Below are 451,350 nucleotides of genomic sequence, written 5' to 3'. Positions count from 1 at the left end.
AATGGAGCTCATTCCAATGTGGGAAGAAATACAAATTTTGGAATTATTACGGCAGTCTTAGGCAACTCAAGCACACAAACAGCTTTAGTTAGTTATTTTATATAACCCACCACCACCACTGAGTTCAGACAAGTGACTCTGGGCAACAAACAGCTAAATACAATTGTAATGCAATACAAAAATAAGTATACAGTATAGGGCAGCCAATTCTGCCTAGTATAGGTCCCTCTTCCTTAAATTAACTCATAAAGCTACCTATAGTGTCTATCCATCAATAATCAAATTTGCTAGATCCTTACCAATTTTGGTAAAATTTGGAGGACGTCCACAGTAAGTTATCCATTTTCTCTTGGGGAAAGGAAACTGGCATGAAACTGGGACGCATTTAAAAGTCATTACTGTTGAAGCTGCTGCTATTAATATCTACTCTCACGGTTAAAATGGGAAAGTGTTTACAGTATTAAAAAAATAGTTACTATGCTTTTAGGTGCTGTTACGAAGTTCGGTTGTCAGTTTGGGATTCCAGCAGAGTACAGTTGTACAATGATTTTGCAACAAAAAATGGAGGCTTAAAGTGAATCCTCAGTTATGATTTGCCATCTAAATAGCAGTTTTCAACTTGTCATTAGAATTTCAAATTAGTATATAAATCTTTCTACCATATTCTGTGTAACTCATTGTTCTAGGCTGACTTCAAAGTATGAATCTAATCTACAGCTTTCTTTATTTTCTGCATCAAAATAATTTTTTAAAAGTTATAGATCTTGACTTTTTAAAAAACTGTTTAGAATATAACTCTAGAACACAGGTGTCAAACCTGATCACCTCACATGACACATCATGATATTTTTTGCCTTTGTGGAGCTGGGGTGGGTGTGGCCGGTGTGTGACACATTTGGGCCAGTGGGCCACCAGTTTGACACCTCTTCTTTAGAATGACTGAACCCTCTGTAGCCTTTGGCCTGGATACATTAAGAATAATGGTGCAGCAGGGAAGGAGTTTCTGTTAGAATTTATTGTCAAAATTATAATGTCCTGATTTGCCCTTGATATATAATTTTCAAATATACTGTCTTTTGAATGAAAAGTCATTGATTTGCCTATAAATTTAATAAAAAGTATTGTACAAATCATTTATTGAAGAAGTTATTTGCAGCAAGGAATGTAAAAAGTGTTCTGCCCCATCCTATTGACCAACGTACTTGAGAATTAGATGCCAGATTTGAGATAATGTTAATTCTTTAATTCTCTTTCAAAGTCTTGTAAACAGTATCATTCCCTCTATCCACAACTAAGGCTACTGCATAGGTTTTAATTTAAAGAATTTTATCTTTTGATGAAATTACTATAAATATAACAAAGTAGATGGCTAACAACTCATTTGAATGAGCAGCTTTTTATTCTTTTAATTTTTCATTTCAGGGCACTTTTCTGTATTGTTTCTTCCCAATGTCTGCTAGTGAGAGATTTGAATTTCCAGGTAGCCTTTTAGCACAGCTGTTGCCATCGGAAAATAAACTACCATTTTAAGGTGATATGACATAATGCTATCAATAAGCATGCAATCTCAGTAAGCATGCAGTCCAAGAGAATTCACTTGTAAGATAATTGAGATTTTCTCAAGACATTTCTAAGAAAGCCATTTCAGATTTGTTCGGAGGGATTTCTTATTCTTGTGTTTCCAAGTGGATGCTGAAACACTCAGCCAGAAAACTCCTAGACTAGCAGTGTTTCATAGGAAAACAATCAGGAGTACACAGCTGATTTTTTGCTGTGAAAAACCAACATTGTGGGTAAAAGCATGGTTCCATACATGCAACTATTAAAAGTTATATAGAGGGGCATGAGTTAAATGCATATATATTTGATTAATCTACATGTATATATTTCTTTAAAGGGGGATTGTTCCCCCTTAAATATAAATACATGTTCTAATCAACTAACCAGCTGTCTGTTCTGGATCTGGATAGGAAGCACCAGCTAAATTTTCCTATAGCTAGCCTGGTACTGGGTTCTAAAACCCTTTACTACCGTTTTGCGCACACAATGCTTCTGCACATACGCAGAAGCATCCCAGAAGCATCGCCAATACCGGTACCAAGAACCGGTCCAAACCAGGAGCAACCCACCACTGAACTATCCCTAGAAAAAGAGGAAGTTTTTAAAAATGTATCTCTCATCCTGTCTCCAGAAGTTGGAGGATGGGGTTATTTCCCAATTTCCAGGGGGCTTCATGACTGAGTTGGGAATTGACCATATTTTCATAGGTTTAGTCCAACAATACTCTGACTCATTAACCACTATATCATTCACATATAATATCAAGACGTGTAAAACCTTTCTCACTTTATTAATTCATGATATTAGATGAAACAAATACAGATAAATTCTCATTTCAAAGAGAAATGGGAAGAGCATAATAAAATTTAAATTTATAGATAAACTTGTTTGCATATTCACACTCTATAATTCAATGAACACAACAGGAAAATGATATGAAAAAATAAGGAAGAATTTAAGTTATCTACCAGACTGCATGAAGTTTATGAAATCAGCAAGGATTCCTATATATCTCCTATGGGTACCCAGGCTGTTTGTGGACCTATGGATTACATGGGACGACCATAATTTCCTTACTTTTCTCTCACAGAAAAAAAAAGGTTAAGAATCACTATACTGTATTTTCATTAGCAGCGCCAATAATTCACAATTATTTTTCTATTACGCATCAATAGTTTCTTTCACTGTGAGAAACAGAGAAGTCCTTTTTTGCAAAGGAATGTGCACAGGGAAGGGTGAGAAAGTGATGTGGATTTTTTCTTTGGATGAAGTTGGATGAAAGAATTTTAGGTGTTAGACTGATAGATGTAGCCTTAAAAGACCAACCTCAGAAGCTGGTAGGGGTCTCATATCCCTCGTCCTCCTTTTTAAAGGAGGCCACAAAAAAAGCAAATTTTCTTCTATTTATGAGTTATAGAGAATTTTCATGGAATGGGAAGTCTGCTCATAGAGATATAGAAAATTCTTAGGATTTCTTTTAAATTATATAGCTTCTTTTAAAATTGAGCTAACATATTTGTGGGAACTTGGATAGACAGCCACCAGGAAAACCAGGGCTGTGGGCTAAGTTACGAAGTTTTCATTTTTTTAAAAAGTAAAAACATGCTGAAAGAAGGCAGGGACAAGCTACTTCTATACTACTATTTTTCCAGAAAACGACATTAAACAGGTCTACAAATTCATAAGGGGAAGTTTACTTTAAAGGAGATTTCACTTATTTTATGGTATGGCAGTAGAATTAATGTGGCGTAAGAAAAGATGATTGAAGTTCTGTTTCTATTCACCAGTATATTCAGATTTGGCCAGTATTTCAAAAAGTTCTGTCCAGGTTTGCGGTAGAGAAAAATTGTAGCAAACTAATGATGGCATATATCAATTTCATTAGAAACCTTTACTGTTTTAGCCCAGTATTGTTATTCTGAGGGGCAGTCCTCTGACACACAATCCTTGCTTGATATTTTATCAATTATCTAAAGATAATTGGGAATTGAACCTGGGAGCTTTGGCATGTAAAGCAAGTGCTCCAGTATTGAGAGGTGACATAGAAGTGTTAAGAACATCCTTTGCTCGGGGTTTTTATTTGGTTAAATATCCAGTCACATATTATGCAAACACAAATAAATACAGTTATTATTGAAATTATAAATTGCCATTAATTGTTCAGAATAGAGTAGCAAAAATATATAAGTTCAAGTCATTAGCTTTAGTTAGAATGATTTACTCACATTTCTTTTAATTTGGTTGGAAGGCTTTGAATAATTAACGGTGCCTAATTTATTTACAAAGCTTATGTGCGTATACTTGTACTTATTCCAACGCAGCAGAGAGAAAACTCTTTTTTTATGTCATTTCTAAATTATTTCTAACTTTAGTACCAAGTAAAAGAAAAAGGGAAGAAAAGAAAAATAGGTAAAAGAAATGACCAAGGAGGCATGTGTGCTTAATACTTTCTCCAGGGTGGCATTTTGGGCAAGAAGCCACATAGACAGTCTCCAAATGGCTTTGATCTGTGTTATTCTCACCTTTGAGAAGCTGCCCCCAGTCAGAATGTATGTGGTGGAGATTCCCTAAAAAAAGGCCCAGGCCAGAGACATAGCCATGGGAGACCGGCCCCAGGAGGTCAAAGGCGGCTGAATGCTTTGTTGTGAGATTGCTCATCAAAGCCCTTTATCTCATCTTCCTTACTCTCCTACTCATTCTTTGGCCTTTTTGTAAGAGAACATTGTTAAAATGTTCCTTTTAAAAGGCTTTTAAAAAGAAAACTTAGCCCCACTGATTTCTTCTAAGTAAGAAATAAAAAGAAAGGGGAGAGCAAAGAGCAGAGGAGGGGGGGCACACCAGTACAGAAAGAAACAACTGGACAATTAAAAGAAAGAAAGAAAGGAGGCCCAGAGGGGAGAACAGAAACAATTAACAATTCCAAAGGAAGGAAAAGAAAAGGCTTTGTTCTGGTCGCTATAGCAACAGCTGGGGCCAGGAGAGAAGGGAGGAGTGAGCATTTCCATTGAACACTTTCACTTTCCTTTCAGTCATTCCAAGCTTTATCTCCCATCCTCCAACACTGACAGTGATGGTAGTGACTTACATGTCCTGCAGGCAGATAGAGAAGTGTAGCAAATAATATCCAGTCTCTGATAAATGGACACATACATTCAAGATGCTTTTGACAAATTGGCAAGAAAGGCTAAGGATTAGGATTGCTTGCACATTTGGGGGAAACTGAACACCAGTCCAAAGATTATCAGCAATTATTTTCAATCCTTTTCTTCTTCTTGTGGTTTTGGTGACATTTTCATTCTGCTCCAAAGAGCTGTTGCATTGGGAGATAATAACAGGTTTGAGGTGCTTGGATACTTTAATTTCTTAAAGTAATACATACATACATACATACATACATACATACATACATACATACATACATACATACATACATACGGCACTTCCCAAATCCTGCCTTGTATATAAACTGACTGCTTTATCATCAGCTAATCAGTCATCAGCTACAATACTTGATGGCAAAAAGTCAGGAATAAAAATATGCAAACTGATAGAGAAATTGAATTCAGGAAGGCCTCTTAAAAGAAAAGGTATTACTGTATGTAATGGTTGATTTCAGCTACCCTCAAGGAGATCGAATAAATACAGCTCAATGAGATAAAATCATTCCAAATGACTGTTGCAAAACAGCCTTCCTCTGTATGGTACTTCCAGAATCTAGACGTATTGGGACAACTTAATCAAATTCCCAGTCAATGTGGCTACCAGACTATTCCCAGCATATTTTGTTGCCACAGATTTGAGGGGTTTAACATTTATCAAGGAGGTGACCCTGGACAATTCTTAGTAACTCTTTGGCCTAGAACTGTGTTTTGCAAACATGGCAGCATTAAGATTTATGGGTTTCAGGATGCTGACATGGGAATTCTGGAAGTTGATGTGCATGCATCTTAAAGATGTCAAATTTCAAAAGCACTGGCTTAGAGTGAGATGTAAGATTTTGTTGGTTGAGTAGAATAGTAGCCATTGCACCATCCAGCTTATATTTAATTTAAATGGAAAATACTATATTGAAGACAGTTATCACTGACATCAAAACACATTCTGAAAAACTTCAGAAGAATTGTTACTGTATGAAGTTAGCAATAAACCTCAATTTGTTGATGATCTGAACATTGTTTACAATAGTTTCAAAAAGGGAGATATTCTGAAGAACTTCAAAAATATGGCAGTAAAATGATAAATGATTTAGTGCAGGGGTAGGCAAAGTCGGCTCTTCTATGACTCGTGGACTTCAACTCCCAGAATTCCTGAGCCAACCATGCTAGCTCAGGAATCCTGGGAGTTGAAGTCCACATGTCATAGAAGAGTCAACTTTGCCTACTCCTGATTAAGTGTGATGATGCCTTCAAATTCAGACTTAGTGTGATGAGTCTACGGAGAGTCTACGGAGAGGGGCGGCATACAAATCCAACAAATAATAATAATAATAATAATAATAATAATAATAATAATAATAATAATGCATTCTGATAAACACTGGTTTCCATTACCTAGGAAAAGCAACTTGAAGTTAAAGTTCAGGTTCTGGAGAACTGAAGACTTATTGTATATTTAACAAAATTGAATGGATTGAACATACTAAGTGCAGCCTGTGGACTTCTACTTGTAAAATTACCCAATCAGCTTGTTCCTGCAGATATTTTAGCTTTTCTGCACTGCCTGTTTGCCCCATAATCGAGACAAGTAGGCAACAAGGTTGCCCTCTATCATTGACCCAATCACTTCAAAATGACCTCTTGCTTTACTTCCTCTGCTCCACTTCTGTACTATTATTTTTATTATTATGTCATTTCCAAGGGAAACTCTATGTTTGGGCTAGAACAGTTCAGATGGTTGCAGACTAACCTCAGCAAATCATTTGCAGAGAAAGGACAGCCCCAGTGCACACCATTGCAGAAATGATAACCATCTTATCATTAAATTATTACGATTATTGGGACAGTCAGATGTTTTAGACTAGATTCGTCTAATTATTGAGTCCTTCACAATAATCTGGCATAGGCAAATATTGTGTTTTAAATAATATTAAATATAACATCAAAGGATATTATTATTCTGGTTCATTGAAGATAAGTCAGATGTTTAGAATGGCTTTGGCATTTTTACCTACATATTGAGTCCTTTCAGATAACCTGGGACAGGCAGATGCTGTTGAAGGTATTGTCTCAGGATATAAACTGTAAGTAAAGTTTATAAGTAAGTAAGTTTATAAATAAGTAAGTAACAAGTTGCCTTTTTGTAATTGACTAATGGTGATTTTGTCAATGATGCTCTAGATACTTTGGGATTATACCCAGGACACCTATTGATGATGATTGTTGTTGTTATTTCATATCTGGGGTTTCAAACCAGCAGACCTGTTCGAGGTGGATCAAAATTTTTTAGAAACAAAATACAATAAGTAAAAAAGTCCCCCCCCCCACTAATGTCTGCCATGTAAATGCATTTTGATACTTTAACTTTGAATCTATACATTTCATTTAAATTGGAGTATGTTTATACGTGTATGTGCGTGTATGTGTAAATGCTCCATAACAGCAATACAGGCAAATTGAACAGGGTCCTTCTGGGCATGCTCTCAGAATTAGTGCTGAGCTGCCTAAACTTTGTCCCACTAATTTCTTCAACTGATTAAACTTTTGTGATATTTTGGTTGCTTGTTGATCTGTTATTCATTGGTTCTAGAAGAGATCCCCCCCTCCCCTTTCCCTGTTTTTAAAAACTAAATAAATGTTATATGGTGTAGTAATTACATTGCATTGCATTTACTGCTGGGCCAAGCAATGAACATGTGTGTCTGAGTCGAGCCATTTTAGGAGATAATTTATTAAGCTGTCTTTTTTTTTAAAAGAAGAAGAAAATTTGTATTTATAAGAAGAGAGAGTAAATGTCACAAATATCAGAGACGCATACTTCTTCAGTCAGATTCTAGATCCTTAAAGGGAGTTCCCTTGATTTTCGCAGGTTCGAACTTCGCAAAAAGTCTATACCACGGTTTTTCAAAAATATTAATTAAAAAATACTTTGTGTTTTTCCCCTATACCACGGTTTTTCCCGCCCAATGACATCATATGTCATTGCCAAACTTTTGTCTGCCTTTAATAAAAAAAGTTTAAATAAACTTTAATAAATAAACATGGTGAGTAATAATCTAAATGGTTGCTAAGGGAATAGGAAATTGTAAATTTAGGGGTTTAAAGTGTTAAGGGAAGGCTTGTGATACTGTTCATAGCCAAAAATAATGTATTTACTTCCGCACGTCTACTTCGCAGAAATTCGACTTTCGCGGGCAGTCGAGGGAACACTGTATACCTTTTTGCATGAACCACAATTATTTTAGAACTCAGCCTTCATATCCTTATTCTAGAATATATTTGTATTTTTGTTGGATTTCATTGAGGGCAATCCGTCTGGTGCATGAAAAGAATTCCAGTTCAGCCAGAGCTAGAAACGCAGGAGGTTGTGGATATAGAAAACAATGCTATTGCTATCATGGGAGATAAAGACAGATTGCTAGCCAGCTAATCTTTTCCCTTCCCAGGACTGGGAATTTAATTTGCTTGCCCTTGTTGTCCCTGTAAAACCTGGAAGAATCACAATATCATGTATCTCTTCTTTACGCTGGACAAATTGCAATGATCTGGCAACTCAGGTTACATTCAGCTGAATCCTGGGAACGCTGCAAACGTGGTGTAATGTTTTGTGATTGATTAGAGGGAACAGATGAAGAATAGTCCAGCATTACTTCCTGTAAAAAGGAACCATTATTCAGAGTTGGCCCTGATTTCTTACCAGCCAATGAAAGAATCTATCCAAGTAGCCTTGGGCTTATGACCATAATTGAGTTCAAAATTTCAGCTGCTAAGCTACAGTTGTTAAGTGAAATTTGCTCCATTTTATAACTGGTTGTTAAGTGAATCACTGGAATTGTTAAGTTAGTAACGTGATTGTTAAATACATCTGGCTTCCCCACTGACTTTGCTTGTCAGAAGGTCGCAAAAGATGATCACGTAATTCAAGGACACTGCAACCATCATAAATATGAGCCAATTGTTAAGCACCCAATATTGATCATGTGACTGTGGGGATACTGCAGTTGTTGTAAGTGTGAAAAATAGTATGTCTTTTTTCCCCAGTGCCATTGTAACTTCAAATGGCCACAAAACAAATGGCTATAAGTTGAGGAATAGCTGTAGGTTTTTTGCTTGTTTGTTTGTCTTTGGAGTGCCCAGTTTTGTGAAGAAAGACAAGATAAATAATAAGAGGGAACGAACAATGACAAAGTATCAACCGCCTTTCCTTCCTTGGATGTCTCTGTGATAATGAACATTATACTATTTGGGCATACTAAGAAAATTTAAGGATTTGTTATTTTTATTCTCAGACTGAGTTTAAAGAAACAATGCCATACAAAACCAACCACAAACCGTAATAAATAATCTGCAGTGTGGACATAGAAAACAACCTGTCAAAAGACAATCCCTTCTTCTGCTTTTGATTTTGTAATAGTACAGCGGCTGCTACCAAGGTCCTTGCATGCATTCTTCATAGCCTTACCTGAATATTCTAAAGCAGGGGTCTCCAACCTTGGCAACTTTAAGACTTGAGGACTTCAACTCCCAGAATTTGCTGAGGAATTCGGGGAGTTGAAGTCCACAAGTCTTAAAGTTGCCAAAGTTGGAGACTCCTGTTCTAAAGTTGAGCAGGTAATGCTGCATTGTAACATCAAACAATGTTGAACAAACTTCTTATAGAGTGTTGAAAGTTCAGGATGTATCATTTTTTCTCTGTTAATTGATCAAAGAAAAACAGAAAGACAAGTCATCAGTTAAGCATCATTTAGTTTGTCAACTAAACTAATTTGTGGTTTTGTGTTAATGAAAATGCTTGTGCTACTGCTTATTTTTGGAATGTCATGTCATTGTTATAATGCAATACTTTTAGTTGTGAAAGAGAAAGAGTAAATGTCCCTTTTCTTTAGGAAAGGACCAGGAAAATACATATGTACGTATCCTCCCAGAGTTCCATGGAAATGCCCGGAGTCAAACTCTTGGATCATGAGCTGATCCAAGAGAACTATCAAATTGCACCCTGATAGGAAAGTATCTCCATCTAGAATGATGGCTGAAACTAATCTGAAATTGGAAAGCTTCTACAAAAATACAATTCCATCTGGTTGGGATTCATATTTTATCCTATTCTGGTTATCAGTTCAAGCATTCCATCGTATCTCCTTCTTGGTTTAGGTGAAGACATAGAGCTGGATGTCATAAGCATACTGATAATACATCATTGCAAATCAATAGATAATCTTGCTCAATGATTTCACAGATATATTAAAAAAATAAGTGAGATAGATAGATAGATAGATAGATAGATAGATAGATAGATAGATAGATAGATAGATAGATAGATAGATCACCACCTGGAAGCATCTGCTGATGAAAGAATCATATATAAAACAGTGCCTCCCAGCCTTACAGGTGATCCAGAAAGAAACCATGATCAATGATTACTGAGAAAATCAGGAAGACAAGTACCTCCACCCTGGTTATTCCACAGGTTGTCCACAAGAGGACCAGTAGCAGTTTTTATCCCATAGCAAGGTCTGAACCCAGAATAATTGAACCTTCAAGATTGCTGTGCTAACATGGTACACAAACTTTCCATCTCTGCTGCAGGACAATATATATTTGAGTCAGCAAATTTGGGGTAAAACTGTGAGCAATGAAGTATTAGGGATCAGGGTGATGTATATTCCTTGCTAGCTTGGTAACTGCTGAAGAAAGCTTTCTCTAGGCAATGCTGAAATTAGTACAAATTGTAAGCTCAGTACATCTCAGAGCCAACTCTATTATTAGGTTGCATCATATCATACTCATATTGGAAGTACCAAGGTGCTTCCGGGTTGAAAGGATTAGCTGGTGACATCATCATTGCCTAGGAGATGCCCAGTTGGGGACTCCTTTCATGTCCCTGACAATGTGCCCACCAAAATGGTACCTATTATTAGATATGCATCAAGCTTTAAGTTTGGAATGTCATAAAAAGGAAGCAAATTAATAGGCTTTAAATTTGTAATTACTGTAATTTTTTTTACTAAGAATAGTGAGAAATCTCTTGGGAAATTTCTGCCTGAGATGCCAAGAGGAGGAAAATAATTTTAGAGCCCATAATATGGGATGAGAGACCATTTGCTGCTCTCCTTCAGCAAATTGTTTTTTGTTGGCCCTGTTTTATAGAAAGAACAGAAAAGTGTCCTTTTTTTCTGTAAAGGAATAAAATTGGTTTACCAAATTAGAGTTGAAAAACTTTAGATGACCTATAGCTGGAACCAAAGAGATACAAAAACTTTGCTGCTCCCATTTAGTGGTCATTCGATTTTTGCAGTCCAGCTCTACTTTCTGACTATGCAAACTGAAGTAAAAATTGCTATTGTATTATATTTGTGTTTATTAGATTTATATGCCGCCCCTCTCCGAAGACTCGGGGCGGCTAACAACAATATAAAAAGACAATGTAAACAAATCTAATATTAAAATAATCTAGAAAACCCCAATTAAAAGAACCACTCATACATACAAGCATACCATGTATAAATTCTATAAGCCTAGGGGGAAGGGAAATTTCAATTCCCCCATGCCTGACGACAGAGGTGGGTTTTAAGGAGCTTGCGAAAGGCAAGGAGGGTGGGGGCAACTCTGATATCTGGGGAGAGCTGGTTCCAGAGGGTCGGGGTCACCACAGAGAAGGCTCTTCTCCTGGGTCCCACCAAACGACATTGTTTAGTCGACGGGACCCGAAGAAGGCCAACTCTGTGGGACCTAACCGGTCGCTGGGATTCGTGCGGCAGAAGGCGGTCCCGGAGATATTCTGGTCCGATGCCATGAAGGGCTTTATAGATCATAACCAACACTTTGAATTGTGACCGGAAATTGATCGGCAACCAATGCAACAATAAATACTATGTGCACCATTGTGCACTGTTCATGCACAATAAACACTATGTAGGGTGCTTTTGCTTCCTACATTAATTGGCATGTATACCACAGATATTTTTTCTGGTGCCCTAAGTGTCTTCTGCATCTACCAATGAGTTTCATTATTTATTTAAATTAATATTCACTAGCCATCTTGATGTGGGATAAGCATAATTGTAGACAACAGGAACAAAGATTATTAGAGGGCTGGAGGATAAAACATATGAAGAACAGTTGCAGGAATTGTGTATTCCTAGTCTAGTGAAAACGAGGACTAGAGGAGACATGACAGCAGTGTTCCAATATTTGACACAAAGAAGAGAGTGTCAACCTGTTTTTCAAAGCACCAGAAGCCAAGAAACAATTGATGGAAACCAGAGTTGGGTTCCACTTATCTTTGCCATGGTTCACATCTCGATGTTTCATGCACCCTCCCTCCGCTCACCTGTGAGCGCATCCCCTTCTGCAATTTGACTTCCCAGAATGCTCAGTAGCAGGAATCACTCCGCAGCTGAGGAGCTGATCAGCTGTGCTTTGGGTGAAGAAATAAAGGTCAATATTAACCTGGGGATGGACGGGAGGACCCTTTTTCAAGCACTGGAAGAGGAGAAGCCATGCAAACAGAGAATTTTTTTTTTTTTTAAGATGGTGGCACCCCAAACTGACACTGACCGAATCACATCTGTGGTGCCATTATGATGTCACCAGTGGGTTGCTACCAGTTTGGGCAATCCAGTCTGAACTGGGAGGAACCCAACCCTGATGGAAACCAATCAAGAAGAAAAGCAATCTGGAATTGAGGAGATACTTCCCAACAGTGAGGACAATTAACCACTGGAATGGCTTGCCTTCAGAAATTGTGGGTGCTCCATCACTGGAGGCATTTATTTTTTTGTTTGTTTGTTTGTTTGTTTATTGATTGATTGATTGATTGATTGTTAGAGTTGAAAGGGACCATGAAGGCCATCGAGTTCAACCCCCTGCCCAAGCAGGAACCCTATAGTACACCAGTCAAGTGGCAGTTCAATCTTCTCTTTAAAATGTCCAGAGTGTTGGAGTTCACAATGTCCGCTGGTAGGTTGTTCCATTGGTTGATCGCTCTGACCATTAGGAAGTTCCTCCTTATCTCCACGTTGAATCTCTCCTTGGTCAGCTTCCAGCCATTGTTCCTCGTCCGGCCCTCTGGTGCCCTGAAGAATAAAGTGATCCCCTCCTCTCTGTGACATCCCCTCGTATACTTGTAGACTGCTATCATGTCTGCTCTGGCCCTCCTTTTCTCCAGGCTATCCATGCCCAGTTCCCTCAGTCTCTCTTCGTAAGTCTTGGTTTCCAATCCCTTAATAATCTTGGTTGCTCTTTTTTGCACCTTCTCCAGAGTTTCAATGTCTCTTTTGAAGTGTGGTGACCAGAACTGAATACAGTACTCCAGGTGTGGTCGGACCAGGGCGTAGTAGAGTGGTATTAAAACTTCCCTGGTCTTGGAGTGTATTTTTGGAGTGTATTTTAGAGGACACTGAACTGCCACTTGTCTGGAATGATATAGGATCCAGTTTGAGCAACAGTTTGGACTAGAAGACTTTCAAGTTCTCCCCACCCCAACTCTGTTATTCTGTTCTAATTAATCCTTTTAATGTACAATTTCTTTTAGTAACTGGGAGACATCTTTCACATTTTAAAATTTATTTCTTATATATGCTGATACATGCTTAGGTTCAATGTTCAAATGTTTTATAGTAACAAAATAATAACGTATGGTGAATGCATCCTTTGCAGGCATAAATAATCTACACAATTGTCTCTTGTCAGAGTCATGTCAGCAATCAGTGTAGAAAGCTAAGGAAACCACCACATTTAGCAACAGGATGTACTATCTTCTAGATAACACCATCAAGATCAGAAAAGTGCTATGTCAATTTGAAAGCTTGAACCCTTTTGTATGGGTTGGGTTGCTTCTGAGATTGGGACTGATAGGGAACATTTCTAGTGGTCTCTGCTATTAAAAATGTAACACAAAATAAAATGTTAAAGGTTGCGCATTCAAAATGAAATGCCCACAGAACCAAAACTAAAGTTAAAGATGTATTATCAAGAAACCTATCAGATAGAACACCTAATTTTTTTCTATTCTTAGTTTTAAAATTTTAAATTCTTTAGAGAGAAAGAGAAAAAATATATTTTTAAAATGCTCTTTCCCTTGCTTCCAATCCACCACTGTTCTCGAAAATTGCTGTAGCTATTGCCTCCATTTCAGCCACACAAGGAAACAGAACAAAATTCCACCACCCAGCGTATCCTCCCAGTATTTATTATTAGTCTATTTATTCCTAGCCTCTATTTTCTATCCTTTACCAATCAGCTATACTCAAGAGAAGCTTTTTCTCTTAGCTCACAACTCCTAAGCTTACTCAGCTGTCTTTGACAAAGGACTGTCAAAAGCTTTTTCAAAGTCCAGATATACAATGAGGGTTGATATTCTCAAATAACACCCTCTCTCTCTGTTTTTTTCTTTTCTTTTTTCCTTTCAGACACAGCAAGTGGCAAATGGAACAAGAGGGAGGAATGTGTGGCCTTCTGTTTCTGGGCTCACTGGTAAAACACACTCCCACAGCCTAGAGTAGTGGTTCCCAACCTTGGCAACTTGAAGATATTTGGACTTTAACTCCCAGAATTCCACAGCCAGCGAATGCTGGCTGGGGAATTCTGGGAGTTGAAGTCCAGATATCTTCAAGTTGCCAAGGTTAGGAAACACTGGCCTAGAGCAATGGTGGAGTGGGGAAGCAGAAATAGGTAGCATGTTTCTCAGTCTCTGTTAAATCTTAATAGATAGAAGGGAAGAGTTGGCCTGAGCAGCCCCAACTGAGAATCTGTCCCCCATAGTTGGGGACCTGGCTAAAGGCTGGTAGAATCAGGGCTAATCTAATCTCCAGAGGAATGATGTTCCAAAGAGCAGCCATTGTGACAGAAAAGGTTCATTGTCTAGGTCCCGCAAAATGATACTTCTTTCATTTTATTTATTTATCATTTATTACTGTGACTTGTATGCAGCCCAACTCCACATGGACTCTGTGCGGCTAATAGCAATATAAAACAATAAAAGCAGCAATATAAAACCCTTCATTTACAAACATGCATCCATTTAACAATATAAAAACAGCAATAAAACAATAACACAGTTATAAACATTCATCTATACGGCCGGGATAAGATGGAGCCATTCACTGGCACCAGGCCTTCTGGAGAGGGTGGGGATCACGTGGATCTTAGGGAAGGAACTTGTAGCATGGATGTGTAAAGAGATGTACTGTATGTCTAAAAATTAAGCTATAAAAGTGCAGTTAGATATGTGCACATATGTAGACTAGTACAGTGATCCCTTGCCACTTTGCGGTTCACTTTTGCGGCTTCAGTGCATCGCAGGCTTTTTTAAATGTAGCGCTGCCACCACCTCGCGTGCCTGAAGTGGCGCTGGACAAGGGGTGGGCGGCAGAGGGGCAAGCGTCATCAGTGGGGAAGGGATACCATGCTTTTTACGTTTTTTGTTATATATATTGTTATATTCATGGTTTTTCATTTATTGCGGGTGGTCCTGGAATGTAACACCCGCAATAAATGAAGGATCACTGTATACATATTTATGCCCTCTCTTGGAATCTTCTAATAGATTTCTTTTGTCTAGCAATTGTTTTGAAGAATATCTTGTGCAGCTAATGTCCTCATCAAAGTGACATTCCGTGAAAAATTCATGAGGATTATCTTCTCTACTTTTTATTACAAATGTGCATTCTTTTGAACATTTTGAATTAAATAAGCTCTTTCATTTTATCAGTGTAGATATATTGATGAACCAATGTCATTTCTAGCAGAAGTCACCGAAGGTCTGATACAAAATGCTACAGTACGGTCTTCCTTTACATTAAATCTAATGAAACCTTTTTCTACATCAAACATATTTATCTGTTTCTTTTCTCTTTCTCTCCCCCTCCCTTCCTCACCCCACTCTTTGTCTCACGTATAAGCACAACTCTATGCTTGATACATTTGCCCTAGAAGGTGGCCGTAGAGTAGTAGGTTGTGCTATCTATTTGACTTCAGATTTGCTTTAAAAAGCTCCATAATAAGAATTGGGTATATTTCATTTTGAGAAGACTGTTAGGGATATGGCAGCACTATTCAAAGATATTAAAGGTCAGAACTGTTTTTCACTATGGTATCACAAAATTGAAGATTTATTAATTAAGAATGGTTTGACTGTGGGTGCATAAATTTAGGAAAAGGATGGACAGCCATTACTGTGAATGTTTTAATTTGTATTTCTGCACCAACCAGAAGATTGTGGTTGATGGCTTAGACCAGTGTTTTTCAACCAGTGTGCCGCGAGACATGGTCAGGTGTGCCGCGAAGCTCAGAGAGAAAGAAAGCAAGAGAGAGAGAAAGCAAGAGAGATAGAAAGCAAGAGAGAGAGAAAGCAAGAGAGAAAGAAAGCAAGAGAGAGAAAGAAAGCAAGAGCAGAGAAAACAAGAGAAAGAAAGAGAAAGAGAGAGAAAGAGAGAGAGAAAGAGAGAAAGAAAGAGAGAGAAAGAGAGGGAGGGAAGGAGAGAGAGAGAAAGGCATAGAGGGAGGTAGGGAGGGGGAGAGAAAGAGAGCAAAAGAGGAAGGAAGGAAGAGAGAGGGATGGAGAGAGAGAGAAAGAGGAAGGAAGGGAGAGAAAGAGGGAGGGAGAAAGAAATAGAGTGAAGGGGAGGAAGAGAGAGAGAGATAAATTTTTTGTCCAAACTTTTTTAGCCCCCCCCCCTCAATGTGCCCCAGGGTTTCGTAAATGTAAAAAATGTGCCGCGGCTCAAAAAGGTTGAAAATCACTGGCTTAGACAACTCTATAATTCTATTATTTTGCATATAGCTACTACCTATTGCTCTCTATACACATGGCGACTAGGGGTTTTAACACAGAAGCTAAAGAAAACCCCAAATCTATCAATCACATTTAATCCATCCATCAAAGTAGTAGATAGAAACAATGAAAGCTGGAAACATCATAGAAACATAGAAGATTGACGGCAGAAAAAGACCTCATGGTCCATCAAATTCTAAGTGACTGATCTGGAACAGGAAGATATCCTTCTGTGGTGAACTTTTCAAGGCTTTTGTTTTTTCTTTTAGAGAAATATTGGAAACATCTTAAGGCTGGCTTAAATCCAGATAAGAATAGTTCTAATCTAAAGGTAGAGTTGAAGATCTCATTAAAATATAGCAGTCAAGGGAGTAATAGTGTGAATAGCATTTGTTTTATTCAATTGAATAGTATTTGTTTTATTCTATTGAAAATGATTTTAGCTACAGTGCTATTATTATAATTTATTCTGTTTGCATGTATTTCCTAGCTGAAGGAGTAATCACTATTACTTACTTTCATTGTTCTTTTGTTCGTTGTAGAGATTGTGAGGAACATGTTTAGGAACTCATTCATGGGAACCAAAGAGATTAGTTTACCTCAAGTCAGGTACAGGTAGTCCTTGACATTCAATAGTTCATTCCAATCAATCAATCAACCAATCAATCAATGAATCAATCAAAGTCTTAGACCAGAGACCAAAACAAATAAAAATGTTTAATAAATATATAATTAAAAATTCTAGTATAAAATAATAAATAACAATTAAAACCTATAATAAAATCCAGTCTGTCAATTATAAATGTTCCATATACCATATTTACAACCCCATAAACTGTGTGGCCTGGTTTAGATTCAACACTAAAAAGGAATTGTATATAGTTACGGTATGTTATATATATATAGTTACGGTATGTTATATATATATAAATAACATAAGTATGGTGGAAAAGACACATGTTTGCGATGAATCCCCAGTACTGCTGTGTAGAATCTGGCCACCGGCGCTGTTGTTATGGACTGTTCATCCTTGAGCAGCCACTGAAGATAGGTAGTGTCAGAATGGCTAGGATACCTAGCAATTATTGGCAGAATATAGTTTTTCCTAATCTCTGTGTAAAAGGAACATCTTAGGAGCATGTAACCATGGGTGGGCTACTGCCTGGAAACAGGGGCGGGGGGGGGGGAGGCGCAGTGCGGTATTGAAAATGGAGCTCCACCCCAGAGCACCCAATTTGCACTGAAATATGTTGAAAGTGTGGTAGTAAAAACCCACAATCTCCACCTCTCCTGAGCCACATGGACAGTCTTTCTGTCAATGGTATCTTTTTATACTTGCTGTAAAGGATGGCCGATGGAAGCACATGGCATTGGGTGAGCAAAAATGCTTTGCTGACTCCAACTGACTAAGGTACCTGGCAGGAGCTACAACACATCTAATGGCATCTGGAGTCAGAAACAGCGGAAATTTCCCTAAGTCCACCTGCCTTTCAATGTCCTCCACCTTTTGTTGCAAAGTTTGTCCTGCTAGGTCGTACTCCCTCTTGAGTACTGAAGCTGGGAAGAAACTTAATTTGGCAAAGTTGGACTTGATCCATGATGAGGAGAATTTGTCTTGGTGGATTAATGGAACAAACCCTTGCAGAAAGTGGTTAAGCTTTAGCCAGAGATTTAAGGACACTATACAGATTCTTGCTTTGACCTTTGTCAATCCTATCAAACCACAGGCAGAAGTGAATTTGAGCCATAATGTGACAGTGCAACTCATATTTATGACAGTTGCAATGTATTTATTTATTTATTAGATTTGTATGCTGCCCCTCTCCGACAAGCAAAATCAATGGGATACCAGGATATACACTGTATAGGAAGGATAGAATAGAGAGAAGGGGAGGTGGAGTAGCCATTTATGTTAAAGAAAGTCTAAAAACAACACTAATTCAAAATACATGTCAAGATCTGGAGACTCTCTGGATTTGCATGCAAAATAAAGAAGGTTCTGTCATTAGAATTGGGGTGATCTATAGGCCTCCAGGGCAATCTGAGGAATATGACAACAAGATGGTGGATGAAATTACCCAAATGGCAGTAAAGGGAGATATTGTGGTTATGGGTGATTTCAACATGCCTGATGTTGACTGGAATATCCCCAGTGCCCTTACATGCAAAAGTAAGAATATAGTAGAGGCCTTTACAGGAGCAGCTCTGGCACAGCTGGTTAAGACACCAACTAGAGGGGAGAATATTCTAGACTTAGTTTTTACGAATGGGAATTGGGTTTCAGAGGTCAAGGTGGGAGAAAATTTAGGTTGCAGTGACCATCTATGTTTGTGGTTTGATGTAAAAACTCATTGTGAGCAATCCTATAATGCAACCAAAGTATTGGATTTCAGAAAAACAAATTTTAATGCAATGGGGGAATATTTAGATAATGAATTAAAGGGGAGGGATAAAATGGCAGGAGCGAGCACCCAGTGGACTGTATTAAAAAAGGCCATCTTAAAAGCCACTGGACTGTATGTAAGACAAATAACTAAAGGTAAAAGGAAGAAGAAACCGCTATGGTTTAGCAATGATGTAAGGGCTATAGTCAATGAAAAAAAGGCTGCCTATAGGAGGTATAAAGAGTCTGGAAGTATAGCTGATAGGGAGGTGTATAAAATGAGACAGAGGAGGCGAAACAGATAATATATGCTGCTAAAGCCTCAAAAGAGGAAGAAATTGCCAAATCTGTAAAGAAGGGGGATAAAACCTTCTTCAGATATATTAGTGATAAGAAGAAGAAAAACTGCGGCATCAGGAAGCTTAGTACCGGGAATAATACATGCATTAATGGGAATAAGGAGATCGCTGACCATTTCAATAGCTACTTCTGTTCAGTTTTCTCAAAAGACACCTTACAAAATAATACTATAGAGGGATATAGCATTGCTTCCAGCTGTACGGATTCAGCTCCAGTGATCTTAGAAGCCGATGTCTTAGAAGAACTTGAACGATTAAAGATAAATAAGGCAATGGGTCCAGATGGCATCCATCCCAGAGTTCTTAAAGAACTCAGATCTGTCATTGCTACCCCCCTGACTGATTTGTTTAACCAATCCTTGTTAACAGGAGAAGTTCCTGAGGATTGGAGAATGGCCAGTGTTGTGCCTATCCACAAGAAGGGCAGTAGAGAAGAAGCTGGTAACTACAGGTCAGTTAGCTTGACATCAGTGGTAGTTAAAATGATGGAGACTCTACTCAAAAAGAGGATAAATCAGCACCTAAAAAACAATAACTTATTGGACCCAAATCAGCATGGCTTTACTGAAGGCAAATCATGTCAGACTAATCTCATTGATTTCTTTGACTATGTCACAAAGGTGTTGGATGAAGGTGGTGCCGTAGATATTGCCTACCTGGACTTCAGCAAAGCCTTTGATACGGTTCCACATAAAGAGCTGATAGATAAATTAGTGAAGATTGGACTGAATCCCTGGATAGTTCAATGGATTTGCAGCTGGCTGAAGCGTAGACATCAGAGAGTTATTGTTAACGGCAAGTATTCTGAGCAGAGTCAGGTTACAAGCGGTGTGCCACAAGGGTCTGTTCTGGGTCCTATTCTTTTTAATATGTTTGTGAGTGACATAGGGGAAGATTTGGTAGGGAAGGTTTGCCTATTTGCCGATGACTCTAAAGTGTGCAATAGGGTTGATATTCCTGGAGGCGTCTGTAATATGGTAAATGATTTAGCTTTACTAGATAAATGGTCAAAGCAATGGAAACTGCAGTTTAATGTTTCCAAATGTAAAATAATGCACTTGGGGAAAAGGAATCCTCAATCTGAGTATTGTATTGGCAGTTCTGTGTTAGCAAATACTTCAGAAGAAAAGGATTTAGGGGTAGTGATTTCTGACAGTCTCAAAATGGGTGAACAGTGCAGTCAGGCGGTAGGGAAAGCAAGTAGGATGCTTGGCTGCATAGCTAGAGGTATAACAAGCAGGAAGAGGGAGATTATGATCCCGCTATATAGAATGCTGGTGAGACCACATTTGGAATACTGTGTTCAGTTCTGGAGACCTCACCTACAAAAAGATATTGACAAAATTGAATGGGTCCAAAGACGGGCTACAAGAATGGTGGAAGGTCTTAAGCATAAAACGTATCAGGAAAGACTTCATGAACTCAATCTGTATAGTCTGGAGGACAGAAGGAAAAGGGGGGACATGATTGAAACATTTAAATATATTAAAGGGTTAAATAAAGTCCAGGAGGGGAGTGTTTTTAATAGGAAAGTGAACACAAGAACAAGGGGACACAATCTGAAGTTAGTTGGGGGAAAGATCAAAAGCAAAATGAGAAAATATTATTTTACTGAAAGAGTAGTAGATCCTTGGAACAAACTTCCAGCAGACGTGGTAGATAAATCCACAGTAACTGAATTTAAACATGGCTGGGATAAACATATATCCATCCTAAGATAAAATACAGAAAATAGTATAAGGGCAGACTAGATGGACCAGGAGGTCTTTTTCTGCCGTCAGACTTCTATGTTTCTAAGGCTGGATTCACTTAACAACTGTGTTATTAACTTAACAACTACTGTGATTCACTCAACATCTGTGGCAAGAAATGTAGCAAAATTCACTTAACAAATGTCTCATATAGCAACATAAATTGTGGGCTCAATTTTGGTCATATATTGATCACTACCTATATATGTCTGCTTGTGAACTCTGTTTTAATACTTAATCTTATATTTATTATTTTATTTATCAACAGCTTTGTTGCACTTACTGAAGTGTCTCTGGGCAATTTATATTATACTATCAAAATATTAATTTCATATTGAAGATTTCTCAAAAACTGATTAAATCCAATGTTAAAAAAGAGCTCATTTATTCTGACTTTCTGTTCATGTCCTTTTGGTGCATTAATCCTGATGTTACCCAGTAAAGCTTCTAGTTTGTTTTATTTTTATGCTGGATACAATTGCCAGAATGGCTGATGGAGCTACCCTGCCACTGACTGAATTAAGCAGAGGTACTGTAGTCACATTCCTTCCTTAATTAAATTGACAGTAATTTCCATAAGACATGGAGAATTTTAAATTGCGTATCTCATTTTGAATCTCCAACCTGCCAATAAATCCATACAGGAAACCATCAAATTGGTCAGATCTATTACCACCATGCACTTAACAAAATTCAAATCTATTTGTGATCCCCTATTTATGATAAACAGTCATCAGTCGCTGTAAGCTAGAAGCAGAGGAATTTCTGTAGATATTAACTAATTTTCAACATCCCTGGCCAATAGTGAAAGATGCTGGTAATTGTGATTCAGCAATATCTGGAGCAGAGGTCTTCAAACTTGGCAACTTTAAGACTTGTGAACTTCAGCTACTAGAATTCTCCAGCCAGCTGGGAGTTGAAGTCCACAAATCTTAAAGTTGCCAAGTTTGGGGACCCCTGATCTTGGAGGGTCACAAAGTCTCTGACTAAATCAAAGAAACCAGCTAAAACCTAACATCTGCATTCTTATAATAAACCAAACTGGGTGGTTTAAATTCTTGTGGCTTAGTTTGTTGTGTGAACCCAGCCCATTAAACATTTTAATTAATTAAAAATGTAGGGCAAGCTCAGGAAACAACAAATGTAAACACAATCCCTGAGTGCAACTCAGATGTACATTTTTTAATGTAATTTTTTTTCTTGCTTTTTTGGTTTCTTGCCTTGCTTCTAACCTGGCTACAGTTCATAGCACTTCAATTTGAGAAAAAGAACACAGGATACATTGATTGCCTTGTGATCCTACCTAACAATATATTAATTTTACTTTTGCACTTAATACAAGCTCCAGGATTACTTCCTGCTTATTTCCCATTATGATTTGATTGGTTAACTCATTGCCCAGTGAGACTGGGTTTTGTTTTTTCCTGATCTATTTTTGGCCTATTGCCATCTAATGCAAGAATTAGGTTTGATTTTGAGCCTTGGCAGAACACATTTTCTTTGTGGATTTCTGGCACTGAGATCAATTACCTATAAAGATCTTCATGGTGCTGCAGTAGATTTTATTTCCTACCCCATGAAATCATCAAAAGAGGGGCTCCTCCAGGTCCCAAACCCTCAAGAAAGGAGTAGGACCAAACTGGGACATAGACTTTCTCCATACTAAGCACCCTAGTGCTTTGAAATACTTTACCTAAAGATACACCTAGTTGAATGGGATGGTGGGGTGGGGGTAAAGAGGGAGGCTGACAAAAGCAGTCTCATAACAAATGCCCCCAAATAGGTGGGGATTACAGCACAATGTCACAATACTATTTTCATTATTCTAACATGGCTGTTGGCAACCTGCCGCTCCAGAGCCGCATGCAGCTCTTTGACTCCTGTCTTGCAGCTCCCTGCTGACCCAGTCGTGCAACTGTTCTCCGCCTCATGTTACTAGCTCAACCCAGCCATGGCCGACACCAACCTCACTAACACAAGGTGGAATGGGAATGGGATCTGGGAGGAGGGTATGATAGAAAGGGGGGCAGGCCCGTATCTGAGGAGTAAGTATTGAGCTGTGGTGGCGGCTTCCTGAAAGACAACCATCATCCCTCTCCATGTCATGTGATCCTGACTGTGAGTCCAGGAAGGTGCGCACAAATGGGGATTGTGGCCTAGGCCTTTACAATTCTATGCATAGTATGTAGGTATGTATGTTTGGTTTTTATATTAATGGGTTTTTAATTGTTTTTAGTATTAGATTACTATTGTACACTGTTTTATTGTTGCTGTTAGCCACCCCGAGTCTCCGGAGAGGGGCGGCATACAAATCCAATCAATCAATCAATCAATCAATCAATCAATCAATAAATAAATAAATAAATAAAATACCCTCCTCAACCAAGCAGCCAAGCTTGTCCAAAGCACAGCGAAGGTACATGGAGTGGGCGGGTTGACTGGCTGATGGGTGAGCTTTTTTGGTCAGGGCGCTCCAGCTTTCTCTGATCCTGATCCCCAGGGTAGGTGGGTGACGTTCAGGGGGGAAAGCAGCCTCCTTTTCCTGCTGCCCTGAGTTTCTTTATTTCTCCAGCTGAGCAGTGCCACCAGCAGTGTTGATTGAAAAGCGTCATAATGCCATTGGTGGCATCACTCAGCTGGAGGATTAAAGAAGCTCAGAGCAACAAGAAAAGGGAGCTGGCCTCGGCGAACCTCACATGCCCATCCCAAAGATCTGGCTTGGGGAAAGCTGGAGCACCCTTGTCAAAGACGCTCACCTGTCAGCCAGTCAACCCATCCACTCTGTGCACCTTTCTACACTTCCAGCACATGTCCACTAAATATTATTGGGAGGATGCTGTCGGCACCCTAGGGAATCTGCGCTTCCCCTTCTGTGACCAATTTGTGCCTCTCCTCATCACCTCTTCTAGAGAGGTTCTGGCTCAATTTCTTTGGATTTTGAGTCCCCTACAGCTAGAGGTTTTGGGATTTCCCTCAGAACGGGGGAAACACCGTACTGCTGTGATGCTTGGCCAAGCCCCCTTAGACCAATTTCTGTGTGTACACATATAATTTTGGGTTCTTCAGGGATTATTAATAATAACCACTCAGCTTTTATTCAGTCACACTATCATCTCTGCTACATTTGCTTTATTGAAACCCTTGCTCTTGTCTTTTTCTGGACACATTTTTACGAAGTATGCCCTAGCAACGTGAAGGATTTAAGTATACAAGGTTGCTGCTTTTCCCTTTAAAACAGGGCAATAGAGTAGGGTTCAACATTCTGCAACTCCCAAGCCTTTTTCATGGCTCCGGGAGTGTACACTGGTTATGATTTTAAAAACCTCAAGGTGGTAGCTACAACAGTGCAAAGCTTATTAAAAAAAAAAGTTGGCGAGCATCTTTACTTGGTGTGCCGATGGGCGAAACAATGCAAGGAAAATTATGTCAACATAGCTAACGTAACTGAATACGCCCAGGACTTTACTATAGCATTGTCTATAAAAATATTTCTCAAGCTTGGCAATTTTAAGGTATGTGGACTTCAGCACCCAGGATTACTGGCTGGGGAATGTTGTGAGTTGAAGATCGTACCTCATAAAGTTCCTAACATTGAGAAAAATTAGTCTGTAATGTCTAGGCCTGATCCAACCAGTTTCCCAGCAGTCTGCTAGGAGATTTTCTGTATATTTAGTACCTGATGAGCCCCTATTGTTTGTTTATTTAGTCCAATACACAATGAGGGTTTTAGTGGGTATATATCTATATACACATAGTAAAATACATGATGAAAATACTCATAGTAAAATATATCTAAGAATTAATAAACAAGAAGGTATAGTAATAGAACATATCAATGAAAGAATAGAATAAGAGATATAGGAATAGAAGAAAGGTATAGGAGATATAGGAGAGCAATAGGACAGGGGACGGAAGGCACTCTAGTGCACTTGTACTCGCCCCTTACTGACCTTTTAGGAATCTGGATCGGTCAACCGTAGATAATCTAAGGGTAAAGTGTTGGGGGTTTGGGGATGACACTATGGAGTCCGGTAATGAGTTCCACGCTTCGACAACTCGGTTACTGAAGTCATATTTTTTACAGTCAAGTTTGGAGCGGTTAATATTAACTTTAAATCTGTTTTGTGCTCTTGTGTTGTTGTGGTTGAAGCTGAAGCTGAAGTAGTCGCTGACAGGCAGGACGTTGCAGCGTATGATCTTGTGGGCAATACTTAGATCTTGTTTAAGGCGTCTTAGTTCTAAACTTTCTAGGCCCAGGATTGAACGTCTACCAAGGCCTTCTCTATCATAGCTGCCAAAAGGTAGGATTGAAAATACTAAAGGAAATCCATAGCCTTGTACTGGTAGCTTGCTTCTGCTGAGACATCATATCCGAGCAGGTGAGATAACAAGAGTATGTAGAATGAAGCCTGCTACCAAGCCTCTGTGCCTAGTTATGCTTTGTCAAAAGACAAAAGACACCTATAGAAAAAAAAAACCTGTGACAAAGAAAGGAAAATGGCTCTTTTTTCTACCCTTCCTTGTGAAAGAGATCTACCTGCTTCCCAGGATGAAGATGATCTCAGAGAAAGGGGAGGGAAAGGATCAATCAACCCAGAATTTTTCTCCTCCTTCCATTTTTTCCCATCTGCAACCATGCAAAGAATCTTGTTCGGCACTGTACAAAGAGCACCCCCTGAAAAGAGAAGCCAGGGGGCCCAAGGCTGCCAGTGGCTGTGTGAGATAACGTCTACTTGCAAACACTGCTGCCTTTGTATGGCTGTCACTATCCCTATTGTTTGGGAGCCTCTTGCCTCAGGGATATTGTTCCATGTCTTTTGTTTCAGCCTGGCTTCTTTTTGTTTGACTTTACTTACCCTTTCATTCCTCTCTTTTGTGCTCAGGTTCTCTCTCTCTCTCTCTCTCTCTCTCTGTTATATATTTAACAATATTTGTAAGCACTTTCTGGGGTGAAGAAATGTCCTCTGGATTATTTTCAGTTCCTTACCTATTGGAGGGATGCTGAGAAAGGAGGGTGGAGGGAGATTCCACAGGGCAAAGCTAAAGGAGCAGGTGAGAGGCTTTGGCAAATACTGTAAAAGGGAACTGTGTAAAATAGCCCGGTTTTTAAAAAATGGAGCTACAAAATCTAGCCATCTCACACAGCCTAATTGCTTGTAAACCTGGATGCCTGAGAGTCATAAAATGGAAACAAAGACATTTCTGGATAGTTATGGTGATGAAAAATCTGGCCCTCACTATGTTTTATGTACATCATTCTCAGGATGTGTAGGTCTCTCTGTGTGCATGTGTCTCTCTCTGTGTGTATATGTAATTGTATTAAAGCTATTCCAAAGGCTTAATATTTGTTGCTGTTCTATTCCTGCATTGAATACAGATGGAAAAATATTCCAGTCCTTGTGTCACGGATTGGAAAACTGAGGCAAAAGACCAAAGAATGCTGAAACTTAAATAAACAAGTGGAAATAAAATTTCTGCACAAATTTCTGATTATTTTTCTTTTAAAAGATTACATTTCTCTTTTCTAATTTTTTAAAATTATGTATTTCACTTGTAAAAGATACGTGTCTTTCTGTCGGGCTCTCTGGTAGAATCCTCCCAAAAATTCACAGGTACAAATTTCAGACACACACTTTTGAAAATTCAAAACAATGTTCTTTATAATGAAAATTCACTTAAACTAAGCCCTCTTTTGGTATAGCAAAGAGCACTCGTCTCCAAACAAACTGGTAATTTATACAAGTCCCTTATCAGTTCTGTGATACTTAGCTTGCAGCTGTGAGGCAATTCACAGTCCTTTTTCACAAAGTGAAACACACTTTGCTCTGGTTTAGTTTCAAAGCAGGGAAAAATCAGCACACAAAAAGTCAAAGTCAGTAAAGCAGTCACGAAACACAACAATCAGATAATCCTCCACAATGGCCAAACCCACAGGCTGTCATCATTAACTCTTGCTCTGCTATTTATAGCAGCCTCACTAATTACCACAGCCCCACCCAACCACAGGTGGCCTCATTTTCTTTGATAATAATCTCTCAGTTGTTGTTGCCTATGCATCGCTCTCCGCATGCATGCGTGGCTGTATCGTTAACTCTTGTTCTGAATCCAAGGAGGAGCTAGATAATTGATCTCCTTCTGAGCTGTCTGCCACACTCTCCTCCTCCCTGTCACTCATGTCTTCTTGGTCAGAGGAGCCTTCATCAGCAGATTCCACTGGGGGCAAAGCAGGCCTGCAGCATGTGGATGTCTCCCCCACATCTACAGTCCTTGGGGCAGGAGCTGGGCCAGAGCTAACCACAACACGTGTAAAGTGAAGTCTCCTTCAGTTTCACCTCAACTGCTAGTGACTTCAAGGATCCATTAATGTAGTTTTCTTAATGTTGTGATTCCGTCTGAGGCCCCTCAGGGAACGGCTGATCCTCTGCCGGCTTCCTGCTCAGAGGGGGAGGATGAGGAACAGGAGGTTCAGGCAGACGGGGAGGAGGAATCTCAGGCTGAGGGAGAGGGAGGACAGCCAGAGTCCCCCTCGGGGGAGCTCTCCCCAGCAAGCAGCCTGGATTCCTTAGATGAAAATGCACAAGCAATCATAGATCTCCGGCAGAGAAGAGCAACACAACGAAGGGGACAATTAGCCAGGTACTTTCAGCACTAAAGAGGCAACAGCTGGGTTTGGGTGTGGTGCTCTCTGGAAAGGCTGAAAAGGCAGACCCACCCTTCCTGGCTTGTGGAGTATTATCTTTGGGAGTCCTGGGACCTGGCTGTGATCTTTGGCGTCTTGGAATTCTGGTTTGTGACTTTGAATACTGAAACCTTGGGGGGAAAAGGTGTGGGTCTTATTCTCTACAGTGGTGGGTGTGCCAGCAAGAAGTCTGCTGTATTGTCTGGCCATCAGGACTCTGCTGTGAAGTCTCATAGCCTGCCTGTTGGGAAGAACAGGTTTTTCTCTGTGTTTATTTTTCAAACTATAAAGTGCTTTTGCTTTTACCAGCTTGTCTGGCTGCTTTTTCCAGTTGGTGTTGAAGTCTGGGGGCACCCAGACAGAACACTTAACAACAATATAACATGGAAATTGTTCTCACTATACATAAAACACAAAACCAGAGGTAGGTTCCTTCTGGTTCACCTGAACCAGTAGAAACCTGCAGGTTACGTCATGATGACATCACGAAGCTGATTCTGTTGGTACCAGTCTGTGGACACTGCCATCTTTTTAAAAAAAATAAAATTGGGGGGAGGATTTTCCCCCAAGGTATTTTCTTCTGAGCATGTGCAGAAGCCAAGTTTCCAGCTCTGTGCCTACCATCTTGTTTTTGGCTTTAAACAAATTTTACTTTTTGGCAACGTGCATGTGGCGTGGGAGGAAGTGAACCAGCAGCGAGGTAAGTTAAAACCCATGCCTGGGACAAACCATGAAAAATGTGCTGATGTGGAGAAACTGGTATTACAGTATAGTCAACTATATATCACTTTAAGCTGAGGAAAAAGGAATGAAAAGTGGAATATTCTTAAGAATGGCAGCCATAAATGTCACCAAAATAATCCTTTGTTAAATAAAAAGCATCTATATAGCATTTGTCCCGTTATACTTATTTTTTAAAATTAAAATGACGTTTTCTTCTTTAATTTTGAAACCAAGATAATAGCAATCCATCCACGGTCATTCTATTTCTCTGTTTAGGTAGGGAAATATCTCTGAAAGGATGAGCCAATGGCTCACAGATTGTTTGGTATAATAACAGCAATTGTTCTTGTCATATTTCAAAATGTTTTAGAAAATGAAATTATGTGCATTTCCTTTTATTTATTTTTTGACAGGTTACATTTCTTTTTTCTGAAAGAAATATTTTATTATGTCCTTGAATTGTAAAGTATGAAGATAAAGAAAAACTAAAACCTCCTTTAGTCTGAGATAACTGTTGATAACTTCAGGGATATGTTATGTTAATGTTGTTTTCTTAACAATAGTGCAATGTGAAAATATATACATGTGCAATGTAAACGTGAAATAGTTCCCATTAATTATTGGTAAAACCATTTTGAATCAAATGAAAAATGTCGGGAACTTTTCCAGTGTCTAAAATAAACTAAAGTATTTTAACTTACATGTCTTTGCACTTACCGGTATATTCCAAACTGCAGACAGCAAGTTCAATTCAAGTTTCATAATAGTTGCGCCCCCTTGAGGTAAATGCTATCTCTCAATAATAAAAGACATACTGTATTTTGCATGCAGAATCTCCCAAGTTCAATCTCCAATTATCTGTACCTAAATGGAAAAGCATCAAACAAGGCATCATTCATCAGAAAAAGTGCTAGTTAGAATCACTATACTGGTCTGAAAGATTAAAAAGTTAACAGAATATTTTTCCTGCCTTCCCTTCATTAATTAAAGTCTATGGAGTCTACGGAGTGGGGCGGCATACAAATCAAATCAAATCAAATAAAAAAATAAAATTAGTTAAATTTTAAGAGGTCAGAAAATGCTTCACTGGTTTTACCTGTAGGGGATTAAATACTTTTTTTTAGAAATTGATGGACTTATCTGATTGGAAATTTGGAGTCTCCAAATCTAACAGTCCATCTACAAAACTGATTTTATTGATTACTAAAAGTTTAGAAAGATCAAAAGGGAAAGATCAAAAGCAACATGAGAAAATATTATTTTACTGAAAGAGTAGTAGATCCTTGGAACAAACTTCCAGCAGATGTGGTAGATAAATCCACAGTAACTGAATTTAAACATGCCTGGGATAAACATATATGCATCCTAAGATAAAATACAGAAAATAGTATAAGGGCAGACTAGATGGACCATGAGGTCTTTTTCTGCCATCAGACTTCTATGTTTCTATGTTTATTTCAAGTAAAACCTAGTTGTTAGTGGCTTTATGAACATATTCAGGTACTTTCATCACAACACTAAATAAGTACTTTGCCTTCTTTTGTAATACAGTAGTACCTCTACTTAAGAACTTTTCTAGATAAGAACCAGGTGTTCAAGATTTTTTTGCCTCTTCTTAAGAACTATTTTCTACTTAAGAACCAGAGCCCGGAAAAATTTCCCAGGAAATTTGAGGGAAGCACGAAGGCCTGATCAGTTTCCTGCCATTCCCCCTGGGTTTCTCTCTCTGGTGCAGTGTATGGGAGGCAGCCTTGTGCCAGGTGTATGGGAGGGCCTAAGAGTCAATTTTTTTTAAGCCTTAAAATTTTGGATTTTTTTTTATTCCCCTCACCTCACCTTCTTCCTTCGTCAGCGACTGTCCTCCTCCTCTTCTTCCTCCTCCTCCTCTCCAAATTCAGAGCTTTTATTTCTTTCCTAATGGGTTTGCATGCATTCTTCGCTTTTACATTGATTCCGATGGGAAAAATTGCTTCTACATACAATCCTTTCTACTTAAGAACCTGGTCATGGAACGAATTAAGTTCTTAAGAAGAGGCACCACTGTATTTCCTAAATGTGTCAGTTTAACCGAGCTGGATAGAACAAAATCTGCATACATTTTGGATGGAATTAAATTGAATGATAATGTTTTGATGTTATTGTGTGTTTAGTTACTGATGGCTTTTGTGAAAATAAATGTAATTGTTTTTAATGTGCTGGGGCATTCTGTGAATTGTGAATCTGGCATATATGGAAGATAACAGGTTGAGGAACATTCATTTGAAAAACAATTAAAGATAATGTTTATAACTTTGGTATTATGGGTACTATAAATTATAAAATATGTCTGCTTCTAGAGCATATAAAATAACATCTTCACATTTCATTTCTTCCAAAAGCATAAAATAAGCGTCAATATTATCCACAATTGTGAAACAGTTGAATTTTGAAATTGCCTTTGACAACTCAGTTATCCAACATGAGAAAAATAAGAGGGACAAAAACACCATTGACAATACTAGTAGTAATGTGTCCTAGATGTAGTGAAATACAACTCTCAGAATTCTCAGACAGTATGTCATATGGAGAACACCAGTTTGAAAGAGCCTGGATTAATATCTCCAAAAGATACTTGAAAATAGATCCACTTCCTTTATGTCATTTCTGTATATGAATTTATATACCTGGTATACTAGGAGAATATATATCCATTTCGGGCTCCGTTAGTTAAATTCATAAATGGGAAATCAAAGCCAATTGATAGGAGGGATCGCTTCAAAGCTGATGTGAGTCACAAAGCTCTGATACACTGTGGAGTAGGGCATTAGAGTAGCACAATTAGATAAATAGGTAAAGAGTCCCATAACAAAACTACCCAGAGTTGTGTTTCCAGCAGAAAATAACTTAGGACACTAATAGAAATTGGTGGACATATAATGAGCCGAGGTGGCGCAGCAGGTAGAGTGCTGTACTGCAGGCCACTGAAGCTGACTATAGATCTGAAGGTCAGCAGTTCAAATCTCATCACCGGCTCAAGGTTGACTCAGCCTTCCATCCTTCCGAGGTGGGTAAAATGAGGACCCGGATTGTGGGGGCAATAGCCTAGCTCTGTTAAAAAGTGCTATTGCTAACATGTTGTAAGCCGCCCTGGGTCTAAGGAGAAGTGCGGCATAAAAATCAATCAATCAATCAATCAATCAATCAATCAATCAATCAAATTTTCTTTTGGTTTATTTTGATTCACATTTCTTCCTTTGAGATCTTCCACATCTTTGCAGGCTCAAAAAGAACAGCAGCATCCTCTGTGTATTTGCACATGCAAATTCCTCCTAGTGCTCACAAATGTAGTAAATTAATACATCCAACTCAAAAGTAAAGAGATTACGGAGGTCTGAGAAGGGGGACTCACTCTAGCATGCAATATTACATGGATGATGTGAAAACATGTTTTCCATATTACAAAACCTATATTATATAGAAGAATAAATAAAAAAGGAAAGCAATGTTTAATGTTTACATTATGTGAAAAGTCATATAGACCATCATCTTTCCTTTTTGATCACAAGTGTTTTGACATTAGAGGCTTCCGAAATAGAATAAGTGCAAGTATCATCTTGACAGACAACATAATTAGTGCTTTCCAAAGCTCCCTACTCATATACCACTTTTTCTCATATTATATGTCATCTCATATCATCATATGATATCATATCACTAAACAGGTGGGACTTATGGCTAATAAACTAAACAGGTAGGACTTATGGCTTCCAATTGTTTTGTTTGGTTTATTAGGCAATGCACTATTTCTTGAACTAAAAAGACATTACTTGAAGGATAATTCATAAATCATCAGAACTTCTCCTTCCTGACCATACCATCCGATACCTGTCAATTAGCTATTCCAATATTTGAATAGCTATTCCTTTTCTCTGTCCATTGCTGACCATTTACTCTATGTGAAAACAAAAGGAACAGAAGGAAGAAACAGAAAATATTGCCCAACAGGAGGTGAAAAAAGTAGTTGCTCTTATGCCCACAGGAATAGGTGTGAGCCCGATGACTCAGATGCCCATTTCCTCTTCTTCAAAAAGTCCCCATAAGAACCAATGATTAGACTTAAAAACATGTATTCTATCTTCAAATCCATCTATAAAATCATGTTATCTTTGGTAGCAAATGCTGCACCACCGCACATTTTAACTTCAAACCCAATTGCTCAATATTTTGTCATCCTAGGCAGCATCCTTCATCTCTTTGTCTTTGGTGCTAGGGAATCAAACCAAGAGCAAAAGTGCATGTGTTCCATTCCCCCTTCCAACACACCAAGATTTAGTCATTGGGCCTAGCGGTCCTTCTCAAAATGTAAAACTGCTGCCATCCTACGTAGCTTCTGCTCTGGCAATCTCACACTACTTACCAGAGCTTACAAAACTTTTGCCAGACCCATCCTCGAATACAGCTCATCTGTTTGGAACCCATATCGCATCTCAGACATTAACACCCTTGAAAATGTCCAAAGATACTTCACCAGAAGGGCCCTTCATTCCTCCATTCGAAATAGAATACCCTACGAGACTAGACTTTCAATCCTGGGCCTAGAAAGTTTAGAACTAAGACGCCTTAAACAAGATCTAAGTATTGCCCACAAGATCATATGTTGCAACGTCCTGCCTGTCGGCGACTACTTCAGCTTCAACCACAACAACACAAGAGCACACAACAGATTTAAACTTAATATTAACCGCTCCAAACTTGACTGTAAAAAATATGACTTCGGTAACCGAGTTGTCGAAGCGTGGAACTCATTACCGGACTCCATAGTGTCATCCCCAAACCCCCCAACACTTTACCCTTAGATTATCTACGGTTGACCTATCCAGATTCCTAAGAGGTCAGTAAGGGGCAAGTACAAGTGCACTAGAGTGCCTTCCATCCCCTGTCCTATTGCTCTCCTATATCTCCTATACCTTTCTTCTATTCCTATATCTCTTCTTCTATTCTTTCATTGATGTGTTCTATTACTATATCTTCTTTTCTATTATTTCTTAGATATATTTTACTATGAGTATCTCCTCTATAACCTTCATCATGTATTTTACTATGTGTATATAGATATATATACCCACTAAAACCCTCATTGTGTATTGGACAAAATAAGTAAGTAAGTAAGTAAGTAAGTAAGTAAGTAAGTAAGTAAGTAAGTAAGTAAGTAAGTAAGTAAATAAATAAAACATGTGCCTTGATCAATCTTTTGGATAATTCTAACTTAACCTTTTTTCCCCTCAAGAAATGGAAACTGAACAGATTCAAGCAATGATCAGGGCAGAGTAAGGATGCGTAAATGCTGTCAGTTCATGAGTTGCAGAAGGCTTTGTATGGCAAGGAGCTCCGCATCCCAAAAACCAAGATCTGTTTTGGGACATTTGATAGGTGAAACACTGTTTTAAGCATCTGCAAGGCATTCGTTCTGTCCCCAGGAATCTGAAAATGCCCCCTAATCATGGGTTGAACAGCTTCTGGGAGCTGTCAAAGGAAGACAATTGACATGTATGTTTGCACTCCAGTCAAGATAATAAAAAGGAGCTTAGTTTGACTATATCTTTGGATCCTGGTAGTACGATGATGAAGATCGGTACAGACAAACTGTCCCTGTAGGTTATTTTTTCTTCAATGCTTTAAGAATAACAAAATAACAGGGTTTGAAGGGACCTTGGAGGTCTTCTAGTCCAACCCCTTCTTTACTTTCTGCTATTAGAGTCAGTGATGGCCTGCTACCAGAACGGTTTAGGTGCTACGTTCCGGTAGTAATTTTCGGGATGTGTGCGCAGCTGCACGCCCCTGACATGTGCCCTTGCGCCCCTGCATGAGATTTCACTTCTGTGCATGTGCAGCAAGCAAAGCCTTGTGTGAAGACACTCATGTGAGCGAGATTTTGGCAATTTTTGACAATTTTGTGCATGCGCAGAAGCAAAATCTCATGCAGGGCCATGCACGGAAGCAAAAATATCAGTGAAAATTGCTGAATTCTCACTTGTGCGAGTGTGTTCACACAAGATTTTGCTGGCTGCACATGCGCAGAAGTGAAATCTCACGCCGACAGGTGCATGTGCGCCCACGGTGGGCGTGGAGGGTGTACCGGTAGCGCCGAAACCAGCAGGCCTTCACTGCGTATCTGAGGTTGTTGATATTTCTCCGGACAATCTTAATTCCAACTTTTGATTCCTCTAGCCCCGCCTTTCTCATGATGTGCTCTGCATATAAGTTAAATAGGCAGGATGACAGTATATTGCTGAACTTCTTTGGCAATTTGGTCTCTAGTTCCTCTGCTTCTTTGAAATCCTGCCTGTACTTTTGGTAGTTCTAGGTCTACGTACTGCTGGAGCCTAGCTGTAGGATTTTGAGCATAACTTTGCCAGCAGTTGAAATGAGTGCAATAGTATGATAGTTTGAACATTCTTTGGCATTGCCCTTCTTTGGAATTGGAATGTATACTGACCTTTTCTACTGTGGCCCACTGTTGAGTTTTCAAAATTTGCTGGCAAATTGAGTGTAGGACTTTTACTGCATTGTCTTTTAAGATTTTGAATAGGTCAGCTGGAATACTGTCACCTTCATTAGCTTTGTTGTAGCTCAGACTTCCTAAGGCCCATTTGACTTCACATTCCAGGATGACCAGCTCAAGATCAGTGACCACCCCGTCATGATTATCAGGAACGATAAGCTTATTCTTGTATAGTCCTTCTGTGTCATTTTGTAATATCTGACAAGAGTCGGCCCCAAAAGGGCATATTGTGATACAATCAGGAATTAATTTCACCATGGCTTCAGCACGTATGTCATTGATCTGGATTTCAGATCTTAAAATAGTCGTATATCACAGTTACCTAAACTCTAGGACTACAAGTCTCAGACATTATATGAGGATTAAATAGTTGTGGCTCCAGGAGAATGGATGAGGTAGTTCCCTTTGAGTATTATTTCTGATGCAGCCCTAGGCATGGAGGTTTATATTATTACCAAATATGAAATGCAAAGGAGGTGTCATTTATAGAGGAGAATTGGTCGGATAAGTAAGAGATACAAACCTTTCCCACTTGCCAATTCTTCCATGGGTTTATATTCATCCCCCCGGACCTCTATAATATTTTCCAACAGCTGGGATAGCAACCTTGAAATGAACCTAATTGAAGGAAGGAGGGGACACAAGCAACATATTTGCAGGAGAAAAATCAATGCATAGAGCAATAGTTAAGCATTCATTTGTTGATTTTCCCTTTTGAATTCATCCTCCTTCCTGGGCCTGAGAACATTGGACTTTTCAGGTCTTATAATACAAGCCAGAATTATAAAAATTGATTTAGCTGGCTGATAAAAGTGTTGTTAGTCCTTAGATGCAAAATAGACTTTTGGAGACTTCCTTTAAGTCACACAGGAAATCTGACCAAACCGAATCCGTATCAAACAGCAGTTCATGGCCTTAACAGGAAAGCTGTCCACCCACTGATCTGAAACTACCATTGTTCATTAATATATTTGCAGTTTTAGATGGAAAGGAAATCTGATAGTGTGTTCTATTTGGCATGGCAATCTTCTTTCAATCCCAGACTCCCCTCATGAATGCACCCGTTGCCTGAAGAAAAGTTACACGCAAAATGTTCTGTGGACTGTATTTCTTGAGAAGGAGCTACAGTGGTACCTCTACTTATGAACTTAATTCATTCCATGACCAGGTTCTTAAGTAGAAGTTTGTAAGAAGAAGCAATTTTTCCCATAGGAACCAATGTAAAAGCAAATAATGCATGCGATTGGGGAAACCACAGGGAGGGTGGAGGCCGTTTCCTCCCAGGAGATTCCTAGAGAGACCCCACAGAGGCTTCTCCCTGCCTTTTCCAGCCGTTTCTTCCCAGGAGATTCCTAGAGAGGCCCAATGGAGGCTTCTCTCTATCTTTTCCGGTCCTGTTTCTTCCCAAAACATTCCTAGAGAGGCCCCCACAGAGGCTTCTCCCCGCCTTTTCAGGCCCTCTTTCCTCCCAGGAGATTCTTAGAGGGGCCCCACGGAGGCTTCTCCTTGCCTTTTCTGGTTAGTTTCGGAGGCTCGGGTTTGTAAGTGGAAAATGGTTCTTGAGATGAGGCAAAAAAATCTTCAACACCCAGTTCTTATCTAGAAAAGTTGGTAAGTAGAGGTGTTCTTAGGTAGAGTTGCCACTGTAGTTTAAATTATTTGATTGCTTAGCATTAGACGGAGAGTCCCAACTGCAAATATATATGAGAATTAAATGAGAAACATTAATCTTTTAAAATCTTTGCATCATGTATTTGTATCAATTTCTTTTCTTTTCTTTTGTATCCATTTCTATTTTTGTTTAAATCCGTCATGCATTATATATTCACATTTTTCAGATTTCCAACATTGGCTAGAAGTAACTGCATTTTGATAATTTCTCTGGTGCCATATACAAAGATACATCATTTTATTTAAATAATAATAATCTCAAATTATAATTTGAATTTTATCCCATTTACCCACGTCTGTGTATTATAACTAAAGTTCCCATTTTGTCATGCAATCCTTGTTCTTCGTTATAAATCTTAACCAACATTTATAGATTTTTGCAATCACGTATTCACCATTTGTATAGTTAATTTTCAAATTCTGTCTCATCTTGTTTTGTTCCCATTACCTATTTATCGATGCAAAAACTTAATTGAGCATTAGTAGTCAATTGTTCTCTTGACTTCATCTTAAATTCATCATCTTCATGTATTACGAGATTTGATCTGTCAACCAGTTTCTTTTGCCTGCTGTTTCTTTTCTATAGAACGCTTCCTTTGCAGAGATCTATAAAAATATTTGGGGGCACAACCTGAGTTTATATTTATTCCATATTCATATGCCACTTCTCACAAAACGATATTCTAAAAATCTACGTTAACTCTATCATGCCATAAATATCCATACCAAGTAAATCACAGGTTACATTCTTCTAAGCCTCTTTTCTTTCTCAGCAAAACTTACTCTTTCATCCAAATCAAAACATAGGTTGCAAAACACAATGTAAAATTAAGTAATCTTAATCCTCTTCTTCCTTCCACTGTCTTGTCTGATGTGCACTTGAATTCTTCCCTTCTGAAATTAGGTTTATGTTATTTTTAACTGACTGTATGGGTTTAATCCTAATTATGTATTGTGGAGTTGTATGGCCAGGTAATGAATTCTGATCTCGAATCTGAATAGCATCCATCCTTCTTTGTTTCACTTGTAAACAAATGAAATGATGTTCTGAACAACTAGTTAGTCATTTGCACATGTTCATAGAGTGTTCCTGACAAAGTACAGTATTTATATTCTTGACTGAAACTGGACTTCACCAAATAGAGCAAGAAAACCTTTGTCTTAAACTATGGCGACCTGCTTTCCAGGATTAATTCAACATCAATATCAATGAGCAGGAGGAACCAATGATGCCACTTTGTACACGGCAATGTGCCATATACTATTAACCCCCATTGTAGTTTCTGTTGATTAAAAAAATGAATTATATTCACAACTTCAAGATCAGACTGGGATTAATTATATTCACAACTTCAAGATCAGACTGGGATTGACAACTGCAAATAATTGAAATGTGTGAGAATTATGTCACGTTGTAAAGGCCTCTTTTAGAGTGATTTCATCCCAAATGAATGTGGCAGTTCTTGCTCGGTTGCAGGGAGGAGAGCAATAAAACAGTCCTAAACATTATAAAACAATACAACTTGCAAACAATAAGTGAAGGAAATCTGACTTTTGGAGATGATGGTGTTCTACTTTCTATTGGTTGCTAAAATGGAAATATCTCTGGATAAGGGCAAATTAGGAATGCTCAAGCATGCTCTTGCGCAGTTATATGGATTTGTACATATACCTGGTAGAATTTCTCCTCCTTCCATATTGTTTTGGAGCCTTTAAAGCAGCAGACAGCAGTACTGTGGGAACTATAATGCTGGCACACTACTACAGTAGAATTACCTTTCTTGCTTAAGGCAGGTGTGCCCCCTGCTGTCCATAACAGTGACTACATTTTATACCAAGCTTTGGAAGTTCTTCACACTATGCAGCCTTTCCATTCCATTTTCACAAAGAGCCAACAATGTTAATTTTCTTTAGGAATCTAAATGAAATATATGAAGAAAACAATATAACTGAGCAAAATACATGTATATGTAATGGAAGCAGAAAGCCTAAAACAACAAAACTAAGGAGGAAATACAGCAAAATATCATATGTATAATCTTTTTCCATTCAGAAAAGGGTACTCTATTCGCAATTGAGAGCCATTTACAGAGAATCACTTTTGGGTGAGGCAATCTGATAAACTGTTTAGAACAAAGGAAGAAAGAAAAGAAACCAACTCCACTACTTAGAAGGGATTTCCAAAATGTTACATCAATTTCCCATTCATATGCTGTAGCAGCCTGTAGTCAATTACCTAATTGCTTCTAATCTTGCCATTATTAACCTTATTCTTAATTGATTAGTCTAATTTTCTTTTAAAAGTGTTCTAAGATGAAGACTGTTGCATTTTCCATGTTATTTTTACCATATGAATACTGGATTAAAAAAGAATATGCCTATCTATTTTCAGCCACCCATTCATTCCACTTTATAGAATGACTGCAAAGTTTAATATAATTTTCCTCTATTCCCCTTCTTATATTCCATGCATTACATTTAATATATTTAGCTTGTTCTTTTTAAAATGATCTAGGTATTTTCTCAGTGGATTTAAACTACTGGTAGTTGCACTACTGAGTCTTCTGAGAGGGGCAGCATACAAATCTAATAAATTATTATTTTGAAACGAGGTGATCAAAATGGTTTTGATTTCATTCATTTAAGTCTAGAATTGTACACTTGGATGATAAATGCAGTTTTATTTTCACTTAACTTTTTTCTGAACAGACTGAAAATTCTGACGGTGCATTTGTTTGGATGTTGTATATTGTGTCCCCCCCCCCGTCTCTTTTTATATATTCAAAAGTATTAGGGCTTAATTTTTTAAAATTCCATTTACTATTATTTTGCCTTTGCTGTATTTTTGTATTTTAGGGCCTTTGTGGAAATCTAACATATTAGCTCTGCTTTGTTAATAGGTCATCTGATTGTTGTAATTGCATTTCAGGGATACTGAGGACAAAAATATGTTCATTAGATCACTGACAGAGTTGAAGAAACAAGAGACGCACAGCCTGTAACCTCTTAAAAGATTGAGCCCGAGACATATTACAGGCAAGGCACTGGAATGGTGCTTCTCATGTGACCTTTGTCTCAGTTCCTGGAATCCAATTATACAAAAGGTGGAACACTATTTAGTGAACCAATTAAATAATTACTTTCAGAACTTGAATGGCGCTGCACCAGGTATTCTAGGGCTAAGATGACCCTGAAGTAGATGTATTGTATTATATATATATCTCCGAGACCGCCTTCTGCCGCAAGAATCCCAGCATCCGGTTAGGTCCCACAGAGTTGGTCTCCTCAGGGTCCCATCAGCCAGACAATGCCGGCTGGCGGGGCCCAGGGGAAGAACTTTCTCTGTGGGAGAATTTGATTTTAAATGTTTAGGTTTTATGAAAATTTAAATTATTCTATTAATTGGCCTAGAAATGCTTTATTGTATTTTTACTAAAATGTTGTAAGCCGCCCCGAGTCCACGGAGAGGGGCGGCATATAAATCCAACAAATAAATAAATAAATAAAATAATATAAACCAGTTAAGAGTTAGATCCAGGAACCTTTCATGTCAATGGATTTTGGACCATTCTTTTTCCAGCTTTGGATCATCTCTTTCTTGTTTACAAAATGGCCCAAAAATCATTTATTATCTTACCAGCTTTAGCACATACAACTGGATTTGCTTCATTGTTTCTATTCCTTGTAGAGAGATATTTGTTAAATTACCATTGTAGTTTGTTTGGTTAAATACATTTTTAGTTTCTTTCACATGGATAAAGAATGATAACTTGCAGTTCCGGGTTTTATATTTTCTCTTGAAATTGCTATATAGTTGCACTTGCTATAATTTTCAAGTAGTAACAGAAACATGCTACGTGGATGGTAAGTCTTAAATATAGTAATAAGTGTTCATTTTAACTTCTGCTTCTCAAGGAGTCACATGTAGTATAGAAAAGCTGTTATTTCTTCTTGTTTCCTTTCAACCAAGTTTGTACTATTGACTTAAGGTTTATTAAGGATTCCCACTGAGCTTTGTTACCAAATTATTATTAGCAATTGTGTCCATTTAGTGATTGAATCTTCATTTCATGTTTACTGAGTAAATTCACTCCTGGAAATTGGTTGTCCTTTATTTTTAAAACTTTCTCGAGCAACCTCTATACTCACAAGGAAGTAGTCACTCCTCCTTTTATCTATTCTGGGAAATAGAGTTCTCTGAACATATCACTTGCAAAGAGCAGCCATTGAGGAGATGAACTCTTCACCTAAAAACAAGGAAGTCCCTATTGCTATGTTAACTTTGCTTGTCATGTTGCTTTTCTCTTCTGTAAAACAGTGTCCTGCAATACATAAGAGAAGCAAAACAGGGCAACCAATATAGGAACTTCCTTAATGTAAGGATGATTATTTTTTTCTCAAAAAAGAAGCTTGGATTTCAATACAGATATCATATAAAATACTAATAAGTACCGTAATAAGGCAAATCTTAAAACTTAATAAGGCAAACCCAGTATCCAAATGTTATGACAACAAGATTTTAAAAACAGAACAAATTGGTTATTTCTGATCCAGTCAGAGGTTTGTAGGTTCAGTCATAAACTTATACTCCTTCTAAGGAACTAAGTCATATATTTATAAGGGAGTTGTATACATTATTATATTTCTAAAAGTTTTAGTCTGACGCTATTGATCAAATTTTCGATTCAGAGACATCATATTCCTTTCACAGTATCTCATAAACTAAGATAAGATCTCTAAAGCTATATATTCTTTGACTAATCCTTTAAACAATTGCATGTTCTAATACAACTGTTTATTGCTAGCATTCTTATTATATTCAAAAATTTATATCCATATAGTAATAAAGAAGATAAATATATTAACAAAAACATTTATTTATAAAGAAATAGTTACACACCGGTGTAAAAAAGTTATTGAAGATTACAGAAGCATAAACCAAGTTGCCGGCTTCATTCTTGCCTCAGATACCAATCAGAAATGATAGTATTAAGCTAACACATTTTTAAAAAAAAGATTAAACACCAATATTATAACAAAAACACTAGGTATTTTCTAGTTGGAAACACTTTGCAGAAGAGTAATATTGTCTCCTTTTAACATGATTCGACCTGCAAAGGCAAAGAGTATGATTACAAAATGTAGTACATTAAAGTGTATGCACATTTTATTTTATTATATAATTAGATGATAGGATTAGTAATATAATTCATTTGGCTTTCTTCAGTTGTGATTACATAAATGAAGAGTACTATTACAATGCAATGAAAAAAATCCCCACATTCAGTCCTGGCCTAATTTTACAGGAAAATTGAACTACTTTTATTAATTGATAATATTTGGTAAGAAAAAGGGATTAGTATTCACCCTTTGCCTATCTTTGATTTTTCAGCAGTTTTTGGTATTATTCACCTAAAGTAATGTGCCAATTAAATACATGGAACTCTGAAATGGCAGTTCCAAACCTACTTGGAGGCTTTTTCAAATGCAAAATTTAAATTCTTATCATAGATTTTCACAAAATTAGATACATATTTCTTTTTTACTAGTAACAAAAAAGGATATCTGATATGTACTACCAAAAAGCTTATATATACCCAGCTGTTTTCTTGATTTTGTTTTAGAATGAATTTCCTCAGCATCATCCAGAACTAAATTCATATATTCATCAAAACCCTGTGAATCAGAACACAGAAATGTGACAATAAATTTAATGGAAAGAAGCAACATCAAAGATGGTAATAAAGATGCAAGAATAATGGATTCAGTTGGGTTCATCAAATGGGACAGATTACCGTACTCTGATTTTAAAGTATCTCCACTTGTCCTTTAAAACTATCAACATTCCCACAATAAAACAATATATTATAAATTAAATAGAATGAACTAGTCACAGAAGCAGCAATTAAAAAGTGAATAATCATTTAACTAATCATTCAGAAATAGAAAACTGTTAGTACTTGACAGTTGGGTCTGTTTGAAACACCCCTGAAAATGTATTGATGCAAGCTTGCACTGTTAGCATTAACCCAAGAATTATAAGTGTCCAGATAACACTAGAATGAATAGTTTTTCATAATTAACTCCAAATGATGATGGTTCAGGAAAATGATGTTTACTTATTGTACTAATTAAGTGTTTTCATTCAGTCTGAGATAAGAAACTAAAAACAAAACAACCTCTTTTTGCAATCATATTTAAGTTATACATTACTTTACATGTATGTGAAAGCAATTACAATACTTACAATGATACAGCCTTCTATCCGCATGTTTACTTGTTCATATAGCCAAACCTGAATCCGGGATCTCTGCAAAGTAAACAGTAATGAAACTATGACATTGTGGAATTATGTATAGGCTTACAATCTTATTTACATGGCCCAAGTTCTTGTGGCTCTCACCACCAAAACAACTGGTTTTACTGAGTCTTCTCCACTGCCACTTTTTTCCAGTGAAAATAAAACCCTTATTAAAAGTTATTTACTGAAGGTCTAATAAGGAGATTTTAATTTAAAACCATTTACAACAAAAAAATAAGGATTCTGCAGATTCTGAAAGAAACTGAAATAAGCTCAAACTCACTATTATTGCCTTTAACCTTTAGAACTGTCAATATTTTTTGTTGTCTACAATGATAAATACTACTTTTTAACATTTCTGAAATGCACACTAATGTATTTATTATAGCTTTCTACAAAAATTGCTTCAATCACATTAATTGGCCACTTCTCTATTAAAGTTTAATGGGGAGGGACTGTATTATATATACAAACAGAACAAAACCTCTCAATGTATACCCCAAATGCAGGTGTCATAAGTATCAGTAATTATACAAGTACTGTACATTGTTAAATTTAAAAAATGTAGTTTATACTTACATTCTGCAGGTAGCGAAAAATGAGGTTCTATCACAAATAAATTTAGGAAAAAAATACAAAAAAAGGAGTACTCCAATTCATTCTGACAGAAATTCAACATTTCTTCTTCCAACTGTCCAAATAACAGGATATATATATATATATACTGTATATATATAAATTTCAAACAATCTGCTTTAACGATAAAACATTTAGGCTGGCTAAAAGTGTGGTCTGGTACTGCTCAGTAGTTAAAAATATAGCATTTCTGTGAAAGAATAGAATTCTTTATTGGCCAAGTGTAATTGGAAAAACAAGGAATCTGTCTTTGGTGCATATGCTCTTAGTATACATAAAAGAAAAGATACATTTATCAAGAATCATGAGGTACAACCCTTAATGATTGTCACAGGGGTCAAATATGCAATGATGAAACAATATTAATAAAAATCTTAGGATACAAGCAACAATTTACAGTTATACAGTCATAAATGGGAAATAGGAATGATGAGAAAAAAACTAGTAGTAATAGCAGTGCAGACTTAGTAAATAGTTTGAAAGTGATGTGGGAATTATTTGTTTAGCAGAGTGATGGCATTCTTGTGTCTAGTTGTCTTGGTGTGCAGTGCTCTACAGCGACGTTTTGAGGGTAGGAGTTGAAACTGTTTATGTCCAGGATGCAAGGAGTCTGTAAATATTTTCACAGCCTTCTTTTTGACTTGTGCAGTATATAGGTCCTCAACGAAGGCATGAAAGTTAGGCACAACTTTAAATGAAAGCATCTTGATGGCCGAGGCACCGCAGAATCAAACTTAAAACAAGCAATTGCTTTTTTCTGAATCAATTTTAGCCATGTTTAATCATATTCTCAACCAGATTAATTATACGCTGCTAAAAAAAAGGGAACACTCAACTAACACATCCTAGATCAGAATGAATGAAATATCCTCAATGAATACTTTGTTCTGTAGAAAGTTGAATGTGCTGACAACAAAATGAAATTGATTGTCAATCGGTGTTGCTTCCTAGGTGGACAGTTTGATTTCACAGAAGTTTGATTTACTTGGAGTTATATTGTGTTGTTTAAGGGTTCCATTATTTTTTTTGAGCAGTGTATTTGGGTAACTCAATCCAGTAAGCATAGCCCAGATGTTCATGGCGGTTTTCTCAACCAACTTATTTTAAGGCTTTTATTAATAGTTTATTTTATTAATATTGTTTCCTGATTGCTTCTTTGACCCCCTATGGACAATCATTAAGTGTTGTACCTCATGATTCTTGACAAATGTATCTTTTATGCACCAAGACAAATTCCTTGGGTGTCCAATCACACTTGGCCAATGAAGAATTCACCATAGCTAACCCGAGCACGCGTGACTGGCTGAGTCACCAACGGAATAGTAAGCCTTTTCACCTCAGCAACCTTTCTTCCACCCCGCCTTCAAATAAAGCGCTCCCAGAGAACACGCGAAACCGAGCAACGGGGCCAATTTCTCGGCCCGAGGCCTCCCGCTGCCTCCCTTCGGCTCCATTCCCCTCACGGGCCTCCCCCCGCCTTTGCCACCAGGAAGGATACGATAGGCTGCACCATCACTTTCTGCACCTTCTGGCCTTGCCCGCGGTACGCCATGGCCGACAGTCAGGAGAGGCAAAACGAGAGAGAATCTAAGAAGAACAGCGCCGAGAAGCTTCTTCTTTAAGAAAAAGAAAGAAAACAAAAAAAAAGGAAATTGGGGGGAAAAAAACCCGCTCCGTTCCTCCGTTTTCCCGCACACGCGCAGCTCGCGACCCGCCGACGTACGTACAGAAGAGGTTCCGGTGTAGACCGGAAGTGACATATTCTTTTCGCTCATAATGGGGAGAGCGAGGCGTTCACGGGTCACGTGAGCGGAACTGTTTCCCCCCCCCCAAAACACACCACGCCTTTATTTTCGCCATCTTCTTTCTGGGCAGCCCTGCTGAGCGTCAGGGAGAGATGCCATCTTAGAAGAGGGCAACGGCGACGTTAACGGCGACGGAGGAGTTGAATGTTCGCCCTCTCGGACCAACGGTCGAAGCGCGGCGGTGCGGGAAACGAGAGTTTGCTGCCGTCGTCGTCGTCACATTCTCGGGGTTCGGTAAAGTCCCTCCGTATGGGTGACAAAAGACCTGGGTCCCCTCTCCCCCTCCCCTGTCTCCGAAGTAAGGCCAGCGGCTTCCTTGCGGATAATTGATCGATTTCTTTTTAGTCAGGGACGCCTTCTTCCTCTTTAGGCCCCGGAGTCGGGGCCTCGGCCTGCCTTTATTTCCCTGTTCCGACTCTTCCCCGCGGCCTGCTCTGCTTTACATTCGCGCCTTAACTTTCCGGTTTAACGCCCAGTTCCTAATTTCTGCCAACGGTGTTTGGATGTTTATTAATTTTTTTAGAATCTCTTCTCTCGCTCCCCACCTCTATCCCACTCCACCACCTTCTGTCTCTTTCCCTTTTGCTCTTTACCTTTTTAGGTAAAGGGTACAGCATTATTGTATTCCTAGGCCAGCCCCTTCCATTTAATCCCTCTTTTTGGTTAAATGTTTTTAAACCCCTTTCCTTAATTCCTTAAGAGGTTTGGATGGAAAAACAACAATTAACAAACGTGAATTTTGGCGTGTAATCCTCACCTGATTACCGGTGTTCATAGACCCGTGCTTGTTTGTTTGATAATCCTATTTTTTAAATAAAATAGTGCTTACTTTGATAGAGACATTGGAGAGTTGCTAGAATACAAGGTTAATTAAAAGTTAATTTATACTTCCCACAAGATAACATTGGAGGGAAAGGAATGGTGTCCTTTGATTGCAAGATATTTTGCTTATAGGAAATGATTAGTATTATGCCTACTATTTTTTTAAAAGATAGTTTTTCTAAAATACAGTAATTATAGTGGATTAGAAAATGCAGCTCCTTCTAGTATGCAGGCGGATAGAAAGAGACCCAAAACAGTTTATTAATCTAATAGAAAGTAATAATTTATTTATATTTGCTATAGATTAACATTTATTTCGTGTATTTTTTAAAAAAAAATATAATACACACATTCACCCACACATATATAAACAGAGTAGTACACTTTATCTGACTTTTTTTCCTTAATGTGAGTTTGGTGACAAGAACACCATGCAGGTTTTTTGGCATCTCTGAAAGTATTTTGTCATTGCCTTCTGTAGCAGTGTAACTGCAGCAAACTAGAGACTGTGGAGCTGTTATAAAAGAAAGCTGGACCATATCTGGAAGAGCCTTTTTTTATAAGAGGTAATATGGTAAAATCATATTACTGGAATTGTTTGTGTCTTAAATGAAGATTTTCATGCTTGATATTTAGTTAGCTACAGGATATATAAAAATAAGATGCTGGCTTTGAATAGATAGCTTCTGTTTAAACAAAACAGTTGCAATGAAACAGAAGCAAAATGAGTAGTCCTGACCATAATGGCTAAACTACTGTATTTTGCTTGTTTTCTTGGCATATAGAACACAACCACCAACAGGAATTGTGTTCTAGAAGGGGAGTGTGTTGTAACATATAAGGCAGATTCTATAGAATTTTAAAAGCTAGGTAATATGTAACATCAATCACTTTTGTGAGTCAGAGTGGACTTTACTTAAAATTTGTATTGGTAGTTATTGAAAAAGCCGGGGCAAAGAAAATTCATTTTATTCTGAATCTATATTCTATTTTCTATGTTATCTCATATTGAAAGCTTAGTGTGAAAACATGCCTGTTTTTATAGACTGTATCTGACAATAGAGTATCAAAGGACTAGTATTAGAGTAGAGTATCAAAGTAGAGTATCAAAGAGTATCAAAGTGACTAGTATTATGGTTGCATATGAGCCCTGTTCAGCCCTTTGAGATGGTTCAATATTTCTGATCAGTCTATTTCTCTTCCCTTCCAACACCTGCAAAAAGATTTTCATAACAGACACACAATGTTTGGCTCATCAATGCAAATTTAAGCATTCTTTTTTGTCTTCCTAGATTCTTGGTTCAAGGAACAACTTCTGTAGGCTCCTTTGCAAATCAATGAATATATTTAGAATAAAGTTCAGTTGAGCTAAAAAGAACTTACGCAGAGGTGCATATAGAGTTAAAGTTCTCAAATATTGGATGCTAAAATTTTAGAGGTGGTTGATATATGCAAACATTAATGTAATCAGATCTCCCCCATTAGAAGGCAGTTAAGATTTGCTGCTCTTGGCAAGTGTGGTAATTGAGGAAAGACTTAAATAGTTGAAGGAGAAGGTTATCAAATCATAAAAAAACAATTTTAGACAACTTACATTGATAAATACTGTCCTATATATTGGTAGGGATAGCTGAGAAATTGGATACCAGTACTTTCAGGACAACAAATCTCTCCACTCAAGTAACAAGGTCAGATCATATTTTCACAGTTTTGATTAAATTTTACTTAGAGTTTTGACAGTTATGTAAATTAGTACCGTGAAATGGCAAGTTAATTAGCAGAATGATAGCTCTAATTTTGGATGTTTTGAACAGTTTAAAATGTAGCTGAAAATATTCCCTACACAGTATTTACTATTAGGTGCAAAGGATCAGGACTATATGTCAAGCCTATAGGCTCAATCCTATGCACAAGAATCTAATCAACTAAAATTCAATGGAATTCAAGAGGGATTGGACTTTGACCCCTTGTCTTACCCATGACATGCTCGCCTACATTTACAGCTTCAAAGAATCATGTAAACATACAAACATCCTGTGTCATCTGAACATGCTAATTGTTGATGTTTTATAGTCAAGTGAAACAATTTGAAATGAGCAGAAAATTTATAATTTTAGAGCTTCTGCCTTAAAAATATTTATTTTATATTGCTAGAAATCGTAGTTCCCCTCCAAAAGATTAATGGCCCTCTTTAGGATTTTGTACCAACTGAATTCAAAATTACTCAGCTTTATAAAAATTCCATTTAAGTACAGAAATTGACTTCCTGTTGAAAGAGATACAAATTATTTATTTTTGCACTTAAAGATGGAAAAAACAATCTTTTTTACATCCTTTAAAATAATTGGGATTTTAATGCAGCAGTGGAACAGTTCAGTAGTTCTGGCTTAATCCACAGGCTAACAGTCATCTGTTACCCAAGTAGGAAAGATGGTGTGTTCTTAAATTACTTAACAACAGACAGTGTGCAAAATGCTTGGCATATGTACAAAATGGACAGGTACCATTATATTGTTTCCCAAAGAAAACAATCCTAACAACATTATTTTAATTTTGCTTATTATAATATACACTATGTGTTAAATTTTGTGCACCTAAAGGACAATTTTTTTTAACCATTTAAACAGTTAATACATTTTTTGTTAAAAATGGAATGATTATGGCAAATCATATGTATTTGAGTTTCCCTTCATTCAGATTTTTTCATCTGGAGTACTAGTATCATTTTGTGCCAGCGAGGCAAGTTGCATTAAAAAGTATGCATTAAAAATGCAGATAAAAAAGCAATTTTACAGATGTTTTCTTAAATTCCTATTATTGAATTTCAAAACAGACTTAAAAAAAAATTCCTCTACTCTTTTAGAGTTGGAAAAATATTATATTATAAATATCCAAAGAGAAATGATTTTGTCTGGAATAAAACTTTCCAACTTATTATTCTACATTCATTTAAATTACATATGTAAAATGACATTTGGAAAGAATAAATTCTGTTCTGATTTACACGCACCTTATTTGCTGTGTGACTGTGAAAACATTGTTAGGATGCTAGATCAGTGACAGCCTTTCAATCTTATTGCTGAAAAGCAGCAACACCTTTTTTTTAGGGAAAGGTTGCACTGAGGACAAGAGAACAAATTTTAAATTATATATATTTTAAAAATGAATAGGATGGACAAAAAATGCTTTATTTTCCTAATGTTATGTTGCAAATAGTACTATACAAAAGATTTATCCATTTAATCTAAAAATAGTTTTCACAAGGCACAAATGTAAAGTTTGTCATGCAGTATGAACATACCTATTTATGTTTGTATTGTATGATAAACTTCATCTAAAAATGTAATTACATTGAAAACTGATTTTTTGAAATGTAGCTTATTAATACTGCTCTTACATATGCATTTTACATGTATAAACACATAATATGCAACTTTATGTGTGTGTATATATATATATATGTCTGACCTTAAAGCTACTATATTTTTACCATGCAGTTAATAAAGACCGGGAAGATTTTTTTCTCTTTTTCATAGGTGAAGAGATCTTGAAGACAAAAATTGAAACATTGTTTTAATTTTTTTTTTTAAAAAGTAAAATTCCCTGGCTGTGGAAGACAGATTTTCTTTGCAGCTGGTTTGAAACAAGTTCCTCTTTAAATGAACTATTTTGAAGAGGCGATATAACCACTGTTTCCAACTTCCCTGGCTATTCAAATGGACTTATTTTCTCCAATAGTTTTAATTCACCCTTTATCTGAATTTTGAATGAGGATGAGATTTGTGTCCTTGGCAATGTGAGGAAGAAAAATCTTTATATCCCGTTGCTATTTTATGGATTGAGTGTTGATTCGACCTACAGGAAAAAAATAACGAAGTTTTTGAAGATAGTATCTGCTGATCGTACCAAGGTATTTCAGTCTGTATTTTTGAATTAAGTCTGTTTTAATAATGTTTTGCTTAACCATATCATAAAATATATCACTAAGCCCTTATCACCTCCAACCATGGGGTGATAAGGGTTCTGTCCCTCTGGATTCCCCAGGCCCACTGACAGAGCCAGGTCTTTAGCGCCTTAGAAACAGAAACAGCCTTCTAGAAGAGTGTTTGAGTGGGGGTCATTCTAATCTTTGGGAATGATGTTCTAGAGAGAGGGAGCCACCACAGAGAAGGTTAATTAAATGTATTCCATATTCACAAGAGGCCTGCTATTAGTAAAGAGCCAGGTCCTTGATGCCTTACAGAAGCCTAAGCAAGGTTGATTGTTCCATAGGGTAGGTGTTGCAACAAGAAACTTTAGATGATTTTGCTTAATGGAAGGGACCTGGAGAATGCTCATCCTGCTGGACCTTATGAAACAAGTAGACACAACAAGGTCATCTCATAAACAACCAGTGCTATACCATGACAGGTTTTACAAGTAGTTTTTGTCACACTCATTTATCAATTGTTCAGAATTATAACAGACCTCCCAAGACTAATATACATCCAGGTTTGAAATTTCAACAGCAATACTTTGCCTGTGGTTTTGTGATTACATTTTGGATATGTCTAGCATAATTTACAGTACTTTTAGTTTTCAGGTGACCATATTTATGTTTGCAGACAATTGATTTGCTTAGCAACCAATGTTCACTTTACAATCACCGCATATGCTTAACAACTGCTATGAAAAAGGCTATACACTCAGATGTCACATGAATTGCTTAATGACCAACACAACTTGCAACTGTAATTTCAAACTCAATTAAGGCTGCAAGCTAAAAGCTACTTGTATAGGTGATAGCTAGTATCCTGACTTGTATTTGGATATGATCAAATTGTAAATCATATAGAGTTTATAATTAGGGTGAATACAGCAGCCTTTTAAGATAAGCCAAGTCAAGAAGTAAACACTACAAGGGTTCCAGGAATGCTTCATTACAGTTGTAAGGCATCTTGTAAATCTTTCTCTGCCCAATACGTAATATTAAACAAAATTTAAATGGGGTTATTTTGAGTTTCTCGTGTTTCCTTCCATCTCTGGACTGTAATCTTTTCTCCAAGCCTTAATATCTCCTTCATATCTTCCCCAAGATAAGCTATAAATTTTATGTGTACCTATAAATGCATGTATCATGTTTTCCTGAAAATAAGATCCTGTTTTTTTGAACCCTGAAATAAGCGCTTGGCCTTATTGCCATGCACTCAAAAGCCCAATTTAACTTATTATCAGGGGATGTCTTATTTTGGGGAAAACAGGGTAATAACTTGACACCTTTTTAAAAAACCCCCAGTACTTATTGGTGTTAAACTTTTACGGAAATTGATGTTTCTATCTCTCAAATGTAACATTTTTACCGATGTTTAAATTTTTTATTCATTTGCTTTTCAGGATTATAATTTAAAGAAGATATTTCTAAATCCAGTATAGAAGATTGTGCTATTTTAAACATCGTTGTGATTAACCATTGCTGAAAAATTAACAAAATTGTATTCAGCCATTTGTTTCTATAACTTGAAGAAAATTAATTTGAATATGTCTAACCAAGGAGACGATTGTTACTTCTATTTCTACTCTACTTGTACAAAGGTATTTTTTTCATGCCAATTGAGTCTTCTGAGCATATTTGTATTATTTCATGTGTAACTCAATAACTGCACCATATTCAATTTAACAATACCCCCTCATTAATTTTAGTGAAGAATGATGTAGTTATGGAAAATATGTAATATGTTTATATATAGGAAATGCAAAAATAAGTTAAAGGAACTTGACTATATTAAGGCAAATATTTAATTGACATGTCTCATTTATTGTATTTTGGGTATAGTTATTCACATGATGCCAGTAAAGAGCTGATACAATGATCACTTTTTGGTATTCTTTATGCAAATATAAATATTATGTTATTTTCTAAACTTTTTATATAATCATATATCCAAAGTACGAATACATGGAAAATTTCTCAAGTGTTCTTTCATTGATTTTTTTTTTTGGTTTACCATTCCAAAATTGGAGAAGGGGCATCAGAAAAACTAACCCCGCTTCTGGAGCAAGTAAAGGGGAGCTATCCACTTTCATATTGCATGCTTTCATCATACAAAATAGAACTTTATAGCAAATTCAGTAAACCATAATCCCCTAAAAAATGAATGAATGGAGTTGCTTTTCACATTTTGAATAATAACTCTTAGGATGTGAAATTATTGCTATCCATCTTACTATTATAGCTATCTTTATGCTACAAAGAATATTGTTCTGAAATCTACCTTTAATGGGATAGCTTTAATTTGATTTAACTTGATTGTTTAAATCATACTTCATTTGCTAGTCAGGAAAATTCTGTTCTCATCATTTAGAATAAACTTGTTTTTTCTTGTTTTATACAACCTAGATTTTTTCCCTAGTTTTTTCATTTTCATAAGTACATAGCATGTGCTCTCTCACACAAACACTTTCGTATACACATACACTGAGACGGAGAGTGTCAGGTTTGTATTTGAAGTGAAATTTTGTTAAATTTTGTTAAATTTGTGAAGTATTGGCACTTTTCTCAAACTCTTTGAATTAAAGCTGAAATTCTTCGCATCTTGAGTGTTTCATTTCAAATTCAATGTAGGCCTTGCAGGGAGATTGGCTGAGGGAAAGTGCTATGTATGTAAGTCTATTTGCATGATATTGGATTTCACCCATTGATCTTAATCATCCATTCTCTACCATTTTTCATAGGGGGATAATTGCCCTTTTCGTCACTGTGAAGCTGCCCTTGGAAATGAAACTGTCTGTGTGCTCTGGCAGGAAGGTCGATGCTTCAGGAGTATCTGCCGCTTTAGACACATGGAGATTGATGTAAGTGCTTATATAACAATAACAATAAAGCAGTACATTTAATCTGAGAAGCTGGGCATTTGGGAGGAAAGCATGCATTGCTGAAATTAAGTAGATTACAATACTTATGGCCTTGTTTCGACTTTTGTAGGAGGGTGTTCACAGACCATCAGTACAAATAATATTGTACTTATACATATAATGTTACAGTTCACCATAGATCAGAGCTTGAAAATATCTTTCTAGATCAATTTGAATTTGAAAAAGTGTGTTTGTTAAATGTTTTAACAGCCTAAATTAGAAGAGGTTATAATCTCTTTAATTGCAGGATTTTAATATAACATTATACAATCACTGTTATAGGCACTATTACTGGCCCCCTTTACTTGGCATTATTTTAAGGAAAGGACTCAAAGTATGTCCACTGTATTAGAGTGAATGAGATATGCAGATATCATTAGGGAGATTTTCCACAGATGATACAGAAGCTGATGAGGAACCAGTACATCTCGCAAACTAGTGTTAGCAACTGTAGCTTCCAATTTTCAAGGACAAACCCATCACTCTCAATCCAACTCACCTGACAGGTTTAATGTGAGGAAAACCTGTGAAGGTAGGAATATTAGTATGTTCACTGCCTTGAGGTCTATGGAAGCTACATAGCTCCATTCAGAGCCAAAGAGGAAAATCTTCAAATCTTTGTAGATCCAAAACTCATAGCCACTCAGTCTTTCCCATCCATCCACCAGCAACAAGCAATGTGCCTTCTGGGAAACCATATTATGTTTATTGGAGCTTTTTGTTTAATCTGAATGCACTGCATGTGCTGCTTTCTTAATACTGTGAACTTGCAGGCTCTTCTATATATAATTAATAACTGGTTTGGTTTGTCTTCAGAAAAAGCGCAGCGAAATACCATGCTTTTGGGAGAATCAGCCATTGGGCTGTCAGAAATTGAACTGTGCTTTTCACCACAACAAGGGGCGCTTTGTGGATGGACTTTTTTTACCTCCAAGCAAGAGTAAGTTAAATATTTTCCTTGGAAAATTGTGGTAATTTCATATAAATACAAACTTGCTTGTATTCTATTGTCAGGGTGCACATACTTCTGTGAATATAATAACAAAAACTATTCTGGACTCATTAGGACTATAACACCGCACCAAATTGACCCAATTTGTAATAATCACCAATTCCACATTAATAAATGGTTCATAATCCAGTGGAAGAGATCAAGGCTTTTTTGCTTATGTGAAAGTTATTTCATCATTTGAATTTTTTGTGTTGAAAGTTTCTCATTTGATTCAGATAATTCCATATCAAATACACAAAGAAAACACCCATGCCATTCTCTTTGGGAGTAATCAATTTTTTACAAAGTGAAGTATAAGAGTAAGAAGTAGTAAGGATAAGAAATAAGTAGTCAGCAAAATATATACAAGTGGTTGTACAAGAACAGAAAATGTAATTGAATCTAGTTCACACTAGTGCAATTTACTTTATTATATTTTATTTTAAATTTATTTTTCACATTTATGAATCACCCATCTGCTTCAAAGAGGGAATCTTTAAGGTGTACACAAAATGTTAAAATATAGACAGTATGTTTAAAAGTTGGGGGGAGCTACAGGAATGGAGCTAAAATCTTGAACTTTTCAGCTCTATTATTGCAACCCAGTGAAAAATTTCAGCTCCCCCGTGCTGGCTTCTCATGAACTTTCTGGGGAAGTTGGCAGAAACGATTGCAAATGGCCATCACATTATTGCAGGATGCTTGGCAACCTGTTCCCAAATACCCAGCCGCAGAAGAGAGGCACAGTGTTCTACAATGGCCAGAAGTGCTTTACGCAGGCCATAAAGCATCCTTTCTGAGACCATTGTAACTTTGAATGTTCATTAAATGACTGTCGTGAGTTGAGGAATCCCTGTATATATTATGAGTAATGGACTGAATTCAATTTTGCTGTTCTTTGAGAAGGATTGTTGAAATCGTGGGATTTATGCCAGTTATTCTAAATTCTCATAGATTTTAATGAATTTTTTTCTGAGTTTGACCAAACTAAATGGATTATTTGATGTTGTTTCATTGTTTAAGCTGTTCTTTCAAATGTGCCTGAGTCTCAAGAAGAGGAGATGAAGACTGCACAACAAAACAAACTTTCTGTTCAGTCTAACCCATCACCTCAGTTGCGTGGAGTGATGAAGGTGGAAAATTCTGAAAACGTCCCCAGTCCCACACATCCACCTGTTGTTATTAATGCAGCAGACGATGATGAAGATGATGATGGTGAGCTAAATGACTTGTTCAAGATAACATAATTTTAAAATAAAGGGAGAATGTGCATAGCAGATAAAATATAAAATGAAGATACTGTTGTCTTGGACCATTTGCTTGGACAGATTTTTCCCCCAAACTCATCAAATCATACCTTCTATTTAAGAAAGATAGCTTTTACAAAAAGGAAATCCAGAGATGTTAGCTTGAATTCCCAAATGATTGATAATGGTTACTTCAGTTGAAGCTTCATCTGGACCAAGCTGTTGTTTTTGGTTTCCATGTTATCATATATGTCCAGTCACTTCCGTAATTGAACTATATTGTTAAAGTTGAGAAAAGATGTAAAGCCCAGATGAGCTCTATAGCACATTTGCAAATGGCTCAGTTATTGCCAGATATCATTGTGTCTGCTTCTGTTCCAAAGTCAACAATACTTTTTTAACAGTTGAAGGATTTCGATAGTTTAAATCTGGTTGATGAGAGTTTCTTGCAGAGAAGTAGGCACTTCTTTCATTGCTCACTAGGCAATAGGATAAGATTCCATGCCTCCCCTGCTCCACAAAACCCCCACCTCTGGATGCAATCTATCTTAAGTGAGATGCATTTGTATATAAAGTTAAAGTGTAAAGTCAGTCACATCTGTATTTTCACATGAATACTGGAATCTATTACTGTTACTATTACTGTTACAAATAGCAACCATCAGTATAACATAGGTAGATTTAGGTGACTTTTTTCATGGAATAATGAATACTTAGCTGTTTCCTTTTTTAATAGAAAAGAATTGGAAGCTATATAAAGTTCAATAAAAATTCCAAAATGGTATTAGATTAGAATTGCATACCAATGTGATCTTATAGTAGTCAAATCAAATCAAATCATTACTTTAAAACCATTATCAAAAACTAAGAATTAGCAAAGGTAATCAGTATAAAAAATCAATCAGAATAATATGAATTTCCATGTAAACTGAAAAATCTAGTCCTAATAATTAAAATATGTATAAAGCTTTCTCCTTTAAAGAAAAAAGGCAACATTTAAATTTTATGCATGTAAGTCATAACATTTAAGTCCATTAATGATTCTAGATTAAATTAAATATAGTTACTTTATTGATACCTACTTTTATAGCATGCTATTATTCTATAGAAGGTTTAATCAATCTGGGACAGTTAATCAAATTATTCTAAATTTTTAAATGCAGTCTGAAATTACATAATTAATGGTAAGTTATGGATTTTTATGATTTAGTATGAAATCCCAAGATATAGCTCAATAACCCTCCTAACTTATGAAAATAGAAAGTAGACATTAAACATTTATTTTAGTGTTAGGGCTACATGTCATTTCTGATAAGAAATTATGGATAGTAAATGAGAAGCAGTCCTGGGCACATTAACCTGATCCCCTACTAATTTAAGATCAGTAGATCTTGCTTATGATTAAACAGCATTAAAATTAAAGTAACAGTGTTCCTTTCAGATCAATTATCTGAAGAAGGTGATGAATCTAAAATGCCTGCTCAACAACCATCTACAGAAAGTCCAAATGGACTGCGGATAATTTCTACTCGGAAATCAGTGACTAGTGCAAATCAAGTTAAAGGTAAGAATACAAAGTGTGTAGTATTAGGATTATATTTCGTCAATGGTCTTAAATTTGAAAAATCTACAATCTTGTCAAATATTGTAAATGTTTGGTTTCTGAAATTATGTAGTATGTCACAGACATACTTTTCAAGTATATCTTTTAATGCGACAACACTGAAGAAATGACACTTGGCCACAATGTAAAGTAATGAGTGTACAGTTTGTATACTCTGTAATGTGCTGTTTCCTTAAAACAGTGCAACATACAGCCATTAATGTCCAAACTGCTGGCAACAAAAGTGACTACACCTGTAAGTGATAATATCCAAATGGGGTCCAAGTAGCCCCTTTCCCTTCCTGATGTCATGTGACTCATTAGTGGTACAAGGGGGAGGAGGTGTGTTAAATTTGGTGTTATTTGGCTCACTTTCTCATACTGGTCACGAAGTTAAACATAGCACCTCATGGCAATGAACACTCTGAGGATCTGAAAAAATGAATTGTTGCTCTACATTAAAATGGCCTAGGCTATAAGAAGATCGCTAAGACCCTGAAACTGAGCTGCAGCACAGTGATCAGGATCGTACAGCAGTTTAACAGAACAAGTTCCGCTCAGAACAGGCTTCACCATGGTCGACCAAAGAAGTTAAGTGCCCATGTTCAGCATCATATCCAGAATTTGGCCTTGGGAAATAGATGTATGAGTGCTGCCAGCATTGCTGCAGAGATTGAGGGATAGGGATCAGCCTGTCAGTGTTCAGACCATATGCTGCATGCTGCATCAAATTGGTCTGTAGGTCTGTTGTCCCAGAAGGAGAGGGGCAGCATACAAATCCAATAAATAAATAAAGCCTCTTCTAAAGATGATTTCACTAGAAAGCCCGCAAGCGGTTTTCTGCAGACAACAAGACTAAGGACATGGATTTCTGGAACCATGTCCTATGGTCTGATGAGACCAAGATAAACCTATTTGGTTCAGATGATGTCAAGCAATCAGGTGAGGAGGTCAAGCGTGGTGGGAATGTCATGGTCTGGGGCTGCATGCTTTCTGCTCGTACTGGGGAGCTACAGTTCATTGAGGGAACCATGAATGCCAACATGTACTGTGACATACTGAAGCAGATGGAGACTGGGCCACAGGGAAGTATTCCAACATGATAACGACCCCAAACACCCTCCAAATCGACCACTGCCTTGCTAAAGAAGTTGAGGGTAAAGGTGATGGACTGACCAAGCATGTCTCCAGTCTTAACCTATGTCTCCAGTCCTATTGATCATCTATGGAGCATCTTGAAACAGAAGGTGTAGGTGCGCAAGGTCTCTAACTTCCACCAGCTCCATAATGTCATGGAGGAGTGGAAGAGGACTCCAGTGGCAACCTCTGATGCACTCTATGCCCAAGAGGGTTAATATAGTGCTGAAAAATAATGGTGGCCATACAAAATGTTGACAATGGGTCCCATTTAGAATTATCACTTAGTGTACTCCTGTTGCTAGCAGTTTAGACATTAATGGCTGTGTGTTGCATTATTTTGAAGGGACAGCACATTTACACTGTTATACAAGCTGTATACTCACTTTGCATTGTAACCAAGTGTCATTTCTTAAGTGTTGTCAAATGAAAAAATATACTTAAATATTTACAAAATATCAGGGGGTGTACTCACTTCTGTGACATGTGAGATATCTGCATTTTTCAGATAAAAGTTCGAATTTTGGAATCTAAACTCTTGAAGAAATGAAATAAAATAAAACGAAAGAGAAATCAAAGTAGCAATATGGGTTTTTTTGGGTTTTTTTCTTTTATAAGTGTCTTGTCATGTTCTCTTTGATAATTTCTTGGAGAATGTATTTCTACATTGTTGAGACGAAGTCCATTGTGAAGATTTACTTAACGGTAATTTTGTTTTAAGGAGTTATTCCTACATAATGTGATGAAGCTAATACCTTACCGTATTTTTCGGAGTATAAGATGCACCTTAGTTTTTGGGGAGGAAAATATTCATCTGGCTAGCATCCTTAGTTTGGTCAGCTTCAGCACATTATTTTATCCCTTGGTTAGGACTTTTAAAAAATCTTATTCAAAGAGAGTAACAATGAAAGAACTTGCAAGTCGGTAAGAGTTGGGAACATCATTAGCACCTGGTTAAGGCTGGAAAGAAACATTCAGAGCAAGTTAGAGCAATGAAAAAAAACCCTGCAAAGATTTAGGGCTTGAAAAACACTCCTTGCAAAGAATAACAATGAAAGAGTTTGCAAGCTAGTAAGAGCTGGGAACATTGTTAGTACAGTGGTACCTCATCTTACGAACGCCTCTTCTAACGAACTTTTCAAGATACGAACCCGGTGTTTAAGATTTTTTTGCCTCTTCTTCCGAACTATTTTCACCTTACGAACCCAAGCCGCTGCTGCTAAGATGAAGGGGTTTCTTTCCCCCCCTTTTTTTAAGAAAGAAAAGGGAGGGGTGGCTTAGAGGGGGGGAAAGACTCCATTAAATTAACTAGGAGTACAGCGTGTTTGCAACCACTGAGGGGAGTGTCTTTTTAAGAAAGAAAAGGGAGGGGTGGCTTGGAGTGGGGAAAAACCTCCATTAAATTAACTAGGAGTACAGCGTGTTTGCAAGCACTGAGGGGGTGTCTTTTTAAGAAAGAAAAGGGAGGGGGCCCCCCCTTGCCTTTCTTCCTTCCCACTCACCCTTTAGCCTAGCCTTGCTTCTTCCACCCGCCCCCTTTAGCTGCTCCTCCATGCCCTCTGTTCGCCTCCCTTCTAAAGTTTGGGATTTTCCTGAAGGATTTGCATGCATTATTTGCTTTTACATTGATTCCTATGGGAAACATTGTTTCATCTTACGAACTTTTCACCTTACAAACCTCCTCCTGGAACCAATTAAGTTTGTATCATGAGGTACCACTGTACCTGGTTAGGGCAGAAAAGAAACATTTGGAGCAAGTAGAGCAATAAAAAAACCCTACAAAGACAGAGTTTGGAAAACATTCTTGACAGAGAGTAACAATGAAAGAGCTTGCAAGGGGTAAGAGCTGGTATCATTGTTAGCACCTGGTTAGGGCTGCAAAAAAAAGCTGGGGGGGGGGGCGCTACATTCAGAGTATAAGAAGCACCTGAATTTTCAGCCTCTTTTAGGGAGGAAAAAGGTGCCTCTTATAATCTGAAAAATATGGTATTTGATTATTGTTTAAGGAAATGAAAAATGTGACTTTAATGTTATGTTTTCCTTTAGTTGTAATGATTTGCAAGTTTAGTAATTAAGATGCAGAACTATTTCAGCTCCAAGCTCATCTGGTATTTTGTGTTCCATGATATGTGCGGTATTGAAGTATAGTTGCAAGGAATGATTTGTATTGACCACTATTGCAATTTGTTCTAAATAAACTTTATTGACTTCAGGATTTTTTAAGATTTTGTTTTATGCCACTGTTATTGTTTTAATACTGACTTCTTCCTCCTCCTATTTTCTCCACAACTAATGTATGAGCCGAGTTTGACTGAGAGAGAGTGATTGACCCAAAGGCATCCAGCTGGTTTTCATGTCTAAGGAGGAACTATAACTCACACTTTCCTGGTTTCTAGCCTGGTGACTGGCTTTTGGTTGGGTTGCTTTCTTACAAAGCATCTAAACTTAAGCTTCCAATCATAAATAGCAGCTGCCGTGAAATTTAATAGCTTTTTTTTTTTTTTTGCTTTCTTCAGATAGTCCTTCTGTAATGATTGCTCAACCAAGCCCACAGAAAGAAAATACACGGACTGTGGTCAGAACTGTAACTTTATCTGCGAGGAAAGGTAAATCTTGTCTTTATTATTTTGTTTATTTATTTATTTTTTATTTATGTTATTTCTTCTAGCTGAGGGTAACTACAGTTAGTTTTTGCTGTCAGTTAGGTTTAAATATGTTTATATAGGAATTTAGGCATGATGGAACTTTATTTAACAGTATGATTTGCAACAAAAAAATGATCTGAAACTCACTAACTATAAAAGGATAATTTAACAGAAATATGGCACTGCGAAACTATCATGTCGTAATTAACTTTTTTCTTAAGAACATCTCCTATGGAGAAAATAACGGTTATATTTCATATTTAATACTCTTCTAACTTTACTCTTTAATGTACACTAGCTTTGCCATGAATAGATAAGTTCTATCTCAATTAATATTCCTTGTAACTGAAGGGGGCAATAGTTGTTTATATTTTTGGTAGGAAAGCAAAACTTAACTTTCCTTGTATTTCACTGTCCTAGGTGAAGAGCCTCAGATTCGATTAACACTTGCTGAGAGATTGGGGAAAAGGAAGTCTCCCGTGGGTGAGTAATCAGATGGGGGTGGGTGGGAATTCTTGACTTATCACCACAATTGAATCCAACATTTCTGTTGTTATGTGAGACATTTGTTAAGTAAATTTTGTCTCATTGTATGACTATTCTCGCCACAGTTGTTAAGTGAATCAGTGAAGTTGTTAAGTTAGTGATATGGTTGTTAAATGACTCTGGCTTCCCCATTGCCATTGCTTGTCAGAAGATCACAAAAGGGACATGGCCCATAAATGTAAGTCAATTGCTAAGCATTTGAATTTTGATCACGTGGCCATGGAGATGCTATAACAATCATAAGTGTGAAATTGTTCATGTCATTTTTTTCAGTGACGTAATTTTGAATGGTCACTGAATGAACTGTTGTAAGTCAAGCACTACCTGTAAGGAGATGTCTGTTCCCCTCACCTTCGTTTGTTATATATCACCACCATGTTTCTCTTTATTAATGCATAGTTATACAAAGTTTAAGGAATGTATTCCCTTCATTTCTGCCACTTATTGAATTACCTCTGAATAGAATTAGAAACACAATGGATTTTTATTGTATCTTGACTAGAATTATTCAGTTAATCTATTTATTGCATTATGAAATTATTTTTATATAAAAGTGCACTGCCATTCCAGGCACATACCTTCTGAAGGCAGATTACAGTATCATCTAAGTAAATAAGGGCTATGATTTTAATTAGAGACGTGTATAATACATGAGTACTAGAAATATTTACATTTTTAAAAAAACTGACACATAAATTTATTATCTTTTCACCGTAAGTCACTGAGACTGGAATTCCATTAAAGCGTAGCCTTGCTGATAGACTGGGGAAAAAAATGGATTCACTTGAAAGTACAGAAAAAACACCAAAAAGAGGTATGGATGTTACATTAATAAAATAGATTTTATTTATTTCAGGTATAGATTATATTTAGAAACAGCTATTTCTGGCAGCTGTAAAAGTGTTGTTCTTAATATTTGTTTAATGTATGTGTGGTGGAGAAAACTTAGAAATAACAACTGTCATGTGTTATGCTCTTCACCTTCCTTTTCTTACAGTAACCAAATAACTTCAGCATCTTCATTAGATTTATTCTTAGAATAAATAAATCATAATTACATAATGAGAAAGTCTCTGATCATTTTTTGTGGGGAGGAAATCTAATGTTTTAATTTTATGGATAAAAAATGTTTCTATAGTCTTCAAGAAAATAATCACATTTTCTTTAAAACAACTTCAAAATTGTATATCATATTTATTGTAGTTGTATGTGTACTTGAGGGTTTAATATATTAGATGGGGTAATATGTAATACATCATGCATGTAAATGGTGCACATAAATTTCAAGTGTTTGATTCTAAAACCCTTTTTTAAAAAAGTGACTGTAGCTGACTTTTTCATTCTTTATTTCAGTTCAAGTTCCCAGGTCTCTTAAAGAAAGACTGGGATTAGCCTCTGAGCAAAGCAGTATGGAAACAGGTACTAATCTTATTTCATTTATTTTTTAAAATAAAATGTTATTACATTTTACATTTAAAAACAACATAGAAAAAGAAAATAAAAACACAAACTTTGCAAACAATACAACAAACACTACAAAGCATATAAATGCTCTCTGTAGTGATACCTAAGCTACAATCCTTATTTCCATTGATTTCTAAATTAATCTATAATGTATAATAGTGAGGAAAAACTATGGAATTAGGATTAGGGAATAGTATTTTGCAAATTATCTGTTCAAAAAATTTGAATAAAGTCAACCAACATTGTATTTTAAATCCTTTAAATTTTAGAAGTTCTATGTTTGCTGGAATGAAGAATCTTGTTCACTATTTTCATCATATATTTCATATCTTACACTTTTTTATTTTGAGCTTCTAGGTCACTATATGAAAATCTGGCAAAGTTTGAAAAGAATTATTTATATTTTTGAAGTACAACCAGTTTAAAGTGAAACAAAGCATAGCAATATTTGGTGTGTTTGTTTTTGTCTCATTAGAACCATTGGGGAATAATACAATCTTTTAGTGGGCAAAAAGTGTGAGGTCTTAATGACATTTAAAATACAGTCTTTGTATAAGATTTAATTATTTGTTTTGGTGATTCAGAGTCTGCTGCAAAACCAACTGGTGAAATCTATGTTAAAACACTTGAAGAAATTCGCTTGGAAAAAGCTAGTCAAAAAAAGGGAGAAATCCAACCCAAACCCAATGTTGAAGTGGTTTGTATAACACAGCCCAATCCAGCGTCAAAATCTCCTACAGTACGAATCAAAACCTTTTCTGAAATCTTGGCTGAGAAAAAACAAAGGCAAATGGAAAAGGAGCGAATAAAAACTGAAAAAGAGTCTGTTTCCAAACCAAACCATGAGAGTGAACCTCAGAAAGAAGGGCTTCTGGGTACAGCTGTATCTAAAAGAAGAAAATTGGAAGGGCCTTCTGTCAAAACCAAGGACTTTAGGGAAGTGCATATCAAAACTCTGGAGGAAATAAAGCAGGAGAAAGCACTCCGCATGCAGCAAAGTTTGCAGAGCACGTCAAAGACACAGATACAATCTGAACAAACTATAACTGGGAGGAGAATATTATATGTTACAAAGCTGACAGGTATCAAACTTTCCTTGTTAAAGGTGTTTAATTTTCTAAAGGATGCATTCAGAATGTATTTTTCCCAGTTTCATTTTGAAGCCAATTATTAACAGGGTGGATAAATGTTCTTGGCCTAGATCTTAAAATACAGTAGTACCATAGTTATTCATGTTAATATGCTAGGCACATTAGTATAATGTCAAAAATAAAGATGGAGGAAACTAACTCTCACTGTTCCTCAGATATCTCTCTCTATTTCAGAATTGAGAAGTAAAATAGATTTAACAATTCCAAATCTCAACCACTTTTATTTCATGTTGGAATTCTTTGCTTGTTTTTTAAAAATAAGCAAATCAAATATTTTTAGAATGATTTATATTAACTCTCCTAGAAGTAAAGTTATAGTAAGTAATGAAATACATATTTGGAAATTATGATATTCATTTACTATCAGAACAGACTGATGATTGGCTTTGTAAAAAATCATGTTTTTTATTGTTTAACATATTAGAAAAAAGAATTCCTGAGAAGGTCATATTTTTTTTAAAAAATAATCTTTATTAGAAACTCACATTTTAGAATTAGTGATTACATAAATCCTGTGATTTAAATATGAAATAAAAATTTATTGCCGAACAATCATGAAGTTTGTGATCTCTTTAGAATTATAAATTAAAATATAAGTAATTCTGAAGTAGTGTGACAGAAATTATCTCTGTTTCATTTTAATCTTATTAACAGAGATTTGTTATAGACAGTAGAATATCAGGATATTTATCCGTCTAGTGCAGCTTAAGGAAATGAAAGCGAATGTTAGTGCTGTTCCAGGAGGGCAGGTTGGTGCAGGCGGATGTGTGCAACCAGGCACGGAGGGAGAGCGGTGGCGGTGGCACCTTCCAAGTGCAGTGCACAGAGGCGAAGTGTGCAAGGTAGCCCTGGCATGCCTGTTGCTCTGGAAGTGCAGCAGAACAGGTTTGGAGCTCCAAGTGCCACAGAGCACGGGAGGCACGCAGGCACGGGTGAAAGGTGGCCTTTTTTTGCAGCATCCCCCTCTCTTTTTTGGATTGCACTGCAGGATAGGCTCTGCCTTTGCAGAAATGGGGCAGTAGAGGGGGAGCAAGCACCAATCTGGGACCGGTTTGGGGGTGTGGCCAACCAGCGGTTGCTACCAGTTCGGCGATCCAGGCAACATATTTGCTACCGGTTCTCCTGAACCGGCAGCATTTTCCCCCTGATGTGTACTTTTGCACGTGTGTGTGTGTGTCTGTGTCTGTGTTTATTTAGAAAATTTATATAGCTGCCTACTCTGTCGCAGCGACACTATGAAGTTTACAAACAAGCAATACACAATGTAGTAAAAATAATTAAAACAAAAACCAATAACCTCTACCCCGACAACAGTATGTGATTAAATAAACCATTGTTATTCCAATCTATATTATAAAAAACATGGTGGCAATGTAGTTCGTTTAGAATTATCCCTGTGATTTGTCAACAGCTCCTGAAAGGGAAGAAAAACCTCTGGTATTGAGGTCTTCTCCAAGAATTTCTATAGGGGACATTGCTACAAAGGTGAGCTTTATTATAATGTAAGAAGGTAGCTTTTATGAGTGCATGTTCCCTGTATCATCCTTTTATTTAGTATATTTGGAAATGAACATCTGGTATTTTAATTGGTATTTGACATAAAATAGATATCCTCATTTTTCTGAGTTATTTAGATCTCATTATCATGAATAATAATCAACAGTTGATGTTGCAGCATATTACAGATGGCAGGTTATGCTATCAAATAGACCACTGATTAGAAAAAAAATACTTTTAATGAAAATCAAACATTTAGTATAGAATTTTGTTCCATACAAATTATTCTGTTCATATGTTTTCGGAAACAGGATTTAAGTAGGAAATTATAATCAAGCTGATCTCTACTGCAGTTGCAATGCATTTCTTTCTGACTTTGGGCTTCCACCAAGAAGCAAAACATATGTACCAGGGATTGAGTTTTTAAATAAATAAAAAATATATTTTATTTTTTTATAAATTGCATAACAACAAAAATGTTGGTTGAATGATGCTGTCTGCCCTAAAGTCTATAACAGTGATGGCTAACATTTTTGCCATTGCATGGCAAAAGCGGGGGGTGGGGGGTGCATATGTGTGTCGCGCAGTCGCATGCCCACACTGTAATTCAATGCACCTGGCCCCTGTGCTCCCCCGCTTTTGCCATGTGATGCCAGGATGGGCCCGTTTTTCACCCTCCCCAGGCCCCAGAGGATTTCTAGGAGCCTGGAGAGGGCAAAAATGACCACTTGAAAACCCCCAGAAGCCCTCTGGAGGCCGGAAACTGTTCATTTGCCAACGTTCGGTGGAACTGGAAGGCCCATTTTTCGCTCTCCCCAGACTCCAGAGGCTTTCTAGGAGTCTGGGAAGAACGGAAATGGCTTCTCCCATCCCTACAGAGGCCCTCTGAAGGCCAGAAACACTCTTCCAGAGCCTCCATGTGAGCCTTTTACTTACCTCAAAATGGTCACTGGAGACTCGTTGGAGGGAGAGGGGCATAGCCAGCTGAAAATCAGCTGGCCAGTGCGCCTATGCATGCTGCAGCTGATCTATGGCAGTGGCTCCCGTACTAGCAGATATGGCTCCATGTGCCATCACAAGGCTATAATATTTTATTTGGGTGGACTGATAAGAGTGTGTTCATTTTTAAAAGGACATACATTGATTGCTTCTTGGACATTTTAAAAAAAAAAGTATTTCTTTTTCATCTATGCAGCCTTTGAATGAGAGTGTGAGTAATTCACATTCTAAAGTCTACGTGAAGAGTTTAGAAGAAATAAGGAAGGAGAAGCAACGATTAAAGCAGCAGCAACAAGAGGAAAAATCCCTGGAACTACAAGTGACTGTGCCACTTGCTGGGGAAGAAATAACAGAAGGAAAAATGCCAGAAGTGACTACAAATTCTGAATCCTCAGTGGCTACGAGGAAAACACGTCCACTTTCCAAAAGACTGTTGGTGAGATCTCAGGAGGGAACATCAGAAGGCCTGAAACTTTCCCCTCAGGCTGCAGAACCAAGAACGAAGGGTAAAGTTCTCTTTCTAGAATATTTCCTTGTTTTTTAAATAGAAAACATTTCTGATCTGCAAGTTATACTTGAACATTTATCAAGTTCTTGAGATAATGGAAATCTGCATATTTTAATTCCTTTTCTTAATATGTCTTAGTTAGGTGTCAACAATTGCTTGTCTCGGGAGACATTGTCTGATGGAAATAAGCACAGTATTGTTGAATGTGTTCTAAAATAGTAAATCTGGAACTTTTTCTATTTGTGGATCAGTTTATTCTGATTGTTTCAAGAAAAGCATTGTTTATAGTCCTATGGGAAATAGAACCATTATATATTGCATGGTATCAATCTTCCCCACAGTTCAACTTTGTTTCAGGTGTATACTTGTCCATATTAGTGGGATAAGGGTTCAAGCATCTATATTATTTACAGATAGGAGCAAAATCTTCAGTTCTCAGAAGTCATTATTATGTAAATTTCCCCTTTACAGTATGCAGAAAGCTGACTTCATTTTTCAACTATTAGTTCCTCCTGTTGAGAAGCTCTACCTCTATGATGAGATATTTCTAGCTCTGCGTTCTCTGCAGAATACCGCAGTTTGTTATAATTCCTTTTTGTGTGGGAAGCACTGAAGTGTGGAAAGAATGCTTAGCCAGTATTTTGTCATCACTCTAAAAATATAATTTTAAATAGTTCCATACATTAAAATTTGAAATTGATTGAAATATATTTCTTTGAAGAAGTGTTTTTCCAAACATCTTGTGCAACATTAACAGAGAGGTTACAACCCCATTCTCACTGGATTGCTTTTATATTTCAGTCAAACCCAAGATGAATGTAAAACCTTCTGGAATGAAACCCATTTCTCCAGCAAAGCAGACACAGAAGCGAAAAATAGCAGAGTGTCATCCCTCTGTTGCTGCAGTGAAGCCCCTGAGCCCTATCACAAGCACAGAAGTGATCACGTTTGCTTCTGAAAACACAGCTCTGGTAAGAAAATAGATTCATGCTGTTAGATTGTGCTACTAAAATTCTGAGATGACGAGGGCATTAGGTTGTTCTATATAAGAACATAAGAAGAGCCATGCTGAATCAGGCCAAAGCCCATCGAGTCCAGCATTTTGTGTCACACAGTGACCCACCAATTGTCCATGGGGATCTTGAGCAGAAAGAGAAGGCAAGACCCTCCCTTTCTCCAACAAGTGGTACTCAAGGGAATCCTGCCTGCCTCAACCAACATAGAGGCGGCACATGGACATCCGTTTCAGTAACCACCAATACACTTGGCATCCATGAATCTGTCTAATCCTGCCTTGAAGCTATCAAGGCTGACAGCTGTCACGACCTCTTCTGGAAGTGAATTCCATAAACCAATGACCCCCTGGGTGAAGAAATATTTCCCTTGATTTGTCCTCACTTTCTTACCTATGAGCTTTAGGGAGTGCCCCCTTGTCCTAGTATTGTGTGATAGAGAAAATATTTTTTCTCTATCTACTTTTTCTATCCTATGCATGATTTTATACACTTCAATCAAGTCACCCCTTAAACGCCGTCTTTCAAGGCTGAAGAGACCAAGCCGTTGTAACCTAGTATCATAAGGGAGGTGCTCCATTTCCTTTATCATTGTTGTTGCCCTTTTTTGCACCTTTCCCAGTTCCATTATATCCTTCTTGAGGTGCGGGGTCCAGAACTGTACACAGTACTCCAAGTGTGGTTTCACCATCGATTTGTACAGAGGCAATACAATGCTTGCTGACCTATTTTCGACTCCCTTCCTAATCATGCCAAGCATGGAATTTGCTTTTTTTTACTGCTGCTGCACACTGGGTTGACATCTTCATTGAGCTGTCCACCAAAACCCCAAGATTCCTTTCTTGGGTTGTCTCGGAAAGTTTTGTCCCCATCAGTTGGTAGGTATAATTGGGGTTCTTTGCCCCGATGTGCATAACTTTGCACTTGTTTAGGTTAAAATGCATTTGCCACTTTGTTGCCCACTCACTCAATTTCAAGAGATCCTGCTGGAGCTCCTGACAATCAGTTTCACTTTTCACTACCCGGAACAATTTAGTGTCGTCAGCAAACTTTGCTACCTCACTATTTACTTCTACATCCAGATCATTAATGAATAAATTAAAAAGTAAAGGTCCCAAAACTGAACCTTGAGGTACACCACTTCTTACTTCTTTCCATTCAGAGAATTGTCCATTTATTGCCACCCTTTACTTCCTACAATTTAGCCAGTTACCAATCCAGGACAAGACCTGTCCTCTAATTCCGTGGCTGAAGAGCTTTTTTAGGAGCCTTTGGTGAGGGATTTTGTCAAAAGCCTTTTGAAAGTCAAGATATACAATATCAACTGGGTCCCCTTTATCTGTGTGTTTATTTACACCCTTAAAGAATTCTAACAAGTTAGTAAGACATATATATATATACTAGCCTGAATTATATACTTTTCTATCTTATAGGAGTAACAATTTTACAAGATGGGCGAGAGCACTTTTAGATCTAAACCTCTTCAGAGAGCTCTCCATTTATAATGATAGAATATGTATTATTTTGCATTAAAAAACAATGGAATGGAAGCCAAGGATTAAAATAATTGAGGTGATAGTGAACTTCAGAGTGAGTTTAATTTTTTTTAAATTATTTTCCTTAGGAAAGCTCCCCAGATGTTTCAAAGGACAGTATGCCTAAGAGAGTGGATTATAACAGGTAATTATTATTTTTTATACCCATTTTGCCAATGAGTGGAATTTTCTCATAGAACAGCAGGACGGAGTGGAATGTTAACTTGGCATCAATTAGGTCATATGATATTTATGTTCCTTCTGTTCACATTTATGAGTAGGTATCTGGGTAATAACCAATGAAAGTAGATTGAGAAAAAATTGTTTAAGAACCTTGAATATACTCAGTCTGAAAAAAATAGTACCTGGTTGCTAACTCTGAAAATATTTGTGAAAGAAATATCTTTAATATGTTAGACATATTTTTTAAAAATCAAATATAAGTAATATAAGATTTTCTTCTAGGGATTTTTGGTCCACCATTGTGATAAAACAAAATCAAAATGTTTCTTTAAATTTGGCTATAGATTGGAAAGCATCATAAGCATCATGTGGATAGTTCAAATTACTGACAATGAAATCTAATTTGCTTATAGTTTTGAAAATGCAGTGTGAGTTTGCAGATAACAAAGTTTAAAAGACAAAAGTATTTTAAACCAATTTGTAATTAATCTTGTAAGATTCCCAAGACAACAGGCCATGTATTTGTTTTTACAATAATTTGTTAGGTTATCTCTTATTTAAAACATTTGTAATATTTTGGTAGTTGTATAGTAACAAACATCCTGTGGTATTCTAATAGTTTTATTTGGCATCCTTTGCAGTGTAGCCCTCTGTATCTGAAATAGAGACTTACTAAATTACTTTTAATATAGAGACTTACTATATTAAAGTAATTACATTAGACTTTCAAAATGCTACAAGATGTGCTGTTTTTATTATGCCTGATATGCCCATAGCAGTCTAATCTTTTCTGTGTATTATATACTGCTTAACTTAAATTAATATGAACATTTAAAAGCGAGCAGTAGGCTATGTAGTGGGAAAGTATCCATACAAACGTTTACTGCCAACATTGCAGTATTATGTAATGGCACTTTTGTAGAATTATAGAATTAGAAGATACATTTGTGATAATCTAGTTTAAACCTCTTCACTGCAGAATTTGGTAGAGTATTTCTTACAGGTACTATCTAGCCCATCGGTGTCAAACTCGGGGTACCACATTGCTATCACATGACATTTTGTGATGTTTCCCCCATTTGCAGAGCTGGGGTGGGTGTGGTCTGCACGTGATGTATCTGGCCCGTGGGCCACCAGTTTGACACCCCTGATCTAGCCTCTATTTGAAGATGTCCATCAAAACAGAATTCACTATCTTATAGGATAGCATATAGTATCGGCTGATAGCTAATGTGCCAGAAAGTTCTTCTTGATTTCTAGCCTTGTAGATTTAACATTTTGGCTCTGGGGTAATACAGGTTAGGTTCAATCCCTTACTACATGCCATGAAATATAGGTCCTCTTTTTTCCTGCTAGCCTGCACATCCTGGGCTTGTTATTTGGCCTAGATACTGCCACAACATAATTTGTACTTTACCTACCTCTATTCTGCCTACAGTTAACTTTATGTAAAATGCCAGCACCATTTTACTTGAACTGAAAATCTTGTAAAGGTTTACAGATGATGTCTGTTTTCTACTTGAAGATGTCTAATTGTTTTGTTTCTCTCTCTCCTCCCCCCCCCCTTTGTGAAGCTCTGAGCCGTACTTGGAAAACCAGGTAGCCTCCACGTTGCAAGCAGAGATAGCAAACCCAAGTTCTTCCCGTGCAGCAGTAGCAAAGACCCGCAGACTGAGCTCAACAGGAAGTGGGAAGATTCAATCTTCAGTTGAAGATGATTTTGATAAACTGATTTGGGAAATCTCAGGAGGCAAATTAGAAGCAGAGATTGATTTAGATCCAGGAAAAGATGAGGATGAGCTTCTGCTTGAACTCTCTGAGATGATTGACAGTTGATTTGCTACAGGACTTCATTTTGAGATAAAATAAAAGGTATATGTTTTGTTGGATTACCTTTTCTAGTAGAAGAATTATGACAAGTCTTAAAGCACACTTGAAACTGCTTGAAGAACTTGGCTGCATTCGTTTGTTTTGAATTACCCTGCTGGTCAGAGATATGTCCCAACTATTGCACATTTTAAATATTTTCAGAATGAAACCATGAATATTTCATCTAAAGAAGATCCAAGACCTACCCATAATTCTACATAGCAGCTTTTTTTTTCATCATTATATTCTCTACTGAATTGTTATACCCGTTTTTCATCTGTGTGGCTCATAATTTCTGTGTATTACAGAGCTTCCTTTTACTTTTGGGGGTTATTTCTGCAGTTTGGAGTAACTTCTTGGGTTATGTAAATTTTTTAAAAATTCTAAAAATGGCAGAACTATTTAGAATGCAGAAGAAAGGAAAATAAACTTGGACCAAGGCTACTACATGTGGAACTTCTATCCATTTACTGCTGAAAACAAAGCAACATTTATATAGAAGATGGAATAGCACATTTTATTCTCATCCCACTCATCTTGTGCCATTTTGATTGGTTTCATCTAGCATATAGAAATTTACAGGGAAAGTTATGCCCACTTTCTAATTTATTCATTTGAGTGATAATTAAAAACTTGTTCTTTAAAAATGCAAAATTTATTCAAGGGTTGTTTTTTTTTAACCCTGAACGGAGAATATGATGGCCTGTACTGCTTGAGACTGTTGCCCTCTGACCCCTAAAAGAGTCTGAGACATCTCTGCCAGAGCCTCTGGTTCTTTAGTTGCTCACTTAATACATTTTTTCCATAACATTATTTTCATCTACGCATCTATGTTGTATATTCTGAATTTTCTCATGGATTCAGCTATGGCCAAATGAAGATTTAGGAATATTGTGTATCCTGCAATTTTGTATGATACTTTTTTCCATTCTTAATACTATTGTTTTAAATTAGTTTAATTATCCCAATCCTGCCAGTTACAATTTATGGTTAAATAACAAGGGAGGATGTGTTTTTTGTTTAAATTCCTAGCCATGGGGGGTGGGGAGAGGGGGAGTTGCTTGATTCAATGTAAATATTTTAAGCTTTATAAGCAAGAGGGGAGGGAAGCTGTGCTCAGTCAATTCAGTTTGAAGTATTGTCTTGGGGGTTTGGAGATGCAGAAATACTTAAATATTTTTTAAAAGGCTACCCTGAATGAACTGTTTATCTTCACATTGCTCCCAAGAAGTTGTAAATAATTATTCAACAAACTGAGGGGCGGTAGAATTTTTAGCTGATTGTAAACAGAGCTAGCAGGCATCTCAGACTGAAAGAAGTTTGAAAGAACTGTGAACTAATTTTTCATGTTGTTGCAGGGGTTCTAGTTTGCTTAAGCAGAATCTTCTGTTTGAGGTCAGTTTTCTTCCCTTTTCTCTCTTCTGCATAAGAGAATTTCATTGAGTTTTTACATGCTCTATTTTTTTCTGTACATATTTCTATTTAAATCATTGTATCTGAATCAGATGTTTAAACAGTTCAATAAAACAATTTGTTTTAAATAAAGCTAATGTAAGAAAAAAATGTAAGTGTTGTTCCTATATGATGGTAGAGAGTATATCGTAATTTAGTGGAATGGAACTAGAATTTGATAAGTCATAGTTCAATATTGAAAATCCAAGCATTGCCATAGTTTATTATATGAAGTAGACATCACATTCAATCATATGTTTGGCTATCTTGTTATGCGAACCCAACAATTTGTTAATTAGGATATAAGGTTTAATGTCATGGTATAAATGCTAACAATGGAGTTCTAGTGAAAAAAATACCAAGGGTGTCCTATGATCATTTTATTCTGTGTTAAATTTTATCATGCAATAACTATCTCAACGATATACTTTGAGCCTCCTTGTTAATCTATTGTTAACTTTAAAGTGCTTACAAAGTGAAAAAAGGTATTTTATGTGCAATTATATTTGGATAACTTTAACATCATAGTTAACCTAATACAACTTTTCTAGCTGTATGACTCTTTTCACACAGTATATATTTTAGTCCCTGAGGATACAAGAGAACTACTAGGTTTAGAAGGGAAAATTTGGTACACGGAAAACATAAGGAAGATTCTTTCTGAGGGTGCCTGGCCTTGGATTCTGGTGTAAACACGCAGCCTTTTTGAGTGGCAGCTGTGGTGCTAGAGCTGAAGTTAAGGCCCAGTCCTTTTCTTCAGGCCCAGCCCTGGTCCTGCTGCTGAGTGCCACTCTTCAGGATGGCCTAGATATGTGTTGCTGTGGGGGAGGCATAAAGAATTGTTTGGGAATGGGGGTGACACTCCAGCAGTCATGTTAGGACATTTTTTGAATTTTTGATATTGTTCCATAATGCTTAGTTGATAACCATTCATTTAGTGACTGAAGTTGTGATGGTACTGACTGAAGTGGCTTAAGTCCAATCCTTAAAATTGTAGTCATTGCAGCATCATCATGGACCTTCATTGCCAGCTTCCAACAAGCAGTCTGCAGGGAAACTGGCAGGAGATCACAAATGAAAGATCACGTGATATGCCTAATGAACAGGAGGAGTTCATTTAATGGCAATTGTAAATGCCAGCATTGCTGTTCTTAGCTGGCATGGGCACGTTGTACTTGTAAGTCACTTAGAATTGGAGGTCCTAATACCAATGACTATTATAATACTGCATATCCTAAAACTACAAATCAAGCAGTAATTTTTGGAGTGCTTCAGGAAGCTGTAGCTAAAATTTGGTGCTTGCATGTGGAAGGCACATGCTGTAAACTTAGTTTCCTTGATCTTGTTTGGGCATAGATCGTGCTATTACAATTTCAAAAGGTTTATACTGGGAGAATGACACAAGCAAATTTATAGAATACAGTGGTACCTCTACTTAAGTATGTCTCTACTTAAGAACTTTTCTAGATAAGAACCGGGTGTTCAAGATTTTTTTGCCTCTTCTTAAGAATCATTTTCTACTTAAGAACCCGAGCCCGGAAAAATTTTCCAGGAAATTTGAGAGCGGCACAAAGGCCTAGCCAGTTGCCTGCCATTTTCCATTTAATCCGGGCCATCTCGGGCTTTTCTGGGCTGTCAGAGGAGCCTTTCGGTGGCGCTTAAAGAGGCTTTGGCAGTCCAGAGCGAAAAAAGAATTTTGTTGCCTCCTGGAGTGTCTGGGCATGGAAAGGCAAACGGGGGTGCTTCGCCCTGGCCAAATCAACTCGGCGTCAGCCAAATTGAATAGTCACTACAGTGAAGGAAAAGTGCCAGCTACAAAGTGAGCGAGTGAGAGAAGAGGGGAGCCCTTCAGCATGGGAAGGAAGAAGCAGGTAGCAGCAGCCGCCGCCTTTCGATTAAAGGATCCCCCCTCTTGCCCACCTGGGTTTCTCTCTGTGGCGCAGTGTATGGGAGGCAGCCTCACTCCAGGTGTATGGGAGGGGTGTGCTGCTCCTTGCCACATCAGAGTCTTTTTTAAGCCTTGTTTTTGGATTTTTTTGATTCACCTCACCTTCCTTCGGCAGCGACTGTCGTCCTCTTCCTCCTCCTCCCACCCAAATTCCGAGCTTTTCTTTCTTTTCTAATGGATTTGCACGCATTATTTGCTTTTACATTGATTCCTATGGGAAAAATTGCTTCTACTTACAAACTTTTCTAGTTAAGAACCTGGTCATGGAACGAATTAAGTTCTTAAGTAGAGGTACCACTGTATATTTTAAAAATGTAGTAGTCAGCAGAGTACATTGCAGGCAATTGTTCTTTTCACCACTGAATGCAATTTTATGTTGCCCCAAATTGAGATTAAAAGTGTACTAGCTAAATTAGATTCACAGCACTTCAGACACTCCGAGGCCCTGAAAACAAGTCAGAACATAGCTGCATACCCTAAATGAATTTTTGCCCTGCGGCCGTGCTCCCACTTCTTGTGTTGCAAGGTATATTTCTCCTTACTGGGTTTACAGCCTGTGTGGGACCACCTCCAGCTGTAATGACTATCATAGAGTTGGTCTATCATCTAGGTCAGTGTTGGCAAACCCTTTTTGGCTCGGGTGCCAAAAGAGTGCATGCACATGCCCACCACCCAAGATACAATGCCCTCCCCCTGTTCATGTGCACAACCCTCCTGCTACAAACCCCCTGTGCTGCCCCCCGCCCTGCGCATATACATAGGCCTTACTGAAGCCTCCAGATTTCCAGTAGGCCTGTTGGGCCATTTTTCAGAGTCCCCAGGCTTCAGGAGGCTTTCCTGAAGCCTGGGCAAAGCAAAAATGGCTGGGGAAAAGGCTAAAAATCAGCTGGCCAGCGCATGCATGCACACTGGAGCTGACAAATGGCAATTCCTTGTGTGCCTTCAGATATGGTTCCGTATGCCACCTGTGGCACGCATGCCATAGGTTCACCATCACTGATCTAGGTCATTGTTCAACACTCATAAGTATAGCTCTTCCTGATTTAACTCTTTATCATTTCTTGGAGTTCTGTATATAACAGCAGCATTTGAAGTCCCCTTCCTCACATTTTAAGAATATACTGAGATGATTTCTTTCCACATTAGGCAATGATATACATATTCTTCGTTTTGTGCTTTTTCAGTGTGTATGTGTTAACTTAACCTTCCACTGAGTGATTTATGCAGTTCCACCACCTTGCTTCAATGAATCCTTGCATTATAAATGAAATATTCAACAGATTTCCAATATATCCCAATATACCTCCACCCCAGCTCTGCCTAACCTGGCCCCCACCCTGATGTGTGGACTTTAATTTTCATTGTTGGCCAGTATGACCATTGTTTAGAATTTTGTGAGCTGACGTAATCAGAGCAAGTACCTATGTACTCAGTTTTGGCACTGAAGCCAAATACCGTATTTTTCAGTGTATAAGACGCACATTTTTCCTCCTTAAAAGAGACTAATGATTTGTGTGTATCTTGTACTCTCAATGCAGTTTTCCCCCCAGCCCTAACTAGCTGCAAATGATCTTCCCAGTTCTTACCTTGCAGGCGCTTTCATTGTTTCTCTCTGTGAAGAATGTTTTCCAATCCCTAGGTCTTTGCAGGGTTTTTTTTCTCATTACTCTAACTTGCTCTGAGTAAGTTTCTTTCCAGTCCTAACCAGATGCTAACAATGTTCCCAGCTTTTACTGGCTTGCAAGCTCTTTCATTGTTACTCTGCCAAGAACGTATTCCAAACTGTCTTTGTAGGGTTTTTTCCCCATTGCTTCACTTGCTCCAGATATTTATTTCCAGCCCTAACCAGGTGCTATGAATGTACCCAACCTCTTTCACTGTTACTCTCTGTATGATTGGTTTTAATTTGTGGTGTTTTTTAAATTAACTTAAATATTAGATTTGTTTTACATTGTATTGTTATTGCTGTGAGTCCCCCCCGAGTCTGCGGAGAGGGGCAGCATACAAATCTGGTTAAACTAAACTAAACTAAACTCTGTGAAGAATGTTTTCAAAGCCCTAAGTCTTTGCAGTTTTTTCCCCATTGGTCTAACTTGCTCCAAATGTTTATTTCCAGCCCTAACCAGGTGCTAATGATGTCCCCAGCTCTTACCGGTTTGCAAGCTCTTTCATTGTTACTCTCTGCTGCAAAGAAGACTGTTTTCCAAGCCCTAAGTCTTTGCAGGGTTTTTCTCATTGCTCTACTTGCTCAGACTGTTTCTTTCCAGGTGCTTATGATGTTCCCAGCTATTACTGGCTTGCAAGCTCTTGCATTGTTACTCTCTCAGAATAAAAACTTTTAAGCCCTTAACCAGAGGATAAAATAATGTGCTGAAGCTGACCAGACTAACGACCCTAGCCAGATGAATACCTGGTAAGCAGATACTTTCCCCTATTTTCCTCCCAAAAAACTAAGGTGGGTCTTATATTGCGGTGTATCTTATACTCTGGAAAAGACTATAATTGCTCAGTTCCAAAACCATTTGACATTTGCTCTTTTTTAATGCCCTTTTAATAACCCCATATAGTAAAGAATCTTTTCTTGCCTTTTAGTAGGAAATATAAACAATGGTCCAATATAAAAGGAATTCCTTATGAGCCCATCTACTTTAATACATCTAAAGAAAACTAGGTTAAGGAGAAAAACATTGTGAAAGGACACACTAGATACATAGCAGTATCCTGTAATTTGGAATGAGACTCCTCACTTCCCAAACTGTGAACCACAAATATGTACATTTTTGGAACAAGGAATTAAGGAGAAGAATCAGTCATCAGAGCAGAAGAAACCAGGAACCAGGAACATACCAGGAAGTGAGAAAGAAATGGGCATCATTTTTAGCATCTTTTTATTTACAATTTTAAAAAATGCTTGCCCATAAATGAATGGCCTCACAAGTTTAGTCTGGATTTGTCAGTGATACACTGCGCAGGACCAAATGACAATGACAGACATCAAGGACAGAGGCAGCAAATACTTGGCACTGATATCTATTGAGGCTTTGCTCAGTTTCACCTTTATTGGTAATTATTATGTCACAAATTGAGGCAGTGCAATCATCCGCTTGGTCCAATCTTTGTTTAAAAGTAGGAAAATTAACAGCCTGAACAAGGCATTACAATACCATTTTTAAATTTTTTTTAAAATCAATGAAATAGGTTGGAAGGTTGAGTTTAGCTAATGGCAAGGCCCAAAAGCAGCTAACAAATTAGCCAAAAAATAAATAAGAAAGGATTGATTTCTCAAGGAATGAGAAATGATTCTGCAAAATGAAGATCAAGAGAAACAAACACTAAGGCCAGTGGAAGATATTGCAGTTTAACTTAATTGGATCTAGTTTTAGTTTTGTCTGCTAAAACCAATTAACTAAAAAAACATACATTGGCGTCTAACACAATTTGAATATTTTCTTACTATCTCAGCTCTCATCTTTCACTCCTGCATTTTGCTGTTTTTCAATACTAATTCACAACGGATTATTTTTTTTAAAAACCCACATAACACCTTCCCTGTTAATATTTTAGAGTTTATTTAACTGAATCAAAGGCATGTCCTTGTGATTGGAATTAATCAGAGAGTGGAATAGCTTAGAAATAAGGATACATTTCCTGATAGAACAATTAACCAGTGGAATGGCTTGCCTTTAGATATTGTGAGTGCTCCATCAGTGGATGTTTTTAAGGAGAGACTGGATAGTCATTGTCAAAAATGGTAGGGTCTCCTATTTGAGTAGGAAGTTGGGCTCGAAGACCTCCAAGGTCTCTTCCAACTCTGTTCTTCCTTTAAAATAGATGTCTATTTGTGAACTGTCTACATATAGTTTATCTTTCAACATCCCTTTTCAGGCATTTGGGAATACATGACATCTACACAAGGCAGGAAGGGAAGAGCAATAGTTCTGCCACTTTCAATCATGATTATCCTCTCATTCATTTGAAAGAAATTGCTTGTGTTAACTCTTGGAGGCTCTTCTCGTAATTTAGAAATCTGATTTTTTTTTTCCAGAAGAGTAATTCAGAGTGCCTTTTCTGATATAAAATGCTCTGGTAATGCAGAAACCTCCTTATTTGTTGAGCAAAATCGAATGGTAAAGAAGCAAAATTGTTATCTATAATGCTACCAAAGTTGTAAAATCTAAGAGGTTGATTAATATATATTCATTTATCTGTATGGAGTTATTAAAGAGTATATCTATTTCCCTCCCTCTGTCAGAAATCTGAGTCCTAATATGGTATTATTATTAGATTGGTTGGGACTCCAATATTTGGATACATTTTTTTAAATCGTGCAATTCAAGGAACAGTAATTGCAAATAGGTAGTGTTGTCAAATATGTAGAAGACAGATCAGCATATCTAGGCAGTGGTGGGCTGGTTGGAAGGCACAAAAATGGCAGCTTTCACATCTGATTAAAAATTACAGCATGTAAAAGAGCACCAATGACATAGAAACAAATAACCACAAAACATGTTCACTACAGATAACAGATGGCACGTGAATTTCAATTTGGTTTTGTGTGTGGCACCATAGAAAAGACACCTAGGAATGTATACTGGTAGCAATGCAGCCAGTTTGAGTAACCATATCATGTATAAATTTACTTGATGTTTTGGGAAGGAAATATAACTTTGGTGACATTTATGTGCCATGCTGTATTTAAGGAAGGGCATTTCATTCAGAATTTATCGGAAGTGGATAACATGTATGAAAAGAAATTCAGAATCCTTTGGAAATCCCTAGAAAGTTTTGCAATTGCCTTATTTAGAAATTGCTTTTCTAGTTTCAAAGAGAGCAGACCTCTGTGTTATGCCATCCGAATCATTTGACTGGTTTTGTGTTTAATCATGCTGCTTTGGTTTAAGGGGCAGCCTAGACCAGTGTTTCCCAACCTTGGCAGCTTGAAGATATCTGGACTTCAACTCCCAGAATTCCCAGCCAGCATTATCTGGCTGGAGAATTCTGGGAGTTGAAGTCCAAATATGTTCAAGTTGCCAAGGTTGGGAAACACTGGCCTAGACTTCTCAAACCAAACCAAACCAGCCAAACTGCACAAGATTCTACTGAAAGCAACATATTTAATCTCACATACCTAAGTGTGTGTGGCCTCAGGAAGTACCGTAAATGGTATGCTAAAGTGTTTACCCCAATTTTGCTTTCCAAAATGTACAATGTGGTTGCAGAAGACTTTTCCTTAAGAAAAGAACCTAATGATCCTACCTAGACAAATGCCCCCCCCCCTCCATTTAAAATAAAACAATAAAGAAACTTGGGAGTAAGCTTTGTGAGACAAGAACCATTAAATTCTCGGAAAAATGAAGATTTCCCATATTCAGTACAAAAACAGTAACTGTTGTTCAGTTTTTAAAGGCTCTCAAGTTCTCTTGCTAGGTTGCTATTATAACTATTCATACTATTTTTCTAAATAAATAAATCATAACCCGCTCCCTATTTGAATGAAACTTACCAATTTTAAAAAATAAAATAAGTTTGTAATGTATAATCAATGCAGACAAAATAATGATGGGGATAGGTTAGGGGTTACTGCAGTAGCAAGCTCACTGACTCTTTCTCATATATGCTATTCCTCCAAATAGAATTCCCCCCTTTTCTTTACATACACTGGATTCAGTCTTTATTTTTTTTGTCCTTCCTAATTATTACTTTTACATTTTAATTATTTTAATTATGCTTTAAAGCATGGCCCTATATTCTGCTCAAAAAAAAAAAAGGGAACACTCAAATAACACATCCTAGATCTGAATGAATGAAATATTCTCATTGAATACTTGGAGTTATATTCTGTGGTTTAAGTGTTCCCTTTATTTTTTTGAGCAGTGTATATAACTGCATCTCCTGCAGAACTACACTACTGAACTAGAGTGAATTCCTAATCAAACCTCATATCCAATTTTCCTAGAACGCAGCTTCAAGTCTTTCCCAATAAGGATGCTTGATCAAGAAAATGTTTCATAAATGAGGGCTTTTTCTAAAGATCTTTCTATTCAAAATGTGAAGATCTCATATAAACATCACACTTTTAGAAAATATCGCAGTGAAGCTTTGTCTCAGTATAACCTAGAGGTGGGTTCCTCCTGGTCTGGACCAGTTTGCCTGAACCAGTAGCGACCCGCTGGTGATGTCATGATGATGTCACCAAACTGGATCAGTCAGTGCTAGTCCATTGGTGACACCATCTTTTTTTTCTTTTTTTTCAATTTGGGGGGGGGGCGCTGAAGCCAACTTTCCAGCACAGCGCAAGTGTCGCCATTTTATTTTTGGCACTTAAAAATAATTCAGGATTTTTTGCACTATGAGCACGTGGCCACATGGCACGGGAGGAAGTGAACCAGCAACAAGTTGGAACCCACCCCTATTATAACCATGTTGTGCAACAGGACATAAAAGCCATGACAATGTTCACTAAATAATTATTTTTAATAATCTATACCCATTCTGGATATGATGTTATATATTTACATAATATATTGCCAGAAACAGGAATAAGTTCAGCCATTGAAAGAGTTCATGCTAAAAGTGTAACATATGAACTGGCAAAATTTGTAATATAAAGTTTAAATTGCAAAGCATTCTGCCTTTTCCATTTTAAAGTATTCACTTGAATTTTTGCATGTGTCAATTGGCATGGATCCTTAGCCTTGGCTTGAATTTGGTAGCTTTTTCTGGACCTTACTCAGAGATTGGAAAACTGACACATAATATTTAGTGCAATTAACCATCTTAGATTTTTTAAAAAAATATCAAGTCACGTTTTAAAAAGTGTATAATTTCCACACTATGAATTTGGTCCAAAGTAATATTGTATAATAATTCATACTATTGTAGCTTCAGTAGATGATCAGTGACTTTATAAACTGATGGGACACATATTGAAGACATCACAATTACATGTGGGCACAGTTTATTCTCTCAATGCACTTGTGCACTGATTCTGCTTAACAGCAAAACAAGCTTTATTAGTTCAAAAGCCTTTCCCTTTCTGTCGCACCTTACATATTATCTTAATTTTCTTGCACTGTTTCCAATCAGAGCATTATCTATATTTAAAATTCCAAATGTTACAGAAAAAGCGTTGTCAATCATGCCAACCCCCTTCCCTCTCTTTATTCTTTGCCAAACTAAAAAGAAAAAAAATCCCAAGAACCATATAAATACATGCAAAACATTTTACATAGAGATTAAATAATATCAAAATGCTATTACAGATCAGGTGCACTTTAAGCTGGACTCTAGAATATGGCAAACACACCAGGGTACATATTGCTTTGAAACCACACTTTTTAAAAACCATTTTGTCATGCATACCATATAATATTCAGTCTTTTGTTTTGTCTTTTTTTTTAAATACAAAAATACCATTGCTTATTATACTAGTTATTGAAAAAGTGGAAACTTAAAATTCTTATATGCATGCTCTTCAAGAGATTTAAATAAACATATATACAGTATTTATGTTAATACTGTATATGTATTTATTTATGGGCAGAAAAAAACCTGAACAAGTAGTCTTAGCCATGGGTTTAAAGGGCACATGAATCTGTAGACTGGACTCTTTTTGTTCTTTGTTAATAGGAATATTGCCAGCTACAAAGCACAACAAAAAGTTAGGTAGAATAGGGGATTAGTGTGCAGCTATATCAATTATAATATTGAAGCAATCCTAAAAGCATCATGGACTGAAATTAGAGTTCAATTTATTTCCTCTCTTTAGTGGTAGAGCTAGATTCTCCATCAAGACCCTCATAAAGAGTTATAGAGTCTGGTGAAGCTTATTCATAACAGATATCCATGACACATCTAGAAGCTGTAATTGCCTTCCTGTACATTTTAAAGCTGGGCCTGTTCTTAGGGTTATAACCATCTCAACAATTGCTGTAATCTCATCCAGAGCTATGATGGGTCAGGAAAGAAAAATGCTGAACTAGGAATGCTCAGCAAATACTGATCCATTAAAAAACACTTTTTAAAAAATGCGGTTATTGAGTTGAAATGATTGGAGATCTTTAGTGGATTTGCTTGCAGCCCTGTTATAATGAGTCTTTTTGTTGGTCCTTAGATCAAAAGCTAAACAAACACTCAAGTGTTTTATACTACTGCTCAAATATTACTCAAAAACATGGTTATGGTATAAACCTTCATTTAGATTGCCCATGGCTAAAATTACAATTAGATTTGTTTTCTCTCTTAGAAATGCCTTTTAAAATAATATTTTCCTAAAACTTATTGCACAAAACTTTAAAAAAAATTAAACTAGATCCCTGTGCAATAGAATAAAAAGAACCAATTGCACAGTTTTAGCTCCTGAAAATGGGTATTTTTCACTGCACGTAGGGAACAATGTAATGTCTTTGGTACCAATGTGCCAATTTGTTTAACAAAAAGAATATATTCCTATTATTAAGAAACAGATGAAAAACTGCTCTAGGGCCCATTTCATTTTAAAAAATAAATCATCCCAAGCATAATAATGTACACAAGAGGATACTACCTAATCTTCCATCTGGCATGGCACAATCTTGAATTATTTCTCCCTCCCATTATTTGCTTCCTGCAAAGATAGTTTTGTTTCTAACGGCATACTTACTGTTGTAAGAAATTATAATCTAACATCATCCAGCAAGGATAGACTATATTTATAAATGAAGTTGTGTGCAGGAACCACCTTATTTGGATGCTAGCTACATCCAGAAGAATGCTGCATAGGGTAAAAATAACACAACATAACATAAAATAAAGTGTGCACTTTGTACTAAAGAGCTGATCTTTGCTGAACTGGGTTTACTTGCCTTTTCTCAGATGGCTGATGCAGTCAACTTCGGACAGAACTGTTCAACTATTTTGACATAAGGAAGGAATTAATTGAAAAGAAATCCCTCTTTTTCCCTAGGCAGAGGATCAAAAGTATTAACGGAACCAGCAAGTTGGCCAATGGGTGAGTGCTTGCATCCATACATCTTCAAAGTGGACTCCTTGCTTTCATCTTAAGTCCTCTCTCGTGGCGGCATATTCTACAGGTCTTTAATAACTTCAACCAATCAACTTCAGCCAATTTTATAACCAAAACTAAACTAGGAAAAACTCAAAACTATTTTACATTTAAAAATGTATGCACAGTAAAACACTTATACTTTAAGCAAATTGCCATATCAACATAATTTATATAAAAAACAGTTTTGTATAACACAACTGACTTTATTACAAAGATGGCTGTTTAGAGAAAGGAAGCTGACAAGAGTCTGACCAAACATTCATTTTCCACTGCCAGCCATGTGACTACATTCCACTGCAGTTACGTAACTCACAGCTTTGTTTCTTTTAAACAAAATACATATGGCTGACTTAAAAATATACGTTTCTGATCTAAAGAAAACTATATATTTTTTGCATAATATTTATATAATTATCCCCTGTCCCCTGAGGAAACCAGACAGAATAAAAGGGAAAAAATGGATAAAAATGTAGGCCAGATAGCTCACTGCAACCTGTCAATTACAGAGAGTTGGAGTGAGTTTCTTCTTCCAAAAACTGCTTGAATTAAAAAAAAAACACCCAAACATAAAAATAAAATCAGTAAGTCCCTCCCCCAAATAATTCACAAATATTCACGCAGGTGCCTAACCCCCCCTCCCCTTTTTGTTTTTGCAAGTAGTTAAAATAGAAAAAATGACCTCGAAGCATTGCAATGTTTTGAACAGAATGAAAGGAAAGGAAAAGGGGCGCCCTTCCCCTTATCTGATAGGTTGCACAACAAGAAAACGGGGCTCCCCTCCTTAAGTCCTCCCAATCTATATAGTTCAGATGAAAGGGATGAAGTGATGTATCTGGAAGGAAGGTGAGAATGACTTAGGGCCTTATTTGCAATTCAGCAGGTGGAACACGAACGGGTGTTTTTTTAACCCAGATAATGGCAGTGTGCTGAACCCAGCATACAAGTCCTCTTTACAGCAACCCTGGAAAAGAACAGCTATGGAAAAGGAATCTTCATCAGTCTACTTTGAACTCAGGATGAAATCCAGTGACCAATCAATCAGGTAGAAGTATTTGGGCTTAAAGGGCCAAAATCAAGAGACAATTTACTTCCCTTCTTGGTTTGTTTTGTGTTTTGCTTAAGGAGCACTTATCTCTTGGCAAAGTACTAGTCTCAAATATGACAGGCAGTGCTTTGGGCAGTGCATAGACAAGGCACAGGAGTTCCTGCTGTGCGTTCTTCCAAAGGGAAAGGGAAAAAGAATTTTTTAAAGCCCCATTTCCAGCAAAAATAAAATAAAATATTGCATACACTTGAATATGCTGGGAAGATGGCCAGATAATAAATCTTTCAAAAGAAGTAAGAACAGTTAAGATTCTCTTTGCTTCCAGGTAGTACTTTCCAATAAAAGGGCTGTGAACTGACATAAGGGGCTAGATTAGCACACATTTGGTTAGATACCCCACTATTCTTGCAGAAATTCTATACAAGCAGTGTCAGCAGGACCTCCTATTCGCTCCCCATATGGCTATGGTCTGTAAGGGTGGAGCAGTGACCTCCCGCCATACCAGCATCTCAATATTGCAACTGTATCAAGATAAGACCAGCAAGCATCTTTTCAGTACAAGATGGAGAGAAAAAAAAGACATGGGGAGAATCTTATTCTTAACAACTAAGGACAGTGGTTTGTGCCACAATACTACATAGTATGTCCCAAATGTACAGAACTGATTCATTTACTTTTTCCATACACACAAAAACATACTGTGTAGGTAATTGTGGCCAAGACATTTTCCTGTTACTTTTTTATTCTTCAGCATTCATTACTGCAGTGTTACCCAACCTTGGCAACTTGAAGATATTTGGACTTCAACTCCCAGAATACCCCAGCCAGCGAATGCTGGCTGGGGAATTCTGGGAGTTGAAGTCCAGATATCTTCAAGTTGCCAAGGTTGCGAAACACTGCATTACTGCATTCAAAAGTGTAAGAACTGACAGACTCTTATTAGAGCTGGCCTTTATAGCTTGCACTCTCCAAAGAACTGGCTCCTTCTAATTATCCAAATAAAAATTGGGCAGACATAACAAGCCAATACTTGTTCCATCTTGTTTGCAATCAGAGGGGAATCAGATGTTCACCTTTCTAAGGACATATTCACCTGAGGTTCAGAATGATGAAATTCCAATTAAACAAATAATATGTAATATATAAATGTATCTCAGCTAATATATAATTCCAAAGTATTTTGATTTGAAATCATAAAAAGTAATTTTTCATTAAAAACCAAATCCCTTAACATTTTATTCTTTCAGAATATATGGCACTGTTGTATCTCCTTATGGTTAGTTTTATTCCTTTTAAAAATATATTTTAAGACTGTCTGTATATTCTTCCTTATCTTTTGTGACTAATACTACCTTGGAAACAAAGAGATAATAGAAACAAAATAGTATAAGGATGGATACTAGTTCTTCCCCAGCTTGCTCTGTGCAAGACTGGGTTCACAATTAACTCCTTACTCAGACCAACCCCCACCCGTTCCCTTTAATAACAATCCTATGACACCCACTGTCATCCTCCCAAGGACATATAAAAGCATCTTGGATTCTCATTCCATAAAAAAAAATAGGGAAATATTTTACAACTGTGCCATAGATGCTATACACCAAACTTTTAAAGGGTATCTAGAGCTTCTCTATTTAAGCGTATAACTTGAGCAAGGAGAAAAATTACTACTACACACATGTGGTACCCAACTTGAGAAGATAATGATCACACTGATGATTTCTTTCATGAGGGAGGCACCTCTGCCAAGCAATTTGTTGAAAATACAACTCTACCCAGGTGATACCATGATTTCTGCAGCCAAGAAACCATAGAGGATGGAGAGGGAATTGGCCAAAGTAGCTGCAGTGTATGGTCAGATATTGGTGCCTGTGTGGCCTAGAGAAACGGGAAGCAGGAAGGTCAAAGTTCAGAGATCAAACTGATGTTTCCACGCTGTGTAAAGGGCTTTCTGGCTCTGGCATGGTGTCCTCAGCTATATTGCTGTCCATTGCATTGTTATTTGTGTTGAGGGGTGAGGACTCCCCTGGGCTCTCTTCACTTTGCTTAAGTTCTTCAGCTTCCAAGTCTTCATCAGTGCCGTCGAGGAGTGGGGACTGAGGCTCGTCTTCCTCGAGGATGAACTCTGGATGAGTCATGAAGTTATGAATGGAGCTTCTGGATTCGGGTTTCTGGAGGCCTTCATACAGGGAGCTACGGAACGCATTCACCACCTTGATCTATATACCACAGGAGGATGAGGGATGAAAATAAAAACAAACACAAAAGTGAGTGATAGCAAGAGGCAGCCTTTAAGGATTTCAGGGGAAGGAAGAATGCAATAAATATAACAAAAACAGCAAGTCGCAATAATAGTTTGGAACAAAAAAAAAACCCCAAATCAATATGAAAGTCAGGCACTGTACATGTGATGGGACAACCAACTATGAGGCGGCTTCAGGAGCTGCAAGAAAAGACATGTCACATTTCTAACAGCAGTTTTTAAATGCATGGACATTCAAAGCACAGTTGTTCTTCAACAAAACTATCCATATGGAGCAGCTCAAAAGCAATTAAAACACACACATTCTTGAAGTACAGACTTGCTTCAAGGCAAAACCGGAGTGGCAAAAGATGGTGCTGTTTTTAAATTCCCAAACCTATAAAGATTTAATTAGCTGAAATGTGTTGCACACAAAAATGTTCAAGACCGTGTACTGTAGCAAATCCAAGCAGAACGATGAACATATCAGTGAGCATGCAGTAGTAAGGAGGCTATTAAATTGGAGCACAGGCTAGGAGCGCTTCTGTTTGGAAACTGGCGACTCATTTCCAAGAACAGTTAATAGACAGCTTATTCAACAGGGATGTTTAGTACTCACTGCTGCTCTGGGAAAGAGCCCATTGCTTCTCTTAGCTTGTGACAGTAATGTTCAAAGGTAAGAGTAAGGCAACTCATGCTCACAGGCTACAAGTTACCCTACAGAGTTTCCAACAGCTGAGATTTAGGGAAGATGGAAATGAATGAGGTCACAAAATCTTAATAATTCTTTGGTTATTTTGATTGTGTCTGACTCAGACTTAAGACATTTTTGTCCTTCCATTCCTTCTTCTGATCACAGTTTCTTCGGTCACAGAAGTAATATAAATCGTACATGCATACCAAAAAAGCATTATTGGAAATTGGGATTCAGACATCTTCCCTCTGCGTGATGAATCATGTTGCTGCGAAAATCATGCTCAAACAAATCAACATATCAAACATGATGATCAAAGCTTGCCATTGTCCATATTAACCGTATACGTACATACATTAAATATAGGCAATACTATCAACATTACACTGAGACTTCTATGCAAACATATCCCCAAAGCAAATTAAAATAGTGCATCTTAATGCAATCCACATTCTATGCACTGATGAGCTAAAACAAACAAAAATGGTGTAATGAATTTCAAATTCAAATAACTGTTCAGGCATATTTATAGGGAAAAAAAACCCTACCAGTATTTTATACCCAATTATTCATAACAACAAATACATAGTAGCAACACTCTTAAAAGCCTTCTCCAAAGCCTTCTTCAGTTCTCAGAAGTAGATAGGTGGGTGGGAACAAATTTGCTCAATATTTTCAATCTCTTATGGCAATCCAGCAGTATAACATGCTAATTATATTAATTTATTTAAAGAACTCCACAGTAATTTGAAGATGAAATTTTAAAGGAACGATGGGATTTTTTTTTCTCTTGCTACATTTACAATTTACTTGGAAGCCTTATGAATTCATATATTAATTCTTAATGCTTCTCTGAAAGAAATGGTACTGGAAAACAATTTCCAGTAACACATGATGGGGTAATGCTGCTGGTGATAGGACATCACCACTGATTTCTTTCTGCAGCTCTCTTGCCTCCCAGCCAGAGTTAAAGCACTGTGATTATGACAAAAATCTTGGAGGGAATGTATGGTAATTGCAGCACACAAAAAAATAAAGGGGAGGAGAGTTTATCCAGCAGGGTGCTTCTCTGTTGTTTATTTATTCATTCTCCAGCTTCCTACTCTCATTTTAAGCATTTGCAACAGCTACTAATAAAATGCAAATTAAAATAAGTTTTAAAAAAGAGTGGATAAAACAGGCATTTTGAATACTCTTATATAGAAAGAGAACAAACATAACTTTCAAGTATGCCTTGTACTGTTTAAGAGCGTGCAAGATGAATAGACCTCTGCAATATTTAGAAAAAACCTCCCTGGACATCTTTATGATAGCCAGGTTTGTACTGAAACAGGTAGTCTTTCAAATACTTAGGCTTTAAGGATTATACTTTGCAAAGTCAGAAATAGGGTTTCAGTATCCAAAGTGGCAAAGTTCTGATTAAAATACATGAAACTATTAAGATGGCTAAAGCATGCTAGAAATTTCCAACATATTTAATACTAATAGCTGGATCCCCATGCTTCACTGTGAAACTATGTGATCGGGCCTGATAAATTGACAGTTAAAGCTTGAAAATTAATGAGTAGTTAAGATGGACATTTAAAACTTGAAAATTTATTTATTTACTTATTTACTGGATTTATATGCCGCCCCTCTCCGAGGACTCGGGGCAGCTTATGTAGAATGTGTAACTCCTTAGCATCAGATTGTGTTAATATAAGGTAAGTGGCAGTTGGAACAGAGTTCCTTTCAGGTGGGAAGGTGGAGTAGAATGTCTAAACTCACAACCCACAGGCCAGATGAATCACACGCTGGCCACGCCCACACTTGGTTTAGCAACAGGATAGCCTCAGAGCCTGTTAATATAAAGCAACTGGCAGTTTGAACAGTTCTTTTCAGGTGGGGAGAGGGAGTAGAACATTTAACTCCTTAGCATTAGAGCATGTTAATGTAATACTGTATAAAAAATCCTAATGATCTGATGGTCATTTCAAAAAATTCTTTCTTACTGAGCACCTAGAAGCCAAGAGTGCCAATTTCAAGTCTGTAAGCTTTACAGTTCTGGATATTTCATGATGAGTGAGTGGTATGTGGCTTATATATATATAGAGAGAGAGAGATTAATGAGTATAAGGATATCTCCAAATCTGATATAATTTCATCTGACTGAATTAAAGCATGAAGCTAATGCTAAACACAATCAGGGCCAAAAATACTTAATGTCCAGCATGCAAATCCAACCCACGATTATTTTAGTTTCATAATAAAATTTTGTCTCAATTTTGTTCTTATCGGTTATTTATTATTTATTTATTTATTTATTTAGATTTGTATGCCGCCCCTCTCCACATGGTTAATACCATGTGCTAGGATATATTTGGCTTTATTTTAGTCTCTATGTCTCAGTGTATTACATGAAACCACCTATGCATTCTTTAATAAGCCTGGTAAAGCAAACGTCATTTAAGTATAATGTATGAACCTATTATGTTCATGAAGCTAACTCTGGTGCCAGTCTAGGAAGCAGGAGACTATGAAACAGAAGCCAGCTGAGTGACTTTCTCAGTCACATCTAATTCAGCCAAGTTCACAGGGTTATTGTGAAGAAAATGGGAGATGGAAGAGCCAACCAATCACCTTGCAGTATTTTCCCGCCCAAGGAATGTGGGGCGGGTACAAGGCCTAACTGTCCTCTGGACACAACAGAAGTATTAAGTATGTATGCTGCCTTCAACTGACATAAAATAAAGCCAGGATATAACTCTAACTATGTCTTTTCCTCTCTTGGCTTTCTGCCGCACGAATCCCAGCGACCAGTTAGGTCCCACAGAGTTGGCCTTCTCCGGGTCCAGTCAACTAAACAATGTCGTTTGGCGGGACCCAGTGGAAGAGCCTTCTCTGTGGCGGCCCCGACCCTTTGGAACCAACTCCCCCCAGATATCAGAGTTGCCCCCACCCTCCTAGCCTTTCGTAAGCTCCTTAAAACCCACCTCTGTCGTCAGGCATGGGGGAATTGACATGTTCCCTCCCCCTAGGCTTATAGAATTTATGCATGGTACGCTTGTGTGTATGATTGGTTTTAATTTGTGGTGTTTTTTAAATTAACTTAAATATTAGATCTGTTTTACATTGTATTGTTATTGCTGTGAGCCGCCCCGAGTCTGCGGAGAGGGGCGGCATACAAATCTGATTAAACTTAAACTTAAACTTCTATGCAAAGTGATCAACAATAATCAAATGTTTAGACACACCTGGGCATATTTCAATGAATTCTTAAAAAAAAAACCCAACAACTGATATAGGCACATGATTCCAAACATTTCTATTAATCAGATGTAGGTATTTTTTTAATTTCATTCATAACCACGTTTAAATTCAATTTCTTCTCTGTCTATGAGACATTAGCGTGTAGGATACATTGAATTTTAATTGAATCCATTCTTCCATCTGCTTGCCCAATCTTTCCCATACCATTGATTTCCACACAACCCTAAACATAATAGAGGCAACCCACGTTTAATATTGGCATGGAGGGGCCCATGGTTGTTGAAAATAGAAAGAACAAATATTACAATCTCAGAGATTATAAAAGTGAGAATATTTGTTCAGTAACATTTCTTCCACCTAAACATAGACCTAATAAGTCAGCCATCTTTGGGAACTTATTAACAACTTCACAATTAAAAAAAAGATAGAAGCAACTGAAATGTTATGCATTCAGAGAAATTCTAATGTTTACTTTGAATCATGTACGCTGTGTATCAGCTTCTTCTAGGGATTCATTGAAATATGCAATATGACTAGGGATGCCTAAAGCTTTGTTTGCAACCTCTGATAATAATGATTTCCTTTCTTCTGTCCTCAAGATCTGATAACTAAAGATAAAACCTATTTTAAACATAGAGGATTCATTCAGCTATTATGGCTTAACCTAGTACACAGTTTTTAATCTACATCATTTGTGTCAAGACCAAACATACTACAGGTAAAGAAGAAATAAAGCATGTCTTCGATTATTCATATCCTTAAAAGAGTCTTTCTAATAAAGTTTCTGGAAAGGAGACTTGTACTTTTCGACATATCTGATCCCTCATTAAAAGGAAAAAAAGTATACATTAGTTCCACAGCTATCTGCTCGTGTCCATTTCATTAGTAGACAGAAAAGAAAAACATGTGTTTTCCATTTTCTTTTGAGTAGAATAGGCCATAAGCTATTTAGCTCTCCTCTGAAAATCTAAGGACATTAATTCCTTCAGAATTTTATCAGGAAACAATCCTTAATTATAAACTTCCATGAGCAAGGCATACTCCTTACTCAAATTTACTGTTTTTCTAAGTTACCCTTTGAGCACACTGCAATTGCTTTAAGGACTGTAGAACTTTCCAAGAGGTTATGGGAGAGAGAGAAGGAAAGAAGGAGGCGCAGACAGATGAAGGAAAAACATGGACAGGTAGCTTTGTAAGGGCAGCAAAAAAAAATCAAGACAACTGCACAGAGAGAAAAACATACTAGTTGAAATAATTAGTATATAGAGGGGAATTCTATTCCCATTTAAATAAGATTTCTTCTTGATACACAAATTAATGCTTCTGTGAGTCATTAAAAATATGTGCAGTTCCTTAAAGGCGGTGCACAAAATTAAAAAAAAACAAATATAATTTTAAATAAATTGCTTCTTTCTTTGGAGGCACAGTCAGAGAAACAAATGCCAGCGGTGTACTCCTCCAGAAACAATATTTGTTTATAAATGAAAAATAGCCATATTAGTTAAATGCATGATATAAATCATTTTCATTTTTTTCCTTGAATTCTTAAGAAAAGTGAGGTAAACAAATGAATGCATATTGCATTAAAACCCATATTGAACAGATTTTTTTTAAAAAAAAAACCAAAGCAGTGGAAAAATGTATGACCGTTGATGTAATACTAGTTTGTAAGCCAATTTTTCTGGAGAAGAAAAGGATGCTATTTGTTGAATAGCAAAACACAACTGATTGCCAGTTCCATGAAGACATACAAAGCAGCACTTAATTAAAATAGGAAAAATTTGTAAGATCTCTTTTACAAGTATTATTTTGCAACACATGCGGTCGGCCTCCCATCTTTTCTTGGACAAATAATTACTGCTTCAATACATAGAAAATTTAATTTCTGAACCATTAAACTGCTTAATTATGTAGAAGTACAACATAGAAATTAGGAGTTCATCACAGGGCTGTGTCAGGAGAGAACTTAAAACTAGAAACGGAATGTAAATTGGCATACAGAAAGTTTTATAAATAATCAATACATCCCAAACTAGGAAACTAAAAAGATTTTAAATGACATTTCATAAATCATGTGTTAAATTCAATGTTTTAGTTAAATCAATTCATTAAAAAAATCTAAAGTAAACCTAAGTTTATCAGCTTTGTGGCATATACTTCTTTTCTCCACCTAGTTATAGTTGAGATGCTTGTGTGGAAGGGGAGTTTAAGGAAATGTCCAATGACTTTTAAGGGTGTAGGATAAAGCTTTCAGAAAATGTTATGTTGCACGTTTATTCAGAAATAATTTCCACAGAGTTCAGAAAGGGTAAACGTTAAGTTAGTAAAACACGCAGAAGACTGCTTTGTTGAGTGGCAAACCTGGAATAATATGAATACCAAAAAGCTAAGCCTGCTACTGTATGCCTTTGTTTTCATATTTTCAAATCTACGGTGGTTATTCCTTTTATTATATGTTCCATCTTTACCTCTAAGAAAGACATCAGACTTTTAAAAAATTCCTACAGGGAAAGTGGGAATTTTAATTCGGTCCTGCAGAAAAGGAAAAGAGTTGCAATAGGGAAGGACAAAAGTCAGAAAAAAGAACCAGAAAGAATTTTAAAACAACGTTAAGGATGCAAGATTGTTTTTTTTAAGGTTATACACACAGAGAAATAGAGAGAAAATTGGTTCCCTCCACCCCTGTACTTCCTTCCCAATTCTCAAGATAAGAAACCATGAATCCATTTACAGGTTAAAAGAAAAGGGGGGAAAAAGAACAGATTTGGTTAGCTTTGTGCGAGTGCCTTTGGTGGTTATTAGGAAGTCATGCATTGAATAGACTATCACTCACTGCCCGCAGGAGGAGATGCAACAGCAGCAGCAGCAGCAGAAGTGGTGGGAGTGGAATTGACGGAGGAAAGAGCTACATGGGTTGGGCTAGAAACATTTTTTACATCGTGGTGTTGGCTCACGATGGAAGGCTGTCTCCTGAGGGCTCCCTGTAAAGAGGAGGCGCCGGTCTGGAATGTGTAAACTACGTCCATCTGCAAAGAATCAGAGAGTGAGATAGCTTTGTCCCACAATCAAAAGAGGAAAAGGAACTAGGACAATGGAAGGGGAAGTTGACAGACAAAGGATACAGATACATACCATAAGGAACAAAAGTGGAAGGGGGAAAATAGAGAAACCCAGTATATCCCCCACAGTTTCAGCAGTTAATCCAAAGAGAAAGCTGTTAAGCAAAGAGATCCCAGCCTTTTCCACCCCCCTTTCCTTCCCCAATTCAACCTGCTGTCTACTAGAGTCTTGTTTGCATATGCAAATATGAATTTTGGGAGGGAGAAAACGTTTTTTGAGGTTGCTCATCTCATTTCTGGAATACATTTAGACTTTCCGGAGAATGTAACTGCATACATGTGCCTACCAAATTATTATGCAGAGTGAAGCAGCAGGGCAAAAGGACTTGAAATTAAGGTACTCTGCAAGTACAGTGGGACGTGGAGAAAATGTGCATGTAAGCCAAATGCTGTATAATGCAAAAGTGCAGCATGCACAATTGGAAACATCGGTGGTACAATACAAATGTTCTTAAAAGGTATCCATGTCAGCCCAAAACAGGCATTATAAAAGTGCTGGGTGCCAAGTTTATCTCTTAAGGTACAAACTCTGGGATCATAGTGAGAGATTTCTTTTTAGCCAATGTTAGGAAATGAGTAATACAGTAAAAAAAGCAGAATTAATCGCAGCTGACCAAGTCATCCCAAAGCAGCAAAGATATATTAGCATGCAGGGGTTCCGTAGTAGAAGTTTGTTTTTCCACCTTATTATATTCCAGATTTTGGAAATGCGGGCATAGAAATGCTGCTGTCTTGATACAAGACCCCCGGTGTCCTAGGTTACTAGCAAACGGTTTTGTCTCGATTGGAAAGTAAGAAGGGAAAACATGGTGCATTCTGTAGTTCAATCATGTAAGCAGTAAAAAAGAATCCCAGCTATATTTCTTGGGGAGGATGAAAGAGAGAAAGAGAGATAAATATCAACTATTTGGGGAAAACTGCAATTCTGTAAGTTTTGTTTTTCAAATTCAAGGCTCGTTTGCATGCCATATTATTAATAACAATCACCACAACCACAACTACCCCCCCTAATATGAGTGACTTTTACTGTTTCCCATAGCTGGCAGTGTTTTAGGCTTTGCCATAGTTGGCAGTGTTTTTAAGTCAGTGGGTATGGAAAGCTCCGTCAATGGACTGATTCTTTTACAAAGTGGACATGGTCACTCCTTCTTCTTCCTTATTAGCATGATAGGGTTTCTTTTTCTTTTTTCCTATTTTTTTATATCACCATCATCAGTAACTCAGGTTTATAGAAACATAGAAGACTGACGGCAGAAAAAGACCTCATGGTCCATCTAGTCTGCCCTTATACTATTTCCTGTATTTTATCTTAGGATGGATCTATGTTTATCCCAGGCATGTTTAAATTCAGTTACTGTGGATTTACCAACCACGTCTGCTGGAGGTTTGTTCCAAGGATCTACTACTCTTTCAATAAAATAATATTTTCTCATGTTGCTTTTGATCTTTCCCCCAACTAACTTCAGATTGTGTCCCCTTGTTTTTGTGTTCACTTTCCTATTAAAAACATTTCCCTTCTGAACCTTTAACATATTCAGATTTTTATCTATTTGTACCTACCATCCACAGGCGACTCTGGAATAGAAAGAGGAGGGTATATACCTTCTGAATGGTTCTCCTTCCAAAGATTTTGGGCAAATCAGCTTAACGTATTAAACCAAGCTATGTGTTCAAGCATTCTGTAGTTCTGCTCTTGAAATCATTTTGTGCACTTCAGGTCTCACAACTACCTCTGTGGCATATCTCAGGCAGAGTGTGACATGCAAATGTGACCTTGCCTTGCTAATAAAAGACAGTACCAGAGTTCAGAAAACACATGCAGTTTAGGATATTTTCAGTGGATTCTTTGCCCTCCTCTACATCTTTTGCTTTTAATTTATACCCATAATCGTACATTTTAAAAAAAATTAATCAATGCATTGTACAAAGACCCATTTTCAAGATGACATACATTAAAATTCCCAGCCACAGGTACTGTCAAAACCACATTCCTTCTTTTAGGATTTAATTTTCTGCTCTGGAGATAAACTCCTATAGCAGTATTTCTCAACCATGGGAACTTTAAGATGCATGAACTTCAACTCCCTAGCCAGCCTTGGAGAATTTTGGGAGTGGAAGTCCATGCATCCTGAAGTTCCCATGGTTGAGAAACAATGTCCTAAAGCAGTGATGGTGAACCTTTCTTTTCCTTGGGTGCTGAAAGAGCCTAGGCCTGTGCTATCGTGCATAAGCTAGTGCCCATGCCCATAATTCAATGCCTGGGAAGGGCAAAAACATAGAAACATAGACACATAGAAACATAGAAGACTGACGGCAGAAAAAGACCTCATGGTCCACCTAGTCTGCCCTTATACTTATACTGTACTTATACAGCTTCTCCCACCCCCCAGAGGCCCTCTGGAGGCCTGGAACAGCCTGCTTCCCAACTTCTGGTGAGCCTAGTAGGCTTGGGTTTTGCCGTCCCCAGGCTCCAAATGCTTCTCTGGAATCAGGGGAGGGTAAAAACGCCCCCCTATCATGCAGAGACTCTCTGGAAGCCAAAAACGTCCTCCCAAGAGCCTCTGTGCGAGCCAAAAATCAGCTGGCCAGCACAAACATGCAGGTTGAAGCTGAGCTAGGGCAACAGCTCATGTGCCAGCAGATATAGCTCCATGGGCCATCTGTGGCACCCATGCCATAGGTTCACCATCACTGTCCTAAAGTAATAAATGGCATATTCTCTTCAGAATCTTTTGGAATGGTGCAGCTTTCACAAATCCTAATAATAATAATGACTGTGTGACAAATTACAATTTTATCAAGGAGAAGAGAGTACTGATATTAATTTAGCTTTGGGGATTACTAGCTATAAAGCTCAGTGCTTCTCAATCCTCAAATTGCCCTCTTTCCCATGCTTCTTCTTGTTTATTATACCAGTAAACTCTGTAAGTAGTGGACCTATGTAGTTGTAGAACATCCTTTGATAGGCAGAAACAGGAACAACACCATCCTTCCTAAAATTTGAAGGCTGGATAATGGCTGAGCAAAAAAAAAAAAAATCAGTGGCATATTGTCTTTATTGTCAGCCTTGCATTAGCATCTCATAAAAACTAGTATGACTACGTATACTTCTCATACTTGCTTATCTCTTGGAATAGATCTGTTATGAAGTAGATTTAAGGGAGAACTTTCCCCAATGCAAAGATGGAGGCTTAGAAGTACTCTTCAGCTGAATGCGATCAGTTAACTCCATTTGCACAAATGCTGCTAATTTAAACCATATAGCTAATTTATTTCAATTGCTTCAGCAACAGGGATATCATGCTCTTCCAACATATGTCCTTAGACTGGTCTCACCTAAAGCTAAGCAACTGCACTACTGCAAGTGCATAAAAATGGTGCCATACCTGAGTCTGTATTCTGTTCAGACCACGGAACCACAAGATCTGTCCACGCCGAAGCTCCATTTCAGCATGGTCAATTTCATCTAGACCTTCACCCAACTCTTCTTCTGGAATGTCTTCTTTGGCAATCCCATGACCAGCCTCTTTCAGGAACTTCAGTTGATTTGTTGGAATAGCACTGATAAACTATAAAAATGGAATGCTCAAAATTAATTCTTCTGAATTCTTTTGTGGCTATTTTGACTTAGTTGTGTTGATTTCCAACAGTTCTTTGCATTTGCAACAGGAGTCCCCAAACTTGGTAACTTTAAGACTTGTGGACTTCAACTCCCAGAATTCTCCAGCCAGCTATGCCGGCTGGAGAATTCTGGGAGTTGAAGTCCACAAGTCTTAAAGTTGCCAAGTTTGAAGACCTCTGATTTGCAACATCCATCCTCAGTTTGATTGGCATCACATTTTTTTTTTAAATTACTTTCTAAATCATTTCTAGTCTGCCTTTTGGACTCCTTCAGGATCTCAAAGTGTTACACGAAATAGCAAATAGCATTCACATCTTTGAAACTGGCTTTAAGACTGTTCCATGTGTATTTGTTTCTGTAAAGGATTTCAACTTCAAAAGAAAGGCAAATATACAAGCTTCAAAGAAAAACATTTTTTTCTCAAGAAAAATAATGGAAGTATAGAGGTGATGAATAAAAGCAAACTAGTGTGGATGCTTTCATACTGAAAATCTAATAGCATATGATTTTTCAGAATTACTGGTGAATTTATTGAAAAACTCCCCATAGTGATTCAATTGGAATATTTGAGGATATGAATCAATTCACATATTTATACAAAATAACCCCTATTTTATCTTGTAAGTAACAGATAGCTTGGAAGAATTATCCTTCCTCTTTTGTATATCTTCTAATTCTATGATATACTTCTCAGCTTTAAAAAATATGACACAAAGCATTAAAATTTGCATTTTAATACAAAATAGGCATAGAAAGTTATGAGTAAAATGAAAAGTAAAATGTTACAATCACACACTGAATTTGGTTCTGTTGGCAACTTAATTGATAATATTGTTACTTTACAGAAAAGTAAAAATCCTTTTTGGATTTTTGCAGAGAAATGAGATTGGCAACAATTAACAAATAACTGAACAAAAATAGTTGTTTAAATAAATGCAGAATATTCACATACTTACCTGTCCCCAAAGCAGCTCTCCTACACCAATGAAAATACACCAAAACCATTGACTTAAGGTAAGTCCAGAGCAACTAAATGGTTTGCCACCAAACTCCACAATAATAATCTGAAGTATTGGGAGAAAAAGAGAACAATGGGAAAGGCTGGCTTCCGTAAACCACCATCAAAAGCAGTAAGCCAAAATACATATAATAAAATCAAGCCTGATAATTCTAGTGAGTGAATGGTGGAACCTATTTATAGAAAAAGAATTGAAATGAAAGAAAACATTTGCATTATAAGCCTGCTGACTCAAAAAATTGCAAGTCTTCAGTCAATGTTGTTAACCTAAAGCAGGGGTGTCAAACTCAAGGCCAGGGGCAGGATCCGGTCTGCGCGGTGCTTAGATCTGTCCCATGGGGCCAGCCTGAAAATAGCCAAGGACCAGCCCACAGTGCTTCTGCTACTGAAAATGGGGCACCCCTTGCCCCATTTTGGGCAGAGGAATACTGCAGAAGGCTGCTCAGGCTAAAAATGGGATGCCCTATTTTGGCCGGCAGAGTGCTAGCAGGAGGCGTTCATCCCAACTGCAGTCCATCCCATTTCTCTACTCCTTAGCAATGGATCACAACTACAAAGTTGATCGCCCTGTGAAGAAATCCATTTTTATACCCCTGGCCTAAAGGAGTGAAAAGATGGCTGCAATTCACAACTTCAAATGAGGTTACGAGAAGAAAGGTTACATAAATGTAACTTATTTATTTATTTATTTATTTATTTTATTAATTGGATTTCTGTGCTTCCCCTCTCAGAAGATTCATTCTTAGACATGACATAATTTTTGGACTCTATTTGTTGACAGAAAGAGTCTTCTAATAAATGCTACCACCAAATGGGATGGAGGTTTTCTCAACTTGCAGAGCTCAGAAATAAAATCCTTTGTCATGTAAGAAAAAAGAAATACAATAGACTTAACAGGCTAAGTAATAACAACTCAGGGAAATTACTGCAATAATTTCCAGAAGAGAGTGAATAAGCTCAGGTCTGATAAACCAAATGAATTCTCTATTTCTGATCCAAACCTACCAGGATTCTCTCTTACCATAGTCATGAAAGGAAAAAATAATAATATTGAGTTCCAGATAAGAACAAATTTTCCCATTCTACTGATTTCAAGATTTTTTTTTTAAAAAAAAACATTCCCTTTTCTGTTTTAAGTTGTTTTTCCCCTCACACCAACTGAGTAATTTGACCCAGCCTTTCCAGAGGAAACACAACCAAGACAGTTGTATATTCTTCTTGCACATAAATGGAGTAGCAAACAGTTTTGGTCCATCCAATAAGATGCAGAAGAGAAAGTTCTTTTCATGAGGGATTAGCCTTTCTAATGCACAAAGGGATGAATTTTCTCAGTCCTGCTGCCACTTGTTTAGAACATGTTAGACTCACTGCCCACCCTCCTGATTATTTTTCATAAAACCACCAAAATGTGCTTTTCCTAAGGTCGTACACTGTAAGTCAGTGTTTCCCAATGTTGGCAATTTTAAAATGTGTAGACTTTAACTCCCAGAATTCCTCAACCAGCCTTGCATAAAGTTTACATTCAGTAAACATTACAATTTAGAATTATGTTTGGTGGGAGAATGGACAGACAAATTTTCCATTTCGCAATCTCTCCTTTTCTGCAATCCCACCCAAGCCCATTTCATTTACCTGGGCAACAAAGGTTCCTAGCACCACTGTACAGAAGATTGGATTCCGGAAGATGGCCTCAAATACGTTCCTTTCCCCATGAATTTTGCGAGCATTGATTTCATTGAACAGTTGCATCATGACAAAAGTGTTGAAGACAATTGTGTAATGTTCAGTGGGTGGGGAGTGGAGGGGGACATTCCGGCCACTGTCAATATCAAAAAACTTTTCACCTGTAGAAAAGAGTTTGAAGAGCACATGAATATATTATTTCCATCCACAGATATCCTTTATGATATGATAACAGAGTAAAATATGGCATGTATTACACACTGGAACAGAACTTGCAGCAAGTGTCTTGCATACCATGACGCTGAAAGGTATAATTTTCATTATCAAGCACTCTCTTTAAATATTTTTAAATTAAAGATTAAAAATGCAAATATTAAAAAAACCAATTTTACAACCTTTTTGCCTGGTTGCTAAGAAAACCACCATGGTGATTAAGTGAATCAGACAGTTGTTAAATGGATCTAATTTCTATGGGCTTTGCTTGTTGGAAGCTTGCTGGAAAAATAATAAATGGTGATCATGTGACCCCAGCATATTGCAACTGTCATAAATACATTGTAGTTGTCAAGTGCTTACATTTTGTTCATTTGACTGCAGAGATGCTACAATAGTCATAAATGTGAGGACTGGCTAATTTTTTCAAGTGCCATCATAACTTCAGATAATTATTAAATGATCCCGAGTCAAGGACTAACTGTAAGGCAATTTTATATTACTTCTTTTTACTTTGAAAGTTCTTAATGTTATTCCCTTTAAATACTGACCCTCAAAGCTTATATCTTTTCATTTTCTGTCTTTTCTCAGCAACTCCCCTTCATTAGTATAGCACAACTCTTTTGCCAGACCATGATGTCGAAGTTATTCAAGTCATCTTCTAATGTATTATTGGTGTATCCCTTTTAATTACTAAGAAACCGGATGGCTTCATTTGTAAGTCTTGGTTAACATCTTTTTCAGACCAGTCTTGTATTTGTCATTTTAAAATCTACAGTATATCCAAAACAGCCTGGTTCTCAGTTGTTACTTGTCTTCTATCGCCTCTTAAAAACTCATTGTTATAATAGCAGAAATTTTTTAGATAATTTTTTAGAGTACGTACATAGATGCTAAATATACTTTTCTCCATTCTGTATTAATATGTCTCTTTTCCCTTAATTATCATCTTTACCAGCTTCTGATTGTCTCCCATCTCCAGACTTCAAAGTCCCCCCATATCATGTTTTTTTTAAAATCCACAACATTTTCTCACAGGAGGATTTCTTAGGTTCAAAATCTTCATATATTTTTAATAGAATTTTAAACAGCCCACAGGAAAGATTCTTATAATTAGTTTCTAAATCTTATTTCCAATCCATCTGGTCCCTTTGTCCATTTAAAACTTTTCAAAGTTGTTTTACTCAGCCCTTTGCTGTTTATTTCAGTGAAAAAAATGTTTTAAAGCTCTTAAACATAATAAATCTTTTTTTCTCAAGGACAGAAGAATCACCCACTGTGATGAAATCTATCTGTTGTGAAGGTTTTTAATCTCTAAAAAGCAGTTAACAAGTAGTTTCCTGAAATGATTAAGACAGGAAGTGGGCAAATTCAGTGTTTGCTTGAGCACTGAATTAGTAGGCTTGAACAAAATTGACTTTGTCTCAGCTCCTAGAACAATTATGAACCCACTGAAAGGAGACTGCTGTCTTGCAGTGTGCTCATGGGGAGCATGTGTTTGAAGCACTCATGAGTGATCCCAGGTTCTTCTCTTTATCTGAGGTGGAATTCCAAGGTGCCAATCTTCTGCCATGGTTGTCCTCAGGATGTCATTAGTATGTTACTATTTTTTTTTACTTTTATATTCCATCTTTTTTTCAGTAGGATCTTGCAGCATCTTCCTATTATTTTTCATCCTGTAGCATCCTCTTTTTTCATTTCCACAACATCAGTCACATTTAGTAAGGAGAGAGAAAGAGAGCACTCTCTCTATGGCTGCAAATGTACTTGAACCTCAACCTTCCCAGCTGTATACAAGAGAGAAGTGTATATTATCAGCTGGACTCTTCTGTATGGGAGGGGAGGATGCCAGTAATCATGAAGAAGGCGTGAGATGCCTCCTTTTAAAAAGGGGCTCTCCTTGGATCCAGTGATGTTTGAAAACTATTGACTGGATTCCAGTTCTTTAGGGGGAAGACGCAGGGGTAGGTTCTGGTTTTCTTCGCTGCCAGTTCACTCCTTGATGTGCTGCGTATGCAGTGCTAAAAACCAGGTTCAGCACACGCACAGAAGCAAAAAACAAGTTGGTGTCAGCTAGAGAGACAGTTCAGGAGTGTGGGAGGCCTGGGTTGCCGCTGGTTCCAACGACCATAGAACCGGTCGAAACTGGGAGGAATCCACCTCTGGGAAGACGGATGAATATTTACTAGAAGAACAGTTGGATGGGACAGAGACTGGATTAAAATCTATCCCTTCCAGCTCAAATCTATTATGATTTCCAAGTGGCTCTGGATACCACTGTATACTCTTGCACTGCTTGAAGGAGTTGGGGACTGCTGAAGGCACTGTTTCCATCCTACCTCAAGGGTAGACAGGGAAAAGTGATCTGGAAGTAAAGTAATGACAGGTGACTACTCCTTTTTGTGGTACTGCAGGGACCAGTCATCTGCCTCTATCATTTAATATCCATCTGAAACCAATAGGAGAGATCATTTGGCAGTTTGGGATGTGACACCGTTAATATGCTGATAATATTCAGCTTTGTTTTGCCACATGGGGCCCAATTGGAGATGCCATAAATTGTGGGATGGATGGGATGAAACAAGCTGAAGTTGAACTAAGCAATAGCAACAGCACTTATCTACCACTCTATAGTGTTTTATGGCACTTTCTGAGTGGCTTACAAATGTCAACATGTTGCCTCCAACAATCTGGAACTTTATTTTACTGACCCTGGAAGGATGGAAGAATGAGTCAACCTTGAGCCAGTCAGGATCGAACTCCTGGCAGTGGGCAGAGTTAGCCTGCAGTATTGCAATCTAACCACTACACTACCAAAGCTTACATGGAATGCAATATGGAGTTGCTGTTTGTTTGTGACTGTTCCCTGTTGGCTCTGTATGGTCTCTTCAAGAGATGCCGTTGAAGCTGAGGAAGCAAGTCCATTCCAAAAGAGTTTTCCTAAGTGAATGGCTATTGCTGGGTGGCCAGAAAGATTGTCTTTGCTCAGCCACTCGAATTACCTGGAATAGGGAGGATCTGGCTACAGCAGTGTTTCCCAACCTTGTCAACTTGAAGATATCTGGACTTCAACTCCCAGAATTCCCCAGCCAGCATTTGCTGGCTGGGGAATTCTGGGAGTTGAAGTCCAAATATTTTCAAGTTGACAAGGTTGGGAAACACTGGGCTACAGTAACTCTTGCCTCTTATGCCTCAATTGGTCTTTTGCAATGCACTCTACATGGGGCTGCCTTTTAAAGGTTCCCAGAAATTGCAGCAGCCTAGTTGCTGTGATTATACTTGTTTCCATGATTCATGTATTAATGAAATTGCTAATGTTGACATAGAAAGCTTTAGGTGGATTGGCACCAAGATTGCCCACTCCGACCAGAGTTGACCTGTTTGAGGGGATTTTCTTTAAAAAAACTGCTAGTGCTGCCCCATGTTGTGAGGTTAAGGGGAGCCTCAGAGAAGAAAGTGCTGTTTTTACATCTAGTACCAATTCTCTGGAACAGCTTCCCATGAAGCTAAATTGGTCTTCTGTGATGTCCTTCTGGAAATGACAGAAAAGTGGATTCTTTCAGAGATCCTTCAAGTACTCTGTCTTTGCCACTGGTTAATTATCATACCATTTAATTGACACTCATTTATTCATTTGCTGGAATTACATGTTGCATCAATCATGAAAGAATGAGATTCAACAACAGAAAATATAATAATGTAGTAATATAGTAACCACAATAATTAAATACAATAAAATAGATTATAATTGATACTGATATTTTATTTTGCTAGTTGGAATATTGATATATTATTCATTTTTAAACATTCATAGTTTTCCTTAAAGATTAAAAAAAATACTGGTAGTTTTAATGAAGAATGTTTCCTTGATAGTTATTTAATAGAATCCAAACAATAAGAAATACCCAAATATTCACAAATCACCATGGAAATTTTAAGTTTTAATATATGCAGTATGGTTCTACTTCAGTTGGATAATATTTGATAATTTTTGACATATCCTTAAGAAAAGAAGAAAACCCTTTTTATTTTTTCCATTTATTAAAGCAAAATTTAACAAATAAAATAATTGTTGACAATTGTTTATAATTTAATGTAATGCAGCATAACTATGCAGCAATTCAGTATAACTAGAAAGTGTGCTTTTTTGCTATGCGCAATTCCTTGCTCCTCTTTCAAACATGTTTTTTGTTTTGATCCTGTCCTACTCTCCGCCTTCCTTCCAACTTCTTTGTCTTGTATTCTGCCAGCCTAGTCTCGCCACATTTTGCATTCCAAAAAGTCTCAACACCACTAATTAATATATTCAAACTAAACCAGTATTAAAAAAAAGAATACAGTTTATATTAAAAATGGCTCCTCATTTAAGCAATGTTAGAATTACCTAAGAAGCTGCTGGAAAAATAGACTGTTCCCTTAATGAGATTGCCTTTCTTTATGCTTCAATTAAAGTTTGAAGATAATTATTTGAAAACCTTCACTACTAAAACAAAACAGCTTTTAAAATGGAAATAATGAGCTATAAATATATGGATTCCCCAGCCACAAAACTGAAGAAATGTACACAAAGACTCTGCCTTAGAATCATAGGGGAAGAGCCTTCTCTGTGGCGGCCCCGACCCTCTGGAATCAGCTCCCCCCAGAGATCAGAATTGCCCCCACCCTCCTTGCCTTTCGTAAGCTCCTTAAAACCCACCTCTGTTGTCAGGCATGGGGGAATTGAGATATTCATTCCCCCAGGCCTATACAATTTATGCGTGGTATATTTGTGTGTATGTTTGGTTTTTAATAAGGGTTTTTAGTTATTTTAAATATTAGATTTGTTATATGTTGTTTTATTACTGTTGTTAGCCGCCCTGAGTCTACGGAGAGGGGCGGCATACAAATCTAATAACTAACTAACTAACTAACTAACTAATTAACTAACTAACTAACTAACTAACTAACTAACTAACTAACTAAATAAATAAATAAATAAATAGTGAGATTCTTAGACTTCAACAGATTTCAGGCAGACTGCAACTGCTGTTGTTCTTCGCTGCTTCTTTTCCACCCTCCCCACTGAATTTCTGCTGGTTCTGTAGTAGGTGAGCGTCTACCAGGAAAGAACCAAACAGAGTAATCCAGACATTTTCCTCCTTATGAATCTGGTTTACTGATGACTGGAGAAATTCAGTTTAACAATGCAAACGTAATGCTTCCACAGTTAGATTGACATATTTTTCTCTGGAAGCTGTTAGTGATTCACAACTGAAGCTGTACCGAATTCTAAAAACACACAACAGGATGAAGAACATCCAGTTTGCATGGAGTCAAATTAACCAGAATGAACCCCCTTCAGCCTTCTCGTTGTCACTAAATGCAACATAAAACTTGATTCTTCAGAATTTAATTTTGCAGATTTTCTTTCCGTTTTCTAATTTGACTATTCCCATTATGAGCATAATACAATTTAATTCCATTCATACTAATTAAATTGATACCTACTGTTTTGGCTGATACTTTAAACAGCTGTAAGCTTCTACTGCTGGTGCTGAATATTAATATAAATTCTGTTATGAATCAGGTACAATAAGGGAATAGGCAGTAAACTTCATCACTAAGTACTGTTAATCAAAACCCAAATTTCCTTGGCTTGCACTCATGACAATTTAAGATGTAAAATTATGTGGTATTATACTATCTATTGACAATTCCTAATTGCCCTTCAAGAACATGAGATCTGTGTTCAGCATTACTGAGAAATTAAAATATGTCTAATGAGAAGTCAATCAGGTGTCCCCTCTGAATCGTAAAGTATCTTTACCTATTTCTTGGCATAGGTATTGTTGTGGTTAGCTCTGGCCCAGCTCCTGCCCCAAGGACTGTGGATTTGGGGGAGACATCCACATGCTGCAGGCCTGGTTTGCCCCTGGTGGAATCTGCTGATGAAGGCTCCTCTGACCAAGAAGACATGAGTGACAGGGAGGAGGAGAGTGTGGCAGACAGCTCAGAAGGAGATCAATTATCTAGCTCCTCCTTGGATTCAGAACAAGAGTTAATGATACAGCCACGCATGCGGAGAGCGATGCATAGGCAACAATAACTGAGAGATTGTTATCAAAGAAAATGAGGCCACCTGTGGTTGGGTGGGGCTGTGGTAATTAGTGACGCTGCTATAAATAGCAGCCTGTGGGTTTGGCCATTGTGGAGGATTATCTGATCCTTGTGTTTCATGACTGCGTTACTGACTTTGACTTTTTGTGTGCTGATTTTTCCCTGCTTTGAAACTAAACCAGAGCAAAGTGTGTTTCACTTTGTGAAAGAAGGACTGTGAATTGCCTCACAGCTGCAAGCTAAGTATCACAGGACTGATAAGGGACTTGTATAAATTACCAGTTTGTTTGGAGACGAGTGCTCTTTGCTATACCAAAAGAGGGCTTAGTTTAAGTGAATTTTCATTATAAAGAACATTGTTTTGAATTTTCAAACGTGTGTGTGTGTCTGAAATTTGTACCTGTGAATTTTTGGGAGGATTCTACCAGAGAGCCCGACAGAACAGGTATGGTGGCTATTTCACAGAGGACACTTAATAAAATATGGAAAACAACTATATGACTTTTTTTCATTTTCTCAAAAGCACTAGAAGAGGGAACATACCCCATAAATTGAATTAATTAGCTGAATTGTCAAATCTGAAGCTGACCTGAGCAAACAATCTTAGATCTTCAGTGTTATCACACTGGAGCTGAGGGATAGGGAGGGGGAGATTAGAGATAGCTGGGATGTTATAGTCAAAATAAAATACTTTCTCTTGGGAACCAAGGGCGTTCTCATACCTGGTCTGAGGAAGGAGGAGTGATGTCACCAGGCAACCAGCCTGCATCTTGATTGGACCATGTGACTGATTGGGGTTGAGGGGAAACTTTTACTTTTAATTAGGTGAAAATTGGGGGAACCTTCAGAGAAAGTTTTTACAAGATTTGTGTCAATAAATCCAATAAAGCTATTCTTTGAGGAATCTACCTGCCTTGGAGTTTTGCTTGCTATGGGTCTATTACTTAGAACGCTGATATCAAACCAACTCTGACATCTTTTAAATTATTTTTTCACCGTCTTAGAAGAGCAAACAGGGCCACAGATTTGGGTTGCAGAATCCAGAATGATAGCAAACAGTTTTCTTTCTCTTTTTACAGCTTAATGGTCAACTGGATTTTTGCAGTCCAGATCTTTTAGCCTTATTCAATCCAACAACAGAAAAAAATGATCCCAGATTACCTAGCTGTTCTACACGCTTCCTTACAGTCTTACCTGCAAATAGTAATGTGAAAATAATGGTGAGCTGATACACGGCATGTCCCAGAATGTTCTTCATCATGGTTCGGGAAATCAGTGGCTTGTTGCGACCATATGGCCTACGCAGGAGCAAAGACTCTGATGGGGGTTCTGTGGCAAGAGCTAATGAGGCAAAGGTGTCCATGATCAAGTTCACCCACAACATCTGGACAGCTTTCAGAGGTGAATCCTGCAAAGAAAAAACATTGTTTCAAAAACTAATAGCAACAGCACTTAGACTTGTATATTACTTTACAGTGCTTTTACAGTCCTCTCTAAGCAGTTTTCAGAGTAATATTGTCCCGAACAATCTAGGTCATTGTTTTACCCACTGCAGGATAGAAGGCTGAGTCGTCCTTGAGCCTGGTGAGATTTAAACTACCAAATTGCAGGCAGCCAGCAGGCAGCAGAAGTAGCCTGCAGTACTGCACTGTAACCACTGAGCCATTGCGGCTAATACACTGCAAACATAATCAATGGCTATTCTTCCCCTTCCTCTAGCTCTTTAACTTGGGAGTTGACTGGTGTTGAATTCATACATCTGGGTTACTATGATAATCCAGAAATACTAGCATTTGCAATCCAATATTACTACAGTGTTCCCTCGATTTTCGTGGGTTCGAACTTCGCGAAAAGTCTATACCACGGTTTTTCAAAAATATTAATTAAAAAATACTTTGCGGTTTCCCCCCCTATACCACGGTTTTTCCCGCCTGATGAGGTCATATGTCACCGCCAGATTTTCATCCGCCTTTAATAAATATTTTTTTTAAATAAACTTTAATAAATAAACATGGTGAGTAATAATATAAATGGTTGCTAAGGGAATGGGAAATTGTAATTTAGGGGTTTAGAGTGTTAAGGGAAGGCTTGTGATACTGTTCATAGCCAAAAAGAGTGTATTTACTTCCGCATCTCTACTTCGCGGAAATTCAACTTTTGCAGGCGGTCTCGGAATGCATCCCCCGCGAAAATCGAGGATACACTGTACTGTTAATACAGTGATTTAATATTTTGTTGGCAATAGAAATAGCATTTAGATTTATATACTGCTTCATAGTGTTTTTACAGCCGTCTCTAAGCGGCTTACAGAATCAGCATATTGCCCCCAGCAATCTGGGTCCTCATTTTACCCACCTTGGAAGTATGGAAGGCTGAGTCAACCTTGAGCCGGTGGTGAGATTTGAACTCCTGAACTACAGTTAGCAATTAGCTGAAGTAGTCTGCAGTGCTGTACTCTAACCACTGTGCCACCCTGGCTCTAGTTAGTTAGTATGTCAGAGACAACAAGCATCTCTTTTTTTTTCTAGCCTGAACGTTCTTCTTCAAATTGTTTACATTTTTAATTTCAACTGAATAAGGGGGAATTCCAGTACTCTAATTCTAGTACTTTAAGTGTGATGCAAAAAAGAACTGCTGCAATTTTCCGATGAAAATGATAAATTGTTTATAGCCATTAGCCATAGTAGTCCCAGCACGAATCCCAGCGACCAATTAGGTCCCACAGAGTTGGCCTTCTCCGGGTCCCGTCGACTAAACAATGTCGTTTGGCGGGTCCCAGGGGAAGAGCCTTCTCTGTGGCGGCCCCGACCCTCTGGAACCAGCTCCCCCCTGAGATTAGAACTGCCCCCACCCTCCTTGCCTTCCGCAAACTCCTTAAAACCCAGCTCTGCCGTCAGGCATGGGGGAGCTGAAATATCTTCCCCAGGCCTATATTGTTTATGTATGGTATGTTGTGTGCATGTTTTTTAAATTATGGGTTTTTAGCTTTCTAATTATTGAATTTGTATTATATATTGTTTTCTGTTGCTGTTGTGAGCCGCCCTGAGTCTGCGGAGAGGGGCGGCATACAAATTTAATAAATAAATAAACAAACAAACAAACAAATAAACAAACAAACAAATAAATACTACACTGAATTACTGTCTCCATCAGCTCTATTTGTGACCTGTCTGGGGTATCTAACTGGCCACTATTAAAAAGTATAAATGAATAGACTTTTGGTTTTCTTCTGTAAAGTATAGTTCTTTTTAATCTAATTCTCTTACCTTCGAACATTTTAACTTTATGTGCATCGACAAAGTTTTGATTGTTGTATTTGGAAACCTCCAAAGGAATCTAGATCAGCTCTAATTCATTAATAAACGTCCCAACTCTTTTACCTGTGTGATGCAAGCCCCCGTGAATGCCACAATCACAGCCACTACATTGACTGTCAGCTGGAACTGCAGGAATTTGGAAATGCTGTCATATACATTGCGGCCCCACATCACCGCCTTAACAATGCTTGTAAAATTATCATCTGTCAGGATGATGTCTGAAGCCTCCTTAGCCACATCTGTGCCAGCAATGCCCTGAGAAAATAAAGAGCAGGTGGAGGAAAGACAATTAGTCAGGAAGGAAGCATTAATTTTTTTAATGTTCAATTTTATGACTTGCACCCACAAAATGCTAAATGTCAGTTCATTTCAGAGGTGACATGGCAGTGTAAATTATATGGACCATCTCATTTTTCTGAAAGATCCAAATGAATCAACATAAGGCTCTTTGACAATTAAAATAGCAAGTCTGTAGCTAGCTTAACTTCTTTCTCTTTCAGATCAAAAACTCTGGGAAAAAGCTAACCACTGCCTCTTTGCTTGGACTTGTTAGTAAAGAACCAAAATAGCTGATAAAGGAGGCAGTTGGGTTTATTGCAAAATTCAGTTACAGACACATGGGGGCAGCCAGTGACTAGAAAATCTTTCCCTGTTAGAATAGGCCAGCAAATCTCAAAAGCATTAAGTAGGTTCCCTGTAGCGACCAATTTTCCCTAATGCTTGCCTGCTGTGTTCTACTGAGCCCAGGGATGGTGAAATTTTGTCTTGGGCTGCAAGATTTCTGACTTCTGCAACTGAAAACGCTAAAACAGAAAATAAAACACAATGAAAATAACTTTTAACATGTATACAATGCTGCAGGTTTCTTCTTTCAGGCAGCCAGCCAATGTTATCAGTTATTAGTTCCATCATGCAAAAATACACACAAACAAATAATTATCTGCTTCTTTTTTTGTTTGCAATGTAGAATAATGGTGCATACCATTGCAAATCCAACGTCTGCTTTCTTCAAGGCTGGGCCATCGTTGGTGCCATCTCCAGTTACAGCTACCACCTGCCTCCGTTCCCCAACAGTACTGTCAATAATTCCTGAAAATTTAGAATTAGAATATAATTCTTTATTGGTCAAGTGTGATTGGACACACAAGGAATTTGTCTTTGGTGCATACATAAAAAGACAAGATACATCATTCAAGAATCATAAGGTACAACGCTCAATGATAGTCATAGGGTACAAATCAGCAATCTAATCATACTAGCAAACAATCAATATAAACCATAAGGGCAGAAACAAAAAAGTTACAGTCATGCAGTCATAAGTGGGAAGAGATGGGAGATAGGAACGATGAGAAGATTAATAATAATAGTAATGCAGACTTAGTGAATAGTTTGACAGTGGCAAGGGAATTATTTGTTTAGCAGAGTGATGGGGTTTGGAAAAAAAACTTATTGTGTCTAGTTGTTTGTTGTGTGGTGCTCTATTAGCAGTGATTTTCAACCTTTTTTGAGCTGCGGCACATTTTTTACATATACAAAATAATGGGGTACCTTGAGCGGGGGGGAGTGGGGGGGCTAGAAAAAGTTTGGACAAAAAAATTCTCTCTCTCTCTTCCTCCCTTTCGCTCTATTTCTCTCCCTCTTTCTCTCTCTCTCTTCCTTCCTCTCTCGCTCTCCATCCCTCTTTCTCTCTTACTTACTTCCTCTCTTTTTTGCTCTCTTTCTATCTCTCCCTCCTTCCTTGCCTCTCTTTCTCTCTCTCTTGCTTTCTTCTTCTCTCTCTTGCTTTCTTTCTCTTTCTTTCTGTCTCTCTCTTGCTTTCTTTCTCTTTCTTTCTCTTGCTTTCTTTATCTCTCTCTCTTTCTCTTTCTTGCTGAGATTCGTGGCACACCTGACCATGTCTCGTGGCACACTAGTGTGCCGCGGCACACTGGTTGAAAAACACTGCTCTATAGCATCATTTTGAGGGTAGGGATTGAAACAGGATGCAAGAGGTCTGTAAATATTTTCACTGCCCACTTTTTGACTTATGCAGTATACTTCCTCAGTGGAAGGAAGGTTGGTAGCAACTGGTTTTTCTGCAGCTCTAATTATCTTCTGAAGTCTGTGTCTGTCTTGTTGGGTTGCAGAACCAAACCAGACAGTTGTAGAGGTGCAGATGACAGACTCAATGACTCCTCTGTAGAACTGTATCAGCAGCTCCATGGGCAGTTTGAGCTTCCTGAGTTGGTGCAGAAAGAACATTCTTTGTTGTGCTTTTTTGATGATGTTTTTGATATTTGGTGTCCATTTTAGGTCTTGAGATATGATAGAACCTAGAAATTTGAAGGCCTCAACTATTTATACTGTGTTGTCTAGTATTATGAGAGTGGGTAGTATGGGAGTGATTCTGCTAAAGTCTATCACCATTTTTATGGTTTTGAGTGTGTTCATTTCCAGATTGTTCCAGTAGTACCACAAGGCTAGTTGTTCAACATTCTGATGAATCTGTATTCAGATTCATCATTGTCTCGAATGAGACCAATCACTGTTGTATCATCTGCAAACTTAAGTACTTTAACAGATGGATCGTTTGAGATGCAGTCATTGGTATATAGAGAGAAGTAGAGAGAGCACACAGCCTGGGAGGGGGTCTGTGCTAATTGTACACAGGTATCTGACGTGATTCTGCTTAGCTTCATCTGCTGCTTCCTGTCTGTTAGAAGCTTATGATTCACTTACAAGTATGTTCAGTACCGCTGGCTGGTTTAGTGTAGTTAGATGAGCTCTGTAAATGCACTTAAGTTTTCACTTAGTACTTTCAAACCTCTCTCCTTCCACTTATCTTCTGATATCACTGTAGAAAACAAATGCTATCTCTTTGGTTGACCATACCTTTCACAAGGGTGTGTTTATCAGTTGGTGAAGAACGTGCCAAGACTCGAAGTTTAGGCCAGATTTTATCCAGTTGTTCTTGCTCCACCTGCAGAAAACAAAACCCCAATAGGAGAAGCTAGGTTAGCTCTGAAAAGGACTTTTGAACCAGTCTCCCCACTCTTCTGAAAACATCATCCATTTTCTCATAAGAATTTTGTTTTATGCCCAACGATGAATGCCATAACAATTGCAGGTAGTATGGAGAAACCATTCTGTTAACATTAAAATGGATCTGACATATCATCAGAGGACTGCAGGGTAAATACCTTAGAAATTAGCAATATATAATGATAGCTGCTCCACTGTTGCAGGCCATGGCAGATACTTGCAACTTGAGAAAGATGGGCAAAGAAGCCTTCTGTATACCTAACGATACTATCTATGAAGGCTCATGATCTCTTTCTCTGATCTGGTTCATGGTTCTACAGAGGCCACATAAATGAACAAATCTATCATTCCCCCCCTCATTTAATTAAAGATGTAATGAAATTTTAAAAAGCCCCAAAACCAACCTATAACCGTAACTGAAAAAAGGATAGCAAAAGAAAGAAAACCTATATAATGGTGATTAAAATAAACTAGACATGACAAAAAAGAAAAATAAAATTTTAATTGGCAAGGAAAAAAGGAGAAAAAAGAACCATTTAAAATAATTATAAACGGCAATGTAAAAATGAATTCAGTCCTTAAGTTTATTTTTAAATATGGAAATACAAAAACATAGTGCTTGATCTTTTCACTTTTTTTTTTGAACACTTGAACACTCTCCAAAAATAGTTTATAGACTCATATCCTGGATCTATTCCTTAAAATCAGGAGTATTTGTTTTAAAAAAATTACATAAAATTATCTTCTTTGCCATGCGGTAAAACTCTTCCTAAGATGACAAATTTCCATGTTTTAGGGATGCGGTTTGCCATCACATTAGAAAGTTTTTTCACTTAAAACATAGTCAGGGATCACATATAAAAGGAGGGGTCAGACTAAACAAAATATTGACTTGTTTTCATTTAAACACAATTAAATAAAGTAAAATAGGGCTAACATGATTATTCTCCATATTTTTTAAAAGTTTTCCCTCCTGTCCCATTTAGTAATATGTTTGGGAGATCTCAGCTTTAATAGAAACTTGATCAGCTTTGATCCCCTCTTCATATTACCTCTCCTTTCTCATTGCGGATGAGCTGATTGAATTCTTTCCCTTCCAAACACAGGAAGTCCTCTCCAGGCAGCAAGATCCCACACTTAGTTGCAATGGCACGTGCAGTGTTGATGTTGTCACCGGTAACCATCCTAACAGTAATACCAGCACGCTGGCACTTCTGAATGGCCTCGGGTACCTATTGGCAAGCCATGAAAAATAGAACCTATCAGCAAGTGATCATGAAGTAGGCAAAGAATCAGGAGGTCTGAAATAAGAAATCATGGAAGGAAACTGGAATAGCAATAGCTGTAGCACTTAGACTTATTTATTTATTTATTTAATTTATTTATTTATTAGATTTGTATGCCGCCCCTCTCCGAAGACTCGGGGCAGCTCACAACAACAATATAAAAAGACAATGTAAACAAATCTAATATTAAAAATAATCTAAAAAAACCCAATTTAAAGAACCACTCATACATACAAGCATACCATGTATAAATTCTATAAGCCATGGGGAAGGGAAATTTCAATTCCCCCATGCCTGACAACAGAGGTGGGTTTTAAGGAGCTTGCGAAAGGCAAGGAGGGTGGGGGCAACTCTGATATCTGGGGGGAGCTGATTCCAGAGGGCCGGGGCCGCCACAGAGAAGGCTCTTCTCCTAGGTCCCGCCAAACGGCATTGCTTAGTCGACGGGACCCGGAGAAGGCCAACTCTGTGGGACCTAACCGGTCGCTGGGATTCGTGCGGCAGAAGGCGGTCCCGCACTTTGTAGTGCTTTAGAGCCCTCTTTACAGAATCAGCATATTTTCCCCAACAATCTGGGTCCTCATTTTACCCACCTCAAAAGAATGGGAGTCTGAGTCAACCTTGAGCCTGGTGAGATTCGAACTGCCGAACTGCCGTCAGCCAGCAGAATTGCATTTTAACCGCTGTGCCACCATGGCTCTAATAACTTATATTGTAATGACAAATTTATTCTTCAATCATAGATTGCACTACGGCGTAATAAACTGTTTACAAGGATAAAACAGATTTATTGTTTTAAATATTGTTTTATTACGGTTAAAAAAGAGTAGTATCTGGGTTTGCAGATTTAGAGAACAATTCAAAGAGTTTGGTGAGGAGAAATTGAAAACCAGAAGTGGAGAGTAAAGAGGCTGACATACCAAGTAACTCTATTCTACAACACTTGACTAGCAATTCCACTCACCTGAACAATTATGTATGTAACCACCAGTCAATGGTGTAAATTAGCTAGTCAAGTGTTGAACAAGAAGCAAGGAGAGCCAGGTTCCAGTTGCCCCTCATGGAGCCCTTGGGGGGCAGCCTTTACCTCTTACTAATTTTAAATGGGTTCCACTGGATTCTTAAAATAGTCAATATGATAATGCAAACATGACATAACGGCTAGAAATTTCTTGCTTCTGTATTTACTCAGAGTCCTAAGGTAAATCTCATAAGAATTTGTGAGAAGAAATCAAGTCTATAATTGTTTAAAGGCAGTATAAACTGTTTTGTGTTTTGCAGGGACTATGCAACTTGCAATGGAAGGTCAAATATTTCCATTAAGAAGTGAGAAGAATTACAATAGGAGCTACAAAAATAATCTGCTACCTGCCGATTATTTTGAATGGCACTATAAGGTTGCAATAATAGAAAATGCTCAAGCATTAAATTGCTTTACATTTTCCTAATGGACCTGTGAAGCCCACTACTCTGCCCGGCCATAACTAACAATTCTGTGATACCTGGACAACACACACTTATTTCAGTGCAGCACAATATGCATGCTGGATTGTGGATTCTCAACATAAATAGCCAGCCAAAATATTTGTGCTAAATGATTTCTAGAACAGAGGTGGGCTGCAAAGGTGGAACTATGATGTGCTCGCCCCCGTAGCTCTGAGTGCTAGCAGAGTCCAGCACAATTCTGCTACTGCAGATGTGCAGGTATTAGAATCGCACCTGTGTTTTGGTGTGGTTTTTTGCTTCTGTGCTGAAACACAGCTGCACCTGCGTCTCCGTGCACAATTCTGCTAGCTGGGGGGCTCTAAGAGGGGCCAGTGGCACAGGGACAGAACCAGTGAACACCTGTCACCTTCCAGGCCCCTTAGAGCCCCCTTGATGCTCCCCTGCTTCTTAGCACTCCTCTAAGGCAGTGTTTTTCAACCAGTGTGCCGTGGCACACTAGTGTGCCATGAGACATGGTCAGGTGTGCCGTGGGGAAGTTAAACATGGGTCTCCAAACTACAGCCCATGTGCTGGATATGGCCTGTGGAGGCCATTTATCCGGCCCGCCGCCAGCCGTCTCCATATGAACATAAACATTCCCCTCACAATCCCTCCAGCTATCAGCGACAGGAAGAGTGGAGGCACAGGGAACGCTGACTGACCAATCACCTTCTAGGTTTCATCCCGACCACTAGCAATGAACCAATAGCAGGCCGCCTCTCATCCACACCCAGGAAGGTCCCCGTTCAAGGCTGCCATGCACTTGTCATTGTGTGGCCGTAGTGAGTAGTTGAAGCTGCTACTCCTCCCCGTGGTCCCGATTTCTAATTGCGGTTTAAAGCTAAAGTTTGCTGATCTTCTTTTGGACAGTTTTTGGTTATTTGTTGCCAAAGAGATCCCCATTCTGGCCAACAAATATTGCTCCCATTTTCAACCACATATCTATGTGAACTGAGCTTCTCAAGCTTGACTGCGATAAAAACTAAAAACATTCCTGCCCTTTTGTGTTCACCGAAACAGGCCCAGGTTTCACACTGAGTATAAATACATTTATAAACTATACAGTGTTCCCTCGATTTTCGCAGGTTCAAACTTCGCGAATAGCCTATACCACGGTTTTTCAAAAAATATTAATTAAAAAAAACTTCACAGTTTTTTTCCTATACCATGTTTTTTCCCCACCCGATGACATCATATGTCATCGCCAAACTAATAATTTTTGCAAATAAATAACAAAAAAATAATTATTGTTAATAAATAATTATGTTTATAAATATCAGGATCACTAAGTGTCTTATTCAATGGTGAGTACCAGTAATAATGGTGAGTAAATGGTTGTTAAGGGAATGGGAAATGGTAATTTAGGGGTTTAAAGTGTTAAGGGATGGCTTGTGATACTGTCCATAGCCAAAAAAGGTGTATTTACTTCCGCATTTCTACTTCGCGGAAATTCGACTTTCGCGGGCGGTCTCGGAACGCATCCCCCGTGGAAATCGAGGGAACACTGTATTATTAACTATATGTATAATATGTACTGTGTTAGAATGTCATTTTGGTTAGCGGTGTGCCTCAGGATTTTGTAAATGTAAAAAATGTGCCACGGCCCAAAAAAGGTTGAAAATCACTGCTCTAAGGCATCCCACCGCCCCCAGGGGGCAGTACCGCCCACTTTGGGAACCATTGATATATAGAATCAGACTAATTTCTACTTCTTGACTCAGATCATCATTGCTTATGTTAATTCAACAGATCAAACCATACACAGAGTGAGAGTAGTGCTGGTGACTGACCGAGAAGAGAAACATCATTAAGAAATCTGCAAATTGAATCACCGCCTCTAGACTAGTGTATGCCAGGCATCTGTGAAGCCATTTGCAATCCCAGATACTTCAGCATCTAATTACGGGAACAGTGTGCAGGGGGAAAATTCTGAAATGCAATCAAGTAGTAGTCATAGGATGCCTTATTGTGTTACGTCAGTTGTCTGCCTGTCACCTCCCTATAGCAAATTGTGAGAGAAAACAGAGCCTGGGAAGGATGAAGTAAACCAAAGATAATTAATTTTCCTCAGTAACCATAATTTCTTCCTAGAATATATTTGGCTGCTTTAAAGAGGAATGTGTAAATTATAGTTGCCATTTTTAGGGCAGTTGTATCTGGTGTTTGCTAAAACACAGAATAATTTTTAAGTGAAGCAGTTATCTCTTTTTCCTTTTGTAGATATCTAGGCATCTTTTCCTGACAATTTTAAATACTTTCAACAATCGCAAAAGAGGGTGAAATTCAAGAATGGTGGATTACTCTGTTCCTGAAAATCTATGAAAGAAAACATTGTCCCTTTCTACTATCTCTCTGCTAGGTAGCTAAAACCAGAACACAACTGTAATTCTGTTATTAAACACACAGCTCTTCCCACAAGTAGCAACCTTACTGATAACACAAGGTTGTTATCAATGAAAACAAAGTCTCTGTAACCGAGTGACACAATCTTTAACTGCTGGTGGAAAAGGAGCAGAAGTTAGAGATGGAAATGGTATGGAACATCCTCTAAAACAGTGTCTCTCAACCTGGGGGTCGGGACCCCTTTGGGGGTCGAATGACCATTTCACAAGGGTTGCCTGAGACCCTGGGAAAAGACCAATTTCCCTGGCATTAGGAACTAAAGCTTCTATTCTGGCATCTTGGAACATATTTTTACAATCGGCCAATCAGGTGTTTACAGTGGGGGCATCTCTCTGACCTTCCTGCCAATCAGCTCACAGCTGTTGGGACAATTAGCGCTATACTTATGTTTGGGGGTCACCACAACATGAGGAACTATATTAAGGGGTCGCGGCCTTAGAAAGATTGAAAACCACTGCTCTAAAGGCATTCATTGATTCATGAACAGAAATAGGGAAAAACCAAAAAGATAACTCAAGGAAATAAAAATCAAAGTAGATCCAAAACAAATCAATGAAAAAACAAAATAATGGATAAAAGAATAACCTGTAGGAAAATAAAAGGTGAAAGACAGTAATAAAAAAGCAGAGCAAGTCAAAGAGAAGGGACTGGGAAAAAATAAGGTAACAGGTACAATACTAAAATCACCCAAGGGAGCAAAACTGGTGAGTAGTCAGCAAGGAAAGAAAATTGGAAAGAGAGAGAAAAAAGAATGAACATGCATAAAATAAGATGATAATTTGAACAGAATTGCCATTTTATGCTGTCTGTGTTTGCTGGACTTCAATTTCTATAATCTCTAGCCAACTGGAGGATGCCAGGTTGGGAAACCTAATTTAATATTCAATGTATTATATGCACACAGGAAATAAATTTATCCTGGTACCTCTGGACGAACAGGATCCTCAATGCCAACAACAGTGATGCAAGTAAGGTTAGACAAAATCTCATTTTCAGCATCCCAGTCAGGTTCAACACCAGCAGGGAAATCCCGGTAAGCCAGACAAATGGTGCGCAGCCCCTGACAAGCCATTGGCTCAATCACTTTTTTCACCATCTCATCCCGGTCCTTCACTTTAAATAATCGGACTTCCCCATTTTTGTCCAAAATCTTTGTGCACCTATGTTAAAACAAAAGGATTAAGCACATATTTCAAAAATTATGTTCATACTTTACAAACAAAGCTTCAGTTAATTGCTTATAACCTATCAACAGGAGGTGCGTCTTACATGTTTTCTTAAGGAATATATTAGATCCATTAATTTTCAGGTAATTGTTAATTGTGTGAATTCTTTAAAAATAGAAGCTCCAGAAGGGTGATCAAAATAGATTTCTACAGACCGAACGTGTGCATATGTAAATACAGTGATACCTTGTCTTACAAACTTAATTGGTTCTGGGACGAGGTTCTTAAGGTGAAAAGTTTGTAAGACGAAACAATGTTTCCCATAGGATTAATGCGTGCAAGCCCAAAATTCACCTCCTTTGCCAGCCGAAGCACCCGTTTTTGCACTGCTGGGATTCCACTGAGGCTCCCCTCCATAGGAAACCCTACCTCTGGACCTCTGTGTTTTTGCAATGCTGCAATTTCACTGAGGCTCCCCTCGCTGGGAAACCCCACCTCTGGACTTCCGTTGCCAGCAAAGTGCCCGTTTTTGTGCTGCTGGGATTCCCCTGCTGGGATTCCCTTGCAGCATCACAAAAACACGGAAGTCCAGAGGTGGGGTTTCCCATGGAGGGGAGCCTCAGGGGAATCCCAGCAGCGCAAAAATGGGTGCTTCGCTGGCAATGGAAGTCTGGAGGTGGGGCATCCCAGCGGTGGCGGTGGGTTTGTAAGGTGAAAATAGTTTGTAAGAAGAGGCAAAAAAATCTTAAACCCCGGGTTTGTATCTCGAAAAGTTTGTATGACGAGGCGTTTGTCAGATGAGGTATCACTGTACAAGGGATTTAACCCTTGAACTACTAACTGAATCCATACACCTATAAATCTGTAACTTAAATAAAACTTCACACAGCTGCTAATTTATACTGGAATGAAAGACTTTGACTTTCCCTCATCAATGAGTTGGGAAAAAAGCATTGGAATATTCCAGAATTTATGCCGGCTATCCTGGAACAGCATTAAAAACAATTTTTTTAATGTTAATTCAAACTACTATCTTTGTTCACTTGAGAAATTTGAGAAGACAATCCTGGCAGATGAAAAGGGTTGACTCCAAGGTATTTCAAATGGAGGTCAAATATAATAATAATAATAATAATAATAATAATAACAACAACAACAACAACAACAACAATAATAGCGATGTCGATGATCCATACTTTCTTTTTCTTCACCAGACATTGTGATCGTGGAGAAAAAGAAAGTATGGATCATCGACATCGCAATCCCAGGAGACAGCAGAATTGAGGAGAAGCAGCTAGAGAAATTAGTGAAATACGAAGATCTAAAAATCGAGCTGCAACGACTCTGGCATAAGCCCGTGAAAGTGGTCACAGTGGTACTTGGCACACTGGGCGCAGTACCGAAGGATCTCAGAGGACATTTGAAAACCATTGGAATTGACAAAATCTCCATCTGTCAATTGCAAAAGGCTACTTTACTGGGATCGGCACACATAATTCGCCGCTACATCACGCAGTCCGAGGTGCTTGGGGAGTGACCGACTGGTGATGAAATACGAAATCCAGCATAGTGATCTTGTTTGCTGTGATGTACTGACATAATAATAATAATAATAATAATAATAATAATAATAATAATAATAATAATGTCAGTACAACACAGCAAACAAGATCACTATGCTGGATTTCGTATTTCATCACCAGTAATAATAATAATAATAATAATAATAATAATAATAATAATAATAATAATTATTATTATTATTATTATTATAATTTATTAGATTTGTATGCCACCACTCGGAGAGGTCAAATATATGGCTACATCTTACATGACTGAAGATTTTAAAAATATTTTTAAGATTTACCAATGGAAGAGAATTGTGCAAACCCTTTTCAATCTGTAGTGTATAATTACAAAAAGTTAACACAATAATAAAGCCAATTAAAGATGTTTCATCAGTTACTTGTTGTGTCAACCATTTCTCAATTTATTTAGTTGAAAGTTTTTGTGAGTGAAACATCTGAAGGAATCAGGTGAAGAGTCTGAATTAAGCCTATTTAAGCCTTTAATAAAGAACTAGAAACACACAAGACAGAAGGTATGCTAATAAATTCTAACTGAAAATAAAATAGAAAAGCTAATAGGGTTTCCTTTCTGTACACACTACCATAGATTCTTTCAGATTTTTCATACTAAATATTCATAAAAACACTTCAGTACTAATGTACCCATCTCGTGGATGCTTCTTATTAAAAATAATGTGCCAATAAGCATGAATAATACCAGCATAGAGAGGAAAATTACTTGCGTAGGATGATCTCAGAAGCTCCTTTGCTGTACATGCGAAAACTCCCATCCTGGTTTTTTAGCACTGTACTCATAGATTTCCGGACAGAATTGAAGGTGTAGACCTTATAGAGCTTTTCTTCAGGCACTTCACTACGGACAGCTTGATAATCCTGCTTCAAGTCCAGAACAAAGCCCAGAAGTGCACATTCTGTCTTGTTTCCGACTTGACGTGGGAGTCCTCCTTCTTTCTCTGGTGGCTAAAATCCCAATCCAAACATAACAAGAGAAATTTGGTAACGTCTTGGACCATAGTCATAATTATTTAATCTCTCATAGAAAGATTAAAACTTTAGTGGACAACAACAACAGAGTTGGAAGGGACCTTGGAGGTCTTACAGTCCAACCCTACACTATTTCAGACAAATGGTTATCCAACATATTCTTTAAAACTTCCAGTGTTGGAGCATTCACAACTTCTGGAGGCAAGCTGTTCCACTGATTAATTGTTCTATTAATTGTGATGAGATAGGCAAAATATCTGATTAAGATAATCAACATAAGGAAACCTTTTGGTTTAGAGCTCTATTTATCAGGCAACCAGATTCCAACTGGAGCCTACAAAAGGACATGAATGCCATGGGTTTCTTCCACTAGCACTCCACAGGCAAATATGAAGACCCAGAAAATAGAATTTAAGCTCTTTTACTACCCCCTTCTCCATTCTTGATTTCTTTCCCCATGTATATTCAAAAGTGTTTATGATTATTTATTAATATTTTCTTTTTAACTGGATCACAAATAATTAGGATATTAAAGATGCTAGTTCGTATTTCAATGTACAGTGTTCCCTCGATTTTCGCAGGTTCGAACTTTGCAAATAGCTTATACCACGGCTTTTCAAAAAATATTAATTAAAAAATACTTCGCAGTTTTTTTTCCTATACCACGTTTTTTCCCATCCGATGACGTCATACTTCATCGCCAAACTAATAATTTTTGCAAATAAATAAAAATAAATATTATTGTTAATAAATAATTATGTTTATAAATATCAGGATCACTAAGTGCCTTATTCAATGGTGAGTACCAGTAATAATGATGAGTAAATGGTTGTTAAGGGAATGGGAAATGGTAATTTAGGGGTTTAAAGTGTTAAGGGATGGCTTGTGATACTGTCCATAGCCAAAAATGGTGTATTTACTTCCGCATCTCTACTTTGCGGAAATTCGACTTGGGCGGTCTCAGAATGCATCCCCCGCGGAAATCGAGGGAACACTGTACACCAATTTAAGAAACAGAGTAATGTATAGAGAATCTGGTAAACTAAGTTGAAGAAGAAGCCAACAATCATGGATTCTTGAATTCCTACAATTAATACAGCACTGCATCCAAAGGTGCATCAACTCTAGGAAGCCATGATTCTAAATCAACCACCATGCTATCTTGACGTAAAAAGAACCTCAAAGTCAAATGAGCTACATGTTTATATTGGCCCTAACATCAATTCCAATATAAAAATCTGATTCAGAAGATCACTTCTTCTCAATACTGTATTAAAGCAAGAGAGAAGCTAAATTTCCCACTCACTCTTATCACAATCATAATAAAACAGAAACTCTCCTGCATGCATTTTTAAACGAAAGAGGCATTTAACACCTCACATTGTTTACATCCTATTCCTAATAGATTTATTAGGAAATAACAAAAATGCAATAGAATTTTTGGCAGGTATTGAACACTAAGAAATAAAATTCCAAGGAGAAAAAATATATATGTTAAATTACATAAAGGTTGGTTTTAAAAACCAACAGCAAATTAACAAGATGGCTGCTGATTTTAGGGCTGTGAATTGATATATCTAAGAGGGAAGAGCTACATGGGTAGGAACATTACATTTCCTTGTTTATTAAGTCTTTCCCAGAGATCATGCATGAGCAACAAAGGCATCCATGCACATTCTGGAATCACCTTTCTACCTAAATCCAGAAAGCTGACAATATTCAAGAGGCGTCCTTTACAGGAAAAGCATAGATGATGGAAACACTATTACACTGTAAGCTCTGTCCCTTATTTATTTATTTATTTATTTATTTATTTAATCAGATTTGTATGCCGCCCCTCTCCGCAGACTCGGGGCGGCTCACAGCAATAATAATACAATGTAAACAAATCTAATATTTAAGTTAATTTAAAAAAAACCCAGTTTAGAAACCAACCATACATACTAGCATACCATACATAAATTTTATAAGCCTAGGGGGAGGGAAAATGTCAATTCCCCCATGCCTGACGACAGAGGTGGGTTTTAAGGAGCTTACGAAAGGCTAGGAGGGTGGGGGCAACTCTGATATCTGGGGGGAGTTGGTTCCAAAGGGTTGGGGCCGCCACCAGTGTTCCCTCTAATTTTTTGGAGGGTGGGCGGAAAAGTATAGTGTCTGAGCGGCAGTCCCTTCGGGACTGGGTGGCACAGAAATAAATAAATAAACAAACAAACAAACAAACAAACAAACCCATCCTGTTTTGCCTCAGAGAATTTCAAAATAAAATACTGTACTGTGTGTCTATAACAGTGAGCTCATAATAGGGCAACTCTATCAATATCAAAATGCCACTTAAATAGTTGAGCTAGTTTCAAACTAGATTTTGATTTTCTTTCTCTCTTCCTTACTCCCATTATTTTTCTTTCTCTTTTCCTTCCTCTCTTTTTTCTATCTGTTTCTCTCTCTTCCTCTCTTCCTCTCTCTCTCCTTCCCTCTCACTCTTTCCCTCTTGGCTGCTGGGCAGGTTTGGAAAACTCTGAGTTGATGATGATTTTTAAGTGAGCGATTGCTCACTGCTCAGCTTAGAGGGAACTATGGCCACCACAGAGAAGGCTCTTCCCCTGGGTCCTGCCAAACGACATTGTTTAGTTGACGGGACCTGGAGAAGGCCAACTCTGTGGGACCTAACTGGTTGCTGGGATTCGTGCGGCAGAAGGCGGTCCCGGAGATATTCTGGTCCGGTGCCATGAAGGGCTTTATAGGTCATAACCAACACTTTGAATTGTGACCGGAAACTGATCGGCAACCAATGCAGACTGCGGAGTGTTGGTGTGACATGGGCATATTTAGGAAAGCCCATGATAGCTCTCGCAGCTGCATTCTGCACGATCTGAAGTTTCCGAACACTTTTCAAAGGTAACCCCATGTAGAGAGCATTACAGTAGTCGAGCCTCGAGGTGATGAGGGCATGAGTGACTGTGAGCAGTGACTCCCGGTCCAAATAGGGCCGCAACTGGTGCACCAGGCGAACCTGGGCAAATGCCCCCCTCGCCACAGCTGAAAGATGTTTCTCTAATGTGAGCTGTGGATCGAGGAGGACGCCCAAGTTGCGAACCCTCTCTGAGGGGGTTAGTGATTCCCCCCCCAGGGTGATGGATGGACAGATGGAATTGTCCTTGGGAGGCAAAACCCACAGCCACTCCGTCTTATCCGGGTTGAGTTTGAGTCTGTTGACACCCATCCAGACCCCAACAGCCTCCAGGCACCGGCACATCACTTCCACTGCTTCGCTGACTGGACAAGGGGTGGAGATGTAAAGCTGGGTATCATCTGCATATTGATGATACCTCACCCCATGCCCTTGGATGATCTCACCCAGCGGTTTCATGTAGATATTAAATAGTAGGGGGGAGAGGACCGACCCCTGAGGCACCCCACAAGGGAGTAACCTAGAGGTCGACCTCTGACCCCACTAACACCGATTGCGACCGACCAGAGAGGTAGGAGGAGAACCACTGAAGAACAGTGCCTCCCACTCCCAACCCCTCCAGCCGGCGCAGAAGGATACCATGGTCGATGGTATCGAAAGCCGCTGAGAGGTCAAGAAGCACCAGGACAGAGGATAAGCCCCTGTCCCGGGCCCGCCAGAGATCATCCATCAGCGTGACCAAAGCAGATTCCGCCTGAATCCTGACTGTTGAGGACCTAGATAATCCGCTTCTTCCAAGGACCGCTGGAGCGCCACCACCTTCTCAACAACCTTCCCCATAAAGGGAAGGTTGGAGACTGGTCGATAGTTGTTGAGAATGGCTGGGTCCAGGGAAGGCTTCTTGAGGAGGGGGTGCACAAGTGCCTCCTTGTAGGGATCCGGGAAGGACCCCCTCCCCAAAGAAGCGTTGACAATCTCCTGGACCCAGCTCCGTGTCACCTCCCTGCTGGCCGAAACCAGCCAGGAGGGACACAGATCCAGTAAACAGGTGGCGGAACTCACAGCTCCAATGGCCTTGTCCACTTCATCAGGTGTCACCAGATCAAACTCTTCCCAGACAGGTGGACAAGTACGTGCCCCAGTCACCTCGACTGACTCTTGTCAGTCGACTCTGTATTCCAATTATATGTATCTACTTGTACATATGCATAGATTAAAGGGGTAGAGCTTGTGTCACAACATTGGTTTTGTCTTTTTAATGAAATCTTACAGACACTGCTGATATTCCTAGTTATTTTTTACCTTTCAGAAATGAAAGACTTAATCTCTAAAAGTTTCATTTTCTATCTGTGGAAAGAGAATATTAGAATTTTCTTATCTGATTGATTTGTCCATTAGAGTTTTTGAGAAAAGTTAATTCACTCACTTTTTTCCTTTCACAGAAATCACTTCCAAATGTTCAGGAGGGAAGTATATTTTGTTAATACATGTTGATTATTGTGAATGTGAAATGAGGAGGAAGAGAGGGATTTTTATCATTCATATCCCCTCATACTCAACTGAGGACAGTGAACATACCTAATATTCTGGCCTCCTATTTTCCTCACAACAACAACACAGTTGGGTTAAAAGTGAGTGACTAGCCGAAAGCCACCCAGATGGTTTTCACATGTAAAAGAGGCCTAGAACTCACACTCCCTTGCTTCTAGACTAACAACTTGACCACTACACAACTGGGTCTCAATAATAATTTTCCTTTTCTGTCATATTAAAAAAATGGCTTTTTCAAGGGCTCCAAGGCCAGCATCCAAAGTTTTTAGTGGGCATGTGCAACTAAATGAAACGTAACCCTGATTATTTACCCCAGACTGGATAAAAGATATTAAGTGCTAACTCCCAAATAAACTGGAACTTACCAAGATTTTAGAGGTATAGGCTGAATTTACTGAAACACCATTGACAATAAGGTCCAGGACCTTGGGCAGAATAGCTTCTGGGTCAGGAATCTGTCGGTAGTGGGTGTCTCCCACATAACATTGCACCACAGTCATCCGGTTCATGGTGAGGGTCCCAGTCTTATCTGAGCAAATAGCGGTGGCATTTCCCATTGTCTCACAAGCATCCAGATGCCGAACCAGATTGTTATCTTTCATCATTTTCTGTGTTAGGAAAATATATAAAAAAACCAACACTGAAGCAGAGTCAAACTACTCAGCGGCACAGAGAAGACTAGTATTCAAATTAGCTTGAAGATGCACAGATCAGAAAAGGAATTAATAAAATAGAAGTTTTTTAAAAAAACAAAACAACAAAACCATAGTCACAACTTTGAACAATGCACCTAAAATTTTTCCATCCTCTATTGTATAACAAACAGATCTATGACTGTTTGCCTCCTCCACTTGGCCGTGCCTGCTTGGTCCCCAGGCTTCTGCCCCCCAACCATTCGGGTGCTGCCTTTTCTGCTTGGCCCGTTTGCCAAATGGGCTCAAAAGTCCATTCACACTTTGCCGCTCCATTCTCTTCTGTTTCGGCAGAGGAAATCTCTAGAGAACAAAAGTGGTCTGATGACGAAGGCTTGATCCCTGACCAGCCTGCCTTCATGGGTCTGTTTTGCCTATCAGATCTTTATTATTCAAGGCCTTAAAGTAACTATGACCCGTGGGATGCATGCGGCCCACTGAGGCCATTTATCCGGCCCGCGGCAGTGCATGAGATTTTACACATATATATAATAAGCTCCCGAATCTTCCATCCACTCACCGCTGTCTGCTGCTGAGCATCTGGCGGCGGCAAGGAGGAGGAGGAGAGCAATGTTCCCTCTAAGGTGCATGGCTGCGCATGCAAAAACAACCCCTGTGCAGTCTTTTCCAAGGCCGCACAATGGAGCCGGGCATTGGAGTTGAGGTGGGGAGCAATGAAAGTGTGGAGGCCGGCGAAGGTTTTTCTTATTTTTAATGTCGCGCATGCGTGCACGCATGCTCTCCATTCACCTGCCAGCCCACTGGGGGGGTGGGGGGGCCACAACCAAGAGGCTTGGCACCGGCCCATCCACGGCAGGCGGGGGCGGCCATGGCTCCCTTTCCTTCTCCCACCACCTATGTCTACTGCCAGCGGCCATCACCATGGGTTCCTCGGGCGGGAGCTGCCACTTCCCTCTGGGCAGCCCAGCCAGGCAGCCATTGAAAGTGCAGAGATTATTGCCACTGCCTGTGCCTCCACTCAGGGACCCACCGTGGTCGCCATGCCTTTTCCTCTCACTCAGCTCGACCACTGTGGCTGATGGCACAAGGGGAGTGGAGTCAATGAGACTTGAGACACAACATAAATTGGCTCAAGTCAGAATAATCCATCTAGCGCTGCTGAACTTTGAGATGACGGTGGTGGCCAAAGCCCACATAAATCGGCAGGGTGGAACCTAATCCTGTCCCCTGATGCACAACTAGGGCTTTGGGCAGAGTTTCACTTGCTGTCCATTCAAGTGGAGCTCATTTCCGATGTGACAAATGTGCAGGTGGATCACCTGAGTCAAGCTATCATCAATCACTCGTAGTGGCGATTGCATCCCTCCCCTCTTTCGGCAGATAACATTGAGAGGGCAGATGGAGTTAACCCATTCCTGGATGCTATCTCCATCACCCAAAGAAAAGGTGTCTTAGGTAAGACCAGCACCATTTTGGGGGGCAAAAAACAGGACACGTGAAGGTTTTGGGAGGCCTGCAGAGTGCTCCTGGGAAGGGCAAAAACAGAATGTGCAGAGGGTTTAGGAGGTTTCCAGAGTGCTCCTTGGGGCTGGGGAAGGCAAATACAGGATGGTTGGGGGGCTGGGGGGGGCAAAAATGAGGCCAAAAACTATTTATTTCTTGTTTTCCTCTTTGAAATCTAGGTGTGTCTTATACTTTGGTGCATCTTGTAGTTTGGAAAATACGGTATGTAAAGAAACGTGCTTCCCCTTTATCACAAGTATAACAATTTTAGTAATTTATCACTTTTACTTAAAATACAACAAATAATCTCTTCTTCCCATATCTTACCTTTAAACAAAATCCTTAAAAACTCATCATTTAAAGTCATTATCAGCAAAAATACTCTAAGAGATAAATTTACCAGAGATAACAACCAATCATCAATCTTAAACTTAATCTAATAAATCAACTATACTTTTACATTCTTTTACTTCTCACAATCTGGATCTTTAGTCTCTTCAAATAAATACTGTAAAACTTTGTTTATTTTCCTTTTCCTTTTTCTCCTTCTCACAAAACTCATCCAATGCCATTCCATGACATCTCTTGTATGGTTATTTGTATATCCCTTTTAATGATTAAGACATCAGCAAGATTGTTATTCTAGACAAGCCCAACCTGCTAAATTTTCAAACAAGATGTTGCCATCTGCTCAGAAAGATACACATCTTAATGAAGATACAGGGCAGAATAAATTTACAAATGAACACAAATGTATTCCATTGCATTTTATGTCTCTTATCTCACATCCAAACCTAGACTTTTCACAGTAAAAACCAAGTACAGTAATTTAATAGCGCACCCCAGCCCATCCAATCTTCCCTTCATGTCTACAATCAAAAGGCTTAGAATTTCCTGTGGAGTTCCTATTCTCACCTTCACGGAGTAGGCCAAAGAAATAGTGACAGCCAGGGGCAAGCCTTCAGGAACAGCTACTACTAGCACAGTGACACCAATAATGAAGAACTTGACAAAGTACTGGATATAAATGGGAGTACATTCAGCCAGCCATGATCTTCCTTGTATCCCAAAAGTGTCGATCACAAAATATAGCACCAAAATAATAACTGTGATTGCTGACATAATCAATCCTGAGGAGGAGGAAGAGAAAGAAGCTGTGACAAAGGGCTATTTCTAGCAGATTACACTATTGACTGCATTATGGATATAACTGGAAGGAAGGCAGCAGATCTGGGCTAAGGCTGTGTTATTAAAACAGCAGACAGGTTCTCTTCCAGTTATCATTGGAAATATCAGTTTTATATACAGTGATACTTCGTTTTACAAACACCTCGTCATACAAAATTTTTGAGATACAAACCCGGGGTTTAAATTTTTTTTGCCTCTTCTTACAAACTATGTTCACCTTAGAAACCCACTGCCGCCGCTGGGATGCCCTGCCTCCGGACTTCCGTTGCCAGCGAAGCACCCATTTTTGTGCTGCTGGGATTCTCCTGAGGCTCCCCTCCATGGGAAACCCCACCTCCGGATTTCTGTGTTTTTGCGATGCTGCAGGGGAATCCCAGCAGGGGAATCCCAGCATCGCAAAAACGGGCGCTTCGCTGGCAACAGAAGTCCGGAGGTGGGGTTTCCCAGTGAGGGGAGCCTCAGTGAAATCGCAGCATCGCAAAAACACAGAGGTCCAGAGGTGAGGTTTTGAGGACTTCAGTGTTTTTGCGATGCTGCGATTTCATTGATGCTCCCTTCGCTGGGAAACCCCACCCCCGGACTTCCGTTGCCAGCAAAGTGCTGGGATTCCCTTGCAGCATCGCAAAAACAAAGAAGTCCGGAAAACATCATCCCAGAACCAATTACGTTTGTAAGACAAGGTATCACTGTACATGCTTTATCAGGGTTCATGCTATTCATACAGATATTCTAAGGTTCATATGTTACCTGAGAAGTTTGGAGGCAACAAAACTGGAAAATATTTCCATCAGGGACCCTGAAGAATTATGCCACATGAACTAAAGCGGAGACTGATTCATATGCAATAAAAAAAGTACACTAGAGAAGTACTGGATTGGAACAATACTGAAAAACTGTGTAGAACCTACATCATGTAGTATTTGAACTCAGATTGCAAATTCTGATGAGTTATTAAATTCTGGCTTTCTAGAATCTTTCCACCACCACCCCACTCCATATAGAAACATAGAAGACTGATGGCAGAAAAAGAACTCATGATCCATCTAGTCTGCCCTTATACTATTTTCTGTATTTTATCTTAGGATGGATCTATGTTTATCCCAGGCATGTTTAAATTCAGTTACTGTGGATTTACCAACCACATCTGCTGGAAGTTTGTTCCAAGGATCTACTACTCTTTCAGTAAAATAATATTTTCTCATGTTGCTTTTAATCTTTCCCCCAACTAACTTCAGATTGTGTCCCCTTGTTCTTGTGTTCACTTTCCTATTAAAAACACTTCCCTCCTGAACCTTATTTAACCCTTTAACATATTTAAATGTTTCGATCATGTCCCCCCTTTTCCTTCTGTCCTCCAGACTACATAGATTGAGTTCATTAAGTCTTTCCTTATACGTTTTATGCTTAAGACTTTCCACCATTCTTGTAGCCCGTCTTTAGACCCGTTCAATTTTGTCAATATCTTTTTGTAGGTGAGATCTCCAGAACTGAACACAGTATTCCAAATGTGGCCTCACCAGCGCTCTATATAGCGGGATCATAATCTCCCTCTTCCTGCTTGTTATACCCCTAGCTATGCAGCCAAGCATCCTACTTGCTTTCCCTACTGCCTGACTGCACTGTTCACCCATTTTGAGACTGTCAGAAATCACTACCCCTAAATCCTTCTCTTCTGAAGTTTTTGCTAACACAGAACTGCCATACCATACATACACCACACCACTAATACCATATCATCTGAGTCTAACCTTAATAGACAATCGCTAAGCCATTTGATATACTCGCCTGCTTTTCCAATCTGAACTGCCAAGCGGGTGAGCTTTCCCTGCAACACGGATTTCTCCTTCTTCGGAACCTTCACCTTTTTCTTCTCTTTATCCTCATTTTCCACCCCTTCTTGGCTTTTCAGTGGTTGGATCTCCAGGGCCACTCCATCCTGAGTCTTGGCTGAATCCAGGATGAAACAAACATGCAGTGAATGAGAAGAACAGCCGTAAAAACAGGTGAGATGCAACAGAAAGAACAAGAAAAATGGCAGAGAGTAAGAGAGAAAGAATCCCAGCACATGGGAACCCCAACAGCACTCACGGAAACTGGGTAAATTTGAAACCTAGAAAATCAGGCAGTTCTGCTCCACATTCCCGTGCAACTGGTGACTGAAGCAACTTATGAAAATCCCCCCTTAATTAAATATGTTTCGACAGTTAACTTGCCTATACCTGGAAGGAAGGACAGCCTTGATAAGAAGGTTTTGGGGACTGGCTTCCTGAGTGCCTCAAGTCCCTATGCAAAGCATCTCCCCTATTAGTATTTTGTAATATGTATTTATCAGTATTCATTTCACTGAGGTAGTAAAAGTGAAAAAAGCCCTAATCTGTGAGCAGCTACAACGTTCAAAATTCTGATGGCATGGCTAAACAAAGCCACTGATGTCAACTCGAGAGGTTACCATAACCAACCAAGCTACATTTAGCACATCTGCCTATATAGATGAAAAAGAGCATCTGTCCAGGCTTTATGGTTTGAGAAATTAATGCAAAAAAGCATATAAGCTATTCAAATTTCTCCACTCTTTAGGGGAAGGTCTTAATTTTTTTTATAAAAAACCCTAAAGTAAGTATAATAAATTCTTTCTCAAAGTTGTGATTTCAAAGGTATATTCTAGAAATAAATTTCAAAAGCTTTAAAGATTATTCTCCGGTCAGATTCTTCATGTCATATCTTTTAAAACTACTGTCTTCAAACTTATGTAGGTATCATATCTTGAGAGTGGGGAGGAGTAAGAGGGGAGGAAGGTTAATTATAAAGAGGTTAGGACTGGGTCAGTCAATGAGAAATGAATCAGTTAGTCCATTCAACCTCCCCTTCACCCATCTCGTCTAACCCCCGTGACTCCATTCTTAATATCTTTGGAACCTCTAAAAATACAGTTGGCAGATCCTCAACTGGTGCATATCAGCATAACCACAGCAATTTGTTTACCTACCAAAATCAGAGATTCAATCCCCAAATCCCAGAATTAATGAGCTTTAAAAAGCTAAGATCAAATAATGTAGGTTTTCATATTATGCACTTTTAATTATTTATTGCTCATTTGGGTATTTGTAAGCACTGAGTCTTATTTTATGCAGACTGAAATATAAATTTCTCCATCAATAAACACAGGCAACATGCCATCAATTCCCCAAATCACGTGGGATCAGAAAAATGTGGGCAGGACTACATAATAACTGATTTGCACAGTTAGGATTTATGGACATGATGGGAAAGGGCAAGGAAGAGGATAACCAATGCCAAAATAATCCAAGATTTCAAGATCAGAAGGAGGGAAAAACTCAAAACTGTGGAGAAAAGGAAGAAAAAGAGAAAGGCAAAGTGCAAGAAGGAGAACAGACAGGTACAGAAATGGGCTTCTTCACCATAGCCTGGAAAGAACAGGGGGTGATACATATCAGAAAATAAACACTCACTTTGATTCAAAAGCCCATGAGAAGAAGAGAGTGCAATGAACGCATATGCTGGACCCACCACAAGGGTCGGATTTATTTTTGTGTGTGTGTGTATGAAAAAAATTAGGTTTAGGACTGGAGACAAAACAACCAATCAACGTCATCTTGGGAAATAAGGAATTATCCCAATTGTACAGGAACTCACTTCATATCAAATAATCCTTCGTGCATATCTAACTAAGAGATTTTTTGTAACGCTTTACTTTTTGGTGGTTTTTGTTTTAAAACCACAGTACGGTGGCCTAATTCTTATAGTGTGTGAGGCACGTATGCAGATACCAAAGCATACACCTCGCAGCATCCGCTCGGAAATCCAGCACTCAACTCGATGAAGATTGCGTGGTACTAGATACGGAATTCTCCCAAGCAAAGATGGCTACACAAATGGACACAAAAGAAAAGTGTGGTGGGTGGTTAGCATTGTGGTAATCATGACACTCTCTTCCAGAACAACAAGGCGAGATTCCCGCCGTAGCGACAAAGAGCACAGACTCATGGGAAGAAGGAAGGAGGAATGCTCAGTAGTTAGTGTGGTGCTGGTTCAAAGGATGGAGAGACTGGTTACCTTTGTTGCGATTTTCAGGGGCTCCGGTTTTTTTACCTGTTTAGACAAAGAGAGAAAGGGTGGAGCACTGAGCGCATGATTCTTGACTCTGATGTCCCTGATGGTGAGGGCACCTTTCTGTGGGAACTCAGTGCTCTTATGGGGAGGTTGTCAGATAGGGGAGAGGTAAAACTACCACTTGACAGAACTGCCATCTGGACTGACAAATGCAAAAGGCCCAGAGAAGTTCAATTTTTCCTCCAACTAATTGCCGTTATGAATCCCCTCTTTTTAATTCTTGCGCTCACTCTACTGAAAACAAGCAAGTATAGGAACAGCAATTTGAATCAATGGAATATTTGCTGTTCAAGGTAACAGAATATGTTAGGACTGAGCTATCAGCACTAAATATTAAGGATCAGTTCTTACATTGAACTCAACTAAGTTAAACGTTTTCAATGGTGTGGGGAGTACATGTTTTTTTCTACCACACTGAGCTTAACAGTACAACATCGATATACTCATATAGTTCACGTAATCTGATAGGAGTGAGATGCAACTAGTTTTGTGGAGCTATGTGGCATAGGGGAATAGAAAGATAGGGATCTACTCCCTTGGATATCATGATGAGTTCTCTATTTCAATCCATATCAAGAGGAAAGGCAAGGGACTTCAAGAAAATTCTCAATTATTATTAATGCCTAGAATGTTCTACTTGGAGATTTATTCTTGGGCTTCAAGGAGAACATATTACCCCTATTTCTGCTGAGGTCTGAGTTAGAGTCATCTTGAATGGCAACTGCAAATTCCCACCCACCCCCATAGAACAGCAGCTACAGCCCAAATGTTTTCCATTTCTATCATTTGGGTATTAAAATAAAAAATAGGAGAAAAGAAGCAAATTCTGCTTAAAGGGATAGATAGAATGACCTCATCTGGCTATCAGCAAAACTGCTCCACTATCCTTCCACAGTCTTAAGGTCTGTCCTTTTAACACTGTTTCAATGGGGTAATGTTGGAGAAACTATTGCCAGGTCATTTTTGCATTTCCCTTGGCTGGCCAAGATGGAATTAAAACTCTGATGCCTCTTATGCTAGGAGCAAATCAGACCAGCAAGCAGGTTTCTGTTTCCATAAACCACATACCAAAGTTCTGCTTTCTTTGTCTCCGGTTGAAAGCGAAAAAGCTTCAAAGCCTTATTTGGATAAGCTACCGTGCACAATGCTTTTGTGAATTAATAGAAGCCGAGTAGTCCAGTAGAGGATGTTAAAATTGTTTGGGTTCAGATTATTTATTTTGTAATAAACACATACACTGATCATATTTACCATTCTCCAGTCATTGTTGCTCAGCATGAGCTTATTTCACAATATGGAAATATGAACGGCACATTTAAGGGGATTGCTCCAAGTATGAATAAGTTTGCATGAAGTAGTGGGTGCAATAATGATTCAGTTTTTTAAAGTAAAAATATAGTCACGTGGATCATGGAAAACACTCCACACTGGCCAAAATCAATGCTAGGCTGAAGGAGAAAATAGAATGCCCCCACAAAATATGTCTTCTGAAGTATTTTTTTCAAGAGACCTGGTTTAAACAATGACATACAGCCATGAAGGTGAACCTAGGGCACGCAGGCCACAGGTGGCAATGGGGGCCATCTCTGCAGGCACATGAGCCGACATCAGGTCAGATTCACAAACTCCTCCCACCAGCCAGCTGATTTTCAGATCTCGACCGAGAAATGCACATGCATGTATGGGGGTGGGATTTTACCAGAAACTTTGGAGAAGTCCATCCAAGTAGGACACAAAAGCAAGAGTTCTCTATACCACTATTTGACCCCAAGTAACTTGATGTGCAAAGCTATAATATGATCATGGTTACATAATCAATTGACTATAGTCTTAATAATCCATCTATTCTGGGAGGAGAAACCTATGGTACTTTGGTGTCTCCATAGTAAGCAAGTTACACTTGAAGGGATGCTACTTCTTGCTATCTGTTAAGGCAGATAGGCACTGTTTCTGCCAAAGACAGATCCACTGGTTGATCGCTTTCCTGACAGTGAGAGCGATCAACCAGTGGAACAGCCTGCCAGCGGAGGTTGTGGACTCTCCAACTTTGGACATTTTCAAGAGGAGATTGGACTGCCATTTGGCTGGGGTGCTGTAGGATTTTCTGCTCAGGCAGGGGGTTGAACTTGATGACCTGTAAGGTCCCTTTCAACTCTAATAATAAAATAAAATAAATAAAAAGATGCATCAGCATTTTTCTTCTAAGATTCGTATAGCAGTACCACAAAACCGATACAAAAGGCATCCTTAAATGGTAGCAGAGAAGCAAACAACCTTATTATGTCAACTGAATATGCTTGTCATAAAAAGACCCAATATTAAAGAGAAAGGATTCGGGGAGGCAATATAATGGGATAGCTTGGAAAAGTGCATGCAGTTGAACACCCTATACACAAGTCCTTGGCACCACAACTGTTTATTTAAGGTCCACTTGCCTTTTCCAAAATTCCTCTGTGCTTGATGAAGGTGATGACTCAAAAAACCTGCATATTGTTTCCAAAACCAACTTTTAGATGTCAATCTTCTATTGTCTCCATTTCTTGGCATTACTGAACTACTAGCAATCTGTCAGCATGATCGTTGACCCTCTAATCTCTAGCATGCGTAGTACTGATTACATGTGGTGTTTACAATAAGATGCTTGAACTTTCCGGGCTGTTTTTCCTTATTAAAAATTCACTAATGTCACTAAGGAACTTAGTGAATGATGTTTCCAATATCATTAAGAAGCTTCATGCTACCAACATAAAGAATAGCTTATGAATCTTACCTTTCTTGGCCTTTTTTTCCTCATCCCCTTCTCCAGCACCCAAAAGAGTAAAAATTATTCCAGTCTGTGAGTTGATACCCACAGCAGTCACCACCATCCGACCAGAGCCCTCCATTACATGAGTGCCTGATAAGAAGAACAGGTGAAGAATGGGAAAGAGGGGCGGGGGGAGACACAATGGGCAAAACTATATAATCAATTCCAAAACATAACCTAAAAAATGTTCATATCATATCTAGGAGATGAAATTTAATTTCTAAATCAGTTATTCATATTAATGTACGTGCATGCATGAAGTTCCTGTTTGTGCATGCTTCAATAAGTCATAGTGAATATAATACATGCAAAAGAATATATGCAACGATAAATACTGAATCACTTTCGTTTTTAAAAGGAGTATGAAATGCTGAATCCCATTGGCCCAAAAGAATTGGATAAGACTAATTATTTTACTGAAACGTTCTTGAATTTTGTTGTGTCACTTGTCTTGTTGTGCTATTATTAATTCTTTTATTAAAGCGATCTTGAATTTTGTTGTGCAACTTTTCCAAGAAGAAGTAGAAGTTGAGTGATGGCGAACCTATGGCACAGGTGCCATAAGTGGCACGTGGAGCCATATCTGCTGGCACGCAAGCCATTTTCCTAGCTCAGCTCCAACATGCATGTGTGTGCTGGTCAGCTGATTTTTGGCTCACACAGAGTCTGGGAGGGTGTTTTGGGCTTCCAGAGAGATTCTGGGGGTATGGGGAAGGGCATTTTTACTCTCTCTTGGCTCCAGGGAAGCCTTTGGAGCCTGGGGAGGGCAAAACACAAGCCCAAGTTGGGAAACAGACAATTTCTGGCCTCCAGAGGTGGGAGAAGCTGTTTTCACCCTCCCCAGGCATTGAATTATGGGTGTGGCCACTCGCACATGTGCGATAGTGCATGCACAGGCTCTTTCGACATCTGAGGGAATAAAGGTTCGCTATCACTGCTATAGAGAATCAAGTATTCTATAGTTTTTTATTAAAAAATATAAATGAAGCTTGTGCATGAGGTTCTTCAAAGATTCCTCTAAAAAACAAAATAAATGTTGAATATTTCCCAAAATAAACATGTGGGAAATCTTGCCTAGCTTATCCTAGAGCAGGGGTCTCCAATGTTGGCAACTTCAAACCTGGCGGACTTTAATTGAAGTCCATCAGGCTTAAAGCTGCCAAGGTTGGAGACCTCTGTCCTAGAGAATAACAAAGCATCTTCTTTACTACACAACTCCCGGCATCTTTGTCAGGGCAATTATGAGCATATGGGCTACATTTGCACCTAGATGCCAAAAGGCTCAGAGACCTGAATTATAAATGAAGTTCAACTTCCTGCAACCTGACAGACTTACCAGAAAGCAGCATAGGGTCTTTGTCCAAAGATTTCTTCACTTGGTCAGATTCCCCAGTCAGAGAGCTCTCATCAATTTTCAAATCATTTCCTTGGATCAAAATGCCATCTGCTGGCAACAGGTCTCCTAAAAAAAGTCAGAAAAGCAACAGGTCACCAAAGTTTTCTCCACCCAATGAAGGCTTTAAAAATCCATCAAACCAAATTTCTGAAACTTTTTTTTAAAAGCTTCACTGATGACAGAGATCGGCATGCAGTCATTACTGGAAATGTTAGACAGCTTCAATTTTGCTGAATTCAGCAATAATAGGAAAAAAATTACCTGCCTGTACTCAACTTGTTTGCTTTGGAAAAAAAATAAAGTTTAATTCCAATGGCGCTGAGAAAGAGAGATAAATTGAGTTTCCACAGGCTACATTCCTGCTAAACATTATTCCCTTTGCATATAAGAATTTCATTAGGAATCGGGGACAATTCATCCATCCTTCAGCCCTGAGGCATAATTGCAATTTCATAAACAAATAAGGAAAATTCAGATAAACAAACATACAGCTCAAAAAAATAAAGGGAACACTCAAATAACACATCTTACATCTGAACGAATGAAATATTCTCATTGAATACTTTGTTCTGTACAAAGTTGAATGTGCACAATAGCATGTGAAATGGATTGTCAATCAGTGTTGCTTCCTAAGTGGACAGTTTGCTTTCACAGAAGTTTGATTTACTTGGAGTTATATTGTGTTGTTTAAGTGTTCCCTTTATTTTTTTTTGAGCAGCGTATATTATGAAGGCTTTAAAAGAGGGTAATCATCAGGACACATTCATGTAATTAATAAAATCATATTCAATGTTGATTTTCACAAGTTATACTACTTGTTTGAACAAGTAGTATAAAGTTCTCCAAAGTGCAAAATTTGTATATATGCTTTCCTGCTTGTATTTTTTCCTATATGTTAATTCTCTTCAATATCACTTCAATCTCTCTTTTAGAAGAGACCACACATCCATTAAGCCCAAGAGAATTATATAACTGGTTGAGTTTCGTTCATGTGAACATTTTTTTTAAAAAAAATTAAAAATATTTCATTTATAAAAATAACTTTTTTGCACCTCCTAGGCTTTTCCAAAAGGGGCATCATGGTACATCCTATTGGTGAACCCATGTACCTCCTCCAGACAGTTAAGCACTGCATCTCCTAAACTTCTTATATTTCCTGAAGGAGAATTATGCTGGAAGGTTAGAAATGATAGAATAATAGTTTAAGTTTAAGTTTAATCAGATTTGTATGCCGCCCCTCTCCGCAGACTCGGGGCGGCTCACAGCAACAGCAATACAAGACAAATCCAATATTAAATTAATTTTAAGAACACCACAAGTTAAAAACCAATCATACACACTAGCATACCATACACAAATTTTATAAGCCTAGGGGGAAGGAACATGTCAATTCCCCCATGCCTGACGACAGAGGTGGGTTTTAAGGAGCTTACGAAAGGCTAGGAGGGTGGGGGCAACTCTGATATTTGGGGGGAGTTGATTCCAAAGGGTCGGGGCCGCCACAGAGAAGGCTCTTCCCCTGGGTCCCGCCAGACGACATTGTTTAGTTGACGGGACCCGGAGAAGGCCAACTCTGTGGGACCTAACTGGTCGCTGGGATTCGTGCGGCAGAAGGCGGTCCCGGAGAATAATAGTGTCCTTATTAAGATGCAGGTGAATTACAGTGCTGATCTTCTTGTTCCATTTCAGTCAACTTTTGAGGAAATAAGTACTGAAGCTGGCTTTCTATGCTTTGGAGTGCAGAAGAAAAGAAAATAGGAGCACAGCAATTTCTTAACGTAGGCAACATACATGATATCTTGACTTACAATATATAGGTTGTACCGCATCATCCCTTCTCATTATATTTCTCCCAGCAGGGAGCAAGGAGTTGGATGCGCATGAGATATTTCCATGGATGGCAAAGATACTTCACATGGTTTGTGAATGATAACTGCATCTATGTCAGTTACTATTCAGTTACTATGGATTTACCAATCACGTCTGCTGGAAGTTTGTTCCAAAAACGTGGTTGGTAAATCCATAGTAACTGAATTTAAACATGCCTGGGATAAACATATATCCATTGTAAGATAAAATACAGGAAATAGTATAAGGGCAGACTAGATGGACCATGAGGTCTTTTTCTGCTGTCAGTCTTCTATGTTTCTATGTCCTAATGTTTGTATGTCTCTTTGGTTTTAATTGCAGAGTGTCAACTGTAGTCACAGTAATAATTTCAGTACATGAGAAAAACGTTCTAGAAAATTTATAGTTACTCACCGTATTTGATTTGAGCAATGTCCCCAACCACAATCTCAGCTACAGGAATCTGGATCACCTGCCCCTTACGGATGACAGTAAACTTCTGCTCTTGTTCAATGCGACTCTGCAGACCCCGGAATTGCTTCTCTTTGCTCCAGTCATTGAAGGCTGTGACCAACACCACAATAATAACTGAGAAGAGGATGGCTGCTCCCTCAATCCAGCCAGCCTGAGCCTCGCCTTCATCTTCTGCACTGCCCTTTGCTTCTCCACACACTTCCAAGAGATAAAGGAGGAAAAAAATGGTTTAAAACGATATTGAAATAATATTGTGTAAGACCCACTGCCATTTGCTACTTGGAGAATCATAGAATCAGTATTTTTCGACACTCATACTTGTTACAATCCATAATGAATTCTACAGACAATATTAAGTACAAAGAAGGCAACATTTTTGTTTACTAGTGCATTGCATCCAAAACCCAAAATGAAAAAAAAAGAATATAAATTCTTTTGTAAAGATTCCAGAGATACGTCTTTATCTGTGAACAAACTTCACTAGTCACCATAGGCTTCAACTGCAGAAGGTAATCGTAAAAATATATCCTCAGCTTTACTGCGACAATGATTGCCGAATAACAACCCATCAATCTATATCAGTTTCATGATTAAAGGAGAATTAATTCATTGAAATAACAGGCATTGATGAAGAATCAGAGTATGTTAACAATACCTTTAGGGATATCTAAGATACACGAATATGTCAAATTGTTGCATTCCAGCGGTAGATACAATAAATATACAGTAATTACAATTGTATTGTGGGTGGGCTTGGTATTGCCTGCGTAAGAGAATCTGAGGAACTGCCTGTGAAATGGTCTGATGGGCACGTGAAGGTAAGACTCCATGAGATTGAAGTTAAAAAATCTCCCTGTCTGATGTACCCCAGGATAGTAAGCAGGGATTGCATCTTGAATTTTCTGTATTTTATTTGTACATTGAGTTCCTTCAGATTCAATAACTCCCTGAAATTTTGGGAACCAGAAAGAGAACAGAATAAAATCCCAGCCCCTCTGACTCACTGGGCCCTGATATCCCAGAGGTGATGAAACTCAACCAGCATTAGTGAACCTTTTTGTGTCATCTCTGGGGACGGGGCATCGAATAAAGCAATGTGAGGGTCTGGATGAAAATTCTAGGGTGAGCCCAAGCCTCACAGTTTGTAATGCCCGAGCATCTGTGGTTGTATCCTGCCATTGCCTGGTAGACATCTTTAACCGACTACCAATGGGAATGTGAGATCGAGAGTCACTTTGTGCACCGTTAAGAGTTTCCTTCCCTGAGATTGGCGAGCTCTGTCTTGAAAGTCAACCTGTCCTGTTTTCTATCAACACTGTGGGGGTACTGTCACTGATATTGCTGAGTGGGGAACCCTGCATCAGAGCCACAAAAGGGATGTCTCCAGTAGAAGGATCTCCTCTCTGTTCACCTATACAAATGAGATAAGGCCTTCTTCTTGTCCTTCCCTTCCACCAAAATGGGGTCTAACGACTCTCCAATAGATAATGGCCTTTGAATGAAGCAGAATTTGGATTCATGTTGGCTTGCCACTGGAAAAGCCACAATAAGTGTCTGGAGGCAATATTAGATACTAGGGCCCTCAAGGCAAATTTAGCAGCATTAATGGTCGCATCTGCTGAATAATCAGCTGCTTCTATTACTCTGCATATATCCTGCTGTAGAAGATATCATCGGGGGGGGGGGGGACTCTGGCCTGCATTTGCCACAGCCTAAAGAGCAAAGTTCTGGGAAAAAAGGATGTGGCAGTGTCCGATTTAATGGCTCAAGCAGCTGCCTGGCGGGTCTTATGGCTTCCGCCTTTAGATCTTCTGCAGTGTTGGAAGGGGGGGGGGACAGCAGAAGAGACCAAACTGATTAAGGGGTTATCTACATATGGAATTTACAGACGTTCCTCTAATCCCTGTTCTACAGTGGAATGTGTACATGCACTTATCCATGCCACTAGGGGCCAGGATAGACACAAGCTGAAATCACTGCCTCATGATTAAATCCACAAAAAAGTTTGGTGAGGGAATCATGTCTTGTGCTGTGACTTGCTCTGTAAAGAAACTGACACAAGGATCTTGAAGTTCCACAGGGTGATCTTCTAAGGAGACCATGCCACCCATGTTACCTGTTGTTTTAGCCTTATATAATAAAGGTGCTAAACAGGGCAGGTTTAAATAGGTCTGAATATGAGAGTTTATCCAGAGAGGTCCTCTCATACTCAGAGATCTCAAATTCCTCCAAATCTTCTCAGCGGCCCTGAGTCCCACAGGATTGGGCGGCATATAAGTCAATAAAATAAAATAAAATAAAATAAAATAAAATTCTTCCCCTTCCCTAGAAGCCCTATATAATAATAATAATAATAATAATAATAATAATAATAATAATAATAATAATAATAATAATAATAATAATAATGTATTAGACTTGTATGCCACACCTCCATCCTCCTCCTCCTCATTATTATTATTATTATTACTATTATTACTATTATCATTATCACTATTATAACTATCATCATCTTCATCATCTTCATCTTCATCTTCATCATCATCATTATTATTTAATTCTACAGGCAAGGTTTGGCCTGTTGAGGGTGGAGCCCCGTCACTGTAAGAGTAAATGTGGCTGAAGGAATGGAAGATCTGGTTTTAGCCCCAGCCTGCAACATTGAAGTAGATAGGCCCGAGGCCTGATATCCTTCTTCCTGAAGGGAAGCAAGGGAAAATACCTGTGGGTCTGGGTGTATTTTGGGAAAACAGGTTAGCTGCTCCTCCAATAGTGGTTGAGATGATATTTCCATAGGCAAGGAGATATAAGACGCATGAGCACTCCCAGGACCCCTCCCCCGGATTTGTGCAGCCTGTTCTTGTTTTGGGTCTTTTGCAAATTTCCTTTCCAAGGCCTTCTACCTTCTAAGAGCATCCTTGTCAGCAGCAGAAGATTTTAATTTAGAATGTGAAGCTTTGGACCTGGTAGAAGGCCCTTGCCTTCATCCCTCTGCTGACTGAGGGAGGAGCTAGCAGATTTACTGCTATTAGAATCCCTGCATTCAGCTATTACTGCTGTAGCCTCTTTTATTGATAGATTCACGAGTCATAGTTTTTGCCATTAAATAGGAGATCTTATCATCCCTTGCGGGATTAGATGTACTCATTAAATCTCATGACCCCCAGAAATGGCGGCAAATTGACAACACCGTTTGTTAGAGCTTGGCAATCTGCAAGCAGCTGCAGAAATAGTTTTGGCCAAAAACTGGCAATACGGTTACTAACACCTGCAATCATTCAACCTTGTCTCTACTCTAAGCAAACCACGTGGCAATGGCAGTTCTATCCACAATCTCAGCACCGCTCTTGGTGCAGAGGCAAACAATTCCTCTCAAATGCTCCAACCACTCCCAATCCACATGGCAAGTTCTTTTAGATAGTATTTTTGTTTCTATGTAGTTTCCTAATTAAGAACCCAATTATAATGTATTAATCAAGAGCAACTCAATCTATGTCTCTCTAGGGGGACTGAATTGAAAAAACTGACGTTTGGCTGGAGGAAGAGGAGTGGCCAAAGAATTTGTAACTCAGTCTCTGGCCAATCAGATGATTTTAAACCCATGCTTGGACTCTCCAAGCAGCACACAGGAGAATACAAAGTTTCCATAGAGTTACAGCAATCAACTGTAAAGTGAGAGCAAACAGCTAAGTGCCTAATTTGTCACCTGTTTTTCTATTCACATTTTTATAGATAAAATGACCTGCTATTCCAATTAAAAAATGTATTCAGCAGGGCATGCCTCAATTTATGAAATTAATTTGGCAAAAGAAATGCAATTCTCAAGTTACAAGCAAAAATATTGGAAACATTTAGTATAACAGTCTAGGTTTGAACAGATTTGGTCTTTTTTATTTTTTATTTAAAAAACCTAAATGGCAGCAGCAAAATGTCAAATGAAATTTGATGCAATGAGAGCAAAGTAATGCACAAGTCAAAGGGCTATTTAACATAAGTATAGAATACTGAGCTCTGGACACAGATTTTGGAGTTTTATGACTTTGTATGACACTCACATAATACTGAATTAATCTTTTTCAATAGGTCAGCACTGAAATATAGTCAATATTTTACTAAAGTTTGAAACATACATTATAAACTCAAAAATAAAACCCTAAATTATTGCAAATAATATTGTCTTATTTTTTTAATTAACAAAATGGCATTACTTACTTCCTGGGACTTGGCTCATTTTACACCTATAATGGGTGCATCAATATAACTTTAGTTAAGGTGGTTTCCAAAAACCATAAAAAAGTTAAAATGTATTACATTTCTATTCCTTATGAAAATGAAATTATTATAAACTTGGCATTTATGATTTTATGCACTCTAGAATTTCAAACTGACACAAACACTGCTTGGGTGATTCAACCTTTAAAGCCATTTTTGGACAAATATATGATCTATTTCAATCAAATGTTAGTAACAAAGGTGATATGCCAACAAATATACTTTATTCAGACTTGTGATGGAAGGCAACTCTTCATCTTCCAATATATTAAAATCAAGAAAAAAGTAAAGGAAACAATTGGTCCATTGCAGGAAGAAAGTGGAAAGAAGGTGACAAGTAACAAGGAAAAAAGAAAGCAGGGCTACTTAATTTGCATCCGTCTTTATACAAAGGGGGGGGGGGGGGGAAGTCCAACTTATCAAAAACAACATCACAAAAAACATATCAGGAACACAAGTTAAAATAGGGAAGAAAATGGTAAGGAACACCTTTCTACTTTAGACAAATTCAAATCACCAAGACCAAATGGACTATACCCCAAAGTTCTGAAGAAACTGGCAGATGAGATCTCAGAACCATTGAACTATATCTTTCAAAGATCCCGGAGGACCAGGGAACTGCAAGAGGACTGAAAAAGAGCTGATATAGTTCCCATCTTCAAAAAAGGGGAAAAATAGATCTAGGAAACTATCCAGGAAAAAACAGATCTAGGAAACTACAAACCTATCAGCCTGACCTCAATACCAAGGAAGATTCTGGAAAAGACAATCAGGTAAGTGAATACCTAGAAGCAAACAAAGGAATGACCAAAAGCCAACATGTGTTTGTCAAAAGTAGATCATGCCAGACTAATCTTATTGTGTTTTTGACAAAGTCACAATCTTAGTAGACCAGAGGAATGATTTAATTAGATTTCAGTAAGGCATTCGATAAAGTAGACCATAACAAAGTACTACTAGATAAAGTTGAAAAATGTGGATAGACAGCAAAATGCACAGGTACAGTATATGTGGTATCTTGTTCAACAGTAGTAATTGTGAGAGGGATCTTGGAGTCATATATACATGGGCCAGCAGTGTGCAGCAGTTGCTAAAAAAGCCAATAACACGTTCTTGGCTGCATTAACAGAGGGATAGATTCAAGATCATGTGAAGTGAAGTGTTAATACTACTATATAATGCCTTGATAAGGCCGCACTTTGGTTTTGGTCATCATGATATAAAAAGGATGTTGAGACTCTAGAAAGAGTGCAGAGAAGAACAACAAAGATGATTAGAGGACTGGAGGCTACAACATATGAAGAATGGTTGCAGTAACTGGGTATGTCTAGTTTAATGAAAAGAAAGACTAGGGGAGATATAATAGCAATGTTCCAATATCTCAGGGGTTGCCAGAAAGAAGAGGGAATCAGGCTATTCTCCAAAGCACCTGAGGGTAGGACAAGAAGCAATGGGTGGAAACTAATCAAGGGGAGAACCAACTTAGAACTAAGGAAAAATTTCCTGATAGTTAGGACAATTAATCAGTGCAACAACTTGCCTCCAGAAGTTGTGAATGCTCCACCAATGAAAGTTTTTAAGAAGATGTTGGATAACCATTTGTTTGAAGTAGTGTAGAGGATTCTGTTGTTGTTGTTGTTGTTGTTATTATTATTATTATTTTAAATTCTGAGTAACAATTCAAAAGTTACTGCTCTATTGCTCTATTCCAGCACCAGGATGTTTATGAGCAAATGAATCAGAAACAGCCTACAGTAGAACTAGATTATGTAAGTTTTATTTCTTTTAATGGGTAATCAGAATATAATTGCAGTCTCCATTTGCAATTTAAAACTTTCATTATAAACATAGAGAAGGAAATTTAAATAAACAACCCAGGATCTTCCCTTTTTATTATAATTTATCACAAGAAAGCTTCTAGATATTTCAAAACTTTGGTCCCTCTTTGAATTTTTTAATTTCAATTAGGAATATTTTTCTTCTGTTCTTTCAATTCACTGTAATAGATTGAAATAGTAGTAATTATATAAGAAACACTATTGAAATAGTAGTAATTATATAAGAAACACAAATTTCAAACAAAACTGAAAGCATTCACCATGAAAGAAATCATCACTCTCATCATAACATCTAAGAAGGAAAACACATTAAAATACATTGGTAATGATGAATAATATTAGTAATCATTTTAATTTTCAAACACCAGAAAAGTGATGTTCTCTGCAAGAATGGAAATTTTTCAGGTGAATATTGATAATCTTCCTCTTCCTCAAAAACACTTGTTAATTGAAGACTTGAGTTAAGGCTAAACCATCACAGCTAAGAGAAGGAAGCCTCATCATAGAAAATATGAATTTTGTTTGTTTGTTTGTTTTGTCAAAACATGTACAAGATAGCAGGTATTGGTATAAACATAAACAAGAGCGAAGTAGGTATAGGTAAATTTGGACAATAGGACAGTAAGGCAGGGACAGTAGGCACAATGGTACACTTATGCATGCCCCCTAGAGACCTCTTAGGAATGGGGTGAGGTCGACTGTAGATAGTTTAAAGTTTTTGGGGTTTGGGGAAGAAACCACAGAGTCAGGTGGTGCATTCCAGGCATTGATCACTTCTTTTGCTCAAGTCGTATTTTCTGCAGTCGAGTTTCGAGTGGTTTACATTGAGTTTGAATCTATTCTGTGCTCGTGCATTGTTGCGGTTGAAGCTGAAGTATTCATTGACAGGTAGGACATTGTGGCAGATGATTTTATGAATTACATTTAGATCAGATTGATGACGACGTACAGTACTCTATGCTATTTAAGCCCAAAATTTCTAGTCTGGTGGAATAAGGTACTCTGTTTCCTTTATAGACTCAAGTAGGGCCAGGATGACATAGAATATCATGCTTTTATACATCTTCTAATACTTCTAGTCATGGGACATGCATATTAGCATCCAATTTCTAAGCTTTGTGAAGCTTGAGACAAATCACCCAAATAAGTTTGTCTTTGAATGAGGTGTTACGTTACCCTCACCCTGAATTCAGCATTTTATACCAAGCTAAAAGTGTACCAAAAAAAAGTCCTTGATACTGCCAGGAACAAATTCAACTGGGGAGCAGGAAGCAGGGAAAATCTATATGTTATAGTCATCAAAGTGAAAGAACAAAGAATTAAAGAATATTAAACCATTCAGCTAACGAAAACTCAGAGCAGACAATATTCTCAGAGAGGTACTAGGAAACAGCTAAGTACTCAAAAATATTGTTTATATGAAATGTGATTTACTTTATTGTCACAAGGTGAATCATCCATTCAGAAGCAGCAAGCCCTCGGGATAAAGGAGAGACATATTTCAGCTGGCCTGGGCCTTATTTTTAAGCTGTAGGAGATTGGTCTGGCATTCCTTAGCCTTGACCTTCTCTGCCTCCCAATCTTTTGTCATATTGTATGCAATTTCAAGCACTAAAGTCATTGAGTAACCTGTTCTAATAATTTGACAGAAATAGTGAACTAGTTGAACATGTTTTTGCTTTTTCAGCTTATGCAGGCATGTAGAACAGCCTTCCTGGATCACAGCAGAGATGCCTCTATCTATCCAACAGTTTGCTAATGTTTATAGAGAAAAAGCAGTTCACTTACTTTCATTGTCGCCATCAGGAGGATGATAGAAAGAAAGACCCAGAGAAATTATGGCTGCAATTTCCAAGATGATTAACGTGACATCCTGCAATGCTTCCCAAACTAACTGCAGGAAGGTTTTGGCTTTTTTGGGTGGGATGAAATTCTGACCAAATGTTTGTCTTCTTTTTTCTAGATCTGCTGGGTTCCCAGACAAGCCTGCAAGTAAAGAAAATGGAAGTTTAACATTATGTCAAGAAAATGAAATCCCTTTGATCTTTTTCTCTAAAGCATCTTCCATGTTGTCCATTATTTCTACAACTTACCGGTAATAATTTCTTGCAAGTGAAAACATAGTGTTCTTTGGTACTAAATTCTGCCTGAAAATAAATCTCATAGAAGAATGTTCTCTAAAAGAAGCTGAAAACCTGGGAAATGGAATAAAAACTGAAATAAAGAGGTAAAAACATGCACTATAGCTCTGAGGATCCTAAGTGACTCTGAAATTGAATATTCTACAAAAAGACAATGGGTCATCCCCTTCGGAATCAATACATCAAAAGTTTCATAAAACTTCACTAGGGCCAATCTCTTTTATTTTCTCACTTTCAGCAAGTGAGAACAATTCTCTTTCAGCAATAGTGACCAAATAATCTACACAGTATTACTAAAACTATAAGCATAGGTAGCCTGCCAGATATTTCAGTGTACAAAATTGTTGGGAGAACCCCAGCTTGACCCAACTTTCCTCAGTCTCGGTATCCAACACTCAGAATTCCTTAGCTAACTTGACATTGCTGAGAAGTACAGAATACAAGAGTTGGAAGGGATCTTGGAGATCTTCTAGTTCAACTCTTTGCTCAAGCAAGGAGAAGGACAGGACAGGACCATATTGTAAGTCTGAGAACTGAACTCCACATATCACAAAGGGGGATGTTGATTTCCCTTGTAAATCTAATTTACAAGCAGTTACTACCACTTTCCACTCACAACCTACACAGCCAATTTAAAGTTGTACCCAATTAAAGCCATTACAAAACAGGCTTCAGTTCATATGACTGTAAAGAAAATGCTAGAAAGCATGTGGATAATTTCTCAAGGACATGCAGAAATCACAACGGCATCAGCCTGAGAAAAAAAAATCTCATGGTCTGCATTCTTGAGAACCTTCATATCCTTCTCAATTTATTTTAACTTTTCAGAATATCTAGGGCCAAAGCCAACTGCCCTAAATGACAGCTGAACATATTGGTAGTGATCTCTGCAGCTATCTTTTGGGTTTTATAGTGATTTTCACACAGCTGTTTAAAGTATTATCAACCTGTCTTATTTTACTTGTCTGGAAATATATAATTCTGGGAAACTTGGCACAGAATGAATTAAGATACGGGGTAAAAGTAATGCAGAGAAATTCAAATTGCTTTATTTGAATAAGTGACTTCATTTATGGGATTGGATGCTTTGAAATATTAACTAGATACACCTGCACCTAATTTAACAATTAAATTCCTACATACGTTCTCTAACAAATGCTGTAAGAATAGGTGAAATAATTTAAATAAGTGAAATAATGTATTTAAACATTACTATCTTACATTAACAGTTTTTCCCAAGAGACTGATATTTTGACTGCTTGAGGGATAGCAACAGTTGCCTATAATAGGGCGTACTCTATACTGAATCATATTATCTCACAGTATTATCAAACCAGCTCTTAAAAATCAGAGAATTGCCAATGCATTCTAAGTTAATTCTATTTGCTGCCCAAAGTCACTTGCTGAGATAGGCAACCCACATAAATTTGATTTAAATAAATGGCTGCTTTGCCTCAAATTATGATCAAAACAACAACACAGGTGATCAAATCACTGTTCTGAAATTTTCACATCATGACAAGCTATAATGGGATGTACTCATATTTATTTATGGTTTTGTGAGTCAAAAAAAGCAAATGGCACCAAAAATGGTATATTTAGATGAAAGCATTTATATACATTGAGAGCTGTCTATGTAATGATTATGAGATCCCCAAAAGTCATCCCTGACTTTTCCAACTTTTTATACCTGTGCCAGAAAAAGTCCTCATTTTTCTTTCTTTTATGGTCCCCTAAGGCCACTTCATCAGAAGAGCAATGCCATCCCAAAAGCTAGCTGATTCCCATACTGCACCATAGGAAAATATATTATGGTCTAGTATGGAATATGGAGGTGGGTTGAAGTGGAGACAATAAATTGCCAAGTTGGAATGTAAACAGTGATTGGCTTTGCTCATGTATAAAGTTGGAAGTTCACTCTATTTTATCAGTGAGGTATAGAAAAAAGTTGATAGAACTGCATGTAAGGTCAACCAATTTCATGGTCACCGAACAAACATGAAAAATTGTTGCCCCCAACAATCTGGGTCCTCATTTTACCCACCTCGGAAGGATAGAAGGCTGAGTCAACCTTGAGCCATTGGTGAGATTTGAACTGATGAACTACAGCTAGCAGTTAGCTGAAGTAGCCTGCAGCCGGGGTGGGCTATAATTTATATCATCCTTTTCCAGGTGATTTTCTATGCTTGCTCCCAGTGATTTTAAGAGACAGCCAGCATTCAATTGCAGGGTATAGTTTATGGCCAAATGCAAAATGTTTTAGTACCAGACTTAAGAATCCATCTCCATAAACAGCACTAGCACTTGCACCAGGGGTGAGCTACTGCCCGGATGGGGGGGGGGGACGCACTGGGGTAGCGAAAATAGAGCTCCACCCCAGAGCACCCAATTTACACTGAAAGATGTTGAAAGAAAATGCAGAGTGTTCTGCATAAGCCATGGCCACAGTGTGGTAGTAAAAAGTTTGGTAGCCCTTCACTGCCTGCAGTGCTGCACTCTAACCACTGTGCCACCCTGGCTCTTGAATCACTGTGATAAGTAAGAATCACAGTGCTGTAAGGCTGTTATAAAGCCTAACTATTACAAAGAAAACGTCTGTTTTGAGTGCTTTAGTTTGCTAAATTCAAATCATACAATGTTAGTACATATACTGTAACATACTTGAAGATTTTGTTTTACTGTCAGACTTGATTGGAAAAAATGGTAAGGAAAAAACACCTTAGAGGTCTAAAAGAGTTTGTCACTGGGAACTTTAAGAAGTCTAAAAATATCCCTTCCAAACTATTCACTACTCTTCTAATCTCTGAAACATTTTAGAAATAAACATTACTAAAAGTTTCATACAACATATTTATTTTCCTTTGACTTATTGCTGAAAGAATTTCATGCAGGAAGTTTTTCTCTTGGTCTTCCTAATAGAATGTAATCAAAATCAAACCATTTCCTATATGACTTCCTACAAACCATTTCCTACAAACACGAAGTGGAGTGTGGTGGGAGGAATCAGGTTAGATATTGTTGTGGTTGGCTCTGGCCCAGCTCCTGCCCCAAGGAATGTGGAGGTGGATGCAGGGGAAACATCAACATGTCATAGGCCTGTTTTATTGCCGACAGAGGCAGGTAGTGCAGTTTCCTTGGACGAAGAAGAAGGTGGGGGTGACTTGGAAGAGGGGGGGGGCTTGGCACACAGCCCAGGAAGCCAATCTCCATTATCTTCGGTCGATTCGGATGCGGAAGTCTTGGACACACGCAGGCGCAGAGTTATGCGTAGAAGAGACCAATTGAGGACATATTACATGACATAAGAGAGGCCACCTGTGTTTGGGTGGGGCTCCTGTAATTAGAGCTGCTGATACAAATAGCAGCGTGTTGGTTTGGCCGTTGTGGAAGATTATCTGATCGCAGTTCTTCAGGACCGTGTTTTGCTGTTTTCCGGACCTTGTTTGTTGATTTTTCACGCCTTTGAAACCAAAGCAGAGTAAAGTGTGTGTGTCTCACTTCGTTGGAAGAAGGAGGGCTGTGACGTTTCTTCACAGCTGCTAGCTAAGTACTTAAGGACTGATTAAGAGAATTGTACAGCCTACAAGGTTGTTTTGGGACGAGTGCTCTTTGCAATACAAAAAGGGTGCTTTGTTTCCTTTGAATTTTGTGATAAAGATCATAGGTTTGAATTTTCAAAAGTGTGTGTGTCTAAAATTTGTACCCTTGAATTTTCGGGAGGCTCATACCAGAGAGCACGGCAGAACAGATATCAGGATTTCATTGTAATTTTTTATAATCAACCCATATTTTGAAATAATTTCCCTACAATGAAATGACAGTTTCAAAGAACTGGTTTGTTCTGAGTTTTCTTCAGAAATAACATTACATATTTTTTTTTCTTTAGTGTCTCACCAGAGAAAAATATTTACAAATCTCCATTGGCCCACTGCCACCCCAAAAATCTAAAAATCAAAAGGTTTTAGTCTTCTTCAGGATGATGAGCTCAGTAATTTATCTGGCCAACAACTTCATATGATAGACTACATTTTAAATTTCCATGATCCTAGCTCAACAAATGAATTGTTATATACCCCCGTGGCCTTTATTTATGAAGACCAAGCAAACTAATTTTAATGAATACTCAAATTAATACCTCTGGGCAGAACTGATATTTCTCAAGAGAGTATATGGACTTGTCCAGGGATAAGAAAACAAACACCTTGGCAGAAAAAGAAAGTGAGCACACACTCTTTTCATATTTATCCTCAGCTCTATCCACCAAGCCCCCCTACAGCTTAAAGCTGTACAAGTTTCGATCTCTGCAACTTTCTGCTATCAAAGCAATGAAAACTTTGAACTGATCCTTAAAACATTCATGGGCTGATTCCTGGCAGCTCTCATAATGCCTTGCTGAGGCAGAAAAGGTCAGAATAATGGTTCTGCATAGTAACCACCTGCATGTCAGTTTCTGTGATAGATGGAATGTGCCTCTGGATTCCCAGCAGCCACAGAAATTGAGCAGACTTGCCAACTTTCCTCCGAGATCCATAGAAACATAGAAACATAGAATACTGATGGCAGAAAAAGACCTCATGGTCCATCTAGTCTGCCCTTATACTATTTTCTGTATTTTATCTTAGGACGGATATATGTTTATCCCAGGCATGTTTAAATTCAGTTACTGTGGATTTATCTACCACGTCTGCTGGAAGTTTGTTCCAAGGATCTACTACTCTTTCAGTAAAATAATATTTTCTCATGTTGCTTTTGATCTTTCCCCCAACTAACTTCAGATTGTGTCCCCTTGTTCTTGTGTTCACTTTCCTATTAAAAACACTTCCCTCCTGAATCTTATTTAACCCTTTGACATATTTAAATGTTTCGATCATGTCCCCCCTTTTCCTTCTGTCCTCCAGACTGTACAGATTGAGTTCATTAAGTCTTTCGTGATACGTTTTATGTTTAAGACCTTCCACCATCCTTGTAGCCCATCTTTGGACCCGTTCAATTTTGTCAATATCTTTTTGTAGGTGAGGTCTCCAGAACTGAACACAGTATTCCAAATGTGGTCTCACCAGCATTCTATATAGCGGGATCATAATCTCCCTCTACCTGCTTGTTATACCTCTAGCTATGCAGCCAAGCATCCTACTTGCTTTCCCTACCGCCTGACTGCACTGTTCACCCATTTTGAGACTGTCAGAAATCCACATTCCCACCCCCTCACAACGCATGACGGGGCAAGAGAAGGAAGAGCCTTCTTGAGTTACTAAAAACTGCTGGCCTCAAAACACACACACACACGACAAAAATGCTGGTTTTTTTAATTATTATTAATATTATTTGTATTAGCAGAGTTCAGCTGGCTTAATTTGCAGCGGAGTTAGCATGGCAAGAAATAACACGTGGTTCAGAATCCCATTTGTTAGCAATGAATGACCACTTCTTCATAAAGATGAAAAATACAATCTTTACTTACAATTATGTTGATTCATGCAATTGATAGATTGCAGGCAAGTAAGTTTATATTCCAGTCCATATTAATAACTTCTGGATGGTCCCATGTGTGAGGATGGCTTTGGATTTCATCTCACACATGTGTCCTCAGCCGAGGACAATGGAGCACACACAGAAGAAGGTAGAAGAGGTAGAAGAGAAAGAAGAAAGGGGGGAGCATCTACCCTGCAGAGGTTTATATAGCCTGCAGGGTATCTGCCCCTTTTGGTCATCAAAAGGTGACACACTGGTCAGTTATTTGCGACCTGACCATAGAGATGTGTTTACAAGACAGTGCAAGCATGTAGTAGAGTAGTTAAACCCAACAAAAAATATACCGTATATTTTTGTTTTTAATCAAAAGCAAGCTCTTTTAAGGAAAGATGGAATGTTTCCCAGTGTTTCGGAATTCTAAGGGTGAAGTGAGCACAGAGATGCTGGATTTATATTTTTTAAAAAGTTACTATGATACCAAACCATCCCAAGACATTGCCAGGGCCCTGAGGCAGAGTAGCAATCTTCAAGGAAGGTAAACGCTTTCCCAAAGCATGAAACTATGGAATTGTCTAACACATGGTTTAGGAAGAGCCTCTAACTCTGCCAAAAAAAAAAAAAGATTAGACAACTTTGCTTATGGCTATTAAGACGCCTATGTATTATCTCAGCTCCAGAGGCAATAGTAATTATGGAAGCATGCATGGGAAAGTGCTATTGCACACCTGTCTTCCTGTAAGCTTCTTATGGACATCTGGTTGGCTACCATGGAAACCGAATGCTGAACTTGACTAAAAATGCTGGACTTGACAGCAGTGCTCTTCTCTTCTCTTGAAGGCATTTTCTGACAGAGGACTCATTTATTTGCTTCCACTCTCCATGTCCCTAGGTTTATATGTTATTAATAAGAATCACTTCAGGGGTTATTTATTATTTTTCTTTTCTTTTTCTTATTGGAAAATAATAAATCTAGCAGCATCGGGGGAAACAAGGAGGGTTGGAAGAAGATGAGGAAAGTGGATGAAACTTCATACTATTTGGAATGAAAGACTTGTTTGTAAACTTCTCTGAGGCTATATTTACATAAACATAAGCAAGACAAGCACAGTCTTACCTTGTCATTCCCTTCTTTTTCTAATAGGTTGGAACATGTTCAGTGAAGTCATACGGTCTCTCAAAGCTCTCTTTCCCTCCGTTTACTTTAAAGGATATACAGAGCCATATTGCAAAAAGACAGCAGGCCTTCCAGCAAAATGAAAGGAATCAGTAGGTCATTAACAGAGATGCATACTCCACTAGACTTTATAGGGCCAATCTTTTCTCTTCTTACTTTAATTCCCTTCTCAGTAAGGGAATACTTTTGTATTCAAAGAATGTTGGAATAGCATTTGCAAACCCTACAGGAAGATTGTCTGCTTTCTATTTTTAATTATCTGTTTGTTTGTTTGTTTGTTTGTTTGTTTGATTTGATTTGATTTGTATGCCGCCCCTTTCCGAAGACTCGGGGCAGCTCACAGCAACAGAACAATACAAATCCAATAGATAAAAACAATTTTAAACCCTTAATATAAAAAACAATCACACGCCTCATACAAACCATACGTAAAGTGGGAACGGCCCAGGGGAATCAATTTCCCCATGCCTGACGGCAAAGGTGGGTTTTAAGGAGTTTGCGAAAGGCAAGGAGGGTGGGGACAATCCTAATCTCTGGGGGGAGTTGGTTCCAGAGGGTTGGGGCCGCCACCGAGAAGGCTCTTCTCCTGGGTCCCGCCAGATGACATTGTTTCATCAACGGGACCCGGAAAAGGCCAACTCTGTGGGACCTAACCGGTCACTGGGATTCGTGCGGCAGAAGGCGGTCTCAAGCACTCTCAATTCCATGGTGGTGAACATGCAGTTTAGGATTCAAAACTTTGGGAGGATACAAAGTTGTGTATTCCTGTTTAAGCTACTCAACATAGCTTTTCTCAATCTGTGAGCTCTCCAGATATACAGATTTCAAATCCCAGAATCCCCTATCTAATAGCCCACTGCTGATAAATCTTGGAGTTGAACCCCTCATTATCTACATGATACCAAGATTATAGAATGATGACTTAGCTCAATAAAATAACTTATTATGTAAGAATAGGGAGGAGGGATGATTCCCACTGGAAGTAATCTATATGCATTTTGCTGCTAAGATACAGAAACAGGTTTCACCACTTTCTGCTCACAACCTTTTGCTGCCATGTCCAATACTTATATGCAATAAAGATTTCTTCACAAAGATAACCTTCTGAACGTTTATCTCATGAAATAAAAACAGAAATACAGAAAACACCTGTAAGTCTGTGAGGCACGAAAGAGCAATAATTATCCCCCTGGGTCCTAAAAGTATTTAATATAAACTAATGTTAGAAGTTCTCTCTCGGTGTCTCTTTCTTTCACTCTCCCACTCACATGTTTGTCTCAGATCCACAATGCCGGCTGTTCTCTATGCTAGGCTGTTCTAATTATCCAGTGTAAGTCCCAAAGGTGTTCTTTGAAGAGGCAACTGGACTTTCTTGTTTTAGTGGCGGGGTGCTGGTGCTCGCAGCCCCATCTTCGAGTCTTCGGAGAGGGGCGGCATACAAATCCAAATAATAATAATAATAATAATAATAATAATAATAATAATAATAATAATCTGTGTGAGCGGCCACTGGCACTTGCAGCCCCATTCGTGCTCGTGTGGGGGGTGTGTGCCTGCAGCTCACACAAATGAAATTATTCATTCATTCATTCATTCATTCATTCATTCATTCATTCATTCATTTATTAGATTTGTATGCCGCCCCTCTCCGAAGCCTTGAGGCGGCTAACAACAATAAAAAAGACAATGTAAACAAATCTAATATTAAAAATAATCTAAAAAAAAACCAATTTAAAGAACCAATCATACATACAAGCATACCATGTATAAATTCTATAAGCCTGGGGGGGGGAATTTCAATTCCCCCATGCCTGACGACAGAGGTGGGTTTTAAGGAGCTTGCGAAAGGCAAGGAGGGTGGGGGCAACTCTGATATCTGGGGGGAGTTGGTTCCAGAGAGTCGGGGCCGCCACAGAGAAGACTCTTCCCCTGGGTCCCGCCAGATGACATTGTTTAGTCGACGGGACCCGGAGAAGGCCAACTCTGTGGGACCTAATGCATGTTCACCTGCCCCTTGCACAAAACCATCCCTTCTTCCCTCCATCCCCCTGTGCTGGTCCACCAAACCAGAAAGGTTGGGGAATGCTGACCTATCTAATAATCAAAACCATGCATCATAAATTCTTTCCCCCCCTTTTATCCTAAAAGTCCATGTGGGGTTTCCAGTCAGCAATTAATATCTTTTTTCTAACCAAATAGGTCAATTTGATCACCTTAACAGGTATCATCATTTTTACCAACCATATCTCCATTGAGTATTGCCAGATCTTCCCCATCATTCTGTATATATTAATCTTGCTGTGGTTATCATACAAAAACTAACTTTTCCAAAACAGTGGAATAATAATTGTTCTGTCCCTAAAGAGAGAGATAGTTGGACTGTATTTAGGCATGTTTCTTTAAGATATTGCATTAGAGGAAATGTAGTGAAATTGCACTCTGGGTAATGTAGTTTTACACGTGACCACATTTGTGTATTCCTATTGGCTATGACTCGGGATGAGGGGTAATTGGAGAGAACATTCCAGAGTGTCTTTGTCTTCACTCACTAAGCCAGCCAGCATGTAGATGCTACACCTAGAACCTGGGTCAATTCAACCTCTTTTTACCTGCACAATGGGAAAGATTATACTGCAGAAGAATTGCGTTGTAACTGTGAATTATTGTGAGAATGCCTGTAATAAAATGATCTGTGATACCTTATTGTGCTGAGTTATCTGACTGGAAAAGTTGAGCTTATACCAGAACAATAATAATGGTCTAAGGGAGAGGAGTCAGAGGACCATGAAATAAGTAGAAGGTATGTTTTGGGGAAAGCAAGACAGCTTCAAGAGAGAAATAGTTAGCAGTGTTTTCCCTTGTGAATGTAAGCTTGTTAATCATTTTATCAGTTTTCAAATAACACCGATTACCTTCAGGACCATCTTCTGCCTCATGCATCCCAGTGGCCGGTTAAGTCCCACAGAGTCGACCTTCTGCAGATCCCGTCAGCCAGACGATGTCAACTGGTGGGGCCTGGGGAAGAGCCTTCTCTGTGGTGGCCCCAGCCCTCTGGAACGAACTCCCTCTGGAGATACATACCACCCCCTCCCTCCTGGTCTTTCGTAAAGCTTTGAAGACCCACCTCTGCCAGCAGGTTTGGGGGCCGTGAGTGTTGAGATTGTCTCTGGCCGATATTATGAATGATTGAATTGGATGAATGTGTATGCGGTTTTTCTAACATTTTTAGTAATTTTGTATAATTCTTAACGTAATTTAGATTTCTTTGTATATATCATTGCATTTATAATGTTGTACGCTTCCCTGAGTCGTCTCAAGAAGGATGGCATAAAAATCTAATAAATAAATAAATCATTTTAATTCTACATAGAGTACAATTTATTTTGGTAAGGTCAGTTAAACAGATATAAATAATCATGTCTTTTGATAATGCACAGAACAAAAAGAAAACTGAAAGCACTAGCCTGGGGGCTATTCTTGCAGTTAATCTAAAAACTCTTTGGGAATTCCATAAAAAAAAACCCTTTCCCTATAACCCAGAAGTTAGAGGTAACATATGAACATACTATACAATTTAAGAATTTTGTATGGTGACTCACTCTCTCTTTAGTTACTAGCATTTCTCAATAAGTTAAAATATCTTTCTGGTTTTAAATTTGAGTAAAATTTAAAAGATGGTGAGAAGAGGGATCAACCTGTGAAATTTAAAAAAATACATATTTCTACACTGGACAAGATAGTTCCCCTCCTACACATATATTCCAGAAGATCTTCACTGGCTGTCAACCAAACCAGATGGTACATCCATAACACAGGATGTCAGTAGGAAATTTAGTATTTTTACTATTGGCAACACCATGTTTGTGGCTAAGAAACCCAGGAAATATAATGCCACCAGAGTTGACAAGGGTTAAAACTTTGACCAATTTTTTTCCTGTTCCCAGAGGGGTTGACTATCAGAGGCTTAATCGTCTACAGTATTTCCTTTACATTCCTGCTGAAAATCAGAAAGTGCAAATAATGCAATTTTCAGGAATACCACAGTTCCTGTCCTATATAATTTCCAGCTGTGGATGCAGGCAGTACATGATTGAATTTGCTCCTATTCTTGCGCTTATACTGTGCTTGACATGAAAGTTTTTGATATATAGAATATTTTATCTCCCATAACGGAGCAATGAACTACTCCTGTTCTCCAGACTGAATTTTCACAAAAGTTTAGTCAAGCCTGGTAATAAATGGCACTCTAGTTAAGGCTTAGAACAGGGGTCCCCAAACTTTTTACACAGGGGGCCAGTTCACTGTCCCTCAGACTGTTGGAGGGCCGGACTATAAAAAAAACCCTATGAACAAATACCTATGAACACTGCACATATCTTATTTAAAGTAAAAAACAAACTGGGAACAAATACAATATTTAAAATAAAGAAGAAGTAATAAGTAATTAAGTAATTAATAATTAAGTAATAAACTCCCTCTGTATCTCCTTCCTTCCTTCCCTCCCTCCCTCCTTCCTCTCCACTTCTCTCTTCCCTCTTCCTTTTCTCTAATTTGTTTCATTTTCCTCTCCCTCGTTCTTTCCCTCCATCATTTTCTCATTTTTCTCTTTCTCTCTCTCTCTTTCCATTTCTCCCTCTTCCTTTCTCTCTCCCTCTCTATCTTTCCCTCTTTCTCTCGCTCTTTCTTTTTTTCTTTCTGTCCCTCTCTCTTTCACGGTGAGTGGACAGGAGATTCGTTAGCTTATTATATCGATGGGTAAAATCTCATGTGCTGCCATGGGCCGGTTAAAAGACCTTAGTGGGCTGCATCTGGCCCCCGGGCCGTAGTTTGGGGACCGCTGGCCTAGAATATTCAGCGAGGGTTAGGCAGGCCTTCAGAAAGAATCTTAACCTCTTTAAAAGAATTATCACCTCTGCAAGAAGAAATTATCCTGTTTTGCTAATAGGTAAAAGGCAAGTTGACATTTGATAGATGGACCTCCCTCAGCATGGAGTTATAGGAGTAGATAGAAATGGGGTCAATAAAGCAACGGGGGAGTGGAAGGAGAGTAGCTATTACTGCCAGTGGATGAATCATGGTTTATTTGCTGACACTAGCTTTACCAAAGGAAGATGAAAAAGTTTTTCATGTCAAATGACTCATGGCACATCTTGGCTCCACAGAAGAAGATACCTTTGACTTGCCCCTACCCACTTTATTATCCCATTTCTCCAAATCAGCCAAGTTCACAAAGAGGAATCTTTCTACATAATGATAATTCTATATAAAAGTCACTACCAGGTATTAGTTGTTATTGTTGTAAAAAAATTCTTAAACCTCTCTCTCCTTGCACGAAAGTCCAGCATTTCAGATTATTATGTTTATTTTTTACACTGATATTTTTGTTATTCGGTTTAGTCGCATTGTAATTATTCCACCTGTATTTTAAATGCATGATTTTAAAAAGATCATTTATAGGATGGAAAAAGATCAATCTATTTTGAGACAAGAGAACAGAAATGGAACAGAACAATGTGAGGATACAGAGAGGCTCCCATGTTCAGCAATAAACTAAAGCCAATGGAAAGAAAAGTTAACTTTGAACAAAATGAGAAATTCCACTCTCAGGGACAGGAGTCTTCAAACTTGGCAACTTTTAAGACTTGTGGACTTCGACTCCCAGAATTCTTCAGCCAGCTCTTGGTTGTCATTTGGTTCTCTAGGTACCGTATGTGGTATTTCCGAAGCTCTATTCATTTACTGGAGAATATTTCGGAGCTTCTGACAGCTTTTCTCATCTCCCACCTCTCTTTTGAAAAGGGCACTGGACATGCAAAAGCATTTGTTGGATCATTTACTATATATGTAAACTTCAAGAGCTGACTACCTAAACATTTCAGTGTCCCTATGTAAAATGTGAGGCATAAAAAAAGCCAGCATCGGGAATTAGGCAAATTAAGAGACCAAAGGCTATGCTTCTGTTTAAGGTTATAGTGGGTTTAATGCTAAGTAGAAGAAGACAAGAAAAGAAAAACTGGAATAGGTAAGAACTGGGCATTGACATTCCTGGCAAGAGGCTGCTTGGCTGGGATTCAGCAGTGTAAATTGTCCACAGAGAACTCTTAAATTTTAATAGTGGAAGACAGAAAGTCTCAGCAGACAGCTTGAATCAGCAAAATGCACTCAATAATTTCCTCATTACTCACAGGAAAGTTTCTGGGCTTCCCATACAATTCATCTGAGCAACATCCAAGTCTCCCATTTGGTACCCAAGATAGCTAATCTCGAGAGCTCTAGCCAGACAGCAATGTCCCCACGGCTGATTTAGTGCTTATTCACAGCACTGGAGATGAAGTACATGTCAGGGAAGAGGGCACAGCTGTGAGCAACCGTAAATGGCTGCTCCACCAATCAAATTTCACAAACAATAAACCCCAATGCAGCAGACCACACTGCAAATACTGAAATATTATTGAACTATTGCTGGTCTATAACTTCCATAATGCTAAATCATTCTGGCTATGGATTATGAGTGTTTAAGGTGGTCTAGAAGCTAAGGCCCCTGCCTTACAAGGCAGGGGCTGCAGGTTCAAATCCCAGTAAGGGTATGGCTGGCTGATGAGAACAAATAAGCTTAAGGGGTGGGCATAAGTGCACCAGGGTGCCTTCCGTCCCCTGTCCTAATGTTTCTTTCTTACTAGTATCATGTATATAAACACTGTTGTATCTCAGTATTCCTCCAATACGTAACTGACAAAGCAAACAGATAAATAAAATAAATAAATAAATCTGGAATTCAGTACCATTCAGTACTGAATGGTATGCATATGTGTTCATTGGATTCTTTGAGTTGTGGTTTTTAACTGAGGTTTATAGTTTTAGATATCTTTTTTATATTGTTGTAAACCGCCCTGAGTATTTCGGGATTGGGCGGCATAAAAATTGAATAAAACAAACAAACAAATTTAAATAAATTTAAATAAATTTAGATCGATGGATGGATGGATGGATGGATGGATAGGTAGACAGACAGACAGACAGACAAACAGACAGACAGATAATCTGGAATGTTCTGATCTATTATGGTTTCCTTCTTTCCTCAGGAAAATCATATACTATAATAATAACGAAGTATGTTGCATGTAGGCATAACAGATAACACCCCTTCTCAGCCACAATACCACTCACTTCCTGTGATTTTGGGATAATAATGATGGCCTTTAAGTGCAAGAATTGGCAGAATCATTTAAATCTTTTTAAATAAGATACCAAGTTTAGAAAGATCATTAATTCCCTGTGCTGCTTTTTTAGGGCATACAGTATATAAAAAGTAGCATTCACTTTCTACTAAAAATACCAAAAATAATACAAGTAAGCTGCATCTCCAGATAGAATAAACACGCTCAAGTAAATTATAGGTATCGTTTCTTTCATAAACGAAAACATTGAAAACTGGGTATTGGATGGCTTTTTGGAAAAAAAAAATCCCTCACAAAGGAATAATGACTGAACATATTATCTTTTATCTCTACTTCTAAAAGGCCTGGAGGGTTGCCTTAGAAAAATCAAATAAAAAATCAAATAAAAAGCAAGGTATCTAGGGATTCTGCTTTTCCAAAAGACAAGGGTCAGTTGCTTTTCAACTTAAAGGTCGAGGATTGCATTCTGCAGGAATGACCTGCTGGAAACTATATTATATGCCAATGGCAGATGAAAACAAACAGTAGTTGAGCAGAGAGCAAAAATGAGTGGGGGCATCATTTTTTTCCTTTTCTTGTGCACTTCTTTCTCCCTTCTTTTTGACCCTTTTCTGGTTTTATATTTTTCCACACAGCAGACTGTTAGAGAAATGACTTTCATGAAGTCTGATTCTCTTTCAAAGGACTTTTGAAATTGTCAATGAACTATATAAAATTAAAACAAAATCTGTCATAGCAGTGACATTACAAGTTGCCCAAACTGACTTAAGGCCTATTTAGTACTTTAACTAATTTTAGCCCATCCCAGATGCAAAGAAATCTGAATAAGATTACAGACAAATGTAAACAATTTTTTTTGCCATGACCATAAATATGTAGGTATGATAACGGAACAGAACTCATTGTCTATAAGGACAGAAATAAGATAGATGAAGTTTGGCTCCTCCCAGTCATTATTCAAATATTGAAAACAAATTTCTGCAGTGAATCAACTTTCAATACATTTGGAAATTTTGCTTTTATTATTCTTTTAAGAGGGGGAAAAGGCTCTGGGGAGAGAGGATATCTGTTTTAATAATCAATCCATTTTCTCCAAAATCAGTATCTTTTCATTCAAGAAATAGCACATTTTCAATTAAACATAACACTGCTAACATGTTAAACCTATGCTTTTATATTAATTATTTAATTACTACATTAATAAAGTCATTATTGTTAATTGCAGTATTAAATTACTACTCGTTTACTATTTGCTTACAGATTTTTGACATACGTATACCACTCCTGTTAAAAGTAGAGGTAAAGGCTCCCCTTGCACATATATGTGCTAGTTGTTTCCGACTCTAGGGGGCAATGATCATCTATGTTTCTAAGCTGAAGAGCCAATGCTGTCCAAAGACATCTGCAGGGTCATGTGGCTGGCATAACTAAATAGAATACTGTTACCTTCCCACCAAGGTGGTCCCTATTTTTCCACTTCCAATTTTACATGCTTTCAAAGTGCTAGGTTGGCAGAAGCTGAGGCGAGTAATGGGAGCTTACTCAGTTACATGGTGCTAGCGATTCGAACCGCCAAATTACTGACCTTTATGATTGACAAGCTCAGTGTCTTAGCCACTAAGCCACCATGTCCCCTCTGTACCACTCCTGTTAGTATCTCATAAAAACTAAAAGACATACGTAATAAAATCATATTAAATTATTATATTACTGCTAAGGGAGAATTTCTGATTTACTAAATTTTAAAATGCCAAATTGAAAATACTGTATGTATCTTAACTTACTTGGATGGAGAAGGCCATCAGCACCAAAAATGAGGATGAACCCTTTCTAGAAAGGAAACACAGTCCACTATTTGGAAAGAATGCAGGAAGGTGCTCTTTCTGTCAAAGAGTGTGATTTTGTGGGGCAAGAGAGGATGGTCTCATAAATACTTGGATTTGTTTATCATAAAACAGCCCTAAAACCATTTGAAAGGCTTAAGTCAATGAATAACATGCACCAAAACTGAAAGGCAACTAAACAATCCAGATGTTTTTTAAAAATACACTCCTCAAAAAAATAAAGGGAACACTTAAACAACAGAATATAACTCCAAGTATTCAATGAGAATATTTCATTCATTCAAATCTAGGATGTGTTATTTGAGTGTTCCCTTTATTAAATAAAGGGAACACTTAAACAACAGAATATAACTCCAAGTATTCAATGAGAATATTTCATTCATTCAAATTTAGGATGTGTTATTTGAGTATTCCCTTTATTAAATAAAGGGAACACTTAAACAACAGAATATAACTCCAAGTATTCAATGAGAATATTTCATTCATTCAAATCTAGGATGTGTTATTTGAGTGTTCCCTTTATTTTTTTGAGCAGTATATTTTTGGAGTCAATTTCATGTACCTGTTATGGTTATGTTTTATATCAATTTGAGGATCAATACAACTCAGCGTCCACATTCTTCAAATAACTGGTCCATAAAATTTCATGAAGTCTGAGGACAGCCCAGAATTTATTCTCTTGAATCAGTTTTGCACAGTGGCAGCTGGGTAACAATTTTTCATGGGATAGGAGAAAGAATGCCAAGTTACCAAGAAGGCCTGATAGTCATCCAGCCCCTGCTTAGCAATAAGTATTTCTTCTAGCAGTTTTCTAATCCATTCTCCACTCCCAGGGGTTTAGTGCCTGACCAATTGCGTTAGTCCGAAGTGCTATGTGTGTCTGAAGGTGAAATGGGGTATCTTTGAAAGAAGAACGGAGAGGAAAATAAGTGTGAGTCAGGCATGATGAGACAGCCAGGCTGGACCATAGCCCAACCAGTGGTCTACAATGCTCAACACTTGGCATAGGAATCACATGCTTCAGTGATCCATATTTGGCATTTCTACCAGGACAGCCCTCCTTCTCTAATTACACCTTAGGATTGTCTTTCCCTTGCCACTTCCTGTTCCCAATTGCAGCTGTGAAATATGCTAATCTGCTGCTTACACTACAAAACAAGAGAGCTAATAATAACCTGCAAGTTTTGAAAGTGCACACTGAGAAAAGGGCAGAAGTTGGTGTTTCACTGTTCCTAATGCAGCTGCCCATCCACACTGCCTGTCTCTTATATGACTGGATCTTCTTTATAATACTAATGCCTTCTCTCCAAAGAATACCTGATCATTCTAATTGAAGAACAAATATTCATTCATTCAATCCTTCATTTCCCCACTCCCCCTTCTCAAAACATAGGTGAATTGCAATTAGATTTTTTTTCTTTTAACCAAGTAATATTAAAAATGTCTGAATGGATTAACGATCCATAAAAACAGAGGCAGATCATACTTTCCCATTCAATGAGAAATCCTGAATACTCCAAAATCTTATTTTGAACAGCTTGAACACTAGCAGGCCATTTGCACCAGGCTTTATCTTAATTAAAGGCACTTGCAATCTGTGGATTCAGTGTGTCTATTTAGAGTTTTTACAATACATGAAAGCTTATTTTGTTCAACTTTAGTTCAGTGCAAATGACATACATTGAATCAAATGCTATAAATGATATAATCTGTATCTGAATCATATTTGGGCTATGTACATTCCTGCAATAGACTTTCTGAAGTAAGACACTCCATCCCCGCAATTAAAATGAGATTTCAGTGTGACTTGTTAAAAGTGCTGCTCCTCATTTACGAGGCTGAAAAGAAAACTGAAACCCTTGACTTTTACAAACAGTATTTCACATCTGGAAAGAGGAAGGTAGCGATAAGGTTTTGTACCCCTTCTAGGTTATGTCTAATTTATTTCTATTTAGTTTTGTGTGGCCTAGATCACTGAGGGAAGACTTCTCTCTAGGCTGTTATTGTTAAAATATTATGCAAAGAATTCACAATTAAATGGCTATAGAACTGACAGGGCTTTCATGCTATTTATAACCGCTTTGAGTTTACAACTAGTTTTAAAGCTGAACAGCAAAACACTGTTATCAAAATCAGCCATCATTTTTCACAACTTGCTTTACAATTTAATTACATTACACACACACACACAAACCACAACCACAATATAAATATTCAGAAAACTCCTTTAAGAAGTTATAATTTATGTGTCTGAATTACTTTGTTTCCATTTTTGAAGCAGGCTCACTCTTCTGGGAAATGAATCAATTCAAATTCAAATCAATAATTTCAAGCTTGATTTCTATTCTACCTATGGAGGTCAGTTTCACATTGGGGATCTTTAGAAGATAAAGATTAGCATAATTAAAGTAGACATACCCATCTCTAACATAATAGATGTTAAGAGGCAAAAACATTCATTACATTTCTATGTCCCAGAAATGCCCACAGATGGATTTCTTTGAAGGAAGACTTAGACACAATAAAGTTCTTACTTACAAACTTCCTGTTCTGCTTTTAAAGTGGAGCTTGGACAGCTGGGAATTTTTACACAGAAGCACCTACAGTTTGCCTTGGAGGGCTATATACCTTGTAATTAAGTGTGTTAATATGTGGTGATTTATTCATGAAGAAAATATATATTCTTCTTCTAATCTCTTTGGATTAGATAGCAACCAAAAAAATTAACCACTATTCTACCCAGCTCTTTTTAAAAAAAAATATTCATTCTATTTCCTCTGTTTTTTTCCCCTTTCCATAAACACTATAAATAATTTAAAGCAGTAAAAACACCACATCAAAAGCCAGAATTAAAAGATGAATCACACTTTAAAAAAGTTTCTCAAAAAACTTTTTACAGTTTTGGAAATTTTCCATCCTAGCTTTAGTGTTTGGCAAAAAAATAATAATAGCTAAAGAGAGGAATCTTACTATGGAGCACAGAGGTTCTGGAATTTCCTGTTCATTTTAAGAAAAATAGAACCTCTCCCCCAAACCCCAAAGAAGCTATTTTGGCCTATGGTTCCTCTCTGCTCATTCAACATTTCTTCATTGTGAGCTACAGGTAGTCCTTGTTTATCAACCATTTGAAAACGATATAGAAACAATTGTATGACAAATTCTTGTAAGGAGGCGAGAGATGCAACCAAGTCTTTAGAATCCATGGAAATACTTGTTTTCCCACCAAGGTAATGACTTCCTTACCTTCGATTGGTGATGTCTTCAACCTCTTGCAAATATTATGCACTCCCCCATAGGTATCATTTATTCGGTTCACCGCCTCCGCACTGCGAAGCTCCATAAGATTCCGTAAGTCCATAACGGAGCAACCAAAGTCCCCTTCATAGCTGCCTTCTGCCACAGAGTTCCCAGGATGATGGTCTGCAGAATTGTTTGTCATCTTGACAACAAGGGAGCGCGTTCAGTGAGGAAGCAGAAAAAGTTGTGTGCTCCCTTTCACCTCTAGATCTCTTTCCTCTTCTAAGAGCAGGTAATGAAACTTTTGGAGCGCCACATGAAACGCAGTCCAGTGTTTAGGAGGGGATTAGACACAACTCCTCCCGGAGGAAAAAGGATCCAGTGCAAGATTGTAAGACTGCAGATCCGGCACTTCCTTCTCTTGCTCCCTAGATGATACTACTGGAACTAGCCAAGTTCAACTTCTTCCGATGAAGGTGTAAACAAGATACACATGTTACTGTGGAAGCAACCTTAGCAACAACCAGCAGGCATCTCCCAGAGAGAGAAATGGGTTCCCTGGATACCGTCTTCAACCAAAACTGCAAGACAAGGATTTGAAGAAAAAATTATAGTTAGCAAGAGGCCCAAGAGGTCAGCTAATGTGCACATGGGTGCAGCAGATGTAAAAGCAATAGCATAAGTATCAGAACGGGTAATGAAATTGCTGGGAAGATAGCAATGTTTTAAGAACAAGCTGATGGAAAATGCAGGCTTCTAAATTGACCATTTAAAGGGCTTTTATTAAAGTAACCATGGGAGACATAGTTAACCCCTATTTAGTCAAGTGTTATCCTTTTATCCATATGAAGGATTGCAACTGCAGCTTTTATTTCAGTTTAAAATACCATCAAAAATATTAAATATTCCAACAAAAACCTGTGCCAGCATATGTACAATAGTGTTTCATATTACTGTACATGCAGAAGATCTTTTCATTTTAATTCATTTAATGATGGATAAATTGTATTTTAAGTCATTGCATTTAGTCTCTCTCTCTCTGTCTCCACCATAATGGATGTGATGTTAAATTCATCTGCACCCTTTACACATGATTTTTAAACAGCAGCTCACCAAGATGTTGAGGCTATTTGCATTTGAAAAGACCCATTTTTCTCAAAGCCAGTTTGCATCCCAATACAAATAATAGAAAAAGGTTTCCATTAGGATAATAGTACAACTGAAAAAGACAAACCATCCTGCACTGATATATTCACCTGGAATTTTCCTGACAGTTATCAACCCCCCTACAAGTAGCTGCTATTTAAATTTTTAAAATCTTGTAGACTTCAACTCCCAGAATTCCTCTGTACAACTCTGAGAGTTGAAGTCCACAAGTTATAAAGTTGCCAAGGTTGGAGATCCCTGCCTTAAATTGTAACTGTGTATTACTTTCACTAATTCTATTTCCCTAAGTTGTACAATATCACTAATGCCATATATAAGTTGGACAAAAGTGAGTAAACATTAACTAACATTAAATCTTCTCTCCCAACAAAGCAATTCTCTTTAGAATTTTTATAAATAAATGATCCTTAAGATTAAGTCCAATTTATGGTTAAGTTGGCCTGGGCTCTCTGACTCATTTGCTCCATGCATTATATAATGATTTTTTATTTTGCTATCACAGGCATGTCTCTTTCCCCTTTGAAATTTTGTTCCAAACTAAACACTTTATTTATTAGAGACAGATTTACATCTGATCCATTGACATGAAGCAGTGGCAGGATTCATTTTTAAACTACCAGTTCTGTGGGCGTGGCTTGGTGGCGTGGTGTGGCTTGAAGAGTGTGACAGGGGAAGGAAAGTGCAAAATTCCCATTTCCTTCTGATCAGCTAAAAATCTCTGAACGACTCAAAATTTCCAGTTCCAACTCTACTAGTTCTCTAGAACCTAGTGAAACCCACATCTGATATGAAGTCTTGGTAATATAATTATTCTAATATTCACTACAGGACTACAGTAGATTTCCAGGTCAACAATGGCAAAGATTAACTTTTTTACTATGCAGGGCTGCTCATCTAAGTTTCCCATGTACCAAGAATAGCCAATATTTTTCAGCCAGGAATTGGTTGGTTTTTTTTTTTTACAGAAGCACATTCACAGGTAGGATATCATTAATAGTAATAATAATGTTAGGACAATTTGGGGAAAACTTTCTGGAAGAGTTCCATAAGCATGTTTAACTTATTGTAGATAATTTCTAGTTAGAACATAGCAAGAAACCTCTATCCTCCATCTGACCTAATCTAGGATCTTGCTGTTATATTTAGATGGCTCCATTTTGGATGGTTTTGAGGACTGTTGAGTTTCCACCAGAAAACCTGAAAGTTTCTTGTCTTTCCTGCTGTCTTCTAATGTCCATCTTTTTGAAGTGGGTGTACACTGTTTCTGTGGGTAAACTTACTTTCTTCTTTCAAACCTGCAAATTTCCTGAGCTATCTATAAACTACACAACAGCACTTTCCTTGAAATCAAGCATCATTATGATTCTTAGGAGGAAGCTTGCATTAAAGCGGAGAATGAAAAGGACAACTTCTGCAGCCTTCTGAATTAAAGAAAATATACTGTTATCTAAATACAGTCTATTATTTGCTATTTTGAACCAGACAAAGGGACGTAGCAGAAGCTAATAACCAGGTTCTCCTACATACCAGAGCATCCAATAATGCAAATGACAATATGCCTAAGAAAATCGCCAGTTGCAATAGGATTGAAATAGGAAAAGTATAACAGATGGATGTTGGTGGAATCCGGAGGGATAATAAGGAAGTCTTCAAAGGACACCCTGTTTTGCTCCCTAGTCTCATCCTCTTCCAGCCTTGATAACATGGCAAGGATTGCTAGAAACCCTGTTCTTGCATCCAGAATTCTGAGCTTAGTGGAAGTTATGTAACACTAAAGCTTGTGAGTCAATGTATCTCATTCACCCAACAGAAAAAGACCCATCTATAAAACACTCCATCTGTTTGCAGGAATATGCTCATACTGTACGACTAACTATTGGCCAAATCCGAAGTACCAATGGAGATGAATGAATATAAATAAGGTCCCCTTGGCCATTTGGACTTGTGGGCACAGTAGAACTTAGGAAAATAAACAGGGACTGCTTTTGCAAAATAAGAGTAGTTTGGCCATTCAGAAACTGGCAATCAGCATGGAGCTGATCAAATATAACAATGAGTAACTTGAAGGCAAAGAGTTGAGGAATGAGTTCTGTCTCCAGCACTTAATTACTTATTACTTTCATATTTATTTTTGTGCTAGGTGGGAGGGCAGACAGGCAGGCTTCCAAACAAAGCATTGGTTTGCAAATAGACCTCAATTTTTCCTAAGACAAAATATTCTTATTTTTAAAAGCAATTCTAAACACATTTTTTAAAATAAAAATAATGCTGGATGATGCTCTCATTTTGCTGCTTTATGATGTGACAGTTTATTTACAAAAAATTTAAAAACTACCGGTACTTAATTTTTTAAAAAGGCAAATAGAGCAAGGAACTGCTGCTTAGGATTACACTGGTACTCACAAAGTCCACTTTGGGAACCCCCAGATATTCTGACTTATGAAATATTTGCAAATTATATTTGCGGGTCATACATGTATTTAATTAGAACACTACAGGGAAAAAGAATGTTAATTTTCTTTCATTGTATTTTATCGAATGAGAAACCCCCACCCCACTTAATATAGTAGAGAGGGTCCACAACTTGGGCGTCCTCCTCGATCTACAGCTAACATTAGAGAACCATCTTTCAGCTGTGGCAAGGGGGGTGTTTGCCCAGGTTTGCCTGGCGCACCAGTTGCGGCCCTATTTGGGCAGGGAGTCATTGCTCACAGTCACTCATGCCCTCATCACCTCAAGGTTCAACTACTGTAATGCTCTCTACATGGAGCTACCTTTGAAGAGTGTTTGGAAACTTCAGATCGTGCAGAATGCAGCTGCAAAAGCAATCATGGGCTTCCCCAGGTATGCCCATGTTACACCAACACTCCGCAGTCTGCACTGATTGCCGATCAGTTTCCAGTCACAATTCAAAGTGTTGGTTACGACCTATAAAGCCCTTCATGGCATTGGACCAGAATATCTCTGGGATTGTCTTCTGCCGCATGAATCCTAGCGACTGGTTAGGTCCCACAGAGTTGGCCTTCTCCGGGTCCCACTGACGAAACAATGTCATCTGGCGGGACCCAGGGAAAGAGCCTTCTCTGTGGCAGCACCGACCCTCTGGAATCAACTCCCCCCGGAGATTAGGATTGCTCCCACCCTCCTTGCTTTTCACAAATTCCTTAAAACCCACCTCTGCCATCAGGCATGGGGAAATTGATTCCCCTGGGACATTTCCGTTTTATGTATGGTTTGTCTGAGATGTATAACTGTTTTTATAGTAAGGGTTTTAAATTGTTTTTTAACTATTGGATTTGTACTGTTTTGTTGTTGTGAGCCGCTCCGAGTCTTCGGAGAGGGGCAGCATACAAATGTAATAAATAATAAAAATAATAATAGTTTACCCTTTCTCTTGTGCCGTGATTCTGATCTGAATTGTACTTTTTCCATCAGACTATTTATTATTGAAAATTTGCATTTGATTAACCATACCTGGTTAAGACAGAGAATAAGAAGGAGCTTCCTAAATGTTCTTGGCTCATGGCACCACTAACAGTTTACAAGTGTGTACTGTGGACCCTATGGTTTCCCTATTGAGTTTGCTGCAGCCCTCTGACATCCTTGCACAGTTTGGGGACCATGAGAATAAGAAAATAGTCATGACCAAGGAATGAAAGATGTAATAAAAAGCATAGAAAAGAGCCCAGAAGTTCACTTATTTGGGATTCAGGTTCCAGCAATGCACACAAATTGCATCTCTTCCAGTTCTATGGATTCTGTACTTCATGATCCTCAGCTAATACACCCCATAAATCTGGGATTTAGAGCTGATGGAGAAAGAGCAAAGAACGATACAGAAGTGCTAATGGAGGGCTTCTTGGGAATAGCAACATTCCCAAGAGTTGCTCTGGCATGGATGCTAATAAGTCCAGACTGAATCCAGGATGGGTTTAGCTGACAGGAACATAAAAGCATACACAGTAAGCTAATTTATTTACTACAATTTTTCTGACAGCTAGACATGTGTTTTGCCCTGGAGCTTTCAACTTCATTTTGCTTATTTTGATTTATTGATCCTTACTTGGGCATTAACCATGTTTTTTGTCCCTTCAGATATACACCTTGATTCTTGATTTACACATTGGACTGGATCATGTTTTGTATCTGCCCAATAAAACAGAAATCCAGAGCACCAACATGAAAATAAGATTTAGGGTCCCCCCCCTTCTGCTTATAAATTATGTATATCTTTCTTCCCCTTTTTGTTCCTTTTTGAGAGAACAAGTCTGATCCACAAATACAATAGATCTACAAGATACTCTCGGCCCACAGAGTTTCAGAAGTGTATGACCTGTATGGAAAATATGCATTCAGTTCTCTAAAGCAGTGTTTCCCAACCTTGGCAACTTGAAGATATCTGGACTTCAACTCCCAGAATTCCCCAGCCAGCGAATGCTGGCTGGGGAATTCTGGGAGTTGAAGTCCAGATATCTTCAAGTTGCCAAGGTGGGAAACACTGCTCTAAAGTGTATAAAGTAATGATTTAATGGTGAATGTTACACTAGGTCTGACACCCAAGATGATAGTTAATTTAGTCAGGGAAATCCATTGTAGAGATAATATGGGTGTGGGGAAAAGAAAATATTAGATACACTTTACTAAATTACTCTGAGGGAGGAAAACTTTATCAAAATAACAACTACCATATTTTTGGGAGTATAAGACACACCTTTTTACCCTCAAAAGAGGGTAAAAACATGGGTATGTCCAGTGAAGGGCTACCAAAATTTTTACTACCACACTGTGGGCATGGCCTATGCAGTTCACCCTGAATTTTCTTTCAATATCTTTCAGTGCAAATTGGGTGCTCTGGGGTGGAGCTCCATTTTTGCTACCCCACTACGTTCCCCCCATCCAGGGAGCAGCCCACCCCTGGGTTCATCTTATAAACCGAATGAAGCTCCACCCAGCCAAACCCATCCTTGGTCTTGGACTTCCAGCAATTTACCTCCTTGTAGCAAAGAGCCCAGAGCCTGATTAGCACAAGCCACTGGTTATATGCCTCCCGACCCGCAGCTGATTGATTGAAGCTGCAGGCAAGTCCACCTGCTAAAATGAAAGTGAAACTAAAGCTGCACAGAAGCAAATTATTGGCAGGGAGAGGGAAGGCAGAATTTTATTTTCTTGTGCTAATCAGACTATGCTGAAATTGGCTGTTTGTCAATAAGGTAAGTCAATAACTATAAATGCTTATTTTTTAAAGACTGCTTTATTATTGTTCTGGACTACTGAACAAAATGAAGAAGCTTTTTAAAATAAATGCTTGATCTGAAGAGGCCCAGTGCTATTGTATCTTCTTTTAAATATTATATATTTATATAATATATATATATAATATATAATATATATTATATATAAATATTAAGATAAGGCAGCTGAGTTAAACCCTGACTTAGTCATGTTTGGAGTAGATCTATTTAAATAATTGGGAGGAGTTAGTGTGACTACATTTAAGAAAACTTGCTGGCATTAATATACTGCCATAATGTACATTTCTTCAATATTTTGCTATTTCTATAAGTCAGACACACATGCACAGAAACACACAGCAAACAGTGTATATCATCTGCTGGGAGGCAAATTGCTGGGAGGCAGAGGCAGATTTGTTTTTTCCTTGCTTTCCTCCCCCAAAACCAAGTTGCGTCTTATACTCCAAAAATATGGTAATTTCAATTTTAATTTAAGCAAAATTCAGGGCAAACCTTATTCATATAGCAGCTAGGCCACACCCACATAGTTGCTTTGGTCTGCTCTCTCTGACCTGAAGCTATCAAGGAATCATTTCACCATAAATTTTGCTGTCACACAACCCTTTCTCGCCATGAACACACTTAGTGGATGCTGAACAATTGTCCATATGGGCTCTAATGCATAATATTATAAGGGCTCTAATTGGTGGTTGCCTTGGCTGAAATCCCAGCCCAGCCCAGCCCAACCCAACCCAACATCATATACTACTATTACTACTTAAAAAGCCTCATCCACAATTGGCATTCACAATATTCTGGTTAATCCATATTTAGCTAGTGTCATAGCAAGAGTTGTTTCAGTAGTTGACAGCTAGGGGTATTGTTTTCTTTCAAAGTGCATCGTTAACCAACTGGACATTTTCTAATTCATTCCTTGAAATTACTTTTTGATTGACCTCTCAAGCAGTAAGTGGTAGCAAAGAACTGGAAGTTTTGTACTTGCAGTCTTCGACTTACAACAGTTCATTTAGTGACCATTCAAAGTTACAACAGCACTGAAAAATTGACTTCTGACCATTTTTCACACTTATGACAATTGCAGCCTCTCCATGATCCAGATGTTTGGCAACTGGTTCTTGTTTCTGATGGTTGCAGCATCCTGGGGGTCATGTGATCACCTTTTGCAACTTTCTGACAAGCAAAGTCAATGGAGAAACCAGATTCACCTATCTACTGTTTTACTAACCTAACAATTGCAGTGATTCACTTAACAACTGTGGCAAGAAAGGTCATAAAATGGTGCAAAATTCACTTTAAAAATGTCTCAATTAGCAACAGAAATTTGGATCTTGATTGCAAGTCAAGGATTACATGCATCTCTTGGCTACTATGTAGTGGTCATCTGATTTGTGGAGATGCAGCCAGTGAGTAAGTTTAGCTGTGGGTATTTGAATGGAAGCTGTAAACTACCTGGGGCTACCTTTGAAAAGTGTTCGGAAACTACAGATCGTGCAGAATGCACTTGCGAGAGCAATCGTGGTCTTCCCAAGGTATGCCCATGTTACACCAACACTCCGCAGTCTGCATTGGTTGCTGATCAGCTTCCGGTCACAATTCAAAGTGTTGGTTATGACCTATAAAGCCCTTCATGGCATCGGACCAGAATATCTCCGGGACTGCCTTCTGCTGCACGAATCCCAGCGACCGGTTAGGTCCCACAGAGTTGGCCTTCTCCGGGTCCTGTCGACTAAACAATGTTGTTTGGTGGGACCCAGGAGAAGAGTCTTCTCTGTGGCGGCCCCGACCCTCTGGAACCAGCTCCCCCCTGGAGATCAGAACTGCCCCCAACCTCTTTGCCTTTCGTAAAGTTCTTAAGACCCATCTCTGCCGTCAGGCATGGGGGAACTGAGACGTCTCCTCCGGGCCTATACAGTTTATACATGGTATGTTTGTGTGTATGCTTGCTTTTAATAATGGGGTTTTTAGTTTTTTTAAAATTATTAGATTTGTTCTTACATTGTCTTTGTTATTGTTGTGAGCCGCCCCGAGTCTACGGAGAGGGGCGGCATACAAATCTAACAAATAAATAAAATAAATAAATACCTTAAAGAACATAACATGAGGAGAGGGGACAAGAAGGCAGAGATTTCATGGAAGCAACAATTACTGGGGAAGGAAATTCCCTGCTAAGTGTAATTGATTCTTTTCAATTATACTCTCAATTATATACCTTAAGCCTGGCACAGTCTAATCACTTTAAAGGTTTTGCATTCTTTAGGTCAGTCAGTCAATCAACCCTTTAAAGATGTGGCTGCAGAAGTCAGAGTTCCTAATTGGGAAATAATTTTCAGAGTTTAGCACTTGAAGTCACCCTATGAACTGTCTCAGCTGCAGGAGGATGCTGAAATATAAGCAGAGGCAGGCAAACATGTATTCAAGAAATGGACAGTAGGCTCTTCTCAGATTATATTGAGTTGCCGCAAAGAGCAATGGCTAATTGTACCCATGTATCTACAATAACAGAGCCGGGGTGGCGCAGCAGGTAGAGTGCTGTACTGCAGGCCACTGAAGCTGACTGTAGATCTGAAGGTCAGCGGTTCGAATCTCATCACCCGCTCAAGGTTGACTCAGCCTTCCATCCTTCCGAGGTGGGTAAAATGGGGACCCGGATTGTGGGGGCAATAGGCTGGCTCTGTTAAAAAGTGCTATTGCTAACATGTTGTAAGCCACCCTGAGTCTAAGGAGAAGGGCGGCATAAAAATTGAATAAATAAATAAAATTGAATAAATAAATAACACGCAGTAACTTTTCAATTTCAATTCAAACCTGACCAAATAGGATGCTAGCAAAGTAAGTGGTTATGGCTACCTTATGTATTAGGATAAACAGAGAAAAAGTAAGAACAACAGAGAATAGCAAAGGATAAAGGTGGCAACTTGGTTGGGAGAATGTGATAAAAAGCCGAGAGATCTTGAAGCTACAGTTACTGAAACTGGTGGAACGAGGAGAAAAAATAACAGGTTATATATTCCCTGCCTACAAAATACACTGAAGCCCATTCAGAAAAGCTTTTCTGTCCTGTGATAGGAAACTTTAATAGCTGCTTGACAGAAAAACCTGACCAAATACAATTCTACACTCAAGAAAATGTATTGAGGGAAACCTCCACCAGATGAATTGCTGCCTGAGAGCTGGCATTTGCTGAATTGCTGCCTCACTGGTGTAGGCCTGGAGGTAGAAATTGTAACAGTATACAATGCGGCCAAATAAAAGCATCCCTGAACATTATTTCCCCCTATGATGAAGAAAGCATGAGTACCGAAAAATTGCTACAGCAATTGAGAATTCTATACTTACAACTGTATTTTTGAGATATGTCATTGAAGTGCTCAATTTGTCTTCATCAAATATCTCTTTCCTGACCTGTCTGTATTACTCTCTCATCTTCAAAAAGGATTCATTCCCTACCAGTAGGACATTCTCTGTTTCCTGATCCAAATTGCTCTTGGACAGGTTCCAGGTACGGAGATGGAGAGCATACGTGTATGGAGTAAGCAAAAGAGGTAATAGTTGAAGAAGCCATGGAGCAGATTTTATTTAATACAGGAGCTGGAGTTTAACAGTTGCACATTGATTTGTCCACTTGATTAATAACATGTAGTCCTGAACTATGTCATAGAGGTAGCAAATACAGTGATCCCCCGATCATTGCGAGGGTTCCGTTCCAGGACCCCCCGCAACGAGCGGGTTTTCGCGAAGTAGCGCTGCGGAAGTAAAAACACCATCTGCGCATGCGCAGATGGTGTTTTTACTTCCCAGCAGCGAGGAGCCGAAGATTGGGGTTTCCCCGCCGCCCACGCCCACGTTCGCCTTTGACTTCGGGACTCAGTTGGTAAACCGCGCGGCTGTTTTAAAACGTCGCCGCCGGCATGTCCCGAAGCCAAACGAACCTGGGTGGCCGGGCGAGCAGCGAGCGAACGGCGGGTGGCCGGGCGAAGGGCGGGCTCGCTGCTCGCCCGGCCACCCGGGTTCGTTTGGCTTCGGGACATGCCGGCGGCGACGTTTTAAAACAGCCGCGCGGCTTCCCAACTGAGTCCTGAAGTTCGCCTTTGACTTCAGGACTCAGTTGGTAAACCGCGCGGTTGTTTTAAAACGTCGCCGCCGGCATGTCCCGAAGCCAAACGAACCCGGGTGGCCGGGCGAGCAGCGAGCGAAGGGCGGGTGGCCGGGCGAATGGCGGGCGAGCGGCGAATGGCGGGCGAGCCGGGCGAACGGCGGGCGAACGGCGGGCGAGCCGGGCAAACGGCGGGCGAACGGCGGGTGGCCGGGCGAAGGGCGGGTGAGCGGCGAACGGGGGAAGACCCAGGGAAGCCGCCCAGCAGCTGATCTGCCTGGCGCCATCTACGCATGCGTTCCCATAGAAAAAAAGGGCGCGCATGCGCAGATGGTGTTTTTACTTCCGGGTTCAAAAATCGCCATATAGCCGTTTCGCAATCATCGGGAGTGCAATACCCGGGGGATCACTGTACTCATCTGTGTGCAAAGGCCTTGAAGCTCTCCATAGTTTGGAAGCTAAGAAGCCAGAGCCAATTAAACTAGCCCCTGTTGTTTAACAGCTTGTTGAGGGCAGCGGTGAGAGATTCTATTTTTCTTTTGCTAATTTTTCCTCTTTAATAGTAAATAACATCTTCTGAAAAGACTTCAGAGGTTAAGGGGGAAAAAAAAGCTTCTAATTAATATTGTGATGGTGGAGTCCATAATTACCCCTCGAGGAGCCTGCAGGGTACCAATCATTAACTTCCCATTCCAAGCAGCAAGATGCTTTTCCATTTTCTGAAGTAGAGCTCCAGGGATTCCTGGCCACAGGTTGGAAGAAGGGAGATTAAAAACAAAACCTCTCTAGGGGAAGAAAATGTTATCCACTTCAGTTTGATTTTAAGAATGGTCTTCTAAACTAGCATGCCAATGTTTCAGATCAGCTGTCAGAAAGGAACCCCGAGAGAGACAGCAGGGAAGAGAGGATCACGCAGCAGTACTCCCCCAGAGGACTATGATGGGAGGATTTCCATTATTTTTCTATGACCTTATCATCAGGTCACAGAATTTGTCTAGTATCTTTAAACAGAGCCAGAAAGCTGTAAAGAAGCAACAGTACTCCTCAAACAAACCCTTCCTCTAAAAATACTTACGTCCCTAAGGGGGCCCTAAGCTCTTGAGAACCTTGTTCTTAACATACATTCATTAGAGAAAAGAGATACTGCAGAGGAGCCATACTAGGCTATGGTAACCATAGACCATCAGAAAGTAGCACCTTTTCAGACATTATTACAAACATCAGAAGACAGTGCCTTTGCAGAGCTTGCAATGATAATTATTAGCACGATGGATACAAATCAATTAAAAATATTAAAAATGCTTCTTAGAAATTTAAATCGGATTTTTTATTTAAATCAGATTTTTTTATTTTTATCTAATTAATTTTAATAAAATGCTTTTGGGAGTAAAAACATCTATCTAAACTATTTAAGATTCATTAATAATTTAGTTTATTCAGCATGAAATTGAGCTTAGTTATGTAGCATGGGCTGTATATTCTGCAATATTTACATTTTTGGAAAACTCATTCAATGAATCCAAGCTCTGCAAGTGGAGATTACATGCACTGCATTGATGCATTCACACAATTTCACAGTAACCATGTCATAAATCATAAAAAAAGTTCGGGAATATTCCTTTATCCCATTATTTTACAAATCTACGCAAACTACAAACTGTATGATTGTTTGAAGAGAATTGCATCTGTACCAACAAGACTCTAAGAGTAGTGATGGGCGAACCGAACTCGCACAATTCGGGTCTCGCATTCGCTGGCTGGGGAATTCTGGGAGTTGAAGTCCAAATATCTTCAAGTTGCCAAGATTGGGAAACACTGTGCTAAAGCAATATATGGGCTGGAATCCAGTTGTTTTTTTTTAGATTTAAAAGGTTAGCACACTCATTCAACATATCAGGCAGAAACTATCTGAAGCACAGGAAACAGGCAGTACAATGTATGAATACACAAGAATAGTAGAACTTAGGCAATTGTGGAGTCAGGCAACATAGAAACCAAATCGCACCAAGTAAATAGTTATATTACCATCAGAAAATGCATAAATATTTAGAGTCCATCACTTCTTCTGGATGTCCATGTACTTGTTCAAATTGCTGGCCGGCACTGTCTTGAAACAGACATGTTTTTAAAAAGCAGGAGGGAAAGGAGAGAGGAGTGCCCTATAATCTATCTAAAAATAAATTCTTTCCAGTGGAAATTCACCATGATTCCTTGTGTAATAGCTTGCTAGCTTCTGGGATCATCCATGTATAGGAAAGAAATGATAACCCTTGCAATTTTAGCTTAAGGGTACAATTTTATATGTTTATTATTTTTTGTCAAATGTCTTCTACTTTGAGTTTGGATTGTTGTTTTTTAAACATGTAATTATGTTTTTACTAAAGTGGAATAAAGAGGAAATTATTATAGTGAAAGGTTAAGAACTATGGGAAACCTTAAGAGATAAAGACTATGCTGTAAAGAAAATTCAATCTTGCTGTCATGCCTTCTGAAAACTGTTTTAATTTGAATCCTCTAAAGCAAGGGTGTCAAACTCCCATCATATCAGCATCATGTGATGTATTGGGACTCCCCCTCCCATTACTAAACTGGTCGTGGGCGTGGCCAGTGTGTGACACATCCCACCCGTGGGCCAGGAATTTTGACAGCCCTGCTCTAAGGGTACCTAGCACAGTTCTGGACCCTCTGAGGAAAAACAGCTGTCATTAAAGACAAAGAAGTATCGTCCCACATTGTAAAATATATATTCTTTATATTCACAGATTGAGTTAGTGGCATTCTGGTTTCTGAAAACATCAGGCACATCAGGTGACTCAAAGTCACTCCACCTGAATCTTTGGAAAACCACAGCTAACAAAAATTATCCCAAAGTGGGCAATCTTTCTTTCTACAGCTCATCTGTCTGGAACCCCGACTGCATTTTGGACATAAACACAGAGATACTTTAATAGAAGAGCCCTCCACTCCTCCACTTGCAACAGAATACCCTACGCAACTAGACTTACAATCCTAGATATAGAAAGCTTAGCACTACGTCGCCTTAAACACGACCTAAGCATAGCCCCTAAAATCATCTGCTACAATGTCCTTCCTGTCAATGACTACTTCGGCTTCAACCACAACAATACACGAGCACACAGCAGATACAAATTTAAAGTAAACCACTATAAACTCAACTGCAGGAAATATGACTTTAGTAACTGAGTAGTTGATGTATGGAACTCATTACCTGACTCTGTAGTATCATCACCTAAACCACAAAACATTACCCTTAGACTATCCACTGTTGACCTCTCCTGATTCCCAAGAGGTCAGTAAGGGGCCTGCATAAGTGCACCAGCGTGTCTTCCGCTCCCTGTCCTAATGTTTCTCTCTTATTAGTATTATGTGTATAAACATTGTTATATCTTTGTATACCACCAATATATACAAAACAAACAAACAAATAAAATAATAATAATAATAATAAATCTTTAGGCACCCCCATACAATCTCAGACAACAGTTTTATATATGGTTTATATGAGATGTATGATTGCTTTTTAAAATTGTTTTAATCAATTGGATTTGTACTGTTTTATTGTTAAAGCCCTTCATGGCATCGGGCCAGAATATCTCTGAGACTGCCTTCTGCCGCACGAATCCCAGCAACCGGTTAGGTACCACAGAGTTGGCCTTCTCCGGGTCTCGTCGACTAAGCAATGTCGTTTGGCAGGACCCAGGAGAAGAGCCTTCTCTGTGGCAGCCCCGACCCTCTGGAACCAGCTCCCCCCGGAGATTAGAACTGCCCCCACCCTCCTTGCCTTTCTTTAAACTCACCTCTGCCGCAAGGCATGGGGGAACTGAGACATCTCCCCCAGGCCTATACAGTTTATGCATGGTATGTTTGTGTGTATGTTTCTTTTTAATAAGGGGTTTTTAGTGACTTTTAATTATTAGATTTGTTATATATTGTACTATTACTGTTGTGAGCTGCCCTGAGTCTACGGAGAGGGGCAGCATACAAATGTAATAAATAATAATAATAATAATTGTTGTGAGCCACTCTGAGTCTTTGGATAGTGGCGGCATACAAATAAAATAAAATAAAAAAAATAAATAAAATCAAATCAAATCAAATCAAATCAAATCAAATCAATAAACAAACAAATAAAATAAAATAAAATAAAATAAAATAGATAATATTTCAACATTCTCATTATGAAACAAGAGCTCAAAACAGAGGATAATGATTTTGGTTCACCTGGAGAAGCCCCTTGGAAGGAAAAGGTGTTGCTTGATATCTTCAGGCATTGTATTAGGGATTTCTGGAGTCAGTTAATATTTGGCAAGATGCACACATTTCAAGGCATTTCAAGGCTTGGTATGTGCAACTTTCCCCACTGTTATCAATCTTCTTTTTTTAAAAAAGCAGATAACTGCAACATGCTTGACACTCCCCCCCCCCAAAGCACTCTCTCTGCTAACCAATCACTGCAGCTGTCAGTCTACGGCAATGGAGCGTGTAGCTGAAATCATATCCTTCAGATATTTTGCAACCTTCAGGGTAGACAAGCAGATTTTTCAAAGGATCTACTTGGAGAGATCAGGAAATCTGAAGACCAGTGGAGACCAGTTTGCAAAGTGTAAGAAGGAAGGCACTGCACTCCTATGGGTTTGCAAAAAGTGTAAACAGGTGGCATGTACAGTATTTGTGAGTATGAAGTGCACAGGAACATAAAGGAATGGCTGCAGGACTGAAGTGAAAAGAGGCTGCAGCCAGGGAAGGGCTACCAAAATTTTTACTACCACCCTGTGGGCGTGGCTTTGGCAGGACTCCCTGCATTTTCTTTCAACATCTTTCATTACAATTGGCTGTTCTGGGGTGGAGCTCTATTTTCACTACCCCACTGTGTTCCCCCCACCCGTCCGGGCAGCAGCCCACCCCTGGCTGCAGCAAGCACAAACCAAGGCTGGACAAGCTTCAAAATCAAAGCTGCAGAAGAGCCTTAACAATGAAAGTCCTGGGATTAATTCAAACGAGGAAAAAAATGGCGAAGGTAAAACAACGTGGATGATGATGCATGAAAAGAGAAGGTGCATCCAAGAGGCTTTGTAAGGTTCAGATTTCAACAATATTGACATTCCTCCTTATTTGCTCATTCTATCCCCCCCACATTTCTTCACTCTAATTCTTCCTTTTTTTTTTTTACCAAGCCCTATCGTCATAGTGAGGCTAGCAGCCAAGCCTCTCCTTCAACTAGTATGTTCACCCACTCACCTCACCCACTCTTCTCCTTACAATTCCAGAATCTAACCAAGTGAGAAATAAGGTGGGGGGTTTAGAAAAGTGGCAGCAGAAGGGAATAAGAACAACTGAGGGGTAAGGAGAAAGGGGAAGAGGAAGAGGGGGAGTAAACAGCTGATGAAAAATGATGGCTGATGCAGTGCTGCAGACAAACCTGCCTGGAATAATAAACGGGCTGCATTACACCTCTGTCCCACCAGGCAGAGACCATGATTTCAGTGGAAGAGGGAAAGCCCTTCTAACAACAGATGCAAGACAGCCAAAAACAACAGAAAGGATACTATCTTGGGTTTATCACAGGAGATGAATGATATGGACGAGACCCAAAGTCTAGGCAATTATGCACAGAGTTGAGAAAGAAAAAATTCCCAGTTTGGGAGACTGGCATTTTATTCTAATGTCTGATTGGAAAAAAAATAGTGGGTGGGACATTTTATTCTATTTTTTTACTCTATTCTTTATTCTATTTTTAAATTTACCTATTCTGATTTTAGGTATGGTGGGACTGGTCTCTGGGTGTCATACGACTTTCGTTGCCAATGACAATTCGTTGTTTTGACAATGACAATAAATTTATTATTATTATTGTTTAATAATAATAATAATAATAATAATAATAATAATAATAATAATAATTATTATTATTATTATTAAATACTGGGCATAGGATGAAGGGTGTAAATTATGTGTGTGTTGGGGGGTGGGGAGAAGCTAAGACACTAGGTTTTTTTTTCAACAATATTGTTTGGTTTAGTGAAATTTTCCACAACCCTTTTAAAAATGGGATTTTCACATTTGTATCAGTGCAATCCAATCCCATGTCCACTTATTTGGAAGGAAGATCTACTGTTGAATTGATTTACAAGTTACATATATGAAAGGACTAAGAAGACAACTGACAGGCCAGCATCTTGCAAAATAGATGTCTAACCTTATTTTATCTGCTTTTCTTTCATAATGTGACTTAGAAATCATTAACTTTCCCCTTTGTTTCTAAACTGAGTATTTTTATGAAGGTCACAATCTCTTTGGACAGAAATTAGATCATGCCAATATTCCAAACTGCATTTTTATTCCTTATGATAGAGAGAGCCTTTCTCCATTACATTCATGCTAACATCAATTCAGGAACACAAAATAAAATTGTGGTTAAGCATTCTTCCTCTCCAAAGTGATCAGGAAACAAACATTTGCAAGGAAAGCAGCTTCCATTATTAAATACAACTGGATTATTTTCACAGTAAATCATATTAAAATATTTAAAACACACAATCTAAACTACACAATTAAAGAGTCATTTATTGGCTCATTTATAAGGAGCAACAATAGGACTCCTCAGTTTAATATGATAGACAAACTGGTTAGGAATGATGGGAGTTGTTATTCTTCATGTCTGGAAGGTATTACTTCAACAAAGCAATTTTACATGTACACCTGACCTATTTTTTTGGAGGGTGGGGGTAAGCAGAGAAGTTATATCCAAATAAATGAACATGTAAATAGAATGATCCATCCTGTCATGTAGTTTCCTTATATCTTAGTTATGCAATTTATAGAGATGAGGTCTGGAACCAGCTCCCCCCAGAGATTAGAACTGCCCCTACCCTCCTTGCCTTTCGTAAACTCCTTAAAACCCACCTTTGTCGTCAGGCATGGGGGAACTGAGATATCTCCCCCGGGCCTATTCAATTTATGTATGGTATGCTTGTGTATGTTTGCTTAATAATGGGTTTTTCTAATATTTTAAATTGTAAATTATTAGATTTGTCATGAACTGGTTTATTGTGTTGTGAGCTGCCCCGAGTCTACGGAAAGGGGCGGCATACAAATCTAATAAATAAATAAATAAAAATAAATAAATAAAAGAGCTTCCCCCCCCCAATAAAACCATTTCTTTTTGAACTCTGAAGAGTTACTACATTTGGCGGGAGTTGTTTCAGATATGCCTACATTGGTCTATAACAGGGATGGTGAAACTTTTTTTTTGCTTGGGTACCAAAAGAGCTTATGTGCATGCGATAGCACACATGCATGGGCCCACATCCATAATGCAATACAGTACCTTCCTCCCATGCACAGGCACACAACACCCCCCATGCTGCCCCCCCTGTGCACATGTGAAGGGCTCACTGAAGTCTCTGGGGCCTGTGGATGGCAAAAAACAGATTCCAGTTGATTTTCAGCCTTCCGGAAGATGGTGTTTGTGTGTGAAACAAACTTCCGGTTGGGCTATTGCAGTGATGGTGAACCTTTTTTTCCTCAAGTGCCAAAAGACCATGGGTGTGTGCTATCATGCGTGAATGCCCACACTCATAATTCAATCCCTGGGGAGGGTGAAAACAACTTTCCCCACCCCCCAGTGGCCTCTGGAGACTGGAAACAGCCTGTTTCCAAACTTCTGGTGGGCCCAGTAGGCTCGTGTTTCACCCTTCCCAAGCTCCAAACACTTCTCTGGAGCCAGGGGAGGGTAAAAACACCCTCCCTCATCCCCCTGGAGGCTCTCTGGGAGCCAAAAACCCCCTCCCAGAGCCTCTGTGCCAGCTCAAAATCAGCTGGCCGGCTCACACATGCATATTGGAGCTGAGTTAGGGCAACAGCTTGCGTGTCAGCAGATATGGTTCTGTGTGCCACCTGTGGTATCCGTGCCATAGGTTCGTCATCACTGGGCTATTGTGTGTGTGAAAAAAACTTCCGGTTGGGCTATTGGGCCATTTTTTGTCATCTACTGGCTCTGGAGGCTTTCCTGAAGCCTGGAAAAGACAAAAACAACCTTTCCTAGTCCTCCAGAAGACAGAAAATCAGTTGGCCAATGCACACATGTACGCTGGAGCACACTTAGGGTGACGTCTCAGGTGTCCTCAGACATGGCTCCGCGTGCCATAGGTTCGTCATCATGGGTCTAGTTTTAAATAATTATTTTAACATGGAAAGAGTACACACATTTACCAATCCTTAGTTTTGCCAGAGACAGTTTTACATGACAATGCATTGCCTTGCCTCCACTGGAAAAGTGAATGCATTGAATACCGATTTATTTTTATTTTTTATTTGTCATCCTAACTTGCAATAACATCTTTCCAAGACTAGGAGGGGATTGCAAAACACTAGTGAAGATGGGGCTCTGCAATGAAGACAATTGCTTCATCTCTTTCCTTTAAGGAAGGCAGCCTTAAACTTGAATTGGAGCCCTTTAAGGCTTGAGACAGCTAAAATCCCACCATGGAGCCCAGGCATTTTTTAAAGACTTTGACTACATGTTTTTGACCAAGGATACACAGGTAATCCTCAACTTAAGACCACAATTGAGCCAGAATTTATATTGCTAAGTGAGAAATTTGTTAAGTGAGTTTTGCCCCATTTAATGACTTTACTTGTCACATTTGTTAAGTGAATCACTGCAGTTGTTCAATTAGCAACATGGTTGTTAAGTGAATCTGGCTTCCCTTTGACTTTGCTTGTCAGGTCGCAAAAAGGGATCACATGACTCTGGGACACTGCAACGGTCATAAATATGAACAAGTTGTCAAGCATCCAAATGAGACTCATATGACCATGGGGATGCTGTAAGGGTCGTAAATGTGAAAAATGGTCATAAGTCACTTTTTTCAGTGCCATTGTAACTCCTAGCAGTCACCAAAGAAACTGATGTAAGTCAAGGACTAGCTGTAATTGTGAAAAGCAAAACTGGTTCACTTTAATAGAAAAGGAAAAGGGAGAGAAGCAAGATGAATGTTTGCAATAAATTATATTCCCACAGAAGTAACCTGATGACCAGTACTCAAGGTAAAATATTTATTGGTGTAGTTGTTGACCTTATTTACTTGCTTGCTTGCTTGCTTACTTACTTGTTTCTTTGTATTTATATGCCACTCACTCCCCAAAATGACTCAGAGTGGCTAACAATAATCATAAATACATCAACAATAACAATACAGCAATAAAATCAGTGATACAATAAAAACAATAATATCCTACAAAAAGCCTTTCATACCTGCAGTCAATCCTAAAGTTTGAAAGGAAGGCAGGGCCATTCCACATTTCAGGATGCCCATGAAGGTAAAAACCAGGGTCTTTATCAGTCTCTAAGACAGATACAGTAGTACCTCGTGATATGAACCCCTCATGATACGAACACTTCGACATATGAACCCGGGGTTCAGAAAATTTTTGCCTCTTCTTATGAACTTTTTTCGCCTTACGGACCCACCGCAGATTGCAAAATGGCGCTCCGCTGGGCGCCCCCCCTGGCTGTCACCTTTTAAAACAGCCAGTGGGCTTCTTGGTGTTCTCCCAAACCCAAACTTAAACCCGAACTTTTTGGGTTCGGGAGGCCGCCGAGAAGCGCTGCCGCCGGCCTGTCACCTTCTTAAATAGCAGGGGGGCTTCTCGGCGTTCTCCCGAACCCGAACCCGGAAATTCGGGTTCGGATTCGGGTTCTGGAGGCCGCTGAGAAGCGCCCGGCTGTTTCAGAAGGTTACAGCTGGGCGGCGGTGCTTGGCGGAGTGCCGTTTTTGCAATTGGCGGTGGCGTTTTCGGCCAATCTGGAGGCTGGAAAGGAGGTGGGGAATCCCAATAGGGAATTCCATGGGCGAAGCTTTGATGTCACGAAGACGTCCTTCCTGGAGGCCACAACAGGAAACCAGAAGTCAATTTTTCTGAACTTCCACTTTGCCTGTTTGGCTGTTTTTTCATCCTCCCAGGCTTTAATTAGGCCTGTACACATGCGTGGGGGCGGGGGGTGGTTGTGTGCATATGCAGGAGTGCATGGGGGGACAGGAATGGGTGTGGACATGTGCATGCACACACACCCTTTTGGCACACAATCCAAAAAAGGTTCGCCATCACTGCCCTTGCTAGATTAAGCAGAAAAAAAGCGCTTCTTCTCAAAGACAGAAGTGATTACAGTAGATCTTTTCAAGGAAGCAAAAGCAGCAGAGACGAAAGCACAAAAAACAAATCAAGTGCAGAAAATAATCTAGCGGGGTTGCAGAGAAAAATTCCCTTTGCTTATCCAGCAGTCATGTCTAGTGTCCTTTACATTTGCTCGCCAATAACAGGATTCTTCAACAGCCCTATCTTCCTCTGCTAGCCTCCGAATCGCAACCCTTATTCTCAGCCATCTTGTTGAGCCACCTGGTTGCCACTTATTAAGATACAGAAGCAGAAAGTGAACAAGGACCTGAAAGCTGCTGAAAGAAGAGTTTGGTCTTTTCCTGCTACTGAAAACTGCCACGAGAGGTTTTTCTTTCTCTCTTCAATGTATCCAGATTCAACAACTAAGTCAAGGCGATTCAGCAAAACAATGCAAGAATGTCTCAAAGAAGAAACTAGGGTTATTCAAAAAGAATGAACTGATTTCACAACGCAATATTTTATTAAGGAAAAGTAATAAAAACTTTTAGCCAAGTCACAAGTATTCCACTGACAATTAACTTTTATTTCCTGTCTTACAAGTGTTCGATGTGGCCACCACCTGCAGCAGGGGCAACATCAATGCCAGAAGAGAATACCTCCCACTATCAGCATATCACAATCCACTGAGTTGATCACTGTTGTTATTTGATGTTTAAGGTCATCGTGGTTAGTGGTGGAACATAAACACGATCTTTTATATATCCCCACAAGGAAATATTACAAATGGTTAGGTGCCTTTGAAAACTACGCTGTACCTTGACAACCAAATTTGTTTTCATTAACTTTTACGAAAACAAGATGTAAGTCCTACCCAACTTGCAAAAATTGATTAAAAGTATGAACCAAATGCTGGAAATGCAAAAAAGATTGGTGCACTTATTTTCATATATGGTGCGGTTGTGAAAAGGTTAAGATTTATTGGGATAGAATTAAGGAGTGGTTAGAGAAAATTTTAGACACGAAAATAGAGGAAAAACCAGAACTTTTTTATTGGGAATAACAAGGGAGAAATTTGAAAAAAATCAATGATATTTGATCCTGCATATAACTACAGCTACGATATTAATTTTCGCACAATCATGGAAATATAATGATTTACCAAAAGAAGAGATTATCGAAAAAATAATATTGTGTGCTGAAATGGATAAATTAACAAAGGAATTAAAAAACAAAGATGACTCAGACTACTATAAATGCTGGGATAGGTTTTATCATTGGATGGAGAAAAAGATACACAGTCAGAATAACAGAACAAACGATTGATAAGAAAGATCTTTTTGAGAGAATAATGTATAGAAAATGTAAATAATTTGTAAATATTAATTCTTTACTAATGAACAAACATAAAATAAGTATTACGAGAAATGTAAAACAGATCTGCTATATAATGTCTTATAATGTTTTTAAATGTTTTTTGTTTGTATTATGTGTTTGTAAATAAAAATTTATATATACAGTATATAAAACAAATTTCTTTTCTCGAACTCAAGAATGCAGAACACCTTTTCCTGAGGACTCACCATTCCGAGGGTAAACAAACAACTGAACGTTATCGGAAGAACAACGCAACTACACCACCCCTGTGGCAGCCATTCAAAACTTAGATAACTTTCAAATGGTCACTGACTCATTACATGACGATGCTTGAGAACTGAAGCAGTGTGTCATGAAATCAGTTCATTTTTTAAAAAAATAACCCTGTATTATTAATTCTTTCCATATCTCTATCCTCTTTTAGGAGTTACCTTAATTTTAAAAGCAGCAAATTAAATAACTACTCTAACTGTTATTTCACTATATTTAAAAAAAAAAATAAAAGTGTGGGGAAAGTAAACTAAACAATGCCACTTGGCGGGACCCAGGGGAAGAGCCTTCTCTGTGGCGGCCCTGGCCCTCTGGAACCAACTCCCCCCAGAAATTAGAATTGCCCCCATCCTCCTTGCCTTTCGTAAGCTACTTAAAACCCACCTCTGCCGTCAGGCATGGGGGAATTGAGATACTCTTTCCCCCTAGACCTTTACAATTTTATGCATGGTATGTCTGTATGTATGTTTGGTTTTTATATCAATGGGTTTTTAATCGTTTTTAGTATTGGATTATTATTGTACAGTGTCTTATTATTGCTGTTAGCCGCCCCAGTCTCTGGAGAGGGATGGCATACAAATCCAATCAATCAATCAATCAAGAAAGAAAAAGAAAGAAAAAAAGAAAGAAAGAAAGAAAGAAAGAAAGAAAGAAAGAAAGAAAGTAGATTGGACTTTCGGGGAACATGAATTTCTGTACATTACTGGTGGTGGTGGCAGCTCTCTAATCTTCCCTGGCATCCAAACAACACTTAAAACAGCATGATAGTTCCCAGACATTGTTGGGAAACATCTCAATTTTCCACCATTCTCCAAAATGGAATTATGCCAGAGGCGCTGTGGGAAATTCTGGCTTCCTAGATGAGACATGATATTGATATGAGTAATGCAGGACAGACATCTGACATAATCCTGGGAGCCCAAACAGCTGCCTCCTGAGTTTGAGCCTGAGCTGGATTTATAAACAATTAGAGCACCATGTGGATACCAAGTAAGAATGCAACTGGCATGTGCATGCTGTTTGGAATACAATTGCAGAAAGAGGCTTCTGCCTGCAGCTGTCATAAATAACACGAACGTTTATGCAAAAATTGGAAGCAGCCTTATGACAAGGCAACAGGTAAATACAAATGGGACTTGAGGAACCATGCGACTGATTAGGTCCCACAGAGTGGGCCTTCTCTGGGTCCCGTCAACTAAATAATGTCATTTGGCGGGACCTAGGGGAAGAGCCTTCTCTGTGGCGGCCCCGGCCCTCTGGAACCAACTCCTTCCAGAGATCAGAATTGCCCCCACCCTCCTCGCCTTTCGTAAGCTCCTTAAAACCCACCTCTGCCATCAGGCATGGGGGAACTGAGATGTTCTTTTCCCCCTGGGCCTCTACAGTTTATGCATGGTATGTCAGTATGTATGTCTGGTTTTTATAATAAGGGTTTTTAGTTGTTTTATTATTGGATTGCTATATATTGTTCTTATCACTGTTGTTAGCCGTCATGAGTCTGCGGAGAGGGTCGGCATATAAAGCAAATAAATAAATAAATAAATAAATAAATAAACAAACAAACAAACAAACAAACAAATAAAACAAACAAACAAACAAACTGCAGAAGCTCCATTTGAATATGGCTGCAAGAACTCACACTAAGGTGTCTGACACTTCCAGGCATACTAACAGCTGTGAGAATCCTGTCACTCATCAATGCATTGCTACAAAGTCTGTTTCAATGTCCTCTTCTTTCGTTTCCTCCCAAACTAGAACTTTCAAACCCTCCAGGTCAGGGATGTCAAACTCGATTTCATTGAGGGCCAAATCAGGATTGTGTTTGACCTCTGGGGAGCCGGGGGGAGGGGCTGGGTGAGATGGGTGTGGCCAGGGTGGGCATTATCAGATCAATGTCACTTGTTGAGACCCCATTTTCAGCCACGATGTCCTCCTGCAACCCTCTGCCAGATGTAGAGGGCTGCAGGAGGCTGAAAATGGAGGGCTGTAAATTGGAAGGCTGCAAATGGTCCTCCTGAGCTCCATTTTCACTGCCAAAGGCACCATGGGCAGTCCTTTGCTGTTTCCAGGGTGGCCGGATCTGGCCCGCAGGCCTTGAATTTGATACCCCTGATCTAGGTTGTAGCATGTTTTCTTTACCTACCTGTAACCACATACTTTCTGTTGCTATGGAAAGTTTAATATAAACATCTGCAGAAAAAAGGTATTAAACAGTGCTGGTTAATATCCTTTTAGAATTCCTAAATGTAAGTTTAGGAATAAATACATATATGCCCACCAATTAGACCAGGGGGTTACAATTATGTTTCCAAATGTTCACATGTAACAATTCTTTTTGGGGATAGAAAATACATGTATGTATGTATGTATGCATGCATGCATGTATGTATGTATGTACATACAAAATCAAAAACATGTGATACATATAGGCTTCAAGTATAATTTTTTATTTATCAAAAATCTATGAAATCTACGAAAACAAATTTTATATACTAACACTATATACAAGAAAGAAATGGCAGTTGCAAACATTCCATATTTACAACAGCATGAAGCTTGAAACTTCAGCCTGATGATGGTGAATGTGATTTCACCGAAACTTCGCATAGACACTCAAAATATTACACGGGGCAAAACCCGAACTCAGAACAATCTACATATATAGATATATAGATATAGATATAGATATATAGATATAAACTGCTCAAAAAAATAAAGTCAACACAATATAACTCCAAGTAAATCAAACTTCTGTGAAATCAAACTGTCCACTTAGGAAGCAACACTGATTGACAATCAATTTCACATGTTGTTGTGCACATTCAACTTTGTACAGAAGAAAGTATTCAATGAGAATATTTCATTCATTCCGATCTAGGATATGTTATTTGAGTGTTCCCTTTATTTTTTTGAGCAGTACAGTATATTTATTGTAGACTAAGATAAAAAGAGGCTGCCCTATCCCTTCAGGAGAAATGTTCAGAACTATAATTTAGCACTGTACAGAAACCCCAACATTCCCTTGATCTGCTGTCAATCCTTATTACAATTATGATAATTATACTATTGATTTAGCTGACTCCAATTCTTTCCAAGATACATAATCATTTTGATTATAGGACTATATAAACAAACAAACAAAATGTTTTTTGAGCAACTTAGCCAATTAAAGTTCCTTCTGATACATTGAGCTACACTTCTTGTAATTCCAGGCTGCATATTTACACCAGTAATCCTAGCCAAGAATGAGAGAAGATTGGCTACTCTGCAGTATTTGTACCATGAATCCTCAGCTTAGAGGTCAAAGGTTAATGCATGGTTGCCATTTAGAGCGGACTCTCATCTGTATGCAAACTATTTTCCAACACTTCTTCTGATCCATCTTTATTGTTGCCACAGGCCAAAGTATCCCATCTTAATACAGCGCCAACTGAATCTTATATTGCTAAAATTGTTCTGTATCTGAAATCTCCAACAGGGTGGTGTATTACAGGACAATACTTCTTGAACCAAAGAACTTCAAATGGGCTATTTTACAGAATGTGTTCAAAATCTGGAACTCATTACTCTTATGGGATTCAATTCAATTCATTAGAGTCATAGACCAGAGACCACTCTTATGGGATTGAAATTTGACAATGTTGCTGCTGCTTCAAGCATCAGTGCGCTGCAGTAGATTGGTCACAAGATAATGATTTATTTATTTATTTTTTAATTATTTTGTCCAATACACAATGAGGGTTTTAGTGGGTATATATCTATATACACATAGTAAAATACATGATGAAGGTTATAGAGGAGATACTCATAGCAAAATATATCTAAGAAATAATAGAAAAGAAGGTATAGTAATAGAACATATCAATGAAAGAATAGAGAAAGAGATATAGGAATAGAAGAAAGGTATAGGAGATATAGGAGAGCAATAGGACAGGGGACAGAAGGCCCTCTAGTGCACTTGTACTCGCCCCTTACTGACCTCTTAGGAATCTGGATAGGTCAACTGTACATAATCTAAGGGTAAAGTGTTGGGGGTTTGGGGATGATACTATGGAGTCCGGTAATGAGTTCCACGCTTCGACAACTCGGTTACTGAAGTCATCTTTTTTACAGTCAAGTTTGGAGCGGTTAATATTAAGTTTAAATCCGTCGTGTGCTCTTGTGTTGTTGTGCTCGAAGCTGAAGTAGTTGCTGATCTCCAACGCTCTCTTCTGGCTTCTCAGAAGTCAATAGAGAAGTCTAAACTCAGTCATGATTGCCAACCCTCCAGTGATGGGCTTGCAAAATTTTAGTACCACACTGTGGGCATGGCTTATGCAGGACGCCCTGCATTTTCTTTAAACATCTTTCAGTGCAAATTGGGTGCTCTGGGGTGGAGCTCCATTTTTGCTACTCCACTGTGTCTGTCCCCCCCATCCAGGCAGTAGCCCATCCCTGCAACCTTCCTTGATAGCTTCCCAGAGGAAAAGTCAGTGGAAGGGGCACGCACGTGTGCTAGGAGAAGGATGCATACACAGGGGTGCTATATGGATTGGAAAGGGTACACAGAGATGCAGTGCAGGTTAGATGCACAAATGGCCAATGGGGAGGGGCAAAGGGGCAATGGGGAGATGAGGGAGAGTTACTTGAGCAATTTGCTACAGTTTCCCCAATGGCTTTATCCCTCAAGGAAAATCAGTAAGGAAGTCAGTAGGATGTTGGAAATGTCTCCCTCTTCCATTGCTTTTTTGCCCCGGCCATTCAGTTCATCTGTTTAGATAAGTAAAAATTTCTGAAATGATATAATTGAAATGATTGATCCAACAGGAGATGTGTTGTCTTAATTATAAATGGTAGAAGGTCTTAAGCATAAAACGTATCAGGAAAGACTTCATGAACTCAATCTGTATAGTCTGGAGGACAGAAGGAAAAGGGGGGACATGATCGAAACATTTAAATATGTCAAAGGGTTAAATAACGCCCCGAGTCTACGAAGAGGGGCGGCAATCAAATCAAATCAAATCAAATCAAATAAAAAAATAAATAAGGTTGGGGAGAGAAGTGTTTTTAATACAAAAGTGAACAGAAGAACAAGGGGGCACAATCTGAGGTTAGCTGGGGGAAAGATCAGAAGCGACGTGAGAAAATATTATTTGACTGAAAGAGTAGTAGATGCTTGGAACAAACTTCCAGCAGACGTGGTTGGTAAATCCACAGTAAGTGAATTTAAACCTGCCTGGGATAAACATATATCCATCCTAAGATAAAATACAGGAGATAGTATAAGGGCAGACTAGATGGACCATGAGGTCTTTTTCTGCCGTCAATCTTCTATGTTTCTATAAATAATGCCCTCTGCCAAATATGTAAGATCATTAATGTGCTCAAACAGAAAGAAGGCTTCAAAAGAATCAAGCCACTGAAGAATAAATTCTATTGTGTATGTATTTTGAAAGAATTTGCTAAATGTAAACTTTCCCAACATATATAGTTATACATACACAAACATATTTCCCAACATATATAGTACACACACACACACACACACACATATTTTCTTTTTTTCTTTCTAAAAAGTCTTTTTTGGTAATGATACTTTCCTCCCTTGTGCAAATCTTGCTGTTTTATACAGGATGATTACAAGGCTCCCATTACACCTTTTAATTAGCACCCGGCACCAGGGCATATTTGAGTCCCAAGCAAGGTTGACTCACCTCTGCATAAGTTATTTTGTCAGGGAGAAGAGAAAAGGGAGAGAATTATGTGAAGTCAAGTGCCAAAGAAACTGCCGAGGGGATTGGAGGGGAGAAAGAGAAAGCTGAGAGAAAAGATGTGTTAAGTGCTACCTCTGGGGGTTATTTCTGGATACGAGAACACCATGTGGAGGTAGCACTGTTGATTCTACTGTTACGGGGAAAGGCACTCAGCCCTCTCCCTTTTTCCTCCAAAGCTGTGGTGGAATTTGGTCTTAGCTAAAGGAAGGTTTTATACCAATAAGCATCCCCCACTGAAGCACCAATTTTATTTGAAGAACAAAAAGGAGAAGCATGGTGATCCAACAATTTGGATGTGATAAATCTGAATGTTACTTCCACAACAAGCAAAAGAGAAAAAGGACATAATTGGTCCTGTCTGACCTAGGATTTTCACTATTATTATTATTATTATTATTATTATTATTATTATTATTAATTAATTAGATTTGTATGCCGCCCCTCTCCGAAGACTCGGGGCGGCTAACAACAATAAAGAAGACAATGTAACAAATCTAATATTAAAAACAATCTAAAAACCCCCAATTTAAGAGACCAATCATACAAACAAGCATACCATGTATAAATTCTATAAGCCTAGGGGGAAGGGAAAAAATTTCAATTCCCCCATGCCTAACGACAGAGTTGGTTTTAAGAAGCTTGCGAAAGGCAAGGAGGGTGGGGGCAACTCTGATATATGGGGGGAGCTGGTTCCAGAGGTTCGGGGCCGCCACAGAGAAGGCTCTTCTCCTGGGTCCCGCCAAATGACATTGTTTAGTCGACGGGACTAGCCTAGTAACCTAATAACTAGCCTAGTAACCTAAATATAAAATCATCCAGAATGGAATGGTATCAAGGATGCTCCAGAAACTTTATTCCTCCACAAGATAATAGACCTCAGGGTTTGAAGATCTCTGTCAACATGACTTATGTAGTGAAATGCATGTTAATTTAATGTCTATTTCACTCCAGAGACTCGGTGTCCAAGCTTGTCTTCTCAACAAAAACTGACATGAATAATGATGATGACATGAAATTGGCACTCATTTAATTATTTTAAAACAACACTGACAGAAATTTTACAATTCCCGTTGGATGAAAACCTAACACTGAAGGCCAACTCTCAGCTACAAGTAACCAGTATCAGCAACCAAAGCACTACTTGACATAAGGCATTAATTAGTCTATGTAATTAACTACCAGCATTAATTATTTTTAAGAAGCACTCAATAAGTAATTGAAGAGCAAATACACTGAATAATATTGACCATGATAAACAAACATGGAATGGGCATCTCTAACAGACAGTGTTGAGAATGGAAAAGAGATGTAGCTCAAAGATCAAACACTTGTTTTGCAGGGAAAGCTCCAGATTCTTAAATCTATCTAAAAGTCTCAAAATTGAAAGATCCCTACCTGAACACCCTTGCTCAAAACAAGTGGGCTCTACCATGGGATTACATTGCTGGATTCTGTAGTTGGATGGTCTCTTTTCAGCTTGCGATGGAGAGATGTTGACATGCCTTAGGGGGATCTCTTATGAAACCCTTTAACACTTCATTCAGCATGCATCAGGTGTATAATGCTATGTGAGAATGACCTTGGGAGACAGAAGGAAGAACTGCAGCCAGAGGCTCTGAGCCACTAGCCAAAATACAGTGTGGCAAACATCTCAGAAGGGACCCTCCCTAATTTACCTAATTTAAAAAGAAGAAGGGAGGAGATTTGTGTTTTTCAGACTGTTATTGTGTTCTTACAATACAATAGAATTAGTTCATCTGGGCATGCTTACTGTCCCGATTATCTCACAAGAGTGACAAATTATTTGCATAACAAAACATCTGTGTTATATCTTTCTAGTTTTCTATTTTTTAAAAAAGGACACCTAGATTTTAAAATCATTTAACTGAGACTTGGGTGGGGGAGGAATCCTTCCATAATATAGGAAGGTCTCACTTAGTGAAGGGCTCCCATCACTGGCATTCCCAGTGCATTCCTGGTCACCGGCGTGGGTACGCATGTATTTGCCATATACATGCGCCTCCACGAGATTTGGCTTCTGTGCATGTGCAGGAACCAAAATCTCATGCAAGGATGCTCATGCGTGCAAGATTTCACCAATTTTTGGCGATTTCTTTCCATTCGGTGTTGCAAGAAAATCGGCGAAATCTCGTGAAGACAAGCATCCTCATGCGAGATTTTGCTTCCTGCGCATGCGCAGAAGCCGAATCTCACATGGGCATGAGATTCGTGCATGCATTGAGTATGCAGAAATGCATGCACATCTCAATTTTTCCTACCGGGATGGAGTACCAGATTGTCCATGTGGCAGTCCAATACCGGTCTCACCACACTGTGGCTTCAGGACAGCCTCTCAGCATCAAGATCAACTGTTCTTTTCCATGGTCCAGAAACTTCATCTGTAAGCGCAGCTGGAATATTTATCTGTGCATTCAACACATCAGAGTATGTATCAAATAAAATAGATAAGGAAGAGTGGACAGATTCAACAATCTAATGTACCTTCTGCTTCGCATGTCTCCCCCCCACCACCCATTTTACAGCTTATTAAGCTGGTGAAGTCCTGACCTAAGCAGTAAGTTTATAAAACTGCATATTAGCTTTAGACAGAAATTTATCTTGGAAGGTTAATTGAAAAAGAGGGGAAGGACAAGCAATCCTTTCCTAATCTATTCTTCCAGTAATACAGAATTTTATGGCAACTGTTTCCGTGACCTTATAGTCCATCAAGTCCATCCTGCCACCATTGCAATTAAAAGTATATAATCTGGCAACAGTCCGTAAACTAGTGACTGTCCTACCCCAAATATTTCAGATTTGGTGAAGGGAAAGTGTTCTGTCGGGCTCTCTGGTAGACTCCTCCCACAAACTCACAGGTACAAATTTCAGACACACACACGTTTGAAAATTCAAAACAATGTTCTTTATAATGAAAATTCACTTAACCTAAGCCCTCTTTTGGTATAGCAAAGAGCACTTGTCTCCAAACAAACAGGTAAGTTGTACAAGTCCCTTATCAGTTCTGTGATACTCAGCCTGCAGTTGTGAGGCAATTCACAGTCCTTCTTCTTTCACAACATGAAACACACTTTGCTCTGGTTTAGTTTCAAAGCAGGGAAAAATCAGCTCACAAAAGGTCAAAGTCAGTAAAGCAGTCAGGAAACACAAGGATCAGATAATCCTCCACAATGACCAAACCCACAGGCTGCTATTTATAGCAGCCTCACTAATTACCACAGCCCCACCCAACCACAGGTGGCCTCATTTTCTTTGATAATAATCTCTCAGTTGTTGTTGCCTATGCATCGCTCTCCGCATGCGTGGCTGTATCATTAACTCTTGTTCTGAATCCAAGGAGGAGCTAGATAATTGATCTCCTTCTGAGCTGTCTTCCCCACTCTCCTCCTCCCTGTCACTCATGTCTTCTTGGTCAGAGGAGCCTTCATCAGCAGATTCCACCGGGGGCAAAACAGGCCTGCAGCATGTGGATGTCTCCCCCACATCCACAGTCCTTGGGGCAGGAGCTGGGCCAGAGCTAACCACAACAGGAAAGGAGAGATGTTAACTGTGTTCTCCCAACCCCAAGCAAGTTCCCTCAACAATTCAAATGAGAAAGTGTCTTCTGAAAAACCTAAGACTGACAGTTTTTCTTGTTCACTTCACTATGCAGATTCGTTTTAACCATAGCCTGTTGTAGTAGGTTCTCAGCACAAAAGGGAAGTGAGGCACACAAGGGAAGCTCAGAATGCTTACAAAAAAAAATTCCAAGGGGGAGGGGAGGGACAAGGGGAACTTGTGCCCCAGGTGAGTGGGAGCTTGGAGCCTGAGAGTTTGGAATGAAAAGAAAGTTTGATTAATCTGAAATTCAAAAACTTTCACTTACTAGAGAAACAGATCTTTTTCTCATATTCCAACTGCCTAAGGACATGAGATTACAAAGACATCTCTCCTTAGAGAAACATGTCACTCCACAGAGTTAGTACATCTTGTTCCAGTATGCTCACTGTAGTATATGCATATGTATATGTACATGTACATGTATATGCATATGTATATGTATGTATATATGCTGTTGTGGTTAGCTCTGGCCCAGCTCCTGCCCCAAGGACTGTGGATGTGGGGGAGACATCCACATGATGCAGGCCTGTTTTGCCCCCAGTGGAATCTGATGATGAAGGCTCCTCTGACCAAGAGGACATGAGTGACAGGGAGGAGGAGAGTGGGGCAGACAGCTCAGAAGGAGATCAATTCTCTAGCTCCTCCTTGGATTCAGAACAAGAGTTAATGATACAGCCACGTATGCGGAGAGCGATGCATAGGCAACAACAACTGAGAGATTATTATCAAAGAAAATGAGGCCATCTGTGGTTGGGTGGGGCTGTGGTAATTAGTGAGGCTGCTATAAATAGCAGCCTGTGGGTTTGGTCATTGTGGAGGATTATCTGATCTTTGTGTTTCGTGACTGCTTTGCTGCGTTTGACCTTTTGTGTGCTGATTTCCCCCCGCTTTGAAACTAAACCAGAGCAAAGTGTGTTTCACTTTCTGAAAGAAGGACTGTGAATTGCCTCACAGCTGCAAGCTAAGTATCACAGAACTGATAAGGGACTTGTACCAATTACCAGTTTGTTTAGAGACGAGTGCTCTTTGCTATACAAAAAGAGGGCTTAGTTTAAGTGAATTTTCATTGTAAAGAACATTGTTTTGAATTTTCAAACGTGTGTGTGTCTGAAATTTGTACCTGTGAATTTTCGGGAGGATTCTACCAGAAGCCCGACAGAACATATGCAGGGGTGGGCTACTGCCCAGATGGGGGGGAGGAAACACAGTGGGGTAGCAAAAATGGAGTTCCACCCCACAACACCCAATTTGCATTGAAAGATGAAAGAAAATGCAGGGAATCCTACATAAGCCAGGGCTACAGTGTGGTAGTAAAAAATTTGGTAGCCCTTCACTGTGTATATGTATGTGTATATTTAGGTCTTGGCATATTCAGGTCTTTTCCTGTGTAAGGTTGATAGAATCTTGGTGACGTTTCGATGAGGTCCCACTTGTTATCTTCAGGCTGGTGCTTTCAGCTTTGCGCTAGTGCAAAGTTTGTTCACACTAGCATGAATCTGAAAGCACCAGCCTGAAGATGACGAGTGGGACCTTGTCGAAACATCACCAAGATTCTATCAATCTTACATGAAAAAAGAAACGAATATACCAAGACCTACATACCTATACCCATGAAAATTTACAAACACACAAACACACATATACACACACATCTCCTATAGGGTCTCTTACCCCAAAATCGAACCTTAGTTAAAGAACTAAAGGTTATATTTAAGAGCGCAGAGCAGCGTAAGTCCATGGGGCTTGCATACAGAGCTACTCTCATGAAAGGCAATGGTAGCCTGACCCATTTATGGAAGCAGAACAGTGCCAGCAGGTGGCATTAATGTTAAGTTATAAAAATCTGGATTAATACTAGATGGCAGCAAAATGTTATCTTCCTGATACTTGGTTAGTGGGAGCACCTGATCTCAGTCCCACGTTCCCTGCCATTCACTTCTACTTGCACTTTTTTTTCATCAATCCTACTGCCATAGACAAAAGCTTTGGTGATTTTTTAAAAAAAGACCGAATGCATCCTTGCTTTGACTGCTTTTATGCTACTGACTAAATGAATTAATCACCTTGGCACAGGTAAGATTGGAGAAGGCCATCAAAGGTCTGCATTGCTTACAACTTATCAAGAGAGATTAATGAAAGTCAAAGCTCAGATATACAGAACAGAGGTTAATCAAGACCTGTCTGTCTTAGAAGTTACTACTAAGGGTTGTTTCATTATGAACAAGGAAGTGAATGTATTTACACATCCACTTCAAAGGAATTACAGTACCACTTATCTCGATTATCTACCATTTCCATCTGATTAAAGAAAAGCAAAAACCAGAAGGAAAGAAGACTGAAGCAACCACCAAAGACATTCCCAAGAGAACCATTTCCTGTATTTGATAAGATTTCCTATATTTGATGTCTGTCTGTATGTGAGAGAGAGTGGGGGGAGAGACAGACAGAGAGACAGACAGACTGCAGATTCTGACATCTGCAAGGCTATAAATAAATTGAATAACCAAGCTATAAAATGATATGGTAGGTAAACTTGTTTGGACCGAACTATGGATAGAAGAAGATTGGGATATCAGAGCAATCCATTATTCTGTATTTGATAGACTTATCTGCAAATTACAAGGAAAAATTCTGTATCTGAATTTCAGCCGGAAAGTCCAGCTAAATTCAGGATTCTGCAATGCTTAGGCAACGATGTTAGTGGCTTTGTGGTATGTGCTTTGTTCATTCTCCCAATATTTATTTTCAGTGCCCAGGAAAGTCACCTAAAGGTTTTTTCTTTTTTCCTGACTTGTCTGCTGTTGCTTTGGGAAGCATAGCAACCATTGAGTGTGTTTCACACTCCAGCAGAGAAACAGAGAAAAACCTTTCTAACTTAGCTTTTCAAACCTGACACCCTCCAGTTATGTTGCGGCTGTCAGCTCTAATCTTTTCTGATTGCATTTCAAGGAAGCCACTTGTTAACCATCATGAGAATAATTGTTAACTCCTCCACTCTCACAACAACCATGTAAGGATGTCCATTTGAACACTATTCCACTGTTATGTTTCAAATAACATGTTACATGGGAGAGAAGACTTGTCTAGTTTTTTTAAAGTACAGTGATACTTCTACCTAAGAACGCCTCTACTTATGAACTTTTCTAGATAAGAACTGTGTGTTCAAGATTTTTTTTGCCTCTCCTCAATAACCATTTTCCACTTACAAACCCTAGCCTCCGAAACTGTAACCGGGAAAGGCAGGGAGAAGCCTCCATGGGGCCTCTCTAAGAATCTCCTGGGAGGAAACAGGGCCGGAAAAGGTGGGAATAAGCCTCCAATGGGCCTCTCTAGGAATCTCCTGGGAGGAAGCAGGGCCGGAAAAGTCAGGGATAAGCCTCCGTGGGGCCTCTCTAAGAAACTCCTGGGAAGAAACAGGGCCGGAAAAGGCGGGGATAAGCCTCCATGGGACCTCTCTAGGAATCTCTCTAGAATTTTTAAATTATATTAATTCGATTAGATGTACTACTATGTTTTTATATATGTTGCGAGCCGCCCCGAGTCCTCGGAGAGGACCAGCATTCAAATCAAATCAAATCAAATCAAATCAAATCAAATCAAATCAAATCAAATCAAATCAAATCAAATCAAATCAAATCAAATCAAATCAAATCAAATCAAATCAAATCAAATCAAATCAAATCAAATCAAATCAAAATCTCCTGGAAGGAAACAGGGCTGGAAAAGGTGAGGAGAAGCCTCTGTGGGGCCTCTCTAGGAATCTCCTGGGAGGAAACAGGGCCTCCACCCTCTGTGAGGTTTCCCCAATCACACACATTATTTGCTTTTACATTGATTCCTATGGGAAAAATTGCTTCTTCTTACAAACTTTTCTCCTTAAGAACCTGGTCACGGAATGAATTAAGCTCATAAGTAGTGGTACCACTTTACTATCAGAAGGTACATTTTTTTTTATTGTAGCAGCAAAGATGGGCAAAGTTTCCTAACCTTTCTTCTGGGTGTATTTCCAGTCAAAATGGTACCAACCAGCACCAGGAATTAGCAAATATGTACATACAGTCCAGGGAATAAAGTATGCACTCCACCTCATGGCTGAAGTTCAGTGTTAAAAAACAATAGTTGGAAAAACTGACTGTAAGAGGTAGCGTTACCTTCGCTCGCTTAATGAGTTCATGCAAAAGCAAATTCTGAAAGCAGGTGTTGCAATTGAGCAACTGATAATAAAAGGACTTTGCCCTTCTCGTCTTTATTCGTACCAACAAACTTGAGCTTTGACCATTAATTAGTAAGAAACAAAAATGTTATCAGTTTCTACAGTTAGAAATCTAAGCCCATGTACCAAAAAATGAATTTGAATCCCTCCTAACAAGACTGGTCAACATTATGCTGATGCTTAGTATCAGTAGATACAGACCTTCACATAGAAATGGTTCATATAATTCATATGATCTTTGGTCCTGTCAACCAAGCAGTTGGAACACTCTACAGTTATGACCTAACAAATGTTTATTTATTTATTTTATTTATTTATTTTGTCCAATACAAATGGAAAGTTAAGGAGAATAAAAACTTGTAGTAGTAAATATCAGGGAAGGGATAGAAGAAGAGATATGAGAATAGAATACATCAATGAAGAGTAGAGGAAGGATATATGGATGGTAGAAAAGATATATAAAATATAGGAGAGACAATTGGACAGGGGACGGAAGGCACACTAGTGCACTTATGCTCGCCCCTTACCGACCTCTAAGGAATCTGGAGAAGTCAACCGTGGAAAGTCTAAGGGAAAAATGTTGGGGGTTGACCCCACGGAGTCTGGTAATGAGTTCCACGCTTCAACAACTCGATTGCTAAAGTCATATTTTTTACAGTCAAGTTTGGAGCAGTTGATATTAAGTTTGAACATGTTGCGTGCTCTTGTGTTATTGCGGTTGAAGCTGAAGTAGTTGTTGACAGGCGGTGGACTTCAGTGTACATTATCCACTGAGTTTATAGCAGATTAAGTCCAATGTATCTGGAAGACACCAGGTTGGGAAAGGCTGTGCTTGAACCATCTGGATTCTCTCCATCAATACTCCATAAGGTTCAGAAAATCCTTCTTCTCCATTTATCTGGAGAAGCTGCAGGCCTCATGCAAGCTTCCCCCAACCTACTTTGATGTGAAAGCACACCAACTGGCCTTTTCATTTTCTTTTATACCCAGCATCTGAGACCTGTCACCACTCTCTACTACTTTCTACAGTAAATGCTGAAAGAGGGAGGAACAAAGGCAGCTAGGAAACAGATCAAATTAAAATCTCCAGCCTCCCACATGGCACTGACTCCTACACACCTCCCTGCCAGCCATAAGCTCTTCTGACGAGCTGCAACTTGAGAGGCGGTAATGGGAAGCATGAGCTGTTACCATAGGAAGCACACTTAAAGGCAACATTCGCTCCTTTTATTAAGAATGTTTACTGGGGATGGGGAAGTAGGAAAAGCAATGGTGCAATGTTTCCCATGATTTATCTTGATAATATCTCCACCTGCAGACAATGTGCAGTAAACATATCAGAGCCGAGAGATTGAATTTGTGAATTACTAATCTTTGAATTACTGGCAGAAGTGAATAACTATACAAACCGGAGTACTGTGGCTTGTACCATTGAGCAATTGTGCACATTACTGTATAAGATTGGTATTTGCTCAATACTCAAGGTCTGTAGCTAAAATTTATAAATGTAAAGCCGTAGGTTTGCATTTCATGAAATGGACAACATTTAAGATGACACAATATACGCTGATGGAAGCATACAAATGATTCCTTATGTGCCATCAGGTTAGGGTTGAATCTTGATGACCACAGAGGATTTTGTCTGTGGTAAATTGTCCGTAACGTAGTTCTTCCAATACTGCATTCATTGCCACTGTAACCAAGTCCATCCACCTTACTTCTGCTTGTCCTCTTCTTCTTTTTCCTTCTACTTTTTCCATCGTTGGAGCCTTCACCAGAAAACTAGGACTTTACATAATGTGTTCAAAGAAAGGTATCTTGTGACATGAGTTGGGCTGAGAGCGAGTAACTAAACCAATTTCACCTTTCATGTCTAAGGAGGGACTTGAACTTATGGTCTCTCAATTTCTAGCCTGGTGCCTTGAGCACTAGTTATATAGCTATATATACAGTATATAATTGTTTTCGTAGATTTTCACGGGTATATGTATGTAGATTGTTCTGAGTTCGGGTTTTGCCCCGTGTAATATTTTGAGTGTCTGTGCGACGTTTCGGTGATTATTCTTTTGTATACGTTTTCTGTATAATGAAATTGACTTTGAAAAAACTAAATTACTTTCCAAAACAGAAAACGTATACAAAAGAATAATCATGGAGGCCATAGAGATAGAAAAACACCCCCTCAGCATGAACAAACGAGATGACACGTTCCGCCTACCAGAGATTTGGAAACCAGCCTTAAACAAAAAAACATATCATAATCATTACCATGTCAATCCTTCAACTAAATGTGATTCCACCAACCAATCAAATCATTAAAACATACCCACCCAATCTATTTGCTACATTCAAACCAAATCTCCACCCCCATCACTATATATAAGGAACAAATGGCAATTGCAAACAAACTATATTTACAGCAGCACGAAGCTTATAACTTCAGCCTGATGATGGTGAATGTGATTTCACCGAAACGTCGCACAGACACTCAAAATATTACACGGGGCAAAACCCGAACTCAGAACAATCTACTGTATATATATAGTTATATATATAGAAATAGCACTTAAGATTTATATACTACTCCATAATGCTTTACAGGGGAAAAAGAGGAAGATGTGTTGGATATGTTCATCACCTTATTTGTAAAAACAATAAAGGATATAAATAAACATTTTTTTTTTTTTAAAACAAATATCACAGTCATTGATTAGTGATGGGAGAACCCAACGGTGTTCGGGTTCGGTACGTTTGGACGAACTTTACGTAAAATTCGGCCGAACCCGAACCGAACCCAAACTCGAAATCCCTCCCATGAAGAGATTCCGGGGGGGGAGCTTTGACATCACTGGCAGGTTGCTAAGGACGCCAAGGTGATCACTTCCTGGATTCCATGGAATCCAGGAAGTGATCACCTTGGCGTCCTTAGCAACCTGCCGATGACGTCAAAGCTCTGAACACTGAACACGACCCTGAACTTTGCCCGAAGTTTGAAAAAATTTCGTGTTCGTGTTCGGCATACCGAACACTGCAAAATTCAGTACGGACCCGAATTGTGCGGGTTCGGTTCGCCCATCACTATCATTGATACTTCCAAAACCATACACAACATTTGTAAGGGCAAAACACAAAAGACACACCGGGCAGGTAAAATTATCTCTGTTGAGGACAGAATTGCCAAATTTACATTGAAATATAGATATGCTCCCATCTGTCAATCATTTGAATGGTCAGAATGAATCAGATGAAGATTGCAAACTATTCAGGCCACATTTTTAAAAACAAATAGCAACTAGTCAACCAGCTATAAAGGCAATGGATTCAAGTTTAAGACCAAAAAAGAAAAAGCTGCTAGAACCACAACAGTTATAAGCTTCTTAAGAAATCCATAGACATAAAAGCGAATAGGATAATGATGGTGAACTTTTTTGGTTTGTGTGTCAAAAGGGTGTGAGTGCGTGTGCTAGTATGTGCGCATATGCTCACATCCAATCCCTCCACACACACATGCATGAAAACACACATGTGCTGACCCTGCACATGTAGGCCTCATTGAAGCTTGGGATGGTGAAAAAACCACAAAATGGGCAAACCGGAAGTTTGGGGAAACGGACTTCTGTTTTGCCCATTGTGCTATTTTTTTGCACCCCGGAACCTTCAGGGAAGTTTCCTGAAGCCCCGGGAGTGTGAGAAACAGTGCAGCAGGGAAACCAGAAGTCCATTTTCAGAACTTCCGGTTTGCCTGTTGGGGTGTTTTTTGCACTTCGGCCAAAAATGTCCTTTTCCAGAGTGGGCCTTCTCCGGGTCCCGTCAACTAAACAATGTCATTTGGCGGGACCCAGGGGAAGAGCCTTCTCTGTGGCGGCCCCGGCCCTCTGAAACCAATTCCCCCCAGAGATCAGAATTGCCCCCACCCTCCTCGCCTTTCGTAAGCTCCTTAAAACCCACCTTTGCTGTCGGGCATGGGGGAACTGAGATATTCTTTCTCCCTAGGCCTCTACAATTTATGCATGGTATGTCTGTATGTATGTCTGGTTTTATAATAAGGGTTTTTTTAGTTGTTTTAGTATTGGATTGTTACATGCTGTTTTTATCACTGTTATTAGCCGCCCCAAGTCCACAGAGAGGGGCGGCATACAAATCCAATCAATCAATCAATAAATGCCTTTCATTCCCAGCAATATTGCTCCGCGTGCCACCTGTAGCACACATGCCATAGGTTTGCCATCACTGGAATAGGGGAATACATGATACATATATATAAACTTTATATTCCAATTTTTAAAAAATCTCTACCTCATTTTAATCCTTTAAAAAAATAATAACAACAGTTCCCTTGAAAAGAATCCATCAGGTATCAGAACAGAATGCACATTTGCATTCTGTTTTCTAGAGAGACAAAAGCAAATCTATATTCTGCTACAATCTACCTCCAACAATTTATCCATGGTCACGAAGCATTCTGCAATTACAAAACTGGAGCCAACTTGCTTAAATACAGAGAAATCTGTCAGATTAATGCACACTGGCAATTTTATTCAGGTGCAGAGAAACAACTTAGATTATTGTTGTATGTGACTCAGAGGTGTTTCTAATGTCTCTGTCTCAAAGTTTTCTCCTCTTAAAACACACTGTACATTCTACAATAGACAGAAGGGGGGATAAGGCAACTGGGGAGCCTCTAGGAAGGTTGTTAGGGGAAACTTTTCCATCTAAGGCATTGGTATGCTTCTCCAAGCATCTGCAACAAATCATCTGAAGCCTCAGTCTTTAGTGCCGCTGCAACTGAAACTGGGGACAGTTGGGAAATGGCACTGCCAGCGAGTGTACGAAGCAGGGCGGAGAAGTTAATTTTGTAAACCAAAACCAACTGAGCAATTATTTCCATTCCACCAAAACCTAATGCCAGCCCTGGGTCAAGATTTCTCATAATATCCATCAGGCAAATGTAACATGGCTGAAGAAAAGAGGAAATGAGCTGGATGCTAAAGAAGCGGGTTTCATACTCAGATCTATTACTCAAGACAAATCCATTGCTCCATACAAAAACCACTTCCCTCTTTCTCTCTCTGGAGGAATATTTGTCTATAAATTCATGTATCAGACTTATCCATGATTTCTATGACCACTGCCTGGGTGGTAGTTTCCAATGCTTCCTAAATTCCACTCAACCTTGGAACAATATATGAACTCAGACCTTGTCTTTATTTAAGTCCATGCATTCTCTGAAATAGGGAACCCTCTATTATATGTACAGTGGAACAATTCTGTTACTTTACATTCTAAGAAAGCATGTCAATTGCACCTCTATAACCGTCTGGTTTGGTGCTGCAACCCAACAAGACCGACACAGACTTCAGAGGAGAATCAGAACTGCAGAAAAAACAATTGCTGCCAACCTGCCTTCCATTGAGGATCTGTATACTGCACGAGTCAAAAAGAGGACGGGGAAAATATTTACTGACCCCTCACATCCTGGACACAAATTGTTTCAACTCCTACCCTCAAAACGTCGCTACAGAGCACTGCACAGCAAGACAACTAGACACAAGAACAGTTTTTTTCCGAACACTCTACTAAACAAATAATTTCCTCAACACTGTCAGACTTTCTACTAAATCTGCACTTCTATTCTACTTTTTTTCCTCATCATTCCTATCACCCATTTCCTCCCATGTTGACTGTATGACTGTAACTTGTTGTTTATATCCTAAGATTTTTTATTAATATTGCTTCTTCATTGCTTATTTGACCCCTATGACAATCATTAAGTGTCGTACCACATGATTCTTGACAAATGTATATTTTATTTTATGTACGCTGAGAGCATATGCACCAAGACAAATTCCTTGTGTGTCCAATAAAAATCTATCTATCTATCTATCTATCTATCTATCTATCTATCTATCTATCTATCTATCTATCTATCTATCTATCCATCCATCCATCCATCCATCCATCCATCCATCCATCCATCTATCTATCTATTTGAGTTTCTTGAATGTGTGGTTGTGTTTGTGTGTGTGTATACACACCCGTGTGCATGCATGCACATTCATTAAAGAAGAACAGGAAATGGAGATAAACGCATACTGAGACCTTACTATTTATTCATTGTAAATTAGTTTCATTTATGCTATCATTTCACCCTCCGCACCTCTCAAACACTACGTAATGAGAGTCAAAAAGCGTAAGATTGCATGAAGTGTTTTAAAAAGTGCTCCCTTTTATACAATATATACTAGTAGCAAAACAGACTAGTAGACAAATCCCATGGCAAGGAATCCACTGTGGTACACTCTAGTTTTAGAATCAGCCTAATCAAATCCTTTCCAAAGAATGGAACACAGCCTTTATGGAGGACCTGATGGGATGTAAGAAATCGGGGTGTTTTCTACTTCTTCATTCTGAACTTGATTTTGCTCTGTGGACGGCTCTTGAGGTCAGTTGAAATCTCAATAGAGACAAAACTATAGGGTGTCCTGAAAATATAGGTTATTTTGGACAAATTATTGCTTCCTCAAATAGCTTGCACTATTTTTTAAAATATAAAGTAGAAATACATACAACTAGTGATGGGTTGCCACGGCTTTATAACTGGTTTGCTGAGCATGTGCTTCACTGTGAGCGCACAGTTCAGAGGAAATAGAACCGCAGTGGCGAACCTATGGCACGTGTGCCACTTTGGGCATGCAAAGCCATGTTGCCTGTCACACGCGGTGTCATCCATTCTTCTTTCAGGTTTCGGTGTGCAACCACACACAACAATCAGTTGGCCCTTGTGCATGCAGGAGTGCTGAAAACCTGAAGGGCTGGTCTTCTGTTTTCTGCTACCCCTGATCAGATGAGCTTCGGAAGCAGAGATAAAAGTTTCTACCACACTCTGTGGCCTGCATCGGCTGTTGATCAGTTTCCGGTCACAATTCAAAGTGTTGGTTATGACCTTTAAAGCCCTACATGGCATTGGACCAGAGTACCCCCGGAACTGCCTGCTACTGCACAAATCCCAGAGACCGATAAGGTCCCACAGAGTTGGCTTTCTCCGGGTCCCGTCGACTAAACAATGCCGTTTGGTGGGCCCCAGGGGAAGAGCCTTCTCTGTGGCGGCCCCGGCCCTCTGGAATCAACTCCCCCCCGGAGATTAGAACTGCCCCCACCCTCCTTGTCTTTTGTAAACTACTCAAGACTCGTCTATACCGCCAGGCATGGGGGAGTTGAGACACCTTTCCCCCAGGCTCTTTATATTTTATGTTTGGTATGTATGTGTTGTTTGGTTTTTAAATATGATAGGGTTTTATATGCTTCTTTTTTAATATTAGATTTGTTTCGCTATAATATTGGTTTTTGATTATTGTTGTGAGCCGCCCCGAGTCTTCGGAGAGGGGAGGCATACAAATCTAATAAATTATTATTATTAATTAACTCAGGGGCGGGGTGGGTGGGCAGGCCCACTTTCAAATATACAAAGAACCAGTTTACTTTTGGTTTGGAATCAGAGCTAACAGTTCAGGTGAACTGGTCCGAACCAGTATCAATCAACCACTGATACAAACTCTGAAAGTACATGCTACTCAATTTTTTATTACTCATTAATATAAGGACAAGTTAAGAAGAAAAGAAAAATGACAACAGCAACTTAATTCCATGCTGTTGCCAAAGCCAATGGATGGATGTATCTATGATGTTACCAGGAATCAAGCTCAATTAATCTTTTACTATGAAGTGAGATTGATTTATTCCCTATGTAAATCATCAACCAAACACTTTCAAATATGACAATCAACATCAAAATCTTTACAGGATGCAGTCAAAAATTTAAACTGCGCATATAAAAAATGCAGGGGGGGGGGAATAGAGCTGAAGCACTTCAGTCAATTAATAGTACAAAATACATAAAGCAATAAAATTGCTCCTAACAGTAGTAATATAGATGATGAGACACAACCATCAAATATTCCTTGGAATAATTCCAACATGAGTAGGTTCTAGTAGGCTATAATAAAAGGAGCTAATCTTAATTCTAAGAGGAGCTCTTCAAACTGATCTGGGGGCTACTAGAGAAAAATAACCCCACAGCTGATCTTATTTCCCCTTACTTTTAACAATTAATGGAAAAAGTGGACACTTGGAAGATACAATTCAATTTAAAAGAAAACTCCCACAGGCTAGACATCTATGGTTTCCAATTCCATTTTTAAAATATGCGGCTCCAAATACTCAACTGAATATATCACTACATTTCTATCACAATTGCCAAAAATGAGCATTACAGATCCCCAACTCTGCCCTAAAATGAATGGAAATAAATGAAAATAAAATCAAATGCCATTGATTTTCAGGATGCATTTGAAAGCTTGTCTGCCCCAGATATTCTTCTAATATTACATCAAAGCAAAATTAAAAGAAGAGCTCAATATATCAGTTCTTTCCTCAAGTAATATTGTAGTAATAGTGGTGGCGGTTACAGTAATATAAAAATATTCCTGGAGTTAATTAGAAATTTTCTGATTTCAGATTCAATTTACTTTGCCTTTTTTGTAATTTTATTAAAGATAAAAGATGATAACATTAAAAGAGAATGGAAAATAAAACAAATTTAGGATTTCATGAAGATTATAATTTTCCAGTATAACATAGTTATAAATGCTGAAAATACTGCATTGCTTTAACAGATTAAACACTGAACTGTTTAAGAATGAAGACCAAGTCTATACACTATGTTCTTGCTTTCAATAAAATTAATCATGAACTTGACTGATTTAATCATGAACTTGATTAATCAATATCAGTTTTCTTCAAAAGTGGAAAATAAAGGAACTGATAGAAATCAGTTATTATAATGTAGGATAATTCTCAAATAATATTAAAAGGGGGAAAATGAAAAGAAACCTGCAATTAAATCTTTATATCAAGAATAGATATTTATTTATTTATTTTATTTATTTATTTATTATTTAGATTTGTATGCCGCCCCTCTCCGAAGACTCCGAAGAAGATAACATTCAGTGTACCAGTTGTGTTGGGATTCTAGTTTCTATCAGGAGTGGTGAAGTAAAAAGTAATTTTTAATTCAGTTGGAGAACCACATGTTATAGTCCCTCCTGTTGTACCATAACAAGCTTAAAGTCAAGCTAAACAATAAGCACTAAAATCTACACTGAGAAAAGTTTGACTAAAGGCACAAACTCTGGTCACTAAAATTAGCTAATTAGAATTCAATGGGAACAGTAAGACCATACAGTACACAGTAGCTCATTTATTTTTTTCCTCACTGTTCCATCATACTGGAGAACAAACACTTGCAGATAAGAATTCTACTTGTCCAAGCAGTCTGTGCAATTTAAAATTCTACATCTACATATTTAAAAGCATCACCCTGCACAAATTACTTCTTCAAACTACGGAGCCAACAAAGATAGCAACAGAAGAGCACCCACATATACAACATTTTCAGTTTACAAGATAAAACAGTACAAACCATCTTCAAAATTTGTGACAGAGGGTACAATACCTGTATTCTCCATAAAAATTGAATGGATAAAGAATGGTGGCAATTTTAGAAAACAGAATTTATGTGAAAGCAACCAAACGCAATCCCCTATATAACAGCAAGCTAAGACACAGGTGAAAAATATAAATCACTGGATTGTGGGAGTTTTCTCCCTAATCAAGTTTAAATTGCTTGCAGCTGCCATTGTCCCTGGCTTTTAAATTTTGATATTCTCCAAGAGTTTGGGGAGTTATACTTCCAACTATTCTGAAAGGAATCAGATTAGGAAAAAAATGCTCATTAAATTCTTGATGTCAAGGGTTAAAGAAATTGGAATATAGTACAAATCCTTTTTAGGAAAATATGAAATACTGTAGCTTTAATCTAATCACTAATGATATAGAGTTTACCAGTGAATTGAGGTTGAAAATAGCTGTGCTGAAGTCTCTTTATATGAGAACTGGTAAAGAAGGGGAAAATTAACTCACTCTCACATCTAGCTAACTTGCATTCCCCATCTTTTTATGCAGTTCAAGTTATGCATAAATATTATCCATCTGACTGACACTTGTATTTTCCCAAAGGGTAAATAATACAGAATGCATGTAGTTAAGAAAATACAATGGGGGAAATAAAATCCACTTGATCTACAATAGCTCCTCCAATAAAAGTTGAAGCCTACAGAGCTGTTTTTAAAGTGGAAAATAATTTTTAAAAATCAAATTGATCATCCATACGAGTCTGTGCAATTTTTTGCTTCAGTTTTCAAATAAGCCATTACTTTATTTAACCAAGTACTGTTTACTCCAGCCTTCATAAATCTGATGCCTTGTAAATGAAGAGATTGAATCCAGTGTGGGAAGTGAACTTCCCCAAGCTTTCTACAGAAACCACCTTTCAAGAGATCTGGATTTTATTCTTGTTCCAGAGCAGGGGTCCCCAAACTTGGCAATTTTAAGACCTGTGGGCTTCAACTTCCAGAATTCTCCAGCCAGCTATGGTGGCAAAGGAATTCTAGCAGTTGAAGCCCACAAGTCTTAAAGTTGCCAAGTTTGAAGACTTCTGTTCCAGAACAACAGAGAGATGTATCTACTATTTCTGTCACCCCCAAATTAGGCTAACAGTGCTGTCCTTCCTCTCTCCTAGCTCTCCAATTAAACAACCACTCAAAGGCAGAACACAAATTGCTCAGAACAGAATGAATAAACCTAATAATTATGGTGCTGGGAGAAAAGCTGAAGCAAGCCAAAGTGTCTTTGAACTCAACAGACAGACAAACCTGGATATACATGTAGGGCTACATTCAGCAGAGGCCAAGGAGGCAGATTGTGTGAACTCCACCCATTTAGCCTATACAAACACACTGATGAAAACCCATAGCTGGCAGTTTAGCGCCACACCCTTGGCCCTACCTTTAGTGGGTTTATTTCCCAAGCGTGCCTCCTCAAAGGAAAAATAAAAGATGGTTTCAAAGGAGGTGCTTGCATCCTGGCAAGAGTTGATTATTATAACTGTTTGGCATGAGATCCCCCTACTTTAACCGCAGCCTCGCCTATTATTTAATCTGACATTCTAAACAGGTCTGGTGCAAACATGCTTTCTAAAGCGATCAGCAAGATTGAACTGTGTGAGGGTGTTAAGCTCTGAATCTTCTGGTAGCAGCCCTGGATGAACCATCAACACTCTTAAGCCAATATCTTCCTGGGTGCTCTTCTTCAGCTGAGAGCTATCTCCCCTTTTGACTAAGTTGTCAGATGCTACATCTCATCAATGACCGGAACCCAAGCAAAAAGTAGGTCGGCAGATGCCTTGCTTTTTTCTTCTCACTCACTGCAAACTCAGTGAGCTTCTGGCAGAAAGAAAAATCATTCTTGCCTCCGGCCTGAATCAACCACTTACAGAGAGCATTTGAAATTTTACTGAAGGATATAGCAAATAAAGGCAGGTTCTGCATGCCGCTTAGGGTCACAGAAGGTTCATTCCTGCCTTTGGCTAGTCTTAGTTCCTAATTACAACATGGTGGTGCTCAATGAAATATCTTGCATGCATGAAATCTGCAAAGTTAATAATATTGACTGGTATTTCTTATTTCCTAAGATGAAAATGATATCAGACAGATATCTGGAGACAGAATATCTCTTCCCATAATGTAACATCCTGCAAACTGATACCACTACCATTTTTATTTTGCAATTTTTTTTCTTCACACTACCACTTACCATTTGATTCTAACAAATTTCTTATATGTCTCCTAGAATGTTAATGGATCGCTTGCATTCATGTCACCAAGCAACGCCACGTAACACAGGATCATGTCAAAAAGTGGCTCATGAGTGATGGAGTTTAAGAAGACTGACAGAAAACACACAAAGATCAGCAATGGGAGAAAGTACTACAATTCAGGTATTCTTCACAGTCCATTTAACAAGAAATCCAAACCATTTGGCAAAATCTTATTTCTCTCCAAAGTAAAACCCCAGAGTGAGTTGATAAAATTGCAGTGTCTTTGAAGAGGTTCCAAAATATTAATCCTTATTCTTTCATACTACACATACCTGTAGAATAGATGCAAGTAAGAAATAATTCTGTTTATTATTATGAAAAAGTTATTACTGTTTCTGTTTCTTGTACATGCTGTGAGCCGTCCCAGTCCTTGAAGAGGGGCGGCATACAAATCCAATAAATAAATAAATAAAATAAATAAATAAATAAATACAAATCCAATTAAATCTTAAATCTTAAATTCAGCTGCATTCCAGGCCATCATACTTTAACTGCAGTCATATCTGCCTAAAAGTGTCTGTGTCTCTCATAACTTGGTGCCTGCCAGATGTGCAAGGGCTGCATTCCAAGCTAGATGGCCACTCGCCATGCCACACTAAAGGAGGAGTTGGGGAGTAATAGTCCCAGCACATCTGGTAGAAGCAGCAGGACAGAGGAATGCTGGTCTGTCATAAAGTGCTTTCCAACCACACAAAGGTAATGAGCCAAGGAAACATACTGCCCTTCCAAACTTAGCCACATGTTCTGCCCTGGAATTATTAACAACCACATGGGTATCAGGATTACTCATCTGTGCAATGCTATAGAGGAGAGAAAATAACCACGAAGAAGATGACAAAGAGGGAAAAAGAGAGAAACAGCAGTGAAGCTGTCTACCTTTTAGAAGAAATCTGTAACTTTAAAACAAACATAGAAACATAGAAGACTGATGGCAGAAAAAGACCTCATGGTCCATCTAGTCTGCCCTTATACTATTTCCAGTATTTTATCTTACAATGGATATATGTTTATCCCAGGCATGTTTAAATTCAGTTACTGTGGATTTACCAACCACGTCTGCTGGAAGTTTGTTCCAAGGATCTACTACTCTTTCAGTAAAATAATACTTTCTCATGTTGCCTTTGATCTTTCCCCCAACTAACTTCAGATTGTGTCCCCTTGTTCTTGTGTTCACTTCCCTATTAAAAACACTTCCCTCCTGAACCTTATTTAACCCTTTAACATATTTAAATGTTTCGATCATGTCCCCCCTTTTCCTTCTGTCCTCCAGACTATACAGATTGAGTTCATTAAGTCTTTCCTGATACGTTTTATACTTAAGACCTTCCACCATTCTTGTAGCCCGTCTTTGGACCCGTTCAATTTTGTCAATATCTTTTTGTAGGTGAGGTCTCCAGAACTGAACACAGTATTCCAAATGTGATCTCACCAGCGCTCTATATAAGGGGATCACAATCTCCCTCTTCCTGCTTGTTATACCTCTAGCTATGCAGCCAAGCATCCTACTTGCTTTTCCTACCGCCCGACCACACTGCTCACCCATTTTGAGACTGTAACTTCAGGAAAAGCCAAACAACTGTATTTCGTCATGCAAACTTATTTCTTTTATTAAAATAACAACGGCTATTTTGACTTTTGCAACTTACCTATCTGACTTTGGTTACACAGATTATTTGTTGCTAGTTCTATGATGAGCATACGTTTGAGAACCGGCTACCAGGACTGTCTAAAAGCAGCATCGGTGTCATGGAAAGATTCTGGCAAGCATTGCCTATTTATGCAAGCCTTTTACAAAATCTACATGGCAATTTGCTCTCCAAAGGAAAGTGGATGGAAAATGTAATGTGCTGCATAGGTGGGTGGAGTAGGACTGAAATTGTCTTTTAACTCTTACAAGGATTCTTGCTAGTAACACTTTTCTCCCTGTGAAGTTTGGTTTCTCAATTCCTTGGGAAAAAAAGAATGATTTCCATCTGGCTGTAGCAGCAAGAGAAGGGAATGCCTACTCAGGGATTCTCCTAAAAGATAGGTTGACATTGGGCCTCCTTCAGTTATTATTCCATAGTAGTTGTTCTAAGAGACTACCCTCAAGATTTTTTTCTTTGTTTTTTCACCATAATTGTTCTCTTGAGTATTACCATATTTTTGGAGTACAGTATAACATGCACTGGACTGGAGCATAAGATGTACCTTAGTTTTTGGGGAGGAAAATAGGAAAAAGAATCTGCTTGCCAGATATTCATCTGACTACCATCCTTAGTCTAGTCCAGTGTTTTTCAACCAGTGTGCCGCGGCACACTAGTGTGCCGTGAGACATGGTCAGGTGTGCCGTGGGGAAATTAAACATGGCTCCCCAAATTACCATTCCTGCCGGGATATCCCTTTTGTGTTAATCAAGACAGGCCTAGCTTTCACACTAAGTGAGTATAAATACATTTAGAAACTATGTTATTAACTATATGTATAATATGTATTGTGTTAGAGTGTCATTTTGTATCATTTTGGTTGGTGGTGTGCCCCAGGATTTTGTAAATGTAAAAAATGTGCCGCGGCTGAAAAAAGGTTGAAAATCACTGGTCTAGTCAGCTTCAGCACATTATTTTATTTCCTGGTTAGAGGGAATAAAATAATGAAAGAGCATGCAAGCCAGTAAGAACTGGGAACATCATTAGCACCTGGCTAGGGCTGGAAAGAAACATTCAGAGCAAGTACAGCAATGGAAAAAAAAATCCCTGCAAAGACTTAGGGCTTGGAAAACATTATTCTTTGCAAAGAGTAACTGTGAAAGAGCTTGCAAGCTGGTAAGAGCTGGGAACATTGTTAGCACCTAGTAAGGGTTAGAAATCAACTTCCTCCAGAGATTCGAACAGCCTCCCCCCTCCCCCCCTTCCGTAAAATGCTGAAGACCCACTTTTCAGTTTCAGTTTCAGTTTAATCAGATTTGTATGCCGCCCCTCTCCGCAGACTCGGGGCGGCTCACAGCAACAGCAATACAAGACAAATCCAATATTAAATTAATTTTAAGAACACCACAAGTTAAAAACCAGTCATACACACTAGCATACCACACATAAATTTTATAAGCCTGGGGGAAGGAACATGTCAATTCCCCCATGCCTGACGACAGAGGTGGGTTTTAAGGAGCTTACGAAAGGCTAGGAGGGTGGGGGCAACTCTGATATCTGGGGGGAGTTGATTCCAAAGGGTCGGGGCCGCCACAGAGAAGGCTCTTCCCCTGGGTCCCGCCAAATGACATTGTTTAGTTGACGGGACCCGGAGAAGGCCAACTCTGTGGGACCTAACTGGTCGCTGGGATTCGTGCGGCAGAAGGCGGTCCCGGAGATATTCTGGTCCGGTGCCATGAAGGGCTTTATAGGTCATAACCAACACTTTGAATTGTGACCGGAAACTGATCGGCAACCAATGCAGACTGCGGAGTGTTGGTGTGACATGGGCAAATTTAGGAAAGCCCATGATAGCTCTCGCAGCTGCATTCTGCACGATCTGAAGTTTCCGAACACTTTTCAAAGGTAGCCCCATGTAGAGAGCGTTACAGTAATCGAGCCTCGAGGTGATGAGGGCATGAGTGACTGTGAGCAGTGACTCCCGGTCCAAATAGGGCCGCAACTGGTGCACCAGGCGAACCTGGGCAAACGCCCCCCTCGCCACAGCTGAAAGATGTTTCTCTAATGTGAGCTGTGGATCGAGGAGGACGCCCAAGTTGCGGACCCTCTCTGAGGGGGTTAGTGACTCCCCCCCCAGGGTGATGGATGGACAGATGGAATTGTCCTTGGGAGGCAAAACCCACAGCCACTCCGTCTTATCTGGGTTGAGTTTGAGTCTGTTGACACCCATCCAGACCCCAACAGCCTCCAAGCACCGGCACATCACTTCCACTGCTTCGCCGACTGGACAAGGGGTGGAGATGTAAAGCTGGGTATCATCTGCATACTGATGATACCTCACCCCATGCCCTTGGATGATCTCACCCAGCGGTTTCATGTAGATATTAAATAGTAGGGGGGAGAGGACCGACCCCTGAGGCACCCCACAAGGGAGTAACCTAGAGGTCGACCTCTGACCCCCCACTAACACCGACTGCGACTGGCCAGAGAGGTAGGAGGAGAACCACTGAAGGACAGTGCCTCCCACTCCCAGCCCCTCCAGCCGGTGCAGAAGGATACCATGGTCGATGGTATCGAAAGCCGCTGAGAGGTCAAGAAGCACCAGGACAGAGGATAAACCCCTGTCCCGGGCCCGCCAGAGATCATCCATCAGCGCGACCAAAGCAGTTTCCGTGCTGTAGCCGGGCCTGAATCCTGACTGCTGAGGACCTAGATAATCGGCTTCTTCCAAGGACCGCTGGAGCTGGAGCGCCACCACCTTCTCAACAACCTTCCCCATAAAGGGAAGGTTGGAGACTGGTCGATAGTTGTTGAGAATGGCTGGGTCCAGGGAAGGCTTCTTGAGGAGGGGGCGCACAAGTGCCTCCTTGTAGGGATCCGGGAAGGACCCCCTCCCCAAAGAAGCGTTGACAATCTCCTGGACCCAGCTCCGTGTTACCTCCCTGCTGGCCGAAACCAGCCAGGAGGGACACGGATCCAGTAAACAGGTGGCGGAACTCACAGCTCCAATGGCCTTGTCCACTTCATCAGGTGTCACCAGATCAAACTCTTCCCAGACAGGTGGACAAGTACGTGCCCCAGTCACCTCAACTGACTCGTTGTCAGTCGACTCTGTATTCCAATTGGAGTCGAGGTCCGCTCGGATCCGAGCGATTTTATCAGCGAAAAACGTGTTAAAATCCTCGGCACTACTCTGCAAGGGCTCCCCAACTCCCCCCTGATTAAGAAGGGAGCGGGTCACCCTAAACAGAGCGGCCGGGCGGGATTCCGCTGATGCAATCAAGGCGGAATGATACGCGCATCTTGCCGCCTTGAGCGCCACTTTGTAAGTCTTAACATGTGCTCTTACAAGTGTTCGATCGGATTCGATCTTTTGTCGCCAGGCATGGGGATAATTACCACCTCCCCCTCCTTTTTTATTATGCTTTCGGCCTTACTGTATGATGGATTAGGTTGAATGTGTATGATTGTATAGTTAGGGATTTTATTATGTTATTAATGTTTTTTAAATTGATTAAATTTTCTACTATTGGATTTGTAATGTATTGTATCACTGTTATGTTGTGAGCCGCCCCAAGTCTTTGGAGAAGGGCGGCATACAAATCTAATAAACTATAACTATAACTAAACATTGTTAGCACCTGGTAAGGGCTGGAAAGAAACATCTAGAGCAAGTAGAGCAATGGAAAAATAAACTACAAAGACAGGGTTTGGAAAATATTCTTCACAGAGAGTAACAATGAAAGAATCTGCAAAGTAAGATCTGGGAAGATCAATACCACCTGGTTAGGGTTGGGGGGGGGAAGCTTTAAAAAAAAGCTACATTCAGAGTATAAGACATACCCAAATTTTCAGCCTCTTTTATGGAGGAAAAAGTTGCATCTCATAGTCCAAAAAATACAATATATCTTTTAGTAGCAATTTCAAGAATAAGTAATGCCTATTTAGAAGCCATTCTGGAACCTCTCTGATTGAAGACAACATTAAAATTATTGCAAATAAATACATACACAATGATACAATTGGAGGGTATCTAATAGAACAGGGGACTGATTCCAGTTTGCCTATGCTTTAAAACCTGAGCTTTTCCTCTCTCCCTGCTCTGTCAGGCTTCATAAGAATTCCTGTCTTCAGCCCCTGTCTAGTTTGATTCAATCAAAATCCTGATGTCCAACTATTAACTATGGTCCAAGCAGCCTGCAACAAAGCCGTGATAAAACACTCTCCTTTAGCTCCAGGAATGAGCCAATAAATACAGGTCTGCAAAAACACCCACTGATGGATCTAAATATGGCAAAGAACATATTTTGCAACCCTCAGAGCAGACAAGTGCATCCTGATTACAGTCACCAATGGACCGTCTCCAAAAATAGAAAGAGAACATAGGCTTTTTCTTTGCTTTTTCCTAGCTTTTACTACCAAATCCATTTTAAATCTTCACCGCCATACAGTAAGTGAATTGCAGGGGAACCAGGGCAAACTTCTTAAATAATAAATAGTTCTGTGTTCAGCTCTCAGAAAAAAAAGAAACATTGTTTCAGTAGCCAGAATATGTAGTCATGACAAAGTCATGTTGCCTGGGGATACACACCATGAGGAAGCTACTCTACATTGCATCCCAGGCAACATATACAGTGATACTTCTACTTAAGGATGTCTCTACTGAAGAACTTTTCTAGATAAGAACCGGGTGTTCAATATTTTTTTGCCTCTTCTTAAGAACCATTTTTTACTTAAGAACCCGAGCCCGAGAGGAAGAGAGGAAGAGAGAGAAACAGATAGAAAAAAGAGAGGAAGGAAAAGAGAAAGAAAAAGAATGGGAGTAAGGAAGAGAGAAAGAAAATCAAAATCTAGTTTGAAACTAGCTCAACTATTAAAAGTGGCATTTTGATATTGATAGAGTTGCCCTATTATGAGCTCACTGTTATAGACACACAGTACAGTATTTTATTTTGAAATTCTCTGAGGCAAAACAGGGTGGTTTTTTGTTTGTTTGTTTGTTTGTATATTTATTTATTCCTGTGCCGCCCAGTCCCGAAGGGACTGCCGCTCAGACACTATACTTTTCCGCCCCCCCCAAAAAAAAAATTAGAGGGAACACTGACCACTATGTCTCCATAGTTTATAGTACCTTAGTTAGCCTTTTCTTCTTGAAATTTCATACAGTATGTTTGTTATTCTGCTTTCCCCTGAAAGTGAAGATGTAAGAGCCAAGCAGGAGAAAAGAGATTTAATTTAGGAAACTGGGAATCTCTTACTCTCTTTGTAACCTCTTAATGTTGGTTTTATTTTATCTATAATTGGGTTTCTATTCTACATCCCTCCTACTTTATGCCATTAGGATGAGCAATGGTTAGACTTCTGTGAAAGCAATATAGCAGATGGAATTAGGCTTTTCCATGCTAGCAAAATCAAGTTCAGTATACAGTTCAAGACAACTCTGAGCAGCCTACCCCTGCATGGGCAGAGATGGGCATGCCTCAATATGCCCATGTAACACCTCTGCTTCACAAGTTATATTGCTTGACACTTTGCTTCAAGATTCTGGTAATCACCTATGAAGCCCAACATGGCACAGGGACTGTTTACTTGAGGAGGCCGCTTATTTCCTATAGTATCTGCTTGACAGTTTGATTTGGCAGGATTGACATACTCTGGGTTCCAACAATTAAACACCTTCCCTGTAGCACTGCTTGTTCTCTGGAATGAGATTCCCCCTTCCTGGGATTTTGAAGGATCTGAATGGCTCCTTGCTCAAGAACTCAGATTTTGGAAAGAATGATTGATTCCCTTTCTTCCTTTATATTTATTATTATTATTATTATTATTATTATTATTATTATTATTATTATTATTATTATTATTATTATTTTGCTATTGTTGTTCCGTTGTCTTGTGCTCTTTCTGTCCTTCTGCATTTTATTCTATTTTTAAAATGTTTTAACAGCTGTTAACCTCCCAGTGTCACTGGGAGTTGGGTACTAAATAAATTTAATGAATTATAAATCTTATTCAGGTCAAATTGTACTAATATTTTTAATATAAACTATGTTCTTTCAGCAGTATCTATCTGGAGAATAGATTTTTTTTGCTGAGATTTTACTATTGTTTTTGTTGATTCCTAATGTATATTATATTACAGATATGTTTCATTCACTATAGTAAATAATTATTCTGTCTTGGCCTTGTCTACGTAAGTCTTTTTCATGGCAGAAGCAGAAATAATCTAGTCTTACACCAAATTATTATACAGTGTTCCCTCGATTTCCGCGGGTTCGGACTTTGTGAAAAGTCTATACCACGGTTTTTCAAAAATATTAATTAAAAATACTGTGTGGTTTTTTCCCCTATACCACGGTTTTCCCCACCCGATGATGTCATATGTCATCAAACTTTCGCCCACCTTTAATAAATATTTTTTTAATAAACTTTAATAAAGAAACATGGTGAGTAATAATCTAAATGGTTGCTAAGGGAATGGGAAATTGCAATTTAGGGGTTTAAAGTGTTAAGGGAAGGCTTGTGATACTGTTCATAGCCAAAAATAGTGTATTTACTTCCGCATCTCTACTTCGCGGAAATTCAACTTTTGTGGGCGGTCTCGGAACGCATCCCCCGCGAAAATCGAGGGAACACTGTACTGCAATGCCAGGAACCACAAATAACAAGCAGTGTTCAAATAGAAATTATATATTCTCTAAGTGCATTGAATGTTATTTGAATCCACATGAATAACCAGCATAACTCCCTTTGTGTGAACAAGTCTTAATGAATTCCTCTAAAGGTAACGTTACTTGAGACTAAGGAAGGCATTCCAAGATACATTGTTCCATATTCTGCTTTGAATAGCAGCAAAAACTTAAACACAAAACTGAAAAGAATATACACCACTGCAAAATAGTATGAAAGATGACAAACATATGGAATTGCTATTGCCAACCTACAAACACAACAGTTATTTTTGGCTGCAAGTGAAGTGATGCTTATTCTGAATTTCTTAGGGCTAAAAAAAAATATGACTGTGTGTTTTTGTCTTGCTTAAAAGGTGTGAGCCAGCCATGACTGCAAGTGTTTCAGGAGGCAGCTGGACCGGAAGAAGTTTCATCGCTTTAAAGCAGTGTTTCCCAACCGTGGCAACTTGAAGATATCTGGACTTCAACTCCCAGAATTCCCCAGCCAGCATTCGCTGGCTGGGGAATTCTGGGAGTTGAAGTCCAAATATCTTCAAGTTGCCAAGGTTGGGAAACACGGCTTTAAACGATGTAAGTGCACCAGCGTGCCTTCCACCCCCTGTCCTAATGTTTGTCTCTTACCAGTATCATATATAGAATAGGATAGGATAGAATAGAATAGAATTCTTTATTGGCCTAGTGTGATTCAACATACTGTACAATGAATTTGTCTTTGGTGCATATGCTCTCAGTGCACATAAAAGAAAATATACATTTGTCAAGAATCATGAGGTACAACACTTAATGATTGTCATAGGGGTCAAATAAGTAATGAGGAAACAATCAATAGTAATAAAAATCTTAAGGATACAAGCAACAAGTTACAGTCATACAGTCACAAACAGGAAGAAATGGGTGATAGGAATGATGAGAAAAAACTAGTAGTAATAGTAGTGCAGACTTAGGAAATAATTTGACAGTACAGTATTGAGGGAATTATTTGTTTAGCAGAGTGATGGCGCTCAGGAAAAAAACTGTTCTTGTGTCTACTTGTCTTGGTGTGCAGTGTTCTGTAGCTTCTTTTGGAGGGTAGGAGTTGAAACAGTTTATATCCAGGATACGAGGGGTCAGTAAATATTTTCACAGCCCTCTTTTTGACTTGTGCAGTATATAGCTCCTCAATGGAAGGCAGGTTGGCAGCATTATAACATTGTTATAGCTTTGTATACTACCAAGACATACTTGACAAAACAAACAAACAAAGCTTTCTATTGTACTGTACAAACTTATCAATGGCATTAAAAGCTTTTGGGCTGGGTAAGTAATCTGAGTGAAAAAGGGCTACTGAGAACAATTAAAAAACTAAAGGTGTTAAGAGGTACCATATAACATCTGTATCTAAAACTGAATTCATCTTTAATTTCTAATACTCATCATACATAAAAGAGTCTCTTGGTGTGTGTGTGTTTTTTTTTTAAGAATTATCTTCTCTAGATATACCCATGTTTCACCAACACTCCGCAGTCTGCATTGGTTGCCGATCAGTTTCCGGTCACAATTCAAAGTGTTGGTCATGACCTATAAAGCCCTTCATGGCATTGGACCAGAATATCTCCGGGACCGCCTTCTGCCGCACGAATCCCAGCGACCAGTTAGGTCCCACAGAGTTGGCCTTCTCCGGGTCCCATCAACTAAACAATGTTGTCTGGCGGGACCCAGGGGAAGAGCCTTCTCTGTGGTGGCCCCGACCCTCTGGAACCAGCTACCCCCGGAGATTAGGATTGCCCCCACCCTCCTTGTCTTTTGTAAACTTCTTAAAACCCCCCTCTGCCATCAGGCCTTTATAGTTTATATATGGAATGTTGCGTGAATGTCTTTTTAAATTATGGGTTTTTAGATTTTTAAATATTAGATTTGTATTTTACATTGTTTTTTACTATTGCTGTGAGCCACCCCGAGTCTACGGAGAGGAGCGGCATACAAATTTAATTAATAATAATAATAATAATAATAATAATAATAATAATAATAATAATAATAATATCATCTTATGCACTATGCGCAGATAAACCATTTATGTAATTATCTCTATTTTGGATAAATATGGCAAAAATAACCACACATTTGAAAATGGCAAAACCATTTTGGACTGAAAACAAAATGACACACAGCCTTAGTGTTCCTTCTGAGTTGTTTGCTTACAGGAGAAACACTGCTTGGGAAAATGCAGTTCCACAGCACTTTCTCTGAAATGCTTGCATGATCAAAGGTTTCCTTGGCAATAGCTTTGATAAACTTGAAATGTTTCCCTTTCTTGGAATAATCAATGTCCAATTACCCTTGGAAGCATTATTTTATTGTTAATGAGTTCACCAGTCAAAATCCCACTGGGAGAGACAATAGCCTGCTGCTTTTCCTGAATCACTACTGAACCTTCATGAATAAATAAAGAACTCAACCCCCCTTCATTCTATGCAATGTAGGCTTCTGCCATACCATGTCTAGCTCCAAAATTATACAGATGCACAAAAACGGTTCTTTATCTAATCCCATGCTTCTCTTCGCTCTACAGATTTTATGTCTGCTGGAGAGCTTAGAGAAAAGATGGAGCATAAAACGGTCTGGGAATTAACATTCCTGGAAACAGCCTTAAGGTGGTTTCACACTTAATATTTCTTTATAGAAAGGCACTATCATAATAATTCAAGAGAAAAAAAAGAAAACCTGTACATTCAAGAATGTGGACTGCACTGGTATCCTGTTTTCCCCAAAATAAGACATCTCTCGATGTTGTGGTTAGCTCTGGCCCAGCTCCTGACGGAAGGAATGTGCAGGTGGATGTGGGGGAGACATCCACATGCTGCAGGCCTGTTTTGCTCCCAGTGGAATCTGCCGACGAAGTCTCCTCTGACCAAGGAGGCCTGAGTGACAGGGAGGAGGAGAGTTTGGCAGACAGCCCAGGAGGAAATCAATCATCTCTATCATCTCTGGATTCTGAACAAGAATTAATGACACATCCACCCATGCTGGATAGAGTGATGGATAGGAAGCAACAACTAAAGGATTATTACAAAAGTAAATGAGGCCACCTGTGGTTGGGTGGGGCTGCTGTAATTAGTGCTGCTGCTATAAATAGCAGCGTGTGGGTTTCGCCATTGTGAAGAATTATCTGATCCTTGTGTTTTCGTGCCTGTCTTGCTGACTTCGACCTTTGTGTGTTGATTTTTCCCAGCTTTGAAACTAAAGCAGAGCAAAGTGTGTTTCACTTTGTGGAAGAAGAAGGGCTGTGAATTGCCTCACAGCTGCAAGCTAAGTATCACAGAACTGATAAGTGACTTGTACAAATTACCAGGTTGTTTGGAGAGGAGTGCTCTTTGCTATACAAAAAGAGTGCTTAGTTTATTTGAATTTCCGTTATAAAGAACATTATTTTGAATTTTCAAACGTGTGTGTGTCTGAAATTTGTACCTTTGAATTTTCGGGAGGATTCTACCAGAGAGCCCGACAGAACACTTGATAAGCCCAATCAGGCTTTGCAGTGTATGGAAATAAGGCCAAGTACTTATTTCAGGGTTCAAAAAAAAAAAAGGTTTGGGGAAATAATATATGATATAATAAGAAATATATATGCCATGTTTGGAGAAACACGGTACATATATTTCAGAGGATATATGAAGTGGAAGCCTGATACTATAATTGCTATTCATGCAATCCTGACATGTAAAGCATTAGATGGAAACTGTATTGTGTATGTCCTCTTGCCTATAATTTTATGAAAAGAAGCAGGCTGCCTCTTAAAAATCAACCAATATATTAGGAATTTTGACAACTAAACTAAGGTGGACCCCATCTCCTTCTCATGTGCATTTTGCTCACTTTTTTCTATCTTTGTCAATGTTAAATCAATTTTTTTTAAAAAAAGTTTTTCTCCAAAAAATCCTCTACACATCAATATGCACATATCTTAGAATATATCAATAATATACATGTGCATTCATTTTAAATCAATCAATCATAAACCAATATCCTGTTTAGCACCATTTTTCACTCCTTTTCATCAGTCTGTCAATGTCAAACCAATTTTAACGTTACTATTTATTGTTTTAATGTTTTACATGGGTGTTTTTTATAGATTGTTTAGCTGCCTAAAATGACCTCTAAGTGATGGGCAAACCTATAACTTAAATAAATACATAAATAAATGCATAAATATTAGCACCTTTTAATTAAAAACTTGCAACCTTTTATAGCTGGCTGTAAAAAACTAAATTCTCTGATGGGATTGGCTGCATTATTTATGGACTTAAAGGTGATCATCACCCATACATGCTGTGTATGATATAAATAGAATTCTCAATGCCTCCCTGAGATTTCCCCAGGATATAATAAACAAGAATGCAGTGCATTTAAAAAACAAACAAACTTAACTTAAAGTCCCAGATCTACCATTCTGAAATCCCAGAGCTTTGCTCCCCACATTTCAATACAATGAAGATTGCTTTGGTTAACAAAACCAAACTTCGGAAATTATCTACACTGAAACAGGAGTTTCCATTTGCAATCTCTCTTTCCCCAAGGCCAGGTGAGCAAAGAAAAAAATCTGTCTTTTGAACTTTGTACAGGGGGTAAACAGAATTACAAAGAGCGGGTGCAAAAATAAGGGAGAGGGGAGAAATAAGGATTGTCTTCTGGAGAGAGCCAGCTAGCTTGCTGTTAGTTCCCCTTTCCAGCAAGGTCTGCTCCTAGGAAAGTGTAGGCTTTTTTCCATATATATCTGCAAACTGTTCCATGTAATAAGACAGCTAATTAAAGGGAGGGCAAGAGGAAAAGACATACACAGAAGACTAAAAAGCAACACTTATAAGAAGAATAATGCCTGTGATGTAAACTAAATTAGAATCCTAGAGAGTTGTGTTTATGGGTAGTCCTGGAAGATCAATCCAAATCGGGAAGAGAGAGGTAATTCTCAACAATCATGGAAATTCTCAACAATCATGGAAATGCAGAAAGAAGCAACACCATGTGTTAAAAGCCAATAATCTGAAGAAGAAAATGTTAATTTAGGCAGCTCTGAGTTATATTGTTTCCTGTTATTTACTTCCAAACAGGTATTTTACTTGGTAATTTCTAGTATTATCCTTCAGGTAGGTTTTATCTTTGATTTTTAATGAAACATTCCTCTGCTATTAATATAGGCTACATCAGTCTGACTGAAAATGCCTTATGTTCCTGTTTTTAGCTGAAAAGCTTTCGGTATTGGTTTGAGAAGTTTTATTTTTAAGTATAATCTAAGAAAACATTTCTTTGGAAAGACTGAGTGATTCACCTATGAAACTATTACATAACCTTACATAGCTTGAAGCTACAGAAGATAATTTTTGCCTGGTATATAAGCAGAAGTAAAGTAGATTCCTGAATGAATCTCTCTGGAATAAGTATGTACTGCAGCTAGGGAAATTACCACAAAGTATCCATTTAACCTTCTTTGTCTCATAGAAAGTAAGAATCCCCAGTTCAGACCAATTGATAACTATTTTAGGAAAGAAAATAAAGGATTGGTCACTATGTATTTACTGTCCTTTTAATTTCCCACTTCTGCTTTTTTCTTTAAATAAATCAGGCCTGAAAAGACCCATGAAAGGCAAAGGGTCAGGGGTCATTACCTCATCCTCCAAAAAAGCCATGAACTTCCTGCAGCAGTTGGGGTGAATGAAGCCTCAGGTAAAGCTCTTTGAGGAATTTGGCCCTCTGCTCCTGTTACAGACAAGTATTTGCATCAGCAACCCCCTCCCCCCAATCTATCATAGGGATGCATTTCAATAGGAGAGAAAAACTCTCAGGCACCATCTTGTTACCAGATGTGGAGGCTGCAAGATGGTAACTTCAGCAGTAGAGCTCAATGGACAATTCTCTGAAGCCTGGTAAAACTCAGCTCCCCCCATGGGAGGATGAGCCGAGGTGGCGCAGTGGATAGACTGCAGTACTGTAGGCCACTAAAGCTGATTGCTAGATCTGCAAGTCAGGGGTTCAAATCCCATCACCGGTTGACTCAGCCTTCCATCCTTTTGAGGTGGGTAAATGAGGACCCGGATTGTGGGGACAGTATACTGGCTCTGTTAAAAACTGCTATTGCTAATGTGCTGTAAGCCGCCCTGAGTCTAAGGAGAAGGGCAGCATTTTAAAAAAAATCAAATTTTTTAAAAAGTCCCAGCTCCTGGCTTTTTCCAGTCTTTTGGGCTTTAGAAATTTCTTTTTCAATGGCCTTTTGGCACTGTTTGGCATCCCTTTCTGCCATTTTGGAGCCTCTACCACCCCTTGTAATTTTCTTATGGCCACTCTTTGATGTCCCCTTAGCAGCTGCCTCTGGCTTGAGTGGTCAGTCTGAAGCTCAGGGAGGCTATAGGGAAAGACCTATTGTCCCCTTTTAGAGGCTGTTGGCTGGTGGAAGGAGCTGGAGCCACCATTACCCACCGCTTTATAATGCAGATCTGGCCCGCAGTGGGTTGCACTGCTGCGGTTTGATCTGGCACTGACTGCGCTTGCCGCTATCAATGTGCCCAGGGAATCTGGGACTGAGTCCTCCTCCGCTCTCCTAGTGGGAAACCTGGGGCCTCAGCTCAGTGATTAAGACCCGGGTGGAGCCCCAGCGCAGTGACGCAGCTGGCAGGGACTTCGGTTTCTAAACTGGTAGAAGCAGCTAATCAGTGGAGCGATCCTTGTAGCAACTTTGAATTTTTAGCTCTAGGTTTGTTGAAATTCTAACTTGATGGCGAATTGTGTCTCATCTGGCTGAAGACTGAGCTGAACTGGGGAGGTCACCAGCAGGGAAGGGCTGCCCATCACCAGTGCTACCGGTGTGCTCCTGGCTGCAAGCACGCACGCACGTTGGCACGAGATTCGGCTAACACATGTGCAGAAGCCGAATCTTGCATGAGGACACTTGCATGAGATTTCACCAAATTTTGGTGATTTCCTTGCTTCCACACATGCATGGAAGCAAAAAACCACCCAAAATTGGTAAAATCACATGCGCGCCAGTGTCCTTGCATGAGATTTGGTTTCCTGCGCATGCACAGAAGCTGAATCCCATGCCGCCATGCATGCCCACCCGCTGATCAGCTGGAGCTGCACAATTGTGCACCTGACCATATTGAATGCAGCCCAACACTGGTCACCAGTAGTGAAGGGCTACCAAAATTTTTACTACCACACTGTGGCTTATGCAGGACACCCTGCATTTTCTTTCAACATCTTTCAGTGCAAATTGGGTGCTCTGGGGTGGAGCTCTATTTTCACTACCCCACTGCGTTCCCCCCAGTCCGGGCAGCAGCCCACCCCTGGTCATCAGGTAGATCGCCTACTCAGTCTCCAGGCATAGGAATAGAGCTACTGTACAACCATTCCTGGTGTCTCTCTCCCTAGCTCTATAGAGAACATTTGGTGTCCTTCACTAATCTCCAGCAGACAGTAAAAAGAAACATAATGAATTCTTCAGACCATTTCGCCCATTTCTGCTGAAGGGAAGGGCAGAGTACAGTCTCAAAGCACAATCAAGACACCAGAACAATTTTGGAACCACCAGAAGCTCAGTTGGAAAAAGAGGGTAATCGCAGTCACACGCAATCTGTGGAAGTTCTGTTCTCAGATATTCCATGGGAAGGAAGAACGTGTTCCAGGCAAAACACTGCTGTCTCATTTCTTGAGAAAGAAAACAGCCATTTGGGGTTATCTAACTCAGACTACCCTTCCACAAGTCAATGAAATTTCTCAAGAGATAATTAAAAGATATATTAAAATAATATCCTTAATAGCTTCATGGCAGAAATTTACTTAAGATGTTAATTTCCATAGGGCATATCTGCTAAGTGTGTGCCATCAAAACCAAACCATGACAAAGTTGGCAGCTGAAAGCTAAATTCCCCCAACTGAACCCCAATTTTCAGCAGCAAACCATGGATCTTATGAGACAAGAATATCACATAATTGCACAATTAGCAATTTTCACACACATACAGAGCCTCGAATTGCAGATAAAATATGGCTTCATTTAATTATTTCTCTTTAATTATTCCTACTACTTTTAAGAGACCCACTGCTTCTTATTTGAATTTACTATTCTAATAAAGTAATTCCAGATTTCATCATCCTTTGCTAAATGGATGATCATTCCTTTCATTTCAGCTAAATGAAAGGAATTCAAATCTCAACTGAGTTGTGTTATTATTAATGATCTCCCCCATCTTTCTCTCTCTCTCTCTCTCTCTCTCCACATACACACACAGAGAGAAAGTAAGTATGAGGGAGGTTTAGGCTTAGTAAGCATAAAACCATGAATGTTTTCTCTGTAGTAAATCCTACTGAGATCAGTCACATTTATTCCAAGCAAGTATGCTGAGATGGATCTGTTTATTCCAGCTAAGTTTGCGTAAAATGGGATGAAAATATGGGACGAGATAATTGAAATGTTGAACTGCTTTTTTCCTCTTCCTTGCCACAAGAAAATAAAATCTTGATACAAGACTTTTGTGTTGACCAAGCAGAAAGAAACCTCTCCATCCTTAACAGATAGTAAATCTCACTGAATTTTATAGTTCTTATTCGCACGTCATTATGCTGAGGTCGTCTAGGCCCATTCAGTCAGCCTTATTATTATCTTCTCCTTCATCTGTAAAGGTTAGTTATTTGTACTGGAAAGGTTATCCATTTATTTATTTTGTGTGTTGACAAATGCCCAAATCAGTCAACTCAACGATTCTTCATAAGTCTTTGCAAGGATCTTCAGACTGAATCTTCCTTACTGAGGACTATGATGTTTTTTCTCCCTCTATTTCAACTATAGAATCTGCTTTCATTATTTGCACTTTCCACTATCTGGGACTGTTAGATAGTCTTCTTCCAGTTTCACATGGAATTTACTTGGTGAGAAAAAAAGGGCAATCTTTGTTTCAGGCAAATACAACAAGGCCTTCATTTGGAAAGGATGTCAGCACATAAAACTGTGATGCTAGAAGATAACACAGATTAAACTAGTTCAATCCTTTGCATAGTGCAAGAAAACCAATTAAACCATTCTTGAAATGCAGCTATCCAGCCTTCTCTTAAAAATGTCAAACATAGACAAGGCTACCTCATTATTTTACATCTCTTACCATCAGGAAATTGTTCTTTATATTTAAACAAAAACTAGCTAGCCATAACATATAGCCATTATTCTGGTTCTATTTTCTGCTGCAATGAAATTATTTATTATTTGTTTTTTTGTTTGTTTGTTTGACTTCTATGCTACCCAATCCCAATGGGACTCAGGGCAGCTTGCAACAATATAAAAATACAAATTAAAATGATAAAATAAGTCAAATATAAATGTTAAAACAATAAAATCCCAATTAAAGAACCCACAAAAATTATAAAACCCACACGCATATATACCATTCAACACAATTCAGCTATGACAGATGTAAATGTTCATGGCCCCCAGGCCTGCCGGCAAAGACGGGTCTTTGCAGCCTTTCAGAAGGCCAATAGGGTGGGAGAAGTACAGACATTGGGGGGGGGAGTTGGTTCCATAGAGCCAGAGGAACCACAGAGAAGGCCCTTCCCCGCAGTACCACCAACCTGCATTGCTAGTTGGCGGGACTTGGAGAAGACCAACCCCGTGCAATCTTATTGGTCTCTGGGAGGTATGCTGCGGGACGATTCCAATCGTTGTCAACTCAGATGTAAAACAATCAAATGCAGCACTATCAAAAATAACCATGAAACAAAATAGTATGGAAAAAAGGGAATAATCACTATCACTAATCACTAGAAACATAGAAACATAGAAGACTGACAGCAGAAAAAGACCTCATGATCCATCTAGTCTGCCCTTATACTATTTTCTGTATTTTATCTTAGGATGGATATATTTTTATCCCAGGCATGTTTAAATTCAGTTACTGTGGATTTACCAACCACGTCTGCTGGAAGTTTGTTCTAAGGATCTACTACTCTTTCAGTAAAATAATATTTTCTCATGTTGCTTTTGATCTTTCCTCCAACTAACTTCAGATTGTGTCCCCTTGTTCTTGTGTTCACTTTCCTATTAAAAACACTTCCCTCCTGAACCTTATGGACCAAATCTTAAACCACCACTCCTCACAAGAGAAAGCTGTCCTAATAAAGCTCCTGAAAGTTCCTGAATTCTAACGGAACATCCATTTCCGAAGACTACGTTTCTGAAGAGAGAAGGAACCTTTCTGATATTTATTTATGTGATTTTTATGCCGCCCTTCTCCTCAGACTCAGGGCGGCTTACAATATGTTAGCAATAGCACTTTTTAACAGAGCCAGCATATTGCCCCCACAATCCGGGTCCTAATTTTATTCACCTCGGAAGGATGGAAGGCTGAGTCAACCTTGAGCCGGTGATGAGATTTGAACTGCTAACCTACAGATCTACAGTCAGCTTCAGTGGCCTGCAGTACTGCACTCTACCTGCTGCACCATCCCGGCTCATATATCAGGGAAGAAGGTATTTCCGACAGCCACGTCTAAAAAGTCATCTTTTTGAGATATATTACTATCTTCTCTATGTATCATTTAGTTATGAACAATTGATATTATGTCCCTCTCTTGGTCTTATTTTCTCCAGGCTTAATATCCCAAATTCTTTCAGTCTTTTTTCACAGGCATATCCTGTGTAATAGAAACTTAGAAACATAGAAGTCTGACGGCAGAAAAAGACCTCATGGTCCATCTAGTCTTCCCTTATACTATTTTCTGTATTTTATCTTAATATGGATATATGTTTATCCCAGGCATGTTTAAATTCAGTTACTGTGGATTTATCTACCACGTCTGCTGGAAGTTTGTTCCAAGGATCTACTACTCTTTCAGTAAAATAATATTTTCTCATGTTGCTTTTGATCTTTCCCCCAACTAACTTTAGATTGTGTCTCCTTGTTCTTGTGTTCACTTTCCTATTAAAAACACTTCCCTCCTGGACCTTATTTAACCCTTTAACATATTTAAATGTTTCGATCATGTCCCCCCTTTTCCTTCTGTCCTCCAGACTATACAGATTGAGTTCATGAAGTCTTTCCTGATATGTTTTATGCTTAAGACCTTCCACCATTCTTGTAGCCCATCTTTGGACCCGTTCAATTTTGTCAATATCTTTTTGTAGGTGAGGACTCCAGAACTGAACACAGTATTCCAAATGTGGTCTCACCAGTGCTCTATATAGTGGGATCATAATCTCCCTCTTCCTGCTTGTTATACATCTACCTATGCAGCCAAGCATCCTACTTGCTTCTTCAATTTATTTCTCTGTTCTTATTTATTCTTATCCCATCTCCAGTGGTCCTCAACCTTTTGGGCATTAGGGACCTGTTCCAGGCAGAAAAGGTTTTTTTCACATGCTGCCTGCATCCCACAGATGGAGTTTCACTTTTATGCGCAGACCGGGTTCTGACATGCCGCAGACCAGTGCCAGCCCATGGACCAGGGACTCCTACCCTACCCTATTGTTCAGGAAAGGAGATTGACATTACTGCAATCTTTATCCAGTCCATATATCAAAAGATTCTGGCATTGACTATTCTTGAATCCCTGAATACTCCAGGTTGGCCGGAAACACATTGAACAAGATGCATTTGGAAAGCATTTCTAGCAAATAGTTAAGTGGGTTGTTTAAAGTAATCATCAGTTGACAGGGAAAACACAGATAGAGGCCACCCTGGCAACCGAACATTTGTTTGAGTGTGCTTGTTTCCTTTGCTACAGACCCACTGCTTGCTTTCGATTCAACTTTTGAAAACTGTAGTGGACGCTAACAACAGGAACCAAAACATTACAGCTATTCTTCATTCCCATAGCAGCCACACAGCTGAAACAAACGAAAGATGTGAGTCACAGGATTTCCTCCAAATCCAGCTGCCTTCCTCACAACCATAACAGGAAGACAATGTCAACCATAACTTCTGTAATAAGACAAGACTACCCCTAACCAACAGCTAAATCTGGATCTTTTCTTCAGTGGGTCATTACAAAGCCAGCACACACCCCACTCCTTGAAATGATACTTTATTGCAGAGAAGAATCCTTCTGGGAATCTGTGTGTGGGAAAGACCACAGCACACGGACACATACAACACTATGCGCTGCAGCCAATCAGTGCATTCTGCAGAGATTTGATGCATTACACGTTCAACTGCAGCACACTGCAATGACATCAAGACTGCATAGCTGGCTGCCCGACTCAGCAGCACAGCCGAAGGAAAATAAAGGGAAGGGGTGTGGGGGTTTTGTGTGAACAATTTTTCTCCCGTCAGCTCCTCCCAACGCAGAGTGGGTTCAGTTCCAGCCACTGTTGCTAAATGTGAGTTTTTCTGCAGCAGAATGTGGCCACACATACTAGCAACAGGATCCCAGATGGCAGTCAAAAGAAGCAGCCTTTACATCTGGAGATGATGAGTCTGATCAACTGCAGATGGTAGGGCTAGATGAAGGAAGAAATTGTACAGCCAAACACTAGAGAAAAAGAACAAACGTAAATAGAAGATGTAGGCAAGGTATGTGCGTGTGTGTGGCCAAAAGAGATTACGTCTGCTTTACTTGATAGCTGCTAACAATTGGTCACTACAAGATGGGCCAAATCATTCTGCCAGACCCATCCTCGAATACAGCTCATCCATTTGGAACCCATATTATATCTCAGACATTAACACCTTTCACCAGAAGAGCCCTTCACTCCTCCACTCGAAACAGAATACCCTACGAGACTAGACTTTCAATCCTGGGCCTAGAAAGCCTAGAACTAAGACGCCTTAAACAAGATCTAAGTATTGCCCACAAGATCATATGCTGCAACGTCCTGCCTGTCGGCGACTACTTCAGCTTCAACCACAACAACACAAGAGCACACAACAAATTTAAACTTAATATTAACTGTTCCAAACTTGACTGTAAAAAATATGACTTCAGTAACCGAGTTGTCGAAGCATGGAACTCATTACCGGACTTCATAGTGTCATCCCCAAACCCCCAATACTTTACCCTTAAGATTATCCTCGGTTGACCTATCCAGATTCCTAAGAGGTCAGTAAGGGGCAAGTACAAGTGCACTAGAGTGCCTTCCGTCCCCTGTCCTATTGCTCTCCTATATCTCCTATACCTTTCTTCTATTCCTATATCTCTTCTTCTATTCTTTCATTGATATATTCTGATCTGATCTATATCTTCTCTTCTCTTCTTTCTTAGATATATTTTACTATGAGTATATCCTCTATAACCTTCATCATGTATTTTACTATGTGTATACCCACTAAACCCCTCCTTGTGTATTGGACAAAATCAATCAATCAATCAATCAATCAATAATAAATTCCCAGTCATCACATCTATTTGTTTAAATTTACAATTGAAATTCATGATTCCAGGAACACAGCTATAGTTGTTACAGCCAATGCTTTAAGGAAACCTCCGCAGCCATAAATGCAATAATTACTTTTTTCCAGCCTTTAAAACACATATGCTGTCTCTAAGGGAACCTCTATGGTATTTCATAAGTTTGAAGGGGAAGTATAAACCACCATTTTCCAGAAGGCCAGGAAGAAGAAAAGAAAGGAAATGCAACACAAAGAGAGAAGAACAGGTGGTGCAGGAAGGATAAGAAAAGAAGGAACAAAGCCAAGAATATTATGGTTACTTACTCAACATTAAAATATCCCTCATCTGGACTTGTGTTACATTCTTACATGTGAACTCACAGCAAAAAAACAACAACATGGTTTTTTTTCAGATGCTCTTTTTGTATAACATCTGAAAAAAACAGGTCTTGCTTGACCGTAACTAGAGGCAGAACTTTGGCAATAATGCTGTGGGTGGAAGCAGACGTTTGGGAAACAACAATGTAGCAGCTGCATTATTTGCCACTTCCCACATCTGCATTTAAGCTTTCATAAATACCATCGCAAAACAAACAGGGGCAAAGGAGCCCAATAATCGTTTCTGAGCTCAGTAAATGTACAAAGCATTTATGACAGACCTTGAAGTAATGAAAATGTCAAAATATTGACTCTATACGGAACTCAGATATGGAATTTATTAGACTGTTGGATTAAGATCAGATCAGATACAGTTAGTGATTTGGGAGACTCGGGGTAGGATGCAGCATACATACAATGGGGAAGATCTGTGTACAAGGGAAGGGGAAAATCAGAATACACATATAGAGGAGCTGTTCTATTCTACCTTTAATTAATATGTAATGGGGGAATCAATGGGATCTTGACTGGGCCAAATCAAGGCACAGAAATTCAATCAAGTCTAAGCAGATTAGGGTGACCAAATAATAATAATAATAATAATAATAATAATAATAATAATAATAATAATTTATTATGCCGCCCCTCTCCGATGACTTGGAGCGGCTCACAACAAACAATATACAGTATACAAATCCAGTGTTTAAAAAAAAACAGTTTTAAAAAACCCTTATAATAAAAAGAAATCATACAACCCAAACAAGCCATACATAAACCATAATAGCTGGAATCTAGCTGAGATAAATGACTCAAATAAAAGCAGAAGTCATATTGTGAGAAAGATGACAGAAACTAGAACCCCATGGGTACGTTTGGGTGAACTTTGTTGTTCAAGTTCTATTGTACAAGAATAGAGCAACAGTTAAAGCAGTACAATCTATACCTGTGATAGCAAACCTGTGACACATGTGCCACAGGTGGCATATGGAACCTGAGAGTATGTGAGGTGTTGCTCTATGTCAGCTCCAGCACACATGTGCGTGCTGGTTAGCTGATTTTTGGCCTTCCAGAGGGCAAGGGGGAAGCCGTTTTTGCCTTCCCCAGGCTTCAGGAAAGCCTCTGGAGCCGATGGATGGGGAAAAATGGACCCAATAGACCTACTAGAAGTTCGGAAATGAACTTCCGGGTGGGCTGTTGGGCCATTTTTCACCATTTACAAGCTCCAGAGGCTTTCCTGAAGCCTGAAGAGGGTGAAAAACAGCCCAATGGTCTGACCAGATGTTTATATCTGAACTTCCTGTTGGGTCCATTTTTCACTATCCACAGACTCTGGAGGTTTCAGTGAGCCCCACACGCATGTGTGGGAGAGCAGCATGGGGGTTGTGCTTGCGTGCGCAGGGGAGGGCATCACACTATGGGTATGGGCACATACATGTGCGCTATTAGGTGTGCACCCTTTTGGCACCCGAGCAAAAAAAGGGTTGCCATCACTGATCATTCCATCTCTTTCAGAAGACCTAGCTAGAAATATAAAAGTCCTTTACTTGATATTTAAACTGCTAGGGATTTATACTGCATCTAACACAATGATGACATAGATTGGCAAGACTTTGCATATGAAGCTGATTATGATTTCCTGGAGGAGAAATTTAAGAACTACCCTCAAAGTCTTTTGTTGCTTTTTGAAAGACCGGCAGTATGTAGTCACTGTGGGAGAAAGTACAAATATGAAGAACAAACTAAATTATGATTCTTGTGTTCAAAGAGAAATGCTGCAAAAGTCTTGGCGATGTAAAGATTAATTAGATGGCACAGGCAAGCATATCATAAAGCTCCATTGTTAGAACACCCACATATAATTTTTCTAACATCATTCATGTAGCAGCAGTCCCACCCATATTTGAAAAAGATTTGGTTTGCTTTAAAGGTGGGTTGGAATTACATCAAAAACAGCTTACTAAAGGTAGACTGTCAGGTTTTATTTTTCACTATCGGATTTCACATAACACTTTCTAACTACAGGAAGTAAAATATGAAAATGGATTAAAATTAGGTCCAATAAGGGCTAAGGTGTGAAAATAACCTTAAGGTGATGGAAGACATCAGTGTTTTGTGGATGTGCAAATTATATTTTATCTGACCTATAGGTAGGATGGAACAAGCATGAAAAGATAAAGATAAAACTGCTGCTGGTAAATCAGGTGAAGGCAATGTCATCTAGCCAGATCTAAGACAACTTGCTGTGGCCATCTCCCCATGGTCAACTCACAGGACAACTCACCCTGACCAATTCATCATTTTATTTATTTATTTATTTATTTATTTTGTCTAACACAATACATATAGAAGAGAATAGACATGTAGTAATATATATAAAGAAAGCATATAAAAATAGAGGAGAAGATATATGAAAGGAAGAAAATATATATGATATAGAAACATAGAAACATAGAAGACTGACGGCAGAAAAAGACCTCATGGTCCATCTAGTCTGCCCTTATACTATTTCCTGTATTTTATCTTACAATGGATATATGTTTATCCCAGGCATGTTTAAATTCAGTTACTTTGGATTTACCAACCACGTCTGCTGGAAGTTTTTTCCAAGGATCTACTACTCTTTCAGTGAAATAATATTTTCTCATGTTGCTTTTGATCTTTCCCCCAACTAACTTCAGATTGTGTCCTCTTGTTCTTGTGTTCACTTTCCTATTAAAAACACTTCCCTCCTGAACCTTATTTAACCCTTTAACATATTTAAATGTTTCGATCATGTCCCACCCTTTTCCTTCTGTCCTCCAGACTATACAGATTGAGTTCATTAAGTCTTTCTTGATACGTTTTATGCTTAAGACCTTCCACCAATCTTGTAGCCCGTCTTTGGACCCGTTCAATTTTGTCAATATCTTTTTGTAGGTGAGGTCTCCAGAACTGAACACAGTATTCCAAATGTGGTCTCACCAGCACTCTATATAGCAGGATCATAATCTCCCTCTTCCTGCTTGTTATACCTCTAGCTATGCAGCCAAGCATCCTACTTGCTTTTCCTACTGCCCGACATTATTGAATCATGGGATATATGAGATAAAGGAAAGACAATTGGACAGCGGACGAAAGGCACACTAGTGCACTTATGTACGCCCCTTACTGACCTCTTAGGAACCTGTAGAGGTCAATCGTGGATAGTCTAAGGGAGAAATGTTGGGGGTTAGGGGTTGACACTATTGAATCATGGGCAAGTGTTACACTAATTATCAAAGAAATGGTGGAATATAATAATTAAAGGATTCTAAAGGAGGGACAAAATGAAATGTAAATTTAAATGTTCTTAAAGTTATTCTAAATAATTAAATTTAATTGGTGAATTGCTCTGTGGTGAGTTGTCTCGCAACAAGTTGGCTGTGGCGAGCTGTCCCATTACACATCTAGCCACTGTTCTCTTTCACATAGTGACCTACTAGATACATTTAAAAATCACACAAATGGGTGAATTCTCTTCCATTATTCCTGTGCACCTAGTATGTAGAGGTAGAGAGCCTGGAGTTCATTGAAGCCTGGCACTCCACAAGTAAGTCCATCAATAAGACACATTGACCTACAACCAGCCTATGAACCCCTCAGAATCCAAATCAACTGCACAGCCAACCAGAGGTAGCACCGACCCTCAACCAACTCATGCAATTTCCCCCAGCAGCAGTTCACTTCCCAATGACCCTAACCAGATGTACTCTCTTTATCACAAGACCCATCACAAGACTCACAACTGATTCACAGCTGACCTATCACAAGACCCTCACTGACACACCCACACCTGAAGCCCTTATAAACAGAAGAACACTAACATTCCCTAAACTCCACTGAAGATGTTATCTAGCCTGGTAACAAAACCTTCGGAAACCAACCCACAAGCTTGGAGAACGAACTTTCATCCTAATTTATGTTTCACTCATTTATGAGGAAGTTGAATAGTACAGGACCAAAAATAGATCCTTGCAAGTTTCCATGTCCTACTTCCCTCATTGTGAAAATTATCATTTATTATTTCTATGGTTCGACCAGCCATCAAATCAACAGAGGACTTCCTCTGCAATCCCACAACCATGCTGTTTATTCAGAAAGGACCTATACATTGTGTGTGTGTTTGTGTGTTTGTTAAAATATAATCTGAATTTATCCTTGTCCAATATAAAAAATGATACATAAATATAAACCAATATTCACAATGTTAAGAGAACTAGCCAACTATAATTCAATAAAACTGGAGAGTCATAATTTGGTGTAGTAATTAAGGTATCCTACTAGGACCAGGGAAGCTTAGATCAAAGTCTGTCTTCATCTTTGAAAGCTCAGTAGATTACTTTAAACCAGGGGTGTCAAACTCAATTTCATTGGGGTTGTGTCTGATGTCAGGGGGCTAGGGTGGGCATGGCCAGTTTGATGGCATCCATATCGGGGACACCTGTGCTTGCCCAATCACTCTACCAGCAAAACCAGGCTGCCGAGCTCTGTTTTTAGCCGCAATTATTATTATTATTATTATTATTATTATTATTATTATTATTAATCAGATTTGTATGCCGCCCCTCTCCGAAGACTCGGGGCAATGTCCTCCTGCAACCCTCTGCCAGTAAAAATGGAACTCAGGAGGGCCAACCATGGCCCTTGGGAGCTTTGTTTTCAGTTGTGAAAGCCTGCTGCAACCCTCTGCCAGTGAAAACAGAACTTGGGAGTTGCCTGAGGGCCTCACAATCTCCATTTTTGGCTGTGATAGCCTCCTGCAACCCCATACCAGTGAAAACAGAGCTGTATTTTTGCTGGCAGAAGCTTTGCGTGCTGGTCCTTCACTTTTTCAGAGTGGCACTATAGCTAAGCACCCTGTGGGCCCAATCTGTGGGCCTTGAGTTTGACACCCTTGCTTTACACTAATTATCTCAGTCCAAACTACTGAAGTCTGCAGATGATACAACAGTGATTGGTCTCATTCAAGACAATGATGAAACTGCACACAGATGGGAGATTGAACAACTAGCCTTGTGGTGTGATCGGAACAATCTGGAACTGAATATACCTCAAACTGTAGAAATGGCGGTAGACTTTAGGAGAAACCTCCCATTCTACCACCTCTTACCTCTTACACTTAGACAACATAGTTTCAACAGTGGAGACCTTCACATTTCTAGGTTCTATCGTATCTCAAGACCTAACATCAAAAACATCATCAAAAAAGCACAACAAAGAATGTTCTTTCTGCGCCAACTCAGGAAACTCAAACTGCCCAAGGAGCTGCTGATACAATTCTACAGAGGAATCACTGAGTCTGTCATCTGCACCTCTACAACTGTCTGATTTGGTTCTGCAACTGAACAAGACAGACACAGACTTTAGAGGATAATCAGAATTGCAGAACTTATTTTTTCTCATTTCTAACCAGGTGTATAATTTATCCCATACTGTATAATATTCTTTTTCTTCACAATCTTGTAATTCCATTGTTAGTTTTGACATTTATGCGCATTACATTATTTTTTAATATAAATATATATATTTTTTTTGGGGGGGGGCAGTTCTCCAATTTCCATGACTATGCAAAAACTATTCTAGCAGCTGTCAAGATATGTATTATTAAATATTGGTTCTCTTTTGCCCCTTGTCCTCTAATGATCCCTAATAAATATATCTCAGGTTTAAATTCAAGTTGTGTGTTTGTGATTTCTTGAATCCATAGTCGTATCTTATTCCAATATCTTGGCATGGCCACCACATATGGTAGTATGTACCATTTTCATATTTACATTTCCAGCATCTTGCATTAAGATTGGTATATATTTTAACTAACCTAGCTGGGGCTAAGTGCCAGTAGTAATACATTTTATATAGGTTCTCCTTATAAGACATGGTCAATTTGTAATTTTTCATCCAAAGTTTTCCCCACTCCTCTAATTGAATAGTATATCCGAAATTCTGGGCCCATGCTATATTATTCTATGCAATCTCCTCCTCCCTATCAACTTGTAATAAATAATTATACATTTTGGATATGAATTTATTATCTGTTCCTAGTAAGATTTTATCTATTATTTTCTGTTCTTTATCTATGCTGAATTTTTCCATGTCATTTTAATACTTATTTTGAATCTATAGGTACGGCCACCAATCAATACTGATTCCTTTCTTGCCTAATTCTTGTATGGTCTTTAGGTTACCATGTTTATCCAATAATTCTTCAGAAGTTTATGATTGTCATAAAAATTTTGTAGTCTACATTTAAAAGGGAAATAGGTCTATTGTTTTTTATTTGTTTGGTATCTGTATCTTCCTTATGAATCAGGGTGATGTAAGCTTTACCCCAAGATGTTGAAACTTTTGCCTTTTGTAATGTAACATTACAAACCTCCAGTAGTATTCTATTCTATTCTATTCTATTCTAGTCTAGTCTACTCTAGTCTATTCCTTTCCTAGTCCTATTCTATTCTATTTCCAGTTAGTTTAATATTATTTACTTTAATATACAAAAATAAAAAAACAAGATGACAAAATCGGAAAAGGCGAAAATGAACGAAAAGCAGAGAAAATATCTTATAAGCCATATATAAAAGCAGCTCAGTTTTTAAACATAGCATTAAGGCTTCAACACGTGGATTAATATTGATTGGCCTTTCCATTATGTTGATAGCCATTTCATAAGCAGTGAGTAAATGCATATCTATCCAGGGCTGTAAATATAGTGTGGCACCGCTTTTCCATTGTAAAGTTATAATCTAAAGGCATGCCTCATAAATGAATAGTGATAGATTTTTGGCATCAACATTTAATTTGAAAATCAAATGCTAGATGCAACTGGCAGAATATTTTATCAGCATTCATAGCCAGTTATAGAAGCTTTATAAAGGAAATTCTTAAATATATTTTCATAAAAGCATTACCGTGAAGCTCTAACAATGTAGAAATAAACAACATGAGAGCTGGGAGCTTTTCCTATGTATGTTTATGCAAAAGAGAGATGTCATGGACTGAGATACAAACAAGGAATTCCCCATGCTCATACCCTAGAGAGAACACTGGTATTTCAGAAATTACCCTAAGCCTAAATACAAAGCTACTACTGTACTAGGAATATTTTCAAAAGAATGTCAATTGTTTTATTGCTTCCATGAAGCAAGCTATTGAATGACATGTGCTAAATTCTATTTGTCATCCAGCAGATGTCCCAGTAACTACAAGTTCTTAGGAGAGCAGGGGTCTGTGGATTTAAAAACCTGACCTTCAACAAGAAGGCTTTTTGGTTCTCAAATATCCTACGTTCTAGGGAACATGTCAGACAGTCTGTCCCAAAGTGTGAGTTTAGTTATGGAAGCAGGTCATTAGGTTACTGGCACAAGTTACTACAGAAAATGAAATACGTACAATAATAAGAGCTACATAACCTCAGAGTAGGATTTGGAATTTAATGAGTAGCTTATGTAAATGAACAAAGTTAAAACACAAGTACAGTGGTACCTCTACTTATGAACTTAATTCGTTCCGTGACCAGGTTTGTAGAAAAGTTTGTAAGAAGAAGCAATTTCCCCCATAGGAATCAATGTAAAAGCAAATAATGTGTGTGATTGGGGAAACCACAGGGAGGGTAGAGGCCCTATTTCCTCCCAGGAGATTCCTAGAGAGGCCCCATGGAGGCTTCTCCCTGCCTTTTCCGTCCCTGTTTCCTCCCAGGAGATTCCTAGAGAGGCCCGACACAGGCTTCTCCCCACCTTTTCCTGCCGTTTCCTCCCAGGAGATTCCTAGAAAGGCCCCATGGAGGCTTCTCCCTGTCATTTCTGGTTACAGTTTCAGAGGCTCGGGTTTGTAAGTGGAAAATGGTTCTTGAGAAGAGGCAAAAAAATCTTGAACACACAGTTCTTATCTAGAAAAGTTCATAAGTAGAGGCGTTCTTAGGTAGAGGTACCACTGCACTACGGTATAAAAGGTATCCATTGAAATGTTTCATTTCCTGAAATGTGCTCTAAACCTTAGACCTATTTTTCTCAATTCTCACATTCAAAAATGCAGTGGATAAAATTACATATTAATTCACATGAATTGGTATGGAGCATTTCTGTCATGCTGTTGTCCCAGAAACTTTTTAAGTATTTTTTTTTTTTACAGAGGATTTGGCAAAGCAGTAGAAACAGAAACCTGCTCCCTTCTTCGTAGCAGACTTTATCTATGCTGAGTCACAAACTGCACCTTATTTTGGAAGCAGCAGACTTACAAGTGGAAACAGGCAACAAGGTAATGACTAAACATTAAAAAAAAAGGTTATTGATCTTCAATACACAGTTTAAAATATGAGAAAACTCAGCATAACCTCCAAGAAAATAAAACCCCAATTTTTGATTATCAACTTTACCAAAATGTATTTGTATTTGTATTTATTAGATTTGTATGCCGCCCCTCTCCGTAAGCTCAGGGCGGCTCACAACAGTGATAAAAAATGGTACATAGAGACAAATCTAATAATTAAAATCTAAAATAGGAATTATACATATAAAAAATCTAAAAAAAACCAGTAAATAAAAACATACATACAGTCATGTTGTGCCCAGAAACTACATAGGCAAGGGGAAGATGTCTCAGTTCCCCCAAGCTTGACGACAAAGATGGGTTTTGAGGAGTTTATGAAAGGCAAGGAGGGTGGGGGCAATCCTAATCTCCGGGGGGAGCTGATTCCAGAGGGTCGGGGCCGCCACAGAGAAGGCTCTCCCCCTGGGTCCCGCCAGATGGCATTGTTTAGTCAACGGGACCTGGAGAAGGCCAACTCTGTGGGACCTAACCGGTCGCTGGGATTCGTGCAGCAGAAGGCGGTGTCGTAGATAATCTGGTCCAGATAATCTGGTCTATAGATGTGTGTTAAATATCCCATTTATTCCCACCCACCTCCATGTTTCCCCATGTTGAAAAGTACAAATAAATGGATCAAAACTAATCCCAGCGTTTGTCTGGAAAAAGAGGAAACAGTGAATAATCTGTACAGTAGAACAACAGAAGGAAATTGTACAAAATCTTTCTCTATTCTTTTATTTGAACTTCCAGTGAAACAGCAACCATCTGTAACAATACCATGCCATACCTTTTAGTAGTTAATGGTTCACTGTAATACAGGGTTTCAGAACTAAAATCCTGAACAGTCACTAGATAGTTAATGATAATGAACAAATATAAATGGTAGACAGCTAGCTTTTAAAATTGAACAGTCCCATCCAATTTGGTGTCCCATCATGACACCAAACAGCCTCAGATATGGCTAGCAAGAAGGATATTTATAAGGCAGGAGCTTTGCTTCCTACTGTATCCTCACATTCTATTTTTATGCAGCAAATGAGTTTTTGGGAAGAAATGCTGTAGAGGATTTATGGACCGCAACCTAATGAAAAACAACAATAAACCTAATGAAAACACAATCTCGAGCTGCATCAACAGAGTGATACAATCTAGGGCCAATATACCACTCTATAATGCCCTAGTCAGACCACACCTGGAGTACTGTATTCAATTTTGGGCTCCACACTACAAAAAAGACACTGATACTCTGGAAAAAGTATAGAAGAGAGCAACTAGAATGATTAAAGGACTGAAACCCAAAACATATGAGGAAAGGTTGCAGGAACTGAGCATGGATAGCCCAGTGAAGAGGAGGGCCATCAGGGACATGATAGCAGTATACAGGTACTTGTGGGGTTACCACGTAGAGGAGGGGGTCATGTTGTTTTCCAAGGCACCAGAGGGCCCGACCAGAAGTAACGGATGGAAGCTGACCAAGGAGAGATTCAACCTGGAAATAAGGAAGAACTTTCTGATGGTGAGAGCGATCAACTGGTGGAATGGCCTGCCCGCGGAGGTTGTGAATGCCTCAACACTGGAGACCTTCAAGAACAGAATTGGACTGCCATATATGTCTGAGATGGTATAGGATCTCCTGCACCAGCAGGAAGTTGGAATAGAAGACCCACAGGGTCCCTCCCAACACAATTAATTAAATTAAATTAATTAATTAAATAATGGGAAAGCTTATGTGCTTTATATTGCTTAATATAGACCTGTGACAAAGTTATGAGGTTTTTTTCTCTTCTCCTTAAACCATCAGCTGCAAGAAGTCTTTAGAGATTCTCAGTCAGCCAGGCCATGGTTATCCCAAAGGTGCTTTTCAGGAGATAACTGGACGTTCTTGGGGTTTTTTTCTTTTGAAGACATTTCACTTCTCATCCAATAATAATAATAATAATAATAATAATAATAATAATAATAATAATAATAATAATAATAATAATAATGTATTAGATTTGTATGCCGCCCCTCTCCGAAGACTCGGGGCGGCTCACAACAAGATAAAAACAGTATTATACAGGCACAAATCTAATATTTTAAAAAAACTAAAAACCCTATCATAATTAATAATTAAATAATTAACTGAAGCTTCTTCAGTTCTGACAGAGTCATTCCATTCCCCACTATGCTGTCAGAGCTGAAGAAACTTCTTGAATGAGAAGCGAAACATCTTCAAAAGAAAACAAAAAAGTCCAGTTATCTCCTGGGAAAAACACCTTTAGGACATCCATCTATTGCAAGGGTATCAAAGACCCAGCCTATGGAACAAATACAGCCTATGCAGGCCACACCCATCCCAACTCCAAAAGAGCAAAAACAATATTGATACATCACGATACAGCCCAATGCAATTGGGTTTGAGAGCCCTGATCTATTGGGATGAAGGAAGCTAGACAGAGAGGGAAAGAGATGCCTATTTTTGCTATTACTGACATATTACCCCTAAGAGACTGTGATTCCTAATAGAAAAATCTTACATTTGCAATACAAATACAGGTAGTCCTTGACTTGCTACCCATTCATTTAGTGAACATCTGAAGTTACAGCCTACTTTTTTTTAAAAAAATCCACACTTATGACTGTTAGAGCATCTGGAACCAACTCCCCTCGGAGATTAGAACTGCCCCTACTCTTCCTGCCTTCCGTAAACTCCTTAAAACCCACCTTTGCCGTCAGGCATGGGGGAACTGAAACATCTCCCCCCTGGGCATGTTTAATTTATGCATGGTATGTCTGTGTGTGTGTCTGTTAGCATATGGGGTTTTTTAAATATTTAAATATTTTAAATTTGTCTGATTGCTTATGATTTGTTTCTACATAGAAACATAGAAACATAGAAACATAGAAGACTGACGGCAGAAAAAGACCTCTTGGTCCATCTAGTCTGCCCTTTTACTATTTCCTGTATTTTATCTTAGGATGGATATATGTTTATCCCAGGCATGTTTAAATTCAGTTACTGTGGATTTCCCAACCACGTCTGCTGGAAGTTTGTTCCAAGGATCTACTACTCTTTCAGTAAAATAATATTTTCTCATGTTGCCTTTGATCTTTCCCCCAACTAACTTCAGATTGTGTCCCCTTGTTCTTGTGTTCACTTTCCTGTTAAAAACACTTCCCTCCTGAACCCTATTTAATCCTTTAACATATTTAAATGTTTCGATCATGTCCCCCCTTTTCCTTCTGTCTTCCAGACTATACAGATTGAGTTCATTCAGTCTTTCCTGATACGTTTTATACTTAAGACCTTCCACCATTCTTGTAGCCCGTCTTTGGACCCGTTCAATTTTGTCAATATCCTTTGTAGGTGAGGTCTCCAGAACTGAACACAGTACTCCAAATGTGGTCTCACCAGCGCTCTATATAAGGGGATCACAATCTCCCTCTTCCTGCTTGTTATACCCCTAGCTATGCAGCCAAGCATCCTACTTGCCTTTCCTACCGCCCGACCACACTGTTCACCCATTTTGAGACTGTCAGAAATCACTACCCCTAAATCCTTCTCTTCTGAAGTTTTTGCTAACACAGAACTGCCAATGAAATACTCAGATTTAGGATTCCTTTTCCCCAAGTGCATTATTTTACATTTGGAAACATTAAACTGCAGTTTCCATTGCTTTGACCATTTATCTAGTAACGCTAAATCATTTACCATATTACAGACCCCTCCAGGAATATCAACCCTATTGCACACTTTAGAGTCATCGGCAAATAGGCAAACCTTCCCTACCAAACCTTCCCCTATGTCACTCACAAACATATTAAAAGAATAGGACCCAGAACAGACCCTTGTGGCACACCGCTTGTAACCTGACTCTGCTCAGAATACTCGCCATTAACAATAACTCTCTGATGTCTATGCTTCAGCCAGCTTGAAATCCACTGAACTATCCAGGGATTAAGTCCAATCTTCACTAATTTATCTATCAGCTCTTTATGTGGAACCGTATCAAAGGCTTTGCTGAAGTCCAGATAGGCAATATCCACGGCACCACCTTGATCCAACACCTTTGTGACATAGTCAAAGAACTCAATGAGATTAGTCTGACACGATTTGCCTTCAGTAAAGCCATGCTGATTTGGGTCCAATAAGTTATTGTTTTTTAGATGCTGATTTATCCTCTTTTTGAGTAGAGTCTCCATCATTTTAACTACAACTGATGTCAAGCTAACTGGCCTGTAGTTACCAGCTTCATCTCTACTGCCCTTCTTGTGGATAGGCACAACACTGGCCATTCTCCAATCCTCAGGAACATCTCCTGTTAACAGGGATTTGTTAAACAAATCAGTCAGGGGGGTAGCAATGACAGATCTGAGTTCTTTAAGAACTCTGGGGTGGATGCCATCTGGACCCATTGCCTTATTTATCTTTAATCTTTCAAGTTCTTCTAAGACATCGGCTTCTAAGATCACTGGAGCTGAATCCGTACAGCTGGAAGCAATGCTATATCCCTCTATAGTATTATTATTATTTTGTAAGGTGTCTTTTGAGAAAACTGAACAGAAGTAGCTATTGAAATGGTCAGCGATCTCCTTATTCCCATCAATGTATGTATTATTCCCGGTACTAAGCTTTGTGATGCTGCAGTTTTTCTTCTTCCTATCACTAATATATCTGAAGAAGGTTTTATCCCCCTTCTTTACAGATTTTGCTATTTCTTCCTCTTTTGAGGCTTTAGCAGCATATATTATCTGTTTCGCCTCCTTCTGTCTCATTTTATACACCTCTCTATCAGCTATACTTCCAGACTCTTTATACCTCCTATAGGCAGCCTTTTTTTCATTGACTATAGCCCTTACATCATTGCTAAACCATAGCGGTTTCTTCTTCCTTTTACCTTTAGTTACTTGCTTTACATAAAGTCTTGTGGCTTTTAAGATGGCCTTTTTTAATACAGTCCACTGGGTGCTTGCTCCTGCCATTTTATCCCTCCCCTTTAATTCATTATTTAAATATTCCCCCATTGCATTAAAATTTGTTTTTCTGAAATCCAATACTTTGGTTGCAGTATAGGATTGCTCACCATCAGTTTTTACATCAAACCACAAACATAGATGGTCACTGCAACCTAAATTTTCTCCCACCTTGACCTCTGAAACCCGATTCCCATTGGTAAAAACTAAATCTAGAATATTCTCCCCTCTAGTTGGTGTCTTAACTAGCTGTGCCATAGCTGCTCCTGTAAAGGCCTCTACTATATTCTTACTTTTGCATGTAAGGGCACTGGGGATATTCCAGTCAACATCAGGCATGTTGAAATCACCCATAACCACAATATCTCCCTTTACTGCCATTAGGGTAATCTCATCCACCATCTTGTTGTCATGTTCCTCAGATTGCCCTGGAGGCCTATAGATCACCCCAATTCTAATGACAGAACCGTCTTTATTTTGCATGCAAATCCAGAGGGTCTCCAGATCTTTACATGTATTTTGAATTAGTATTGTTTTTAGACTTTCTTTAACATAAATGGCTACTCCACCTCCCCTTCTCTCTATTCTATCCTTCCTATACAGTGTATATCCTGGTATGGATATTTCCCATTCATTAGAATCCCTAAACCATGTCTCAGTTATGGCAACCAGATCCAAATTATCTCTAGATATTATGGCCATTAACTCACAGAGCTTGTTGTGAGCCGCCCCGAGTCTTCGGAGAGGGGCGGCATACAAATCTAAGTAATAAATAAATAAGTAATAAATGTGGCCACATGTTCAAAATTCAGGTGCTTGGCAATTGTGTCATGTGACAAAAGGGTCACATGATCACCATTCTGTTTACTTTCCCAACCAGCATCTGATTAGCCAAGTCAACGGAGAAAGTCAAATTTGCTTAACTAGATGCATGATTCACTTAGCAACTCTGGCAAAATAAAAATTGTAAAATGGGTCACAATTCATTTAACAATCGTGTTGCTTAGCAGTTGAAAATTCAGGCTCCATTGTGTTATAAGTCAAGAGCTACTTATACTTGCAGTGTTTGACAGAAGCATCTAACAGGAGCAAAAACAAGGTGACTGGATGAATGTACGTATCATAAACAGAAAAGATGTCATCCTTTAACTTTTTTCCTTTGGCTGATCCTAATGGAGCACAGGAAACCTGTCGAGCATGGATTTATGATCCAGCCATTAATGATACATATGGTTTTATTGTGGATTTTACTGTTTTTAAATTGTTCTTCTTTTAAAATGTTCTAATATTAATACTTGTTCTCTTTGGTTGTGAGCCACCCAGAATCCTTAGGGAGTTGGGCGGCATACAAATTGAAGTAACAAATAAATAAACAAACAAATTAATTTGTTACACCAGTTCAACAGCTCTTCGTAAAATTGTAACTAGAATAATATTAAGCCATAATATCACACACAGAAAACCTTTTAACATCTTTTTGAGATTCCCAGCTGCACCAAATAGGATCATGGTTCAAAGTGGGTGGGTCTTTGTCACATATGTAGAGAAAAGATAGTGGTTAGCCTTTAAAACTGTTTTTCCTCCCTTACATTAATTTAAAGACATACTAAAAACATTATTACATTCCTGTTTCTAGGTTTAATATGGAGACAAACACCATCAGTGATATTTGGCAACTGCATGTCAAAAATTTGGTGGCACAATAGTCATATCTGAAAACTAAAAAAAAAAAAAAAAGCACTCAGGTTGACAACCCTGGGCTTCAATGATAATATTAATTGTTATATTATATTAACGTTTTTAATTGTTGGTTTTAAATTGTTTTACATTGTTTTTAATGGGGTCTTAATATTACATTGTGTGTTTTGTTTTTCGGTTGTGAGCTGCCCGGAGTTCTTTGGGAGTTGGGTGACATATAAATCTGAATAAATAAATAAATAAATAAATAAATAAATAAATAAATAAATAAATAAATAAATAAATAAATAAATAAATAAATAAATAAATAAATAAATAAATAAATAAATAAATAAATAAATAAATAAATAAATAAATAAATAAATAAATAGATAGATAGATAGATAGATAAAATATAATTGTTCAATAAAGAAATAGAACAGCTGTTCACAACTAAAATGTTTGCACTTATGCTATCAAAAGTATCGTTTTCTAGCGAGCAAATTAAAGTGGAAATCATATCCAAGTTCTCTACGGATAAAGTGCATTTTACTCCCTGGAAAGTAGTAAAACATCTAAATGTCAACAATTATACAGCCAAAGCTAATCTTACAACCTAATGTAATTCAATTTTACAACAGTTGGTAACTCTCTCAAGCTATTTTAACCAGGAGCCTGTGTGGCTAAATAATTTTCCTTGTCTATGATACCACTTTTCATCTTCAGAGATAGCAGAAGCTTTATTCTTGCAAATAACAAATACACTTGTGGCTACATCTTAATGATTTCATCTGCTCTTACTAAACAAAAATATGAATAAGTTTTTTAACACCACACAAAGGATCTTTCCTCTTTTTAACCTAATGCATGGAAAGAAATTGTAATCAGTGATGGTGAACCTTTTTTGGCTCAGGCCCCAAAAATGTGTGCACGTGAGCAATAGTGAGCATACATTTGCCCTCTCCCATGCATTCTCACAATCCCTTGCTGCCCCACACATGTGCACAACCCTTGTGCTACCTCCTGCGCATGCGCGCAACTCCCGCTGTGCTGCCCCCTCGCCACATGCACAAGGCCTCACTGAAGCCTCCAGATTTCCAGTAGCCCCTTAGGGCTATTTTTTTGCTCTCTCTGGGGCTCAGGAAAGCTTCCTGAAGCCTGGGGGAAATCAAAAATTGCCAAACAGGTCTGTTTCCTGACTCTCCAGGGTTCAGGAAAGCCTCCTAAAGCTTAGGGAGAGCGGAAAATAGGCGTTGATTGCTTACCTGAACGCCTCTTCTCGTACGGTGAGTGGGTACAGCAGTCACATGGGTTGCTCCTGTCCAATCCGTTGGAACTGAGCCTAGTATTAAAAAAGACTGCTGGATCCGCCCCTTCCCCAGAATTCGCGAATCCGTAGACTAGGCTCAGTAGTGAAGCTCTTTAATGTTCAACTCTCATGTGTTATAAGAAAATAGAATAGAAGGTAAAGAAGACCACACATAGGGAGGGAAGTGACTGCTGTACCCACTCACCGTACGAGAAGAGGCGTTCAGGTAAGCAATCAACGCCTATTCTCCGTACTGAAGGAGTGGGTCCAGCAGTCACATGGGACATACCCAAGAGATAGGTCCCTAGGGTGGGAGTACATTGCTATCGTGAGAGATAACGGATTGGAGTACTCTTCTGCCGAAGGCAGCGTCCGCTGATGCGTACGAATCGATTTTGTAGTGCCTTATGAAGGAATTTGGCGAGGCCCAAGTGGCTGCTTTGCAGACTTCTTCCAACGGAGCCTGAGTCGCCCAAGCGGCAGATGTGGCAGCACTTCTGGTGGAATGCGCTGTAATATTCCTTGGAATGGAAAGGGAAGCTGTCTCGTAGGCCTTAGAGATGGTCCCTCTGATCCAACGACCTATTACTGTAGAAGACACTCTGGATCCCAAGGATCTGGGATGGTAGGCTATGAAGAGTGCTTCAGATCTCCGGATGGATCTTGTGCGTTGGATATAAACCTTTAGCGCTCTAGTGAGATCCAGAGTGTGCCATCTAGTTGCCAGGGGATGCTCTCGTTGGAGGCAGAAGGAAGGTAATATGATATCCTGAGATCTGTGAAACATGGAACTAACCTTTGGTAGAAAGGTGGGGTCCAGTCGCAGAACCACTTTGTCCTGGTGAAAACTGGCAAAGGTCCTGTCTGATAGAAAGGGCTGCCAACTCAGATATGCGTCGGGCGGATGTAATCGCCACCAGGAATGCTACCTTAAAGGATAGGTACCTGAGGGACGCAGAATTCAGGGGTTCGTAAGGTGCCTGAGTAAGAGTGGAGAACCCGTGGCAAGTCCCAGGTAGGATATCTGTGGATTTTAGAAGGCCTGAGGTTGGCCACTCCTCTTAGAAATTCTTGGATTTCTGGAAAAGAGCGGAGGGGCTGCCTGCGAGGCCCCGCCAAGACGGAAGAAATGGCGGCCAGGTGTCGGCGGATGGTGCTGAAAAACCCTCCTGCGAGCACCACTGATGGAATTTGGACCAAGTATGGTCGTAGATCCGGTTGGTAGACCCTCTTCTAGACTTCAGGATGATTTCCACTGTGTCCGGGTCATACCCTCGCAGGTCTAAGTCCCTCCGGATAATAGCCAGGCGGTGAGGTGGAACCACTCTGGGTCCGGGTGGAAGGAGGCCCCCTGTCGCAACATATCCTCCGAAACAGGGAGTCGCCAGGGGTCCTGGACGGACAGTTGTTGGAGGTCCGCGAACCAGGGCCTGCGAGGCCAATGAGGGGCAATCAGAATTACTCGGGCCTTCTCCAGGAGGATTTTGTTGATCACGTCTGGCAGAATTGGAATTGGAGGGAAGGCATACAATAGACCTGGAGGCCAAGGGCTCCTGAGAGTATTGATTGCCTCTGCTCCCGGAGACGGGAACCTGGAGATGAAGCGAGGGAGCTGGGCATTGGCTTTGGTCGCAAATAGATCCAACACTGGATGGCCGAACCTGAGGCAGATTTGGTGGAACAGTGACTGATGGAGATTCCACTCGCCTGGATCTAAGGTCGCTCGCGAGAGCCAGTCCGCTTGGACATTGAGGCTCCCCGAGATGTGGTCGGCTAGAAGCGACTGGAGATTTTTCTCTGCCCAAAGGCCTAACTTCGGGGCCTCCCTCATGAGGGCCTTGGATCTTGTGCCTCCCTGTCTGCAAATATGGCTTTTGGTGACTATATTGTCGGTGAGAATCAGCACATGTTGGTTGGAGATGTGAGAGTGGAATTGTTTTAGAGCTAGAGACGCGGCTCTTAATTCTAGCCAATTGATGGGCCTGGAAGCCTCCTCCGGTGACCATGTGCCCTGAGCTAAAAGACCCTGGGCGTGGGCTCCCCAGCCCGAGAGGCTGGCATCTGTGGTGACTACAAACTGGTCGGGGCACCGGAGGGGAGATCCCTTGTCTAGGGCTGGAGAAGTCCACCACTTGAGGGATCTGCGAACCGTCGGTGGGATGGTGATGCGACGATTCGAGTTGCTGTGGCCCGATCTCTGGAAGGGTAATAGAAGCCACTGTAGTTCCCTGGCGTGAAGACGGGCCCAGGGAACAATACCAATACATGACACCATTTTACCCAAAGGGGAAGATAGGGTGGCAATGGAGGCAGATTGCTGGGGCAGGATGCGAGCAATGAGATCCAAAATGCTGCGTTTTCTCTCAGTGGAGAGGAAAACCTGGGATATCTCAGAATTAATGATAGTTCCCAGATGCAGAATGGAAGTGGATGGATCAAGGTGGCTCTTTTTAAGATTTATGGAGAAAGCATGATTCTGTAGAACCGACATGGTAAAAGAGAGGTCTGCAGCCACACCAGTTCTGGAATTTCCATGAATTAAAATGTCATCTAAATAACATAAAATATGAATGGGAGAGGCCCGGATATGAGCTGCCAAGGATCCCAAGAGTTTAGTGAAGACTCTGGGAGCTGAGGAGAGCCCAAATGGCATAGCCCTATACTGAAAATGCCTGCCTTGAAAGGCAAAGCGCAGAAAATTCCTATGGACCTTGGCAATGGGAATATGGAGGTAGGCCTCCGTGAGATCCAGAGACACCATAAAGTCTCCCTGATGTAGAGCTGCTAAAATGGAAGATAAGGAATGCATTTTGAATTTCCTATATTTTATGAACCGGTTCAAATTCTTTAGATCTAAGATGGCTCTCCAGCCTCCAGAGGTCCTAGGGACCATGAAGAGGATGGAATAGAAGCCTAAACCTCTCTGGAGAGAGGGGACCGGTTGAAATGCTCTAATAGTCAACAAATGAGAAATAGCCTCCTCCATTCGGATACGAGATGGAGTGGAACTGGGAGAAGGACAAGAAATAAAACGGTTAGGGGGAGGTGAAATGAACTCTAACCTTAGGCCCCTTTCCACAGTGTCAATGACCCAGGGGTCCTTACAAGAACGGTGCCAGGCGGAAGAGAACCAGGCTAGGCGACCGCCTATGGGAAAGGAGGAAAACTTACCATCTGGCTCTTTTGGAAGCCCTGGTAGAAGAGGATCCTCTCTGATAACGGGAACCTCTGCCCCTGGTGGTTCTAGATTGGGATCGAAACCGAGGGGAATACTGACCTGGATTCCTTGAAATGCGAAGCCCTGATCCTGTTGACGCCCTGTGCGCCGAAAGGGCTGCGGTTTAGGGGCCTTCTTGGTGGTAGGTCCCAAGACCTTTTTCTTGTCTGTGGTCTCCGTAAGGAGAGGGTCCAGAAGGTCTCCGAAGAGGAGGTTACGTTTCAGCGGACCCATGGCTAACTGCCACTTCTGTCTTACTCCCGCCTGCCAAGGGCGGAGCCATAGAAGTCTTCTGGCCGTTGTGGAGGCTGCTACTGACCTGGCTGCAAATCTGGAAGATTGGAGGGAAGCATCTGCTACATATCGGGGAGCTGCGAAGATTTTGTTGAAATCCTGTTGGCCCCGTAAGTCATCTGGAGGCAGGTGTGGTTGGAGCTGACGAAGCCACAAGAGCATAGCTCTGGAAAGGAAGGATGCCGCTGCAGCACTCTTAATGGCCCATGAGTCTGCAAGGAGACTCCTTTTGAGCATTTGCTCAAGTCGTTTGTCCTCTGGCCGGAGGACCTCCTCTGCTTCGCCCGGTATGGCAGCAGTCGAGTGGAGTGTCTTCACTGGTTCATCTGGCTTGGGACATGTTAGGAGTTCCTCATAGGAGGAGGAGAGCTTGTAGAGCTTCTTGTCCTTGGGAGTGGGAGTAAGCCAGCGGTTGGGTGGTCCCACTGTTTAAGCAAGGCATCCTTAAACAACTTGGGCATAGGAATTACCTCATTGTCTTCCTGTTCTTCCATGAAATAAGGAAGATTTTCCTCCGGAGGGTCTGAGGAAGAAGTAGCCTGTTTTTCTTGCCCAGCTAGCCCCGTGGATACTCTAGCTTTAAGCAGGAGAGATTTGAAAAGCTGCGAAGGAAAGATAGCAGCTGGGGCTGGAATCTTAATCTGAGATTCCTCATCTTCCGACAGACGCTGAAATGGGTCATCATCCTCTTCTGCATCCACATCCTCATCCTCTTCCTGAGAGGAGTCAGAGACCTCCATGGCTGGGGCTCTGTAGGAAGGAGAAGAACTCACGGGACGGGAGGAGCGTGGTGGGGGATGAGACAGAGAAGGCACATTGAAAGATGAGAGTTTAGCGTCAATGGTGTTAGTCAGAATAGTCAAGATAGACTGAAACTCCGGTGGCAAGGAAGAAATATCAGCCGGAAAAGCCGGAGGATCCCTGAGGGCCTGAGCAGGTTCTGGCTGGGAGGAATCCTCGGTAATATCTGGCTCCTCTGGACCTAAACCCCATAGGTTAGGTTGGGGTGGATTTAGGTTTGGCTCATCCAGGGATAGCACAGGAACCCCAGAAAGAGGCAGGTTAGAGGCCTCCGGGGGGGTTGGATTGATATGCACTTGGGCCTGCACCTTAAAAAGTTTGGCTGATTTATCATGTATTTTTTGTAGGGCTGGGTCCCTTCTCTTCTCAGCCCTGGTGGGCTTGGCTAAGGAATGGGTGCCTGAGGAAGAGGAGGAAGAGGCCTGGGGAACTTCAGTAGAATTACCAGTAGGCCTAACCTCTTTGGGACCTTTGGTAGTGCCTCTCTTGGGAAAAGAAGCCATAGTCTGACAATTAACAGAAGACAAGGCTGAGCCAATAACTGAATAATAAGGAGAAGAATTTCAAGGACTTCCCAAGAGGAATGGATCCTGCTTCGAGGCCTCGAAGCTGCTGAAACTTGAGGACAATCTGGGCAAACCCAGAGTTCGTGCCCCCAAATCCAGCGGGGCCAGCCTCCCTAAACTTTATAATTAAGTAAACCAAGGCACTCTGGTTGGAGGCTTAGCCGGTGGAGAATTTAGCCTGGGACCCCCAAGGCCCGCTCCGGGATCCACGCGGTGGACTGAGGCCTACGCGGCTGGCAGGAGGCCAACACGAGAGGCCTAGATTTAAAAAGGGCGCGAAGGCCTTCGCGCCGAAAAAATCGCTCCGTAAAATTATTTAAAGGGGAAGCGATCGACTAAGTCCAGGAGACTAGAAGGCGTCTCACTCCGCAGGAGGTATTTCTTAAGCCCTTAAATATTTTTGTATACAATAAATAATCAATAATTCAATAGATTAATACTTGCACCAGGACCTCCAGGCCAAAGGATTAGAAGAATCCACAAGCGGCCGCAGGAATCGTAACCGGCAAAACCGCCGGGGGAAAACGAAACCACAACTTCTCCCAAGGAAAAAAGCCGAGCCGCTTTTTTTCTTTTTTTCTTTTAAACGGCTGGCGCAATTAGTGCAAGTAAATAAATAAAGACAATAAATCTTACTACTTTTTGAAGGAAAGATCGAAGGGAAGGTGTTAGAATGTTGAACGAGCTATCACAATACAACCGCAGGATATGCGAACTGAGCGAATTCTGGGGAAGGGGCGGATCCAGCAGTCTTTTTTAATACTAGGCTCAGTTCCAACGGATTGGACAGGAGCAACCCATGTGACTGCTGGACCCACTCCTTCAGTACGGAGAATGGCCCAACAGACCAACCAGAAGTTTTTGCCATCCCCAGGGTTCAGGGAAATCTCTGAAGCCTGGGGAGAGTGAAAATCACCCAGTGGTTGATCTGTTGGACCATTTTTTGCTATTTCCAGGATTCGGGAGAGCGAAAACAGCTGAAAAGAAGGCAGAGAATCAGCTGGCCAACACACACATGCGTGCTGGAGCTGACATAGTTCAACGCCTCACATGCCCTCAGATATGGCTCTGCGTGCCACCTGTGGCACCCATGTCAGAGGTTTGCCATCACTGCTCTTAATTAATAACTTCATGTTTTAGCTGCAGCAGGAGCTATGAGTATCACCTTCAAAGGTCTACAGTGTTTCTCAGTCTTCCAAGTCAGGGTAGTCTTAAAAATGTCCCCCCCCCCCAGTCTGCTATGTGTATCTACAATATCTAAAATAACTCTTTCAGCAGCATATAAGGAAAATTATTATAAACTTTTTTACAGATGGTATATTCCCCCCGCTAGGTTAGCAAAGATTTACCCAACATTATTAGACACATGTTGGAAGTGTAAAAACGAAAGAGGTACTTTTTTCCATATGTGGTGGTCATGTCCTATGATACAAAAAATCTGGAAAACAACTCATACCTGGCTTTCAGAGATTACGAAAGAGGAAATAGAATTCACTCCAGAAGCTATGCTATTAGGAATTTGGAGAAAACACTACTCAAAACAAACAATGCTTCTTACAACACATATAAACACCGCAACAAGAATTGCGATAGCACAACTCTGGAAAAATGACCAGACCCCAACGGAAGACTTAATTATAGATAAGATATATACATGTGGGGAAATGGACGAACTCACTAACTCAATCAAGGGAAACAAAATCATGGAATCAAAACAAACATGGCAAAAATGGCATGAATGGGTTCAAAAGAGAATATAGAAACAATATAATAAGAAGCAACAGTACAATTGAAACAATCTACAGCTACCTTGTAAAAAGTTTTATTTACCAGTTATTGAATGTAATAAATATTAGAATATAAAAGTATGAAATATAATGTACCGGTATATAATGGAATGTAACAGGTAAAAATCTACTACAGTACTGTATAAGAATGTTAATAGAGATGGTATATAATCTGTAAAACAGAATGTGTGATTTGAATTATATGTGAAAACTCAATAAAGAAATTTAAAAAAATGTTTTTTTTTAAAGCAACTGGAATTTCTGAACTTCTTTAAGATGTTTCACTTCTCTTCCAAGAAGCTTCTTCCGTTCAATACTGAAGAAGAGAAAGAAAGAAGTTCAGAGGGAAAAGTTTTTATAAAAACTCTTGCAGATCTTTTAGCAAAAAAACCCCAAAACCTGTGTTGACTCCAGCACTGCAGTCTCTAGGAGTTAATGAATGCATTTTAAAAGATTGCAAAATGTGTGTTTGTGTATGTGTGTATGGTAAAAGTTAATGGCCAGCTAATCAATGCAAAGGAAAACAAACTAACCACAGGATTTCATCAGTCAGAAAACCATGTTATTTTCTTGCCTGCAGCCACACTTAACACTATCTCTACCCATTGGCGGGGAAGTCCATAGGCTAGCCTGGGAGTCTCTCTTGGCTCCTAAGGATAGATTGCTTATTTTTAGATATGAGAACTGAATGAGTCAGCAAGTATCCCTCGCTCTGAACACTCAAAAAGCTGCTACATATTCCCAGTTTGGGCACGACATAGAAGAAGGCATTTTGAATCTGGGATCAGTGCCCTAATAATACGTGAGCAATGCAGCAATTTGTTTGCCATAACCAAGAGAAAGAAGCATACAATACCTTAAGAAGTAATGTCTTCATTATCGGAAAACCAAACAGTGAATGACCTGGTATCTAACCCCACAGCAGTTGATGGCATAATAAACAGGCTATTTTTACATTAGTGAAAAATGTTTTCAAATTTATGCAGGGTACGAAAACACAACACAATATGCCTCACGTAAATTGTGGGTGCTGACTTCTCATTTTCTGATGGGAATCCCCATTCCTCTCTCTGCGTAGTACAACCATGTAATGACTCTAACTGGCAACTAAGAAATATGACTGAGCAGCAAAGATATTTGTCTACAATTTCTGCCAGCCCTTTAACTGGTAAAGGAATTGGAATGCTGATGGGGGGTAGCAGACCAATAAACCACCAAGTCTAAAATGGGGATTTTCTTGGTTTGGAGTCCTGCATTTTCATTCCTCCCCAAAGGCAGGGCATCCAACTAAACCGGCAATCTTCATTTTGTTAGAAACAAAAAAGCCTCACACAAGTCCAGCTCTCTAGATTAGTAGCTACAGTAGATTACTATAGTCTATTGTACTATATAGACTCATTCTCTCCATGTATTTGAAATAACCTTGTTATCAACAAGCACAATGGCTAACATTTTTGCAAAACATTTCTGCAGAACCTGAGATGTTTTTGACTGCTACAGGCCTTCCTGTCAGGTGAGAGGTTAATTCTGTAAACAAAGTCAGTCAAATTATTTTGCAAGACAAGTGGGCAACTACCATCAAACTGGTTTTACTAAAATTATTCCAGCAAAAGATAACTAAGCTGAAGTGGCTAACTATCAGGAAGATGTTGAAAGTCACAAGATAAAAGAGGCTAGGTATCATCATTCATGAGTGTAGGGACCGACTATTAACCTGTTATACACTTTAGATCTCTTTATAACTGTTTTAAATGCTACAAATGGAATTCTGAATACCTGTACTTCTGGGAAGATAGTATAGATATCTGCTTGGATTTGTAACAACTTTATAAGGTTTTCAAAAGTGTTTTTTTTTAAAAAATCTACTAGCATTTATTAGGGCTTTTTTTGAAATGTTGCAATTTTAAAACTTGTAACTTTTAAACTTGCAAGTTATGACAAGTCTTTAGGATTGCAGTAGAAAGACTACACTTTTGAAAGGCCTTCTCCCTAAGAATTGATCTGTACCAGTGACAGCTAACCTTTTGGTACCAATTGCCGAAACTGGAGCATGCGCGCATGTGTATGCCGGAGCACTGGAATTAAGAAGAGAGCAACTGGCCAGTGCGCATGAGTGCTGTGGCCAGTTGCACTTCTGGGTTCCGTTGTGCACATGCATGCCAACCACGCATGTGCACCAGCCAGCTGTCCTCTTCTGGGTTCCATCACACACATGCATACCATATAGCTGGTCCACCATGCAGGCACATTGGCCAGCTGTTCTCTTCTGGGTCTACCAAGCATGCATGTGGTGGAACCTGTTCTGATTTCAGGCTGATTCATATAATACTTCGAATAAAGGAATTCTCAATGTATCTCATTGTAAAACATATCCTCTTTAATTTCTCCTTTAACACTTCAAGTCTGCATGCAGTTTTCTTCACTCATCATTATTATCTCAGCAACTAAGTAGATAAGCTTGGCAGTAACATAAAAGACATTCCACAAGTCATTCTAAAATTCATGCCTAATTAGGGCTAGCCAGGAGTCATAAAGAAACAAGTAATAAATCACACATGATAGCTTACGCTTCAGAGCAAGTTTGGGACGTGGCCAATCTTATTTTGCAAGATTGAACAAATTCAGTGTCTCTTTTGTTTTACACCCACATGTGAAGTAATTCATTAATTAATTACTCTCTAATATCTCCTCCCTCTTTCTTCCCAGCGTTTCTGAAACCTTCTGAAACGAGCATCCCTCTATCTGCAATCTCCCCCATTTGAGTCACTCAAACTCATGTCTATGTCATTAGCTCCGTGGTCTTCACTAACATTGCTAACTGTTGGTAGAGCAGGGAGATTTACAATCTCTAAATCCCACTCATCATCCGAATCTGAAACCTCCTCACGCTGCAAAGGAGTACACACAAAAGAACCCAGAAGAGCAGCTGGGGGTCACACATGTGCCGACAGAGATGGCTCTGTGTGCCACCGCTGGCATGTGCACCATAGGTTCGCCATCACAGATCTATACAAAAGAGCCAGCAGACGTGTCAGACGTTCAAAATTCAATTCCTGCCTTGCCTCCATCAGACTGAAGACCTACCATCTCATCTTCATATCATTCACAAATGTTCCATGTAAAATATATTCAAGAACCATCACTTTGCCCATCAGCTGTGATCAACAGTGGTCTACTTTCATAGTCAAAACCTTTTCTTTAAGGCACAAAAGCCTTCTCATCAAGTTAATTAATACATACATCAACAGCAGTTCATTGAATGTCCTCCAAGTTAGATCATACATATCTCAAGCACCTTTTATTACCAAAGGACTAGGACTGAAATTGGAAAGTAAAAGTACATTTATACTAGTTGAAAATCTGTCCCAACTCTTCTCTAGAAGTGGAACTAGTTTTCAAAAGATGGGCGGAGGGAGAAGAAAAAGAATACAAATGGAGCCCATTGATTAATAATGATGATGATGATGATGATGATGATGATGATGATAATAATAATAATAATAATAATAATAATAATAATAATAATAATAATAATAATTTATTAGATTTGTATACCGCCCCTCTCCGAAGACTCGGAGCTTCTTACCATTTTTTAATATCTGCTATCGGTCAACCTCCTAGTACTCACACTAAGAACACCACTGCTTTCACAACAAATTGCCAGGGAGAAGGGATGAGACAACAATCATATAGTTATCCAGAAATATGGATTGATAAGATTTGTAAAGTTAAAGAGTAGGCTGCCTGGCACATACCAAGGGTATATGCATCTGTTCTTTTTCTTTCTCATTCTTTTAATTAAAAAATGATATATTCTCAAATATTACTTCCAGAAAGAGTCCTGATAACTAAAACTAAGATTAAATGTTTGGGTTTTTAAAATTTATTTATTTATTTATTTATTTATTAGATTTGTATGCCGCCCCTCTCCGTAGACTCGGGGCGGCTAACAACAATAATAAGACAATATAAACAAATCTAATATTTAAGTTAATTAAAAAACCCTAATTTAAGAAACCAATCATACATACAGACATACCATGCATAAATTTTATAAGCCTAGGGGGAAGGGAAAATCTCAATTCCCCCATGACTGACGACAGAGGTGGGTTTTAAGGAGCTTACAAAAGGTAAGGAGGGTGGGGGCAACTCTGATATCTGGGGGGAAGCTGGTCCCAGAGGGTTGGGCCTGCCACAGAGAAGGCTCTTCCCCTGGGGCCTGCCAAACGACATTGTTTAGTCGACAGGACCCAGAGAAGGCCAACTCTGTGAGACCTAACTGGTCGCTGGGATTCGTGCGGCAGAAGGCGGTCCCGGAGATATTCTGGTCCGATGCCATGAAGGGCTTTATAGGTCATAACCAACACTTTGAATTGTGACCGGAAACCGATCGGCAACCAATGCAGACTGCGGAGTGTTGGTGTAACATGGGCATATTTAGGAATGCCCATGATAGCTCTCGCAGCTGCATTCTGCACTATCTGAAGTTTCCGAACACTTTTAAGAGGTAGCCCCATGTAGAGAGCGTTACAGTAGTCGAGCCTCGAGGTGATGAGGGCATGAGTGACTGTGAGCAGTGACTTCCTGTCCAAATAGGGCCGCAACTAATGCACCAGTTATCATTCGCATCATCAAAAAATTTACAAAAAGCTTCTGTATGAGGAAAAATCTGTACGTATTTATAAGACCAAAAGATATCTGACTCTTAATCTACAGACTCCAATGACTACATTCAAGCTATTGCATAAGCCTTGGCACTGAATGTCTCATTCTTTAAGACGGAAACTATATATGATTTTCCTTGGTATGCTCCACCCGTATTTATGTACCGCACTAGATTTCTCAACAAGACCTTTTAAAGTTTGTTTTTTTACTGTTAAGAACTTAGGCATCCCTGACGTACCTCCCCAGGCTGGACTGGGGCCACATTATTTGGGAGAAGCAATGAGTGCAATAAGCTTTTTTTTCACAGAAGTAGGAAAAAGCAAGGAGACAGATACCTGCATTTATTTGTTTTAAGTCACCTACAGACATTGGATACAAGATGGGCAGCAAATATATTTCATAATAAATAAGTAAAACTTAGAAACATAGAAACACAGAAGACTGACGGCAGAAAAAAGACCTCATCCTCCATCTAGTGTGCCCTTATACTATTTCCTGTATTTTATCTTATGGATATATGGATATATGTTTATCCCAGGCATATTTAAATTCAGTTACTGTGGATTTACCAACCACGTCTGCTGGAAGTTTGTTCCAAGGATCTACTACTCTTTCAGTAAAATAATATTTTCTCATGTTGCTTTTGATCTTCCCTCCAACTAACTTCGGATTGTGTCCCCTTGTTCTTGTGTTCACTTTCCTATTAAAAACACTTCCCTTCTGGACCTTATTTAACCCTTTAACATATTTAAATATTTCGATCATGTCCCCCCTTTTCCTTCTGTCCTCGAGACTATACAGATTGAGTTCATTAAGTCTTTCCTGATACGTTTTATGCTTAAGACCTTCCACCATTCTTGTAGCCCGTCTTTGGACCCGTTCAATTTTGTCAATATCTTTTTGTAGGTGAGGTCTCCAGAACTGAACACAGTGCTCCAAATGTGGTCTCACCAGCGCTCTATTTAAGGGGATTTGCAAACCAGTATGTTCAGGCTGATCTAAAAGGGGATGCTTTTAAGACTTGCATTTTAGGGATTCCATTTTTATTTATAGTTTTTATAGGTATTTCATATTGTATTTAAAATACATAGTTAGAGAATATTGTACAGTAATCATTTTGCTAAATCAGTTTGTGAAATTCATCTGGAAAAGGAGAACACAGATTGATTGATTGATTGATTGATTGATTGATTGATGGGTGGGTGGATGGATGGATTGAATAATTAAAACCGTGCTCACATTAGTAAAAATTCAGGGTAGAAATCAAGCAAATAATAATGTATACAAAGTATGTAAGAGGTATTAGTAAGTCTTTAAGAGAAAAACAAATATTCCCTAGAATGGTTCCACATTTTTTTCCAAAAATATTATTACCCAGCAAACATTTCACAAGTCTGAAATTGTTTACTATCACCCCAAATCTGCATGGGACATCTGTAAAACCTGATGCCAAAAGAACCAGCACAATTGCTAATTAACTATTATGGGAGCAAAAAGAAAGCAAACAATCTGCTTGGGTGATCACAAGTTTTAGTAGTATTTAAGAAGCTGAATTATTCATGCAAAATCATTCTTATGTTCCATTCCATGTACAGAATACCGATCCACTTTTTTGTTTCCCCTATGAAAAGGAGAAGCATCACCATGCTTGCCTTTATGGGCATGCAAAACAGGAGTCATAATATAGATGTTCGCTGTCATACTAGTATGTACCATGCTAAAGTATAGTTTCTGTCTTTTAGATTTCCAGATTTATTTCAGAAGCAGCATAAAGAACGAGTGAGACTGGCAACTATGTGTCTCTGTGCACAAGACCCAGGAACCTCCAAGAAAAGGTTCTTGTCCCATGGAAATTTTTATTATCACAGATATTAAAAGCGCAATAGCTATTAATTAAAATATCAGTTGTTTTACTGGTTTAGCATCTTGGCAGGGAACAAAAAGTCATTGCCATTGACTTTATCTTGTGGATTCTCAAACAGGTAGCCAAATATACAAATACACAACCAGAGATATATATGTAAGTATGTGTGTATGTCTCTCTGTGTGTATGTGTGTTTAAATATCTTTTTCTGTATCCATGTCAGATTTGTTGGGAACCCCAACTACCGGTAATTAAAAATAAGATGTTGAATTCTGTGGTTATGTCCCAGACAGAATTCAGTTGTGTTGAAAAGAGGGTAAGGCTGGTGATTTTCCCGTTTTCTCCTGAAAGCTCCCAGACAATGAGTGGCCTGTGTGGAATAGCTTAAGAAGAAACATATGGAAAAAAGATACGACAAAAATTCCCACCTATCCACTTTCCACAGGAACTTTCCACAGGACAGTAGTTTGCTCTGCAAGAGAAACACTTCTATTCATAAAAAACGAATCTAGCTCTTAACTATGTTAAAATCAGCCACAACTATTGTTCTCCCCCCCCCCATCCCAAATTTCCTTATTTTGGGGAGTTTAAACCAAGGAAGACCCACAATCCACTTAAGAGACAGCAGCACTTCAGTTCTAGAGCCAGAAGCAGTGCAACAATATAAATATTACGTGGCACTCCAGGGACATATCATCCATTAGAGCCCCATCATAGCCAATCAGACAAATGATAGACAGAAGCTGGCACATCTCAGCGGGCAGTGTCATTAGCTGGCAAAGTCTGCTGAGATGCACGTAAAGGAAAAAGAGCAAAAAGTAATATACCAAGGATGACTATAGCTTCATCATTAAAGTACATTAGATTTGAATCAGAAAGACCAAGTTAACTATGAAAGCTTATTTAGCAAGTCATACTATTCCCAGACTCAGATTCTGGAGAACTAAACATGTTTTTAATGTCTTCCAAAAGGCAGCCAAGGACAGGAGCAACCGAATTTCAGGAGGATGCTATTCCATCTAGCCTTCCTTTCTTACTGTTCCAAATAATAAATCATGTTGATAAATAAGAACGTCTACACGGGTATGAGATATACTATTGCTGAACTTTCCATTGGTGCAATGATCTTTGAATATTAATTTGTGGCTAAGACGTATGTGTGAATGGCCTTTCATTGATTAAACAATTCAGTCTCAGTTAGTGTTGTGGCTTTCTAGCTTCATAGGCTTCAATTAAATCCTAGACACATCATGAAGACAGGTGAGAGGGCTTCAGAGTAACTCTGCCACCCACAATAACATGAGTCCTGAAAGATAATTTAAAATAAGTCCTCAACCACTCTGAAAATAAGATTGAAAACAAGAGGAAGAAAATACTGATGAAATTTCAAGGCAAATTATCCGTATTTCTCAGAGTATAAGACACACCTTTTTATGCCCCCAACCCCCCCAAAAAAGAGGGTGAAAACTTGGATGCACTATACATGTAGCCCCACCCAGTCACCCCATCCTTTGGTCTCTGCCTCCCAGCAATTTACCTCCTTGCAGCAAACAGCGCAGAGCCTGATTAGCACAAGCAACTGATTTTCAGCCTCCCGACCCACAGCTGATTCAGGCCACGTGCTAAAACTGAAAGTGAAATTAGCTGCAAGGATGTTGGGAGCCATGCATACTGGGAAATAGAGGCAGAGGCAGAATTTTATTTCCTTGTGCTAATGAGACTGCTGAAAAGAGGTAAGTCAGTAACTATAAATGTCTTCAAATTATTACACTTGTTTTTTAAAGATTGCTTTATTATTGTTGTAGACAAGTAAACAAAATGAATAAGGTTCTTAAAATAAATGCTTGATATGAAGAGGCCCAGTGCTATTGTATTTTCTTTTAAATAGCATAGAATAGTGTATACTTCCAGAAAGCCACATCAGTTTTAAAGATCTGTAAAAGTATACAGTGATCCCTCGGGTTTCGCGAGGGTTCCGTTCCAAGACCCCTCGCGAAACTCGATTTTTCGCGATATAGCGGTGCGGAAGTAAAAACACCATCTGCACATGCGCGCCCTTTTTTTCATGGCCGCACATGCGCAGATGGTGGAGTTTGCGTGTGGGCGGCGGGGAAGACCCAGGGAAGGTTCCTTCGGCCGCCCAACAGCTGGTCTGCTCCGCAGCAGCGAGGAGCCGAAGATGGGGTTTCCCCGTTGCCCAGGCAACGGGGAAACCCCATCTTCGGCTCCTCGCTGCTGCCGCGCTGCGGAGCAGATCAGCTGTTGGGCGGCCGAAGGAACCTTCCCTGGGTCTTCCCGCCGCCCAGGCAAAGGGGAAACCCCAAGATCGCTTGCCGCTTGCCCATTCACCCGCCCGCCCGGCCGCTCCGCTTGCCCGTTCGCCCACCCGGCCAGCCGCTCCGCTTGCCCGTTCGCCCACCCGCCCGGCCGCTCCGCTTGCCCGTTTGCCCGCCCGCCTGGCCGCTCCGCTTGCCCGTTCGCCCGCCCGGCCGGCCGCTCCGCTTGCCCATTCGCCCGCCCGGCCGCTCCGCTTGCCCATTCCCCCCCCGCCGCTCCGCTTGCCCGTTCACCCGCCCTCCCGGCTGCTCGCTTGCCGCTCAAGAGCAAGAGGGGGAGAGATAGAGAAAGAGAGAGAAGGAAAGAAAGAGATGAGAGGGGGAGGAAGAGAGTGTGAGAGAGGAAGAAGCAAGATAGAGAAAGAGAGAGAGAAAGAAAGATGAGAAAGGAAGGGAGTGACGTCATTGGGTGGAAAAATCGGGATATAGCGTTTCGCAAAGATCGAGATCGCGAAACTCGGGGGATCACTGTAATCTGAAATGTAACAATGTCCTGCTTTAGATAAGGCAGCTGAGTTAAACCCTGACTTAGTCATGTTTGGAGTAGATCTATTTAAATAATTGGGAGGGGTTAGTATGACTACATTTAAGAAAACCTTCTGGCATTAATATACTGCCATAATGTACATTTCTCAATTCTTTGCTATTTCTATGGGTCAGAAACACATGCATAGAAATACACAGCAAACAGTGTACAGTATATCATCTGTACTGTTTGCTGGGAGGCAGAGGCAGAATTGTTCCCCCTTGTTTTCCTCCCCCAAACTAAAGTGTGTCTTATACTCCAGTGCATCTTATACTCTGAAAAATATGGTAGTTACATTAAAAGACTGAGTATAGAAGCTTGTATTAAGTGAAATGTTTTGATAAAATGATGGCAGGGAAATAAAGAGAGACATTTTGCTGGATCTATGTCCCCAGAGTAAAGGGACATTACATTACATTTCATTGAGCATCTTAGAGATAGAATTTCCTCACCTGGAAAATTAGCATTAAGCTTCTTATTTCATTTTCCAGGGAGTTATCTCTGTTATTCTGCTGCAAATAAAGCAATCAAAGCTTTGAGGCATCTAAAAAAAAGGATATTCTCTGCTAAATTTCACAGTTGATCTTGTGCCTGAAATGGTCTCAAAATCACTAGGACAACTCAGAAACCAAGCAAATGCCTGTCTTACCTCATCTATTTCCTGCCACATAAAGTAATTTGCCTAGGGAAAAGTTTTGTTCATGCAGGATTTAATGTTTACTGGTAGCCATAAAAATAAAGAGCAACACTATACATTATAGCCCATTCTTTACTCTTCAAAAAATCAGGGTGGGAAGAGTGCCCTTGCTGTCATAAAGCTACGCAAACAGATTTCAGACAACTTCCATACTAAGGACTTTGTCCTGGTTAGCCATGCTTCACTCACGTGTATTTTAAAGAGGGTCCACAGATCATGCATTTACAATTTCTCCTGCGCTTTTGAGAAAGCTGGAAGAGGAGCAGATTCCTGAAGCACGATTCCTTCCTATTGGACCAGAATATCTCTGGGACCACCTTCTGCCGCACGAATCCCAGCGATCGATTAGGTCCCACAGAGTTGGCCTTCTCCGGGTACCGGCGACGAAACAATGTCGTCTGGTGGGGCCCAAGCGAAGAGCCTTCTCTGTGGTGGCCCCGACCCTCTGGAACCAAGTCCCCCCAGAGATCAGAATTGCCCCCACTCTCCTTGCCTTTTGCAAACTCCTAAAAACCCACCTTTGCTGTCAGGCATGGGGGAATTGATTCATTTTATGTATGGTTTTTCTGGGATGCATGACTGTTTTTATAATAAGGGGTTTAAACTGTCCTTTTAACCATTAGATTTGTACTATGTATTGTTGTTGTAAGCTGCTCCGAGTCTCAGGAGAGGGGCGGCATACAAATCTAATTAATAATAATAATAATAATAATAATAATAATAATAATAATATGTTTTTTTAATGATCCACTTTTGATCTGCGCAATGATGTATTGGAGAAATACATTTATCACATTCCAGCACACATTTGTTATGTCAGTTAAAGAGTCTCCCAAAACAGAGGTTTTTCCAAACTCTCTCCCCCTATCTATTTTTTACTGCCAGGAAAGTTCAGCGACTAATAAAGCAGCAGGCTGCCTGCTCTTCTGACAGCCTTGATATACATCAAGGGGCTTGTCTCCTGCACATCCAACTTAGAAGCCGAGGGGGGGATTATGATGATGGGGGGACACTATCCATATTTCCCCTCCCATCAGATGAGTTTCCCACCAATTTAGCTATAAAAGAAGCAACCTTCCCTTTCCTCAATGGAGAAGGCTGTTGGAGGACATAGCAAATGGAGAAGGCTGTTGGAGGAAATAGCAATAGCACTTAGACTTATATACCACTTCACAATGCTTTACAGCCCTCTCTAAGTGGTTTACAGAGTCAGCATATTACCCCCAACAATCTGGGTCCTCATTTTACCCACCTTGGAAGGCTGGAAGGCTGAATCAACCTTGAGCCTGGTGAGATTTGAACTGCTGAACTACAGCCAACAGTCAGTAGAAGCAGCTTGCAGTCCTGTACTCTAACCACTGTACCAGGAAGGCTCAACACATCTCTTCTGCAAATCTTTCTAATTTACTTTCTTGAAGCTCCTTATAGCCAAAGGTGATCAGGTGGTTGAGATGCTTGCTAGAATAATTAAATATTTCCCTATTATATAATTGGAGGGGGATGCTGGGCACAATGATACATAAATGAAGAGAAATTATTTTGACTTATAAACTCCAAAGTTTTTTCCAACTTCATTTCACCATTTCTTAATTGAAAATTTCCCAATCTATTCTTAATGAGCAAAGTGCTATGTACATGAAAGAGTGTTACTGTACAATGTCCTATGATGCTACCAAAAAAATATGTTATCAAGATGGAGCCCCACCCTAATTAAACATATCCATTCCATTCCTACTATTGAACAAAACCCCTTTGAGAAGATAATTAGGAATGAACAATCTTGATTGGGTTAATACTCACTTAGCACTAAATAAATCATTTTTTATTTTGTACAAATTGTACAAATAAATGGAATTTTGTTTCCTTTTCAAAAAGCCACTCAAGAGAATGTGGACTTTTTCTTACGGTTATGACCAGAATGTATTAAGATCAAAGATTATGCCAATCAAATAGAACTGGCTATCAGAAAGTTTGTTGATTGAGGTAACAATCACACAAATAGTGTTAGAATACTGAACAGTATATGCTCTACTGAGATCTTATATGCAAATATACCCATTTTGTATGCTACATTTTACAAAGGATAATATTGGTTAAGAAATAGTACAGAAAGTTAATAGAAATTAAAGCAATAAGAGAAAAGGACATATAGCTAAAGCTGGTTTACAAACAATTATAATTCTATATATTTATCTCTATAGATTACACTTGCAACTACCACATCTAAATGTTGTTTTATACACCATATATATATTTAAGCTTGTCATTTCCACTTTTCAAGATCTCATCAATTTCATCCAACCACAGGTCCATCTTTCTTCAGCTTGGAACCTCGAAATAATTAATCCTCATCCTCATATATTTGGTGATTCAATCTCAGTTATTCTCTTGCCACAACCAAATGCAATATATTTCTTCCTCCTGATTCCTCATTTTTAACTGAATTCAATATTCATTCTTGACCCCATATCTTGCTCTGTAGCACACAATTAAGAAGTCAACTTTTCCACATTCAGTTTACTTTTGTGTTTATTATGATATATTCATCTTTAATTTATATATAACAACATGGATACACTTTTGTTTCTTTCCACAAATATTCATTCCTATAAAATATTTCAAACAATCCATTAACGTTTAACCAGTACTGTATTTGCACATCATAAAATATTTCCAATCGTTTTTCTATTGTCAGTAAACATTTCAAATCTACCAAGATAGTTACTCTTTTATTATTGATGTAACTTGTAATGATGCCCTTGATTTTCCTTGTCAAATATATTTCTTTGTATTTAATCCATAAATGTTGAGGTCCATATTTCTTGCTGTGTCATCCATGAGACATAGCAAAGACTTGCTTCTTTTGTATTCAACAAATAACTAGTCTAAATCACAGGTCCATTTCATCATTCAAAAGTCTACATTTTACAAATGTAGTGTAAATGAAGATAAATTTTACAAATAGTGTAAATGAAGATAAATAGCAGATAATGAATTCTCTTCTAGTCCAACCTTCTGCCCAAGCAGAAAGCTTATACTAAAACAGATGGTTGTCTAATACAGTGTTTTTCAACCAGTGTGCCGTGGCACACTAGTGTGCCGCGACACATGGTCAGGTGTGCCGCGAACCTCAGAGAGAAAGAAAGCAAGAGAGAGAGAAAGAAAGCAAGAGAGAGAGAGAGAAAGAAAGCAAGAGAGAGAGAGAGAGAAAGAGTGAGAGAGAGAGAAAGAGAACAAGAGAGAGAGAAAGAAAGAGAGAGAGAGAGAGAGAACAAGAGAAAGAGAGAGAGCAAGAGAGAGAGAGCAAGAGAGAGAAAGAAAGCAAGAGAGAGAGAGAAAGAGAGGGAGGGAAAGAGAAAGAGAGGGAGGGAAGGAGAGAGAGAGAGAAAGACATAGAGGGAGGGAGGGAGGGAAAGAGAAAGAGAGCAAAAAAGCGAGGAAGGAAGGAAGAGAAAGAAAGAGGGATGGAGAGAGAGAAAGAGGAAGGGGAGAGAAAGAAAGAGGGAGAGAAAGAGGGAGGGAGAAAGAAATAGAGTGAAAGGGAGGAAGAAACAGAGAGAGAATTTTTTTGTCCAAACTTTTTTTAGTCACCCCCCCCCCGGCCACTCAATGTGCCCCAGGGTTTCGTAAATGTAAAAAAATTGCCACGGCTCAAAAAAGGTTGAAAATCACTGGTCTAATACCTTCTTAAACACTTCCAATGTTGGAACACCCATAACTTCTGGAGGCAAGTTGTTCCACTGATTAATTGTTCTGTCAGGAAATTTATCATTAGTTCTAGATTGGTTCTCTCCTTGATTAGTTTCTATCCATTGCTTTGGAGAATAGGTTTACCCCATCTTTGTGGTAGTCCCTTAAATATTGGAACACTGCTGCAGTTCAGTAATAACTGGAAAATAATTAAATTCCCCATCCATTCTGTGGATTTTTATCAGCATTTAGAATTATTACAAACACACAGATTCAGAGAACAGTTATACGGTGAATTACACAATACTTTGAGAAATGTTTGTGTGTGGGTGGAAGGGGCGTGAACATTCTGATTAAAAAGTTGGTCTCTCAACAAAACAAAAGAAATCTAAAAATTCTGAGCCAGTACAGTTAGCAGGGTAAGAAATCAATTCATTATAGTAATGGCCGATATATTTAGTACTAGTACCAAAAATTTATTGCACTGACAAAGGGGATAAATCCTTTAATGTGCCTCACAAGTTGACAACACATTTAATAAGCCAACATGATAGTGAGGCAAAGAGCATTTCTGCAGCTCATCTTACAACTGGTAGTTCTTCCGTGCTGTTGACGTCCATCTGCCTAGTTCTCTGAAATACCAGGCAGGAGAAAGTGGATTCAGTTGTTTTTTGTTTGACAAAAGCAAGTCAGTAATAATAATAATGATATCATCTAGCTTGTTAATCTTTGAATGATGAGGATGACCAAATCTCTGAACTATGAAGAGACATTAAATTTTTTTTCTCATTCTTTGAAATTCTGGTGCTTCTCTTCAAGAATTGCTTGTCACAGATGGTTTACCTTATTGCGAAAATCACAAAAATATCACTGAATTTTATCATGTAGCCCTAGGCAAGTCATTATTTTTCATCCTATATTTTCTTACAAGAATGCTGAGAGACCGGAGAACTATTGTGAGATTTTGGAAGAAGAACAAGGTTCACATGTAAGAAAATAAATGATATTGCTGTTGGAGGACTGCATTAGGGACAAAGTGGTCCTCCTCAATTTTTTTTTAAATAAACATCAGAAAAAAGCATTAGTAATCCAAAAGAATAGGAATGCAAACTTCTGGATGATAAAAAAAATGGGGTAATGGTTATAAAACATACAGGTAGATTACAGGTGCACACATCAAGTTGAATTATGATTTGCAGGTAAGCCAAAACTTACCTGGGGAACCCCAAATTGGCTGGGGTCATAAAATGTGCTAAGGCCAACGCAAAAAAACTATATTTGGGTAGCACAGTGTATCAAGTCAGCCTGTCCTTATATTTTAATACAATAATGCTATCTAGTTAATTGTTAGGAAAACAAGCCAATGGTTGTTTGTTTGTTTGGCTGTAGTATTTTCTACACTAGTATAATTAGCAGTGTAACCCCTAAACCCCTCCTCATCAGAAGTATACCAAATGATGCAAGAAAGACAGACACCTATATTTAATCACAGCATTTGAAGTAAATGACTGAAAAGGGCATCCAACACTAACTAAGAGCATTTGATGTTACTTGGAAGGCTAACAGAAAGCTATTCTAAATTGCCAAGGAACAACTCATAGATTTTTCTTTTTCATCATACCACATCATACACAGTTGATCCAGAAACCAGACCAAAAAGATTATACTCCACCTGACTACATATAAGATATCTTCATTGATGATTTAAATCAGATTTTACCTAAAGACAAGGAATAAAAGGATTTCTTCTAGAAGATCTACAATTTCCAGAGTTTTAATAGAACAGTCCTTCCCGCTCCAAAAAAAATTTAAAAATTTAAAAAGTGGGCATCTGGGTTTGAATTATATTTATATCTGAATATAATGTCTATATTCAGATATAAAAATCGACCCAAGTCAATACTGTAATTAATATTTTAAATGTGGGCTATAACCAGGGGTGGGCTACTGCCCAGACCGGGGGGGACGGACGCAGATGAGTAGCAAAACTGGAGCTCCACCCCAGAGCACCCAAGTTGCACTGAAAATTGTTGAAAGAAAATGCAGGCCATCCTGCATAAGCCATGCCTACAGTGTGGTAGTAAAAAAATTGGTAGGCCTTCAAAGTGCTAAAAACAGGGCTTTATGCTTTAGAGCAGGGGTCCTCAAACTTGGCAATTTTAAGCGTTGTGGACTTCAACTTCCAGAATTCTCCAGCCAGCTATGCTGGCTGGAGAATTCTGGGAGTTGAAGTCCACAACTCTTAAAATTTCCAAGTTTGAAGACCTCTGCTTTAGAGATCTTGGAGTTCTGATCCCTCTCTGATACAGCTTTACAGACACAATATTCAAAATTTAAAACTTTGTTGCTAGCTCAATCTCACAAAATAGTGCTGTGTAATGTTGAGAAAGGACTTCTATATATGCTCAAAATCCTCAGATCCGAGGCATTTGTAAGATTGTAACATTCTTCCCCAGACTCAAGTGGGTGGCTGGCTGTGGCTGGCTCATGCTGTTGCCTCCTGAGGTGTGATCAAGCTGGCAGGTTGATACAAACTAAGAAACAGTGCTAAAGAGAAGATCAACATTACCCCATTCTTAGATCCTGATAACGCCTAAGGCTGCCAACCTACTACTACTTCTTGCTGATCCTCAAACTGCCCAAGGAGCTGCTGATACAGTTCTACAGAGGAATCATTGAGTCTGTCATCTGCACCTCTATAACTATCTGGTTTGGTGCTACAACCCAACAGGACCGACACAGACTTCAAAGGATAATCAGAACTGCCGAAAAAACAATTGCTGCCAACCTGCCTTCCATTGAGGACCTGTATACTGCACAAGTCAAAAAGAGGGCGTGGAAAATATTTACTGACCTCTCGCATCCTGGACATAAACTGTTTCAACTCCTACCCTCAAAATGTCGCTACAGAGCACTGCACACCAAGACAACTAGACACAAGAACAGTTTTCCCCCCCGAACACCATTACTCTACTAAACAAATAATTCCCTCATCACTGTCAGACTTTACTAAATCTGCACTACTATTCTACTAGTTTTTCTCATCCTTCCTATCATCCTTTTCCTCCCACTTAGGACTGTATGACTGTAACTTGTTGCTTGTATCCAAATATTTTTATTAATATTGTTTCCTCATTGCTTATTTGACCCCTGTGACAATCATTAAGTGTTGTACCACATAATTCTTGACAAATGTATCTTTTTCTTTTATGTACGCTGAGAGCATGTGCACCTAGACAAATACTTTGTGTGTCCAATCACACTTGGCCAATAAAAAAAAAATTCTATTCTATCCAACATCCCTAGCTGGTCAATACCTTTTTTGGCTGCAACTACAATGCCACTGTGATTTGCTTTACCCTTTTGCAGACAGACAACTATAACTTCTCACTGGCTTCCCTGCCCCAGCTCTCTCTTGTCCCAGCCCAGCCAAAGACCTGCTTCAGCTATCACTTCATGCTGTCAAACGCCATTTGTATTAGCCTCTTATTCAACTTCTTAAAGTTTAATTTATAGATCACCGAGGGCTGCTCTTGAGTCTGACATAAAGGCAACTCCTTTTATCTTCAGGGTTTTTAGAAAAGGAACATACAGACACACAACTCATTTCTGCCCTTTTCCCCCTTCTTGTCCCTTGGAGCCTCGGTGGTGCAGTGGTTAGAGTACAGCCCTGCAAGCAGTTTGGCAGATCAAATCTCAGTAAGTTCAAGGTTGATTCAGCCTTCCATCCTTCCAAGGTGGGTAAAATGAGGACCCAAATTGTTGGGGGCAATATGCTTACTCTCTGTAAACCGCTTAGAGAGGGCTGTAAAGCACTGTGAAGTGGTATATAAGTCTAAATGCTATTGCTATAATGCTATTGGAGTGGTGATAGATAGATCTGGGTCCCACCATTTGAAGCAGCTGCTATCAGACTGCAGCTATATCCAGAGAAGCCAAGAGACTCCCACAAATTCCCCTGCCAGCTTTTTAGAGAGAAACATTTTTGGTGTCTTTTACTTGATGATTCCTGAAAAAAATGCAAGCAGTTAAAGGAGTTGCACCTCTCTTCTGAACTTCACTGATAGTGCGCACGACTAAAATACAGCAAGCTCAGCTCAGCTCTCTGGACTCTGAGCATGCAGCAGAGAGAAAGGAGGGGCAACAAATGCCAGGACTGCAGGAGCAAGAAGACCCCCACTAAAAAAGCAAGGGGGAGGGCAGGAAGCGATTCCACCAACCCAGTCCATTCCTCAGCAGTGATTCACTAACAGATGGGTGCTTCCCCCAAATGAGATTGTGTTTTCCCCTCAGGGGGCTGGCAGGAAGCTAGAGGAGATTATCTTGGGTGCTAGTGGGGGGAGGCAGGAACTCTGCTTTAAAGCCATTAGGCAGCCCCAGTTATCAGATATGATAGACCGGCAGAGATTCTGCACAAAACTGTTCCTAGGGTCAACTTTTTATTTTTTATTTATTTTATATATTTATTTTGTCCAATACAAATGGAAAGTTAAAGAGAATAAAAAGGTGTAGTGGTAAATATCAGGGAAGGGATAGAAGAGGAGATATGAGAATAGCATATATCAATGAAGAGTAGAGGAAGGATATATGAATGGGAAAAAAGTTATATAAAATATAGGAGAGACAATTGGACAGGGGACAGACTTCAGAGGGAGGGGCAGCGAGGAGGAAGTGGAAAATAATGGCATAGGGTGGAAAGTATCTCCTAGAAACACCCCCCCCACACACACACGCAATGTCTAACAGTACAAAAATAAGCCTCATTAAGTTTTATAGGCTGCACTTCAGGCATAGAGGGACCATTTAACATGCAGAGAATGGTTTTCTCTAGTCGCTAGTATGTCCTTGAAGCTCCACTCCGTCTGCCTCAAATGGTGGGGTGGGATGAAATCAAAACCACACCAGTTCAAAATACCAGAATGCATATTTAGAAAATAATGTTTTAAACCCAGCTTATATCATAAACCTTACATGTTTTCTTACTTTTTATTGTTTAAATCTCCTACACTCTCCTTGAATTTTATTAGGCGGGCATTCCAAGTTGTCTCAACAAAGAACAGTTTACTTAAATCTGGACATCAGCGTAGTTAAAGGGTAATTGAATACTGCTGTCACTGTTTTCTTCCCACCCCTCTTGTTCTACAACAAGGATTTTTAAATTTGGAGAAGGTTTATATAGAGGAGATTCAAATGAACCATAGCAAAGCGAAGCAATGTTTTGTATTTTTTTTTAAAGAATGGGTCAGGGCTGGGTAGGGTGTGGAAGCGATAGTCCCTTCGAATTATGGAAGCTTATTAGCAGGAGAACAAGTTGCACAGCCTCACTCCTTTACTGTTCACATTTATGAAGGCTTTGAAGTTGCTTCGAACCCACTGTAGTCCTTTTTTTGAATAGATGGGCCTTTACTATCATGAAATCATCTCCTTTCCAACAGAAAATCTGTGTGTCTCTCCCCCCCAACAAAAAAAGTCTATTTTCTGGAATGGCTGCAGAAAGAGGCGCTGTTGTGCTTGGGCTCACAAGGAGAATCAAAAGCGGCATCTGGAACTCTGAGTTTGTTGGTGCCAATGGAAGTTGTTTCCCTAAGCTGAATCCCTATATATGGAGAGAGGACAGAGTAAATGGGGAGAGAACTAGGTGCTTTAGAATTACATAGGACTTTCTGCAATACATAGCAACACAATAGCAACTGGTTGTCCTGTAACAATATGCCCTGTGTTTGGTCCTACAGGCCTATCTCTTGGACCTTCTCTCTTTTACTCTCCTGTAAACTGCCTAGTTCTAGTTCCACCCAAACCTCTTTCTTTTTTGAATTCCAAAATATTCCGCCCTTTTCTTGGTCCTGCTTTCCCTGGCGTCTTTTTCTTTCCATATTTTCCGGACTTCTTTTCCCACAACTTGCTAAATTTTAAAGCTTTCCCCATCATATTCTTTTTATTCAATATACTGTTAATCAACTATATAAGTGGGATGGTAGAAATCCAAAAAAGGGAATCGGAGGGTTTTTTCTAACTTGCCCTTAGCTTTTCTTCTGGATTAGCATTCTGCCAAAATTGTTCAGATTCCATTATTTTTTTATGCGAAACTTAACACACAGCAAAAGAGAGGAGAAATAGCTCATTAATTTTTTTTTTAAAAAAATGCCTTCTAGCCATTATTTTCCCGTTTGACACACCTGCTCAAAGCCATTGTAAATTAACTCTGAAATTGAAGAGAAATCATCCTGGAGAAGATAAGGGGATGGGGAGTTGATTAATTGAGTAATGGACTTCAGTTCGGATAATTTAGAAAGGTAATTGGATTGCCTTTGCCTTGGAAATAAACCCTCTTCGTTAGTTCCAAATTTTGCAGACAGAAATTAGCATAGGCATTTTAAAAAAATATTTAAAAACCGACCTAGACGTCTGAATCCACAATCCTTCTTGTAGGCAACCAACACGGCTTGGGCTCCACACTCCCGTTTTTATAACAAATTTCCCCTCGTTTGGGGGGGGGAGAAGGGGGGCTGCAGACCGTGGCTAAGGATTCGTAGGGCGAAAAGGGAGGGGTCACCTTCCCGTCCCGCCGCGCCCCTGAACAACTGGCATTTTCTACGCTTCCTCCTCATTTCCCTCCCCTCCTTCTGCATCTGTCCGTCTAGCTAGCCGGTCCGTTTGTCAGCGCAGGATAAGAGCCCAAAGAGGGAGGGAGGGAAGGAGGGCGGATCGCGCCCTTTTCCTTCCCGATTGAACATCTTAAACGGTCTTTGACACACAGATCCCCATACTGTGCTTCCTCCGGTAAAATAATCAGGTTACTGTGCTAAAGACTTTAGGAGGCTTGAACGCAGCGCGCAACATTACGCTTGGAACTGAACAGCCCTTGGAGTCGCCTTGCTTTTCGTCCACTGGAGCTGAACGCCACCCCCAAAGCGGAACGGGGTCTTTCCTTGGACGGGGCGCTGTCCCCCCTGCACCCCCAGCTTAATACACAGATGCTCATGTTTTACAACCAAGCTGCAACGAGGCAGATTCCCTCTCCCCCTCTTTTCCAACAGTCTCAGTTTAAACGATTTGTTCCGCGCACACCACCCAGACGGTTTCTTCTCCCTCTCGGGAATTTTATCCGCTGCCTTTAAAAACAGGGGGGGGGGGGAATCCTCCCCAACCACCTTTCGCTTAACAGAGAAGCGTTGTTAATATCGAGGGTGTGTAGACTCGGGCAGTTCAATCTTAAACAGAGAGAGAGAGAGAGGCAACCGATTCTCCCCCCGTCCGGCGGTTCTGCGCGTAACGGAGGAGCAACAGCCAGAACGGTTTGGTGAAAAGTTTCGACACGACAGAGACGGGGAGGGGTGGGAGGAGGAAAAGGGAAACCGACGCTAGAAAACGAGCCGCTTTTAGTGGTCTGCCCCCCCCGCTTGATTTTAATTCGTGACTTCAGTTCCACCAACCTTTGTGATATTCCACGAAGCCCCCCACTCAAAATCGAACCAACTTCACGCGCGCGCGCCCCAAAGTCCGAAGATATTTTCCCCCCAAGAGTTTAATTTTTTTGCATTCCTGACCCTCGCCCACGTTTGCAAGCGCTCCGCCGTGCGTTGCTCCAAACGCAGGGAATACCCTAAATTTTCCACGGCTAATTATAGCCGCGAAACTATGTAGCCTCGTCCCTCTCTCCCCACCCCACCCCGCAAGCAAAACAAACCCCCGAGCTGAGAAGATTTTGGAGAGGGGAGGGGGAAAAAAATCCTCCGGCCACCTTGAAGATTTCGCCCACCCCAAGAAAAATAAGGAGCTTCAACTAAATCCCCCCTCTACTCCACCCAAATCTGCCTTTCGTTTTTTTGTTCTCCCCTCCCGAGTTTGCTTTCTACCCAACCAGCGCCAGAAAACAGGCGTGGGTGTGAGAACGCTTGCAAATACTTTCTCCCCCTTGCCCTGCTGTCGATCTGGCTTTTACAAAGGCAAAAAATTACCTGAATGACGGTTTGCCCCGGGAGCAGGACGCGAAGGGACTCTTCTCTAGACGTAGCGAGACAATCCACCCAATCCACGCGGGCTCCGAGTGCAGCGGCCTCGGAGAAGCAGCGCGCAAAGCTAGCCGAGCAAGCGAGCAAAAGGGGCTCTTGGAGCGATTGTGGGCGACTCACGGGCAGAGGCGAGTCCCGCCTGGTCCCCTCCGCCTCCTGCGATTCTGGCTGCCACAGTCTGGGAAACCCCCCTGGGTTTCCATAAGGGGAGGGCGGAAGGGGAGGGGAAACCTTTTTTTTTTTTTAAAGAGAGCTTGCTCGGTTTCCGATTCTGCCGGCCTCCTGGCTGAAGTTTTAGAACTGGAGAAGGAGCAGAAAAGACCGGTTGCTCCTCTGGAAGGCTGGAGCGGGGAGATCTTAAAACTGGGCGCAGGGAAGCCGAGGGTCTCTTGGAGAGCGCCTCTGGGTTTTTTATTTTATTTTATTCCTCCCCTGTCTTTTTAAACCCAGCCCTCCGCGAGTTGAGTCCCTCCTGCTCTGAGCCGTGGAAGCTTAAGAAAACGTTCGTCATGGTAACACCACTGCCTAGCCCTGCCAGATTCAGCCCCAGCCTCCAGAGAAGGAGGAGCTCTGTTAAGGTGGTTTCAAAAAACGCAGCAGGCCCACAGCCTTGGGACTTGGCTTTTTTTTTTAATTTTATTTTAAGGGGGAAGAGAAAAGGGAGCTTGCTGAAGGGAGACGCAAGAGAGAGAAAGAAATTCGGAGCAAAACGTGAGAGTAAAGCTTCCCCCTCTCCAGGGGCGGGCTGCTGCCTGCAGGGAGGGGAGGGGGAATCTAGTGGGTTAGTGAAAATGGAGCTCCACCCCAGAGCACCCGATTTGCACTGAAAGGCCTTGAAAGAAAATGCATAAGCCACGCCCATAGTGTGGTAGTAAAAATTTTGGTAGCCCTTCACTGCCCCCGTCCCTCTGGCTGTGGACCCGAAAGGTGAAGTGAATTAAACACCACTGCATGGGGAGGTAGGTGCAAACCAATGGTGGGCTCCTACGGGTACGGTTAGGTACGGAGAACCAGTAGAAAAAGTTTGGTCAGGTACGCAGAACCAGTAGAAAAAAAAATTCTTTTTTCCCCCATCTGGGCTCTGGGTATGTTTTTCCTAAAGCAGTAAATGAGGTTGAATGCGTATAATTTCAGAAGAGCTGTTTGTGTGTGTGTACATACACATACAGTTTATATAGTAGATAATGTATTTTTTTGTGCGCCTGTGTGTAATATGTATGTACACATATGGCGCATATATATATATATATATATATATATATATATATATATATAAAAAATCTACGAAAACAAATATATATATATATATATATATATATATATATATATATATATATATATATATGTAGATTGTTCTGAGTTCGGGTTTTGCCCTGTGTAATGTTTTGCATGTCTATGCGACGTTTCGGCGAAATCACATTCACCATCATCAGGCTGAAGTTCCAATCTTTCCAATATTTGTTTGTTTTCGTAGATTTTTACGGGTACAGGTATGACGGTCTTGGTATATTTGGGTTTCTTCCCATGTAGGATTTGGAAATTTCTGGCGACGTTTCGACGAGGTCTCACTCATCATCTTCAGGCTGGTGTTTCTGTCCTTGTTCTCAGGCGAACACTGTGTTCGCCTGAGAACAAGGACAGAAACACCAGCCTGAAGATGACGAGTGAGACCTCTTTGAAACGTCGCCAGAAATTTCCAAATCCTACACAGGAAGAAACCCATATATATATAGATAGGGAAATTGTATCTCTGAGCCGAGGAGAGGCCAGGCACCCTAACCCTAACCCTTGATGTGAGTGACGTCAAGTTGGCCATCTTTAAGCCAGTCACATGACCTTTAAGCAGGGTGGGCTGTTGCCTGGACGGGGACGACGACCAGTGGTTCTCAATCTTTCTAATGCCATGACCCCTTAATAGAGTTCCTCATATTGTGGTGACCAGGGGTGGGCTACTGCCCGGATCTGGGGGAAACACAGTGGGGTAGCGAAAATGGAGCTCCACCCCAGAGCACCCAATTTGCACTGAAAGATATTGAAAGAAAATGCAGGGTGTCCTGCATAAACCACGCCCACAGTGTGGTAGTAAAAATTTGGTAGCCCTTCACTGCCTTTAAGCCCCCCCCCCCCCCCGTCAAGACACTCTCACCTGGTCACATGGCCGGCAAACCACACCCACAAAATAAGCCACGCCCACAGTGTGGTAGTAAAAAAAATTCAGCCCTTCACTGGCACACACACACACACACACAGAGAGAGAGAGAGAGAGAGATCTGAAGCTTTCAATACTTCGCTTTTTTCCAATCGCCGATCAATTCTTCCTTTCAGGGTTTCCGACAGCAAGCAGAATGAAAAAGATGAAAAACCCCCGCAGTCAAAAGGTGACTCCACCTGATGACTTGCATGTGCATATTCTGGCAGCTTTCTTAGCAACAAGCAGCAGCACCGAACGCTGTACAGCTGACACTTTGGACAGAAAAAGATGCTAGAACTGGGCATATTTACAGTTGATTACAATACACACTGTCACCCAGCTCTTTCAGAAATTCTTGCACTATGAAACAACACAGCGTGTGTGATATCTATTCTCTTAGTCTTGACACTTTATAGACCAGTGGTTCTCAATCTTTCTAATGCCACAACCCCTTAATAGAGTTCCTCATGTTGTAGTGACCAGGGGTGGGCTACTGCCCAGATGGGCGGCAATGCAATGGGGTAGCGAAAATAGAGTTCCACCTTTCAGTGCAAATTTGTGCTCTGCAGTGGAGCTCTATTTTGTTGAAAGAAAATGCAGGGCATCCTGCAAAAGCCACACCCACAGTGTGGTAGTCAAAATTTTGGTAGCCCATTACTGGTGGTGACCCCCAACAAGCGATGCGCTATGAGCCGGAACGCTAAATTGTGCTCTCCGCCGCGGCTCATAAGTTCTTGCAGGACCAGTGCGATTTTGCTGCTGTACCTGTGGAGGAAGCAAAATTGCACATGGAGCCACAGGTGCACTCATGTTTTGGCAAGGTTTTTTTGCTTCCGCACATGGTGAAACATGGGCACACCTGCGGCTCCGTGCACGATTTTGCTTCCTCCACAGGTGGCAGGGAGTGCAATTTAGCGTTCTGGCTCATAGCCCACCACTTCCCCCAATTCTCCCAACAGAGCTTTAAGCTGATTGGCAGGAAGGTCAGAGGGACACCCCCACTGTAAACGCCTGATAGGTCAGATTGTAAAAATATCTCCCAAGGTGCCAGAATAGAAGCTTTAGTTCCTAACACCATGAGAAATTTGTCCTTTCCCGTGATCTTAGGCGACCCCTGTGAAACAGTCATTTGACCCCCAAAGGAGTCCCGACCCCCAAGTTGAGAACCACTGCCTTAGACAGAAACCTATTACTAGGATACAAGCTAACCGTGTTTTATCTGCTTTTTAATTCCACCACCACCCCCAAAAAAACTTCACCCAGCAGACAAATATTATGTAAGCTTTGTCATATCTGATAATTGAATCATTGCTGAATTTGTTATCAATTGCAAAATTCAAAGCATAATCTTGGGCCTTTGAAATGCAATTAAGTTCTCCATTGATCCAAGTCCAGTAGTTTAGAAGTACAGATGAAGTATCTCTCTGCAGCTTTTTATATCAGCTAATGTGTTGCAGACACCAAAGGCAATTGTGCAATCTCAGAAAAGATGCAGCTGCTTTAAAGAATTTCAGGTAACTGCTGCATAACTCACCTGTATACTCTGAAGATTTTTTTAAGGGTAGCTCTCCCCCCCTCCTTCTGTGTATGTGTGTGAGAGAGAGGGAGCGGGGAGGTCATTATCATCCCTGGGAGTGGGGGTGGGGGAAGCTCTTGGAAAAAGGCAATGGCAAATTTCTTCTGCGTTGTTGCCAAGAAAACCACAGGGTTCATGTGGAGTCAGCAGGAATTGGGTAAAATCAACAAGTCTTTATCTTCATTTCTTCTTTTTCTTAAGTTCAATCAGTCAGGAGAAGTAGCACAAAAATGGTCATGATGTTGACAAAGCCATAGCCTAACATTATAATGTTCTACAGTGGAGGGAAAAGTATTGAATCAGACACCAATTGTGCAAGTTCTCCCACATAAAAAGATGAGAGAGACCTGTAATTGACATCATAGGTGGACCTCAACTATGAGAGAGAACATGAGAAAGCACACCCAGAAAAATCACATTGTCTGATTTTTAACAAATTTATTTGCAAAATAGGTATTTGGTCAATAACAAAAGTTCATCTCAATACGTTGTTATATATCCTTTGTTGGCAATGGCAGAGGTCATAGAAACATAGAAACATAGAAGACTGACGGCAGAAAAAGACCTCATGGTCCATCTAGTCTGCCCTTTTACTATTTCCTGTATTTTATCTTGCAATGGATATATGTTTATCCCAGGCATGTTTAAATTCAGTTACTGTGGATTTCCCAACCACGTCTGCTGGAAGTTTGTTCCAAGGATCTACTACTCTTTCAGTGAAATAATATTTTCTCAAGTTGCCTTTGATCTTTCCCCCAACTAACTTCAGATTGTGTCCCCTTGTTCTTGTGTTCACTTTCCTGTTAAAAACACTTCCCTCCTGAACCCTATTTAACCCTTTAACATATTTAAATGTTTCGATCATGTCCCCCCTTTTCCTTCTGTCTTCCAGACTATACAGATTGAGTTCATTCAGTCTTTCCTGATACGTTTTATACTTAAGACCTTCCACCATTCTTGTAGCCCGTCTTTGGACCCGTTCAATTTTGTCAATATCTTTTTGTAGGTGAGGTCTCCAGAACTGAACACAGTATTCCAAATGTGGTCTCACCAGCGCTCTATATAAGGGGATCACAATCTCCCTCTTCCTGCTTGTTATACCTCTAGCTATGCAGCCAAGCATCCTACTTGCCTTTCCTACCGCCCGACCACACTGCTCACTCATTTTGAGACTGTCAGAAATCACTACCCCTAAATCCTTCTCTTCTGAAGTTTTTGCCAACACAGAACTGCCAATGCAATACTCAGATTTAGGATTCCTTTTCCCCAGGTCAAATGTTTTCTGTAAGTCCTCACAAGTTTGGCACACACTGTTGCTGGTATGTTGGCCCATCCCTCCGTGCAGATCTCCCCAAGAACAGTGATGTTTTGTGGTTGTCTCTGGGCAACACAGACTTTCAACTCCCTCCAAAGGTTTTCTATAGGGTTGAGATCTGGAGATTGGCTAGGCCAATCCAGGACCTTGAAATGCTTCTCACGAAGCCACACCTTCATTACCCTGGTGGTGTGCTTGGGATCATTTTCAGCCACATTTCATCTTCAATGCCCTTGAAGGAGATTGGTGTCTGACTAAATACTTCCCCCCCCCACTGTAGGTAAGGGTCCTCAAACTTGACAACTTTAAAACTTATAGACTTCAACTCCCAGAATTCTGGGAATTGAAATCCACAAGTCTTAAAGTTGCCAGGTTTGAAGTTATCTGTTCTAGATAGCTTATGAAAAAGTCATTTTCTTACACGCATAAAATAACGTTCTTTAGTTGTGCCATGGGGAAGACGGACATTAATTCCATGAATTGAATGAGTCAGCATACCAAACCCATTGATAGCGTTGATTTCAATGGTAAATTTCATCAAGGTCTTTATTTCTTTCCCCCCCTAAACTAGTCCAATCAGCCAGCAGAAGTAGCAGTCAAACATTAACATGATACCAGTTCAGTAAGACAACACAGCCTGAGAAATAGGAGAGTCCCCTAATAGGAGTGTCCCACATTGCCTATCAATGGGCCTAGTCCTGCACAAAAATGGCCATGAGGTTGAAAAAGCAAAAGCTTAACTTCATAATATTCTAGATGGTTTATGAACGTTTCCTTTAATAACACAAACTAAAACTATAAAATTTCTGATTGTGTCCTGGAAAGACCAGACATTAATTCTATGAATTAAGTGAGTCAGCATGTCAAACATTATGCATAGGTTCAGGTAAGTATTTTATTTTAAAAGGTCAGATTTCTCTGATGTAATCAAGGGACAAGTTAAATCAACTTTACCATTGATTTCAATGGCAAAGTTAATCACTTGCGTAAATGCTTCCCAGTGAAATTATCAAAACTTTAAAAGACAGTTTGCACTGAATCATATTGCAGCCTAGTTTCTTGTGATTAAATGGTTAGTGGGTTATATACCTTTTGAAAATTGGATTAATTTGGTAAACTTAATTAGTTAGGGTAGCATATAACCACACACAGCTTATGTTTAGACAAGCTGCAATTTTTAAATTCTTCTTTTCCAAAAAGGAATCGTGGAATCCCATGGAAGGAAAACCTGAGTTAGAACTGACCACTGAATCAAAGCAGCACCTGGAAAATTAATCTAAACTAAGGATTCCTTTTTAATGATTATTTGTACTGAAGGCTGTAATTATCATGGGTTGTTATAGTACCCTGACTGAGGGAAATGAAAGGAGAAATGTCAAAGAAACAAAGATCCTTTTCACAAGAACAAGCCATATCTGTGCCTAAAAAAAAAGTTCCTTGTAAGATTAAAAAGGGAAGAGAATAAGGAGAAATATAAACCTATTGCTTTATCCAGTCCATATAAGGAAAATCCCTAAAGGTTACATTGGGGCAGCCTTGTGAAGATTAGGCCAGAAGGACGGTAGAATATGTTCCATAAGGCACACTTGTTATATGTATACACTACATCAGATCAATAACTCTTGAAAGGGCTCAAAAGTTTTCCTACTTATTTCCCCCCCTCTAAATTGTGATAAGCAGTAATGGCACTAATACAAGAAGAGGTATATCAAACCTGCAGGGTCCATCCAACCCAGAAACTTCAAATAAAACCAGGTTTCTTAAAATTGATATTTGGGAGAAAAGGTTTGAGGAAGGCTAGTTTTGAATGTGGTAAAATGCAGTAAGGGCATTACATGTTCCATAATGGATAAATGTCTACAATGGAACATCAGATTGTAAATATGGTGGAATTAGCAGAAATGGCAAAATTGACTGCTTGATTAGATAGATGGGTCAGAAGATTGGAAACCCCTTATGGACTTTTTGCTGAAAACAGAAAAAGTGAAAGATGATTTCTGGATTTAAAACGATTAAATATGGAACAGAAAGGAACTACATAATGTAATTGTAAAGGAAGAGGATTATTAGTTTGTTACTGTTGTTACAAAGAACATTGGAAGAAGTTTTTTTTACTATTCTTTGAACTTTTTCCTTTAAAGTTTTTCCTCTTAACTTAACTTTATATATTTTTATGTTTATCTTTATATATGTAAAAAACTTTAATAAAAATTATTAATTTTTTAAAATCTATCTTATACATATTTCTGGCTTTGTGACATAGCATGTTGTGTCAACACAGCTACAATAGCATATGAATAATAATTTATGGCTTAATCTGTGTGAAGCAATCAAGTCTGGTTTAACAAACCATGGTTTAGCATTAGAAGTAAATCAGGTTTTAATGTATCAAACAAGGCCATCTTTTAAGGAAGAAGCTGGTTTGAACTGTGTGTTTGATTATCTGTAACAAGTCAGTCAAATTTATGAAATAGAGCCTGAGGTTATTCATTCTTGTCTTGTGACTTTTTTGAACACAATCTTTCCATTTAAAGCAGAATGGGACTGGATGTCATATGAAAGCATTCACATTTCATCTGATTCATTAGAAAGAAAGCACAGTTCTCTATCCAAGGACAGATTATATATGGTGAATATATGTTAATTCCCAAAAATTGCTGATGATAGAAGCAAATTGATACACAACAAAGTAGATCTGAAAATATGCCTGAGTCCATACACCATGCATCATTGCTGTAAGCCGCCCCGAGTCTACGGAGAGGGGCGGCATACAATAATAATAATAATAATAATAATAATAATAATAATAATAATAATAATAATAATAAATAATAATAATAATAATAATAATAATAATAATAATAATAATAATAATAATAATAAAAAATAATAAAATAAGATTTCCTTGTTTGTAACTTGAGACATTCTGGGAATCTAGTTAATGGATATGTGAACCAGGGTTTATAGTTTTATATATTGTATCAACTCAACCAGTTGTGGGTTACCCATTAAACCATCTTGCTTATGAATTGTTATACAGTAGTACCTCTACTTAAGAACATAATTCGTTCTGTGATCAGGTTCTTAAGTAGAAACGTTTGTAAGTAGAAGCAATTTTTCCCATAGGAATTAATGTAAAAGCAAATAATGTACTCAAACTCAGGAAAGAAATAAAAGCTTGGAATTTGGGTGGGAGGAGGAGGAGGAGGAAGAAGAGGAGGAGGACAGTCGCTGCCAAAGGAAGAAGGTGAGGTGAGGGGAATCAAAAAAATCCAAAATTTTAAGGCTTAAAAAAAAGAAAGAGGGACTCTGAGGTGGCGAGGAAGAGCATGCGCCTCCCATACACCCGGCACAAGGCTGCTTCCCATACCCTGCACCAGAGGGAGAAACCCAGGGGGGATGGCAGGAAACTGGTCAGGCCTTCGTGCTGCTCTCAAATTTCCTGGGAAATTTTTCTGGGCTTGGGTTCTTAAGTAGAAAATGGTTCTTAAGAAGAGGCAAAAAAATCTTGAACACCCAATTCTTATCTAGAAAAGTTCTTAAGTAGAAGGGTGCTTAGGTAGAGGAATCACTGTACAGTGTTCCCTCAATTTTTGCGGGGGATGCGTTCCAAAACCGCCCGCGAAAGTCGAATTTCCGCGAAATAGAGATGCGGAAGTAAATACACTATTTTTGCCTATGAACAGTATCACAAGCCTTCCCTTAACACTTTAAACCCTAAACTGCAATTTCTCATTCCCTTAGCAATCATTTAGATTATTACTCACCATGTTTATTTATTAAAGTTTATTAAAAAAATATTTATTAAAGGCGGACGAAAGTTTGGCGATGACGTATGATGTCATCGGGCAGGAAAAACTGTTGTATAGGGGGGGGAACCGCAAAATATTTTTTAATTAATATTTTTGAAAAACCGTGGTATAGCCATTTCGCGAAGTTTGAACCCGCGAAAATCGAGGGACCACTGTATTGTAAAATGGGGGAAGGAAAATCTTATGAGAAGTAAAAGACCCCTTGCATCCTTTTGATTGAAGGAGACCATGGCTTTTCTTTCTACTGTAATTCTTAAAGATAGTGTACAAGGCAGAAATTCAGCCATGCTTCTTCTTTTTTTATAGAGCTCTTGTAGAAAAGATAGCAATTTGGATTTCTGCATCTCATGAATCTATTAAAAACTCAGCTTGTCCAAGATCTTGTTGAGTAAGGGGAAGGGATTTTTAAAAGTTTGCTGTTGAGTCTTTATCGTTAGCTCTTCAAAAATGAAGGAAAGATATACAAATTACAATTCCCATGTGCCTTTAAATCAGGCTTCTGTTCAAAGCATTGGAGCAGGATGCTGGTACATTTTTGGCAGTTTTAATTGCTTTTGTGTTCCATTAGTGATAACTTACTGTAGTTTCATAGAAGAAAAATATTGCACCAGAGGACACAACTTTCTAACACCGTAGAATTATGATTAGAAAGAATATCATCAGGCAAAAAGACCTCTGTACCTGCACCTTGTTTAATTTATCACTCTAGTTGGTAACCTCAAACACTCAAAGAGCCCAAAGGTCCTAACCAGAATCCCTTGTTCAATTCTGGAGCCAACCAGAAGCCCACCATAGAGTCTCCTCCTATGTTCTTTTTCCTCTACCAGTCCTAACCGAAAGCTCTATCAAATAATAATAATAATAATAATAATAATAATAATAATAATAATAATAATAATAATAATAATAAATTTTTTGTCATTGTCAAAACAACGAATTGTCATTGGCAACGAAAGTCGTGTGACACCCAAAGACCAGACTCACCATACATAAAATCAGAATAGGTAAATTTAAAAATAGAATAAAAATAGAATAAAAAATAGAATAAAATGTCCCACCACTACAAATTCCCCACCCTGAACCACTCAACCATCTACATGACAAACCGAGTAATATTGTCCAACAGTTCACTGATGGTGACCCTTTAGTTCGTTGTTAAGTGCGAGTATAGCTCTGGGATAAAAACTATTCAGGAAACGTGTGGTCCGAGTTCTAGTTGTTCTGTATCTTCTGCCAGAAGGCAACAGTTCAAAAAGATTGTAAGCAGGATGAGAAGAGTCTTTGAGAATGTTATGCACATTCCTAGAACAGTGAGATGTGAAGATGTCATCCAGGGTGGGTAGTTGGAGCCCAATGATGTTCTGGGCAGTTTTAATAGTTCTCTGTAGAGCTTTTTTGTTTGCTACAGAGCTGCTCCCATACAAAGCTAGAATGACGTATGTCAAGACACTCTCAATGGTGCTGCGATAGTAGGACAACAGTAGATGCTGAGATAAATTTATCTTCCTGAGCATTCTCAGGTAGTACAGCCTGTTTTGTGCCTTCTTCACAAGCATGTTAACATTCACAGTCCATGAGAGGTCCTCTGAGATAAAAATGCCCAGAAATTTGAAACTACCAACCCTCTCCACCTCCTCACCATTTCTGTACAATGGTGGAAACATAGAAACATAGAAACATAGAAGTCTGACAGCAGAAAAAGACCTCATGGTCCATCTAGTCTGCCCTTATACTATTTTCTGTATTTTATCTTAGGATGGATATATGTTTGTCCCAGGCATGTTTAAATTCAGTTACTGTGGATTTATGTACCACGTCTGCTGGAAGTTTGTTCCAAGGATCTACTACTCTTTCAGTAAAATAATATTTTCTCATGTTGCTTTTGATCTTTCCCCCAACTAACTTCAGATTGTGTCCCCTTGTTCTTGTGTTCACTTTCCTATTAAAAACACTTCCCTCCTGGACCTTATTTAACCCTTTAATATATTTAAATGTTTCGATCATGTCCCCCCCTTTTCCTTCTGTCCTCCAGACTATACAGATTGAGTTCATTAAATCTTTCCTGATACGTTTTATGCTTAAGACCTTCCACCATTCTTGTAGCCCGTCTTTGGACCCGTTCAATTTTGTCAATATCTTTTTGTAGGTGAGGTCTCCAGAACTGAACACAGTATTCCAAATGTGGTCTCACCAGCATTCTATATAGCGGGATCATAATCTCCCTCTTCCTGCTTGTTATACCTCTAGCTATGCAGCCAAGCATCCTACTTGCTTTCCCTACCGCCTGACTGTACTGTTCACCCATTTTGAGACTGTCAGAAATCACTACCCCTAAATCCTTTTCTTTTGAAGTATTTGCTAACACAGAACTGCCAATACAATACTCAGGTTGAGGATTCCTTTTCCCCAAGTACATTATTTTACATTTGGAAACATTAAACTGCAGTTTCCATTGCTTTGACCATTTATCTAGTAAAGCTAAATCATTTACCATATTACAGACGCCTCCAGGAATATCAACCCTATTGCACACTTTAGAGTCATTGGCAAATAGGCAAACCTTCCCTACCAAACCTTCCCCTATGTCACTCACAAACATATTAAAAAGAATAGGACCCAGAACAGACCCTTGTGGGACACCACTTGTAACCTGACTCTGCTCAGAATACTCGCCATTAACAATAACTCTTTGATGTCTACGCTTCAGCCAGCTGCAAATCCATTGAACTATCCAGGGATTAAGTCCAATCTTCACTAATTTATCTATTAGCTCTTTATGTGGAACCGTATCAAAGGCTTTGCTGAAGTCCAGGTAGGCAATATCCACGGCACCACCTTCATCCAACACCTTTGTGATATAGTCAAAGAAATCAATGAGATTAGTCTGACATGATTTGCCTTCAGTAAAGCCATGCTGATTTGGGTCCAATAAGTTATTGTTTTTTAGGTGCTGATTTATCCTCTTTTTGAGTAGAGTCTCCATCATTTTAACTACAACTGATGTCAAGCTAACTGGCCTGTAGTTACCAGCTTCTTCTCTACTACCCTTCTTGTGAATAGGCACAACACTGGCCATTCTCCAATCCTCAGGAACTTCTCCTGTTAACAAGGATTGGTTAAACAAATCAGTCAGGGGGGTAGTAATGACAGATCTGAGTTCTTTAAGAACTCTGGGGTGGATACCATCTGGACCCATTGCCTTATTTATCTTTAATCGTTCAAGTTCTTCTAAGACATCGGCTTCTAAGATCACTGGAGCTGAATCCGTACAGCTGGAAGCAATGCTATACCCCTCTATAGTATTATTTTGTAAGGTGTCTTTTGAGAAAACTGAACAGAAGTAGCTATTGAAATGGTCAGCGATCTCCTTATTCCCATTAATGCATGTATTATTCCCGGTACTAAGCTTCGTGATGCCGCAGTTTTTCTTCTTCTTATCACTAATATATCTGAAGAAGGTTTTATCCCCCTTCTTTACAGATTTGGCAATTTCTTCCTCTTTTGAGGCTTTAGCAGCATATATTATCTGTTTCGCCTCCTTCTGTCTCATTTTATACACCTCCCTATAAGCTATACCAGACTCTTTATACCTCCTATAGGCAGCCTTTTTTTCATTGACTATAGCCCTTACATCATTGCTAAACCATAGCAGTTTCTTCTTCCTTTTACCTTTAGTTATTTGTCTTACATACAGTCCAGTGGCTTTTAAGATGGCCTTTTTTTAATACAGTCCACTGGGTGCTCGCTCCTGCCATTTTATCCCTCCCCTTTAATTCATTATCTAAATATTCCCCCATTGCATTAAAATTTGTTTTTCTGAAATCCAATACTTTGGTTGCATTATAGGATTGCTCACAATGAGTTTTTACATCAAGCCACAAACATAGATGGTCACTGCAACCTAAATTTTCTCCCACCTTGACATCTGAAACCCAATTCCCATTCGTAAAAACTAAATCTAGAATATTCTCCCCTCTAGTCGGTGTCTTAACCAGCTGTGCCAGAGCTGCTCCTGTAAAGGCCTCTACTATATTCTTACTTTTGCATGTAAGGGCACTGGGGATATTCCAGTCAACATCAGGCATGTTGAATCCATAACCACAATATCTCCCTTTACTGCCATTTGGGTAATTTCATCCACCATCTTGTTGTCATATTCCTCGGATTGCCCTGGAGGCCTATAGATCACCCCAATTCTAATGACAGAACCTTCTTTATTTTGCATGCAAATCCAGAGAGTCTCTAGATCTTGACATGTATTTTGAATTAGTGTCGTTTTTAGACTTTCTTTAATATAAATGGCTACTCCACCTCCCCTTCTCTCTATTCTATCCTTCCTATACAGCGTATATCCTGGTATGGATATTTCCCATTCATTAGAATCCTTAAACCATGTCTCAGTTATGGCAACCAGGTCCAAATTATCTCTAGATATTATGGCTATTAATTCACAGAGTTTGTTGCTCAAGCTTCGAGCATTCGTGCACATTACCCGAAGAACATTATTTTCATTATTAGTTTGCCCCTTATCATCAACAACTACATCTATTTTATTTGCAGCTCCCTTTTCATAAGCTTCCAAAAACTGCTTTATCCTCATTGGTCGGGGACAGAAATCACCCACATCAGTTACATCTCTGTCCCCTTTACCTAGTTTAAATGCCTGTCCAAAAAAGTTCTGAATTCCTCACCGAGTACCTGGATACCTCTGTATGATGGATGCAAACCATCCCTCTTAAACAACTCCCTATTAGACCACCTACTGACATCATGACTTACATAGCCAAAACCTTCAGCTTTACACCACTGCCTTAACCACACATTAAACTCTCTGATACACGTTGTTTTATCCTCTTGGCCACAAACCGGTAACACCTCTGAGAAAGTCACTGAATCAGTTATTTTACCCAGCTCCACACTAAGACATTGAAAATCTCTTTTTACTACATTAACATTTCTCTGGGACAAATCATTTGTGCCAAGATGCACCACCACATCAACGTTATTACCTTTACTCACAGCCTTGACAATGTTTGTAACCTGCCTCCTGTCCTTGCTGGCAGTGGTCCCTGGGAGACACCTCAGCACCTTCACCACATCCTTGCTCTGTCCCAAATCAACACCTCTAACAGTCGAATCACCCACAAGAAAATGTATCCTCTTTTTATTTCTACTAATATACATCTTTCTTCCTCCTAAAGTCAATTATCAGTTCTTTAGTTTGAGCTGACTGGAAAAACTGTCCCTTGCCATAGAGTCTTCTCCTGGCATGCCGTACTACCCCCCCCCCCCACGCAAGAAGCTCCTCTCAAAATTGTGGTGCCGACTGGCAACAGGGAGCTGCAGCAAAAGGATGAAAGAGTTACATGTAACTCCAGAGCCACAGTTTGCTCACCCCTGCTCTAGTTGTTATAATTTCATTGCTATCTCTACTAAGCACTGTGGTATCTGTTTATACTTTATGTTTGCCCCTATGGCTCTTTCAACTCGATAGTTGTTCCTTTTGTTCAGCTAAGAACAACTTATTTGAATATGTGTGCCACATATTGAACTTGGACATGGGTTTGAATTAGAGTGCTCTGAACTCTGCTATATGGCAGCCACCTTCGTACCAGACTGCATGAACCCTGTATGCAAGATGACTGGGAGAGCTGCTGTTTGAACAGGCATCGAAGAAAATAGAGGAAAAATTCCATCGGTTTGCAGATTTTATATTACATCATTGTAAAATAGTGCTAGATAAATATGTTCATTTGGATTTTCCCAGTTTCTCATTTTTCCTTGTTCATGCTGTCCCATTTCTGTAATTTTTGCAGATTTGTTAAAACAATTGAAAAATAAAAATGTGTGTGTGTGTATTATTATTATTATTATTGTTATTGTTATTAGAAACATAGAAGATTGACACCAGAAAAAGACCTCATTGTCCATCTAGTCTGTCCTTATACTATTTTCCGTATTTTATCTTAGGATGGATATATGTTTATCCCAGGCATGTTTAAATTCAGTTACTGTGGATTTACCAACCACGTCTGCTGAAAGTTTGTTCCAAGGATCTACTACTCTTTCAGTAAAATAATATTTTCTCATGTTGCTTTTGATATTTCCCCCAACTAACTTCAGATTGTGTCCCCTTGTTCTTGTTTTCACTTTCCTATTAAAAACACTTCCCTCCTGGACCTTATTTAACCCTTTAACTTATTTAAATGTTTCGATCATGTACCCCCTTTTCCTGCTGTCCTCCAGACTATACAGATTGAGTTCATTAAGTCTTTCCTGATACGTTTTATGCTTAAGACCTTCCACCATTCTTGTAGCCCGTCTTTGGAACCGTTCAATTTTGTCAATATCTTTTTGTAGGTGAGGTCTATTATTATTATTATTATTATTATTATTATTATTATTATTAATTAGATTTGTATGCTGTCCCTCTCCGTAGACTCGGGGCAGATCACAACAGTGATAAAAACAATACATAATGACAAATCTAATAATTAGAATCTAAAATAACAATAGTACATTTAAAAAGTCTAAAAAGCAAGGAACCCCAATATATTAAAAAAAACATACATACAGTCTTATCATGCACAAAGACTACATAGGCAGGGGGAGAAGTCTCAGTTCCCCCACTGCTCAAAAATAATAAAGGGAACACTTAAACAACATAATATAACTCCAAGTAAATCAAACTTCCGTGAAATCAAACTGTCCACTTAGGAAGCAACACTGATAATCAATTTCATTTTGTTGTCAACACATTCAACTTTGTACAGAACAAAGTATTCAGTGAGAATATTTCATTCATTCAGATCTAGGATGTTTTATTTGAGTGTTCCCTTTATTTTTTTGAGCAGCTTTGTTCGCCCTAGCACAAGGACAAAAGCACCAGCCTGAAGATGACGAGTGGGACCTCGTCGAAACGTCGCCAGAAATCTCTGAAACTTACACAGGAAGAAACCCGAATATGCCAAGACCTTCATACCTGTACCCGTGAAAATCTACAAAAACAAATTATGTGTGTATGTGTGCAAACTACAGCATATCGTCTGAAAAAGTATGTATTTGTAAATTTGGTAAGTTTGCATGTGTTACTTTATGACCATAATTAGTGCACATTTCTGGTATGCTGATTTAGCTTTTTAGATAACTGCAGCTGCAACAACAACCCAAACCTAAACAATTGTAAACAAAATGAACCAGAACAGAGATTTATGGTTGTAATAGAAATGTATGGTATTTTTTCCTCTTCCTGACACTTTCCTTATCAGTTCGGACTTCTAAAAAAAATCTTTGCATAGTAAGTAGTTTTTCTATACAACATGCTTTGACCAGGTTGGGGGTGTTGCCTGTAAATTCTGCAAATACAGTGATACCTCGTCTTACAAACGCCTCGTCATACAAACTTTTCGAGATACAAACCTGGGGTTTAAGATTTTTTTGCCTCTTCTTACAAACTATTTTCACCTTACAAACCCACCACCACAGCTGGGATGCCCCGCCTCCGGACTTCCGTTGCCACCGAAGCACCCGTTTTTGTGCTGCTGGGATTCCCCTGAGGCTCCCCTCCATGGGAAACCCCACCTCCGGACTTCCGTGTTTTTGTGATGCTGCAGGGGAATACCAGCAGGGGAATTCCAGCAGCGCAAAAATGGGCACTTCGCTGGCAATGGAAGTCCGGAGGTGGGGTTTCCCAGTGAGGGGAGCCTCAGTGAAATCGCAGCATTGCAAAAACACAGAAGTCCGGAGGTGGGGTTTCCCATGGAGGGGAGCCTCAGGGAAATCCCAGCAGTGCAAAAACAGGCGCTTCGGCTGGCAAAAGGGGTGAATTTTGGGCTTGCACGCATTAATCGCTTTTCCATTGATTCCTATAGGAAACATTGTTTTGTCTTACAAACTTTTCACCTTAAGAACCTCGTCCCGCAACCAATTAAGTTTGTAAGACAAGGTATCACTGTATACTATATAATTACTATATTTAAATCTATATTAAGATCACCCAAAACCAAGGACATAGGGACATTTACTGGGATATGATTGGATGGAATGGGATGAATGGGAGCTACATTGGCCGGTGATTTGCTTGTGGGTGCAATTCAAGGTGCTGGTTGTCACCTTTAAAGGCTTTCGTGGCTTAGGACCAGGTTGTCTGAGGGTCTGTCTCTTGACGGTCACATCTACCAGACCCATCAGAGCGGGGAGACAGGGAACACTGTGAGTCCCATCCCCGAGGGCGATACGCCTGGTGGGACTCAGAAGAAGGGCATTCTCTGTGGTGGCTCCCTCTGTCTGGAACATCATTCCCCCATAGATTAGAATGGTCCCCAATCTAATACCTTTCCAGAAGATGCTGAAAACCAGGTACTGCAGTGGGCCTGGGAACCCAGAATGGGATGGAGCCCATTAAATGGTTTGCGTGATCTGCTGTTGCTGGGCTGAGGAGCAGAGAGTAATTTTATTTTATTAAATTAATTTATTTGATTTTATTAAGTTTATTGTTTTAAATGAGGTTTTATATTCTGTAAGCCACCTTCAGTCACCATAAGTCCTTCGGAATTGGGTGGCATAGAAGTCAAATAAAATAAATAAATAAATAAATATAAATTCAATCAATCAATCAATCAATGGATAGTATAGTATAGAATAGCTGGAAGAGACCTTGGAGCTCTTCTAGTCCAACCCACTGCTCAGGCAGGAAACCCTATATCATCTCAGACAAATGGTTGTCCTAGTCTCTTCTTAAAAGCTTCCATTGTTGGAGTATTCACAACTTCTGGACACAAGCTGTTCCATTGATTAATTGTTCTAACTGGCTTATGAATCTGTCTTTCCCATTGACTTTGCTTGTCAGAAGGTCACAAAAGCCGATCACATGACCTTGGGATACCACAATGGTCATAAATATGAACCAGCTGTCAAGCATCTGAATTTTGATACATAATCATGGGGATGCTGCAAAGGATTTAACTGTGAAAAATGTTCATAAATTACTTTGTTCAGTGCCATTGTAGCTTTGAACGGTCAATAAATGAACAGTTGTATGTATGTATGTATGTATGTATGTATGTATGTATGTATTTATTTATTTATTTATTTATTTATTAGATTTGTATGTCGCCCCTCTCCGCAGACTCGGGGCAGCTAACAACAATAGTGAAACAACATATAACAAATCTAATATTTAAAAAATTTAAACTCAAGGATTACCTGTATTGATGTGATATCTCTCATTAAGTCTTCATTCATCAAGATTTTTGCTTCTTAGGTATGTCAGTCAAAACTGACTGGTCTGTGACACACTCTGTCTTCCCTTTGTTGGGTTGTCCCATGCCTACCTGAGCAATTGGAAAACATGTTCCTGTAGAGCAGTGTTTCTCAACCTTGGCAACTTGAAGATATTTGGACTTCAACTCCCAGAATTCCCCAGCCAGCAAATGCTGGCTGGGGACTTCTGGAAGTTGAAGTCCAGATATTTTCAAGTTGCCAAGGTTGAGAAACACTGCTGTAGAGCCAACAATTCACAAAGAAAACATTCTGCAAAAGTTTTAAGAGATCAGCATAAAAGTTACTATCCATACAATCCATCTATTTTTCATCTCTAACACAGCACAAACTTCTGTAATCAGAGGAATTGCTGGGTATTAAGGAACAGCACATAGATTTTGAACCACAGTGTTTTACAGCTGATCTTTAAAAGAAGCATGTGGGGGTGGATAAAAGAAAAGTCAAATCAATCTTCAGGAAGAGTGCATTACACCTCACATGGAGTATTGATTCAGTGGAGAATTTAGAAGGAGGCTATGGAGAGAGTTAGAGGGTTGAGGAAAATGTTGGTCCTCCTTTAACAGAATGACTGCTGTACAGGAAGAATGAACTGTTCAGAGATATCCAGACTTTGAAGAATCTTACAAAGAGAAAAGCTGCCTTTTTAAAAAGTACAGCAGTAAACATTAAGCATTGCTTGAAGCAACGGTTGGTCATTGCTTGAAGAGGTTTGGTCATCTCAATACAACATTAGACATAAGTGTAGCCTTCATTAAAATATTGAGCAGATTGGACAGCCTCTCCAGAAGTAAGCTACGACTCTGGCTGATACATCAATAGCTACAGCCTTATTGTTATGAACACTCTGACGGTATTTATTACTTTTCATCAATTTTTTTCTTGAACATTAACAGTATTTTTTAACATAACATCATTACTATAAAGATCTCTGAAATATCTCCGTCTATTCTTTCAGTTTAATTCCATTCAGAGTTATAGAGGTGCTACAAAAGATATATGAATGGAACAGACGTAATACATATGTTTTACAGAAAGGGAAGGTAGTTGTAAAAGATGTAGTCAGCAAGAAATGGTTAATATTAAAAAGGCGAAATGTATAGTGATTTTGATGAAGAAAAAAGGCATAGCAGAGTAAATTAAATTAAAAGCGAGAAAATAATTTTCAAAGATAGCCCCATGTAGAGAGTCAAGATCTTCTATATGCCATGAGCCACATTAGACTTGTGCATAGTCTTGAAAACCCGACTCCCCCAAGCACTTGACCAGGTGTTGGATAATCTTGTCTTTGTAATAATTGAGATTACAATGCTTTTTGTCGCTTTTTAGTTTATATTGGCTATTTTTTTAGGGCTGGGGTGAATATGTTTCAATCTGATGGAAAAGGACAAATCACAAGTTGGGGAGTAATAAACATGTGTTATATAAATAAATAGGTGTTGACTTGTGTTGCCCTTGTAACAACAATAGCTGGGAAAATTGAATGCCATGAAGACAAATAATCCAATTTAAGCAAAATCTCCTATTTCAATCAGACCAAAGGTGATCTATTTAAATATAAATGGCAAAATAAATTCTGAAAATGGAAAATGAAGCAAAAATGAAACACTCTCATTTTGGAAAGATATATGGGAATTTTTTAAAAAAAATACTGTAATAATGCTGAACGGATAAACAAATTTGAAGATGAACTTCACAAAGTTTCATAAAAAGCAAGCAGAAGAACTAATAACAGCAGAAATGGTGATTGGTTGGTTGGTTCGTTATTATATTTAGGAACAGTAAAAAAGGTTTAAAAAGGGATATCTGCTGGAAATTATCAACTCTGTGGCTTTGGGCCAAATATCTGAGTAGGTTACATTTAATTATAGCCAAACAGTTTAAAGATGTATTGCTGTATTGCATATAGGAAATATCAGCAACTGGTTAATAACTGGAAAAAGTATCTGATTCACAAAGATTCAACAAAGGGGACAACACCCAGAATCTACAAGCTGATAACATGCTTACTATAATGTTTAAATTACTCACAGGTATAATACTGATCAATACTATTAAGATTATTTACAAGGAAATGACATCCTTATAGTACTACAAAAAGGAAGTAAAAGAAAAAGCAGAGATACAAAAGTTCAAGTACTGATTCATGAAATGGTTCTGTAGAATTGCAAAAACCAAAAATCCAGTTTACATTTGATCTGGATTAATTATAAAAATCTATTTGATCCATTACTACATCGCTGGATTATCAAATGTTTGGAAACAACTGACGCCAGTAAAAACATTAGAGCGTTTTTAGAAAAAAAAACCCCGATGAAGCAGTGGAATTTGAGGTTGGAAATGAAAAATATGAGTATGTCAGCATTAGGAGAGGCATCTTCCAGGTATCTTATTATTTGTTACAGCTATGATTCCACTCTTAGTGATTTTGAAGAAAATAAATCTTGACTATTAAAAAAAGAAATGCTAATAAAATCTCTCATTTGCTTTATATGGATGACCAAAAACTTTATGGAAAATTGAAGAATTAAAATTCAATCATTGACAAATACTAAATATAAAATGAGGGAAAGTGTCAAACCCTGAGGTATGAGGAGATGCAAAGCTGGCTGAAGAATTCTGGGAGTTGAAGTCCACAAGTCTTAAAGTTGCCAAGATTGGAAATACATGCCATACTCAATGGTATCTGTTCTGCCAGGCTCTATGGTATGAGTCTCCCGAAAATTCAAGGGTACAAATTTCAGACACACACACACTTGAAAGTTAAAAAACAATGTTCTTTATCACAAAAATTCAAAAAAACAAAGCACCCTTTTTGTATTGCAAAGAGCAGTCATCCCAAAACAATCTAGTAGTCTGTACAATCCCCTTAATCAGTCCTTACGTATTTAGCTAGCAGCTGTGAAGAAACGTCACAGCCCTCTTTCTTCCATGAAGTGAAATACACACACTTTGCTCTGCTTTGGTTTCAAAGTCGTGAAAAATCAACAAACAGCAAGGCACAGTCCTGAAGAACAATGATCAGATAATCTTCCACAACGGCCCAAGCCAGCACGCTGCTATTTATATCAGCAGCTCTAATTACTGGAGCCCCACCCAAACACAGGTGGCCTCTCTTATCTCCTGTAATATTTCCTCAATTGGTCTCTTCTATGCATAAGTCTGCACCTGCGTGGGTCTAACACTTCCTCATCCGAATCAACCGAAGATAATGGAGATTGGCTTCCTGGGTTGTGTGCCAAGCCCCCCTCTTCCAAGTCATCCCCACCTTCTTCTTCGTCCGAGGAAACTGCACCACCTGACTCTGTCGGCAATAAAACAGGCCTATGACATGTTGATGTTTCCCCTGCATCCACCTCCACTTACCTTGGGGCAGGAGCTGGGCCAGAGCCAACCACAACAGTATCAAAAGCTCCTAAGAGATCAAAAAGCACAAGGATGGATGCACCATCCTCATCCTGACTTGATGCAGCAAATGCACCACTCAGTGCTGTCTTCATGTTTTACCAAGGTCTAAAAAATGCTTCCCCCCCCCAACATGGAGCAGGATATTGCAGGTAGGCAAACTTGGCTTGTCTATGACATGTGGACTTCAACTCACAGAATTCCTGAGCTAGCATGATTGGCTCAGGAATTCTGGGAGTTGAAGTCCACAAGTCATAGAAGAGCCAACTTTCCCTACCCCTGGACTAGGCCATGCCCACCATAGCCACACCCACTCAGCAAGAGAATTGGACAGAGAACCTGTTGCTAAAATATTTGATGCCCACTCCTGCCTGATAATTCATTTTCTCCAAAATCCTCTGTCGCTGCTGTCGTTTGCAACTTCGCCCATAGAAGGAAGATTGGATCTGGACAGTGGCCTTGGATGGAAAGTCCAGTAATGGCCTCTTGCGAAAGGGGTGCACCACTACTGGCTTTTCTATTTAGTCCATGAATTCTTATCAGAATTACAGACTAGGGAAGAATAAATATTTCCTTATATTTTGTATAGGACTTATTTTAACTACCCCTCTCCCAAATCTGTTAATTAGATTATAGAAACCAGAGACATTAAAATGTTTGTAATGTTTTGCCTTGCCAGACTCACAGTTAGACTATATAACAGAAGGATTTTACATTCCTTTCTGTTGTAAGGGGGGGGGGGAAGCTTATTCATTCTTGCAGCGTTTTTCTTTGCTTATATTAATAGTTTTTTTTAAAAAAATAAATCTTAATTTTCAAGCTATTTTCTCCATACTGTGTCCAAGGCACAGAATAAAGCCTGCTACCTATTTTATCTGGATAGTCAAATTTGTTCCTTAGTTTCAATGTATTTGTGGTGCACAATCGATTAGCTGCCCTTTGAATACAAACATGTAATGTGGAATAAAGGTAGGCAAATCAGAAGAAGAGAGAAAAGGGGAACTGAAATGTAAAAAGGAAGTACAAAGTGAAAGGAGGTGGGGGAATAAAATTGTTCTAGGAAAAGAAGGAAAGAGCCCTGGGCAGAGATGAAAGAGAAAAGCAAGAATCGTGAAATGATGCCATTAAGAAAGAAAAGCAACATAAGAAACAGTAGGCAGAGTGTGAAGAAATGGAATCTCCATCCAAAAACTCCGTAGAAGGCAAAGGAAGAAAATGAAAGACACACAGTAAGACATCAAATGTCAAAGCTGAATACACACAAAAGCAAGTGCTTTATAGGGATAATCAGTATCAATAATACATGCCTGTGACATGGTACTTGATGGCAATTAAAAAGCATTATGCTTCCCTAGTTGATTCTAAATTATTTCTCACAGCTTCACTGCTCACCAAGTCTATTAGAGGATATCTCCTTCCATGCACATCAACTGTACACAGCGAGACAGAGAGACTTAACGTAGGGAATCATGAATGTTTGATGGCAGACAAAAGACGAGAAGACTTGCTTATGTGAATATGGCCGTAGAGAGACAAGGCAAACATAATTATGCAACATGCTGAAAACTCATTTTGGGTTTTTAAAATCTATAGGATATGAATTAGGCTTCTCACACCGCAGCTATGTAATCTTGGTATAGGAGTTTTGCAGAACATTTAATAAGCTTAATAATACACACACAAACCATGCTGCCCCTCATGCATGCATACAGGCCTTTCTGAAGCCTGGTAGATGAAAAAACAAATGCCCAAATGAACAAACCGGAAGTTCAGGAAAACCCACTTCCGGTTTGCCATTGTTCTTTTTTTTGCCCTCCAGAGGATTCAGAGAAGCTTCCTGAAGCTCCAGAGTGCAAAAAACAGCACAATGGGCAAACCGGAAGTTCAGAAAATGCACTCCCGGTTTGCCAATTGTGCTGTTTTTTGCACTCTAGGGCTTCTGGAAGCTTCTCTGAAGCCTCCGGAGTGGGAAAAAACAGCACAATGGCATACCAGAAATTCATTTTTCCAAACTTCCATATTGTCCGTTGGGGGATTCTTTTTGCCTCCGGGGCTTTGGGGAAGCTTCCAGAAGGTGGTTATTGAAAAGTGCTGCCTCTACGTTGGTTGAGGCAGGCAGGATTCCCTTGGGTACCATTTATTGGGGGTCAAGGGAAAGGGAGGGTCTTGCCTTCTCTTTCTGCTCAAGATCCCCATGGACAATTGGTGGGCCACTGCGTGACACAGAATGCTGGACTCGATGGGCTTTGGCCTGAGTCAGCATGGCTCTTCTTATGTTCTTATGACGAAACAGCCTTTCCCAAGGCTGAAAATCAGCTGGCCAGTGCACAGTATGCCGGAGCTGACACAGGGCAAAGTCTTGCATGGCCTTCTTTATGGCTCCATGTGCCACCTGTGGCACATATGCCATAGGTTCGCCATCATGGTTAGAGGGACTCCTATTCAATAGCTTATATTAAAACAGTCATAAATGGGTCCTAGAAACATTTCTTGGATTGATATGACAACTCCACAAAAACTCCGGTGACCGCAACTTTACAGTATGAGCTTGTTTTGTTTTTGATTTGTGAAATTTAAAGGCAAAATGAACATGCATGAACCACGTTTACTTAAAAAGGGAAATGACCTTAAAGAGGAAAAGGCTGCCTCTGATATCAATTGGCAGAAGATTAAAAGCAGCTGTCTCAATGTGTGTGTGTGTGTGTGTGTGTGTGTGCACACGTGGTGTGTGTATGTGTGTGTGTGTGAGAGAGATAGTATACTATGATATAATATAAGCTACTTCTTATATTCTCATGGTAAATAATAATAGCATTTAAACCATATTTCTGCATTGATATTCTGACTTCACATTTTAAAATGTGGATGAAAACTGTTTTATTGGGCAACATCAATATCTATCTATCTATCTATCTATCTATCTATCTATCTATCTATCTATCTATCTATCTATCTATCTATCTATTGATGGATCTATCTGCCTGCCTGCCTGCCTGCCTACCTACCTACCTACCTACCTACCTATCTATCTAATTCGACTTCTATGCCGCACAATCTCAAAGGACTCAGGGCGGCTTACAACAATATGAAATACAAAAAATAATTAAAATAAGTCAAATATACAGTACAATCTAACAATAAAACCCAGATTAAAACCCATAATAAACTAAATAATCAGCATACATATGTAGCATTCATACAATTTGGCCATGATAGTTCTTAATTCATGGTCCCCAGGCCTGCCAGCAAAGCCAGGACTTCGTGGCCTTATGGAAAACCATTAGGGTGGGAACAGTACAGAACTCGGGGGGAGTTGATTCCGTAGAGCCAGGGCGGCAACAGAGAAGTCCCTCCCCCGTGACCCCGCCAACCTGCATTGCTTAGTTGATGGGACCTGGAGGAGGCCAACTCTGTCTGCTCTTATAGATCTCTGGGAGGTATGCAGCAAGCGACGGTCCCATAAATAGTCCCATAAATCCCGTAAATATGCACATATATCAAAGCAAAAGTTATTTGCACAGACCTAATGTAGACCAAAACCTCACCTACCATATTTTTTTAATTTAAAAGGAGAAGTAGCCTAACATCTGTATTGTAAATAAGTTTTCCATGGCTGAACAGATGCAACAGAAGTTGCAATAGCCTGAATTAATCTCAGTTACACTGGATTCAAAAGTGCTGGGTAATGGAATGGCTGGCTGGTTGGCACAGTCTTTTTTTTAAAAAATCTAGGGCCCACTCTGAATTTGAATATCGTGATTTGATCCCAATCGGTTTATATGATCAGTTCATTAATAATTTGTATATAGACTGGACCTATGATGTGATCAGAGGTAGGCGCAGCTGTTTTCTTTGCTTCTAAATCTCTTTCAGAAGTAGTGCTATTCATTATTAATTTCATCTGCAGTTCTCTGCAACCAGGATCTGCCAAAAATAACACTCACTCTGGAAAACAAGATGAATGTGATTGGCTTGATCTGTAATAAACAGAGCCGACTCACTTTTTTATGCTTTGGTCTTATGCATTCTTTAGCCAATAGGTGACAGATGTGAGAGATTTAAAGCGGTGAGTGTCAATAGAAAGTGCAGCAGGTCTGCTTTGCTTCTTCTGAAGTGATGGGGTCAGGTCACACAGAGAATAAGCAACTGGGAAAAATAAGCTGTATTTGGATAAGTGTAGGTGGCTTAACTGCAGTCACATGAAGTATTTTGCCCCCTTTGTCTTGCAAAACTGGAGAAATGATGAAACAGTTTCCTCAAATTATCCACAGCTTAATCTTAAGTAGTAAGATGCCCAGATGTGCAAGTTGTTCACAAAATTCCTCTTTTTTGTTCCCTATTCAATAACTGATAATATAATAATGTAATAATGTAATATAATAATAATATAATAATAATAATAATATAATAATTAGATTTGTATGCCACCCCTCTCCGAAGACTTGGGGCGGCTCACAACATAATACACAATGTACAAATCCAATATTAAAAACAGAATAAATCCCTTATCATAAAAAAATAATAATCGCACAATCCAAGCAAGCCATACATAAATCATAGTAGCTAAGGGGCACGTCAACTTCCCCATGCCTGGCAACATAGGTGGATTTTTAGGAGCTTGCGAAAGGCAAGGAAGGTGGGGGCAGTTACAGAGAAGGCTCTTCCCCTTGGTCCCACCAGACGGCATTACTTAATCGACGGGATCCGGAGAAGGACACCTCTGTGGGAATAATGGGAATAATAAACATAAATATGAAATATTTGGAAGGTTAAGGGATACTGATAAACTGGGAAAAGATACTGGAAGCTGAATAGAGGTTGTGGAAAGTAAAAGGAAGCAAAGCTCTCTAGAATAGTGGTGTCAAACCCGCATTGCCATGCCAGCATCACGTGATGTGTAATGACTTTCCCCCCCTTTGCTAAAATGGGTGTGGCCAGCGCATGAAGCATTTGGCCTGTGGGCCGCAAGTTTGACAGCCCTACTCCAGAAAGAAACCATATTCATGAAACACTTCCTCTTTGTTGTTTCAGATTCTCATGGTTTTTGTAGTCCTGCCTCATTACCATAGTTAAACCATAATGGCTTCATTTCAGTTCATAAACAGCGGTGGGCCTCTAGCCAGAACGCTAAATTGGGCTCGCTGCGGCAGCTCGTGAGTGCTTGCGGGGCCAGCACAATTTTGCTTCTGTACCTCTGGAGGTAGCAAAATTGTGCAGGTGCGCCCTTGTTTTGGCGAGTTGTTTTTGCTTCCGCGCATGCCAAAACACGGGCGCATCTGCAGCTCCGTGAACGATTTTGCTACCTCCACAGGTACAGAAGCAAAACCATGCTGTCCTGCAAGCACTCAGGAACCGCGGCACGAGCCCAATTTAGCATTCCGGCTAGAAGCCCACCTCTGCTCATAAGGCATGTGGTATGTGATATCCTGACTACTGCATCCAAACAGGTATAGCCTATATACTCATTTGCATAAGCTTATAAGCCTCTATTCCTTATTTTAGGCCCGACTTTGCTCCTAGAACTGTCAATCTTGCCCAGTCTAAACAAACTTCTTTTAAAGATCTGCTTTACCTCCTGGTAAAGGATTGTTTCCAGAGATGGCCTGCCACCGGAATGGTCAGATACTACCCTCCGGTAGCGATTTCCAGGATACACATGCAGCAGTGCATCCCCGACATGCGCATGCATGCCCCTGCACCTCCGTGCAAGATTTGGTTTCTGCACATATGCAGCAAGCAAAATATTGCATTAAAATGCTTGCGTGAGTGAGATTTCAGCGATTTTTGCTGATTTTTTGCTTTGCACATGCACAGAAACAACAATATTGGCAAAAATTGGGGAAATCTTGCTTGTGTGCATGTCCTTGCATGAGATTTTGCTTGCTGCGCATGTGCAGAAGCCAAAACTCACACTGATGGGCACACCCACGCTCATGACGGCCTCGGAGGACACATCAGTAGCTTCAAAGACGGCAGTCCCTCGTTGATTGTTTCCCTCCCTTAGTCACTTTTTATGGGGGAGGACAACACAATGGAGAAAATAAAGATTATTCAAAAAACATGGAGAAAGAGAACTGTTTCTTCACCCAGGCATTTCTGTTGTGCAGGGCTTGACCCTCTGATCCCCCCCCCCTTTTTAGGTAGAAGGGAAAAAGTATCCATTGTGTGGGCTAAAATAAAAAGAAAGATGTAAATTTAGAGGAGACAGTTTTGTTTACTGGAAATCCAAGATTATTTATTGTGTCATGCTCTGGAAAGCAACAACATAACTGTTTACACTGTGCAAGATAGCATGCATTAAAGCCAAAACAGAGAGCAAATAACAGCTGCTCACGCCCTCCTATTACAGTTTAAACAGCAAGCACTACTATTAAAGCAAAAGCAAACAGAACCAGAATCGCAAAATGTCCCATTTCTCCTGCTCTGTTCCGGCCTGGTAATGTTTTCATTATTGGTTATTATCTTGAATGTGGGTGGGGGGGACCGATCACACTCTTGATGTGAAAGGATTTAACAACCATATCTCCTAAGAGACACATGTGACAGGTTGCCAGTTGCTGCAGCTCACCTAACATTTGCTTCCAAGCACAGCTATCATTGCTTAAAGGAAAAGCGAGGCGGGCTTGCATCGAGAAATATTGAAATGAAAGTCTTGGCTCTTCATATAAAGAAAGAGAGAGAGAGAGAGAGGGAGAGGAAAGAGAGAGAAGACAAGCTTCGTGCACACAAATCAAATTTCAAACGATCCACAGGATGCCATTTGTGATATGTCTGCCAGCTTATGAAACAAGGGAAAATCTTTCTTCCCTTTGGTATTGCTGTCTTTTCCTCATCTCCATTTAGATGAGCGATGACTGTCAGAACAGTTGTCAGAAAAAAGAGGGCCAGCCTTGCTTTTCAGGAAGCTAGAAACCAACAGATCGGTTATTCTTCATTTGTATTTATATTATTTATATTTAAGTGTCTCTTATTATTATATTGATGATTTTACTCTGTTAGCTGCCCAGAGGCATTTATGTGAGATGGGCAACCATATAAATCCAGTAAATAAATGAACAAACTACAACAGTGATGGTGAACCTTTTTTTCTTTTGGTGCCGAAAGAGCAGTGATGGGCTAACAAAATTTTTACTGCCACACTGTGGGCATGGCTTATGCATTTTGTTTCAACATCTTCAAGTGCAAATTGGTTGCTCTGGGGTGGAGCTTCAAATTTTGCTACTGAAACTGCGTTCCTGACCGTTCCCGTAGGAGCCCATCACTGCGAAAGAACGTGCCTGTGCGCTCTCGCAAATGCGCAAGTGCCCACACCCATAATTCAATGCCCTCTGGAGGCCGGAAATGGCCCATTTCCCAACTTCTGGTGGGCTCAATAAACTCGTGTTTCGCCCTCCCCAGCATCCAAAATCTTCCCTGCTCTCCCCCGTTCCTCCAGAGGCTCTCTGGAAACCAAAAACAACCTCCCAGAGGTTCTGTGCAAGCCAAAAGTCAGCTTCCCAGCACACACCTGCATGTTGGAGCTGAGCTAGGGCAACGGCTCATGGGTTAGCAGAAATGGCTCCCTATGCCACCTGTGCCATAGGTTCGCCATCACTGAACTAGAACCTACATTTCCTTGCCCATAGTCTGACACCCTGATCACTGTATATTTTGTTGGTTCTCTATTATTGGCACTAATCAGGGTTTCTCAACCATGGCAATTCTAAGCCATGTGGGCTACAACTCAAATAATTGTGTCGTTTGATTTTAATGAAGGGTTTTTAGATGTCTTTTTATTATTGGATTTGTTATATTGTAATTGCTGTGAGTCGCTCCGAGTCTCCGGAGAAGGGCAGCATACAAATACAATTAATAATAATAATCATTAATAATAATAACAACAACAACAACAACAAAACAACAACAACAACAAAACAACAACAACTATTATTATTATTATTATTATTATTATTATTATTATTATTATTATTATTTCCCTTATCAGCATATGATATAAACCAGTGATGGCAAACCTATGGTATGGGTTCCACAGGTGCCATATCTGAGGACATGCGAGGCGTTGCTTGATGTCAACTCCAGTGTGCATGTTCTCACTGTTCAGCTGATTTTTGGCCTTCTTTTCAGCCATTTATGCTCTCCCTGGGCTTCAGGGAAACCTCCTGAACCCTGGGGATGGCAAAAACGGTCCAAGGGGCCTACCGGAAATCTGGAGGCTTCAGTGAGGCCTGTGCGCATGTGCAGGGGAAGCATTATGGGGGTTGTGAGCATGCACAGGGAAAGGGCATTGCATTATGGGTCACGTGCACACAGACTCTTTTGGCACCCGAGCCAAAAAATGTTCGCCATCACTGATACAAACCATCCAGAATAGATAAAAAAGAAGGGTATAAATTCAATAACAATGAATTATCATTCATATAATTTTCTACGCTGAAATACACCCTATTACAGTGATGGCAAACCCTTTTTAACTCAGGTGCCAAAACAACATGCGTAAGTGCCCACATCCATAATTCAATGCCTGGAGAGGGTGAAAACAGCTTCTCCCAACCCCAGAGGCCCTCTGGAGGCTGGAAACGGCCTGTTTCCTAACTTCTGCTGGGACCAGTAAGCTCATATTTTGCCCTCCCCAGGCTCCAAAGGCTTCCCTGGAGCCAGGGGAGAGTAAAATTGTCCTCCCCCAGTCCCCCCAGAGGCCCTCTGGAAGCCAAAAATGTCCTCCCAGAGCCTCTGTGTGAGCCAAAAATCATCTGGCCAGTACACACATGCATGTTGGAGCTGAACTAAGGCAACGGCTCACATACCAGCAGATATGGCTCTGCATGCCACCTGTGCCATAGGTTCGCCATCATTGCCCTATTACAATTTCCTATCTACATGCATACTGTACCTCTCTCTCAATCCTAATAATCAATAACCCTTACATTTCTCTTTAAAATTCACATTTAAACTTCTTTGTCGCAGTGATGAAATCACAACAAATGTTCCCTTGCTCTTAATAGTGTGTGGGAATTGTGTTTGTGATGAGAGAGTGTATATGCTTATTTGAGAGGTATCTAAGTGATATTATGGCTGATTATCTCAGCAGCAGCCCCCAAGATAATAATAATATGAAGTGTGGCTCAGTCAGTCAGCTTCTCTCTGCTGACAGTTTCTGTATGCAAACCATCTGCTCTACAGAATTCAAAGAGCAGAGGAGTCTCTCTAGCGTCTGCTCGCATCTCTTGGGAAAGATCTTGAAGTCACAGAACAATCTCCCTGAAATACTTTGTACCATCGTCAAAATGGTATTCACTTATTCTGTCAATATCCAAATCATATCTCTGACAAGAACTCATATTTGGCTTCTTTCTGGCTCCTGGCCTTTCCAGAAGGGATATTATTGTGGCTCTAAGTTCACATAACGAACCATCTTATTGCTTTCTCCATCCCTTCTTTTATCACAGTGGCATAAAGCCTCACGCCGGAAGGCAGCTTATGGTATCCTTGAGCATCTGGGGTTTTTTCCTGCTATATTTGATAATTGCTGTGCTATCAATTAAGAGGGATCAATTCAAAGCTGCCCTTGACTTTGTAAGGAAGACTTAGACATGAAACTCAATGTGGGCGGGGATGTATTTCTGTAATTATTTTGTTTATAACTCACTTTTTAAAAAAAGAATTAGGCATGATTTTGTAATTTGACTTTATTGAGAAGATTGGTCATAATAAAATATGCACACATAAAATGATACCAGGGTTGTCCGTCTCGACTGAAATCAAATAACAAGATTTTGGAAGTTAAAGAATGAGCTGTTACTTCTATCTCCCCCTCCATTAGCATAAGATTTGTTAGTTTGTTAGTTAGTTAGTTTGTTTGTTTGTTAGTTAGTTGGTTGGTTGGTTAGTTGGTTAGTTGGTTAGTTGGTTAGTTGGTTAGTTGGTTTGATGGTTGGTTGGTTGGTTGGTTGGTTGGTTGGTTGGTTGGATGGATGGATGGATGGATTAATATGGCACCCATGTTGCCCAAGCAACTCTAAGTGATTTTTCTGCTAAATTGTAACATATCTTACTTATTTAGGTTCTTTAGGTTCATGTAGTTCAAACATGGCATTGGGTTTTAGAAGACCAGAGGGTACATAAATATGTGTATAAACAAAAATACAGGAAGGTTTCAACAATTATATTAGCAAACAAATTAACATTTGTGTCATCATAGCTTTCTGTTGCAGATATCATTAGTAATGGAGAAGTAAAATCACGTATAACATTTGATGAAAATTAATCAGAAGGATTAATTACTGGTGTAACTAAATAGCTGGATGGTTTTTTATACACTTCTATTGGAACAAAAATTATAAATTTGCCTGTTTGAGGCAGCTTGACTACATTTTGTGAGACTCGGGGACAATGCAATTGTCTTCATCAAAGCAAATGAAAAAGTTGCGCAACTTCGCCTAGCCTTATTATAGATGTGATAAAATTGGTAAGATTTTTTTTTTAAAAAAAATTAGGTTGTGGTCCTATGCAAATTGTTGCAAGTGAGTCTTAGAAGTGGCAGATATGTTGAATATTTAATATTTGTTTTTCCATTTCAATTTTTAAAAACAATGTTGCACTACAATAATAAAAATTCTTCTGGAGGCCATTCTGTAGCAATGAATTCCTTTCTTGAAAGAAAATGAACTTGGGGAAATTATTGTATATGTGTGATGTAAGAATCTTTAATTTCCAAATTTATTAACAGAATCACATGTCGTAAATTTTGGACAGATCTGGAGATAATATCATATGTAGGGGTCAAGAAGCAGATGTGACTAATAATTCCTATTCTTTATTTTAATTCAAACAGTCAAAAAGTGATTTCACATATCCCTGTATGTTGAGAATAAAAAATAAATAAAGCAATAACAATACATATACAGGTACAGACACCTGCCTTTCAGCTTACATGAGTATTGTATTGGCAGTTCTGTGTTAGCAAAAACCTCAGAAGAGAAGGATTTAGGGGTAGTGATTTCTGACAGTCTCAAAATGGATGAACAGTGCGGTCAGGTGGTAGAGAAAGCAAGTAGAATGCTTGGATACATAGCTAGAGGTATAACAAGCAGGAAGAGGGAGATTGTGATCCCACTGTATAGAACGCTGGTGAGACCGCATTTGGAATATTGTGTTCAGTTCTGGAGACCTCACTTACAAAAAGATATTGATACAATTGAACGGGTCCAAAGATGAGCTACAAGAATGGTGGAAAGTCTTAAGCATAAAACTTATCAGGAAAGACTTAATGAACTCAATCTGTATAGTCTGGAGGACAGAAGGGAAAGGGGGGACATGATCAAAACATTGAAATATGTTAAAGAGTTAAATAAGATTCAAGAGAGAAGTGTTTTTAATAGGAAAGTGAACACAAGAACAAGGGGGCTTCCGGTTTGGTGGAGATCGCGGCGAGACGTGTCTGGCAGGGCTCTGCCAGGCGAATCTCTTCTACCCCCTCCGAAGGTCGCAATTGCGATCGGATCGGGCCCGGATGGCCCGATCCATGAACAGGGGGCTCTCCTCTGCCCGAGGACCCATCGCCAGGACTCCAGAGGCAGCGGTTCGCCCCGCAGCTTCGGAGACGGGAGAACCGCTCCTCTTTGCTTAAGAGGACCGGCCAGCGCTTTCTCCCCTCACCCAGCGGGAAGAATAAAAGTAAAGAAGCGAAAGTAAAAATATCTACATCTACATAGAAAAAGAATATAGCAGAGAAAGGACTTAAGGTAAAAATCTCCATTGTGTTTCGTTTTTAAGTCAGAAGATCGTAAAACTTTTAAGTAAAAGTTTTTTTTCCAGGGCGAAAGTGAAAGTTTTTTCTTGTTTAAACCCATCCGCAAATAACAGCCGGACCTAATTTTTTTTTTCTTCTTCACTTTTACTTTTCCATTTTGAACGTGAACTTGGGAATCTACAAAATAATTTTCTGACTTTATGCTTTAACAAAATAGTTTAAATTTGACATGACTATTTAGAAAATTTTAACTGCTAAAGAAAATTTCTAGTGATGAACAGAATCTGTTCTTGATAGACTTTTAAAATTATAATCTTCTGGACTTAATTTTTGAAGCGGAGGAACACAGTCTTGCTGCCTTTTTTTTTTCCTTCTTGCTGCCTACTTTCACAACATGAATAACTTAATAATCATGAATTAAATGGAACCTAGAAGTGATTGAAATCACTTCTTTCTTGGATTACTTATTGTTGGATTAACCTATTTGGAATACTTGCTGAGCCTTTTGGACTATTTGCTGACACCTTTTGGATTATTGCTGATACCTTTTGGATTATTTGCTGAGAACTCTTTGGCTTAACATCTGCCTGCTGCACGAAAATTAACTTGACTCCATCTTGGGATCTCTTTCTTTGTTCTTTGCTCCTGTCTTGAATTTGGAAAATAAACTGACTCCATCTTGAATACAAGCAAGCTTTGGAATTGCTTTACTCCTTGAATTTTGAATTGAAATCAAATATAACTTTACCCTTTGAGATTTGGATCTTCATTTCTACTTCCTAGCAAAATTACAGGATTTATAAGAAGAACTTAAGTATACAATACTGTTATTGTGTCTTTGAATAATTATCTGGTTTTTTCCCTGATTTTTCTTTGACTTTCTTCCTTACATTTTTATTACTAGAAGAAGTTTGGTTTGAACTATATGCATTGTTAATAAACCTTGTGTTCCTGCTCTATTCTAAATAGTTGAACTAAAATATCACCCTCCTTCTTTTTCTTTTTGAACAATTTTTTTTACTTCACTTTTTCCCCTTTTCTTTTTTTCTTCCCTCCTCCTAAAGTCTTCTCCTCCAAAAAACTTCTTTTTTCTTTTCCTTTTTTTGTCTTCTATATACAGTTGATATTTCTTCTCTTCTTTCATTTTCTGTCCTCCTTTTACTTGAAAAGGCTAATACTTGTTTTTTTTTTTCCCTGTGGCACTAAACAATAACATTTCTTTTTTCTCTTCTTTTTTTGAACTCTGTTATTAATTGAATTGCTATTGAATTGGTATAGTCATATTATAAGGGAAACAAAATATATTGAATAGATTTGGAATTTATAGTAATTTCTTTTCCTTTTCACTATATATAAAATTGAAACTAACCTTAAAATTTGAAATAGTGGATTCTAATTTGATAATGTCCCACACCTCAACTCTTGTTAAAACAACAAAGAAACAAACAACACCAACTACTCTATCTCCACAAGTGTCACCGCATTCTTCTCCTTCGCATCAAGTGCTAACCATGTCTACCAAAGACAAAGACAAAGACAAAACAATGCAGTCCAATCTTGCAACTATTCATGAGACTTTGAATGCTTTGAAGGACTTTATGGTCAAATCACAAGAAGATGCCACTCAACAAAGAGAGGCCATAAAGGAGGAGGCAACACAACAAAGAGAAGCCATAAAGGAGGAGGCAACACAACAAAGAGAAGCTATAAAAGCTGACTTGGCAGAATTTAAAGTGGAGATGGCTCAAATGAAAGCTGAAATGGGCGAGATGAAAGATCAGATAAAGCAGATTCAACAAACTCTTCAAGAAAGTGATGACCGAGTTAAAAAAGTTGAAGAGCAAGCTGACAAAAATGAGAAAAGAATGGAGTATCTTGAAGGGAGAGCTGATGAAAGATACAAAAGATATGATGAATCTATCATCCAGCTGGAGATGCAACGAGCTTCGTATGGACTTCGATTTCAGAATATAAAAGAGGAAAAAGATGAAGACTTAAAAACGACTATGGCGGAAATCATTGGAGGTATACTTCAAGAGGACCCCATGGCTTTACAGAAAGAAATCGATGAAGTATACCGAATCTCGAATAGCTATATCCGTCGACACAACCTCCCAAGAGAGATACATATTAAATTTACAAGAAAGGCGTTGCGAGATGAGATACTTCATTATTCAAGAAACTCCCCGCCTCAACGACATGGAGTAGAAATAAAGATATTAAAACAAGTTCCAAGAAGTGTCAGAGAAAACAGAAGAGATTACCACTTTTTAACCAAAATCTTGATTAAAGAAAATATCACTTACCGTTGGCTTATTCCACAAGGACTTTCTCTGACATGGCGTTCTACAAGGTACAAACTGGAAAACGTAGATCAAGCTATGTTCTTTCTTGAACAGAGTGGTTTGGGCCACTCCGACCATGCAAGTAAGCAACTAGTGGTCCAATTACAACCAGTTCAACAGCAACCAGGGGAAAAATCACTAATTCAGCAAGAAGAAAACCTGGGGGCAACTGCCCAAGTAATAGAGCAGGACCAAGGCTCTAGAAGAGTTCAACCTCAGCGAGAAACCAAAAAACCTATTAAATGACAACGAATAAAGACTTGAAAATCTTTTCCGTAAATGTTAATGGACTTAACGAACCAAGAAAAAGGAAGCAAATTTTTTCCAAAATCAGAAACCAAAATGTTCAGATTGCAATACTACAAGAAGTTCATATTAAAAAAGATAACCAAAAATTACTGTTGAATCCCAAAATTGGAAAAATGTATGCTGCATTAGCAGACCAAAAAAAAAGAGGTGTAGTGATGTATGTCAAGAATCCTATAAATTCCAAACAAATATATAAGGATAAAGAGGGTAGGATATTGATTGTACAAGTAGATATTGAACCCAGACCTCTAGTGGTTGTTTCTATTTATGCCCCCAATGAAGACCAAATGACATTCTATAAAAATTTACACCAAATAATAACAGATTTAGCTATTGATAATTTATTGATAATAGGTGATTTTAATGCTATCGCGAATAGACAATTAGACCACTCAGGAGGGGGAGGTAATAAAAAAAGGGGAAAAGGCAAAAAAACAAGAAGAAACTTGCTACCCAGTACTTTTCAAAAAATGAAAGCGGAACTATTATTAAGCGATATTTGGAGGGAAAGACACCCTCTCAAAAGGCAATTTACCTTTTATTCCAATCCTCACAAAATTTGGACGAGAATTGACATGTTATGGGCACCAAAAACGGTGGCAGAACAAATAAGAGAAGTTGAGATAGACGTTAATACATGGGCCGATCATAATCCAATAGTGGTCTATATGACGATGAATAATAAACAGAACAATTGGCGGATGAACAGGTATATATTAAACGACAAGAAATATAAGGATTGGATTGAAAAGGAATTAAAAATATTTTTTGAAATTAATAAAACATCAGACACTACTCCACAGAACTTATGGGATACAGTTAAAGCGTACATAAGAGGTTTAACAATATCTTATACAGCAAAATACAATAAGGAAAAGAAATTAGAGTATTTACAATTAACAAACGAACTAAAACAATTAGAATCCTTATCGCAGCAACATACTAAGAATAGAGATCTAAAGACAGAAATAAACGTAATTAAACATAAAATTAGAGTTATAGAACAAAACCAACTAACTGAAAAGATTAAAAGAGCAAAGCAACAATACTTTGAATATGCAAATAAACCTGGCAGATGGCTAGCATATAAACTTAGAAAACAGAGTCAATCAAAATTAATCCAAAAATTAGAAGATAAAGATGGTAAAATAAAATTCGATACAGAAGGTAAGGCAGACATTGTGTATAATTTTTATAAGGAATTATATGCTAAAGATTATGTCATTGAAGATGAAGTTTTTAACTATTTAGAGGCTTCAAATTTACCACAAATAACAGAAGATCAACAGGCTACCATGGATGGACCAATAACAATGGAGGAACTCCTAATAACAATTAAAAAACAGAAAAGCAACAAGGCCACAGGCCCAGATGCCATACCTGCAGAATGGTATAAGATAGATAATGAAACAATAAGAAATCATATGTTAGAAACTTTTAATTCCTGTAGACTTGACGGAAAAATTCCTAAATCTTGGTCAGAATCACTGACAACCTTAATACATAAACAGGGTACAGAACCAGAAAAAATTAAAAATTATAGGCCCATATCACTATTAAATGTAGACTATAAGATTTTTATTGCCATTTATGCAGAGAGACTCAAAGGAGTTATAAATGGAATAATACACCAAGACCAAAATGGGTTTCTTCCAGGGAGACAAATTAAAAATAATATTAGAACTGTAATAAATATACTAGAGTACTATGAACAACACCCAGATAAGATGGCATCTTTAATGTTTTTGGATGCTCAAAAAGCCTTCGACAACGTTAATTGGATATTTATAAAAATGCAATTAAATAAAATGAGATTTGGCCCAAAATTTGTTAATCTAATAGATACCATATATTCAAAACAAACAACGAATATAATATTGAATAACAGTCAATTACCAATACTTGATATAAATAAGGGAGTTCGCCAAGGATGTCCTATATCACCATTGTTATTTATTATGACCCTTGAAACCTTATTAATTAAAATAAGAGCGGACCCCAGAATAAAAGGTTTAACCGTAGGAGATGAAATCTATAAACTCCAGGCCTTTGCAGATGATCTAATGTTTATAATTGAAGAACCGACTACAACAGTTCCTACTTTATTACAAACCATTGAACAATATGGAAACGTAGCAGGTTTAAAGATAAATAAAAACAAAACACATTACTTGACTAAAAATATGAACAAAACACTAGAAACTAAATTAGAAACTATCTCTGGAATAAAGACTGTAAAAAAGGTAAAATATTTAGGAATAAATTTAACAGCGAAAACAATAACATTAAAAAATGATAATTATATGAAATTGTTAGCAGAAATTAAAAAAGACTTAGCAACTTGGAACAATTTGAAAATATCTTTCTTAGGAAGAATTGCAACAATTAAGATGAACATCTTACCCAAGGTCTTATTTCTTTTTCAGACAATACCAATAAACCCAGGGGGTATTTTTTTAAAAACTTTAACCAACTTAGTTAAAAAATTTATATGGCAAGGTAAAAAAGCAAGGATAAAAATGAATTGCTTAGAAGATATCAAAGAAAGAGGAGGATTTGGCCTTCCAAATTGGAAATTATACTATCAGGCCGCCGCACTAACATGGCTTAGAGATTGGATAATTTTAGATAATAAAAGAACACTCGAACTAGAAGGACATGATTTAATGCTTGGATGGCACGCATTTTTATGGTATGATAAGGACAAAAACCATTCATACTTTAAAAGGCATACATTAAGGAAATACTTACTAGAAGTATGGAAAGATATAAAGAAGAATCATTTCTTAACCATCCCAGATTGGTTAGCTCCCTTAGAAGCAATAACGCATCCAAAGTCTATAAAGGACAAGAAAATGACTTATAGATATAAAGAACTATTAAACGATCAGATGAAGCTTAAATCTAGAATTGAACTACAAGAAGAAGGGATAATAATAGATTGGTGGCACTATGCCCAGATCCGATCTAGATATCAGAAGGATAAAACTCTCTACATTTTTAATAAAAGTAAGAATTCTTTAACTACCTTAATAACCACTAACTCTACAAAAATGATAGGGAAAATATATAAACTACTTATTGCTCATAAAAATATAGAGTTGACTTTAAAAGATACTATGATAAGATGGTGTAGAAATATTGGTAAGGAAATAGATATAGACACATGGGAGAAAGTGTGGATTAATAATTGGAAAATGACTAAATCAGTTTCCTTAAAAGAAAACCAAATCAAAATGTTCTATAGATGGCATCTCCCACCAAATAGGATAGCAAAAATGTTTCCCAAAACATCCCCAATATGTTGGAAATGTAAGAAGGATATAGGAACTTACTATCATCAATGGTGGACATGTAGCAAAGCAAAACTATATTGGAAGATGATTGAAAAAATACTAAAAGAAATAATAAAACAAGATATAGATAATACCCCGGAATTTTATTTATTAGGTGTCACAACCCAGATCTATAAGAAAGAAATTTTTTATTTAATCATACATATATTAACTGCGGCTAGAATAATATATGCGCAAAACTGGAAAGGGGAGGAAATCCCCAAGGAAGAAGAGGTTATAGCTAAGATATTAGATTGCGCTGAAATGGATATGATGACAAGAAGATTAAACGATCAAGAGGATACTAAATTTTACGAAACATGGAACAACGTTTACAAATGGATAGATAAGAAAAAATAAGATATATTGTTAGTGGTTGTTTTTTCTTTCTCTTTATTTTGTATTAGTTTTTATCTAGATGATAACAATAGTAATATTAGTTTAAAAGGATTTTTTGATGATTATGATATAGCTATGTATGTATAAGTATAAATAATATATTAAGATTTTTGAAGTATAATAGTTGAATTTAGTCTTACTGTTTAGATTGAAGGTTTAACACTATTTTACTATAGTAATTAGGATTATATTAAAGGTATCTTTCCTTTTTGGTAACTATGTTATACTAACCTTAATACCCACATTAAGATTTGTAAATTTCAACCCAAATTTATTAATCTTTTCTTTTTTTATATATATATAATAGTTAACACATATGTATTCTTTTTCTATATTTGAATTTATACTTTCATAAGAAGCGGGGGAAATACACCCCCACTTTATGTTCATTGTTTGTTTGTATTTGTTTGTCTTTTTATGAAAAATAATAAAAAAATTGATAAAAAAAAAAAAAAAGAACAAGGGGGCACAATCTGAGGTTAGTTGGGGGAAAGATTAGAAGTAACGTGAGAAAATATTATTTTACTGAAAGAGTAGTAGATACTTGGACCAAACTTCAAGCAGATGTGTTTGGTAAATCCACAGTAACTGAATTAAAACATGCCTGGGATAAACATAGATCCATCCTAAGATAAAATACAAAAAATAGTATAAGGGCAGACTAGATGGACCATGAGGTCTTTTTCTGCCGTCAATGTTCTATGTTTCTATGTTTCTAAAATACAGGAAATAGTATAAGGGCAAACTAGATTAAGGTGACCAGATGTCCTGCCTTCAGCGGGACAGTCCCACTTTTGAATGATTTTTCCGGTGTCCTGCAGCGGTTAAAAAATGCCCCGATTTTGGAGTTGGTTCCCCCCTACCCCCCAGTCCTGAAGTCTGGCAATGTTTGCAAAAATGTTCGGAGCCAAACGCACGCCCAGCCCTTCCAGGGAGGCACTGAGCTTCGGCTTTGGATGCGACCTCTCCCGCAGCTGCAGTGCCCCGCCCAGCTGGAGCTTCCCTGGTGGCGGTGGCAGGTGAGCTTTGGGGCCCGGTAGCGGGTGTCCCAGCTGCCAAATCTTCGTCCCAGCCCAGCCAGTGGGCCAGTGCCAGCCCCACGCCCATGGCCAGCGCAGCACAGCATGTATAGTGTCCGGCAACATGTCCAGCAGCCGCCGTCAGTGCCTCCACCCTGGAGCTCCCACTCGCAGCTGACCGCCCTGCCGCCACCCCGCGGCTACTGCCCAATGTCACTGCTGACGGTGCCCTCCCGCTCCTACTTCGACTCCTGCTTGGCAGCGGCGCCTTCACTGACCGCCCTGCTGCCCCTGCAGGCCCACCTCGGGCCCGAGCCCTTCCTGCCACCTGCTGCAATGGGGGAGGCAGCAGCGTGGTGTATGAGAGAGAAAGAGAGAAAGAGAGATAGCAAGAGAGAGAGAAAGTGAGAGAGAGGGAGGGAAGAAGGGAGAGAGAAAGAAAGAGACAAGGAGGAAGGAAGAGAGAGAGAAAGAGATGGAAAAAGAGAGAGGAAGGGATGAAGAGAGTAAGAAAGAGGGAGGGAGAGAGAGAGAAAGAAATTTTTTTTTGCAAAAAAATGTTTGCTAAACTTTTTATAGCCTCCCCCCCCACCCTCAATGGTGTTCCTCTTTCCTGATCTTAAAATCTGGTCACTTTAGACTAAATGGACCATGAGGTCTTTTTCTGCCATCAATCTTCTATGTTTCTATGAGAATACAAGGTAGCTTACTGTTGTGGTTGGCTCTGGCCCAGCTCCTGCCCCAGGGAATGGGGAGGTGGATGCAGGGGAAAATTCAACATGTCACAGGCCTGTGTTATTGCCGACAGAATCAGTTCAGAGTTTAGTTTCCTCTGATGAAGAATAAGGTGGGAGTGACTTGGCAGGGGAGGGCGTGGCACACAGCCAAGGCAGTCAATCTTCCTTATCTTCTATAGCTTCAGATGATGACATTTTGGATCCACGCAAGTGCAGAATTATGCGTAGAAGAGACCAAGTAAGAACATATTACAGGAAATAAGGGAGGCCACCTGTGTTTGGGTGGGGCTCCAATAATTAGGGCTGCTGCTATAAATAGCAGCATGTGGGTTTGGCCATTGTGGAAGAATATATGTTGCAGTTTCGTCAGGAATCTTGTGTGCTGGACTTTGTTGCTTTTTCATGCCTTTGAAACCAAAGCAGAGCAGCGTGTGCGTGTGTCTCCCTTCGTTGGATGAAGAAGGGGTGTGAAGTTTCTCCACAGCTGCTGGCTAAGTACTTAATGACTGCTTAAGGGACATTGTACACACTACCCTGTTGTGTTGGGAAGAGTGCTCTTTGCAATACAAAAAGAGTGCTTAGTTTATTTTGTCTTTTGTGATAAAGAACATTGTTTTGAATTTTCAAACGTGTGTGTGTGAAATTTGTATGCTTGAATTTTCAGGAGGCTCCTATCAGAGAGCCTGGCAGAACACTTATATAATATAAAACCACAATAATTCATTTAAATTGAAATCAACTTTAAAATCAGAAGAAATAAAATAGTAAAAATTCCTAAATAGAATTCCAATATTTCCAATGGTATATTCCTGTATGGCATGTGGGAAAAATCTTTGGAGACTGGGTCAAGAGATGCTGCCAAAGGAATGGTCAGATGGCATATTTTCATACTTGCAAGATGACGTCAGTGTATCTTTATAATAAAATAGAACTAGCTCATCTGGCTATCATTCCTATCTTGTTTATCCCAGAAGGCTAACAATGCCTTTATAGAATCCCATGTGCAGGACATTGTTACAATAGTTCATATGGTTTTGGTTTCCAATAGTTGGTATTTAGACTAATATTCCTGTGGATTCTGTTGGAATAAGGGTTACCAGAGTTGAGCACTTATGCATATGACTTCACTATAAATTGATTTACAAAGTTTTAAAAAAACCCTTACAGTGTGGATTATTAAAACACACAAGAGCAAAGAATGCAAGCTTTGTAAACTGAAATAAAACAAGAGGATCATATTCACTGCCCCAGTAACTGGATGCTATTCGCATAGTGAAAATATTTTTTCTGTTATGTCACATGTTATTTAAACACTCAGAAATGAAGGATGGAGGCCACTACAGGTATTACAAATATTTCTGTCCTGGAGAGCCCTTGTGTCTTTAAATCTTAAATCTTGCACAAGAAGGCAACAAATTATGACAAGGTGGGATGAACCTGCCCAAAATTAAAAATTATCCCCCCAAAAATCACCAGCCTTATGTTACTCAGAACTGGGGCTTTTTATTAGGCTACATTGTTTCCCGGAATATTTTGGGATGCAAATAGCTATTTAGGAAGTCTACTTTTAGAACAGCTTGCAGAATCCAAATCAATATGCAACCTTTTTCTCGCAACAAATCCTGGACCTTTGAAGCCTGGTAGTCGTTTTAAAATGTCCAATGTGGATTCCATCTGTTCACATATTCTTGCACCCTCCCAGAATGGGTCCAAATGAGACATTACTGTCTATTTAATTACACTTGTTCTAAGACATACAGACTTTACTTTACATCCTCCTTCTGGAGCTTATTATCACTGATGTTTCTTTCCTGCACTAAGATCCCTGAGTTTAATGTATTGTTTTCTTCTGACCAATTCTGTAGATCTGCAGGTCAGCGGTTCAAATCTCATTACTGGCTCAAGATGGACTCAGCCTTTCATCCTTCCAAAGTGTGTAAAATGAGGACCCAGATTGTGGGGGCAATATGCTGGCTCTGTTAAAAAGTGCTATTGCTAACATGTTGTAAGCCGCCCTGAGTCTAAGGAGAAGGGTGGCATAAAAATCAATCAATCAATCAATCAATCAATCAATCAATCAATCAATCAATCCTCTTCCTATTTCATTTACAAGTTACTTGTGTCGCTCTAATTCACTGCCCTTGTGTATGTTCTACAAACACAACTCTGCTGCTGAGAAGTCAGTAACAATATAATGACATTTAGTACTTTAGAATAGAATAGACACACAAGGAATTTGTCTTTGGTGCATATGCTCTCAGTGTACATAAACAAAAATAAAATACATTCATCAAGATCGTAAGATAAAACACTTAATGATAGTCATAGGATACTAATGAGCAATCAAATCAAACTAGGGAATGATAAAACAATATAAATCGCAAAGAAACAAGGAACATGGATATAGCCATAAGTGGGAAAAGATAGGTACTAGGAGGGATGAGAAGAATAATAGTAATTCAGTCTTAGTAGATAAATTAACAGTATTGTGGAAATTAGTTGTTTAGCAAAGTGATGTCATTTGGAAAAGAAAACACTCTCCTTGTCTTGTTGTTCTGGTGTGCTCTATAGCATCATTTTGAAGGTAGAAGTTGAAACAATTTACGTCCAAGATGTGAAGAGTCTGTAGATATTTTCACGGCCCTCTTTATGAGTTGTGCAGTAGGGTCTAGGACTTTTTGCCTTCTCCACTTCTCCGAGCCTGTTTTGTTCCCAGCTTTCTGTCCCCCAGCCATTCAGTGCTGTTTTTTCTCCCTGGCCCTTTCACTGAATGGGCTCAAAAGCACTTTCACCTTGGCCTTTTGGATGCAGGGGACACTTTCCTGTCAGCCAATCAGAGGATTTGTTACTTTTCATTCCCTTCCACTCTGCCTGCGCATGTGTCTGAAAGCAGCCCTTTTAGGAGAAGGAGCGGGAGTTTTATATTTTAATTTGATTAGAAGCAAGGCAGAAATTGAAATAACAAATAAGCACAGTTTCCCTGTCTTTATCAAAAAAAGTATCTACTTCATAGAATCATTTCTGGTTCAGTGATTCGAAAACAAACTTACATCCCCTCCTTAAGAATCCCACCCTGTTCTTCATTCCTTGTTCTTTATAGGAAAAGGAACAGGAAGGGGTACTCTACCTTTTGTGCTCTATGTGTCCACTACCTTCCCCCACCCCACTCTGGTCAATCCCCCACACCTTAGAGCGTGGAGAGTAGGGAACTCTGTAGCGCTGCGGTGTTGGCCCTGCCCCCTTTCCCATTTCTACTGTTTTGAGTGTACTTAGTTCAAGATTGTTCTGGTTGCACCACAAGGCTAGTTGTTCAACCTTCCATCTGTATGCAGATTCATCGTTTTCTGGAATGATACCAATCACTGTTGTATCATCTGCAAACTTCAGTACTTTAAAAGAAAGATCTTTTGAAATGCATGCAGTTATTAGTATATAGAATATAGAGCAGCGGTCCCCAAATTATGGCAAGAAAGAGAAAGCAAGCAAAGAGAGAGAGAAAGCAAGCAAGAGAGAGAGAAAGAGAGAGAGAGAGAGAAAGCAAGAGAGAGAGAGAGAGAAAGAGAGAGAGTGAGAGAAAGAGAAAGCAAGAGAGAGAGAGAGAGAGAGAGAAGGAGAGGAAGGAAAGAAGGAGGGAGGGAAGGAAGGAGAAATGGAGGGAAAAGGAAGGAAGGAAAGAAGAAAGTAAAAAAAAATGGAGGGAACAAGGAGGGAAGGAAGAATGAATTGAATGGAGGGACGGAGGAAGGAAGGACTTTTTGGGGTGGGGTGTAAATTTTTTAAATTTTTTCTCTCAACATACATTCAAACAATACAGTGTGCCATCTAATTTTCTACGGAGAGGGGTGGCATACAAATCTAATAAAAGAAAAAGAAAGAAAGAAGAATAATTTTCCATGAATAAAATGCGGTATTTTGTTAGTAACTAATATCAATCATCAAAAAAGTTGCAAAAGTTTTTTTTCTAATGTTGTCATCCAGGTACATACTTTTCTTTTAATTAAATTCCCTCTTTAATATTCCTTCAAAAAGTACAACACCAATTATATTTCTAACTTATTAACCATTATGCCAAAGTGCTTCCTTCTTTCTTTATACATTTTTCTATAAGCCAAGAAAACCTTGTATAGCCAATCAGATGTTAACAAAAGAAAATTAAAAACAAAGCATAAACATATATGAATTTCAGACTTCTTCCCCCCCTCTAAATAGTACTTTCCCATTTTGTCTTTTACTGTAAAATAAGGTATGTGCAGTGTGCATAGGGATTTGTTCATAGGTTTTTTTGGAAGTCCGGCCCTCCAACAGTCCGAGGGACAGTGAACTGGCCCCCTGTGTAAAAAGGTTGAGGACCCCTGATATAGAGAGAAGAGAAGTGGAGAAGCACATAGCTCCTGTGCTAATTGTACAGGTATCAGATGTGGTTTTTGTCTAGCTTCATCTGCTGCTTCCTGTCTGTTAGGCAGCTTATAATCCATTTACAAGTGTGGTCAGGTACAGCTAACTGATTTAGTTTAGTTAGAAAAATAACTACTTGACTGTGACTTATTCCTTGGTTGTTCGTTGAACTCCTGTAGGAGTTTCATTAATTTTAATATCTTAAAGCATACCAAATATTGCAACCTTAAGACAAATATGCATGGAGTGCTTTGCAGATGATTGTCAGTATATTTGATGTTTCCCTTCCTGGAACAGAAGCTAAGTGTTAATCTAGAGAGTGATATGTTCTCCATTGAATTTCAAACTGGCATCTCACAATTAGAATGTTAGTGCTTCACTTATTATATATGTTACTCTTTATACAGGAGCCATACAAATGTCCAAAGATACTTCACCAGAAGAGCCCTTCACTCCTCCGCTCAAAATAGAATACCCTATGAGACTAGACTTTCAATCCTGGGCCTAGAAAGTTTAGAATTAAGATGCCTTAAACAAGATCTAAGTATTGCCCACAAGATCATATGCTGCAACGTCCTGCCTGTCGGCGATTACTTCAGCTTCAACCACAACAACACAAGAGCACACAACAGATTTAAACTTAATATTAACCGCTCCAAACTTGACTGTAAAAAATATGACTTCAGTAACCGAGTTGTCGAAGTGTGGAACTCATTACCGGACTCCATAGTGTCATCCCCAAACCCCCAACACTTTACCCTTAGATTATCTATGGTTGACCTATCCAGATTCCTAAGAGGTCAGTAAGGGGCGAGTACAAGTGCACTAGAGTGCCTTCCGTCCCCTGTCCTATTGCTCTCCTATATCTCCTATACCTTTCTTCTATTCCTATATCTCTTCTTCTATTCTTTCATTGATATGTTCTATTCCTATATCTTCTTTTCTATTATTTCTTAGATATATTTTACTATGAGTATCTCCTCTATAACCTTCATCATGTATTTTACTATGTGTATATAGATATATACCCACTAAAACCCTCATTGTGTATTGGACAAAATAAATAAATAAAATAAATAAAATAAAATAAATAAAAAATAAAATATTTTTGTCTTGTAAATACAGTATATTTAAGCACAGATTCTCCTTATCTTTGAGTTCTACATTTGTGTGCTTCTGGTTTAGTCTTTTCATTTTAACCTATCCTCCTGGTGGTGAGTACGTCTTTCTACTTCTTTGTGGTTGTAGCCCCTTTGAATATGGGTGGGTGGGAGGACTAGATATTATATAACTAGACTTTTGTATGACAGATCTGCCCTGTGAAATAATACACACTCTTTCGGTCATGCTTCAAATCAGGAAGAAGGCAGCCAGAAATGGGCTTCAACTGAATGACTAATTTCTGGTACTGCTGTTCTCTGCTCTGTTTGTTGGAAGCTGTTGTGACCAAAATATTGTTTACCCAGAGCAATCAAATCACTTTGAAGATACGACATAATTTTATTATCATGTAATTGATTCACACACACACAAACACACGTGTGTGTGTGTGAATAGATTTAGGGAAAATTGGAGGTCCAAGGATGCTGAAGTCCAATTTAAATTCCTTCAGCCAAGAGCAGGATGAGGTGGGAGACTCACGGGAACCAATTTCCAAGATTTGTACAGGATAGCTTTGCACTGCCACACTTTTTATTTTGGCTTATTTTGTGAGTGTGGCTTGCTGGTCATGTGACCAGGTGGGAGTGGCTTGACAATCATGTGACCAGGGGTGGCTTAAAGGTCATGCGACTTGGCTTACCTACCAAGATAAGTTTTCAAATAGGTGCTTGGACTCTTTTTCAGTTGATCAATTCATATTATTTGAATAGCCACAAAAAGGACAAATGATAGATAGCATTATTTGCTGAGGAGCACAGTAACATTTTAAGGTTTTGTACTAAATCCTCAAAGTTCAGTATGATAACAGATTAGGCAAGTAGCTCAATTTTCTTTAATTGCTAGATAATGATTAAAACGATTAAAGCGTTTATGGGTAAAAACATACTATTTAATTATTTCCTATTTTAAAAGTAATTAAGGATTATGCTAAGGTACTGCAGAAGGAAGGACAATAAAAAAACCCTATTAAGTATTCAATAAATAGTGCCTAAATTTACTACCCTCACTGCGTTCCACCCCCCTTGGGGTAGCTGCCCATTACTGAGCCAAGGGTAGAAAAAAACTCTTACCTTTTATTTTTGAGGATAATCATGTCACATGGCAGCTTTTTCTGGTTTTTTTTGAGAAGATGGAGACTCAAGGTTGCAGCTCTTAATCCATCAGTATAGCCCATCCTTACTTTGGGGAGATGTTTATCATGGCTGGAGGCTCCATCTTTATTTCTCTTATTTCACAAAGGAACCTGTCCAGAAGAAAGCTCAGATAGTCTCTGTGGGAGTAGCTTTATGTGGCAGAAAAATGTACATGTCCACAGAAAAGTAATAATAATAAAGCAATTGACAGAAGGATTTCTGGAAGTTGATGCCTCTACTGAATTCTAGAGCAGTGTTTCCCAACCTTGGCAACTTGAAGCTATTTGGACTTCAACTCCCAGAATTCCCCAGCCAGCATTCGCTGGCTGGGGAGTTCTAGGAATTGAAGTCCAGATATCTTTAAGTTACCAAGGTTGGGAAACACTGTTCTAGAGGGTGATCCTTCTTTTAAGAAGGAAATCCTTCTTCATTAGAAAATTACATTTAAATAAAAAATCCAAATACCTGATCTAACTGTATTCTACAGAAAAGAATGATCAGTGATGTGATTTGTTACGGGTGTCCACAATGGCCTGATATGGCATTTCCCCCACTGCAATGTGTGTGTGTGTGTAAGAGAGAGAGAGAAGAAGAGAGAGGGAGAGATTGTGGGAACAAGACGGGCTACAAGAATGGTGGAAGGTCTTAAGCATAAAACGTATCAGGAAAGACTTAATGAACTCAATCTGAATAGTCTGGAAGACAGAAGGAAAAGGGGGGACATGATCGAAACATTTAAATATGTTAAAGGGTTAAATAAAGTTCAGAAGGGAAGTGTTTTTAATAGGAAAGTGAACACAAGAACAAGGGGACACAATCTGAAGTTAGCTGGGGGAAAGATCAAAAGCAACGTGAGAAAATATTATTTTACTGAAAGAGTAGTAGATCCTTAGAACAAACTTCCAGCAGACGTGGTTGGTAAATCCACAGTAACTGAATTTAAACATGCTTGGGATAAACATATATCCATTGTAAGATAAAATACAGGAAATAGTATAAGGGCAGACTAGATGGACCATGAGGTCTTTTTCTGCCGTCAGTCTTCTATGTTTCTAATAACTGAAAGGATCAGTTTAATCAGTTAGTGGTATGCTATTTTTCCATGTTAAAAGACAAATATAAAGGATTTTAAAGAAGAAAATACCTACATTAAGTTTGACTGTTTCCATTGAATCTGATGGCCAACAGAATGAAGGTTTTAACAAGGCAATGCATTGTAGAAATTGATTTTCCAATAGATGTATGACATGAAAAAAATTGCAATATATAGGTGACTATTAATGTTATCTGGGCTTTCATTTAGCTAAAGGGGCTCAGTACTATAGGTAAATTCTCTGGCGTGTTTGTTAGGTATTAGTATTGGATTCGGCACCGACACTGTTGTGTTCCCATCATGCCAGGGGGAACAATCACAGATATATGCTTATGACATTATTGGTTCATTTTTCCTGGCATTATGAGTTACTTTAGCAATTCCTGATCTGTTCACCTTCGCTCCTCTTTGAGAAAATAGTTTGCATGTTGGGGCGTGTGAGCTATGGTGATAAGAAAAGATATTCCCAAAGTAAAGCAGAATTCAACTTTGGAACATATGCAATCACAGCAATAACTACAATTATTCTTTAACTCTTTATTGCTAGGTTAGGGTGATAAGAAAAATGTGTACTTAAGGTAACACAAAATATAACATTCCAATCCCAGTGCGAACATGATTAGGGTTACAAGTACAGTGATCCCCCGCTCTTTGCGAGGGTTCCGTTCCAGGACCCCCCGCAACGAGCGGGTTTTCGCGAAGTAGCGCTGCGGAAGTAAAAACACCATCTGCGCATGTGCAGAGGGTGTTTTTACTTCCGCAGCGCTAGCGAGGAGCCTAAGATTGGGGGCGGCGCGGGTGTTTTAAAACATCCCCGCCGACATGAGGGGCTCGCTAGCACACCCCCAAACCCGGGTTGGGGGTTCGGGGGTGTGCTAGCGAGCCTCCCATGTCGGCGGGGATGTTTTAAAACACCCGCGCGACTTTCCAATGAGTCCCGAAGACAAACGCGTTGTCTTCGGGACTCATTGGAAAGTCGCGCGGGTGTTTTAAAACATCCCCGCCGACATGGGAGGCTCGCTAGCACACCCCCGAGCCCCCAACCCGGGTTTGGGGGGTGCTAGGAAGCTCCCATTGTTGGCGGAGACCTTTTAAAACACTCGCGCGGCTTCCAAACCGAGTCCTGAAGCCAAGGGCGCTCTGCGCTTGGCTTCAGGACTCGGTTTGGAAGCCGCGCGAGTGTTTTAAAAGGTCTCCGCCAACAATGGGAGCTTCCTAGCACCCCCCAAACCCGGGTTGGGGGCTCGGGGGGGGTGCTAGGAAGCTCCCATTGTTGGCGGAGACCTTTTAAAACACTCGCGCGGCTTCCAAACCGAGTCCTGAAGCCGCGCGAGTGTTTTAAAAGGTCTCCGCCAACAATGGGAGCTTCCTAGCACCCCCCAAACCTGGGTTGGGGGCTCGGGGGGGGGTGCTAGGAAGCTCCCATTGTTGGCGGAGACCTTTTAAAACACTCGCGCGGCTTCCAAACCGAGTCCTGAAGCCAAGCGCAGAAGTTCGCCTTTGGCGCTTGGCTTCAGGACTCGGTTTGGAAGCCGCGCGAGTGTTTTAAAAGGTCTCCGCCAACAATGGGAGCTTCCTAGCACCCCCCAAACCCGGGTTGGGGGCTCGGGGGGGGGGGTGCTAGGAAGCTCCCATTGTTGGCGGAGACCTTTTAAAACACTCGCGCGGCTTCCAAACCGAGTCCTGGAAGCCGCGCGAGTGTTTTAAAAGGTCTCCGCCAACAATGGGAGCTTCCTAGCACCCCCCAAACCCGGGTTGGGGGCTCGGGGGGGGGTGCTAGGAAGCTCCCATTGTTGGCGGAGACCTTTTAAAACACTCGCGCGGCTTCCAAACCGAGTCCTGAAGCCAAGCGCAGAGCGCTTGGCTTCAGGACTCGGTTTGGAAGCCGCGCGAGTGTTTTAAAAGGTCTCCGCCAACAATGGGAGCTTCCTAGCACCCCCCAAACCCGGGTTGGGGGCTCGGGAGGGGTGCTGGGAAGCTCCCCATGATGGCGGAGACCTGTTAAAACACTCGCGCGGCTTCCAAACCGAGTCCTGAAGCCAAGCGCCAAAGGCGAACTTCTGCGCTTGGCTTCAGGACTCAGTTTGGAAGCCGCGCGAGTGTTTTAACAGGTCTCCGCCATCATGGGGAGCTTCCTAGCACCCCCCCCGAGCCCCCAACCCGGGTTTGGGGGGTGCTAGGAAGCTCCCATTGTTGGCGGAGACCTTTTAAAACACTCGCGCGGCTTCCAAACCGAGTCCTGAAGCCAAGCGCCAAAGGCGAACTTCTGCGCTTGGCTTCAGGACTCAGTTTGGAAGCCGCGCGAGTGTTTTAACAGGTCTCCGCCATCATGGGGAGCTTCCTAGCACCCCCCCCAGCCCCCAACCCGGGTTTGGGGGGTGCTAGGAAGCCCCCCATGCCGGCGGGAAGACCCAGGGAACGTTCCTTCGGCCGCCCAGCAGCTGATCTGCCGGAACGCAAACTCCACCATCTACGCATGCGTGCAGATGGTGTTACTTCCGGGTTGAAAACTCGCGATATAGCCGTTTCGCAATGATCGGGGTCGCGATACCCGGGGGATCACTGTATTATACTTTCTAAACTCTTTATTGCAATTGTAATACACAAGGGAAGATCACAACATTTTACCCTGATGCTTAAAGTGGGAGTTAAATTGCCATGGGTGCTAGTGGCAATTTTTGTCTGATATAAACACCAGCTTGGTGTGTGGGTGTAAAATTGAAAGAGGACAAATCTTTCAATGATTCCTTAAAATGTTCCTCGTATAATAGCACAAATTTTAGTAGGAATATAACTTTGGAGTGGGACACAATACTTCAGCAGTTAAAGATGCTGAGCCTGTCAGCTGGAAAGCTGATAGTTTGGGTTCGAGAGACCAAATCTGTACAATGGGGTAAGATTCTACCTTTATTCTAGATCCTACCCACCTAGCAGTTTGAAAGCATGCAAATACAAATAAATAAATAGGTATCATTTTGGTGGGAAACTAACAGTGTTCCGCACACCTCAGCAAGCTCTGTTTTCACTGGCAGAGACACCACGGGCCAGTCCTTTGCTGTTTCCAGGGTAGTCCCGTGAGCCAGATCTAAGAACTCCATGGGCTGGATCAGGTCCCCAGGCCTTGAGATTTTATCAATTCCAATGGTTTTAAAAAACAACTGGACAGGGAAAATCTTTGCCTTTATAACTGTGGATAGAAGAAATCTGCAACATAGAATGCTTCATGTCTTGTATTAAGTTTCCTTTTGGCATCTGATTAGCCACTGCTGGAAAAGAGATGCCAGACAGATTGTCAAGGTTCCAGTAGCACTCAGAGCAGTGTTCCCTCTAATTTTTTTGGGGGGTGGGCGGAAAAGTATAGTGTCTGAGCGGCAGTCCCTTTGGGACTGGGCGGCACAGAAATAAAAAATAAAAAATAAATAAAACAAACAAACAAACAAACAAACAAATAAATAAATAAAAAACCCACCCTGTTTTGCCTCAGAGAATTTCAAAATAAAATACTGTACTGTGTGTCTATAACAGTGAGCTCATAATAGGGCAACTCAATATCAAAATGCCACTTAAATAGTTGAGCTAGTTTCAAACTAGATTTTGATTTTCTTTCTCTCTTCCTTACTCCCATTCTTTTTCTTTCTCTTTTCCTTCCTCTCTTTTTTGTATCTGTTTCTCTCTCTTCCTCTCTTCCTCTCTCTCTCCTTCCCTCTCACTCTTTCCCTCTCGGCTTCTGGGCAGGTTTGGAAAACTCTGAGTTGATGATGATTTTTAAGTGAGCGATTGCTCATTGCTCATCTTAGAGGGAACTATGACTCAGAGTCCAAATCAGAGTCCAAGTCAAAGTACTCCTCAAAGTTCCAATTTATTGCCGGAGCCATCCTGCCACCTATATTGGGAAACCCGAATCTAAGTTTCCCACCCAGTTGAAAGTTCACATCCCTCGTTCCCTACCCACAAAGTTGTCACGTTGCTCACTCAGATTATGCCAGCATGGCAAGTCCTCCCTCTGCTTCTACCCAGGTGGGTGGGTATAGGATGGCATTGAACCACTTGAAAGAATGCTTTGTGGCTGCATCTGTTCCCTCATGAAAATCACCCCTCCCAAGTCTCCATAAACATCAGGCCTTCTATAGATAGTGTGGCAAACTATTAATTTATCACCAACTCCTGCACTGGCTTGACACAGATTATTATTATTATTATTATTATTATTATTATTATTATTATTATTATTATTATGTCAATACAACACAGAAAACGAGATCACTATGCTGGATTTCGTATTTCATTACCAGTCGGGCGCTTCCCAAGCACCTAGGACTGTGTGATGTAGCGGCGAATTATGTTTGCTGATCCCAGTAAAGTGGCCTTTTGCAATTGACAGATGGAGATTTTGTCAATTCCGATGGTTTTCAAATAAATTATTGAATGAAGAATTATTATTATTATTATTATTATTATTATTATTATTATTATTAATCAGATTTGTATGCCGCCCCTCTCCACAGACTCAGGGCAGCTCACAACAATAGTAAAACAGTGTACAGTGAACAAATCTAATATTTAAAAAATATCTAAAACCCCATTAATTTAAAAACATACAACACAAGCATACCATACATAAAACTATATAAGCCTGGGGGAGATGTCTCAATTCCCCCATGTCTGACGGCAGAGGTGGGTTTTAAGGAGTTTGCGAAAGGCAAGGAGGGTGGGGGCAATCCTAATCTCCAGGGGGAGCTGGTTCCAAAGGGTCGGGGCCGCCACAGAGAACACTCTTCCCCTGGGTCCTGCCAAACGACATTGTTTAGTCGATGGGACCCGGAGAAGGCCAACTCTGTTGGACCTAACCAGTCGCTGGGATTTGTGCGGCAGAAGGTGGTCTCGGAGATATTCTGGTCCGATGCCATGAAGGGCTTTATGGGTCATAACCAACACTTTGAATTGTGACCAGAAACTGATCAGCAACCAATGCAGACTGCGGAGTGTTGCTGTGACATGGGCACACCTAGGGAAGCCCATGATTGCTCTTGCAGCTGCATTTTGCATGATCTGAAGTTTCCGAACACTCTTCAAAGGTAGCCCCTTGTAGAGAGTGTTACAGTAGTCGAACCTCGAGGTGATGAGGGCATGAGTGACTGTGAGCAGTGAGTCCCGGTCCAGGTAGGGCATTGTGTTCTTAAACCAGGAATGATGAATCATACATATAGGTAAGATTAACTAACCAGCTACCCATTTCTCTCCAGCTACCAAATATTCAGATGCAAATCTATAGCACTAATGGTTAGGACTGATTTTCAGATTTTTCAGATATTGCAAAGATATGCATGACTAATTATTTTGTGTCTCTTTCTTACTGCTCCTCTAAGATCTGAATGTGACATCTAAAGCTGCCCTAGCAATCTTGTCCTTGAACTGTATCTGATTCCATGTAAAAAATGACAATCCCATATAAATGAAAGATAATTAACAGAAGCACCGTATTTTGATGAATCTGGGTATGTTGGGATTCTTCGGAAATATACTGTATATGTGAATGGATATGTCATGATGAGTGACAGGATAAGCAAACAGCATAGTAACAAAAGTGGAGGTGTCACAACTGTGTGAAAATAGTATTATACTGTATATGGCTTGTATTTGCATTTCCTAATGGTGTATTTGTATAATGAAGTGTGGCTGTACATAGATGACTGAGAAGACAACATTGTGTATAACTAATATTTACATGATTCTGATAAGATTATCTTTCTAGACATATTCTCCAACTATATGTATGAAGAGAAAAAATGTTCTCATTAAGTATAGCAGTTTCTAAAGATATATCAAGATATAGCAAATTAGAGTGGATTTTAAGTTTACACTGACGTTTATACTGTACTATGTTTGCAGCAAATTGGCTTTGTTTCTTTCATAGCTCCTGCAACCTTAAAAAAAGGCTAAGTTCTGAATATTAAATTATTTTATTGTTATCAATGGAATCTCAAATGGAATGACACTCTAGCTTTGAATATGGTGACTGCAATTTGTTTCCATATGATGCTTTGCACCTGTTCTGTCTGGGTTCCCCCAGACCTCAACACCAACTGGAAAAAACAGCCAGACACTCTGGTAAAAGCCAAAAGTATTTTATAACTGGAAAAAATAAGCACAGAGGAAAACCTGTTCTTCCCAACAGACAGGATATAATACAGTACAGCAGGGTCCTGATGTCCAGTCAATACAGCAAGCTTCTTGCTGGCACCCCCCCCACCAAGGTTTCAATAGTCAAAGGCACAAACCAGGATTCCAAGACGCCAAAGTTCACAGTCAGGTCCCACGACTCTCAAAGATAAAACTCCACAAGCCAGGAAGGGTGGGTCTGCCTTTTAGCCTTTCCGAAGAGCACCACACCCAAACCCAGCTGTTGCCACTTTAATGCTGAAAGTATTTAGCCAATTGATTCCGTCTCTGAGTAGCTCTTCGTTGTCGCAGATCAATTATGGCTTGTGCACTTTCCTCTAAAGAATCCAGGCTGCTTGCTGGGGAGAGCTCCCCCTGGTGGGACTCTGGCTGTCCTCCCTCTTCTTCAGCCTGGGATTCCTCCTCCTCGCCTGTCTGCACCTCCTGTTCCTCAGCCTCTCCCTCTGAGCTGGAAACCGACAGAAGGTCAGCCGTTCCCGGAGGGGCCTCAGACGGAACCACAACAGCACCGGAGATGTGATATCAGTTGGAGGGCAGAAATGTGAGGTAGTCCTCAACCTATGATTACAATTGAGCCCAAAATTTATGTTGCTAAGTGAGAAATTTGTTAAGTGTCAAGAAATTGACTTTTCTTGGCCCATTTGTTAAGCAAATCACTGCACTTCTTAAATTAGTAATGGGGCTGTTAAGTGAATCGGGTTTTCCCATTGACTTTGCTTGTCAGACCATGGGGATGCTTCTACTGTTCTAAGTGTGAAAAATGGTCAGAAGTCACTTTTTTTAGTGCTGTTATAACTCTGAACACGAAACGAACTGTTGTAAGTGGAAGACTACCTGTACTTCAAAATATCATTGGCAATGCCAGAAAAACTGACAGAAAACAATAAGGCCATTTTGCTTTTAAAAGTAGAAAAGTCCATGGCTTGGGAACTTCAGACATTTCATTTGTTACAAATTATGCCAATAAAGTCACATTATCTACAGAAAAAATTTCCAAACTCACACTGTACCAATATTTATTTATTTATTAAGTTTATATGCTGATCATCTCACAGTTTGAAAGATAACATTTTTATTATGACATCTCAATATCATGATCATTTTACAGGTATCTCAGTTCCTGAGATCCAAAGTTTGTAAATACAGCATAACAAAACAAGTGCCTGGGATAATCCCAGTTTGGATCTCCAACTGCTAACTAATGAAAAACAACTCTGAGGTTTTTTAACTCTATTGGTTACTAGAGAAGATTGAACTAGGTGGACAAATATCCTGATGACAAAACACTTTAAGTTGGTCCTTCCAACTTAAAATTTGGGTTAAAAATGAAGGCTATATAGATTTGACATCTTCTTTCTTAAGTCATTAGTCACTAAAATCAGATATAAATAGTCATATAGGGAACTTGGACCAAGCAGTTTTACTATAAATGAAGTAGGATGAAGTTAAGGAATTTTGTCATGTTAGTCATCAGTGGAAAATGCTATATATTCATTTAAAAGCATTAAATATAGGCGGTATTTTCCACTCATGACCATCTGGCAACCTCATTGGTTTCTAAATGTAATTCAGCAGTTTTCCAAGAAGAATGATCATATGCATTGCACATGCCTGCATGCATGCTTGGAAAGTTTAAGTTTAAGTTTAAGTTTAATCAGATTTGTATGCCGCCCCTCTCCGCAGACTCGGGGCGGCTCACAGCAACAGCAATACAAGACAAATCCAATATTAAATTAATTTTAAGAACACCACAAGTTAAAAACCAATCATACACACTAGCATACCATACACAAATTTTATAAGCCTAGGGGGAAGGAACATGTCAATTCCCCCATGCCTGACGACAGAGGTGGGTTTTAAGGAGCTTACGAAAGGCTAGGAGGGTGGGGGCTTTACTTGTTGAATTTTTGCTAGACATTGTTGTTAAAAGCACATCAGTTAAGTCAGGAAAAAAAGAAACAGAGAAATCTATTTCCAGGCAAAAAGAAACAAAAAGTTACAGATCCCACCTTTCTTCTAGAAGGTCAGGTTCTATGTGTAGTACACCAGGCTTTTATGACAATATTCCTGTGAGGAAGTTTGGATTGAGAGAGTATCGATGGCACATGGGAAAATACGTTAAAATGCATATTAAAAAAGTTTGATGACTGCTTTGTGAAGCTTTGAAATAGCAAAAAAGGAAGCAAATATGGAATATATTAGGTCAGAATGTTGATTTATAACAGTTATGTAAATATCTCTGGAAGAGGAAGGAGAAGAAAATAAGTTTAAGAGGGTCTTTCCTCAATGCTGAGTTAAAGTTCCAGTCACTCATGTGCTCTGCCTAGAAAAAATCCAGCAATCATAATTTGATGAAGATATCTATTGGCAACGAATGCTGAGAGCCCACATTTTGTGGATATAAAACTGGGCTAAATCTGGAGTTTTCTGCATGCAAAGCAACAGTCATGGAACCATAACTTTACTGATTGATGGTCCATGCAAAGCAGAGGTCCCCAAACTTGGTAGCTTTAAGACTTGTAGACTTCTGGGACTTGAAGTCCACAAGTCTTAAAGCTGCCAAAGTCACATCCATGGATACTTTTACATACAGAGTTATATTTCCACTGAATAAAGTATGTGGCAATAGGGGATAGTGTGATCCTATGGGATTGGGCCAAATTTAAACATGTTTAAAACAAATATAAGAGGTTTATTTGGGGGGGGGCATATATATAATTTTAAAAACCCTATATACATAATTATTCAAAATTGAACCTATACCTGTCAAAATCCAAAGATGTGGGGTTTCAACAATAAAGAAAATAGAGAAAAATATTTCAGTGGGCTGTAATAAACAACAGACTATACAGGCATTTGTATGGTTTCATATCTCTACAATGTACATTTAGCTTCAGCTTTTTAGAATACCTGAAATATTTTCAAATATACTACTTTAGCCAAACTTGCCTGAAGTACAATATATTTTTCAGCCCACGGTTCTGTTTTAAAGAAGACCAACCTAGAACCATCTAGATGTACAGTGGTACCTCTACTTAAGAACTTAATTCGTTCCGTGACCAGGTTCTTAAGTAGAAACCTTCTTAAGTAGAATCAATTTTTCCCATAGGTATCAATATAAAAGCAAATAATGGGTGCAAACTCATTAGGAAAGAAATAAAAGCTCAGAATTTGGGTGGGAGGAGGAGGAGGAAATAGAGGAGGAAGACAGTTACTGCCGAAGGAAGAAAGTGAAGTGAGGGGAATCAAAAAAATCCAAAACTTTAAGGCTTTTTTTTAAAAAAGAGGGACTCTGAGGCGGTGAGGAGGAGCACGCGCTTCCAATACACCCGGCGCAAGGCTGCCTCCCATACTCTGCGCCAGAGAGAGAAACCCAGGGGGAATGGCAAGAAACTGGCTAGGCCTTTATGGCATTCTCAAATTTTCTGGGAAATTTTTCCGAGCTTGGGTTCTTAAGTAGAAAAAAGTTCTTAAGTAGAGGCACCATTCTATGTGACCTGTTCTGTTGGGCTCTCTGGTAGACTCCTCCCGAAAATTCACAGGTACAAATTTCAGACACACATACGTTTGAAAATTCAAAACAATGTTCCTTATAATGAAAATTCACGTAAACCAAGCCCTCTTTTGGTATAGCAAAGAGCACTCGTCTCCAAACAAACTGGTAATTTGTACAAGTCCCTTATCAGTTCTGTGATACTTAGCTTGCAGCTGTGAGGCAATTCACAGTCCTTCTTCTTTCACAAAATGAAACACACTTTGCTCTGGTTTAGTTTCAAAGCGGGGAAAAATCAGCACACAAAAGGTCAAAGTCAGCAAAGCAGGAACGAAACACAATGATCAGATAATCCTCCACAATGGCCAAACCCACAGGCTGCTATTTATAGCAGCCTCACTAATTACCACAGCCCCACCCAACCACAGGTGGCCTCATTTTCTTTGATAATAATCTCTCAGTTGTTGCCTATGCATCGCTCTCCGCATGCATGGCTGTATCATTAACTCTTGTTCTGAATCCAAGGAGGAGCTAGATAATTGATCTCATTCTGAGCTGTCTGCCACACTCTCCTCCTCCCTGTCACTCATGTCTTCTTGGTCAGAGGAGCCTTCATCAGCAGATTCCACTGGGGGGCAAAACAGGCCTGCAGCATGTGGATGTCTCCCCCACATTCACAGTCCTTGGGGCAGGAGCTGGGCCAGAGCTAACCACAACAGTGACCATTGACAATCTTGGCTGAGGATTTTGAGAAGTCTGCCTTTAGATAGTGAAAAAGACCGAAATAGACTAACTGAAGCTCTCACAGAATAAATCAGCTGGGTGAAGTGAAGGCAATTTTGTTATCATATGATATAAACACAGTTCTTGGCAAAGCAGGCATGTTAATTAAAAAACAGAATTCACATCTTATTAATAATGAGTGCTTTAAAGGATTAGGCCATATATAAATTGAGCAATTAATAGTTCTTAGCCAGTTTGCATGTCTGTGACCATGGGGTGGAGGGGGCGTGAAAAATGCCGTATAGGGTGAACTTGTGATTGTATACATAATTTCAGATTAGTTCACACGATACATTTTGATTTCCCTCTCCTGACAGATGTCTCTGATTGATAAAGCCATGATCCACTCTCTGAAATTCTGTCATCTTTTTTCAGATATAATAATCTAGTCTTTCTTAAAATGAAAGAGACTGAATGTGAGCAAAAGTCTATACCAATGATGGCAAATCTTTTTTGGTTTGCCTGCCAAAAAGGGGTATGTGTGTGTGAGGCACACATACACCTGCCCACCCCCCCTCCCCCCCACGCATACACACACACACACACATATACACGTGCTTCCCCTGCATATGAGCACAATTCCCCTTGTCCCTACACATGCGCACAGGTCTCACTGAAGCCTGGGATGGTGAAAAAACCGGCCAAATGTACAAATGAAGGGTTTAGAAAAACCGACTTTGGATTTGCCCATTGTGCTGTTTTTTCAACTCCGCAGCGTTCAGGGAAGCTTCCTGAAGCCTCAGAGTGCAAAAAACAGCCCAATGGGCAAACCGGAAGTGCTTTTCCAAACTTCCTGTTTGCCTGTTGGGCAGTTTTTTGTACTCCAATCTTCAGGGAAGATTCTACGAAGCATCTGGATGACAAAATGGCCTTCCCCAAGCCCTAAAATACAGCATACACATGTGCACTGGATTTGACATATGGCAAAGTCCTGTGTGGCTTCCAATATGGCTCTGTGTGCCACCTGTGGCACACGTGCCATAGGTTGCCATCATGGGTCTATACCAGGGGCAGGCAAAGTTGGCTTTTCTATGACTTGTGGACTTCAACTCCCAGAATTCCTGAGCCAAACATACTAGCTCAGGAATCCTGGGAGTTGAAGTCCACATGTCATAGAAGAGCCAACTTTGCCTGCCCCTGGTCTATACCATCACAATCAGTGAGAGGCTCCTACGGGTACGATCAGGAACGCAGTACCGGTAGCAAAATTTGGAGCGCCACCCCAGAGCACCCAATTTGCACTGAAAGATGTTGAAACAAAATGCATAAGCCACACCCACAGTGTGGTAGTAAAAATTTTGGTAGCCCATCACTGATCACAATGTAACTTAGGGGAGCAGAGTTTATAATGTTCTTCACATAACTTAATAGAAACTGTTCTGTTCTAGGAAGCTAAAAATTGGTTGCAGATATAATCGTCCAGCCATCTGATGTGAAGAACAGATACTCAATTTCATTCCATCATTAAATTTTGCCACAGGGTGGGAAAAAAGAACTGGGAATATTAAAGGGAGCTGTGACTCCAGTTCAACCATTGAAGACATGGCAAGCATCTGTCCATTAAAAATAACCAAGGAATAAATTTACAAATAATTTGTAATTAATGACATAGGTTAAATTGCCTACAATCTTCCCATTGCAAGTGCCTGTAGGACACAGTAAAAAAAGAAAAGAATCAAGATGGTGGCCACAATCATGCAATCAAAATTCCTCCTGTTTTGTAAGTGCGACATACCATTGCATTTTTGTTAGCTGGTGAATTGTAGATACCCTTCAAGATATTGTGCTGCTGTGGCTGATGTAATATGCAATGAAGGGCTGCATTTTTTTTAACTACAACAATGTGGGAATGGCTTATTTTGTGGGTGTGGCTTGCTGGCCATGTGACCAGGTGGGAGTGGCTTGGTGATCATATGAATGGGGAGTGGCTTAAAGATCATGTGACTGACTTGCGGCCCTATTTGGACAGGGAGTCATTGCTCACAGTCACTCATGCCCTCATCACCTCGAGGTTCGATTGCTGCAATGCTCTCTACATGGGTCTGCCTTTGAAAAGTGTTCCGAAACTTCAGATCGTGCAGAACGCGGCCACAAGAGCCATTGTAGGGCTTCCCAGATTCGCCTACGTTTCTACAACACACCGTGGCCTGCATTGGCTGCCGATCAGTTTCCAGTCACAATTCAAAGTGTTGGTTATGACCTTTAAAGCCCTACATGGATTTGGCCAGAGTACCTTCGGAACCGCCTGCTACCACACAAATCCCAGCGACCGATAAGGGCCCACAGAGCTGGCCTTCTCCGGGTCCCGTTGACTAAACAATGTTGTTTGGCGGGCCCCAAGGGAAGAGCTTTCTCTGTGGTGGCCCCCTGCCCTCTGGAATCAACTCCCCCCGGAGATTAGAACTGTCCCCACCCTCCTTGTCTTTCATAAACTACTCAAGACCCACCTATATCGCCAGGCATGGGGGAGTTGGACACCTTCCCCCAGACTTTTTTATGTTTTATGTTTGGTATGTATGTGTTGTTTGGTTTTAAATATGATAGGGTTTTATATGCTTCTTTTTAATATTAGATTTGTTTTGCTGTAATATTGTTTTTATTATTGTTGTGAGCTGCCCCGAGTCTTCGGAGAGGGGTGGCATACAAATCTAATAAATTATTATTATTATTATTATTATTATTATTATTATTATTATTATTATTTATTATTATTATTAAATGTGGCCAACTTGACATCACTCACGTCAAGGGTTTGGGTTAGAGTTCGAGTGTTGGGTCTCCTTGCCTCAAAGAGATATAGTTTCCCTATCTATTTACTATTACTGAACATCCAAAATATTCTATGTATATATGCCATATGTGTACATACATATTACAAACAGGCACACAAAAATATACATTATCTACTATATAAACTGTATGTGTTTATATAGATATATCACACACACATGCACAACTTCATTTACTGCAATAGAAAAAACATACCCAGAGCCCAGAAGGGAAAAAAAAGAAAATAATTCTATTTTTTTCTACTGGTTCTGCATACCTGAGGTGTATCTGTAGGAGCCCATCACTGCTTATATGCATTTCCACTCTCTGAAAAACAGGAAGAATCATTTAAAATGGCTCATTTTTGCTGATCCAAAAGGGGCCACACGTGTGACTGTTTTGTAGAGAAATCTATTTGATTGTCACTGTTTACATATCCTATCTCTTACAGTGTTACAATATTTACATGGAAAATTGATGCTGATACACAACGCTTGTAAGATGTGAACCACAGGGACAGTACTCAGATAAAACAGCTGTCATCACTGCTATTACTTCTGCTTCTGTTTTAATGATTTTATTTTGGAAAAACAGTTTACCACTCAGAATTTCTCTGGATGAAGTCAGCCTATTAAATGTTGTTAATTAAAAAATAATAATATTTTGACTGCTCAATTATATCTTAAACAAGAAGAGTCTAAAACAAGTACCGCTAAAACAAATGAAATTTTGAAAAGAAACCAGTAATCATAATCTGAGGAAATAAATTGAAAAACTATAACCCTATAATTTTTATTTTTACGGCTGGTGTCTCAACACATTGCTGAGGCATACTTATATAACTATGAACACTTCTATTGGTACCACTATTTTTTTTTCTTTTCTTAAAAAAAAAAAGTTTTAAAACATTATTTTTTAAAAATGAGAACTCCCAGTTCTACCATCCATTATTTTTATAAAACCCATAGGCTTTTTAAACAATAAAAAATGTTGGTCAAATGTGAACCTGTGCCATTTTCTCTATAGAAAAGACCAAAGGAAGAGTAGTTAGGAGGAGAATCATACTAGAGGAGGCAGTAGCACATATTCTGGGAAAGTGCCATTTTGTCCCTATGACAATTATTTTGGGATTGGCTCTCATCTGCAGACTTTTATGAGATAACGCATATACTAAAACTTCCAATATGCTCACTGGCTTAAAATGATTGGGGCGAAGCTATAAAGCAGCAAATCACTCTGTTCTGATTAAAAATGGATGGATGAATGATCATAAATCAGAACAACTCACTTGGGAACTATGCACAGTATCTGTCAATCATTAGTTAGGATCAGGGGTGAGTTCTAATTCTGGTTCGCTTTCTCCCGTGCCGTGTGGCTACGCATCCATTGCATGCTGCGTGGCCATGCTATGCACGCATGCACAGTGCTGAAAACAGCTTCTGTGCATGTGCAGAAGCAAAATTATGCACATGTGCAAAAGCCAAAAACAAGATGTTGGCACCCATGGACCAGCACCAACAGACTTGGCTCGGTGGCATCACTAATGGTTTACTAATGGTTCTGAAGACCTGGTTAGAACCAGTGGGAACCCAATTCTGGTTAGGATTCCATATTGAGCCCTGGGTAAAGATTTCAGGTGCAAATATGTCCTGCACAGTCCACATGAAAATTGGCCAAACAGTAGAAAGGCATTCCCCCCCCTTCCCTTTAAGCTAAAAGCCATATAGCCTGAAAAACAAGTAACTAGAATAAAATAAATCTTCCATTCTAGCCAGTTTCAACACAAATTTTATTTGGAATATTTTCCATGAATGACTTATGTGTTTTTTTTAAAGATATCCAACCACTGATGTACCAAGATAAAAGTAATACAAAAAGACTTTCTAATAATATTTCAGTAATAGCTGGATGAGCTTTAAGTTACAAGCAGGGCTTAATAATATCAAACCTAAAAACATTTTAAAACAAAGTTTAAATTAACAACTAAAATGAAACTGCAAGGAAAAAGACCTGGCAAATATTTGGCCTTCTCATCAAAATAATGACAGTAAAATAATTTCGTAGGAGAGGACCAGGTTAAGAAAAGGAGGGAGGGGTCAAATGCACCATCAGTCTCGAGTCTTGTTGCACCCACAAGAGATCTAAGTCCAATCCACCTTGAATTCTGCTCGACCATTAGTAGTTCAGATTCTTATAGAGACTGTTAGCATATAATAAACCTGTATTCCTTTGAACTACTTTGGCTCCTGATGTCTTGTATTTGATATTGTTCTGTTATTAACAGAACAATTAATCAAGGCAAAGTCTAATATGATTTTGATTTAATAGATCAGCCTTTTATATGTTTGACTTTTTAATACTATGTCAAAAGTTACCATAAAAGAAAATAATCATGTTAAAAAAATCTGAAGGTCATGAGCAAGCTTTTAATCTACCTATTTATCTAGCCAAATTGTTATCTCTTCAAGAAATGATAGCTGCTATTAAATCTAGGAATACAAGAAAAACTCCCAGTCCTAATTACTATTATACTGATATGCATATTAATTGTTTGTATTTTTTCTTTTTAATAAGAGGTTTTTAGTGACTTTTAATTATTAGATTTGTTATATATTGGGTTATTACTGTTGTGAGTCGCCCCAAGTCTACGGAGAGGGGCGGCATACAAATCTAATAAATAATTAATAATTAATAATTAATAATAATAATTCACGTCTACATTGTTAGGTGGTTATAATAATACTTATTTTAACAGAGTTTTTCCAACTTCCTATAATAAGGTTTATAAACTGTGATTGTAATTCTGCTGGTGATTGAGTAACCTATTACCACATTTTCTTGTTATATGTTGGTAAAAACAGCTTATTACGGACACTTACATGTAAATTAGAAACATCATTGTCTTCGGTTATTGAAAAGGAATGGCCTTGAAGAACAGAGCTGCTACTAAGTCAATGATCAGAAAAACACATCTTGAACTCAGGGCAAGAAATTAATTTGGGTAATGTCTCAGAGAGGCCCCTCTATAATTCACACAAGATAAGTTAAGGGAGGAGGGGAAGCAAATTCAGACTTGTAAGATTCTGATACTATAACTGTTTTAATAAAAGTAGTTCAGGACCTAAATGATATTGGTTTCTTAATCTACTTTACAGAATTAACAATGGCTGGAAAAGAGACCAAGTAGCATACTCACACCATCCCGTGATTTATAAAGCATAGTAACTCATATTTGTTGATGGAGGACAAGTTATAGTAGCTTTTATCAACTGGCCATATAAAAGCACGACATAGATTGGTATCCCATTCACATGAACTAATTTTCATATGTAGATTGGGGCTCGACAAAGCAAAGGATGCTTGGCAAGACACACTAATGTGAATGAACTGTTATAATGCCGCCTCCTCTCCTGCTGTCTTTCAAATCATTCCTGTTTTGTTTATATGTGCATCTATGGCTTCATATGGGTAAAATATTCTACAGTGCTCTTCTTCAATTTCAGTGTATAATTTCCATCATTCCTCTGAGAAAGCAAGTGCTTTTCTCCTACGCTCGATAAGAGGGAGCCAATATTTTATAAAATAGAATAAGGAAGAAGACTTTCTACAGGTATTTACCCAAAACTTTACCCTTAGACTATCCACTGTTGACCTCACCTGATTCCGGAAAATAAGGGGTGTGTATAAGTGCATCAGTGTGCCTAGCATCCCCTGTCCTTATGTTTCTCTCTTACTAGTATCGTGTATATAAACATTGTTATATCTTTGTATACTCGGCCCTCTGGAATCAACTCCCCCCAGAGATTAGAATGGCCCCCACCCTCCTTGTCTTTTGCAAATTACTCAAGACCCACCTTTGTCGCCAGGCATGGGGGAGTTAGGATATTCCTTCCTCTTGGCCATTACAAGTTATGTATGGTATGTTTGTGTGTGTGTATGTTTGGTTTTTATAATAAGGGTTTTTAGTTGTTTTATTAAATTGGATTGTTACATGCTGTTTTTATCATTGTTGTTAGCCACCCCGAGTCTGCGGAGAGGGGCGGCATACAAATCCAATAAATAATATAATAAATGCTACCAATAGGTACTTGACAAAATAAATAAATAAATAAAAATTTAGCACAGAAGAACTTCTCATTAAACAAGTGATTCAGCTCTTGTTCACTTGGGACTCTTTGTAGAAATAACAAATAATTGCTAAAAGCATTAAGGGACTTAAAATTATATTTTAGAAATTTAGCAATGCATAACACATTAGAAGTGAAAAGATAAGCTTTAAAAACAGAATACCAAGTTTGTGCGTACTTTGCATCAAATAGATGTGGTTGGAGAAGTTTCCTCCCCATCCAGCCGCAGACTATTTCTTATTTAAACACGGAAAAGCAAACAGGCCATCTCATCATTCATTATGTCACAGCGCATAAAGGAATATTTCTGGAGCTTGTAATTCAAAGTGATTGAAATGACTCTAAAAAAGATCTAAGTTAAGTTTCTCCTATCTGCTGCTAGGTGATTGTTGCTGATACGATTATATAATCTGCTGATATGATTATATAATTAGATAATGTAGGCATAGAAGCATTCATCCAAGCATTCTTGGAAGGCAGGGAACCTTAATTCATAAGTAATCAATTCTTTTTAATTATTCATCAAAACATACAATAAATAATGGCCAGTGGGTATTGAACAAACTTCAAATATCAACTGGTCATTTGATTGCCTGCCAAATAATAAATCTTATCAGGTACAGAGCCAGGAAACAAATTATTCATTTTTTAAGTATCGGGAATTTTGTAATTGACTAAGAGGGAGTACGAAGGCCGTTAGTCAATTTTAAATAATTTGGATAAAACATAGTTGTAATAATGAAGGGGAAAATAGCTTTTTCCTTTAAGAGCTTGTTTTTTTATACTCAAGGCTAACAGAAAATTAAGTTGGATTAAGATCAAAGATGGAAGAGTGCTTAAGAGCCATTGCAACTTTGGCTTAGATACTAGGAAAGATTACCGTAATAGAAAATGAAAGAAAAACCCTTCAATCTTTTTTTATTTAAAAAAATAGGCATACTAAACATACCATCTGTATAAATACCACATAGTATGCTTTTACTTAAAATCACGTATTGTCTCTGGGGTATTTATCTAGATTTACATGTCACCGTTTGGGATTTACTTGCAGAAATATTCCAGGAAGTAAGGGATAGTTCTGTCCAGTAATGGGCAGCCAATATTTTTACTGCCACACTGTGGGTGTGGCTTATTTTGTGGGTGTGGCTTGATGGTCACATGACTGAGTAGGAGTGGCTTGCCAACCATGTGACCAGGTGGGAGTGGCTTGAATGATCATCATCGTTCAAGTGAACTGTTAAGTTCTCGACTTACAACCTCACCAGTGTCGCTCGCCGGAGTGACAATTTGCTTTGTATTTCCTGTGCTCTACTTCCTGGGTCGCCCCCCACCTCAGGCTGGGTAGTTAGGCGAACAGGTGCTGATTAGATGTTGAGAAAAGATGGGGGAGGAAAAGGACCCCCTGCAACTCTTGCCGGTGCTGGTCTCCCTGCCTCTTTCCAAGGAGGAGGAGGATGGGAAAGGGGGGATTTAAAAATATAGGAAAGCCGGGGGACAGTCACAAGGTTATTATTGCCGCACCATGCCTTTTCATCTCAGCTGCAGGAGGAGTGAGGGTGTTGCAAGGGGAAAAAGACCGCAGCTCAGACCTCTTTGGCATGGCATGGCTCGACTGTTCTTGTTTTCCCTGCTGCTGCTGATGCATGCCCCTCACTTTTTTCCTCTTTCATCCTTCCTGGCCTCTGGAGATGGCTGCGTGAGGCTGGAGGGGAGCCAGGAAGGAGAGGGGGAAGCTCATCCAAGGCCAGGAAGGAGGAGAGAGGAAGAAAGCAAGGCATGCGCAGCAGCAGCAGGAGGGGAAAAAAAGAGAACCGAGCCGAGACTGGTAATCCAGGAAGTGCTTGCCACCGGCCATCTGGAGCTGCGCACAGCATAGAAATCCAATAAATAAATAAATAAACAAATTTCCGCCGGTGGAACTGTGTTCCACCCCGTCCTGTCTGCTGCCCACCCTTGGTTCTGCCCTCTACAAAATTTTATTGAGAGGTTGTAGATGTTATAGGGTTCCTTCCAGTGAAGGGCTACCAAACTTTTTACTACCACACTGTGGATGTTGCTTATGCATTGCCTTGGACGGGAAATGAACACTCGGACACCAAGCTGGGTAAAAATGGGTCACTTTATTAAATATTAACAGAAAGACCTGCAGGGGTCGCTAAATGGGGCGGAGTTTCCTGAACACAACATACTTGGGCAACTAAGTGGGCGTTACTCCATGCCTGGTCAGGGTGAGGCGTGCCCCGCCTACTCCGACCCGGAAGCCACGCCCAGCATGTGGGAGGGCTCGCCTTGCATGACCCGGAACCGGAAATGACGTAGGTGAGCCCCAAGGGCACCCCCTTTACACCTCTCTGTCCGTGGAGGAAGCATGAGTTGTGCAATGGGGGTGCCAATCATCTTACAAAAGATGCCCAAAGGAGAACACACAGTTGCTACTGATACCCTTTCCGCCCCGTTTCTGCCATATAGTGACCAAGAATATAAACATCAAATTGCTGAATCAGAACCTATTTACATACAGATGCACCCCGTAACCACAAATCCTTACCCTCGTCCAGGATGGAGTAGGCGAAAAACAATCCGTAGCAAATGCCTAAAGATTGCAAAAATTCCTACTCGGCCCCAACCAGGCGACCTATAAAAAACATCCTGGATTGAGCGGAGGGTGGGTGGGTGTCCGTTCTGCGGCGAGCTCAGGAGGGCAAAAGAAGAAGCCGGGGGGCGGCAAGCAAGCCCTGATAAAGGGCACAAGCCCCGCCCCTCGGCTTTCCCAGAATGCCCGAGCGGCCGCTGATTGCTCTGGGGCGTTCCCGCGCTATCGCGGGGAACGCCCCACAGCTGATGGAGGGAACCGAGTTGCTTCCCGCCATTGGCAATTTTCGGCCCGGCGTTATTTCGCCTGGCCTTTCATTTGCCTTGGACGGGAAATGAACACTCGGACACCAAGCTGGGTAAAAATGGGTCACTTTATTAAATATTAACAGAAAGACCTGCAGGGGTCGCTAAATGGGGCGGAGTTTCCTGAACACAACATACTTGGGCAACTAAGTGGGCGTTACTCCATGCCTGGTCAGGGTGAGGCGTGCCCCGCCTACTCCGACCCGGAAGCCACGCCCAGCATGTGGGAGGGCTCGCCTTGCATGACCCGGAACCGGAAATGACGTAGGTGAGCCCCAAGGGCACCCCCTTTACACCTCTCTGTCCGTGGAGGAAGCATGAGTTGTGCAATGGGGGTGCCAATCATCTTACAAAAGATGCCCAAAGGAGAACACACAGTTGCTACTGATACCCTTTCCGCCCCGTTTCTGCCACAGCAGGGGGTCAGATCTCTATCTTGGCCCCCTGCTCCCCGCCTAAGCCTGCCCCAGCTCACGCAGGCACCACTGCAGGTCTGTGTAAAATTGCCACTCCTGACGTCTTCCTAAATTGACCCAGTGAAAGCTAGGGGGGGGGAGGTTTAAAACACATGCCCGTGTGTCAGATCACTTTGCCTCCCCCTGCCATGTTAACCCATATCCTGGTCCCGTCACCAGCTGTTGGTGTGACGGCGACTCCGCATCCCCTCCATGTGGGGGTATCAGAACCACACACCAGAACCACACACCACGGCCGTAGGCCCCGTACGACCGGTGGTTCACCATGACATGACATCACTGTGCCAAGTCCTTCACCGACACCAGGTCGTTGCCGCCCGTGTGCAACACCAACAATCTGTTCCATATGCTCTGCAAGCCCCGGGGGACTGCCATGACTTGACGCCACTGAGCCAAGTCCTTCACCACCACCAGGTCGTTGCCACCCGTGTGCAACACCAACAATCTGTTCCATATGCTCTGCAAGCCCCGGGGGACTGCCCTGACTTGACGCCACTGAGCCAAGTCCTTCACCACCACCAGGTCGTTGCCACCCGTGTGCAACACCAACAATCTGTTCCATATGCTCTGCAAGCCCCGGGGGACTGCCATGACTTGACGCCACTGAGCCAAGTCCTTCACCACCACCAGGTCGTTGCCACCCGTGTGCAACACCAACAATCTGGGTCCGGCCCATCACTGCTCCCGACTTTTCACAACGGAAGAGACCCGTCTCAAACGAAGACCTCCAAGCTCAAGCCTTTCCTCTGAAGCCCCAGCGACTCAGCAACCTCCACATTCCTGAAGATAATGTTGCAGCTCAACGTTCAGCCACCAAGCCACGCTGTGGCTGCAGTTCACTACTGTGGGCAACGGAAGGGCAGCTCCTTCGCAGTTCGCACGTAACAAAGTGGAGCAGGGCCAGGACCTAGAGAAACGATAAGGATACAAAGACAGTGTTAGCCACCCGATCCCCAAAAAACACTTGTACTCAGGTGCTCTGAATATACTTCATGAAAACCACTGACTTCCATCCGCCACTTTGCTGAGCACTTGTTGAAAACTGCATTCAGTATTGCTGAGGGAATACCACCCGATATCCTGCCAATCCTCCTGTGGAGGCCTGTCTTATGGTACCAAGGGCACTATTCCCTGGCTTCCTCGCTTTACTTGCACTGAGTCCATCATACCCCGGCATATATCCTTGTTTGATATACCCGGCAGTGATCAAACCACCATCTGCGTTACTGGTCAGCCACCGTGCATAACCAACGCGGCTGCCGCATCCCCCATTTAACCTCGGTTTGCTGGCCCAGGGAACCTTGCATGATCCACTACTATGCGATCATGACAGCACTTTGCAGACCTACCATGTCCCCAAAGGCCCTTTTTTATGGCTGCCATGTGAAAAACAGCCTCGCCTCGTTGGGTGAGGATCTGGGTCTCATCCAATGCCCGCTGCCCCTGAAACTGGGTAATGTATAGCGGCTTACTAATGTCTCCCCAATCTGAGTCCTTTCCTTGGACCGTCTCCTGATCATTCCCCTTATCTTCAAATAGTTTGACAACGAGGTCTTTTGTTAGGAGAGCTAAGTCCACCTGTTGCCCCTATGTGATGGCATGTAACCGTGTGGTGCAACCTGCACTCCTTTGCTTGAGCGATGGTGCCATCCACCAATTCTGGGTACCCTGCGCCCCAGCCTATGCCATGTGGCTGCCAATCGCCTGCCCATGCACACATACTCCCTGTTAACGGACTGGGCCTCCTGTTGCTGGCTCGCTTCACTCCACTGATGGGCCAGCTGTACACCATAGTTGCAGTCCCATGTTCCTGTATTCCTCTCAGGAAATCATAATACTCTTCCTCCAGCATTAAAATGCCAGGGAGATTAGCCAATATGCTCCGTGGCCTTGCCTGCTCACCCAGGGAGTAAAATAATTGCAAGAAATTTATGAAGATAAGCAAAGGCCCATGCCAATGCTTTCTTTATCGTTAGCGCATGGATTAGCTTTACCAACATGACTTCATCAATATAACCATAATATTAATGGTACCCTCCTGACACCACGACTTCAATATTGTTTATGATAATAACATTTTCTGAATTATTCATTAAAAACAATTAATATAATGCTTAATACTTATATTAAGCTTAAAATCAACTCAATCGTGAATTTGATTCAGATGACCTCAATGCTTAGCATTCTTGCAAGCCCCCCATTCCGGTAAGTGACTATACCATTTCTTATGAACAAACTAAAGGGGCTGAGATGAGCCGCCTAATTTATTTATTTATTTATTCGATTTTTATGCCGCCCTTCTCCTTAGACTCATGGCGGCTTACTACATGTTAGCAATAGCACTTTTAACAAAGCTAGGCTATTGCCCCCACAGTCCGGTTCCTCATTGTTTTACTCATGAGAGGATTAGCCAGAATTTGGGAGATTTCCAACCTTCAGCATGGTAATGACATGGGGATCTGCAGGCTGTAGTTATGGTATTAATAGTATCTTTCCGTTTTGCTTGTACAGAAAAGGGGGGGGGGCCTGCTACCAACTGCCCCGTACTGTTGTAGCCTTCAGTACAATAACTTCACATTTGGAAATGTGGCAAAATTCAGAATATTAGTAGCACCATTCCGGGAGACATAAAGACTTCTATGCGCAACTGCTCCAGGATCCGGCACATCGTGAAAATAATAATAATAATAATAATAATAATAATAATAATAATAATAATAATAATAATACCCCAGGAGCAAGCACATAAAAAACCTTGTTACCAAGTAACCCTTTAGCGCAATACATCACTAGTTAAGTATGGCCATAAAATTAACAAAGATAATTCCTCAGGGCATATTTGACCAGGAGGATTGCCATTAAGCCAACTTGGAAGTGAAGAGGAAAACATACAAAATAAACCTCCGGCCTGATAACATGTATATAATCTCAACAAAAAGCTTTAATAAGCAAATTTTACTATGTAAGGTGTAGAACATAGCTCACTATGTTACACATGCTATAACAGTTTATATTAACACTGTCAACCCTTATTAAAGCGTGAGGGCAATTATTTGGATTTATTTATTTTAAATTGAGGGTAAGGGAGCCGCATGAGGCTATTTACTTACCGCCCAATAACCTAATTGCTATTTTCAATGTGGTAAAGAAACATATGCCAGACCTGTCTGCCAATCCGCTTCTTAGGTCCCCATTCCACAGTGCTACAAAGAAAAGCCAAGATATATTTCTGCACAGTGCTCTCGGCGGGAGATCCTTACATAGGAAGAAACAAATCCTTTGTATTCAGCAGCGCTGTTCCAAATGAAGTGCAGAGATTTATAATGTTTGATAAAAGTGTAATACAGATTAACGGCCTCCCAAGTAGCAGAAAACCGTCATTTGTTGTAATGTTTCTTCTAAACCTGCTTATGAGCAGAAGCCAAGATTTTAACTGCAAAGTTGCTGTCAGAAGCCAGCTAAGTCCCTTGAAGCCATGATGGACAAAAGGGGCCAAGGTCTATAGTAATGCTACAGTCTTTTGATCACTACAAGCCATTCTCACTGACAAAGCAGTCTTTCCATAGGTCCAGTTGCTCCAACACCACCTGACCTGGTTTCATGGCTACTATCCCTGATTGTTATTGTCCCTCTTGTGATAAAAATGCCCCAGGAGGGCGCCATTATCTACCGGGTATGGAAGAACTGTTATCAAATGGTAGTGAGGCCGGGCTGATGAAAAGCATTTCAAATATGAAATTTTTAATCCCCATACCATTTCTATGTCCACCACATTATGGTTCAATTATATGTCTCGTTCTAACCAATGCTCATAACCTAGTGACTTGTTTGGCCTACCCCAATATTTAACTGGCGTACAGGAGCCTTATTTCTCCAAATTTGTGTACGCTAAGAATTGCCTTAAGGGGATGCTTGCATTGCCCTGTGGAATTGGTGGGGCGGGCAGGGGGGGGGAGTTTGCCCCCCCCCCCGCTGTAATATCACAACCCATGTGCTGTGACTCCCAGTAAATCAGTTTAATTTCAAATTAATTCATTTTAAGCTCACTCAATTCAAATATACTAACTTAATAAATTAAACCATTCTTATAATTCATTAAGCACAATCCATTCCCATATACTGACTTAATAACCTAAATCATTATTATTTTTTTTTTTTTTTGGAATCACTTTATGTTCAACCAATTCCCATATAATCGTTTCAATAAATTAGCTCGTTTTAATTCATTCCTCTTATGATCAATTCATTCAAGTATACTAGCCTGAATTAAATTAGATCATTTTGATTCATTTATTTTAAGTTCAATCAATTCAAGTCTATTGACTTAAATCCATAAAATCATTTTAATAATTCAATTCGAGCTCAATCAATTCTACTATACTGACATAATAAATAAGTCAGTTTACCAATCAGTTTATGCTAAACCCCTTCAAGTATACAGTTTCAATAAATTAAATCATTTTAACATTCATCTTCAGCTCAATCCCCTCAAGTATACTGACTTAAATAAATTAGATCATTTTGATTCATTCATTTTAAGCTCAATCGATTCAAGCCTACTGACTTAAATCTATTAAATCATTTTAATAATAATTTTATGGCATACTTGTTATGACTGACCATCTAAAATAGCACCAAACAAATGAGAGTTTATTCCATACCTCATCAAATAATCTCCCTAATGAAGTGAATAGTCTGAAGAGAAATCATGACTTGCCCAGAGTTGCCCCAGTGAGATGGGCAATATATAGAATGTAATGTATATAGAATCCTCTATCCACCTGACATAAGAGTAGAGCTCTTTATATCCTGCTTAACATGAAGCAATACTCCAAAATGCCAAAATTGATGCCCCAACCATATTAGCAATATATTATTCAAGTTGAATAATCACGAAGTTTAGCTATTTTAGCACAATGTATTATCTGGCGGTGTGGATATACCCACATGATTGCAGCTCTTAAAACAACAATAGATTCTCTCCCCCCCCCCCCCCGCCATCCAAATATATACATATACAGTATATATATTTCTTAAATAAACCAGTGAGGGGGGGGGGCAACAGATAAAACTTGTCCTCTGAGAATGTGCACTTCAGCAAAGGGGAACATTTGCAGATCCTTCAATCTGCATCTCTCCTGTCCTCTCCCGTCTCCATCGGATCTCTAGCTTGACACTCCAATGAAAGTGAGAAATCCACCGCGTATCTTGCATCCAGTGTAAGCAATGTTTTTTTACCTACACTCCAGAAGGGGGGGGGCGGCATGCCCAAGGCAGACCCCCGCCCCCCGTCCCTACGAAAGGAAACTCTGGCGCGGCGCGCCATGCCGGGAACAGAGCACGTGCGAGTAGCCCGCCACGCTGTACAAACCCCGGCGCCGCGCAAAGCGTCATGACCACGAAATCGGCGGCAAAAACAAACCACGTGGAGGAAGGGAGAAAGGCCTCTCCGCTGCTGTCGCCCACTCCCTAGCGCTCGCCCAGGCCGCCCCGCACCGAAACGCTCCAAGCGCGTAGCCAGCTGGGCCGTCAGGGCCCTGGATCACCTGCCCGGCGGAACACAGGCCCCGAACCACGAACCCAGCAGGCAAGCCGTTAAAGCCCCTGCGCACTCCGCCGCCACATACCCAAGGTTGGGGGGGGGGGTGCCGACCCGCGCCAGCCATCTGACCACCTCCCCCCTTTCCCAAGCAAGCAAACCGGGCGGGAGAAAGGTGAATGTTCGAAGTCCTTGTAGGCGCCGTCCTGCGCGTTGCCGGCAATGAAGGAGAGGCGATCCAACGAAGGATCCGTTCTGTCCGTTCTGCGGCGAGCTCAGGAGGGCAAAAGAAGAAGCCGGGGGGCGGCAAGCAAGCCCTGATAAAGGGCACAAGCCCCGCCCCTCGGCTTTCCCAGAATGCCCGAGCGGCCGCTGATTGCTCTGGGGCGTTCCCGCGCTATCGCGGGGAACGCCCCACAGCTGATGGAGGGAACCGAGTTGCTTCCCGCCATTGGCAATTTTCGGCCCGGCGTTATTTCGCCTGGCCTTTCATTTTTCTTCCAACATCTTTCAGTGCAAATTGGGTGCTCTGGGGTGGAGCTCCATTTTTGCTACCCCACTGTGTGTCTCCCCCCAGTCCAGGCAATAACCCACCCCGGTTGCTTCACCAGGGATGGAATCCACCACAAAGTGAAATGGAAAATACCGCTGCTTCATTAATACACCTGTGATGCTCTGAAGGCAGGTTAAATTAGGATTGATTGATTGATTGATTGATTCGTTCCTTCCTTCCTTCCCTCCCTCCCTCCTTTCTTTTTTTCTTTCTTTCTTTCTTCAATTTCTATGCTGCCCAGTTCCCCAAGTACTCTAGGTGGCTCACAGCAAAAATGTAAAACATCAATAATAATATTAAAACCTCTAAAAACAGTTTAAAAACCATTTACAATATAATAATTAAACCTCTGCATACTGTTCATGGCTGGATCTCGCTGTTTACCATCATAGGATCAACAGCCCCAGGCCTGTTGGAAAAGCCAAGTCTTTAATGCTTTCTGGAAAGCCAATAGGGTGGGGGTAGTCCGGACCTCAGGAGGTAACTGGTTCCAGAGAGCTGGGGCAGACACAGAGAAGGCCCTCCCACCGCAGCCCCACCAGCAAACACTGTTTAGCTGATGGGACCCGGAGAAGACCAACTCTGTTGGATGGAGGTTCTGGGGACTAAGTCAAGCTGTGGTTTCATTCAATCGTAAATCCCTTTACTCTCCTAGCAGACCACGCTATGTGCCCCCTCAGAAAGCATATACAATACATCACCCTGGAGCAGGCACTGTAGTTCCATCTCATTCAATTGAAGAGAAAGACTATATTAGAAAGGGTGCTTATTCAGTGAAGAATCGCACCCTTGCTTCCCATTTTAGACACTGAGAAATTATAGGATTTTCATGTGGAATTCCCTGATTCCCCTTCCCTGGCTATGAATAGCTTTCAAAAAGTTTTAATTACTATGGAAAAAATGAAAGAGAGTGGAAGAATTGTATCTATGCTTATGGTTTTGAACAGAAGCATCAAGCTACAAAACAAGTCTAACAAGTATTTCTAGCTACCATCTTTCAAATACTTGCCATTCTCTCTGTCAGCGTCAAGGGCTGGATGCGCAGAGTTTGTGCATAATAACAATTCATATTTTTGATTCTGTAACTTCAGAATCAAACTCGGCCTGCATTGGCTGCCGATTAGTTTCCGGTCACAATTCAAAGTGTTGGTAATGACCAATAAACCCCTACATGACATCGGACCAGAATACCTCCGGAACCGTCTTCTGCCGCATGAATCCCAGCAACCGATTAGGCCCCAAAGAGTTGGCCTCCTCTGGGTCTCGGCGACTAAACAATGTCGGCTGGTGGGCCCCAGGGGAAGAGCCTTCTCTGTGGTGGCTGTGGCCCTTTGGAATCAGCTCCCCACAGAGATTAGAACCGCCCCCACACTCCTTGCCTTTCGTAAGTTGCTAAAGACCCACCTATGTCACCAGGCATGGGGGAACTAAGATACCGTCAGGTATATACAGTATAGTTAATGCATGGAATGATTGTGTTGTGTGATTTTAATGTGGGGTTTTAGATGTTTTTAATATTAGATTTGTTATATTGTACAGTGTTCCCTCGATTTTCGCTGGTTCGAACTTCGTGAATTGCCTATACCTTGGTTTTTCAAAAAATATTAATTAAAAAATACTTCACGGTTTTTTTCCTATTCCACGTTTTTCCCCGCCCGATGACGTCATACGTCATCACCAAACTAATAATTTTTACAAATAAATAACAAAAAAAATACTTATTGTTAATAAATAATTATGTTTATAAATATCAGGATCACTAAGTGTCTTATTCAATGGTGAGTACCAGTAATAATGGTGAATAAATGGGTGTTAAGAGAATGGGAAATAGTAATTTAGGGGTTTAAAGTGTTAAGGGATGGCTTGTGATACTTTTCATAGCCAGAAATGGTGTATTTACATCCGCATCTCTACATCGCGGAAATTTGACTTTCGCGGGCGGTCTCAGAACGCATCCCCCGCGAAAATCAAGGGAACACTTTTTTAATTGTTGTGAGTCGCTCCGAGTCCATGGAGAGGGGTGGCATACAAATCTAATAAATTATTATTATTATTATTATTATTATTATTATTATTATTATTCAGCAAGGTAATTATACCTTCAGTGGGTAATTCAGTGAAGGAGACAGGCAATGCTACCACAGTTCTAAAAACAAAGTAAAGTAGCTTCATTTATTTATTTCAGCTTTCAGCTCTAGTTCAGCACTTCAAATAGTCACCCTAGATGCCTCTTCTATCTATTGGAAGTGTTGGATTAAGGCAGAACTTCTTAAATAGAGGGGCGCCCCCTCTGGGGGCGCAGAGTGATGCCAGGGAGGTGCATGACCCTGGGGAATGTGCTTTTTTCTTTGCACCAAACAATAGCACACAGCACAGAGTAGGAGATATGAAGTGCAGATAACAAACCCTTAGGAGACACCATGGAAAAATATTTAACAGGAATGAAAAGAAAGGAGGAGAGAGATGGAGATAATGAGACAAACATAAGTCTCCTGAAAGCTAAAATGAGGAACTATGATGAAGCATATGTAGCACTTAGCTTCACGGTGACTATGGTGAGTGACGAGGAAAGACCAGTATGTTTACTGTGTCTAAAAATGTTGACAGCAGACAGCATGAAGCCAAATAAATTAAGGTGTCACTTAAACACATTACATACCAATCATACTTGAGTTTTTTAAGCAAAAATGTGCCAAATATTGCAAACAATTGTCCTAGCAGAGAGTGGTGGTGGTGGGGACACGCAAAATGTTTACTTCTTCCTGTGGGAGGCATAATAGAAAATAATTGAGAAGCATTGGGTTAAGGTGATATGATTCCAAGTACATACTCATTCACATATACATACCCATACACATATACATACTAATACTCATACACATATAAACACACATACACATTTCACAAATAACTAATCTAACATCTTTCCTCACTACTGAACTGAAATGTTATCCACCCTTTTTGAGTCAACAGTAAATTGTACTGGCATGAAATTTGCTGCCCCACTGTTGACTTCTATCCTATTTCTATGGCCCCCAGGCCCTCTCATTATGACTCAATAAATGCTAGCCTGGCTCTTGAGCCACATAAAGTTGGCATAACATTTCCTGCCTCCACAGCTGAACCCTAACCTGCCTGTCTCTGATGATGTCCTGATTTGGGGGATGCAGGACATATTAAGCAAAGCCATTGATTAAGCCCTCTGGCTTTGCTGTCCTCCAACTTTCTCAATGTCACCAGTCAGCAGGAAATCATCCAGTCCTGAGTGCCTTGCTGTGACTGGAAGCTCATTTTAATAAATAGCTGGACCCATCTGTCAAAATCTGGTACTCCCTTAAGCATATGGGATATTGAGCTGCCTTGAAAAGGAGGAGAGTTTCATTGGGAAGTTCCTCTCCTCATTACCCAACCTGTTGATTAGTTGCAATCCCACCCAGCAACCTCATTTTTTGGTTTGGCAAAGTACACCAATTCTATATACAGTGGTACCTCATGATACAAACCCCTCATCATACGAACTTTTTGAGATAGGAACCCAGGGTTCGGAATTTTTTTGCCTCTTCTTACGAACTTTTTTCACCTTACGAACCTGCCAAGCCGCCACTGAGATTCCCCAGACTTTCATTGCAAGCCACGCGCAGGTTTTTGCGATCCTGGGATCCCCTGAGGCTCCCCTCCATGGGAAACCTCACCTCCTGACTTCCGCGTTTTTGCAATGCTGTAGGGAAATCCCAGGAGGGGAATCCCAGGATCGCAAAAATGGGCGCTCTGCTGGGCAGAGTAAGGGGGACAAAAACAGGAAGAAAAGACTCATGGAGCTCAAGGGAGGAGAAAGGTGTTCGCCTCAGCTTTGTCTGGCCACCGCTTTTTTTTTTTTAAGCCTTAATATTTTGGATTCTCCTAATGGGCTTGCACGCATTATTGGCTTTTCCATTGATTCCTATGGGAAACATTGTTTCATCTTACGAACTTTTCACCTTACGAACCTCGTCCCGGAACCAATTAAGTTTGTAAGATGAGGTATTACTGTACTATGATACTGCCCTTGAATAATGTTGGGAAAAGGAGGAGAACGGCTACTTTAACACCTCTCATACATGAACTGGGGAAAAGAGGAAGGCAAAGTTGGGAAGACAGGCAAAAAACAGAGAGAGGGGGGAAGGGAGGGAGAGAGAGAGAGAGTGCACAAGAGGGCATATCTGTGACAAATTAAAAGCAAACAGGGAAAAACCATCAGATTTTCTTTGCAACCTTGTGAGAAGGACTGGAGTGAGCCATACAATAATACATAGGTCTTTGGAATTCAACTCATCTGCTACAGAAGAAATTGCTCCCCAAAACGATTACTAGTCTAATAACTGTTCTGCCTGGCTACTACTAACCACCCACGAGCACAGAAATAAGTCAACACACATCAGGAGAGCAATAAATCAAGAAGGTCTCTTTTATGTACAAAGACTAAAGGCCTGCTTGAATGCAAGACCAACACTGATTTACTAGTCCAGAAGGTCAGGGTTACTCACTTAAAGTCCACCTTATACCTTGTGCCAGAGTGTCAGAATTCCACACTCAAATCCGCACAGCCTTTCCTGGCTGAGTATCAGAGAGTTCACAGAAATCCAAACCAAAATGCAACCACGCTGCAACAATGTTTCTTTCTTCCAAATGCAAACAATAAACACCCACGCAAACCACTCCGACCCTCCCTTTTTTAACCAGGCTTTCAGCAGCTTCATTAACTCTTAACAGCTGTGCTCTATCATTTGTTTCTACGCTTGCGCAGCTGCTCCTGCCTTCCCAACATATTCCTGACATGCGGATTCAGGATAGGATTACTCATGACATCTTCCTCTTCTGAGTCTGAGGAGCCTCTAGCTGGTGGGCTGGCTGAACCCATTCCCCTGTCTGTCTCTTCCTGATCACTACCTTTCTCTGCCTCTGATTCTGCTTCGCTGTCTGCAGCCAGATTGGTCTTCTGTAAATAGATGACTCCCACTGTGCTACATCAAAATCCCCAGCTACAGGACCTGGCTTGAAGCCAACCACAACAATAACCCTAATCCTCTCTTCCAGTAGCTGGTCTGGGCTGCTAATTACTATGTCTCCCGCTAGATTAAATACACACACACACAAAATCTTATATCTGTTGACAGACTACAGAGATATTTAGCTCAGATTAGGAGCTGTTTCTTTAAGAGATTGCATTAGTGCAGGGTAGGCAAAGTTGGCTCTTCTATGACTTGTGGACTTCCCAGAATTCCTGAACCAATCATGCTAGCTCAGGAATTCTGGGAGTTGCAGTCTACATGTCATAGAAGACCCAATTTTGCCTACCCCTGCATTAGGGGAATGCAGCTGCAGATTGCACTCTGGGTAATGTAGCCTATGACATGTGACCTAATCTTTGTGTTCCTATTGGCCATTAAGCTATGCCTAGGCTGCTGAGTAATTGAGACATTTTAAAGTCTTAACAAAGGATCATGTAAAGCCTGCAGATGCAAGAAATTAATTTTTTTTCACCTATGTGTAATGATACAGATTATGAATATATTTTCTCTGAAGAACCTCATCTTGAATATGTAGATCTATGAGGATGCTAGACAATTAATGTAATCTGTATGTTTTACCCATTTATGTGGAGTTTATCTGACTGAGAAAAGCACTAAGCTTGGACCAGAACATTATGTTTGACTCAAAAATAGTCAACAAACTACACTCTTCTCAACACAAAAAAACTTTCCCTTCCTTCCCTTTTATTTTTTACACATCTTTAAATTGCAACATAAGAACAGGGCTACTTTGATTCTTTGAAACTGACCTGTCAGTATTTCTTCCTCCAAAGTTTCCATGGACCTGCAAAGAAAGTTAGCCTGCTTGTTCCCTCTTGCTTTGATCACTGAAGCATCAGAGCCACCATGACAACATAAGGAAGGAAGACAGAAAAAATACCAACAGTCCATGTTAATGTCAAAGGAGGGCAGGGAAGGGGGAGGGATCTTTGCATGCCTCCATGTAAGAAAGCAAAGGGCAGGCATCGGGACTAGTAAGACTAGTAAGAAGGGAACAATCTCCCAAATGAAGACAGGTAGATCGGTTCACACAGGAACTAGTCTTTCCTGAATGGATGGGAAGCATGAGAAACAGAAGAATGACCAATCAGTCTTGAGGGGGCCATAGGCCAGGTTGAGCACCAGTCCATCCTCTATGCCAGTGATGGTGAATCTATGGCACATGTGCCACAATTGGCATGCAGAGCCATATCTGCTGGCACGTGAGACATTGCCCTAGCTCAGCCCCAACATGCATGTGCACGCCAGCCAGCAGATTTTTGGCTCACATGGAGGTTCGGAGGGGGGGGATGTTTTTTGGCTTCTGGAGAGACATGGGAAGGCGTTTTTGTCTCCCCAGACTCCAGGGGGCTAGAGAGGGTGAAAAACGGGTCTACTGGACTCACCAGAAGCTGGGAAATGGGCCGTTTCTGGCCTTCAGAGGGACTGTGAGGGCAGGGGAGGCCATTTTTGCCCTCACCAGGCATTGAATTATGGGTGTGGGCACTTGTGCATGTAGGATAGCATACGTGCAAGCGTTTTCGGCACTTGAGGGAAGAAAGGTTCACCCTCACTGCTCTAGGCCAACTCACTGCAATCCAGAATTTCTGAAGTTGGCTTAACAAACATCCAGGAGCAGCATGGGAGTTGTATGGAGTTGTCCTATGGCTTTACATATCCAATACTCCTGCTTCCTTATTTTCCCACAATCCTTTGTGTTGGACCGAGAAGGAATGACTGGCCCAAGGTTACTTTTAATACTTAATAACCAAAGGAAGCCTAGAACTCACATTCTCCTGGTTTTCAGATCAGCCCTGATCAGCACCAGATCTCAGGGGTTGCTACAAAGAAGAGGGAGTCAAGCTATTCTCCAAAGCATCTGAGGATAGGAAAAGAAGCAATGGGTGGAACCTAATCAAGGAGAAAAGCAACTTAGACTAAGGAGAAAATTCCAGACAGTTAGAACAATTGATTAGTGGAATAGCTTGCCTCCAAAAGTTATGAATGCTCCAACACTGGAAGTTTTTAAGAAGATGTTGGAAAACCATTTGTCTGAAGTAGTGTAGGGTCTCCTGCCCAAGCAGGGGGTTGGATTAGAAGACCTCCAAGGTCCCTTCCAACTCTGTTGTTGTTATTGTTGTTATTCACAAAAAACAGTAATACACAGCAAACAAGATTGATATGCTGGATTTTGTATCACAATATAATAATTTGAATACTTCCCAAGCATCTAGGACTGCGTGATTTATTATTGTTATTGTTACTGTTACTGTTATTGTTGTTTTGTTGTTGTTATTGTTTTGTTGTTATTATTACTATTGTTGTTGTTTTTTTATTTTTATTTTTATTTTTATTTTTATTTTTATTTTTATTTTTATTTTTATTTTTATTTTTATTTTTATTTTTATTTTTATTTTTATTTTTATTTTTATTTTTATTTTTATTTTTATTTTTATTTTTATTTTTATTTTTATTTTTATTTTTATTTTTATTTTTATTTTTATTTTTATTTTTATTTTTATTTTTATTTTTATTTTTATTTTTATTTTTATTTTTATTTTTATTTTTATTTTTATTTTTATTTTTATTTTTATTTTTATTTTTATTTTTATTTTTATTTTTATTTTTATTTTTATTTTTATTTTTTATTTTTATTTTTATTTTTTATTTTTATTTTTTATTTTTATTTTTATTTTTATTTTTTATTTTTTTATTTTTTTTTATTACTGCACTGCACCAAACTGACTCTCAAAACTTATAAAAGGGAGTAAAGAATATTGTTTTTTCTAATTTGTGCCTTACTGCTTATTTGAGTCTGATGAAGAGAATGTTGTACCCAGAATTCATGTGGAATCTAGCAGAACTTTATCTAGCTCAGGCTATTGAAGCTAATGGAGGCCTGGAGATTTAATACAAATCTTCATTACGAACGTCATGCAGGCAATCCTTGGCTTATGACAATTCAGCCCCAAATTTCTGTTGCTAAGTGAGACAGTTAAGTGAGTTTTGCCCAGTGAAGGGCGTGGCTTATTTTGTGGGTGTGGCTTGCCAGTCATGTGAGCAGGTGGGAGTGGCTTGGCAATCATGTGACTAGAGGGGTGGCTTAAAGGTCAGGTGACTGGCTTAAAGGTGGCCAACTTGACATCATTCACATCAAGGGTTTGGGTTACGGTTAGTATGCCTGGCCTCTCCTCGTCTCAAAGAGATACAATTTCCCTATCTATTTACTATTACTGAACACCCAAAATATATTCTTTAATTCTATGTATATATGCCACATGTGTATATACATATTACACACAGGCACACAAAAATATACATTATCTACTATATAAACTGTATGTGTATGTACACACACACATACGCACGCTCAGCTCTTCTAAAATTATACACATTCAACCTCATTTACTGCAATAGGAAAAACATAACCAAGAGCCCAGATGGGGAAAAAAAAACATTCAAAATTTTTCTACCGGTTCTGTGTAGTTGACCATACCTGTAGGACCCCATCACTGGCTTTGCCCCATGTTATGACCTTCCTTGCCACAGCTGTTAAGCGAATCATTGCCAATGTTAAATTAGTAACACGGTTGTTAAGTAAATCTGGCTCCCCCATTGACTTTGCTTGTCAGAAAGTTGCAAGAGGGAATCAATCACATGATCCCGGGACACAAGAACAACAACAGGCATAAATATGAGTTAGTTGGCAAGTGTCTGAATTTTGATCATGTGACCATGAAATTGCTGCAATAGTCCTAAAGTGTGAAAAATGACCATGTCACTTTTTTTCAGTGCCATTGTAACATTGAATGGTCACTAAATGGATAATTGTAAGTTAAGGAGTACCTATACTATACAAACAAGAAAACCTGGCTGAGTGTTATTGAGTATGTTTCTGAAAGGTCCAGGTGTGGTAGGATTCTGGCTGAGCACTTTCCCTCCTTAATAAGTAACTGTTTTGCCAAATGCAGGGCCAATATTAAAGATAATGAGTCCTCCTGTAATCTCCCTCTCTCCTTAATGCCACTTGAAACAGATTGGTTCTCTCTGCTGCTTGCCAGGGCTCTTCTAACATAGATATCTTGAATTTGTGACTCACAGCAAGCAGAGTCAACAAGAATAATGGAAAAGATAAAAGAAGGGCATCTGGCTCAGGCAATTATGTAGTGCCTATCTACACTGAATGTACATTATGCTGTAGATACATCAGTGGATAAAATGCAGGTAATATGCAAATGTATTCCATTTTGGAGAAAATGACAAACCTGTCCTTGTTTTGGATATTTTTCATCAAAAATAAAAACAAATTTATTTATTTATTAGATTTATATGCCACCCCTCTCTGAAGATTCAGGGCAGCTTACGATATATCCAAAACATATATCCACATAAATATCTAAAAATCCAATTAATTTAGCTAATTACTTTTAAAACCCTAATAACATTTAAAAATTACTCATTCCCATTCGAACAGCAGACATAACTACACTCGGCAGCCAGGGGGTTAGAGTCTAATAGCCCCAAGCCTGGAGGCATAAATGAGTCTTTAGACTCTTATGGAAGGCAAGGAGGGTGTGGGCAGTATGAATCTCTGGGGGGAACTGATTCCAGAGGGCCAGGCCTCCCACAGAGAAGGCTCTTCCCCTAGGTCAGGGGTAGGCAATTCAGGGGTAGGTATCCTGAATCTGCTGGTGAAGGCTCCTCTGACCAAGAAGACATGAGTGACAGGGAGGAGGAGAGTGTGGCAGACAACTCAGAACGAGATCAATTATCTAGCTCCTCCTTGGATTCAGAACAAGAGTTAATGATACAGCCACGCATGCAGAGAGCAATGCATAGGCAACAACAACTGAGAGATTATTATCAAAGAAAATGAGGCCACCTGTGGTTGGATGGGGCTGTGGTAATTAGTGAGGCTGCTATAAATAGCAGCCTGTGGGTTTGGCCATTGTGGAGGATTATCTGATTGGTGTGTTTCATGACTGCTTTACTGACTTTGTGTGCTGATTTCCCCCCGCTTTGAAACTGAATCAGAGCAAAGTGTGTTTCACTTTGTGAAAGAAGAAGGACTGTGAATTGCTAAGTATCACAGAACTGATTAGGGTCTTGTACAAATTACCAGTTTGTTTGGAGATGAGTGCTCCTTGCTATATAAAAAGAGTGCTTCATTTATTTGCATTTTCGGTATAAAGAACATTGTTATGAATTTTCAAACGTGTGTGTGTCTGAAATTGTATCTGTGCATTTTTGGGAGGATTCTATCAGAGAGCTATACAGAACAGACTTCAACTCCCAGAATTCCTGACCCAAACATGCTAGCTCAGGAATTCTGGGAGTTGAAGTCCACATTTCATAGAAGAGCCAACTTTGCCCACCCCTGCCCTAGGTCGTGTCAAGCGACATTGTCTAGTTGACAGGACCTGGAGAAGCCCAGCTCTGTGGGACCTAACTGGTCTCTGGGACTCATGAAGCAGAAGGTAGCCCCGCAAATAATCTTCCATCATAGCAAATAATGCATGGGAAAAAGATTTTCCCCCACCCCGGAGCTCCGGTGTGTTCAAAATTCATTATTCCTTTCAAACGAAGTGAAAATGTTTGCACGGCTGAGTATTAAATATTGCCCCAAATAAAACTGCTAAAATAAATTAACCACAGGAAACAGCAAACTGGATTCTCTGATGCATTTGCACACTCGAAGGGTGTGGTTGCTCCCAGGCGGGGTGGGTGGGGGGAAGAAACTGCACTGGATGGGATTCTAATTTGTTTCTTTGAAGAGATTTGAGGCATGCCATCAGCACCTTGCTAATCACTGCAGATGCTTTGGAAGACTGTAGGTGGAACTGACACATCTTGCGATTGCTGTGAAGAAATGTTCCATAAATAAGAGCTGTCTGGCATGACTTAAGAGAGTGCTAATAATAATATCAAGTATTGTTAAACAGTATCATTCTTAGGTCATGAAAGCAATAGCCTGCAACAGTTTCCTACCTGAAAGCCAACATTCCCTAACTCCATGAAAAGGGAGTCAGGCTTGATAGATTTCTGTTTCAGATGGATCAAAACAACTTGATTGATGTAATGTAAATAAATAACTTGACAAGGAGGATGGCGTCTGCTCTTCATAAGTACATAAAAATATAATTGCTGAAGCAGGCAAAAACCTGCTGTGCAGTACAGCATTTTGTTTCTCACAGTGATTAACTGGGTATCTCAATATCTGGGTGCTTACAAGCAGGAACAATTCTCCTGCAACTGGTGTTTGATGCCCCAAGCCTGGAGATAATATTGAATCCTCATGATTGCCACCCCTAAGCTGATTTTACCGCCAGACCCCTTTAAAAACCATCCATGTTTGTGGCATTAGCATTACATCAGATGGTAATTAATTCCAGAGATTAATTATGCACTTGTCTGCATTGGCTGCCGATCAGTTTCCGGTCACAATTCAAAGTGTTGGTTATGACCTTTAAAGCCCTTCATGGCATTGGACCAGAATATCTCCGAGACCGCCTCCTGCCGCACGAATCCCAGCGACCGATTAGGTCCCACAGAGTGGGCCTTCTCCAGGTCCCGTCAACTAAACAATGTTGGTTGGCGGGCCCCAGGGGAAGAGCCTTCTCTGTGGCGGCACCGGCCCTCTGGAACCAACTCCCCCCCCCCGGAGATTAGAACTGCCCCTACTCTTCCTGCCTTCCGTAAACTCCTTAAAACCCACCTTTGCCGTCAGGCATGGGGGAACTGAAATATCTTCCCCTGGGCATGTTTAATTTATATATGGTATGCTTGTGTCTATGTCTGTTAGTATATGGGGTCTTTTTAAATCTTTAAAATTTAAAATTTAGATTATTTATGATTTGTTTCCACGTGTTGTGAGCCGCCCCGAGTCTTCGGAGAGGGGCGGCATACAAATTTAAGTAATAAATAAATAATAAATAAATAAATAAACTTATAATGTTCTTTCTGCAATCTGTTCCAGGCAGTTTTCTAGGATGACCACTAATTCGAGTGTGGTTTTTCATGACTGATGTATAGTTTTATACAGTTCAGGCCTACTCTTTTCCAAATCACCTTTTTCCTGACCTAATGAATCTATGAAGTAGGAAATGTTTTGTCCTGAGTGTAAAACATATAAAGTGATTTTAGTGATCGATAAAATAGACTTTTACAGTATTATACTGACAAAGATAAGTTGTTATTATTATTGCTACATGGATCTTTTGCATTTTGCACAAGACAAGTCCCTCCCCTGAGGAAACTGCAAGGAAGAAATATTAGAGAAAAGGAATGGGTACCAGGAACAAAACAGGACGGTGAGAGAGCAGAATTATTAATGATTTGAGTCAGTTTTATACTTCAAGAGTGTATTGCAAAAATGTACCTTAGCACACCTTTTGCTAAGTATGATCAATCACAAATATCAATTTTCAAGAAGACACACTGGTAAAATTGCTTTTCTGCACTCCATCTAGTCACTTCCCATTCATAATATTTCCCTCCAGGGCATCTTTGTCTTTTTTATTCTGGTTACTAGATATACATGCACACCACATATTGAAGAATGCCAATTCCTCCTTTTTATTTTCTAAAACCCTTTTTTAGAGATGATGGGACATTCTTGGAAATAAAAAAAATTCTGGAGTTAGATGTCTTGCTTTTTATGACTGTACTGTTGTTTTCAGGTATGGAAATACAGAAGAGAACCAGGCAGATATAAGCTTCAGCCTCTCTGATAGGCTGTGGCTCTTTGAAGCTGCTGCTTGTTCAGACTTTGGAAAATACCTGTCTTTGTTTATGGCATGATTTATCAACATGAAATACGAGGGAATAATCCACATGCACTCATTTAACCTAAACACATGAATGTCCTTCCTGTTAGCGACTACTTCACCTCCAACCGCAATAGCACACGAGCACATAATAGATACAAACGAAATGTAAACCGCTCCAAACTAGACTGCAGAAAATACAACTTCAGCAATAGAGTCTGGAATGCACTACCTGACTCTGTGGTTCCTTCCCCAAACTCCAACATCTTTAACCTTAGATTGTCTACAGTCGACCTTTCACTTTTTCTTAGAGGTCTGTAAGGGGCGTGCCTACGGTCCCTCTCCTACTGTCCTATTGTCTTCTTTTATCATTACTTTCTACTTATGTTATGCTTATACAAATTACTACTATCCCATGCTTGCTCGACAAATAATAAATAAATAAACAAACAAATAAACAAATAAACAAACTAACTAACTAACTAACTAACAAACAAACACACACACACACAAATAAAAAAACAAAAAAAATAAATTCTTACCAAAAGATGAAAGAATAAATTCATCTGACTTCAGGACCCAGGGAGTTGTTTCTTGTTCTGCTTATGTACGCCAAAGTGTTTTGGAGTTATATTTCTTGAAGATAATTCTCCTCTAAGCTGTCCAGAACAGTTTCAAAGGAGATTTATTTATTTATTAATTATTAATTGGATTTCTACGCTGCCCTTCTCCATACGCTCAAGGCGGCTTACAAGACAAGAAACAATACAATCAGATAATTATAAAAACCCAACTGTCTTATCAAAAATCGAAATTTAAAATACCAATCTTAAAACCCAATACATACAACCATTCAACCAATTCATCTCAATCCGATCATACTGTAGGCCAGAGCAGAGTGTTCACGCTCAATGGCCCCTGGCCTGCCGGCAAAGGTATGTATTTAAAATCTTCTGGAAGGCCGGGGGTGGGGGCGGTGCAAATCCCTGGGGGGGTATGCCAAAGAGAACTATGGCTAAAAGACAGTTAAAACAATAACAACAACTGAGCATATGTGCAACTTTGGATTTTGATGACTGAAGCAACCTGTGATAAGAAATTGAGTTTACATTGTGATAAATATTTCTCTCAATTTTTCATCTTTGATTTGATGGAATCGAAATTGTTCTGCCTCTCTCATCCCCAAATAAAAACATTTTGTTGAAATTCTTGGTGGCAGAGCGTGGGGTCTCAATATTCTTTAGTTATTTGATGAGTGAGTTGAGTGTCCTGTTTCCCACTTAGACTCGTGTTTCTGAAGTCTTTCCTGCTGCTCACACCAACCAAATGCCAAAGGGGGATGTCATGAAGGTACTACTGCAGATCTCTTCAGACTAGGAAGCTGAACAGCTGGAGAACAGCCACCGAAGCAATAGAAGGATGGGAATATCTTGGGCAATTCATGTCAGCCTTACTAAGTAGACAAGAAAAAAACATGGCCAGAGAAGCTAATTTTACTTTACTTTAAAGCTACAGGGGTACCTCTACTTATGAATTTAATTCGTTCTGTGACCAGGTTTTTAAGAAAAGTTTGTAAGAAGTAGCAATTTTTCACATAAGAATCAATGTAAAAGCAAATAATGTGTGTGATTGGGGAAACCAAAGGGAGGGTGGAGGCCCTGTTTCCTCCCAGGAGATTCCTAGAGAGGCCCCACGGAGGCTTCTCCCTGCCTTTTCCGGCCCTGTTTCCTCTCAGGAGATTCCTAGAGAGGCCCCATGGAGGCTTCTCCCTGCCTTTTCCAGTTACACTTTTGGAGGCTCGGGTTTGTAAGTGGAAATTTGTTCTTAAGAAGAAGCAAAAAAATCTTGAACACCCGGTTCTTATCTAGAAAAGTTTGTAAGTAGAGGCATTCTTAGGTAGAAGTACCACTGTATATTAAAAGTATCTTGGAAGTCTGAAAGTACAATTCTTCCACTATTACTGTTACAGCTCTATAATTTAGGGGCTCCCTCTTCAGTCTCTTGCTCCATCCACTATGCAGCTGTGGGTTATGCTTCCTCTTATCTGACCATTCTCTAAGCAGCATCTATTTTCCTGGTTTGCTAAAGTCATTTCCACATATCGTTTTAATTTAAGGGGACAGAAAACGTGTTTTCCAAGCACCTTAAGAATAAGGTGGAAACACAGAAACTAGAAGACGAGATTTCAATATATTAAATAGTTTTGATGTTCTAATCTTAAACAACTGTTCTTTAAATATATTAGGAATCAGGACAGATTGTGAAGTCTCCAAAGCTACATACTTACCAAGGGAGGACCAAGTGCAGTCTTTCATTAGTTGAAGTTATTTTGAGAAAGAGATCTTCAAATCCAAACTTTGGGCAAAATTTTGAAGACTATAAACTGGGGTTTAAAACTTTGGTTGATGTTCGGTGCAGCTGAAATGTACCAAAATGAATAGCTACCCTAAGGTTTAAGTCGAAACACAGCAAAATGCACAATTCATCAGCCATTGTTCCTGTCACTTCAGTAGGATTTCTTCAGGGGAATAGCAAAATTGCAATGCGCAGGTTGCCTGCTTTCACACCTGTCTTCAGAATGTCCTCATTCCAGCATGTTCATGAATTATTGAATGAATTTAGACTTTTTAATATATTTACATGACTACATTCCAAACTGGTTCTTGGGAACAGCAACTGTTCTACAAGGAATAGCAAGTCTATTCAATATATAGTATATCTCACAGGTTGATTTAAGAAGGATTAGGCAATATCACTAACATGACTTGGAGTTTGAATTTCTCTGTAATTAAACTCCAAGAAATCCAGTTTATTTATTTATTTATTTATTTATTTATTCATTCATTCATTCATTTATTCATTTGTCCAATACACAATACATATGAAGAGAATAGACATGAAGTAATATATATAAAGATAATATGTAAAAATAGAGGAGAAGATATATGAAAGGAAGAAAATATATATGATATACAGTATGAGATAAAGGAAAGACAATTGGACAGGGGACGAAAGGCACACTAGTGCACTTATGTACGCCCCTTCTAGCTTCTAGCAAACCATTAACAAGAGCTCTGGTATTCATCTACAGCCTCCAAGTGTTTCCTTCAAAGGACAGAATAAAACAAGGAACACCTGGTATCCTATTTTCCATTTTTATTCTGTTGTATGTACAAAAATAAAAATAAAGGTTGAAGCTAGAACAGCCAATAACTCTTTTGTGTCTCTTCTGCCAGTAACCCAGTTTTGTCTCCAGGGATTCTGGAGGTTTTTCTGCCTTTTGATAAACATTGATATAAAATATAATGTAAATTCTTTCCTACTGTTTGTGTGTTTGCCTCCTTTTATCCTTTTTTCCAGTTAACTTATTAATATTTACTATTGTTTAAAAGATAACATCATATTTTTATGAGTGATCTGAGAAGTGTATATGCTTTCCCAGATTTGGATTTTGGAATTTACTGGGAATGTTCTGAATACAAATTAAACTGGAAATTACAGTACTTTTCCAACCATATGAATATGGGCTTTTCTACAAGAACCCTAACAATGTAGTTCCCTCCTCCCTCAAAATAGAAGGGTCCTCAGTCTGGATTTAGGGCAGTGATGGCATTCAAATTTTTTAACAACTAGTTCTGTGGCTTATTGGGTGTGTGTGTGTGACTTGGCGGCCATGTGACTGGGTGGGTGTGGCTCCATGTGCCACCTCTGGCACGCATGCCATAGGTTCGCCATCACAGAGCTATAGAAACACCAGAATGTTGTAATTCCTTATAGGATTAAGCCTGTAAGGTGGAAAAACACAAATGGAGATTTCTTCTAACAACCCGTTCTACAAACTGCTTAGAAAGGTAACAACCAGTTTTAGCAAATCTGTTAGAACTGGTAGAATCCCTCTGCTTTAGGGTGCCATGTTCTCTGACATTAAGGACATTTATGTCTTGGAATTCAATTTTATTTTCTCTCTCTTTACTTCTATATAATTTTAAAGCGCTCTCTGATTCTTATGTAGGAAAGAGATGATTTTTTAATTTTTTTAAAAAGATATCTCCTCTCTTTAAAAAAATGTCTGATAGACATTCTTCATTTGGAGATTTCTGCTGTTTAGAATCTTGAGGGGGGGGGCCTCTTTCTATCTCCAGCTATTAACACGTTGATGCAGGGAGATAACTAACATGTTGGCAAGTTACGAAGGAAAAGATGATGGGCTACCAATGTCATCAACTAAAGCACAGCAGGTATTGTGGTGAGATTTTCAGCTCGAATCCTGTTGTGGTTAGCTGTGGCCCAGCTCCTGCCCCAAGGACTGTGGATGTGGGGGAGACATCCACATGCTGCAGGCCTGTTTTGCCCCCCCCTGTGGAATCTGATGATGAAGGCTCCTCTGACCAAGAAGACATGAGTGACAGGGAGGAGGAGAGTGTGGCAGACAGCTCAGAAGGAGATCAATTATCTAGCTCCTCCTTGGATTCAGAACAAGAGTTAATGATACAGCCACACATGTGGAGAGCGATGCAAAGGCAACAACTGAGAGATTATTATCAAAGAAAATGAGGCCACCTGTGGTTGGGTGGGGCTGTGGTAATTAGTGAGGCTGCTATAAATAGCAGCCTGTGGGTTTGGCCATTGTGTTTTGTGACTGCTTTACTGACTTTGACTTTTTGTGTGTTGATTTCCCCCCGCTTTGAAACTAAACGATAGCAAAGTGTGTTTCACTTTGTGAAAGAAGAAGGACTGTGAATTGCCTCACAGCTGCAAGCTAAGTATCACAGAACTGATAAGGGACTTGTACAAATTACCAGTTTGGTTGGAGACGAGTGCTCTTTGCTATACCAAAAGAGGGCTTAGTTTAAGGGAATTTTCATTATAAAGAACATTGTTTTGAATTTTCAAACGTGTGTGTGTCTGAAATTTGTACCTGTGAATTTTTGGGAGGAGTCTACCTGAGAGCCCGACAGAACAAATCCCAATGAAGACAGGATGCTTTTATACATTTGAACTCAAAATCCATCCATAACTCTTCTCTCCCGCCGTATACTTCCTTTTCACTGCTATTCTGAGTTGTTCAAAGCAAAGCCCCTTCATGTGGACTTTTTTTTCAGCCTGTAAGTTGTCTTTGCATTGTTCTGTCCTGTTTCTGAAACCCATTTGGAGATCATTTCCTCTCCTCTTCTTATTGCAGCTCTTGCCAGCCACATTATTTGTTGCAACTTGGCACAGGCAGGTTATTATTTTAATTTCAAAGTCTAGATAGCGGAAATCCATTCTCCTTTTCTGACATTTCTGGTTTCATTCTGCATAGCTAGTAGGCCCAGCTAGCACTCACCTACTTGTACAATTAATTCCAGCATGAAATCTTCATTAATAATATAATGCAAGATGAGCTTTAGGGAGATTGAGATTGGCCAATACGTTTAAACCTCAGCCTAGTGAAGCTGAGAATGTTAAAAACACTGCATTTTCTGCCTGCCGCTGAGGATAGAAAGTTGTATTTCTTACCATGAAAGTGAATATTTAAATATTATCAAAGTGGATTTTCTAGGTTGCTGTTTCTCAACCCTGGCAACATTAAGATGGGTGGGCTTCAACTCCCAGAATTCCCCAGGCTGGCACCAGGGAACATTGTTCTGAGTTAATGAATAGGGTTGTCGTACAAGGGGCTTTCTTCCCCATTCTGATGTCCTCCAGGCAGCATAAGCCCCTGCTCTAATTTTTCGATACATCATGGCTTCCAAATCTGCAAGGCAAGCAGCTACAGCTGCTTTACCTGATGTGACAAGGGACAGACAGCTGAGCAGTTCAGCTACTCTACTACGTCTGCTCTTGCTGAACTAGCACAACTCCTTCGAAATTCTTCATGCTTGTTTAGTTTCAGCAACTAAATTAACAAAATCTTCCTCAAACGGGAGTAAATCTTCTGTCAGGTGGCTAATGTAGCTCAAGTCTTCCCTGCACCACAATTGAGAAAAGGTGGAGGAGGATCATCTTTGTGTTTTCTCAAGGGTCATAGAGGTGGTCTTGAGCTTCATGAAGTTGTGGCTCCGAGCCCCATCACCTCACTCCTTTAGTCCAATTTTCAACCTTTTTTGAACCGCGGCACATTTTTTACATTTACAAAATCCTGGGGCACACTACCAACCAAAATGACACTCTAACACAGTACATATTATACATATAGTTGATAATATAGTTTGTGATGCAGTGTGATGCATTGTATATCACCCTCTGCGGGGGCCTCTTATAAAAAGAAAAAGGTCAAATATCTATATACACCATCAGGATAGACATAACCAGCTGAGGCTGTGACTTCATCTAGTGGTGGTAACATTTACCTCCATTCCTGACCAGAATTAGAAATTGGGACCAACTACTCGCCGCGGCCACACAATGCCTAGGGGACCTTCCTGGGTGTGGATGAGAGGCGGCCTGCTATTGGCTCATCGCTAGTGGTCGGTATGAATCCTAGAAGGTGATTGGTCAGTGAGCGTTCCCTGTGCCTCCACTCTTCCTGTCGCTGATACTGGAGGGATTGTGAGGGGAATGTTTATGTTCGGAAGGTTGGCGGTTGGCGGCGGGCCGGATAAATGGCCTCCATGGGCCGTATCCGGCACTTGGGCCATAGTTTGTGGACCTATGTTTAATTTCCCATGGCACACCTGACCATGTCTCATGGCACACTGGTTGAAAAACACTGCTTTAGTCACCACGAATTATACCTTCCTTGCTGGAACTCTAACTCTACATATCTTCTTAATATTTGCCTAAAGATCCCTCCATAATCAGGGGTGGGTTCCTCCTGGTTCGGACCACATTGGTAAAACCCTTAGCAATCCGCTGGTGATGTAATTTTGATGTCACTGATCTGGTTCTTTTTGTGCTGGTCCATGTGTGCTGCCATCATCTCTTTTTTTGGGGGGGAATTTTCAGTGATTTTTTCCATTGTTTGTATGGCTTCTTTGCTGTGAAAAAAAGCCCTCTCACCCACCCCCAGGTTAATACCAATCTTTATTGGTATCATTTGAAGTACAGCTGAGCAACTCTTCATCTGTGTTTTGGCCTGAAACCATCTTCTGAACATGCGCAGAAGTGAAATTGAATGAAGGGATGAACGTGCGTGCCTGAGCGGAGTGAGCGCGCATGAGTGAAATGTAGCGATGCGCACAGGTAGCGAAGGTAAGTGGAACCCACTCCTGTCCATAACCACATGGTGCAGCTTTCTTCTCATTGCTAGTTTGTGGAGGCTCCTGGTCAATTATGAAGTGTTGTTTTCCCTGCTCTCCCAACGGAAGCCTTCCTATCTACATGACAAGTGGTGCTTCAAAGCTCCTCTCCACCTGGAGGATAGCAGTGAGAAATAGAGAGCTGTCAAGATGGCTCCATATCACCACTACACGAAGGACAATGAGTGGCAACTGGACGTGGAACTCCTGATGGGAGGAGAAAGGCATTGATGATTTACTGCATCTAAAGCGGTCCCCTAAGAGCATCACTCATCATCCCCATGTCTGAAGCAGAGTACAAGTCATCCATCAGGCCAGAGCAAGCTTATCCTGTCATACGCTATACCATCTCACAGACTAAAGGAAGTCACATCGAATTGGCCACCTATACATGCCCTAAGACATGGAAGAAAAGACTGATGCCAATAGCAGACTGGGTAGCAATAGGAGTGGAAGGGATAGTATCAGCCTACCTTATCAGCAAAGAGAAAGTGGATTTAATATTTATTTATTTATTTGCTATTGGTTGTTTAGATTTCTTCAACCCTGCTATGGGGGGCTTAGTGGTGTGAGATTCTTCCTTCCTCCTTTCCTCCATTACATTTTCTTGCTCTATTGCGATGATCCTTATTGGAGCCCCATGCAACTTAAAAAAAAAAATTAAAGGCAGGAGTCAGAAGAGAGAATTTGGGTCTCCTTGTGCTCTTAGGTCTCAAAATGAGCATCTCCTTGAGTGGTTTTACTGACTTGCTTTATATGAATATTATAATGTTTCCTTATTTAATAACTCGCAACAAAATCTGTATCCTATTCAAAAGGAGTCCTTGAGCACTTGGTTTGCAGCTTATTTCCTCCAAAGCTGAAGCGCTTAAGAAAATACCACCTCCACCTCCATCCCTATAAAAATGTATCTTATGGGGAAAAAATAGCTGGAGCCATGATGGCAAACCTAACGCACGTGTGTCACAATGGCTTGTGGATTCATATCTGTTGGCACACATCTATCTATCTATCTATTTTTATACCGCCCTTCTCCTTAGACTCAGGGCAGCTTACAGCATGTTAGCAATAGCACTATTTTAACAGAGCCAGCCTACTGCCCCCACTATCCGGGTCCTCATTTTACCCACCTTGGAAGGATGGAAGGCTGAGTCAATCTTGAGCCGGTTAATAGAATACCAAGTGCTAGGCCAGATCTTATAGTATTATTTTTTTTTAACCAATTGAGATAACATTTATATATCTGTAAGTGCGTAAAGACGAGCAAGAGAGATAGTATCACAGAAATATTTTTTGTAGTCTCACACTGTCAGAGAACCAAGTCACAGTCTCCAGGCGTGTGACTGCCACTCATTAATAATGCAGTACTGCCTCATTAATATTTTTGTCTTTTATTTTTACTTTTTGTGTGTGTGCAAATATGTGAATTCCAGTGCCGGGCTGTTGCTGCTGAATACAAAAGACAAGATTTAAACCCAAACTGTATGAAAGTATGTGACAGCATTTGTCTTCATCTTATTTAACAAACACCTCCTGTTTAAGACAGATTGTAGTTCTCTGTACCATGACATGCAGCTCAAGCTGCATCTGTTTTATGGAAATGTTACTTCCATGTTCAATACAGCCAAAAAGTTTTATATACAAATATTTATCTGAGAATCTGGTTTCCCCAGGATTTCCTATAGATGCTGATTTCCACATTTCCTATGAAGAACTTAACTTCTCTAGCTTGAGGAATAACATTTCAAGATTTTCAAGAGCCAAAACCCAAGAACAAAGATATTGGGCCAAATTAATTTTATGGACAGATAAACTCTTTGATTTCAGTTCATTGGGTTGCATTTCCCCCCTTAGGCCTTACATTCTAGGATGTAGTTTCATTAAACTTTTAAAGTAGTTTCATTAACTTTTAAAATAAAAGCTGTTCTAAAGAGGAATATATTTACATTCGAATCAGGACTGTGAACAAGATGAATTTTTTTATAGGTTATATGCACACATCTGTAACCAGGGTAATGCTCTTTATTTAAAAAGCACAGGTTTATGTTTAGGGGTTGAGAAATAGTGATTTGGGTCAGGATAATTGGGAAAGATTCTTAAATGCTCTTCTTCAGTGATCTTGAAAAAGAGTATAAAAAGTATTAAAGAATTGTTAAAAAAGAAACTATTAATTCTCTCTTTACATTGAGTGTGCTGAAATGCAAGGAGGTAGAGAAAACTGTTTCACTGGCACATACAGTATCTGCTTCTACTGATTCTACTGCCATTACTGGAGGACAGAAGGGAAATGGGGGACATGATCAAAACATTTAAGTATGTTAAAGGGTTAAATAAGGTTCACAAGGGAAGTGATTTTAATAGGAAATGAACACAAGAACAAGGGGGCACAATCTGATGTTAGTTGGGGGAAAGATCAGAAGCAACGTGAGAAAATATTATTTTACTGAAAGCGTAGTAGATGCTTGGAACAAACTTCCAGCAGAAGTGGTTGATAAATCCACAGTAACTGAATTTAAGCATGCCTGGGATAAACATCTATCCACCCTAAGATAAAATACAGGAAATAGTATAAGGGCAGACTAGATGGACCATAAGGTCTTTTTTTGGCCGTCAATCTTCTTTTACCATCTCCCCCATCCAATTTAAAGGCTCCATAAAGCTCCACAGGGATACTCTGTTCTGCTGCAAAATGTTGCCCCATCCTCTGGTCTAGGATTATGAGATAGGACAGCAAAGGCAAAGCAAGAATATTTCTTGGATAAGAGAATTGAAGTTCAGGGCTACAGTATTCAAAACACTGTTTGGTATTAGTAGTTGTATTAGTCATTCTAGACATGGCTTCGAAATGTCTTGAATGGGGATGGGCATCTTAGGTCTTGTGATTCTCATGTGCAGGGGGCAACAGCACTCTTCAACAAAACTCCAAGAAACTTTTAAGGATAGCACAGATGTCCGTGCTGACAATGGATCTATACTTAGAAAGAGTGACAAGGCTGATGACATGGCTGAGATGTTTGTTGCCAAACACTTAACTGTATAACTAGTTTGATTCTGTCTATTTTCAGATTGTACAAAATCTCCTAGTGAATTCACTGTCCTAAAGTAAAGGAATGGAATGAAACCTATTTCTTTCAATGGGATTTTTCCCCTCTAAGTAATGAAACTGCTCTTTTTATTCACAGTTCTTGAAAGAGTCGCAAACTGATGACAAATTGAGTCCTCGGAGAGGGGCGGCATACAAATCTAATAAATAAACAAACAAACAAATAAATATCAATCAATCAATCAGTCAATCAACTGCAATATTCAAGCAAGAATATGTGTCCACAAAGACATCCAGCTATACCTGGACAAATGAAGAATAAGATGGATAGATGTCAGAGGGAGAATGCAAAGATATAATGAAGCCAGGGCAGAACTATGAGAGAATAAAATGGACTGAGGCAATGATGAATTCTGTTAGAAATATATTAATGAATATTTAGCCAGATACTCATTTTCCACAGCCTCCAAGATAGATGCATAAATAACTCTATTGAAATGATGGAAAGATAGACTTGCGGTATTTATTTCAGAGGTAGATTCCTGCCAGTTGGGACAGGTTCTATGGAGCCGGTAGTAATTTGTCAGCCTGGGTCGCTAGAACCAGCAGCAACCCAGGCCTGCCAAGGCCCCAGACTGGCAGCGCTGTAGACTCCACAATCTTGTTTCTGATGTATTTTGGTACATGTTATGAGCCGCCCTGAGTCCACAGAGAGCGGCGGCGTACAAGTCCAAATGAACAAATGAACAAACGAACGAACGAACAAACAGACAGACAGACAGACAGACAGACAGACAGACAGACAGACAAATAGCAGTGAAGAAAACCGGAACCTACCTCTGATTTATTTGTGTGTGTGTGTGTGTGTGTGTGTGTGTGTGTGTGTGTGTGTAACGAGAGATAGAGAGAGAAATTCGGCGTTTCTGAAAGGAAATTTTTTATAAGGTATTCAACAACTTGGAGGATGATTTAGGAAAACAACTTTTCCCCCCTCAAGAAATATGGTCTATATCCAATAAGGAAATATGAATCGAAATGGCTTCTGAAAGACTGCTTGTATACTAGCCAGCCCCAGAATGTATTGTCAGACTGACACAATCATAAATTAGGTCCAAGGATACTATAAAACAATGTGACTTGGGGTAATTCTGCCTGGAAGTTGAAATGGCTTCTTTCCTATGCTGCTTCTGGTTGTTTCTGAAGCTGACTTTAAAAATTCCCTTCTCGATTGCAGCACTTTGCAAAGGTTTGAGTTGATGCTGAGTCTGAACTGTGGCCATGAGAGCACTATTTCTTTGCTTCTCACCTTTCTTGTTCACGCAGAGACAGGTAGCAATAGCAACAGCATTTAGACTTATATATCACTTCATCATGCTTTTACAGCCCTCTCTAAGCGGTTTGCAGAATCAGCGTATTGCCCCCAACAATCTGGGTCCTCATTTTACCCACCTTGGAAGGATGGAAGGCTGAGTCAACCTTGAGCCAATGGTGAGATTTGAACTGCTGAACTACAGCTAGTAGTTAGCTGAAGTAGTCTGCAGTGTTGCGCTCTAACCACTGTGCCACCCTGGCTCAGTGTAGTAGTCAATGTAGGCAGGCCTTCCAGTGATTGATTTTTCCTTTTGGGGCTCCCTTCTTTAGATAACATATCACACTGGGAACCATAACTCCTTAATTTTTAGGGTTAACTGCTTGAGCACTTTCTGAGATTATCTGTTTTGCCCATTTGTCTATTCAGCAGAACAGGCAAGCAATTGTTTCTCCAGGAAAGAAACAGCTAATAAACCTTGTCCTCTATCAGTCCTTCATCTTCAAAGTGACCTCAAAGTGTGTTTGTTCCACTTCTGAAATACAGTTTCCCCTCTTACATTTCTCTGTGTCTTATTCTGTGTTTCAGATAGAATGCTCCACTTTGTTGCAGGTCCACCTCACCGGTTCATCGGACCATTGCAGAAAATGGGCTGCCTCTTCAACTACAGTAACCAGTGATGGGCTCCTATGGGTATGGTCAGGTACGCAGTGCTGGTAGCAAAATTTTGTTTTTGTTTTTCCCTTCTGGGCTCTGGGTATGTTTTTCCTATGTTGTGGTTAGCTCTGGCCCAACTCCTGCCCCAAGGACTGTGGATGTGGGGGAGACATCCACATGCTGCAGGCCTGTTTTGCCCCTGGTGGAATCTGCTGATGAAGGCTCCTCTGACCAAGAAGACATGAGTGACAGGAAGGAGGAGAGTGTGGCAGACAGCTCAGAAGGAGATCAATTATCTAGCTCCTCCTTGGATTCAGAACAAGAGTTAATGATATAGCCACGCATACGGAGAGCGATGCATAGGCAACAACAACTGAGAGATTATTATCAAAGAAAATGAGGCCACCTATGGTTGGGTGGGGCTGTGGTAATTAATGAGGCTGCTATAAATAGCAGCCTGTGGGTTTGGCCATTGTGGAGGATTATCTGATCTTTGTGTTTCGTGACTGCTTTACTGACTTTGACCTTTTGTGTGCTGCTTTTTCCCTGCTTTGAAACTAAACCAGAGTAAAGTGTGTTTCACTTTGTGAAAGAAGAAGGACTGTGAATTGCCTCACAGCTGCAAGCTAAGTATCACAGAACTGATAAGGGACTTGTACAAATTACCAGTTTGTTTGGAGACGAGTGCTCTTTGCTATACCAAAAGAGGGCTTAGTTTAAGTGAATTTTCATTATAAAGAACATTGTTTTGAATTTTCAAACGTGTGTGTGTCTGAAATTTGTACCTGTGAATTTGTGGGAGAAGTCTACCAGAGAGCCCGACAGAACATCCTATCGCAGTAAATGAGGTATAATTTTTGAAGAGCTTTGTGTGCGTGTACATATACTTTATATAGTAAAATCAGTGATGGGCTACTGCCTGGACGGGGGAGAACATGGTGGGGTAGCGAAAATGGATAAGCCACGCCCACAGTGTGGTAGTAAAAATTTTGGTACCCCATTACTGACAGTAACCCAATGTTTATGGTTCTGTCTAATAATTCCTAAACCTTCCTATATCTACACTATTCAAACATTATTTATTTAGCCTAAAGAATGCTGCTGGGTTGTTTGCAGAGAACCACCAGCCAACCAAATAAGGACTTTTTGACTAACAAATAGTGTACAGAAAACACTGCAGTCAATAAATATTTGCTTGTCAGCCAGTAACTGAATGCCTCATTCTGCTCCCTTTTTCTTTTACTTAAAAAAAAAGAAGAGAGAAAACCCTGACAGGGTTCTTGTGTATTCCATCAAGAAGAATCTGTGTTGGTTTCCACACTTCTAATAATGGTGTGCTGGTAATTTTGGATTTGGTCCTCTTTACTTGATTATGCAAAGCAAGAATCTAAAGTCTGGGAGATAGGAGCAAACCAAGATTCTCCTCCAGTGAGAGCAGAGGTCATCCCATCAAATATACGGCATGGATACATATCTATGTATGAAATGATATTTGCTGTTTGGAACATTTCCTTCTCCACTGATACAAGACTACCGGCATAAAATTATATGAAAATAGTTTGCAATTGTAAGCCATTAGCTGGATACTGTTTGATTAATGAGGGCATATCTTGCCAAGGTACTGGGACTGCATCCCCCTTTGAAAGATTAAATAGTAAAGGAAGCGTAATAGAGGAAGACAAAGAGATGTGATCAGAATTGGTAATGAAAGCCATAGAACTAAGTGAGATAGCAATTGAACAACATATAAGAAAATTGGAAGGATTAGATTGGACAATGCAAGGAAATGAAAGGTAGGGTTTATTATGTTGCAAGAACAGTGTGGCAAATCAATTCAGTTGCTCAGAATGGAGATGTGACACAAGAAAGAAATCATAGGGAAATTATACAAAACTTTTAAAACAATGGCTTTGGCTGCAGTGTATGTTTCTGAGGTATAGCAATGAAGAAAAACATATTGCTAATTGTAATACTTTAGGTTGCTTATATACATGTATGTATGTATGCATGTATGTACCATATTTTTCGGAGTATAAAATGCACCAGAATATAAGATGCACCTTAGTTTCTGGGGAGGAAAATATAGAAAAGAATTTGCTTATCAGGTATTAATCTGACTAGTGTCCTTAGTTTGGTCGGCTTCAGCACATTATTATATCCACTGGTTAAGGGCTTAAAATTTTTTATTCTGAGAGAGTAACAGTGAAAGAGCTTGCAAGCTAGTAAGAGCTGGAAATATCACCAGCACCTCGAAATAAAGACTTAGGGCTTGGAAAACATTCTTTTTTGCAGAGAGTAACAACAAAAGAACTTGCAAGCTGGTAAGAGCTGGGAGCATCATTAGCACCTGGTTAGGGCTGGAAAGAAACATTTGGAGCAAGTAAAGCAATTAAAAACCCCCTGAAAGACAGTGTTTGGAAAACATTATTGGCAGAGAGTAACAATGAAAGAGCTTGCAAGCGGGTAAGAGCTGGGAATATCGTTAGCACCTGGTGAGGGCTTGAAAGAAGCTTACATAGAGCAAGTTAGAGCAATGAAAAAACCCTGCAAAGACTTAGGGCTTGAAAAACATTCTTCACAAAGAGTTACAATGAAAGAGCCTGCAAGGTAAGAGCTGGGAAGATTGTTAGCAGCTAGTTAGGGGTGGGGGGAAAACAAAAACTACATTCCGAGCATAATCACCCAAATTATTAGCTTCTTTTAGGGAGGAAAAAGGTGCGTCTTATACACCAAAAATACAGTATGTATGTACTGTAATATGTAATATATACTATCTGATATCTGTGCTTTGTTACAAAACTGTGTGATGAGGCTCCTCTGGCAGCCCAGAAATGCCCAAGATGGCCAGGATTAAAGGGGGAACGGCAGGAAACTGGCCAGGACTTCATGCTGCTCTCAAATTTCCTGGGAAATTTTTCCGGACTCGGGTTATATGTGTTTACATTTTACCTGAATTAACCCCTCCCACCTGGGTGATGATATCTTCCAAACTATAGAGCAAGGAACCAATATTTTTACTTGTTCAGAAAAAGAAAGAAACAAAAAAAATATTAAGCAACATCAAAACTGTGGGATTTATGTTCACTCCCAATGACTAATGTGATGTTTCATCAACAGAGTAGAATAAATAGTCCTGACCGAACAATTGAGGTTCACTTGCCATTCAATCCCTAATTAATGAAATGGAGGCAGTCTCCATCGATTGTTCTTTACTTGAGCACCTTTAGCTCAACAGTATGAAAGCACTCCATGTTATAATCACCCACCTCTAGCTGTGTCATGAGGCAGCTCAATTCCATTATCACTTCACTATGGGGCCAGGCTTTAGCTATGTCTCCAGGTAACAGTGTGAAGCAAAATAGAGGAGCAGAAGTGAGATAATGAAAATAACAGCAGCAGGGCAGACAAGGGGAATAATGTAGCTGTATTTCTCTTGGGACTGCTTGATTTGGAGCTCATCAGAGCTATTAGGAGTCAATAATCAGTGATGGGTTTTTAAAATAATAGGCCACTTCAGACTTTAAAGAACTTTCACATTATAAAAAAAAAGATGGAGAATGAGATTCTTTCCTAACCACAACGCTTCCATGTTCTGTTCTAAAACTGCATGGGATCTCTATGTATCGATCATGGCTATCATGCATGGCATTCGGAATCTTCCCTGACAAACTACCTAGATCAGACATTAGCACTAATTTCTAGCACACAGCTTGTGAAGCACTGTAATTTTGCGTAATTTTGTAACTTGTTGCTTATATCCTAAGATTTTTATTAATATTGCTTCTTCATTGCTTATTTGACCCCTATGACAATCATTAAGTGTTGTACCATATGATTCTTGACAAATGTATATTTTATTTTATGTACACTGAGAGCATATGCACCAAGACAAATTCCTTGTGTGTCCAATCACAATTGGCCAATAAAAAAAAATTATATTCTATTCACAATGTATCAAAATCATATTTGTAAACGTGATTGTCTCTTATGTCCTTCTCCAGCTAATCATTCAGGTTAAATCTTCTCCTTACCCCAATACAAAATTCTACAAAATAACGTAAATGGAACGCTAAAGATAAAGACACAATGGCATACTTATATAAACAAACAAATAAAAGCAAACAATTAGTACCCACCCTCATGCTTTACACGGCAAATGTCAGAAAGACCCATTAGGATATTACATGAACTAACGGATTTTATATGAGGAGTGCCTTACATTAGTATTTTTACAAGCTATTTAAAGCATCGGCCCAGATCAAATCAATACAACAATGCTTCAAATGACATCATGACTTTTTTCTTCAATGCCTGCACTTCTAACTTTAACCGAGAGTTGTAATACAGATTTGGCTGATCATCTTAGTGCAAAACCTTTTTCTTTATAGTCTATTATGGATAATAGAATTCATAATAATAATAATAGATCCTATGTCCACATCCATCTTCTCCCAATTATTAGTTTTTATTTGAGAACATGTACGTCAGTAAGACATTGATTACAGGCAAAATAATAATAATATTCAGAATAATATTGTCTAGGGAAAAGATGTGTTCATGCAGTTAGGAAATGTAGAGAGGAAGTGACTTGCAAATTCTTCTTCGGTACATGTGGTGGGAGATTTAAACCTACTGACATGCTCTGATGCATTCAGGCTGAGACGTGTCACTTCGGGTTCTATTCTTTTAGGTTTTCTTTATTCAGTTAGAAAAGAATAAGTTGTATCAAGACTCAAAGATGCCATTTATGTCAAAATTGGACAGCCCCTCCCTCAACAGAGAGGGAGGGCTATGACATCATCTATTTCCAAAACACAGTCCTTCCAACAGTTCCCAAAAGGCTCCACACCCATTTGCACCACTCAGGTGATGGAGATAGCAATAGCAATAGACTTAGACTTATATATTGCTTCACAGTGCTTTACAGCCCTCTCTAAGTGGTTCACAGAGTTTGCGTATCGCCCCCAACAATCTGGGTCCTCAATTACCCACTTTGGAAGGATGGAAGGCTGAGTCAACCTTGAGCCCGGTGAGATTTGAACTGGTGAACTACAGCCAACAATCAGCAGAAGCAGCTTGCAGTACTGCATTCTAACCACTGCGCCACCAAGGCTCTTGACTCAGATCAACCTCCAAGTGACCTTAAGGACTGGCCAAAGGAATGCAAATGACCAGCTCTCTGCAAGGAGTATAAATTATTCCATTCCCCACCATCCATTCAGAGCTGAAGACGCTTCGTGAATGAGAAGTGAAATGTCTTCAAAGAAAAACCAGAAAGTCCAGTTGCCTTTTGAAAGAACAACTTTGGGATGATCAAGGATCAGAGTTTCAAAAGTAAGCCTCTCCTAGTTTGTAACCTTCTCCCCTCAAAAATGAGTACAGGTAGGGGAAAAAAGTAAAGATAATCTCTTGTTGAATATAATGGGAAGTGGAGAAGACATTTCAGTTCCAAGTATCTCATTATCAATAACTCCTTTATGTCCTCAAAATTCTGTTCTGTGCAGGGAATCTCAAATCTGTTCTACTTTAATCTTTTCCCCTTTACCCCATGATAGAGGAGAAGTATTGTTATTATGACTGGAAGCTGCAGGTGACAGACAATAGGATTCCCTTAGAGACGAATGATCCAATAAGCAGGGGATCCAGTTCTTCTATGGATATGGAGAAGGAAGGAATCTGATAAATATGATTTCTAAAAGCTATCATGGCCTTTCTGAGATAAGTCAGCAATTCATTCGTAGGAATTCTTTGCAAGATCCAATTAATCCTCGCAAAATTATTGTTATGTTTAGAGGTCTTTAAAAAAATTAAAGTCTTCCAGTTCTGAAGAAAGCAGAACTGGGTGAATGATTGAATGGGAAGCTAATTCAAGACACGGTTAGTTTTATTATATATACTATAAATTGTACATAATTACTTGTAATCAAGTAATTAAGGCAAAATTACACACACACACACAGAGTATTTTTGTGTATGTGTATCCATATCCCACATTTGAAATCTCAACATCTATGTCCCTGCCTATATACCCAGTGGATTGAGAAACAGTTATTTTTCAGGAAGTACTATGGTTGACATCTGTGTAGGGTTATTATAACAGAAGCATCCGATCTCAGACTATTTGCATCTGACCTTGGTCTTTCTAACCCACACATTATGCTCATAAACCTCACATCTGTGTTTTTAATGATTGTTCAGTTTCAAAATAGATTGTTCCCATAATGTCATCCATTTTTGTGAGCTATTTCTGAATTTGCTCCAGTTTATTGAATTGGTTTTAAACTAATTTTTCTTTTGATTTATGAAGTTTCCAGGATTTGTTTTTCTATAGCAGGGAATTTTTTTCTTGCTTTACTCCTATTTCATAGGCATTACACAACAGCTACAATGAAACTTGTCTCTGTCTTTTTCCCCAAGAGAGTTTCCCTGTGCTCTTTCTGCAGCTGGTCTCTAATTGAGTACATTGTTTAAAATTTATTTTCCTTTATTTCCATCTCCCAAATTCAACCGCTATAACAATATACATTCATGGTCAAAAGTAGTGCAAAAAGCTTTTTGTTGTATAAGTGCTAATATGCGATCATGTTACTTTCACAAGTCACAGAAGCTTTTTAATCCAACTGTGTGTTTATGCCTTGGCTAGTGGAGAACTTGGGGAACTTCTATTTTTTACTCCCTGTGTTCTTCAGCATTGCGTCTCCAAATCACATCTTTAGTTCTGAGATCCAAGAATAGAAATTGAAATATTTTGGAGTAGAGGACAGTAGCCATTTATTTATATTTTTGTTATACCTTGATTATGGGGGAAGATATTCATTGTTGTAGGTAAGGGGACAATAGAAGATATTGTGTTTGTCAATAAGTGTTGATTGGGTCATGGGTGCTTTTCATGAATTGCAAATAAATAGGCATAATAATGATCAAAGATTTCAAACCTCAAATTTGTTTTGTATGGAGCTGAGTAATGGAAATGCTGGTGGCGTGAAACTTCTTAGTCTGCTTTTATTCTCTGTTATGTCTATTGTAAACCAGTTTGGGCTTTCTTATAATGAGAACCTGAATATAATTGCCCTCAATAAAAGGCCAAAATATAACAATGTTTTGAAAATTATTTCAGTCTGTTTTGCTCCCAAATGACTGAGTACGTAATATAAGCTGGGAATATAAGTGGAACATTTTTGCCATTCAGACCTCACTGAAAGTGAAGTCAAATCAATTATTCTGCTGAGTGGTATATCTCTTGACAGGTAACAGTTTTTCAGGGTCCCAGACAATGTTATTCTATCTAAAGTCTACCACAATTAAAGCAAAAAAAAAATTGGGACTGCTACTTGACTAACAGAGGCATCTGCAGCTAGCCAAGGTGATGGGAAAATGACAACACATGCACAATAACATCACAATGCAAACCTTGTCCTTTTGTACTTGTGTGTCAAAAATTGAAAGAAAGGACCTAATCTATGAGATTTGCACTATGATGTGAATTTTATCCCTTGCTCCCCTGCCCCTGTCCTGAGCAGACAATAAGGGAATGTGAAACAAAGGAGGAAATATATTTTTATGAGTTTACAGTATTTCCCCCTCTCCCTCCACCTACAGATTATTCCAAGAGTTTATTCCAACAAACTTTGATGGGGGTAACATGCTACATCAGCCTCTTAATCCCAAATGCCCTCTAGGTATGAGCCATTACTGAGAATTCTGGCAGTTGAAATCCAAGCATCACTCCTAAGTGCGAATATTGGAGGGAAAGGCAAACACAGCATGGTTTTTTATTTCTCCCACTTGCTGGACAGCATCCAATACATGATTTCCCCCTCCCCCCAATAAGACATAATTTTGTTTACAGCATTGTATGGACATCATCATGGTGACAGAGTAGGGAAACAAATGCATGGAAGCAGACTACACATTTTAAATTCTTCTCACAGACTTTTTCTCTCTGCCTAGCATTTCTGACTTTATTCTTATCTATTCAGGCTCCATTGAAAATTTCCAGTGTTTAGCTATTTTACAGCCTATACCAGTGATGGCGGACCTTTTCCCCCTCAGGTGCTGAAAGAGCATACACACATGCTATTGTGCGTGCCTAAGTGCCCACACCCATAATTCAGTGCCTGGGAAGGCCAAAAACAGCCTCCCCCATCCCTCTTGGAGGCCCTGTGGAGGCCGGAAATGGCCTGTTTCCCAGTAGGCTTGTGTTTTCACCCTCCCCATGCTCCAAAGGCTTCCCTGGAGCCAGGGGAGGGTAAAAACACCCTCCCCCATCCCCCCAGAGGCTCTCTGGAAGTGAAAAACACCCTCCCAGAACCTCTGTGTGAGCTAAAAATCAGCTAGCTGGCACACACATGCATGTTGGAACATCTTTGGCACCTGTGCCATAGGTTCGCCATCACTGGCTTATACCATGGGTAAGCAAAGTTGGCTCTTCTATCACATGTGGACTTCAACTTCTGGAATTCCTTAGCTAGCATGATTGGCTCAGGAATTCTGGGAGTTGAAGTCCAAAAGTCATAGAAGAGCCAACTTTTCCTGCACCTGGCCTATACCATACTATCAGAAAATTCCTTTTACTTCTATGGGAATCTACTGTATATGATAATGATGATGATGATTTATTTATTATTTATTTATTTATTTATTACTTAGATTTGTATGCCGCCCCTCTCCGAAGACTCGGGGCGGCTCACAACATGTAAAAACAAATCATAAGCAATCAGGCAAATTTAAAATATTTAAATATTTAAAAAAACCCATATGCTAACAGTCACACACACAGACATACCATGCATAAATTAAACGTGCCCAGGGGGAGATGTTTCAGTTCCCCCATGCCTGACGGCAAAGGTGGGTTTTAAGGAGTTTACGGAAGGCAGGAAGAGTAGGGGCAGTTCTAATCTCCGGGGGGAGTTGGTTCCAGAGGGCCGGGGCCACCACAGAGAAGGCTCTTCCCCTGGGGCCCGCCAACCGACATTGTTTAGTTGACGGGACCCGGAGAAGGCCCACTCTGTGGGACCTAATCGGTCGCTGGGATTCGTGCGGCAGGAGGCGGTCTCGGAGATATTCTGGTCCGATGCCATGAAGGGCTTTAAAGGTCATAACCAACACTTTGAATTGTGACCGGAAATTGATCGGCAACCAATGCAGACTGCGGAGTGATGGTGAAACATGGGCATACCTAGGTAGGCCCATGACTGCTCTCGCAGCTGCATTTTGCACGATCTGAAGTTTCCGAACACTTTTCAAAGGTAGCCCCATGTAGAGAGCATTACAGTAGTCGAACCTCGAGGTGATGAGGGCATGAGTGACTGTGAGCAATGAGTCCCGGTCCAGATAGGGCCGCAACTGGTGCACCAGGCGAACCTGGGCAAACGCCCCCCTCGCCACAGCTGAAAGATGTTGTTCTAATGTGAGCTGTGGATCGAGGAGGACGCCCAAGTTGCGGACCCTCTCTGAGGGGGTCAATAATTCCCCCCCCAGGGTGATGGACGGACAGATGGGATTGTCCTTGGGAGGCAGAACCCACAGCCACTCCGTCTTATCCGGGTTGAGTTTGAGTCTGTTGACACCCATCCAGGCCCCAACAGCCTCCAGGCACCGGCACATCACTTCCACCGCTTCGTTGACTGGGCATGGGGTGGAGATGTAAAGCTGGGTATCATCCGCATATTGATGATACCTCACCCCATGTCCTTGGATGATCTCGCCCAGCGGTTTCATGTAGATGTTGAATAGCAGGGGGGAGAGGACCGACCCCTGAGGCACCCCACAAGGGAGAAACCTAGGAGTCGACCTCTGGCCCCCCACTAACACCGACTGCGACCGGCCAGAGAGGTAGGAGGAGAACCACTGAAGGACAGTGCCTCCCACTCCCAACCCCTCCAGCCGGTGCAGAAGGATACCATGGTCGATGGTATCGAAAGCCGCTGAGAGGTCAAGGAGCACCAGGACAGAGGATAAACCCCTGTCCCGGGCCCGCCAGAGATCATCCATCAACGCGACCAAAGCGGTTTCCGTGCTGTAACCGGCCCTGAAACCCGACTGCCGGGGACCTAGATAATCGGCTTCTTCCAAGGACCGCTGGAGCTGGAGTGCCACCACCTTCTCGACAACCTTCCCCATAAAGGGAAGGTTGGAGACTGGACGATAGTTGTTAAGTACGGCTGGGTCCAGGGAGGGCTTCTTGAGGAGGGGGCACACAAGCGCTTCTTTATAGAGTGATGGAAAAACTCCCCTCCCCAAGGAAGCGTTGGTAATCTCCTGGGCCCAGCTCCGTGTCACCTCCCTGCTGGCCGAAACCAACCAGGAGGGACACGGATCCAGTAAACAGGTGGCGGAACTCACAGCTCCAATGGCCTTGTCCACTTCATCAGGTGTCACCAGATCAAACTCTTCCCAGACAGGTGGACAAGTACGTGCCCCAGTCACCTCGACTGACTCGTTGTCAGTCGACTCTGTTTTACAATTGGAGTCGAGGTCGGCTCGGATCCGAGCGACTTTATCAGCGAAAAACATGTTAAAGTCCTCGGCACTACTCTGTAAGGGCTCCCCAACTCCCCCTGGTTAAGAAGGGAGCGGGTCACCCTAAACAGAGCGGCCGGGCGGGATTCCGCTGATGCAATCAAGGCGGCATGGTACGCGCATCTTGCCGCCTTGAGCGCCACTTTGTAAGTCTTAATAAAAGCTCTTACAAGTGTTCGGTCGGATTCAGACTTACTCTTCCTCCATCGCTTCTCTAGACGTCTCTTCTGGCGTTTCAACTCCCGGAGCTCCTCGTTGAACCATGGAGCTCTACGGGGTCTAGCACCTCGGAGAGGTCGCAAAGGCGCAATCCGGTCAAGAGCCTCCGCTGCGGCCTTGTTCCAGGCTTCCGCAAGAGACTCTGCCGAACTGTGGACAAGTGCCTCTGGTATAACCCCAAGCGCCGTCTGAAAGCCCTCAGGGTCCATCAGGCATCTGGGGCGGAACATCTTAATTGGTTCCGCCTCCCTGCGGGGAAGGATTGGAGCCAGGAAGTCAAGCCGTAGTAGGAAATGGTCTGACCATGACAAAGGCAACGCATCTAAGCCCCTTAGTCTCAGACCATTACTCAGTTGCTCAGAAAGGAATACCATGTCAGGTGCGTGTCCTCCCTCGTGAGTCGGACCCTGAACTACTTGAGTCAGGTCCATGGCTGTCATGGTGGCCATGAACTCCTGTGCCAACCCAGAGGTTTCGCCGAGTGACGGCAGATTGAAGTCCCCCAGGACAATAAGTCCGGGGAACTCCACCGCCAACCCGGCTACCTCCTCGAGTAGCACAGGCAGGGCTTTTGACACGCAGCTGGGAGGCAGGTACGTGAGAAATAAGCCCACCTGAACCCCTAAGTCCAACTTCATCAAGAGAGACTCGCAACCCGCAATTTCCGGAGCAATGAGTCCACGCAGGCAAAGGCTCTCCCTGGCAACAATAGCCACTCCTCCCCCCCTTCCCTGGGGTCGAGGTTGATGCCATATCTGAAACCCGGCTGGGCAAATTTCAGAGAGGGGAACACCTCCCTCCGGGCCCAGCCAGGTTTCAGTAATACAAGCCAGGTCGGCCTCCTAATCCAGGATCAGGTCCCGGATGAGGAGAGCTTTATTTACCACCGACCTGGCATTGAACAGCAGCAACCTGAGCCCAGGGCCAGAGTTACACTCATCACCAGTACCCAAGATTGGGTTCACAGAGCCGGAACAAGGGACCGTTATTAAGCAACGGTCCCTCGTTCCCATGGAACGGCTAACTCTGTGACCCCCGCCGTATCTGCCTCTCCCCAGCAACACAGGAATATTCCGACCCTCTGCCACCCCAGAGATCGGTGCCCCCTCCTCTCCTGTCTCCCGGGCGTCAGGTGGGCCAAATCTATCATTCATACTACTATCAATCATCTCATCCATACCATAACCCCACCCACCCCCGCCAACCCAATCATTATGCCAGTCATTCCACTCATGATGATGATGATGATGATGGTGATGATAATGATAATGATAATGACAACAACAAAGCAACAACAACAATAACAATAACAACAACAATAAATAATAATAATAATAATAATAATAATAATAATATATTAGATTTGTTTGCCGCCCCTCTCCAAAGACTTGGGGTGACTCACAACAATAGTGAACAATATAGGACAAATCCAATACAGTAATTAAAAACTCTGTCTAAAAACCCTTATCATTAAAAATAACCACACAACCCAATCATACCATACATAAATCTTATTAGCAAGAGGAAACATCAGTTACCCCATGCCTGGTGACATAGGTGGGTTTTCAGAGACTTACGAAAGGCAAGGAGGGTGGGGGCAGTTCTAATCTCCGGGAGGAATTATCCTTGTAATTTTCATTGATTATTCCTGTAGTGTAGGGCAAGACATAATTAATCCAGCCCCTCTAATTTGTACGGCCCCTTTTGAACAATGTAACTACAACTGGACACAATATGGCACATAAGGTCTGGCCAGAATAGGAAAATGGCTTTCCATGAACTAAACAAAATGTTTTTATCACTGCATCCCAAGACAGCATGTGTCCCTTTAGCACCTGTATTACAATGAAAATAGAGGAGGCAGCTACCTTAGAGAACCCAACTTGTTGAGGATATTTTAATGAATTCATGCAGCAATCAAGAGCTTGAGATAGAAGTTATATCAGATGCTTTCTGATTCACACATTCAATGATTGTATAAATGGAAGAGAAGATAGAGTCTGACATGTCCAAGCCAACTAATTACGTTGCAGTGGCTGTATGTGCCTGGCAGGCTATTTCAGATACGGAATGACTCCTTCCTCCCTTCATGATTAGAGCTTAAATCTCTCCCCTGTGTGGAGCCTTTATCTAGCTTCAGCAGCTTCTTCAATTAGGATGCAATGGCTTACAAGTACCTCTCCAGAGAAGGCCTGGTTGTTTGATCCAAACTGCCAGATTGTTTAATCCCTTGCAGTACCATTTTAGGAAGATTCTGATGTTCTCTTTGAGCACCCTTCTGAAAAATACAATAGCTCACCCCATTGGTACACAAAATGCAAAATAATTCTAGATGTTCCAATAATTATCTGGAAATAAAATAAATGTTGAGCATTAATTTTGAGGGAGTAAAAACAATGCAATTGTCCTTTATATAAGGAAAATACCTGTGCTTGTTTTATATTGTTTTTTCAGTTGGCAAACTACTAGATAGCACAAGAGTGGAAAAGAGAAGTAAGAAAGTGGTTAGAAAAAAGAAGTCAGGGTTATTACCATTCCTTGGTAATGATGGCTGAAAACTATTTCATGTTTATCGACTGAAAGACATTCAGAAAATAAATTATTCAAAACAAAATCCTTTGTTTATGGAGTAAGTAATATGGAACATTGCTAGAAGATAGATTATTGATTAATTTGCTGGCAGATTTTGTATATTAAACACAGTGTGTTCATTTATAAAGGGCAGAAGAAAGGGCCCAAGTGTTTCTTTAGGATGGGATACTGCAGGACTAAATTAAGAATATTTGCCTACAGACACTGGCAAAACTATATGCTATATCAGCAATGACGAACCTTTTTTGGCTAGCACACATGCACAAGCCCACACCCATTCCCTCCCCCCCCACACACATGCTACCCTACTCATGGGCACAATCCCCCCTGTCTCTGCATATGTGCACAGGCCTCACTAAAGTGTGGGGTGGTGAAAAAATGGGCAAACAGGCAAACTAGAAGTTCAGAAAAATGGACTTCCGGTTTCCCCGTTGTGCTGTTTTTCGTACTCTAGTGGCTTCAGGGAAGCTTTCCTGAAGCCCCAAAGTGCAAAAAACAGCCCAACGGGGAAACCGGAAGTCCATTTTACAAACTTCTGGTTTGCCTGTTGGACTGTGGGTTTTTTGGCATTCCAGGGCTTCACGGAAACTTCTCTGAAGCCTCTGGAGGGCAAAATGACCTTCCCCAAGGCTGAAAATCAGCTGAATAGCATGCATTCTGCAGCTGACATAGGACAATGCCTTGTATTCCCTCATATGAACCCATGGGCCACCTGTGGCAGGATTGCAATCGGTTCACCATCATGGTGCTATGCTATTCCAGAGATGGGATTCAGCAGGTTTTGACCAGTTCTGGAGAACCAGTAGTAGAAATTTTGACGATGGTGGAGAGGGGAGAGAAGGAAGGGGGGGAGAGAGAGTAAGAAAGTAAGTGGGAGAGGAGATGGTGAGTGAAGAGATAATGAAAATTCATACTGGCAGATACTGATAGCAATAGTGTACAGTATATTGAAGAGATATATTATTATGTTCTGTGTATGATGATGTAAATACTTGACATGTGAGAAAAATAATATTTTAAAAAAAATGAAATTTAAGTACAGTGTTCCCTCGATTTTTGCGGGGGATACGTTCTGAGACCGCCCACAAAAGTCGAATTTCTGTAGAGATGCAGAAGTAAATACACCATTTTTGGCTATGGACAGTATCACAAGCCTTCCCTTAACACTTTAAACCTCTAAATTACCATTTCCCATTCCCTTAACAACCATTTACTCACCATTATTACTGGTACTCACCATTGAATAAGACACTTAGTGATCCTGATATTTATAAACATAATTATTTATTAACAATATTTTTTTTTGTTATTTATTTACAAAAAAAATTATTTATTTAGCGATGATGTATGACATCATCGGGCAGGAAAAACTGTGGTATAGAAAAAAACCCTGAAGTATTTTTTAATTAATATTTTTTGAAAAACCATGGTATAGGCTATCCGCGAAGTTTGAACCTGCGAAAATCGAGGGAACACTGTACTTTGGAGAACCAGTAAATACTACCCCATCTGGCTCTGCCCTCTGCCTCCCCTGTCCCAGCTGATTGGGAGGAAATGGGGATTTTGCAGTAACCTTCTCCTGCTACGCCCACCAAGCCAGGCCCAGTAGTAAAAGAATTTGAATCTCACCACTGTGAACTATTACATATCCTGTCCCCAGATCACGAGTGAAGCAATCTTAGCTCGTGCTTTAGCTTTCCTGAATTTAGTTCTCCTATCGGAATACTCCAGTCCAAAGGCATGTAAAATCTAGGCTGAGTCATCCATTATACTGGAGGTCTGCCAGTGATTGGGAACAAAGGCAAAAGAGGCAGGGTAAAGCTTAGCAATGAAGGCAGCAATTGTCAAGTCAAGATCGTTTAGTATTGACTCAAGGATGGGTGTGTAGCATTGACTCATGGGTGGAAAAAAGACTTTCTGAGAGATAGCAGAAGATTCAATCAGAATACTGTGTTCAGTTCTGGAGACCTCACCTACAAAAAGATATTGACAAAATTGAATGGGTCCAAAGAGGGGCTACAAGAATGGTGGAAGGTCTTAAGCATAAAACGTATCAGGAAAGACTTAATGAACTCAATCTGTATAGTCTGGAGGACAGAAGGAAAAGGGGGGGACATGATCGAAACATTTAAATATATTAAAGGGTTAAATAAGGTTCAGGAGGGAAGTGTTTTTAATAGGAAAGTGAACACAAGAACAAGGGGACACAATCTGAAGTTAGTTGGGGGAAAGATCAAAAGCAACATGAGAAAACATTATTTCACTGAAAGAGTAGTAGATCCTTGGAACAAACTTCCAGCAGACGTGGTTGGTAAATCCACAGTAACTGAATTTAAATATGCCTGGGATAAACATATATCCATTGTAAGATAAAATACAGGAAATAGTATAAGGGCAGACTAGATGGACCATGAGGTCTTTTTCTGCCATCAGTCTTCTATGTTTCTATGTTTCTATCATTCAGTGGGTACATGATTTAACAAAGGCAGATATTCAAAGTTATGTTTAAACACTCCAATCTAGAGTTATTGTGTTCTTTTTTGTCCTCCTTCCCATTGGTATATCAATGTGTTATCGAATGCTAGATTGGATGGTCCTTGTTCTGACCCAGCAGAAGTATTCACCAACATTCTTATTTGATTGCATCAATTTTGCCTTAACCCAAAATTCATAGGAAGAGGGAATGGATTAGTTTTCTGAGATGTTCAAATCTTGCAATATCCAGAGTAATAAACACTGGGAAATTGAACAAGTTACATTATATACTTGCTACCGTGTTTCCCCGATAGTAAGGCAGTGTCTTACTATCTTTTTACCCCCAAAAGCCCCACTGTGTCTTACTTTGGGGGTATGTCTTACATTGTCCCGGGCACCGGGGCCGGCTCGTCTTCGGGCGCGGGGAGCTGCCGGAAAGGAGGCGGGCGCCGACCTCGATGTTCGGCGGGTTGCGGGGAGCATCCCCTCGCCGCTCCCGGCAATGTTTCTCGGCAGGGGAGGCCAACTCCGCGGCGACACGGACACTCGGCTGGCTGGCTAAAGGCAGGTCAAGGGGTGGATGGGCAGTCAAAAAGGGTGAGCGGCCACCGCTGTGCCCTCCTTCGCCCGCCTCCTTTCCGGCAGTTCCCTGCGCGCCCCTCGCCTTCGCTCGCCACGGCGCCACCGCCTCTTCCCCTGCCGAGGCTCAGCTGCAAGCGGCTCCGATGCGAGCGGAAAGGAGGCGGGCGAAGGAGGGCGCAGCTCCGGCCGCTCGCCTCGGAGCCGAGCGGCCTCGCTGGCCGCTTGCAGCTGAGCCTCGGCAGGGGAAGAGGCGGTGGCGCCGCGGCGAGCGAAGGCGAGGGGCGCGCAGGGAGCTGCCGGAAAGGAGGCTGGTGAAGGAGGGCGCAGCTCCCTGCGCGCCCCTCGCCTTCGCTCGCCGCGGTGCCACCGCCTCTTCCCCTGCCGAGGCTCAGCTGCAAGCGGCCAGCGAGGCCGCTCGGCTCCGAGGCGAGCGGAAAGGAGGCGGGCGAAGGAGGGCGCAGCTCCGGCCGCTCGCCTCGGAGCCGATCGGCCTCGCTGGCCGCTTGCAGCTGAGCCTCGGCAGGGGAAGAGGCGGTGGCACCGCGGCGAGCGAAGGCGAGGGGCGCGCGGGGAGCTTGGAAGCAATGTCATCGCCCCCCCGCAATACCGTTTATACCGTGTTTCCCCGAAAGTAAGACATATGTCTTACTTTCGGGGTATGGCTTATATAAGCCGACCCCCCTGAAACCCCCCATATGTCTTACAATCGGGGGGGTCTTACTATCGGGGAAACACGGTATTTCAAGATTTTCTTCAATAAACTCTACAGGTGATAAGACTAACTTCCTTTGTCTTAGACTTAAAATTTGAAACCAAAGGCAAATTATGCTCTTATAGATAATTATAATACACTGCTTTTGTGAAGTATGTGCATGGAATGTTCATGACCCCAGGTTCACTTACAGAAGTTCTACTTAATGTATCCCTTCTATAATAAGCTTCTATTATACAAATGAAAGACAGGATGAGAAAAAAAGAATGGCTCAATGCTGAATTTAGAACTGGAGCCTAATCGTAATGGGCATGTAATGATTTTAAAGATAAATAGCAGCCAGGCTATATAAAAATATATAAAGAAATCTTATGGGATTAGATGACATACTTAACATTCTTGACAAACACACAAAGGATGCTTATTCAAAGTATGTTTCATTTTTTCTTATTCACTTCCATCCATACCATAGCTCAAGGCTAAGTAGTTCAGACATAGTATAAGCAATAAAATAAAGGTTGAGAAAGACATTGTCATATGGCAACTCCTTTGGAGTAAGTTACTAATCGTCTTACTTCCATGTGAGGGAAAACCATGCCAGGCACTATTGTATTGGATGCTCTGCAAGAATTAAGTCTGCTCTGTAATAGATGATAGCAAGAAATGGATCATTGCAGGTATAATTTTGATTAAGCACTATGTAATCTAAGGAATTGCACATATGATCAGTGATGCATCTTGACTTTTTCTGTTTCTCAAAGGGAATCAAGCATCTGTTACATTTCCCCTCTCGTATATCCAAGTTCCAAAGACTTATTCACCTGTGACTGTCATTCCCACTTTAATCCCTTTATTAATCTTTTTTAAAAAATGAGCATGTTGGTTATAATCCCAGTATGCAGAATGAAAAGCAATCTTTAAAAAGTGAAATGAAAAAGAAATGAAAAATCAATATTGGATCAGTTTAATTTTGTGGCTACTTCTTCTTTCTATGGAAATGCTTTGTGATGTTCTATTCCCAAGGAACTAATATTCTGGTCCCTGCCAATACAATTATTGAAATATTTCAAGCCCCTGCTATTCTGTAAAGCTGTTGTTTTCTTCAAATAATGAAATCCTACAGTAAGCCTCACCAAATACAAATAAGGAAACATTTGTTAGAGATGCTATGAAATATTATCTACACTGTCCGCCATTACAATTCTTTTATTTGATATACATACATATATGGATTCAGTTTGTAACAATATAGATATCAAATAGTGCAAATAAAATTACTTATAGTCTCATGAACGTGAACATCATAATTCTGGACAAGTTGAACGTAATCAGAATACTACTTCATGAAGCTGTTGGAGATCCTCTAGATCAATGGTTCTCAACCTTTCTAATGCCTCAACCACTTAATACAGTTCCTCATGTTGTGACTCCCAACCAAAAGTCTACTGCCAATTCTCTCAACATAGCTTTAAGCTGATTGGCAGGAAGGTCAGAGGGACACCCCACTGTAAACGCCTGATTGGTCAGATTGTAAAAATATGTTCCAAGGTGCCAGAATAGAAGCTTTAGTTCCTAACCCTATGGGAAATTTGTCTTTTCTCATCGTCTTAAACAAAGGGTCGTTTGACCCCTAAGGGGACCCAACCCCTAGGTTGAGAACCACTGCTCTAGGTCCTCTGGAGATCCTCTATACAATCTGAAGTGGTGGACTACCCATTTATTTAGCTCCATCATAGTTTATTTTCTTTCCATGTAATAGGAGAAACCATCTTAGCTAGATTAATACAATATTCATCTAAATGCGCATAGAGAAGTATGCCCCTTTTTGCTTTTCTAAGCATATTTTGATATCAACAAACATGTATATTTGACCATGCTTAGAAGCCTAAGAAAAGTTGCTGACTTTAAAATCATACTCATCTTTTAATGCCCTGAAACAATATAGATAGCCAAGAGGAAAGATATAAATGTCTAATTCTTACAACGTCTTGCTATTTTGTGAATGGAGTACAGATTCTTCTCTCATTTACTAAATTAATTCTCAATTGCACCAAAATAAAAGAAAGAACATTTAACACTGGCAAACAATGTGCCATCTTAATGATAAAACAAGTGACTATGATTTCCAATTTCTATCCTAGGGGAAGTTTTAAAATTGAATGAAAAGAGCAGCGAAGGGGCAGGAAGCAAGATTATATTTACTGTTGCTTTGAAAGACAGTGAAATTTGAGATTAATATTTTCGGATCACCAGTATGTCAGTATACATAGAATTTTTGTATTTGAACTGTTGACTCTTAATGTAATGGAAAGAGTGATCAATATTATTTCATGTGGTTGAGATTTAATTATGTCTTTAAAAATCAGGCAGAACGATTTCCTATATCTAACGTATGCTCGTGTTTCCTTTACCCTTTTCCTCTTTATTTGTTTTTCCCCTTTATTTCTCATCTTCCTTCATTTCTTTATTTCACCTTGAAGTAATAAAAATATTTCTAAATCAGACTTCATGCACCTAAACAGAGATTTTACTAACTCCCTTCTTTGTCTTCCTTAGTGTTCTGTCAGACTCTCTGGTAGAATCCTCCCAAAAATTCACAGGTATAAATTTCAGACGCACACACATTTGAAAATTCAAAACAATGTTCTTTATAATGAAAATTCACTTAAACCAAGCCCTCTTTTGGTATAGCAAAGAGCACTCATCTTCAAACAAACTGGTAATTTGTACAAGTCCCTTATCAGTTCTGTGATACTTAGCTTGCAGCTGTGAGTCAATTCACAGTCCTTCTTCTTCCACAAAGTGAAACACACTTTGCCCTGGTTTAGTTTCAAAGCGGGAAAAATCAGCACACAAAAAGTCAAAGTCAGTAAAGCAGTCACGAAACACACCGATCAGATAATCCTCCACAATGGCCAAACCCACAGGCTGCTATTTATAGCAGCCTCACTAATTACCACAGCCCCACCCAACCACAGGTGGCTTCATTTTCTTTGATAATAATCTCTCAGTTGTTGTTGCCTATGCATCGCTCTCTGCATGCGTGGCTGTATCATTAACTCTTGCTCTGAATCCAAGGAGGAGCTAGATAATTGATCTCCTTCTGAGCTGTCTGCCACACTCTCCTCCTCCCTGTCACTCATGTCTTCTTGGTCAGAGGAGCCTTCATCAGCAGATTCCACCGGGGGCAAAACAGGCCTGCAGCATGTGGATGTCTCCCCCACATCCACAGTCCTTGGGGCAGGAGCTGGGCCAGAGCTAACCACAACACTTAGAAATTAAATCTCCATCTCCTGAGACATTAAATATCTGCACCTGTTTAGTAACATTTCTAGAGAAGAATCCTACATCATTCATTCAGTGTGCAATGCTCATTCCTTTATCCTTTATTTGCCTTTGCTTTTCATTTAATCATCCTTGCCTCCTTCCAAGTACTGCTGATATGATCAATGAGGCTATGAAGCACTTTGGACTTGATTCTAGAAAGATGCTTCAGAATGAAGGTGAAAGAGGAGAGGCATATCAAACATTATTTATTTATTTGTTTTATTTATTTATTTATTTTGTCCAATACACATTGTAAGTTATAGAGAATATAAGCATAGTAAAATATATCAAAGAAAGAATAGAGGAGAAGATAAAAGAATAAAATAAAATAAGTCAATGAGGAATAGAGGGAAAGATATAGGAATGGAAGAAAAGATTAATGAGATAAGGAGAGACAATTGGGCAGGGGACGGGAGGCACACTAGTGTGCTTATGCATGCCCCTTAGTGGCCTCTTTGGTACCTGGAGAGGTCAATCGTGGATAGTTTAAGGGTAAATGTTAGGGGTTAGGGGTTGACACTATGGAGTCAGGTAGAGTTCCACGCTTCGACAACTCGATTTGCTAAAGTCATATTTTTTACAGTCAAGTTTGGAGCAGTTAATATTAAGTTTGAATCTGTTGTGTGCTTTTGTGTTGTTGTGGTTGAAGCTGAAGTAGTCACTAACAGGTAGGACGTTGCAGCATATGATTTTGTGGGCAATACTTAAATCATGTTTAAGGCATCATAGTTCTTAGCTTTCAAGACCTAGGATTGCAAGTCTAGTTTCATAGGGTATTCTGTTTCAAGTGGAGGAGTGAAGGGCTCTTCTGGTGAAGTATCTTTGGACATTTTCAAGGGTGTTGATGTCTGAGATGCGGTATGTGTTCCAGACAGATGGGCTGTATTCGAGGATGGATCTGGCGAAAGTTTTGTAAGCTCTGGTGAATAGTGTGAGATTACGGGAGCAGAAACTACTTTAAATAGTTGGCCTCCAACTATTTAAAGCAGTTGCACATTCTCAGGAAAAGGAACTGCATACACATCCTCTATTTGTGTCCCTCCATAGCCTATGTCTGGGATAGAATTCCAAGCACTGCACAATCCAATGCACATATTGATCAGATGCCTTTGTTTGTGAGTTCGCCATGTGGCAATAATCCCTGCCTGAAGATACAGGATGACCTCCATAGTTCCCTCTAAGCTGAGCAGTGAGCAATTGCCCACTTAAAAATCATCATCAACTCAGAGTTTTCCAAACCTGCCCAGAAGCCGAGAGGGAAAGAGTGAGAGGGAAGGAGAGAGAGAGAGAAAGAGAGAGAAACAGATAGAAAAAAGAGAGGAAGGAAAAGAGAAAGAAAAAGAATGGGAGTAAGGAAGAGAGAAAGAAAATCAAAAATCTAGTTTGAAACTAGCTTAACTATTTAAGTGGCATTTTGATATTGATAGAGTTGCCCTATTATGAGCTCACTGTTATAGACACACAGTACAGTATTTTGTTTGTTTGTTTGTTTGTTTGTTTGTTTGTTCGTTCGTTCGTTCGTTCATTCATTCATTCATTCATTCATTCATTCATTCATTCATTCATTCATTTATTTATTTATTTATTTATTTATTTATTATTTCTGTGCCTCCCAGTCCCGAAGTGTCTGCCGCTCAGACACTATACTTTTCCGCCCCCCCCAAAAAAAAAATTAGAGGGAACATTGATGACCTCATTCTAGAGTCTGTAGTGGAGCCCTCCTCAATATGGTGGCTGCCCAACATATTGGACTGAATTACATTATTGAGTGTGATAGATGTGCAGTAGGAAACCTATAGCCCTTGTTCTAAGTTATGCAGTCTGTAGGCTCATTTTCAAAACAATCAAAAGTTCTCTTCTCTGGCAGAATGCTCTTGTGAGAGGAGGTGAATGGAGAGAGAGAATGGGATGCCAATACAAAGGGGGGAAAAGAGAGGCACAGAAAGAAAGAAAATAGAAAACACCTTTACATTTGTCTCTAACACCTACTTTCGTTACACCAGCCCTGTGAGGCATCACTAAACAACCTGGCTCCCAACAAGTTATATCTGTGGGAGTACACTTCTTGAGATAAAACAGTTTCCTGTTTTGAGGGAATAATCCAGTAGGATACAGCTTTTTTTTCCAGTATGAGATTGCAGCTGATTTTGAACAGTAGCTTAGAAATTTCACTGTATGTGATTTAATTTATTTATTCACACTAGTTAAATTATTTTATTTGGCTACATTTGGTTGAATTAGGAAAAAATGTCAATTTTACATTATTTAACATTGTTGTTCACTCATGTATTCAATAATTATAATTGAGGACCAGATTCTGGCATGATGTTGAGGGGCAGCTGCCAAAGCTTTTAGGATTTTAGGATTTGTGATATTCTGGTGCCACCCCATATACAGGAGGAGGGAAATTATTTTTTTAGTTTTTGCAAACCAGACCCCCTTTTTTGTCTTTTAAAGCTTACATTTCTGGGCCTAAATTTCCTTTCTTCCATTTATTTATTTATTTGTTTGTTTGTTTGTTTGTTTGTTTATTTCTTTGTTTATCTATCTATCTATCTATCTATCTATCTATCTATCTATCTATCTATCTATCTATCTATCTATCTATCTATCTATCTAGTCCAATACATAATACACATTGAAGAGAATAGACATGTAGTAATATAAATAAAGAAAAGAATAGAAGAAAAGATATAAAAGTATAGGTGAACATATTTAGCTTGTGTTTCCTTTCTTCAAACACTTGATTTCTGAGTTGCAAACCCTGCCCCCCACCATCATTTTTTTAAAATGAAGAAGCAGCTAAATATTTTTGTAACATATCTTTCCAGTTAATCAGTATGAAAACTCAGTAAGAAAGCTATGTAGCTTCCAGTCTAGTCTTTTGCAAAGCTTTGATTAAATTCTGAGAGATGCTTGCTGACCTGTATTTGCTAGTTTGACCTGAGCATAAGCCTATAACAATGGGAAGTATTTGAAAGTCACTATAGTACAAGAAGGTATGAAGAGTTCATGTGTGTTTAATTCTCTAGCAATGACCCGGAGAAACTTGGGTGTTTTATATATAATGGAAAATTAAGTGCAACTGTTTTTTCAGGTCAGCATACCAAAGACCCATAGATCTAAAGTATCATGCCACTAGTGAGCAGAATATCAGATCTTCTGCAATCCCAGGCTCTCACTGCAAGGCATGTGGCTACTATTATTAAACAAAAAAACCCAACATTTGATTATGTATGAAATAAATATGTGCATATAATGTATCATTTCTGCATTTAATTCATATCCTGAAAAGTGTCCATGATGGTGGAGATTGAAAGAGTAGGGGCAAGTGACAAAGTTGCATCATGATGCAAAATATATTATTTACATGCTTATATACATAAATAGAATAGAATTTTATTGGCCAAGTGTTATTGGACACACAAATAATTTATCTTGGTGCATATGGTCTCAGTGTACATAAAAGAAAAGATATGTTCGTTATGAATCATAAGGTGCAACACTTAATGATAGTCCGGGTACAAATAAGCAATCAAATCATATTAGGAACCAGTCAATATAAATTGTAAGAATACAAGCAACCAAATTACAGTATAGTCATACTGTCATTGGCAGGAGATGGGTGATGGGAATGATGAGAAGATTAACAGTAGTGCAGACTTAGTAAATAGTTTGACAGAGTTGAGGAAATTATTTGTTTAGCAGAGTGATGGTGTTCAGGAAAAAACTGTTCTTGTGTCTAGTTGTTCTGGTGTGTAGTGCTCTATAGCATTGTTTTGAGGGTAGGAGTTGAAACAGTTTATGTCCAGGATGTGCGAGTCTGTAAATATTTTCACAGCCCTCTTTTTGACTTGTGCAGTATACAGCTCCCCAAAGGAAGGCAGGTTGGTAGCAATGTTTTTTTCTGCAATTCCAATTACTCATTGAAGTCTATGCCTGTCATTGGGTTGCCGAAACAAACCAAACAGTTATGAAGGGGCAGATAATAGACTCAATAATTTCTCTGTAGAATTGTATCAGCAACTCCTTGGGCAGTTTGAGCTTCCTGAGTTGGCAGAGAAAGAGCATCCTTTGTTGTACTGAAATCCATTACTGGTGCCAAGCCCTAAATTATACTACCATCTAAAGAGGACTAAGCATGACTCTTTGAGAGGAAAGGGTGTTAATTCTTTTACTTACATCAAGCAAAACTCTAGAATCCATCTCCTTGTTCAAAACAACTCTCCTCTTCTGAATCTGGGTTCTAGCCCAGTGTTTCCCAACCTTGGCAACTTGAAGATATTTGTACTTCAACTGGCTGGGGAATTCTGGGAGTTGAAGTCCAAATATCTTCAAGTTGCCAAGGTTGGGAAACACTGTTCTAGCCTGTGCTGTCCCCAGAGACAGAGATAGTTGGACTGTATTTAGGCATGTTACTTTAAGATATTGCATTAGGGGAAATGTAGTGAATAGGTAGTGAAATTGCACTCTGGGTAATGTAGTTTACATGTGACCACATCTGTGTATTCCTATTGGCTCTGACTTGGGATGAGGGGTAATTGGAGAGAGCATTTCAGCGGGTCTTTTGTCTTCACTCACTAAGCCAGCCAGCATGTAGATGCTACACCCAGAGCTGGGGTCAATTCAACCTCTTTTTACCTGAACAATGGAAAATATTATACTGCAGAAGAATCGCATCATAACTGTGAGTTATTATGAGAATGCCTGCAATAAAATGATCTGTAATACCTTGTTGTGCTGAGTTATCTGACTGGGAAAAGTTGATCTTGTACTGGAACATAGCCTCTTTTTCCAGGTTTCTTATGAATTCTTGCCCTGCAAATGGCTTTTAAAATCTTTGGACTGGATACTGTAGACATTTGGTCTATAGACTATTGGACTGCAAGAGACCTTGACTTTTTAGCTCCAGTTATGAATTGCAGGCAAAAAAATAAAGTCTTTCTCTTCCTAGTTTATAGTCAATCAGGTCCAGTAGTGGGTTGCTACCGGTATGGTAGGGGACGGTGCACTAGTAGTGGCCACCAGATTCTGCAATTTGCGCGTGGCTTCTACAGTGCCAGTCCTATGGGCACCGCCATCTTTTTTCTTCAATATTTTGTATTTTTGCTTCATGAGCATGCGCAGAAGGGGGGGAAAAATCACCAAAATTTCACGTGCGTCCCCTTGTGAGATTTCAGCATGTTTTTGCTTCCTGCGCATGAACAGAAGCAAAAACATGCTGGGATGCATGCACATAGCACGCACGAACACATTAGAGAACTGAAGCTGCATGTACAGCACAATGGTAGTGGTGGTAATGGCAATCCACCCCTGCTCAGTTCTAGTGTTAACTAATGATTTACAGTCAAAGGAGTAAAACTTCTGAAACATGCAAATTGTCTTCTTGTTTACTGCTCAGCCTAGAGCAGGATAATAGGATGTTTTGGACTCTCCCCAGCTCTATGTGGTATGGTTACTAGAAAGAAACTGAGAATCCAGAAACATGTAGCTAGCAATAGTTTATTTGCCACATATCTAATCACTAAACCACATTCATCCTTCCTCTCAGCTTCTGTTTACATTTCACATTTATGAAAGAGCTTGGGAATTATGACCTGATGCCTCTGAAGGATGTGAAATTGGAAAGACTGTCATGAGGAAAGATGTAGCACAAGCAAATTTAATCACTTTGGCATTTTGCGGAAAATATTTTAGATATGCCATATCATCGTAAACATGTTTTCTCAGAGGAGGCTTACTCCTTGGGAAATAAAGTAGTAAATAGTACTAGTACCTATACTATTGGAGTAAGGCTGCTCATAAAGTGCCTACTCTATGCCACCTAAAATTATGTATTGTTCTCAGAGAACAATTTTGCAGATAACATTAAGCAGTAATGTGTTTTCTTTTTTATTTTGCTTAATGTGAATATAATAATAATAATAACAACAACAACAACAACAACAACAACAACAACAACAGTGTTGGAAGGGACCTTGGAGGCTTTCTAGTCCAACCCCCTGCTTAGGCAGGAAACCCTGCACTACTTCAGACAGATTGATATCCAACATCTGCTTTAAAACTTCCAGTGTTGAGGCATTCACAACTTCTGGAGGCAAGCTGTTCCACTGGTCAACTGTTCTGTGTGTCAGGAAATTTCTTCTTAGTTCTAAGTTACTTCTCTCCTTGTTTAGTTTCTACCCATTGCTTCTTGTTCTACCCTCAGGTGCTTTGGAGAATAGGTTGACTCCTATTGTGGCAACCCCTGAGATACTGGAACACTGCTATCATGTCTCACCTGGTCCTTCTTTTCATTAAACTAGCCATGCCCAGTTCCTGCAACCATTCTTCATATATTTTAGCCTCCAGTCCCCTAATCATCTTTGTTGCTCTTCTCTGCACTTTTCGAGGCTCACTTTTCAAAATTTCTCAAGCTTCTTGAGTTGTTTTCCCCTTGAGGATTCTCCTCCATGAAGCAAATAAGAATCCTTGCTTTATTTCAGGCAATAAAACATTAAAATCATGATTTTGTTAGTTAACAAATTTTGGCTTATTTACTTCTTATTAGCAGCATCTAAACACCATGACAAGCCATCATAATGTTTAATTGATTTGTATGAATTTAACCCTTATGGTTTGAAAACCATGTTTAATGGTTTGGGTTTATGTGAACTCAGTCATTTATGATTTCTTGAACAAACCACGGTTAGGCAAACAAGGCTTATCATTGCATAATAAATAGAGGAGCAAAACTCAGGAATTGGCCTCAGTATCTATGATTTGTTTTGTTAAACTGCCACAATGGCTTTAGCTGCTGCCGCGTCTTACTGTGTTTCACAAACAGTAATGAGAGAATATTATGTACAAATGCAGCCAGTAAAATTCCACCACCAGTCCAGTTGGCTTTTGTACATGGAACGAGGAAGAGCGCTATCTTATTTTTCACCTTCAGCAGCAAATCGTGTTAGTCCTGCTCTGCCAGAACAACAATAAAGGGACAATAAATTATCAATATATGTAAATGCAACAGTGTTTATTTGGACAGATCGTGCTAAGCATCTCAGTATATTCCTGGAAAGGTGACAGGTCCACTGTGAAAGCTGCAAATTTTGACTCTACTTTATGCTCCTTTAATTTTATTTGCCTTTAAAGAATCTGGCTATTGGTTTGTATCACTGAGAAAAGTATTCATCCAGAGACAAGTGTATATTTGTGTGCCATTCACTAAGAAGGTTCTCTGATCTTACCTTCAATTCTGGATAATGAATAAACAAAAGACAAACAATAAGCCACAATATTTTATGTATTTTTATTTTAAAAATGCATTAAGTATGTTTCATTTCATTTCATTTTATTGGATTTGTATGCCACCCCTCTCCGTAGACTCGGGGCGGCTAACAACAGTAATAAAAACAACGTGTGACAATCCAATACTAAAAACTAAAACCCCTTAATTTAAAACCAATCATACATACAAACGTACCATACATAAATTGTGGAAGCTGCGGGGGAAAGAATATCTTAATTCCCCCATGCCTGACAACACAGGTGGGTTTTAAGAAGCTTGCGAAAGGCAAGAAGGGTGGGAGCTATTCTAATCTCTGGGGGGAGTTGGTTCCAGAGGGCCGGGGCCGCCCCGGGAAGGCTCTTCCCCAGGTCCCGCCAAACGACATTGTTTAGTTGACGGGACCCGGAGAAGGCCAACTCTGTGGGACCTAATTGGTCGCTGGGATTCGTGCGGCAGAAGGCGGTCCCGGAGATAACCTGGTCCGATGCCATGTCATTTTCAGATGACCAATCAAAGATTATTTGCAGTGTTATGAAGGACAGGTTTATATTTATATTGTAGCATTTAAGATATTTTTTTTGAGAAGAGTGTTGTTAACCCACAATCATGCTATGCTTTTTAAAGGCATCATTTTCTCTGTATGACATTTATAGGGTAGTACAATTTGTAATCATTATAGTAGGGTTCACAGATTGTGCTATGCTATAATCTATTTCAATCATGGTTTGGTGAATAAGCCACAGCAGTTGGGTTCACTCATAAGATGGATCATGAGGTCTTTTTCTGCCATCAGTCTTCTATGTTTCTATAATGTTGGCTAATAAACTGCATGATGTATTAACTTAATGTGTGAATCCAGTAATGGAATGACTGAAAAGCTTGGTTGTACTGTGGCTCTGCCCACTGCTGAGTGAAACTATTATCCAGATATTCTTACAATTGGCAAAATATATATTAGAATGAAATTTGTTGTCCTGCCTTTCTCAAATTACTGCAGGCAACTGACCTTCTTACCAAGTAATAGAACAAGCAGGCTTAGAATTGGCAATGAAGATATTAAAGTGATGGATTGGCTTCTAGTTTTTTAGGATCAAAGATCAACAACCAAGAAACAGGCAAGAAATATGTGGAAGACTGTCACTTGGTAGATCAGCCCTGGAAACAATTTGTAGATACTTTGATGTGTGAACGAAGATCAGAATAGTGCAAGTCATAGTATTCCCTGTGTTATGGCATTGAAGAATCAGGAGAAGAAGAGTATTGGCATCTTTGAACTCTCAGATGCCTGAGAGTACTATGGACAACCAAGAAAAAAACACACCATTGAATCAATAACTCAATGAATCATTGAACAAATGAACTCAGAGTTCTCACTCAGGACACAAATAACCAGACTCAAATTATCCAACTTTGAATACATTTTCTCTGGAAAAGGCTCTAATTATTAGAAGCAAGTCATGTGAAACAAACTATATTGCTTTCTTTGATTAAGTGACTAAATTAGGGAATGCTCTGGATACTGTACACCTAGAGACTACATTTCTATGTGATAGACCTCAGCCTAAGTCTTGGTAAGATAGAACAATGCAGACCAGACTACCACCAGATTTGCAGTTGGCTGACAAACAATTCTCAGCATGCGTCTCGTGCTGGACAACTTAATTTGTTCCGTGACCAGGTTCTTAAGTAGAAAAGTTTGTAAGACGAAGCAATTTTTCCCATAGGAATCAATGTAAAAGCAAATAATGTGTGCGATTGGGGAAACGACAGGGAGGGTGGAGGCCCTGTTTCCTCCCAGGAGATTCCTAGAGAGGCCCCACTGAGGCTTCTCCCTGCCTTTTCCAGCCCTACTTCCTCCCAGGAGATTCCTAGAGGTGCCCCACTGAGGCTTCTCCTTGCCTTTTCCGGTTACAGTTTCAGAGGCTCAGGTTTGTAAGAGGAAAATGGTTCTTAGAAGAGGCAAAAAAATCTTGAACACTGGTTCTTATCTAGAAAAGTTTGTAAGAAGATCTTAGGTAGAGGTACCACTGTATATTAAAAGTATCTTGGAAGTTCATAAGTAGAGGCATTCTTAAGTAGAGGTACCATTGTGTATATATATACATACACATATCCCTTCATCTAGATGAAGATTTATTTATTTGTTTGTTTGTTTTGTCTAGTAGTGGACCACTATTTAATTATGAGTCAGTGTTGTGCTGCAAATGCCAAAAAAGCCAATATAATCCTAGCCTGCATCAACAAAGGGATAACATCAAGATCATGGGAAGTGATACTATTGCTTTATACTACACAAGTGAGGCCACCATTGGAATGCTGTGTCTAGTTGTATAGAAGAACAACAAAGATGCTTAGGGCTCTGAAGGCTAAATTGTACCAAGAATGGCTAAGGGAACTAGATATATTTAGCCTAATGAAGAAAAGGCTTCTTCCAATATTGATGGGCTGTCACATGGAAGAGTGGGTCAATCTATTCTCCTGAGCACTAGAGGGAAGGATAAGAAATAATGATTGGAAGTTCATCAGATGGAGATTTAACCTGGATCTAACGAGAAATTTCTTCACCCTGAGAACAGTTAATGGAACAGCTTGCCTCCCAGAGTTGTGGGTGCTCCATTACTGGAGGTTTTCAAAGAAGGTGTTTGTCCAAGATGGTGTAAGGATTTCTGCCATCTCTATGATTTTATGATAATGCTGGAAAAGGTAAAAGGAAAAAGAAGATGATAATCAGAACCGGGGTTATAATGGCAATGAATACACCATTGGCAAACCTGAAATAACAGGCTAGGGATAGATTGCAATGGAGACAATCTATTTATGTGCTCACTAGGAGTAAAAAAATGATTTGATTGCACATAATAAATCAAACTGAAATAGGTTTTCCTAGGAGGTATTTGAATTAAAAGGGGAAGCAGGGGACATCATGCAGCAGTTAATATCATTTACACAAATGACACAAATTATGTAATTTTTGCTAATGATGATGTCATTTGTGCTATGACATTATAACATGCATGATGCTATTCTGGTTCATGTCTCTCTAAGACATTGTCTCCATCTAAAAGACAAACTACTTAGTACATCTAAAACATTTAGACAAACATCTAAAGGACAAACTAATATAGAAGACAAACTACTTCTAAAACTCAAATCCTATGGCATTTCAGGATCCCTCCATAGCTGGATTACTGCATTCCTGTCTAACAGGCAACAAGTGATCAAAATAGGAAGCTCCATATCCCCACCCGTCCCTGTTAAAAACGGTGTCCCCCAAGGTAGCGTACTGAGACCTACGCTCTTAATTCTCTACATCAACGACCTTTGTGATCTCATCACAAGCAACTGTGTTCTTTTTGCATACGATGTAAAACTCTTCAACACCACTGATAACACAACTACTCTACAAAAAGACCTAGACTCGGTTTCTGACTGGTCCAATACATGGCAACTCCAAATCTCAACTAGCAAATGCTCTGTCCTACACATTGGCAAAAAGAATCAGAACTTCAAATACAAATTGAATAAACAAATTATCACAGATAATCCCCACTCGGTCAAGGACCTCAGAATACTAATAACTAAAGATCTAAGTGCCAAAGCCCACTGCAACAACATCACTAAGAAGGCCTCAAAAATTGTTAATTTAATCCTACATAGCTTCTGTTCTGGAAATCTCACACTACTTACCAGACCTTACAAAACTTTCGCCAGACCCATCCTTGAATACAGCTCATCTGTTTGGAACTCATACCTCATTTCTGATATTAAAACCCTTGAAAATGTCCAAAGATACTTCACCAGAATAGCCCTTCACTCCTCTTCCCGTAACAGAATACCCTATGAAACTAGATTTACAATCCTGGGTCTTGAAAGCTTAGAACTATGATGCCTTAAACATGATCTAAGTATTGCCCACAAGATCATATGCTGCAATGTCCTGCCTGTCAAAGACTACTTCAGCTTCAACCACAACAACACAAGAACACACAACACATTCAAGCTTAATATTAACTACTCCAAATTTGACTGTAAAAAATACAACTTTAGTAATCGGGTTGTCGAAGCGTGGAACTCATTACCGGACTCTGTATTATCATCCCCTAACCCCCAACATTTTACCCTTAGACTATCCACGGTTGACCTCTCCAGATTCCTAAGAGGTCAGTAAGGGGTGTACATAAGCGCACTAGAGTGCTTTCCATCCCCTGTCCTATAATCTCTCCTATATCTCCTATATCTTCTCTACTATATCTTCTATAACCTTCATTGTGTATTATTGTGTATTGGATAAAATAAATAAATAAAAATAAATTAAATAAAATCTCATCCAAGCCTATGAATGAATCAGTCTTAAGTCCAAAATATCATCAAGACATTTTTGACTTCTATTGATCAGATAAACAGATCTTCTTCATCATAATCTATCCCTAACGTGAAGATAAGGAGAACCTAAGATTGATTCACTTATAGGTTTGGATGAGATGAAGACAATGTCATGGAGACCAAACAGGAAAAATGTTATCAGGGAATCTTTGTGGCATGGTTAGAGGCAAATGAGGAAAGGGCTTTGTTTTGACATGCTTTCTGTGCTTGATTTGTTCTTAATAGCTTAACAATCCTGGAACATAATTCCAAGACGCAGCCACAGAGCATAAAACATTAGTGGTGGGGATTGTGGAGTTGCCAACAAAAGATTTAAATTAAAGTAAGAAAATTAATCATACGCTAGGAATAAATCCCGCGTTCCCTTTCCAGGATTCTGAAATATGATGCAGCTGCTCACTATTGCAATTATTAAATTAACAATGTTGTGGTTAGCTCTGGCCCAGCTCCTGCCCCAAGGAATGTGCAGGTGGATGTGGGGGAGACATCCACATGCTGCAGGCCTGTTTTGCTCCCGATGGAATCTGCCGACGAAGCCTCCTCAGACCAAGGAAGCGTGAGTGACAGGGAAGAGGGGAGTTTGGCAGACAGCCCAGATCAGATCAATCATCTGTATCATCCTTGGATTCTGAACAAGAATTAATGACACATCCACGCATGCATAGAGTGATGCATAGGAGACAACAACTGAAGGATTATTATAACAGGAAATGAGGCCACCTGTGGTTGGGTGGGGCTATTGTAATTAGTGCTACAGATAAAGGTGCAACCTAGTGTTTTAGCCTCATGGCAGTTTATCTGATTCATTGTTTCGTCAAGATCGTGGTTTTTGTGCTGTTCAAGATTGTGGTGGACTCTCTGGACTTTAGAATTGGACTCAATTTCCCAGTTATTGGGTGAGCAATTGGATTGCATTTAACCTGTGCCTTGTGTGTACTAGAAAATCCCTTTGACATTTAAAAAGGGAGCTGTTTCTGTTTTTCTGTTTATAAAAACTTTTGGGTTTTTCTTTTATCATGTGGTGTGTGTCTTCCTGGACTAATTACCCTCTAATTACGTGTGGTTGAAACACACCAGCAGAACAAACAACAAGATGGATCTTTGTTGATCTAGCAGGTAGGAGAGGAATCTAGTGGTAGCAGACCAATCAACCTTTTTGAAAATATATATTTCAGGTTTATGTGGTCATGGTATAGCATTCATGGAATAGCTAAGATTCTTCTTTCTCTATATCTGTAGATTTAATTCAGAATGAAAGGGTATACTGGCACAAGAATAGAGATTTTGTTTTTGGTGTTAGCTGATTTCATTCTCTTTAAATATTATTTACTACTATAAATGTTTTTTCAGCATAGTGATATTATAGCTGCTAATTTTCCTGGGATGATAGTTAATAAGACAAATGTTCTTCACTGGAAGATAAAGGTATCAATTAATGAGACTATGGCATGTGGAACTTATTGAGATTGAATTCCTGTGCTTCTGAATTTATTGGATGAAAGCAACGGACTTTTACACTGATAATATTGATTTCTGCAGTCAACAAGCAGGGAAGTTATAGTAAAGTTATATCCACATAGACCCTCAAACTACTCCTCTCCTGTACTTGTGTCAGCTTAAATAAGGTAACTGGAAAATAAGGTAACTGGAAAATGAATACACCACTGAATTATTAAAACAACAACAGCTTTAGGAGAAAAGAAGATAGGTCAGGAAAATAAAAAAAAGTTATTAAAATATCTTCCTGTTGGTTTGGAATCATTTTTTTATTCATTATTTCAGTTTATATGGCCACCTATCTTACAGTACAGTCACTTTGGGTGGCTAACAGCAGTTAAAACACAAGAATATTGTCTATGTAAGGCAAGTATTATTATCATTAAGTATTATTTTCATTATGCTATTAAAGAAAACATGCAGCTGGTATTATTTAGGAAAAGTAGGAAAGAGGTGTGATCCAGAAGCATTCTTGAAAGCAGGAGGGGAAAATGTGTACATTTCTATCGATGCAGTAATGTTTCCTCAGTAGTTGGAGCTCATACTGGCAATGCAGCAGCCAACCAATACAGATAAGCCCAAATCCTCAGTCTCCCAATTAAACTGTCTACCATGGATGTCACCCCAATTCCTAAGAGGTCTATAAGGGGTGTGCATAAGCTCACAAGTATGTCTACTGTCCCTGTCCTACCATCCCCATTTATTTGTACCCATTTCCTGTGTTCATGTCCATGTTTACAATTATATCTGTTTTCTCATTCATGCTTGACAAATTAACTAAAAACAAATAAAATAAAATAAAAAGTCTAACACATCATTTGCAAAGTGAGCTTAGCCATTGGTGCTATTCAGGCACAGGGATCCCTCTGGTGACCCCACATGGCTACTTCAAAAACTAAAACACCTGAGACTCAGTTACAACTCTGATCCAGAAGGCAAAAAGAATTGAAGCCAATAGAGCTAATGGGACAAATAGAGATGGCAACATTAATTTGTTTGATTAGAGAAAGATTGATAACTACATTTATTAGTAACTTTCAATACCCTTTTGGGCTTTTTTTTCTGAACAAGGGAAAATTAATATGTGAATAGAATAGAATAGAATAGAATAGAATTCTTTATTGGCCAAATGTGATTGAACACACAAGGAATTTGTCTCTGGTGCATATGCTCTCAGTGTACATAAAAGAAAATATAATGGTACCTCTACTTAAGAACTTAATTCATTCCGTGGCCAGGTTCTTTAGTAGAAATGTTTGTAAGTACTGTAGAAGCAATATTTATTTATTTTATTATTATTATTTTTTATTTATTTAAAAAAAAATTAAAAAAGAAGCAATATTTCCCATAGGAATCAATGTAAAAGCAAATAATGTGTGCAAACCCATTAGGAAAGAAATAAAAGCTTGAATTTGGGTGGGAGGAGGAGGAGGAAGAAGAAGAGGAGGAGGACAGTCACTGCTGAAGGAAGAAGGTGAGGTGAAAGGAATAAAAAAAATCCAAAACTTTAAGGCTTAAAAAAAACAGAAGATCTCTGAGGTGGCGAGGAGGGAAATTTTTCCAGGCTCGGGTTCTTAAGTAGAAAATGGTTCTTAAGAAGAGGCAAAAAATCTTGAACACCCAGTTCTTATCTAGAAAAGTTCTTAAGTACAGGCATTCTGTATATATTTGTCAAGAATCATGAGGTACAACATTTAATGATTGCCATAGGGGTCATATAAGAAATCAGGAAACAATCAATATTAATAAAAATCTTAAGGACTAACTTTGGCCTTTAACTTGGTATAGAATTGTATCTTGGGTATAGAATAGATATTCTGCTTCTTGTAGGGTCGTTTGAGGAGCTGCATGGTAAAATGGCTTTACTGGAGGATCATCTCTGTGCAATCAGCTGGGCGGTGAGCTTGTGCTTACAGATTTTGCAGTATTGTCATAAGTAAATGGCTTATTATTTATTTATTATTTGGATTTCTAGGCCACCTTTCTCTGTAGACTCAGACTTCTTCACTTGCTGGTGGCATAAAAAAAAAAAGGAGCACTACCACCAAAAGATTTAATCAGTAGCTTTGATTGAAACTGAAATTAAAACACCACCATTTACAATGTAGAGGGAAGAGAGGGATTGGCAGTGAAGACAGCAAATATTTTTCCAGCCAACTCAACAACCAATAGAGAAAATATTCTATTTTCTGAAACTGATTCAGTTGGGACGTTATATATGGTAAAAAAGATGTCTGAATAGGTTTAGATATAGACACTGCAGCCTTAGATATACACACTGTCTAGAAGTTGGAGGCCCCATGCGATTCTTTATCAATATTAAAATCTACCACAGTTGTATAAGAGCTTCTCTAAGCCAGATGTGGTTCGGATTAACTCCTTATTAATTTCAACTCCCGATCTTTCAGTAGCCTTTAATGATATCCTTATGGCCATACATACAGTTTCTGGTTTAGTGCATAGCCAGAAGGTCATCTTGGTGGGAGCACATGGCTTTTACAGAACTTCAAGTTTCTGTTTTATCTCCCACACTTCTTAAATTCTATATATAACAATTGAGGTGGGGGGGGGGGCGAAGCCTTTTAAGATTTTGGAAAAAGCAGACAAGCGTATTATGAAAACACAGCCTTTTTTTATGTCCTTCTAGCCCAAGAGTCTTAGATGGTTGCCACTGGAAAGGTAAAATAAAGTGCTGATATCTTGATGGTGTCCATTGATAAGCAGTGAGAGACCTTTCCTATTCAAACCCAAAGATTGAAAAAGATGACTGAAAAATGAGGACCCTGGCCCATTGTCATGTTGTAAAGAATTTTGGAGTGAGAAGGGAGTAATTTATTAATTCACCTTCCCAGTTTTGCTGAAATGTACGTATTCAGTACACAATAAGAGATATTTTGCACTAAATAGCATCTTTTTAGAGTTGTACATTTTAGAGATAATTGGGAAGAGTACCAAATCTTCATACTTGGTTGAACAAATGATCTCCAGAATATTTCTTCAGAACTTCAATGGAACCTAGTACAATTGTATGCAGGATAGATTTCAAATGAAATACAAAATAAATAGTAAAAGGCACTCTATGACAGCTGTGACTAATTTTTTCCCCTCCAAAACAAGATGCCTTCATTTTAAGTGTCTTGAGGAGTCACTCTTGGGCTTTCAATGGCATTTCATGTTAGATTTCCTCCACTCCGCGGGTAAAAAAATGGTGGGCAAAATATGGGGTGATAGTTCTATTGGTTCGTGATTTACTTTATTGAATGCATTGCCTATATTAAGCTTTATTGCACTTGATTATTCATAGAAGAAAGAGGGGATTATGATTTATAAAATATGTAAGTACAAACCTGCTGTGCTGTATGTGGGATTATAACATTTAGAAGATGCATTTATATACATGTTCATGGAAATCAATCAGCCTAAGCTACTGTGAGCTTTTTATTAAGCATACTGAATCTTTTGGCTGCCCCAGGCTATGTCTCCTCTTGCGGATAAGCATGACACAAATAGTCCCTTTTTCTTTATTCTGTCCCCATAATGTTGTCTTCATCTTGTCTTCAATCCAGGAGTGAGACAGACTTGAGTCATTCTTCACTGTGCCAGTGATAAAAGGAGTATTCTCTTCCTCTTTTATTCTGACATCACCCAAGGACAGTCTCAAGATCTGTTGGGCTTTGTCATCCATTAGCCTGGAGGGAAGTTGAGTTACCTGCAGTGGCTGTGTATTGAAGCAATAGAGGCAAGGTAGGAATGAAGTGGCTGTGTAATGAAGGCAATAGAGGCAACGTAGGAATTAGAACATAAGAACATAAGAAGAGCCATGCTGAATCAGGCCAAAGCCCATCAAGTCCAACATTCTGTTTCACACAGTGGCCCACCAATTGTACATGGGGATCTTGAGCAGAAAGAGAAGACAAGACCCTCCCTTTCCCTTGACCCCCAGCAAATGGTACTCATGGGAATCCTGCCTGCCTCAATAACCACTGATACATTCAGCATCCATGAATCTGTCTAATCCTGCCTTGAAGCTATCAAGGCTGACAGCTGTCACAACCTCTTCTGGAAGTGAATTCCATAAACCAATGACCCTCTGGGTGAAGAAATATTTCCTTTGATTTGTCCTCACTTTCTTACCTATGAGCTTTAGGGAGTGCCCCCTTGTCCTAGTATTGTGTGATAGAGAAAAGTTTTTTTCTCTATCTACCTTTTCTATCCCATGCATGAATTTATACACTTTGATCAAGTCACTCCTTAAATGCCGTCTTTCAAGGGGTGAAGAGACCAAGGCGTTGCAACCTGGTTTCATAAGGGAGGTGCTCCATTTCCTTGATCATACTTATTGCCCTTTTTTGCACCTTTGACAATGGGACAACAATTGCTATAGTTTTCTGCTGTCTTAAGAACGGATGGAATAGGGCATAATACAGTAGTGGGCAAAGGAGCACCGAATGGCTCTACAGAAAGATAATCTTCCCTGTATTCTGCAAATCTCCAGCTTTTAATATATTGTAAATACTAGGAAGAAAGGGTATTTGTTTCTAGGAAAATATAATGATGCCAACTGCAGATATTAGACTTGAATAATGATACTTTAGAGAGGCAACGGATATGCTTCTCAAAGAGATATTCTTGATCCACTCAATCAGCACTGTGACCTCAGGGGAACTTTCAAAAAGCAATCCATGGTATAGCTTGAGAAAGTCAGGTAGTCCAAAGGCACACACACACACCAACAGTTACCCTGGATGCTTTTGTACTTTTTTGTACTTTTCTTGATTTGCCAAATAAGCATAAAGATGATAGAATGGAACTATCATCTTAACTTGATGGAATGAGACTTCTAAGAAGGTGCAATTTCTTTGTAATATACAGTTTCATTTCTCCTCTTCTACCTGTAAGCATATGCCTGTGTATGCCTATGTGTGTTGTATTTACAGCTGACAGCAGACAGATAAAAGTACCATATAGTTCCTGTTAATGCAATACTAAAATAAGAATGACAACAGAAAGCTTCTTCCCTTTGAAGGAAAGGAAAGGAAATCATATGAAAAGCTTTTTTATTTCCATGACAACCTTAAAACACTATCAGGAGTAATTGCTGAATTGCCCAAATGTGTTAGCAGCAAAATTTGAAGAAAATACATCTGTGTCTTGCAGCCTTTCCAATGGATTCCTAAAAGAAGAAACTACCAAGTTTAATTTGACCATCATTACATTCATTTCCATTACATTTGTTAGAGGTGGTTTAATTTGAATTCCTGTATTGAGCCGGGGTATTGGGAGACTTTGCGGCCTAAATGGTCTCTTTCAAATGTATGATTCTGTAATTTTGCAGCGGTGCATGACTCATGAGTCCTTTGGATAAAGGGCTTATAGGCATTGAAAGTGATTGCCACATCTTATTGATCTCTGATGATATGCTAGGAGTGATATCAACAGAGCAATCGCTTGGCTGTATCTAGAGAGTTTAAAGACCTGCCTGTTGGTATATGAATGAGTTGTTTTGAAGCACCTTCGTTACAATTTCATTATTATTTTTAAATTTCTTTTGTATTCATTATATTGGACTATATTCAGTGATGGGCTACTATGGGAACGGTCAGGAACGCAGTTCCCATAGCAAAATTTGAGATAAAGGAAAGACAATTGGACAGGGGACGAAAGGCACACTAGTGCATTTATGTAGGTCCCTTACTGACCTCTTAGGAACCTGGAGAGGTCAATCGTGGATAGTCTAAGGGAGAAATGTTGGGGGTTAGGGGTTGACACTATTGAGTCTGGTAATGAGTTCCATGCTTCGACAACTTGATTGTTAAAGTCATTTTTTTACAGTCAAGTTTGGAGCGGTTAATATTAAGTTTGAATCTGTTGCGTGCTCTTGTGTTGTTGCGGTTGAAGCTGAAGTAGTCATTGACTACTTCAGCTTCAGCTTTGAAGCTCCACCCCAGAGCACCCAATTTGCACTGAAAGATGTTGAAACAAAATGAATAAGCCATGCCCACAGTGTGGTAGTAAAAATTTTGGTAGCCCGTCACTGTCTATATTCTACTGAATTTTACTGAAGCTACTATCTGCCTTTCCCCCTTACTTGCATAGCACAATGATGCTTTGGCAACTTATATTTTCTGTCATATCCCCATGCTGCTCCCTTTATCTCATCCCCAGCTTACAAGCAATCTGAAGCTGTATTACTGATAAAGCATGTGATCCCCCGCATCTCATTTTGGGCCTAGCGGGCCTCCTTGAAGCCTCCAGAGACTGAAAACAGCCTATTTCTGGGTTTCCGGTAGGCCAGGTAGCTCCATTTTTTGCCTTCCCCAGGCTCCGGAGGCTTTTCTGGAGCCTCTAGGGGGGTGAAAACCGCCTCCCCTGGTCAGAGATGGCCATTTCTAGACTTCAGAAAGGCCTGTTTGTTTGTTTGTTTGTTTGTTTATTATCTATCTATCTATCTATCTATCTATCTATCTATCTATCTATCTATCTATCTATCTATCTATCTATCTATGATGGTCTTGGTATATTCGGGTTTCTTCCTGTGTAGGATTTGGAAATTTCTGGCGACGTTTCGACGAGGTCCCACTCGTCATCTTCAGGCTGGTGTTTCTGTCCTTGTTCTAGGGCGAACATTCTATCTATCTATCTATCTATCTATCTATCTATCTATCTATCTATCTATCTATCATCTATCTATCTATCTATCTATCTATCTATCTATCTATCTATCTATCTATCCATCCATTTATTCAACTTCTATGCCGCCCCATCCCAAAGGACTCAGGGCAGCTTACAACATAATAACAATACAAAAAGATACAGCAATAAAAAAGAAGTTGAATATAAGCTCTAAAAACTAAATAAAACCCATTTATATAAAAACCAATCCAATCTTATGCATTCACACCATTCATAAAATAAAATTTGGCCATGAAAGATGGACAATTCATGGCCCCCAGAGCCTCCATGTGTGCCCTTTACTTACCTAGCATCCAAAATGGGCTGTGTGGAGATACCTGGGAGTGGTGCGGCATGGGTGGAGCTAGCAAAAAAAATCATATGGCTGGTGCATGTGTGCTAGAGCTGACCTAGGGCAATGGCTTGTGTGCCCACAGAGATGGCTTCATCATGTGCCACCTGTGGCACATGTGCCATTGGTTCACCATCATGGCACTAGATTATAAACGGAGAGCAAGCCCTACTTCTTACTAGCACTGATGATATTACTCATTTGGGGCAATGAAATGTCTGTAAGAAAACAACCAAGCTTTGAGAGCCTCAAAAACCCCTCGAATCAGCAATTCCACAGCAAATTACATGTCTTCTGCCAACTTCAAGTGGGGTGGAGAACACTTTGACACATCAGTGGGTAAAGATGTCCAAATACTTTATTGCCTTACATTTGAGATGTTCCAATGAAATCAGTGGCAAGGAGGTTCTACTTTAACTAGCAGTTTGAAGAATCAGCATGTCTTAATCATTCACTTAGCAGCTAGTGAAATTTGCTTTTGGTCATGGAGTATCTGTTGAACACAGATTGCTGATTCAGACACCCGGCAGGTTTATTAAGCAGGCTTGTATGCTGTTCCTCTATAGTGCTGTATTCTGCCAAGTAGCATGCTTTCCCAGCTTAAGTGGAAAGCCCAGACTGAGTTCCTTGCAATGGGTTACTACCCAGTTAATTCACTGTGACATACTACCATCATAATTTATGAGACCTGGACTGCAGCTAAGAAAATGCTGTAACATTCCGTTCCCCTTTATCCTTTTACTTAATGGACAGTGATTCTGATTAGTTGAGCAAGCTGCATTATGGTTGGTTTAGGCTAGAACTTTGGCGTTTTTTCAAAGTTTTATTCTGAAGTTTTATTTCAATTTTGGCTACAAATTTTAAATTTATTTCATCTCAAAAGAACGCAAAGGTTTTAATGCTTATCAGAATAAATATTGAGTATCCTCTTTCAATGGATCGGTCAGTTTATATATTGTACCGTTTATATATTGTAGGTTGAACTGTCCTCCAATTCTCTGTATTTTTATTCCTTTTGTTCTACCAGTCTCTAAGAGACTCCAGACAGGGCTTTCAGGAGGAGGAGGAGGAGGAGGATGATATGAAGATGTGGTTTTTGTTGCCATCTAGGAGCACAAAATGAAAGTATAGTTACAGGCATCAGCAAATAAATTTTCCTTTGGCAATTTGAAATTAATGTCTATACTACTTATATTTATCACTTTGGGGTTGTTTTCAAGGAGAGGTGTGAAAAAAAAACAATGCCAATTCCACTTTTTTTCTTTCACACACTGTTTTTATAGCAATGATTAAGTATTCTAGTTGAGAACACAGGCTTTGCACAGTCTTGATTTTATGGATTTAATAAATCTAACAGAATCTTTTGGGGTGCATCAAACTGGAAAGCTCTAATTGTTGCCTCTCTCCTGTGCATCATTAAAAATGCAATTCATTAAGCTAGGTAACATGACAAGGGAGAGCTGTAATAATAACCTATTCTACAGAGATGAGTTTGAGAAGGTGTTTTGAATAAACTTTTAACAAAGAAGACTTTTAAAGAGCTTTGTCCTGGATCAACCATGGATATAGTGGCAATCAGATTTTTGAACTGAAAATAAATAGGTTCCATTCTTTTAATGGTTTAGACCAGTGATGGAGAACCTATGGCATGGGCACCATATCTGCTGGCACACGAGCCGTTGTCCTAGCTCAGCTCCAACGTGCATTTGTGTACCAGCCATATTTGTGACTCGCACAGAGGCTCTGAGAGGGCATTTTTGGCTTCTAGAGAGCTTCCAGGGGAATGGAGGAGGGCATTTTTATTCTCTCCTGGGGAGGGCAAAACATGAGCCTACTGGGCCCACCAGAATTTGGGAAACAGGCTGTTTCCAGCCTCCAGAGGGCCTCTGGTAGGTGGGAGAAGTTGTTTTTGCCCTCCCCAAGTATTGAATTATGAGTTTGGGCACTCACGCATGCGTGAAAGCTTTCAGCACCCAAGGAAAAAAAGGTTCGCCATCACTGGTTTAGACCCATGATTGCAAACCTATGGCACACAGACCCAAAGACCTGCTGGCCCGCTGATCTTTGGGTTTGTGCCGTGCATGCACAGGGGTGGGGCCTTCACCGATCTCTGCCTTTTCCCCACCATCGCACCCTATCTTTTTCTTGCCACCCATATCTTCCCTGATCTCCAGAGGTTCCACCCTCTGCAGGTGCCTCTATGTGACAGAAATGGAGGAGAAAGCCTGGGCATGTGGGGAGAAACTGCAGAGATTGGAAAAGGCAGGAATGGAGGAGAAAGCCTGGGTGCACAGGGTGGGGGGAGAAATTGTGGAAATTATGAATTGGAATCACTTTATGTATAATATGTAAATAGATATTTTGCTCTTGAGTTAAAATGGTATTCAATTTTCAATTCAATTTATTAGATTTGTATGCCGCCCCTCTCCGAAGACTCAGGGCGGCTCACAACAGTAATAAAAACAGTATAACAATGGAACAAATCTAATAATAAAATATATAAAAACCTCAACAATTAAAAACCATACAGCACATACACATCAAACATGAAATATAATAAGCCTGGGGGAGATGTCTTAGTTCCCCTATGCCTGGCGATATAGGTGGGTCTTAAGTAACTTGCGAAAGACAAGGAGGGTGGGGGCCGTTCTAATCTCTGGGGAAAGTTGATTCCAGAGGGATGGGGCCGCCACAGAGAAGGCTCTTCCCCTGGGGCCCGCCAAACAACATTGTTTGGTCGACGGGACCCGGAGAAGGCCAACTCTGTGGGACCTTATCGGCTGCTGGGATTCGTGCGGTAGAAGGCGGTTCCAGAGGTATTCTGGTCCAATGCCATGTAGGGCTTTAAAGGTCATTACCAACACTTTGAATTGTGACCGGAAACTGATCGGCAGCCAATGCAAGCCACGGAGTGTTGTAGAAACGTGGGCGAATCTGGGAAGCCCCACAATGACTCTTGCGGCTGCGTTCTGCATGATCTGAAGTTTCCGAACACTTTTCAAAGGTAGCCCCATGTAGAGAGTATTGCAGCAATCGAACCTCGAGGTGATGAGGGCATGAGCAACTGTGAGCAATGACTCCCTGTCCAAATAGGGCCGCAAGTCAGTCACATGATCTTTAAGCCACTCCCCATTCATATGATCACCAAGCCACTCCCACCTGGTCACATGGCCAGCAAGCAGCAGCCAGTGCGTATATATAAGAAACACCCCCAATTTGGTGGTGGAGTGTGAATGTTTGTCTGGTGGTGGCCACAATCACAGAGCACTTGTTGTATGTTGTGTGTGTGTTTATATTCTATAAAATCAATAATTTTTTAAAATAAAAATTAAATAAAATTAATAATAATAAAAAAGAAATTGTGAAGGCTCCCCTGTGCCACATTTTGGGCCTGAAAAGCCTCCTGCACCAATCTGGAAGCCAAAATGGGGGCTGGGGCGAATGCCTAGGGGGTGCTCACATTGCATTTGGGGGATTGGGGCATATGTGCACATTTGCACTCAGCACCAAAAAAATTAACCATCACTGGTTTAAATTATTCCCTCTAACGTTGTGCAATAGCAGACCTGGCTCTTCTCTTAGGGAAAATGAAAGCTATATCTCAAGCAGCAAATTATTTTATTCTTTTATATTTTCATTTACTGTATGCTCCCTTCTCTCTATACACTAATGACTGTATCTCAAACGATCCATCTGTTAAACTACTGAAGTTTGCAGAGGATACAACAGTGATCGGACTCGTTCGAGACAATGATGAATCCACATACAGACGAGAGGTTGAACAACTATCCTTGCGGTGTTACTGGAACAACCTAGAACTGAACACACTAAAAACTGTAGAAATGGTGGTAGACTTTAGGAGAAACCCTTCTATCCTTCCACCTCTCACAATAATAGACAACACAGTATCAACAGTAGAGACCTTCAAATTTCTAGCTTCTATCATATCTCAAGATCTAAAATGGTCACCTAACATCAAAAACATCATCAAAAAAGCACAACAAAGAATGTTCTTTCTGCGCCAACTCAGGAAGCTCAAACTGCCCAAGAAGCTGCTGATACAGTTCTACAGAGGAATCATTGAGTCTGTCATCTGCACCTCTATAACTGTCTGGTTTGGTTCTGCAACCCAACAAGACAGACACAGACTTCAGAGAATAATCAGAACTGCATAAAAAACAATTGCTGCCTTCCATTGAAGACCTGTAGTCTACACGAGTCAAAAAGAGGGCGGTGAAACTATTTACTGACCCCTTGCATCCTGGACACAAGCTGTTTCAACTCCTACCCTCAAAACGTTGCTACAGAGCACTGCACACCAAGACAACTAGACACAAGAACAGTTTTTCCCCGAACACCATTACTCCACTAAAAAAATAATTCCCTGAACACTGTCAGACTTTTTACTAAATCTGCAATTCTATTTCTACTAGTTTTTTCTCATCATTCCTATCATAATAATAATAATTAATTTATTGTCATTGTCAAAACAATGAATTGTCATTGGCAACAAAAGTCGTGTGACACCCAGAGACCAGTCCCACCATACATAAAATCAGAATAGGTAAATTTAAAAATAGAATAAAAAATAGAATAAAAAATAGAATAAATGTCCCACCCACTACAAATTCCCCACCCTGAACCACTCAACCATCTACATGGCAAACCGAGTAATATTGTCCAACAGTTCACTGATGATGACCCTTTAGTTCATTGTAAAGTACGAGTATAGCTCTGGGATAAAAACTATTCAGGAAACGTGTGGTCTGAGTTCTAGTTGTTCTGTATCTTCTGCCAGAAGGCAACAGTTCAAAGAGATTATAAGCAGGATGAGAAGAATCTTTGAGAATAGCATGCACCTTCGTGGAACAGCGAGATGTGAAGATGTCATCCAGGGCAGGTAGCTGGAGCCCAATGATGTTCTGAGCAGTTTTAATAATTCTCTGTAGAGCTTTCTTGTTCGCTACAGAGCTGCTCCCATACCAAGCTAGTATGCCGTATGTCAAGACACTCTCAATGGTGCTGCTATAGTAGGACAACAATAGATGCTGAGATAAATTTATCTTCCTGAGCATTCTCAGGAAGTACAGCCTCTTTTGTGCCTTCTTCACAAGCATTCATAGTCCATGAGAGGTCTTCTGAGATATAAGTGCCCAGAATTTTGAAACTACCAATCCTTTCATCCTTTCCCTCCCACTTAGGTCTGTATGATTGTAACTTGTTGCTTGTATGGTAAGTTTTTTTTATTAATATTGATTGTTTCTTCATTGCTTATTTGACCCCTATGACAATCATTAAGTATTGTACCACATGATTCTTGACAAATGTATCTTTTTCTTTTTTGTACACTGAGAGCATATGTACCAAGACAAATTCCTTGTGTGTCCAATCACAGTTGGCCAATAAAATTCTATTCTGTTCTATTCTATTTTCTCTCCATGTAATACACAAGATATCTGGCAATAAAAAAGAAAACATTCTAAAAGATCACTAGGCACAGTTTCCCATTTGCACTGAGGCCTCTAAGCTAAGCTGCTACTATCATCTATAATGGATAATATAGTTTACTGACAGTGTTGAAGTGAGATTCCTCTGTTGTTCTCAATGAGTTCAATACTATATTGGAAGTGAAGTAGAGTGCCTTTTTGTCCTTAACCATAGGCAAGAAAATGCCTTGAGCCAATTCTTCTTCTATGGCTTTTAAAGGTAGTTAGAACTCAAGGTGCTAAGTAACTACTAGTTCAATTATAGGAAGATACAGCTAAAATATATTTATTGTGCTGACCTCAGCTGGATTCTGAAAATTACACCCAGGGGTTTAGGTTAATAAACACAAAAATAAAAATCATAAAGCCCAATAACATAAGACATCGACCATAAAATAATAGGCACAATGGTAAACATCCAGTCCAAAATGCTTCTGGAATAGATCAGTATCTAATCATTTTGGTAAAGCTATGAGTAGGATGCCAGACTACTCTCCCAAAAGAGTTCTTCCATGGTCCAAAAGCTGAAAATTATACTGTGCAACTCTCCAATACTTTCCGACAGCTTTTTCATATGCCAAATTGTGAAATAATTATGAATGAAGCCATTTCTCCTGGAAATATTACTTTATTTGCCTCTCCTCTACTGAGTCCGAAACAGTTCACATACGCTTTCTGTTCTGTCGAGCTCTCTGGTAGAATCCTCCCAAAAATTCACAAATACAAATTTCAGACACACACATGTTTGAAAATTCAAAACAATGTTCTTTATAGTGAAAATTCAAATAAACTAAGCACTCTTTTTGTATAGCAAAGAGCACTCGTCTCCAAACAAACTGGTAATTTGTACAAGTCCCTTATCAGTTCTGAGATACCTAGCTTGCAGCTGTGAGGCAATTCACAGTCCTTCTTCTTTCACAAAGTGAAACACACTTTGCTCTGGTTTAGTTTCAAAGCGGGAAAAAATCAGCACACAAAGGTCGAAGTCAGCAAGGCAGGCACGAAACACAACGATCAGATAATCCTCCACGATGGCCAAATAGCAGCCTCACTAATTACCACAGCCCCACCCAACCACAGGTGGCCTCATTTTCTTTGATAATAATCTCTCAGTTGTTGCTGCCTATGCATTGCTCTCCGCATGTGTGGCTGTATCATTAACTCTTGTTCCGAATCCAAGGAGGAGCTAGATAATCGATCTCCTTCTGAGCTGTCTGCCACACTCTCCTCCTCCCTGTCACTCATGTCTTCTTGGTCAGAGAGCCTTCATCATCAGATTCCACCAGGAGCAAAACAGGCATGCGGCATGTGGATGTCTCCCCCACATCCAAAGTCCTTAGGGAAGGAGCTGGGCCAGAGCTAACCAGAACACCTTCCTGATCTGAACTGAGATGATTTGATTCTCAAGTCATTTCATACTTCTATGGCAGTATTTTTCAACCAGGGTTCTTGGAACCCAAGGGTTCTTCAAGGGCCAGCCAGGGGTTCCATGACTTAATAAGAAGGCAAGGCAATTCCCCCCTTCAATCCCGCCCGCTTCTACAATGGGGCAGCCTCTATCTCATGACTTGACAAGTGTATCTTTTTTTAATGTACACTGAGAGCATATGCACCAAAAACAAATTCTTTTTGTGCCCAATCACACTTGGCCAATAAAAGAATTCTATTTCAGCTTCAGGATGTACAGCTTAATGCAGTGTTTTTCAACCAGGGTTCTGCCAGAAATCTGACGACAACAAAGGGTTCCCCTGCAGAAAAAAGATTGGAAAAACACTGTTCTATCCATTTGTTTTTCTGTGCTAACACAGTTCAGGGTTGTGCTGGAAGTGCACATTTTGCGCATGCATGCTGCCTATGCTCGTGCACGTGCCCCAGTTGCTCCTTGGTTAAGCTGGTTTGTACAGGTGCAGGAGGTTTTGCGCATGCACAGAGTATTATTTTGTCACAAATTTGGCTCTGGTGGACAAATTTCAAACTGGAGGACCAGTTCAGAGATGTGTCCAACCGGCCATCATTGCTGGTTTGGCAAGTGGGGGGAAATTCCCACTACCAGTTCTATAGAACCAGGACTGCAGGAACCCACTTCTGATATGGACCCTTGACAGAAAAAAGGTATATTGCCCATAGCTCTTAGTTCATGACCAAAGAAATTAGATATCTGTAAAAAGGTAAAAACTGTGGACAGTTATTTATGCTGACTCTCAATGATTTCCTCAGATGCCTTATACACCATGGAAAAACTTTTCATATTCTTTGCACTGTACATTCCATATGACCAGGAGAACAGCACTTTAATTAGATTATATCCACGGTATCTTAAAATTCATGGCTACTTTGAATGTATTACTCATCCCTGCCTGAAATAAGCTCCACATATCATTGCAACGAGCGGAATGGTTTTGTACTATAGTTATGCTCCCTGTGTAGAGAGTCTAATTGTTACCATATATCCCTATTTGTGACTAGAAATGCAATACGATAAATCCATCTGCTGAGCCATTCCATATGGTTGCCTGCAGAATGGAAAATCATCACAGCATCTATCTAGACGGCATAATGTTCCTTCTTGGCTTCTTTTGCTTCTTCTGGACAAAAAAAAAGACAGGGTATCTTTTAAAAAACAATCAAACCAGTCCACTTACTTAACAAGGTTGATTCTCTGTAGTTGTAGACATCGCTGTTTATTTTTGCTTTCCAATTCCTTGAGAAAATTTACTTGGAAGGAAGGAAGATAAATATTAAAAAAATAAACAAAAGCTCCCTTAATTCCATGTCGCTAAATATACAGCCACTCTTGTCAAAAGTATATTTTGCATTAGATTGTTCCTTTAGCCCCAGAAGGTTTTGTTGGAGATATTTAATTTCTCAGTCATAGAATATATTAATCTTTCTTGGAGCTAAGAAATAACTTGGGATGCTGGGAAAAAAGGAGACAGGCCGACATATAGAACCGCAAAATCTCATGTGAGATTTCAAAAATCCCATTTAAATCAACACATTTAAAATTGTATGCAGTAGCTCCCCTTCCTTACCCCAAAGTGCCAAATGCAATACTTCAATTATAGCTACTTCAGAGTTGTATCTTTAATGTGTATCTCTTTAGAACAGGGTTTCTTAATCTTGGCAACTTTAAGATGTGTGAACTTAAACTCCCAGAATTCCCCAGGATATCCTGGCTGGGGAATTCAGGAAGCTGAAGTTTGCATGTCTTAAATGTTGCCAAGGTTGAGGAACACTGCTTTAGATCCATCAAACCCAGGTTCTTACCATATCAGGCGCTCTCAGAGGAACAGAGTCGACTTGATGAGAAAATATCCATCACGTCTCTCAGTCTATCTATTTTTGAGAGCTGTTCTATAACACCAGGGAATAATTTGTAACACAATTTCTGTTGAGTTTGCCATCTTGCTAACTTCCCAGAAAATCTTGGTGCAGTCAGTGATGAGCAGGGTGAACGATTGCACCAAGATTTGAAGGTCATGGAGGCATGGTATCAAGGTAGATGGGATGTACATATGATGGCTGACTACGAGTCTTCGGAGAGGGGCGGCATACAAATCTAAGTAATAAATAAATAAATAATAAATAAATACTGTTGGAGCATCAAGTGAGAATGTCCACAGATTAAACACTCCAGAAAAAGCTATAAGTGAAAGTTTTTACCTTAATATGTATAATTACCATTTGATTAAAAAAACAACTATTTGTATGAACACAATTTAACTTGTAGTAACTATTATAGCCTTCGTATGAACATTTTTTTCTTTGTAAACAGTATATTTGGTAATTTTTTCTTTACTTTATATGCACAATTTGTATGACTTTTGAGGGTATACTGTAGCTTAAAAAATTGACGTAATAGACAAAAACTGTGGTTATTTTTGGATTCAGAGGCCAAAGGTTAGTTGAAAACAAGTCACAGATTTAAGACAATGAAATCTGCTGTTCCCCAGTGTAATCAACAAAGGGTCAAAATGAGAATGGGAAGGGTTCAAGGAAAAGAAATAGCTAAGAACAGAATATTAGAGAAAAAGTCTAGACTCTGTTTTCTTCTGACAGCTCCAGAGTCTTAGTTCTAAATGACAAATGGAAGTTTAGAAGAAGCACTTTTGTAGTAGTGTGGAAGTTCACAATTCATATCATCTCAATTTTTGAAAGGAAAGGAAAAATGATCAAGGAGTGCTTGATAGAGCTAGCTCTTCTCTCTCCTCCTCCAAATTAACCTCTCTTAATTATAAAATAAAAAATTAATACGGAGATTTTCTGCTTGTGTTTACTTCAGCTACCAAGTCAGAATAGAGCACACCAAAGAAATAGAGGCTGGTCTGTTAGGGTTGAACTGTTCCGCTGAATCTAATATTCTGTATTTATAGAAAAATCTTGTGCTTTCTGTTGAATCTTGTGCAATTCTGTCTCCACAATAATGTTAGTAATTGATGTGGATTTAATTAGGACATGGAAGTAGGCTTGTGATTACAATTTTCCCTGCATTGTGAGATAAATACTGGAGGCTTGATTTTTATTGCATTAAAAAGAGATGGTGGCAATTAATTCATTGTATGTGAAGGCAGCTCACTTTTAGTTCAACATGTATGGTATATAACAATTACAGACTGCTAAAAATGTGGGATTATTCCAATTTGGAAAAAAAGACAGGTGCCCATTGGTTTATTGTTTAAGTCTTGATAAAGGACATTTATTTCCTTGGTATGGGGTTTTTAAACCAGAGGGTGGAACAAGTTTTCTAATATAAACTATTTTCAAATAGATTATCATGGTCTTTAAATTAAGATATACGACCCATCATCACATTGGAACTAATCAGTCATTGTAAAAAGGGGAAAGGCAAGTAGAATATCATTGGTGTACTTAAGAACAGTAACAATCAGAAGGCAGACTTAGTGTATAGCTAATCTTTTTTTCTGTCATCTCATTTCTTGATACGGAAGCACAATAATTTATTTAAGTATTCAAATACGATGTCAGAGACAAGTGTATCAAGGATAGATAATGCCATTCAATGTAACAAGAAATGGTATTACTCTACAAATCATAGCAAGGACAAGCTTTCCTGGGAGACTGAATCTTCCCTTTTACTAATTCCTAGCCTTTTAATAGATCTATTACCAGTATAAAAATTATTATGGTTTCCAGGAATTGCTTCATAAATACATTTCCAAATTTAAGCCGGTTAAATTTTGACCATTGCTGGCTATGACCTTGTGAAAAGCCACACACTAGTTCTGACCTTTCACAGCAATTTTTAATACTGCTTCCCCCAATTCACTTGAGGGATTTATTTACTACGCCAGTCACATTTTATAGCTCCATTTATCTGCTTCGCTCTTCTTGCCAAGCAAATCCAGGAAATCAACTTTGTGTCCTGGCCTCCAGGAACACGCAAGAGAATATTATTAGGCATTTAAGAAAATTAATGTATGGCAGTATTATTATTTTTGTTAGCCTTTTACAGAATGACATGAAGCTTTCATGGAATCCAGTTTGAAAAAATCCTGCTGAATTTTAGCAAACGAGAACTCTATATTGTATATTATAACTATATTATAAATTTAATATAGCATACTATATTTATATCATATAACATATAACTGTTTGTTGACTGAGGGAATGAGGGAGATGCAGAAATTGAATGATGATGAAAAGAGGAGATACTTATTCACTCCTGAGGTAAATCAGTTTTCTCCAGTGAAATCAAATCAGTGAGGCAACAAGATATCTACTCATATAATTCCCAGCCAGTAAAATCAAATGTAATAAAGAATAGTATGCAGAAAAATAATCTGCAAAGGTCCCGAATAAACCTGAATTTCCCTGCTGTGAGAGACTTCCTAAAGACTATTTGAGCTTGAAAATCCAGGGCTGATATCTATCCTGTCATCATATTGTACTCCACATTTTTGTAACCCTGATATAGCAGCTCTAGCTTCTCCTTCTCCTCAGACAATGGTTTCTGCTTTCAGGAAACTTCTAATCTCAGCAAATGTTTACTGCTGAGATGTATACAAATATGAAACATGACAGTTTCTATGACCCAAATTTCTGAGTTCAAAATGTAAGGAGAGCAGAGATGAGTTTTATAGAATAGGTAGTAACTTGGCAGCCTGGGTCACTGGAACCAGCAGTGACCCAGGCCTGTAATAATAATAATAATAATAATAATAATAATAATAATAATAATAATAATAATAATAATAATAATAATAATAATAATAATTATTATTATTATTATTATTATTATTATTATTATTATTATTATTATTATTTATTGGATTTGTATGCCACCCCTCTCCGCAGACTCAGGGCGGCTAACAACAATAATAAACACAACATGTACAATCCAATAATAAAACACAACTAAAAACCCCTATTATAAAACCAAACATACACACAAACATACCATGCATAACTTGTAATGGCTAGGGGGAAGATCTATCTCAACTCCCCCATGCCTGGCAGTATAAATGAATCTTGAGTAGTTTACAAAAGACAGGGAGGGTGGGGGCAGTTCTAATCTCTGGGGGGGTTGGTTCCAGAGGGCCGGGGCCACCACAGAGAAGGCTCTTCCCCTGGAGCCCGCCAAACGACATTGTTTAGTCGACAGGACCCGCAGAAGGCCAACTCTGTGGGACCTTATCGGTCGCTGGGATTCGTGTGGTAGCCCCCAAGCCGATTCTCTCAGCAGCACCATAGGTGCCACCATCTTGTTTTTGGTTTCTGGGCATGTGCGGAAACCTTTTTTTAGTACTGTGCATGCACATGTGCAAATTGTGAGTGTGGTGTGTCCCTGAGCGAACTGGCAGTAACACAATCCAGAACCCACCCCTGAAGGAGAGTATACATTCAGGGCACTCTCCTAAAAAAGTTTTCCAACCATTTTGAAAGTGGCTTTAAATGTCTAGGCGAGTGATGGTGAATGGGTGCCACAGGTGGCATGCAGAGCCATATCTACTGGCACATGAGCTGTTGCCTTAACTCAGTTCCAACATGCATGTGTGTGCCAGCCAGCTCATTTTTGGCTCAGACAGAGGCTCTGGGAGGGTGTTTTTGGCTTCCAGAGAGCCTCCGGACGGGATAGGGAAGACATTTTTACCCTCCCCCAGCTCCAGGGAAGCCTTTGGAGCCTGGGGAGGGCAAAACACGAGCCTACTGGGTTCACTAGAAGTTGGGAAACAGGCCGTTTCTGGCCTCCAGAGGGCCTCCAGGGGGCGAGAAAAGCTGTTTTCACCCTCCCAGGCATTGAATTATGGATATGGGCACTCATGCATGCGTGATGGTGCATGCCCATGCTCTTTCGGTGCCTGAGGGAAAAAAAGGTTTGCCATCACTGGTCTAGGCTTTCATTATATCGGTAGTGTTGGAAAGCTGACCCAGTTAATTTCAGATTTACAGCAATGATGTGGTGTAAATCACTGCAGAATTAAAGGTCTTGGTTGCTATTTTATGGTCCTACTTCTGCTACGTTCTGAGCTTCAGTTCCTGCAAGGAAAACCTAGCTTGATGCTTTTGCAGCTGCCTCTCAGTAGCCCAGTTTAAGTGGGCTTCAGTTGACAAGTTATTGCATCAATTTTCCTCTTCTCTTCAACAGCTTACTAACTGCCAGAGTACTGAGTCTTTTTCTTTTCTTTTCTTTTCCCCCCCATGAGTATAAAGGATGAACACAGCTTGCCTTCAGCTTGCTTTTATGACTTTGGAAGGTAAGAACAAAAATGTTTCAAAATACAGCTAACGTTCCTTTGGATAAATATTGTAGCAGAAAGCTATTCACTGTGATTTTTTTCTCATTGAGGAACTCTTGGTAAGTATCTTAGGAATGAAATGGCTCTTTTAAAAATAACTATTTTAATATATCTGACTCCCACAGCAAATCATGTATGCCCTTTCATATGCAAATGAGAAACTTCCTAGGGCACCATGCATGGCCCTTCTTTGATCTACCAATGTTAAGGTCTCACTTATAAAAGTCTTCCTAATTATATTTTTGAATACAGTCTTGTGGTTTCATAAATCAGAATCCTTCAGTCAATCACATTTCTGAAAGTTCAATTTCAAGATATGTCATTCAGAGCACTAGGCAGTTCTGCCTGTGCTTGTTACTAAACTTTTGCTGCTCATAAATTAAGAGAGCTTCAATTTCTGGCCCTGATTCTTCACCGATAGTCATTTAATCCTCCAGAGATAGCCATTTCATTAATTTCAATAGGAGGCAATTATTTTATTTATGTGACTTTCTATCTCATTCACACTTGACTTAATATTTATCAGTGTTTCTCAACTTTAAGATGGCAACTTTAAGATGTGTGGACTTTTAGTCCAACATGCTGGCTGGAGACTTCTAGGAGTTAAAGTCTACACATCTTAATATTGCCAAGATTGAGAAACACTGATATATATACAGTGTTCCCTCGCTTTTCACGGGGGATGCGTTCCGAGACCGCCCGCGAAAGTCGACTTTCCGCGAAGTAGAGATGCGGAAGTAAATACACTATTTTTGGCTATGAACAGTATCACAAGCCTTCCCTTAACACTTTGAACCCCTAAACTGCAATTTTCCATTCCCTTAGCAACCATTCAGATTATTACTCAACATGTTTATTTATTAAAGTTTATTAAAAAAATATTTATTAAAGGCAAGGTGGGGAAAACCATGGTATAGGGAAAAAACCCGCAAAGTATTTTTTAATTAATATTTTTGAAAAACCGTGGTATAGACATTCCGCGAAGTTCGAACCTGCGAAAATTGAGGGAACACTGTATATATGATAAAAAGCAATAGTATAAAGTGATATAATTATTCTCATGTACTAATTATAACAGTGCAATTATATCTTCCATCACCATTCATTTATATTATATCACTCTGAACAGTGGGGTCAGGGTTTAAGATCTAGATTCTGGAATTGCTAGATCTTAACTAGTCTCCAGAATATAAGAATACCACTTTTTTCTGTACTAATTCATCCAATCTCAGCAGGCATAAACGTTTGGGAATATTCTAACATTCTACCCAGAAGAATGGTGGTTTTATAAATCCTATGTAGCACTTTGTATAGAATAACCAGCACTATCATAGGGTTTTATGCAAAATAATTGACACCCTAAATTGAAAACAAATTGGTGACCACAACAGTAGCGCCGCAGGGCAATATATCTGACATGTAAGCATACATGTAGCTACAAATACTAGTTGATGTTTTTGTATTATCCTTAATAAGAGCTAATTCGTGTGGAATGGATTCTAGTAATTCAATGGAATGGTAAGAAGTGTGTGAGTTACTTGCATCACGGACAAACGTAAGGACTTAAAAGTTTCGTCTGTATTGAGTTAAAATTCTGAATTAATTATCAATTACCCAATTCAGAAAACATTTCCTGAGGATTAATGACTGCCTGGAAAGATTTTAATGACTAAGATCCATCCAGAGATTCCATTAACTCAAGATAATCACTAGACTTCAACCCGTGCCAAAATCATTGCTACTATTTTCAGATGCATTTTATATCTGTATAAAATGGCTCAAATGGATTTCCTCCTTGAACAGATAATGATGAGATTATAATTGTTCTTTGCAATATCATTTCTTGGTCAATGGATGTCCTGTGCACTTGTGGAAAAAAACAACACTATAATAATTTCCCCTTTTCTATGTGGATTGTAAAAACCGCTACAGTGGAGATCTGTTCTTTTCACCACTCAGGTTATTTATATTTACATTTATATTCAGTCATTGATTTAGAAATGGCAGCTAGTAACATATTCAACCACTATTAATAGGAGTATGTTGCCACTAGTGAGTTTTATGAAATTCAATACAGAGTGTTAATAAAGAATTCAATAAAAGTAAATGTCAGAACAATTTTTGTTGTTGCTAGTGTATCTAAAAAAACAATTATGTTCCCAATAATTAAAGTTCCCTACTCAGAGTACAGCATTACCAGAACATTAAAAGTTTTTAAAAGTTTTTAAAGGAAGGGGAGAAAAAAAATCAATTAATAAAAATAATTCCTCTCTCCTCTTCTCCCTTATCATTCTACTTCTTGTTACAATTACCTAAGAAGAAATCAAAAGTTCCCCTGCCAGATTGGGCAATATTCCCGTTGATTCCATTCACTCTGGACCATCCCAAATGCTTTAGCTCAAACTTGGTAGAAGCATTTTAGAACTTCATAACAACAGGGCTAAATTTTAAAAAAATCTTATAATGAACTAAAATGAAGTCACAATTATTAGTGTTAACTTGCATTCTCCTCCTTATTCTGATACCGTCCAAGGGTAGTTTCAATGTACATATAATACATTAAGCTTTGCTGCCCATTACCTGGGAGAGAAATCAGGTGATTGTAGTGACTAGAAACAGGGACAATAGAGTATGGATTGAAATTGATTGTGGGGACATCAGATTAGCATGCTTTTCTACTAATTCAGAAATGGTGGATAGCAGCACAAATGCGAACCATTTCTATGGTTTTGAGTATATTTAGTTCAAGATTGTTCTGGTTGCACCACAAGGCTAGTTGTTGAACCTCCCATCTGTAGGCAGATTCATCATTGATAAAGTGACAGTTGCAAGAAATTACCTATTTTTTTAAATTTTGTGGACAAAGGACAAAAATGGGAGTTCAAGCCACAGGACTGTTGAGTCAGAATGGTTCTTTCTACTAATACAGATGCTTTTACTGTTTTGTATTTATTCTTATTGTACTTGTACTGCTGTTGTAAGCCGCCCTGAGTCCTTCGGGATTGGGTGGCATAGAAGTTGAATGAATGAATGAATGAATGAATGAATGAATGAATGAATGAATGAATGAATATCTGGCCTGCAATTATAGTAGCTCAGTTCTATCAGTTTGATCCAATAATGAAGGGGGAAATAGGCTGGATTTTGCACGAGGCAAGCAGCCTATGAATTCAAATTCTAAACCCAAAATAAGGAGTATGCCCTGTGTGTCATTTCAGTTTGGAGGCCCATCACCCATCTTTCTCTCCCACCTATACCCCACAGCTGATAACTGCTTGGGTTTATGATGTTGTGCATGTGTATTTGAGGGTGGATGCAATTTGCCAATTCTGATTAAAAGAAAGACACCTAGGTATTTCAAACATGCTTGAATAAAGACATCTTGTGAGCACAATATTATTATTATTATTATTATTATTATTATTATTATTATTATTAATTAGATTTGTATGCCGCCCCTCTCTGAAGACTCGGGGCAGCTAATAACATGTCTTCGGAGAGGGGCAGCATACAAATCTAATAAATTATTATTATTATTATTATTATTATTATTATTATTATTATTATTATTATTGTTCCTACTGCCTTGATTTCAAACATATTTAGCTGGGGACAAATGCAAGAAAGAGTAAGTCACCTGAACGAGAAAAGATGTCACTCTTTCTTTTTTCTACCCTGAACATATTTCTGATGGAGGTCTAAGGGTGACAGTAAGGTCCAACCTTGAAAAACAAAAAGGAAAATTATATCTCTATGTGCTTTCCTTAAACAGTGCTCTCCTCTTGTCTTGTCTGCTCTCTTTACAGTTTTATTGCTCCAACCCTCTGACCTTTTAGTAGTCTATTATGTACTGATGTATGGAGCTATAGTTGCATAACCGCCACTGATTGGGAAAAATAAACTGCTGTCAGTAGCCAACAAGACTGACAGAGCTCTTTTAAAGGAGAGCTCTGGCAGGCTGCTGGTCCTTGTCTTGCTGATCGCAGCTAAGAATAAATGTGCTGAAAACTCTTCCTGCAGCCCACCTCTTCTATTGCGCCCACAACCTAACACTGGCGATGAAGGTGGGATCTGAAGAGGACAAAGGAACTGATTGTAACCTCTTGGCATCCTCAGCCATCTTATCACAGGACTGAGTTATATTTAAGGACATGGTTAATGAGGCCTAGACAGCTGAATTGTCGGATAACTCCACCACTGACATTTGAAAGGCAAGTGGAGTACATCACAGCCAAAGGGAAGCAGACTGGTCAACTGTTTCTATGTTTCTAAGAAAAGGTTGTATTCCTGCATAAAATGGAAACTTATAGTGTTACTCGTCACATTATCAGTGCACTTTAAGCAATCCACCACAATTGAATTTTCAACTGAAAGAAATTTATCCAGTGGAAATCTACTGTCCAATGCAGGTTGTTTATAGTGATTGTGTTGATATGAGTACTGTATGTCACTGAGCCAAAAAAATATAAAGATGGTGAACTAGGAAGAGCTAATTTGTATGATCAAGAATGAAGTGGCCAATTTGTGATAGCAACTGGCAAATTTCACATGGGAAAAGTTGATGAACTGATTAAGAACAATCAGTGGATCCTTCAAAGGGAAATTGCTGCCAAGCTTGGCATTTTTTAAGAGTATGTGGGTCACATTAGTGGTATTCTTCAATAATAGAAGGTTAGTGCAAGATGGGTTTCTTGCATGCTGATGGCAGAGTTAAAAGCCTTAACAGTTGAAATTTCCCAGTAATTATTGTTATGCTACAAAATTGAAGATAAGATATTTATTCATAGCATCATGACAGCTAACAAACATAACTTCATCATTGTGACCTAGAAATGAAGTATCAGTCCACAAGTTTTACTTGTGGAAAAACATTAAAAAAAACTGAATTTCAGCAGGAAAACTCATGACATAATTTTTGAGGGACACAGATGATATTATTCCATGAAGTTGGCACCATTATCAACTCAGAGGGCCACACTGCAATGTTCACAATTTTGAAACAAAAATTAAGCTTTATGAAGCTTGTCCACCATTGGAAGAATTGAATAGAAAATGGTTTTGATTACTATATATAATAGTGATGTATATAATTGCAAAGAAAATTGAAAGAACCATTATGTAATTATGAGTGATACCGATACTGGAGCACTGTAAAGAGTTGAAAGGTGGTGTTAAAATATGTTAAATAAAAAATAGTTTTTAAAAAAGAATGGTTTTGATTATGCAAAGAACCAAATTCAGGTAACAAGAATGCTCATTTCAAGGGTTATTATCTTGCTGTATTTATTAAACTATTATTTATGATACTGGAGGCATTGTTTTTCATACAATGTAAAAGATATAAAATATAAATAATTTATTATCATTGTATGTGTATACACAGTATACACATGCAACAAAAGTCACATGACATGAAGAACAGTCCCAACACACATAACAATCCAATAAATAATAAATAAATTAAACAAACAAACAAATTGTTTGTTTGTTCGCTCCAAGTCTTCGGAGAGGGCCGGCATACAAATCTAATAAATAAAATAAATAAATAGATAAGTATGTCCCACAGACCACAAATTCCCCACCCTGAACCACCCAAACACCTACACAACAGACCAAGTAATACTATCCAATAGCTCACCGATGGTGACATTTTAGTTCATTGTTAAGTGTGAGTATAGCTCTGGGATAAAAACTATTCAGAAAAATATGTGGTCCAGGTTTTAATTGTTCTGTATCTTCTTCCAAGAGGCAACAGTTCAAAAAGATTGTAAGCAGGATGACAAAAGTCATTGAGAATGTTATGCATCTTCCTAGAACAGTGAGATGCAAATATATCATCCAGAGCGGGTAGCTGGAGCCCAATGATATTCTGGACAGTTTTAATGATGCTCTGTAGAGCTTTTTTATCCACTACAGAGCTGCTCCTATACCATGCAAGAATGTCATATGTCAGGACACTCTCAATGGTGCTGCGATAGTAGGACGGCAGTAGATGCTGAGATAAATTTATCTTCCTGAGCATTCTCAGGAAGTACAGCCTCTTTTGTGTCTTCTTCACAAGCATGTTGACATTCATAGTCCATGAGAGGTCCTCTGAGATATAAGTGCCCAGAAATTTGAATGGAGATGGAGAGATTTCAAAGGAATGTTTTCTAATTGAACGCAACTAAGCAAGGAACCTCATCAAAAGATAACCTAGCTTTTTGGGGAATAGACTGCTACATAGTCAATGGTGCATGCGAAGGGCCAATAGCTGATTCTAACTGGAGGGATGTCCTTGATCTCTAAATCAGGTGCTTTCAGTTGCCTGACCTTGCCATAGAACTCCCATGGTTGATTAACTCAACGGTGTGCTTAATTTCTTATTACCCTGACTTCTTGTTACGAAAGCTGAGTTGCTTCAAACTTCTTCTCTTTCATAGATAATGCATGACAAGACTGAGGTGAAAATGCAATTCTGTGGGAAATACCAGCCTCTCAAGATATGTGTGTGCATTACAGCTGTTGCTTATATCCTAAGATTTTTATTAATATTGCTTCTTCATTGCTTATTTGACCCCTATGACAATCATTAAGTGTTGTACCATATGATTCTTGACAAATGTATATTTTTTTTATGTACGCTGAGAGCATATGCACCAAGACAAATTCCTTGTGTGTCCAATCACACTTGGCCAATAAAAATTCTATTCTATTCTATTCTATTCTATTCTATTCTATTCTATTCTATTCTATTCTATTCTACTCTACTCTACTCTACTCTACTCTATTCTATTCTATAGACTGTCAGAGTGCAAATCTGTTGTATAGGTTAGATCGGGGGTTAGTTCCACTTACCTTCCCCACCACTTTGCATCCGACGTTTCATGCTCATGCGCTCATTCCACTCCCACACACATGCCCCTCCCCTCATGCAATTTCATTTCCACGCATGCTCAGAAGGTGGATTTAGCCTGAAACATAGCTGAGGAGCTGCCCAGCTGTGCTTTTGATGAAGAAGTAAAAGTGAGTATTAACCCAGGGAGGGCTTTTTTCACAGTCCAGAATGAGGAGAAGCCATCCAAATAAAAGAATTCAACCGAAAATTCAGAAAAAAATATGTCAGTGAGGACGGAACACCACAGCTGAAATCGAATCCATGATGCCAAAGTTACATCACCAATGGGTCACTAATGGTTCGGGAGATCTGGCCCTAACTTGGAGGAACCTATCCCTGGGTTTTTTCCACATACCTGTAGTTGTGGATTGGGTCAAATACAGGGCTTCTCCCTTCCCTATAGATATCATCCTTGAGACGCTACTCTTGACTGCTGGACTACTTTTCCCGTGTAGAGAGAAACATACAGATTGGTCTTTGACTCTCTATACCAAGAAAGGCAGCCTTATTCTCCTGCAGAAAAAGTAGACAACATTTTTTGTAAATAAAATAAAATAATAAACTAAACTCAACTGAACTGGATCCAAACTGGGTCAATTGAACGGGTCCAAAGACGGGCTACAAGAATGGTGGAAGGTCTTAAGCATAAAACGTATCAGGAAAGACTTCATGAACTCAATCTGTATAGTCTGGAGGACAGAAGGAAAAGGGGGGACATGATCGAAACATTTAAATATGTCAAAGGGTTAAACAAGGTTCAGGAGGGAAGTGTTTTTAATAGGAAAGTGAACACAAGAACAAGGAGACACAATCTGAAGTTAGTTGGGGGAAAGTTCAAAAGCAACATGAGAAAATATTATTTTACTGAAAGAGTAGTAGATCCTTGGAACAAACTTCCAGCAGACGTGTTTGGTAAATCCACAGTAACTGAATTTAAACATGCCTGGGATAAACATATATCCATTGTAAGATAAAATACAGAAAATAGTATAAGGGCAGACTAGATGGATCATGAGGTCTTTTTCTGCCGTCAGACTTAGAAACATAGAAACATAGAAACATAAAAGACCTCATGGTCCATCTAGTCTGCCCTTATACAGAAAATAGTATAAGGGCAGACTAGATGGACCATGAGGTCTTTTTCTGCCGTCAGTCTTCTATGTTTCTATGTTTCTATGAAAAAGACCTCAGAAAAAGACTTCTATGTTTCTATGTTTCTATGAACTGAACTGAACTAAACTAAAAAGACCTCAGAAAAAGACTTCTATGTTTCTATGTTTCTATGAACTGAACTGAACTAAACTCAGGTGCAAAATGTTCTTTTTCTAATTCCTGGGCCAGATGAATCTCACCATTGCTCAGAAAGAGAGCACACCTGATGGCTGAACCAGTGGTTTCTAAAGAGCAGCTGATCAATGACAGTAGAATCCCCTGTCAAAAATACTCTGTTGCTGAGCATCCAGGGCCAACAAATTGGTTTTCTTTGGGCTCTTCCTGAGTTAAAGTGCCACCTGCCAGACAGAAAAACTAGCTACCAAAAAACAAAACAAACAGACAGACAAACTCTGTCCCTATTGCCTGTCTCTAATCTGTTGTAGTAAGGTTGCCAAGCAAAACAAATAAAAGGGCTAATCCTAAAAGAACCTTTCAGTGATGGTGCCTTTTATAAAATAACAGAAGAGCAGAGTTGGAATGGGCCTTAGAGAACTTCTAGTCCAGTGATGGTGAACCTTTTTTCCCTTGGGTGCCAAAAAAGTGTGTGCGTGCACTAACGCACATGCCAGAGTGCCCGCACCATAATTTAATGCCTGGGTGTTTTGTCGGGCTCTCTGGTAGAATTCTCCAGAAAATTCACAGGTACAAATTTCAAACACACACACATTTGAAAATGCAAAACAATGTTCTTTATAATGAAAATTCACTTAAACCAAGCCCTCTTTTGGTATAGCAAAGAGCACTTTGCTCTGGTTTAGTTTCAAAGCGGGGAAAAATCAGCACACAAAGGTCAAAGTCAGCAAAGCAGGCACGAAACACAACGATCAGATAATCCTCCACAATGGCCAAACCCACAGGCTGTTATATATAGCAGCCTCACTAATTACCACAGCCCCACCCAATCACAGGTGGCCTCATTTTCTTTGATAATAATCTCTCAGTTGTTGCTGCCTATGCATCGCTCTCCTCATGCGTGAATGTATCATTAACTCTTGTTCCGAATCCAAGGAGGAGCTAGAGAATTGATCTCCTTCTGAGCTGTCTGCCCCACTCTCCTCCTCCCTGTCACTCATGTCTTCTTGGTCAGAGGAGCCTTCATCAGCAGATTCCACCAGGGGCAAAACAGGCCTGCAGCATGTGGATGTCTCCCCCACATCCACAGTCCTTGGGGCAGGAGCTGGCCAGAGATAACCACAACAGTGGGGAGGGCAAAAACAGCTTCCCCCACCCCCCGGATGCCCTCTAGTGGCCAGAAACAGAATGTTTCCCAACTTCTGGTGGGCCCAGTAGGCTTGTGTTTCACCCTCCCTAGGCTCCAAAGGCTTTCCTGCAGCCAGGGGAGGGTGAAAATGCCCTCCCCCATCCCAGAGGCTCTCTGGGAGCCAAAAATGCCTCCCAGAGCCTCTGTGTGAGACAAAAATCAGCTGGCCAGTACACACATGCAGGTTGGAGCAACAGTTCACGTGTCAGCAGATATGGCCACCTGTGGTACCCGTGCCATAGGTTCGCCATCACTGTTCTAGTCCAACCCCCTGCTCAAGAAGGAAACCCTACAACAGTGATGGTGAACCTGTTTTGGCTCGCGTGCCCACAATAGCACGTGACTCCCCCCGGAGATTAGAACTGCCCCTACTCTCCTTGCCTTTCGTAAGCTCCTTAAGACCCACCTGTAATAAATCCTTGGAACAAACTTCCAGCAGACGTGGTTGGTAAATCCACAGTAACTGAATTTAAACATGCCTGAGATAAACATATATCCATTGTAAAATAAAATACAGGAAATAGTATAAGGGCAGACTAGATGGATCATGAGGTCTTTTTCTGCCGTCAATCTTCTATGTTTCTATGTTTCTAATACCTGATTTGCCCTCAGATATGGCTCCGCATGTCACCTGTGGCACCCATCTTCTTATTTATACTCTTTTCTGTATGGTTAGTTTGTATTTTTTATTTTTATAAGCATGTTTTATTGTGTATACACTGGATAAATATACAAAGGAAGTAATGCAACCATGCTATCTTAGTCAATTAGGGAAAAAAATTACATATTTATTCTCCCCCCCCCCCACCCTCAGTCATGGAACATTGTATTTTACAACTAGCCAGTATTGCTATACTATAAAAAGTAATAAGGGGAAAAATAACATATAAGTGTACACATGTTTATGGTATCCCAGGAAAAATGAGTGTTTAAGTTATATGATACAAATGATACAGTATTTATGTTTATAAAAGTTGTAACATACTAGGTCTTAAACATAATGATTCACATCCTTTTTCATGTGGTTTATGATCCTGAATTGGATGATGCCCAGTTTTAAAATGGATTGCTTTGGAAAAGCAATAAAGCTGCAATTTGCTCATCGGTTTGGTTTGTAGGCTTTCAAAGGCTGTTTGAATCCAACTCCTGCCGAAAGCCTTAATGGGTCTCCTCACAATATAATAGTATACTCAGGGTTGGGCTACTGCCAGGATGGGGGAGGGCGGCAATACAGTGGGGTAGCGAAAATGGAGCTCCACCCCAGAGCACCCAATTTGCACTGAAAGATGTTGAAAGAAAATGCAGGGCATCCTGCATAAGCCACACACACAGTGTGGTAGTAAAAATTTTGGTAGCCCTTCACTGAGTATACTGTACTATAGGTGCCTAAACAATAACAAGGCTGCCGAGCACTTGGTCATCTAGGGGACAGCAGCAGGTGGGGTGGGGGCATTTGAGAAGGGTGTCATAAACATCCTGGCATTGTTGGGCAATCACTGTCAATTAGATAATTCGCATCATTGGAGCAATGACATAACAATATCAAAATCGTCTTTAGTAGCATCCCTTTTCAAATGTAGTTTTGGAGGATTTAAGAAAACCTATTGTACGAGCTTCCAAATGACTTTTTTGTTGTTTAGTGTTATTGTCCTTTCTTATTAATGAAATACAGTGGTACCTCGAGATACGAGTTTAATTCGTTCCGGACCTGGGCTCTTAAGTCGAGCAGCTCTTATCTCGAACGACTTTTCCCCATAGGAATTAATGTAAATAATTTTAATTGGTTCCAGCCCTCAAAAAACTCACAAAGTTAGTCTAAATTATGCAGAAAGACATGTTTTTAATGAAGAAATGTACATGTACATATAAATGAATAATGAAGTTTCTTTCACTTAACTTGTAAACTTTCTTAAACTTTTAAATTTACATATGTTCAACTTCTCTGCCACCCAATCCTGTAGGACAGAGGTCCCCAACCCTTTTTGCACCAGGGACCGGCTTTAAGCGATCAAGAGAGGAATGGGTGAATGAATGGACGGAGGGTGGGAAGGAAGGAAGGAAAGAGGGAAGGGACAGGAACAGAGGAAGGAAGCAAGGAAACTTATGAAAGGGGAGAGTAAGAGAGGAATGAGTGAAGGGAGGGAGGGAGGGAAGAAGGTGGGAAGGAGAAAGAAAAGAAGAAATAGAGGAAGGGAAGGTAAAAGAGAGAAAGAAAAAGAGCAAGAAAGAAAGAAAGAAAGGGGGAAGGGACAGGAACAGAGGAAGGAAGCAAGGAAACTTATGAAAGGGGAGAGTAAGAGAGGAATGAGTGAAGGGAGGGAGGGAGGGAAGAAGGTGGGAAGGAGAAAGAAAAGAAGAAATAGAGGAAGGGAAGGTAAAAGAGAGAAAGAAAAAGAGCAAGAAAGAAAGCTGCAAGCACCCCACCGAGGCCCCCAGGCCGGCTGCAACCTTTTAAAACATGCGCGCCGCTTCGCAGCTGTCTCCTGAAGCCGAACGCGGAAGTTAGCGTTTGGCTTCAGGAGACAGCTCCTTGGCGCTTGTATCTCGAATTTGGGCTTGTAAGTAGAACAAAAATATCTCTCCCCTCCCAGCTCTTATCTCGAGTTGCTCTTAAGTAGAGCAGCTCTTATGTCGGGGTTCCACTGTATGTGAAATTAAAATGATGCTGAAATACAAAAAATGTGTCATCCAAAACATTTATTATTTCACAAGAACACAAGAACAAGGGGACACAATCTGAAGTTAGTTGGGGGAAAGATCAAAAGCAACATGAGAAAATATTATTTTACTGAAAGAGTAGTAGATCCTTGGAACAAACTTCCAGCAGACGTGGTAGATAAATTCACAGTAACTGAATTTAAACATTCCTGGGATAAACATATATCCATCCTAAGATAAAATACAGAAAATAGTATAAGGGCAGACTAGATGGACCATGAGGTCTTTTTCTGCTGTCAGACTTCTATGTTTCTATGTTTCTATTAAATTCATTGTAGCTCTGTAACAGGAGGCATACAGAATTGAATGCTAAGTTAAAACAATTATAAACAGACAAACTAAAACAGCCTGGACTAAAAGCTTCCATTGAAGTACAGTGCAAAAGTCCCTCCTTCCCAAAGAACCCAATATTATGTCAAGGATTAGCTCAATCCTAGGTGATATTCCACTATGTTACCATATAAGGTAAAAGAAGGATATAAGCATGTTAAACAGTAATGAATGCTGAGTCATAGAGTGTAAACTGCAACCTGATTGGGCCAGAGCATTATAAAATGCAAAGCTACTTTATGTTCTGTCTGGGTTCCCCCAGACCTCAACACCAACTGGAAAAAACAGCCAGACACTCTGGTAAAAGCCAAAAGTATTTTATAACTGGAAAAAATAAGCACAGAGGAAAACCTGTTCTTCCCAACAGACAGGATATAATACGGTACAGCAGGGTCCTGATGTCCAGACAATACAGCAAGCTTCTTGCTGGCACCCCCCCCCCCCCCCAAGGTTTCAATAGTCAAAGGCACAAACCAGGATTCCAAGACGCCAAAGTTCACAGTCAGGTCCCACGACTCTCAAAGATAAAACTCCACAAGCCAGGAAGGGTGGGTCTGCCTTTTAGCCTTTCCCAAGAGCACCACACCCAAACCCAGCTGTTGCCACTTTAATGCTGAAAGTATTTAGCCAATTGATTCCGTCTCTGAGTAGCTCTTCGTTGTCGCAGATCAATTATGGCTTGTGCACTTTCCTCTAAGGAATCCAGGCTGCTTGCTGGGGAGAGCTCCCCCTGGTGGGACTCTGGCTGTCCTCCCTCTTCTTCAGCCTGGGATTCCTCCTCCTCGTCTGTCTGCACCTCCTGTTCCTCAGCCTCTCCCTCTGAGCTGGAAACCGACAGAAGGTCAGCCGTTCCCGGAGGGGCCTCAGACGGAACCACAACACTTTACAATGATTGTTAGGTGTTGGCTGTTTATGTTGGCTGTTGTTGTTGGTAATGTTATTAGTTGGCTGGCTGGAGCAGTTTTGCGCATGAGTTAATTATTGAGTTGGAGCTGGAGAAACCTGGATCTACATGTAAGTAAGCTTTACTGCATATAGTTAAAGCAGTTAGTTAAAGCAAAGCAAAGTAAAGTTTGTTCCTGTAAATAGAAAACTAGATATTTTGATTGCACTGAAGAGTAAAAACTTTTACTACTGTTTTCTACAAAAGTGTCTTTGTTATTTCTCTGCCCTGGTTCCTAAATTGTCACACTATAAATTCTGGTATCTTATCAAGTCCTGCTGTGTAGCTCTGTGTATCTGGACATGTTAATCCCAGACCTGAGGTAAAAAAAACAGATTTTAAGGGTTTCTTGGAACCCCAGGAAAGTCAGTCCCAACTTATGTTGAGGGTGGAGGTGCTGTACGGAGGATAATGCTAGACCTAGATGGCACATTTCCTAGAACAGAAGAAAGTTCCCTCATATTCAATTCAATTCAATTCAATTTATTAGATTTGTATGCCGCCCCTCTCCAAAGACTCGGAGCGGCTCACAACAATAATAAAAACAATATTCCAGCGAAAACAAATCGAATATTAAAAAGCACATAAAACCCTATCATATTTAAAAAAGCAAACAACATATACATACCCAAACATAAATATAAAAAAGCCTGGGGGAAAGGTGTCTCAACTCCCCCATGCCTGGCGGTATAGATGGGTCTTGAGTAATTTACGAAAGACAAGGAGTGTGGGGGCAGTTCTAATCTCCGGGGGGGGGGAGTTGATTCCAGATATTATTAGGCCTTATACCATGCAAGGCTTTAAAGGTAACAACCAGCACCTTCAATTGTGTCTGGAAAGCAAACAGTTGACCTAGCAGTAGTGTCTCATCAGCACCACAAGCAGTGCCTGTTACTACTTCCGC

General features: G+C 39.5%; 3 protein-coding genes and 1 long non-coding RNA gene across 17 annotated transcripts; 1 reads left to right on the top strand and 3 right to left on the bottom strand.

Annotated features, from left to right (window-relative positions):
- Positions 1-41,452: 41,452 nt before the first annotated feature.
- SNRPE (small nuclear ribonucleoprotein polypeptide E) lies at positions 41,453-45,262 on the bottom strand. Its single transcript, XM_070745423.1, has 5 exons — positions 45,031-45,262; positions 43,476-43,502; positions 42,843-42,905; positions 42,193-42,271; positions 41,453-41,706 (listed from the first exon to the last, which is right to left on the bottom strand). The coding sequence occupies exons 1-5, from the start codon at positions 45,082-45,084 to the stop codon at positions 41,651-41,653; spliced, it is 279 nt and encodes a 92-aa protein (XP_070601524.1). The 5' UTR covers positions 45,085-45,262; the 3' UTR covers positions 41,453-41,650.
- Positions 45,263-45,296: 34 nt separating this feature from the next.
- Positions 45,297-73,001, top strand: ZC3H11A (zinc finger CCCH-type containing 11A). Of its 11 annotated transcripts, none has more exons than XM_070745419.1 (19): positions 45,297-45,566; positions 46,641-46,725; positions 47,784-47,847; positions 50,021-50,069; positions 51,533-51,730; positions 52,871-52,990; positions 53,867-53,990; positions 55,065-55,256; positions 56,730-56,852; positions 60,545-60,634; positions 61,094-61,156; positions 61,938-62,033; positions 62,573-62,638; positions 63,268-63,765; positions 65,246-65,319; positions 66,527-66,836; positions 67,640-67,809; positions 69,476-69,531; positions 71,144-73,001. In XM_070745419.1, exons 5-19 carry the CDS (start codon positions 51,677-51,679, stop codon positions 71,403-71,405), a joined length of 2,298 nt encoding a protein of 765 aa, XP_070601520.1. In that variant the 5' UTR covers positions 45,297-45,566; positions 46,641-46,725; positions 47,784-47,847; positions 50,021-50,069; positions 51,533-51,676; the 3' UTR covers positions 71,406-73,001. The 11 variants fall into 11 exon arrangements, with proteins under 11 accessions (XP_070601520.1, XP_070601516.1, XP_070601513.1 ...); XM_070745412.1 differs by having other exon boundaries at positions 45,412-45,571; positions 49,657-50,069; XM_070745411.1 differs by having other exon boundaries at positions 45,423-45,571; positions 49,696-50,069.
- Positions 73,002-81,779: 8,778 nt separating this feature from the next.
- Positions 81,780-282,622, bottom strand: ATP2B4 (ATPase plasma membrane Ca2+ transporting 4). Of its 3 annotated transcripts, XM_070745410.1 has the most exons (22): positions 282,090-282,620; positions 167,737-168,311; positions 148,473-148,670; positions 140,515-140,772; positions 138,193-138,318; positions 136,821-136,946; positions 133,994-134,029; positions 131,705-131,866; positions 129,647-129,861; positions 126,941-127,183; positions 121,851-122,092; positions 119,303-119,537; positions 114,256-114,435; positions 113,054-113,141; positions 111,165-111,271; positions 110,246-110,437; positions 108,060-108,273; positions 100,506-100,717; positions 98,812-98,919; positions 97,620-97,802; positions 94,024-94,140; positions 86,755-87,148 (listed from the first exon to the last, which is right to left on the bottom strand). In XM_070745410.1, the coding sequence occupies exons 2-22, from the start codon at positions 167,930-167,932 to the stop codon at positions 86,846-86,848; spliced, it is 3,741 nt and encodes a 1,246-aa protein (XP_070601511.1). In that variant the 5' UTR covers positions 167,933-168,311; positions 282,090-282,620; the 3' UTR covers positions 86,755-86,845. The 3 variants fall into 3 exon arrangements, with proteins under 3 accessions (XP_070601509.1, XP_070601510.1, XP_070601511.1); XM_070745408.1 differs by lacking the exon at positions 94,024-94,140 and having other exon boundaries at positions 81,780-87,148; positions 282,090-282,622; XM_070745409.1 differs by lacking the exons at positions 94,024-94,140; positions 282,090-282,620 and adding an exon at positions 213,122-213,211 and having other exon boundaries at positions 81,780-87,148.
- Positions 282,623-344,898: 62,276 nt separating this feature from the next.
- LOC139163976 (uncharacterized) lies at positions 344,899-364,099 on the bottom strand. 2 transcript variants are annotated; one of them, XR_011558549.1, is made up of 3 exons: positions 364,033-364,099; positions 360,874-360,976; positions 344,899-344,948 (listed from the first exon to the last, which is right to left on the bottom strand). It is a non-coding gene; the product is annotated as an uncharacterized lncRNA (long non-coding RNA). The 2 variants fall into 2 exon arrangements; XR_011558550.1 differs by lacking the exon at positions 344,899-344,948 and adding an exon at positions 352,998-353,029.
- Between the last annotated feature and the right edge of the window lie 87,251 nt (positions 364,100-451,350).

The sequence above is a fragment of the Erythrolamprus reginae genome, chromosome 3, assembly GCF_031021105.1.
Source record: "Erythrolamprus reginae isolate rEryReg1 chromosome 3, rEryReg1.hap1, whole genome shotgun sequence".
NCBI lineage: Eukaryota > Metazoa > Chordata > Lepidosauria > Squamata > Dipsadidae > Erythrolamprus > Erythrolamprus reginae.
This window is presented reverse-complemented; position numbering and strand designations above follow the sequence as displayed.

Coding starts and splice junctions, on each gene's coding strand:
- SNRPE (XM_070745423.1), bottom strand. CDS start 45,084: ATGGCGTACCGCGGGCAAGGCCAGAAGGTGCAGAAAGTGATGGTGCAG. Junction 43,503..45,030: donor AAGTGATGGTGCAGCCTATC/GTATCCTTCCTG, acceptor TATTTGTGATAG/AACCTCATTTTTCGCTACCT. Junction 42,906..43,475: donor TTTTTCGCTACCTGCAGAAT/GTAAGTATAAAC, acceptor TTTACTTTGCAG/AGATCCCGGATTCAGGTTTG.
- ZC3H11A (XM_070745419.1), top strand. CDS start 51,677: ATGTCTAACCAAGGAGACGATTGTTACTTCTATTTCTACTCTACTTGT. Junction 65,320..66,526: donor TAGGGGACATTGCTACAAAG/GTGAGCTTTATT, acceptor TCATCTATGCAG/CCTTTGAATGAGAGTGTGAG. Junction 66,837..67,639: donor TGCAGAACCAAGAACGAAGG/GTAAAGTTCTCT, acceptor TTTATATTTCAG/TCAAACCCAAGATGAATGTA.
- ATP2B4 (XM_070745410.1), bottom strand. CDS start 167,932: ATGACAAACAATTCTGCAGACCATCATCCTGGGAACTCTGTGGCAGAA. Junction 134,030..136,820: donor GGAAAAAAAGGCCAAGAAAG/GTAAGATTCATA, acceptor TTGTCTAAACAG/GTAAAAAAACCGGAGCCCCT. Junction 127,184..129,646: donor CTTTGGCCTACTCCGTGAAG/GTGAGAATAGGA, acceptor TTCCTAACACAG/AAAATGATGAAAGATAACAA.